Source organism: Carettochelys insculpta, chromosome 1 (assembly GCF_033958435.1).
Source record: "Carettochelys insculpta isolate YL-2023 chromosome 1, ASM3395843v1, whole genome shotgun sequence".
Classification (NCBI taxonomy): domain Eukaryota; kingdom Metazoa; phylum Chordata; order Testudines; family Carettochelyidae; genus Carettochelys; species Carettochelys insculpta.
Window position 1 is genome coordinate 239,433,979 of NC_134137.1, and position 457,145 is coordinate 239,891,123.

Consider the following 457,145-nt stretch of genomic DNA (forward strand, 5'->3'; position numbering starts at 1 on the left):
GTTCAGTTTTTACTAGCTTGGGGCCTGATCCTGTATGGTGCTAAGCCCTTCCAACAGAGTTAAGTGTTTGATTGTGATCTCACTAACACAGCTCTTTCATCAGTACAAATTCCTAGACTACAATGGAGTTACTACATATTTACAACAGTCTCAGGCCAGAAAATGAGCTAAAGATGCTATCAGCTCAGAGGGTTCGACCATGGTTTGTTTAAGATTAACTGATAGGGGGCTGAAAAGTTTGAGTACGTTTACATAAGCCAGTGATCTGCTCCAATTTTCATCTCACATGCCAACAACAACAGGGTAATTTGCTTTCGGAATTAAACCTGTAAATGAAAGCAGTAAATGAATTCAAGCAGCAGTCAATGAACAGGACGCCTGCCAGATTCAAGGCAGTACATGCATTCACTCATTGTCATTTGCACAGCAGCCAAATTAAATCTGTCTCTATTATTTAGTGAAATTTTGACATGCTACACAGAGATGATGAGAAAGTTTTCAAAGTTTGGTGTGGGTTTTGACAACAGCGGAAACTATTATATCACCATCCACTCTCTATTATCTTTCTCCTCTCCCACCTTTTCCTGTCTTTCAACAACTCCTCCCATCTCCTTACTCAGTTGAAGTCTACCAGTTTAAAAGCCAATAGCTAGCCACGCTTGGAGCACATTAACAGAGGCAGGAAGCTTGCACTACAACTGCCAAGACTCTGGGTTCTGGGGCTCAAAAAAGGAAAAAAGTACTTAATTTTCCATAGGATGGAAGGATGATCCGCTGGTTCAAATGCTAGACTGGGATTTTGGGTACCTACATTTAATTCCTTGCTCTACCCCAGCCTTCTTGTAGGACTTGGGAAAGAGATTTAGGCACTTAAAGACACAGATAGGCACCTAGTGGGATTCTGAAAGTGCCTAATTTTTGTAAATGGAAGAGCTGAAGTGTAGTAAAAATGTATAGGTAGATTGGGTTAAGAAGTACAAATCTTAAATACCTTACGAGTACAATACAAACTAAATTAAAAAAGTGATGATAATGAACAAATGTATCAGAAATTGGTTCAATACCTTATTTTAACAATGTATACTCTCTTCAAAAATGTCCATAATTTTATTTCCTTTATCAGATATTTGTAGCTTTTGCCAGATGCTTGTACATGTGGTCATGCATATATTGAGAAACAAGGAGTTAAGAAAAGAATATTTTCAGTGTTCTATAGACCTTGTGGAAGAACTGCTCTGAAAAAAAGGCAATTTCTGTCCCACCAGAAATTCCAATAATTTGAAATGTGAACCAGGAAAAAAAGTCAATATCAAAGTTTTTCATGAATGGAACACTGAGTAGAGTTGGAAATGTCATTTGACATTTTCCATAATAACAAAATGCTCTGATTCCTCACTCTGAATATTTAGTTTCAGTTTGTTGAGCCAAATGAAAATACTTCACTTCAATTTAGTACAACATTAATCTGTACCCATCTGAGCTTTTTACTGTGCTTCACCGAAGTTGTAGTTCAGGTTCCCCATGCTCCCGATCACCTCTCTGAGTTGGGATCCCCATTTAGACTACATCTCCAAAGCTGCATTTTGATGCCAGTGTATCCTGGGAGAGGTACTCCTTGACAGAAGAGTGGTGGCCTGAGGCATTTGAATCACAACTTTCTTGAGACAATGCTGCAGCTCAGACAGACAGATTAATACAAAAGTGACCCGTTGGACACTGAGCTAAATAGGAGGATCGGAAAAGCGGCCACAAGTCTGTCCAGACTCAGCAAGAGAGTGTGGAATATCAACAAGCTGTACACTCACACCAAAATGCAAGTCTACAGAGCCTGCATCCTCAGCACCCTCCTTTATGGCCGCGAGACTTGGACCCTGTATGCCCGCCACGAAAAGAGGCTGAATGTCTTCCATTTGCGCTGCCTCAGGCACATCCTTGGAATATCATGGAAGGACAGAGTGACCAACACCGCCGTCCTCGAGCAAGCTGGAATCCCAACCATGCACACCCTCCTCAGGCAGCGTCGTTTCCGCTGGCTTGGCCATGTCCACAGGATGAACGATGGAAGGATTCCAAAAGACATCCTGTATGGTGAGCTAGCCTCTGGCAAAAGACCTCCCGGACGCCCCCAGTTGCGCTACAAAGATGTCTGCAAGAGAGACCTCAGAGAGGTAGACATCAAGCTGGACAACTGGGAAGAACTAGCAGACGACCGCAGCAGATGGAGGCAGGGGTTACACAAGGGCCTTCAGAAGGGCGAGATGAGGATCAGACAGCTAGCAGAGGAGAAGCGAGCGCACAGAAAGCACACTAAGGACTTGCCAGACACCCACCACATCTGCAAGAGATGCAGCAAGGAGTGTCACTCTCGTGTGGGTCTTCATAGTCACAGTAGACGCTGTAAATGAAGTCCTCAATTGAAACTATACAGGGCGCGATCCATAGTCTATGCAGACTGAAGGATGCCTACTACTACTAGACTCTCAGCCCCTCCCCACCTCACCTGACCCCACCCCTGTCTTGTAATTCATGTTGGCAAACCAGAATTTTTCAGTTCAAGTCAATCAAACCCAGACCAACATGCAGTAAAAGCTGCATTATGGGATCACCAGCACACTCTGTTAACCGGCACTCCGGACCTGAGCCCACTCCAGACCTGAGCCCACTGAATCCTGCTGTGGCAGGGTTCCCAGCCGTATCTGGCAGCAATGGGGCCAGCCCCCAGGGCTGAGGACGGTGGAGTGGGGCCAGCAGCCCTGCTCATCTACCCAGGAAATTTGATTACCCAGAAACCTCTGTTCCTTCAGGACGCCAGATAATCCAGCTTCTATTGTATTGCATTTTGATTTTCCCAATGGAAGCCTGATTTCTTTTCAGCAGAATCTTCAAGCAGAAACCCCAACCACCGACATCTCAGTGGAAGATTCTCAAACATCTCCACTTTCAGCCTTATTTTTATTTATTCTAAAGAAGTGCTTCTCAAACTTATTTGTGTCCCCTTTCATTGCGTCTATGGTAGTTTACCTCCCTCCCTCCCACCACACAATTACATACACCAATAATTTAAAGAGAAAAATTAGTGTGCAACTCATTAGGCATTGTTAGGCACTGATTCCAGCAGAGCCATTTCAGTATACAGCACACAGATCTCCATGCAGCCAGCTTTAAAGGCAGTACCAATGTCAGCAGCAGTGCAGAAGTGAGGGCGGCAACGCCCTACCATGCCATTTTTGCTTCTGCACTGTGCCTCGCAGCGGTGCTGCCTTCAGAGCTGGGGGCTTGTCTCACAGCTGTTGCTCTCCTTCTCATGCCTCTCTCCAGTTTGAAAACCTTGGCCCTAAAGCCATTTACACCATTCTGCTAGTGAAGACGAGCTTTGGAGTGCGTACAAATAATATCTGTATTCATATTAAAGGCTCTGTACACTGGAAGAGTAGTGTAAAGTGGCTTTACTGTAAGTAAGAATTGGGCACTTAGAGGCCAGTCTTGGACAGCAGAGTAAGTTTCTGAACTGCCAGATAATCTGGTGAAGAGAATATATTGCTGACCTTCAAAGGAACAAAATGCAGCTAAAGCTTCAATTGCCACACACAATAGACACACTCTTCAGGGGTTTTCACAACTTATGCTAATGGAAAGGAAAGGCTTATCTACTTTGTGAATCTTTTCTCTGACAACCCAAACTAAGAGCTGTAGCATTTCTCAGCAGAACTACCGCCCTCTCCAGTGTGGGATTACAATGTTTATCTCCCCAGGGACTGAAGTGAAGCCCTCGCATTGCTACTGTTATGCTGGCCCCTAATACTGAATGTTAGTCTTGCCTGCCTGGCGTATGACATCAGCAGACACAAGGGAGCTGCGGAAAAATCATCAGTTGGGCTATTTGCATCAGGAAAACAAAGCTGGAACATTTTGTTCATACTTTCAAATGAGAAATAGTAACAGAGAGGTAGCCGTGTTAGTCTGCATCTTAGCAAAATGAAAAAGCAGCCATGTAGCTATACCAGTGCTACATAAATGTTTTATTGTTTTTGTTTGCTTGTTTGTTTTCAAATGAGAGAAGGTGATTCCTGGATCTCCTCTGTTAGAGCTGCCATTGACTGCTGCAATTCAGAGATTCCAAGGCAGAAAGGAACTATGTTGCAGGGTTGCCAGTCCTCCAGAATTGTCCTGGAGTCTCTAGGAATTAAATATTAAACTTTAATTAACGATTATGTCTTGTGATGAAATCTCTAGGAATACAGCTAAGTGACATAGGCAAGCCTATGTTGTGATCATCAACATCCACTCCCAGTGTCTCACATCCACTCTAACCCAGGCATCAGAACTTCCCCAACACAATTCCTAGACCATGTCCATTAGAAAAAACACACAGGTTTGAATTAAAGATTCAAGGGAAGGCCCATCCTTGCAATGATCTATAGCGTAAGAGCCCTGGACTTTATGATTAGATCTTCTGTAGGCAGTCATCAAGAGAAGTGCCAGTACTACACTCTGCTCTCATTAGCGTAAATCACAAGAAACCATACAGAGTCAAAAGCTAAATACCCAACCAGGTCTATGCACCATTTGCTGCTCCACATTTAGTCATTTTCACCAGTGCAAAGTGGATGTACATTACTCCAGTGCCAATGTGGCGATGTTTTGCAGCCTCTGTGCACTAGCAAGAATGAATACACGTGGTACAAAGCAGTGGAGAATCAGACCCTCCCCTCAGTGATTTCAGTAGAAGTATCATAAGTCTAGATTGACCAAGAGCAAAATGCATCTTATATTCATCACAATTCACTTGCTGTCATCACCAAGGACAAAGAAACCCTATGAAAGATACATGGACTATATATCAAGATGTGAAATTTTATCAAAGCACTTATGAAATAAATAGCTTTTTCATGGGGGCAGAAGGGGAAGAGGGCAAATAGACACTGAACATTTTTACCAGAATCTGAACAATTTTGTTTAGTTTTGTAACCAAAAGTGTTTTCTTTTCTTTTTTAAACATACATTTTTAAATCAAAATGAAAAAAGTTTGAAAAAAATAACATTTTTCAATTTTCTGTCGCAAGCAAAAATAAGTCCCTTTTTTCACTGGAAATTTTAATGAAAATGGGAAAGAGGATTTTTTTCTAAGTTTTCCACAGGAAAAAGTAAGATTTTTTTTTCAAATCAACTCTACAATCATCATCACCAGTCCCTTGGCTGAGGTTGTTGGGGCGCCTTCATGACAACGTTCCTTTTATACTGTCTCTCCATCTTTGGCGGTCATGTGCCAATTCTTGAGTTGCAGCAAAGCTCATCTTTGTCCATTCTTTAATGTTGTCTATCCAGAGCTTTTTGTGTCTGCCACATCTGCTTTTGCCATTGACTGTGCCTTGCAGTATGGTCTTGGACAGGCCTGATGATCTCGTTGCGTGTCCATACCATCTTAATTTGCTCTTTTTCACTCTGGATAGTAGGTCATGATGAGGTCCTCTTGCTGAGTTGATGATGTTTCTGACCTCTTCATTACTAATATGGGCCATGGATGAGGCAAATAAAAACCACGTACTGAAATCCTGAAGTTGTAAACAGACGCTTGACACTATCTTGATAATATAGTTGCACGCTGGCATGCTTTCATATCACCTCTGCATTCTGGACACACATTTCTGGCCCCAACAGATGGTCATTTAAAGCCCAATTGTGACTTTTTAGTCACAAGCTTAAGTAAGAACTGGCATGGAGCTGCACCACACTGAAGCAACCCCAGAAGGAAGTGGACACCTGTCCAGAAGGGGTGAAAAAATAGGGTCACACCCCCACCTACTTCCTCTTCCTTTAGGATGATTTGCAATGCTAAATTGTGCAGGAGCAACTGGTGTTTCTCTGAATATAGGGACTTATCTTGGTCCCTGAAAGTTTCAGCAGCGCCCCCCCCCCCCCCCGAAAGTACCCTGTTCTGCCACCAAAGAACGAAGGACAATCTGACCCTTATGAGGATGCCTGGCTTGTTACGGTCTTGATTCTGACCACTACTGTGTGTAATTGGCACATATGACCCCATATGCATAGCACCAAAGGTGAAATGCTCCTGGAATCTGAGACATTAACCTCAGCCAGTGCACAAAAGGCAGCTGGCATGAGACACTGTAACCTTTTAGGAATGAGTTACTGTATGTCATGCAAGCTTATCCACTTAATAGGTTTAGGATGACAAAAGTGAGCCATAAACACTGTAACATATGGGCAATTGCAGCTACAGGCACCAATTTTGTCTGTACGTGAAACAGTCAGACTCAGAGCACAGTATCTTTCATATTCAGAAATAAACAACCCTTCTCAGCTGCCAGTGCAGTTGTGCTGCTGTAATACTCAGTGACAACACTACCTAAGCCAGTGGGAGACCTTTACCCATTGGCAGAGCTAATCCACTTCTCTGGAAGGCAGTAGCCATATCGATGAGAGAAGCCATCCCACCAACATAGCATAGGTATAATAGTGTCACCCAGGGGTGTGGAAAATCTTCACCCATGAGCTATGTTATGGTGACATAAATCTGTAACATAACCACAGCTTCCATACAAAACTAGTATTTACATGGATTTGTACCTACCCTTCTTGGAATTTGTGCCACCTTCCCTTCTATTCCCCTCGCCTCTCTGTCCCCTCAAATGTATCACATACAGCCACATTTTTCATCTCCAGCAATGAGACTCACACCTTTCTCATTTACACTGTTGTAAAGTGAGGCTAACCCCACAGAAGTTAATGGAGTCACTCTTACATAAAAGCTGGTGTGAGTAGGAGGAGGGGCAAAGTCACTATATTTGAGAAAAAGAGTCCAAGAATAATTCAATAACAATTCTTTTGATGTAATTTGGCTGAGTAAGAACATCATCCGTATGAAGACACATGGGAAGAAGTATGAAAGTTGTCCTAAAAACTTGAGAAGGGATTGTAGAAGCATGACATGTGGCATTTCTTCTCCGCACAAAGGAAGACATGTTGCATGTTCTCCCCCTCTCCCCCCGCAGAAGAACCTACATTGGATAGCATAAATGTCAGAACATGGGTGAGCACTGAGGAGAAGAATATATGCTACGAGATCTGTCAATTCTAACTGAAAAATCTGGTAGGGCACTCCTGCTAGCAAGTCCTCAAAAAAGGTATGTCTATTACACAAGTGTTGTCAGATAAACCACCTTTAATCTCTGTGTTTCACACCATTATATAAACTAAAGATGCACACCTTTGGCTCATGCTCATGTGACCATTCCCACTGTGGTCAATGGGAAGTCACATGAGTAAGGGCTGCAGGACTGAATCCTGCCTTTATAATACAAATCTAGACTTCCAAACAATGTTCTACTTGACAAGGGGGTGGAGGGGGAGGAGTAGGGGAACGCCAAGATGGATAAATGTCAGACAAAGCTTGACATGCGCATGAGAACCCTACAGCATGACAATGTGAGGGGTCCCATTAAATTTTCAATCGCTATGTGTTTGGGAAAAGTTAATCTTGTATGACTCATGCATTAGGCTTTGCCACTTGTGAGCAACATATGACCACCCCGTCTTGTAATAAACACTTTAACACTCCACACATCACATAGTTGCTCTCTCTCCTTCCTCACAGATACTAACCTCATTTACTATTCTGGTCCTTTATACGCTTGACAAAGAAATAGCTAGACTGCATGACTGGAATGAGGCACATGACAGACAACAAAACAAGTGAGTAGAACCCTTCCTGTGGTCACAAGTGTGGGTGAAACCATGACCATATTTAGCAGATATCTGCCACAGCCAACTGACAGAGCAGTAATCAGCATGAGCAAAGAGACACATTGTCTAGGGTTATAATTAAAATATAAGCATCAAGTGGGCAGGAACTATATCTTGTACAGCACCAAGCACAGTCAATATTCAAAAATAATAAGTAATAAGAATATACTGGCATTTTCCATTAATTCTTCTGTTTCATATAAAAATCAGAATCAAGCCATAAAACTTTCTAATTTCAATCACGATCTAGCAACCATGGTAGAAAATATTATTGTTCAGATTGAAAAGCATACTGCCATTCTAAATTCCTCTTTGCTGTTGCTTCTAATTAATTTGGCAAGTTTACCTTTGATAAGATTTTTTTTTAGGCTTTGAGGCTTGGTCTACATCCAAATAAATTTGGGGGGATGGTTGGAGATGGATTTTTAGGAAAAACTGTTTCAGCTGGGTTTTAGTGAAGTGGGGGAATACAAAAAACCTTGCCGATGTAAGTGTTTCTGGGTGTTTTGTTTGTTTGTTTTGGGGTTTTTTGTTTGTTTGTTTTTATCCCAGTTATGCAAAGTACTCAGGTGCATACTTAACTTCTAGGCACACACTTTAAGCATTTGATCAACCCCATTGACTTAATGTGTTAAAACTGGGCACATGCTCAGTTCCTGCTGAATCAGGGCCTTTGTTAGACTATCTTGAAAAAGAATGAATGCTAAATCCTCACATCTGGGCAGTGTTCCTGCAAGCCCTCTGTCCACTTAATCCTATTGGCATCAGTACATTTTGCAGGTTGGGGGGCTGTAGAATCAGTACATATGACTAGGTCTAGTACACTGCCTAACTTTTAAATTTTTAAAATTGTAGGGAAAGACCAGAAGACCACTATTTAACAAGTGGAATTTGGCCCATAATTGTTTAAAATGGTAAGTTTGTGAATATACAGTTGTTGCAGGAGGTCTTTCAGTTCTAAAATTCAGTCTGCACTGTTCAATTTCACATGAAAGCAGATGCAATTTCACATAAACCTTTTGCAAAATTCAAAAAGGAAAGCAAGTAATCTGCCAGCAGGATCAATCAAGTAAAATGTGTAAATAAACCTTTAAATTACAGGACTGGATCCCAAAATGTTTACTACAAGGTGCATCATTCGATACCTGGAGTTGTCCCATTGACTTCAAATGATTGGCTCCTTGTATTAAACAGCTGGCAATGACTGTTTTCAGGATCAAGATTGGGTGTGCTCTAACATACATAATTTAATACGTAATTTAATGCACAAGTGAATGGATTATGAAAAATTCCATTTCCTTGGTACACTTCCACTCTTACCTCTACTCACCTGCTGCTTGCAAAGACTATTGAAATGCCACAGGTGTGGGTGATACTCCTTTACTTCATATTTTTATTCTCTCTCTCTTTTTTAAGGACACCACAACCCAACCACCACATTAATTCAACATTAAACTCTGAACATGTTAACAGACTTCCCTGAATGTGTAGCACATTACATTTCTCACACTACACAACTGCATGAATCAGGTTGATGATGGGTTATATCTTTAAAACCAACATGTATTGTTCATGAAATATAAACAAGTTTAGTAACGCTTTGGCAGTCTTAGCTCTGGAATTGCCTGATTTCTTGTGTTTAGGTTCTTTAAACTTAAAATTGCATGGTTTGTAATTCACTCTCTTCCAACTGTTCCTGTCAAAAATACTGGGATCCCATTAGATTTCACAATATAAATAGGATTAGGCCTGGTCAGCCATAGTCCATAAAACCACCAAGGACCAACAACTTGTTGGAGGAAGTGATGTTAGTGTTTCAGTAGCCAGAAACACCATAGGTAGCGGGTACCCAGTGCTGATCCAGTCCCGAACCATGGTAGCACAAATTAAACCATATATGTTTTAGCAATATTTTCGGTTGGATTTCACTGAGGTACTCTGCGTTAAGGCCAGAGCCTCAATGCTAAGGGATCTTGTGCTAGTGGAAGTACCATCTTTCTGACAAGATGTATAGAATATCTGACTCAGTGTTCTGAACTACCTTGGATCATTAAAAATGTACGAATTCCAATTTATGTAGGTACTTCTGCCAGCCTAAATTCTTCCTGCTATTTTAATTAAACAGGTTTCTTCCAATAATTTTACAATGGAAAGTAAAGAAGTCTACAGGTATCATTTTTGCAGATAATCTTCCAAGCTCTGTTTAACTGAATAAAGCCAAGAAGTGGGCAGATACACACTTCACTATCTGCTATTTGTGGGATAATTATTTTTGGAAACTGCCCATAACAGCAGTAAGCAATGGGGTTCTGCCATTGCCTTTCTCTGACTGAGCTGCGTCTTAGCTTCAGATGTGCTAGTTGAAGAGCATGCCTACGCAGACAAAAATATTACATGATCACAAAGCATTACATTATTTTAGACCGATATGTAATATTGCTCAATCCTGCAAAGATCTGCTCCTTCTCACTTGTCTGATGGCTCCATTTTACCGGAGTGAACAAATCCCCATGTTTTTAAATATGGGTGTGAAGCTTGATTCAGTTTGTGAAACTCTTCAGATCTTTGAATAAAAACTGCTGTGTGTGTAATTGTAAAGCATGACACTATACTTCTTAAATTTTTGTTACAAACCAGAACTCCTCTCTGAGCTGAAGGGGAGTTTGAGCTGGAGAGCCGTAGCACAGTATGACCTATTATTTCTACTATTAAAATTAATGGTGAATTTAGAACTTGACCTTGGAAATCCTCACTCCTATAGGTAGTTCTGTTAAGCTCAAGGGTAAGAGTGTGCATCCTTACTTTTGTGAAATGCAGGTGCTTGATAAGAGCTGACTCCACAAAACCAGCTACGCACTGATTTAAGTGGTTATTTTGAGAAAGAAGGTCTTGGACTATGTGGTCAAAATATACTATCAAAGTAGCTCTGGGCACAGGTGTTTTTAGCACTGTGTCAGCTAGCCCTACTCCGATGGTCATTATGAAGTGAGGACTTAAGCCCTTTCCAGATTTTTTTTTAAACAAAAGCCAGTTATTTAAACTGGTGCTGAATTTGACTTATGGTGTGCATCTTCAGCGAGGTTTTTGAGCACCTATCGGCTACGTCTACATGTGTCCCAAACTTCGAAATGGCCACGCAAATGGCCATTTCGAAGTTTACTAATGAAGTGCTGAAATGCATATTCAGTGCTTCATTAGCATGCGGGCGGCCGCAGCACTTCGAAATTGACGCACCTCGCCGCCGCGCATCTCATCCCGATGGGGCTCCTTTTCGAAAGGACGCTGCCTACTTCGAAGTCCCCTTATTCCCATCAGCTCATGGGAATAAGGGGACTTCGAAGTAGGCGGCGTCTTTGGCTACGTCTACACGTGAAGCCTACATCGAAGTAGCCTATTTTGATGTGGCGACATCAAAATAGGCTATTTCGATGAATAACGTCTACACATCCTCCAGGGCTGGCAACGTCGATGTTCAACATCGACGTTGCGCAGCACCACATCGAAATAGGCGCTGCGAGGGAACGTCTACACGCCAAAGTAGCACACATCAAAATAAGGGTGCCAGGCACAGCTGCAGACAGGGTCACAGGGAGGACTCAACAGCAAGCCGCTCCCTTAAAGGGCCCCTCCCAGACACAGTTGCACTAAAAAACACAAGATCCACAGGGCCGACAACTGGTTGCAGACCCTGTGCATGCAGCATGGATCCCCAGCTGCAGCAGCAGCAGCCAGAAGCCCTGGGCTAAGGGCTGCTGCCCACGGTGACCATAGAGCCCCGCAGGGGCTGGACAGAGAGCGTCTCTCAACCCCTCAGCTGATGGCCGCCATGGCGGACCCCGCTATTTCGAAGTTGTGGCACGCGCAACGACTACACGGTCCCTACTTCGACATTGAATGTCGAAGTAGGGCGCTATTCCCATCCCCTCATGGGGTTAGTGGCTTCGACGTCTCACCGCCTAACGTCGATGTTAACATCGAAATAGCGCCCAACACGTGTAGCCGTGACGGGCGCTATTTCGAAGTTAGTGCCGCTACTTCGAAGTAGCGTGCACATGTAGACACGGCTTTTGTGAAAAGGAGCCCCGTCTGGACAAGACGCGCGGCAGCGAGGCACGTCAATTTCGAAGTGCCGCGGCCGCCTGCATGCTAATGAAGCGCTGGATATGCATTTCAGCGCTTCATTAGTAAACTTCGAAATGGCCATTTGCGTGGCTATTTCGAAGTTTGGGACATGTGTAGACACGGCCATCTGGATACTGCAAAAGCAGTGTGTCTAGGGGGTGAGGAATGCTGAAAATTCAGTGTAGACGCATTCCTGGGCTATGTCTACACTAGAAGCATCTTGTCTACAGAAGTTACTGTTGGAAGTGATGTTCCAACAAAACTTCTGTCAACAGATCACATATACACATAAAACTGTATCGAACTTTTGATCCACTCTGTCGACAAAAGGGCCCCTGGAGAGTCTACACAGCTTTTGTGCTGACAGTTTCTGTTAACAAAATTTATTTTGTGTGTAAATGTTCCATGAATTTTGTTGACAAAACCCCAGTTGCATACATAGACAGATCTTTCCACACCTTTTAATTTCCGTTCAGTATTTGAACCACAAAGTGGCGCTATTGCAAAAGCTAACAGTGGACAAACCCTAATTCCCTTCTCTTATCACTCAAGATGTAAGTAAACCCAATGAAAGATTGACTTTAGCTACCCTTTTATTCACTAAAGTGTATCTCATATGTACATGAATGTCATAACATGTAAGCTGGTTTTACTGTGTAAGACTAATTAAATAGATAGAGACACAAACTTTTTAAAAGTGTCTGTACAAGTGTTCAAAGGCTCACTAAGGCCAAAAATGATCAAATCAATGCTTTAGCGATAGCACAATTTTAAACCACAAAATAAATATCACAACTACTTTCCATGGCATGTTCAGAAGTAATATTTGTAAGTCTTCAAAGTAACCTCACTTATAATGTAAGGACTGTACTGAGCACCTAATAAAATATTAACATGTCTTTACTTCTGACACGATGGGTGCCTTTAAAACCAATTATTTTCACTGTCTCTGTTAGCAACCATTTTATATATGAGCTGTAGAAGAGCCACTTCTCCTAAATATTATACTGAAAATGTAGAATAAATAAAGATAACTAAGTGTAAAAAATGGCTAGCAACATGATTCTGGAGACGTTTTTGAATCCTTAAAGGAAAAGTTAGGGAAACTGAAAGTAAAGAACACATCTTCGCTTTCTCTAGCAGTGAAAATAAATAGCCTGTCTACAATGCTTTTTACAGAACACACATATTTGGCACGATTAAGGTGTCACATCTCAAATTACAAGGCGTGTTGATGGCACGCAGACACAAGTACTGAACAAAACCCCTCAAGTTGTGCACAATGCACGGTTCTGGTTGGTTTACCTCTCATCAGAGGTAGCCAGCCTCTGCCTCTCCGTGAAGGATCATTTATTTGTCCCCTTCCTTTTTTGCTGGACTGGCTGGAATAGCGAAGTTCCCGGCTCTGGGCTGGCTTCCGAAGCTTAACCCTTTGACTGCTGCGGCCTGCCCCAGGAAGGATAAGATTTCTATTGCGGGCTCGTCGGGAGATTAAAAAGGCACCCAGGTCTGCTTGCCCGCTGCGTGCGAGGGAGAAGAGAATTTACAGCTGCCTCCCCTCTCTGTTCCAAAGTTTCCCCAAACAAAAGCCTTGCTGGAAACGCTGCAGCCAGTCCAAGCGCGAAGGAGAAAAGGCTCGAGAGTTGATCAGCTTTTAAGCGACCTGTGGATTGTCGGAGCAGCCAAGGGTTAGAAGAGGATCTCAGGAGGTGTCGGTGGGAGCTTACACTTTTTCTGCCGGGCCCGGGCATTCAGATGTGACAACCTACTCGGGCAGGGAGGATGATAAGGCAGGTACAACGTGTGTCCCCCTTGGTGTTACGTTACCGGGGAGGCTAGTCGCACTCCTCCCAACCTTTTCCAGGCACGTGGCAAACCTCCAGCGGGATTTGGCCGTTCAGAGGGGGCTGGAAGGAGGCGCGGGGGGGGGCAGGAGAGGTGAAGTCACCCAACACAAGACAGGAGAGAGTAGAAAATACTCCCCCAGCTCTCCCGCCCCCGCAGAGAGGGGCGTGCGCCGCGCAAGCGGCTCCCGGTGCCCCCTGTCTTTGCAGATGACTTGCTCCGTTACCCTGGAATCAGACGGGAAAAGAGCGAGGAGCTACACGTGTAAATGTGGGGAGCAGCTCCGAGCGGCGCGCGGCTACAACCCCCAGCGCTGCCTGGGCGCGCTCCCTCGAAACACGCTCCCTGCGGGAAGCGCCGCGGCCGCCGGCTGCTGAACCCGCCGCGGTTTGGGGCACCCCCAGCCTTTCCCTAAGGGACTCGGCCGGAGATCGCAGCGTGCGGGGGAGCTGCCCAAGCGGCCGCCCCGCTTCCAGCTCCTTAGGGATGAGGAGGGGGGGCTCGGCTGGCCGAACTGCTCCCCCAGCAATCCCCCACCCCAGCCGGTTGAGGAGTCGGGGTGAAATATAAAAGTGGGGGAGGGAGACGGGCTGGTGGGCAAGTCCTTCCTGCGGCGTTGCTGTGTCACCTGTTCCCTGTGCCGCTTCATGTCCCCGGCGCGTGGGTAAGAATAGCAACACGTGGAGACAGTGTGGCCGCCTGGCGGGCGGGGGGTGCTCGCCGGTCGAGAGGGTGGCCCCTGACATGGCTACCGCCCGGCCACTAGAGCTCTCAGCCACGCTCAACTCTTGTTTGGGATTTAACAAAGGAACTGCGTGAAAAGGTCCCCGGTGCTGACACGGGTTTCCCGCATGGGAGGCGATCCTGGCAAGAGGGGGAGACAATGATCAAGGGATCTTTTTAAGGGTGTTTCTTTAAAACACACCGGGGGGAATGGCTTTGGGGGGCTGGTTCCTTGGGGGGCTGGGGGGGAGGCTTCGTTCGTTCTCTCTCCCTCTCCCAGCCAGGCACGGAAAGGGTAGGGTAGGGAAAGGGTAGGTAGGGAAGGCAGCGTGTGGCGATAAAGGGGTTAATCTGCAGAGCACACAGCCATCTGGCTGGGCTGGTTTGTTATAATCGAGCATATTATGTTCACGGGACTCAGAGTTTAAGGCTCCTCTCCCCTAGAGCAACTCTGCACAGCCCCGGCAAAGCGATTCCGGGACTTTGAATGAACACATTTACACCCACCTCTCTCTTCATGTCGACTTTTCTGGAAACATTCACACGGATGCCATGGTTACTCCTACCACGGTAAGGGAACTGGGACCTTTCCTAGGGGGTGTTAGGTTAAGGAGGAGGGGGTCCCGTGGAAAGCAGATCCGTCCCTGGCTCAGTGTGTTCGCCCCCAGCGCTGGCTTTCGCCTGGAGGCTCCCCTCCCGTTGTTGTGTAGTGCAGGTCCCCAGCAGGGCGACAGCCGGGGGAAATACGAGGTGCTAAAGGACTCCGATTCGAGGGGCGTAAGCCGAGCAGACTCGGGGCTTTATTTTAAGAGGGCAACCAGTCCCTTCGGTCAGCGGGACCCGAAGGGTTGCAAGCCCTGAGCAGGGACTGCAAGGATCGGCCTGAGCCCGGGGGGAAAGTTAGAGCCCATGACAGGCAGAGTTAGATCTGTTAGTTTCTAGAGCTCACCTAAGGGAACGCGCTTCACGGGCGCTTTTGCTGGTGCCGGACCCTGCAGCTCTATGGATGACTTGTCAACAACCCCCTCCTCCCCATTCCCTTCAAACTCAGCCCGGGGTAGGAGGGCTCTGGAAGGGACTGGAGAACACAGGGGTAGAGGCACCTCTGTGCCTAGGTGAACGTGTCCCGCCACTTGGCCGTGGGAAGGCGGGGAGCCTAGGCTTTGAAAAGAGCCTTCTAGGAACGGAGCACGCGAACTCACGGGGAGGCGAATGGAAAGTGACTCGAAGCCGAGCAAGGCAGTCACCGGCCAAGATCGCTTTGATTATCATTTTGGGGAAGCACCCAACTGCTCTCAGCCGGTGGGGGGGGGGGTCCTTGAATGGTTTTTCCCAGGCAAGTGAGCCCGATCTTAATTGAGTTCTTAACACGCATTGGCCTTGCCCCTTGCTCCCTCTACACGGTACAGAGAGACCTGAATCGCCCCTGAAGCGCTTGGACGCGCGGGCGGGCGGCGGGGGGGGGGGCATTCTCCGGCTCCTGTCTGCAAGGCTCAAAGAGAACAGGGCTTCCTCCTCCCCAGGCGGGGATGTGCCAGATCTGGTCCGCTCCGCTCGGGCGGGCTACGGGTTTTCCGGGGCGCCTGAGGGAAGTCCTCTTCGCTGTTCGGCGGGTGTGAAGCCGCCCTGGCGGGTGGAGGCCGCCCTGGCGCTGTGCCTGCAGAACAATGCCCTGACACAAGGCAGCCCCTGCTGCGTCTGGGAGGAAGCTAGGGGAGGGTGACAGGCTGGCAAAGGGGGTCGGCCGCGCCTAGTTCCCCGATGGACTAAAGGAGGCGAGCGAGTGGGGAGCCATTGCAGCCGGACGCAGGACGCGGGTCGCTCCGGGCTACCCACGTGTCAGGAGCAGAGGCGCCGGGTGCGGGAGGAGGAGGGGAACGGGGCTGGGGAAGGGGTGCGCGGCTCAGCAGGCTGCTGAAGTGGAGGTTAGGTAGGGAGGAGCTGCTGGGGGAGGGGAGGGGTGTGCTTGGGGCAGATGACAGGGGAAGGGTCCAAGAGGGAAGGCAGCTGGGCCAGTCTGGCTGTGAGCATGGGTGGATGTGTAACCCACCCACCTATGTGTGGGTCACTGTCCCATGTCGTGGTACCGAGGCCACTTCACAAAGAGGGAATGAGTGTCCTCTACAGCCTAAGCTGAGCGCCAGCTGGCCTTTAGCTCCAGTTCTAGAGGTACCTGCACTAACCTCCAGAGGTCCCAGGTTAGAGCCTGCCTGAGGGCAGTTACAGATGCAGTCAGGGACATGTGGGGAGAATAAACATGGGTGGGAGAAGAGAAAGGTGGTTAGGATCTGTAAAGGTGACATGGGGAGATGGGAAGTCTTATGCTTGTGGATGGAGGGGCAGATGGGCACAGGTGTGTAGGGAGGATAAGCAGCTAAGCATACTTGTGTGGGGTCAGTGAGGCCTGTGGGAGGAGCACACAGCTATGGGGAAGAGCTGTGTGTGGAAAGTAGAGGCCCTATGGCAGTGGAGACACCCTCAGGGCATGTAGGGTGGAGCAGGACTGGTGAATGAGTCCAGGGGAAAAGTGGGAATTGCAGAGGTGTATAGAGAGGGAAGAGACCGGAGTCTGCATTGCAGGTGGCCAGTGGTTGTGGGTGAGGGAGTCCAGGAGGCTGGTGGCACCAGAGGTTGTCATGTGTGGTTGTGGGGGAGGGGCAGGGTAAAAACTGCGAGTAGGGACAGGAGGCGGGTGTGAGCTAATGGGAATTATGGGGGTGAGATGAAGAACTCAGGGTGGGTAAGGGTGAGGTGTGGTTTGGGGCATGTGTATGTAGGCAATAGGCTGGGGGATGTAAAGCGGATGTAGATATGTGTGTGGGGTTCATGGGAAGGGCATGTGAGGTGCACAAAGGCAGGGCATAGCTTGTAAAGAGAGCTGGGGTGTGGGAAGTAAAAAACACAATAGATGGAGGAAGAGTGTAAGAGCAGGAGTACAAAGTCCTGGGGGTGTAAGAAATGAGATAATGGGTAAAGGACGCACAAGAGCTTTGGGCACAAGAAAATTATGCTTTTTTTGTGGAGAGATAGGAAATGTGGTAAGGAGGGATTAAAGGCACATGGGGATGTATTATGCTCAAAAGGGTGGCTAAAGAGATGGGGGAGGCCAGGATGAACTCCAGGATGGGTAAGAGGAGTGTGTTTGTATGAAGGTGGATTGAGGTATCAACTGTGGCTGTGGTGGGAGAAGGGGGTGGGTGAGGGAAAGGGAAGGGTACATTAGTAGAGAAGGGAGCTATAATTATGCATTGGAACTATGGAGGTGGGCTGCTGCCAGGTGTGGAGAGCAGAGGAAGTGGGAGGTTTGGTGATGTGGAGGAGCAGTGAAGATTGTTTAAATCTGAGGGGAGTCAGGAGTGGAATGTGTGGTATTATGGGAAGGCAGCGGGTGTTGGTAGGGACATAGATTACATGCCAGTGAAGAGGAAAGGGGGATGTTGGAAATAGTTAAGGAGTGAGTGATGCGGCCAGTGTATTTGCGTGATGGGTTCAGAAATAGGGTTGTGTCTTTTGGGAAGCATAGAGGAATAGTGACCGGTTATGGCATGAGAATGTGGGAGGGGCTTTATGAGTGTTTATGAGGGAAGGAGACGGCTGCTCAGGGAAGGATAAGTAAATAAAAGCTGCCAGGTCAGGCTGTGTCAGAATGTCTGGGTAGTGGGGTGAGGGCTATGAAAGTTGTGTAGGGAGAAAGAAGGAAGAGCTTTGGGATTGATGAGTGTTGAGGGACAGTGAGGGAGTGCAGGTCGGGCCCAACATGGGACAGTGGCTGTATGTGTAGATGATGATGTGTAAAGATGTGGGAGCTTACAGATACATGCAAGGAAGTCAGAGTATTTCTGGGTGTGTTTGGTATAGGGGGAAGGTATGTGAAAGGTAGATGAATTCTTTTGGCACAGGTGATGGTGCATTGGTAGATGTGGATACTTTGTGGGGTGGGGTGGATGGGCACCTGGGGATTGTGTGGGAGGGAGCATTTAGGTTACTGACAGGGAAGGTTTTAGAGGGAAGTATCTGCTGGGGCAGGGAGTTTGGGGACAGGTAGGAGTAGATGAGCCAGGTGCAGGAGTGTGTGATTACTGAAGGGCTTGTGGTTGGGCAAGAGTTATAAGGATGTGTGCACAATGCTGATGCGTGTTGGCTATTGTGGGGCGCTATTGGGAGTGTGGGAAGGTTGAAACGAGTCTCAATGTGGGATAGGTTGTATTGGAATAAGGGTGTGTGAAGAGCAGTATATGTATTTGTGTAGAAGTTGTTGTTTTGTGAAAAGAACAGAGAAATGGCTACACTGAAATCTGAGCTGTCATGCAAGGGGAGAGATGATGGAATGTATGAGCTTCCAGGTGTACTATGAGCATAAAAGACTGTATGCAGAGCAGAGACATGGGGGAAGATAAAAGAGGTGAATTACAATGGTGAAGAGCACCATCTCAGTGTATCTGAATAAAGAGCGTTTGGCTGAAGTTGAAGGCTGAAGCAATGCTAAAGAAAAGAAGGAAGTACAGAAGGCGGCTTTCCACCCCTCCATAACAGTCCTATCCATTGGTGGCACGTGTTCTCAGACTGTTAGATTGGTCTGCAGCTTTGGAGTCCTCTTATGTACTGCACTACAGAATACACAGAAAACCACAGTGAAAAATGCTGCTCACTTCCATCTGCAACTGATCAGAAAATTGTGTCTGATATGATATTGGACAAAGACAGGCTTCTGTGATCTGCTTAAACATAACACTGTAGATTGAATATTGGAGTTCTGTGGGCCAGGACATCAGCTAGCACTGCATTCAATGTAATTTTACTGACTTAGAACAATTGAGGATTTGGCCTTCTATAACTAGGAATCCCCAGGCCCTGCAAAATAAGGGCCCCACAAAAGCCCTAGTAACTTCTGGATCAGTCCCACTTGGGCAGGAGCAAAGCAATTCAGAGAAAAAAAAAAACATCCTGATCCAGCACTGTCAACACTGATTCTCCATTGAACAAAGAGTCCAGATCAGGATCTTTTCCCTAACTTTTCAAATCCATGCGTGGATCTGGTCCTCACTGCTTGACAAGCCATCTCCTTCTTTGTGTGATCGAGCGCTCCCGTGCCTATTGCATCCCATTGGAACAATGAAGCACTTGACCAACAGAGGGAGACTCTTGACCACAGGAGAGACACTTAGCAGGAACTGTGCCAAGATACGGAACTCATTGCCAGATGAAATAAGACTGACTACAAGCACACTGGGCCCACAACTTAGTCCAAACAATCCCACAAGAATACCCTTACTTTTACCAAAGCTCCTACTCTGTAGTCCGTAACTTAAGAAACAAATGTCAGCAAACACATCCATAAGCCTTCCATAAACGGGGTGACCATCCGTCCAGAATTTGGCGGGACAGTCCCATATTTGGGAGGCCAAAAAGGCATCCCTACCTATTTTTTAAAAGGGCCTAATTGTCCAGTATTTGGGCTCTCCCCTACCCCCCCACTGACCTTTTCCACCAGCAGCTGCTGGCCGGAGAGCACTCAGCTGCCGCGTCCGTGCCGCTTCCCCGGTGCTGTGTGGGGGAGGAGTGCTGGCAGCTGCCACTTCCCCAGAACTCCAGGGGGGAGGGCCAGTGGCTGCCGTTTCCCTGGGGCTGTGCGGGAGGGAGCACCAGTGGCTGCCAGTTCTCCTGAGCTCAGTGTTTGGGTTTTGGGGATTGTGCTGGCGCCTTCCACCTCCTTCCTGGCTCCCGGGGGCTTATAGAGCCAGGAGGAGTCACCCCTGTCGCCCATATATCCCTGTCCCGAATTTGAGACAGGGAGATATGGTCACCTTAGCCATAAGGAAAGGAAAACAGGTTGGTTCCAGGAGTGCAATTGCTGCTCAGTTTTTCAGGGGGCATACAGGAAGGTGTGGAATTTTAAGGGCAAGAATATGGGGATAAGTATAAATTCTGGCAAACTTCATATAGCATCATGACATAACAGAGGTGGGAGTGATATCTCAGTGGTTTGCGCATTGGCCGTATAAACCCAGGGTTATGAGTTCAACCTTTGAGGGGGCCATTTACGGATCTGGGACAAAGAGATTTTAAAAAAAGCCTGTCAGGGATGGTGATAGGCCTTGCTGTGAGGGCAGGGGACTGGACTCGATGACTGCTGAAGGTCTCTTCCAGTGCTATGAAATAGGTATTACACAGCTATTGAAATCTGTATGTGAAAAAGGTGGAGGAAGTCCTGTCCATGAATAGGAAATGTGTGCTTTACCTTCCTGTGAAGAGGAGAGGCAAGGGAAGTAATGGTGGCAATAGGTGTGTGCGGATTACAAGGACTTTGCTGTGTGGCAGTGTAGGATTTGGGATTAGGTCGGGATGTGTGTCAGGGGAGGGTGAGTACTGGAACTATGTGAAGTGATAAGTAGTATGCTGTGGTGTTGAGAATTAGCTACATGTTGTAAAGAATGTGTAAAGCTCAATTGCATGATATAAGGTCTTGTATATACTGCCTCTCGCAGGGAGCTGTAGTCCTAATGAGAAGTTCTAAGGAAAGATTGTGCCTGGGGGAAAACTATAAAAGTGACACCGTACAGTTAAATAACACGGCCTACTTCCACTGATGCAGCTAACCTTCTGTGTGGCCACTGCAGTACAGGATGGCGCCAAGATTCTGTTTCCCCTGCTATCCCTTTGCATTGTTTTGGAGCACATGATGCCCCAAAGGGAGGGGTTCTTGAATTCCTCCCCCACACTCCAAACATACACATTAAATTCTTCAACCACACTCACGTGTTTCCCAGTCTGTTCCATAGCACAGGACAGGGAGTTACGTATGGTAAAGACACATCTAAATGGTTGATATATATGGGTGGATGTATCTAGGGTTCATAAGGTGATGTCAAGTGAGGCTCAAATACAACCAGTCAATTTCATCTCAGAGGCATGGAAAGAGACAGCAGTTCTTACCATGTATTTCCAGACCAGACCACTCTTCAAAGCACTGTAAACAATTTCTGTGCTGTAGCTAAGTGCTTTGGTGTAATTACCACCTGAAGCAAGAGAGAAATATTATACCAGCCTTCACTTGGTCATCCACATCCTTTGAACAACAAGTTCCTCTACTGTGGGTTGGTCCCCAATAGAGATTTTTGTACTTGTAATTCTCGTTAACGGAGTTAATAAATTTGAACAATCCACAAATATTTGTTCCAAGGCAGAGACCTAGGGTGAACCACACATGCTTGTAGAATGTCTAGATTAGCATGTTGAAAGCTGATATTTAACTCAAGATAACTGGTAATCAGTTAACTCAAATGAGAACAGAAAAACAAACCAAAACAACAGCAAAAACCCTTGCATAGACATACCCTGAAGTGTTTGTCTAAACTTTAAGTGATTTTGAATTAATGTAGGGCATGCATTTAAACAATAACTATTCTGGAATAACTTCATGTATAGATAAACCCAAAAACAGAGCCTTCTCCAACACACTGACTATCACCCATGAGGTGAATGACCACATTCACAAGACTAGAAGGTCCTTAGATCTGTTGAGAGGCAGGGATAGGAATTCCTGAGGAATCAGCTTCAAACCAAGAGCAGATTTTGTCCTCCTGCTTTTGCAGCTATGAAATATAGACCTCATAATAATGGCTCATAAATCTATTCACAACATTAAATCAATACTTCTAAAGTGCTGTCTTTAGGATAAAGGTGCAGGACCACCAAGCACAGAGATATTTGATAACCTTGGCAAAGGTAAAAATGAGAGACACAGACCATGTCACCAACAGGCCAACTGTGTGTGTGTGTCAGGGGGGTGGTGGGAATTAAATCGTATTATGTAGTCAGTGGCAAAGGAGAAATGCAGAAGAAATGCTTTAGACACATTTTGGAAAAATCTAAGTGCATGCCAGATTGTTTTGTTTTACCCTGTGGAATACACTCCATGCAAGTAATTTAAATGGAGGATATTTGGAGCACCAAGAAGCAGGCAACACTGACCAGTGACACCTCCAGAACCAATGTAAATCTCACCCTATGTGGCACCAAATCTACAGTGTGTGACTATGAAGGGGTGGATGTGTTCATGCAGAGAAGCACATATTATCTCATTATATATAGGTTGTCTTCCATATGCTCTTGCAGGTTACATTTATCAGGAGATTGTACCTGTGATTTATAGATGAGATCTATTAAGTTTATTTTCTGAGTCTGTTGTTGACAATGGAGCACTGTATTCTCAAATATTCCTATGCTGTCGTGTTTTAAGTGACTGCTTCCATCACTGCCATTTGGAGTCAATTTCACAACTTAAATCTCAATTTCCTGATTCCGCTTGCATTTGTTTGTCTTCCACTTAAACCTAAACTCCTCCTGCCCCTCAGGTGATGTTTGCAATTTTCATATACTGGTGTCCATTTACCTTCCTTAGCTGTCCCCCACTTAGAATTTGGCTGTTATATAGTACATACTTAATTTTTCTTTGCAAGGCATTTCTTCCAACTTTTAATCATTCATATTACTCTTTTGTGAAGTCCCTCCAGTTTATTCCCATCTGGCACCAAGGTAGTATTCCAGGTGTGCCAGAGATGATGGACTTTACAACTCTTTGTTCCATGATATGTTACTTGTGTGTGTGCCTGTTCATCATATTTGACTTTTTTTTTAATACTCCCACATTACAATGGAAATTCATATCTAATTTACTGTTGTATGTCATTCCTAGGTCTCTTGCAGCATTACTGCTTTCTAGCTTGCTCCCTCACATTTAATCTTTGTGCTTCACATTAACTTCCCCCAGGTGTACAAACTTAGATATTTCAGCGCAATCTTATATTTTCTGCCCATTTTTCTAATTTATTCTTGTATTAGTTCCCTGTCTCTCTCTTGGTGTTTGCAACACATCTCTAGTATGATCTGTAAAGTGAACTATGTGCTGTTTGTGACACTTCTTCCAGATCATTTAAAAAAAAAAACAGGTCTAATCTTGATCCATGTGGTAGCTCACCTGACACCTTTCACATCTTCATAATAAGGGTTTATCATTGCTCTTGGTTTACTACCTTTCATCCAGTTTTCAATCCATGTATGCTTTGGAAACTGTATGAAAAGTAAGTGTTGGAGACAGGTGCCTGTGTGTGATTGGGAAAGCTCTATATTGTTTTACTTTCACATCTCCTCTGGGATTCCTGATGCTCTTCTTGCCTCTCTAGTTCACATGAGCCCATCAAGGTCAAGATTCTTATTTAAAAAGCTCTGAATAATTTGCCAATTGTGCAAGCCTCATCTTGCCATTTGTCATTTTTTCTCATAAGTTTTTTCTGTGCATTTGCATGCCATCACTTATGCATAGCATTCCCTTCCTGAGCACATTTAAGAAATCCCTGCATTACGCATTCAGATCTCTCCTGAACAACCATGTCTGCTGACACACTTCTGGGGAAACTACCTAGCTTATACAGAAAAGTATAAGGAGTAAATAAGAATAATTTTTATATTCTATTTCAAAAGTTTACACAGGATATTCTTCCTTATCAAGATGCTGGGAAGCAACACTTCAACCACTCAAATAGAGATTGGATAAGAGAACAACCACTGTTAAAGGGACTAGCTGAAAGAGGAGAAGTAAAAGATAGTCCTGGGGAAATTAACATTTTTCATCTCCGGGCTCAAGAAGACTGAAATGTAATAATATTGCACAAAAATTGTTAATGAATTGCAAGGTCTGGATTTAAGGAAATTCAAAAATAGACTTGTTACTCAGGATTCTCTTTTGATCAACCATAGTTATTGGCCATGCTTAAACTTCTCCCATTGGTATGGGAAAGAAAAGCCATTTTCAAGGAATTGAGAAGAGATACGTTTGATTTGAGTATAAGCAAAGTGAAACTCCTTAGCATGGCTACGCATGTGAAGGTTTCAAATCTGTTAGGATTTGTGATGTCCATAGAGATCCTCCAGTGACTTCATCAAATAAAAGAGCAGTGTTATGTGAAAGGAGGATTCTACCAAATTTGGGAACCCGACGTTCTTAGATTCCAGCAAATATGGGATAGGAGTTTCAAAAGCCATCGGCATTGGCCTAACTCTTCTTTTCCCACTGAAGTCAGTGGAGGTTTTACTATTGTCATCAGGAGGAGGAGTTAGGCTAATGCTGAGTTGTTTTGAAAATCCCATGCATGAAGCTGTTATATCTGTTCATAGTTCTACCAATGAATGGACTGTTTTATAAATCCATTTATAAAAAGTACAGTTCCTGCTTCTGTTTAGTCATGCCAGGTGGGTGCTTTTACCTCCTGAACATATCCCAGAATTCTTTGAGCCATCTGCAAAAGCATTTCAAAGAAGTCCTGCCTTTGCGTGATCAACGGACTGTGAGCTGTTGTGTTGGGAAGAGGAAAGAGAAGTATGGACTGTATGGTGTGTGTATTGTGCCTTTGCGAAATGGGTTCTGCCTGTTTCTGTTAATGTAGGGTGCGATGTGTAGGGTAGCCAGGTATCCAGTTTTCAACCTGAAAGCCTGATCCAACAGGGATGTACAGTGTCTAGCCAGATGTGCTAGACAGACACCGAAAGTCCAGTTATCACAGGTGTGTGTGTGGAGAAGGTCTTCTACCCATGCCACCCTCTGCTTAGTTGAGGCTGCCTTCAACTTTCATCTTATGATCAGGCAGGTTCCACATCAGGGGCTGCATTTCCCAGCCCAGGAGCAGGAGCCCAGCTGTGGGAGTGGGCAAGTAGAGAGGATCAAGTAACAAGGAAGGGGAAATTGGAGATCCACCAGTCCACTGAAACTATTTCAGTCTCTTATCTACTTAACTATCTCCAGATGTTAGATGGCTACTTATTTTTAAGGTGCCTTTGTACCTTCCTTGTAAAATCAGTAAAAATAGAAGGGTCCTTAACAGACTTAATGAAGACTCCACACATCTCTCTTTTGGAGCAAAACCTCTGCTTGGGTATGGTCTTGAGGACTGGCTGAATTGTTGGGATAGAAAGGTGTGTCTATATTGAGATATCTCTACCACAGAAAAGTCTTTTTTGAGAGGAAGGCTTTGCTGTATCTCCTAAAATGAAGACTCTGGATGTGCACAATATCCTTTTGGAATATATTCCATAGTCCTAGTAGATCTTGCCAAGGGTATAGCTATAGTTTTTAATCAGTTTAGTTAACTCTACACTGACATGGTAACAAAGTCAGCAGAATTATTTCATTTATCTGTGTCTACATCAAGGGTTAGGGTGAGTTAACTATATTGCATAGGGCATGAATTCACTTTACCACCACGCAACCCTGGGCAACATAGCTAGGTCAAGCTAATTTTCAGAACAGCGCCCAAGACTAGACTAGGTCAGATTGGGCTTTAAAGGCATCCACTTGAGTAGAAGGCTATGTGAAACTGAGCAGCTTAATATGGAGCTCACTGCTCTCCCCTGTGTTTACAAACAGTGCATACGCTGCACTTCATTTAGGGTCAACAGCCTGCTCCCTTCCTCTTCCCACTGAGGCAGGAGGTCCCTGTGTTTCTCAAAACATACTTGGTCCTTCGGCAGGGTGCATAAGGGGAGTTCATACACTCTTTCCACATCAAGCAAGGGCATTCTTATATTTGTATAAGCCCTCTGTGTAGATGTAGTCATTTTTATCTCTATCTATTGCTCTTTGCATTCTGATCAGATTAGCTAATTTTTTTGGTAATTCAAGTAGGCTTCTAGAATTGGAAAGCAGCATTTTAAGAGTAGAAATCACCAAGGACTAAAGGGTACAAGTTCCTTTCCCAAGCCCGTTATCTTTTTTCATCAGAATATATTGTAGCCAAATTAGGTGATAACTAACTTCAGTGGGCTTGATTCTGACCTCACTTAGACTGGTGTAACCCTGCTGAAATCAATGAAGTTATTGCTCAGTCATATTAGGGTGAGTTAGACTCAAGCCCCCTCTCTTTAAATCATGGACTTAACAAAAACCATGCAATTAGTTGTATAATTTCCATGCATGCATTTACCTCTGAAATCATGAATGTTATCCAAATATGAAATAGCAGGATTTTATTGGAATATTCTACTAAGACCTATGTATAATTATATACTACCATACTATACATTCCTATCTAATTTACTCAGTGATAGCAGGCTGTTTTTATTTAATCATTTGCTGCTTTTGCGAGTGTGTCCATCTGTATGATGGACTGTTACTTTTATCCAGTGGGTCACCATCTGGTTTTTCTTTGTAAATCCTAGAATATGAAACCAGCCATTTTACCTCCTGAATTAAGACCAATAACTATGGATACTATCATATTTCATTTTAGTCTTCCACAGGAATGAGTCTGGAGAAAAATCCCTTCAAAGCTCAAAGAGGTTTTCAAAATTAAATGCCTTAGATATTTTTAATGTATTATTTAAAAAAAAGATTATAAAACAAGGCGATTCTGTAATGTAGAAATGCTGTGCTAAGCATGGACTTGTCAAATGTGTTGTGCATTGTCTTAACTCTGCTCTCACTGAAGTCAGTGGTAAAATTATCTTGGATTTAAAGTGGAGCAGAGTTACGGTAATGAAAAAATTGAAAAAATCCACTCTTAAATATTCAGTTGCACTACAGGCTCTGAAATTATATATTACATAACATAATAACTTTCTTAGGTTACATAGAGAAAGTAAACACAAATCATTCAGACTTTACAATTTCCATTACAAGAAGGTTTTTTTTGTACTTTTTATACAACATTTGTGACTGTTATGCATCCCAGTTACAACACCGTTCCTGCGTCCCAGGTTTCTAAAACATTAAAAAAAGAGAGAAAAGAATGTGACCATAACTTCGGCTTGATGCTTGGGGGCAAAGACGACACTGAAAACACTGCTTTAGCCTAGTGCAGCTCCACAGGTGCTAGTGGCAGTGGGAACTTGAGTATCAATCATGCAGGACCATATTTTATCGTATGTGTTCCTACTATAGTATTGTCATCTGTAATACAGCAGCTGCTACCTGAGCAGCCTCTGTGTGCAAAGGTCACTCTCTGGCACTCTTCATCCCTTTTTCCCTCTTCACTGGTACCACAGATCCATCTCATTCTCCCTTGGTAACAGGGGCTAATCCAAATGCTGGTATTTTCCTCAGTTTAGCAAGCACTGCCAAGATCAATTTCTTTTAAATAGCATCAGAGAGGTAGCTGAGTTATTCTGTATCTTCCAAAGCAACAAGAAGTCCTGTGGCACCTTATAGACTAACAGATATTTTGGAGCATAAGCTTTCGTGGGCAAAGACCCACTTGATGAAATCCCACAAAATCTTATGCTCCAAAATATCTGTTAGTCTGTAGGGTGCCACAGGACTTCTTGTTCTCTTCTAAATAGTGTTATTTACATAAATATATGTCAGAGCTCACCCTTAGTCACCTCACAGTCTTCCCCCTAAGTGGGCCTCTGTAATCCTGCTTCTTACAGCTTCCAAGTTTCAGTCCACTCCCTTCTTGCAGCCAGTTTTCAGTCAGAACAGTTCCATTCCCTTTCTAAAATGGAGGCCCCAGGGTTATCTCCTTTTTGTTCCAGGGAGCGATCAGCAGAGTTAGCCCAACTCCTCTGTGGTGTCTGTCCACAAGCACAGGCTGCTCCAGTTACTTCTCTTCTACCTGCCCCCCTGAAAGGCCTTCATACCTCCCACATGCTGTCCTGACCTCTTGGCTAAGTTGGGCCCACCTGCTCTGAAACAGGGTATGAGTTTGGTCTATTCACTGGGACCAGCTACCATATGCCTCCATCCAACAATGGGAAGGAAGAAAAGATGCTGAAGCAAACAGCATGTCCTAGGATGGATATGAGAGAGCATGCCATGCCCTAATGTCTCACCCTCATTAAATATTTAACTGTTAATCAAAATGGAATTTCCTAAAGTTGAAAAAAGCACATTTAAAAATTAGATTACAGCCCAACTCCTAAACATAAAACATCTGTCAGAAGTCCATTCTGGCAGCAAAATCACCCACTTTATTTTAAATATAGGACCTCAGTATTTTTCAGTAGTACTCAGCACGCAGGGCAAGCAGAATTGTAAAGCTCATGACGTAAGCCGGTGCCTGATTTCAAAGGCAGGAACATGCATTACCTACCCTACAGCTAGAATGGGAACATCTGCATTTACAGGTTGACCCTCTCTAGTCCAGCACTCTCAGGACCTGAGTGGTGCTGTACAAGAGAATTTGCTGAACTATGGCAGGTCAGTATTGTCTGGCAGCATTACCAACACTTGTGCTGCTTACTGACTATTAGAACACAGTTAGGGATAAATTACAGATAAATAACAGCACAGAACACTGAGAGCCAAGACTGGTGGCTGTAAACAAAATTTGTTAGGAACCCAGGAAACTTGGCCACATCCATGATAAGTGGTCATCTGGCTAACTAACATCATGCCACATTACGGATGTTGCTGGATGAGAAAGTGCCAGACTAAAGAGATTCAACCTGTAGTTCCAGTTTGTGAATTGAATTAAATGCTTTCTGTTCCAGATAATTAATCAAGTTTTATACATCACTGATCCTGCCAACCTTTCCTTCCAAACAAATCCATCCACATCATAAAGTTGTTCAGTTTAGATGTTACAAAATCAGAAAGTGAATCCACAGTTAAGATTGTGAGTTATTTTAAGCCCTATTTAACATCTCCCCACCAACCCATACACAAAGGCACTGTCCAGATGCAAATGCATTTTTTTTTTAAATCTAACTATGTCTGAATTTAAATCAGTATAGTTATAACCGTATAATCCTCAGGCAGATACTCCTAAACTGATGTAAATGCCTTTTTCTGTTAAGCTTTTATAATTTCAGCAGTGGTATGAGCTGTATTTGCAAGTGAAAAAGTATTAGAATAAGAAGGGGGCAGGGAATATAGTAGTACAACTCAATATAGACAAGGCCACAAATTCTCAGGAAAAGGCGCTTTTCCACATGAAATGTCTCTTGTGTTGTCCATGTTTATGGGGAATTTTTTATTGTACTTTTATTTGTTTGGAGCAGTTGGAGGCCAATCAGACAGAAGTGGTATTGATGATGGTCGGGATTTGAGGGAGTTCAGAAGTTCTGATAAAGTAATGGGTTTTCACTCTTTTCAAACACTGGTTGTGGGTTGGTTTGTCTTTAATATTTCTGTTATATACATGTGACTGATTTGGTGTTCAGTTCCACTTCTCACTATAGCTGTGTCTACACAGCTCTCTAAACTCAAAAAAACAGATATGCAATTTGTCTAAACAGAGCCAAATGTCAAAATAATGCACAATTTTTAAGTGTCCCTTACTCCTCCTGCAACAAGGAGTACAAGGATGTGAAACAGAACACCCATTATATTTTGAAATACAGTAAACTCTTTCATGTCTGGCATTCTATCATCTGGAATTCTCAAATAAGCAGCATTTTAACCATAAGTAAATTTTAGTTATGTTTTCTATAAATACAGTATAGTGAAAGTAAATACAAATAAATACAATATAAGTTTACAGGGTACATTACAACTGTTGTTGGTAAATAAATTACTCTGCATACAGTTTTGTTTGTTTCTTAGTATCTAGTCTTGTTTTTCTTTAGCATTATGTAACGGATGCATTTCAAATACACACAGTAGTTATTTTGGAATACCGAGGTATCCCAAAATAGCTCTTCCATATAGACGTAGCTAGATTGTTACAGTTTCTGATATAAAATGAGACACTTCGCTGTGGCATAGACCAAGAATGTAAATGTTGGGGACCATGCATCAAAGGTTTCTTATTTAATACCTGTACAAGCTCATTGATCTGAACAGTGCGTATTGATGAATCTGCACTCCCTCTGGGTCTTGCTGCTAAAAGGCGGAGAGCCATGCATACTAAAACGGCTGACTTCCTTGTCTCAGTAGCCAAGAAAACACCAATCCCTAAGTGGCTCTGAGTCTGCTAGAGGAAAATGGGAACAGGTGGTTCTACCTTCCCTCTCCCAGTGCCAATTTGACAGCTCACAGTAGGGATTGAATCAAGGTCTTTTAAAGCTAGCAGCATGAGATGATGCTACAGCATTAACTAAAGATTAGGTGGGTGGGGCTGTAACAACTCATAAGGTTTGTGGAGCAGCAGAGTATGGCAACCTACAGACATACAGAAATGGGTTACACTAGCTTCCTGGGGCAGCAAGGGGCACAACACTTATGCAGTTAGAAAGGTAGAGGCTTTGAGATTCCTATCCACTCAGGAATGAAAACATCTGTCACATGAACCTTAGAAGTGACACAGATAGCAAATTGATATAGTTTTGTGGTCAGATGTGGGCACACTTTAGTTCAGATTTTATGTGCCCAAAAGGAGGTAGGCAATTAGCTAAAAGAGTAGGTGGGTATGTTATAGCATCAGTTGCCAAAAGGCCATGTGGTATGATTCTATTTACCTAATGGGAAAGATTTAAGAAATCATATAAAAATGGCTTGAGGGTCTCCAACAGGAGATAATTTATCTTCTTAGACTGATTTAACAAGAAGGGTCAAGCTGACATGGCAGAATATGTATTTCCTCATTAGAGCTGAACAACTACTGCATACAGTTTTCCAAGAAAATTGCTTTGTTGTATTAAATGTCCAATTATGGCTCCTTTCCAACAATATTCTTGCAAGCACATCTATTGCCAGGCCTGTGTGCAGCCTAGTTAATTTCAGAGGAGTTTTGGAGTATACACACTGAAAACTAATTTTGAATTTGTGAAAGTGAGTATTTGAAGTGGAAACTTGTAGTTTGTCTTGCTCAAGTTAGGGGACAAACACGTGGCGCATGACCTGTGTACTCAATTAAAATTGGTCGATACAGCTCAAAATCTGAAAACAATGAAGCATCCAGCAATGAGCTCTACCCCAAAGTTTTATTTTCAGAGGCTTCTTGGAGAGAGCCATGCAGGACACATATGCTAAAGATTCATGAGTGTCTTTACTCACCTAAGCCATGCCTTGCCATCTACACTGCTCCTTTTACTCATGCCAGGTGGCCATTCAGTGTATGTGTGCCACAGGGCTCCATAAGGAATGTGCAGTGTGGCAGTGCTTTTGGAAAACAAATACATTTCAAAAAAATCCAACTGCTCATGGACAATTTAGAAATGATGAAATTAAGCCACGTGCAAAGGACCAGCTCTAGGCCCACATATCATTTAAGTCCACCTTAACCACCCAAAACAGAGATTAAGTGGAACAAAATCCTTTTGTTCCCCCTACTCAGCTCTTTTCATCCTCAAGATGCTCTGTGGTGATTCCCTAATGCCATTAAATCAGTGCTGTGCAGAACACCAGCACTATTTAAATAACACAAGCACCCATGAAAAGTAGCTTGTTTTCCAGCAGCTTTGATGTAGGTGGTCTACTAAAAGGAGAGAGGATCCTTATCAGTGGGAAACAGGAAATCCTCAAACAAATCTGAAGTTGCCTCCTGAATTAGGAGTGTTGACAGGCACAGATCTCTCTGTCTGGATTTTAAAACAAGACTGAATACAGGAGCCTCAAGAGGCCAATTCTAACCCAAAGAGTTTGGTTCTGGCTCCGATACAAAAGTGGGAGGGCTGAAATCTCACAACAGCAGGCTACTGCTCATGAGAAATTTCAACCTAGGGTGGTAAACCTGATAGAGAAGAGTTGTAGCACTCTCAAATCCAAATATAAATCTGAACTTAATCTAAATGTAAACAACATCCAAACACGCCATTGCTAGGAAGTACACAAAGCATTTACCGGCACTGTTGAAGTTTACCAGTCTGTCTTCTCCCTCAATAAGTTGTGATCCTGCCTGTCTGTGGAATACACATATAAAGTACATTCAGCTGTTTGCATTCAGTAGTAGTCACATTTTTTTCTGAACTGTTTGAGCTAAGCTCTTGTATTTTTCTCTTCAGTGTATCATTTGACTCTGCTAAATTAGTAGTCTAGTACTGTAGCCATGAAGATTTTTGGTATGATCCTGCTTGATAGTCCATTGGTGTACAACAAATTCAGACATATTTTCGGAATATAATCAGACATTACAAGGTATCTAGCTGCCCTTTATTTTACAGTGATGAAGATCTTTCATTTGCCTTTAAATTATTGTGTCCCTAATGGCAATCGGTTTAGTTTGAATTGTTTACATAGGCTTGGCTCATAAATATTGGATGCTTGCCTAGCTGGGAAATTACATTTCCATTTCCAACACCTGCTATGTGCTAGACTTTTAGACGATATATAGTTCTGTGTAATGATGAAATGCTTTAGCATTAAAGTTGCTACCTGAGACATAATTGTTTTAAATTTGGTATACACGCGTAAATTTTGCCCTTTCTGCAAAGCTATTTTCATTTTGTATTGTTCCTGAATGGCCTCTGCTTCTTATAGCTACAGTGCAGTTGAGTTTCTGTCTACTCTGCGTGAACTTTAAAGATTGTATAGTGATTTTAATAAGGTTGGGTGAGCGTTTTTTGGCCAGTATTCCCCTCCCCTGACCCTCATCTTTCCAAGCATTTTACATGTTGGTTGGCATTTTTCATTGCAGAGATAGATGCTTTTACATATTGCTTTTTGTATACTTGATGCAAAGTACTTTAGGATCCCAATATATAAAGGTCCTAAACAAATAGAATACATTATTTGAATAATAATCAAGTGATAGCACATGCAATTTTTATGGAGACTTTGAAGACTGTTATTAGCTCTTTTCAAAATTTAAGACAGATACACATATTTAGCGCTGTCTAAGTTTATTTAGTCCTTGAATGACAAACCTGGAAATTTGTTTATGCCCAGCCTGGGAACAGCAAGTTCAGGTTCTGTGTATCATGTTTCCCCCATCAATATGCATCAAGTTCTGAATAGGAAAAATAACTTCTAGGTGTTAAAAGAGCAAAATTCAGCGTCTACTGCTTCTCCCAAGCTTCTCTATGATCCTTTTTTAACCCTGCAGATTGCCTATGAGGGACACAATTAGTACAGGTCTGGATATCATGTTTGTATCTTTTCCTCTAGGAAATGCAGTCAGATACCAACTCACCAAACAGTACTGAATTTTAATTCATAAGCTGTAGGTGAAAGTCTATAGGGCAGATTCTCCAGGAAGCACAGTGCAGAGTTGGGGCAGGGGTGGTTTTAAAACACTTCTGAGCCATCTGGATTCAAGCCTGTTTTGGGGTAAAAAATGACCTGAGCTGTAGCTGCAGCTCCAACTTGACAGCTTCTCCCAGCTACCTAAATACTGCACTGGAACCCAGAGTCACTTTGTCATTATGTACTCTGGGCACACGCCGTCCAAGCTATTCCAGCCCTGTCCACGACATGGAATCTGCAAGGAAGCCACATGTAGACATTGGTATTGGCCCCATGCTGCTCTTGCACTGAGGAGAATTCTCCTGTGCACTATTATTGCTCCTTTATGGTCCATATGTGATACTGAAATTTCACATGAGACAGGATGAGAAGCAGCCCCTATTTGTCATTTTTATTTCCAGTAGCCCAAGTCCTTCAGTCACCTAACCCTGTTGAAGTTTATTTTAGGATTATTACTCTTTTATTTCTGTATTTATTTCACAGCCTCCTTAAATTCATTACTCTGAGAGAATTACAGCCCATCACTGCAACAGCAGGCTTTATTTACTATATTTTCCCTTAATAAGCTACAGAGCATTTACAACTATTCAATTTTCTATCCTAAAGGTGTTGGGTTGTTTGCACAGCCATTGAATTTAGACATAGATAATTGAACGTAACTTGGAGCTGAATTTTCTGAAACATTATTTCAGGTTGTGTTATCTATGGGTCTGAGCCTACAAACTCGTGGTCACATATGTAATCCCAATTTGACAAAGGTGAGTAAGGAAAGGATTTCTTATGTGAGTGAGCCACTCACCAACTTGTTCTAATGGTTTTACATTAAGAGTACCCTTATTTACATAAAGATGGTAAAATCCACATAGTTGGGACTGTCTTCACCAATATAAAGTGCTCTGCTTACCTGTGGCTACACTAATGCCAAATCATTATAAAGGTGGTATAATCAATTACAGAGGGTGCATCTACATGAGCCAGCTACTTTGAAGTAGCTGGTGCAATGTCGAAATAGCACGTCACGTCTACAGGCGCTGTGCGCTATTTTGACGTTGAAATTGACGTTAGGGGGCGACACGTGAAAATCGCTATTCCTATCCGAAGATGGGAATAGCGCCCTACTTCAATGTTCACCGTCGAAGTAGGGCATGTGTAGATGATCCACGTCCCGCTACATCGAAATAGTGGGGTCCTCCATGGCGGCCATCAGCTGAGGAGTTGAGAGATGCTCTGTCCAGCCCCTGCAGGGCTCTGTGGTTGCCGTGTGCAGCAGCCCTCAGCCCAGGGCTTTTGGCTGCTGCTGCTGCTGCTGCAGCTGGGGGTCCATGCTGTGTGCATGGGGTCTGCAACCAGTTGTTGGTTCTGTGGACCTCATGCTGTGTAGGCTGAGTGTGTCTGGGAGGGGCCCTTTAAGGGAGCGGCTTGCTCTTGCCCCAGAAGGGCTAGTCCAGCCTGTGACCCCGTCCACAGGCTTTGCTGGCCCCTTATTTCAACAGGCAGAGCTTGTGTATGTGAACGCTCCACATTTCGTTCCAGGGCAGCTCCTTTTAACATTCCCTGTCGCTACTTTGACGTCGAACATCGACAGCATCAGCCCTGGAGGATGTGTAGATAATACGCTTCTAAGTAGCCTATTTCGATGTTCTTACTTCGAAATAGGCTACTTCGACGTAGTGTGCTAGTGTAGACGTAGCCAGATAGTTTTGATGTAGCTTCCTTGTTGCAGCTGGTCTGAGCTTCCCTCATTACACTGTCAAGAATCAGTGAAGTCTGTCATCTTTCCTATTCTGTCTCTTGTATTGACCTGGATAACCTTGAAGCCGGCCATCAAGTTCTCTTAGCCCACTTTGATTGCTGTTTTGATAGGAGACTGTTTAAAAACAGAAGGATAAAACCAGATACACTCTGGGCAGAATTTGATTCAAGTCTGTTGAGAGCTGGTTGGGCTGGTTTTTAAAATTTCTTCAGAAAGTAGAAACTATGTTTGAGGCACTATTGAGACTAAAGATGACGTCAATGTCCTTTAGGTATTGGCTGAGACATGTCATTCAGGTTGTTCTCTGCTATGCAAATCAATAATGACACTTAGCTCTTATATGGCATTTTCCTTGTCCCAGTCACTGAACAAAGATGCACTGAAAGGCAGGGAAGTATCCGTATGCACATTTGAGAGGCAAGGACAAGTGAGGCACAAAGTTAAAAGTGAATTGCCCAAAAGGCACACAGCAAGGAATTGATCCAGCTGAAGTCAATGGAATTGTTGCCATTGATTTCAGAAGGGACGGGACCAGTCAGTGCTGCTGACTGGTCAGTAGTGGAATTATGATTAGAGCTCAGCTTTCCAGCTGCCAAACCTTGGCAAAAAAAATGTACATAGAGAACCAGGTGGAAGAACTCAGGTACCCAGTAGCTCAGACAGCTGACATGAGGTCTGGGGCAAGATGGAGGAGGGCCGTTCCATGTGCCTGGAAGGGGCAGAGCCAAGGGCAGTCAGTACTCAGCACTGCCCAGGCCATTGTGCCAGCCCCTGACTCCCTGTCCCTTACAGCTATGGGCAGCTGGAGCAGTGCTGCTGTGGTGTTTGAAAGGGGCCCAGAGCTCCAGCTGCCAAAGAAGCAGCAGCAGAAAGTGCTTCAGGCCTCTTTGAAAGGCTGGGTCTGGGGGCAATGGCCCCCCATTGTCAGCGGGCTTGCAGGGACCTTTGAAGCCTCCTAACAGCATTTCAGAAGCCTTCTTCTGGGGTAAAATGTATCCACTGTGCTTACTTCTCCAGGACGTGTTAACAATTATTACTGTTACGGAGTTTGTACCATTTTTTCACATATGTATTCATCAGTAACCAAAGATGCACACTGATCGCTTCTTGGGGTCTTGCCTAATTCTATGCTCATGTCCAAAGTCAGTGAAACAAAGTATTACTTGAATGATGCAAAATAGACATGCTGGATGTTGACAGGAACAAACAAGAAGGGAACAGTGAACATACCAAAACACACTGTGCTTAGAGCTGAATTTATTATTTTAAAACAGAATCCAAAGGCTAGCAGGGGGAGTCTTGAAAGTTGGATGTACCACAGTGTGGGCTGCATCACTACTAAAAAGATGAAACATTAAACATTTGCTCCCAGGAAGTTAAGCTAACCCAATCTCATAAGAGGATTGTGAATTACTGAGACACGCTCTTATTCCAACAAAAAGTCAAATGAAAAAATCAAGTCACTGCAGCCTGCAAGACACTCCTTTGAAGTCAGGAATTGAGGAGAGCAACACATGCATTTATCATCACAACAATGGCTTAGATAGAAGAAAATAAATTTCAGTATATTAAAATATAAATGACTTCCCTTGAGCATCGGATTACAAAGGTCCCACAGTCCTGTGAGCTGCCTCAGCTCCCAAGGGAAGTCAGCAGATGTTTAGCATATTCAGCCTTTTGCAGCATTGGGCCCATTGATTTCAATTACAGGTGAGGCTGCTCAGCACCCAGCAGGACTGGGCTTTATCTGGCGAAGCAAATACTAACTCAGGCTTTAGTATTCGTTTTCTTTCATGGAAGCAAATCACAGAGATGGCTCTAAAACAATAATAAAATGTTGTTCAAGTTTCCAATTTAAATGATGAAAACTTGTTTCAAACTCCACTGAAGTCAGTGGAAAAACTTGCATTGACCTCAGCTCAAAGGGCCTGGTCCAAACCCCACAATCTGCAACTAGTGGAGAGAGGTTTCTTGGGCGGATCTCTGGGTCTTTGGACATGAGCCCTGGTCACTTTGCTCATGTGAATAGCACTGGTGAGCAGCAGTTGAACCCTGGGAGTCATTCCTTGCCTGCTACATCGATCAGACTGGGCAGCCTTGCCTGTTTGGAGGAATTTCCAGATGCTCACTCTTCTTCATAATGCTCCGTGTTCAACCAGTAGCCCCATGTCTTGAACTATATTACACAGTCTGTTCTAGCTAGTCTGTGTTGGCTTAGCTGTCCTGTCTCCAGGAGCACAGCCAGAGAGACCACTTTCCCCTAATCTCTTTTGGGGGGCGTTCAGTATATAAATCCACCTGCCAAATTTTTGTTCCAGTGCAGCAGGCGCTGGAAACTCAGCTAGATGTCCAACTCATCTGGACCTTTCAGGTTTTAAAGGTTTCTGGACTTTCCATACCAGAGGAGAAGAGACGACTGAATTCCAGTACTAAAGCAAAACTGAGGATTTTATACTTAGGCACACTGTTGAGTGTAAAGCCCCACAATGGTTTTAACAGCTAAAGTGTTAGGCTAAGGTAACTTAGTCAGGTAAAGCCTTGACACAGACTTGATTGCTTCTGTTCTCATGAACTTTTCTGAGAAGCTGAGTTCTTATAGCTTTTTTCATACCTATTTGTATCAGCCTGAACTTTGCTGTGGATATTCCAGGTCACTGACTTCTTATGGTCCCCATGGAAGGAATTTGGAATTGGTATGGGAGAGTGGGGGGCAGTGTTATCAGGCCTTTGGCCAATGCTGAACTATTGCTAGAAACCTCAGGTAAAATACCCTTAAAAGTTCTGGCCACTATTATTTCCCGTCCCTACTGTAGATTTCCTACTAGACCACTGATGATTCTAGGGAAGGGACAGTGTGCTACTGCTCTGTTTCTCTTCACTTGAACTGGATAATTAGAGAAATTAAGGAAGGCACTACAGTGGAGGTGAGGTTGAAGGAAGTTATGAGGCGGTATGTACTGTACTTGCTGATGTAGTTAAGGCTCTTGGTGAGATATGAGGCATTGTTGGGACAGAGTGTTTATAGGAAAAATTCTGCAGTGCAAATCTGTACTGGAACTTAATTTTACAGGGGAATTGATTAATGACTATGTTGCATTTCAGCTCAGAGCCTATTGAACTTACTCTACTGGAACTGAGCAAGACATAAACTGGCCAAATACAAGTTCTGCTTCTGGACTGTGATTTAAAGAAGGCTTTTTGCATAAATACATTTGTTTGGGGGCTCTGCTTATTGTCAGTGCATAATAGACAATGCAGCTGTAAAAGGGGACCTCCCAGGAGACTCTTAAAAAGATAAGTCAGAAGCATTTTTTGCCTCAGATTCTTATATGATAAATAAGCTAAAGGGCACCTGAAAATACTACCTTTCCCCTTCATCTTTAAGAACCCATATGAGTGTTACTTAAATATCAGCCTATGGTTTCTCCTGATTATGCTTTGTGTATTTATGATGAAACAGTCACTGTACATTCCAGGATATAGTTGAATGCTGCTTCCCCCTTTAAAAAAATGATGGTGGCATTTGCCAAGTATAACCACAATAGTTAAATTAGCACTGTTTCTCCTGGGTTTTGAGGGAGAGACATCTATGGTTATGGTTTTCAAGTTCTGACTTTTTAACTGCTTCTACTGTTTCACCATCAACAATTTGATGCAGTTAAAGCTGGAGTTGTTTCATTACATAAAAATTCTTACTGCAATTAAGACTCATGAGAAGAAACGTCACGTCCACAATAGCTGGGTTTGTGACATTAAAGAAAACAGGACTCAACTGAAGTCAATACACCACAAAAATGACAATATTGATGGATTTTATACTCTGCTGGTAGATTATTGATAGTACATTTTCTCATCATTCTGGGTCTGAAGGTTTCTCAGCATACTGAGGAGTTATGAGGTTCTTAAGGTTATAATATTCATGGACTATGCCTGGCTGTGCTTTAAATTGGAGGCAGTGGAAAATCATTTTTAAAAGGTACAACCTGTGATAGAGCCAAGATATGACATGCAAGGGGATGAGCGCTGTAACATTTTGTCTAAATTGCTACAATCCACTTTTCAGAACAAAAATGTATTTATCACTGAAGATCATAAAAAGCTTCAGAAAATAGCACTTACATCCTTTCTAAATCTCTGAACGATCAAGTAGCCAAATACATTCCATCTCATGCTATTAACTTTTATATTGGCATGATACAAAGACCAAGTGATGTGTTAAATTTGGAAACATTATGGTACTGTGTCTTCAAAGGGAATGGAAAAAATGGTATTCCAGAGAGAGCAAGAGCAGTATAGGAAGAAAATATATTGTTGTGAAAAACTGAAATTTGCTGCTAGAAATTGATACCCCTTTGTTATTTCTGGCCAAGCTCTTCTTAGTAGTTTTCAGAAGCATTGCAATGCTGCTAAACCACTTTACTGTGCTAGCCCAAGAAAACTGAAAAGTTGGAGAATTGTTGCAGTTCAGATGACTGTTGTTGAAATATATTGTTCTTCTCAAGAAAATTATCTTTAGTTTGTTTATAATGAAAACGTTACTGATCTGTCTTCATGCATTTGGTTTAAATGCCCTTTATTGTTCAAATCTAAATTTGATGTAGGTGTGACTAGCAGGATGCAGTTATGGAAGGTTGTTTCCTGTTCCCGTTTACAGGATGGCCGTGTGGTCAGATTACTTTCTCCAAACAACAATTCAAGATCTGATCCCCACTCTGACCGATGTGTGTGGTCATTGTGGGTGTTGTGTGACTGACACATCATGGGAGGTGTAGGGAAGGAAATGCAATTTAATGTACGTCTGCTTCAAAATGAGGCATTTCAGTTTGGTTCAACAAAAGGAAATGAAGCATTTTGGGGTTTCCTATCCACATTAATTCAGAATTTTGTGTTCTATGAAAAAAATTAATATTTCAACTTTTAAAAATGCAGAAATTCCTATTATCACCCCCCACCAAAAAAACAACAAAACCAGAAAACCAGAAAACAAATTAAAAAAAACACACACAACCCTCTTTCAGCTTATTGAGAGGAAATTGCGCTTGCCTGCACTTCCTGAAAATGGTCCTACAGGGAAGACAGGACATGCTTCACTGAGAGCTTGGTATTTGGCTGGGCAAGAGAGGCCAGATTTGAAAAAGGGGCCTCCATCACAGAGCCCCAAGATAACACCCAGTGAAGCTGCCACTGAAGGATGTAGCTGGTGCACAGGAGAGGCTGCCTTGACAGACTTAGAATACTCAGGGATGGTTTATCTGAAGAGTTGTCTGAAGAGTTATGACCAATCATGTTTATTTTTGTAATGAAACCATTGCTGTCATATGCATAGGTCCTGGGGAGTTGCAAGTCAGTCACTCTTGCTCACCTCACCTCTCCTCTTCAAGCTGCCAGTGAGAATGCTCACATTGGCAGAGGCAGCTGCTCCTCTTCTCATTTTTCAGGCAACTGACTTTCCTTGGACGACCAAAGACAGCCTCTCAGGGCTCCCTGGCATGCATTAGGCAATTGTTAAACCCTTCTATGTTTCCCAGCCAGCTGTACTAGCTAGAGCAGTAGGATAGGAGACCAGGATTCATCCTCCTCCTCTCCTTTTTTTGAGGAGGGCGGAAATGCCAACAGCATTCTAGGCAGTGAAATAACTGAGACTGACCCTTTCAGGGTGAATCTAAGAAAAGGCAGGTGAAGCCTTGTGTATCACCCCCAAATGTGCACACTTACACAGCACCAATCCAAACCTGTCCATCCATGTGAAATAAGGAGTAGTTCCCAGTTTCAATTCTGGAATAGAAAGTGAATAAGGGAGATGTCAGGCCACCCACTGCAGTTGGCAGAGCAGCTTGACATTTTGATGTAACATTTGTTTTTATGTGGGAAGGGCATCTTAAAACCCACCGCTCTCTCTTCCAATGCCTCCCTTGCCCTTCCCCGCCTACCTCTCACTCCTTGGGTCTTCTACAATCATTGTCACTTAATAATAGGTTTGGTCGAAATAGTTTGTTCAAAACATGGTTTGATGAAAAATAGCCTGTTTTTGGAAAATTTGTTTCCTATTGATTTTTTTTTCTTTTTGAAGAAGAAGAACTGGTAAACGAAAATTGGTTTTCCTTTACCTTTCCAATTAGTTCCATTTTTATTTTTTCCCAAATTCAAAGGGAAAAAAGAAGAGGGAAGGAGGCAAAGGGGAGAAAAATAAAGGAAATCTTTGGATCATTTTTCAGCAAAAATTTAAATTTTTGGAAGAATGTCAAGAATTTTTTTAAAAAATTCCACCAAAAATCTTACTATTTCTCAATTCTTTCTACTTATCACTTCTTCCACTTCATATGACATAATAGATATTGGGACTTTGGTTTTCTGAGGTCCTAACTATGTAGAGCTGGGAATGGATGCAAAATTCTGATATCAGCAAACAATGTCCCCAGTCAATCTCCAGTGGCGATATTATGTGCTTGCGGAGTCAGAATGGCTAAGCACCCGATGTTTGAATTAGCATGTGCTGAAAAAAAAAGTGTTAATCTTGAAGCTCAGGGGAAAAAAGGAGGGAAGGCACAAATGGGATGAAAGGGAAGGGAAAAATAGTAATTCAAATACCTAACAGTTTACTTAAATATTCCGTTTGATAGGGGAAACTTTCAAAGTAGCATTGAGGTAGCAACTGCATTTTTGGAAGAAACAGCAACCAAGAGTTGTGCCTCAAGGGTTGTGTGAAAGTTGTTGCATGCATAAGTGTGCATACAGACCTTCATGCTTGATATTTCACTTATCTGTGAACCGCTGGTCCTCTCCATCTTGAATACTGTCATTTTTGGAAGCATTATGCCGCAGAAGGGGGGGCAGCAGTGAATGACTTCACCATTAAACATTTCCTAATTCCCAAAACAAACATCTCCCGGACGCAATGCTTAACAGAAATGATGTTAAGAGATGATGGTCCCCAGCATTTGGCATAGCTGTGGGTATGGAATTTAGGGGATAACAGACTCTAGTGTCCAATATCTGACATACAATATCTCTGAGCACATGGAGGATTATGGAATACCAGAGATTATATGTGTTTTCGTCTTGACCCATCATGTTACTTATTCTTTAAGGTTCCCAGAGGTGTTTCTCACTGCTCCAGGGACCTGATATAGCTGCTGATTTACCAAAGCTGACAGAAACTTCATCAGTACCTTAGGTGTTTGATCAGTCCTTAAATAATTAAGAGTGACTTAATAGAGTCAGTTTTTCAGACAAGCATGCATGAAGAATTATTTGGGATTAAGGACATATTTCAATTTAGCTTAAGTTGATTCCTTACTGATTTGAAGTAAATGCAGAAATAAATATGTCTAAACAAGGAATTTGTCCAATTAGCTAAATCTGTTTCTAAACTGATTTAGTTAAATCAGTGCCACTTGCATGTGAAGACAGGCCATTATGTGTTCCAAGATATTTTAAATGCCACCATAACACCTCTCAGGGTAATTGTTCTATGCTGTCTGTAAGATAAGGGCTTATCCATACTGGGATTTTAGCTCCTGTAGCTATACCAATATAATTGCATCAGTGCAACCTCCTTACCATACATAGGCTGCACCAATGAAAGTGGCTTACCTTTGTTTGAAATGAGCTGCACAAGTAGCAGTCGTTTTTCCCACTGGTTCAGCATGTCTAAGGACAATGTTTTTCACTACTGCATCTCAGACTGCCATTAAAGTATTGACTCACATATGAATCAAAAGGTGAAGGTTTTTTTCATAGCCATAAGGGCTTATGTTCTAGAACACAAAATGGATTGGCCACCACTATGAACTGGGTCTTCAAGTTGACTTGTTCATATCACCAAATACAAAATAAATAGTCTGTATGTGCAAAGGCAAGTATAATACTTAAGGTTTTGGAGCTGCTTCTCTCTGTGTTAGCTGCTTGTGTGGCATGTGTTACTATAATTTCTGAGTACCTCACTATCTTTGATGTATTTATCCTCACAACACCCCTCTGACATAGCAAAGTGCTGTAATTCCCATTGCATAGACAAACTAAATGATTTGCTCAAGGTCATAGAGGAAGTTGGTATTGAGCAGAGAACTGAACATAAGTTTCTTAGATCTCAAGTTAGCAGCCTAACCACTGGACCATCCTTTCTTTCTGCTAGAATACCATGAGTAAATCCCATGAGTTATTTTGTGATCAGTCAGGTGTCAGCTCCAAACACATTTTGAGGTGCTTAATGTTCCAGAGCTTTGAAAGTGAGTTCAGGTTGAACCTCTGAAATCTGAGACTCTCTGGTCTAGTAACATCCCCAGTCCAGGTAGGACCAAGGATGTTGTGGGACCAGAGAACTCCAGTTGGCTGGGAGACAGGCAACCAGGAGTCTTGGTTAGCACTGCCAGAGCTGGGCGAGCAGCATGTGGGCTGGCAGTGATCGGGGAGCTGTGATGCAGGAGGAGTGAAGAAGCTGGGAAGCCAGCAGCTGTAAAGCTGGCAGCCAGGTCCAGCAAACTGTCCAGGGAGCCATTGCCATGGAGTGGGCAGCCAGGGCCAGGAAGCTGGGGCTGGGAACAGGAGGGCTAGAGGATGGGACCAAGAAGCTGCGGGGGGCAGGAAGCCATGGGGAGCAGTAAGGAGGATAGCCTGGGAGTAGGGGTGGGAAACCAGCAGGGGAGCATTGATCTCCCCTGATCCAGTACCACGCAGGTCCTGAAAGTGCCAGACCAGGATGGTGAAACCTGTCCATGTATTCAATCAAAGTTGTGTGCGTTCCACATAGAATGAAAATTTTTGATTCATTGTTCACCTGTCTGCCCAATTCCGAACCTCGAAGTCTGAAGTTTAAATTATAATAGAAGATGTTTCCCACTTTATCCATTTGTGAAATTGATCAAATATTTTCAAATACCAAATAAGCTTGCAAATAATAGTGGTTCACAAATGCTTTGTAAAGCCACTTTTTTCTGCCTTGGGGAAGGAGCTGGACTAATAACCTCCTGAGGTCTCTTTCAGCTCTGAGATTCTGTTCTATGATTATGCGTGCATGCAGTCAGCGTTATTCGGTATACAGGTATGATGATTTGTGCCACATTAGCATGTAGTGGTCTCAATCAGGATCACTGCCCTATTTTGCTAGAACACCATACAGAGGACAAGACTTAACACATCATTGAAGAACACAACCCAGCATGTGGGAAGATGTCTGTAGTACATGGATGTTTTGGTAGAGCCTAAATAAGTAATAAGCCATTCAGTATGAGTAAAAATCATAAAGAGCTGTGCACACAACAGTGTCCACTTGCCTTCTGCTTTATATATAGAGCCAAATAAACGCTGTCAACATCCTACAGCCATAACAAGAATTCAGAGAGGGGAAGTCTTCAGAGATCCAGACATTCCAAGGCCAGAAGTGGCCATTGTGGTCATCTGGCCTGACCTCCTGTGTAACACAAGCCATGAAACTTCCTCAAAATTATTCCTACAGCAGGTCTTCTAGCAAAATACCCCATCTTGATTTAGCAATTACCAGGGATGAAGAATCAGTCCATCATGAGCCTTGTTGAATTGTCTCGATTTAAAAAAAGCTCTCATAAGAAAATGAAGATGCAAGTCTGTGATCTGTCAAACACTGGTTAAAATCAAGAGCAACTGGCAAAAAGTTATAAAATAGTTTGTTTCATACATGCTAATACACAGTGCTTAGTATAGTATATTAGTATATTCAACTTATAGTGCACTGGAGCGTTTTTAAAAAAAATAAAAGTAGACATTTCACAGATGCTGGATATATATCTAAGGCTCTGCCTACACAGAGGTTTTTCTACGGAGGTTTTCTCTATGGAGGTTATGTCGACAAAACTCGTGAAGCATCTACACACACAAAGCATTTTGTCAACAGAACCTGTTGATAAAAAAGCCATGTAAATGCTCCAGGGGCCCTTTTGTCAACAGAGCAGATCAGAAGATCGATCTGCTTTTATGTGTAGATGCGATCAGTAGACAGAAGCTTTGTCAGGACATCTCTTCTGACAGCAACTTCTGCAGACAGATGCTTCTATAGTAGATTTAGCCTAAAAGTGTAAGTATAATGGGCCAGATTCTTAGGAGGCATAAAGTGGCATAGCATCACTGAAGTAGATGGAAATATACTGATTTACACCAGCTGAGTGCCTGATCCTTTTTATACCTTGCTGTCCTATTCAGATGTAGAACTTGGGTCAGGGAGTTATTTTGTGAGTTTTCCTATACATTAAAGGTCAGGTCCTGAGATATAAACCAGAATAATTCCATTGCAGTCAATAAAGCTATACAAATTTACCAGCAGCTAAGGCTCTGGTTCTGAAACTGAAGCCCTAGACTCACTGAAATTATGGCAAATCCCTCCCTCTTATATTTCAGACTCCAACCAAAACTGGGTGAGACTTCCTTCTTCTTGTAATATTCTCCAACTTGCAGTTTTCTCCATTTCTTAGTCTTCTAACCATGATTCATTGTACTGTTTCAGTCTTCAAAAATTGGACACTTCTTTTTTGCATTTCCCTCTCTCTGTTTTTTTTTTTTTGTGTATCAGTATTTGATGATTTTCTTAAGATCTCAGCTGCTGAAGCCTTGTGACTACTCAGCTACCAAATTTTACTGAGGTTTTTTTTTCTTTTAAGATGTTTATAGGTGGCATGGCTGCAAAGAAAACTCCATGTCACATCTTTAGTCAAGGGCAGCGAAAGACTCAAACCAGAAACTATATTTAAAAAAAAAATCCAAACTTTGTTTCAGTCTCACAATTTTGGGGGGCCTGACTGAAGGGTCTTGAGCTCTTGCAGTTGATAATGTCTCAAGTCTTTGAGACTCTCTCCTACTTCTACATTGTCATTTAAAATTTCACAACTCCTCTTCATAACACCACATGTCCAATGATTTTTGAAGTTTAGGGTTCCTGGACATCTAGTTTTCACACGGAACACCTGATCAAAAAGCACAGTAGGGCTAAAGCAGGCTTCCTGTCTGTTGGCTCCTAGCTCCTAGAAGCAGCCAGCATGAATGGCTTCTTTATGAACATGGGCAGCCAGCAGGCTGTATGCACTCCCTTCTCCAAGCACTGGTTCTGCAGCTCCCATTGGCCAGGAACGGTGGGGTGACAACTGAAGGCACAGGCAGAGCATAGAACCCCCTGGCCTCACCACCTATGTGCCAGACATGCCGGCTACTTCTACGGGCCATCTGAAGTAAGTTCTACCTGGCCAGATCTTGACTCCAAACATCTCCCATACCAATTCCCTGCCCCAGGACTGAGCTCCCTGCCACACTCTAACCCCCTGTCTCAAGTCAAAACTTCCCCTTAAAGCCTCACCACTCCTGTGCCCCAACACTCTGCCTCAGCCCTGAGCCCCTTCCTGTACCCAAACTCCCTTCCAGAGCCTGCACCCTAATCTGCTGCCCCAGCCCCGAGTCCCTTCCTGCACCCAAACCTTTCATCCCTGGCCCTACACCAGATGTTGCACCCCCTGCTGGAGCCTCTACTTGCTTTTGCTCCCAAGCCCTCTCCCACACTCTGACCCTGTTGGCCTGGAGTTCCCATCTTAGTGCATGCAACCCCTGCTAGAGCACTCAGCTCCTATGTCCCAACCCTCTACCCCAGCCCAGATCTCCTTCCTCAAGCCTTAATCCCTAATTTGTGGTCCCAATCAGAAGCTTCCTCCCTTAGCCCATGGCCACTGCTTCCCCGGGGTTGGGGGATTGGGGAGTGCTGGCTCCCCAGGGCTTGGTGCAGCCGGGAAGAGCCACACCTCCCCCCGCATATCTATCTGTCCCGTATTTGGGACAGGGAGATATGGTTGCCCTAGTTGTTAAAGTGCTACAGGACTGCTGGTTTGTTTTGTGAAGATACAGATGAACACAGCTACCTATCATTGACATTGCTAAGTGCTTAAAAACATAAGAACATAAGAATGGCCATACTGGGTCAGACCAAAGGTCCATCCAGCCCAGTATCCTGTCTGCCGACTGTGGCCAATTCCAGGTGCCCCAGAGAAGGAGAACAGAAGACAATGATCAAGGGATTTATCTCCTGCCATCCATCTCCTGCCCTTGTACTGAAGGCTAGGGCACCATACTTTACCCCTGGCTAATAGCCATTTATGGACCTAACCTGCAAATATTTATCGAGCTCTTTTTTAAACCCTAATAGAGTCCTGGCCTTCACAGCCTCCTCCGGCAAGGAGTTCCACAAGTTGACTGTGCGCTGTGTGAAGAAAAATTTCCTTTTATTAGTTTTGAACCTACTACCCATCAATTTCATTTGGTGTCCCCTAGTTCTTGTATTATGGGAAAAGGTAAATAATTTTTCTATGTTCACTTTCTCCACACCATTCATGATTTTATATACCTCTATCATATCACCCCTCAATCGCCTCTTTTCCAGACTGAAAAGTCCCAGTCTCTCTAGCCTCTCCCCATATGGGACCCCTTCCAAACCCCTAATCATCTTAGTCGCCCTTTTCTGTGCCTTTTCTAATGCCAATATATCTTTTTTGAGGTGAGGAGACCATATCTGCACACAGTACTCAAGATGTGGGCGTACCATAGTTTTATATAGAGGAAGTATGATATCTTTTGTCTTATTATCTATCCCTTTTTTAATAATTCCTAACATCCTATTTGCTTTACTAACTGCCACTGCACACTGCGTGGATGTCTTCAGAGAACTATCCACAATAACTCCAAAATCCCTTTCCTGATCTGTCATAGCTAAATTTGACCCCATCATGTTGTACATGTAATTTGGGTTATTTTTTCCAATGTGCATTACCTAACACTAACCCACATTAAATTTCATTTGCCATTTTGCTGCCCAATCAATTTGCTGCTTATATTAAAGATGGCTAGACAAACAAATGTGCTTTTCATTTGTGCTTTGCACCAGCCCCTGAAGTTTCTCTTTCAGGGTGATGAGCAGCAAAGTTGCTCCCCTCAAACCCAAGCCATTGAATTGGAAGCACTGTATAGATAAACTGTACTTAATTGGAGGAAGGCGGAGGCAGAACCCACTTTTGCAAGACTCATTATATGCTACAACACTAGTTATTACATAATTTGAACTGGAGAGAAATGGCTTAACCCAAACCCTGACTCCCAAATGATTTGACTTTAGAGTGTAAACTCTCTGATTTTGCTGCTTGAACCCTTCTCTGCATTTCTCTCCCTCATCCATGTAGTGAGATTATTCCATGGCTGCAATACCAAGCTTTCCCTGCTGGGCAAATAAGAGCTTCTTCCACAGCAGTGGATGGAATGGTAGGTGGGACACACGAAGGCTAGCTTGAGGTCTGCAAATAGTGCTTATCTGTGTTTAAATCCTCCTATGGGGAATACTACCTCCATGAGGCTACAGTAGATGCAATGAAGCATATGAGAGAAGGATCCTACCCCATCTCTGGTCCTTAAATACGTTGTCTGTGTAACCACTTATGGATGGATTCAAACCTGGGACCTCTGGGGCTTAGTGCTGGAACCTCTACTATTTCAGCTAAAAGCAAGCTGGATCGTGGCTCAGATTGTTGAAGAGAGACTCATTCTTTCTCTGTGAAAGTGGTCTCAATGCCACAATATGAGACACTGAACCACAGTTCTAGGTTTGTGGGTTACACCTGCACGTAGACACATAGAATCCTAAGGCTGGCTGGGAACTTAGGAAGTCATCTAGTCTAACCCCCTGCCTAAAGCAGGATCGACCCTAACTAAATCATCCCAGCCAGGACTTTGTCAAGCCGTGACTTAAAAACCTGCAGGGATGGAGATTCCACCACCTCTCAAGGCAACGCATTCCAGTGCTTCACCACCCACCTGGTGAAGTAGGTTTTCCTAAGATCCAGCCTACACGTCTCCCTCTGTAACTTCAGACCATTGTTCTTTGTTCTGCCATCCATCACTGACAACTGCCTCTCACCATCCTCTTTAGAGCCCCCCTTCAGGAAGTTGAAGGCTTCTGTACAGTCACCCTTCACTCTTCTCTTCTGCAAACTAAATAACCCCAAATCCCTCAGCCTCTCCTCACAGGTCATGTGCTCCAGCCCTGTAATCATTTTTCTTGCCCTCCACTGAACCTTCTCCAATGCATTCACATCCTTTCTATACTGGGGTGCTCAGAACTGGACACAATACTCCAGATGAGGCCTCACCAGTGCCCAATAGAGGAGAATACTAGCTTCTCTAGATCTGCTGGAAATGTTTCTCCCAATGCACCCAATATGCTGTTAGCTTTCTTGGCTATCCACATCCAGCCTCTCATCCACTGTAATACCCAGGTCCTTTTCTGCTGTACTGCTACTTAGCCAGTTGGTCCCCAGCCTGTAACAATGTGTGGGATTCTTCTGTGCCAAGTGCAGGACTCTGCACTTCTTCTTCGAGTGGTCCCCGTGGGTGCCCCACAACAGGTGTCGGGCTCGCCCGGCACCGCAGATCGGAAATCTTCCAGCAGCTTCTCCTGGATCGCGCATGCACCGGCGTGCGCTTCTCCCCTGCGCGCCCCCAGCCACGTGCGCGATCCGGTCCCCACCAGTTCCTTCTCAACCGCCATCGGCTGCAGACGGAATCTGCTCAGGCTAAGGCCAGAGTCAGATTAGATAGTGTTTTCTACATGTAATTTGTTGGTTTTTTTGGTTACCAAAAAAAAAAAAAGAGAGAGAAAGCAAAGACAAAGAGAATATCAGCAAAAAAAAAAAAAAAAAAAAGAGAGGAGCGGGGAAGAGAAGAGCGGACGTGAAGGCCAGTTAGGCCGCCCGCTGCCCCGCAGGCCGGTGATCGCGATTTGGGTAAAAAGGCACGGATTAAGTGCTAAGTACCCTATTAACAGCAAAGGACTCACCGGGATGGCCTCTTCAGGTTTTAAAAAGTGTGAGTCATGCCGTGAAGCTATGCCAGCCTCTGATGGGCATAGCAAATGCATCCGCTGCCTGGGGGAATCACACGTTACCCAGAAGTGTTCTCACTGTGCTAAGCTCACAGCCAGGGCCAGGAAAGACAGAGAGATGAGGCTTAAAATGCTCTGGTTTGACAAGGCTCTCCGGCTGGACTTGCCGGAGAAGCCTCACCCAGAAGGGCCCTCTGGGTTGCATAAGAGGAAGGCAGCTTCTCTGACCCCCTCAGTGCAGAAACGGAGGAAACTCTCCCCAGCTCAATCCTTGCCGGCGGTTTCAGCGAGCAGGACGAGCGGAGCTCACAGCCCCCAGCCGCATACTCAGGCAAGCGGCAGCACGGCAGCGCACGTGGCAGAGGCTGAGCCTCCGATTACACAACAGCAGGCACGCGCGGCACCTAAAGCATCAACGAGGCAAGTGCCGGACCCGGCGGCACCAACGGTGCAGGGGCACCAGGCACAGAGCCTGCAGGCACCGCAGGAAGTTACCCGCGCACCGCAGGAAGTTACCCGCGCGACATCGCAGCTGATTGTGCCAAGCGCGGCACCGACAGCAGGGCCGAGATCCCCGGCACAGGAGGGGGTGGTGCCAGCCCCGCAGGAGAGGGGCAAGGCAAAATCAAAAACCCGGCACCGCAGCCCATCTCCGGACAGGGCTGCGCTGCTGTTAGCACCAAGCCCTCCCCCTGTGATACACATGTCGCACCGAAGGCCTGTGTCCCCACCGGCTGACCCAGAACCTCCTTCTCCGTTCCTCCAACCAATGTCACCATGGCTTGGGCCACCTTCACCATTTCTGGGATTGGATCCCCTGGAGTACTATCACAAGCCAGTTTCACCTCTATCTGTGTCGTCGTGGAGGTCTCGCTCTTCCAGACATCGGGGGTACACACCCCGTGAGTGGTCGAGGTCTCCATCCCCGGACCCTTGCCCATGCTACCATAGTTGTCCTTATCATGCTGGACACAGACACTGCAGACCTACACCTAGGGGCAGGTCCCCCCCCCAGCCGCTCAGTACCCCAGTGGACACTCCCGATCGGGGACGGAAACACAGTTGTCTCAAGGGGAGTTAATTTTAGAACCCCGAGACTTTCCTTCACAATCATCCAGGGAGCAAGTGTATCATCGACCGCAGGAGCCCGAAGGTTCAAGGGAGGTTTACCCCAGTGGTTCCTTCTCATCCTCCCCAGATGAGCCCATGGCCCCCGGGGATGTCTCCCCCCGGATGACCTTAAACAATTTCAGGAGCTATTTAAAAGGGTGGCTTTCACACAAGACATTCAAACGGCAGAGGTGCAGGAGAAACATCACAAAGTCCTGAAAAATTTGAGACCCCCGGCTTCATCCAAAATTGTTATTCCGCTGGACGAAGCCATTATGGAGTCAGCTACTACTATATGGCAGACTCCAGCCTCTGTTCCGCCTACGAACAAGAGAGCAGATAAGAAGTACTTCATCCCAGCAAAGGGCATGGAGTTCCTCTTCAGTCACCCGCAACCAAATTCTTTGGTGGTCGAATCGTCCCAGCAGAGGTCAAAGGCTTCTCAGTACAAATCGGGGGGATCGGACAAAGATGCCAAGAAGCTAGAGCTGTTTGGCAGGAAGGTATAGTCCCCTTCTACCCTGCTATTGAGAATGGTAAATTATGCGGCACACCTAGCAAACCATAATTTTGATAATTACTCCAGGCTTACTCCCCTCATGGATTCACTCCCGGACGATAAAAAGGTGGTGTTAAAGGCGATTGTGCAAGAGGGCTACGCAGCATCGCGGACAGGAGTCCAGATTGCCCTGGACGTGGCGGATACGGCAGCACGTTCAATGGCTACAGCAGTGGTCATGCGTAGAGAATCCTGGCTCCAGACATCTGGTATCCCGAGGGACCTACAGGTGAAGATCGTGGACCTTCCCTTTGATACACAAAAGCTGTTTGCAGACTCAACCGACTCGGTCCTCCACTCCAGCAAGGACTTGAGAGCTACACTTAGAACCGTGGGCATTTATACTCCTCCATACAGAAAGAAAAAAATTTATCCTCAGCAAAGACGCTACGCTTACCAACCACAGCATGCTCAATATCAACGGGGCTACGACCAAGGGCACCATCAACAGCAGCAACAGTACAGAACTCCCAGGCGACGTTCTCAACAAAGCTGTACGCCCTCGGGACAGGCCCAAAGGCAACAAGTTTGACAGGTATGTCGGGGGCTGCACTATCAATACCATCGCTCAATGCCACTCTCATCTCATGTTCCATCATCGCCTCAGACCGTTCCACTCCCAATGGCAAAAGATCACCACAGACAAATGGGTGCTGGAGATCATAGCCACGGGTTATGCGATCCCCTTCCAGTCGCTCCCACCGATGAAGCCTCTCTCCAGGCCTCACCTCCAGGACGCTGCCCACGAGGCAAGGCTCAAGCAGGAGGTGGATCACCTTATGTTCATAGGAGTGGTGGAAAGAGTGCCGGAAAAATTCCAGGGGAAAGGCTTTTTATTCACTCTACTTCCTAACAGAGAAGAAAACAGGAGGCTGGAGGCCCATCTTAGATCTTCGGGGCCTCAACCATTACTTGCGCAAGCAACGTTTTCGGATGATCACAGTTGCCTCCATACTCACGGCACTGGACGATGGAGACTGGTTTGCAGCCCTCAACTTACAAGATGCTTAATTTCATATAACAATCCACCCGGCACACAGACGCTTTCTCTGCTTCATGGTCGTCAAGGAGCACTTCCAGTACAGGGTTCTTCCGTTCGGCCTCTCCTCGGCCCCCAGAGTCTACCAAAACCCTGGCAGTGGTGTCAGCCTACCTGCACAGACAGGGGGTGTTTATTTTCCCATATCTGGATGACTGCCTGCTGAAAGGGGCCTCGAAGGCAGAGGTCTCAAGCATGATACGCGTCACAGCAGACATGTTTTTTTCGCTGGGCTTAGTCATCAACCTCGCAAAGTCAAAGACCGAACCCACACAACATATAGAGTTCATAGGGGCACGCATAAACTCTATCACAGCAAGGCTGTAACTACCCGACGCCCGCTTCTGCGCCCTCAGTTCGCTGGTGCAAGTCATCACATACAGCCCCACGGTGCCGGTGTTAACGTGCTTACAGCTGCTGGGCCACATGGCGGCAGCGACGTTTGTGGTACAGAATGCCAGGTTACACATGCGAAGCCTGCAGCATTGGCTGGCGAGCGTTTACAAACCAGCATCCCACACCGTCCACAGGGTGGTGTCACCCACAACAGAGGTGCACAGATCCCTGGCGTGGTGGGAAAACCTCAAGAATCTGCTAGTGGGGGTGCCCTTTCACCAACCACAAATTTCTATTTTTCTTACTACTGACGCCTCCCACATAGGATGGGGAGCGCACATCAGCGACAAGGTGACGCAAGGGCTATGGTCCCCTGTGGAACAGACATTGCACATAAACATACTGGAGCTCAGAGCAGTGTTCAACGCCTGCAAACATTTTCGAGATTACCTACATGGCAAAGTAGTCGGGATCAATACCGACAATACCTCCACTATGTTTTACATCAATCGACAAGGAGGAGCACGATCCCGTGCCCTATGTGAGGAAGCAGTCCGATTGTGGAACTGGTGCATCGCCAACAACATAACGTTGAAAGCCTCGTACTTGCTGGGTGCTCACAATGTGAAAGCAGATCAGCTGAGCAGGCGCTTTGCACTCACGCACGAATGGCAGATCTGCTCCGATCTGCTACGGCGCATTTTTCGTACACGGGGGTTTCCCCAGATCGATCTGTTTGCCACCCAGTACAACAAGAAGTGTCCCCAGTACTGCTCCAGGGCAGGAGTGGGGCGGGGGTCCCTGGGGGACGCATTCATGATTTCATGGAGGGGCTCCCTACTTTACGCGTTCCCCCCCCCACAGCGCTTATCCACAAGGCCTTGCAGAAAACCAGAATGGAGAGAGCTCGCATGATACTCATAGTCCCAACTTGGGATCGGCAGCAATGGTTTCCCTTGCTTCTGCGCATGTCGGACCGCCCACCGCTTCCTCTACCGGTGGTGCCAGACTTCCTCACGCAGGCTTAGGGGTCCATAGTGCACCCGCACCCTCAGGGTCTGCGTCTACAAGCATGGCTAATCCATGGCTCAGCTCCTTAGAGAGCACGTGTACGGAGGGAGTACAACAAGTCCTGGAATGTAGCTGAAGGACCTCCACAAGGAGGACTTACAAGCAGAAATGGACTCGATTCACAGCCTGCTGTTCCTCCAAGCAGTTAGCTCCCCTTGACGTTCCTATACCTGTAATACTAGAATACTTATTGGACCGCAAGAGAGGCGGGCTTTCTCTATCCTCGTTAAAGGTCCACCTCGCCACTATCTCAGCCTTTCGGCATACAGAGGAAGGGCCCACGGTATTCGCCCATCCTATCGTTACCAGGTTCTTGAAGGGGCTGGTAAACCTGTACCCGCCTCGGAAACCGCTTCCACCATCGTGGCATTTGGACTTGGTGCTCAGCACGCTATCGGGTCCACCCTTTGAACCATTAGCCACAGTTCCCCTACGTCTCCTTACGATAAAAACAACCTTCCTCCTTGCAATTACGTCAGCCCGCAGGGTGAGTGAGCTCGCAGCAATGATGGCAACGCCGCCCTGTACAGTATTCTCAAAGGAGGCGGTAACCTTAAGGCTGCACCCAGCCTTTGTTCCAAAAGTTTCTTCGGAGTTCCATCTTAACGAACCAATAGTTTTACCCTTGTTTTACCCGAAGCCTCACAGCTCCGGCAAGGAGGCACGCCTGCATCTCCTGGATGTGAAGAGGGCATTGGCCTTTTACATAGACTGCACTAAGTCCTTCCAGAAAACGGACAGGCTTCTAGTCTCTCTCGCTCCCAGGTCAAAAGGAGAAGGTCTCTCTTCACAGAGAATCTCAAAACACATTGTGTCCTGTATAAAAATGTGCTACAAGCCTCGAAAGACTCCTTTGCTGGCCCCGCCCAGGGCTCACTCCACCAGGGCGGTGGCGGCATCAATAGTCTTCTTCAAGGGCGTCGCGTTAAAAGACATCTGTAGAGCAGCGACCTGGTCATCCTACAACACCTTCGCCAAGCATTATGCCCTACATCGGGTATTCGAAGAGGATACCCATCTGTCGACAGCAGTCCTCTCGGGGGCAAGCTGCACATAAACCGATTACCCACCTCCTTACTTGGGTTACTGCTGGGTAGTCACCTATTGTGGAGCACCTACGGGGACCACTCGAAGAAGAAAGGGAAGTTACTCACCTGTAGTAACGATGGTTCTTCGAGGTGTGTCCCCGTGGGTGCTCCACCACCCGCCCATCCTCCCCGCTTCGGATCTCTGTCTAGTGTTTTTCAGGAGCATTTGAGGCGGTTGGTCAAGGAACTGGCAGGGACCAGATTGCGCATGTGTCCGGGGGTGTGCAGGGGAGTGGCGCGCGCCAGCGCGTGCGCGATCCAGGAGAAACTGCTGGAAGATTTCCAATCTGTGGCGCCGGGCGAGCCCGACACCTATTGTGAAGCCCCCACGGGGACACATCTCGAAGAACCATCTTTACTACAGGTGAGTAACTTCTCTTTGTCCTTGTTGAACCTCCTCATATTTCTTTTTGCCCAATCCTTAAATTTATCTCGGTCACCCTGAACCTTAGCCTCACCCTCCAATGTATCTACCTCTCCCCGAGTTTAGTGCCATCCACAGATTTGCTGAAGGTGCAATCCGTCCCCTCATCCAGGTCATTAATAAAGATGTTGAACAATACTGGCCATAGCAGTCCTGTAGCACTTTAACAACTAGGGCAACCATATCTCCCTGTCCCAAATACGGGACAGATAGATATGCGGGGGGAGGTATGGCTCTTCCCGGCTGCACCAAGCCCTGGGGAGCCAGCACTCCCCACTCCCCCAACCCCGGGGAAGCAGTGGCCATGGGCTAAGGGAGGAAGCTTCTGATTGGGACCACAAATTAGGGATTAAGGCTTGAGGAAGGAGATCTGGCCTGGAGTAGAGGGTTGGGACATAGGGGATGAGTGCTCTAGCAGGGGTTGCATGCACTAAGATGGGAACTCCAGGCCAATGGGGTCAGAGTGTGGGAGAGGGCTTGGGAGCAAAAGCAAGTAGAGGCTCCAGCAGGGGGTGCAACACATCCTTTTCGAGTTTAAGCTCACCAAGGATTTCTCTGGTAATCCAACTTGATTGCCTTCCATATTTTCTTTTTTTTAACTGCGCATCGGGACGGTTTGTTCCTGAGCCTTCAATAAGACTTATTAAAAATACTGCCAGTTCTCCTGAACTCCTTACCCCTTCATATTAGTTTCCCAGGGATCCTGCCCATCAGTTCTCCCAGGGAGTTGAAGTCTGATCTTCTGAAATCAAGGGTTTGTATTTTACTGCTCACTTAACTTCCTTTTGTCAGAATCCTGAAATCTACCACTTCATGATCACTGCAGCACACAACCCATCTTTTATTATTCTTTTTTTTTTTTTACTCTACAGACTCAAGAGAGATATTCTGCACTTTAGTCATGATACTTGTGGCTTATCTACACTTAGAAATTCCACCAATTTAACTTAAATCGTCATGTGTACAACAGGTATAATGGCAGTGCCCTGCCTCACAGAGGTGTTGCAAGGACACATATGTTAGATTGTAAGGCTTTCAGGTACTACAGTGATGGGGACCAAGTATATACCTTAGATCAGGGGTTAGCAAACTTTTTACTTTGGGCCCCACTTTTTGTTTCTGCAATTAGCAGCCACCCAACTGCCCCACCTGTCCAATTTAATTAAAGCTGACAGAAATATTGGTTATGTTCATATTAAAAAAAAAAAACCCTTTTAGCACGTGTAAGAAAATAAGTCTGTGGAATGTAAAACTTTTATCAATCGGTATATAAATGTGAATACACAGACATAAAACAGTAACCTATTTCAACATTTAAACGAGATGGATGAGACTGAAACCCAGCAGCTGATTGTGCTGCGCGTCCCCCCTCCTCAGGAAATTTCATGCCCTCCCCCAAGGGGCATAACCTCCCCACACTTTGTTCACCCTTGCTCTAAGTGCTAAACCAGTGCAACTTTTGTATGAGGATTTATATATCAGTTTAAGAATTATTGTAATGGTTTATCTTTCATCTGTAGCTTTACTAGTGCAAACTAGACATTGGTAAAATTAAGCCACAAGTAAACCAGCTCTAGAAAAATTTCTGGCTGTAAATACTGCATTGGTAGTTTGGCACTTAACAGTACATGCACACACCAAAGAATTAATGTTTCTCTCACTCACACTGGACTTATGCCAGTTTAATTCCATTGATCTCACTGGAGTTTCCTCACTGTTTGCACTAATATGACTGAGAGAAGCATGAAGCTCAGAGAACAGCAGAGATCCATGCTGAGAATAAAACATTAGACAGTTTCAGAGAGGTAGCTGTGTTTGTCTGTTTCAGCAAAAACAAAGAGGAGTCCTGTGGCACCGTGAAGACTCAGGCTACAGTTACACGAGTGAGTTTTGCTGACAAAACCCCAGTTTTGTCACGAAAACTGGTGGAACATCCACACACAAAATGCATTTTGTCAACAAAACTCAGCACTTTCACCAGCAGCATTCTGTGTCTCAGCCATGAGGCATAATGCTGCTGTCGACAGAGTCTCTGAACAAAAAAGCTGTGTGGATGCGTTGGGGGGGGGCTTGTCTCAACAGACAGGGCATCCACAACAATGAGCAGCCCCGTCTGCTGTGCTTTCAGGTGCCTATTTTGTCAAGAGAGCAGCTGGGCAGTCCAGCTGCTCTGTGAACAGTGTGGAGTGCTCTTCCGATTGGCTTTTGTGAGTGGCCGCATTCTGTTGAGAGAAATTTTGTCTGGAAGTCTTTTCCGACAGTGATATTTGTTGACTGATCGCTGTAGCGTAAATGTAGCCTAACAGATCTAAAGCTTATGCCTAAATAAATTTATTAGTCTTCCAGGTGCCACAGGATTCCTCATTGGTTTTGCATTAGACATTGGTATTTCTGTTAAAAGCTGTGCGTGTTTATAGTGAACAACTTATACTTCACATGTGAGCACAAGGAGCAGTAACAATTGTGTTGATTTACAGATGCTCAATGCAATTTACTCCAATGTAGTTTACCAGAAGGAATAACTTCCCCCTGGGAAAAAGTCATGCTATATATGAAGGAGAAAAAAAATGCTTTGGAAGCCATTGTGAAGTGACTCTCTTCCCCCCACCCTGCCCACCCTCCCCTTTGGCATTTACCCTAAAGTGAAGCAGTTGAGGGGGGATAAACCAACAACAACAACAACAATAGGCTTCTGTGTTGCATTACTCTAAAAATGCACTTAAATGAAAGCAAATAGTATCATAATGAGCTAAGTCAGAGAGCACGGTTCAATTAGCTATAGAACTCAAAGGAGTCTATAATAGCAGCTCTTACAAAGAAAGATTCGGTTGGGTTTTTGCTATGGAAAAGAAGAGAATTTGTGGTAAGTTAAATGCCATTTCAAAAATGGGATAGTCTGATCAAACTGATCCAGATTAGTCCTTCACATTGGTGAGACCTTAAAATTAGGACATGGGCATTTAAAAAAGAATAAATAAATAAAGAGAGAGAAAGGAAAAACAAGGGTTTAGTCTAAACTATTTCATGCAAAGTTTCAACATATGGAATATGTTACCCAGAAGAGTAAGTGAAGCAAGGAGGACTAATGTTTTCAAGGGAGAAAAAGACAAGGAACTACATATGATAATTTCAAGCTTCAAAGGGGTATTAGTTAGTTTTCTGCTAGGAGAATTACCAACTCCTTTCTTAGTGGTGTGTGGGAAGGCGAGCAGAAGGCAATTATGTGTTGATCGTGTTTTTTTTGGTCCCATCCTAGACTAGCAATGGGGGTTCAGTTCTTTGTTTTGTTTATTGCATTTTATCTTTTTTATTGTTTACATGACACTATTTTATTCCTTCTGTGGTACAATGAAAAGCTAATTTTGAATGTTATTTTTAAAACAAATTCTAACATACAGAGCCAAATTTATGGGTTCTTTGCCATTTCATTCTTCCTCTTGATTGTACTGGAAGTTTTATGAGAGAAAATATTTTCAGTAAGAGGTGGGGGCCTAGATCACTTCCACGTTTGTGAAAACATCGCCCTAGATAAAAAACCCTCAGGGCTTTGTCCGTGCACTGTAGGATAATGGGAAATGTACACATCATGGGACAATTTATAATAATGCTGCTGATTCTGTCCCACTATATATGAGTCTATTACTCAAGTAACTCTCCCATTGACATCAGTGGGAGCTGGTTTGCATAAGAGCCACAGGACTAAAAGCATGGTGTATGTAAAACAAATCGGCTAACACCTCGTTTCAAATGAAAAATGCAAGTTTGTATCAAATTCACGGAACTGTTTTCTGATTTATTGACTGAAAAAAATTTCAAATATTTCCTTATAATATTTTCTAAAGGACACATTTGAATTCAAAACAACTTATTTTTAACTTTACAATTTATATCAATTTCATAAAACATGATAAAAATATAACAAAGATTAACAAACCTAAAAGTTTTATTTCAGGTTAAATGAAACTTTGTTCAACTCAAAATGGCCTTTTTTCAACTTTCTGGTTATCTATAATATTTGTAAAACTTATTTTGTATTGACCACAACTTTTTCTCGCCCAATTTTTTGGAAGAGTCAACAAATCCAAACATCAGCTATTTGCATAGGTTGACTTAGGATCAGGCTTGTGCAATACTGAAGGGAGTAGGTGACTGTGTTATTGTTAATCACTGGCCAATGATACACTTCTAAGTGAATAAGCAGAGAGACTAATAAAGCAAAAGTAAAGTGTAAAATCAGAAAACCAAAAATGGCCCCAAACCACAAATTTTAATGCAACTCCCTTCTAACTCCAGGACTGTGCAGACTCCAACCCCAGGATCCTAAACTACTCCTACCATTTTGCTCCGATGTCACATTCAAAATGGGAAAGGGCCTAACTTTCACATTCACCTTTTTTTGCAATTGTTTCTATATAGGGACGAGCATGCAGTAATGCATCAAGATAAGCAATTTGTTTTGAAGATGAAATTTCATCAGAGTAGTTTGAGAGATTTGATGCATCGAATACAAACCTTAATCTATTCTCTAGCTCAATGGCTCTCAACCTTATCAGACTGCTATACCCCTTTCAAAAGCCTGATTTGTCTTGTATATTCCCAACTGATTGTCTGTATGAAATTTTAGTTTGTACTGACTTGGCTAGAGCTCATCATGTAGCCTATTGTAAAACTATTGGCAACTATTTAGATGAGTTGATTGTTCACTTCAGAAGACCTCTGCGTTTGCCCACTTGCATGCATAACCCTAGTTGAGATCAATGCTCTAGCCCAAACCTTGCACCCCATTCTAAAATTGAATCTCAATCAGAAGACCTCTTTGTGGGTTAATTACACAAAATCATGGGGGGGAAAAAATCAAACAAAAACCATGAGCTTGAGGTTCTCTTCTCTTTGCAAGACTTCTCATGCAATATACTTATTGTTTTTCTTTTTAAACAGATGAGGAATTGATTTTGAAAATCAAGTACAGATGTTTCAGTCATGGAGCTCTCATTTCATAGTCAACTGTCAATCTGCTGGATCAAGGGGTGGAATAAGAGGTCTAATCAGGTGCCTGATTAGTCTGCTTATGGCTGACAAGCTAAATTTAAGAGCAATACAGCTTGTTAACAAATTACATAGACCCGTGTGTTGTCTGAATTGGAATCCAAGATTACAGAACTTTGCTTTCTTCTTCTATGAGAGGGTATTCATGAGAGGGTATTCATAAATATAACAGGAATGGTTGATTTTTCTCATCAATTCTTTCCTTCTACAGTGTAACTGAAAACCGTTTGGTTTAATGCTAGTGGTGGCTCCAAGGTTCAGATACAAACTGTCAACGTTTGAAGCAAGAGGGAAGAAGCAGGGGGATCAGTGGTCTTAGTTCAGGTCCATGTGCAGAACACATCAGATCAGACCACATTACCCAGTTTTCCTACATTTCCCTCATTCCTCCCTCTGAGAGCCAAGATGCTGGTTATGTCCTATATTCAGACACATTTTATTCCCAGTTACACCAGGGTAAATCAGGAATAACACTACTGAAGTCATTAGAATTTATTCTAAGTCCACACCAATGTACCTGAGTGTAGAATACACCGAATTGTGTTCTTTTAAAGGTCTGTTAAGTTATTTTCAGCCACAGTGATCTTAATAAGTATTAAGACCAGACCCATTCCCTTTTCAGCTCCCTCAGAACATGTTAGACTGTTGTTAGTGTTTGGTGAGATCTAACCAGCTCAGACAATAGGCCACCTTATAATTTCAATTATAAGCCAGTAAATGTAAAGTCATTTGATTTGTATGTGATTGAAAGAAGAATTTGGCCCAAGATCTTTGATTTCAAGATATATGTAACCCGTGCCAACTTGGCATGCCTCAGGGCTACCTTTGCTTGTGGCTTGGCCACCTAGAGGTTGACGCACCTACTACAACAGCTAAGTGATTTGGATCAGGCAGCAGGTACACTTGCATTAATGTCCAAAAGTCACAGATTCAATCCCTGCTACCAGTGAATCATTCTGTGGTGTTGGTGCCCAATGTAAATGGAAGTAAAGGCACTGTCCTATTTTCTACCTCTTTTTTCAGTAGTCCCAATATGTGCCTCTAAAATTCCTTGTCTGTGTACATCCAGGACAAATATGTTCCATGTAAACCAAACCTCTGTCTATGCGTTGCAGTCTGGCAGAGTATGAAGAACATTTTTAACTTTATCAGTTTTGGGTTATCATGTTCTTCTCTTCATTTGCCTAGCCTTGGTACAATCTGTATTCAAGCCACAACCCTGGCCCTGATATGTACAGTAACTATGTAGGGAAGTGGGACAGAATTAGTCATGTAGTAAGAGGATTCATTATATTCTTGAGGTGTGATGTGCTTTTGAAACTTAGTTTTGTAATAGTTTTCCAAGAGGGTATTGTGAGCTCTATTCCAAATGTATATGTTCTTCCCTTTGTCTTCCCCTCAACGGAAGCCCTTCATTCTTGCTTGTAGCTCAGTAAACCACTTAAGCTGCCCATTGTGAAATAAGTCTGAAAACTTATTATCCCCTGTGCATCCAATTATTTCAGGATGTGAAATGACCTCTCACCTTCACTGAAGAGTTTCCCCATCTGTATGCCTCCCAGAAGTTCCTAAGGATATGATTGCTTTGCTCTGTTTTTTACACTGGGCTCCCTTCCATATTTTTAGGAATGAATTACACTCAGGTTAGGAAGATGCTTGTCACTCAGAAGTTTCAGTGAATACAGCCCCAGGTTCTAGCACAGGTGGTGGTGTGCTATTTTAACATGACCATTTATTCTCTAGCTACATGGGTAGTTGCTGGTTCAACATGGCCATTTATTCTCCAGCTATGTGGGTAGTTGGTGAGTTAAACACCACCATCTACATCTTCAGAGAGAGAGAGACTGTCACTGTTATTTAGTGTATGAAGGGAGAGAATATATCTCTTTGTACCATCCTATTACTCCCTCACTTAGCCTGCATGCACCCTGCTTTTGGCTGTAATGGGGAGACTGGGGCAGCTCACCCAATATCCTCACTAAGAATATGGGTCCACTGCAGGCAGGAAGTGAGACTGCAAAACACATAGACATATGCAAGATAGCTCAGATAACAATAGCAGTAAAGTTGCAGGAGCATAGGCAACTACATAGTCTAGCTGGGGTGACCAGACATCGTCATTTTATAGAGACAGTCCGAATATATGGAACTTTGTTTGATGAAGACACCTCTGATTATCTTCCTATCCTTGATCCAAGTTTTCACAGATGCCATGTGGTCACTCTAGGTCAAAGTGTGCCTGTTCAGGACACTCAGGCAGACACGGTCCAGGCTGCTGTAGTTGCCTAGCTATTGAACTAACTGCACACTAACTAAATGTAAAGTTGCTCGGATATATCTACATGCTCCAGGAGCAAGTGAGTTGGGAAGGATGGTAAAGAGACGGGGACTGAGAGGAGCCCTAAAGTCATCCCTTTTCCCTTACTCCCTGGCAGGAGCAGCTGGCTGGGAGCAGTGAAAAGTAAGCTGGTTCCTGAAAAGAGATGAAGTAACTTACTCTTTCACCAGGGCAGAAGTGGAGCAGGGGAGGAACTGTGAATTTGAAACACATTTCATTCTTTGGGCTTCTCCTGGGCTCACTCCCATTTCCTGCAAGACCATAGCACTTTGATCCTTTTAATCAGGGACTTCTCCTCAGCATGTGAAAGTCTATGATTTGGCTCACCCTGCCTGAAAAATTAATAAAACATCTCCTGAATTGTGACTGCTAATGCCTGGAGGACACAAATGAAGTACATTACACCTGAATTACATTCATCTTCTAACATTATAGGCTGTTGCCAAATTGCTCTCAGTTTCAGAAGACATGTGAGATTATCAAACATGATTTACTCCATAAATGCTTTGTGATGTACTTTTAGATCCTTTTTCATGTCTTTCTCCCCACAACACCTCATCTTTCAGGGACGCAGATAAATACGGAAGAAAGGAGAAGTAATGAGTTAGAGGTAGAAGCATTTCCATTTTGGCCTGTTACCTTTATGGAGTTTGCGGAGTACAGCATGGAATTGGAGGGGGCAGGCAATAGCTGGAAGCCAAGGAAAAGGAAGTATGGTTCAGTGGTTAGGGCCATCCTCCAGAACTTGTGACAGCTGAGTTCCAGCCCATACTCTGCCATAGATTTCAAGTGTGACTTTGGGTAAGTGTCTCTCTGTGCCTCAATTCTCTACGAGTAAAACTGGAATATTAACATTTGCTTCCCTCATAAGGGGTTTGTGAGCAGTACTACATTGGAGGTGCTCAAAGTCTGGTGATGGGGGTGGGGCCAGTGGCACCAACAGCTGCTGTGGGCATGGAGGCAAAGCAGGAGGGGGCAAGGGCTCTCCATCCCCTAGAAGGGATGGGGCTGGCACAGTAAGCCATCAGCGCTACCAAGTGTGCTCTATATAGCACTTAAGCAACAATTTAGAGTGTCTGGAGCTCTGGCCACTGCTGCAGTAGTGGTATTGGCACTACACTGTAGTGGTATTGGCAGCTCTGGGTCCTTTTGTATCACAAGGCCCTGTGGAAACTATCTTCTTTGCCCTCCATCAGAGGGCCTCTGTACACAAAGAGGGCTGAACAATGAGCTACTCTGAAATCCTGTCTCGAGTTCCAGTTCTCTGCATCCTCCTCCACATACTTACCAGGTATAATTACAGTGAGCTACAGAAGTAGCATTTCTTTGTTACACAGTAGCTGAAAAGGGGTTGCTAGTTACCTGATTGCAGAAGGGGAGGTAAGTTCCTAGTTTAACCGAGCTGCAATGCATCTGATCTGGCTGCCACGCAGACCCACTGCCAGCAGTGTTCAACACCTACCATTTTCTTCTTATGTCTGGCTATCATGTCTGGCATATACTAAGATATCCCACATTCTGAACTTACTACTAAAAGTCTTTGAAGGTGTAAGGAAGAAGGAAATGTGAATTGGCATCAAGACAGCATCTGCATTAAGATATAGTAAAACTATGTTGATATTAATGTGTGAGATTTGCAAAAGCAAGATGGTTTTTCGTAACGGTTTTGGTTTCATGCTATACCTGGCAAGGCTGCAGCAACTGCATTTGTAAAATGAGGAGGCAAAGATCATACTTTGAGCTGTTCCACACAGGTGTATTTCTGCATGACGTTCACCCCGTGGACCCAATCCAGCAAAGCACTTTCGCATATGCTTAACTGAAAGCACAAGAGTAGTCCCTTTGAACTTGACAGAACACCTAACATAATTTTATACTGGAAATTTTATGCAAAAGTACATATATGGCTTTGGGAATTCAAAAATAAAAGTTCCACCTTAAAACCACGAACAAAAATTGAGCGTAGTCAAAACAATCTAAATTGCATTAACCCTCACGGCCACACTAACAAACTGGGAGTTATGCTTTTGCTGGTAATGTTGGCTAAGGGTGTGATTTTTAATGACATTTCGGTAGCAGCAAAAGACACATGCTGGCTGCGAACATTCTTTTCAGAGGGCTCGGAAAACTAGATAAATTCATGGCAGTTAAGCCCGTCCGTGGCTATTAGCCATGATGAGTGAGAATGGTGTCGCTAGCCTCTGTTTGTCAGACTGGAAGTGAATGACAGGAGAGGGATCACTCCGTGATTACTTGTTCTGTTAAGTCCTGGGGATTCTGGCGTTGGCAACTGTTGGCAGACAGGACACAGGGCTAGATGCACTGTTGATCTGACCCAGTATGGTCATTCTTAGGTTCTTGGGCTGGTATGACTATGCCATTAGTCTAATTGTGTCTCCACTACAGCTTTTGCTGGCATAAGCCATCTCCTCAGGAACATTTGCTAGTGCAGCTATGTCAGTAAAACTTACCTAGAGAGGACTAGGCTTTTCTGTTATTGGAAGAAATGGGCAATCTCCAGTCTTCCAACTATAAAATCACTTATACCTACTGTATCACATGGCCATACATTAGTGTGTTTACAAAGCTGTGGTTTATTTTTTAATAAATGCTGTAGAAGTTATTTGAGCCTGGTAAGATTCCTCGATTTCATTGAAGCTACTACATTTGTGCTCTTTTTTATTTCCAGAAGAGATGAATTATTTATTGCAGTAGATTGGCTGGCTTTATGATGTTTCACTTTATGGCTCTGTTTCAACACTATTCATTTGCTTGAGTGCTGAGCAGTGTTAACATTTAACGATGATTCTTTGTAATCAGTTGCCTTTGTCCTTTCTTTAACAGCCTTTTCCCAATCTCACTGTGTCTCACCAGTGGACTTTTATGGTGTTTGGATCAGGCCCTCAGTCCTGTAGTAAGAGCTCTGGCCTAAGTAGATTTTGTGTCTGTATTTATATGCCAAACAAGAGTTTTCTGTTTGGAAGCATGTGCGCCTTTAGGGAACAAAGAGATGGGAGTTCGCTCTTTTTGATTCACAAAGTAGCCCCATGCACATTTCTGAGAGCTGCATGGCTCTAAAGAAGCCAGGAGCTGTGGGACCTCGCAACGCAAACACAGGTGCACTTTTGATTTAAATTAAATGTAGCTCCCCCACCCTGTACTTTGTGCCATGACCCATTACGGTTGCAATCCCAGTGCTCAGTGAGGCACAAAGACAGCTGCCTTAGTGCTCCCCCATAGGTGAATATCACCCAGATGGATGAAGGAGAGAGAGGACAATGGCTTTGCCCTTCCCTGTGCAGTCACTGGAGCAGTTCTGGTGCAATACAGGGGAGGTATCAGTATATTGCCTAAATCCAATGGTTTCCAAACTTTTCAGGGTCCTATCCTGCCCTCTCCATGTTCTGCCCTGAGAATGGCTCCCCCGGGGTGGGATGGGGTGGGTGGGGAGTAGTGTTTAGATGGGTGTAAAGGGGTTGAGGCTTGGGCAACAGCTGGGGGCATCTGTCGTCAGGGTTGGGAACCGAGCTGCCTCTGGGAGCTAAGGCTGGGACTGAGGCGGGGAACATAAGCTGCAGCCAGGTCTCAGTCTGGGGCTGGAAGCAGACACACAGCTGGGAGCTATGGTAATGTTGGAGTTGTGGGCAGCGCAGGAGTGGGTGGCACTCCCTCCTCGTCCTCCATGGGGACAGTCCCCGCTCCTACCTTACCACTCCAAACACTCTTCCATGTCTCCCTAGGGTGACATGCCTCACAGATAACTAACCCAAGAGGAGATAGAGAAGAAACAGGCTCTATGAGCAAGAAGAAATTAAGTGACATTGCAGCTCCCTGCCAATAGGTGGGCTCCAAAAGACATGACTGAACCCAATAAGACAAAGAGTAAAGCAGTCTAATAAGAGCGACCTCTGATTTTGAGGGTCAGTCACTGGTAAAATAAGCCAGTATGTTCTTTAAAAAAAAATCATACTAGAACTGCCTTTTTTGTCAGCAGAAAATTTTGTGGGCAAAATCTCCTTTCAAACTTTGAGAAAAACACTCAGGGTTTTCTGCAGGATTTTTTGTTTCATTTCAATTCTAAACATTTGTTGTTGTTTCATTGTGTTCTAGCCAAATATTCTATCTGTACAGCACCTAGTACAATGTGGTTGTGGTCCATGACTGGGACTACTTGGCACTATGACAATACAAATAAATATTAATAAAATAACATTGCAATGAAATGAAATTATACCAATTGCAAAACAAAGTGTGAAAATTGTCTTTCTCTCTTTCTGTTTCACATACCTACTATTTATTTTTATTGTCCTCTGCACCTTTCTGGTTCCCGTTTGTGAGGTGGGGGAAGAGGGGGAAAAAAAAGCTCAAAATGGAGGGGGAATACCCCAAAACCATAGATTTAAAAAAAAAAAAATACTTTTCCATTTCCCAAAAACAAACAAAAAAATTTAAACAATAAATGCCATTACATTCTGAAATGCCCATTTGAAACAAATATTTATATTTTGAATTCTCTAACTGGTAAATCTAAAATCACGACTAAAAAAAAAATCTATCCACGTCTTCCAACAGAAAGTTTCAGGGTTGAGGAAGCCACATTTTTCAATGGAAGTGTTTTTGTGCATAAACTTTCTATCAGGTTTAAGACTCTGGTTATCATCATGCTAGTAGAAGGACTGGACCATGATTGTTCATGTACCCTCAGTTGCATTTCACTGTCACTTTCCCCTTCTCCCACTGTCCTAAGAACTAGTCACATCCATCAGTAAGTGATGGAACAATAAATGTAGTCTTTAACTAATGCCATTTCCCATTTGGCAAATCAAAAATAATTAGGAAAAGCATGAGGAAAATTGTCAAAGGGAGAACAGCATTTGAAATCAAATAAAACCAACTATTTCACTCAAATTCCTTGAGCTTTGGGCATTGAATTTTCTTGAAGAGTTGTACTCTGAAACAGAAATACATCTGTGAAATGTTTAGAGAATTGGTTTGTATTCAGCAAAATAATGGGGTATAGGCAGAAGTAAACTTCAGATGGACGACTCGTCTCAGCCTCAATTATGGAGAGATTAATTCTTCAAAGCAATCTCAGTGGAAACCAAGAGGAACTGTGACTATTGCCTCATTTTGATGCAAAATCAGTAGTTGAGCAGACCGTGTCCAGGTTTACTTGAAAAGTTCATGAATCTTGACAAACCTGTTCAACCTACTAAGATGGCGTTTCCAGGCCGTTCTTTCCTCCGTCAGTGCCTCAAGCCTTAATTTTTTTTGTTGTTGGTCTTCCCTCATCCTCCACTGGGGGTCCACAGACTACATCTAAAATTTCCAAAGGGTTAGGCATCTCCATATGAAAATTGTGGTGTCCACAAATGAAAAAAAGTTTGAAAACCAGTGCTATATACTGTCCCCCTCTGCTCTGTCATAGGATGCTGCTGCATAAACAGCTCAAACAAACGTTAGATTTCTTTGCCATTATCTCCCATTTTAAAGCTCACATCTATGATTTTGTTTTATATTTATTTAGATTTATTAAATAAATGTGTCTTGCCAATGCTTTACAGCACTTTTAGGGCTGGTTGTTTTGTAAATGTCTCTCTTCCAATGAACATCTTTGTTTAGGATTATTTTTCCCCTGGTGCACTAGCTTGCTATTTCTTGTTTGACTCTCATTTTGTTATTTTCTGCCAAATTTTCTAACCTCCTCTGGTCCCCAGCAGAGATTGTATTACTTTCTGCTCACTGGTGTTTGCATCCCCGCCCAATTCAGCTGCAAATGTAATTAATTTTCTCTTTGGCCCTTCTGCCATTAAAAAACATTAATGAAAAGATTACATCAAACCCAGCCTGGATTAGCTAGCTGCAGTTGAGCTTTTTGAACATTTTTCCATTTGAAAATGACATCAGTGCTAGGTGGGGGAGGGGAATCTACATTCACAGAGAGCCTAGCTTGCAAAGTCAGCATAAGTCCCATGCAAGCAATAGAGATATTATTATTTACACCGCCTGGAGACCTGGAGAGCTGGCTGTCGAGGAGAGCTGACTGTATTTTAGAGAAGGCTTACTGAGGGTGCAGGCATATATCATGCCAATGGTTAGAAGGAAGAGCAAATATGGCAGACAACCAGCTTGGCTTAAGCAGAAATCTTTGGTGAGCTTAAATGTAGAAGGATAGCTTACAATATGTGAAGGCATGGACAGATGACTAGGGAGGATTATAAAAACATTGCTCAAGCATGCAGGAGTGTAATCAGGAAATCTTAAGCACAGTTGAAGTTACAACTAGCCAGGGGTATGAAGGGTAACATGAAGTGTTTCTGCAGGTATGTTAGCAACAAGATGACGATCAGGGAAATGGTGAGACCCTTGAATAATGCGGGAGGCAACCTGGTGACAGGTTATGTGGAAAAATGGGAATACTCAATGCTTTTTTTGCCTCATTCTTCACAGACAGGGTTAACTCCCAGACTGCTGCACTGGGAAGCACAATATGGGAAGGAGGGAAGCAGCCTTCAATCGTGAAAGAACAGGTTAAGGTCTATTTAGAAAAGCTCGACACACACAAGTCCATGGGGCCGGATGCAATGAGTCTGAGGGTGCTCAGGTAGTTGGCTGATGTGATTGCAGAGCCAATCATCATTGCTTGGAAAACTCATGGCAATTGGGGGCAGGTTTCTCTCAAAAATTTTCGATGCCTGAGGTGAAACTGACTTTGTGGTTCCCCCCCGCGCCCCCCCCCCCCGGTGCCACTTCATTATAGAGAAAAATGAGAAATCTAGAAATAAATTCTACCTTTATTTACTTGGCATTTAAAATGAAAAAAAAATTAAAATATTTTTTCACTTATCCTAAGACAGTTATACTGTATAGGGTGAACCACCCAGTAGCTGACCCTCTAAAGTTTTACCATTTTGACTTGTACACAGTATTTCTGGCAGGATTTTAAACTGTTGCGTGTCAAATTGCAGCTGTCTTCCTACCAACGAAACTGATTTTTGGGAAGCTGTGAAAGTCTTTATCGTTTCCGAGTTCCAGACAGCTTCTTTTTATCTGCCACGGTGTTAATTTTCTAAAAAAAAATTAAGCAACTGTTTCAACAAAATTGTCAAAATAGAGAACAATAATAGTAAAGTTGAATATTGGTTACATTAAAAATAAAAGAAAAATGAACCAAATTGATTAGTAGGAATGATTAAACGTGGAGTCAATAACACATGGAAAGAGAACAATTCTGAATTTGCAATGTCCTGAGACAATAGAGCATGTAGCTCTCTACCCATTGAAGCATTTCTTGATATGTTACTGTGCGTGTGATGACATCACAGTAACATAAATCTGGTAAATTTTAACTTATTTTATCATTTTAATGTTCACTTAAAACTATTTTAAAAAAGAAACAGAAGGCCAGAATGTGTACTGCAGGATGGACATCCCTTGTGCAGCACACTTGGGACCGGACTACTTCTGAACAAGGGAATTTACTGGACAAGGGGAGGTCCCCTATCACTGCCCCCTCAGCTAGCCCTCAGCCAGACTAGTTCTGAACAAGGGAATTTACTGGACAAGGGGAGGTCCCCTATCACTGCCCCCTCAGCTAGCCCTCAGCCAGACTAGTTCTGAACAAGGGAATTTACTGGACAAGGGGAGGTCCCCTATCACTGCCCCCTCAGCCTGCTGCTGGCTCACTTCCCACCACAGCTGCCACACGCCTCAGCTGAGCCAGGGTAGGGACAGGCAACTCAGCTGGCTGCCAGGACACTACAGCCCTGCACCCTCTGCTGGGCTGCCTCAGCCCCACCTGAGGCCTTTCTGCTGGGTGGCCTCAGCTCCCAATTCTTCTGGGCTGCCACAGTGGCTACAGCCCAGGATCCCAGTTTTGCTTGACTGCCACAGCCTAGCTCCTAGCCCAGCAGGACTCTCAACTGCTAGCCCTCTTGTTGCCCAACTCCCAACTACCAGGGCTCTTTGGCCCAGGAACATCTATAATCCACCGGACCACAGAGTCTCACTTTAGGGAGATGCAGTCTGTATTACTGACCATTGTTGCACTTAACAGAAAACACTTAGAATGGAAAGAAATGTATACGTTAACATTAAGCAGTCAGGTTTTCAAAAATCAGGGCTTTTCTATTACTTTAACAGTCTACAACAAGCAGACAATCTTAAACTTACAAGAACTTGTGTTTCTCCTTTTACAATCTTGTTGAAATCTTTTACCACATTTTTCAAATCCAACACAGTTAAAATAGTTCATGGGCACAGCATCTTTGGGGTCACACCTTGTAACGTGACAGAACATCTATTGCGAATCCCTGACTGGCCTTAAGTAAGCAGCAAACAACACTGACTCAACAGCGTGACTAACCAACACTGGGCTATTGAGACTGACTGAACTGCCAGACCCTGCCCCCAGGCAGCAAACCGAGGTGGCACTCTTTGGAAGCTATGCCGTGACACATTTTAACTATTTATTTACACAACCATCCTCCACAATGTGAAATAAATAATACTGCAACCTTTGACATGGCAATGATACACTGCTTTATACGAACAATATTTGATACCTTCATTTGTAAGAGAGAACATATTAATCTATCTTTTAAAACAGAGAACAAAAAATCACTTCCACCTTACCTGGCACATGTTAAACTCTGGAGTCTAGTGACCGCCTAGTTCAGTTAAATGGTATGCCAGTCCTGATGGAGGGTGGTACCAGACGACTATCTCCCACAGTATTCTTGCCAGCAAATTACAGACATATGGCTTGTAGAAATGGGCTTGCAGATGGATACAAAGCTGGTAAGATCATAGAGCTCAACAGGTAGTGGTCAATTGTTCGATGTTTAGTTGGCAGCCAGGAACAAGGTGAGAGCCCCATGGTTGGTCCTTGGATCTGTTTTCTTCAACATCTTCATTAGTGAGCAGGATGAGGGGATGCATTATAACCTCAGCAAGTTCACAGATAATAATAAAAAAATGTATACATGGAGATATACATCTCATAGAACTGGAAGAGACCTGAGGAGGTCATTGAGTCCAGTCCCCTAACCTTGTGGCAGGACCAAGCACCATGCTTAGAAGATTTTTTTTTAAATCTATTTACCCCAGACCCCTAGATAGCCTCCTGAAGGAGTGAACTCACACCTTTGGGAATGAGTAGGCCAAGGCTCAAACCACTGAGCTATCCCCCTCCTTAACGCTAAGCTGGCATGGAGGTAGATACACTGGACAGTAGGGATAGGGTCTAGAGCGACCTGGACAAATTGGAGAAGTGGACCAAAAGAAATCTGAGGTTCAACAAGGACAAGTGCAAAAGTCCTGTACTTATGATGGAAGAATCCCATGCACTGCTACAGGCTGGGGACCGACTGGCTAAGCAATAGTTCTGCAGAAAAGAACCTGGGGATTACAGTGAGGGGCAGCTGAATACGAGTCAACAGTGAGCCCTTCTTGCCAAGAAGGCTAACGACATATTGAGCTGCATTAGAAGGAGCATTGCCAGCAGATTGAGAGAAATGACTGTTCTTTTCTATGCTGCACCAGCGAGGCCACATCTGGAGTACTGAATCCAGGTTGGAGGCCCCACTACAGAAAGGATGTGGACAAATTGGAGAGAATCCAGCAGAGAGAAATGAAAATGATTAGGGAGGTTGGTACATGACTTACAATGACAGACTGAGTGATTTGGGGTTATTTAGTTTGCAGAAGAGAAGAAAGAGAGGGGATTTGATAGCAGCCTTCAGCTACCTGAAGAAGGTTTCAAAGAGGATGGAGAGAGGCTTTTCTCAGTGGTGGCAGATGACAGAACAAGAAGCAGTGGTTTCAAGTTGTAGTGAGGCAGGTCTAGGTTGGATATTCAGGAATAACTGTTTCACTAGGAGGTTAGTGAATCACTGGAACAGTTTACCTGGTGCGGGTTTTAAAGCCCAGCTTCAAAAAACCATGGTTAGTTTGATTTAGTTGCAGGAGGCTAGCACCTTATTTTGCCTCTTCTGCCCACAGAGGGATTAGGAGGGATGCAATGAGTGGCAGCTGGGGGTAGTCTCATGAGGATGGAGTGAAAGAGGAGGGAAGCAGCAAGCAGTGGTGTAAGGGGGAGTGGCATGCTTGAGGAGAGACTCACCTGGCAGTGGTGAGGGCTTTGAGACAGAGCACAAGTCAGGCTACCATGGGGCAGGTGTGTGGTGGCAGCTGCCTGGACTATTGTACCCAACCCCCGAGTGCCACCAATAGCTGCCATGGACCCTGAGGCAAGGTGGGAGGGGAGCTTAGCTATAAGGGTTCAGCACCCTGGGAACCAACTCCCAAAAGGGACCAAAATCCCAGATAAATCTATCTTACTCTTACGCTTAAATATTTTACACAGGGAAAGCTCAAAGTCTCCCCCGCATACTTTATCAATGAAAGGGAGCTATGCACAGTGGTCATTCCCCCTCCCCCGCACATAACAGTTATTTACATTGGGCTTGATAATAAACAAAAGTGGTTTTATTAAGAATAAAAGGTAGGACTGTAAGTGGCTGTAACTGAAAAACAGTCAGATCAAAGTCAATTACTGAATTAAAATAAACCAAAAATGTCACTTATTCGTAACCCACTAAGAGGCTTGTTGCATGCAAATTGTTACCCTTAACAGTTCTAAATATCTCTTTCACAAGCTAAGCATCCTCCTAGTTTGGACCCCTGTTCAGTGTTAGATGTTTTCAGCAGTCATCTTCGGTGGTAAGGGGACAGACAGGCCTCCAGGCATCTGACAACTGCCCTTATTTTTGGGGTTCCCCGTTGTATTCCTTTTGCCCAAGAAGTGAAATTTAGTGCTCAGTACCAACTTTTCACACTTTAAGTGGAAAGTACCAGATCCAGAATGGGTTTCAGAATCAGATGGCCTGATCTCATGTCTTTCTAGGATCAACCACAGTTTGGGTTTGCAGAACAAACAAGGCTATTCACAGCTTATTTACTGAGACTTTACGTTTCAGAGGCATGAGTAATGACCCTAATTAGCACATTTAGAATTATAAACAGATCCAGACTTCATATTTCTAAACTTCATGTACAAGAATGATATACTACTACAATTAAACGCTTGTACTCTGAGTGGGGCATAGGTCATCTACATGTCTCCTCTGCTTCACTCTGTCTTCACCCTGCATTCAAGACTCTCCATCCCATATGGAGTTCACAAATAATATCTGTGAAGATGAAACTGAGGATCTTTGACACAAATATGAAGTGTGCTCTCGTATGGATACAAGACCTGTTGTATAAGAATGATACATGACCCAAAATAGGATGTACATATTCAGCCAATTCTAATGTTAAAATTGATGTGGTATATGACACATTTTGCTTAAAGCATTTTCAAGTGATGCATGCTCATATTAATAAGCCTGGGCGTGATGGGGGTTGCTGTGACAAAAGTAACTTGTATTAGGAAAGTAACATGTCACAACTCACATGGAAGCTCACAGAAAAACTGGTCTTTTGTAGTCCTGGTCCAAACCATTTAGGGCTTTGTACTTGCAAGTAAACAAATCTTGAGTTGCACATTGAAGCAAATATGAAAACAATGCCACCGTCACGGAAAACGTTTAACATACGGTATAGGGCTGATCTCATGAGGAGGTTAGCAGACATCATTAACCAGCCAAACCTCCTGAAAGCAGGTCTGCTCTATGGGGTTAAGTGGACCTAAGTTATGCAATTCCAGCTACATGGATAACCAGAGTTGATGGGAGAGCAATCAGTGGTTGCTTTAGCAGGCCTTCACTAGACCCACTGAATCGACCCTTCAGTGGATCAGTTGGTTTAGCGTTGATCTCTGAGACAAGCCCTGAGAGATCTAAGGGTATGTCTGCATTGCAGTGTATAGCATACAGGCACTATGCATGCAGCTGGATTGAAAAGCAACCTGTGACCTGTGTCTACAATTGTCACTTCAGAATAGCTACATGCAGCAGTGAAAAGCTCTAACCATGTGGAAAGGATCTGTCAGTGAGGAAATTACATTAAAAATAGCAGAGGAGTTGTGGGAGACTTTGCTTGGGTGTGTAAAAAGTATATATCCTGGTGGTTCAGGCATTTGGGAAACTCTAACCTACTTGCCTAATCTACGCTTCACTGTCTACACAGCCAGCTACTCCCATATTACCTGGGCATGCGGCAGCTGCATGCTACACAATGCTGCGAGCACGGATGTCCCCACAAGTATCCTGTCTGTGACACTGCCTCAAGTATGGATCTGATGTCTAGCCTTAGAGTCACAACTAGCATTTTCTGTCAGAGCCACTCATAAGGTCCTCCTCTTCTACTTTCCACATGATGGAAGTCTTTGGATGGCTTATGGAGAGTATCCTCCTTTCCCCTTCCTACGTTATCAGCTCCTTCCAAGATACATGTTTGGTTAGCAACCACTTTGCTGTTGAAACCCAACAGCCAAATTATAACATGCAACTATATATTGGCACAGGTCTTATTTGGAGCATCTTAACTGAGCATAGCATTAGCTTTAGTGACCATTAGGCTGACTTTTCTGCTAGTGGCACAGTGATAGCCCCTGTGAATGCAGTGTTAAACCTGCTGAGCAACATGTAATGAAATGTTGGCTGTTCAAAGGATTTACTCAGCGAGAGCATGAGCTACGTGCACTGGTCTTTTATACTGTATATTATTTGTACTCTGAGTTCCATCTACATTGAAAGTTATTTTTATTTGAAGAGCAATAAGAATTCTGTGACAATGATTTTTATTACACACACACATTGCATAACTTTGCTGTAAGCCACACAAAGTCTAGCTTTAGGTGAGCTCATACCGTAACAAACATAAGAATGGAGAAAACACATTTCTTGTCCATAAAAGGACTGATCACACATTGACAGAGGGCAACTCTGATTTTGCTGCAATTCCACAGTACAAAGTAAGAAAATGGTTATTGCTAAATGAGTTTTATACAAGTTTCATTATAACGGTTCTGAGACTGCTGTGAGCAGTCCTCACTGTGTGTTTTCCCAGTTTAACTCTGTTTCAGAATTGACTAGTGACCCTTATTTGTACAGCAGTAAGCATAATTCTCTTATAGCTCAGCTCAGGCAATGTGACACTGACACTGCATAACTTGTATTTACTTTAGACTCTGCTTACATTCTCCAGACCCAAGGAACAGCTCTGTGAAGCTGGAAAGTTTGTCCCTTCCACAAGCGCAAGTTGGCCCAACACAATGTAGGGCCTCGCATATCTTGCCACAAGCAATATGTGGCATTAGGAGGTGCATGCATGATACTTGAAGACACTGTTCGGTCATTTAACTGTAATTTTGATCACAGGCACTGCAATGTTATGCATAATTAGTAGAAAATATTGTCATTCTGATTGTATGCTTTGAATTGTTTTAGAAGCATTGACTTATAATTTTTTTCAGTACAATTGGGGTTGCAGTTATCCAAGGCTAGAATTTCGCAAGCTGGATACCTTCACTTACACACTTAGACCAAGATTTAAAAGAATGGGAACGTAGTATTTGTGACAGCTTTAGAGTGCTGAGCACTTTTTAAATTATAAACCCAGACCAGTATGTTCAGTTAAACACACACACAATCAGCCAAGAACAACTCCCTAACAAAACAAAGCACAACACTCCATGCACATCTAGAGGACATTTAGGTCAGGTCTACACTACTACAACTTCAGTTACATGAATAGCATAGCTGAAGTTAACATGCTTAACTCTACTTACTGTATTGTCTTCACTGAGATTCATCAATAGGAGATTCTCTCCCATTGACTCCCCTTGCACTCCTTGTTGAAGTGAATTACTGGAGTTGATGCTGAGTGCAACCGGTGATCAATTGCCGTGTCTATACTATACTCGATAAATTGACCGCCACTGGACTAGGGTGACTACGTTGCCCTATGGCAAATACAGGGCACTGGCCTTTGGAGATGGGGGACTGCTGTCCCATGTCAGGGCTCCTCAGTGATGGGGGCAGCTGCCTCACAGTGAGGCACCAGGGATGGGGGATTTGCAGCCTCCTGATGAAGGGTAGTGGAGGATGGGGGCTCCACAAACTCACAAGGAGGGTGGGGCACCAGGGAATAAATCAGCTGCCCCCTGGCAGAGCTCGTGGCAGTGGGAGCTGCCTCCACGGGGTTCTGGGGAATGCGCAGCTCCCAGTGGAGGAGCTCCCTGGCAGAGGGAACTGCTGCCTCAAGATACTGGGTGCCAAGGAACAGGAGCTCATCAAAATATGGGACAATTTGCCCATTTTCTTAAAACAGTTGTGACGCCTGTGAGACAGCTTAAATAAAGAACTGTCCCAGGAAAACCAGGAGAGATGGCCGCCCTACACCAGATGTATCACTGCCCTGTCATCTGGCTGGTAGTGAAGACAGGTCCTCAGTACGCTGGGGATAAGGGATGGCATAAGAACCCCACAGAATCAGGCAGCTGCTGAAATGCGAGTGGAGCAGGCAAACTTTAGCCCCCTAGTTTTTAAAACCTTGGTCCTTATTCTATCTGTAAGCCTCCTAACACACATCATAATTTTTAGAGAGGGTGAGATTCTCACTACTCCAGCCAAAATCAGTTTTTACCCACTTCATGCGGAGCATAAAACAAACTGCAACCAGCATATATTTCAAATGCTCCGTGAATCCCGTCTGTGTTTCATAACTAGCATGTTATGGACAAACAGATGTTTTCCAAAGATAAAAAACAAGAAACCTCTCACACCTGACTGGTTCTCTTTCTCTGGACTACGTAGCCCCATAGGAAGAGTCATCTGTACGCAGAGAGGAAGAATACTGCAGACTCAGCCATCACTATTTTTTCCAGTATACTGCGGTCTAGTGGATAAAACACTTCTGAAGACTCAGGAAATGTGGGTTCTGTTTCCAGCTCTGCCACTAACCTGCTGGTGACAAAGCGGAGGTGCCTTGCTGTGCCTCAGCTTTCCCATCTGTAAAATGGGGATAAAGGCAAAGACCTTTTCAAAGCATTTTCAGACCTATTGCTAAATAGTGCTATGTAACAGCTAGGTATTGGTTTCAGATTGCTCCAAAGTAAAACTTGATCTCCCCTAGTCCCTGTACAACCAATTTCCAGGCCAATCCTTAAGAAAACAGAATATGCTGTGGCTTATTCAAATGGAGTCTTAATATTAATTCTTTTTCAACCAACTTGTTAAAATCATTCTTCATTTATAGAGTTGACATGTTAAATAATGACTTACATGCTCAGTTCATGAATCTTGGACTGACAGAGCCAATTATGTTAATGGGACTTGCTAGTTCCCTCTGTTTATGTCACCAGTCAATTTAACCCAATACCCCTTCCCCCACACATTGCTAGCCTGCAAATCTCTGGTTTTAGTACTAGGCAACTTTACTAAAAGGGTTGTGGAAAGATAAACTAGCCTACAATTTATGCCATGTTTTCCAGGTGGAAGTGACATGTCTTTGTAGAGAAATTAATTTAAGACTTGTCTGCAGCAGTGGTTCTCAGCCTGTGGACTGCAGACTATATCTCAGGGGTGTGCAAAAGATGTAGACTGCAAACTGAATGGAACTCAGTTATATACAGAAAGAGTAGCTTTCCTAAGGGGTCCACATCTCCGTTCAAAATTTCTAAAGGGATCCACACCTATATTTGAAATTTTTAGGGGTCTCCAAATGAAAAAGATTGAGAATCACTTGCCTATACTTCCCAATGGTTCAAACATAGTAGTGTATGTCAGTGTTGCACTGTAACTCCCCTGTTTGAAAGCAGCGGGCATGAACTAAAAGGGTTCCTACTTCATATTAATGGGTTCTTGTTTGAAGAAGACTGCATTAGTGTAAATGATGGACCTTTTTGCTCACACCTGCCGTGTCCATGCAGGAGAGTTAGCATAGCACTTTGGCACATGATGCCCTCGCAGTCCTGACTGAGGGGGCAGTGTAGACCTGCCTTAGGTTAGATCTGCACTAGCCCTTAAAGTTGATCCTAGAGACGCAATTCCAGCTACAGCAATAGCTGGAATCAGTGTATCTACAATTCACTTATCTGGCCATCCTCACTGAGGGAGGTCCACAAAAGAAACTCTCCTCTCTGACCTTCGTTATTCCTTGCAAGAAAAAGGAGTACAGGGGTCAACTGTCAACCCCTGATAGGTTGATTTCGCGTGTCCCCAGATCAAAACCTGGAAGATCAACCAAGACCGGGTCAATCTCCCACTAAGTGTTGATGTACCCTTATTGCTGTACTAACCTCAGTCTCCCTATTAAAAAACAAACAAACAAACATCCTGTCTGAAGACTGAATAAAATGGAGATGGAACTAACAATGAAGGGTCACCCATATTATTTCATGAGCAGGAAGTAAATGTTACAAGGCTTTCCAAACAAGCACATTGTCTATCCTGATCTACAAAGTCTTAGGACTACCATACTGCATCCAGTATTGCTTATATCACTAGCTCTGTGTTAACACTGTGTTTCTTTTCAGATCTTACAGGTGAACAAGGTGATGTCCATCTTGTTTTATGTGATATTTCTTGCATATCTTCGTGGCATCCAATCTACCAACATGGATCAAAGGAGTTTGCCAGAAGATTCAATAAATTCTCTTATTATTAAACTCATTCAGGCGGACATTTTGAAAAATAAGCTCTCCAAGCAGATGGTAGATATTAAGGAAAACTATCAAAACACAATGCAGAAAGCAGAGGCTCAGCAGGACATAGAAAATGTGAAATCAGACTTCCAGCCAGTTATCTCAATGGATACAGAACTATTAAGGCAACAGAAACGCTACAATTCTCCCCGGGTCCTCTTGAGTGACAACACCCCATTGGAACCTCCACCTTTGTATCTTATGGAAGATTATATTGGAAATTCTGTAGTGGTGAACAGAACCTCGCGGAGGAAAAGGTATGCAGAACATAAAAGCCACCGAGGGGAATATTCTGTATGTGACAGTGAAAGCCTATGGGTCACGGACAAATCTTCTGCTATTGACATTAGAGGACACCAGGTAACTGTACTAGGAGAAATTAAAACAGGCAACTCTCCTGTCAAACAATATTTTTACGAAACGAGGTGTAAAGAAGCCAAACCAGTAAAAAATGGCTGCCGTGGCATCGATGATAAACACTGGAACTCCCAGTGCAAAACATCCCAAACTTATGTAAGAGCACTGACTTCGGAAAACAATAAACTTGTAGGCTGGAGGTGGATCAGAATAGACACATCTTGTGTGTGCGCGTTGTCAAGAAAAATAGGAAGAACATAAGTCTGCATTTCTGTGCTATATAAATTATTACTTTAAATTATATGATATGCATGTCGCATATAAATGTTTATATGGTTTTATATATTATAAGTTGACCTTATTTATTAAACTTCAGCAAACCTACAGTATATAAGCTTTCTCTCTCAATGAATATGAGTAAAAAGGCATGTGCCTCAGCTGTGGGCAGCTGCAGTTTTATTAGTCGATGTTTGTGACTCTGCTTATCAGCAGCATACCGTAATCTTACTGTAAAATCTGTGTAACATCAGTATTTTTCATTCAGTATTGTCAAGCCAGTGACTGTCATTTAGTAAACTTGTTAAAAATCAGATAAATGTCAAGAGTTGTGTACCCATTTCTGTCCCCCTGCTACATATTTTCATGAGACAAGGTGGGTGAGGTAATATCTTTTATGGGAGCAACTTCTGCTGCTGGAAAAAAAAGACAAGGTTTTGAGCTACATCAAACTCTTCTTCAGGCCCAGACACGAAGAAGAGCTCTGTGTACGTCAAAGGCTTCTCCCTTTCACCAGCAGAATTTGCTCCGATAAAAGATATTACCTCAGTCATCTTGCCTCTCTAATATTCTGGGACCAACGTAGTTACAACACTGCAAGCCACATATATTTCATGTTTAATTAAGAGTGTTAATTCCTCACCCCGAAAGAAAAAACAACATGGCCTACAGCTACCCTTAACATTCCAGCCATTGGCTAGCTGCAAAATACATTTTCTGTATGTCATGCCAGTTTTGCCACTAGAATTACTGTTGCTTTTCCTCTGTTAGTGTTCCAGAACTGCTGCTAATAACCCAGCAATTTTACTTTAGTTTCTTGAAGCACATTTGTTCTGTAACTGGTTTTTAATGCTGCCAATTCCTTTTAGAAGTAATAGGAAAAAATCTAAAATATTTGTAACAGAGCCTTACCAATGCCAAGAAGCAAACTATGTGGATCATTAATATAATATAAAAAAGATGATTTCTTTAGCGTATACTATTTATTGTGATCAGTTTCCTCCTTTTCATTAATCTGTTAACTCTGCTTCAACATTACATTTTGCTTTCTGCATGGGATTTGTAAATTAGAAACAAAACCACTGGTGTTGTAACATTACAAGAAGCCTGAGCTTAGAGTTCTAGCAAAGAAGAATACTGTCTTGGAGGAGGTGTCAAAGCTGCCCTTTCATTCTCATTCAAAACTTGAATTCTGGTCAGCCCCAATTGTTGATTTTCCATGGAGAAAGACATCTGTAGAAATGCTCAACAATTCTGGTATTTTATGAAGGATCATTGAAGAATTACTGTTTTCTGGGTGGCATGTGATTAAACATGAGGTCCTCAAGTCAACACTTACAAATGAAACCGCAGTGTTATATAGACAAGTTAACACAAAAACACCCCAAACATCCTGCCTGCTATATACCTCGCATAGACATCTCTAAATTCTGTGCACAAAAATATGTTTTAGCCTTTGCATTATTATGTACACGTGACATCTACATGTAACTGAGCAAGAACTTCAGCCCATGTAAAATGGAAAAGTTTCATGGAAGACAGCCTAAATAAGCTACATTATACCATGGACCACACCTTCCTTCCAATAGATCATACGCAAGTTTAGCCACTGACATCAATGAGAGCCAGACTAAGATCTGTATGTTAGCTATATCTAAGAATGATACAACCAGGGAGTCAAAAACTGTCATCAATTTGATAGTCATCGCAGTTGCAACAGCCCACTTTCACATTGCTAAATGATTGTTTTCCTCTTGTATTCCACATTCATAAATTAGAAAAAAGAGCCACAGCACTAAAACAGTAGGTGACCTGATGGCTTTGTACCTATATCTTTTTACCACTGAAGAACCAGGCTTAAACCCTCAATAAGTCACAAGAGGAAATGAGATGGGTGGTCTCCCTCATCCCCTGTGTAGAGGGGTACACTTTATTAAAAACATTGTGGAACTGGGCAAGATTGCTCATGAGGCCAAGGACTGGGACAGCTGCAAGCCTGCATTGGAACACATAGGCAGGACTATGTGAGGATGTTTGTACACAGCCTGACAGCATTAGGTGTAGCTCCCACTAGATTTCTCATCTTATTAGGTGCAAAAACTTTCAGGTCCCCAGTCAGGTTGCCTAGTACCTCAACAGGAGCCATCCAGCCCTTTGCAGGATTAAACCCTAGTTTCATCTTCCCTCCTCAAGAAATAATAATTCCAGAGGTTCTGTACTATGATGATCCGTTAACGCAGGATATGGTTTATATGGTGACAAAGTCATTGCTGTTTATATGAACAGTCAACATGAAGCAAGCTGGGGGTAAAACAATCTACAGAGCACTAACCCGCAAGCATTAAGCATCTGTGTAGGCCCTGTTGCCTGCAAATTAAAAGTTTCCCTGCACACTTTAATCTACTCCTATTTCAAAGTAAGGGCAATCAAAGCGTGCTATAGAACTTTTAGTGCACAGTAGCAGGGTTCATATCAAAGGTTAGCATGCAGCAGCTAGATTACATGCCAGGCTTACTTGGTACTAACTGTTTATAGAGAAGCCCTCCATGTCTGTTAGAAGGGATTGCAATTTGTCCCTCTAGACTTTGAGCACCTCAATAAAAACAATTTTAAAATATATATTTTTCTTGCAATTTTCAGGTCAAAATTTTGACTTTTCACTGGAAAAAATCCAAAATAAATTGTTTTCAGTTTTCTGCTAAAAAAGAATTCTGTTTTGCATTGAAAAAGAGCGTGTCTGTGTGTGTGGAGTTAGGGGGTGAGTTTTTGAAGAAAGCGGATGCTCTCAGTAAAATATGTCATTTACTCAAATCCCCAATTTTCCATTTAATAAAAAGAACATTTTGATGGAAAATTTTCAACCAGTACCTATGATATTTAGAGACAAGCAGGTGGCAGTACATGCAGCAGTCTTGGTACTTCATTGTCAATTGTATGTTTACATCTAAGCTCTAAATGAAGTAATGAAACTGCCTGGAGTTGGCAGACACCGCTACTTCCTTGATTTCCATTTATTTTAGTGGATCCGTTGTCATTAAAGGGATAGATTCTGCTCTCCATTTATACAGGTGTAAGGCCATTGTAATTTCACTGAACTCAGTGAAGGTGTCTTCAGTAGTTCTACTGAAATCAGATTTACACCTGTGTAATTAAGATCAGAATCTTGCCCAAACACTTGACTTCAGCTCTTTGGAAATCAGGAGGCTTAACCTTGAAGAAAATATTCTACTCTTTTCTAATGTAAAACATATAATAAGAACAGTGGCACCTTGTAGACTACCAGATATATTGTAGCATAAGCTTTCGTGGGCAAAGACCCACTCCATCAGATGCATGAATGGCGGGGGGGGTTCCAGAGGAGGATTTAAAGACATTTAAAGATTTAAATCCTTCTCTGAAACCACCCCCCCCCCCAACTCATGCATCTGATGAAGTGGGTCTTTCCCCATGAAAGTTTATGCTCCAAAATATCTGTTAGTCTATAAGCTACCACAGGACTTCCTGTTGCTTTTGAAGATACAGCCTAACTTGGCTACCTCTCTAATAATATGAACTGGTACCTGGACTTTCACTTTATCAATATATGGAGGGTTTTGCAAGTGGAAGAAGGAAAGTACAGAGAAAATGTAGTATAGTGCTGATGATCAGTAAGGTATTACATGACAAAGAAACATGGTGCATAATGTTATTAGATCAACTGTGTCATTCCCACCTTAGTGTAACAATGAAAAGTAGTATTACCCTTAGCTCTAATGCAACACCCACTAAAGTTGATGGAAGAATTGATTTCAAAGGGAACTGAATCCAGCCCTGAATGAGGAAAAGCTACACACCTCTACCGTGCTGCAGTGTAATTGTATGTGTCAGTTACATGCTTTTGTAAACCTTCTCTGTAAGATTTCCTGTGTATATTTCACAACATGTAAGCGTAGAAAGCCTGTGCTAAATGTGTTGGGTCTGTAGTCAGGGAGGGTTTAGTTTACTATTGACTTCAGTGGTGGCTCACAGAGGTCCAAGTTCTCTCCAGCCAACTTCTTTGTTATCAATTGTTAAAATGATATAAGGAGCCCAACAGTAGGTGGTAAATTTGAGTCTTTTTAAACTCACTCCCATTAAACAGCTGAAGTAACTGTCAATATTGTTTCCCCCATATTTTACATGATAAATACATGATTTTTTTTGCAAAAATGATTGGTCAATACTCTCCATTTGCCTATCCATCTATGTCCAACTGTGTTTTCTCCCATTTTCTCTTCTTTTTTTACAGTCCATTTGGAAATTGTAAAAAATGCTCCACTGAGGTTTTGGGAAACCATCTGCATTTATTTTATCACCTTTGAACATGTGTTCAGGAATGAAGTCTGTGTAGCCAGTTTACTGCTACCTAGAGATTTGTGCTGCTGCACCAGGAAGAAACATCGACTGGGCTGTATTGCTTGTGCTCTCTCAAAACCACTCTCTTAATATTCTGTTATTTCAATGCTTTAGCAATCTGAGTTTCTCACATAAATACATGATGTGTATCTGCAGACAACACATAACAGGAAATAAGTTTGATTTGGAATTCCAAAATTAAGTAGTTAATGATAATGACCTTGCTTTTTTGACCTTTCAGCAAATGCATTTTTACAGCAAACTGAAATGTACAACCATCCATTTCATTTAATAGAAACATTGTGGCAAAAATCAATGGGATTCTGTGTTCCCCACACGCAGGATGCGTATGTAATTCATCATGCATGCGGCGGGGGTGGGGGAGAACAGGCCCTGCAGCTTGTGAGAAGTGAAGAGAAGTGTGCTGGGTCAGAGCCGGTTTTTAAGTACGGAGGACTTGTTTTCTGAAATGCTTTGCCTGTATTTTGTTACAGCAGATGGCAGAATGATGAAGCAAGCACAGATGTGATGCAAAAAAAAAAAAAAAAAGTCAATCAGCACCACAGCTAACAAAACCTTTCTGAGCAGAGTCTGCAATACACTACTGCTGTAGGCATGAGAAGTTGTTTTAACCAGGTTACCTAGCTCTGCAATGACATTCCTTGTTAAATTATTTATATAAATTTCCAATTTTGCCACAGAGGTTCTTTAGAGATTGTCAAATTACCAACTGAAAAATATTTTTTGTAATCTTTAGTTGCTTTGGTATCACTGATAAACTGCATGGTTAGAAAGGTAACACTTTGCGTGATAGTTCCCAAATTACCATGAGGACCAGACCCTTCAATAGGCACTGCAGTTTTGACCCACATCATTGCCTGACTCTGGCCACCATGAGAGCATCACCCTGGTGCAAAGAGACTTTCAGTAGCATCAAGCTAGCATACAAGCTCCCACACTCCCAACCTTCCTGCTGCTGTCAGTACAGAGCACATGGCTGGAAGAACAGCTCAGAATGGGGCACCCCATGCTGAACAGAATGCTGGCTGCCATTTTGCCCCTTTGAATAAGTCAGAGCATACTCAGACTGTTCTAACTTACATCAAGGACTTGGCGGTGTGCGCAGTGGCCCCAGAATAAACGAAAGGCAAAAAGTGAGCCCTAGATCACCATTACTTACATCCAAACCAGACACCTTGCCTTGTACTTTGTCTACTTAGTTGTAGACAAAGCTCTTTCCCTGAGTACTCTGCCCAAAATCTGAGAAGCAGAGTCAGGCGGGCTTTCAGCTGAAGGTGGGCTAGTCCTAGGAACTAAGCCGATAGCCAGTCCTGTTGCTCTTGTCAGAATAAAGGTACCAGAGGCTGAGGCAGGTCAGGAAATTTAAATCAGAGGAAAGATGATCTTAAAAAGAAGGCACAGAAGTGGAGCTAGGAGTGAAGACTTAGTAGCTGAGGAGTCACTGTGGCACCCTGGTCAAGTCATTTCACTCATTATTTTTAAAACCGCCCTCCAGTTGTGGATGTTACAGCAGGGCACTGAATTTTCCCTCTCCACATGAAAGTGAAAAGAGAGAAGGCACATGAGAATGTCGATGTGAATGTCTCAGAATATGTAGTGCAACCTCAGTGCCTCTGTTCCCCAATCTGTAAAGTAGGAAATTATCATAATGATACTTATTTCCATCATCTGGGGAGCTCTGAGTTTTTCTCCACCATTCACAAACTGCATTAAGCTCTTCTGATTGAAAACATTGGCATTGTCTTTCTTAAGCCTGGAGGTGAGAAGGGTAGTGAGAGACATCATTCAGAAAATACGTGTTCATTACCTCAGTGTCATGTGCTCATATCCCGAATTTGAAGGTTTCAGTAAATGTTATTTGAATTTTTTGGATTATTTGAAACTCAGAAGAATTCAAAATGAAAAATAACTGCTACAATGTGAGTATTAATTTGAACAATCAGAATAGGCCAATTAGCAATTAATAATCATTTCCTGAACATATGTTCCCTTGGCTACAAATTTCATGCATCCCAATTGTCAGCACTGGGCTTGAAAAGAGGTGAGGGCAGAATCTGGCCCATAATTTAGGAAACCTAAATTGAATGCGTACTGGTGAGCCTCAGTTGAAAGCATTTAGCCATCTCCTGAAACAAACCAAGGTTTTGACATCAGTACTATCCAGCATGCCCATTATGCTATCCAATTAAAGGGACTGATGAAAATATTTAAATATATTTTGAATTGATCAGTACACATATCTAGTAGAAATTCAAAAAGGAAGAAAACTGTAAATAGAAATATGCAGTAAAGTACTGTGTCTATCAGTGAAAATAACTTCTATTGATTCCTATTTATCTTCTCAGCATCTGAGAAATGTCTAAAATCTCTATTTTAATACAAATTGGGGTTTTGGTTTTACACATGATATTTTATATAGTAAACACATTAATTTACTGCTGGTAGATGTTTGCAGTGTGTTATCTCTATGAAGAATGTAGCAATATGGTTCTAAACTAGTGTGGAGAGGTAAAAGTTACACAGTCGCACCTGAGTATAGTAGCCAAACCCAGATGTGTCAAAAGTGACAAATCCTGCTTCCTAGGCTCAGAGATTAAATAAACTTTAAAATATTGAGTGACAGCTTTTGTCAAATTATCACCAAATGTCTTAATTCTGATTCACGTGAGAAACAGCCCCGTACTTGGGCGACTCATGCCTTTGTATCTTTGTATAGCTCATATCTACAAAATACAAGCCCTGTTACACTGAAAAGATGAAACCTTGATCTAGTCTATACTGTACTTGGTGCACATACATAACTGGTGCATAGGATGCACATTGAGCCCCTACATGCTTGTCATTGGTGCGCTGAAGGAAACTTTCATGGGAGATTTTCTCCTCTCTCTGTGAAAGGGCAGCCAGGCACCTCCATTGCATTGTCCATCCTAGAACACTGCAGACATATCTCTATGGAATCCAGAGTCCGTCCCCAGAGAGGAGGTGGTAGTTAAGTATCTGGAAGGAGGAATAGGCAATGAAGGCAGGGGAGGTGTATGTCACACTTCTAGCCCCTAGGAAATTATACCAAAAAAGCACAGACTGGCATGGCAATATCTTTCTGCATAATCCATTGTGGGGGGATATCCCTCCCAGCACCTGACTCAGAGGCACAAAGCTTATATGCCTATTGTCTTTGGCCTCCCATGGATTTCTGGAGATCCAGTAAGTCGGGGGTCAACCACTGGGGGTTTCTTCATATAGGGGTCGGGTGGGAAATCTTAATGCTATGGCTACGCAACAGAGATATTTTAAAATAAAATATTTCAAAACATTTCGAAATAACACAACTACATAAAAAATGCATTTTGAAACAGCACCCTGCTATTTTGAAATAGCATTTCTAGACACATAACGCTATTTTGAAATGGTGCCATTGTGCACCATTATGGCTTATTTTGAAATAGCACTATTCTGTGTCTTAATATTTCAAAATAGGCATTATTCCTCCTGCAATGACAGTTACAGATTTTGAAATAATGCATCCGCTATTTTGAATGTATTTTGAACTAGCGTGTGCACAGTGTAGATGTTAGCGAAGTTATTTCGAAATAACAGTTCTTACCTCCAAATAACCCTGTAGTGTAGACATAGCCTAAGAGGGAGTCTTTGTGGAAATATTGTACTGCAGACCTCCCTCTAATGAGTTTTTCTGCAGGAGGGGATGACCGGAACCCCTGAGAGATCCTGAGCACTTGTACTTCCTATTGAAATCAAAGGGAAATATGGGTGCTTTCACATTATCTGTTCAGAGCTCTTAAGGGAGATATTAGGGCACTGCAGAACATCAGTGAGGTAGAAAATAACGTTTTCTTTCATTGGGTTTATTCATTGATCCATTTTCCCTTCACGTTTCTTCTTAGAACAGCTGAAACATATTTGCAGAGAGGTAGCCATGTTAGTCTGTAGCATCACAAAAAACAAGCAGTCCTGCAGCACCTTAAAGGCTAACAAATTCATTTACTAGTTAATGAGCTTTCATGGGTAAGGCCAATGCTTTCTTTGTGTCAGTACTTGTCATTACTGAGTACCAGGACCTCTGCAGTCCCAGGGGCAGGATTGGCTTGGTGTGGGTGGGGACAGGGAGCCAGTTGAGTATGGGCTCTTTTTCTCTTTTTTTTTTTCTCCAAAACACACACACACACACACACACACACACACACAAAACCAACTGGGTAAGACCAAGACTGCTTGTTTTTTGTGAAATATATTCTGTTGCTTTAGGCAGAAAGATGCATTGAGTTTCTATGCTTTATAGGGGATCCCCTGGAGTTGGGGGTGGGGAGGGGGGGAGAGACTTGCCTCATGAATATCCCCTTGCACTTGTGGAATGATCCCCTCCCTCAAGATGCTCTGGAAGCTCTCTGTGAAGACTTGAGTCACCCAGTGGTGAAAGTTTGAGCCAACATGGGACAGTTGCACAGCATGTATCTTCCTCCCTGCAACCAAGCAGGGATAGGCTGGGAAGCTAATATTGTATCAGACAACTTTCTCAGAGACTAAGTGAAAAAGTTCAACAAGGGAAAATCTCACAGGATTTTCCTGCCCCCTGGCCTTCACCCATGGATTCTGTTAGGAAAAGGGTCCACATGACCAATTACACAGCCACCCCTTATTTTGCAAATGGAGTTAAGTGCTTATGAAGTCCATATTGTAACAATTTGAGTTGTGTTACAGGAAACTAAGGTGTGAATCAGAAGGAGGCAGTTAAAGAAAACTGATGGAAAGAGCAGATGTTGTTCAAACCTTCTCATGTTAACACTTCAGTTGTACCTGTTGTATGTCTAGAACCTAGAGAGTGAGCTGATTTGAGCCACAGACACATGGGAAATGTTTAAATCACCAGTATTGTATTCAAAAACAATAAGACAAAAATAAGAAATATGTAGCTTTATTCTGATCTCTTGGAGGCTTCACAATTCAATGGAGTTACTTTTAAATTTACACAGGTGTAAGAAAGCCAAATTATGCCCCCAAGAGTGAAAAGCTACTGGCTAAAACTGTTTGATCATGCTCATATGTTTTGTGAGCAAGACTCTTTTGTTCCAAATCATTTGCTGCCTGTATAGTTATATGACAAATATGGCCTTCTTATATAATAGTTTGACATAGATTAGAGGGCATTTATAGTCCTGCACTGCATCAGTCTTTAATTCCATCCCTCCTGCAGCAAGGGAATGGCAGTCTTAGAGGTACTCAGTGGAAATCAGGAGGAAGGTAAGCAGCATTTTAAAGCAGCAGGATTGCACACCTTGGTAGCTGTGTATTTTAAAATGATGTCACCTTATATGGTAATAAAAGGCTCAGTATCTGGCTCGATCAAAACTCCCATGGACTTAGAATTAACTACACTGAGACTAGTTTTGCCTGAGTAAGGACTAAAAATTTTGGGCAAGGTTTCCAAAAGAGCTCTGCTTCTAGTAGTTCCCGTAACAGGGGCTACTCAGCACTGAGCACTGTTCCCTGGAAACTGGGCCCTAAGATATGTAGCAAAAGCCTGGTCTAGATGGGAACACTCAGAAAAGTTAAGAGGTATTAAACTAAAGCTGTGAAAAGTTTCAGAGGGGTAGCCATGTTAGTCTGCACCTGTGAAAATGAAGAGAAGTCCAGTAGTTTATCCACAAAAGCTTTTGCCCTAATAAGTCTGTTAGGCTATGTCTGGATTACTGGGATCTATCAGCAGAAGTTTGTGTCAGAAGATACCTTCTGACAAAATTTCTGTCGACAGATTGTGGCCAGACCACCAAACAGATTGAAAGAGCAATCCGCTCTGTCAACAGAGAGCAGCCAGAGTGCCTGGCCACTCTATCAGCAAAATGGCCAACTGGAAGCATGGCAGACAGGGTGTCCCCGAAGCCCTTTCTGTCGACAGAAGGCCCCCAGGAATGTTCAGAACAAGGTATGCTTCCTCGTGGGAAGCGGGATACAGCTGTTGACAAAAGTGCTATGTTCTGTCAACCTACTGTTGACAGAACGCCGTTGGGAATGTGGACACTGTAGGTTTTGTTGACAAAATGGCCGTTTTGCCAACCAAACCCTCTAGTCTAGACATAGTGTCAGTCCCTAAGGTGCCAGAGGACACCTTGTTGCTAAAGCTATGAAACTAAAGCACAATAGACTGCATGGATGTTCTCATTCACAAGTGACCTTAGTTCCCTATAGCATAATCCTCAGCAAACTATGGCCCATTGATTTCTCAATGAGAGCCTTCACTCAGGGATTGATAGGTCTTCTGCTTCATACCTTCCGCCAATTAATCTTAAATTCCCTGTGCAGACAAATCCTTAATGTAATTAGCATCATAACTGTAGTATTTAAGACTATATTGGAACTGGAACTGAGAGGCAAGTTGGGAAGGGTAATATCTTTTACTAAACCATCTTCTCTTTGGATAAAGACAAGCTTCTGAGTTATGCAAAGCTCTTCTTCAGACTTGTCACACTCATCAGCAGAAGCTGGTGCAATAAAAGATATTATCTTACCCACCTTGCCTCTTTCATATCCAGGGACTAACATGGCTACAACACTGAAATGCTATGTTTTTCCCATCATGAAAAAGCTACAGTTCAAAAATTATTTTTGAGCAAGTTTCTTGTCCCAAAATAAAGGGTCTAAATCTACTCTGAGTTGCCCCTCTTGAGGTGGATGGATTTGCAAGTCTAGGCACAATTCTGTCTTTAGATGCTTACCAAAACCTTCCAGGGCCTCTTTCTTCCCCCCTCCTCTCCTTCCTCCCTCACTTCAATATAAATTGCTCACACGCTCCGAAGTATTTGTTGTCCCTGGGCAAATTAGAAAGTACTTGCCTTCTCCAGTGCATTAAACATTCACTAAACATTTTAATATCTCCAGGCAACTGTCTGATCTGTAGGGGTAGTGGAGCAGGCTCTGCTAGGGAAGAAGGAGAGCTCAACAATGAATACAACAGCCAGCCCAGGCAGATGCCTCAAAAATGGAATTCAGAAAAGGTAAGCATGCAGGGACTGAGGTAGACTTACTCGACCAGTTTAAGCTTACGGAAGTGCAACGTGGCTTTGATGTTTGCACTGGTTCTTATTTTTACGCTCAGGGGTTTGCCCCTCCCTGCTTATTACCTCGTAAAACCAGTTCTCTTGCTATTAAAGTAAAGAATAATTGAGTTAGTTGACGTTCTCCTGTCACAGGAGAGTCTCATGCATAAGACGTTCAATGGATCTCTGCATGTGATCGGGGCAAACACCACTCCTAACAAATTCCTCACAGTAAACCTGTATTCCAACTCTGTACATCTGGCTGTGGGAGTGGTTTACAGATCTCTTCTTCAGAAATGTACAATCAGGGCTTAGCTGAGAGCTAGTCCCAAGGTACAGGTTACATTTAAGTGAATTTAACTCATTCAAACGCCTTTCCTTCCTTGATGACAAGTATAGGCCCTGATCCAGCAAAACACTTGAGCATATGTTCAACCTTAGGTATGTGAATACGTCTACTGAATTTGGTAAGAGGGTTATGTGTGTGTTTAAAGTTAAACACATGCATAAGTGCTTTGGTAGATCAGGACCACAGAGCTGGATTCCTTATTGTGATTTTGTTACTGGAAAAAATAATGATTCAGTTAAAACATGAAGGCGTGGAGAAAACAATTCTTGTAGCTGCCATCCAGTAAATCTAATTTTGGTTTCTACAGAAAATAATGGAACAAATAATCTGTAAACTATTAAGAGCTGCTCCAAAACCCATGGAAGTCAACGAAAGAGCTTCATTAAATTCTTAATGGGCCCTGGACTATGCACGTAGATGATAACTGAATTATGGTCAATAAACATCCCGCGTTTGTAGCATAAAGAAAAGAATAAATGAGGTTAAATCAATCTTTTATTTTTCAAATCAAAGTGCAAAATTAGTAGAGGAAGTCACATCTGGATTGCAATCAGCATTCAACAACGCTTCACACAAGCTTACTTAGAAAAGTCATTCAAGTAGACTCAGTTATGAACACAGGCAGTTAGACCGGTAAATGGAGGAAGACATAAGAGTAAGAGGTACTGGTAACTGGAAATGTGTTGAAACACAAGGGCAGGAAGGTGCTCAGTGGGTACTAAAGAGAATAGCATTAGTCATGGGGTAAAATTTTTGAAAGTGCTAAGAGTGAGGGGCCTGAGACCAGGGCTGCATTACTACAGCTTTGCTGGTGTACTGTAGTACTATATGATATCAGTAAAGCATTCCCGATGTGGGTGCAGCTTACATCAACAAAACCACATTGTGGTGAGTAGAGATCGTTCTAGCCTCACACAAGCAAAACGAGGTTATGTTTACATTCAGAACACTTCAGCAGCATAGAGTAACTGGTGCACTAGAATGTCAAAGTGGACTCCAGGCAAAGCTGTATTTTTTTTTCCCATCAGTACAGCATAATCACCGCTCATGAGTGAAACGAGCTATGCTGGTAGCAGCACAAGTGAGATTTGTCAGTATGTCCAGAGCTGTCCCATCTATGGGACAAACAGGCACGGCCACACCAGGCTCCACACTACTGGGGAGCCACAGAGCAGCTGCCCCATGCATCCTATGGACAGGAGGATTATCTGGACCAGAGCTGGGGTTGCACACAGGGGTGGCTGCAGCAGCACCAGGGCATTCATGGTGCTCCAGATTCAATGTAAGCAGCTACAGCCAGCAGCTTAGTACTCCTAAATTTCCTTTAAGTTCCTCCAGTGATTTAAAGTGGACCTAAATAGAAAGCTGACAATTCCCCACATGAGGCATCCTTGGCTAGCATTTGAACTACATCCTCCCCTCCAGTCTCCAAAAGAGAGTACTAAATAAAAGCAGCCTCCTCTCTGTTTTTTTGCCCATGCAGTGAGGCGGCATGGGAAACTTCTGGCACACTGGCTGTGTACAGTTCATCAGGGTTAGCCACAGGCAAAATACCAGACAGTTTGTTTACTTGAGTATCTGCGAGCACAGACCCCCACAGCTCCCATTGGATGGGAACAGTGACCCACCACCACTGGGTGCTGCACAGCTCCATGTCCACAGATGCTCAGGTAAACAAACCAACTGGTGGCCCACCACTGGCTAAATTGATAAAGCACATGCAGTGCTGTGGACCAGAGGTTCTCCACCCCTGAAGGGATGCACTCAGGCCAAAACTGAATGGGAAAGGGAGAAGGCTGAAGAGCATGGGGCTCTGTCTCTCCAGCATTGACTCTATGGGGCCTTTTGCATGAGAGAGGCCCAAAGAAGCAGCGATCTCAAGCAATCTCAGGCTTTCTTAAGTCTGCTTCAACAGTAATGGCAAACAGTCACTATACAGGATGCCTCAGTGACACTCTGTGGTGCGCTGCTGTCTATATTAAATGTAATCTGTGCTTGTCTCATTTTTGCTTGTGTCAGCCCAATGCACATGGGCTATACTGTACAGAGGTGGTTTTTTTTTTAATTTTTGGACTAGGAGTGACTTATATCCACAATACGTGGCTCTTGATCAGCTAGAGACATGGTGGTTTTTGCTTCCGCCTTTGGAGCTGCTATTGATTCCTAAAACCAGTGAAACGAGATTTTGCCTCTTATTCATATGGTTTTTGGAGTCACTCCCTGATACAGCAAATGAGTTCTTTTTCGTACAGCATATAGACTTCACAATAAAACCTTGGTACACTGCCACTGGAGGAATGGTCTACTACTTCTGTCCCACCTCTAAATTCCACATTTGCTCATGAGATGTTACAAAAAGACTCACAAGAATTCCAAGAACCTTCCAAATCTCATAAGCAAGACACTGGGGACAAGCACTGTCCTGCCTCTCATGGCCAGTGTGCCAAATTTTAATGGATTTGCACTTGTGATAGTAAAAACATAAAATGGGCTATTTCCTCTTCTCATCCTCTTGTTTTGTTTGTGCCTGCATTTTTTATTTTAAATGCTACATGATGTCATCTTACCTGCCAGGATGGATGAATTGGCTTTTTATAGTAGAGCCTAATCACTGTTAGAAGAAAAGGCCTAACAGTTATAAACTGCCATTACACCCACATGTTGATATACTACAGTGTGATTATACCATTTTTATAACATTTGCCCCACCTCACCCCCTTATTTATTTGTGTCCTCCTTACACCCATCCACCCATATCATGTTGAGGTGCAAGGTGGGAGACAGGACATGGTGAGGTAAATGTGATTAAAACACTAAAACAGACATAAGGGCTTTACTAGTGCTAACCAGGCACAGAAAGATTGTCACTCATACCTTATAATTTAAGTGCCTCCTAGCAGAGTAGCAAGCTACCTCTGAAGCTACCAGAAGCTGCCTACTTCCCATAAGAAAGCAACTTACTCTTAAATAGGAGTTGTGCTCTTAGAAACCTGGCCAGAGATCACTACCATTACATGAAAATGTGCGGGGAGTGGGGGAAGAGAGCCAATGTAAATGGAAGAATTGTTACTTTTATGGTGCTGATTGACAAGCATTGTTAAGAAAAAGAAAAGAAAATGACAGAGAGATAAACAATATTCCAAGTTCCCACTGAAGATATCTCTTTCAATTGCACTGGATTCTCAACATCTAGCTACAATTCCACCACTGGAATGAAACCGGAACCTCCTGGAAGGAGAAGGGGTTCATTATACCATTTCCCGGCTATTCTATCAAATGACAATTTCTTTATCTTTTTCATCTTTTCACTTTACATGACAACAGAGTCCCATTTATTGAGGAGGTCGAAGGAAAGACAAAACTGCAATATATCCTATCTCGTCTAGCAATGCCACTTACAACTTTGTCAGGACCATGACCTGGGTCAAGCATCATTCTGTTCACTTCACGGTCCTTTATATAACTATGGCCACATAAAACAATCTACAGGAATGGGGCAGTTTTTCATTAAAACTCTTTTTTCCATTGATGAACACAGATTTGGGTTAACAGAAATAATTCATTAATTCAAGTCAATTTCATGAAATTTATTTCATTGGGGAGAAAAATCAGAAATGTTAAAACAGCGTTTCAGCATTTCTAGACTCTTTTGACGTTTTGGTTTGGATAAACACTTCATTTTGGAATTTCTCTCAGTTTTGTTTGAGGAAAATCAAAATATTTTTAAAAGCTCAAAATCTAAATCGTATGTTGCATATGGTAACGACCAAGATGTTCTGGGAAATGCAAAATGAATTTTTTTTGGATATTTAAGTTCAGAGCTAATTTCAAAGTATTTTATGGTGGGTGGATCCAAATCTAATCAACCCCTCCCCAATTTTTCAGACATGCACCCAAACTGAATATTCCTTTGTCTGCATAATCCTAATAACAAGCTCAGCAGACGAAGGAGGCTGTATTTATTACAATAGATTTGCAGTATTGCCAATGTTGTGCATTCAAAAATCATGAGTCAGACCACAAAAACCACAAGCTTACAAGAAAATAATAAATGTGGAGTTCTTTTTTATTTCCCATCATATTTTCAAGGATTCCTCTGCACCAATAAGGGCTAGAAATTTTCTTTAAAAAGATTGCGATTCTCATGCAATAAGATTTCAACATCCAGAAGAATTAAGAAAATCTCCCAAATTGCAAGACATGATAAAATCAAACGAGTTATCAACAATAGGTTAGTTTTGCTGCAATGAGACCCAGTGAGTACAAAACTGGACCGAAGCCCAAGAGACTTTGATTCTCTTCTCTGCCCTTCCGCTACTCTGCCTGGCAAGTCATTTTACCACTCTGTGTCTCACTGTCCCCATCTGTAAAATGGGGAAAATGGCACTAACCACCTTCGTAAAGTGCTTTGAGAGAGAAAAAGCTACATAAGAACTAGGCAATGGTATATCCACAATAAAGCCAAGAAAGGTGAATGAAATTCTATGAACAGAACAGAGGCAGATGATTCCCAATAGTTTGTCCTTTTTAATTCAAGATAAAAGGGTCTAAACCTTCCCCAGGCTCATTGACTGGGGTAGGCCGATTCAATCCTCCAGGACAGCTGGTAGAAAGACCCCTTTTACCTTGCTGGACCACAAGAAATCATTGACATTGGACAATGGCCTTAGCAATCAGTCTATGACCAAAGCTTCATATTCTTATGTACTGGTAAATGGAGCTCCCTGTAACAGCTCTCTCCCTCTCTCTTTCGCATTGAATACCCACATCCATGCCTAGGCCTCAGAGACTCTCCACAGCCAGCAGTGCCAACAGCTGCCCCGGACCCTGGGGCAAGATGGGAGAGGGACTCAGATCTGTGCTGTGGAAGGGGCGGGACCAAGGGCAGCTAGCCTGAAGTGCTGCCTGGACCATGGTGGTGTGCCCCCACCACACTCCCTTATAGCTGCCAGCATTTCAAAAGGGCCCAGGGGTTCATCAACTGCCACTGCCAATGTAGTGGGGGCTGGAACTCCAGGCCTGTGTGAAAGGCTGGGCCCGAGGCAATCTCTGCAGCCGTGGAGCCCAACTTACCTAGGACTCTACTTTCACCCATACTCTCTAGGGTATAGGGAAATATAATGCCAGAGTGACAAGGGATTTCAAGCTGTGTTTGGGAGTTCCCCACAACACCCAGTTTAGCAGAATCTCACCAATTCTGCTGTACTCATGGCCTTCCATGATCCTTGTACATGCTGGAGAATTTGGGCCTATTATATTATAGCTAAAAATTCCAGTTAGGTAAAAGAAAATTAGTGAGGCACGGGCAGGACAGAACTCACACTCAGGATGGACAGTCTCAGTGAGGAAGGGCTCCTACTCATTTTTAGCTAAGACATATACAGTGAAAACCAAGTGAAAGATGTTATTATGGTCCACAAAAAGAGAGAGAAAACACGGTAGGCAGTCAGACAGCATATAAGGAAATGGCAATTGTGAGGAAAGGAGTAAAATAAAGGGACCAGAGTCTGATTAATTCAGACTTTGGACAAGAGGTCATGAAGGCTGCTTCACCTTTCTCTCTCCCTTGACAGAATCACACGTGCTTTGGAGTACACTCAGGCACTTTAAAAGAAAGATGATAAGCCAGACATGACACAGTCAACCATTTCTTGGCTGAGCAGCAAGCTGGATAAGCTAGCAAGCAGATGGACCAACTTGAGGAATAGTTGAGACCAGCAAGCCAAGGGCCACACATGTAGATCAAATGGGAAAACTTTAATGGAAAAGACATTTTGCAGGTTGAAAAAATATAACCATGCATTAACCCGTACACCATAAACTAACAGCTGGGGGATGGAGGAGGGCTTAGCCTTCCTCAGCTGCCAGTGAAAGGTGGCTGAATGGAAAGATACCGTCTGCTTTATCGAAAATTGGCTCCCACAGGCCATAATCCAGGACGCTTGTGAGGTCCCACTTTAACCATATTCTTCTGAGATGGCAAAACAATTCAACTCCCCATATAAGCGCAACAGTCTTCAAAGTAAAGCTGAAATATGGCACACATGTCAAAAGGATCTCCCAGTATATTGATGTTGCTCCCATAACTTAGGGCAAACAGTAGCAACACAGCACATGGAAACACGTTTTGCTGGAATTGGAAGCAAAGACATCTTTTCTGCAGAAGGCGAAGCTTTTTAGTTCCCCTAAAGGCAAACTATAAGACTGTGAGCTCATGAAAAAGCTCCCCACATCATTGACGGAGAAGGGCACCATAGCCAAAGAAGCTATGGGAAAGGAAGAAAGAAGCCCCAGTAACCAAGATGAATTGACATAAAAACAACAGACATCCTTACCTTCAAATTTCGCACCCATAGGCAACACGCAACCCACCTACTTCCAAGTTCTACCCTAAATTACATCTATACAACACCAGTCACTTGCCCTGATGGAAGTGAAAGCAGAAGCTGGCCCTGCAACTCATGTTGCTTGTGAACGTAACAATGTTCACAATGCAGAACCTGAGCAACATGCTGTGAGTCACATAGACTATACATACCATAATTGTTTGGCTGTTCTTGGTTTCAAAGCACTATTGAGGCACTAGGGGAAATTACTGTCACTGTACAGATTGACTTCCTTCCTATGGTTATGGATAAAGGGGCTTATTCAATTGTACATTTGCCTGAGACAGAAGTTGGGCACTGCCCTGAAAAAAAAATGCAGTAAGACAGAGCGTGGGCATATGCATATTGTCAGTGGGCCGCCACAGGAGCTGTTAACAGTTTCTGCTCTCTTGCACTCTTCTATGCACCACATTCTCTACCAACTCAGGAGAGAAGCCACCAATATCACCTGCCTCTCTGCAAGCTTCCTTCTGCCAGCCCAACGCTGCCACTACCACCGCCACTGAAGCAACAGCCATGGAAAATAAAATGCTGGTATGTGGCAGGTGGGGAGAGAAAAAAGGAAGATACCCACAGCTGTTCAGTCTACAAACTCATCAGCTCCTGCAGCTTCACCAGCAAAGCCTGGAAGAGGCATGAAGCACAGTGGGACTAGGGAGATCAGATGTTGCGGCATGAGGGGCTGGTGTCTTATATACAGGAGAAAAAGCATCCCAGTTTTTCATACTTGCTATGTGGTATGCCTTAAGTGAGTGAGACAGCTATCTTGTAGCTTAGAAGATACCACAGTCTCTTTATAATAGATCTGAATTCAATGTATAGACTTTTGAATTTGTGGGATGGAAATTAAGCTTTCTGTTTCAGTGTTCTCTGCCCTCCCCCCCTTTTTTTTTGTTTACTTAATTTTTACTTCAACTGACAATGATCTGTTTTCTAGCGTAATGCTTTATTTAGGAAACCCACTCGATATACACATCCTGTTCTCCCCCACCTAGTCTATCCTCATGCGTAATATAGCCCATCAACCCTCACCCAGCAGCTTCTGCATCAAGCCCATAACTTCTGTTTGAGCTGTAACACATCTTTTAGAAAGACATCCCAATCTTTGATCACCTTCAGCTGTTACCGCTGCTTTATTTAATCCTGGAATAATTTGAAACAGTCAGAAAGAGATTCAGTTTACTTATGCAGGGGCTTGTCTTGCACCTGTTGTAAGTTCATATCAGTGACAGAAATAAAGCAAGGGGCTGTCTTCAGAAAGAGAAAATAAATATATTACAAGTGATTGCAGGAGATGGAGGCCAAGGAAGATTTTTTTAAGCAATATGATTTGGCAACGTGTTACAGACTGGAACAGACTCCACTTTTCATTACTGGCTAAAGAAGAGAGACAATTTTGCAAGGCTATGGACATATTTTAATTCTAGGAAATGATGTATGACATTTTTACTCTGATCAGACACAAAAGAAAAGTCCGACTCTACTGTTGGATGAACTTTCCTGAGTCCCATGTGTGAGAATCAGTAACAAGAAAGGGAAGGCTGGGAAAAACTGTAACAGGTACTTACCAGCTGGAAAACAGGAAATACAACAAGCATCCACCAGTTGCAAAATGGCCTCTGTGGGGCTGGGGCTGTTTGGCTCTGTCAAATTTAAAGGGCCAGCCTTACAAAGACACACTGGGGAAAATAGTATATATAAGAGGGTAAATCACAAGGGATATTCTGATCTTGATGCTGCAAACATTAGTGCTTAACTTTAAGCATATGACTGGTCCCAGCTATTCATGTGCATTAAATTGAGCACAAACATAAGTGTCTGCAGGACTGGGGTCTTTTGAAGTGACCAAGGAAGATGGTACTCTGGCACCATGCTTAATACTGGAATATATAATTGAATCTGCAATGATAATGGTAACATTTCTTTATGCCAAGACACTGAGGTCACCATGAACTACAACTACAATACAGATATTTAAAAACACAAGGAAAAAAACTCATAATTAAAAGAGCCCACTTAAAATCTCAAAGAGCTGTTATAGTAATTTCCTGTGTGTTAATATGTTTGTAAATATTTAAAACTTCATTCTAATTTTCCATTTCTCTAACAGTGGGTGTTTCTTTGTGACTTGTGACTATTACCTGCAGAGAACACGCAGTACAATCAAAGGAGCACAGGACTGATCAAAGTAAACCCACTGCAATTGCTGTGTTACATCTAGCAGCTGTTTTTCCACATACATTGGTCATAGAAACACAGCTTATTTCCATGGTGCACAATCTGAATGTAACAGTGGATAGGGCACAGGAATCAGAATACTGAGGCTTTCTTCCTAACCCTGCCATTCTCTTGCTCTGGCTATGTCTAGATTACAGTGATTTGTTGACAGAAGATTTGTTGGACAATATCTTCCGACAAAACTTCCGTCAACAGATCGCAGCCAACTTACCAAGTGGATTGCAAAAGCAATCTGCTCTGTCAACAGAGAGCAGCTGGACAGCTCAACTGCTCTCTCGATAAAATGGCCAGCCGGAAGCACAGCAGACAGAGCTGCCCAGCGTCTAGGAATCCCTGTCTGTTGAGAGAGGGCCCCCTGGAATGTCCAGACTGGCTTTCCATTGACAGATCTCTGTTGAGGAAGGAGTTCTGCCTCATGGTGGTGTGGCAGAATGCTGTCAACAGAAGTGCCACTTTCTGTCAATTTACTGTCAACATAATGCTTTGAGAATCTGGATGTTCCCACGGGTTTGTCAATAAAATGCCAGTTTTGTAGCTAAAACCCTCTAGTGTAGCCATATCCTATGTGACCTTGCGAAAGCGAGGGACATTTTGTGCCTTAGTTTCCCCATTTCTGTAAATAGGCCACTGATGCATACATATTTCTAAAGGATGTTGAGTTCTGTGGATGAAAAGCAAGAGCAATGTTAAATATTATTGGGGTGGGGAACGATTTCTAAAGCATAAGTGGTAGTGAGATGCTGAAGAGTTTGGCACCTCACTGCCATTAGTCTTTTGAAAATACCCAACTAGATTCTGCTGTTCAAGTGGCACTGCTGCAGAAAGCCACATAGACAATAGTCCCCAATCCTGCCAACACACACACAAGACAAAGGTGTTGATGAGATCTTGGTTCCTTCCTTATTACTGCTGTTTTCTCTCTACCCATTCAATTTATTCTGTATTCTTAGCTTTCCCTTAGCTTGCTAGGAACATTCCTTTTCTTCTTCAAGCCAGCAAAGTTGAGCATTATGGAAGCATGTTGTCTGCTGAAGATAAAATCTTCCCCCAAAATAAAACACTATACAGTGAATAACCTGTGATGGCAGAAAATATATAGACCTCTGATTGCATACAGGCATAAGAGCCTCTGTCTTTTTTTTTTTTTTTTTTTTGGATTCTTGGTACCCAAGGGATTGCTCTGGATGGTCCATTTGTTACAATATCTTTCAGGCAACAAGGCGATCTTTCGCAACTATTTGACATGTCCAAAGGTAATAAGGGACCAATTCTAATCCCAGTTACACCAGTATGAATCCAGCATAACAACACTGACTTCAATGGAATACCTTCATACTTATGGCAGTGGAGGTGAGCTCCGACCAGTACTCTGTATGCTCAGCCTTTAACAATTCCCAGGCTTTTCCACTTTGCTTTTTGTGCCACAGTGTGTGTCCTTGCATTTTGACAGTGTCATTAGTATGAGTGATGACATGTTATTAAGAGGGCATGAAACGTTGCATGGTGTAACCTAAAATTGGAATTTGTGATCACTATTGTGGGCCTGATTCTTCTCTCACTTGCACCAGTGTCAATCATGAGTGGCAGTTGTGCGGTCTGAGAAATCACACTGATTCAAAATCAGAATGGATCAAGGGGGCTAAATTCTGTTCTTCAGTTCCAATCACAAACCACTATCCATTTCAGTGTTTTGTGTTTTTGGTATTTCCAGGGGGTTGAGCATACAGTAATAGAGTGCTGAATTTTTCCTGTGACTTTCTCTTAAACAATGTATCATACAAATAATACTTACATGGTAAGATTTTGAATATTCTGGATTCAATTAATAACTCCACCATAAAGCCTCTATGAGCTCCATGCCAGTCCCAAGCCTGGATGAAGGAGGATGGTTGGTCAGGTGTGTGTCGATGCACTAACTCTCAAACAACAATACAAATGAAATCTGATGCCAGTACAACTAAATGATAAAAGATGCCAGCTCGGACATCACCTGGATAAACGAGGTCCGCAATACCAATTGAGCAATCGGGGTTGGGTTGATAAGTTGGATGCCGAAAGAAAATTACAACTAACACATATGCTATCCATTGGAACATGGACTGTCTGAACGCTGTGGACAACTGGAAAATTAGAGCTGCTTTGGAAGGGGTTGGAGAGATATCAATACGATATACTTGGACAGGTAGAGATGCATCGGACGGCATCAAGAGAGATATGTGGTTGTGAAGTCATTTGGTCAGGAAATGAAATGACACACGCAGCAGGAGTTGGATTCCATCTTAGCTAGAAGAGCATTATTAGAAACAAACCAGTGAGTACAAGAATGATGGTAGTGAGATTTGAAGCAAAACCGTTCAACATCTCAGTCATTCAGGTGCATGCACCCACATCAGACAGCACAGAGGAAGAGATTGGGCTGTTCTATAAAGACTTGACAAAGATGGTGGAGGAGATACTGAAGAAAGATGTGTTGATCGTCGCAGGAGATTGGAATGCAAAGGTTGGAACAGGCAATGAAGGTTGGGAGAGAGTCATGGGCTACGTCTACACGTCTAGCCTACATCGAAGTAGCCTATTTCGATGTGGCGACATCAAAATAGGCTATTTCGATGAATAACGTCTACACATCCTCCAGGGCTGGCAACGTCGATGTTCAACATCGACGTTGCGCAGCACCACATCGAAATAGGCGCAGCGAGGGAACGTCTACAAGCCACAGTAGCACACATCGAAATAAGGGTGCCAGGCACAGCTGCAGACAGGGTCACAGGGCGGACTCAACAGCCAGCCGCTCCCTTAAAGGGCCCCTCCCAGACACACTTGCACTAAACAGCACAAGATACACAGAGCCGACAACGAGTTGCAGACCCTGTGCATGCAGCATGAATCCCCCGCTACAGCAGCAGCAGCCAGAAGCCCTGGGCTAAGGGCTGCTGCACACGGTGACCATAGAGCCCCACACGGGCTGGAGAGACAGCGTCTCTCAACCCCCCAGCTGATGGCTGCCATGGAGGACCCCACAATTTCGAAGTTGCGGGACGCGGATCGTCTACACAGTCCCTACTTCGATGTTGAACGTTGAAGTAGGGCGCTATTCCGATCCCCTCATGAGGTTAGCGACTTCGACGTCTCGCCGCCTAACGTCAAAGTTAACTTCGAAATAGCGCCCGTCGCGGCTACACGCTACTTCGAAGTAGCGTGCACGTGTAGACACAGCTATGGGAAGGTTTGGATATGGAGAAAGAAATGAACGAGGTGAGAAACTACTAGAATTTGCTACACAGCATGAGATGGTAATCTGCAACACGAGATTACAACAAAAGGACTGTAGGAAATGGATGTGGCAATCAAATGATGGGAAGTCCAAGAACATGATAGATATGATTTTGATAAGAAGAAGATGGATAGCATCAGTACAGCAGTGTCGAACTTTCCAAGGTGTGGATATAGACTCAGGCCACAGTCTAGTGATCACGGACATCAAGATAAAACTCAAAAGAAAATGTAAGACACAGTTTAAGAAAAGAAGAGATGTGGCAAGGCTATATGAGGAAGAAACAGGGAATGCATACAGAGCAGTGCTTGAAGAGAAGATTAAGAATATCGCCTCAGAGAAAGACCTAGATAAGAGAGTTGCAAGGACAGTCATCACTATAGGCAATTAAGGCAATTGAGCAGACTGTTCCAGAAGAAGAAAAGATCAATAAGAAGCGGATTACCCAGGAGACACTAAAGTTGGTTCAAGAGAAGAGAGCATCGAAGGTCAGAAGAGATGTTTCTGAGATGGCAGAACATCAATATAGGGTGAAATGCAATGAGTTAAGGAAAGCAGCCAGAAAGGATAAGGAGAAATAGTTAGAGGAGCAATGTGAAGATATAGAGCGGTATTACGGTGAATGTAAAGCCAGGGAGGTGTATAAAACAATTAGGAATATTAACAGGAAATGGCAACCAAAGCAGATGGTGATCAAAGATGAGAATGAAGCAGTGCTCATGAACAGGGAGAAGATTGTGCAGCGATGGACGAGATATTGCACTGATCTATACAAAGCACAGTTGGACCTGACTGAAGAACTGAAAGAGATATCCCCACCAAGCATCCAGAGCGAGACCGATATTTTGAAGTAGGAAGTAGAAAAAGCAGTGAAACGACTAAAGAACAACAAGAACCCTGGAAATGATAAGATCACGGAAGAGATGATCAAATATGGTGGAGAAAGCATGATTCAGGAAATACACCAACGATATAATGTAGCATGGAAAGACGGGAAGGTGCCTAAGGAATGGACAAGATCTGTGCTAGTGACAATACCCAAGAAAAGAAGTACATTGGCATGCAAGAACTACAGAACGATTGCTCTAATGAGTCATGTAGGCAAGGTGCTGATGATGATACTGACTGAGAGACAAAGATCGCAGATAGAAGAACATATAGCAGATGATCAAGCAGGGTTCAGAAAAGATAGAAGTACCATACAGCAGATACTGGCACTGAGACTGCTAGCGGAAAAAGCTCGACAAAAGAACAAGAACGTATACACTTGCTTCATCGATTTTCAAAAGGCATTTGACAGTATAGATCAGAAAGTGATGGGTGGTGTTGGAGTCATATGGAGTGGATAGCAGATTGATACAGTTGTTGAAGGATATCAACGACAATGCAGAGGCAGCAGTGAGAACATGTGGGGAGTTAGGAAGTTGGTTTAAAACAAGTAGAGGTATGAGACAAGGAGATCCAATATTGCCAAGTATCTTCATTCTACATCTGGAGAGGGAGATGGACAAGATCAAGGAAGAGGTAGAAGGGATATCTCTGCATGGGAAAAGAATTAACAACTTGAGGTTTGCGGATGATATAGTTATTATTGAGGAAAATGAGGAGAAGCTAGCGAAAATGGAGCAGGTGTTAATCAAAGAAGGGAAGTTATACAGACTGGTTATGAACATTGATAAAACAAAAACAATGGTATTTGCAGATAAGGAAATAGGAAGGAAGAGCAGTGTTGGTGGTATTGAACTAGAAAATGTAGAGAAGTTCGCATATCTGAGGAGCAACATAATGTATGATCTAGACTGTAAGAAGGAAATAGCAACTGGAATAGTGAAAGCAAGAGTGAGTTTGAAGGTGATGGGTAAGATCTGGAAAAGCAAAGCAATTAGCTTAAGAACAAAGCTGAGCATCTTGAAAATGTGTGTATTCAGCAGCATGTTGTACGTATGTGAGACATGGGTGATAATGAAAGATTTGAAAAGAAGAATATTGGCGTTTGAAAGGAGTTGTTATAGAAAGATTCTGAGAATAGGATGGATGCAGAAGGTCACCAATGAGGAATTATATAGAAAGATACAGCCAAAAGAGAACCTGCTGCAGAAGGTGAAAAAACTGAAGCTACAACTATCTGGGCATATTAGAAGAATGAATGAGGAACGAAAAATCAAGACCCTGGTATTTGGCATAATGAACGGTTCGAACAGGAGAGGCAGACCCCGCAGAGAATGGATAGATGATAAAGTGGATTGGTGTGGAGCTAGTCTACAGAAACTAAGCCACTCCATACTGGACAGGGAAAGATGGAAGGAAATAGTGAGAAAGGCATCAGACACCAATGGGCGCTGAGCCCACGGTTACTGATGATGATGATGATGATGATGATGATGATGATGAGGATGAGGATGAGGATGAGGATGGATTCAATTAATGGGGTGAGGTTTATCATCCCAGGACTTAATAATAGGGATTTCTGGGACATTGGTATGAGGGACTTACTTGTTATGCTCTGATGTAGCACTAACCAATTCTTCAGAGGCATTAATTTAGGGTAGGAAACTTCACCACCCAGAAATAGAAATTCACGAAGGAAGCATTTCTGTACTTGTGTCTGTGAGTGAGGCAGTAGATAAATAGGGCTGAGGAACATTGGATAATGTTATCAAGACATCAGTCTTGAAAAAATTGGGCCACCAAAGGTTTATTAGCTGGCAGAAGCTTTAGCACGTTTGTTTTCAACACCTTCACATACACACACACACACACACAAAAGTAACTTGTGAGAGTCAAATCCTGATTGTGGAGATAGAATAAGACCCTTTCAGGTCTCAAAACACTTTACGCCATACTTCACTGTGAAAGGATGGCTTTAACTGCTTAAAAGCTGAACACAGGTGGACTAAGGAATGTGGCGAAAGTTAAGAATGTGTTTAAATAGTTTGCCAAACCAGTTCCTTAACAACCTATGTGAAAGAGTTTTGGTGAACGGTTTGAGGAGCTCTAGTACCCTGATGCATCAAACACTCTCAAAAGCTAGCTAACATATGCCATAAGCATATACCAGTCCTTGGGATGGAATTTTCCGTCATTTCCATGTGTAATGACAAGCCAAGCAGTGTTCCATGATCATCTAATTTTTTAAAATTATTATTGTTATTATTATGACTTTGTTTCCATGGGTAAATGTGATAACACAAAGACCTAATGGTCAAAAGGTAACAAAAAGTGTGGTGCCAACAGCAAGCTGCTGCATTTGCAATACAAGTAAAAAGTGACAGGAGCTAGAGGGAATCACAAAATGATTTCTTATCTAGCAAAAAACAACAGGTACTTGCTCCCAAGGGTAGAGCAGCAGGAGGAGAAATGTTGCCAGTGCTTCTCACAGAACTGGAACACATAGTTATCTTTGGCAAATAAATGAGCTGCAAGAGCCAAATGTCTTCGGAAACAGCTTATCCTCTGGTAGCTGTCTTTGCTTAAACTCTCTAAAAAGCATCTGTAAATCTCTGTGAAGCATGAAGCCATTCTCAGAGCAATCCGTTAGATAAGAATGTCTACTCTGACTCAGACACTTGTTCTAACAAACTTAATAACAGAAAGCTCTGTGGAAAAGAAACTGCAGGCTGCCTGCTGCATGGCAGAAGGTCATGGATTAAGTTCCCACAGTGGCCAAGGCATTTGTATGGCAGACCTCAAATCCCCACATTCATGGACTCTGAGTCCAAGTCCATCCTACAGAATTTTTCCTCTGTCTGCATCTCAGGGACAGTTTCTTGGGAGAAGGGTTGAAAATTTCTTCAAAGGGTATTGTCCCAACTTCCTCCTATATCCTATATCTGACAGGAGGAAGGACGTAAAGGGGCAAGAAAAAGCCTCCTCCTACATTCCAAAGAAAATAACCACTCCTTAAGGGCAAAAGTTACAGTTCCCAGATATTTATATTTTTAAATCTATTCCTTACAGGGCAATGGCAGAGCAGAAAATATAAGTCCCAAGGGAAGTGCTGGCTCATGAGAGCATATAAAGACTGGCATCCACTTTGCTGTTTCATTCCAGATTGGCCAAGTAGCAGTGACAGGAATAATTATGTCAAATGCAAATCCAGTTTGTGCCTGGATTTCCCTTGGCAGGTCAGTGCTAAGAGCTTTTAGAGACTGGGATTTTTTCCTTGCAAAATGCTGATTCGTTAAAATCAGGGAAATATTTTCGTTGCCGCAAAACTTTTCTCAGGAAGGTTTCTCACATCATGCCTGGAGTCCATGACAAGAGAGAGAAAAAGTGATACCTCACACTTATGAGTTGGTTAGGGTGTTTAGCTGGCATGAGGAGAAGCCTGGTTTCAAGCCTTATTTGAAACAGAAACTAGATTCTGGGTGTCCTATATCCCAGGCAAGTGTGCTAACTAGCAGTCTCTAGCTTGCTTTGTATAAATAGTTTATTTGTCCACAGAGAGACTGACTGTACTTCTAAGTAGGGCCCTCAACCTGAACCTCCTGCTTCTCACTGCTTCACCAACACCATGGATCTCACTCATAATTCTCTTTCTTTTCTTTTTTTTTGCGGGGGGGCGTGGGGGTAAGTCCTTATTCTTGTTCTGAAGTGGAACAGCAATGTTTTTCTGAACCTCATTTTTTCCCCTTATGGAATACTTATTTTCCAACCAGCCCTACTCACCTCTCTGTTGCCAGCTTCAGCACCTTTATCCGTCTGCCAAAAAGTCCTGATTTCATCTTCCTTAACATTGCAATAAGTGTTAGAAAGAACTAAGGGCATGAGCAAAAAAAAGCCTGTTGAAGACTCCTGCAGCCCCAACCTAGCCACATAGATAAGCATGTGCTTAATTTTGCTCATATAAAAAAATAAATAAAAAGGGAATAATAGATCTGTCTCAACAAAAGATCCAGATCCTGCAAAAACTTATGAATGTACTTAACATTGCACAGGGCAAGGAAGTCAATGGATCTATTCACTGTGTTAAAAGCTAATCATATGCAAATGTCTTTGCAGGATCAAGAGATTTCATTGAGGTGGGTCTATTCCATTTTTTTTAGAAAAGAAGTTTTGTACATCTCAGTAGAGACAACTGTGCTCAGTGCATTGAAAAGAAAAAATATGTGTGTTTCAAAAAGTAGTTGGCATCCTTTAGTTACATAAGCCGTGTCTACACGTGCACGCTACTTCGAAGTAGCGGCACTAACTTCGAAATAGCGCCCATCACGGCTACACGTGTTGGGCGCTATTTCAATGTTAACATCAACGTTAGGCCGTGAGACGTCGAAGCCGGTAACCCCATGAGGGGATGGGAATAGCGCCCTACTTCGAAGTTGAACGTCGAAGTAGGTCACGTGTAGCCGATCCACGTCCCGCAACATCGAAATAGCGGGGTCCGCCATGGTGGCCATCAGCTGAGGGGTTGAGAGACGCTCTCTCTCCAGCCCCTGCGGGGCTCTATGATCACCGTGTGCAGCAGCCCTTAGCCCAGGGCTTCTGGCTGCTGCTGCTGCAGCTGGGGATCCATGCTGCATGCACAGGGTCTGCAACCAGTTGTCGGCTCTGTGGATCTTGTGTTGTTTAGTGCAACTGTGTCTGGGAGGGGCCCTTTAAGGGAGCGGCTTGCTGTTGAGTCCACCCTGTGACCCTGTCTGCAGCTGTGCCTGGCATCCTTATTTCAATGTGTGCTACTTTGGCGTGTAGACGTTCCCTCACAGCGCCTATTTCGATGTGGTGCTGCACAACGTCGATGTTGAATGTCGACGTTGCCAGCCCTGGAGGACGTGTAGACGTTATTCATCGAAATAGCCTATTTCGATGTCGCTACATCGAAATAAGCTACTTTGATGTAGGCTTCACGTGTAGACGTAGCCATAAAGAACAGAACATGTGACTTCACACCAGACAACAAATATAATTGTCCCTTTTGTCAGGTATATTGCAGCCTTTTTGAACAGGTTCAAACAAGCAGAAGATACAGCATTCATTTTCAAGTGTTATGCCAATTTTTATTAATTATTATTATTATGTCCAATTTATAAACATTAATTGTGAAAACAATCTTTTGCAAGAAAATCCTATTTTTGATCTGCATAGGGGTGAAAACCTGACCTCACTTAAATCAATAGGGTTTTTTAAGTTATTTTATCAATAAGTGCATTGACTTCACTGGAGCCTGGATTTGAATCTAGGATTTTTTTGTTTTCAACCTGCTGAAACCAGAGGTTGGTGGTCAGTATTTTTGCAGCATATAATCTCAAATACAAGATTGCACAATGGCACAAACACTAAGGATGCATTCCTCCCCAGTCCCCCAAGGAAGCCACACATTTGTGGACTTCTCTTTGTACATACATGCTTATCAGAATAGCAGATTTCTTCTCAATTTGCATGTCCCTAATACCACCACTTTGGAGTTCCCTTTTACCTACTGGGGCTTGGTAGGGCCATCAGGATGTAAATAATGTGTAAGTATTGTTTTTTGGATGTCTTCATTTCTAAACCATAATATTGCTTTGCATATTTTATAGTTCAATGGAAATGACTCCCCTGTAACATCATTGTGGTCAGATTCATTTATTCAGCATGAAGAAGCAGTTTTCAGCTATTTCTTGGCGTGCACCATACTGACAAGTCATTCCAAAAAATAACAGAGACCATAACTATGTCTATATGCTGTACTTTCAAGGAGAAAGCGTTCGGTCAAACTTTCTTCGGCCATCTACTTATCTTCCTGTACACCGGCTGTTAGAGATCATTACAGGGACCTACAGCAAGTGACAGGGTAGACGCATCTTGGGGCTTTGGGCCTGAACCAAAGCCAGTTGAAACCAATGTAAAGACTTCAGTTGATTTCAGCAGGATTTGGATCTATCTTCAAGAAAAGAAAGCAGAAATTAATCCAATAAGACTGCATTTCTTCTAAATGCTGAAGTTCAGATGTGATAAGGGAATCTTTTCAGGGCTTTTGGTTTTCATTCTTTCTTAAACACTCCTTATTTGGAAATGGAGAATAGCCCTATTTAGTAAGCAGCATTAGTTACAGATTATTTTTTTCCCACTGCCTACAAAAACATACTGGAAATATTGTAGTGTTTTGCTTGACAGGCAAGAAATTATTTAATCTCCTTAAAAGGTTTGGGGCCAGATTCGTCCACCCTTGCTCAGTGAATAGACTTACTGTACTCAGTAATACCATTTGCAAGGCAAGGTTCATCTTCATGTGAGTAAGGGCAGCAGAATTTGAGTTGTAATGTCAAATACAAATAAGCTTCTGACCCAGAGCTCCCACCTGAGCCCACAAATTCAAGGTGGTGTCCACACAGCTATTTTTAGAGCACTAGTGTGAAACTCACTAGCTCTGGTCTGTGTGTGTGGACATACTGTTTCAAGTTAACAAAGCATTTGCTAATCCTTCCTGATTTTCTTTTAACACATTCCTTATATGCAACTATTTAGGGAATTTGGATTAATAATTCTTACCCTGTTTTTCCTGAACTGCTCCTTTTCCTGTTTACCGTGGTGTGTGATTGATCAACAAAGTTGTGCTGTGACTGGATAAGCTGGAAACCCAGAGTGACAAACAGCAAATGAATAATACACTCTATACAAATTCTCAGAATCATTTGAGCTAAAATTAATTAAATGTCCTTAATTCGCTAACATTTTCAAGAGTATCTGGAAGTTGTCCAAGATACTGAATACTATAACTCCACAAATCATAGTAAGCCAGACTTGGCACTGTTATTGGCTAAAACATTAATCAATGTTTATTTTTATTTTTAGTACAATAAAATCTGGACACCCCAACTAAGATATAGGTCAAACTGCAGTACGTGCTGCACAACTATGTAGTTAGAGTCGTAACCTCTACAGCCAAGAAAAGCTAAGCTGGAGGGAATTAAAAAGTCACAGAAAAGTGAAGTGACTTATCCAAGAATATATAGTAGGTCACAGACAGAAACAGTGACCAAGTTTCTTGGCTTCTAATCTAACTGGCTGGCCTCATCATGTTTTTAATAAGTTGAGGTGATACCTTATTATAATAAAAACAAATGGTTTGGCCGGGGGGGGGAGGGGTTACCTCTCACCCAGCTCCCAAAAGCTTGCATGTGAAATATTAGCTCCATCTCTGAAGGCCTACAACTCTCAGATTCTACTCTCTTGGAGAGATGCCAGAATCCAGACTGTGGTACCCCCTTAAGGACAAAGCGTAACATGCTTTTTGTTTCTTTTATGATTTGTGTGTGTGTGTGTGTGTGAGATGTTCACTGTGTGAGGTGAAGAGCTGTTGCGATTTGCTGATTTCCTCTTTTACTCAGCTCTGTGATGGCTTCAGGGTTTATTTGAGGACATGCTGCCCAGTCTCAAAAGAGTGTTCAAGTTATTTTTTGTCAAGGTGCCCAATGCCATTAGGAGGACCGGGTGCCAGAAAAAAAAAAAAGACAAGTTTGCTGTTATTTACATTTACTGTCTCTCTTCAGTTCACTGTTGTGTGATAGACTGTGTCCCTCCTCAGTAAGAGGAAAAGGTCACTGTTTTATTCCCCATGGGACTGTCAATAAACTATCTTCCCTCTCTGTGGGAGCAATGGTCCCACCCCCTTGCTTCTCTGCAAATAGTTAAACTCTCTAGGCACTAGGACTAATTCTATGTGTTGTTTTTGTTTTGGGAACATTGCTGTTTACCTCCAGCTTTCAACTGTGTTGCAAAATTGAATAGTCACGAGCAAATTTATCTTACAAATCCCATATTAGGGCCACAAATCAGAAAAGCAGTGCAGCACATGTTTGATCCCATCAGTAGCCACAAATGCTCTTAAAGCAGTTGCTTCAATGGCACACAAGCATGGGCTTAACTTTCTGCATGTTCTAACGTGTTTTCCTGAACAGGGATGCTTTCTGGCGTTAAAGCTTAGGGTAGTTTTTGTTGTTGTTTCAATTCTTGCTTAAAAGAATTCAATGACTTGGGAAAACTAGAGACATGTCAAATGGTGCAAACTGGGGAACAATCTGCTTTAAGGCCAGATCCTGTTTGTTCACATGAGTATCTACACTTCTCAAAGTTTTTAAGTCCCAGATTGACAAAGCCCGGGCTGGGATGATTTAATTGGGATTGCTCCCGCTTTTAGCAGGGGGCTGGACTTGATGACCTCCTGAGGTCCCTTCGTATCCTATGATTCTAAATTAGTGGGGTTTGTAGTACTCATTCAGCATGAGGGTGGCAGAATTCAGCTCAAAGGGATTATTCCCTCAAGGATTACTAATGGACCTGATTCCACTACGATGCTGTGGAGATCCAGCTATTGTGCCCCCAAGCAAGTAAGGGTTTACCAGGTAAGACCTTTCAACCAATGTCATAATCTATTTAAAACCCAACTGTCGTGCCCTCTCTCAAATGGAAAAGTACAAAAGTGCCAAAAGTAGTCCTACTGAAGTAATTAAGATTACTTGTGCGGTAAGGGGCTCTGCTCCACGCGAGAAAGAACATATCACAAAGTTGCCCTAAGTTTGTTATCAACAGGCCACATTCTGCCATCTTTATTCCAAGGCTATGTCTATAGTACAGGGTTTTGTCAACAAAATGGCTGTTTTGTCTACAAAACCTGGGGCGTGTCCAGATTCTCAAGTGCTTTCTATTGACAGTAAGTCGACAGAATGCTGCACTTCTGTTGACAGTTGTACCCAGCCTCGCTCCATGAGGAAGAATGCCTCTGTTGAAAGATCTCTGTAGACAAAACACGGGTGTGGACATTCTGGAGGGCCTTCCGTTGACGGAAAAGACCTCCAGAGCACCATGCAGGTGCCCAGGGGAACATCCTGTCCCCAGCGATCAGTGCTCTATGGTTCCTGCCTCTGGCCCTTCTTAAAACTGCAGGGAGCTCAGGAAACCCCATGGCAGGAACCCGAGTGTTGGAACAACAGTGTGGCACACAGCTCCCTGCAACATGCCCACAGCCACACCAGGCATCATCATGGCAGATGCACAGACACCAGCAGATCTCCCTGGGGCCTTGAGAGACGAGTCTGAGGGGTCCCAGGAGCCACCCTCGGACTTGAGGATGTGGGCCCTCTCCTGGACCATGGCCAAGGTTCAGGCTCTCTTGGACCTGTGTGGGGAGGAGATACTCCAAGGCTCCAAAGCAAAGTGTGGCAACATCCCCATCTACATGCAGCTGCCCCCCACACCCAGGCAGAATGGGGCCACCTCCTTCCCTCTCCCCACTCCCGATCCATGGAGCAGGTCCAGGCAAAGGTGAAGGAACTCAGGCAGAACTACGTCCGGGCCCAGGATGCTTCCTGATGCTCTGGGGCAGGACCCACCACTTGCCCCTGTTACACGGAGCTTCACTCCATCCTGGCTGAGGGGACACATCACCCTCAACCCACAACATGAACACAGCACTGGAGGCGGCCCACTGCAGCCAGAGCACCACTGTCAGGAGGAGGAGGAGGAGGCCTCCAAGCCCCAGTCCCTGCCAGGGTCCTTTTGGTTAATATCCTACACGTCATACACCCCAGGTGCTGGGGGGTAGGTGCAGATGGAGTGTGTTGCAAGCATCACCTTGGCAGCTGGGATGGGACCTTGCAATGGGATCCTGGCACGTGGAACAATATGCAAGGTAGTGTGTACCACCGGGACCAAGAAGATAGCCCTGGGCATGGGTGCCAGCCTTCTGCCAGCCTCACGGGAGACCAGACGAACCCCAGGCCCTGAGGGAAGGCACTGACAACACCTGCCATGGCTGGAAGCAGGCTGGCCACAAGGGTGCTGGCCTGACCCCCAACACACTGAGAAGAGTGGCACCCAGCACAGGGGCATGCCCACAGGTATGAGGCAGCACCCACTCCCACAGGCAGTGCTGCAGGACACACAGGTGTGGGAGGGCCCTGGGGAAGGCCGGGATGCTCCTGGCTCACCCACCACCCATGAGGGGACCCTTCTGTGACCAAACATTCCCCGCCCCCGACACTCCTTGGCTGATAAACCCATTGAGTGGCAGGGTGGGGGTGTGCTGTGGTCAGCCCAGTCCTGGAGGCACTGCAGAGCCCCCGTGCTGGAGGGCCTGTTGTGCAGGCCACACCTAACATTGCTTCCAGGACATTTCCATCGCCTGGCCTGGAAGCTTGTTGGTCACTGCTCACAGTGGAGGGGGGCATGGCCCTAGGAGCAGAGTTGGGTGAATTACTCACTATCTCCTCTTCTTGTCTTCCTTACAGTTGGACCTACACCCTCTGAAGGCCAGGACAGCTCCACCCCAGAACCAGGGTGAGTCCACCGCCAGAAGGGCCATTGCCGCGTCCAGGAGGACTCCAGAGGGATCAGAGTGCTGCACTCTGGAGGATAACTGAGAGCATTGAAGGATGACAGGAAGCAGCAGTCATGGGCCTGGAACCAACTCAAGTTCCATTTTGATGCTACCACCAGAGTCTGGTGGGTCATGATGGCCCAGTCACCCGTGGTTGTCCCCTCCGGCCCCCTCGCACCTCCTGTGCCTCTGCCTCCCTGCCCCCACCAGCCCATAGGGTGTCCTGGACCTCCTGCATTGGCTAAGGGCCATGCCCACCCACCCCGACTCCTTAGGCTCCCCCTGCTCCACCTGCCCACCCAGACCCCACTGCAGCCCCACCCCCTTCATGCCTCCCCCTTGGTCCCAGCCTGATCCCTGAATACATGGCAGGAGTGAACTCCAAGGCCAATGCCACACAAGGTCATGCACCCCCTTGGGTTTGTGACCCCCACCCCTTAATGGTTTGAGTCCTCCTGACCCCTGTCCCAAGACCCTCCTTCACTGTAAATAGTTCACTACATTATTTGTAATTTTTTTCAATTACACCGTTTCTTTCGCTCTGATTTTTCTTTGGTTCAGTAAAATAATTATTTAAACACTATATCCGCATTCCCCTTCATTATGCAAAGGTCAGGGAGGGGTGAGGGGGTGATGGGATGGATCATGGACAGGGTAGGGCTGTGTGTCTGAGGCTTCTGTGTGGGTGCCCTTGGATGGGTTACTGAGGGGCCGTGAGAGAAGCTCTCCCTCAGGGCCTCCCAGATACACAGCCTGTCCTGATGGGTCTGGCAGATTGGAGCTCTGCCCGACTGTTCATACTCATGGCTGGTGTCCATCCCCCCAACATGAGATGAAGGCCTTCCCGCTGCCCCTCCACTATGTTGTACTAGGCACAATAGGCTGCCAGAACTTGGGGGGCATTGTGATCCCCCACGTTCAGGTGGTTGAGCAGGCACCAAAAGCATGCCTTAAGGTGGCCAAAGGTGCACTCGGCCTGCATCCTGGCCCAGTTGACGCAGGCTTTGAACAGTTCCCAGCTTGGGTCCAGCTGGCTACTGTAAGGCTTCATGAGCCAGGCTATGAGGGTGTAGGGCACATCCCCCCGGATGCAGAGTGGCATCTGCATGTCCCTCACTACCAGCTCATTGCAGGGAACAAATGTGCTTAGCTCCATCCTCCGGCATAGCTCCAGAGTTGCAGACACGTGGGTCATGTGCCCAGCCTGACCACCTGATGTTAATATCAGTGAACTGGCCACAGTTGTTGACCAGGGCCTGCAGCACCATCAAGAAGCAGCCCTTGAGGTTTGTGTATTTGGCTGCACTATCCTTCATGGTACAGCTCAGGATGAGAGTCCCATGGATAGCCCCAGTTCAGGTCAGGAACCCCAGGGTGGTGAGTCCAGCCATGACAGGGTCCATGTCTCCCATGCTGATGACCCTCCACAGTAGGACAGTGTTGATGGCCTTCATTACCTGCAGAGGGAGGGGACCAAACATACACATCAGGAACTGAGGGAGGGAGTCCCTGGGCCCTGGGGGTAGTCCCTGGCCCCTTTCCATTCCTCTTCAAGCTTGCTGGGAGCACCCCTGTGAGCTCCACCCCCCACCCGGAAGCAGGATTGTGTGGGGGTTGCGCAGCATGGTCCTCCCGGGGACAGGGCTTCCTCTCCACCCAACCCCACCCTTCACACACCTCTCCTCACTTCCTGAGGGTCCCCCTTTGGTTGGATACAAACCCCACCAGTGCAGGGACTGCAGCCCAAAAGTTCCTTACCTCCATGAGGTGGTGCGCAAGGGTAGACTTCCATACGCCAAGTGGTTTCCTACTGGGCAGTAGCTGTTGAGGGTGGTGAACTTCCACAGGGCAACTGTGACCTGCTTCTCCACAGGGATGACAGTCCACAGGTAGGTGTCCTGTGTCCAGAGGGAGGGGGCAAGTTAGTCTGAGAGCTCCAAGAATGCGGCCTTCTGCATTCGGAAGTCCTGAAGCCACTGCTGGTTGTCCCACTGCCCCATGACCAGCCAGTCCCACCAGTTGGAAGTCGTGCAGTGCCTCCAGAGCTGCCTGTACACCCGTGGGGTGGGGCAGAGGAGGGGTGTAGGTGCAACTGTCCAGCAGCGATGGCAAACTCCTCAAATGTGGTGTAATGTTTGCCCTCTGTGAGGAAGAGGAGGATAGCCATCATGGGCCGTGTCTACACGTGCCCCAAACTTCGAAATGGCCATGCAAATGGCCATTTCGAAGTTTACTAATGAAGTGCTGAAATGCATATTCAGCGCTTCATTAGCATGCGGGCGGCAGCCGCGCTTCGAAATTGACGCTCCTTGCCGCCGCGCGGTGCGTCCAGACGGGGCTCCTTTTCGAAAGGACGGCGCCTACTTCGAAGTCCCCTTATTCCCATGAGCTCATGGGAATAAGGGGACTTCGAAGTAGGCAGCATCCTTTCGAAAAGGAGCCCCGTCTGGACGCGCCGCACGGCGGCAAGGAGCGTCAATTTCGAAGCGCGGCTGCCGCCCGCATGCTAATGAAGCGCTGAATATGCATTTCAGCACTTCATTAGTAAACTTCGAAATGGCCATTTGCATGGCCATTTCGAAGTTTGGGGCACGTGTAGACGTAGCCATGAAGAGCAGAAGTTGCTGAAGCACCTCTCTGTGTGGGGCCAGTTTAAGCCCGTGGGGCGGGGGGGAGCTGCTGTGTCGCCATGGCTCACTGGAAAGAGCTGTCTCCCAGGAAGAGTTGAAGCTGTGCTCTTGCAGCTGTGTTGTCCCTAGTGGTCACGTCTCAGCATGGTCAGGGACTGGGGGTTGGGGGGAAGGAGGGACGGGCTTTTACTGAGCATCTCACCAGGGCTCCTGGAACGACCTGCGACCCTGTCTGCTGTGGTTCTGGGTGGCTGTTTTGTCAAGAAAGAGGCCAGGCAGTCGACAGAGCAGATTGAAAGATTGATCCACTTTGCAGTTGGGCCATGATCTGTCAACAGAGGTTTTTGTCAGATGATGTCTTCCGACAAAAACTTCTGTCGACAGATTGCTCTGATCTAGACATAGCCCAAGTGAGCAACACCTTACCACACAGGAAGCCCCACAGAAGTAAAGGGGGGGCCATTTGACAAGTAATTTACTACTCACAGGGAATAAAGGGGACAGAATTACACCCTCAGGGCATGTCTAAACTGCAGTTAAAGAAAAGCCACAGTAGCTAGTATTGAAGCCCAGTTCAAATGCCTCAGCCTTGCTCTGTGAAGTTAAAAATAGTGGTATTGACATTCAGACTCAAAATGGAGTCCAGAGTCTAAGATTCTTCCTCCTCACCAGGTGTCAGTGGGTAGGCTTTAGCCTGAGCCCAAATGTCTACACTGCTATTTTTAGACCCCTAGCACTAGCAGAACTCAGCTAACAGGAGCTGTGAGAATCACTATTGTGGGGCTTTTACTGCAGTAGAAACACATCCTAAAAGTGGTCTATATAGTGTCTCCACTCAGAACCGCATAGTAGGTGTCAGAGTCAGCAGTTTTCTCTTATGCAGCTGCAGCGGGACCATTCGAGGTGAAGCATTGGCACTTCTGTTACCTATGCTCTGGCTAGAGCTGTTTCCATCCACCTCAGTTTCCAGTAAAAAAGTAGTTGAAGATGCTGAATGACTGCACAGCAGATGTTAATATTAGCTACCCAAATAGCAACCTGAGCATTATTCTCAACCGGCTGTAGCTGCGACAGAGGAAGCAACCCAAAACAACCAATTCGCAGACATTATCAGTTTCATGATATCATGGTGGGATTTTATTGGTTTCTCACTCACCAATATGAAAGGCAACAATATATTGCTCCTCTGTCTGGTCGAAAGACAGCCCTGGTATAAACAGGCATAAGTCAAGTCAATGAGGTTTCATCCAGGTCTGAGTGTGATTTGTTATCATTTATTTCCCTTTAAGAAATTCTGGTTAATCGTCTTAAAATAATTAATCGAATTCCAACCAAATTTTTGTAAGGGCTACATGGAGCCATTAGGTGCAGCTATAGGTGTGGGGCTCAGTAGAACTGGGAAGGAGTTGTGCCTTGGAGATGCTGCTTCATGGCAGAATTCCTCCTCAGATCTCTCTCTTTCTCATGCAGAAGGAATGAAGGAGTGCACTGTATCAACCTTTTTACAAATGTAATGTACACACCCCCTTTGCAGCTAGGAGGGCCTCCCTGCCTCTTACAAGAAGGTGGATTATTAGGTACACAGCAGCTGCTTTTGCATTTGGGCCAAGATCAGTTTAGGTTCTCTGCAGCCACACAATAGATCTTGTACCAATACTCCTCTAGCCAGACACAAAGGATCAGGTCACAAGCTAGCCTTTAATAATCACTGGGAAACCAACACAGCTACAGGGCATGCTCCTGCTCCCATTAAAGTTAGAAACAAACATATTATCCTGATTTCAATGGCAGCAAGATTAATAAATAAAGGTTGAAAACTTTCCAGCTCACCATTTGAATGGTCTTTTTTACACCTTAAAAAAGGCTATGTAACCTAGCACTGAAATAAGCATCAGGAGACTTGGGTGCTGGTCTTGGTTCTGCTAGAAGCCTGTTGGGTAATCCTGAGCAGGTCCTTAGCCACTTTATGCCTCAGTTTCTCCATCTGTAAAATGGGGATAAATGATGCTAACCTCCTCTGTAAAGTACTTTGAGATTCCCTGTTGCTTTGATGACCAACATGCTAGCCACATGTGGCTATTTGGCCCACTGAGAATAGCTAGTTCGCTTGAACAATAAATATATTTTTCAGAATAATGTGGCTAGTTTGCTATGGTGGCTACTGCTTCAGAACAGGTGTTTTCATTATGCAGCTCTTGAGAATGTGGGGTGAAATCAACCAATTCCCTTCCCATTTGTTTCCGTCTTTTATAGTGAAGACACTTCAAAAAACTGTATGATCCTGCTTGTTTTCAGGTGCTTTCTGTGAAGGTAAGAAACCCCCATTCACTAAAAGAGTCAGCAAGGCAAGAAAGGTTTTAGAAGGATAAAATCACAAACAGGTCCACAGACACACAAATGACATCCGTTCAGAATTAACTCTGCCACTTTCATCCCAGAAGTGAAGTCGAGCTCCAACCTTTCTATTCCCATGAGGTGTTAGCTTTTCTTCATGAATGAATGGCTGATCACATTATGACAGATGAATGATCATCAGCGGGGGAGCTGACCAACATACCATGCCCTCTCACAGTCATTGCGGGGGAAGCCTAATGAGCAAATAACCTGCTGCAGCTTTCAACATATTTCCTGTAATTGAGAACTCATCAGTATTTTGTCTGGAATGCAGATGCCTGTCAGTCATGGGGTCAATGGAATTAGGGGCCATGTCAGGAGAGAGAGGCAACTAGTCGTAGATGACTCTTCTAAAAAATTACAGATGTTTTCTGGCTGCTTTGAAATTACTCAATGTTACCTCCAAATCACTTAACCTCCTAACCCCACCCCAGATCCTCAAAGATATTTAAATTCCTAACTTCCATCAATCTGGGTAGGTTCTAAAGTGCCCAAATGCATTTGGTGGGAATTTCGTTCAGGCTACTAGTGCCTCTCCCAGGGATCTCGTCTTGCAAATGAGTACTTGCAGGTGACCCCATGCACAGCCTCATTAATTTCACCAACGGATGGTCAATAGGAGGATCAGCCCTTAGAACCTCTATTTTGACATAAATGTCACCCTACAGACCTCCCAGTGACAATGCTGTTATGGAAATGTCCTACAACAAGTTATAGAAATCTAGGCTTTAACAGATTTTTCAGGTCACCCTATACAAGAAAAAGCAATAATAATACTCCAGAGTCAGACCTCTCTTGGATGATTTTTAAAAAGCTACTTAAATAAACTCCTTCTAGTAGTCATTCGAACTCAGGGACCCATCCATGCAACAAACCTCGTTGCCAGCTCTGCCCACATATCTAGACCAGCAACACCATTACAGGACCTAACCAGATCAGTCACACCATCGGGGGTTCATTCAGCTGCACATCTACCAATATAATTTATGCCGTCATGTGCCAGCAATGCCCCTCTGCTATATACATCAGACAAACTGGACAGTCTCTACGTAAAAGAATAAACGCACACAAATCAGATATTAGAAATGGCAATATACAAAAACCCGTAGGAGAGCACTTCAATCTCCCAGGCCACACAGTAGCAGACGTAAAAGTAGCTATCCTACAGCAAAAAAATTTCAGGACCAGACTCCAAAGAGAAATTTCTGAGCTACAATTCATCTGCAAATTAGACGCCCTCAGCTCAGGCTTAAACAAAGACAGTGAATGGCTGGCTAAATACAAAAGCAGCTTCTCCTCCCTTGGTGTTCGCACCACCAGATCAACTGCTGGTAGTAGGCCTCACCCTTGCTGACTGAGCTTTTGTGGGGCAGACCCACTTCTTCAGACCATAGCCATACCAGAACAGACTCAATATTTAAGGCACAGAGAACCAAAAAATATTCATCAAGGTAGACAAATCAGAAAAATTGTAATCAACATGGGCACATCACAAAAGAAGAGGGGCGGTAGGAGTGGGAAAAGTCAACCTTGATGACTGTTTTTGGTTCTCTGTGCCTTAACTATTGAGTCTGTTCTGGTATGGCTATGGTCTGAAGAAGTGGGCCTGTCCCATGAAAGCTCATCACCTAATAAATTATTTTGCTAGTCTTTAAAGTGCTACTGGACTGCTTTTTTGTTTTGATAGAATACAGACTAACATGGCTATCTCTCTGTTACTATGTTTAGGACAGACAGACTGGGAGAGGAAAAAAGGCATAGAGAGGAGAAGTGAACTGTAAAAGGTTAGGCTTCAATAGCTCTGGCTGGCCAACAAAAATTCCAAAAATGAGGAATCCTTTTTTCTTTTGTTCTACATCAGAAATGAAAAGGGAACGTTAGTCCAGGGCTTGCAGCACTGATCTGGGAAAGCTTGAAACATTCCCCTTCTCCAAAAGCAGTGACTGACCCAGAACGTCTTACAACCATTGAGTTATAGGGGAGTGCAAGTAGGTGTCTCTCTCACACTGTCTCTCATTTTAACTAAAAATTGCATCCTGGATTGGAGAACCCCTCCCAACAACATTTTTACCAAAGGTGATATATTCCTGCATAAACATTTTGCTGGTACAAATCAGCATTTTCCAATTTATAAAATTTCATCTAAAAATTCCCAGCCAGCTAGCTGTCTCAGGTCAATGACCAAGCTCAGACTCACGCTCAGGTCTCCCCACTTATTCACCAAGCCACATTGCTTCTCTGCCCTATTCTGTTTTCTCTTTAATAAAAAACTTAGAAATGTGGTTACTAAGGAACCATTGTGGCTTTGTCCCAGTCAAATTCCATATGATTTCTCCACAATGGAATCAAGGGAGGGAAGGAGGTTTGCACTCACTTCAATCACTCTGCAAAAGATGGCAAGATCCCTGCCTGGAATGCAGTTGAGTATAAAAAACTTCCACTCCAGCTCATTCAGGATATACAAACCAGATGGCATTCTATCTATGACATGATTAAATGTACTCCAGCTCAGAAAGTAGCAATCACAGACATCATCAAGAGCAATGACATGAGGGAGGGCATTGTCCTTAATCTGACTGTTATTACCCTAACAGCAGCCAGTAGCGTGCTAGGTGCCATGCAGCACAGAGTAGATGACATGGTCCTGGTCCTGTAAGGCTTATAGACTAATTCCAAACAGAACGAAATGAGGTGGGAGTGGCAGGGCAATATGATGGGAAAAAGAATGATGGGGTAACAGTAGTAATACCACAGGGTTATTCCATAAAGGCACACATGCTGTGTGGTTGAGCAAGGTTTGTCTGTGGATAGATCAGCTGATCTGGGGACTGATCCAAAGCCTGTTGAAATCAGTGGGACTCTTGGCTCCTTGTAGATGGCCTCATAAGCTACGTCTACACGTGAAGCCTACATCAAAGTAGCTTATTTCGATGTAGCGACATCGAAATAGGCTATTTCGATGAATAACGTCTACACGTCCTCCAGGGCTGGCAACGTCGACGTTCAACATCGACGTTGCGCAGCACCACATCGAAATAGGCGCTGCGAGGGAACATCTACATGCCAAAGTAGCACACATCGAAATAAGGGTGCCAGGAACAGCTGCAGACAGGGTCACAGGGCGGACTCAACAGCAAGCCGCTCCCTTAAAGGGCCCCTCCCAGACACAGTTGCACTAAACAACACAAGATCCACAGAGCCGACAACTGGTTGCAGACCCTGTGCATGCAGCATGGATCCCCAGCTGCAGCAGCAGCAGCCAGAAGCCCTGGGCTAAGGGCTGCTGCACACGGTGACCATAGAGCCCTGCAGGGGCTGGAGAGAGCACGTCTCTCAACCCCTCAGCTGATGGCCACCATGGTGGACCCCGCTATTTCGATGTTGTGGGACGCGGATCGTCTACACGTGCCCTACTTCAACGTTCAACTTCGAAGTAGGGCGCTATTCCCATCCCCTCATGGGGTTAGCGGCTTCGACGTCTCGCCGCCTAACGTCGATGTTAACATCGAAATAACGCCCAACACGTGTAGCCGTGATGGGCGCTATTTCGAAGTTAGTGCCGCTACTTCGAAGTAGCGTGCACGTGTAGACAAGGCTATAGAAGCAGACCCCTGTTGAAATGTCCCAGTCCTGAATATTTTATCATTGTGACTTGATACACCAGTGGAGAAAGGTCTGTAAAATGCAATTGTCACCTCTGGAACATGTCTGTGACAATAACATAAAGAGATTCCATATTTTTTGGCCTGTCACTACTCTCTAGATCACATGGACACAGCTTACACTAGAGAGATGCTCACCCTGACCACCAGCCCTGGGAACTGAAAATGAATCTGCTTCCTTTCTCGTTCATCTCTCACTATCAGTAGTAATGGCTATTTCATAGTCAAACACAGTTAACACAATAGTAGGATGAAAAGCAAAGGAACAAAAGGTGAATTAACTATGTGAAAAAATCTCTAGTTTTACTCTACACCCTAAATTTTGAAATGTGTAATTATTGCCATTTTAGAAATGGACATGTTTTGGTAAGCTCACTTTGATCAAAAATAGAGACTCAGGTAGCTAAACTTCCTCCCCCATACTCAGTTTTCAAATATTGACATTTCAAACATCAGAGTAAGAAATATTTTCACCAGCTCTAATTAAAACAGTATTAAAGATGCAAATACAAGAACCAGTTGGGAACAGTCTATCATAGCACTTCTATGACATCCTTCAGCATGTCATCTGTAAGCTCTTTCGAATGAACTTATTTTAAACTTGGTGCCATTCAAATGGCACTGAAGCTCAAAATAAGTGTCTATTTCAAAGTTCCCACTACCCCTCTCACAACGAGGAGTAGTGGAAATGGAATACCATGCTCAAAATAGTGCTGCTAGTTCAAATGAGGTGTTTATCCACAGGGTTGCCGTTTTGAGATACATTTGCATCCCGAAATGGCAACCACAGTGTAGCCATAGCCTGGGATGTAGGCATTTAGGCACTTCTGGAAATCACTGCAGGTCTCCTATTTGCAACTTTGAGTGTCTAAATACCTTGGAAAATCTGGGCCTAAGTGATCGTCACACTCACTTAGATGCTAAGAGAGGAAAAAATATTGGAAAAAATGTAGGTAAATGCAGATCTCAACCCAGGCTCTGTCAATCTCTTTCAACAGATTAATGTACATTTCCCTTGTTGCTTCTTATGTTGGGTTGGGGAGCTTCTTCTGAGCAAAATTCACACTTAAAATCTTTATCTTGACATTTTTTCCTGAACGTGCTCTATTTGCTGAGCATGGCTTTTATTCCCACCCCTTATATATTCATGCCATTAGCTACATGAGAGTGCCTGTTGCTACACATTGACGTTAAATTAGGGGTAACTTTCCAAGTCAGTTCAGTGGGCCAATAACTGGTGTATTGAGTTCAACCAATGGTAAAAGGAACATGGATATTGTTAGGCCTATATTAGGCTATGTCTTCACTACCTGTAAGAGAGACTTGGGGTTTGATTTTGCATGCTTAATGAGGATGCACAAAATTGAACTATCAGGAGTTGACAGTCAACCCCTGCACTCCTCATTTTTGCAGGCTTAAGAGAGGCTGCTGGGAGATTTTTCTCCAGTCGACCTCCCTCTGTGAGGTTGACCAGGTAAGTTGATGGTAGATAAGTTGATTCCAGTTATGCAGCTGCCATAACTGGAATTGTGCAGCTATGATCAACTTTAAGGTCTAGTCTAGATCTGGCCTGAGATATATTTTTAGTCTTTCCAGGACACGGATGTCCTCTTCATCTGTATTTGTGCTGGACCCAGTCCTGAGGAGCCCTGTTACTGATTGTTAAGATACTACTGAAACTTCAAGTGCAGACAGACTTCAAGAATGCTCAACATAACTTCTTGGAGCTACAGTTTCTATCTCAGATGCAATGCACACCCATGGATATTTCACTCCGGGTGCAGTCGCAAATACCGAGGAGCAACTCATTTAAACAACCTTACTATTACTTTCCACTTAATCTGTTATCCAACATTAAAAAAGCATTGTATAAATATTATTGCCATATTTTGACCTATATAGCTAGGGAAGCTTTGGGACCCTTGCAAGTTTCCAGTAAGAAGTAGAAACTGATAGAATCTGAAGTGTTTTTTGAGGCAAAGTTGTTCATTTATAAGGAAGGTACAAAGTTTGTTTGGGTTTTTTTTCCCTGTCTGAATGCAGGATGGACCATGACCAAAAGGAGATGTTTTCTACAGCCTCAAGTTTCTTTAGTCAACACACCTAAAAATTCTCTGTCTGGCTTTTTCCAGGATCACACTGTGTCACAGGACACTGCTTGGTTTTCTTGTTTTTCCACAGCTGCCTTCACTGTTCCTGTCTTTAAGTCTTTGATCTCATCTTCCTTACACCACAATAGTCAGCCAAAAGCACCTGGGTGGGTTAACACGTTCCTTTTGTCTTATGTGGGGGATTTCACAGTTGTGTTAATTAAAGGATGAATTTGTACCTATCAGCCTCAAAGGAGTTTTAGCAATTGATAGAGGTCTGCCAACAGGGGACAGGTTGGGGGCAAATGGGGCAAGTGCTTTGGAGAGAGGCCATTCAAAAGAACCTGGGGCTCCAGATTGCTATTTCTACTGTAGTAGTGGCAGCAGCCAGAGCCCCTGGCCCTCTGAATTCCTGATGTAGTTCCACTTCACATGCTCCAGGTGGCTCTCTTGGCTGCCTGGGCAGGGGCAGGGGCAGGGATGTGATGCAGCACATTCCAGGCAGCACTGCAGGCTGGCTGCCATCAAGCCTGCGTCCCTTCTAGTTGAGGCCCTGTCCCTTCCAGGAGCACAGATCCCACCCTCGTCCCACACCTTGCCCAAAGGCTCAGCAAATCTTAACCTCTTCTGAGCTGACAATACTGTGTGAGCTGGGTGAACTCTTGTTAACAGTTTTGGTTTTCTTTTCACACTTGTGAGGTAGGGAAGTATTATTCATCTCATGTTAAAGGTGGGGAAGCTGAGGCATGGAGGTGACTTGAATGGGCCTAAGTCACCAGCTAGGTCCATGGACAAAATCAGGCACAGAACCTGGAAAAACTTCTATGCTAGTGCCTTGCCCACAAGCCCTTCCTTCCTCCCAACTATTCAAGAGCACCAAAGAAAGCGGTCCTTGAGGGGTTTTTTTTTTGTTTTTTATTTTTGGTGATGCTGAGTGTACCAATGGAATACAACCAACACAGCCATCTCAAGGGAGGGGGTCAGCGTGTACCATGCTCATGACAACGGTCAGATGAAGTCACTGTGGAAGGGCATAATGATAACAAAGAGATGAGAAGTGAGAAACAAAAAGAAAATACATAATTCATGTGTGTGATGGGGACAACACCAGGGGCAACACAGCTTTTCTTAGCAGCCATGTGTGAGAACAATGAATGGAAGGCAAGTAGTAAACAAGCTAAGCCCCTAAAGAACTGAAGATGTCCTAGAGTTTGCTATGTTTCCTGTCCTCCAGGCATGCTCAGCTAGCTGAAGACTACACTTGCCTAATTAAAAGCGCCACCTGATGCCAGAACTCCCACCTTGTGGGGCTGGGCCAATTGAAAGACCTTTGAATCCCTATAATTGACCTTACTGAGAATTAAAGCTTGTCTCTTGCTTGGACCGGACCAAGAGGTGTACACAGCGCTCCCCTGCCTGTGAACACCAATCACCTCCTAGTGCTTTGGAAGAGATTGGAAGATAAAACTAGACCACTAGGGCGCTCTTGAGGTCAAAAGAGCTTTTGAGATAGAACATCTCAAATTATTTCATCTGGTACCTCATGCCAAAGGACTGAACGTCAATGAAATCTCTCCAGCTTGGAAGAATAATCAGTCTGGGGGTTATACAAATAGCCTAGAGTGACATAGGGCAATTGTAGAAGTTCAGGGGCTGATTTTTGTCCTCCGATGCAGATGCATGTGAGGATAGTATAATATCCACCAGAGACCAGGGAAGAATTCTCATAGGTCAGGAGACAGAGGGCTGACAAAAGTGCTCCTATACTACCCCCAACCCACCCCTCTCGTGACCACATTACACCACAGTGTAAAGCTCTCCGTGTTTACAAGAAAGATGTCAGATATGATTATAACCAACTACGTTATGTCACAATTTCTTTTTCATCTCTGTGGGTAGGGAACACATGTACTTACCTTAATAAGGAACCACATAGTTCACTTTGGTAGGCAGCTACACTAAAATATGGTTACTACTGGAGCTTATAGATTGGCTATAACTAGAGTGGGGCATACACCTCAAACAAAGTTTAGCAAATACTCTTTTCTTTGGCTGCTTGTGTGTCCCTTTTAAGTTCGCCTTCTAAAAACATTTGTTCAGTTGAGTTCTACATCTATAAATGATAGCAGAAATTAAATCAAATTCAACGCTCAACATTTACACTGTCTGGTCCTACAACCAAATCAACAGTTTTTCCTCTGACAATGTTGAGTGTGTGTGATCCTCTTCTAATGACCCATCTGATAGTTGGGAAAAATTGGACATAGCAGAAGAAGAGCAATATCAGTTGTTACCCTTGATTTACTTTGACTTCTTTTCACCCCATTTCTACTTATTATAAAAGTGTTTATGCCCTAGAGATCCAGTTGTGCTATTTTCTCTCTCACTCACACCCACTGTAAGACAGTCGCTGCCTCAAAGCGTTTACAGTCTAAATAGATACAGATGGAAGGGAAACAAAGGTACAGCAATGTCAGGTGACTTGCCTAAGTCACCCAATGGCAAAGCATGCAAGACAGACCTAGAACCCACATCACCTGATTAGTAGCATCATAGTCTCCACACCAGGACAATTCCAGCTCTCTAGTGTAATGCTGCTATGACTGTGGGTGTATAAAAAGCAAATCATGTCAGCAGTCATGAGTTAATATAGGATTCTTGGAGCAACAGCATCTAAGTCCTGAATTTGAAAAGAGAGCCCAGGCATGAGCTGGAACTCTGCTTGCATGGGAGATGGTAGAAAGCCTTCAGACAGGTGGGAGTGCCTCTTGTTTGTTGTCAAAGGTTTGGTAGGTAGCTTCCTATTCCTCTGCCTCATCGTAAATCAGGCGAAGGGCAGCTGGAATAGTTTTGTGACAACTAGACACATGGTTTTCCTGGCTTCTTGCTTTGATTTGATTCAATTCCCACCACTGTCCTACTCCTTTCTCTACTGCATCAACTACAAACTCTGATTTTAAAGCCCTTTAAATTATAGCTACACACAGCAGCATTATTCCTGATAAAAACTATTCCGGAAGAGGTATTCTGGAATGGCTTATGCCAAAATTGCACAGCTACACACAAAATACATTTCAAAACAGCACTCAGTTATTTCAAAATACAGCATCTACACACAATACAGCCTATTTTGAAATACAGCCACTGGACACACTGGCAGTGTCTACACGTGCCCCAAACTTCAAAATGGCCACGCAAATGGCCATTTCGAAGTTTACTAATGAAGTGCTGAAATGCATATTCAGCGCTTCATTAGCATGCGGGCGGCTGCGGCGCTTCGAAATTGACGCGGCTTGCCACCGCATGTCTCGTCCAGACGGGGCTCCTTTTCGAAAGGACCCCGCCTACTTCAAAGTCCCCTTATTCAGCTCATGGGAATAAGGGGACTTTGAAGTAGGAGGGGTCCTTTTGAAAAGGAGCCCCATCTGGACGAGACGCGCGGTGGCAAGCCGCGTCAATTTCGAAGCGCCGCAGCCGCCCGCATGCTAATGAAGTGCTGAATATGCATTTCAGCGCTTCATTAGTAAACTTCGAAATGGCCATTTGCGTGGCCATTTTGAAGTTTGGGGCACGTGTAGACGTAGCCACTATGGCTTATTCCAAATAGGCTCTATTCCCTGCCTATTCAGCCCCTCTTTTGCACTAGCTACTTCAAAATAGGTGCTATGCCTTGTGTAGTGAGATTTACCAATTTCAAAATGAGGCACCTGCTATTTCAAACTTATTTCAAAATAGTGGTTGTGTTGGGTAGATGCTTGCATAGTCATTTCAACATAACTTTGCTTGGTAGACATACCCTATTCCCTACCCTGCTTACCAGCGTGCCTACCTCAGGGGGTCCTACTCTACCACTAGGGCTACCATGACAGAAATAATAATGAAAACAAGAACAACATTGCCTTACAGGGGGCAGCTCCCAAGTCGAACCACTAAAGATATTTCTCTGCAGCATCTATAAGATGTGGTTGAAGTTTGTGCAAGCCACCCAGCAATTGCTATTCCCCCTTCGAGATAGCAAGACACAAGCTGTGATGCTGCAGCAGAATGGGGGATGGTAGGGACTAGCAGACCAAATGTGTACCCACCTGGCTGATGCCTCCTTCTGGACACTGTGGGAATGAGCACCACAAGGTCAATACCCCGTCACACAGTTGCACTCTGTCTCCTTTTCTGGTCTGCAGCGCCTTTCACTCGAGGAACCACAACATCTTCCTCATAACTCAGCCAGGTCATACAGTGTTCCCCTGCCTTCCAGGGTATACGCCTTCAAATGCACACTTGCTGAGACCCAGTCAATCTCCGAGGTCACTGTCTCACCAGTGGCAGCTCTTCAATAGCAGATAAAGGAACCCAGAACTTCCCTCTACCTCAGGTTCCAGTCCCAGAACCCTCCAACACACAGCCACTGTCTGCTCAGTCCCCACTTTTCCACCTTACTGTTATCGCAGAATTCCTCTACTCTCTGGCCTTTGCCAGCGTTTCTACCACATAGCAACCGTAAGCTACTTCTTTCTGTAGTCCCCCAAACATAGCTCTCTTCTCCTAAGGAGTGGCTGCAAACTATGCCCTACAGCCCCTTACCCCCAGTCAGTTCCCTGGTGTTACAGGAACCCCACCTGTAAGACTTCTTTCTCAGGCTTAATTCCTGATAGATAAATTATCCAAGCTGGCCTCCATTAACCCTTTTAGTGTGCGTGTGGGGTGGGCACCATCTCCCAAAGCAGCCCTCATCAAATTTTATTTATCCAATTGATTCAAAGTTGGATATGCGGTAAGCACTGTCATGTGGATGAAATCTGGATGAAGTACCGCAAATGATGGGCTCGGAATGTAATCAGCAATGAATCAAGCTGAGAATAGGTGTCTATGGAGAAAGGGATCAGTGCTAGAGATGGTCATGTTATCATCTTCATTCATGAAAAAACACACACACTAGTTTCAGCAAATGTAATTAATAGCTGTGTTCTAATCCCAGAGATGCTTGTCTGAGTCTGGAGCAGCACCAGCGACTTTAGTGGAACTATTCAGGATTTACCTTACTGAATGAGATCAAAATCTAGCTGTAAACTTGCAAAATAGACACTGATTTTTCAGAAGTTATTTATGTTAAAGAAGAATCTAGAGTTCCCATTGTGATACATGGTTATTCTTACAGTGAAAACCTTACAGCGAAAACACATTAAAATCAGCAGAAGCCCCTATACAAGAGTGTCTACATTAGGAACTAACTTTGAAGTTAACTTCAAAGTTAGGTACTACTTCAAAGTAGCCAGCAGAGAGTCTACACACATTTACCCTAACTTCAAGTTAACTTTGAAGTAGGGAGCCCAACTCTGAAGTCTTTACTCCATTCCTGGGAACGGAGTAGAGCCCTACTTCGAAGTTTAACTTCAAAGTAGGGTCAAAACAAAAAGCAGTCAAGTAGCACTTTAAAGACTAGCAAAATAGTTTATTAGGTGAGCTTTCGTGGGACAGACCCACTGGTCTGTCCCACGAAAGCTCACCTAATAAACTATTTTGCTAGTCTTTAAAGTGCTACTTGACTGCTTTTTGTTTTGATAGTGTATAGACTAGCACGGCTCCCTCTCTGTTACCATTCAAAGTAGGGTGTGTGTAGACTCTCAACTTTGAAGTTTCTTACTCTGAAGTTGTGCTTCAAAGTAATCAACTTTGAAGTTATTTTTGTAGTGTAGACACAGCCTACATGTGATGAAAGAGGCCACCAATCAGTTTTATGGACTGTAGGCCAATGTCCTTCCAAACCTTCCCAAGAAGGATCAGAAACCTCTGCTGATCCTGTCCCTTTGCTGGAGCAGACAGATTGTCCCAAGTCAGTCTAACCTGAGTTGGTTTAGCCAGACATCTTTTTCTTCTTCGTTTGAGTTCAGTTTGAACTAAGCTATTCAGCCTTTCCACATGCTGCTACCCCTCTGGGTGTGCGACCAGCTGAGCGAATTTGCCTAATTACACCCCACTGTTCTTACCTTCTGGAGAAGCTGTGATCACTTACCACGTGGAATTATACACTATCCCTCACCAACGATACATGAACCTAATGCCATCAGAGCTCCCAAAGATATTGCAGCAAATTGCAATGAGTGTCACAGTGTTTGTTACAGTTATAGGTGCGCACTTCAGTAAACTCTTATATCTGGCATCCCCAGGACCAGGATGCTGCTGGATATTCAAATATTCTGGATAATAGAGAGTTGGCTGGGCATGGGCAATGGCTGGGTCTGGATGCAGAGAGCATGCTGTGCGTGACTCTGGGGGTGTCTTAGAAACAGTCAGGCAGGCAGGCAGGCAGGCAGGCAGGAGATTATCAGGGAACGGATGCAGAGAGCACTGTGCCACCTGGCTCTGAGGCTGCCTTAGCAGAAGGCAGGCAGGCAAGAGAGAAACTGGGAATGTGCACGGGGGCATCACCAGCCAGGAACTGTTGCAGCAGGTACTGCATGCTCATTTTCCTCTGTGTGCTGCAGCTGGTGAGTGGCTGACCCAGGCTGGAACATGAAGGGAGCCTGCCCAGTCGCTGGGGGAAAGGTGAGCCACGACTGTCACATGCAAAAACCAAACCACCAGGTTTCATGATTCAGTCCAGCACTGGGGAGGAGGCATTTGTAGCAAGCAGTTTGACGCTAGTTCCCACAGTTTTCACCACAGTGCTGAACGCAGGCACACAGGAGACACCTCTTTGAGTTATGTCTTTTGACTTCAGTGTCTAAATGTTAAAATACCAGTTATTGAGAACTCTGGATGATTGAATGCCAGTCAAAACAGAGTTTACCGTACCCCTGACAATACAGGCCATGCTGTGTTGCTCACTGTGGAGCCTTGATAATATTTTCCCCTTAATCATCTACATGGGTGCCTGATTCTGGGAGATTCAGAGGCCAGAAGGGACAAGTATGATCAAGCAACCTCCATTCCCACTTGCATGAAGCTTTGTTCAGCTCTTTTGTCTTGTATGGGTCCCAGCTATAGTCTTCCTGCATTGTTTCTCCATTTTTCTATTCATTTCTTTACAACTGAATGTCAATGATGAGCAATCAATCCACCTTACATCTGTTTTTTATCCTTGCTTCTGTCTTGATTCACTGTCCACAGCCCATAAACTAGGTTTACTCAGGAGGGATTGGGAAGATAGTGCGAGATTATAAACAGGGTAGAGAAAAATCCAGGTGGGATTGAGCAGTAGTTTGAAGGGTGACTGCTCACAGATGCATGCTTCTCTAAAGAAGACAGCATCATAGAAAAAGTTCTACAACTGAGGGACAACACACATCACTCATTTTGGGGGATATTAGTGAAAGGTACTTCATTCCACACAAGTTTGGTGTCCCAGGACATGTAAGATTAAAATTATTTGCATCGGAAATAATAATTAAGGAAACAAAGTCAGTTACATTAAAAGAATCAACCCCACTATGTTTAATATTTCTATATAAGTAATGTTTCTCTCTCTTATTTTGGATCTGTATTTTACATTGTGTTCCTCATTTAGGCCTTTTTAGGTAGTGAGAGATGAAAACACAGCCAAATTAATGGGAAGATCACATTCTTCCTTGAAGACTTTGCTCATGCCAAATGGGGACATCTAAAACTGAGTGTTTGAGGTTATGCAAGCACAGAGAGGAAACTGAAAAACAGACAACATGTGGTTTGTTTCATATTCTCACAACTCAAAAACAGCAGATTGAATTTTCTACAAATTTTCCCCAAAACGTGACTTTGGGTTTGAGACCAGGCCGGAGAAATTTCATCCTCAAATGCACAATTTTGAGAAATGGTTTGGCAAGAGGAGTTTCCAATGGAATGACTGTATCAATATTACCTACAGCACTGCTGGTACCAATGAAATCTATATATCAATAGCTGTATTTGAATGTTAAAACATATTTACATTACTGCACGTTTGGCCAACATTTGTGATATCTGAGACCTATGGTATGACAGCATGGTCAAAACCTTGACAGTCTACTTCATGATAAATTATCATCCTCATCACAAACATTTAGAAGTAAGCGATACCTATTTTTCCTCTTCACTGGAGTGTATTTTGAGAAAATATGATAATTGAAACTAGCTATTTTTTCCATATGGTCTGGAACAAAATTTTGCACAAATAGAAGCCTAAACTGTCTAGAGACAACAGATGGCAGTATTTTAAAGATGACGAGATGAAAGTTAGGATAGCCAATGCTAAATGTCAGTAGTAACACACGATGGAGCTGGTTCTATTCACATCTAGGGATTTAGCTTTCTCAGAATAGGAAACATGGCCAAAATAAAGAACTCTTAAAGAGCAGAGCTGGACATTACAAAACAAAATACCCAGAGTTTTCTATGAGCAAAATTTAAATCTTCTTCGGGGGCTTCAGGTTCAATAGCTTAACATGCTATGTAAATAATGCTTCCAAAACATTTTGTAGGCACAGAAAAACAACTTGATAGTAAGAGTACAAGAACTTGAACAATTAGAGCAGGGGTGTGAAATAATGAACTATAGGAGAATAATGTAGAATAATGTTGATTTACATCAGGCTACAGACCAGGTTTATATGGTGCAGTTAAAAACCTATTCACCACATTAGCAAAGGCGTTTCATCATAGCAGATGCAATTCATATGCATATGCTTGAGAGAGTAGAGGGGAACTGCATCACATAAAACTCCAAATGGTTTCTACCTGTTGAGGCGTAAGGCTGGCACACAGGTTCCAAGACTACTGGGCAAAGCTGACTGAAGAGCACCTCCTTTATAGGTACACATAGAACCAGTTGGAGGCTCTTGGAGATGCTGTCCTGATTGAGCTGCCTACATTATTTCTGTTTTCTGATTTGAGGACTTTGTCTTAAGTAATTCACCAGCACAATGCAAACTATTATTTTTGTAGCTGAAACATACACTTTAAAATTCTCCTCTGAATATTCCTAGAAATGTAGAAATATTTACCACTGACAGACATGTCCCCTACTGTCAAACAAGTCTAATGGTCTTTGCTTGCAAGGCACTGAGGTAGGCCATCTTCCTACTCTTCTAATCCCATATGCACCAGGCACCCAAATGGCCCCGGCATAACTTAGAGTAGGTTCAGGGCTCCTTTCTGTCACTCTGCGTACAGCCAGAAACTGTGCCAGCAGACAATTGTTCCCTGGCGTGTCCCCTCTACTGTGGCAAGACAGTGTATCGCTGACTTGCGTTACTCGGTTTTTCCCGTGTATTAGGGGGACTCCATGACTGCCTCTTTTTGACAGTTTTTCTTCCCAACTGCTTTGCACTGCCTCATTCCAATGAGTGTGCGTGTGAGTGTGTGTGCCTATACACATACATACAAAGTGTGCTGTAAGTATGGGAACATCCAATGAACTCATATCATTGAACTCATATAACTGAAATGATATTGGATTAAAATAACAGGGACCACCTTTTCCAGCTGGGAAAGTGAAAAAGAGATGGGAGGGGAAGAAGGGGAGGAGAACAAGGACAGGCTGACTGGAAAAGACAATCATAGCAAAACAAAAAGTGAATTGAAACAAACATTTGTGTTTTGTAGCTTTGTTAAACATCAAAATGATCATGGGTTTTTTTAAACAATTTTGGACCCAGTTCTATCAATGAGTCCTTACTGGGGGAGATAATGAAGAGCCAGGAGGAGGGAAAATTGAAATCCTCCAAGGCAGGAGACGAAGAGGAAGAGAAACACCATCTACAGAGGAGGCAAGCTGTGCAGTCATATGGTCCCTCTTAATTTAATCTGAGCTCAGCATCACTAGCTTCCTGGGCAGATGACAAGATACAGGACTCAGTGAAATTACTGTACCCGAGCACTTTGCTAATTAGGGCTGCTTAACAAACAAACAAACAAACAAGCGGTCCTGTAGCACCTTGAAGACTAACACATTTATTTATTAGGTAATGAGCTTTTGTGGGTAAGACCCACTTCTTCAGGGTTTTTGTTTGTTTTGTTTTTGATGACCAATAGGATCCCCCTCATTTTAATTATATTGAAATTTTAATGCTTCGTAAGAAGAAAACTGAAAACCAAAATATTTCTGTTGAACATGGTGCTGCTCAGGGGAGTTTTAGTTCAGTTGCCTTATACTACCATTCTCCTCTATGGACCATGCCCTCAGGTTGGACTCCATGTACCATGATGCACCTCTCCCCTCTCCTAGAAGTATTGAGAGGATTGTGCTGGATATTGTGTGTGTCTTGTCTTGTCCTGAGAGAATTCTGTACCAAAAAATTAAAAATTCTGTGTTAAAAACAAAATCCTTTGCATAATACTTTAAAAGTCTGCAAAATTCTACACATTTTATTTGTCAAAATAACACAACATAATCATACCAGTTTCAGTTATGTTGGTAATTTATCTATAGAATATCAGCGTTTATGTAGCAGTACATTCTAAGGCAGTGTCTGCGCTAAAAGGGGGCATGGGAATCAGCCCGAGCAGGGAATAATAACGAGATGCTGCAATGAATATGCAGCACCTCATTAAGCTAATTCTCCTTTGGCAACTTAGAAGTTGCAAACTTTGAAGCGCCGGCATGCTGTGTAGCCGTAGACACTTTGAAGTACCCATGCAATTTTGAAGTGCCCTTACTCCCAAACATAGTTGCCATGGCAAAAATTTGCTTGTCTTTTCCTGATATATAGGACGAGCTACCAGGAGAGCACTCTGGGAAAGGCTGTTATAGGCAGCACCACCCATGCTGAGGAATTAGATCATCATAGAGAACATAACTTTCAGGATAGAGTGGCTAGCTCTCTTGGTGCTGAGGGCCTAGGTGGAAACTATTTGGAGGTTTTTTACAGGTTGAGACTGAAGCATTTGCAGTCATCATGCTGGTTAGTTTTACTTTAATATTATGTTTGTACAGTAGGTATCTGGATGCTTTTGGGCCATCAGCTGCATTCTATCCTTTAAGCTTGTTAGTACTGTATTGCGTTACTCAATATTTCCTGGAGGACTCAGCCTTGCTGTGTGTATCAGATCCATGTTTGTGACTTTTTCCTGTGGTTCCTCTTGGAGATAAAGTAAATCATTAGCGTTACTATATTTGGGCCGTGTCTACACTTGACCAAAATTTCGACAGGGCCATGCTAATACCTAAATTGGAGAATACTAATGAAGCACTGAAATTAATATTCAGTGCCTCATTAGCATGCTGCTGGCCATGGCACTTGGAAAATGCCACGTTGCAATCGTGCGCAGCTCATTTACACGGGGCCCTTTTTGAAAGGACCCCACCAACATCGAAATCCCCTTATGTCTATCAGCACCTCATTAGTATTCTCCAATTTGGCCATTAGAATGGCCCTTTTGAAATTTTGGCCAAGTGTAGACATGGCCTTGATGTCACAAAGCAACAGCTACCATGTCCTAGACGTAGCCAGTGGTGACTGCTGGGCAGAGACACAAGGGAGGCATCAGACATATGACACCCCCCCATATGACTCCTCCTTGTGCCACCCCAAGCCCAGGGAGGGCCCCATCTCTTCTTGCCTCCACCTTGCCCCCACTCTGCCCCAGGCCTCACATCTTCCTGACCCGTCCCACCGTCTCTCCCATTCCCACTCTATGTCTTCCCCTAAGTCCCTGTCCCTGCTCTGCCCCTCCTTGCTCCCACTCTACCTCAAGCCTCTGCCTCCTCCATGTCCCTGCTCCACTCCTTGCCTCCACACCACCCCCCAACTATTCCACCCCTTCCTCCAAGCCCCCTCCCCTGAGCAACTAGGTCTGGGGAACTAGTGAGTGGCCTGGTGCTAGCATCAGCTGCCAGCAGATTCCTCCCCTCCCTACCTGAACTCTCTGGTGGTGGTAGGAAATAGAGTGACCCAGACCCAGCCTGCTCTGCTCCCCAGGCTGCCAGCTGAATGCCACTGGTGAGTGCAGAAGGTGGTTCCTCCAGTCCTCCCTCTTCCAAACAATGTGGCTGTGAGATGGGGAACTGGAGTGGGCTGAGGTCGGGCCACTCTGTTACCCACTACCATTGGTGGAGCAGGCGGAGCACGATCCTGCTGCCTTTGTGAGGCCCACAACTAGTCCCCTGGGCCGTAATGCGCCCTGCCGGGCCCCAGAAAGAGTGGGGCCTAATGTGGTTGGATGAACCATTCCCCACTATTTGCCCCTTCCCTCCTCCCCCGACCCCAGTATTTAAGGGGGTTATGAATTGTCTCAAGCCAAGTAACTGAAAATCTACATTGTCAATATCATTCATCACTTTTGAAAGTCTTGTCAAATCTGAACACACAGAGGCACAGACCAGGTCAGATCCCATCAGGATCAGCAATAGAGTTGAATAGAGAGCATGGTTATAGATGGCTGTGTTTCAACTGGACTTTTAAACTGTCAATCACATTTCTTTGGGGAGCTTTCTTGTGTTTGGTCCCTTTGTTTTCCTTATTTATCAGTTATGCTGTGATCTGTGAAATAACCCCTCAGCACAAGCAAGACAACTAAATTGATAATCAACCTGCTTAAATTTGCTTGACACACCAAAATAAACACGTTTTTTTCAGGATTTGTACTTATAGACGTACAGCAGGCTTTTTTCATCCTCATTGTTTAATTGAATGTTTATTCAGTATTGCTACATTGGACTCATAGTTTAGTTTGTCTCTCTGGGGTGATGATGTTTGTCTGCCTATAATACTTTGTTGCTGGAGGTTACTTTAAAGAAATCAGGAAGCAAAAGTGTAAAAAATGCAATAAATTTTCAAAGGAAAGAATCCTGGACAAGATTTCTTTAATCCACTCACCACCTGAACTTGAACCCTATTTATGCCAACATTTTGCAATTTCTTTTGTGACACAAATATCTGTGGTCACCACAATTTAATAGGCTACCACCTGGCAAATGATAGAATACAAGGAGTCATACCTATAGATTGTGAAAACATTAATAATCAGGAAGTATGAAACACCATATACACTGTAATGAACTGATTGGAACGCGAAACATGGGACACAGGTTGCAAGAGGGAAGAGTCTAGAGGAAGTACCAAAAATACATCTGTGCACATATAGTTTGGATGATGGATGCAGTTGCAGCTTCTCCATAAATAATTATTGGAATAACGAGCCAGTTTAGTTTCAAAGAACCATAGAGGTAGAAAAGACCTCAAGATGTCATCAAGTCCACCCCCATGCTCAAAGCATGACCAATCCCAACCAAATCATCCCAGTGAGGGCTTTGTCAAGCTGGGACTTAAAAGCCTCTAGGGATGGAGATTCCACCACCTCTCTAGGTAACACATTTCAGTGCTTCATCATCCTCATAGTGAAATAGCTTTTCCTAATATCCAAGCTAGAGCTCTCCCACTGCAACTTGAGCCTATGGCACCTCATTCTGTCATCTGTCACCACTGAAAACAGCCTCTCTCACCATTTTGTTTGTAATCCCCTCAAGTAGTTGAAGACTGCTGTCAAATCCTCCCTCACTCTTCTGTATACTAAATAAGCCTAAATTCCTCAGCCTCTCTTAATAAGTCATGTGCTCCAGCCCCCTAATTATTTTTGTTGCCTTCCGCTGGATTTTCTCCAATGTGCCCACACCCTTATTGTAATGGGGGACCCCAAATTGAACACAATATTCAAAATGCGACCTCAACAGTGTTGAATAAAGAGGAATAATGACTTCCCTACAGCTGCTGGCATGTTTCCTACTAATGCGATCCAATATACCATTAGACTTCTTGACTACAAGGGCACACTTTTGACTCATGTCCAGCTTCCCATCCACTGTAATGCCCAATTTTTTTTCTGCAGAACAGCTGCTTACTCAGTGGTTCCCCAGCCTGTAGCAGGGTTTGGAATTCTTATGTCCTAAGTGCAGGACTCTGTACTTGTGCTTGTTAAACCTCATCAGATTTCCCTTAAGCCAATCTTTCTATTTGTTTAGGTCACTCTGGCCCTTATCCCACCCTGCAACATATATATATATATATATATATATATATCTCCTCTCACCCTAGCTTAGTGTCATCTGTGCTGATGGTGTAATTCATCCCCTTATCAGCTCATTAATGAAGATGTTGAACAAAACTGGCTCCAGGACTGACCCTTGGGGGATGCCACTTGGTACCGATCACCAACCAATTTTACAAGCCTGGTTCTTATTACCTAGTGTGCACTACAGGAAACAGATGCTGCTGGAATCTGTACTCAAGCTATCTTGGAGGTAGTGTTGAGGATTTTGAACTGTGTGGGTGTAATCCAGAACCCATTGAAATCAATGGAAAAACTTCAATGGGCTTTGAAACAGACTTTTAATGGGTTGGCAGTGTGAGTCTTATTCCATATGGTTATATTGTGATTAAAACTAATGCGGGCCCATGGTAGTAAGCACTATGCTCATTAAGACAGCATTTGTAGGACTGAGCCTGCAATGGCTGAAGATAATGCAGCAGATGAAATATATCTTGAAAAAGTGAGTTTGGATAGCAGCACTGCCATATTGACTGAAAATAATCAAAGGATCATAAGTAAGATAATTATGAATAGAGTAATAGAACCATCACTCTGGAAGGGATTTTGAGAGGTCACCTAGTCCAGTCCCCTGTACTCAGGGAGGGACTAAGTATTATCTAGATCATGGGTCAGCGACCTTTCCAAGGTGGAGTGCCAAAAATGAACCTTTTGACCTTTATGTTTGATCCAAGTACCAGTGGTACTTTTTTAAAGTCACTAATAGTCCTACTTGCAACAGCTTCATTAATAAATAAATTAAGATGCAGAGCTTTACCGTTTAGGTGGAGGTAGGTAGCATTAGCTGGTCTCTTGTTAAGCCATAGGCTGCATGGCTTTGAGCAAGGTCCCAGCTGCATTGGGGAGAGGAAAACCAGCTCATGTGCCACTCTTGGCACCCATGATGGGGGTTGCTGACCCCGATCTAGATCAGCCCTGATAGGTATTTTTCTCCTCTTCTTCCAAAGGCTTGTTAGCCTGCGTAAGAAAGCTATTAGGTTGGTTTGATACAATTTGTTCTCGACAAATTACATGCTCACTGTTACTTATCAGGGTATACCTGTTTGTTGTGTGCTGTGCAGTTGTCAGTCAATCAGTTTTAGGACATTAGAAACACAAGGTTGTGCGGGGTGGGGGGGACGGTGGTGAGGTAATATCTTTTATTGGACCAACTTCTGTTGTTGAAAGACAAACCCTTTCAAGCTGTACAGAACTCTTCTGATCTGTGAAAGGCAGTCCCAGCAAAATGCAAGGTGGGACAGATATTTTATCGTAAGTAGTTAGCACATAGCATTCAGGGTAGAGTACATGTTGTTACCTCTGCAGTCAACGGACACTGGAACCCATATATGGTATAATCAAATAACTACAACTCATAGTGGACGGGGACCCCATCCAGAAATTCTTCATGAATTCCCACTTCTGGCCTTGTAAAAAAAAAAAAAAAACAACCTCTCTCCAAGCATCATCATCATCACAAGCTCTCCACAGGACACACCAACTCAGAGAGGCACCAGACTCTGCCAGAACAACAGATGCCAAACCTGCAGACTTATGTCCACTGTGACAGTAATTACTCCACCACATGCCTTTCAAGATCCATGGGCTCTCCCCCTGCCTATCACAACATGTGGTGTGCCTAATTCTGTGCCCTAAATACCCTAATAGCAATGATGTTGCTGAAAACAACCACCATGCTGTGAAATGAATGCAGACAGGAAAACAGATAAAAGACAATAACCCTCTATCACTGTGGGTAAACACTTTTCACAGCGTGATCACTCTGTTTTACATCAGTCTTCATCCTCAAAGAAAATCTGCACAACACTTTTGAAAGCTGACGCTGAGCATTTAAATTCACTTCTCTGCTAGACTAACTTACAGATTTATGGTTTGTGTCAGCAATCAGTCACCCACTAACTTCTGGTTTTTGTCCTATACTTGCAGCGCGGTACTAACAGGCCAGTCGACCTTGAACGATCCCTTAGAATGTATGCAAATTACTTATGCTGAGCAAGCTGCCCCACCTTGTATTTTACTGTGACGCTGTGTGTTCCTGTCCCGCACCTGAAAAAGAGCTGTGTGTGATGTGAAAGCCTCTCTCTTACTAAACAGAAGTAGGTCCAATAAATGCTATTACCTTATCTGCCTTGCCTCTTTCAATGTACTGAATGGCACTGTTTAATGGGCCTGCCACTGGAACCAGTACCGGCACTGGCACTGGCACGGTGTCTGGTTGTATTTAACATCTCCACTGAAACAAACCAGCAGTCCTGTAGCACTTTAAAGACTAACAAAATGATTTATTAGGTGATGAGCTTTTGTGTGACAGACCCACTTCTTCAGATCTATATCTGATATAGATGTTTATGTCTGATATAGATCTAAAGAAGTGGGTCTGTCCCACGAAAGCTCATCACCTAATAAATCATTTTGTTAAAGTACTACATGTCTGCTGGTTTTATTTTGTTAGAATATGGACTAACACGGCTCCGTCTCTGCTACTATCTACACTGAAGACAAGGAAGAGGTGTAAACCAGCCTGTTATTAAATATGCACATGATTGCTACATCAGGAGGTGCTGCACACACTAAATAAGACAGAGAAACATGGTAATGCAGAAGGTTATGGATAGCTTAGAAATATGATGGGCAGACCACCAAAGGAAGGTATCCAAAAAAACTAGCTACCACACAGTGGAGAAAAAGAATCTAAAGCACAAACATGGAGTTGTGAGCTGATAATTTTTGAGCAAGCCTGAAGGGTAAGCCAATGTTAGATAGTTTAATTGAACCACCTACCAAGGTCCTTTGCAAAGCAAGAATTGCAGAGATACATGCCCCCACAATGCATCTGATTGAACTTCATGCTAGAGAGGTGGCAATTGCACCAGTTTTCCCATTCTCACCTGCCTTGGTACCTATATCCTTTGTAGGCATCCCACAACGTTGAGACAATAGATAGATGGAAAATGTTAAGCACTGTCTCACTTAGTAATATCTTCCTATAAAGACAGATCGCAAACAAAACTGGTTTGTGTTTTGCACACAAAAGAAAAAAGGGGAGGACTGGTCTGGGAATCCAGAGACCATCTGTGCCTAATGAAAGGGTGAGACTACATAGCAGGGACAGATGTTACATTATTGCACTCAGAAGAGTTTATTGCTAACAGTGGGTAAATATTATACATGTTGAGTTGGACCTTTCCAAGCAATAATTTAACAAACATGATGCCACATGGTTCTCTTTATATTTCACTGACTTTAGATGTCACGCAAGGTCAAAGTGCAAAGGATCTATCTAGATAGTAACTTTTGCCACATCCTGGGAATTCTGGAAGGTCTAATGATACCACCTCAAATTGCCATCTTCTTCTCTGCTGCCAAAGAGGCCGAAAAGCTGGTGGATCTTCACCCAGGAGGTTTGGCACCATATCCCTCTTGATAGTCCTTATGCAGGTCGGGGACAAGCATGGCGGGCTGGAGAAGGGAGCATCTACCCACTCAGATCATGAGAATTCTGCAACTAACTTGCTGGGGAGTTCACAGAATAACTCAGTAATAGGGGTGAAAAGATAGAGACAGCTTCTTCTCCAGTTGTGGACTGATTTAGTTTCCTGGTTAATTCCTTGTGGCTGCTCTAAATTACACTGCTGTAAATGGTCCCAAAGAGAAATCATATGAACTAGTGACTATCAGAGAGGAGGGAAGCCCTAGATATGTCCCCTTCTACAAAGCTATATAGTTTCATGAGCCACAGAGAGAATTACTGGCAAGGGAACTCTAATACTACCCAAGGATTCTGTTATGGCAGAAGTAGCATCTTGATAAACTATGCCAAACAGTGCACAGCACTCCCCTCTAAGGGTATTTATATGCAGCAAGGTTTTTTTCAAAATAACAGCTGTTATTTTGAAATAACTTTGCTAGCATCTACACAACTGCTGTTTTGAAATAATTTTGGAATAGCAGTTGGCTTATTTTGAAATAGGTAAACCTCATGATACTAGGAATAGCACCTGTTTTGAAACGGGCTGTGTAGATAGGGAATAGAGCCTATTTTGAAATAAGCCATAGTGCAGCCAATGGCTTTATTTTAAAATAGGCTCTATTGTGTGTAGATGCTGTATTTCAAAATAGGTGAGGGCTACTTTGAAATGCATTTTGTGTGTAGCAGCATTATTTTCCAATAAAATATTCTGGGATATCTCTTCTGGAACAGCCTATTTGAAATAATGCTGCTGTGTAGACCTAGCCTTTATGTCCTACTTCTTGTTCTTGCTTTTTGGTTAAATGTGTCATTTCCCACATTACTATAACAACATCAAAATGTAAAGCATATAATTACAGTCTATAAAACACAACCAAGGTATTGCTGCTGGTGGAAAGTTTACTTCTGCAAGGATTATTTATGGTTTGCTTTTTGTGGTCCTCAACTGTATGATATTAACAGTGTGTTAACAAAGGACTCATCACATTTAATGTAGATTTGGATCAACCAGCTGGATCACCACATTGTGAAATGAATATTCAATCATACTATGCAGAGTCCTATGAACCTCATCCTGCACAAACACTTAACAATTTGTTCTCATTGTTTGTAAGTTTTTTTTTAATGAGGCTTTCTTCAGAAGTCTCTGCTTGATTTTTTTTCTTTTTGCATAGAGATTTGGATCATTTTCATTGCAAGAGAAGGGAGTGACAATAGTATGCAGCTTTTATTACCTATTTCTCGTTCTACTCACATTCCTGTCTTTTCTCTTCCAGCGGTACCTTGCCATGTGCACTTCTTGAAACAGAGTTATTCTGTACTTCAGAGACATGAGTTGTGGTAAGGAAGCACTTTAAGGGTAGGCTTACAAGTATCATGCTGATAAAAAGGAGTTAGATAAAGTCTTGCTTTGTGAGAAAGAGATAAGCTAGAAACTGGGAATAAATACCAAACAAACCAGTGATCTACAATTACAGGAGGGGATGGGAAAACTTCCTAGGTAGTCTCAGGAAAAACCAGAGGTTACCATGGAAATGCAATCATGTGTCTAATCCTTAGGGACTGTACCGAAGTTTTTAAGTACCAAACCTGAAGGATACCTGATGAATGAAACTTTCAGGTTCAAGATAAAAATACAAACTATATAACAGAGAAAGACAGATGATGTGGCAGCCTTGATAGATATCATGAGAGTTCCTATCAGAATGGCTGCCTTATAGTTGTAATTGTCACTCTGATTCTTTCCCAGTCTTGTCTGAGTGAGGAATGTGAGCCTCAGGAGGACTTTAAGAAAGTAAATGTAGCTCTGTGCGCATTATTGCTCCCTTTAAAGGACAGGCTGAAATGCAGTATCTCTTTTACCCCAGACCACCTGTTTTAGTTACTTAAGACTGTTTCAAATTATATATAACATCCATGGCGTTATGTATGGTGGTGCTAAGTAGTGGCATGAAGGAATGGTTTCACCAATCTTTGAGTGAGCCAAAAAGGTCATGCCCTAGCCATCACTTTGAAAAGAGACTAGTAACTTCAGCAAGCATGCCTTGGCTATGAAAACTAGACCTGGATAGTGTTAATTGGCTGGGGCACCTAAAAATGGAGGCATTCAAATTCACTAGTCACATATTAGAAAATCTTGGCCTGTGTCCTCACACTTCAGTAGCTCAGGAACAGATGATGAGATTTTTGCACAAATGTTTAAAAGGATTCCTTCTGGACTGAGCACAAGCCTGGGACATTTCAGCCCTCAAAGATTTCCCCCCCATAAATTATAAGCGTTTGAAAAGAGGGCTTGTGCCTTAATCATTATCTGACTTTAACTATTAACTTTAATTATTGCAAAACTGCAACAAATTGTCCTTGCAAGGGGAGAATTTGAATTTATAGTATATTGTGCAGAGTAGATTTATTGACTATACAATAAATTGACTTTACAATTTCTTCAGGCAGCATGGAGCATAGTCTAGCAACTCAAGCCTCTGATGAACATTTTTAAAATAACAGCGGTATTGATCAGATGAATTGGTTTAATCCAGCTATTATTCAGAAGAACTGGTGTCACCTGACCTACAAATCACTTTCTGAATCAAGTTCTGCATAAACACTACTAAACAGCCAGGGCTAAAGCTCTTCTACAAAGTTATTTCAAGAGTGATTTCAAAACAGGTATTTTGTTTCAGGAAGAAGCAGTTGATTTTGAAGGAACCCTGTCTACACGACTGTTTTTGCTTCTGGAAAAGCTTGTTCTGGAAGCGCAGTCGCATGAGACTATGAAATTGAGGTGCAAGATATGTAAATCCACACTTCATTTGCACTTTTGATCTCACTCATTTGCATTCCACTTCTGAAAGCAGAATGCAGTGTAGTTGCAGCCATTGGCTGCGTCTACACGTGCACGCTACTTCGAAGTAGCGGCAGTAACTTCGAAATAGCGCCCGTCACGTCTACACGTGTTGGGCGCTATTTCGAAGTTGAAATCGACGTTAGGCGGCGAGACGTCGAAGTCGCTAACCCCATGAGCGGATGGGAATAGCGCCCTACTTCGACGTTCAACATCGAAGTAGGGACGTGTAGACAATCCGCGTCCCGCAACATCGAAATAGCGGGGTCCTCCATGGCGGCCATCAGCTGGGGGGTTGAGAGATACTCTCTCTCCAGCCCTTGCGGGGCTCTGTGGTCACCGTGGGCAGCAGCCCTTAGCCCAGGGCTTCTGGCTGCTGCTGCTGCAGCTGGGGGTCCGTGCTGCATATACAGGGTCTGCAACTAGTTGTTGGCTCTGTGGATCTTGCACTGTTTAATGAAAGTGTGTCTGGGAGGGGCCCTTTAAGGGAGCGACTTGCTGTTGAGTCCGCCCCGTGACCCTGTCTGCAGCTGTGCCTGGCTCCCTTATTTCGATGTGTGCTACTTTGGCGTGTAGACGTTCCCTCGCTGTGCCTATTTCGATGTTGGGCTGAGCAACGTCGAAGTTGAACATCGACGTTGCCAGCCCTGGAGGACGTGTAGACGTTATTCATCGAAATAGTCTATTTCGATGTCGCAACATCGAAATAAGCTATTTCGAAGTTGGGTGCACGTGTAGACGTAGCCATTGAGGGTTACCAATTGTGAAATAATGCCCCCGCTATTTCCAATTTATTTTGAAATAGCACATCTATAGTGTAGATGCTCACATAGTAATTTCAAAATAATGGCTGTTATTTTGAGATAACTGTGTACTGCAGATGTAGCTCAAGTGAGCAACCCTCCATATATTCAGCTGGTCTATGTTTATACTGTCTGGCAAATACAGTTTCTTCCTGATGTAGACCTAAAAATGGGATAAAGATTAAATGCATTTCAATCAGCCTCAGGTTTAAACTACTCCAAAGCTGCAAAGCAGTTCTCAGAATACCACATAGTATAAATACAGTAAACAGTGAATATTTATATTGTTGTCAAATGCAAACCCTTCGTAGGCCTTTTGGAATCCTATCTCTTGGAAAGTGAAATAACTCCATATTAATTGGTGAAATCCAGCAATTATGCTGACAGCTGAAGAGTGAGGGGCCCCAGCTTTAAGTTTACTCTGTTATACGTTTCTTTTGTGACACTGTGAAAGTTTCTTTGAGTACCAGTTCCCACCTAGAAAATCAGGTTGTTCAGGTACTGTTTTGATGGGGATAGATTACTTTAAATCGAAATGACCTTTTGCTATCGGTTGCCTAATTATCTCAGTAAACTGGAAAAAACCAGATAGACAGTGCCAGTAATTTATATTCATAACATCTCATGAAGAGATTTGCAAGTATCATATTTTAGTTATTTCAGGGTGGAGGTCAGATGCTATAATACTGCACTTTCCCGCAACCTTAAATCACATACCTGTGGGGCTGAGTGACCGTTGTGTTACAATGGGTCATTATTTAAAGCAATTTTTCCTTCTGATGGACAGGTGAGATTCAAAGGCTCTAAGACTATACTTGAAATCACCTTGGCGATTAAAATAAAAAATCCCATGAAATCACAGACATTTCTAAATTGTCCCAGCTGAAAGAGCATCATCTTTCTTTGTTGCCAAAGCATTCTGTGTAGCAATACATGCTGGAAGCGCTTGCACTACATGTGCCTTGAGTTGAGATGAATTCAGAAGGGCTATTAAAATACATATTTTTAAGAAAGTTTTATTTTTAATCCATAGCAGAATAAAATTATTCATTAGGTGCATTTAGGTAAAAACCTAATTAGTAAACCTGTCTTTCCTCTCAGTAGAATTCAGTAATGAACAGCAACATTCTGATTTATAATAAGTGCACAGCAGCAATTTTTTTGTTATTGCCAGAGCAATGTACATGAAGACATCATCACATGATTTTCAAGGCTTAACTCTACTTTCACTTACTAACCAGCATTTCACTAGCCATGGCGAACCATATTCCTTTAACCGGGTTACTTCTGATCGACATCAGTTTGCGTGGAAGTCCCAGTGGAAGTACTGGTTCAAGTGAGAGGAGAACCAGGCCCAGACTGTTATGCTCAGAATAACAGTGATGGTGCTTCGCTAGTTCTATCATCTTTAATTCTTTCAGATGCTTGAGTTGCGATCTGTCTCTGCTCGATATTCAGGCTCCTGCTAAGCGAACAACTGTAGGCCAAAGTGCTCAGTCATCTGACTTTTCTTCTCTTCCTGCTACTTTGTACTTGTAACCAAGCCTTGCACTGGGGTGTTCTGTGAAGAGTCCCACTGAAGTTAGTGCACCAAGAGGCATTTGTGCATCCAGAGGGGGCAACGATTCCTAAAGCCTCTGGGTATGCAGAGGCTATATGCTTATAGCCTCAAAGAGGATCCAGTGTTCAGCCCCGTTGGTGGCTGGCCAGCTCTGCTGAAACAAGTGTGGTAGAGTCTACTGCCCGCCTTCATTTGGAGGACATGCTGCTCTAGGAGCATGCTAGCAAGCAGTGTTCTTACACTCAGGAGAATGCAGGATTGGGGGGTGTGGCTGGTCTTGCCACTTAGAATGCAAGAGGTGAGAGGGCTCCTTATTATTGTATTAGTGCTGCACCTCGGAGATCCTGTCCTGGACCAGAACCCCATTGTGCTAAGTGCTTTACTTTGCCCTCCCCATCTCTCATGGCTCTGTGCAAGAGCCAGCAACAGCCATAGTCTGGCTCTTTAATTTGCATTGAACAATGCTGAAGGTGCTGCAGTCTGGATAGCGTATAACATGTTAATGGAGAAACTTACACCTGAAGTTTCTTGTGAAGTGACAAAGTCCCTCCTTTGCTCTCCCTGCCTATCAGTCTCTCCCACCCTCACTCCAGTTTCAGGATCACATCACACAGCGAGTATACAGGTAGCACACGTATCCCATGGTACATTTCCTCCCCCTAAGGAGTCATACTTCCGTGTGCTGTGAGCTAGAGGATGTAAAGCTGCCTCGCTCACTGTGGCTAAACTGGCAGAAGCTTGCCGCTCGATTCATTCGGCCCTTGGTCTCCATTTTGCTTCTGTCCCTGTCTCGCAGGAGATAGCTTTCGATCAGTTTCAGTTTCTCATGCTCTTCCTTCAGGAAGAAATCGACAAGTACACTCTTCTCCTTTTTGATTTGTTCACTGATGTCCTTGGGAATGTCAGGGATCAACCAGTCAACCAGCGCGCTGAGGAACATGACCAGGTTCTGCCAAATAAAGAATGAAAGAGAAAAACATTGTTTGCTAGGCTGGAATTGTCTGTAATACTCAGCTACAGAATAGTGAGAAATGGCCTGTCAACCCAGTGGCATGTTGCCATTCAAACATGTCAGGTTTAAGGCCTTGCTGACATTTTCAAATGGCTAGAGTTAGGCACCTAGATAAAGCTACAATTGAGACAGTGTCCCAATACAAGAAATCAAAAGCACCTGCTTAAGTATTTTGCTGAATAAGGGCCTAAGTAGCCCTACGGGCTCAATCTACACACATGTTCAAAGTGCTGAGCATTCCACACCTTAGCTGGTAGAAACCAAAGCTGCTACCCCAACAGCAAGTACCGCATGGGTACTAGCAGCACAAGTGTCCTCTAGGCATTGTCCTTCCACCATGCTTCGTTCATGGGATGAAAATACCACTTCTGAGTCTGTGCTCATTTCCTCCTCAACTTCAATGACAACAAGGAGGTTTTTGTGAGGTGGACTTTAGTGCTGCGCACAGACCAGAATCCTGCATTGCTCAGACTATGGATGCGCATGTGTACAGGTGCTGGGGGTGACAGGGCGTGGAGTGTACAGGCAAGATGAACTACATGCAGCGTACACATATATTGGCTTGTCACAGATGCTTCTGTGATCAAAATTGTAACATGATAAAACTCAACAGACTTACCTGAAAAATAATAACAAAAGCTAAGCGAGCAGACAAGACCGACCAGTACACCTTAGAAAAGTCATACTGATTTGGGGACCAGGGCGGTTCTCTGTAATCCTTGAACCTGTCAATGATGTTAACTCAGTTAGTGCACACTTTCCAGCAATTGATAACCCAGCTTCCAAGCAGCAAAAGAACAAGAATTGAATCCCTTCAGCATTAGGTACTTCATTCCACAATATCAGTTACAACCCCGGCATCTGATCTCAGTTGCCATTGGATCTGGAATACTTCTATCAAATCCAGCAGGGTTATTCTGCTTTTACACAGATGTACACAAGATTGGGATGTGTCCCTAATGATGAAAATCTTTTGGTATGGCTGGATCTCCTTTTGAAAAATAAAACATAGAACTATTCTAGTGTTAAACTCACCTCAGTACAGAGGACCTGGCATGCTGCAGATAAACAATGAATAAAAGATACACAGCATGTCCTGAGATCAAAGAAGGCAATTAGCATGCTTGTGCAAAGATCGTTGTTCAAACGTGTTTTATGTATGACTACCCTTAATGTTTTGGAAATGGAAGTCAACAAGATGTTAATTAAACTTGCAGCTGCTACTAAACTGGAATTTTTTGTGAACATATAAAAAAGACAGATAGCATGGAGTGGTAAGACATTAAGGCAGGCAAGGCGAATCATTTTAGAAAAATGCAAAACAGTATAAATAACACCAATGATACGGATCTTGGAGGGATTCCGTCGGAAGCAGATACAGCGGGAAGAGCCCAGGGCTACTGGAAAGCAGCAAGTTAGTACACACGGGGTACGTGACATGGAAGCAGAAAAGGACAGTGTGATTTGCAGCTGCATAAGCAAAGACATGACAAAGCTGGGAGGTAATAGTTCACTTGTAAACAGCTCAGCTAAAAGCACACCTGGAATACTGCACTCAGTTGTGGGTACTCCAGGATGGGGAAAAAAAAAAAAAAGTGTTGACAAATGGGACGCGATTCAGAGAAAAGCAAAAATGAGCAAGGGGTGGCAGAGACTGACTCAGCAGGAAATATAAAGCACTGAATATGAATTGCTCAGTGAGGGCATGTAATCACAAAGACTGGACTTTCTAACCATCCACAAACTGCTGAAGGATATAAACACTCCCAAACTGAAAGAGATTATTAATGAGATGCACAGTGCAGTACTAAGGAACATGAGATGCAAGTCAGAAAGCGAAAAACTGATTTGAATACCAGAAAACACTTCCTGAGAGTAAAATTCATTGTACTGTGAAAAAGCCTCAATTAGGGAATAATGAAAGATCTTTGTATACAAAACTAGGCACCAAAAAACACTAACATGGCATAGTCCCATAACCTTGTGAATGTTGCATGGTTTCAAGTGCTGAGGAGATTTTGCACAACTTCACTGGGAACCTTGTTGTTTAAGACATTTGACACTAGACTGAACTCATGTCTAGAGAGAAGAGGCTCACAAACTGGTAGGTGAGCTATTTATTCTGACGAAGCATGAGAAACGTTAGGGGGAAAAAAACAAACTTAGTGCACGCATTCAGAGCTGAGCAGCCAAAAAGAGCAGCTGCTGGCTGGGTGCCCAGTTTGAAAGGCAATGCTGACTCTAGCAGCAGCACAGAAGTAAAGGTGGTATTGGTCTGACAAACCCAATATTTTCTGTCTTTCCCTCTAGATCATGTTTTCTAGTTCTTTCATTAGTTTTGTTGCTCTTCTCAGGACTTTCTCCAATTTGTCCACATCTTTCCTGAAATATGGCATCCAGAACTGGACACAGTACTCAGCTGAAACCTACTCAGTGTGGAGTCGGGTGGAAAATTATTTCTTCTGTTTTGCTGATAATACATCTCAGGATGATGTTTCCTTCCCCTCCCATACTCCCAGTAGTGTTGACTCATAGTTAACTAGTGATGTGCTATGACCCCAGATTCCTTTCCACAATACTCCTGCCTAGGCCATCACTTTTAAATGGGTTATGCTATTTTTTATTTTAAATTGGTCTTTGAAAAGAAAAAAATTAGGAAGTAACGAGTGAAAATTTGTGCTAGTGATTGTCTTTGTCAGTGTCCTGAAGCTATGGTTCATGAAGCTGTAAATATGAGTATAATTGGAAAAAAAGAAATTAAAGAGATCTGTGAGTCCAGATGATACGGATCCCAGGTCACTAGGGAAATAGCTCATTTAAAAAAATGCTTCACAGGTCCAGTGCAAAAGGAAGCAGGTTTATGCTACAGTAACCTCCCTTTAACGATTTGTATCAACCTTCTTTCTTTTCTCAGTGTGCCCATGTGACCAGCATGCTTTCAGGTACTCCATTGCCACGTAAGATTAAAGGAGTAGGCCAATAAAAACATCATATAATGTAACATTGTTTGCTTTAATTTGCATTTAGCTACACAAATGTCCTTTTGCTCTGAAAAACCATTACACCTAATGATATACAACAGATTAGCGTTAGAGCAATGTTTATTTGGAAGTCGTGCCAAAGAGTTCACGGCATTGCATAAAATGCTGCTCAAAATATTCAGAGAATGTTTTCTGGATGTTCAGTATTAGAATTTTCTAACTCATTATGGTTATTTTAAAGATACCTTAACCTCTGGTGATGCCCGTAAGGAGCAAAATTTAATCTTTTTGTAACCACATTTATCTCCAGAGGTCACAGAAATCTAAGAATAAGAGAGGTCAGCTTGTTCCCAACATATTTGCCAGAAAAAGAAGAACAGATTTTTTTTCTAGTAAAAGGGACAGTATTTGCGGCATGTCTCCTGGGTTTGCTGTTAGATATCCTATGTTTTATCACAGTTAGGCCGTGCCTACATTTACAAAAAACTTTGCAATGGCCATGCTAATGGCCAAATCGAAGAATACTAATGAGGCACTGAAATGAATATTCAGCACCTCATTAGCATGCCACTGGCCATGGCACTTTAAAAGTGCCACGGTTCGCTCGCCCGCGGCTCATCTACATGGGGCTCCTTTTTGAAAGGACCCTGCTAACATCGAAATCCCCTTATTCCTATCAGCTGATAAGAATAAGGGGATTTCTACGTGTGTGAGATCCTTTCGAAAAGGACCCCCATGCAGATGAGCTGCGGGCGAGTGAACTGTGGCATTTTCAAAGTGCCAAGGCTGGCAGCATGCTAATGAGGAGCTGAATATTCATTTCAGCACCTCATTAGTATTCTTCGATTTGGCCATTAGCATGGCCGTTGCAAAGTGTTTTGTAAGTGCAGACATGGCCTTAGTGGTCTAGACAAAGTTGTGACTTGGACAGGGTTTCACAAAGATGGGTGATACTCAGAAATGGCCAGCAAATTTGCTATTGTTCCAAAGTATTTTCCTGATAATTAAAGGACTCTTTTGTTTTTCATTGAACCAATATCAGATTAGTCTGGTGTAGAGTCAGACTTTTAACTCATGTTTCTTACTCTCAAGACTGATTCTGCTCCCAGGAAAGAACTGAAATGCACCTGACACACAGAGCTAGACAATGAACCAGATTTACATCTGCCATGATTTTGTTCTCCTCCGTGTTTTCCAGCCATGTAAACCTAAGCAGTGCAGTTCGTCATTGCCACCAGCGCACGCTGTTCAAGGTAAAGTGACAGTCATACACCAGACAGCGAAGCCTGTGGCAGGTGCAAATAGCTGGAATCAAAACTAGGACAACAGGGGCACCACTGAGGTGGGATGGCCATGTCACAAGGATGAATACCTCAAATAGTAAAGTATAGCCCCCAAGGAAAATTGGGGGAGGGGAGACAGACAGACACTTGGGAGGACGATCTAAAAGCATGCCATAGCTCTGCTTTGTACTAGAGAGCAATTGTTAGCAAGCCAGTGAAATGGAGAGGAGCAGGACGCAAGAAGGACAGCAACTTGGCAAAAGAATGCTCCCAGCACAGCTCTAAGAAAATTATATCTCACCCACCATGCGAATATGTGACTAGAAGAGAACATGAGTAGAAGATAACACTGAGCAGAGTCCTCATTAACAGACTTGCTGATTGGACTTGCCTCCCACAACATCCTTATTAGCAACCTGAGGGTATTTGCATTTTTTATGTCTCACAGACATTAAGGTCAGAAGGAACCCTTATGATCATCTAGTCTGACCTTCACACTACAGGCCACAGACCCTCACCCGCTCCTGTAATCGACTGTTGCCCTCTGACTGAGTTACTGGAGACATCAAATCCTGGTTTAAACACTTCAAGTTACAGAGAATTGACCATTTACTTTGTTTTAAAACTACAAGTGGCCTGTGCCCCATATCTTTTCTCTGGGATTCAATGACCAGCAATTTGCAAGTGCTCTCCTTTCTCTCAATGACTAAATACTCCCTCTTGATCTGCTAGACAAGTGTCGCAGCCCTCATTGCAGGACAGTTGCTCTGTTCTGGCTTACCTGCACATGCTACCTAACTCATATCTTGGAACCTGACCATGCAGATTTTACTCACTTGAGCAATTTTTACTCTGTAAAATCAATGGGATTACTTGCATGCATAAAGATTATTCACATAGGACAGGTGGCAACATTGGGACATAAACGCACATAGTCCCCACTAAACAATGATAACTTGGATTTCTCTCCTTGAAAACAACTGCTTTAGAAATGTGGGACATTCTTCTTGACTCTACAGATGGCTAGTTATTAGTCTTTTTTGTCTGTTCAACAAAAGCCATTTTTATAGTTTGTATAGAAGATAGGAATGTCCTCACTACAATATGTCCATTTGCTTTGAATAACTGTAATAGATGTATTTACAACACTGTCTGGAAACTGCCTATAGTAAGCAAAGGGAAATATAGGGATCACTGTAGCTAATAATGAAGTATTTAAGACAAAATTAGATAACCAGTGTCAGGGATGGCAGGTAACCAGGGAAAAATAGCAGTATTACATGCCAGCATCTCAGTATTCAAGGTAATCCAGGGATGCATGGATGTAAAATGATTAAAATATAATTCTGGTAATGTTCACTGAATGTTCACTGAATACAGAATCAGTCAGCATTCGTACTTTAAATATTAGAGTTACTTGTTCAAAATAGCCAGTATAGTGCCCTTCCCACAAGCTTTGGCTGCACCACAAGGGAGACCTAGGGCCTGTCTCAGATCTCTTTTAATGACAATGTACATCGGATGTAACTTCACTGAAATTTGTGGAGATACTCTGCTATAAAACTGGTGCAAAGGAGAAAATAACGAGCCCTCGCAATCTGATGTCCAGTTTTGGTGTGTTGGTTCATTTCAGATACTGTTGGAAATAATAAACAGGCAATCTCTTCAGCTGCGGTGACTAACGCCGAAAGAGGAAGTGGTAACTGTGGAGGGCCCTGTATTGCAGACTAGTATGATTACTGGACAGCTGTTTTCAATGGGCTAAGTTTGCTGTGCGTGCTTCTCACTAGGGGCTTGTCTGGGATGAGTCAGGCAGAGGGAGGAGCTGGCTCAAGATAGCACCTTATCTGCTTCCATTAAAGGGAATGCTAAAGGACATTGCCAGAACAACTAACTCTGCTGACTCTGGCTCGCTCCCCCTCTGAGCCTATGGACCTGGTTTGACCAGGAGGGGACAAAGCTCACTAGCTGTGAAGAAGTCTGGAGTGTGAGGAGGAACAAAGAACTCTTGTGGGCTACAAAAGGACATTATCTTAGGGATGCCAGGGGGAACCAAACAGAACAGACACTCAAGAAGGAACCAGTGGGTGTGCCTGGAGAAACTAGGCCTGCCTAATTCACACTAAGATGGTGGGACTTGAGGTATAGACATGAGCATAGGCTGTTAGTGGTTGTAAATCCTTTTTCTTGTAAAACTTTGTTCCAGCTGCCAAATAAAAGTACTTTGGTCTAACAAAGTCTAACAGGAAGGTCCCCATCGCCAGTCACAGGCTCCTCAAGGGAGGAAACAGGATTCCCTAAATCCTGTCAGATTTGCAGGGTGATACCAACTGATACTGAAGCCAGATCCTGATTTGGGAGTGGAAGGACAGAGTGATTCCCTTTGATACAGGTAAGGGCAAGAAGCCCTGGGCCTAAATTGAGTGTGCTCAGAGACCCCAGAAAGGGGACGGAAGAGGTGCAGCTAGACCAGTAACTGGTGCTAATATTAGCAGCCACCAAGGGTATTATTCCAGAAACAATGACATACGTCATTAAAGCCAATAGGAGTGGTAAAGCATTCTGTGTGTTCAACAGGACCAATTAAGCACCTGCGTATAGTAAGAACAACTGTGGACAACAGGTGGGACCAACACCCTGAAAAGGCTGGCCTGAAAAGGCCACATGGTAGGCTAAGGTGTTTCCTAAGAGACTCCACATGCAAATGGTAGGTACTGGTTCTGGCTGTGTGAGCTGGTGTGAGTGAGTCAGGACAAATGGTTGTGTGTGTCTCCAGAGTGGAAACGCCGTGGCAGCCTCCCCTCAGGCAGTGTTGGCTAGACAGGGTCACTTGGGAATTTAGGAGCAAGACAACTACCTGTGGGTGCCTGGTCCTTCTGCAATTCAGGGAAACAGAACTTTACACACATATTTGTGACTAAAAAAAATATCAAGATTATATCCCTGTCTGCCTGTCACTTATTTCTCCTCCAAATGGGAACCACTCCATAGGCCCCCAAACTTTGGTTTAAGTGGCAACAGACTAAACACTGTTAGGTTCTGAAGGGAATTCCATCTCGTGTTCTTTGTCAGAAAACAAGGTACTGAAGTGTGGGATCATCGGGAAGGAGTAAAGTGTGGGGTTTCAAGCAGGGGAAACTCGGGGGGGGAGGGAAAACAGGACCTTGTAAGGGAAGAAATGTTTAATTAGACGGAGCATATATGAAGGTGTGATCCTGCTTTCATTGTTGTCCTTGAGAGTTATGTCCTTGATGTCAGTAGGAAGAGAAGTGAGCTCCAGGTTTTTGGATTCAGCAAAAGTCTTGGACGAAGCTGATCATTCTGTGCATGGAGGCAGCCTTGAATTTTGCACCTACGTAATCTAACAAACATATCTGAATTGACTAAGACGACAACAGTTAAAAAAAAATCAGAAAAGAGGCACACGTCTATTTCAGAAAGCAGCCACTTTTATCTAATATGTGACTGAAATGATTTACTTTACCTATACAAAGTGCTGTTAGAGTTACTTTACCTGCAGAATATAACTTCCTGTTCAAACTGTGAGTTTTCTGGCTGTGTTCCAGCCTTGAGATGACTAATATTGAAGTATGAAAGAGTGTGATTGATGAAGCCATGCATGGTTCCATTTTGACTATATGCATACTGATACACAAGGCGTGGAATGAAATCAGATGTGACAGCAATTACAAAAGCCTGGGAGACAAAAATAAACCCAGTAAATCTACACATGATTTGCTCTGGAGTAATTTAGTTCAGGTTACAATTTGCATGTTCAACTATATAGAGAAGATCAACCTGGCAGCCTCAAAAGTGATAGTGCACTAGCCAGACAGAGCAAAGAACAAGCTCTAGCTGCCTCACGGCAGCACTCAGAACATGCACTGCCCCTGTGTGCTTCCACCAAAACACGAACTGCTAATTTGGGTTGCTCCCTCGTGCCCTCACTCTGCCGCCTTGGTGCCCCTCTCTGTGCCCATTTCCTCCACCAGTACAAGTCACCCTCCCTTTTGTCTCTCTCTCCTGGCAGAGGCAACTCATGCGGCTGGGGGAAGGGATGGGGTAGTGGCACTGACAGCTCCTGTGGGCCCCAAGGCAAGGCGTGGGGGGTGTGGCTTTGTACCCTGGAAAGGGTGGGTCCAAGGCAGAAGTGGTGGGGCCTAGGGCATTTGGCCCTCAGTGCCGCCCACAGCATGGCTCTGGCCCCCGTTCTTCCCTCCCGCCTGGCACAGCCACACGCAGCAGCACTGCTGTAGGAATACAAAGGGCCTGGGAGATACAGCTACCGCTGCTGCCAGAGTGGCCAGACCTCTAGGCCCCTTTGAAATGCCAGACCCAGGGGCAATTGTCCTCTTTGCTCCCCTCCCACCCCACCTCCGATGCCCCCATGAAAAGGCCTGGACATGGGGTCATGTGCCCCAGGAGATTTCTCCCAAGGTGCTCACCTCCCTCTCTCTTTATCTCTTTTTGCAGGAAGTGAGTATACCCTCCCCCCTCCACTATGAATAGCTGTGTGTTGCCTCTGTCTCCATAGAAAGTACAATAATCCCTTGTTAAGTCAAATTTTATGTTAATTGCAGGGGTTTGGAAAGTGGGCAGCTGGGGATAGTGGGGGGCAGCCGTGCAGCCCCCGGCTTCTCCAAGATGGGGGGCACACAGCTGCTTGTGGTGCAGTTTCTGAGAAACCATACCACAGGCAGCGGTGTGCCCGCTGGGCTCCCCAGCTGGGGAGCCTGGCGCACAGACAGCTGCTTGTGGCATCGGTTCTCCCAGGTGAGGAGGCCGGTGCGCAGGCAGAGGCTTGAGGCATGACAGCAAGCAGCTGTCTGTCACGGACGGCAGTCTGGATCATGGCTGCCGCCCCTGACAGGAAACCACCCCTGTCGAGGCAGCAGCTGCAAGTCAGGCTGCTGTCCCTGACAGGAGCAGTTTTTCCCCATTCCTGTGAGGGATGATGATAGCTGGATTTGTTGTTGCTACCCTTGACAGTAGTGGCTGCCACCCCTGACGGGAGCAGGAAACCATTCCTGTCAGGGGCGGTAAGAGTCAGGCCGCTGCCCCGACATGAGCTGCTTCCCTGCTCCTGTCAGGGGCAACAGTCACATTAACCAAGACACACACAACTCAGTTATGTCTATCTCGAGGGTTGACTGTATATAGCTAGTCAGGTGAGCCATTTTTAAGAGAAAAGAGTAATTATAACGATTGCCACAAACACTGGTCTTTGTCCTGTTCCCATAGGTATGAATGGGAGTTTTACCACTGACTACAAAGAGTGCAGGAGCAGGACCACAGCATAAATAAGAACCAAATCTCCATCTAGTGTAAAGTGGTGTAGCTCTATTGATTTCACAGGTGCTATGCCAATTGGTTCCAGCAACGGGGTGACCCATAAAGGACTAATTCTCTGTTCCATTGCTCGATCTGGAGTTGCTACAAGAGCTGTGTTTTAATGAACAGACCTGGAGAACACAAACAACTAGAGTGTTTCTGGAAATGATCCTGCAAAGTGCACTCAGGTGAAATGGAGAGAGGCAGCCAGGTGCTGCTGCTATCACACAGCACTGGGCGCGGGAGACCTTCATTCTACCCCTGGCTCTGCTGCTAGGATACTGTGATGTTGGGCAAATCATGTAATTTCTTTGCTCATCAGTCTCCTCATCTGTGATAATCCTCCTCTTCCTTTCTAGTGTGCTTTGGGATCCATGGGGAAAAAGTACTCTTTATTTATTATAATGATGATTAAATCCTATGGGCCCAATTCTCATTTACACTAAGGTACACTAAAGCCTTTGGTACATGGGAAAGGTATAAAGCATAACTTAAGGTGTGAATTTAAAACAATATAGTTATAATCAACATTATACTTCTCCTGTCATGTGGACACTTTTATGCCAATATAGGTGACCTTTATCAGTCTAATTTAGGTTGCTAGGGAAGCGGTTTAAAGTAAATCAAAAATGCCGCTCTTATACTGGAAATCAGACTGACTACACAAAAGGTCATACTAATATACCTGTACAACTATAGCTGTATAACTGATAAAATATTTTCACAGAGCTAAGACCCTAGGCTCCTTTATGCTGCTCAGGTAAATTATATTCACATCAGCTCAATCCATAGCTATATGCACATTGCCAGACAATGATGTAAATGTGCCTAAGAATTTGTGCAGAAAATGTGCAGCATTTTTCACCCTAAACGATAAATGAGAATTAGTCCTCTGTTGGTGTGGTTAGACTGTTGGCCTAATAATAGCAGGATCCGGCCCATTAAGAGATGATTTCTGAATAAACTAATTGTCATGTGCCACATAACAGAATGATTCAGAAACTAAGAAGAATAAACGTACATCTCATGAAATTCTGACTCTATGTTACATTACGTGAAATTTTAAAGCCAAAGAACAGGAAATTGAGTAAGTTGATTTTTCATTGTATTTTATGTCAATTTAAGAAAGTAGGCATTGCTCAAAGCTTTAATTTGGACCTACCGGACAAAATAAGCTCATGAAGTCATAATCAAATACTTACATTAATGATAACTGAAAACTTTCCAATACCACTCAGAATGTCATACCAAATTCCTGTAAGAAAGTTAACAACAAAACTTTGTTATAGAATTAATCTCGATTTCTTCTTTGGAAGTGAATTCCAGTTGTTATAATTCATCACGTACCAATATCTTTTTCTCTCACTGTGTCTGGCCTCCTTAGCTCAGTAACAAACTTTTTTGCATCCAGACGAACTTCTATGATGTTGTTGAGAAGGGCAAACAATGGAGCCAGAGGGAAAGAGGCAACAAAGAGTGTGACAAACCCAAACTGGATAACTAGAAGAGAGAGATGTATTGTTTTTAGAGAAGCTCTGTGCTGGCTTATTTCAATATACGTTTGCAGGAAATAAGCCATTGAGGTTGGTGTGTTACAGGAAATATAAAACTCCATCTCAAACATTTCTGTCCTGCTGTTAAACAGTACAACAAACAAGGTGAGGCTATGAAAGAAAGAAGGGTTTGTCACTGTGTCTTTATAAAGGTTCTAATATTGCACCTGGTCTCTAATGTGCATTCGTGGGCCAGAATAAATATTAGTTTAATCAAGAAAAAGCTGCATGCAGGCTATTTTCCTTTTAAATACAAATAAACTTGAATGAGGCCATGTTATCCCTCCCACTGGTTGTTTATAGAGAAACAGCAATGCATATAAGGAGGGAAGGGAAATCCACAAGGCAACATCCCCTCTTCCCAAAACCATTGGGGACACTGTCTTAGCAAATTTCCTGCTGCATGTGTTTGGGCTCGGTGTGAAACTATGGTTCAGCCGCTCTTTTCATTCTCCAACTCCATACCCAGGGGAATTCTGGTACAATTCCTAGTGGAAGCCAATGCTGTCCATTGCATCATAAAACCTTGTCTTCCCCTTTCAGTACCTTCCTAGGGAGAGAGAAGCAGATGTGGAGGGAGAGAGACACTTGAGCATTTAAGGAACCAATGGCACAACTTTTGAAGGATCATAACATGGAGGGTCTGACCCTGCCCTAAGCATAGAAGTCCTCAGATATCTACGGATCCAAAAACATCTATGCCACCGAGAGCCAAAATCCTGATTTCTTCTGCAGGTAGGAATACTCTTTTCCTGGGATGAGATTTGCCACCTGTACAGCTCCTGGTGTAGTAGGAGCCTAGTCTATGATTGGAGCCATAGGCACTATTACAATACAAGTAAACGATAATTCAAGAGTTTAAACTCAACGTTTCCCGATTCCTGCCTTTCCCGGGAGACAGGGCTGACCTGGACCTTACCATTACCTGCCACTACCTTGAAAAGCAGTTGCGGACAGTCAGCATGCTGCATCAGGCTCATTTTGGGACCATCCTGAGCCAGCACTTGATGGCTACGTCTACACGTGAAGCCTACATCGAAGTAGCCTATTTCGATGTGGCGACATCGAAATAGGCTATTTTCATGAATAACGTCTACACGTCCTCCAGGGCTGGCAACGTTGATGTTCCACATCGACGTTGCGCAGCACCACATCGAAATAGGCGCAGCGAGGAAACGTCTACACGCCACAGTAGCACACATCGAAATAAGGGTGCCAGGCACAGCTGCAGACAGGGTCACAGGGCGGACTCAACAGCCAGCCGCTCCCTTAAAGGGCCCCTCCCAGACACACTTGCACTAAACAGCACAAGATACACAGAGCTGACAACGAGTTGCAGACCCTGTGCATGCAGCATGAATCCCCCGCTGCAGCAGCAGCAGCCAGAAGCCCTGGGCTAAGGGCTGCTGCACACGGTGACCATAGAGCCCCGCGCGGGCTGGAGAGACAGTGTCTCTCAACCCCCCAGCTGATGGCTGCCATGGAGGACCCCACAATTTGGACGTTGCGGGACGCGGATCGTCTACACGGTCCCTACTTCGACGTTGAACGTCGAAGTAGGGCGCTATTCCGATCCCCTCATGAGGTTAGCGACTTCGACGTCTCACCGCCTAACGTCGAAGTTAACTTCGAAATAGCGCCCGACGCATGTAGCCGCGACGGGCGCTATTTCGAAGTTAGTGCCGCTACTTCGAAGTAGCGTGCACATGTAGACACAGCTGATGAGTGTTAACTTCCTTATGCCGTAGGTACTGTCCAGTTGCCAAGAAGCCTTAAAAGCACCTTTGTCTCCCAGTGAAGACATCAGGACTTGACAGTACTGTCAGCATGCAAGACTGGCCTTCTCTTTGTAAAATGTAATAGGAAAAATTATTTTACTATAATGATGAGATGCTATTTTCCAAGGAAAGTAGGCCAGGACGGCATAAGGAGAGACTGACTGAAAGGCATATTGCACAGCTGTAAAGGAGATAGCCACAACAAAATTAAACTAATGGATGTGTACTCTCACCTTATATAAATATTGCTACCGACAGCATTTGAGTGCACTACAGTAATATAAATTTTGTCTTCTTTGTAAGTCAAATATAAGACCCCTGTACAAATGTGCTCTCCATTACAGCAGATGTCCTTTGCATATTTGGAGGGGAAAGAAAAAGAAAAAGAAAACAAAAAACAAAAACTAATCCAAACACAGAAGACTGCTTATCCTGAGAATAATTTCCTTAGACACTGTTGTCACAGCTCATAGCCAATTGACAAAATAGCTTTCCCCGGATCTACTTTTTTTAATGCATGGGCTTTTTTGTTATTTTTTTGTTTTGCACATATTTGGAGGACTGGTTACTGTCCCCCTATCTCCTCTCCCAGTGACAATACATTTGCACTGCAAAGCATTACCCCTCTGACAATTGTGGCCTTATTTGCCATTTTCAATGGTAGGCTCTGGGGATAAAGGTTATATCATCCTAACACAACATGATGGGAGCTGTTTCAACATACAAAAATATCTTACTCTTTAAGTTATAGTTTCCTGAATATTTTATGTTCAAATCAGGAAAACGAAGTAAGGAAATAAAAACAGATGTTAAAGAAGTATCTCAAAAACCCTTTGAAATGCTTAGAAAAATATACAGCATCAAAATGTGCCTTATTTGGGCTGAAGTGAGGTTTATGGGGTCAGCGCTGGGCAGAAACAGTAAAAAAGTATTTGCAGTGATTTGTGGGAGTATAAACCACAAACATTTGCTGTGATATTATTTGCAACCATTTTTATTGATTTCCTGGGGACAGCTTTATGAATGATTTCTTAGATCACAAAACAACATTCAAAGTACACAAACATCTTCTGCAAAACAAGAGGAACGCTGTGGCTCCTGAAGGACTATTTGGGCATATGCTTTTGTGGGCAAATGCATCCGATGAAGCGGGAGTTTGTCCACGAAAGCCTATGCCCAAGTAACTGTTAGTTTTTCAGGTGCCACAGCACTCCTTCCTGATTGTTTTTGTGGATACAGACTAAAACAGGCATCTCTCTGATACTCACCAAACATCTTCTGGATGGCTTCTTACAAAGATCCACACCAGAAATGTTAAAATCTGTTTGTGTTCTTCCCTCTTTTAAAAATAAAAGTTTCAGCAGCAAAGTCTCTGCCACAGGACTTAAGGTTTGCCTGCTGTGCCCCAGAGAACCAACTATGGGGTTGCGAATAGCAGTGCTCAGCAAAGTGCTGTGCTGTAACTCCCCCCTGTGGGCACTGGAGGAGCAAACGTAAAGGTTCCTAGATTGCATTCATGTAGGCCTGTTAGAGGGCAGTTAACACACAAAACTTTGCTGTGCTCTGTTATAGTGACCCCTTGTAGTCTGAACTGTAGCGTGATGTAGACATGGCCTTACACGATCGGTCACAAGTCACGAAAAGCCAAGCATTCCATGATACAAGTCAAAACAAATAGTTTGTGAATGATTCAGGCACTGAAATGTGTTTGCTTAAACTATCTGGGGAATCAAATAACAAGTCGATTGCTAAAGCTTAAAGTGATGCACACTTATTTGAGAATGTAAAAAGAGGCTAAATGCACTGAGAGTTCAGTTCTGCTTCCTTAGCCACATTTATTAGCACTAGCACCCCTAGTCCCTCCAATTCAATGTATGTGCATGAGTACTAGCTACTCCACCTAAGCAAACGTGAGGTCAGTGTTCACGATCCTGCCACCCTTATTCACAACACTCAAGTAGGACTCTTGATTTTGGAGGCATTTGTCATGAAGTGTTACTAAAAGTGAGCAAGGATGGCAGACAAAATCCCATTCAGAGTGAAATTCCATGTACTCCAGAGAAAGGGAAGCCTTGCAATATATAACCACAAGCTTGGCAGGGAAATCAAAGGGGAAAGTACAGTTCACTTCTCTGGGGTAATAATGGATACAACATGCCTACACATAGCAGGCAGAGATGACACTTTAAAATCCAACCTCAATATAGAGATTATAGAAAAATGTGGGGCTCTCTTTAGTGATGTGTCTTTTGTTGGTGACGCTGACATATTCTTTTTGATGGATTTTCCTGCTTCAGGGGAAATTCTTCCAACCCTCCAGAATGCATGGCCCTGCCCATTCCACACCCTCCCCTGCTCACAGATCCCAGGATGTGTGTACAGCCGTCTGCAAAATTAGCAAGAACAGAGCTACCTCTGCCTCTCTCTATGGGTGGGGATTGATTCATGCTCTGAGGAGGCCCTGCACACACACATCCTTAGGACATTCTCTGGCCCTGAGTAAAGACCTGAGGATTAGCACTAAATGGAATTTCAAATGTAGGTGGCAGTGAAATAGGCAACTGGGGTGGAGGTGGGAAATCTGAGATAATGCCACCACTGATTTTCATCTGCGCAATCTTTCGTCATGGTTTATGAGCAGATGTTTTACTGAGAAATAATCTGGTGATAGCGCTGCATTGGACTGATTGAGGGTCAACACTTGCAATATAGGATGATGATGTTGAGTTAAATTTACGGCCAGCTGGGAGCAGGAATGCTGATCTCCATGAGTCGCTCACCTGCTAAAGTTAGGGTGTGTCACAGTGGGACTACAACTTGGATAGATAAACTTGAGCTGACTTTCATTTAGCTAGCACAGATCTGGGTAGCCGTGAAACTGTGACAGCATGGGCTTTAGCATAGGTGGTACAAGTCTATCCAGAAGCTGGGTAATTACAGTCCTTGTGGGGCTAGCTTAGCCCATGATGAAGCGTGTGCTGTCTTGGCTTCACTGCATCCAATAGTTGAGCTAGCTAGACTAAAGAGGACTCAATCAAAGCTAGCTTGAGTAACAACAACAATGAAGCTGGGCCAGCCCAGGCTTTATTGTGCATATATCTACATATTCTGCAACCAAATGTCCCAACTGCAGGGCAGGCATACTCTTAGAGTTAATGGTTTATGTAGCAGTTACTGGAAAGCTTTTCTGAAGTCTAGATGAAAGGTTCACTCTTCCTTCTCTTAAAATCAATGGCAAGGCTTTGATTTCTACCCATCCCACACAGCATGAGGAAGGTGCCGACTGTCAAATGCTGTGTTAGCGCTGGAAAAACCCCTCACAAGTGTATCAGGTCAGAAGTAGGTACTGACTGGGGAATCCAAGGAAACAGGACCCCGGGGAACCATGTTGTCGAGGTGCACTTGAAAGTTACTAAATAATATTGTAGCTCAGCTGTGCGGCTCTTTAGTATGTGACTAGCCCCACTGATTTCAGTGGCACTAGTCACAAACACAGGCCCACTGACAGGGGGCAGGCAAGGGGGGCAACTGCCCCTAGGCTGGGCCTTTCAAAGGGGCCCAGACGTCCAGGAGCCACAGCAGTAGCTCTGGCAGCAGCTGGCACTCAGGTCCCCTTTTACTTGCCACACAGTCCACTGTGCCATACTGCCCTAAGCCCAGCCCATTTCACCCTTGGCTCCATCCCTTCCAACTTCATCCCGGGGCCTGCAATGTCTGTTGGCACCACAGCACGGACACCAGAGCTTGCTGCATTAGACCAGAATGCCCAAAACAGAGCCTAAGGAGTGAGGACCAAGCTGCAGGGGACCTAGACGTAATGCAGCTTCACGTGCCTCCATACTTTATTTATCAGTTTACTTAGGATAAATAACAGAGACAATGAATAGCCAAGGCTCTAGGCATCCTAACACATAATTAATACTATAATATCCCTGCAGCATTGAAAATACTCACTTTAAACAGGAACTCAGTCAGCCATGTGAAACAAGCCAAACCAAAACCAAACCTCACAGGCTTCTGCCCACCCCTGCATCATTCTGTACAGCTCACCGTCAGTCTTGTCCAAATCCCATCAGACGCTTCCTGACAGGGATTGCTCTGGGTCCACAGGACAAGTACAGCATCTATTGTGGGGGTAGCAGGTAGGCATATGCCCCAGCTCCTTCACTTCCCGTCAGTGGAAGCCTAGAGAGGAAATGCTCAAAGGCCCTGGGAGGGCAGGAGGGTGTAGTGGCTAAGGTGCTCATCTAGATTTTAGGAGACCTGCATTCAAATCTCTGCTTTCTCCCAGACTTCCCGTGTGACTTGGTAAGTCCATGGTTTTTCTTCCCCCCTGTACCTCTGCTCCCCACCAGTAAAATGTGGATAAACACTTCCTTACCTCACAGTGGTAGACACTCAGATAAAAGGGACATAAACACCTAAGATATTTCCACACATCTGTCCCTCAGTACTTTCTGGAGACTGTCCTCCAACATCTAGATGGGTTTTGAGTACCCACCATACCCACAGAACCAAAACCAGAGGGCCTTACTCAGCTTTCACTCACCCTTGTTCAAGCAAACACCAATTGACCGCAGCAGTACTTTGAGTAAGGACAGAATGAAAACTGGGTACGGACTTCAGGGCCTGGCTTTGCAACAACAAGCAGGACTCCCCATCCTTTTCTCAGAAACCCTATCGCATTTAATAGCCCAGCTGCAATCTCATTTTTAAAAAGTAAAGAAGATAAAACTCTCTCCTTCCTTGGGATTTCCACACCCTCTCCTTCCCCACACCATGCTTTCAAGTCCAAGTTAGGGGGTGGGGTGGGGGGAAAATGTAAATACTCTACTTATTTGCTCCCGGCCTCTGCATTGCTGCTTGATGCCCTTCAGAACAATCTCAACTGACAGCTTCAGTGCTGAGCGGCTCAAAGTGCTTCCTGTCCATGTGGGTGGTCTGAGTCACTCAGCAGTGAATCTGACAGCTGAATTTAGTGATATGGACTCAGAGCAACAGGCAGGCCAGGGGAGGAGCAGCTTACGTTTCATTTGTTTCACATTTGTCTTGAATCCCACAGACAGGGCAGTTTGCTGGGAAACTGGTATAATAATAGAGACAATGAGCCATTCTCCTTACCACATAGTTCAATTCTCTTGCTGGAAGCAAATATTTGGAATAGTACTTCATCCACCTGGGACGCAGATTATTGTCTCTTGAAACATGGTATCCATCCAATTATCCATGAGCGATTGCACAATGAGGTACTCTACATTATTACTTCAACAGAGGACACGTAGGAAGAGCATGTTGTAAGTCTTATGATGACTCTGTTTATGAACTGGTAACTTAGGTCGGGAGCCTGCAAGTTTTGCCACGCAGGCAGGCATGTCCACACGGAATTCCGGCGAAGGAAGTGACACTTCAGCCGTCCCTCCCCACATGGAGCATGTGTGACCAGGGCAAAAGAGCTTATGTGAATGTGCAGTAGGGAGCAGAGGGTGAAATGACCCTTCTTCACCACTGCACAACTCTGTTCTAAAGCCAGCCAAACGGGGGTGGGGAACACAGTCACTGCACTAGCACACGGATGGGGAGAGGCCCCATTCAATGGCCCCGTTCCAGCTCTATTCCAGCTGGCATTACCTGAATGATATGACAGAACGTGTGCTGTACCCTGCAGACCAGCGGTGGAGCTCCCATGTCAGGATACACTCCTAGCATATCCTGACAGGAATTCTAGGTTCTCCTCAGTGGCTTAAAGCTGAAACTTGGCCTTTAAGTGCTGGCATTGGTCGTGTAACTCTCAGCTACATTACAGCTCCCCACAAGAGATACATCCCCTACCACAGATGTGCAAGACGGAGTATTTAAACAGTTATTTTGCATTCTAATGTTGATGATGAATAAAAACAAAGGGTCTGGGAGAGAAACAGGTAAACATCCAAAATGTCGTGGTTGGTAGCAGACATCTTTGAGTTATGCCTGAGAATAAAAGCATCTGAAAATATTTACAAAGGGGAAAAATGCATAGTTTTCATCCTTATATAAGTTAAATATTGTGGACAGGAGTTTGCTCAAACTTTCGAAACAAATCTCAGGGGGTAACTATGTTAGTCTGTATCCACAAAAACAACAAGGAATCCCATGGCACCTTAAAAACTAACAACTTTACTTGGGCATAAGCTTTCGTGGGTAAAATTACTTCATCAGATGCAACATCTGATAGTGTTGCATCTGATGCAGTGATTTGAAATCCAGATCTGGTGTAGTCATCACTGACAAAGCCAAACAGATGGAGCGCTGGGTCAAGTACTACTCCGAGCTGTACTCACGCGAGAACATTGTGGTCGACTCAGCCCTCGATGCTGTCGAACTCCTACCAGTAATGGACGAACTGGACCAGGAACCAACTGTGGATGAACTGAAGAAAGCCATCGACAACATTGCAGTAGGAAAGGCCTCGGGCCAGGATGGTATATCACCAGAGGTAATCAAGTGTGGCACAGACACTCTCCTGGAACCCCTACATGAGCTACTGTGCCTGTGCTGGAAAGAGGGAGAGGTTCCACAGGATATGCACAACGCTAACATCATAACCTTGTATAAGAACAAAGGAGACAGAAGCGACTGCAACAATTACCGTGGAATCTCCCTCCTAAGCATCACTGGTAAACTGTTCACTCGCGTCATCCTCGGCAGACTCCAGAAGATTGCTGAGAGGGTGTATCCTGAATCACAGTGCGGATTCCGTGCAGAGAGATCTACCGTTGACATGGTCTTCTCTCTGAGGCAGCTGCAGGAGAAATGCAGGGAGCAAAGAAGCCACTCTATATTGCCTTCATCGACCTAACCAAGGCCTTCGACTTGGTCAGCAGGGATGGACCGTCCAAACTGCTCCACAAGATAGGACGTCCGCCACGGTTACTCAAGATGATCCAGTCTTTCCACGAAGATGTGAGAGGAACCGTCCAATACGATGGCACATTATCAGATGCTTTCAGCATCAGGAGCAGCGTCAAACAAGGATGCGTCCTTGCTCCGACATTGTTCGGGATCTTCTTCACACTCCTCTTTAAACACGCCTTTGGATCTTCAACAGAGGGCATCTTTCTGCACACGAGATCTGATGGGAAACTGTTTAATCTTGCAAGGCTGAAAGCTAAATCTAAGGTGCGGGAAGTCCTCATCAGAGACATGCTGTTCGCAGATGACGCTGCTGTCATGTCACACACAGAAGACCAGCTTCAGAAGCTGCTGGATCGGTTCTCCAAAGCATGCAAGGACTCTGGGCTCTCCATCAGCCTAAAGAAGACAAATGTATTTGCTCAGGACATTGCTGTTACTCCATCAATCAGCATTGACAACTATACGTTGGAGGTCGTCCACGAGTTCGTTTACCTTGGGTCCACCATCACTGACACCCTGTCCTTGGAGACTGAGCTAAATAGGAGGATCGGTAAAGCAGCCACAACTCTGTCCAGACTCAGCAAGAGAGTGTGAAATAACAACCACCTGTACACTCACGCCAAAATGCAAGTCTACAGAGCCTGCATCCTCAGCACCCTCCTTTACGGCAGCGAGACTCGGACCCTGTACACCCGCCAGGAAAACAGGCTGAGCGTCTTCCACTTGCGCTGCCTCAGGCGCATCCTTGGAATACCGTGGAAGGACAGAGTATCCAACACTACTGTCCATGAGCAAGCTGGAATCCCAACTGTGCACACCCTCCTCAGGCAGCGGCGGCTCTGCTGGGTTGGCCATGTCCACAGGATGAATGATGGAGGGATCCCAAAAGACATCCTGTATGGCGAGCTAGCCTCTGGCAAAAGACCTCCCGGACGCCCCCAGCTGCGATACAAAGATGTTTGCAAGAGAGACCTCAGGGAAGTAGACATTAAGCCAGACAGCTGGGAGGAGCTGGCAGATGATTGCAGCAAATGTAGGCAGGAACTATACAAAGGCCTTCAGAAGGGTGAGTTGAGGATTAGACAGCTAGCAAAGGAGAAGCGAGCCCACAGAAAGCACAGCAAGGACCTGCCAGACACCCATTACATATGCAACAGATGCAGCAAGGACTGTCACTCTCGTGTGGGTCTTCACAGTCACAGCTGACGCTGCAAATGAGGATGCCAAACGGAACTACGAAGGGCACAATCCATAGTCTATGTAGACTGGAGGATGCTACTACTACTACTGATGCAGTGGTTTACACACACAAAAAACTTTAAATAAATCTGTTATTTTTTAAGGTGCCACAGGACTCCTCATATTTTTCACAACAAAGGTCACCTCTGAGCTGAAGGAAAGCCTGCAACATTTCAGCCCCACAGGAAATTTTTTTCAATAAATTATGAGCCTATGAAAATAAAAGGTGGGAATTAAAATAATGACTATTACAACCTACAGCCTGATTCCCAGGTGAGTGAGAGTTGGTTTTGAAACAGCTGGAAAACACATCTTTAAGTCTCTTTGGCATCACTGCAGGGTCAAAAGATCTGGCAACAAGTTAAGCTAGAAAGAATGTTACAATGCACCTGCCATTAGACAAATTAAAATATTTACATAAAGTATGCCTATCTTGTCTGACACATTTCATCAGAAAATGCATGTATTCAGGTGCTTTTGTTGGAGTAAATTCTCTGTAATTTAAAAAGGGGATGTCACATGCAATATTTAACAGCTGTCTGATTTCAGATAAGTTGCTGTTTGTGTGACAAGCTTTGGTTCCTTTCTGCATGGTTTTCTGCCCTGAAGCTTGTGTTGTGCTTGGTCCCTCTGGGATCCTCTTTTGACATGGCAATACTGCTTCGGAGTAGGCAGCAATTTTGTTTTGTGTCTGTGCCTTATATCTTACTCCCTGGAATCTCTTCATATTGCGTCTTTGTAGTCTCATGTCCCTGTGGATGTACGTCATTGGACCATATCCCAGGATTGCGTCATTGAATCATTTGGTGATTATTTGCACCTCTGTCCTCTTTGGTTTTGCTGAGTTAGAGATGCTCCTCGGAGCTTATGCTACATGTGTGTTTAGAGTGGGAAAGGAGGCCTTTGTAAGCTTTGCTTTGGAATTCTGTATCAGATGCTGCTGTACCTCCTAAATCAAATTCATCCCTATTGTCACTGCCCTCTCTTGGTAGTACAGTAAACTCTGTCTTAACTGGACTTCTATCATCCAGAACTCTCAAATAACTGGCATTTTAACCATAAGTAAATTTTAGTTATGTTTTCCATAATATAGTGAAAGTAAATAGACATAAATACAGCAAACACAGTAGAAGTTTACAGTGTAAAATAAAAAGTCTTGTGGCACCTTATAGACTAAGAGATATTTTGGAGCATAAGCTTTCATGGGCAAAGACGAAGTGGGTCTTTGCCCACGAAAGCTTATGCTTCAAAATATCTCTTAGTCTATAAGGTGCCACAAGACTTTTTGTTGTTTTTGAAGCTCAGACTAACATGGCTACCTCTCTGATACAGTGTAAAATGTTACTGCTGTTGGTAAATAAATTACTCTGCATACATTTTTATTTGTTTCTCACTATCTAATCCTGTTTTTCTTTAGTGTTATGCATTGTTAAGTATACCTCTCTATTTGAATATCTGGCAACCTCCTGGTCCCGGGGTTGCAGGATAGAAAAGAGTTTTCTGGAGAATAGAGGTTACTCATTGTGCTGATGGGAAAGGGAGGTGAAAAGGGTCCAGGAAGAAGAACTAAAGCTAGGGAAGTTCAGGAAATAAACTTCCTGTGGATGGAGCATTCTCTGTAAAACTCTGGCAGATAGAAAACTATTGGCTCTGATGTGAAAACTTCACTGTCCAACTGCCACATGGGCCAGATTCTGATCTCTATTGCAGCTGTGTAACTCAGTTGAAAAAACAGCATAAAGCATAGTTTAAAAACCTTAAACCAAGCCATGAATACTATTTCCATAGAAGATACCCAATACTTATAAGTGCAGGTTGAACCTCTCCAGTCTGGCACCCTCAGGACCTGATCTGTGCTAAACAAGAGAATTTGGCAGACCATGGGAGATCAATATTGTCAGGCACATTACCAACTCTTCCACTGCTTACTGGGCTGTCAGAAGACAGCTAAGGGTAAATTACAGCTGAATAACAGCACAGAACACTGAGAGCCAGGACTGGTGGCTATAAACAAACTTCATGGGACCATGGGAAATTTGATCACACACATGATAAGTGGTCGTCTGGCTAACTAAAACCATGCTGGATCACATATGTTCCCAAATGAGAGAGTGCCGGACTAGAGAAGTTCAACCCATACTGATTAGTTACACACTTCTTTTCTGTTCACAGGAGGAGGCTACTGTGGGCTTGGTTCTTAAACTCCAAATGCATGAAGACCAGTCGTATTGGTGTAATAAGTGCAGCTCAAGTCACAGCAGCAGTACTGTCCTGACTGAAAAACTCTGGATCACAGAGTTGCTTAGCCACATAGGCTGCGTCTACACGTGCACGCTACTTCGAAGTAGCGGCAGTAACTTCGAAATAGCGCCCGTCACGTCTACACGTGTTGGGCGCTATTTCGAAGTTGAAATCGACGTTAGGCGGCGAGACGTCGAAGTCGCTAACCCCATGAGGGGATGGGAATAGCGCCCTACTTCGACGTTCAACATCGAAGTAGGGACGTGTAGACGATCCGCGTCCCGCAACATCGAAATAGCGGGGTCCTCCATGGGGGCCATCAGCTGGGGGGTTGAGAGATACTCTCTCTCCAGCCCTTGCGGGGCTCTGTGGTCACCGTGGGCAGCAGCCCTTAGCCCAGGGCTTCTGGCTGCTTCTGCTGCAGCTGGGGGTCCGTGCTGCATATACAGGGTCTGCAACTAGTTGTTGGCTCTGTGTATCTTGCACTGTTTAATGAAAGCGTGTCTGGGAGGGGCCCTTTAAGGGAGCGACTTGCTGTTGAGTCCGCCCTGTGACCCTGTCTGCAGCTGTGCCTGGCTCCCTTATTTCGATGTGTGCTACTTTGCCGTGGAGACGTTCCCTCGCTGTGCCTATTTCGATGTTGGGCTGAGCAACGTCGAAGTTGAACATCGACGTTGCCAGCCCTGGAGGACGTGTAGACGTTATTCGTCGAAATAGCCTATTTCGATGTCGCAACATCGAAATAAGCTATTTCGAAGTTGGGTGCACGTGTAGATGTAGCCATAGAGACATTAACTCATCAGTCAATGGAAATTAAAATGGGCCACAGTTCTGGATTGCATAAAAATGTTAGGAATATAGGGCCTTATTCTCCTCTCATGGCAGTGGAGCTCCACTGATTCCAGTGGTCTGACTCCTGTTTTACACTGGTATGAGAGAAGAATCATACCCAAGATCTCTATGTCTGAGTGCAATTAGCTTAGGAACATATGCATGAGCAACGGCACCTGAATCTCCAAAGTATTTGGGCGGGGGGCCTATATGACTGCCCCCCTCTCTACTTCACTGTGGATGGTAGAGAAGAAAGAGTGTACACACTGCTCCACAGGTAGGATTATTTTATTTAAAGCACTAGCCTGGAACACAGGCAACCTGGCATCAGTTCCTGGTTCTGCTGCAGATGTTCTACATAGCTGTGGATAAGTCACTGAATCAGTATGTGCCTCAGTTCCTCCTCTGTAAAATGGGGATAATAATCCTTCCTGCCTCCCACCTTTTGTCTGTCTTGTTTACGTACAGGATAAGTTCTTTGTAACATGGGTTCTTTTTTTTCCATGTGTCCTATGCCATGTACAGTGGTGCTTGGATCTCAGCTGGGGTCCCCAGGAATGATTGTAACACAAATAATCATATTTTGGAGACCTTACAATTATTAACAGTGCGCCTCCCCAGTGGTATGCTGCTGGTGGTATAGTGCATCTCTGAACCCACTTAATCTGCAAATAACTTTGATGAAACCAGGCAGTACAGGCTGCACCTCTCATATCTGGGACTCTCTGGTCTAGCAACATCCTTGGTATGGCAGGATCACGGATAGTCCAGAACCAAAGACCTGGAGCTGGGAGGTCTCTCGTCTGGGAGCCTGGTGACAAGGGGACTGTGGCCCTGCCAAGCGGGGAGCTCAGTGGGGCCAGCGTGAGAGACACCATCCAGCAGCCTGGGTGGAGCTGGAGCTGGCGTCCATGGGACCAGGGCTGGTGTCTGGCAGCCCAGCTGGAGCAGGCATTCATGGGGCTCAGGGTGGGGCTACAGCTGGCATCCACAAGGCTGGTCCTGGCATCAGGCAGGCCAGCTCAGGCCAGAACTGGAGCTGATAGCTGTGGGGCTGGGACCAGGGCCAGGGCCAGGGCCAGTAGCCCAGGGTGGGGTCTGGCCAGTGATGGGGAGGTACATCACTTAAGCACAAGCTGGGCGGGGGCCAGAGTCAGGGGACCTCCCCGGGACTGACAAATTCCCTTGTTCGTGACCAGTTAGGTCCCAAGGGTGCTGAAGCAGGGAGGTACAACCTGTACTTAAAACTTGTATGTTTTCTCAGGCTAACACATGGTAACTGTATTACTCTGATGCTGTGGAAAATTATGGTTGCTGTTAAAATCCACTGAAAACAGACGGGGGGAAAAAGAGAAGATTTTAAGATAAAAGACTCTCATGAACTCAGAAATCTTACTCATTTCCATGTACTCTGGAGTCAGTCCAGTGAAGGGTTCCAAATTGTAGTCAAGATCCCACTGCTGAGGGAGCTTTGAGTGGCTGGAGTCGCTTTCCTTTTTCTCAATCCCTTCATCCTTCAGCTTCCTCAAAAGCTTTTTCAGCTTCCTGAGAAACGAAAGGTCTAATTAAATCAACTCTTCCTCTTTTACAGGAATTCAGCCAGACTCTGCTGTGTTACCCCAAAGTCATGACAGTCCATCCCATGTTCACCTATGGCAGAGTTTCTTGCATCTCCCCTGCTGCAGCATCTGTCATTGGCCAGTGAGAGACAGGACACAGAACTTGATCCAATGTGGCAATGCCTGTGCTTCTGTTTAACATCACTGCCACTAGCCTAAGACTGACTGAACAGAGCAGAGTCAGGCCCATTATTCTCTAATATTTATTCAGATGCAGGCAGAGGATAAGGCATCTATCCAAGGCTCCAGGCACATTTGCCAAACATTAAAAATGCACAAGTAAACATAGATCTACTCTCTCGTCATCTGTTTAAAAAAAGGGGGCAAAAAGAATTAAAAAAACCAACAACAACAAAAAAGAAAGCCCTCCATAACGCTCCAGCCACAAACCTTTATCCTCATGCTACCCGGTCCGGCATCGGCTCTTCCCCACAAGCTAGGGAACAGAGCTGGACCTTGTGACACATGCTGAAGGTCAAAAGATTGGGGCTATTTTTAAGCAAACAGGGGGCAGGAGTGAAGTGAAATCCTAAGACTACAGTCCCCCTGTGCAAGACATTGCCTCTCTTTGAAACCCAAAGGAACTCCAATGAAAGCACTCCTGCTTGGTGAGAGTGCTGTCTGGGGAGGGAGATGGCATCTCCAGCTGGTAGGCCCCAAGCCATGTGAGCTACCAAAAGTCAATACTAGCACCTTAAAATCAGATTGGTAACCAGCAGCTGGGCAGTGAAGATCCCAGAGCAATGGTTTCGTGCGCCCACAGAGAGATACTCCCCATAACACATAAGCCCACTCAAACATCAAATGACTTGAACGTTGCAAGCAGAAACTCCATGCACTACCTCTCTGAGACAGCCAAGAAAAGTACTGTAAATAATCAAAACAATTAGAAACACACCAATTAAAATGTTTGGGAATATAAATAAGTAATAAACTTAATAATTTTAATTTTTTTTAAATTATTTCAATTGGGAAGATTCTGGATGGCTTTGCTTCTCCACTATATCTGTGCTGTGCTCAGAGGTCATGGAGAGAAGCAGCTGAAGGGAGCCACTTGCAGCACAGAGTATGACTAAGGCAAACAGAATTTGGCCCTTGGCAGGATATTATCCCCTTGATGCACACACAAATCCCTTTTAGTCAGGTGTACAATGAAAGGGAAAATGCCACGCAATAAAAAGCAATAGGCAAAAAAAGTGTAAGTGCTGTTAAAAGTGGTAACAAGTATTTTGAATTAGGCATGTTAAAATGGTTAACCTTTTTTATCTAGGGCCTGCTGCCCTGCCCTGCCACAGCCCTGGAGTCCTGCAATGGCCATGAGCTCTTGCTGCAGCCATAGGTACCTGTTACCCTTTCTCTGGCTCTTTCATAGGTGGTACTGCTCTAGCCTGGTGCAGCCGGCTGCCAACAGAGTTCACCAGCAAAAGCCAGTTATGGTATGCTTACTGGCTAAGCTCATAACATCCCTGTTTTAAACACAAGTGAATGGATGAGAAGAGTGAAAGTTATATCCTGAAACTGGGCATAAAGCTATTGTTTACTTTTAAATTTCTAGACCCTGTGGAATTATACAGGTGTTAATATCAGTCCAAGAAAGGCTTATCATATATTTACAACGAATGGATTTTTTTTTCAAGTTACCTTTTTCTAGAGAGTTTCCTGAAACACACATGAGGCAATTAGATGGCCAAACGGTATTATAAAGCCTGGAAGAAGTATGTTAAAGGGAAATGTGTGCATATGTGTGTTTGTGTGTGTGTGTGAAAGAGAGAGTGAAAGTGAGTGAATGTGCACGCCTGTGCACAATGGGCACGCCTGTGCACACCTGCAATTTAGAACATCCTCATAACAAATTGGACTTTGCATGCAGAAATGAAAAAAAAAAGCACTGCTTGTGTGAGATTTCAGCCTCCTAAAGCAGAATAACTGAACTTAAAAGATCTTTGCTGTCTCAAGTTTTACTATTCTTGTGAGATTCTTACTACTTTTTAATTAGAAATGGAAAATAAACATTTTGAATTCTTGATTAGTCACAGAACTTTCCGATTCCTTGTGACAGAATATTGGGAATCAACAGTTGAACCTAGCACTTTGGTCACTTAAACGCCAAGTAATTCCTGCAGGGTGGACCTAACAGAGGCCTGATAAAGGGAATAGAATGGGCTCAGGAAGGACTAACAAACAAAGACAAGAAGGAGAGGGAAGGGATAGACAGGCAGGAGGAATATAGGAGGGAAGACAGGCAGGCTAGCAGAACCAGGGCCAAGAAGGATCTCTGGGTAGATGAATCTTTTCCCTTTTCTCTCCTCAGAACAGAACTGAGGAAAAACTAAAACTGTACATGACATGGTAAATGGATCAATAGCTTTGTGGGAATAGTAAGTGTGAATAAACTGCAGTGGGGTTCTTAACAGTTAAAGACACATCAGAAGACTGCTTCTGCCACATTCCCTCAGACTCCATATTTAAGAGGAGCTTGAATCCAAGGTTCAGATTTTGACCCCTCTCTAATTATAACTACAGAATGAACCTCTCTCGTCTGTCCGGCATGCTCAGGACCTGACCAGTGCTCAACTGGAGGAGGTCAATATTGCCTAGCACATTACCAATACTTCCACTGTTTACTGGGCTCTTAGAAGACACTTAGGGGTGAATTACAGCTAAAGAACAGCACCAAACACTGACAGCCAGGACTGGTGGCTGTAAATAAGCTTAATGGGACCCTGGGAAACTTGGCCACACCCATGACAAGTCTTCAGGCTAATTAAAATAATGCTGGATTATGGTGTTTGCTGGATGAGAGTGTGCCGGATTAGAGAGGTTCAACCTGTATTACCATAGGCATGTCTGTTAAGAAATACATTAAGGAAAATGAAAGGGCATACCATCTCCCATGAGAAAACTTAGAAGTATTAAACTTGACACTTAATAATACTTTTCATAACACACTATACATGGGTTTCTCTTTCAACAGAGTGTTACTACCTTTTGGCCAGATTATGAATCCCTTAATCCCTCTGATGAGCAGTTCATATGCATAGGTTGCGTTATACAGTTTAGTTACCTATATAAGCAATTGCTCATGAATGGCAATCAGAGAATCAGAGTCTGGTCCTATCTGTGCAAAGTACGTGCTTATTATCTCAATGCACACTGAATCTCCATCTGACAGATGAGTGAACATTTTATGTTTCAGCAGGTAGCATTTCAATGTCATTGATCACTTCATATTGTTTTACATACTGAAAAAAACACAGGAAGAGTAAAAGAAACACACATTTCCCCATATTATTACACTAGGGCTAGCATCAAATGTAAAGGTTTCTCACATTTTCTGTTTGTCTTTCACAAAGGGTGTAATTTATTTTATAGCAGTTTACATATGAAAAGCATGACTAAAAATATGGATTTACTTCAAAGGAGTGTTGTCCGTGGCATACCTGGGGTCCTCACTATTTCCCCCCAGATTGTGATAAAGCCTTTGAGCCAGATGTGGGTGTTGCAGACAGAATTTTGTGACGGAGTGGTAGATCTATTTATTTATTTTCCTGATACAGCAAATTCTGCTGTCTCTCGGACCCCTTTCCAAAGGAAGGGCAATGCTACTTGGCTATCCAACCTATATTAAGAAACTTTACTGACAAAGGTCTGTTGTTTGTTTCTCAAAAATAGATTGGGTCAGGTTCTTGGCCCATATTCCGGCTTCTCTGTGCCATCATAGTGACAAGCAATGTGGAGATTACCCAAACGTAAGGGGAATTCCTGTGTGGTGTCGCATCATCATAGCCAGTTCTACAGTAGCACAGTGCAGGGCTATGTTGGGGATGTGGCTGGAGTCCTAAGGCTGCTCTACATTGTGCTGGAGACTGAACCAGACCTTGCTACCCCTAGGATCTGAGACCTGTAAATATCTTGTAAAAGCTGCCCTATGCCAGATGCAGCTGAGGTTATGGCCTACTGGGTGTAAAGACAATTAAAAAGCAGGACATTCAGTTCATGCAGTTGAATGGGGATGGATTTGTAAGACCTTGTAAGAAAGAATCAGAGCATCCTGCCAAGGAACAGTGCTTTCCATTCGGTGTGAACAGGTTTATTCTAAAGCTACTCCATGTACTCTTCAGAAGCATTTTTATGGCATGCGAGGGATATCATCTGCGGCAAGTGTGATTCAGCAATATGCATAGGCGGGGAAGGCGGAGCAGCAGAATCATCTGAACCTTCAAGTCAATGGAGAAATTTAAACAAAGAACTCCCATAAGACCCTCCCAGCACATCACTGAGGCATTTCCTGATGTTATACAAGTTCTTACCTGGCGATGAATAATTAATACTACTGTTCCAAAACTACATTTGCTACAGTAAACCACATGGACTTTTAAAACTTCCCCCTCATTTCTGTATGCAGGTAAGTTTAAAGAGCACTTCATTCATGTGTATGATGGTACTGCTAGGTAAGGAAGTGGTGGGCCAGTTCTGATCTCACACCTGTGGGCTACCATCCACTTGAATGGAGATATTCCAGACTTACACAAGTGTGAGACCAGGATCAAGCTCATTGTATATACTGGGGCAGAGTGTCTGTCTATGCAAAATAAGGAAGGGAAGGGAGTAACTAGGTTCCATGAATGTTATGTATGGAGAACATACAGTAGATTAGGATGATGGCGTAGGTGTGCTCCTGTAAGAGGGATGTATGGAGTCTGTATGCTGATTACTGAGTTGTGTAGCCCATGTAAGATTCAACTTATGATTGACATAAACTGCGCTCAATGATGCTGACCTCCTTTGTAAAATGTTAGATATTTGCAGACAAGAAGTGTTATACAAGTGGTTGCACTCCCATTGTTCTTTTAACTGTGGTGTGAGGATGTTGAGATTAAATTTGGGTGTGTTTACATGTGGCTTTCATATATGTGTGATCTAATCCTCTAGCAGCAGCACTAATGAATTGTGCCACGGTGTTTAATGGATTTCTGCAGCTCCACTGGGAACTCTATAAATAAAATGATAGTTGTTTTATTGTTTACTGTGAATGCACTAAATGCAGCAGTCAGTCACTTACAATTATTTTTAATTGTTTTTCTTTTTTTTTTAAAGTTTCTGTTGTGCCTAGTCCTCATTATGAATTGTCCTTATGCCAAGCATGAAGGCTGAAGGCATAAGCAATTTTTAACTTAAGCCCTAAAGATTGTTTTTATTTGCAATTTATTTTGAAACGATCAACTAACTGAAAAAAAAAGCCAAATGGATTCTAGTGAAGCTTTTCACAAAAACGCATATTTGTGCTGTACCCAAGCATGTGAAACTTCAAATCAACCGGAAATGTGCCAGGAAATTAAAGGAACAGAAGACAGGGCTTGTCACTGACTAGACATTGCTAGGGCTATTCTCCAGCTGTATTACAGCAGAGAAATAAAAATGAATTTTGCAGAACTCCATAGCTGCCCTGATGATTAGCCCTTGTGGTTTGCTTATGTGAAACATTTTTTTTATTATCCAAAAAGAACAATATTTTAAAATCAAGCTGAAAGCAATATAGAAGCAGGGAAAATTCATCTGATCTAGTATACCTTATGTGTACAGTGCACCTGATTACTGACTGGCTAGGATGACTCGAGGATGTTTTATGTCTGAGAGGCACAATCAGGGAAGCTCCAGGCTCCCATAAAAGGAGAAGAGCAGGTGATCAGGGTCAGGCATGGTTTGGGAGGAAGACCAGATAGCCATAGTGTTGCAGTCATCCAGTGCTGATCTGGATTGAACTGCTGTGACAGAAGAGATCAGGGGAGAATGCACAGATCCTTTCCCACTAGGTTTGGTTCTAGCCAGTATTCTCTTTCCTACTATCAGAAGTAAGAACACAGTGATTCAAGGAGATGAGCACTCTAAATGGAAGGTGAGGACCCTCAGTGCTGCATCCAAGGAACACACAAGCTATGGAGTTAAAAGATTGGGGTAAGCAATAAAGGCACACAGTAAAGCAATGAGGGTGGAAGCAGGAAACAGCATATTTGTAGCAAGTCTGTTTTTATATATAAGCAATTGTACAGTTGTTTTATATAGATAACAGAATCGCTTTGGAGCTTTGGGAGTTAGTATTTGGAGTTGAGGTTGGTCCTGCTTCAAACATTGGGTTGGACTAGATGATCTCCTGAAATCTCTTCCTACCCTAATCTTCTATGACTCTATTTTTAGGGAGAGGATGCTCAGTGACAGTTAGAGTGGGGAAGACAAAAGGATTTTTGGATTAAGACAGGAAATGAGTAAAGGGAGAGGGAGGTAGAAAGGGCAAGGGAGAGAACCACAATGGACAGCTGAAAGGATAGAGAGGTAGGAGAGGGGCAGGATAAAGGTCTTGCATTCACTGGTCTTCCTTTTCAGTTGCACAACCACCAGTACAGCTCCATCCATCAGAGAGCTACTGCAGACCAGCTGCCAACGTTTTCACTGCTGTGCCAATTTAGACATGCTCTCAGCAACATTAAGGTGCCATCAATGGAGCGAACAAGGAAACTGATGGAGAAACACAGAGAAAGGCAAGTGAAGACAGACAAGCTGGAGACCAAATATAACTGCAGCACAGGAAAGAAGAGGGGGAAATCCAGAGTCCAAGTTTCAGAGGTGAGGGATTATTGCCATCAGGAGGCTGTGACGGCTCCTCCCAATGACTATCTACAGTGATGGACAGAGGAGAGGCTGCTGGGTCAGGTATTCTGAGCACTTTGTGTCTAGTGGGAGAGTGTGGGGACTAAATTTTTCTGTACCCTTGTGTGTAACTGTGTTTGCTACTTTGGGGAAGGAAGCCTGAGGGCCCTGCAGTTTCCACAGACAACTTCCGGTGGTCTATTCCCTCCTTCATATGAAGAGAATTGAAGGAGGGGCAGGAAGGAAAGTCTTGCAAATGCTGAGACTGTGTCACACATTTAGGCTATGGTCTACATGAAGGCATCCCAAAATAGCAATGCCATGGCTTTTCACAGTGCCTGCAACAGCACGGCACTTCAGGTGAAGTATTCCAGGTCCAGTACCCCTCATCGTATGACGAGTAACAGAGCACTCAGAATGGTCCCTTATTCCAAAATTTGGAATAACGTATGTGATAGTACTAATTGCATGAATTATTTAGAAAAAAAATCACTGTGTAGACGTAGCCTCTCAATCCTATCCAGCTTCCCTTGTGCACTCAGAACTCCCACTGAAGTCAAAAGGAGTTTTGGTTGCGTTTGTTATTTCTTGACATTTCATCCCACTAGAAACAGCAATTGAATTTCTGCATAAAGAATTCTTTATTAGCAACCAGAAAGTACCACAAAGGATAGCAGCCATGAAAGGCTGTCTTAAAATACATTGTATTGCCCCTGGTTTCTTCATCCAGCATATTTAAGAGCATTTTGAAAGAACTGATAGATATTGATATCAGATGTAAAGGAAAATATCCTTGCCCTTGCTGAGGTCCACAGGAGCTTTGCTACTGACTTCAGTAAGACCAAGATTTCACCTTAAGTATTCATCAAAAGGTCAGGGATAGAGTGCAATACAATAACCACGTGAAATGTTGCAGTGACAGTGGAGAATACAAAACCGGTGAAAAAGAAGCTTTAAAAGAACTCAGGATTCTCAAATCCTTCAGCATTTTAAGGCCAATTTCTGTGGCAAGAGAAGAGAATTATGGGATGTGACACATCTGAGTGAATTGTGGCATAAGTGCATCTGTTAAATTTGTAAATTCCAACCACTCAAAGCAATTTGCTGCAATTCCAGAAAGCCAAGCATCTCATAGTTCCAATGCCATGACACTGATCTAGGCATTTTGATATTCTTGGATGCAGAAATGGAAAAACAAATCATGGGAAGGTATGGAATACCAGAAAGTCACATCTATCACAGCCAACCAGCAGTGTCTCCAGAAAAGTGTTAGGAAACAGTTAGAATTTGTCCTAATGACTCTCTACAAAACAGACAGGGCACATGAACCGTAACTTCTGAATTCTCCAACTGGCACTGATTGCAGATAAGAGGTCAACCAGGCAATTCTGACCATGGCAATATCTAGGTTAAAGGAGACAGCACTGAATGGGTGTCACGTGTATTCTATGCTGCTCTTTAGGGGAAAAAAAACCCTAGGGGCTTTAATAGTAATGAAACCAATAGAGTTATAAGAAATAAATCCACAAACCTACAGAATGCAATAAGAAATTAAACCCTTTCTATGGGTATTACAAATCATTTTGCAGAACTGAGAGAATTTTGTTCCCATTACAGAAGCCCAGAGACTGGTTCATAAGACCTGCAGAAAACTTACTTGTGTTATATTTAATACCAGGGGGATCTCAATGGCAGTACATCCATTGTCCCTGTGAAGTGCTCAGAGCCTGTGAGAGGATTAGTACTGGTTTCCTGGGATCTCAGTCCTCAAGACAGGCACAGACCAGGGGACAGGAGTCAGTGGAGTGAGAGAGGGAAAGACCTATTAGTCCACTTACTCCAACTTCCCAGCCTCTCTAGCTTTTTCCTACAGAACAATTCTAATGAAGGAGGAGGAGGGAAATGAGGGCAATTGCTCGTGTGATGGGAAGAGAGCGTTAGAGGCAACAGAAACCTTGTGGTGGTGAAGAAATGAGCTAGCCAGGAATATGGGTACGAGGGAAGAGTGCACCCATGAAGAGTGGAACTAATCCAAAAACATTTATTTCAACAGTGCTTGGTTGGAAAAGGCTCTTTCAACAAAGCCAATTTTTTCACACAATTGAATTGAGGAATTAAAATAAAAGCTTTAAACACTTTAGTCCCAATTTTTGTAGGACAGAAAATATGTTTTCTGGCCAGTTCTAATGAAAAAATCTATGAGGGGAGGCATCAGAGCAGAGGTAATAGGGCAGGAGAGGCCAGCCAGTCAGAGACTAAGAACCAAAATATCTGTGGATAGAGTGCAAAGAGACATCTATCTACCTACCTATCTATCTACCTATCTATCCATCAAGAGAGGCGGATTCTCCATCCCTAGCAGTTTTTAAGTCCTGGCTTGACAAGGTCCTGGATGGGATAACTTAGTTGGGGTTGATCCTGCTTGAAACAAGGGGCTGGACTAGACCTCCTGGGGTCCCTTCCAGCCCAATCATCCGATCTATCTATCTATCGGTTACAGCAAGGGTCCGGGAGTGCCTGGCTCTGGGGGAGGGCACTCAGCCATGTACTTATATATTTATTTGTATCTATCTATCTATAGATGGATAGATAGATAATATATGGCTCAATGTCCTCCCACAAAGCCAGGTACTCCCAGACCCCTGCTGTAACCCAATCTCGCTCCTTTCCTACAGACCTAGCCACTCCCAGGCTTCTGCTCTCACCAAATGCACTCACCCCTCCTTCAGAGTCAGGCACCCGAGCCTCCCTGCTGTAATCCAGTGCCTTCTCCCTCCCTCCAGAGCCAGGCACCCTCAGCCCCCACTCAAACCCAATCCCCTTCCCTACTCCAGAGCCAGGCACCCCCTGCTTCTCCCTGCACTAACCCAATGCCCATTATGCCTCATACTCACCAGAGCCATCGTCGTTGCTGCTACCATACACCTCTCCCTGAAGGCACTAGGGTATGTGCACAGAGCAGTGGTGAGCAGTCTGGGTGTGTGGCTCCAAGCAGGAGCCACATTTCATGGATCAAAGAGCCACATGTGGCTCAGAGCCACAGGGTGGCCACCCCTGTAACAGGGTATGGAAGAGAGCCAGGTGAGTTGAGCTGGAGGGGAGCTCAACTTAATTGGGAGGAGAATGGGACAGGGTGCAACTTCATACACTTATGAACAGATACAGGCAAAGCTAGTCAGCCCTGATATAACAAGATGGCAGTGGTATTCCTCCGGGAAGAGGAGAAGTAAAACAAGCTCCTTACTTAATGTATATTTCAGTTTTAAACTGAGGTCAGTGCACACTGTTGGCAATGGAGAAGAAACAAGTGGAATGAGGCTGGCACATTCTTGCACTTAGCACTGCATTCAGCAGTTTGAGAAATTTTCTGAGAGTAGCTCTGTATTTTGACTGGATCAGTCTGCACTACCATGAATCAAAGATAATAAACGTAGTACTTATAACCTCATAACCACCCCAACCCCTTAAACAAACCCAGAAGCAGTAAGGTTTTGGAAGAGTGAAATAAAAACATCACATCAGGTTAACAAAGAGAAAGCTTTAAGCCTCCAACATGTGAAAGTCTTCTGGAGCAGCTTACCACCTTTTCCCTCAAGATACGCTATAAACTCCATGAGACTTAGGTAGAAAACAGGACACTCCACCAAACCTTAACTTCTGAAGGATAAAGACATGAATCATCCATGTCCCTATTTTTTTTTTCACTTCTGCATCAACTGTCAAAACTTCTTTCCAGGGCAAAGGAGAAAAAGGGCCCAATTTTTAAATGGATTTCAGCAATGCCTTATTGTGCATCCTACATAGAGATTTTAGTCTTCTTCTTCAGAAGCCTCAGAAAGAATCTTATATCAATGAAAAAACCAAACCAACCAATCTTCCACTGAGTTCAGCAGAACAGGATCAGACACGCTGGCAGGTCCTACTGTACCTACACATCCAAGACAACCAGTGTCTCCACACACCTCAGACAACGCTGTCACCAGCAGAGATGATGAATTTGACAGAAGCAAGTGGTATAACTCACGGGAGTCTTTTGGCTGGTGGAGATTTAGTAAAGAGAAGTTACTCACCTGTAGTAACAATGGTTCTTCGAGATGTGTCCCCGTGGGTGCTCCACAATAGGTGTCGGGCTCGCCCGGCGCCGCAGATCAGAAATCTTCTAGCAGTTTCTCCTGTATCGCGCATGCGCCGGCGCGCGCCACCCCCCTGCGCGCCTCCAGCCACATGCACGATCCGGTCCCTGCCAGTTCCTTGACCAACCGCCTCGGATGCTCCTGAAAAACACTAGACAGAGATCCGAAGCGGGGAGGATGGGCGGGTGGTGGAGCACCCACGGGGACACATCTCGAAGAACCATCGTTACTATAGGTGAGTAACTTCTCTTTCTTCTCCGAGTGGTCCCCGTGGGTGCTCCACAATAGGTGACTACCCAGCAGTAACCCAAGTAAGGAGGTGGGTAATCAATTTATGTGCAGCTTGCCCCCGAGAGGACTGCTGTCGACAGACAGGTATCCTCTTGGAATACCCGAGGCAAGGCATAATGCTTGGCGAAGGTGTCATAGGATGACCAGGTCGCCGCTCTACAGATGTCTGTTAACGCGATGCCCTTGAAGAAGGCTGTTGACGCCACCACCACCCTGGTGGAGTGAGCCCTGGGCGGGGCCGCAAAGGAGTCTTTCGAAGTTCGAAGTACATTTTTGTACAGGACACAATGTGCTTTGAGATTCTCCGTGAAGAGAAACCTTCTCCCTTTGACCGAGGAGCGAGAGAGACTAGAAGCCTGTCCGTTTTCCAGAAGGACTTAGTTCTGTCTGTGTAGAAGGCCAACGCCCTCCTCATATCTAGGAGATGCAGGCGTGCCTCCATGCCGGAGCTGTGAGGCTTCAGGTAAAACGAGGGTAAAACTATTGGCTCGTTAAGATTGGACTCCGAAGAGACTTTTGGAACAAAGGCTGGGTGCAGCCTTAAGGTTACCGCCTCCTTTGAGAATACTGTGCAGTGCAGCGTTGCCATCACTGCCGCGAGCTCACTCACCTTGCGGGCTGACGTAGTTGCAAGGAGGAAGGTTGTTTTTATCGTAAGGAGACGTAGGGGAACTATGGCTAATGGTGCAAAAGGTGGACCCGATAGCGTGCTGAGCACCAAGTCCAAATTCCACGATGCTGGAAGCGGTTTCCGAGGGGGGGTGCAGGTTTACCAGCCCCTTCAAGGACCTGGTAACGATAGGATGGGCAAATACCGTGGGCCCTCCCTCTGTATACCGAAAGGTTGATATAGCGGCGAGGTGGACCTTTAGTGAGGATAGAGAAAAAACCCGCCTCTCTTGAGGTCCAATAAGTATTCTAGTATTACAGGTATAGGGACGTCAAGGGGAGCTAACTGCTTGGCGGAACACCAGGCTGTGAATCGAGTCCATTTCTGCTTGCAAGTCCTCCTGGTGGAGGTCCTTCGGCTACATTCCAGGACTTGTTGTGCTCCCTCTGTACATGTGCTCTTTAAGGAGCTGAGCCATGGAGTAGCCATGCTTGTAGGTGCAGACCCTGAGGGTGCGGGTGCACTACGGACCCTTGAGCCCGCGTGAGTAAGCCCGGCGCCACCAGTAGAGGGAGCGGTAGGCGGTCCGACATGCGCAGAAGCAAGGGAAAACATTGCTGCCTATCCCAAGCGGGACTATGAGTATCATGCGAGCTCTCTCCCTTCTGGCTACGTGCAAGACCTTGCAGATAAGCGCTGTGGGGGAAACGCGTAAAGTAGGGAGCCCTTCCATGAAAACATGAATGCGCCCCCAGGGACCCCCGCCCCACCCCTGGCCTGGAGAAGTACTGAGGGCACTTTTTTTTTTTTTTTTGTACTGGGTGGCAAACAAATCGATCTGGGGAAAACCCCCATGTACGAAAATGTGCTGTAGCAGATCGGAGCGGATCTGCCATTCGTGCGTGATTGCGCAGCGCCTGCTCGGCTGATCTGCATTCACGTTGTGAGCGCCCGGCAAGTGCGAGGCTTTCAACGTTACGTTGTTGGCGATGCACCGATTCCACGACCGGAGTGCTTCCGCACATAGGGCACGGGATCGTGCTCCTCCTTGTCGATTGATGTAGAACAAAATGGAGGTATTGTTGGTATTGAATCCCAACTACTTTGCCAGGTAGGTAATCTTGAAAATGTTTGCAGGCTTTGAACACTGCTCTGAGCTCCAGTATGGATATGTGCAGTGCCTGTTCCGCAGGGGACCATAGCCCTTGCGTTACCTTGTCGCCGATGTGCACTCCCCAGCCCATGTGGGAGGCGTCGGTGGTAAGAAAGATAGAAATTTGTGGTTGGTGAAAAGGCACTCCCACTAGCAGATTCTCGGGGTTTTCCCACCACGCCAGGGATCTGCGCACCCCTGTTGTGGGCGACACCACCCTGTGGACAGTGTGGGATGCCGGTTTGTAAACGCTCACCAGCCAATGCTACAGGCTTGACATGTGCAACCTGGCATTCTGTACCGCAAACATCGCTGCCACCATATGGCCCAGCAGCTGTAGGCACGTTAAGGCTGGCACCGTGGGGCTGTATGTAATGACTTTCACCAGCGAACTGATTGCGCGGAAGCGAGCGTCGGGTAGGTACACCCTTGCTGTGATAGAGTTTATGCGTGCCCCTATAAACTCTATATGTTGTGTGGGTTTGGACTTTGACTTTGCGAGGTTGATGACTAGACCCAGAGAAGAAACGTGTCCGCTGTGATGCGTATCATGCGTGAGACCTCTGCCTTTGAGGTCCCCTTTCAGCAGGCAGTCGCCCAGATCTGGGAAAAATAAACACCCTCTGTCTGTGCAGGTAGGCTAACACCACTGCCAGGGTTTTGGTAAGACTCTGGGGGCCGAGGAGAGGCCAAATGGAAGAATCCTGTGCTGGAAGTGCTCCTGGCCGACCGTGAAGCGGAGGAAGTGTCTGTGTGCCGGGTGGATTGTTATATGAAATTAAGCATCTTGTAAGTCGAGTGCTGCAACCCAGTCTCCATCGTCCAGTGCCGTGAGTATCAAAGCAACTGTGATCGTCCGAAACCGTTGCTTGCGCAAGTAACGGTTGAGGCCCCGAAGATCTAAGATGGGCCTCCAGTGTCCTGTTTTCTTCTCTGGTAGGAAGTAGCATGAATAAAAACCTTCCCCTGGAATTATTCCGGCACTCTTTCCACCACTCTTATGAACAGAAGGTGAGTCACCTTCTGCTTGAGCCTCGCCTCGTGGCAGCGTCCCTGAGGTGAGGCCTGGTGGGAGGCTTCGTCGGTGGAAGCGACTGGGAGGGGATCGCGTAACCTGTGGCTATGATCTCCAGCACCCATATGTCTGTGGTGATCTTTTGCAATTGGGAGTGGAACGGTCTGAGGCGATGATGGAACATGAGATGAGAGTGGCATTGAGTGATGGTATTGATAGTGCAGCCCTCGACATACCCGTCAAACTTGTTGCCTTTGGGCCTGTCCCGAGGGTGTACGGCTTTGTTGAGAACGTCGCCTGGGAGTTCTGTACTGTTGCTGCTGTTGATGGCGCCCTTGGTCGTAGCCCCGTTGATATTGAGCACGCTGTGGTTGGTAAGCGTAGCGTCTTTGCTGAGGATAAAATTTTTTCTTTCTGTATGGAGGAGTATAAATGCCCACGGTTCTAAGTGTAGCTCTCAAATCCTTGCTGGAGTGGAGGACCGAGTCAGTTGAGTCTGCAAACAGCTTTTGTGTATCAAAGGGAAGGTCCACGATCTTCGCCTGTAGGTCCCTCGGGATACCAGATGTCTGGAGCCAGGATTCTCTACGCATGACCACTGCTGTAGCCGTTGAACGTGCCGCCGTATCCGCCACGTCCAGGGCAATCTGGACTCCCGTCCGCGATGCTGCGTAGCCCTCTTGCACAATTGCCTTTAACACCGCCTTTTTGTCTTCCGGGAGTGAATCCATGAGGGGAGTAAGCCTGGAGTAATTATCAAAATTATGGTTTGCTAGGTGTGCCGCATAATTTGCCATTCTCAATAGCAGGGTAGAAGAGGAATACACCTTCCTGCCAAACAGCTCTAGCTTCTTAGCATCCTTGTCCGATCCCCCGACTTGCACTGAGAAGCCTTTGACCTCTGCTGGGACGACCCGACCACCAAAGAATTTGGTTGTGGGTGACTGAAGAGGAACTCCATGCCCTTTGCCGGGACGAAGTATTTCTTATCCGCTCTCTCATTTGTAGGCGGAACAGAGGCCGGAGTCTGCCATATAGTAATGGCTGACTCCAGAATGGCTTCGTCCAGCGGAATAGCAATTTTGGATGAAGCCGGGGGTCTCAAATTTTTCAGGAGTTTTTGATGTTTCTCCTGCACCTCTGCCGTTTGAATGTCATGCGTGAAAGCCACCCTTTTAAATAGCTCCTGAAATTGTTTAAGGTCATCCGGGGGAGAGACATCCCCGGGGTCCATGGCCACGTCTGGGGAAGATGAGGAGGAACCCCTAAGGTAAACCTCCCTCGAACCCCTGGGTTCCCGCGGGCGATGACACACTTGCTCGCTGGAGGATTGTGAAGGAAAGTCTTGGGGTTCTAAAATTAACTCTCCTTGAGACAACTGTGTTTCCGTCCCCGATCGGGAGTGCCCATGGGGGTATTGAGCGGCCGGGGGGGGACCTGCCCCTGGGTGCAGGCCTGTGGTTTGTCTGTGTCCAGCATGATAGGATGACCATGGTAGCATGGGCAAGGGTCCGGGGATGGAGACCTGGACCACTCACGGGGTGTGTACCCCCAATGTCTGGGAGAGCGAGACCTCCGCGACGACACCGATAGAGGTGAAACTCGCTTGTGATAGTACTCCAGGGGACCCAATCCCAGAAATGGTGAAGGTGGCCCAAGCCATGGTGACATTGGTTGGAGGAACGGAGAAGGAGGTTGTTTGTTTTTTTTTTTTGTTTCTTTTTCCCCTGATGGGCCGGTGGAGACACAGGCCTTCGGTGCGGCGTGTGTATCACAGGGGGAGGGCTTGGTGCTAACAGCAGCGCAGCCCTGTCCAGAGATGGACTGCGGTGCCGGGTTTTTGATGTTGCCTTGCCCCTCTGCTGCGGGGCTGGCACCGCCCCGTCCCCTGCCAGGAATCTCGGCCCCACTGTAAGCACCGTGCTCGGCACCATCAGCTGCAGTGCTGCGCGGGTATCCCCCTCCGGTGCCTGCAGGCTCCGTGCCTGGCACCCCTGTACCGCTGGCGCTGTGGGGGTCTGTGCTGCCTGTGATGGTGCCGCCGCCTGAGTATGTGGTCGGTAGCTGTGTGCTCCGCTCATCCTGCTTGCTGCAGATGCACGGCAAGGATCGAGCCAGGGAGAGTTCCCTCTGTCTCTGCACTGAGCCGGGGGGCGGGTCAGAGCACAGTGAGAACGCGGACAGGTAGCCTGTAATTCCCCCAGGTGTCGGATGCCTTCGCTATACCCCACGGAGGCCAGCATAGCTTCACGGCATGACTCACGCTGTGTAAAACCTGAAGAGGCCATTGTGGTGAGTCCTTTATTGTTAAGAGGGTACTTAGCACTTAATCCGTGCCTTTCCACCCCAAAGAGTAATCACCGGCCTGCAGCAGTGGGCGGCCTAATGGCCTTCATGTATGCTCTTTTCTTCTCCGCTCCTCTCTGTTTCCTTTTTTTTTTTTTTTTTTTTTTGCTGGTATTCTCTTTGTCTTTGCTTTCTCTCTTTTTTTTTTATAACCGAAAAACAACAAATCACACGTGGAAAAAAAAACACTAAGTAATCTGACTCTGGCCTTAGCCTGAGTGGATTCCGTCTGCAGCCGATGGCGGTTGAGAAGGAACTGGCGGGAACCGGATCGTGCACGCGGCTGGAGGCGCGCAGGGGGGCGGCACACGCCGGCGCATGCGCGATCCAGGAGAAACTGCTAGAAGATTTCCGATCTGCGGCGCTGGGCGAGCCCGACACGTATTGTGGAGCACCCACGGGGACCACTCGAAGAAGAACCTAGAGTTCTTGCCACATTCAAAAATGATGCAAAACTCACTGCTGTGTAAAAGCTCACTATAATAAAGCAGCTGCTAAAGAGCATCGCAATATCTATCAACCCCATTTTATAACCATTGGTATTCAATATGGCTACTCTGAAAGCATCTCTGAAACTTCCCAAGAGACCTATCATACCTTTCCCACTTTCCCTGGCTATCTAAAGTTAATTTATATCAATTCTTCAATATATTCAGACATTTTCTTTAATCCATTTACTGCCAATATAGCAGATTATTTAAGGTAAAATACAGCCAGATCATTTTACCGCAACCAGAAGCGTGATTTATCATCATCCTAAGTATATTTAATTAGGGCTCATTAAAGTCAATAGCCAAACTCACAATCAATGGAAGAAGGATCAAGCCTTTAATTTACAATCTTGTAGGGAAAAAGTTCATGGTAACAGAAAGGCTTGAAATACATACGGGATTCCAATTTCAAACAGATTATTCTGAATAAGTTGCTTTCCAAGCATAATGATGCTCAACTGAATACAAAGTTCCATCAAACAGCCTCCAGGCGCACACTGTAATAGAAAGAGAAGCACAAGTAGTTAGTGAATTAGGACAAATTAGGACAAAGCATGACTGCTCCTTTACAACTAATCTTGAAATTAACTTTACGTAATGAGACCGATTTTGAATTCCTCCATCTAACTTTGCCACTTCCAAGGAAAGCAAACCCTCTTAAACTACACACGTTAGGTCTCAGTCCAGAGTAGAATTTTACAAGGCATTTTTTGTGGGCTGTATGGCAGGAAACTAGACAAGGAGCTTTAAAGTTATGAGCCAAAATTTTCAAAATGTCTTTCAGTGAAGTCTAATTAGAATCAAAATGATATCAGTAAGCAATAAATTATATACATTTTAAAAATCACAAATGTTATAAATCCTGTAAAGGAACAGTTAAAGGATGTAGATAGCTTCTCCTCCTCCATATAATCTTTCATATTTACCTATTTGCAATAACAATCCAAATTTATCTTTGCCCCCTAAAACTTTCACAAATAAATGGAAAGCTCAAAACATTGGATGTATTAAGACATCATAAAATGTCATTTTCTATTTGAAGGATCCATTTCTAACATATAGCTTCACAACATATGTTGTCATGGTCCGACTATAAAAACACACCAGCTTTAGTTTAGGGGTGGGGAACCTCCTGTTCCTGCTTAATTTGGTCTGGCCCAATGGCAAGTCTCCATGTCACGAAATGGAAACCCTGAGCCTTGCTGCCCCTGAGCAGGACTGAAGCTGGGGTACTGATACCCCAAGCCCATTCCCACTACAAGCAGGGGTGAATTAATGCAGGGTCTCTAAGGGCTTCAGTGCAGGGCCCTGGAACAAGTGGGGGCCACTAAAAGATCTTCAGGCTGCCAAAAGTCCAGATCTCTTTGTGAAGCCTGCCTTGCCTGCGGGCTTGGCCTACAAACACTAATGCCCCTGCACATTATTTGGCAGTGGGTTGGGGGAAGCAGCTGTATGTGCTGCCATTCCCCTCGATGGGCTGAAGCTGCATAACTCAGAACACTTGGGGAAACTGAATTCCCATGTTGCCCTTGCCTACAAGGCTCTGCCTCCACAGCTCTCATTGGCCAGGGCTTCCATCCAGTAGAAGCTGCAGAGGGGTGGTGCCTACAGGCAAGAGCAGGGCAGTGCAGCCTACACTGAGCTACCCGCTTCCCACAACCACCAAAGGTCAATGGCCCCTGAGAGAAAAATGGCACCCACCCATTTTTTTAGTTGCTATACAATATTTATTATTCTTATTTATTTGTATTATGGTGCATCTAGGAGCCCCAGTCAGGAAACAGAACCACCCTGTGGTAGGGTCTTTATAACCACAGGGGGACAACAAGAAAAAGACTGCCAAAGAGTTTAATCATACTTTAAAAGTACAAAGACCACAAGTGTTTATATGAACCCACACAACAGTATAATGAAGACTTTTCAGAACACCAAATCTATCCATCATTCCAATTCTGCTCATAAACATATATTTGTGCTTCACCAATAAAAATCATTTGAAAACATGCATTGAACTCTGAAAAACTTTATTGTACTCTAGAATCTGGAGTGCTAGAGTCCTTCAAAATATTTACTATGCATTTAATTATCAACAAAATTCATTTAATTGTTTTTCCCTCAGATTAGAAAGATACTAACATATATTCCAATGTTGTAAACCTGTATGTGTGCTTTACTTTAAGCACGTGATTAATCTGACTGACTTTAAGGAGCTATCAACATCCACTGAAAATGAAGCATAAAGTGTTTATAGGACTGGCCAGGTTTTTTGAAGTGAACGAGAGTCTATTCATTTGCGCGCAAACCCAGCCCTTGGGTTCAAGCTCCTTCTCTGCCACATACTTCGTGTGTGACCATGGGCAAGTCCCTTTACCCCTGGTGCCTAAACCTTCGGTACTCTGGGGCTCAAGCACCAATGGAAAAAATATTGTGATTGCTCAGCACCCACCAAGCACAGCTGTTCAGTGGCACTATGATCAGATAAGCAGCTGGAGGAGAAGTGCTTGGAAGAGGGTGGAAAGCAGCCTGGGGGTTAGGCCTCAAAGAGGGCTTGGAGAAGAGGCTGGATGAGGTGGAGTGAGGGCGTGGCCTTGTGTGGGGGGGAGGGGGTAGTGGGATGCAGTGGGGGAAGAGCAATGATGGGGACCGCAGGAAAGAAGTGGAGGTGCAGCACCCCGCTAAAAGTTGGTTTCTGTATCTTCATCTCTCTATGTCTCAATTCTTCATATGTAAAAATGGAGATAATAGCATCATAGAGATGTTATTGTAAGGCACTATGATGATGGAGTATTTGAAACAAAGTATTAGAAATGAGGTTTGTTTTGAGTTTTTCTCTTTTCTTGTTGGGAGGCATAAGATTTCAGTAAAGTAAATGAGATAGGGTTATCATTTTTCTTTTTTTGCAGATGTCAGCTGGGCTCCTTACAAGGTCACTGTCATCCATATCTCTTTTTAAATTATGTTTTATGTTTGAATTCCATCTGTACTTGCCTCTTCCATTCGGTAACCATCAAACACGTATACATAACTACCAGGTCGGCCAACAAACCTGGAAGTAATAAAAATATGTGAAAGGATGAAAAATGCATTAAAATTATTCTCAACAAAATTACTGCTTATACACAGCAGCCAATTTTAAAATACATTTTAAACTGGCGGTTTTAAAACGACTTTTTTAAAAAGCATTCTCAACTTCTGATAAATTATTTAAACCACATTTCACATATTGTGCCACTCCCTGACTCTGCATGTCAGTTTTTGCAGATTTAAAATCACCTTTCTGTATTTATATTTTTTTCTCACCTGGTTAAAGCCCACCCAAACAAATGGGAAGATTGACTGAGGCTCTGATTCTGTAAGCTGTTACACACGAATAACTAATGAGTAGACTTACTCGTATGTAACAGGTTTCTGGATTTGGGTTATTCCAATTATACACATTGAAAGTAATCTGTCATATAAAATGTTTTAAAAAGACTAGAAAATATTTTTCTTCCATGTCTTTTAGAACTGCCATTACAGAATATTTTTACTAATCGCAAGAAGAATTGTTTCAGACAAAAATATGATTTTCTTAATTGGTGTCATCCACAGGTGTTCATTCAGAATATATTATTTTATTATGTGTATTACCAAAATGTCTAGAAGCCCTAGTTGTAGACCAGGGCTCCTTTCTGCTAGTCAAAGTACAAAACACAGAACAAAAAGATGGTCTCTGCCCCGAAGAGTTTAATGTATAAGAACATAAGAATGGCCATACTGGGTCAGAACAAAGGTCCATCCAGCCCAGTATCCCGTCTGCCGACAGTGGCCAATGCCAGGTGCCCCAGAGAAGGAGAACAGAAGACAATGATCAAGTGATTTATCTCCTGCCATCCATCTCCTGCCCTTGTACTGAAGGCTAGGGCACCATACTTTACCCCTGGCTAATAGCCATTTATGGACCTAACCTGCAAATATTTATCAAGCTCTTTTTTAAACCCTAATAGAGTCCTGGCCTTCACAGCCTCCTCCGGCAAGGAGTTCCACAGGTTGACTGTGCGCTGTGTGAAGAAAAATTTCCTTTTATTAGTTTTGAACCCACTACCCATCAATTTCATTTGGTGTCCCCTAGTTCTTGTATTATGGGAAAAGGTAAATAATTTTTCTATATTCACTTTCTCCACACCATTCATGATTTTATATACCTCTATCATATCGCCCCTCAGTCGCCTCTTTTCCAGACTGAAAAGTTCCAGTCTCTCTAGCCTCTCCCCATATGGGACCCGTTCCAAACCCCTAATCATCTTAGTCGCCCTTTTCTGAACCTTTTCTAATGCCAATATATCTTTTTTGAGGTGAGGAGACCACATCTGCACACAGTACTCAAGATGTGGGCGTACCATAGTTTTATATAGGGGAAGTATGATATCTTTTGTCTTATTATCTATCCCTTTTTTAATAATTCCTAACATCCTATTTGCTTTACTAACTGCCGCTGCACACTGCGTGGATGTCTTCAGAGAACTATCCACTATAACTCCAAGATCCCTTTCCTGATCTGTCGTAGCTAAATTTGACCCCATCATGTTGTACGTGTAATTTGGATTATTTTTTCCAATGTGCATTACCTTACACTTACCCTCATTAAATTTCATTTGCCATTTTGCTGCCCAATCACTCGGTTTGCTGAGATCTTTTTGTAGTTCTTCACAATCCCTTTTGGTTTTGACTGTCCTGAACAACTTGGTGTCATCTGCAAACTTTGCCACCTCACTGCTTACCTCATTTTCTAGATCATTGATGAACAAGTTGAACAGGATCGGTCCCAGGACTGACCCCTGGGGAACACCACTAGTTACCCCCCTCCATTGTGAAAATTTACCATTTATTCCAACCCTTTGTTTTCTGTCTTTTAACCAATTCCCGATCCATGAAAGGATCTTTCCTCTTAACCCATAACTGCCTAATTTACATAATAGCCTTTGGTGTGGGACCGTGTCAAAGGCTTTCTGGAAATCTAGGTATATTATGTCCACTGGGTGCCCCTTGTCCGCATGTTTATTAACCCCTTCAAAGAATTCTAATAGATTAGTTAGACACGACTTCCCTCTGCAGAAACCATGCTGACTTTGTATAGATGAACAGCTTGTAAAACATAAAAGGAGCACAAAAATGATATGACCCTGACTAGAATACAGAAACACATACATATGTAAAGGATTTTTGTTTCCAAACAATCACCCTAAGATCTCCATATGCTACTTTATGGGCCATCAGGTTCTGGTAGGCAGTGGATTCTGGAGGTATAGAAAACCACAACTATTTAGGAGCAAAGCTGATCAGGAGTAATTTCTCCAGGTAAACCTGACCCACTCCCTTTTGGGCTAGTTGCCATTTTGGTTACTAATATGGACATCTGAGACCCTTCAGTGGCCTTACTACCATCAGTAGCCTGTGACACAGGGCAACATGTGGCCATTAATAATAAATCAACAATATAAACTCATCCTACCTTCCTTTAAAAAAGGCAACATAAAAAATTGGTGCGTAAGAGTTCACAAACTTCAGTAAGAAAGCCTTCATAATTAACCTCTCTTCAAAGGTCTTCTCTGTTTTTGGTACCTCTGCAAAATAAATAAATAAATGCAATAGAACAAAAACGTCCACAAAAGGAATCGATAAATATGTAGTCATCTTTTGATAGATTCAAGCAAAAGCAAAGACCACATTATTAATGTTAATATGTTTTTATCATTTTTTTATTCTGCACTGAGTGATACTAGGAAAATATACAACATCCTTTTTCCATCCTTTCCTGCAAATTTTTAGATATTTTTTTATTTAAAGTGTACCCAGCAGTGACACATGGAGAAGCACCTTCTGGCACTATAAAATGACCTACATGCTGGTTTATATAGTTGAGCATCTGCCTTAATATCTCTCTACTCCTATGACCCTCATAACTATAACATGAGACTACCTAGTTAATATTAATGGTGTTGGAAGGCTAAATCAGTTAGGGCTTGATTCTCATTTCCAGTGAATTCCATTTTACAGCTCCTGAGCATTGTGTAAATGTGACGCAGGTCTTAATGAATTTATTCTCACAACACCCTCTGACATAGAAAAGAACAGCTATTCCCATTTTATAGATGGAGAAACTGAGGCACAAACACTTAAGGCCCTCATTCAGGAAAGTATTGACACACCTTTTTAACTTTAAGTATGTGTGTCGTTCCATTGACTTCAATAAGACTTCTTAAGTGTTTAAAGCATATGCAGAAATAATTTCCTGAAATCAGGATCTGGATGGCTTTCCCCACTGAAAGCTTTAACTACAAGCCCATCCTTTCCATGAGCTTGTTCCCCTTTCTGTAGACCCTCCACCCTTCTAAATACTTCTTCTATAGCACTTCTGAAAATACGTCACACAATTGTTTATACATTTATGTGAAGTATATTGACCAGGCTTGATCCTATAAGACACTGAGCCCTCAACTCCCACTGACTTAAGTAACTTGCAGAATAAAGCACTGAAAGTGTAAATGGCAGAGTATTAAAATTAATTTAGTTTGTACAGAAAGATTTAGAAAAAAAAAGATTATCTCTGGGTTCTTTAATTGCCATGCACAGGGCTTTTAAAGGTAGCCACCATGCATGTTTGAGAACAGATTGTTACTATTATTTCATGGTGATTGTTCCTGTGGTTGATTCAAAATGTGAAATAAGAAGGGTAACTTAGTGCACCAGTTTCAAGAAGCCTCTGAAAGCACTGCTGAAATTATTCAGCCTGCTGACAGGGGACATTTTTAACATTTTAGGTCCTATTAAAATACCTGAATGAGAATGGGATTATTACAAACATCCAGCATTCTGATGCTTGTGGCCAGATTTTTGCAAGATTTTAGCACCAACAAACTGAGTTCTTTAAGTGCTCACCCTCAGATGATTCATTCACTCAAACCAGCTGACTTTATGGAAATACTTCATGAAAATTTGTTTAGGGCCAATTCTCCTTGTATTGAACAGCTCAGCTTGGATATGAGACTATGTGCACAGCAGCTTTGCATGGGGACCAGGGCAGGGTAACCAGACATCCTGTTTTTCAAGTGACAGCACTGTACTTAAGCCCTCTTGCAGATGCCCTGACTTTTTCTTAAAAACAGGCAAGTTGTCCCACATTTCCTGTCTACTCCCCATCACTAATGGTGGGTGGGTCCTGCTGCTACTTGCCACCCACCCAGCCACCCACCCAGGATGAGTTGGGGGGTGCAATGACCGACAATGGCAGTGGTGTGCAAAGCTGGTGGCTCGGCTGCTGGCTGCTGTCTCTGCTGGTCCATTAGTCCAGACCCTGCTACGTGTCAGCGCTCAGCCAGTGGGGCCCCACGCCTCATCCCATTTCTGGTTTGCATTCCACATAGAAAACAGCAGCAGCTGGTGAGTGTGAGCAGTGCCACATGGCAGCCAGTTACTTGTTGCCTCTCCTGCCCCACCTATCAGCCCTTGACATACTCCAGCTCTTGGTGTTCTCTCCCTGCTATGCCCCTGCATGCGCCTCAGGCCCTCTGCTCCTCCACATCCCCCCTGTGGAGTGCATTCCTTCCCACTGGCCCTGAGCGGCCCCCTTGTGCTGCCTTGGGAAGACGTGGCTCCAGGTACCAGGACAGATGAGTCTGTCCTGGAGGCCCAGTTAGACAAGGTGGGTGGAGTACCTGAGGTGGATTGGTCACCCCCACCATGTCAAAGAGGCGTAAGGAAGTATTTGTGTGTCCCTCTCCGCAAGTCAGTCCGAAAGCATTAAAGATAAGAAGATAAATAGAAAGAATCCAGCTCTGCAATACGTATGCTTAACAGAGGCTCAGTCAACTGTGTTACTCTGAACATTTGTCTGCACAGTTCTGAGTGCGGTTGAGCTCACCAGAATATGAGTAATTTTTCCAGGTTTCGTATTCATCATGGGGAACTGTGTAGAATCCTGCAAATCCACAGATACTGCTTTATATGCACGGGTATCCACATGCGCAGATGTCAATGCGGATATCCACAGCACATTTTTGCTCAAACTTTGAATGAGCAGAGGACTTTAGAAATATGGTCACCCCAACCAGTGGTATGGTCAATTGGTGCGGAGCTCGTCTACAGAAACTAAGACATTGTGCACTGGGCAGGGAAGGATGGAAGGAAATAGTGAGAGCGGCATCGAACACTAACAGGCGCTGAGCTCATGGTTGTTGATGATGATCATCATAACTAGTGCCAGGAATAACCCCCGGCTCCTTGGAGGGGATGGGCAACGAAATGGAGGAGTAAAACCCCTGTCTTACAAAGAGGAGTTCTGTCCCAGGGGCCGTGTCAACACTAGCCCCAAACTTCGAAATGGCCATTCAAATGGTCATTTCGAAGTTTACTAATGAAACGCTGAAATGCATACTCAGCGCTTCATTAGCATGCGGGCGGCCGCGGTGCTTCGAAATTGACGCGGCTCGCCGCCACGCGGCTCATCCCAACTGGGCTCCTTTTCGAAAGGACCCCGCCTACTTCGAAGTCTCCTTATTCCCATCAGCAGATGGGAATAAGGAGACTTCGAAGTAGTCGAGGTGCTTTCGAAAAGGAGCCCCGTCGGGACGAGCCGCACGGAGGCGAGCCGCATCAATTTCGAAGTGCCGCAGCCTCCCGCATGCTAATGAAGCGCTGAGTATGCATTTCAGCGCTTCATTAGTAAACTTCGAAATGGCCATTTGAATGGCCATTTTGAAGTTTGGGGCTAGTGTAGACACGGCCAGGAAGGCATTGTGCACCTCCCCACTACCCCCACCCTCCAAGCTTGTTATCTAGGGAGGACAGACTTCCTCTGGAAGTTAGTGAAGTCTTCTGGGCAAGAATACATACAGCCACGAAAGGAATAGAATCAATGAGCAAGTAAAAGAAAGGAGGATGGTTTAAAACATGCTTTATACAACTTAAAATAGGCAACTGTGTCCTCAGTACACACCACCAAACCCCCAGAGCTGAATTATGCTCTGTGTAGGAAGTCGCTACATAGAGGATGAGCTGAGAAAGTGCACTGAGGGAAGAAATACACTCCTGTAATTCATGAACAAGGGTGATTCTGCTCTCTCTTTAGCATTGTTTTACACTTTTGCTGTCCCATGACTTGTGAGGAGTTATTCCAGTTTACACCAACACACAGGAGATCTGAATCAGTCCCAATGCCACCTGAGTCTTGACGACATGATGATTTGCTCAGCATCAGGAAACAGGACTGTTTGAAAGAGGTGTAATCTGCACTCCTCAGCGTAGGGTGGGAAAGTCCATGTCCTTCCTTTGCACTGCAGAGATAGTCCCCTGCTGAGGTCACAAACACTACAAGTAGACCTAGTGATTCACCTTCTAGCCCTCCATGGTACCTGTGGACTATGTTACAGCTGCCTCCTGCCCTAAGTACTCATTCAAGCTCGATATTTTAACCGTATGAATAACTAAGCATAAGACTGAGCTCACTGATTTCCATGGAACTACTCATTTGCTCAAAGTTACTTGTGCCCTCATGTCACTTGCTAAACTACAGCCCAAATGAGATTAGCAATGGAAAGGGTGTCCATGCACCCTCCACTGCTCTGACACCAGGGCAGGTAAATTTGCCCCCTCATGTGGAAAAATGCAGTGTGATGCCAGGCACGTCTGTGAACTGCAGTGTGAAAAGAAAATTGCACCCTTTTTGCTCAGCTCAGCAATATGAAAGTTCACAAGGTAAGAAGCATTTATCAGCATGAATGAACTGCAATTTTTTAAATGATTTTAATTACAGCTGGCACCTGAGCTTACTAGCAGAGGCAGCCATCTGATGTGAACAATGATGTAATTTCTGGCATTAGAAAATTATTCAAATAGGGCCATAGTAGGTCTTTGCTCAGGTACAACAGCCAGTTATTTCACCAGGAGTATTTTCTGAGTAACGGCAGCAGCGCTAGGTCTGAAGATGACTTAAGATCAAGGAGGAATAGCAGAGGGATATCAGACGTGAAAGCTAAAAAACTAACCCTATTTTCCATATTTGTTTCCTGTATCGCTCTGAAAAACAAATGCACAACTGATGTAAGTGGTGTACATCTCCACCCAGCTCAAAGGAATTGTGTCCACTTGCACTACAGCTACATTTTGCCAAGGGACTATCGGCAGAAAGGGGAAGAAAATGTAACAGGGTAGCATTATGTTAAATAATATAATATAGCTGGTCTCTTTTTATTGTAAATATTCATTGGAGTCAAACTGAAAGAATTGGGCTATCCATAACTGTAAAAATCATTCAGACATTTATAACGGGATCTCGGTTATGCTGGTATGCTGTCAGAATTGAAAATAGTGATGTTATTTTAATAGTACAGTACTCCCTGTCTATAATGAACCTCTGGGCGCCCACACTCTTTACTCTGTATAGCCAGGGGTTCATTATGGGGGAAAGAACCCTGCCACCCTGGGTGGAGATGACACCTCAAGTCCTGAGGCAGTGGCAGCAGGACCAGCTTCTCTGGTCTGAGGGCCATGGGAAGGGCAGAGAGTTTCTCCAGAGAACCTTGAATTTAAATGAGCTAACATTAACTTCTTAAGGACTTGATATATTATTCAAATTGTATAAGTGAGAGAACTGAGGCATTGTGACCATTTGCCTGTAAGATTGATTTTGTTTGTGGAGCTACTATACATTCTACAGCTATGGTTACAGTACAGTAATCTGTTGACAAAAGTTACTGTTAGAAGAGATTTCCCAACAAACTGCTGTCAACAGGGTGCAACCACACACAAAAGCCAATGGCTATGTTTACACTAGAAGCATCTGTCGACAAAAGTTACTCAACAGAAATCTGTCAAAAGATTGCATCTACACACAACTAGCTCTGTGGACAGAGAACTGCCAGACTGCACTGCCCTCTGGTACCAGAAAGTGGAATGGCAGCTCTGCAAAGAAGGCTTCCAGGCAACTGGAAGCCCTCTCTGTCAACAGAAGTTTCTACACTGCACTCTGTTAACAGCACTCTGCCGACAGATTGCTATGCCTCGAATTTTCAATTTTTGAGGGATAATATCGTTGAGGCAAATGCAGAGTTCTGTCAAGAATCTGTCGACAAAATGCTTTAAGTGTGTAGACGCTACCTGAATTATGCTGACAGAAGGTCCCTTCTGTTGACAAAACTCTCTAGTGAAGACCCAGCCAATCAGAAGAGCACTCGACTCTGCTGACAGAGCAGCCTGATGGCCTGGCTGCTCTCTTGACAAAACAGGCACCCTGAAGCATAGCAGACAGGGTTGCCCATTGTTCTGGATGCCCGGTCTGCCAAGAGAAGTCCCTCCAGAGCATCCACACAGCTCTTTTGTTGACAAAATCTGTTGTCAGCAGCATTATATGCCTCATGGTTGAGAGGCAGAACGCTGCCAGCCAAAGTGATCTTTTTGTGTGTGCATTTTGTGTGTGGACATTCCACCAGTTTTGTCAACAAAACCAGGGTTTTGTCGGCAAAACTCGCTAGTGTAACTGTAGCCTAGCAGTAAAGGAGCTCTCTCCATTAAGAGGGTTTGCCACTAGAGCTCTATTGTTATAGCTCTACAGGTGTGCCCTCTGGGGCAGACAAGGCCCAAATCCAGCTGATTTTCAATTAGACTTAGGCGCCTCAATGTCTAAGGGCAGATTCTGAAAAGGATATAGACACCTAAATATACTGAAAAGTCTGGCCTGAAGTAATTTTTGAAAATTGGAGTTAGGGTCCTAAATCGCTTGGGTACGTTTTTACCTTCTGAGCCTGAATGTTTTCTCTTTTACAGAACTCCTTTATGAGAAATTCTCCTTGGAGAACTTTCCTACCAACTCGATTAGAAATACATACAAAGTTGTAAGGAAGGCTAGGATAACTTTACCCATGTCTGTCAGCCATTTGGCAACAATGCCATAAATCTCATCTAATATGAGGATCACAATCAGGTTAATGATGACAGCGGTTGCAGTCACAGTCACACGAGCATTTGACCTGGTTGACTCATTACTGCTGATGGACAAGGCTGCTGCGGTAGTAATTCGGTATACAATCACTCCAAAAACTGCTGAAAACGTTAGTGTGATCTGCAAAGAAATGTACAGAGATATCAGTGCATAGAGCCAAAAGAGGTGAAAAAGGAATGTTTAATTTTACCCCAGAATTGTGCCCAAATTGGTGCTGAGTGACTAGAAACTAGAGCCACACAAGAATGAGAGGATGTACAATGAAACTAAGTGGTGGGAAATTCAACTCCTATGAAAGGAAATACTTTTTCACATATATTAAACACTGGAACCCACTGCTGCAGGGAATACGCACTGGAGATCAGGGACAGCGTTGTTACCTGTCACAGTGGCACAGCACTGGTGCTGGGTATTGTGGCCTCCCTGTGGCCCTCTCCTTCACCCAAGGGTTAGGCAGGGACACCATTGGGGGGCAACTTTAACAGAGATTCCTGGAACTACTAAGCACCTGAAACTCTAGGGATTTTTGCACTGTATCTAACTCCTACATAAAGAAAGATATACACAGACTGAATTGCAGCCATATTTTAAGTTCATATGTAAATTTAGATCAGGAGACAACATTGCAAAATATTCCCAATCCCAAACTTTAAGGTGGAGCCAGAATTGTTCATCTACGTCCGGCCTTCAAATCAACAACACCCTCTTTGAACTCTGTGGTGTGACGAGCCTGTACTTTGGGAAAAAGGGGGCTCCTTTTCAATCCCATTGGCCAGGATAAAGTCCCCTATGAGGAATCTCCCTATTCCCACAGTTCAGGCTCCTCACCACCACCAACTGAGCTGAAAAAAGGTTTGGTTGGGGAATTGAGGGGGTTGCTGCTCTCAGGGGAGAATTCTGTATTTGGGAATGACAGATCCTAAGATCCATCTCAGACAAGCCTGCGGAAGCACTTGGTGCACAAAGATTTCTTACCCTGATGGCAAAAGGAAGATCTGAAAGTCTGGTTCTGAGGCAAGCTTTATCTGCGTCAGTGTGTTATGAACAGGTTGGTATGCATGAGTACCACATACTGCATCTGGTTCCCCTGGTTCTCATGAGCCCTATATGGCTAATAAGTAGCAGAGATTCTCTGTTAGCTTAGGTGTCAGGACCCTGTGCTTTGGTGCAGGTGACTGGCTCTTGCCCCAGGCAGAGCCGTGAAGCTTTCCAAGGCTGTTGTGTGCCACACAGTGGCATGTGGTGGTTCCAACAGGCCATGAGCTGTCACAACATAGAAGTACCTCCCTGAGTTACTCCTTCACCATTCCAGTGAGCTGTTCTATTCAGTGAAAATAAAGGGTCAAATAAAAGCTGGTCACTGAAATTTGAAATCTGTGGATGAGTGATAGGAGCCATCATAGCAGCAGCAGCTGTGACAAAATTTTCTCTGCAGACCCATCAGCTGGAATTCCAGCCTGGAACTCCCCAATTCTAAGGACCTGGTGAGCACACGATGAGTTCCAAGAGGTGGTCACTGCCATGAGGGCTGTAGATGGACTTTCTTCCAGGCACCAACTTGGGGTTGCACCAGGGTCAAAGGTTTGTCATAGTCAAAGGTCAGCAGTCAGTACAGTGTGCACCAAGGGACTCAGGGTAGCACAGGCCCCACGAGTGGCTTGAACAATGCTCCATGAGTGTATGACACTGTGATGTTTAGCCAGCCCCTGCAAGAACCACAGCTGTGTTCATGCTGCCTCATGCAAAGACAAGCCCGGGCCCGGGAAGAATCTGGTTTAACTTCAAACACCCTATTGTGGGTACAGCTGCTGATTAGCAACTTCAGTGACAGCCTTAACCCCAGGCCCCCTCTGTCTCCCAGCACTGGGAAGGTCCAGGACCCAGGCTTGTGATACAGCTGCCAGGACTCAGCCCATATATGGCTTTGGGAGCATGAGCAGAGCCAGTGGCACCTGGCCAGGCAGCAGATCTGGGGAAGGCAGAAGCTCCATCCTGAGCTAATGGCTCACACAGTCCCTCATGGTACAGATCCATAGAGCACCTGCCCCATTCCATGTATGCTCCATCACATGCCCCCACCTGTGCACCACTTATCCTCTTAGTGCCTGTGCTGAAACTCATATAATCCCTTCCACACTAACCCTGCACACACACCCTGAGCCTACTTCTCACTTAACCCTATAATCCCCCTCTGGACCCCACCTTCGGCCCTGCCCTCTGCACTCCCTCATGGCTCTAGACCCCTGCACCTCCTCCTCATGCAGCACCCACCCCCAGGCACTCGGTGCAGCCAGTCTCCTACATCCAGCAGATGGATAGAGCTCCCCCAGAACCAGCCATGCAACACATCCTCCCAGCCAGCACTTGGATCCCTGCCCACCTGTTGCTGTGGTCCTAATGCTGAGGGAAGTCTGCTCTGGCGGGGTTGCTGGATCCACAACCTTGTGGGTAGGAGGATGCAGAGCAACCTGAGCTCTGGCCAACTTTGCAGGCCCCAATCCTGTGTGATGGCAGGGCACTGACATTGCTGGGCCGAATCCTGTGCCATCCCACTTCTGTGCCCCCTGGCTCTATGCTCTGTGCCTTGGGCAGCTGCCCCTCTGTCCCCCACACCGACCCAGTTACAGCCCGGACTTAGGGCAAGAACTGCACAAGACTGAAACTGGGTTTGGACATTTATATGGATATGAAGAAATCCCAGATTTATAATTAATGACAAGAAAAATTGGGAAGGGGTATTAATCCTTGTACTTCAGGACATAAGCCACTCTCTAACAAACAGAGAAAAGGATGACACCCTCGGGCAGATTTTGCCACGTCTGCTCACTGCAGGGTTTGTAAACATTCCTCTGAACCATCTGCTGCTGGCTCTGGTCAGAGACAGGAAAACTGGGCAGTGATCATGCAGTGTGTAGTGTACGTTGGATTTCTGTGCCTACATGGAGCTGTGTCAGTGTTAACAGAGCTGCGCTCACTACACCAACCCACCCATGAACTACCCAGAGGAAGACGGGAACCTAATGGTGTTAAACCCTTTGTGTTCTACAAACTTCAGCCACAGATGGAAACAAAACATACCACTGTATCTAATTATGCACAAATCTTTTTACACTGACTAATGCAGAGTCGTTTGGGGCTCATTATAAAAAGTTTTATCTCAGAAGTCAAAGGACTTTCTGTTGTCTCCAAGCTGTTGACCTTTGCCCACGCGATCAGACAAATTACCCATGCCCCTTAAGGTCAACTTCCCAACAGAAGAATTTGTATTTCACATGGCTGTGTTATTCCAGTTTCAAAAATCAAAATGACATATGTTTAAGGATAAAATTTCACACAGAAACACAATCTTTGGCTAAGCAGAGAATTGGAATCACAGCAGAAAATGGAGAGAGGGTGCATGTTGCTGTTTTGGTTTTGTGTTTTGCAAAAATTTTAAATTTAATTTTCAGTGGTAAGGCATCTCGAGAGCTTCTGATGAAAAAGATTACATGAGTGTAAAGGATTAGATTATTGTTGTTATTATTTGGCTGGCCTGGGATGTAGGTTCACAGTATAGGCCTAATGAAGTTTAGCATTTCAGTTTGCTGACTATTTTTAATCTAATCTTTTCATAATGAATAAAGGACAAAATCATTTTAAAAAAAAAAGGGGTCAGGATCAGCATCAGCAGAATGAATCCCACCTATCCCCACTCCTTTCCCCACTCATAATTTGTGGATGGGTGGTGCTGGGGAATGAACAGCAGAGCTTCCACCTAGCCTATCTAAGCCCAATGTGATTCTAATCACCACAAAGATGCAAGCACCTCTCAAGTAATAAGAGCCAAAAAATCAAAATCACAGTTGACCAGTGGTTTCACTTTCCTGTTGACTTTCTAGAGGCATTTGGGGATTTTCTGTTTGTACATTTACCATATTATTTCCTTCTTCAATGCCTCTTCTACTACTTTTTCTTTACTCTTCCATTTTTCTTCCCTCTTTTTCTTAGTTATTTTTAGTGTATTGGCAGGGGCGGTGAAAGCTAAGCCAACAGAGGCTGTGTCTACACTACATGCAAATTCCGAAAGCCTGAATATTTAAAATGGGAATCGAAAGCAGGGATATTGAAAGGACTCGGCCACACACACAAAGTGGATTGTAATACCAATCTGCTCTTTTGAAAGAGGTTCCCATTCTTTTCAAAGTGAGCGTCCAACACAGCAATGAGAGCCCTTTTGAAAGAACAAGCCAGGGAAAGCCACGCACGGGGTCACATGGCTGACAAGCCCTTACGGGGCTTGCAGTCAGCTGACTCCTTAAAGGGTCCCTCCCAAACACACCCACCCCGCACAGCAGAGGGCTGCTGAGCTACGGACTGCATTGCAGACAATGTGCTCAGAGCAAAGGCTGGATCACACGAAGCACCTGCAGCTGCCCGAGGGTGACGTCTTCCCCCAACCTCAGGGCCCAGATGGCCATGGTCATCCTGGCCTTCCTGGAAGCCCTGCAGTCCATGACTCCCCTCCACTGGGGTCCTGCAGGCCATGCCACAGGGCACTCACTGTGTCCTTTTCCCCATCCCCTCCAGTGCCTCTGGAGGTACCCAGCAGCGGAGACTGGTGGGAGAGGCTGGTGATGGGCCAGTGGGATGACAAAGGGTGGCGCCAGAGCTTTAGGATGTCAAGGCAATCATTCAAGGAGCTGTGCCATTGGCTCACATCCACCCTGCAGCATGAGGACACCCGCATGGGCCCGCATTCCCACATGAGAAAAGAGTGGGGATCGTGGAAGTTGGCCACCCCGGATAGCCACCGTTCAGTTGGATACCAATTTGGGGTGGGCAAGGCCACTGTCGGGGCTGTCCTCCTGGAGGTAAGTCAGGCTGGGGTCCTGCACCCACTATGGGAAGAGAGGAATGGGCTCCTGGGCTGAGGGCCCCCACAGGGGAAGGGGGCGGGGGGCACTCTGCAGGGGACCAGGAAGGGGCACGGAGGGCCATGGGGTACCCCACCGTGCAGGCTCAATTGTCAATGCCCTCCCTCACACAGGTGGTCCAGGTGATCAACCGCGTTGTCCTGCAGAGGGCTGTCCAGGTCGGGGATCTTGACAATGCCATGGCCGGATTTGCTGCCGCTGGGTTCCCCAAAAATTCCATATTGTGATCCGCACCTCACACCACAGTGCGGGCTGCTATGTAAACCACAAGGATACCGCTCAGTGGTGCTGCAGGCCCTTGTGGACACCAAGAGGTGCTTCACTGGCAACTGTGTGGGCTGGTCTGGGTGAGCCCACAACGCCCGGGTATTCCGGCACTCCTGTCTGGGGTGCCAAATGGAGGAGGGCAAGTACGTCCCTGCCGAGGAGCTCCCCATGGGGGACACCACAATGCCCCCCTGCATAGTGGCTGATGGGGCATACCCCTTGCAGTCATGGCAGATGCACCCCAGCACAAGGCACACCACCCCCAGCCAGGATGCTTTTAACCAGCACCCAAGCCACGCCCACAATACTGCAGAGCACGTTTTCAGGTGCCTAAAGGGGCGCTTTCGCTGTTTGAACGCACGCCTGGATGTCATTCTCCCCAACGTCCCAGTGGTGGTCACGGCCTGTTGTTCTCTGCACAATGTCATCGAGAGCAAGCACAAGTGGTTCGTGCAGGGGTGGGCTGCAGATGGCAGTGCTGGTATGAGCAGCTGGCTGTGGCCGTGTGCCACCAGGCACATAGGGATGGGGTTAGGATCCTGGAGATCCTCCAGGAGGCTGTTGAACAGGAGCCTCACTGACACTCTCCCAGGCACCCTCCAGCCCACACCCACCCTGCACCACTGCCCCCCACACACCCACACCACACCACTGCCCCCAAGAGCACAGGGGACACCAGGATGCACAAAAAACATGACTTTTCTTACAGTTAATGGAACACAAAGCAGCATGTAAATAAAAAGCACTTAACAGTAACCAGGAGTCTGGTCGTTCTAACTGGGGGCTATGTACAGGGGTGAATGTGGGAGAACCATACACAATAGGGTGGGGGTCAGGCACCTCAGAGCGGGGGCCATGGGCAAGGGAGGGCCTATTTTTCCATGGGAATGGAAGGCTGGGACCCTCGATGGGTGTGGAGGCCCTGCCACCTCAGGTCTGGGGGCCCCATCGGGGCTGGGATGGGACAGGGAATACAGGGAGGTAGGGCCAAGCAGAGGGTGCTGGCAATGCCTCAGTGGGGGGACCAGGGGGCTCAGGAGGGTGGTAGGAGTTGGGGGCTGGGGGGACGGGCTTGCCCTGGCCCACACTGGTGATGAGCCACCGGACCAGTGTGAGCCAGGTGGCCAGGGAGAGATTGGCCAGGGTAAGGGCAGTCAGTTCAGGGGCAGGAGGGGCAAGGGTGCGGGGGGGAGGGGAGCAGCAGAGGTAAGGTCACAAGGGTGGCAGAGGGGAGGGGCAGGGTGCTCTGTCTCTGGGTGGTCAAGGTGCTGGAGCGCCACAGCCGCCTCGCTCCAGACCTTCTGCCGCCAGGCCCTGTCCTCCTGCTCCATCTGGAGCCACTGCCGGAGGACGGCTGTTTGCTCTCGGATGGCAGCAGTGCGGGTGTCTGCGGCCTCGGCCTCGTCGTGGTGTCTGCAAGTCTTCTAGGGCTGGGCGAGGACTGGTCTGGGCAGTGGGGATGGGGGTTCCCCGGCTCCCTCGGAGGGCAGAGTGGGACTGCCAGCTCCTGGGATGGGACTGCCTCAGCCCTTGGACGACAAAGCTGAGGAGACACAAGGGGAGAGAGAGGCAACCTGTCAGTGCTGTCACCCTGGCCCAGGGACCCTACCTCAGCCTCCCAAAAACCATCCCCCGACACACCATCCATTCACCTGACCCCCCACAGGTTCCCATTTGGCCAGGGGGTTCCCTCTCGGGGGCACCCTCTGGATGCGGTCCATGCCCCACCTCCCTTCCCAGTCGGGAGGCTGTGGTGCTGTCCACGGGCACGGGTGCTGGTGCTGCCACACCTGGGCCTGCGACATGGCTGAGAGATGCAGAGAAGGGTGGCCACCCCCTAGCCCGGGGTTTACGAATCACCAGTTACCTACTGGGGCTCTGGATCCAGGGAGACTTGGCTTGAGGGAGCCTGGCTGGAGAAGCTGGAGATGATGGCGATGACCGGGGGCCCTCCTCCTCCAAGGCCTGCTCTGGCTCCTCTGCCCTGGTCTGGCTTGATGGTCCCGACTCGTCCTGCATCTGTGGCTTGGGGTCCAGTCTCAGGGGCGGTGGTTTTGATGATGGCCACCAGTTTGGGAGTGGCCTTTGGGACCAGGAATTGGTGTAGCTCCCTGTAGTATGGGCACCTCGGAGCGGCCCCTGCCCCCAATCACATGGCCGAATCCCTGGCCCAACTGTAGGCCTGCCTCATTTCCTTTACCTTTCAATGCACTTGCTTGGCTGTGTGGAGAGGGTGGCCACATTTCTGGAGCCCTGGCACAGGTGATCAGAGGCTGTGGCGTTCCTGGGCTGGCCAGTACTGTGCTGCAACATACCCTTATCCCCCCAGAGGCTGAGGAGGTCTTTAATCTTGGCCTCTGCCTATGAGGGTCCCCTCCTTTTCTGGCCCTGAATGGCCTCCGGCGACCCCTCTGGCTGGGAAGAGGAGGGCTCACCATCTGGCCGGTGGGCTGTGTGGCTGGAGTGTGGGAGCAGCTGCAGGGTGTGCTCCTGATGCTGCCAATACACTCTCAGGCTACGTCTACACGTGCAGCCAACATCGAAATAGCTTATTTCGATGTTGCGACATCGAAATAGGCTATTTCGATGAATAACGTCTACACGTCCTCCAGGGCTGGCAACGTCGATGTTCAACTTCGACGTTGCTCAGCCCAACAACGAAATAGGCGCAGCGAGGGAACGTCTACACGTCAAAGTAGCACACATCGAAATAGGGATGCCAGGCACAGCTGCAGACAGGGTCACAGGGCGGACTCAACAGCCAGCCGCTCCCTTAAAGGGCCCCTCCCAGACACAGTTGCACTAAACAACACAAGATACACAGAGCTGACAACTGGTTGCAGACCCTGTGCCTGCAGCATAGATCCCCAGCTGCCGCAGCAGCAGCCAGAAGCCCTGGGCTAAGGGCTGCTGCCCACGGTGACCATAGAGCCCCGCAGGGGCTGGAGAGAGAGCATCTCTCAACCCCACAGCTGATGGCCGCCATGGAGGACCCAGCAATTTCGACGTTGCGGGACGCGGATCGTCTACACGGTCCCTACTTCGACGTTGAACGTCGAAGTAGGGCGCTATTCCTATCTCCTCATGAGGTTAGCGACTTCGACGTCTCGCCGCCTAACGTCGAAGTTAACTTCGAAATAGCGCCCAACGCGTGTAGACGCGACGGGCGCTATTTCGAAGTTGGTGCCGCTACTTCGAAGTAGCGTGCATGTGTAGACGCAGCTTCAGCTTCCTGCACAGGGTTTCTGGGTCCTTGCAGTTTTAAGAGCAGCTGGACCCATACACCATAAAGCCGCACTGGTGCTGGCAAGAGTGTCTTCATGCTCCCTGTGGTCGCCACCATGGTAGACCCACTCTTTTGAAAGAGTGAGCCGGGAGCATGTACACATGCCCTCTTTCAAAATCCAATTTAGAAAGGAGCAACTCTTCCTGAAATCCGACGGGAAATAATTTAGAAAGGGGCAGTTATGCGTGTAGACTTTCCATGGCCTCTTTCAAAATTGGGCCCCCCTTTGAAATAGATTTTGAAATAGAAGGCTAGTGTAGACACACCCAGAGTAAGCTTTTGTGCTTCATTCTGGAGGTGGTCAGGTCTCAGGGTATCAGGATTCCATCTGGCAATGGGTTTTTTAGGTGCAGAGACAGCCCTGCCTCCTCCTGTCACAAGCGTCACCCTTAAAGATGGCATAGATTCATAGCAGCTAAGAAACACAGTTGACAAAGAAGGTCTTAAATACAGAATGAGAGGAGCTCTCTAGTATTTCGTAAACTATGTTCCTTAAACAACTCGCAGGTATGCTGTGAGCCTCTAACACTTTTCTGATATCATAGGCTGGTGGTATAAATTTTCTGTTTTTAAAACCAGATGCAATGTTACTTCTTCACTGCTATGATACCGGATTAAATTACTTCATTTTTGATTTTGCTGTATACGTTGTTGTTTGTTGAGGTGTTTTGTTTGTTTGTTTTTGGTGTGACAACAATTTTTGAAGAAAATTTTCATAATAAAATTTGCTCCATAAAAAATATTATCGTTTGGTATTCTGTGGTCTCAAAACGTTTAAGAATCACTGCTCTAAAGTATCTACAGCCAGTACCATGGAAAGCCTTGAAGATTAATCCAGAGATCTTGAATTTGACCCTGTGCTTTCTGAGTACCCTGAGTAAAATACAGTGTGTGCTGGAGGTGAGATACCCCAGCAATTTGGTGGGTTTTTTTTTACCCATTGCATGGAAATGATGGGAAGGCCTCATGAAGTTTCTCCTGTTTAAAATGGCAACTATCTCCCATTACTCTCAGGGGTGCTGAAGCCAGCAAGTTGACACCTTTCTTTTCCTCCATGTGGAAATGAGGTTAACATAAGAACAGACACACTGAGTCTGACCAAAGGTCAATCTAACCCAGTATCCTGTCTTCCAAGAGAGGCCCAGAGAGAGTGTACAGAATAGGTAATCACAAAAGCAATCCTTCTCCTAACATCCATTTGCAACCACTGACAAACAGAGGCGAGAGACACCACTCATACCCATCCTGGCTAATAGCCGTTTATTGACCTCACCTCCAGGAATTTACTTAGTTCTTTTTTGAACCTGGTTAAAGTCTTGGTCTTCACAACCTCCCTTGGCAGAGCCTTACTATGCGCTCTGTGAAGAAAAACTTCCTTTTGTTGGTTTTAAACCTGCTACCCATTAATTTCTTTTGGTGACCCCCAGGTTTTTTGTTACGGGAACAAGTAAATAACTTTCCTTATTCAATTTTTCCACACCAGTCACCATTTTATAGACCTCTATCATACCCCGCTTTAGTCTCCTTTTTTCTAAGATGAAAATTCCCAGTCTTTGCAATCTTTCGTCATATGGGACCTGTTCCTAATGCCCAATTATTTGTGTTTCTCTTTTCCGAACCTTTTCTAATGCCTCTTGCCTTGGAAAAAGTAGGCTGCCATGTCTTTCTATAACACTGAAGCCCTGTGCACCAGCAACCTAGCTTCCATTTTATGGTTCAAGACACTTGACAGGGCACAGAAACTGTGGAAAGCAGTAGAGACGCTGTGCAAGGAGGATGGAAAGAAAGAGGGAAGCATGTGGCAGATTTAGGGTGAATTAGGGAGATGTGGGATTGGGCTGGAGGCTGATACGGGGGCAGATCAGAGGGAAGCTGAAGGAGACAAAGGTCATAAGAACAGCCACACAGGGTCAAACCAAAGGTTGATCTAGCCCAGTATACTGTCTTCCAACAGCGGCCAATGCCAGGTGCCATGGAGGGACTGACCAGAGGAGGTAACCATCAAGTGATCCATCACCTATCACTCATTCCAAGCATCTGGCAAACCCAGGCTAGGGAGACCATCCCTGCCCATCCTGGCTATTAGCCACTGATGGACTGATCCTCCATGAATTTATTTAGTGCTTTTTTGAAACCTGATATAGTCTCGACCTTTACAACATCCTCTGGAAAAAAGTTCCACAGGTTGACTGTGCATTGTATGAAGGAATACTTCCTTTTGTTTGATTTAAACCTGCTACCTATTCATTCCACTTGGTGAAACCCTAGTTCTTGTGTTATGAGAAGGCACTATTAATATTTCCTCATTTACCTTCTCCACACCAGTTATGATATTATAGAGCTCTGTCATTCCCTCCCTCGGTCATCCCTTTTCAAAGTTGAAAATGCCCAATATTATTAATTTTTCCTCACATGGAAGCTGTTCCAAACCCCTTATCATTTGTGTTGCCCTTTTCTGATGGGTGGGAGATGGAGGGGCTTAGGTGGCAATTAACGGCCAGATTCTGACACCTTTTCTCAAGCTGAGTAACACTTTCCTCCACATATAGCTCCCTAGACTTCATGGGACAATCACTGGAGTACAGGATTATTCAGTATGAAAAGGGTTTGAGAATCTGACCCTAAAGGAAGAACAAGCTGAACTCCAGAGTTGTGACACCCATTGATGTTCTTCACCTCACGGTGTCAAACCCACTGTAGGAAAAGTGGACAAGTTTTCTGAAGGGAAGAGCTGCAGGAGGGATGAATCAGGAACCATGAGGAGAGATGTAGTGATGTTAACATCCAAACCCACCCTGGTATGTTGAGGAAAGTGCAAAGATTTTCTTGGTTAATGCGCAGGTCTTCTCTTTGATGTGCACTTCGGGAAAATTGCACTTCTAGCCTGTTCCTGATTAGCATATCCACTGGCCTTTGACCACACAGCAAGAGGTCAGCATGGAAAATGGCAATTGTACATACAGACTCTAAAGCACCTGGAAATGTTTCCCATAATGATCATATTTATGACTGATGTAAAATAAGATCGATGCAGAGTCTAACTGGACACACAAATAAAAAAAATGATTTCGTAAATATCTACCTAAAACTCCCCCTCAGCTTTGGTACGATTTTTACGATACCATGTTGCAAAGTAAAGAAAGACATAGAACAGGGGCTGGATGGGGGAAAATGGGGTAGAATGGCTCCATTTGAAAGAGCTTCACATTTCAGAAGCACACAGAATATAAAGCAAAGAACAAGGCCCTATCCAGAGGAGACTGTTAGCAGTCTTCAGAAACATCAGGGAAATATGCAAGGTAAGGATAGGTGCAGGGAGGTCAGAAAAAGCATCTGACATCATCATTCTACAACAATATGGTCATTTTAAAGAAAAAATCCTATGGGTTTGTGCTGGCCAGACAGTGTAGGCCTACAAATGGTGGTAGTAGAAATTCACAGTCACTTCTGCAGCCCTGGAAAATGCAGCTTGTGTGTGTGTGTGTACTTGCATGCCTGAGACTCTAGCCCACTGTATCTAAATAGTGATGATATTTCATACAGCATTGTAACACAGGGCTAAAATTAAATGCATGCTTAAGCTCCCACCTTAAAGAGGATGCTCTACTTAGCAAGGGCCTTTCTCTGTAGCTACACTGAGAAAAATTAAAACATTGCTAGTAGTAATTCTGTAGTTAACTTTGAGAAAATCAATCACTTCTAATTTTTTGTTTTCACTTTTCCACTCATTTTTCCCTTTCTTTGAGCTTAAATGGATCTTGTTGGGTTGGTTAATTCCTGAATAGCATATGTTGACATTTATATGATCCCAACCTGGACGCAAGTCAAGAGCCTGAAAAGTTAAAACACTTTCTAAAACAATGAGAAGTCCTGTGGCACTGTATAGACTTGTCATGCATCTGATGAAGTGGGTCTTTGCCTATGAAAGCTTATGCTCCGGTAAATCTGTTAGTCTATAAGGTACCACAGGACTTCTTGTTCTTGTGGATACAGACTAAACACAGCTGCCTCCTGATACTTTTTAGTTATTTGCACAAAATTGCCTCATCATGTTTTAAGAAGTCTCCACTGATATCAGTTCTGTTGACAAAAAATGATAGCCAGCTGTAACCTAGGATGCTCTTAGCCATTTAAAATTATGAATGATATATACATCCCCACAATGATATATACATCCCCACAAAATTGCTGTGAATGTTACAGAAGCATACCCAATTAAAATTCTGAATGAATAATGCTGCAGAAGTTTTCATAGTATTTCCACCATTCAAGTTAATTAAAACATTACAGCCAAAATTAATTTAAAATTTAGAATTAATTTCTTGAGAAAAATCCTGTGCGTCAGATGCACAGCTGATGTAAACTGGCATATTTCCATTGCAGATTTACACCAGCGAGAATCAGGCTATGTGATTTCATTGTTTACATGTAGCCAGAGAGACCATCCTTCATTTTCAGCCTATGGTGTCATTGACAAAGTATTGGCAGAGTTATTGGCCAGACATTCCTAATACATTTTTATCAAGCCTCTCAGCTCAACACTGATTAATGCATTTTGTTGTCTTTGGGAAAGTTCCCAAGGTAAAAATTAGGAAAGGTCTTTTCCTTCTTTGAGAGCATTAATTTATCTTTAGGGAGGATGTTTTTCATATCTCTTTACAGTCCAGAGGAATATGAAAGAAAATACATATAAAATTACCATAAATAAAATGGATGCAATGTTCACTAAATAGCCAGGCATACGGTCTCTCCATGTTAACTTCTCCTTTTCATCCTGTTACAAAACACAAAAGTCAAGACAAGCATTAGAGAATTTATAAAGAAGAATTTTTGAACTGGGAATAGAACAAAAAGCTTACAGATATTACTGATTTCCACCCCTCCCACACACACATTTATATTTTTGAATTTGAAAATTTCAACATAATTTTGAAAACCAAAGTTTTTCAACCATCTCGAAGATAATTAGAAAAATGGAGGAGGAGGACGAGAGACACTGTCTAAAATATTGTTAGAAACTGTGCTTGAATTTCAATATTTGAAATTTCATTGAAGATTTAAATAAAATATCAAATCAGCTTTCACTGAATTTTGAAGTATTAATAGAAAAAATTAACATTAACCCTAAACTATTTATAGTCAGAGGTAAGTACTTTCATTTAACCCTCTATCCCGCTCCCAAAAAACCCAACCTCTCCCAGACTCACTTATTGTAAGTGCACAGCTAAGTGATGTTTTAGGTAAGAAACCATAAGAAGGTAGAAGTGTTTGTTACTAGCTACTTCACATGTCTCCAGTGAGGTATCCTTCAACCAATGTGCCTGTTATAAAACTGAGCCCTCTCAGCATTAAAATAACCATCTGACTATTCAAGATCACACTGTAAAGTATTCAGAAGCATCTTCTACTTTCTATTTATGACACATTTGTTTACATCCTGTGTTGCTATACTCTTTTAATATTGCTCCAGAATCTCATATGGAGTAAATCTCTTTGCTCTATTGACTTCAGCTGAGCTTCACTGATTTATACCAGATGAGGATCTGGCCCATTATTCTCAACTGGAACATTAAACACTTTAGGTAAAATTCAGTCTCCCTTGAAGTCAATGGGAATTTTGCCACTGGAGTCAGAACTTCACCCCTTGCTGTATTCTAGGCATCCCACACTCTCTCTCATGGCATCTGGTTCAAACATCAGAGAAATAATGAAGGCAAGCCCTATTTATAGAGGGCTCATATGACTTTTCGACTGGGTGCAAAAGGTAACTCCATCCACCTGATACCTATCAGTGAAAAATAATGGAGCATTATTGCCCTCAAATAAACCCAATTGCCTGCTCTTAAAATGAAAAGTAAAATGTTTTCATATGAAAAGAATTTTTAAAATAGATTTACATATAATTTCCAGCTCCCAAAAATGGTTATTAAAAATAAGATCACAGTGGTTAAGTTCAAGCAAAAATATGCAATTGAATTAACTGTGAATCCAAATCAGCTGCTGTTCTCATTAGTCTTAACATATGTGCTACACATAAGGGCCAGATTCTGGCCTTTTTTATTCTGGTGTCAATTTAGAGTAACTGTCAAAGGCAACAGCTTATATGGAGATTTACATGGAGGTAAATGAGATCACCATCTAACTCAAAAAGAAGTCTTTTTTTTTTTTCATAAAGGCACTGCTACCTCGAAAGGAATGCTGTCAAGCCATTACTTGGAAGCAGTATGATCTTTTAAGGCAAAAGTGCTTCCTGAGATTGTAAGGAAAAGTGTGGAATTTGCTCTCCTTATTCAATAGGTTTAAGCATCACTTTTCTGGAGTTGCCTGCTTGGGTGCAGGAATGTGAAGAGACATCATCCTGTCCTCTCCCTGGTTAGATATGTCCCATCAGTGCTTCTAACATGGCAGTAGGAATGTACACACACATATACACCACTTCAGTTGTGAAGAACTCAAAATGAGTGAGCTGAAAGGGCAAGAGCATAACAAACCCAAGGAGAAGCAGGCCCACAGTATGGAGAACATAAATTTCTGAATCCACCTTTTGGCCAGAAGGCAATTTTTAAAAGGGTTTTTGGGAAAGCACAGATGCATCTCATTTTGTTTTGGCATTTACCACACAGCAGTTATACAGGATATAAAAAGCTACTATACTTTGAAAAGGCATGAAGGACATCACGTCAAAGTATTTCACTTGGGGAAAAGTACTAAGGAAGCAAAACAGAAGAATGAGTTAATGCTAGCCAAACCAGTTAAGAGGAATAAAGAAAACTTTTATAACTAAACAGGGAAATGGGGAAATTGACTCACTTTGGAGGCAATGAATGAAAATTTACAAATGTCTGAGACACCACCTCTTTTTTAAAGCTGTCAAACAACATAATTTTGCATAATTAAAAAGCAGAATAAACAATCCCAAATATGAAAAAAAAAATCAGGAATGCTTCCCCACACCCAAACATCATAAAATTGGCTTCAAATTGGCTGTGTCTACACTAGCCCCAAACTTCGAAATGGCCATGCAAATGGCCATTTCGAAGTTTACTAATGAAGCGCTGAAATACATATTCAGCGCCTCATTAGCATGCGGGCGGCCGCAGCCCTTCGAAATTGACGCAGCTTGCCACCGTGTGGCTCATCCAGAGGGGGCTCCCTTTCGAAAGGACCTCGCTTACTTCGAAGTCCCCTTATTCCTTTGAGCAGATGGGAATAAGGGGACTTCAAAGTAGGCGGGGTCCTTTCGAAAGGGAGCCCCATCTGGACGAGCCGCGCGGTGGCAAGCCGCGTCAATTTCGAAGTGCCGCGGCCGCCCGCATGCTAATGAGGCGCTGAATATGTATTTCAGCGCTTCATTAGTAAACTTCAAAATGGCCATTTACATGGCCATTTCGAAGTTTGGGGCTAGTGTAGACACGGCCATTGTGAGATTTAAAAAACAGAATAGCATTGGGGTTCTTTTTATTTGCCTTCTGGTTCATGCTTTCAAGCTGTTTTTACACAGCCAGGAGGAAAAGACATATGATTTTATATTAAAATGAAAGCTAAGATTCTTACATAAATCACCTGAGCTCAGGAATCAAGAAAAACAAAACAATATAATCCCAAGATCTGGTAGCACTGAGAAAATGAGGAAGACCTTTTAAAACAGCTTTTGACAAACAGCAGGAGGGGGAATACACAGGAAAATTAATACATGCAAAATATCTGTTTTTCAAAAATGGCTAGTAATTTTGAGTGAGACAGTTTTTTTGTTTCCTAACCTGACAGCCTTTAAAGAATCCTAATAATCAGAACATGCTAAACATCTCAAAAATCAAGTGTCTCAAGGTGGGTACCTAAAATGTGGAAGCAATCAAAGTCAATACAATAACCCCTCAAAATGTGCAATTTTGAGCTGTGCTTAACTCGCATTAGCACAGGTTAAGTGCAGCTCAAAATCCTGCTCCCCGTGGGCCTGGCTCAACCCCCCGACCCCTCACGGCCAAGGATCAACACTCCCTGCCCAGTTCAAACCCACCCCCTGCATGGCCTCGGTTCAAACCCCCTGAAGCTCTGGCTCATTCCCCCATGCCACACAGCTTCAGCTCATCCTACCACTGCACCGGGCTCCAGCTCACACCCCCACCCTGAGCCCAGCTCCAGCTCACCCCCCACACAAGGCTTTGGCTCTACCCCCTGCAGGGCGATGTGGCCCTGGCTCAACTTCACCTCTGTGCCCCCTGCTGCCCCAACCTACCACCTGGCTTAACCCTCCCCAACTGCCCTGCCCAACCTCAGGATTTACCTTTCCAAAGGAGGTCCAGGGGCTCCTTATGCTTCCCTGGCTGCAGAATACGAGTTCTGCCAGGGAAACAGCCAGCTTATGTGAAATTCGAACTTATGTGAAATTTGAATTATGCTAGGGTGTGTGGGAACACAAACCTTGCATAACTCAAGGGACTACTATATTCACATCTGAAATTTTGGATTTGTAAGTCGTTGTTTTGGCATTTTTATAAATGACCTCTTTTACTGAAGCAATACATCTCAGCAGCTCACATTGATCTCAGTAAGAATTGCTGACTGCTCAGGATGTTTCAAAATCCAAGTCACTGATTTAGGAGACAAAATATCAATTTAGTGGCACAACCGATTCTGAAACCTTGGCTATTGTGGCTGGAGGAATCAAAATGTTATCTAGGCTGCACCCCAAAGATATCACCTCTCTGAACAGGGAGTAATTGTTCATGTCTGTACATCCCTCATCTGACTTCACCTGGAACATTTTGGTCAGTTCTGCACACCATTCTAGCAATAAGATATTGCCACACTGGAAGGAGTTCAGAGAAATAAAACATATATGATTAGGTAGTGGAAGGAACTGATGTATGAGGAAAGTCTAAAATAGTCAGATATGGCTGTCTTGTCTAAGTGATGTTTAAAGGAGGAGGATATGATAAGCCTTACAAACATCTGAAGGGTGCAAACACAAATAAAAGAGAGAATCTATTTTAGATAGTATGAGGGGATAGGATTAAAGAGATGACATTTAAAAAGGGACAGCTTTCTGCTGAAGAATCAAGAAAAATGTCTTGGCAGTGAGATCTTTTAGGCCAGGAAAAATACGTTAAAAGAAATTAGTGGAAGCTCCATTGCTTAAAGGATTTATGTCTGGATCTGGGCGAGTTAAGGATTTATAGTTAACTTTGATACCAATCTTCTTCCTCTCTACTTTCTCATACTCTGGGATATCGTCCTCATCTTATAGCAAAAGTAGCAGAAAGGCCTACCAAAATTACAAAAAAAAGTATTGTCTTTTACTATTAAAATCTACCTAATAGTCCTCCCTGTGAATCAGGGCTCCTAATTGCTAATCAGGAAGCTTGTAGAATGCAGAAAGGTCAAGGATCTGCAAGATTACCTGTTAATACCCAGAAATTTTGGCCATCTCAGTAATGACACAGACTCTGCTTCTCACAGCCCTCCTGATCAACTCCATGACGTGCATAATTGCCATTTTTTGCCAATGGATGTCTCTCCATCTGACCCCTGACAAGAGGGATTCAATCAGCACCTGGGGAAGTTACTGCTTTTCTGAGCAACAGTGAAGCCATAGCAACCAGCATAACTGCTGTCATATGCTCCTCAGCACTTCACAATCTTCTCTACATTGCCCCAGTTCCTCATCTACAGTGCACTCTGGGGGCCAGGATACCATCTAGTCATTCTTCTCCTGTCAAAACAAAAAAGCAGTCAAGTAGCACTTTAACAACATAATTTATGAGGTGATGAGCTTTTGTGGTACAGACCCACTTCTTCAGACCACAGCCATACCAGAACAGACTCAATATTTAAGGCACAGAGAACCAAAAACAGTAATCAAGGTGAGCAAATCACACAGTAGAGGGGCGGGGGGCAGAGTCAAGAATTAGATTAAGCCAAGTATGCAAAAGAGCCCCTATAATGTCCCAGAAAATTCACATCCCGGTTCAAACCACATGTTAATGTGTCGAATATGATTAGAAAAGAGAGTTCAGCAGCCTCCTTCCAAAGAAGTATGAAAATTCCTCTTCGGTAAGACGCAAACTCTTAAGTCATTAACAGAATGGCCCACTCCATTAAAATGTCAGCTGACCGGTTTGTGGATCAGGAGTGTTTTTATTTTAGTGTTTTAGTGTTTCACACTACTTTGGAAAGAGAGGCTGCTGAATTCTCTTTTATATTCAAATTCGACACATTAACACGTGGTTTGAACCAGGATGCGAATTTTCTGAGTCATTATGGGGGCTCTTTTGCATACTTGGCTTAATCTAATTCTTGACTACTCCCCCTTCACTCCCCACCCCTCTACTCTCTGATTTGCTCACCTTGAGCATTTTTTTTCTGATTTGCCAACCTTGATTACGATCTTTGGTTTTCTATGCCTTAAATATAGAGTCTCTTCTGGTATGGCTATGGTCTGAAGAAATGGGTCTGTCCCACGAAAGCTCACTTAATAAATTATTTTGTTAGTCTTTAAAGTGCTACTTGACTGCTTTTTCATTTTGGTAGTATATAAACTAGCACGGCTTTCTCTCTGTTACTGTTTCTCCTGTGTGTGCCTCCTCCCTTCTACTTTGCATGGATTGCTCCTCTCTACAGCATGTGATGAAGGGGAGCTTTGGGCTCACATTTGCACCCATGAGAAGCAAGAATGTATATTCTAAAGATACTATTGAATTACTATACAAAGGAGTCAGCTTATGAGATACATTTGATTAAAGAAAACTGGTACTACAAATTTAATTAATAAATTATGCAAGACAGTAGAATACTTGTGTCAGCACTTGCAAATCATTAATGACTTCTTTGAGCAAAATCTGCGAATTCAGTTTCTATTTTATAACACATCAGATTTTATTCTCTGGCAATAGTGCCACCTAGCCACTAAAAGACTGTATTGTAAAGTACAATGTGACAGATGTGGCAACTTCCTGAAATATTTTTGGGAGTTTTCACTGTACTAAATGGGTGTATCATTGTGTGTAATGCCATGGGGAAGAGTCCGTAGCCCTCCAGAAACTAAGAAAAGCGTGGGAGAGGGGAATGATTAGGCAAATTCACTCAGCTTTGAACCCAAGAGGGACCTGCAAAGGGTGTGTGTGTGGGTGGGTGGGAGGGTGTGTGGGTGTGTGTGGGTGGGCTTAAACAGGATTCTCCAGAGACTAAAAGACATAGCATGTCGGCTAAATGGCCTGAGGTAAAATTGACTTGGGGCCTTCTTTCTGATCTAGCAAATGGTAAGGGTGAGATGGACTGAAACTGACCAGAGCCCCAGAAATGGAGTTTTTCCCTCAGAACTATTTCACTTACACTGAAATTTTGAAATGGTCTAAGCTGGAACTAACCCAGCTGTCCCATACTCAAACTTCAATTTTATTCCATCACTCACATTAGTTAACTTCTCCATTGCCTATGAATAAGTCTATCTAATGCACCAAATATGTGGGTCTGTTGTCCAGTGTTGGAGTATGTCTTCAGTAGGGGTAAAGAAATTCTTGCTAAAAGCAGTTCTAAGATGCTATTAGATTTGACACCTTACATATTCTATCCAATGGTAACAAAAATAAACTATGACAAATGAATACACACTTGGAACTCCTGTGATACAGCCCTCAAACACTAATATTACAGCAGATTTTTAAGACCATATCATCATCTACTCTGATCCTTGGCACCATGCATATCATAGGACTTCCCTGAATTAATTCCAGCTTCAAGTACAATAGTTCTGGTTGCTAGAAAACAGCATTTAGAAAAAGACCAAATCTTGATTTTAAAATCTTCACTATGGGGAATCCAGCACTGCCTTTGATAAGCTAATGGTAAACTACCAAACAGTTAGTATGTTGCTAGATTGAAGAGCCCTGTCACCAATTTGCTGTTTCCTAGTGAATTACTTATAGATTAATCAAATCACCTCCTAACCTTCTCTTTGATAAGCAAAATGGATTGAGCTGTTTGAGTCTCTCAATAGGAAGCATTTCCACCACTTTAACTATACTAATGACTGTTTTAAACCTCTTCAAATTGCTTAGGTGGAGGATGCATACCACACGCATGCCGTGTAGGCACCCCTTGATAAATGCCAATGCCAATGATGACTGCCCATATTGCAACAAGAGAAGAGAAGCCTAGAACCCCTATGTAGAGCAAACTTGCATATGTCTTCATTGCAAGAAAACCCCCCAGGCACTCAGTCTTGGAGCTCCGGTCAACTGACGTGGCTGAAGACACAAGCAGTGGTTCTAAAAATAACAGCTTAGACAGCTAAGCTTAGGCTAGTGCCTGGTCTCTGAGTCTCCATTCCTTCACCCAAGCTCCAGCCCAACCCTGAATCTCTAACCTGCAATGCTTAGCCCTGCATCCCTGTGAGTCCAAGTGAGCTGATTAGGCCAGCCATGGTGATGCCATGTCTGTTATAGACAGGGCCTTTTTTTTTCTAGAAAAATAGGTGCCGGAGCTCAGCCCCAAACTGCCCCTCCCAAACCCAAGGTTTACCACCTCTCAGCCCCACACCAGCCCCTCACCCCCAGGCTTAACCCTTCTCAGCCCCAAACCACCCCCCAGGATTTACCTGCCTCAGGTGACAGCTCTGCACACAGCTCACCTCCCCTGGCTGCTGAGGTATGAGGAGGTGGCCCAGAGCCAGGGCCCACCCCACCCCCCTCGCAGCACAGGCAAATGGGACAGTCTGGGCAACAGCAGCACTAGCGCTGGGTGCTGTGGGTGGGCACTTCCAAGATGGTGGCAGCAGGGGAGGGGGAAGTAAGCAGCTGGCAGAAGAGATACCTGCTGAGGCTGGGAGTGGAGCTATGTGCTCTCTCCCTGGCTGCCACCACTGAGCACAATGCCTGGAGAGGGCTGCAGGAGCCAGGCAGTCCCAGCCAGGTGGGCAGGAGCAGGGTGACAGCCACAGGAGGGCAGGGCCTCCCGGTCAGGGAGCGGAGGAAGTGGCACTGGTCATGGGGGTGAGCCAACTGCTTTCTTTCCCCAGCTCTGTGACATGGTCGGGGTGCCTGCCCCTGGCTACTGGCAGTGGCTGGAGGGCAAGCTGGGTTCCTGCTCTGCTCCTCCACGGCCGCTGCCTCCCCACACCCCCACTGCTCCTCCCTGCTTCCTCCTTCTCAGCATGACTCTGGCAGGGGCAGGCTCAGCCACCCCTCACTCCAGCTCCCCTGCAGGCTTAGACTTTCCCCCATGTGGAGCTCATTCCCGGCTTCCTCTTCCGGGGCTCCCTGCTGCAGCTGACTGCTCAGTGGCTCTGGAGGCTGCCACCACTTGAAGAAAAAAAACCTAAATTCAGTTTTAACGCCCGGCATTGTTTAAATGGCGGCAGCGTCCAGAGTCACAAGTGGAGTCAGCAGCATCAGCGCTAGGAGCCACAAGTGGCTCCTTGAACAGCTGCTTGTGGATCTGAAGCCACAGGCTACCAACCTCTGCACATGCATCTCGGAGCTTCCAAAAAAGGTGGATCCAGAGCACACTTCATAGATTTGTTCCTCGCTGCCCAACATAGCCACACCCACCCCATGTTAGTAAGGTGTTGAGCAGTGCTACTTTCCACAGTTGTTTGAAACTGGAGCAGCTGCATCATGGAAAACTGAGGCTATTATTTGTTTTGCCTGTCTTCTTGGGCGGGGGTTACCAGAGCAGTTATACTGGTGACTAGCCACCAATGATAAAGATACCCAGGTTGCACAAGTCTCAGAATCAGATATCCTCTGTTTTAAGTAGTTTTAGGCAATTATTGCTACAACTCTGCTCTTGGTTATTAGTGTCAAAAGGTTTTACCAATGCTACTCCTGTACTTCATTTTTAAAGATAAAATCAGTTGATCCAACTTGATTTAATTTTTCTGGAAATGACAAAGTTTCTTACTTCTGTCATATTTAATTTTTGCTTTGGCTTTGACTTATGTATGCATTTTTACCACCACGTGTCTGGGGAACTAAGCAAAGATTACTGCATAAACAGCATAACAGTAAAGAGTTTCGTCTTCACAATACTACATGAAATTAGTTTCTTGATAGTTGCATAGGGATTGGGTACAAATTTGCAGCTTTGTTTTCATTCTGATAATAGTTGCATGTATGGCTTGTATGAATTATTTATATAGATCAGAAGCTGTTCAGAATATTACCAGAAACCCACTAGTTAAGGAAACAATAGGGTTACAGCTGCAGTCATAAATATGCATTAGGTTTATTAATGTTCTCAGAAGGTGATTAATAAATCATGAAGAGCCTGTCCTGAGATGGGCTAAAGGCCAGGTTTACAAAGGGTTAGTTACTTAGTGGGATTTTCCAGCACACCTGAACAGAATAGGGGCCTGATGCTCATGGCCATTGTGTTAAACCCACTAGACACCTATCTGAATCTTTAGGTGCCTGAACACATTTGTTAATTCTGAGAACCTTTAGCTCCTATCTAAGTCAATGTAAATCAAGGCCGCTCTGTCCCTATCAACATCAGACCCTGTAGGACTTAACTGAATATATATTAAAAGCTTTCATTTGCATTTGTGGACACCACAGAAACAATTTATGCTGAACATATTACATAGTATAAAAACAATCTATTCAAGAACAGGAACAAACCTCACACCTAAATGATCTCTCTTCCTTGTAAAATGCTTTGAGATTAAAAGTTCTGCTGTATAAGAGCTGCACATTGTTATCACTACTACTCTTCCTCTAATATCTCTGAAACTAGGTCAAAATCTCCTACACTAGACTATACTAAAGGAACTTTAACATAGCATAAAGAAATAAGTTTAAATTTGCTCTCTTTGTGTCCAGGTTATACCAAGGCCCCTTTCTACTGCTCTGCCTTCGTGAGGGTGATACAAAGCACAAATTACGTTCACAATTGCTTTTCCAAAAATGTTGCACTGCCTGAATGATGTAAAAGAAGGAGATGAGGCACTGCCATTGAGCTCACCCCTCTGTGGCCCTGCTGGTGCACTGCTCTCAGCACCCATTCAGGTTCAGTACCAAAGCCACATTACTTCTGACAAATGCCCCTTCATGAGATCTAGTTTATGAATTCTTTCACAGAGTGCAAACCAGTTCTTTAGCCCCTAGATTTCAGGCATACTTTGGGGCCATGTGACACTGTGGACATTTCCTTTTACCACATTCATGGGGCCCTAGCCCTCCCCTTAGAGCTGGACTGTACTTCTGACAGTTACTTCCTTTCCACTTCAGTCACCTCCCACCTCCCACCCCTCGCCACTCCTCCTGGAGTTGAGTAATACAGTCCATTATTAACTTTCTACTTAAATCAAAAGTTCACAGCTCTACTTCTGTAAACTGGACTGTAATTTAGTATAGCTGTAGGACCTCAGCCAGCTTCTCCTCCAACTGCCCCTTCACGCCACTTAGATACTTCGCTGCCAGGTTAACTGGGGTTAGCAGGCAGGTCTCCTCCAGGTGATACCTCTCATGCTTGAGGAAGAAGGCAGAATATATACTCATCTCCTTCCCTGAGACTATCCCAGTTGGCTGGGAAAGAGGGCAGTCTTGTCCCACCTATTCTTCCAGGCTTCTAGCCCCAAGCCCTGGAAGAATCAAAGGCACATCTCCCCTTAAACACTAATTACTGGGACCAATTCCTCTCTACCAAGCTCTCTTATTTCCTATGTCCTTGCATTCCTGTGAGCTCTCAAAATCTTAATGGACCACACTCCATGATGGGGCAAGCTAATATATAAGCCCTACAACTCTTAAGGAAACAGACAACTCCACCACAATGATGTTAATGTAACGCAGAAACAGATCCTTAATATTTTATGTATGGTCAATTCTCTTCCATTTGAGACCATTATTCTTAAATAATATAATGAAGTATCACATAGATTCAGAAAACTAAAACTGGAAGGGACATTAAGAGGTCATCAAGTCCAGTCCCCAGAACTCATGGCAGGATCAAGCACCCTCTAGACCACCCCTGACAGTTGGTGGTTAAACTCAAAGTTGGAGATTCCACAACCTCCCTAGGCAATTTATTCCAGTGCTTAGACACCCTAAAAGTTAGGAAGTTTTGTTTGGTTTTGTTTTTTAACATCCAATCTAAAGCTCCCATAATGCAATTTAAACCCAGAGCTTCTTGTCCTGTCATCAGAGGCTAAGGAGAAAAATTTTTCTCACTCCTCCTTGTAACAACCTTTGAGCTACTTGAAAGCTCTTATCACCATAAAAGTTCTTTAATCCACCTTACACAAACATTTGCAGCATCTAGTAGTAATGGATAGTACCATGCACATGGGAAGCACAGTCCCTTTTATGATACATTTACATTAATAGGATTACTCATGTACTTAAAATTAAGCATATGCTTATGTACTTGCTCAATCATGCCTTATATACATGCACAGAACAGATGGATTTTCAGATTCCAGCTTGAGTTTGTAAGGATTGGTATTGGCAGTTAGGAAAAACATGTACCAGAAATGCTTTCCCTGTTTTGCACTCTTCTGGCAACGCAAAGCATCCATAAACTTGGCTAAACTGGGGTGGCAACTGCCTTTGCATCCCAGGTTCAGCATAAAGCAACTGGGATATACTAGTGAATTTGGTCCCATACTGTCACTCATAAATATCTGATAGGAAAATTATTGAGTCAATAAATCCAAAGACATTTTTAGAGTAACTTTTCAGCACAAAACTGGGCTTTAATTAACAAGAACTATTACCACGAGCCTAACACTCACAAACAGTTTTAAATAGATTTTCTCTGACATTATTTTAAGTGTATGGTTATTTTCCCTCTCATAGAATCATAGGGATGGAAGGGACCTCAGAAGGTCATCTAGTCCAGCCCCCTGCTTCAAGCAGGATCAACCCCTACTAAGTCATTCCACCCAGAACCTTGTCCAGCCAGGACTTAAAAACCTCAAGGGATGGAGAATCCACCAGCTCTCTAGGCAACGCATTCCAATGCTTCACCACCCGCCTGGTGAAGAAGTTTTTCCTGATATCTAACCTACACCTTTCCCTCTTCAACATCTGACCATTACTCCTTGTTCTGCCATCTGACACCACTGAGAACAATTTCTCACCCTCCTCTTTAGAGCTCCCCTTCAGGAAGTTGAAGGCTGCTATTAAATCACCTCTAAGTCTTCTCTTCTGAAAACTAAAAAAGCCCAAATCCCTCAGCCTATCCTCATAGGTCTTGTGCTCCAGACTCTTAATCATTTTTGTTGCCCTTCGCTGAACCTGCTCCAGCAAATCCACATCCTTCTTACACTGGAGGGCCCAAAACTGGACACAGTATTCCAGATGTGGCCTCACCAGTGCCGAATAAAGAGGAATAACTACTTTCCTAGATCTGCTCGAAATGCTCCTCCTAATGCACCCCAGTATGCCGTTAGCTTTCTTGGCTACAAGGGCGCACTGTTTACTCATATCCACCCTTTCATCCACCATAACCCCTAGGTCCCTTTCCATCGTACTGCTGCTGAGCCAGTCGGTCCCCAGCCTGTAACAATGTCTGGGATTCTTCCACCCCAGGTGCAGGACTCTACACTGCTCCTTATTGAACCACATCAGATTTCTTTTGGCCCAGTCCTCCAATTTATCCAGGTCCCTCTGGATTCTCTCTCTACCCTCCAACGTATCTACCTCTCCCCCTAGTTTTGTGTCATCCGCTAACTTGCTGAGGGTGCAACCCAGTCCCTCATCCAGGTCACTAATAATGATGTTGAATAACACCGGCCCCAGAACCGAGCCTTGCGGCACTCCGCTTGAAACAGACTGCCATCCAGATATTAAGCCATTGACCACTACCCATTGGGCCCGACCATCAAGCCAGCTTTCTACTCATCTTATAGTCCAAGGATCGAATCCATATTTCCTTAACTTATGGACAAGAATGTTGTGGGAGACCGTATCAAAAGCCTTGCTGAAGTCAAAATATATCACATCCACTGACTTCCTCATGTCTACAGAGCTTGTTACGTCGTCATAGAAGCTGATCAGATTGGTGAGGTAGGACTTGCCCCTGGTGAATCCATGTTGGCTACTTTTGATCACTTGCCCCTCTTCCAAGTGCTTCAAAATGGATTCCTTGAGGATTCCCTCCATTATTTTCCCAGGGATTGAGGTAAGGCTGACTGGTCTACAGTTCCCTGGATTGTCCTTCTTTCCTTTTTTGAAGATGGGCACTACGTTTGCCTTCTTCCAGTCATCCGGTATCGCCCCCGATTTCCAAGAGTCTTCAAGGATAATGGCCAAAGGCTCAACAATGACCTCTGCCAATTCCCTCAGTACCCTGGGGTGCATTAAATCCAGACCCATGGACTTGTGCACATCTAGTTTTTCTAGATAGCTCAGAACTTGTTCCTTCCCCACAGATGGCTGCCCTCCACCTTCCCGTACTGCATCATCTAGGACCATCATTGGGAAGTTGACTTTGTCTGTGAAGACTGAGGCAAAAAAAGCAGAGTACTTCAGCTTTTCCTGCATCATCTGTCACTAGGTCACCTCCCTCATCCAGTAATGGCCCCACACCTTCTCTGATAACCCGTTTATGCCCTTCAGATTTGCAACTATCAGTAGAACCTCTGTCAAGGACTTCAGCCCAAGCTTCTTTACTTTAATTGGCAAATCCTTTAATTGTCTTCCTCCCAGACAGATAATAGTTTAGCCAAAATTTATCTGTAAAATCACCCATTCAGCTACTCTTACACACTTTAATAAAAGCAACTTTGGCCCAATGGAATTAAGCCAGTTGGCAAATATACATTGCAATTTGTAATCCTCAAATTACAGTTCTTATGCTGAAGTCTCTTAGTAACATTTAATTGTCTGTTACCTGCCTAAATTACATATATTATTCTCCAATAGGGCCTTAATATGGCATGAATACAAAATGAAAGATTGTTTTAGCATTCAAAGCAGCTTTGTGCTACCCTTTCCACATATGGCTATCTTCTCCCCAGGACCTTTTGAGTAGTTTATCCAGGGCACTGTGTTCAAAGAGTACCTTTCAGCAGTGCTAACTACGGGTATGTTAATATATATATATAGCATGAAAGAAAGAGCCTGAGTGAAAATCAACCAAACAATCCATCAGCCTTTTGACATTTTTTTCATTTTATATATGGCTAGAAAGTCTATTGACATGTATGCATGATCATTTCAACATCAACTATCCTCCTGCACATAGAAAACATGCTTTCTGACTAACTACATTCTAATGACAGCCTGACTGCTGCACTACAAACGCTTTATTGAAATTAAAGACCTGTCAACAATTATTTCTGCAACGCAAAAAAATGCATGAAAAAAATGTCAGAAGGCCGACGGATTGTTAGGTTGATTTTCACTCAGGCTCTTTCTTTCATGCTTGTTAGCATTTGAAGTGTGTTCAATAATAATTAGAACAAAGCAGGGCTTTCCTAATGTGTTTTCTACAATGACTTACTTGTAACAAAACTTTACCCAAAGATAACCTGCCTTTCTTATACCCCATTTAAACCCACACAAATTTGATATGAAACAATGTGTCTTTTGTATCCCCTTCCACTACATTATTGTTGCATATAGGACCCCTAGTGAATAAACTTATCTTTTCTCGCGGATGCCAACACTTTTTACTACTAACAAGCAGTAGTTGTTTAACCCACCAGCTGTGAGGCTAAATCTGTTTTACTGAGTTCTATATAGAAACATTACACTGGGCTGTAATGTCTAGCCTTTCCAAACAGCCAGAAAATATATCCTGTGGATAGTAAGATAGCCGTGGAGCACTCAAATAGAATGGAAAGCAAGTGGGGAGCTCAGGTGTGGATTTTTTAAAAATTTATTTTAAGGGTATACTTTAGCTGAGTGTACCGATTTCAACTGCTGGGTTATTGTTCTCTAATGCCTATCCCTTTCACAGCTCATTGAAGCTTGGATAGTCTAGATTTTCTTCTGTGCAAGCCATACCTCTTGTATTTCCAAAAACAAGTGAGATTTACAAGATAAAAAAAAATGATGGTTTTTAGCAGTTAAAGCTGTGTAGACGTAGAGCTGGTCATGAAAATGGGATATATTTTCTGTGAACATTTTTGAAATAAATGAATTCTTAACATTTTTCAGGGAAGAATTATGTTTTATTGAAATGCAAGATAAATTTGGGAGTTTTAAAAAAATGTGTGGTTTTTCTCTTTTTTTGTTTCTTTTCCTCTTTTTTCAACAAACATTTTGCAGAAAAAATCTTTTTGAAAAAAAAAAAAGAATTCTGACCAGCTCTTCATGTCAGATCATTCTAGCAACTCAAGTGATGACATATAGCTCACAAGTAGAAAGCTGGTAAGCATTAAGACTTGTTACTTTATTCTCCTCCAGAATACCCAAAGCTGCCTCACAGCATCAGTTAATACTGGTCCCCTCTCAACCTGGGTACAATGCAATTCATCATTTGTAAAATGAAAAGTACCTTAACTATGCTCTTGAACCAAGCTAAAATCTAGGACAATGCAATATTTCTGCACTGTTTGGGCATATGGCTCAGGTCTTATCTACAGTACAGAGCAGACTTTTGCCACAGGTTGTAAACTATAAACTAGAACCATATTTCAAAGGCTTTCCTGTAACTGTAGTGTAGACGTGGCCTCAGAGTACAGTCATTCCACTTCAAATCTCTATATTATACTATTTTGGAATCTTCTTCATGTCATACACTTGATCAAAGTCAGAGGTTTTCAGTCTGGGGGACATGTCCCCTTACAGATGTAGGGAGGTCACTACCACTAGTCCCTTCCCGTATGCTAAACTGGCAGGGAAGGCATCTTAGCTAGAACGAATGGGGATCCCAGGTGGAAGAAGGTGACACCCAATGATTAATGCAAAACTGGGATATTTAGGACCATGTTTGTCTGCTGATGTAAGTGAGCTTCGCTTTACTTTAAATTAAAACTGTATTATAACCATATTTAAAGATAACCATGTTATAACAAAATCCCCTAACATGGTTGATTTGCAGTACGGACAGGACCTAAAAGGGCATGAAAAGTAATCTAAATTCCTGATCTAAATGATGTCAAAATTGCACCCACTCACACCAGCAGTTAATATAGTTGTTAGAGTTCAACACCGCCCTCATTTACATTCAGGCGACCCGACTAAAAATGGTGTAACTGAGCACAAAATTTGATCTGCAGTTTTTTGTTAATGACATTAAGATTCTGAATTGTAATATACAGGTTGCACCTCCCTTGTCTGGCATGGTTGAGACCTGACTGATCCTGAAAGAGAGAATTTGCTGGATCGGGGAGGTCCTCTGCCAGGGGTCTCCCCTCTCACCTCTTTGGCCATCTGCTGTGTCCTGGGTGGCCAAAGCCTACTGTGAGGTTCCCCTGCTGTCCTGACCCATATTGCCAGAGGACTGCCATGGGGCTCTGGCCACATGCTGCCACAGGGCTCCAGCCCTGGCCCCATACTCCTCATGGCTGCAGTGAGGTTCTGGTCCACCTCGTGCATGAAGCTCCAGCCTCCACCTGGGGCTGAAATGGGGCTCCAGTCCCAGCCTCTTGTGGCTGAAGAAGGGCTCTGGTTTGCCCCATGCAGGGCTCCTGTCTTGTCCTCGACTTCCCTGGGCTGAAACAGCACTCTAGAACCGTGTCCCCATAGGGCTCCAAATCTGCCCTGCCTCCCAGTGCTCTGGCTCCAGACCCCTCTGGGGATCGACTTCAGCCTCCAGCAGGCGCCAGCTTTCTCTGCGACTCCGATGGGTCTCCAGCCCCATGCTGCCACCTTCAGGGCTCTGGCCCCTTGCTGGTATGGTTGCCACAGGGATCTGGCTCCAGGCTGCCCACCTCCTTGCAACTAGCAGCCTTCCCTTCCAATCCCAGGCTCTCTGATCCAGGCACTTCCATGGTCCTGCTGGACCACACATGTTGTTTGACCAGAAAGTGATGGTTTTCAGAGGTGCAACCTATAGTGAATTGTTTTGCCCATGAGAAAAGAACATTTTGTTTTGAAATGAAAACTCGTCATGCAGACACTCAAAATGATACCGCTTCTAGAAACCTTACACTGTAAACTTCTATTCCACTAATGTAGCCCTTTGCTGGTTGGCTAATGGTCCATTTTCTTTTTGTCCTTAGCAAAGTTTACAGCTCTTATTGGTACAGCTGAATAGATTAGTGAAGGAGGAGGGAAAAGAAGAAAAGTTGGCTGACCATTAGAACAACTTACCTTGAAATATGGGGGATTCTCCACTGCCTGCAGTCTTTAAATCAAGACTGAAATATGGAGGATTCTTCCCTGCCTGCAGTCTTTCAATCAAGACTGGATGTCTTTCTAAAAGATATGCTTTAGCTCAGTTAGATATTATGGGCTTGTGGCAGAAATCACGTGGTGAAACTCTATGGACTGTGTAACACAGATGGTCAGACTACATCGTTAAGTGTCCATTCTGGCTTTAAAAATGTATGCATCTACCTAGGTCTTTTTCTAATTTAAATTAATATTTGAAATATTTCTTTTTGGTGGGGTTGGGAGGGTTGTTGTTAAATCCCACACTATTACATTCTGGTAAATTTCCTTCAGTCCCTTAAAATAAGAAAAACTGTCATAGGTTCAAAAGTTTAATGAGTTGTCATACTTCCTAAGCAGTGGCATTCATTTTCAGGATCTTGTCTAGCCAAATCATACATAGGAGGCACAGCTCAAATTACAACCTATACCCAGCGTCCCCAGTGCCAGTTCAAAGGAACACTGGTGAAAGCAGACCTACTATTTGCAGCATAAAAGAGAACGAGAACAGCTGACTCAGCTTCGATATCAATACAACATTTGTGTGGGGCCAAACATTTTTTCTTGCTGTCTCCCTGGCCTGGAAATTTTGAAATGATGGGAAGACTACAGAAGGCAAGCACACTGTGCTGAGAAATACTGAGCAACACCCATCAGGAGAAGAAGAGAAGGAACCAGTTCCAGGATTAAAACGTATACTGTATTGGCCCCTTCTGTGCCCAGTGTGCAGCCACCAAAAATCCTTTTCCATATGGGAATCTGACAGTAGGAAATAATAATTCTAGTCTATTTTATAGGCTACGGCTACATCTACACGTGAAGCCTACATCGAAGTAGCCTATTTCGATGAGGCAACATCGAAATAGGCTATTTCGATGAATAACGTCTACACGTCCTCCAGGGCTGGCAACGTCGATGTTCAACATCGACGTTGCGCAGCACCACATCGAAATAGGCGCAGCGAGGGAACGTCTACATGCCACAGTAGCACACATCGAAATAAGGGTGCCAGGCACAGCTGCAGACAGGGTCACAGGGCGGACTCAACAGCCAGCTGCTCCCTTAAAGGGCCCCTCCCAGACACACTTGCACTAAACAGCACAAGATACACAGAGCCGACAACTAGTTGCAGACCCTGTGCATGCAGCATGAATCCCCCGTTGCAGCAGCAGCAGCCAGAAGCCCTGGGCTAAGGGCTGCTGCACACGGTGACCATAGAGCCCCGCACGGGCTGGAGAGACAGCGTCTCTCAACCCCCCAGCTGATGGCCGCCATGGAGGACCCGGCAATTTCGACGTTGCGGGACGCGGATCGTCTACACTGTCCCTACTTCGACGTTGAACGTCGAAGTAGGGCGCTATTCCTATCTCCTCATGAGGTTAGCGGCTTCGACGTCTCGCCGCCTAACGTCGAAGTTGGTGCCGCTACTTCGAAGTAGCGTGCACGTGTAGACGCAGCTTCCATGTACCAGTGAATTAGAGGCTTAAGAAGCATGAAATTCAATTCAACTAGTTACATAAAAAAGATTTTTCCCCTGATAATTGATTATTTCTCTCTATTTGACCAAGATTCAGGGAAATACAAAAAGAAAAAGTCAAAGGTCCAACAACTTCATAAAGACCTGTATGTTGGCATCAGACCCTAAGCTAGAAGCATAGATCCAGTGAATTCAGGCTAGTGTTGCCTTCAAAAAAAGCCCAGCAAACTAGAGATACTAGTCCAGTAACCTTTCAAAGAAAGTGTTTTCACATCACCCCAGTTTGTAAAATTGCTGATGTTATCCAAACCACCTCAGTGTGGCAATCTGTGCCCTCTCATAGTGGCTGTGCCACACAGAGAAGTTTGATAAGTCTGTTACAGATTCAGCTAGCTGGAAACTTAAGTTCAGGCAACAGAGGCTCTTGTGCTCAGATCCAGGGGTCTCAGGATCAGTCCCCACCACCCATGGCCCACTTTGGGGCATGATATTATGTGTTTCTGTGTGGCAACCCAGACTGACTAGCATCAGCACTAACTAGTCTGTTTGATGTCCCATCAAGGGACATCAGCTGTACAATAAGCCCATTGAAGGGGACAGGGACGACACCTTATGACTCAATAAAGCACGCATGGGCATGCCTATGGAGAGAACTCTAAGGCCTTTCAATGTCACGTGCTTTGTGTTTGAAACAAAGGAATTGCAAGCCACGTAGCAAAATGAGCATAAAGGGCAGCAGCAGCTTCTTCAATGTGGCTTCTTTTCATTCTTGCGTCTTACCTCTGGAACAGGGCTTTTTTGCTGGTGGAATGTGGTAGAACAGTGTTCCATTACCATTTTTCCCTGTCGCTGACATTTTGAAAGCTGGCCTGGCAGGGCAGCTACAAGTTGCAAGTGGCTCATTAAGACTAATATTCAAATGTAATTTGTTTAACAGCCAGCAGGAGGCTGTGAAACCAATTAAATTGAGGCTTATTGTTCCAGTGGAGCAGGGTGCTGGGAGCAGCCTCTGCCGTGCTATAGCTGGTGGGCGAGCCCTGCAGAAGAGAAGACGGCTGCCTGCAGAGTTCCTAAGCAAGGAAGTCGGGTTGGGCTCCCACTCCAACTACTAGGCGAGACTGCTTATGTCCCAGTCATTGACCTTAAGTGTAGATACAGATCAAAACAGGTATGACAGACCTCAGTGATCAATGAAAGGACACTGAGACCTGAAGATATCAAATCCCAATGACCAAATCTGTAACAAAAGTAGGCACATGGCAGTACTTTGCATTGTATGGGATTTCTAACACAGGTTACAGGAGAAAAGAAAGAAAGTGTCATCTGAACAGTCTTCTTGTCTATGACATATCTGTCCCTGAACTACTAGAGGAAGCATTTCTCCACTCCTGTTGCTCTTGTTGGAGGGGGGGAGATGTGGCAGGCACAATCTCAGACCTGCTTCTAACTGAAGACTTTTGTGAATTGTGGGCAGTCATCCCCACAGAGAAGACTTCTAAGACAGCCAAACAGGTGGTCTGACCACCTCACTCTTTTCCTGGTATCTCTCCCCAGCTCCGCCTTCTCCATTATGTCAGGTACAAGATTCTTGCCCTCTGTTGTATAATACCTCCCTCCTGGTCAAATTTAACTTCTCATTTGGACATCAACCTCTGCTCTACCCTTTTGCCTACAACAGTGACCTTGATTGTCTGCTTGCCTACTTTTCCTATAAACACTCATACTTTCTCTTATCCTGCTTCATTATATACAGGAACAAGTCCCCATCAAACTTGCAATCCTTCAGGCATTCCCCCACAGAGAAGGCTTGTTAAACAGTCAGCTGGTGGACCTACAATCTCATTCTTTTCTTGGTATCGCTCCACCACTGCAGCCGATTATATCAAATACAAGCTTCCTGCCCCCTGTTGTATAATGCCTCCCTCCTGGCCAAATCCAACTTCTCATTGTGACATCAGATGGACTGGGTATGGCAAGATTGCATCTGATAGTGCTACAATACAAGCATATATTCAGGATATGGTATATACTCAGGAGTAGGAATGCACAAAAGAGCTATAGGAATTATGGCATACAACATCAATGCAAAGACCTTGCTATCTTGGAAGCCAGTGCCCAACTGAATAACAACAGCCAGACTGCAAACAAGACCTGTCGTATGTGTAATAATCCACGTACGTGCCCCAACAAAAGCAGCAGTAAGACTTAACCTACCTAAACTTTCAATTATGTTATTATTGGATCTATCACATTCAAAAATAATGGTTTGCAAACCTTTAATAGCTGTTTTCTGAAACCATCCTACATTTTCTTAAAACAAAGCTCAATAAAGGAGTATTTATGTGAGCACAGACATGGAGTCATTCCTTTAGCCCTAATAAAATTTCATTTGCATCCAACTAAGGATGAACAAATTAGCAACAGATTAGGCATCTGGCATCTTTTAAGTAATTTAACTAAATGTGCAGTCCAATTAGGAAAAGATGCTTTTCTGCTGTTGGGATTTATATTTCTAATATTTCATTAGCCCTGCAGATGATCTTCATCAAACAGTGTGAGAAACAACCAAAGAGAAAACAGTTTGTTTGTTCAAGAAAGTGAACTGTTTGTTCTGTATTTTAAAGAAGGTGAAAACCAGAATTGTGCTAACTCTGCCCCGGCATGGCTTACATGTGGCTGGCCATGTAACCCCTGCAATCTGGCTTTGGAAGGGCTGGAAGAGATCCAACTCCTGCAGGTTCACATGAAGTATAGCATTTTTCTGTCCTCCATAGACCTTCCCACTAAAATAGTTTAGGTTGCATCTTCTCACAACCCCTTCTAAACATGGGACTTGAAATACTTAACACAGATACTCTGTGGAGAAATTAGATGACTATTCCCCACCTCTGTGTTTTTCTCTTTTGATAAATCCCCCTATCCTCGGAGATACCACCTGGAGGCTCTTGACTCCAAACCAGCTATTCAGAGTCACTGCCCCTGAATCTATGATTACCACTGGGGGCTGTGTGGATAGAATGTTTCCTAGGAACTACAGAAGGAAACCGCAATAACCCTGAACTCCATAGTCTCTGGCTATAGTTACACCAGCCAGTTTTGCCAGCAAAATACCGGTTTTGGCAAAACAAAAAAAAAACACTTGTGGAGCGTGCACATACAAAATGGGATTTGTTGACAGTATCTGGACAAAACACAGCACTTTTGCTGGCAGCATTCTGCTTCAAAACTTTGAGGCAGAATGCTGCTGTCGACATAAACAACTGTGTAAGTGCCCCCCGGGGGCATCTCTCGACAGACAGGGCATCCGCAACAATGGGCAACCCTGTCTGCTGTGCCTCTGGGTGACTGTTTTGTCGAGAGAGCATGCAGGCAGTCTGGCTGCTCTGTTGACGGGGCAGAGTGCTCTCCCGATCGGCTTTTGTGTGTGGCCACGCTCTGTCAGCAGAAGTTTTGTCAGAAAATCGCTTCTGACAGTGACTTCTGTTGACAGAACACTGTAGTGTAACCGTAGCCTCTGTTACTGCAGGGACTCTGAGATATCAGTCTGTGAACCGCCAGAGGTAGCATTTCTCCACTCCTGTTGCTCTTGTTGGAGGGGGAGTAGAAGTGGCAGGCATATCCTCAAAACTGCTTCTAACTGAAGACTTCTGTGAATTGTGGGCAATCATCCCATAGAGAAGATCTCTAAGACAGCCAACAGCTGGGCTGACCATCTCACTCTTTTCCTGGTATCTCTCCCCAGCTCCACCTTCTCCTTTATGTCAGGTACAAGATTCTTGCCCTCTGTTGTATAATGCCTCCCTCCTGGTCAAATTTAACTTCTCATTTTGACATCAACCTCTGCTCTTCCCTTTTGCCTGCAACATTGAACTTGATTGTCTGCTTGCCTACCTTTCCTACAAACACTCATTTTTCTCTTATGCTACTTCTTTATGTATGGGAACAAGTCTCCATCAAAACTTGCAATCCCTCCTTAAAACTACCTTTGTCATCATGGTGGCAGATCTCTGGCATCAGTTGGGGTGATGACCACTGGAGACCACGGAGACCACTTTAACCACTGTTTAGGCAAACACTTGTCTTTACTCTCAGCTTGTTCTCACCCCTTCTCTGCATCCATCTGCCTTTATTAACTTGTCGTGTTTTGTTTCAGTCTCAGATTGTAATCTCTCTGGAACAAGGATTGTATTTGTATTATTTGTTTGTGCTGTGCCTAGAATAATGCCACGATTCCTTATTGGGAACTTTTCACACTCTTACCACAGGCATAATACTACTTAATAATAATAATGGTGGTTGGGAAAAAAAAAAAAACACCTCTTCTCCCCTGGAAAGTGGGATGGGAACACCAGGAGAAGAATAAGAATGGGCCACTGAAGCTCCCTTGGCTGTATCCACAATTAAATAAGTGAATCAAAAGTGTGCTGTGAGGTGGTACTAATGGAAAAGGAGATATAACGTGCACTTCTCGGCTACATCTACACTAGCCCCAAACTTCGAAATGGCCACGCAAATGGCCATTTCGAAGTTTACTAATGAAGCGCTGAAATGCATATTCAGCGCTTCATTAGCATGAGGGCGGCCGCGGCACTTCGAAATTGACGCGGCTCGCTGCCACGTGGCTCGTCCTGATGGGGCTCCTTTTCGAAAGGACCCCGCCTACTTCGAAGTCCCCTTATTCCCATCAGCTCATGGGAATAAGGGGACTTCGAAGTAGGCGGGGTCCTTTCGAAAAGGAGCCCCGTCAGGACGAGCCACGTGGCAGCGAGCCGCGTCAATTTCGAAGTGCCGCGGCCGCCCGCATGCTAATGAAGCGCTGAATATGCATTTCAGCGCTTCATTAGTAAACTTCGAAATGGCCATTTGCGTGGCCATTTCGAAGTTTGGGGCTAGTGTAGACACGGCCCTCGTGTGCTTTCACCAGATAGGAGGAAGGGGCTTTCGAAAACTGGGGGATCCTTTCGGAAGGTCCCTGTCTGCACAGGCAGTGTCTGAATTGAAAGCTGCACTTTTGAATTGCTGCGGCTGCCATTATGCTAATGAGGCACTGTATATTCATGGAAGTGCCTCATTAGCATCTTTTGAACTCACTCATTAACATGCCCCTTCCAAATGGAAGGGGCTCATGTAGACACAGGGTATGACTCTAGTATCCAGCTGGATTTCTGGGCAGAAATGTGAAAGGAGAATAGAGGTCAGTGACAGAAAGTGTGGCTGATTCCTGGCTTCTCCCTGCTCTGCATATAAACTAAACAGACAGGACAAAAGGCATGAGGAAGAAAGGATTAGAGCTAGTTAAAAACTTGCCAACAAAATGGCAGGAGTGTTTGATAATAAATGCAACGTTCTCAAAAATCAAAATGTTCAGCAGGCAAGAAAGCAAGGACCAGTTCAACTCCATACATTATAAAGGGAGGAGCAATATAGAAAAAAGTTCTGTTTCTATTGTATTAAATTATCCTAAAACTTGTTTTACAAAGGTATGTAAGTGCAGAGTAAAAGAGTGTATCAAAAATCTAGTAATACTTATCTCTGAGTTATGATTTTGGGCAGTTAAAATTCCACGCCCCATTAAAGAATTCATTAGCACTGCATTTCTTCCTTTTGCTCAGGAATACAGAATCAAATAATTGATATAACTGTGTGCTGAGTCATAACATAGTTTTGAAAAAACTGGGGAATCTGTGGCTTCAACTATTTAAAGAGAATGCTTGGTTTTTGTACCACGTTATTTAAAAATTCAACTCTTTTGTAAGTTTTAATTTGACCCAGATCAACACGAACATTCAGTAGCTGGCTTGTATATTGTTAGATACCATGATAATGAGCAGTCCTCAGATACCTGAGAGCTGCATTGTGAAATATCGGTACAGCCCAATAGGAGAGCTGGGCAGCGGGCAGGAAAAAACCTCACTTCACACCCTGTTACTTCATGATACTCTGCTCCAGTTCCATGGGCTGATGCAGAAAGAGATGGGGTCATGATGCTGGAGTGGCTGATGTGGGACACGATTAATAAAGAATTAAAAGAGGGTCATGCAATTAATGCCAATCAACATGGGTTTATGGAAACTAGATCCTGTCAAGCTAACTTAAGATCTTTTTTTGATGAGATTACAAATTTGATTGATAAAGGTAATAGCATTGATGTAATTAAATTTCTGTAAGGCTGCATGTGGTAACACATGCAATTTTGATTAAAAAACTAAAAAGATGTAAAATTAACATGCACACACTAAAGGGATTAATGTATAAAAGTGTAAAAATGTAACTGTACACAGGGAATCATCAGCCAACAGATGTGTTTCTAGTGGGATCCAACAGTTCTTGACCCTGATTTCACAGAGGACACACAAAAACTGAAGGACTAGTAAGTAATGAAGACAGGTTACCAATTTAGAGCAAAAGCAGATGCCTTGGTAAACTGATACAAACAAACAACATGTCTTTGTAACCTGGCTAAATGTAATATGTACATCTAAGGACAAGGAGTGCAGGCTATACTTACCCAATGAGGGACTCTATCCTGGGAAGCAGTGACTCTGAAAAAGATTTGGAGGTCATAGTGGAGAACCCCGTCAATATGAGATCCCAGTGATATACTATGGCCCAAAAGGCTAATGCAATCCTTGCCTGAATAAACAGGGGAAGATTAATCAGGAGCAAAGAAGTTATTTTGCTTCTGTATATTGTATTGGTGCAAGGGCTGGTGCAATAATATGTCCAGATTTTGTGTCTACAGTTCAAGAAAGACATTTAATTGAAGAGGGTTCAGAGAAGAGCAAAGAAAAAGACTGAAGAATTTGAAAATATGTTTTCTACTGATTGAGCTCTATTTATTTAGTGTAACAAGAGAAGGTAAGGTGAGTTGCTTAGAGTCTTCAAATACCTACACTGGAAACAAAATTTAATAATGACTCTATGATCTAGCGGAGAATGGTATGAAAACAATGGCTTGAAGATAAAGCTAGATAAATTCAGACTAAGATTCAAATTTTTAACAGTGGCAGTATTAGCCATTGAACAACTTCTGTAGGGTCATGGTGGATTTTCATCACTGACATTTTTTAAAACAAGATTAGATACATCTATAGAATATTTGCTCTAGGAATTATTTTGAGGGAGTTCTATGGTTATACTAGATGATCACAGGTGTGCCTTCTGTTCCTGGAATCTATGAATCTGCTTAAGTCCTTCCCTTCCTCTTTTGGAATGTCTTTGTGGTCCAAGAGGCCCAGTCACTCTAATCCAAGGGCAGCAATTTTCTCAGTTACTATTTTCACCTTCTTCCACACTTTGTGTCTCATCCAGAACTATTAATGTTAATGGTAGTTTTCAATCACATCAAAGGGTGCTATGGCATTCAACCGTTACAGAGCAACTATGCACAATCTGGCATTTATATAGATTGCCATAGTCTAAAACTTCATTGATAGCTTCTATTTAATTTTTGTGCAATTTCATAGTTACCAAAATAAGTAGCCTAAAGTAATAATTAACCCACCAAAGAACTTAGTTGAAGATCTCATGCACCTTACTCTAATTTATACATTTTGGCCTTATGGAAGGAGCACTGTGAACTCTGATATCATACCCTGTTGGGGGCAAAATTTGTAACCTAAGCTTTAGAGTTTGATAACTCTTGCATTAATAAGGAAATGTACCTGCTAGTTCATGCTTGACACAGGAAAAGATATGAAGTCAGCAAAATGCAGCTGCTGAATGCTTTGTCTCAGCAGTTAGGCAGGGAGCGATCTGCAACAGGCAAAGATGTGGAAGGAGCTCAGCAACATGAGCAGAGGGCATGATGGGTAAAAGATAGGCCTTCCATGAAGTGGGCCTAGCAAAATGCAAGTAATGTGAGAGGTGGCCACAGTCTGGAGTTCCAGTTACTCCACTACCAGTTGGCACTTAAGCTACTCTAGTGGGCTTAAGGCTGGATTTAGAAGATAGAAGCTACGTCTACACGTGAAGCTTACATTGAAATAGGCTATTTCGATGAATAACATCTACACGTCCTCCAGGGCTGGCAACGTCGACGTTCAACATCGACATTGCGCAGCACCACATTGAAATAGGTGCTGCGAGGGAACATCTACACGCCAAAGTAGCACACATCGAAATAAGGGTGCCAGGCACAGCTGCAGCCAGGGTCACAGGGTGGACTCAACAGCAAGCCACTCCCTTAAAGGGCCCCTCCCAGACACAGTTGCACTAAACAACACAAGATCCACAGAGCCGACAACTGGTTGCAGACCCTGTGCATGCAGCATGGATCCCCAGCTGCAGCAGCAGCAGCCAGAAGCCCTGGGCTAAGGGCTGCTGCACACGGTGACCATAGAGCCCCGCAGGGGCTGGAGAGAGCGTCTCTCAACCCCTCAGCTGATGGCCACCATGGCGGACCCCGCTATTTCGATGTTGCGGGACGCGGATCAGCTACACGTGCCCTACTTCGATGTTCAACTTCGAAGTAGGGCACTATTCCCATCCCCTCATGGGGTTAGCGGCTTCGACGTCTCGCCGCCTAATGGCGATGTTAACATCAAAATAGCGCCCAACAAGTGTAGCCGTGACGGGCGCTATTTCGAAGTTAGTGCCGCTACTTTGAAGTAGCGTGCACGTGTAGACACGGCTAGAGTGAGCAAGGGCAACTAGAAGGACCAGCAATTGACAGAGAAGTGAAATACTGCCAACCTCAGATATTCAAAGTCATAAGCCAAGTCCTCAAAATATCATGAGATTGACACACAAATCACGATTTATACACTGGGATATTTTTATTTGCCTCCTGTTTCTTGAGCCCATAAGGGGTCATATTTTCCAACTATTTTTGGTAAACATAAGGTCTAGAAACTTACTTTAAAAAACAAGTAAAAGAAAGTTGAAATTCTCCCCTAATTATATGACTCAAGAAGCTGGAGCTTTTATAAAAATGCCAATTATCATGAGATTTTACATTAAACCAAAGTTGACAATGCTGGAGACATAGCTCAGCATTGATGGAACATCTCTCACAGATATCAGCTGTTTCAGGACATGTATTCAGCACAGCATTATTGCTGGTTCATTAGCAATGACATCGTCACCCTCAGCTGAGTTCACATTAGGGCTTTTAAAAATGAACCATCTGTATTGGAGTTCATGGTGACTTCGTACTGGGATGTCTCACAACCTTGCTCTGCAGGTTCAAAATCCTACCACAAGCCATACAGTGTAGACACACACTCTGAACTCAATATTAAAGTCATGGGAACAGAGTGGATATCTTTGTGCATTACCAGAGCAACTCCTTTTTGTGTTTCAGGTGCACCTTTCTCTATTTTTTTGAGCCTGGTATTTTCAGTCATTGGCGATAAGCCTAAACTGAAGACGTGGATCAACCTCACACTTTGAGGAAGTTCAGACCAAGATCCTATGTATTCCAGGAGTCCGGACAACAATATCATGGCTGCCTTATGCACCAGAGCCTTGGGAGCTAGAGAAGACTCTCCCGCAATTTTGTTTTCCCTAGCCAGGGTACTCACACAAGAGCAGCAGAAGTTAGCCAAAGGTTTTAAAATCCCAGATTCTGTTAATCTTCAATCCAGTGAGTACACAGACCAATACGGGCCTCTCATTGGTCACGAATGATGAGGAAAAGGATTAAGCCACTTTTCAATGGACTTGAGGGCAACACTGTGCCCCTCAAAACCAAACAAATTGTTCTGAGTATTTTCACTCTGGCTATTTTGATCATTGCCAAAAGCACGCCAGAAACTCACATTTTCCTTTGAAGTTCTTTTCCTGAAGGAAAATATCTAGTCCATGTACTGTTTTACCATCTTTGTATCCACTCCATTTTGCCGTAGGGTGCTGTCTCAACTTCATCCCATTGTTACGGGAAGTGCCTATTATTTTGAGTATAACTTTTCTCTTGTTTTTATTTTAACATTTTAAAAAAAAAATGTAAAACCATTTTCAAAGAAAGTCTTTGGGCATTTTGTGATATATTTGCATGCCAAAGTGGACAGTTTAATAACATTCATTTCATTTGTATAAGTATCCAAGCTTGAAGCAGATTGCCGTTATTTAAAGTTATCATAAACAGTAACTTGCTTCAGCTAATTGCTTTCACTGGCAGTGACCTATAAGCAATCATATGAGCTGTATCTTCACATGCATGAAACTTTGAAATATGTGGCCCTCTTTTGAAAGAATGGGAGGCGCGTACAAATGTGAAATAAGTTCTTTCGGAAGAAAGTCGAAGGAACTGGGCACAGACATCAAAATTCGAACCTTCATCCCACCACAGGAAAAACATCCCCTTTCAAAAACCTATTTCAAAAGACTACACATGTAGACGCTTCCACTCTTTTGAAAGAGGGGTCTGCCATGGTGCTGGCCAGTTGAAGCGCAAGGCTGCTCCAGCCTGAAGCAGCAAGGCTCAATGATCCCCACACTGGCCATCCTTAAAGCAGCATGGACACAGAAACCCCATGGCAGCAAGGTGAGAGCATGTTAAGGGCAGTCCCAGCACATGTTCCCACAGCACGCTCTCAGAACACCCCAGAGCATGACAGGCAAGCCATGGCTAGCAGCGAGCCACCACAGGAGCCCCAGGGTCCCCCTTCTGAGACCTCACAGGGCTCCCAGGGTCCTGGGGATGAGGGGAAAAAAACGGGCTCCCTCCTGGACAGAATGGGAGCTAAGGGACCTCCTCAGGTTGTGGAAGGAGTGGGAGGTCCGCCATGAAATGGGGGTAAAACAGTGAAATGCCACTGCATTTGTCCGCCTGGCCCAGGGACTCCTGAGGAGGGGCCAACGGGAGTGCACTGCTGACCAGGTACACAGCAAAACAAAAGAACTGCGGCAGGGCTAGGACCAGGCCTGGGACCAGGTCGGCTGCTCTGGCGCAGCTCCAGCCATGCGCCCCTATTACAGGGAGCTATGGAGCATCCTGGGGCCCTAGGACAGCTTCCCACTCCCGGCGGTCTTAGACATGTCAGTGGATGAGCTGCAGCCAGAGGCAGAACCCAGACCAGGGACCCAGGAGGGCAAGGGCACCATGGAGTGGTCCAGCAAGGAGGGGGACCTGACAATCTGCATCCCTTCCCACTTGTCCAGCCAGGCACCCAGGAGCCGGGCATATCCGGATATTGCTCAAGGACCCTTGGGTATGTGCATGGCGGGGCACACACTCCAATCTGTGGGGTGGGGGCAACGCATCAGCCAGCTGGCCACGCACAGGACCACTGGTCCCAGGCCACACACCTCCTGTCCTGGCATGCTATATGGCACCGCATGATGGCCAGCACCCATACCCAGTGGACAGTGCTGCAAGCTGTACACAGGGCGGCAGGAAGTCAGGACTCAACAGCACCCAGAGACCGCTCAACTTGGGCCAGGAACCCCCACCCAGCCAGGATGTCCCCACCCCGGCTGTCATGCCATCAGAGGGGATGCCAGCCCCAGGAGGGGGATGCCACCCCAAGTTCAGGCCCCCTGGGACATAATATGGTACCAACATGCTGTCCCTTTCTGCATATAGCTGCATCATCTGAGGGCTGGGAGAGCATCGCACCATGCCTGGTCCTGGAGAGCTCTCCCCAGATGGATGTTGAGGGCTCCCAGGCCCCACCACATGTGGTGTGCTGTTGGAGCCACAACTGGAGTGTCCCTCATCAGAGAAGGACCCGGTCAGCTACCCTCAGGCAGAGGTGGCCGAGTGGCACCTCTGGCTCACTGAGGCCAAGCTGGAGTGGTGGAGAGTAGCATGGGACAAGCTGCTGACCACCCTGGAGGGCAACAGTACCATGCTCCAAGAATACATGGCCAATGTGGCCCACCTCCTGGTACCCCCTGCTGCCCTCTGCCAAGCCTGTTTCTGCACCCCTGCTGAGCCAACTGCTGCCCCTTGCCGAGCCCCTCCATGGCCTTATCTGCTGGTGCTCCCTGTGCCCTCCTTAGACTGCCCAGGACCCCCAGACCTGGCGGGGAGGGGTTCCCCAGGCCACCAGGGCTTGCAGCCTACCACCCTGGCCCTGGACTGAGCCCCTCCAACCCCACTGCAGGTTAGAAGCCCTCCCACTCCTCCCAGTACATCATCCCACCCCCACTCCCCTGTGCATAGTTTCACATTACTTTATATTGTGTTCATAAATGTTTAATTGCCATACACCCCCATGTGGTGTGCTCTTCCGGGAGGGATGTTGAGGGGCAGACACGTGGGTGAGGTGCTATTGAGGGTGGTGGTGATAGTGGCAGGAATTGCTGAGGGGGCGGATGTCCATGGGGCATGAGTGTGGGTCACAGGCGAAGGCCTTCCTGAGGTCCTTCTTAATCCAAAGGCCATCCTGGTGGGCCTGGCAGATTGCTCATAGCCGTTGCTGGCCACAAGCATCCCCTTTGCTCTACACAATGTTGTGAAGGACACAACAGGTGCCCACCACCTCGGGCACATTTAGGACCCCGACCTCCAACCTCAGGTACAGGGAACTCCACTGCCTCTTAAGGTACCTGAAGGCCTGCTCCATGATATTCTGGGCATGACTGAGGCACAGGTTGAATGCTTCCTAGGTGGGGTCTAGGTGGCCTGTGTACAGCTGCATTAGCCATAGCTGTAAGGGGCAGGCTATGTCTGCCACCGTGCAAAGTGGCACGGTGACAGCCCCTGCCACTGGGATCTCCTGCTGGGGGACAAATATGCCAGCTTCCATGCACCGGCAGAACATGAATGTCCAGAAAATGCAGGCGTTCTGGGTGCGGCCAGCCCACCCCCTGTACATGTCCGCGAACTGGCCCCTTGCATCCACCAGGGCCTGGAGGACCACCGAATGGCAGCCCTTCCTATCAATTTACCGGCTGGTGCTGTGTGCTGGGGCACGGATGGGGATGTGCACGATATTCCATGCACTGAAGCAGCTCAGGAGTCCTAGTTCTGTGACGTGTACGACAGCGGCATCCAGATCCCCTAGGTGGACCACCCTGTGCAGCAGCATTGCATTGATGGCTTGGATGATCTAAGTTGTGGGGGGAGGGAGACATGTGCTCCCATGAGGACGTGACAGGCCATCCCCGCTTCCCCCTGCCTTCCCCCAGCCTCCCTATGGCCTGCCCCCTCCAGCTGAGAGTCCCCCTTGCTCTGGCCCCCCGCATCCCACTGTGGGGGGCTTGTGACACAGGCCTGGCTTACCTCCATGAGTACTGCTCTGACAGTGGCATTGTCCACCCCGAACTGTTTTCCTATGGAGCGACAGGAGTCTGGGGTGGTCAGTTTCCAGATGGCGATTGTGACCCGCTTGTCCAGGGTGAGAGCAGGACACATGCAGGTGTCCTGGTGCCAGAGCGTGGAGGTGAGCCAGTGGCAGATCTCGTTGAAGGTCTGCCTTGATGTGCGGAAGTCCTGCAGCCACCTTTCATCATCCCATTCCCCCAAGCACCAGGCAGTGCTGCTGGAGTGGGTCCAGAGGCACTGGGGCACCTGGGATAGGGAGCCCATTGGTGTCCTGGGCAGGGGGGGCTGCTCAGCCACCCAAGTGGCTTGGGGCAGGCTGCGTTGACAGTGCAGAGCACTTCCAAGAGGGTCTCCAGGATGAGGGTGTCCTCATGCAGGAGCTGCTGCTGGGACTTCATCCTGGAGCACGAGTGGGCTCTGCTGGGCCGAGGACAGCTGGGCAGCACTCAGATCATGCAGGGTGGGGGGTGGAAGGAGGTGGCCTTTAAGGGAGTGGCTGGCTGTGGCCCCAAAAGGGCTTGTCAGCCATGGGACCCTGTCCATGGCATTTCCTGTCCCCTTCTTTCAAAAAAGTACCTGAAGCCATTTGGACGCTCCCTTTCAAAAGAATGCAGCAGCCCATCAAAAGGGTGGATCCACCCATCAATCTGCTTTTAACATGCAGTCACTCCCTTTCAAAAGCCACACTTTCAACCTCCCTCTTTTGATTTTTGCCCTTTCAAAGGGGTGCTTATGTGTAGACTCAGCTATGATGGTAAAGTTCATCTGACTGCTTAAATATTTGAAAACAACACTGACATTTAAAATATTAAGCCTAAACAACATAATTTACCATTCTTAGTCCTCAAAAGCCACCTTATTCTGTGTGTGGAGGGGGGGAAACAGATTCTTTTGCTCTTTTTGATGTATGTGTATATATTTTCACGTTGCATTTGATAGAGGCAAAACCTGTTCCGTTGGTTGAACATGAAAAGAAGAACATTCGATCCCACCTTCAAAACAAAAAAATGTTGATCCCACCTTCAAAACAGTTTTGATCCCACCCACAAAATGTGTTCTTTCAAAATTAATCAGAAGAATGCAAAACTTTTTTCAGTGACTCTCTTCCTCCCCCAGATGAGGAAGAGTGCCTTTTTCGAAAAGATTCTTTTGGAAAAACATGCGTGTAGACACCCCGGGGACCCTTTTCTCGAAAGAGCAGTCCTCATGGCGCTGGCTTTTTCTATCCCTGACCTGTTCTTTTATAAGAGTGGGGGCTGTGTGGACACACTATCAAAAGAGCAGATCAATTTTCTGATCCACTTCTTTGTGTGTGGACATGCACTTTTGAAAGGTTTTTTTGGGAAAAGATCTTCCGAAAGAACTTCTTTTGAAGGATCACCGTGGTGTACACGTAGCCTATATGTATGATTAACTATGCTTAAACCCATCACTGTGGCATGTGTAAGCTGGGAGGACAGCTATTTAACACATCCAAGTGCTTTGCTGTCATGGGCATTGGACTCAGGCATCATTAGACAGGATAGACAGATAACTACTATCCAATGGCTAAGAGCGTACAAATGCTCAGATAGATTTACATATTGCACCATAACACCAGAACAAAGCACTTACAATACACATAATTAAACACTGTATGCAACTGGAAAACATACTTTAAAAACAAACAGAAGTTTACATGCAATCATATACCCTTAGAATTGTACAATATATCCAAAACAGATGGACTAATCTATGCACTTCAGGGATGAGCAAAGTCTCTTACAAGAGATACTCCACTGGGATCCTGCCATCCTCAGAAAGCGGTTTTAAGGCCAACACAACTATTTGGCACATCTGTTCCTTAAAGAATACCAAATGGGGCACAATCTGAAAGAGAAAGGCTTCAGCCTTGCACATCTATCCTTTATATACTCTTGTCTACATCTAGTAGATTAGGAACACATTTCTGGAGCTGAACTGATTTCTTACCCTTCCAGGAGTAAATAATGGACACAAGCTGCTGAGAATAATTTACAAGGGAGCTCTCAGCTGCCACGTGACCACATGTCCCAGTTTTATAGGGACAGTCCCAATTTTTGGAGAATTTTCTTATAGAGATGCCTATTACCTCTTCACGCCATCTTGATTTTTCACACTTGCTATCTGATTATCCTATTTGGCCCCTATGCAATTTTGCACATTTGTCAGGTAGCAGGTTCCAGTCACAAAACCAACAATTGAGAGATACCATCTGGATTTCTGGACCTCCTTGCAGATCTCTGGACCCATAAATTATTAATAGATTATATTCCTCTACCAATCCCATTTTGATCAATGGAAGATCTAAAATGGGTAGTCTTTGTGTGTGAGAGAAATCAAAGCATAATCCAGTACAAATTAAAATATTCCTTCTAGCAAGGCTCAGACTAACACCCTGGATCTCAAACCCCCTAAACTCTGGAAGTTCAGAATGCAGAGTTTTTCAATATACCTCCTATGTTTGTAACAGCCCTGCCACACATTTTGAACAGCCTGAAAATCAATGCATCGAGTGTTCTTCAAAGAATGAGAGATATAAAATCATATTTTACTACTTGTTGACTAAAAATACCTATTGCAATGTATATAGTGGGCCAGAGTCCACTCCCAGTTATGCTGACATAAATTCCTTCAATAAAATCAGTTAAATTATAATAGATTTATACCAGTACACCTGGAATGAGTATCACTCAGAAACTTGTTTGCGGTCAATCAAAAACAGGATACAATAAATGAGATAGATGGCTTCTGCTCATTCATATACCGTCTAAATTGCTTGAAACCTGAAGTTTCAGACTAAAACAATTTATTCCCCATATAAAGTATATGATATGTCCAGTAAGGAAATAGCAAGTAAATTGGTCCTGGATTGAACATACAGAAGGAGGCAACAGCTATGTAACAAAATGCTTAAATAGAAGCATATCTATGGAGCTAAATATGCTTAAAATACTGATCCTATTTCCCTAAAGCATAGATCTGGAAACACTATGTCCCTAAATCTTAAAATGGAAGGAATTGCCTTAAATTCTAACAAAGCAAATGGTGACTTGGCACCCTATCATGCCTACTCAGCAGTTCGTGAACTACTATATCTCCTTCTCCAGCAAAAACACCAGAAAGGAAAGCTACTCCTGGCCTGATCTGACTTTGAGCTTTGTAATTCCTAAGACAGCTGTCTTCTTAAGAAGAATGGTATTTCATGTAAGTTTTTATGGTGATCATTCTTATCAGGAGTGTTTGAAAAAAAAAAAAAAGAGCCTGCACTCAACCGGCTCTCCGCCCCTTACCACAAGCCAATCCCATGGCTGCGGTTGCTGAATGCTCAGTACAGGCACAAAAAAAAAAGCACTGAAGATCAGCTCTTCTCCCTTCTCAAACACAGGACGTAGTCAAGTTCCAAATCTGTCCCATTTCCCTATGGAAACGGAGTGATGTTCACGGTAGTGAGTTAAAAGGACAGCATCAGCCACAACTTTGAATTTCGCCTTTTATCATTACTTCAGCCTCCTGGCAGTGGGAAGGCCCAGGGTAAATCAGTTCCACTCATGGCAATCTTCCCCCTCTGTTTTACTTGTCAGCATTTTGAAGGTAGGCATTGGGGCAGACCTAAGGAGTGCTCTTCCACCAAACAAAAGGAAATTTACAAACACTAAGACAATTATCATCATCAACAACCACTCAGGGGTCAGTGCCCATCGGTGTCCAATGTCTCCCTCACTTTTTCCTTCCTTCTTTCCCTGTCCAGTGAGGAGTGGCTTAGTTTCTGTAGACTAGCTCCACACCAATCTACTATATCATCTATCCATTCTGTGTGGAGTCTGCCTCTCCTATTCAACCCATACATTATGCCGAATACCAGGGTCTTGAATTTTCGTTCATTGTTCATTCTGTAGATCTGCCCGAATATCTGTAACTTCCATTGTATAACCTGCTGTAGATATAGCTCCCTGCTCCTCTCTGGGGGACAATGTGCAGCTGCTGGTCCTGAGGTGTCAGCCCTTCCCTTAAACAGGCATCCAGTTTTGGGGCTTTTTCTGGAGAGAAGAGCAACCGCACACACTGGAGTCACTTGTCTTGCAGCAGCTTGTCTCAAACTTTCATCTCACCCCTCCTCTCTCAGGCAGGTCATGAACTGGACTCAAGTGTCCCTATCTCAGAGTTTCGCATGTTCTTCCACCATGGCTGCAGGCAACCATGACAGCCTCTTGGGCTGTGATGAGCAGGGCCATCCTTTGGATTTATGGGGCTCTACACAGTACAAGTAAATCAATGTCCCTATGCCTGACAGTAGCCTAGGAGTCAGGGGTGATGATATTTTAACCTTCAGCAACACATGAATTAATTTTTTAAAGAAAATTTTGAACTAAGACCCTGTGGACAAACCCAGCACATTCAGAAACTGAGGCTACGTCTACACTGCAGGTTTCTCCAACATTATTTTTTTTGACGTTCCATTGTCTAAATTAGTAAAGTTGGAAAATTGCAATCACACAGCCACAGCACTGTGAAATGGGGCATCCTCATACACAGCCACAGCTGACAGCCACAGCACTGCAAAAGTAGCCTTTACATGAGCTGATAATAATAGCTATTCTTTGTTCACACGCTACTTTTCACCATGCCTGTTAAATGTCTTCATTACCACTTGACTGGCTCTTTCAGGGGCTCAATATTCTGCTACTAGGTCCGACAGGCTTTTTCACTTTGAAGTTAACTAGCTCCTCTCTGGAGGAAGCACAGCTGCAGAATAAGGAAAGGAAGGGGAGGGTGGGTGGTCATTAAGACCTAGTGGAGCCCCATATTTTTAGCTGCCCTACAAAGCTGCATATTCTGCATATAAGTAAGGACACCCCTGGTGATAGGTGGTCCCTTCTGCATTGTTCCTGGATGAGTCACCTTGTGCCATCTCTGGAAACAGGTGGTGCACACCACTGGAGAAGTGAAACGTGTTCTTGGTCCATGGGGTGGGGAGCCCTCCAGGCTTCAGTTTTGGGGCAGTGGACTCCAACAACAAGATTTTGGCTGCCTGGCTGCACAGCTTCTCGGCTCTCACCATACAACTCCGGCCTTCAGTCACAGGGCATCAGGCTCCGGTCCCTGGCTGAGTGGCGGCAGGCTCTAGTCCCAGGCTGTAGCAACTCGACAGTGGATGGTGGTCCAGGGCTGACTCGCAGCTCCAGCTATATGGCTGCAGGCTCCAACTATGCAGCCTTAGGTGTTTCAGCCATAGCGCAGAGGGCACTGAGCCCCATCCTCCAACCATGGGGCTTTAGCTCCAACCCCCAACTTTGGCCGCATGACCCTGGCCCCCAGCCATACGGCAGTGGTGCCAACCCCCAGCTCTGGTCCTCAGCTCCAGTCCTGCTGCATTTCCCACAGACTCCCCTGATCCCACATCCCGCCATCAACTCTGGACCCCACTGCCTGTTCCTCAGACCAACCCCTCCAGGGCTTAATGTGTCCCAGGGTTAGTTAGCGATATTAACAAACATGAAAGTATCTCTTTTTCCAGCAAACTTATTATCTACTGGGAGGCTGTGAAAAGTGATACTTGTATGTTAGTTATTACCAAAGCTACCAAGTGTCCTGTAAAATGAGATTAGCATACATAGAAATATGACTTATCACAGCATTGTGTTTATTACTGAGTCTGCAAAAATAAACCCCATATAAATTACAACCATTTGGCAGTGTACATGTGCTTATTTGTTTTGTTTTTCCTAAAGCTACTTACATATTTTGGGAAGAAGTGTCAGGGAGACCACCAAATTCAGCATGCGCGAGGGTTCTCAACATTGAACCCTCGTGATTGCTGCAACCCTACTGTGTGCATGTATGTATACATATGTGTGTGCGTCTGTGTGTATACACACACACACACACACACACATTCACACACACACACACACACCCATATATGGGGCTCTACACAGTACTAGTAAATTGATGTCCCTATGCCTGACAGCAGACTAGGAGTCAGGGGTAATGACTTTTTAACCTTCAGCAACACATTGGTGAAATTTTAAGGCAATTTTTAAACTAAGACCTGTGAACAACCCAGTAAATTCAGAAAACTGAGTCCACATCTCAGTTTATATATATGAGTAAGCAGCCCATAGGCATGAAAAAATATATTAAAAGAAGAAATAATTAACAAGGAGCAATGCGAATTAACAAGGAGCAGTACAAATAATATTTATTTAATATGAAATCAAATAAAAAGAGAATGAACTCTGCTCTTGGACTGCCTGTATTATCATCCTTTCCAGCAACTCAAGCTAGTGAACATACCAAAATGCATATTATTACACGTAGCTCAGTTATAAGATGGTAAAGAAATCTATGAGTCCATTAGAAATACTCCAAAAATGATGGGATGGAGTGTGGGAGGCTCAGGCCAGTGGGGTGTGGTTGTGGGGGTGCAGGAGTCAGATTTGGGGTATATGAGGTGCTCAGGGTATGGAATTGGAGTGTGTAGGGGGTGCAGAAGTTAGGGAAGGGTGCTGGGGATGTGGATGTGTGGGAATCAGGGTTGATGTGCAGGAGGGGCTCAGGGCAGGGTGATGGGGCTGTCAGGGTTAAAAAAGGAAAGAAGAACAATCCAGGGAACTATAGACTGGTCAGCTTTACCTCAATTTCTGGAAAAATAATGGAGGGGATCCTCAAGGAATCCATTTTGGGGCACTTGGAAGAGGGGAAAGTGATCAAAAGTAGCCAACAGGGATTCACCAGGGGCAAGTCCTTCCTGACCAATCTGATTAGCGTCTATGACGAGGTAACAGGCTCTGTGGATATGAGGAAGTCAGTGGATGTGATATACCTTGACGTCAGCGAAGCTTTTGATATGGTCTCCCACAACATTCTTGCCCATAAGTTAAGGAAATATGGATTGGATTCTTGGACTATAAGATGGACAGAAAGCTGGCTTGATGGTCAGGCCCAACGGGCAGTGGTCAATCACTCAATAACTTTATGGTAGTCGGTTTCAAGCAGAGTGCCTCAAGGCTCGGTTATGGGGCTGGTGTTGTTCAACATCTTTATTAATGACCTGGATGAGGGACTGGCTTGCACCCTCAGCAAGTTTGCGGATGACACAAAACTAGGGGGATAGGCAGATATGTTGGAGGGTAGAGAGAGAATCCAGAGTGACCTGGATAAATTGGAGGACTGGGTCAAAAGAAATCTGATGTGGTTCAACAAGGAGAAGTGTAGAGTTTTGCACCTGGGGTGGAAGAATCCCAAGCATTGTTATAAGCTGGGGACCGACTGGCTCAGAGCAGTATGACAGAAAGGGGCCTAGGGTTATGATGGATGAAAGGCTGGATATGAGTAAACAGTGTGCCCTTGTAGCCAAGAAGGATAAGAGCATACTAGGGTGCATTAGGAGGCGCATTTTGAGTAGATCTAGAGAAGTACTTGTTCCTCTCTATTCGGCATTGGTGAGGCCACATCTGGAATATTGCATCCAGTTTTGGTCCCCCCAGTATAAAAAGGATGTGGATTTGCTGGAGCAGGTTCAGCAGAGGGCAACAACAATGATTAAGGATCTGGAGCACAAGACCTATGAGGATAGGCTGAAGAATTTGGGCTTGTCTAGTTTACAGAAGAGAAAACTTAGGGGTGATTTAATAGCAGCCTTCAACTTCCTGAAGGGGAGCTCTAAAGAGGAGGGTGAGACATTGTTCTCAGTGGTGACAAATGGCAGAACAAGGAGTAATGGTCTCAAGTTGAAGAGGGAGAGGTGTAGTTTAGATATTAGGAAAAACTACTTCACCAGGAAGGTGGTGAAGCATTGGAATGCGTTGCCTAGAAAGGTGGTGGATTCTCCATCCCTCAAGGTATTTAAGTCCCAGCTTGACAAGGTCCTGGCTGGGATGACTTAGTGGGGGTTGAACCTGCTTGAAGCAGGGGGCTGGACTAGATGACCTCCTGAGGTCCCTGCCAGCCCTATGATTCTATGGTTCAGGAGTAAGGCATGTGAGGGACCCAGAGCGAGCCATCAGAGTTCAGGAGGGGCTCAGGGCAAGGCATTGTGGGAGGGTACAGGAGGCAGGACAGCGTGTTGAGAGCCAGGGTCAGGGTACAATGTATATGGGGAGGGGAGCCAACCCTGGGTCCCCTGATTTTAGATCAGGGTGGTCTTTTGAAGAAATGATTTTAAAATACTGTCTGAATATCATGGCATTTAAGGCTAATGAAAGGATTTTTAGAGATGGGATTTTAAAAGTGTCAGACACAAACTAATGAAATATTTAAAGCAAAATTGAAACTAAAGTCCTGTAGACATAATAATGCACAACTGTGTTTGTCAGTAAATTCGCAGTTGGCACATGCCTGGTAAATGCTTTAATTACCACTTATTGTCTCCTTCACAGGTTCTATGTTATGCTAATAGGTCTGACAAGTTGGAAATGTTTTCACTTTTAAAACAAAAAAGCAGTCAAGTAGCACTTTAAAGACTAACAAAATAATTTATTAGGTGAGCTTTCAGGGGACAGACCCACTTCTTCAGAAGTGAACCCTCAGGAACAGTCAGAATATGGGCAAGTAGACAGAGATGTTGAGCATTAATACTCAGGGGAGGCATTGCCTCCCATTACCTCTGATACAATGTCTGCTGCCTGTGCCTGTGGGGCGATGCACTTTTATGCTTAACCCTTTTCACACCAACCGCCCTGCCCACAGCATGTACAGGCCTGTTATAACAGGCTAGCAGACCAACAGGAGCACTACAGAAACAGGAATGTGTTGCTGTATTTGCAGAAGATACTGCAAAGAAGCAAAGAGGGCCCATCCCACAAACCTTAAGTAAGGAGGTTGTACAACTTACCAACCTTTCCATCTTTTTCAATTATCCGTGAAATTAATACGTCTGCTTTGATTAATGGCAGACATGTCTCTGGTAAAAGACATATTGTGCATGAGGAAGCCTCATGTTACGATGTGACCTGATACAGAGTTAGTATCTGGCACAAGGAATTTTTAATTCCATGTGTCTCTTTATGATGGATAGATTTTGCTTTCTTAGATCCAAGTTCTGCCAACCTTTTTTATGATGAACGATACCTTAATCTGCAAGTGTTTCCACTGAATTCAACAGGATTATTTATAATGTAAGGGATGACCCAATGCAAGATGGCAGAACTGGAGCCTTTGTTTCCATTTCAGTGTTCACACTGAAGCCAACAGCAAAACATGCAGGGATTTCAGCCTTTCAGTTTATCACTCAGGCACAACTTCACTTCAGGATACAAAGCAACTGGAAAATTAGCCCCAACATAAAATTATTCCTATTTTGTTTTTTATTTCTCAGGCTACTGAATCACTGATACTCACAGGCTACAGTTACACTGACCAGAACTGTCAGGAGAAGTATGCAAATAGGCAGTCTCAAAAATGCAAATATATGCTTATCTGCATATTCCCTCACCAGCAGAGGCTGCCGTCGGCAGAAGAAAAATTGGGTAAATATGGTTCTGCTGGCAACGTTCCCCATTTTGTTGGCAGCCCCTTATGCCCGGAAAAAAATCAGGCATAAAAGGCTGCCAACAAATGTGTGTATGGGGAGTGGGGGGAATTTACTGGCAGAACCACGTTTACATTGTTTTTTTTCTGCCGGCAGCAGTGTCTACCGGCACGCAAATATGCAAATGAGTGTCCATTTGTATTTTTGAGCTTGCCTATTTGCATACTGCTCCTGGAAGCTCAGGTCAGTGTAACCATAGCCACAGTAATGTACTGATAGTATTGCATGACAGAAACACAGGTTCCTTGTAAGGATGGAAATCTCAAAATCACATGGGACCTCAGGCTTATTTTCATGTCCTACCACTTCCTTGTTTGTTGGAATAATGTTGCCGCTTGCCATAATCCAGCCTTACCGTGTTCTGGCTTCTGCTGAAGTCTTTATTTGTGCCCTCCTCACTTATCATTGTAAGCTTTGCAATTCCCAGCTGTGTAGCCTTCCTATATCCCTAAACTCTCAACAACAGGGGACCTAGGGCACTGCATCCAGACTGCTTTTATGGTCAAAATCAGAAACTCCAGCACTTTCATTAGCCTCCTATCCAGTTGAGAATCCAGTTCCTGGTATTGAGAACCTTCACAGGACTTTCTTCACCACACAATCACCACCACTAACCAATCATAGCCACATATTAACACAGAGGTGGGTTTAAAAGTCTTGCTTTGTAAGTCCAGAGGCACCACTTACTGTCACTATCTGCCAGGTTCCCTTGCCCCCACCTGACACATCCATAAGGGGAGCAAAGGGACACATTTCTTTTCCCTGCTCAGTACTGGTTGCTCGGCAAAACAGCACTAACAATTCTGCATGTTGGTTTATCTGCTTGACAATGTGGGGTGCAGTAACAAGCAACAGCACCCTTGGAAGCACCACAGAAGGAGCAGTCAGTGACTCAGCATCCCACCAGAAACCATGCACCCCAAGAGTGAGCCAACCCTAACACAGCCCAGGGTAAGCAAGTCCTTGTGAGAGTGAGCTTGGCTCAGTGGAGTATGCGGGAAGATGTTGTCCCTCTCCTTTTGCGTTCTGCACTAAAAGCGTGGTGCTTGGAAGAACACTACTGCTTCCTCTCCCACCCCATAAAGGGAACTTTAATAGTATCTTAAACAAACTGAAAACCAGAGCTGCCCATGAAGAAGAAAATAGACACCTTTCCAGGGGCATAGTCCCTTCTGAACCCTCCTTGGGCACTGCAGATTCACAGCTGTCTCCATGCTATCAGGTTCTCATTACACTTTCTGCAGGACTTGGTAAAATGTAGATGTTCTCACAGTCAGGACCCTCCCAAATTTCTCAGCCATGCAACATGCATCATGGACTGTGACATCTGACCTTTTGTGTGCCTTTACCTTATACTATACTGATTTCATGGGAGGGACCAGTTTCTCAAATCGGGGTCCTGACCCAAAAAGAAGCCGCTGGAGAGGCTCACAAGGTTATTTTAGGAGCTTCAAAGTGTTGCCACCTTTATTTCTGTGCTGCCTTCAGAGCTGGGCAATGGGAGAACAGTGGTTGTGATGTTGGCAGGTGCCCAGCTCTGAAGGCAGCATCCTGTGAGCAGCAGTGCAGAAATAAGGGTGGTAATAGCATACCCATGTAGCTCTTACGTATGGACTGCTGCTGTCAGAGCTAGGTGGCCTGAGAATGGTGACCGCTGACCAAAGGCCCAGCTCTGCAGGCAACAGTGCAGAATTAAGCATGGCAACACTATACCATGCCATCCTTACTTCTATACTGCTGCTGGAGGTACCTCTGGTTTCAGAGCTGGATTCCCAGCCAGCAGGCACCACTTTCCAGCTTCCCAGCTCTGAAGGGAGTGCCACCACCAACAGCAGCGCAGATGAGTCGCAGTGCCACAACCCCCACCCGCTCACACAAGTCCTTTCTGGGTCAGGACCCCTACAATTACACCATCATGAAATTTCTGATGTAATTATCTGAATTCATGACATTTGCCATTTTTGAAATCCTACGACTGTGAACTCAACCATAATGGACTGTGAATTTGGTAGGGCCCTACTCAGTGACACCATGGAATGGTGTAAATGAAGTGCCACTCTCCTTCCATCTGACTGAGTAGGGAGGGAAAGGTAGTTTGCATAAGGCTCAATCAAATATCCCCCCTTCCCAGGCTGAAGTTGTTAGGTAAACTTTTAAATGGAAAAAAATATATACTAATTGCTATATGAAACATATTCCCATAACATAAAGCGGTCTTAACTGAACTATTGCACCTATGGTCCAAGTTTCTGATGAATAAAAATATGCTGAACTCTCCTTTCTTTCCAGAAACACTAGAAAAGCAGCTAGACTTTTTCACAATGAAGGATTGCTTATAAAAATATAATTAGGAGCAAATATAGCCTCTATTCCTGCAAACAAACACAAGTTTAACTTTATTCTCATTACCTCAATGAGAGTCCTCTCACGGATAGAGCTGGGCATGTGTTTGCCAGAGTGAGGCTTTAAAATCTAATTTTTCAGGTAATGGAAAAAATTTGAAGAGTGAAGAGAGAAGGTATAGAACAAAGGGAGAAGTGATGGAGGAAGCAGCATAGGAGGCGATAAAGGGTGAAAGAGAGTTACAGAGGAAAGAGGTCAAAAGAGCCAACTCACATATCTTACCCACTGCATGACACAGATCACAGCCCTATGGGGGTTCTTGAACTGCAGTGTGGAAAGCGGGCCTGGGAGGTGAGGCTGGCCCACTAAGTACAGGAGCGTGGCTGGTGAACAAACTTTTTACCCCATTCTTTGAACAGGAAACAAATGCAGCATCTCAGATTGCACCACATGGTAAATATGAGCAAGTGGTGTCTTTTTAACAACAGCCACATTATGTGGCCTAAGTATTGTCAACAGTTTTACAGCCATTTATGTTTGCCTAGGAAGTTCCAAACCACAGAAAAAAATACCATGTCCATATAAGCCATTCTGGTCTACAAGCCATCTAGCTTAAAGGCATATTCTGTGAGCCACCCACAAAACAACGTTCGCACCAACCCAGCAGTTGCAGCCAGATAGGCCGCCCTTGATTTCAAAGAAGCTCTGTGAGTGTGCAAGGAGCTGCACGTGTGGAACTATTTATTTCTTTATGTGGTTATATTTATTAGATGGCAGGTAAAATCCTGTAACCCTGACCTAGCCTCACTAGTCTGTATTCTTGTAGATTTCAGTGCGAGTTTTGTCTGACTAATGACCAAAGTATTTAGCCCAATATTTGCAAATAATGGTCTGCTAAGTTGAGACATGCTATCAACACTTGCAGACAACAAACTGGTTGCTGCAGAATAAAAATATACAGAGCTAATCTACTGGCAGATCATTGAGAAATGGCTTTTTTTATAGTCACATCAAAAGGAAAATACATTAGGCAATTGTCCAAGATCTCAAAATCCACAAAAGAGCACACGTGCATTAATAAGAATTCCAAACATTCCCAGGGCTTAATCCTGTAAATATTTACACGCATAAGTAGCTCTACTCATGTGTGCAGGCCCACTGATTTCTATGGGACAACTTTATTTGTGTATTTGCAAGCCTTGGTCCATTGTTTACTTTCTCATTGCTCATTGTTGGCACTTTGATTTTATTGCTCTTTTAATACCTACTGTTGGTGAAAGTATTAAAATTAATGTTTATTATTCAACTTGAGAATACAGTGAAAACTTACACTGTTTTAAAGTTCTGGCTCCTCACTGAATTTGCACGTGAATTAAGTTGCCATTTAATCAACACTACACACTCTGATACCAACTAGCCCTTCTAGTTTTGGAGCCATCCAAAGGAACTTTCAACATACATAGGGCAAAAAAAAAGCCACACTGACATTAACTATTACCTGGCTTTTTCTATCAGAGATCACACATTTTGTTTACACTGAACATAGCACTGTGCAGAGCTGTTTAGTAGACTGCCATTCCTGAGATAAAAAGTAAGTAATATGAAGTGGGTCTTTGCCCACAAAATCTTATGCTCCAAAATGTCTGCTAGTCTGTAAGGTGCCACAGGACTTCTTGTTGTTAATAATGAGCTACTTACTGGGTGGCACTTTTCTTCCACAGATCCCAGAGTGTTTTCCCCATTTTACAGTTGGGAAAAATGAGGTGCAAAGCAGTGAATGACTTGAGCAAGGTCGCACATCAGGTTCAGGAACAGCAACAGCCTCTCCTGAGTACTAGTTCACAGATTTATCACCCTCTCCCCATAATAAAGTAATAATTATCTCCAATTCCAGTGAACTTCATTACCAATTCCCTTTTAAGTCGGAGATACAATGTACTTGTCAGATGTGCTATTCCTTTCCCTGCTACAAAGACACCCCTACAACACAAAAATCCGTATCTTCAAGAATAGCACTACATAGAAAGGGTATTGTGAACAAATGTTAATTCAGTTTTAAAAGGAAATCTGAAATCAAGGTACTTAAAATGATATGATTATTGATTTTTGTTGTTTTCCTCTTTAAAACTAAATTGGCTCCATCAGGTAGGTTCTCGCATTTCTTGATCTAGTTGATAACAAGCTTGTATCCTGATCCTGAAAAAGCTTACATGCATGAACCTTACTTTTATGAGTAGTCCCATGGTAATCCCATTGGGTATACTCATGATAGGAAATATTAAGCAAGTCCATAGCAATTTTCAAAATCAGGACCTAACTGTGCAACTGTTTATTAGAGATATTCCTTTATAAGTTCTGTTTAGTGCAGGGTGAAATTCAGGAAATCCATCAGCTTTACAATCAGCATCACAACTCAGAGTAAGGATCCAATCCTAATCCCACTGGAGTATATCAAAACCCTCTGACTTCACCGGGCTTAGGCTCAGGCCCTAGATGCACAAGTGAGGCCTACCGAATGAGCAGCACACTAAAGCAGTGCTGTTGGTAGTTTCCAGGTATGTATTAATATATGTTAGGAGTAATGCCACATGAATGCTGTATAAACATTGCATGCTAATAATCTGATAATACATAACAACAGAAGCAGCTTTTGTGTCCATTTTCTAAGATAATATTTAACTGTGGGAATTCATAAAGCTGGCAATTTTTTAAAATATGTGATTACATCACTCAAAGAAATTCACTTCCAGTGAGGTTTTTCTGTGTAAGAATAATAGGTCCCCTTTATGTTTCTGTACGTATTCAGAATGTTTACACCCACTTACCTATGATTCCCATTGGAAAATAAATGTCATCTACTTCTGTTTTCTAGTTAGGAACTTTACAAGGCCTCTACAACTCATGCAGCTAATAGCTAACTCTGAAAAGGCCCTCAGTTGGAGAATTCTTGTTCTATTTGTGGAGCTCTCATTGATTTCAGTGGGAGTTCTGAATACAGAAGGATGGCAGAATCAGGCTCTTAATCTAATTTAATTAAATCTTGATGACACACAACCCGTTAAAGAGATATCTCTCTGTTCCATAAGAGCTTTTTATTTTTACTATAAAACATTTGCTTTAACACCCCATAAAACTTACTGGATCTTTCACAGTTTGTCAGTATGAGGTTGTAACATAAAAAATGAAAATGGTGCAATTAAATTAAATCTAGGAGTATTGCTGTTTAAATAATGAAAAGATAATTTTTTTTTTCCTTTTTCACTAAAGCTTTTCATGGGTCTCATTAGCCTCTCCTTGGTCATTCACTAAAAAGCCAAAATGTTTGTACCATCAGGAAACCTCTGCAAAAGGCCAGAGCATCCCACTTCAGCATGGAACTCCTTAGTCACTCAGCCATCCAGAGACAGGGCTAGCTAGATTCCCTCTACCCAATACTTCAGTACTTTTCTCTTTCTTGGTGGTCACTTGGCAATGGGTAGGATGTGTTCATGTCACCCTCCTATTTGTGAGTCCATTGATGTCTGATAAGCCCAGTTCTGGAGCCACAAATCTTATTACAGAAGGGGCAGGTGTTGGTAGCTGTTGGAAGTCAGGGGGAAGTTTTTGACGCTCTTTCTTCTTCTCTGCCTCTCCTCATCAGCACTGCAGCAGGATCTCTCAAACCCCTCATGGATTACCCTTCTCCACTGTGGACAGTCTTGGGAAAGGTTCTCCCAAATGTCGACACCGATGTTGCACTTCAGCATGTCCTTATATCACTTCTGCTGGCCCCCAACACTCCTCTGTCCTTCCTCCAACTCAGAGAACAGAAAGAGAAGTTACTCACCGTAGTAACGGTGGTTCTTCAAGATGTGTCCCCGTGGGTGCTCCACAATAGGTGTCGGGCTTGCCCGGTGCCGCAGATCGGATCTTCCAAGCAGTTTCTGCCGGACCGCGCATGCGCCGGCGCGCGCCGCTCCCTTGCGCGCTCCTGGCCATGTGCGCGATCCGGTCCCCGCCAGTTCCTCGACCAACCACCTCGGGTGCCCCTGTAAAACACTAACAGAGATCCGAAGCGGGGAGGATGGGCGGGTAGTGGAGCATCCATGGGGACACATCTCGAAGAACCACCGTTACTACGGTGAGTAACTTCTCTTTCTTCTTCGAGTGTCCCCGTGGGTGCTCCACAATAGGTGACTACCCAGCAGTAACCCAAGATAGGAGGTGGGTAATCGGATTATGTGCAGCTTGTCCCCGAGAGGACCGCTGCAGAGAGACGGGTATCCTCTTGGAATACCCTGTGAAGGGCGTAATGTTTGGCGAAGGTGTCGTAGGATGACCAGGTCGCCGCTCTGCAAATGTCTTTTAACGCAACGCCCTTGAAAAAGGCTGTTGATGTCGCCACCGCCCTGGTGGAATGAGCCCTGGGAGTGGCCGATAAAGGAGTCTTTTTGAGCTCGTAGCACATTTTTATGCAGGATACAATGTGCTTTGAGATTCTCTGCGAGGAGAGACCCTCTCCTTTCGATTTGGGAGTGAGGGAGACTAGGAGTCTATCCGTTTTCCGGAAGGACTTGGTCCTGTCTACGTAGAAGGCTAGCGCCCTCCTCACGTCCAGGAGGTGTAGGCGCGCCTCTTCGTTAGAATTATGAGGCTTTGGATAAAACGAGGGTAGAACAATAGGTTCGTTGATGTGAAACTCGGAAGAAACTTTGGGAACAAAGGCCGGATGCAGCCGTATGGTTACCGCCTCCTTGGAAAAAACAGTGCAGGGTGGCGTTGCCATGACTGACGTAATTGCAAGAAGGAAGGTCGTCTTTATTGTAAGGAGGCGGAGGGGAACCGTGGCCAAGGGCTCGAACGGTGGTCCCATTAGCGTGGTAAGCACCAGGTCCAAGTTCCACAAAGGTGGAATCGGTTTCCGAGGGGGGTATAGGTTTACCAACCCTTTGAGGAACCTGGTAACCATAGGGTGGGTGAACACCGTGTGCCCGTCCTCCTCATGTCTGAATGCCGAGATGGCGGCAAGGTGGACCTTTAACGAGGATAGCGAGAGTCCTCCTCTCTTGAGGTCCAGTAAATACTCTAGTATTGTAGGTATAGGCACCAAAAGGGGGGCCAGCTGTTTGGTAGAACACCAAGCCGTGAAGCGAGTGCACTTTTGTTTGTAGGTCTTCCTGGTGGAAGTCCTCCTGCTACTTTCTAGGACTTGCTGTACTTCCACTGTGCATGTGCTCTCTATGGAGCTGAGCCATGGATTAACCACGCTTGCAGTCGCAGGCTTTGGGGGTGTGGATGCACTATGGACCCCTAGGCTTGCGTGAGCAGATCCGGCGCCACCGGAAGAGGCATCGGTGGACGGTCCGACATGCGCAGGAGTAGGGGGAACCATTGTTGTCGATCCCACGTTGGGACTATCAGGGTCATCCGGGCCCTTTCCCTCCTGGCTTTTTGCAAAACTTTGTGGATCAGCACTGTGGGAGGAAACGCATAAAGCAGGGGGCCCCTCCACGGGATCGCGAACGCGTCCCCCAGGGACCCCCATCCCAGTCCTGCCCTGGAGCAGAACCGTGGGCACTTCTTGTTGTGCTGAGTGGCAAACAGGTCTATCTGGGGAAAACCCCATGCGTGGAAAATCGGCCGTAGCAGATCGGGACGGATCTGCCACTCGTGCGTGAGTGCAAAACGCCTGCTCAGCTGGTCTGCCTTCACGTTGTGCACACCCGGCAAGTATGAGGCTTTCAAGATTATATTGTTGGCGATGCACCAGTTCCATAAGCGGATTGCTTCCGCGCACAGGGCACGGGATCGAGCTCCTCCTTGCCTGTTTATATAAAACATGGTGGAGGTATTGTCTGTACTGATCCCGACGACTTTGCCTTGTATGTGGTCTCGAAAGTGTCTGCAGGCGTTGAACGCTGCTCTGAGCTCCAGTACATTGATGTGTAGTGACTGTTCCGTGGGTGACCACAGTCCTTGAGTCACCTTTTCGCCCATGTGCGCTCCCCACCCTATGAGGGAGGCATCTGTAGTGAGAAAAACCGATATTTGCGGCTAGTGGAAGGGTACCCCTGTTAGCAAGTTCCTGGGGTTTACCCACCATTGTAGGGATTTGCGCACCCCGGCTGTGGGCGACACCACCCTGTGAACGGTGTGTATTGCCGGTTTGTATACGCTTGCCAGCCAGTGCTGCATGCTGCGCATGTGTAACCTGGCGTTCTGTACTACGAACGTTGCCGCTGCCATGTGGCCCAGCAGCTGCAAGCACGTCAAGACCAGCACCGTAGGGCTGAAGGTGATGACTTGCACGAGGAAACCGATGGCCCGAAAGCGAGCCTCTGGTAGATATATTCTCGCTGTAACCGAGTTTATGCGAGCCCCTATGAACTCTATGTCCTGTGTGGGGTCTATTTTTGATTTTGCCAGATTGATAACCAGGCCGAGTGAAGAGAACGTGTTTGCTGTGACGCGTATCATGCGCAGAACCTCCCCTCTCGAGGCCCCTTTGAGCAGGCAGTCGTCCAGATACGGGAAAAGAAATACCCCCTGTCTGTGCAGGTAGGCTGACACCACTGCCAAGGTCTTGGTGAAGACTCTGGGGGCCGAGGAGAGGCCAAACGGTAGGACCCTGTATTGGAAGTGTTCGTTGCCTACCATGAACCGGAGGAATCGCCGATGAGCCGGATGGATAGTTATGTGGAAGTACGCGTCTTGTAAATCGAGGGCTGCGAACCAGTCTCCATCGTCCAGTGCTGTAAGGATGGAGGCGATTGTGGTCATCCGAAAACGATGCTTGCGCAGGTACCTGTTGAGGCCGCGAAGGTCTAAGATGGGCCTCCAGCCTCCTGTCGTTTTCTCCGTGAGGAAGTACCGGGAGTAGAACCCTTTCCCTTGCAGTTGCTCCGGCACCCTTTCCACTGCCCCTATGAGCATGAGATGGGCCACCTCCTGCCTGAGCCTCGCTACATGGGAGGGCTCCTGGAGGTGGGGCTTGGGTGGAGGTCGCGGCGGTGGGAGCGACTGGAAGGGGATGGCGTACCCCGTGGCTATGATCTCCAGCACCCATTTGTCTGTGGTGATCCTTTGCCACTGGTCGTAGAATGGTCGGAGGCGATGGTGGAATAACCGCTTCGGATGACCTTGTGCGATGGTAGCGATGGCGCAGCCCTGGATCTGTATGTCAAACTTGTGGCCTTTAGCCCCGCCCCGAGGACGCACGGCTCTGTTGTGAGCGTCGCCTGGGAGTTCTGTACTGCTGGTGCTGTTGATGTCGCCCTTGCTCGTAACCCCTGTGATACTGGGGGCGCTGTTGCTGGTACTGGTACCGCCTTTGTTGAGGGTAGTACCTTTTCTTTGTGTATGGAGGGGTGTAAATCCCCAGGGTCCTGAGTGTGGCTCTTGAATCTTTACTGGAATGAAGGACCGAGTCAGTTGATTCAGCAAACAGCTTCTGCGAATCGAAGGGAAGGTCAACTATCTTCGCCTGCAGATCCCTCGGTATACCCGAAGTTTGGAGCCAGGACTCCCTTCGCATCACCACTGCCATTGCTGTGGAACGTGCTGCTGTGTCCGCAACGTCCAGAGCAATCTGAACTCCCGTCCTCGCGGCCGCATAGCCTTCTTGCACTATGGCCTTGAGCACCGGCTTTTTGTCCTCTGGAAGCGAGTCCATGAGGGAGGTTAACCTGGAATAGTTGTCAAAATTATGGTTCGCTAAGTGCGCTGCATAATTTGCCATTTGCAGCGTTAAAGTGGAGGAGGAGTAGACCTTTCTGCCGAACAGCTCTAGCTTCTTGGCATCTTTGTCTGTTCCCCCTGTCTTGAATTGAGATGTCTTTGATCTTTGTTGCGAGGACTCCACCACCAAGGAATTTGGCTGTGGGTGGCTAAACAGGAACTCCATGCCCTTCGCCGGCACGAAGTATTTCTTATCCGCTCTCTTTTGGACGGGCGGAATAGTCGCAGGGGTCTGCCATATCGTAGTGGCGGACTCTAAGATCGCTTCATCAAGCGGTATTGCTACTCTGGAGGAGGCCGGAGGTCTCAAATTTTTGAGGAGCTTATGGTGTTTCTCTTGCACCTCTGCTGTCTGGATGCCTTGCGTGAAGGCCACCCTCTTAAACAGTTCCTGAAACTGTTTGAGATCGTCCGTAGGATGGACGTCCCCCGGGGCCGTAGCCTCGTCCGGGGAGGAGAGCGAGGAACCGCTGGGGTACGTCTCTCTGGACCCTTCCGGTTCCTGCTGGTGATGGTACACCCTCTCACTAGAGGTTTGCGAGGGAAGATCTCGGGGTTCCATGACCAGTCCCCCCTGAGATGCTTGAGTATCTGTCCCCGGTCGCAATTGCCCTTGGGGGTACGAGATAGTGTGCGGGGATCTTTCCCTAGTAGATTGCCGATGGTGTCTATGCCCCGTGTGGTAGGGGCGACCATGGCAGTATAGGCACTGTTCTTGGGAAGGTGACCTAGACCACTCCCTTGGTGCGTACCCTCTGCGTCTGGGGGAGGGAGATCGTCGAGACACTGGAGAGAGCGATTGTGCATAATAGTCCAGCGGTTCAAACCCCAGGAAGGGTGAAGGTGGTGCCATCCAGGGTGAGGCTGGTTGTAAAAATGGAGAAGGGGGCTCTGGGTAGGCTAGGGGGGACCCCTGCCTTCTGGTTGGAGTCTGCAACATGAGCGGAGGGCTGTGAGAAAGCAGCTCCACAGCCCTGTCCGGAGAGGGGCTGCAATGCCTCCTCTTGTGTGCAGCCTTCCCCCTCCCTGGAGGAGGTAACTCCGCCCCCTGACGCGCAGGGGATCCCGGCCCCGTCGGCACCGTGCTAGGCACGCTCGAAGGCGGTGCCGCACGTGCAGTGTCCTTCTGCGCCTGCAGGCTACGTGCCTGCGCGCTGTGCACCGCCGGTTCCCCGGGGGTCGGTGCCGCTGCCTGTGGTGCCGCCGGTACCGGCGCTTGTTTAGCCGCCGCTCTGCCTGCGGTGCAGGGCGGCTGGCTGATTATCGGAGGCTGAGCCGCTTCCACGTGGCTCTCCATGCCGCCGCCGATCAGCTGTTGCTGCGGCTGGGGGCTGCTCGCTCCTCCCGTCCCGCTCGCTGTTGCTGCCGGCAGGGATCAGGCTGGACAGGCTTTCCTCCGTTTTTGCGCTGATGGGGTGAGGGAGGCAGCTTTCCTTTTATGGGCCCCGGAGGATCCCTCCTGCTGCGGCCGCTCCGGCACGTCTGGCTGGAGGGCCTTATCAAAAAGCAGCATTTTAAGCCGCATCTCCCTGTCTCTCCGTGCTCTGGTTTTTAATTTAGCACAGAAGGAGCATTTCTGTGCCACATGGGACTCCCCCAGGCACCTTATGCATAGACTGTGCCCATCGGACGCTGGCATCGCCTCTCGGCAGGACTCACATTTTTTAAATCCTGAAGAGGACATTGTTGGTGAGTCTTTCAATTGTTAAGCGGGTACTTAGCACCTTCTCTGTGCTGTTTTCCCCGTCCGATGGCCTGCCTCAGCAGGAGGGCTGATGGCCCTATGCTCCTGGCCTCCGGCGCTTGTTACTGGGACTGGATTGAAGCTGTCCCGCTTGTAGTTTGTTTGTTTGTTTTTTTTTTTCAAAAATAACAACCGGCTAACTTGCAGACGCCTAAGTACTTGAAAAACTTAAGAGAAAAAACAGTTAAAGTCATTGAATACGCTACTTAGCCTTAGCCTAGTCGGATTCCGTCTGCAGCCGACGGCGGTTAAGAGGAACTGGCGGGGACCGGATCGCGCACATGGCCAGGAGCGTGCAAGGGAGCGGCGCGCGCCGGCGCATGCGCGGTCCGGCAGAAACTGCTTGGAAGATCCGATCTGTGGCGCCGGGCAAGCCCGACACCTATTGTGGAGCACCCACGGGGACACTCGAAGAAGAACCTGTTTTGAGAGGTGCTACTCAGACTTCTGAACCACGTGGCCAGTCCAACAAAGTTGTTGATGAATGATAAGGGCTTCAGTGCTCATCAAGTTTGCTTCTTCGAGCATGTTTGTGTCTGTGCTCCTATCCTCCCAAGAAATATTTAGGATTCTCCCAAGGCAGCATTGATGATATTGTTCAAGTGCCTTCAAATGATGCTTGTATGTTGTCCAGGTTTCACATGCGTACAGCAGCATTGGAACAACCACTGCACAGTATACAAGCAGCTTTGCCTTGGGATAGATGTCCCAGTTCTCAATAACCCTTTGTCTTGGAGAGTGAATGCAGAGCTCGCACAGCTCAGATGATGCTGGATTTCCACATCAATGCTGACTTTAGCAGAGAGATGACTTCCAAGGTATGGGAAGCCCTTCACATTTTCCAGCAGTACTCCATTCACTGCAATAAAAGGTACATAAGATTGTCCCTTTGGCGAGGGTTGGTGGAGCACCTTGTTCTTTTTGATGTTCAGTGTGAGGCCAAGACTCAGGTATGCTTCAGCAAAGGTACCTAAGATGACCTGAAGGGCTGCGGGAGAAAGAACAGCAACCTTGCTGTCATCCGCATAGTGGAGTTCCCTGATTGATGTCATGGAGACCTTGCTTTTAGCCTTCAGTCTCCTGACACTGAAAAGCTTCCCGTTCATTCTATAGACAATCTTCACGCCATCTGGAAGCTTTCCATCAATTAGGTGAAGGCTCATGGCAATGAAGGTGCAGAACAGTGATGCAGAAATTACACACCTTGTTTGACTCCCATTTTTACCTCAAAGATGTTGCTTTGGAATCCATTGTTGCTCAGTACTGTGGCAGTCATGTTGTCAAGAAGCAGCCTCAAGATGCTAATTAATTTTGGGGGCAGCCAATCTTTGAGAGGATGGTCCACAAGGTGCTACGATTGACTGAGTTGAATGCTTTGGTCAGGTCAATGAAACTCACGTATACAGCTTGGTTTTGTTCACAGCATTTTTCTTGTAGTTGCCGGGCAGGGAAGATCATATGTATGGTTCCTTGGAATGGTTGGAAGCCACACTGGGATTCTGGGCGAATTTCTTCTGAGGGTGGCAGGAGTCGGTTTGCAAGGATTCAGGCTAAGATTTTCCCTCCGTTGCCAGGAGGAAGATGCCATGATAGTTTCCAGTCTGACTTGTTACCCTTCCTTAAGAGACTGTTGATCAGTGTGTCTCTGAAATCTCACAGCATCTGCTCCCTATCTCAGATCTTGAGATTCAGGAGGTGGAGTTGTTTGTGGAGCTCTGGCCCACCTTCTTTGAAGACTTAGGTGGGAATTCCATCTAGTGTGGTTGCCTTGTTGCTTTTTATTGCTTTGATGGCAGCTTGGACCTCATTCAGGGTAGGAAGTGTTGCAAGATTGTCTCTAGCCAGTTGCTGAGGGATTTGTTCAAGGGATTTTAGAACCACAGTGAAGAGGCAGTTCAAAGGCTCTTTGTAGTGCTCCCTCCAGCAAGAAGCTGTGGTTTCATTGTCTTTCAAGGGTTGGGTACCATTCTTGGATCTCAAGGGATTGATTCTGTAGTTTCTTGGTCCATAAACAGCTTCGGTAGCACTGAAGAAATCTCTTGTATCATTGATGTCTATAACGTGCTGGAGTTCTCGCGCCTTCTCAATCCACCACTGGTTTTTCAGAATCCTTGTTTTATGTTGGACTTCTGCCTTGGCCTTGGCATGTGCTTCTCTTTTTGTTGAGCAGTTCATGTCACTTTGCCAGGCCCTAAAGGCTTTCCTTTTTGCCTCAATCAAGGGTTCAATTTCCACATTGTTCTCATCAAACCAGTTCTGATGCTTCCTGGACTGGTAGCCAATGGTTTCCCCACAAGATCAGAGGCAAACAAATTGTAAACTGTAAAACTTTCCTGGCTTTGCTTTCCTCAAGGCACTTTCTCTTTGTAGTTATAGTGAGGATGCATAACTTCAAATGACTTCTTAAGACACTAGTCATTAATAGTGATTCATTAGAAGGCATTTTAGTGCTTGTCTCTGAGCATAAACAGAGCAAAGGCTACATTAAGTACTATCGCCGGAAGGGATGATTAAGACACCTAGAGATAGTTTAAGTTACCCACTTAAAAAGAAACACTGGAACAAAAACAATATAAATTTTGTTTTAGAACAGACAAACAAGCACAAATAACTGTGTTTTAAATATAATTATGCCAAAGGAGCCCTTATCTGAAATCGGCTCAGCAGAGTTACACAGTCTCACAGGAGACACTCTGTTGTGACTTTTAAACTGAGGGGCACTGCCCACACAGTAATACAGGGCAAAGGCAGCTCTAAGCCCACCTTTCCCACAGCCAAGCGATCCAGAAAGGTTCCAGCAGTGACTGTTCTAATTTACTGCCATATTCCTGGGGAATATCATCCCCAAATTCTCCAAATTCTCCTCCCTGTTCAGGGAAAGACTGGCTGATTCCCATATATCCCATTGAACTACTTCAGAGAAGCAGCTGGCTATGTTTCTTGTGTAGAAATAACTTGGCCTACAAACATACCTTCTTTCTGAGCTCAACAGTAAAAAGTGCATGAAAGTTCATAAAATGTCACAACAGCCACTAACAACAAACATTGATAGATACAGTATGAAGGTGAGAAAAAGACTGAATTAGTCCAAACAAAACCCCTTCTCATATAACTCAAGAACTGTGTTAAAATCATGTCTGGCAAACAAGAAGAGTATGGAACCAGAGACCAATGCACTAACTTTGGTGTCTTGGAAAGTAGGCCTGAGGGGATAGGCTCTTCTGTCTACAGTCCCTTCCTGGGTCCTCAAAGAAAGAGATTTTGGGAAAAAAATTAACTACTGGAGCTAATTTCACTATCATGGCTGCCACCTCACCATCTCCTGGAACCCCAGGCTTTCATCCTCTAGATTCTGACCAGCCTAGGCCAGAGAGAGGGTGCAGATGATATAGCCACCTCTACTAGTTCTAGCTGAATCCCAAACACCACTTGAGATGAAACATACTCTGGTGTTAGCAACAACAGCTCCAATCCATCTGAACTAACATTTCTTGTCCCAAAGAGAATAGAATTCCCAACTTTGATACCATGTATGAGACTCTCAAACAAGAAGCCTTTTCCTTCTAAAACTACTCCCCAACTAACAGGAAAGAGGAAAAGACATGCTGTTAAAATGAAATCCTTACTGAAAACCCTGCATTTTAAATGCTTTAATTGTGTTTCCTTCCTCTCTGCATCTTTAGTAAAACATTAAAATGATTTGTAATGGGTGTTTACCATGGTACAAAGCAGGCTGAGGTCCCTGTATGCCAAACCTTGTTCAATACTATTTAACGTTGGACAGTGACTGACTTTTGTTAAGACCTTGAGTCCATACATCCCATCTAAACTAATGCAAAATCTTCCCAAATCCTCTTGTCGAGAGGTGTCTTCTGGGCAATAGTGGCTTGTCTTTCCAGTATTCAGCAGTTGACAGGTGCTTAAAATTGTACATGGCTGCTCACAGCCTCAAGGGCCAAGCCAACAGCTAGAAATAGTCAAGGTATTGACATACGGCAGCCATGCCCCTTCTTCTTAGGACCCACCCTACCCTGGGTAGCAAGACACAACACCTTTGAGCCACCCGGAGCTGTACTAATCTGAGGCATTATTCCATTCCAGTTCATCCAGGATGGCACGACTGTGCCTCGCTCCTAACACAAAACAGACTAATTACACAGTTTATCCCTAAATTAATAGAAAGCTCCACCATTCTGGACAGTTATTACACTGCAATTGTTACTTCAAATTTCTAGTGATAAGCACACGTTTGTAAACATAAGGCAATATTGCTCTGACTATTTCATCTTATCAGTGCATTGCAGCCTATCAGAGAGAGATGGAGATCAGTGCTAAATGTTTGCTCTGTGAGAAACAAAGGTTCAAATGCAGAAGATTACATTAAGCCATGCTAGAGTGAGTCTAAAATGTAGCTCTCACCATTTAAAATCAAATAAAGAAGTTTTCGCTCTCCTGAACACTTGCATTCAAGTGTGGCTTAGTGGACACTAAATTGTCCTAGCAGCCTGGGAGTCACAGAGGTAGTTTGCCCCCTACTATTAGACAATATTACTATGAGAATATTTTGGTCAAACACGAACATTGTTAAGGAAACACTTTGGCTGCTATTTTGGAGATGTATCCACTGCTTTATTTTTTGTTACTACATGAGACCAGATTGCATTTTAAAACAGATTGCTTTTGCTGTTTGCTAGGTGAAAGGCGAAAAAGCTACATTACGTGCTGTGTAAATTCAGACACTGCACAGAATGTACAGCCCAGGAAGAGGTGAGTCCAACAGCCACCACCATATTGTAGAGCCATCCAAGCAGCCTACACACAGCTGCCATAACAATGCACACCACAAGGACATCCTCACCCAGTCTTACTCCCAGCACATCCCCACCATCAGGGACATAAGCACAGGAAGTGCAGGGCTGCTTGCATTCACACAGTGCTGTTACTACCGTAGACAAATTCTCTGTTGGTCTGCTGCAGCTCCTTTCTGCAGCTCAACTGGTATATAAGCATTGTGGCAAGAACTAGAACGTGGGCTTGGGTGTTACCATTGTAAATATTGCTTCATATGAGCATCATACTTAGAAGATAAGATCCAGAAAACACTAAGAGGCGTCAAAGTTAAAACCTAAAATGTTTAGAAATGCCAGAATAAAGGCAGATACCCAGCATGTAAAATTTCAGTTCTAACTGTTAAAGTCTGGAAGTTATAAGCAATTGGAAACAGGATCTTATATTAGAAAGAATTGGGTAACCTGAACTATAGCCAGCAGTACCAGCTCTCCTTATAATCAGAGAAGCCAACAGCCCACCCAGAAGATTAGGGGTATAGGGGCTGACTCCATGCTCCTGAAAGGAGCTGGGCTCAAGCCACAAGGAGCAGAGACTAGGGCAGCAGATCCCCATTGCTGCCCAGAGCATAGCATGCTACCATCCCAGCATTTAGCACTGTTGGAACTCGTGGTGTGATGTTCCAGCGGCAATTTAAGGGGCACCAGGCCCCGGCAGCCACCACTGCTGCCTCCCTCTGCCCCTGGGTGGCAGGCGTGCCTATAATTGTTACAAAATCTGGAATTTCATGTCACATGAGAAGAATTGATTTTTTTTAATCTGAAGGAAATGATAAATGTGTAAATGGGAGGTACATGAGTTTGCTAGTGAGAAGCTGTGGAGTGGAGATGCAGGACCCACTGTTTTTGTGTACTTGCTGTTCGTTTATAATTTGTTTTATTCTTATGTATAATTTTGTACCCTTTCTTTAAAATCAGAACAGTTGCTTAATTAAAAAAATAAAAGGAAAGATACAAACAGACATCATAATTGCTGCAGGAGTTCCTTTGATGGAGTTTAAGAAAATGCTACACTAACTCCTGAGGAGTTTATAAGACGCATGATAGTCACAGATCAAATAGCTACATAATGGAAGTGCAAAAAGACATGTGCAGGCATATATACAAGTATGTGCATAAAAAAGATGCTCAAACAGCTCACACAAACACGATTTATTTCTTGTCCAGTGAATACACAAAAGGTTCTACAAATGTGTACCCTTTAAAATATTAAAGGTACGGAACATAAAACAATTCTTGAAGTAGGCTGGACCTGGGATAATAAATAGCTCGTTCTGCTGCTGTAATCAAATTTAACTACATTGTAGAAAACCTGTCAGTGATACATTATACCTGGTGTAAAAATCAGACTTGCCAATATTTTGCTGTTCTTCCCTGTGAGAAGCTGGCTGATGACTGGAGATGGGGTGGGGGAATGCAACACTGCTCTCTAGAGGCACAAAAGTATGTACAGTTTACAGCTGTTTTATTCATTCTTAATACTGTTTATACAACTGTGACTTTTCACAATTCCAGCTACATTGTTGCCGGCCTTCTGTTGGCTTCCTAAATTGATACTAATGGAATTCTTTAAACTTTCTGTAACTAGCAGTTTTTCACCCCAAGGATATGATTATTATAATTCTCCCCTCAAACCCATTACTTTTCTACCTTTAATTGCTTCAGTTCAGTACCTTAATTGCCCAGTTAGGTAACATTCCATCTCCATGCTTTAAGCCCACTTGGAGTATTCAGACTCACTTACTGTTATTTAAAAAAAAAAATCCAAATGTATTTTTAAGTGCAACTCTCATGTCCATGAGATCAACGTTTCAATCCTAGCCATGCTGGAGTCCAGCCAAAAATAGCTATTAGTTTGCATTCTTTCTCTTGCCACCTGTTTGCAAAAAGCCATCCAATTTCACACCTGGGACAGTTTTGCTAACTTCAGGTTCTCCCTCTGAATTTCTTCCGGATTTTTCTATTTGCTACAGAAAAATGGCATTGCTGTGGTGGCCACGCTGACAACTTATAGTAAATTCCCATGGATGGAACCATAACACTCTTTGAAAAAAAAAGTTTTATTTTAATTAACAGGAAACCCACCAGCTAATTACTGTTACAAAAACTGCAAAGAAATTGTACCCTGAACAAAACAACATATGTCAGAAATTAAAGGATCCAGATCACTGGCCCCCTTACATGCCCCTTGTAAAAATCCATGAGTTAACCATAACTAAGTGTAAAACTCTCAAGCTGTTACATAGCAGGATTCTTGCTACCTCATTTCCATGGGCAAGAATGGTTTGGCAGTCAAGGGACAGTGCATGGATGTGTATCTCCAATCTTGCAGACATTTCAGCATCCTTAGGCTGCAAAGCATTTGTACAGATACTGAGGCCTTAAATGAGATTTCCTGTGTCTCTCTGTTTCCCATGTCCTCATATCATCTTTAACAGGCAAACTCCCAATCCCCTCTTACTTACAATGGTACTGTATTTTAAGGTTCTAAGGAAAGGGATACCTCCAGGAATTAATGCTGATGAGGGACACGTCACATTTTCCACCTGTACAGATGTGCACTATTTAAATTTGAGAGATTAATAAAGTAAATAGGTTTTATGAGACAATAAGTGATTCTCTATTGGCGTACAAATGGAGGAGCAAGACATGTACATGAAGCAGACATAGCTGAACTTTTATTCAGCAAAAGTTTCTGGGAAAACGGTCCATATTGAAAATATGGAATATTAATACTTAGCCACCTCATAATAGTTGGGTGGGGGACAGCAGAAAGGATGAATTACTGTGAGGAAATAGGGAGAGTACACAGCTCCTCCTCCCTTTAAAAGCAGATGTCAGCTCTTCCACTTCCCTGGTTTGAGGAAACAGCTGTCTACCCACAGCTACTCAATAGCCAACTGGAATATATTTCCCTTGATTCACTATGGTACTGCAGCAAAATGGTGGAGCAGGCTGTGGTGCATTGTGGAAGATGAGGGAGAATAGGAGCATGAATCATCTGAACTGCAGCTCACAAGGGTACAATGTGATTATTCCAAATCAACGTATGTAATTTTGAGGCCAAAAATGTTCCCTTTTTTCCCCCGAAAAACCTATAAAAATAAACCGTTTTCAAGCAGTTCTAGTGATAAGTGTAAACACAGTTAGATAGTCTGACATGCTGTACTTTTATGAGCTCCCTCCACCTTTGGAATGAAGGCAGGACTGGTGATTTTAGTGGGCAGGAGGTCGTCAAATGTAGTTCATGTTACTGGCTGTTAGGATATCCTAACTTCATCTTTTCAAACTATTCTCTGCTACCATGAGGACTATTCTTAGCCAAAAGACTAAGAAGCAATGAGGGCTAAAACTGTACTATTTTTTAACCACTAGAAGAGTTTCTCACTTAATCATATCCCCAGGAACTGGGGCTTTCAGACGACCACAAAATATGAAGAGATTCACAATTAACTTGTGACCGTTCCAACACTGATATCTGTCAGGGTGACAAACTGAAACTGGATATGAAAGTCTCACCTCTAAAACTTAGAATCTCCTTGAGCGTATGCAACTGGAGTTTCGTCAACTTTGTCAACCTTGCGCAGACTGTGATAAAAGTGGCCAAGGCAGTATGTCTATTCTGCATCACCAATACCTTCAGAATAACAAACCATTTCAAATAGGGGTGTATCTGGAAGGTTTACACTGTCCTACAGTTTAACTGCCACATGCTTTGGCATATGATTTATCACCCTGTGGAGCACTTCTCATAGACACAACACAGTTTGCTTTGTACTTAGTTGTAAAATCACTATTTGATCCAGAAATGAATATTATTAATTTCTCTGCAGTCAAACATGTATACACTGGAGAAGGAGAATTTCTCTTCATATATCACAAGTACCCACAGTGAGTGAAAATTAGTATCTTTCCTTCCACATATCTTGCACTGACACCACTTGTCCTTTAAATATCTTTAAATAACAAAGAAAATCACATGAATTCTAACATTTTTTTTCTATTCAGTATCAATTCTGCAAGAAGAAAAAAGTCTCTGCGTGATACCAGAAGTGACAGCTAACAAACTTCATTCTATTGGCTTTTAGGATACCCTTCCATCATTGTTTAATATCACCATTGAGCATAGTTCCACGGTTCTTCTTCAGAAAAAGTACACCTATGCTCAATAGTTATTACGTAGAATAATTTATTGTATACAAATGTGCCTTTCTCCATATTAATAATTATGTGAGAAAATACACAGATTAACATGGTACGATGCAATACACCCATAATCCCCAAAGGCAAGTTTAATCTCCTTGATCAAGCAACTAAACATCAGACACATGAACCAAGATAACACATGACAAATTGTAATACAAAATAGCTTTGTACTGCAATAAGTTCATGTAGAAAAATTCTCTTCATCTATATGTGTGTTTAGAAATCATTCAAGCCTGACATTTATACAACATATCATACTGGAACTTAAAGAGAATAGACATTCAAGTAGTATAAGATCCTCGACTTCAGTGGAGTTATCCCATGTACGAATTTGGACCAATAACAAAATTTATTAATGAATACATATATAAGGAAGATTTTCAGCTGTTCTGGGCTCATAGTCAGCAAGAGCTGAAGGTGGAGTGACTCTATGCTATTTTTTCATCTTCCACTGTCCTGGGATTGATCAGGGATCAAACCATTTCTAAAATAAATTGGAAAAGCCATAGGTTTGCTCCAATATGCACCAGCTGCAGTGATCTCCTAGGAACTGTTCCCAGGATCAATCGAGAGCAGCATGCTCTGATTCCACTTTCTAAGTCACCTAACACATCTTCACCAGGAATAGCCACTCTACACAGGGTGAGCAGCAGGTTATATGAAAAACCAGTTATATGCCACTGCTGTCGGGGAACCCTCAGGCACATGCTTAAAGCAGCTTTAACCTTTGTTTGTGACTAACCAGGACTTCATCCACATATTTTAATTAGGAGACATATACACTTCCTGAAGCTGATGATACAGAGTTAGTGACTGTTGCACAGGCTCATAATCACCATTGCTGTGCAGAAGCTATGGGCCTCAGTCTAAGCCAACTTTTCACCATCCTGACCAGACCTCCAGAGTTGGGGCTTCAGGAAGGGCTTGAATGCTGAGAGATAGAGAACTTCTGGATGAGCACAGGAAAGGAGGAAGAACACATAATGACCTCTGTGTCAGAGTCAACTGCCATGTAAATTAAGCTATTCTCATTGGTGTAGAGTAATGAGCAGGCAGATGAAGGTGCAGGAATCAGGTGAAGCCAGATAAGTAAGATAAGGCAGAAATATTCAGGGATCTAAAGACAGAAATGTGAAATTTGTATGTAATGTGGTGCAAGAGGGGAGGCAGGTGTAATTACTGAAGTTCAAAATGACAGGCATGAAGATGATCTTGGTGGCAGCACTGTTTGATGACTGGAATGTGACACCAGATGGTAGAGAGACCAAATGTTTATAGCAATCAAGAAGGTAGAATTGCAACTACTCTTCCATTGACCTTCCTCAGTGAGAAGGCCAGGTAAGTCAATTTAGGATAAGTTGATTCTAGCTATGCAATTTTGATAACTAGAATTGCATATCTGAAATGGACTTAGCTTCCTAGTATTGACCTGGCCTAAGTGAAGGGTGCACAGGTCAGAAAAATTTGGCCTCAAGAGTGCTGAGTGGGATGGGATGCTTGCTGTATGCTATTGTATCCATTTTCCCTAATCTGATGAAAGACCCTGTGCAGACACAACATGACAATAAGGTTCTACAGTTTGGGGAAGAGAACGGCTACTGTTCATAGTATATCATCCTATTTTCAACCCAGTCAGACTTCACAATAAAATATCTCATACTGATACCCTTGCCAACAAGTAAAACCCCTTCTGGGTGGGCAGTTTAGACAGCAGCTATTCAGAATACATTCATTCCCTGAAAAGAGGAACATTTCTTTTTGTCTAATAGTCACAGAGAGGTAGCAGTGTTAGTCTGTATCTCCACAAAACAAAAAATCAGCCATGGGTACTTTAAAGATTAACAACATTTTTTATTAGGTGATGAGCTTTCATGCGGCAGACCCACTTCTTCTTTTTCCTTTTTGGCTAGTTTGTCTATAGGAGGGGCTCAGCTTGTAGATCTGTGTCCATGATAATAGATCTTATTTTCAATACAAACAAACCAAAAACATTTACCTCTAATATTAGGTAATTAGAATGTCTTCTCTTTTTATATACAAAGTATGGTCCTTGAAGTTTTGTGGCTGCTATTGGAATTGCAGATGAGAAATGGTGTTTGGTTAATCTTAGTGTTAGGCAGAAAGGATGGGAATAATCATTGGTTGACACAATCACTGGATCTAACCACATCAGTTACATGACCAGGGGCTCATATTCCTGCATTTCCACTCATGTGATATATGCCATCATGTGCCAGCAATGCCCCTCTGCCATGTATACTCAACAGACTGGACAATCACTTTGCCAAAGAATGAATGGACACAAATCAGGCATTAGGAACCTGAATACACATAACCCTGTAAGTAAGCATTTCAATTTAGCAGGACATTGTATTCAACACTTATTGTTGTGCATTTAAAAACAAAGTGATTTTAACACTACAAAGGAAGACCTCTGAATTGGAATTTATTTTTAAGTTTGACACCTATCACCTCAGACTCAACAAAGAGGTAAATTATCTTACTCGTTACAAGGACAATTTCCCCACCTTTGATATTCTCAGTGAGCACAGGCATCCCACTTAACTTAATATACACTTGTAGAGGCTTTTTTTCTGCTCCTTTCTCTCCCACCCCCGTCTTTCTGCCTTATCTAGCTGATTTGTCAGTTTTTTCTTTCATTTTCTCTTTTTTTCTTTTAAATTCTCTTCCTCTCAGTTATCAGTATTCTCCAGATCTGAAGACGTGGGTCTGTCCCATGAAAACTCATCACCTAATAAACAATGCTAGTCTTAAAGGTGCTAGAAGACTGCTTTTTTTGGTTTTATGAATTTCATGGGTTTTTAAACTATTATTTTATACCTATAACACTGTAATAACCTTCTATGAATTTGATTGATACCTAGATACATTTTTAATGGTATCTTGCAGCTTTCTGTTTGGGAATTTCCTTTGTTTTGAGTTGCAAGACCAGAGAAGGAAAAGGGACAAGCTGGCATTAAACATTAGGCTGCTCTCTCTCATCTTGGCTTCCTCGGGCACCTATGTGTTAAAGCAGCCAAGAATCAGGCGGACATGGCAGCTTCCTGGCCTTTTTTCTACAGCATTTGTGTCTATGCTCTCTGTGCAGCATTAATATGAGAAAACTACATGGACACTCTTGGTTTTCAAATAACCATGACTGTTCAATTACTACAAACATACATGGCCTAGATACAGATACCTCCTACTTTGTTAGGTTCTGGTGGCTGAAAGGGGATTATCACTTGCTGCACTAAATTGCATCCACTTTCCCTTACCTGCGGAAAAAAACAAACAAACAAACAAACAAACAAACAGGGAGGCCCACCAGACAACTCCCAAATTATTTAAAATGATACTGCTCAATTACTGTACAGGAAACCATTCATGCACCCTAAAGTGGGGCCCTGGAGGGGATCTGGCATAAACGCTTTTCAGACAGTCATGTGAAATCACGAATTACCCCAGCCAAGGAGAATCTCCATGCAGCCAGAAAAGCCAGCTTTAAGTTTCCACTCTTTTGACAGTACACATGAATGAAATAGTGAATCTGACCTTTCATGTTGATAACTAGTGGCCTGATTCTGTGCCTATTGAAGTCAATGGCAAAGTTCCCACTGACCTCAGCAATGCAGAATTGGGCCATTCTTGAATAAACAGTTGACAGACTAGGTTCCCTGATGTGTGATGTATCATGATAGCCTTGCAGTCAAGGAGGCATATTGTGCTAACTGGGCCAAAAAATTTACCCTAATTGTGTAGTCAGCAGTAAAAAGTGAGTGTAAATGCATTAGATGTCACAATAACCAATAACAACAAATGCTGATAAAAAAGGCACACAAGGACAAAGAAAACTGAATTAGTCCAAACAAAAAGGCCTACTTATAGAACTTAAGGATGGTGTTAAGACCATCCTTAGTAAACAAGAAAGGCATGGAACCAGAAACCAGTGAATCAAAATCGGTGTGTGGGAAAGTAGGCCTAATGGGTGGACAAAATAATGAGAGAATGGGCTATTCTGCCACCACACTCTTCTGGAGTCCTTAAAGAGAGAGAGAGACTAGGGAAAACAGTGGCTACTGGTGCAAACGTCAATAACATTGTTGCCACTTCCACTGACTCATAGGACCCCCAGGTCATCAGCCAGCTTATCTAGAGAGCTACCTTGACCAGATCAGGCCAGAGAAAGGTCCCAGATGACACTGATACCTCTACTGGCTTAGCTGAATCCCAAACACCAACTGCGAGAAAACATAATCAGACTTTAACACTAGCAACAACCACAGCTCCAGTCCATCTCAACTAACTCCTTTCTTTTCCCCAAAGAACACAGTTAAAACCATACTGAATGTCATTTAAAAGACTTTCAAACACAGGTTTTCCCCTGCTAATAATGCTAACTAAATGGAATGGGAACCAGGGATATTTTTAAAAGGAAAAAGTCTTGAATTTCAAATTCTATAACTGTTTTTCCTTCTTTTCTGGGTCTTTAATAGAAAGTTATAAGATGTTTGGTAGAGTGTTCCGCACAGTACCAGGCAGGCTGAGTTCTCTTACATCAGACTACAAACCTTGTTTAACACTCTAACTTTGGACAGTGACTCATTTATGTTAACACCTTTGGCTCATATTGGTCTGAATTAATACAACAGGTCTCAAATAGAATAATCTTCATCCGTCTCTGCAATAGGCTAGGAGTACCAGTGGACCAATGGTTAAGTTCATTCAATAGGTGTGCATGGTATTATGAAAACGGAGGAAGCCAAAATTACTTTTCTAGATCTTCAAGTCTAGTGTATATGCAATTTCAATCTGGGGGCATTAAATGCCCAGAGGATTTTAACACAAGTGCAGTTTATTTCTTTGAAAATGCAGACAGGATTGTAATATGGATCAAATTAAAAATTCTTGGCAAACAGTATAATTGAATGCAGTATCTAAAGCCAATTCAGGTCAACTTTATTCCAAATCTGAGCTTCTGTCTTCATTTTGGAGATTAATAGTATGAAATTTGCCTTATAAATACACTCAACAGAAGGTGGAATACACACTCTAAGAGGCAAGGATCTGCCACCAGGATACTGCAAAACAAAAATAATAGTTAGCTTGTCATATATTTAAGTATCTCTATAAAAGTGGAAGCTCCACAGACTTCTGGAGATTTACTTTCTAGCTTATGACTTCACTATAATTCTCTAAACTGTTATTATAGTCTCTGGCTTGTGTACAACCTAATAGTAGTTATCTGCATAAACTGCAGACATAGGCCTAACATTTTATTACTTACTGGCAAAACTTGCACTAACTTCCAAGAGTGAAGAATGAAGCCTGGAGGAGTGAGTCTCCAATCAGTTGAATACCAAAGATATAAGCACTTGTCTTCCTGCTGTCAGAAAGAGGCTTAGGCATTAGTTCAGGAAAATACTTAAGAAGCAAATACAAATATATTGGAAGCAAGAGAAAGAAAAGGACAGAGTAGGCCCATTACTCAAAGAGGGAAATAAATAAAATATGAAAATGGCAGAAGTGCTAAATGTCTTTTGTTTCAGTTTTCACTAAAAAGTTCAGTAGCAACTAGACATCTAACTTAATAAATGCCAGTGAAAATGAAGTAGGATCAGTGGCTTAAAACAGGGAAAGAACAGGTTAAGAATTACTTTGGCAAATTAGATGTCTTAAGTCACCAGGGCCTGATAAAATACATCCCAGAACATTCAAGGAGATCAGTGAGCCCACTAATGATAATCTTTGAAAAGTCATGGAAGATGGGAGACATTTGAGAGGATTAGAAAAAGACAAATACAGTACCATTCTGTAAAACGTGGACAAAGGAGAACCTTGTTAGCTTAACTTCAGTACCCGGAAATGAAGTGAGGCTTTTATAAGGCTTTTGATAGTGTCTTGCATGGCCTCTGGGAAAAGAAACCTAGATGGAGCTACTATAAGGTAGGCTCATAACCGGTTGGGAAACTGCTCCCATAAAGTAATCAGTGGTTCACAGTCAAGCTGGAATGGCATATCAATGGGGGTCCCTTAAAGATCCATTCTGGAACCATTTTTATTCACTATCTTCATCAATGATTAAGATAATGGTATAGGAAGTATACATAAATTGCAGACCAAGTTGGGAGGGGTTGCAAGTACTTTGTAGGACAAGATTAAAATTCAAAATGATCTGGACAAATGGCAGAAATGGTCTGAAGTAAACAAGATGGCTACGTCTATACACATAGCCTCTGTCAACAAAACTAGGCTTTTGTAAACAAAACTCATTGAACATCTACACAACTACAATGCTCTGTCGAGAGTCTGTCAATAAAACTCAACAGTTCAGTCAGAAATGATATACCTCTCCCTGATCAGTATTTTCTCAACAGAGTGCCTTCATAGACACTTCTGTTGACAGAGTGGGCCCCCAGTTCCCGGGCAGCACTGTTTGCAGAGTTTCCCATCAGCCATTCTGTTGAGAGAGGGCAGGGTAGTCTTGACAGAGTGGCTTGCTCTTTCGAGCCACTTTTATGTGTAGACGTGATCTGTCAACAGAGTTACTACTGAGGTTTCTCTGCCGACAGAGACTGTCGGTGCAGACACAGCCAATGAAATTAAAAAAGGACAAATGCAAAGTACCCCACATTGATAGAGCAATGAGTTGCACACATACAAAATGAGACAAGAATGCCTAGGAAAGAGTACTGTGGATAGGGATTTGAGGGTCATAATGGATCACAAGTTCACAAGTTAAATATAAGTCAACAGTGTTACACTGTTACAAAAAAAAATCCAACACAAATATTATTCTGGGCTGGATCAGCCAGAATGTGGTAAGCAAGACACAAAAAGTAGTTCTTTTACTCTACTCCTCACTGATTAGACCTCAGCCAGAGCATTGTGTCCAGTTATCTCAGGAAAGATATGGATGAATTGAAGTGTACAAAAAAGAGAAAAACAAAGATTAAAGTTCTAGAAAACATAACCTATGAGGGCAGGTTTAAAAAATGGGGTTGCTTAGTATGGGAAAGAGAAGACTTGAAGACAGCAAATAAAAGGTTGTAAAAAGAAGCTGAGAGAAAAGTATTCTCTTTAACCTCTAACTGTAGGCTGAGAAGCAATGATATTATTGCAGCAAGGGTGCTTTAAGTTGGATATTAGGAAAAAAGTCTGAATTGTCAGGATAGTTGAGAAGTGGGATAAATTGCCTAAGAAGATAGTGGAATCTCCATCATTGGAGATTATTAAGAGCAGGTTAGACAAACACCTGTTGGAGTGACCCAGTTAAAATGTATTCCTGTGTTGAGCAGAGTGGACTAGACTAGAAGCCTGCCAAGGTCACTTGCAATCCTACAAGTCTATGATTCTATATGCTTAATGTCCCTACCTATTCAGGACATCAAGTAAGCACATCTTAGATTTTAATCATGTGCCTAAATCTCAGTTATGTGATTACAGTTGAGCACCTGCTAAGTGCTATCAGGAAAAGGCATGCTTTCCTGAACTGATGACCTAATAACTAGCCCCAATAATAAGAACAATAAACAACAGTCCTGGCTATGCTCTCTTTTAATTTCAAAGCTACCTCTGACAGAAACAATAATGTTTATTATGGCAGACTAATGTTCATTAAGATGTGATACCTATGTCCTGAAACTTTGCTCAAATCAAGACTTCCTCATCTCCAAGGGTTGATTTAAGAGGCATCTGCTCAAACAAGTCAAATGCCTTTTTGATATCGGTGATATATTTTATTATACTGAGCTGACTTACAAGACTGTGACTGTGGTACAAACATTACTGAACCCCAACAGGTCATTTATCATCACAATACATATAATCCATTCTGCTTTCATTAGTAAAGAAAAACAGTATCTTCAACAGCGGAATACAAGAGTTCCAACAGAACCGAAGGAACAAGGAAGTTACTCTTAAATTAATGGACCTGAAGTTACATCTGCTTTGCAAAATAAAGCCAGATTTTTTAAAACTGACTTCTTACCACCGCATTTTATAAAGTTGAACTGAGTGTCCACAACTGCTCACAAAGTCAACTTGGTGTGTCCTCATCAAATTGCTCAAGTTCGACTGTTGCAGCAGTGTATTGTGGGCACCTGTCCCACAGTTCCTTCAGCCCCATTCCATTTTGGGTTTTTTGGCAGTGTGTAATTGGAAAAAGTTTCCTACAAGTGAGAGTACTCCTTATGTCCCCCAGGCACATTCTGCTGCTGTCCCAATAATTCCTGAGCCAGGCAGTATGACTGCCCAGTATGACTGCCTGTGGGGGGAAGGCAAGAAAGTTGACCTTAGCACCCCTTAAAATCAACCTAATGGTATTTGCCGTGAAGACAGTCACAATGTAAAATTGAGCTAAGTACCTTAAAATCCATCTTTTCCTCTAGTGCAGATGTAGCCTCAGAAAGGACAAACAGGCTCACTCCAATTCCTTTCAGTTTAGTGATGTTATATCAGCATAGGACTGGTGTAAAGTAGTGGTGAATCAGGTCAGCAAAACGTAAACTAGATTTATTTATTCAGTGAAAAATTGCTACTAAGATTTTTCAGAGACAGAGAGGCCAAAATGTATATGTTTTCATCTACACTGTCTTATGTTATGTATCAGAGAGGTAGCCGTTTTAGTTTGTATTTTCGAGAACAACAAGAAGTCCTGTGGCACCTTATAGACACAGATATTTTGAAGCATAAGCTTTTGTGGGAAAAGACCCACTTCTTCAGATGCACGAGTGGGGCACGGGCTCCAAGGGGTTATTTAAAGAGTGGGATCCCAGTAAAAGGGAGGGCCAGATCAGACAGGGGGATGTAGCCCATCGTCAGAGTCTAATGGGGAGATATTAACACTCAAGGCAGAGAAGCTGCTTTTGTAACGGGCCAGCCACTCCTAGTCTCCGTTTAATCCTTGATTGATGGAGTCAAATTTGCAAATAAATTGCAGCTCAGAGATTTCTCTCTCCATTTGATTTTCGAAATTTCTTTGTTTTAGGACTGCTACTTTTTACAGAGTCCAATGGGAATTGCAGCTAGTCCATCTGTGTGTTTACAGAACAGGGCCTAATTCTTTTATTGCTGACTTGCATACATTTAAATTCATAATCTTAGCATTGCATGAATACAGAAACAAGCTGATTGCTGATCCATGGGAAGCATGTTTCAACAATTTTTAATATTTCCCAGATATGATACTCTGAAAAATTTCTATTGCTTAAAAATTTCTAACCACACTACTTATATTAAAATTTTCTAAACAAGAACTTCAAAGGCACTAGATGAAGAACAGTAAAGAAATGATTAACTGCTTTGACATACCACTTACAACTCTTCTTCCCACATTACTATATCAGAAGAGATATGTGCAGGAATGCGCATACACACTTATATACGTCATCTATCCTCTCACCCTAACCAAAAGAAAATCTTTTAGTCACTTAACTTGGAACTACATCAAGATTGACACTGTGAACCTTTGCTTCCATAAGAAGTCCTTACTGGGACAAATATTTCCATTTACTACAATGGGACTGGTCACATAAGACTTTTCAAAATCAGTCCCTTAGAGCTTAACGTTATCTTTTTAAGTGCATGCAATTATTTGTAATGACTAACTGTTTGTTTGCTATTTAACCTGAGGCATTTAGTGCATACGTTTTAGCTTCTTTAACTTTAAATGAGTTTTCTTTGGAAACAAAAAGACCTTAGGGTATTTTTGTAATAGTAAATTTCACACCAATCTTTTGTAAAGGACTACCTACGCTCACAGTTTCTTCCCCAGTTTCAATACAGCCAATTAAATATTTATTAAGTATAATAAAGCATCCTGAATCATACAGTACATGGTAGACATACATCTCTTCTTTGTTCATCACAGAAGATTAAATACTATAACAAGTGTTTTTATGAATGGAATTTTCTATAACATAATCCCCATTGGGCAAGTAATACATTACCTCTGCAATACCTTAATTTACATCACTCACTTTAATAAGGCTGATTTAAAAGTTGGTGTTAGGGTATAGTGACTCACATGTTTACTAGTTAAAGGTCCGATCTTAATAGTTGTGAGTACCTCCAACTCCCATTAGGGTTAATGACTTCAACATCAGACTGCTGGAAGAAGTATATTGAACCCTGGTTTAAGCAGATGAGCTCCTGTTAGAATCAGTGAGGTCACTCCGGTATACTGAAGGACTGAATTTGGCCCAAAGGGTCTAATTTTAGTTTAGGATCCAACAACATCTGTCTACTCCTGTCCTCACCAAATTTACACTCATGAATTTATTTCTCTCCTTTCCAGCTAACGTATAAGAAAACCATAAAATGTACCTTTACTGACCTCTCAAAAAGCATTGGACTGACTCATGACTTGTGAGCTTCAGGGAAATAGCAGGCATGTATTTGCAAGCTAAGCTGCAAGAGGGTGGTAAGGTAACCTATATTGACTTTCTTCTGAAATATGATGCACTCGTGACTAAATCTTGCTCACGTTAGTCATAGAAGTTGCCCCAGAAATGTTGCTAGGCCTGCTTGTAGGAGTGAGGAAAGCAGGAACTGCATCACACATATAAACATTCATATAAACTTACAGTAAAAGCATCACCAGAACAAGAAATAGATCACTCCTTTTGGAGATCTATGCTTTTAAATAAGCTCTACCCCACCAGCTCACAGCTACTGACCCAAAGTCTCCAGAGATCCCAGTGGAGATGCTGAACACTCATGCTGGTGATATCACAGATGCATTTCTTGACATCAGACCCCTAATGACTTCACAGAGACTGGTTCTTTGACATCTGATTACCATTCTACATGTGCTGATACAGAGATCTCAGAGAATTCTAGGGTAGTCACATAAAACCTGGAAGCTACAGATGCTTTACAGAGGCCTCTACCTTGACACAAATCCAGGAAATCGAAAGGGCTACACTGTCAATTTGACAAGGCCCTGTGCCCTAGCTTCTGGGTCATCAGACTTGAAGTACTGAGCTAGAGACCACTCAGAAACCTGTACATTGACGTCATCCATCATGCTAAAGCTGCTCAGCTGGGCTATGTCTACATGGCCAAGTTATCTCGAAATAACAGCTGTTATTTTGAAATAACTTTGGCAGCATCTGAATGACACACATGCTACTTTGAAATAAATTCAAAATAGTAGGCACATTATTTCAATTCCAGTAAATGTCATTTCCTGAGGAATAACGCCTATTTTGAAATAGGCCATAATGGGCTCTAAAGGCACTATTTTGAAATACCGCTATGGACATAGCAATGCTATTTCAAAATAACTGGGTGCTATTTCAGGATACATTTTGTGTCAGGCTGTGTTATTTCAAAATGGCTATTTTGAAACAGGGCTGTCATATAGACGTAGCCCTAGTGACTTCACAGTGAGTACAATAGTACAGGCTCCTGAGGGAGAGAAAATGTGCATTTTTAAACATCAAAAATATGTAAAATAGCCATTCTGTATTTTTAAAAAATCATCATCATCATCATCGTCAATTTCTCAAGACTCTCCGAAGCTAAAAACCACATGGTGAATGGCCCATAAAAGAAGTGGAGATTTTACCTTTTTATTAGTCTATAGTGATATTTCCAATCCTAAAATGTGCAAACTGCAACTCAAACCATAGTAATCTGGTGTTTCTGAAGAAGAGACACGGGCGGCGAGGAGGATGGGGGGGAAAGCCATTTTTGAAGGAAAGAGGAAAAAATCATTCTGGTAAGGTAATTAAATAAACATTTTGCTGCCTGTAAACAGCTCAAAGCTTTGAAACTTTCTGAGTATTCTGAGGGGAGATGGATTTGCAGGTAGCGGTGAGGGATAGCTCAATGGTTTGAGCATTGGCCTGCCAAACCCAGGGTTGTGAGCTTACTGTTTGAGGGAGCCATCTAGGGCAAATAGGGAAAAAAAGTAGGATGGTGTGTGGTCCTGCCAAGAGGTCAGGAGACTAGATTCAATGATCCCCCAAGGTCTCTTCTAGTTCTACAAAGTGTGTGAGTGTATCTCTTCAACCCCCTTACCTGCTGTCCCCCTGCACATTTATTAAACAGCCCTGCAAACAAATACAAATGAAAAGCCTTGCCTTTTGAATAACTATACAGAAACCTCCATTCTACTCTCAATAGACACTCAGGTGCTTAGGAGCATAAGTCTTGATGAAAGACAATGTGGTTTAAACTCCTACTGGTTATACCACCCTGCAGGGAATTAAATTGTTTATTTTACTTGCTACATGGTAGACTAGGATCCCGTATTGGGATTCTATTGTAGTTCTATTGTAGTTTTCATTCATCTTGGATGCTGAAATTTGCGCAAGAGCAGAGGGGAAGTTCAGACAGAGCATGAAGAATTCTCACTTTTTGCAAAACCTATGCAAAGGTGAAGAGTGAGGTAATCCTGGTCTTCGGTTATCCCTGGCTTCCCCTACCAAAATGACTTCTAGAAAAAAAGTCTGAACTGGATGAGGGTAGGAACTGGGCCTAGGCTGGATGGATATTTAGTCTGTAAAGATTATAAGAACAACTTTTTAGGGTGAGATATTGCATGTAACTAGATTCTTTAGTGTATTAAGCTTAGCTTTATTTTGTTTCGTAACCTACTTTGTTCTGTGTGCTAACACGTATGACCACTTAAATCCTACTTATTATGCTTAATGAAATCACTTTTGTTTATTAATAAATCTAGGATGAAGAATTGTTACCGTGGGACAGGGACAAGGTGCCTGTCCCTCTGACTCTCTACATGTAGAAACATGAATTTTCATGAGCTTTATCCCATACGGAATTTTATACAATGTAAGATAGATTTAGCTAGGGTTCAGCTATCAGAAGTGCTGTGTAGTTGAGTGCTCGGAAAAGGTCTCATACTTCACAGCTGTCAAACTAAGTCTGCAGCCTGAGAGGTGTGGCCCTGTCCCTGTGTCTCATTTGAAGCAGGCTAAAGAGCTGGGCTCAACAAGACATAAGACAGGGTTGCAAGGTGACTGGGCAGTCAGGGAAAGCAGGCTCAGTGGGGCTATAATTTGAAAACTCATAATTTGCTGGTCTTTATTGTCCTGGTAGCATGTGGGTGGCAACTTTGTATACAAATTATAAGACACTGCTCTATGGTGCTAGTAACACATATTTCAAGTCCGGGGAGTGGCCATCTTAGATCCTCAGAGATAATCTGATACCTTAGCCAGATATAAACAAGGCCAATAAGCTATTACCAGCTAAATGAACATACCCGGGCAGGAATGGTAACATGAATAAAAATATACGTCAGCAAAAAGTAGCATGGAGTTCTTGTCTCTATAGTCTGCCTCTCACCATATTCCCACTTGCAAATGGAAGAGGAGATACCCCAAGAGCATCCATTGCCTAAAGGGCACACAATGCAGCATAGAACTAAGAGAGGGGTCCTCACCTAAGCGTTTGGCCAGGAGTCTGTTACGGCATGTAGTGAGAAAACCTTGCTTTGAATTTAACATAATTTGTTAAGATGGACACTATATGTGTATCTTTATTTTTATTTTTGACTGCATCCCTAACTCCCAGAAAGGGAGTCCTATGGATGAACTCATCAATTTTAATAGCTGGAATGAAGGGGGTTAAAATCCCTGACAAGGAGAAACTTAATCTCTTTTCTGATAACTGGACTCTGAAGGGCAAGGATTCCTAAACATAAGTAAAGAGATCCCCTTGCTGTCTGGCTGTTAGCTCCAAAAGATGCTTTGAACTGATGTATTACTACAACTCTGTCAACTTCTGAATCCTAGACAGAAGCTCATTTGTGTATGCATACCTGTTAATTTTAACCTATAAATAAACTCTCAATTCTCTTTCATTGTCAATAAATCTTTAGTTAATGTATTAGAGGATGAGCTAATAGCACTGTCTCTGGTGTGACATCTATGGTACAAATTGACCTGGGGTAAGAGACGGGACTCTTGCAACCAGAAGTAACCAGAATATGTTCTGATTTTTTGGTGAACGTGACCATTTATCACATAGCCCATTTTATCTGGGTGGCAAAAAAGATTGGTGCATCCAGGGGGGACTGTCTGTGACTTCATTTATAAGACTATATGAATATTTTGGGAGTTTACACTTTTTACTGCATTGGTGAAATCGAATTACAGTATATACGTAATTGATTCAGGAGGGGTTAATCCTGCTTTGAACAGGAGGTTGGACTGGATGACCCTCCTTAGAGCTCTGCCAGTCCTAATATACAACTCTACAACCAGTTTGGCATGTGTGACCTGGTTTCTGAGAGTTTGCCTCAAGCTGATACCCTCAGTCGTAATCCATTCCAGACAGTGTGACGGTGACACCAATGCTCTCACAATGCATGTGAGATCAAGGTTCTCAGCATCTCTCCAGAGACAATCAGCAACTTCCAAAGTTGAACCCGTACCAAATGGACAAAGCATGGAGCTAAGGAGATGCTGATCTTCCCTAAAGAGAAAGGCACACTTGGCTTTGTTTGTCCCAGTGAAACCATGGCCAAGCAACAAGTTGACTTGATTGGGCTCATAAAGAAAAGGCATCCAGCTGGATGATGCAAATTAATATCACCTTTCCTCTCTAGAAAGTGAGAGCAATTCTACAACTCACACTGGGAGAAAAAGTAACATAGCACTCTGTGTGTGTGTGTGTGTGTGTGTGTGTGTAACATAGCACTGTGTGTATGTGTGTAACATAGCACTTTGTGTGTGTGTTTGTGTAAAAACCCACATATTTTTAAAGGAAATTTCCAACGAATTCCTCCAATTTGTGTGCTTCCTTCTCTTTAAGTAGATTCTTAGATTCTGACCTATGGTCTGATTTTATTTTATTTTGTTTTATTTTACAATGACTTTATTTCTGAACGTTAATGCTCAGGCAGCTAGCCTCTCCCCATTTAAGCTGGCTAATTCCCTGGCTCATCCTGGCCACAACAAAAATGTAATTTGTACCCTATCGCTCCTTCCCTTATTTTCAAATTTTCACTTACTTTAAACAAGAGAGACACATGTCCGTTTCTTTATTTACCTATTATAGTGTCCAATCCCTCACCAAGGATGCTCAGAAAACTGCTCAGTGCCTCATGGAAAAGCTTCACATGCTCTGTGTCTGAGCTCCTGTCTGGCAACACTCCCTGTTCACACTGGGCCAGATCCAACATCCATTAAAGTCATTGGCAATCTTTCCATTGACTTCAATGGTCATTGGATCAGGCCCATTAGATGGCAGTTAATTTTATCTGGCTGGCTGACTCCTTAGTTACACGAAAAGAACTCAGCGATTATCTACAGGAAAAAGGGAGTAGTTAAGTTCCTTCATATGCTGCAACATCAAATTGATTTGGCCAGACCTGAATTCTGGAGTTATCTCCATGTCAGGCATTGTTTCTTTTCAGCATATAAGCAGGGTAGGAGGCTCCTTCAATCTCAAAATTGGACACATTTCCAATATAAGCTACATTTAGCCAAGACTAATTCAGGGAGTCTTCAGAGATTTATGAATGCCTGGGAAATAGACCTCAGTCAGGCTTTCACAAGAGGGGAATGAGAATGCATACTTGCTTTCAGGTCTGAAACAGCCAGAAAAGTTAAACACACCTCAGAATTGTGAAAGTTGTACATTGGAATGCATTTAAAGTGGGACCAGTGACCCAGATTGTTAGCCATCTGTGTTGGAGTTCATCTTCATCACCATCATCATCATCATCATCACCACCACCATTCATGGGCTCAGCGTCCATTGGCTTCTGATGCCTCCTTCACTATTTCCTTCCATCTTTACCTGCCCAGCGCGGAGTGGCGTAGTTTCTGCAGAGGAGCTCCACACCAATCCACAGCGTCATCTTCCCATTCTCTGTGGGGTCTGCCTCTCCTATTCGAACTGTCCATCATGCCTCAGCCAATGTTACCTAATGCAAAATAAATAGCTACCCGGGCAACCCAAATCCCCCAAACCACCCACTCACGAAAACAAAACCAAACGAAAACAAACAACCTGGGTATGCAGCTGTTTGATCATTTCTTGTAGGTTGAAAAATTCTGGCTGTATCAGATCAATGGGTTTGCAGATTCTGCAGTCAAAGCCACCCCCTGAGAATTCCTTATCCCCAGTCTCAGGCACATGAGAGAGACTTTTGTCAGTATGAGAGTCCAAAAGGATCTCAGTAGACCAGGCAACAGATGGAAAAAGAAGCAGTCTAACATTAGCTACCGTTGAGAGAATACTTCCCAGCACAGCTAGGCAGACTGGCGCCCACTCTGCTTGAGCGAGGACATTCAAAGTAGCAATGTAGCTGGGATAAGTGGCTCAGGCTGACTGTCCCGCTATATACCCAGGAAGTTTGGGAGGGTTTCTACTTGGGTGGCTAGCCCAAGCCACTGCCTATTCTTTGCCAGCTAGACTGCTACTTTTAGGATGTTAATGCAAGCACAGTTAATGTGTGTCTACCTACCTATGCTGAGAAAAACACTTCCTACTGCAGAGTAAATGTGTCTTAAAAGTCCAGTTAGCTCAAGTTGTAATTTAAATGTTACCCTTAGTCAGAATCCCATCCGTACACAAAAATTTCCAGCTCTAACTAGTACTTTAAGCTCAAGCTACCTTGAAGAGCATGGCATGAAGTGATTCTAAAGCTCCAGCTAGTCACGCAGTGGTAATGAAGCAACGGGAGTTACAACAGCTTCTTGGCAGCTAATCCATTCATTCTGTGCTGCTCTGCAAATCAAATCTGTGTTACTCAATGTTGTTTTTAAGTGTGGTTGCTCTCACTTAAGCTGGGCTAGCTGGAGTTCAGTAACTCAGGTGTACTAACTCCAGCTGTTGCAGTGAAAATGACACACAATGTAGACCATAGGCAATATCTTGGACTGTACTTGGAAACATGTAGGAACCAATCTGGGTTGTAACAGACTCCAAATCAGACTGCTAAGGAAATGGGCCTCTGCATATTGGCCTAGATGCCTTAACCAGTGGGGCTGACAGCCACCGTGTGCTCCAGGAGATGCGGGAGCAGCTCCATAACACAGAAGGGGAGGGTCTGAGGGTGGAAGGGAGGGGGCTGAGGGCTGTCAGCCCTTGGGGCTGCTGTGAGCACCCCTTCCCCTTCTGCAGCCCTCAGAGCCTTGTGGAGTAGCGCTCCAGTGGCTGTTCAAAGGGGCCCAGGCTGGCAGTAGTTAGGAGCTCTGGGCCCCTTTAAAATCTCCGGGACTCAGCACAATTCTCCCCTTTGCCCCTCTGCCCCCATTGGCGAGCCTGGCCTGAATCTGCACCACTGTAATTTAACGGGCATTTTTCTGAGTGGTATTCAAGTATCATCCAAAAAGAGTTCATCTCAATAATCCAGAACGGAATACACAGAACGTAGAACTGGTTGGCAGTTTTTTTCCCTTAAATTTCAATTTTTAAAAATAGGAAAAGCGCTGCTTTTTGGTGAAATTTTTCTGTTTTTCATTTTGAACTTCAAAAAGAAGAAAAAATAAAAACATTCCCCTCCTTTACTTCCCCCCGACACACACGCGCTTCTTTACACTGCCTATAATACAAAATGTCAACAAGAGCTTTCCCCCTGCATGACGAGGAGTGGGCTCAGCAGACAAACACTGAAAGGGAAGAGTGGTATGTTCCCACATATGCTGTGGGAATGCCCCACTGTAGGACACTTCACCTCCTGGAAGAGTTTCAAACACCAGATCATTGATTCCATCATTATTCCTGATCAATCACTACTTTCCTCTGTAGAACCCACACTACACACTCTCCGCCTTCTGAGACAGGATACCTCACACAGTGTAAGCACATGAGGGTCCTAAGAATGTTCACTAATGCAGCAGAGATGCACAGGACTAAGCCATCACAATGTACCATCAGAGACTGGAAAACAGGCAAACAGCATTGATGAGACCATTCTACAAACTGACCTCCTGAGCAAAACTGAGGCAGACACAGAAATGCCTACAAAATGTGAACGAATAGCAAATGAAAAGCAGAAATAAATCCATGTGTCTTACCTCATCTGTGTCATCCTTATCATTAGTTTCATTTCTGAGTTTCTTCTCTCGCACTTTGGTTTCATATTCTGGCCTGGGATGTTCCTGAAACAAGTCAAAATCAAATCACGCCTATGGCAAAAGGTTTTCAAAGCTGATTACTGGCACAATATGAAAACACCACAAATACATTGAGACATAGTTCCTCGGTTGTGAAATGATAAAACACGATGAGTACACAGCCACAAAGAACTGAGATCAAACACTCATGAGTTTATCTAAATGGAAAAGTTAGTCAAACCTTTACATGTTCCTTGGTGCATTTTTGATGGTGAAAAGGGAGAAAGAATATATTAAAAAATATTCTCCGTAAAGTTGGGTACTGTAAAAGAAGCAAAATTCTAAACATGTTGAGTTATTCACACTATAATATACATGCTATACAAAACTTAGATATAGCATAATTTAGGTGATACATAACATATCTGATACATAACATAGGTAGTTCTCAATTGTATTTGACTCCTGACCCACAAAATAGCCTCAAAATCATTCCAAAATCTTTTGTGGCTGGCAAGGGTTGTGGGATTTGATTCACTAGAAAATTTTTCAGCTATTTTGTGGGGTGCAGATCAAAGAAGTTGAGAATTGGATGGCCCTTTTAGACATCTTAAAATATGCTAGTTTATGCTTTAGAGGTAAGTACTGCCTTTTATTATCAGAACACACAGCAGTGGATGTGAAAGTGGAAGGTCTGAGTGGTGGGTGCCAGAGGCCTTCTTCCTGAATAGGGCAATATCAAGCCAACTGCCTTCCTTTAAGGGAAAGTAAACAGCCCTTAAAATACCGATATTTACTACTAAAAAGTATAGTGAGCATTCTCCACAACAGCATCCTCTCTGACAATTTACCAGTCCAATCCACTTATGCCCATTTTAGGGGGTACAGTGCTCCAGCAATGCCATTAAGCCTGGTAAAACTGTTACAAAAAGTTACCAGCCTGGTCACAAAATCTATTTGCTAATAAAAACAGTCAGGCACCTCAGAGAGAATAGGTTTTGAACTCCAAGGAACAAGTTGTATTAGCTGATTGTGTACTGTGTTATTGTGCTATAAAAACATGTCAAGTAAAGTCTTTTATGAAAATGTAATTTTCTTAACTTACTTAGCATGCATACCTCTCTCATAATGCTCTGAAGAATGTATGGTTTTGTGCATATAGAGTAATGTGCTCAAAAACTTCAGCTCTACCTCATGGCAGGATAGTGTGTGATCAGACAGGCAGAAGAGTCTCCCAGGCCAGGTGGTTACACAAAACTGGTAAATGTCCATAGCACCATTCAGGAAAAGTTAATGGAAATAGAGTGAGACAAAATAGCTCCACTCTGAATATCAATAGCAACTAAAGAGAAAAACTTGCAACCCTTTTGTAAATAGAAGGGGGTTGAATTGAAAGGCGTCCAGAAAATGAGGGAAAGTCTCTTGGCAATAAATTGTCCATGAAATGCTGGATCTCCCCGCCACCCCCACCACCATCAGAGTTAGGTTTATATTGGAAAACTGTTTAGAGGCAATAGGTAAGTTGTACTAGAAAAGTGAATGTATGTTCTATAGAACTGTAAAGCCTAAGGCAGTGGCAGGCAAGATACAGCCTGCCTAACACTTGAATCTTGCCTGCGGGCTGTTTCTGGCCCACATATGATTTATATCCTGCTGCCGGAGAAGCAGCGGTATCAGGAGATGCAGGTTTTTTAAATAGCCACAGGAACCCCAGGCAGCGGCCAGGCAGTGCCGTAGCAGCTGGGTCCGGGAGACACAATCTATTTCAATGCCATTTAAATGCTCCTGGCCCCTGGTGCTATTGTGCCACCTCAAGCTCCTGCAGCTGTTTAAAAAGCCTGCGGCTCCCAACCCTGCTGCTACCTCAGCAACATCAGGGTCAGGAGCCAAGAGCCCCTTAAATAGCAGCAACTAAAAGGGTTCTGGGCTAAGAATTCTACTGCTACTGCACTGCCTGGACCCTTCTCGTTGTCTCTGAGGTATTTAAGAAGCCTGTGGCTCTCGGGCCCAGCAACTACTCTGGCAGAGGGGTGTAAATAGTATGGGGCCAGACGCAGCCCATAGGCAGGATTTGGTCCTCAGGCCATATCTTGCCTACTCCTGCAACAGACAGAGAGGTAACTTCATTAATACGAAACGTGAAGCCACTGACAGCTTCCCAGAATTCATGGAGTGACCCCAGCAAAAACCATTGCCTTCCCTGTTCTAAGCTTATGTCCTTATGTTTATTTACTGTTTAGTTGTATATTTTTGCTCTCCCCTATATTCCATCTTTCAGTCTGGGGCTTTTCCATTAAAATAAATGGTTTCTCTCTTTTTACCCAAGCAGGTCTCTGTTGTGCAAACTGCGTGGAGTGTGCCTGCAAACATGAACTGGTATTTAGGGGGCTAATAAACCAGAAGAGAAAAGAGTGAGGATCCACTACTTAAGAAGTCTGGAAGGATGAATTTAGGGACACTCAGGCCTGGAGTTGGAGTCACCCTTCAAAAGGTGACAAGGCTGGTGGAAGCCAGGGTGAGACTTTGTGCTGATGGGCAGGCTATAGATGTCAGAAATCTGAGTCATACCAGCATAGCATTAAGGCACCCCAACAAGGCAAGCAATAAAAAGATCTCTGACTGGTCTGTGTGAGACCCAGAAAAACAAACAAACAAAAAAAACCTGAAGTTACGACTGAGTTCCAGAGGCTGTAGTTTTTGTTTTGTACATTAGTTTGTTAACAAATTTGCTATTTTTCTATTAAACTATGTGTTGTTCAAGACAAACCTTTCAGTGTGCCTCTATCTGCATTCCACACATCCACACCTGGATTAACAATCTAAAATATCTTCATGCAGTCTTTCAAAGCTGCCTTATCCCTGATAGAATGGACCTTAAGACCTTCTGGAACAAGAGTATGTGGGGTGTGTGTATGCTGTTTTTACAAGTACATTACACTAAACAATGCACACTATACATTTAGAGATTTGAGCCTGATTCTGATCACATTTGCACTGACATAAATCAGAAAAAACTCCACTGAAGTCAGCAAAGTTATACCATTGTACAACTAGCGTGGATTCAGAATCAAATTCTTTGTCTGAAAATGGGAAGTCCGTTAGAGGTAGGACAATAAGCTAGAAATAGTTCTGATGATTTGAGGAAGGCCAAATGTCCATGTAGGGATACACACGAATCCCAATACTGGAGGAGGGCCAATACAGCTGCCAAACACTTATTGAAAACCATGTGAGCCAACATACTCTGAGGCTAAATGAATACTCAGAGTGCAAAACGAGAATTCCCATCCTGAAAACAAAGAGCCAAATCCTGGAGTCCTTACTTGGGTGAAACTCTCATTGACGTCAGGGGGAGAACAATCAGAGAACAATCTCCAAGGTTTGTCCCAAACATACAATAAAGAGATATCCACTACATGTTCTAGATGAGAATACAAACCAAAGACACACAGATAATTGCACTATTATGGAGAAGGATCATAGAGGAAACAGAGCTTTCCTGAATTTCTCCTTGATTTGAGATGAGATTTATTAAAAAAATTGTACAAAGCACCCTTCATAAATACATTTGGCATACTGAACAGAAGTAAATAAATAAACACAGCTTCAGAAAAACAGACCAGAGAGACCATCTAGTAAAAATGGGAAAGACAAATATAAAACTCCATTAAAAGAGTTAATAAGGAGGTAGGGTTAAAATGGTCAAAGGAAATGCTGGTTTTGAATTGAAAGGCCTTACGCCAAAGCCTTAAATACAAGCAGACAAGGAGAGTGACAGACACCTGTAGGGAGGGAGTCTCACAAATGGGAACTCCAAAGACCAAGCTGCCACCCAAATGAAGATGGAAACTTGGAACAATGGGAAGAAAAGCCCAGCTGCTCTGCGCTTTGAGAAATTTCATTACTGAAAATAAAGGATGAGCTTCAAACACCTATATTTCTTGGAATGCTGATGTGGAAATAAAGTTTGGGGTAAGATTCTCATTTTTGCTGTGGTTTAGTTGTCAGTGGAATTTCAATACATTCTAAGGCCTTTTACAATTGCCAGAATGATATAAAGGGACCATGAAAATAGGGCCTATGGGCTTTCTAGTCCAGAGGTCTATTGACATTAAATTTGATTTGCAGAAGAAACCAAAAAAAAAAAAAAGTTGAATAACAACCTCATTTTAAAGAACGTTAACAGTATAAATGCAAGGCTAGAAAATAGAAGCCACTGTGGGAACAGGAAGGAATTACCCAAGCGAACTCACTCCAAAGCAAACACAAACAAAATAAATGGCTCATATACATATTATAAGACATTTTTAAAGGACTCTCAGCTGGGCATCCCATTTTATACCCATATGTATTTGCAGGATCAAACAATTACATTTTTACTTGTAGTTTACAATTCAAGTAATCAAATGACTAAATTCCACTAGGAATTATTTGAGCAATTCGTAACAGGCTAAAGAGCATTTTTCTTCTTGATCATTAGTCCAAGTCTAGCTCATGTTGATAGTCACAAGATAGTAGCTGGAATCTTATGTTTCAAAAAGAACCACCTTCAAGAGTCCTGAGAACTATGATATGGAATATTTTGTTTCAAATTATTTCTACTGGAATTAAAGTTGCCACTCCTGCAGACAGGCTAACGTGTTTAACAGCTGCTTTCCTACCCCGCCAGTAATGCCCCCTAATGAGTAGGGTAATCTTAGTGAATAATATATTAATAGTTTATCACAAATATTGCAGCACATCTCTTGCTAGCCATAAGTTCTGAAAAGCAGGCTTTGCACCTCTGGGGAGCTGGGAATCCCAGTTCTCATTGTGAGTCAACATTTGTTTCTAGACTTGGTAGTTCAGAAGACATTGGATTTTAAGTATGGGACATCACAAGGAGAAAGGTTAATTATGATATTTTTAGAAGTTTCTAATATTCATTACATTACATTTTTTCTATCCTTCCAAGGTCTGTGCAGTTGGAATGCATGATCATAAGGTACCCTGCCCTACCGGCTGAATGGATATTGAAAGCAGTAGTCCCAGCTGAAAGAGAGCATAGATAAGAAATAGCCAAGGCAGCAAACTTGAATCCTCTGCATGGTGGACTCAGTATTGGTTCCCACAGCCCAGTGGAGGGGGTGGGCCTCTCCATCTCTGCCCCCACACACATTTGAGAGGTAGGCCCCTGGCAGTCAGGAGCAGGGACAGAGATTTCTACATCTCCTTTTAGGGAAGGAGACTGGCAGCGTGGCCCTTTGAAAAGTAGGCTGCCCCCCAAGCCCTACAACCACATTCCTATTACAGTGGTCTATCAATGGACAACTCACAAAAAGCAAAAGTAGTGAAATTTGCCAAATGTATTGTTACAAATGATTCATCTAGTTTGAAGATGGATACATGCAGAATACACAGAGTCTCTCTCACACACAATTACCTGTGAATAAGGTGAGGTTACCACATCATCACATGGCACAGTGTGGAATCAAGTTGTTATTGGCATGAATTTATGGTGACCTTGCTTTACTCATGCAGTGCCAAGTGCATGGGAGAAAGTCATCTACAGATAATTGCTGTATGTCAAATAAGCTAAAATAAAACTTCATCAAACTTCATGAATAAAATGTTTTTCTTTCCTCCCAAAAAACAACCTTAAGAGTACATAAATGCCTGTTTAATTTTATAGGCAAACTAGTGCCATCAGTGTTGGCTGACATTGACTTAAATAATATCAGAAAGTATTAGGTGTAGAGCACCAGAATCCAGTACTCTTATTCTTGTTGAGAAATATGTTACTTTCTACAATATTCTTATAGGTCTTAATGTGAGAAACACTAGAGAAACAGACATCATTCTGGCAGTAAAAAGGGATCTGAAAGGGAGCATAAATGCAAAGCAGGCCACTTTTAAGACCCCCTTTTATCTGATTATATTAAGGAGAGTCGGGCCCACCAAGAGTAGAGGGAGAAGAATCTGGCCCATTAGGAAAAATCATTTCTAACCTGTATGCATCGGTCAGGTTCCATGTGGCTGATGTGGCTAACTGGATGTGGCTCACAGGGTGGCACTTCCTCTCACTTCACAGCTATTGCACTCCTATATTCATAGTCCACATTTTACATATAAAAAAGGATGTAGTCCTACAGTTGCAAGAAAACTTTCCAAACATGAACCATATGCACAGCAATACCATGTTGAATTTACCGCAGAGCCCAATACATTAATTCTGGAAGATGTGAACTCCACCCATGCACCTCAAGATAGCTTCTGCTATCAAAGTGTATTCATTTTACCAATGGGAGTGAGGGGACATGAGTCTTCCTCTCTTCAGACCCCAGGAGGCATACAAATAAAATGTCAGGGGGCTTTTGGTGAGGCAGAGATTATGTATGTGCTTTCAACACAAATGCAGGCTTGGAGCCCATTTGATCTCCACATACATTTAAACATTCATTTGGGGTAGCAGCAACTCAGAGAATCAAGAATAACCAAGGAGAATAAATTGATCTGAGGACTTAGGCAAGTCACCCATGAACAAGCCAAGAACCACCCCTGACGGAAAAGAAATAAATAAGCGGAAAAGGAAACAGATTAGATGGTCATTGAGGTGGCAAAAGCTAGTTTAGAATTAGGAATTACTGCTGCATCAGACACGGCTGCTAGAGCACTTTGCATAGTGGAGATGTTAAGAGCCACAGAACAAAGCTGTAGACCCTGACTATGATGTAAAGCACATCAAAGCAGGGGATGCAGCAGCTCCACAAGCACCCTTACTTCCAGCACGTAGGGATCCAACAGTTCCTGATGCTTCTGCAGGTCAGCAGCCCCAGAAACTAATTTAACGTGGAAAAATGTTCAACCGTAGATCTTTCCTGACTAATAAATGAGATAACACATTCCTTGATTTCTCTACTCTACCAGTGAAAAGGTGTTTAAAAGGTGCCTTTAAATTCAATTTATAAAAGAAGCAACAGTGAGAACAAAATAGTTTTGCCTAAGGCCTGAATGTTTTTCTGGTTTCCTTTCCCAGCTGCCCTAAAATAAAACCATGTCCTCCATAATTTAAACATAATGGCTTTGTCTACACTAGAGAGTTTTATAGACAAAGCTGGGGTTTTGTCAACAAAACTCGAGGTGTCTCTACACACAAAATGCATTTTGTCAACAGAAACTGTTGACAAAAAAGCTGCGTTGATGCTCTGGACTCAGTGGATCAAAAGATTAATCTGCTTTTATGTTTCCACATGATCTGTCAACAGAAGTTTTGTCCAAACATCTCTTCTGACAGTAACTTCTGTAGACAGATGCCTCTAGTGTAGACATAGCCAAAATGATTAAATGGAATGTTAAAGGACAAATATTCATTTGGAGTATCCTGTCAAGACGGGCTACAGCGTGAATCAAGGTTGGATTCAGATTCTTTAAAAAACTAATAATGGACTGCAAGAAAAGATTAATGGCAAGATAATTAAATATGCAGAGTTGTCGGGAGAGGGAAATTTTAGAAGCACTGATGCTGTAAGAGACAGATTGCAGCCAGTGTATGGCATTGTGTCTGCACATCTCTCCTTGACCACCAGTGGCCTCTGGTCACCAGTGAAGCTGAAGCAGAATGAGAGGCTGAGTTACTCTGGTGCTGCTTGGTCATCTTGTGTATGGTTTTATGCCAAAAGCAGATAAGTTTGCCCTATGCTTGCTTTTCTAGCAGCAAAGACTCTACACCTGACAAAACTGAATTCGGTTGGTTGCCGCATAGACCTTCCAGGGCATGTCTTCACTTGCCCCCAACTTCGAAGGGGGCACGCTAATCAGGGCCATGGGAGATTACTAATGAAGTGCTGCTGTGAATATGCAACACTTCATTAAGCTAATTCTCCCCATGGCAACTTAGACGCATCAAACTTTGAAGTACTGGAGTGCGTGTAGCTGGGCACACTTTGAAGTGCCCGCGCTACTTCAAAGTCCCTTTACACATGCTGGCACTTTGAAGTTTCGAAGTTGCCACGGGAGGGGGGTGAAATAATTACATCAGCACTTCATTAGTAATCTCCTGTGGCCCTGATTACCATGCCCCCTTCGAAGTTGGGGGCAAGTGTAGACCCAGCCCCAGAGTTCGATGTTACTTGAAAACTTAGTACACACTGAAGTGTAAAAACTAGGACAGAGAAGATTGAGTTAAGTTTCCATGCAAGAACAAAGAGAAAAAGGGGAAAAATCTGTGAGCAGATCACTTATTACCCAATCTTCAAGCACACAGTAACAAAGTTTTGCTCTTACCAAATAGATTCACTGCTATAAGGAATCAGCCTGAGTTACACAAGGCAAAGACACCATGCTTGAATTAAGACCAGGGCTCCGTGTTTTGGCCATTTAATGAGGAATTTTTGATGAATGTATCCAGTTCCACAAAATTCTGCCTCTTGCTTCTAAGTATCCATTTTGAAAAGGATATTCTCAGTTCCCATGTTGAAAATAACCTTAACTGACACTGTTTGCATATTAAGATCTTTCTCATCATCCCCAAAGCCACAAGAGGAAGCACATCCTGTTTCTTGGAAACTCATCGCTTTAGGTGAAAAGTTTCAAAGATTTTTGAAAGATTGTAACTTTAGTTCACAGAATCTTTAAATATAGGCATTCAGCTACTTCCCCACAAGTCACTTTGAAAATCCTGAAGCTCCTAAACAGCATAGATTTGTTTTACTTGTTCTCTTGAATGGCAGAATTCATCTTCATCTTGGAAACACAAATACATTAAAGACAGCCTCCATTAAATGCTGAAAGTATTTTGAAGATGAAAACATAACTCTTTGCTAGGCTAAAACATTCTTGTTGTTTTTATTTCCCATGTTAAGTGATTGTGGAGTTTAAGAAAAATGTTTCTCTAGCTCTAAGGAAAAATGTTTCCTACTCTAGCATAGTCCTCACACTTGCTTTATTGGTTATTACACAACATAGTTGAAAACAGGCCTGGTGAAAGTTGAATATTAAGGACAACTTTCAGAGGTACAAGAGAGTTTAGAGCCAGACTTTGAAAGGTACTTAAACACAGACTTCAGTGGGAACTTGATACCTAAATACCTTTGAAATGTAGATTTTACTGTATTTATTATTTTCAATATTTTTTGCTTACTTGTATAAGTTTATATTTTTTCAAGCCAATTATCAACCATTTTCAATCAGTGCCCAGTACTATCTATTATGTTTGTGGATTTTGGGTATACAAACAGTATTAATCTTCTATAAATTTGTACAGTGGCCAACTGCAGCTCAACATTCAGGCCTTGCTGAGATGTCTTTCTCAGACTTTTATTGCCAAGATACTTTAAAATAAATGATTACGTTTATCTCTGGTATAATTCTAATGAAGTCAGAGAGTGTGCACCACAGAGTAATCCAGCCCACAGTGTCTAAAGCAACATTATTTCACAGACCTAGGGAGGCAGAACAAAAACACACACTTCAGTGTAACCCTCATAATATAACTCTCAACTGTCAAAGTTTTTGTGGTTGTATTCCTGCCTGCCTCTAGATTCATAACACATATCCCAGATCCATTAGGACTCACTTGTTTAGACTTCTTTTCCATGTCTCCCTCTTAAAACATCATAATCCCCAACCTTTCCCTGTTCTCTTTTCATCTCCATTTCCTCTCTGATCCTGCATCCTCCTCTGCTGCTCTGTCAGCTTGGCCTGACCTAAGCCTTGGTTTTCCCTTCTTCCTGTCACCTCTAATTCTTTGAGAGCTTCCTCAGCAGAATTTAGGATAATGTGGCATCAAAGTCTGTTATAAGGGAGAGTAAACATGATACAAGCTCCTTTATAAAACTGATGTCTAAAGGCTCAATAGAAACTGTGCCATCTTCTGCCTGTTCCTGGAAAATGCCAAAAGCAGACGAGAGCAGTAGGGAAGATGCCTGTAATCTAGACTGAGACAGGTGTAGCATTTTGTGTGTGTGACAAGTGAAAGAATTTGTTACAGGACAGGCCACAAAAAACTTTTCTACTTGAAGTTTGACATAATTCCTTCCATTGAAAGACTTCACAGTGCTTTACAAGGAATTTGTGACGCATGTGAGGTCTATGTCACCACCGTTCTACAGCTGAAGAAACTGGGATTCAGGGAAGTTAGGCAGCTTGCTGAAGTCTGTCACGGACTGCCCATGGCATCCTGGCTCTCAGTCTTGTGCTCTAGCAAACAGAAAAAGCCTTGTGCTCTAGCAAGTAGAAAAAGTAATCCTTTCCCAGCTAAGTTGTACATGTGTCTGGCAAATATCAGATAAATTGCATAAGACAAGCATGAAAGAGTCTGTGGTTTGTGGTTGTATACCTGGCCCAATGGAAAACACTGTACTTTCTCCCTTTATCATATTGGCATGGCAACCTATAAAGCACCTAGAGTGTTCCAGAGAAAAATAATTCCTCCTAGACCACCTGAGAATCTAGCAGCAGACAAATTACTGCCTCCCATCCACCAGCATACAGTTCTTCGATGAGCTGACACAAAATATCCTCCTGTAATATAAAATGAGAGTAGTGGGCTATCCAATGTACATGGGCCACCTCCCCATGCTCTCTCTCTGCATCCACGTTGAAATGCTGGTATGGTTCAAAAGGCACACCCTGCAAATTCTAGGCACACAAACACAGTCAGCAAAACTACCCTGTCCCAGGAGGCAGTCTTTGTTACTACAATCTTGCAGGCATTAGCATGAAAGATGTCCACTCATATGGCCCACACACTAGCCTAAGATGCCCCTCAATGGTTTGATGAGCCATCAGAGGCAACTGTCTGCTGAACCTGGATTTGGACCCATGCCATTCAGTCAGTATGTAGCTTATTTACAGGGCAGAACCCATCCAGGAGACCCAGATGAGATACACAGACTGCCTTCCTTAGAAGCCTATCCCCTTTGTTCATCATCACTGCCTAGATGGGCAAATTCCCAACAGCCCGCCCTTATGCCTGCTTCTATTCCAGTTAGCCCTTGTTCCTACTCCAGCCAGGCCTGTTTCCTTTCTAGCCAGACCCTCCTCCAGCCTGCATCTGTTCTTGCCTCAGCTGGTGGCCCAGAGACTCTGACAAAGGGCAGCTTAAACAACTTATCAAAAGACATAAGCAAAGCTACCAGCGCTAGTTGGGTTTCTGTCGCTGATATCAGAGTGCATGCAGAAGAGGGACATGGGGATTTTGCTGACTGGGAGAAGGTTTGGACCAGAGCTGTTTACTCTTTCTGACTGTTTCATTACTTGCTGTATGAATTGCTGCAGAGTCCACAGTGATTGCTGTGTTAAGAACAATTTTGGCCACTTTTCCATTATCGTATTCTTTGTCTTTCATACTTCCAGATCCATCCAACAAGATTTGGTTTCCACAACATCAGGTATATTACGCGACAAGTCAAGGTGGCCGTGGCTTGGGATCAGCAGGAGGGGAAATACTAGCACATTTGGGGTAAAAAGGATCATGAAAATAGGGGCTTCTTCATGGCTCTTCTCGTCCACATTTTGAAGGAATGTTGCTCCCAGAACCATCAAAAATCAGAGAGTGAAAGAGCATAAACTTTAATAGCAGTCTTTCCATGGAAATGCCTTTAATGAAGCTACTTGTTTCCACTGAATCCAACCACAATCCACAACTCATGGCTTTGTTCACTTACCATCCCTGCAGTACACAACTACCTTTGAACATAAAGCAAAATACAGCTCCTATAACTGGATTTTAAAATCCTAAAACAAACAGCTCACATAGGCTGAACTTCAGCCTATGTCTTCCACTATGCTTTTATCCGCTAATACTTAAAACTTATACAACACCTTATAAGCACTTCATGCATATTAACTAATTAACACAAGCAGATAGAAGGCTGAACCACAAATGCCAGGGAACTACAACTGTCTTCTTATTCTGTAATCTTGCCCAACAATCTTGTAATCTTGTCTCCACTTGTCCCAGACTGGGTTACATCTTTCCTTCTGCCATTCAGCAAGTCCTTAAGCTTATGAAGCACCACATGCCCAAGTCGAGCAGCTGATAACTGCGTGCCTGTCAGTGCCTATCCACATAATAGTTGCTCTTATGGCTACATACTAGCACACTTTAATCTCCAAAATCCTAACAGAATTGAATAGATGAAGAATTTTGTGGATGAAGGAAAGAATCAGCTATCTTACAGTCATTATTCCTGTCCTTTCCTGTACAGTCATCATTCTATCCTGAGGAGAGAGCAAGAGGCAATGGGCTTAAACTGCAGCAGGGGAGGTTTGGGTTGGACATTAGGAAAAAGTTCCTAACTGTCAGGGTGGTCAAGTACTGGAATAAGTTGCCAAGGGAGGTTGTGGAATCTCCATCGCTGGAGATATTTAAGAACAGATTAGATAGATGTCTATCAGGGATGGTTTAGACAGTACTTGGTCCTGCCATTGGGGCAGGGGGCTGGACTCGATGGCCTCTCGAGGTCCCTTCCCGTCTTAGCATTCTATGATTCTATGACTCTTTGGAATGTGTAACTGATAGGACTTTCAGTTCTTTGTGTGGTTCACGAACACTAAAGACAGCTAAAATCTGCTTATCAGTTGGACCTCATGTTTTAGATCCACAGGTCTAAATTCACCTTAGGGTTAATTCCATTGAGGTCAGTGAAATCACAGAAGTGCTGATTTTGGTCCACAGTACTTGAACAATAAACTGTTTTTTAAAATTCTGGCATTACAAATGGCAAGCTCAGCCTCCCATCTAACAGGAGGATGAGAGAAAGCTTCAGTTATGTATTTTAATGTAAGATATTTGTGCTCTGCCCTATTTTATTCAGAATAGAACAAAGGTGTGACACACCCCTCACCACTCCAAGCTCCAGAATTAGGTGAGTGTGGTAGTGTTAGCAAATCAGTACGAGCAGCGGACGCAAGTCTGCCCTGACGTTCTTGGCATGGTGTCAAAGGGTGGTCTTAATATTCTTTTCACAAAGAAATGGAAAATGAGAACCTCTTGAGAAGAGTCAGTAGTTCTGTAATCCTTAGTCCTGGAAAGGTTCAGGAAACAGGCAAGAGATTATGATCTCTTCTTATTAGCATTGTCAAGTAAGTCTGCTGCTGGTTTTGTGTTCATTGTGGTTTGGGTTGTGAATCCATCCAGAGAAATAAAGGCCTAGAAGCCTATGGTTCCTGAAAAATTCATGTGGTGAAAAACATTCATTAGAGTCTTCTTTCTTGGTAGTCCATCGTGTCCACCAATAACGTCTTGAGCTTGCAGAGGCTCATCGCTGTGGACACCCATGTGGCTGAGGAGTCCAAGCCTTGAATGGCATGGGCGTTCACAGTAGGGGCAAAGTAATTGTCCTGGCTCTGTCAGAGTGGCTGCTGCTGTTGCTTTCCTCCTGTCACAAGCATCAATCAAACGTATGCATTGCTGCTCTTCGAAGTTGTCATATGTGTGTCGTACAAGACCACGCCAGCCTGTTCGGTCTTCTGCATGCTGCTCTAGGTGCTTTGGCTTTAATCCAGCGTGAGCAAAGTTGGCCTTCATGCAGTCTTTATATCTCTTGCGAGGCCTGCCTTGATTCCTTTTGCCTTGGGAGAGCTCACCAGAGCGATTCTTGACTCCTCCATTCCCTGTCCAGTGAAGCTAGGATTCCAGAATCATGGCTTCAGTGCTTGTGGTTCCTGCCCAGTCAAGAACTTCCAGGTTTGTGACTCTGTCCTGCCACCACATGTGCAGTATTGACCTCAGGCTGCCTGTGTGGAAGTGCTCCAGCAGTTTCACATGCTTTCTGTACAAGGTCCAGATTTCACATCCATACAGGAGACTGGTCAGGACTGCAGCCTGGTATACTTTCATTTTAGTGTAAGGTTGGCTATTGTGCTGATTCAACACTCATGCCCTCAGATGTCCTAGTGCCGGGTTGTCCTGGCAGATTCTGGCATTGATTTCTTTGTCGAGGGAGCCATCATTGGCTGTCATGCTGCCAAGGTACTTCAAACTCCTCTACTGTTTTTAACTCTGTTCCTTCAATAGAGATTGAAGCGGGGAGAGCAGCAGATCCTGGAGCAGAGTGAAAAAGTACCTTGGTCTTTCCTAGGCTGATGGTCAAACCAAAGAGGTGAGTGGCATCAGCAAACTTCATGATGATGAGCTGGAAACCAGACTCCTTGTGTGCCATAAATGCATAATCATCAGCAAAAAGGACTTCAAGGATGAGCCTCTCAAGTGTCTTGGTTTTATCCGTAGAGTAGACCACACAAACGATCAGGATGGGCTTCACTAGGCCCTCAGTAACAGGGTCTCAAGTGGATGGGATTGGTCTGGAGGCTAGCCTGCCTCAGCCAGCCCTTCAGTGCCATCCAGTGCTCTGGTGGCAATTTAGAAAGCCTGGGGCTTTGGCTGCTGCTGTAGCAGCAGCAGTGGCTGGGAGCCCCAGGCCTTTTTAAATCACCAGGACAGCTGCCTCCTTCCCACTTCCACTGCTATCGGCAGGCCTTCAGATGATCACACTGCACTCATGTCCTGGGCTTTGACACAGGCTTAATTTGTAATGAAAGATGTGCCAGAGTTGAAGCAATTCCATACAGGGTTTCAAGCATATTTTCACATTCATAACTGATGATGCAAGCCCAGATGTGCCAAGGCTGTGAACAACCCAAAGGCAGATGTGAAAGCCCTGGCACATACTAAGTGCTGCTTTAACCTAAGAAGAATGGGACAGGAGAACTGAGTGAATGAAAGCCTTAAGAATGTCCAGACAGTGCTGAGAGCATTTTGAGGTTTACACGGTCGTGAGATGGTCACACAGTGGTGAGTTGTGCTCCTGTCTGAGTTCAGGACTTCACCTGTGCTTGCAGGAAAGAGAGCTTCTTGACCATCACCCTGGAATCAAGAGCTGGAGGAAATTTACGCCAGGATTCAGAAGATGTTGAAACTTCAGGGTGGCCCTCACCCTGGTAGGTCCATGGGGTGAGGTTGGGAGGGGAGGTGCCTGGCAAATACATTTTGACTGTGTTGAAGCCCAGCCATGGGATTTATTCAGTAAGGCCAGTGCATAGTCACAACGAAAATTGTGAAAAATTTAACTCAGTGAAAAATGTATCATTGAAAAATTTAACTCATTTCCTCCACCTTTTGGGATTTCATCTTGAAAACCTATCAGGGTGAGACAATCCAGAATTATACAATGCATTTAGAGACTGTACATAAACCACGATGAGCTGTTCGTAAGCCATAATAACTTAAGGCAATATCTGCAAGCAAAATTTCCCTTCAGAAACACCATGGTTCATCACAAACAGTATTTCTGATCATCTTATGCAAAGGTCTACATAAGGCAGTATGGTCAATTTCAGACATACAATTCTAGCTATGGCAATTGCATAGTAAGAATTGAGGTATCTGAAATTGACTTACCTGTCTTCCCTGAGGGAGGCTGATGGGCACATTTCTCCCATCGATCTTCCTTACTCCTCAAGTGCCAACTCTAGACAGATTGATTTCATGCATCTCTACCAGATGTGTGAAATCAAAGTCTGAGTCAATCTTCCTGGAAATGTAGACATGCCCTTAGATTTTCCACTTTCCACTTTAAGGATGTGTAAAAGATCACATAATGGCTACCATATTTTCTTACATAGCCACTGCACTCCCAGCATCTAACTCATTGCTAGATTTTAACTGAGCACTTGTTTGGCATATCCCAGTGGTGTAAGACGTAGCTTATGGGAGGAAACTAACACATACACGTGTTTCAAACACAACTTTCACCCAGTCACCAAATTGTATGTATTTTCCAAAGGAAATACTATAAGAAGGATAAAATCAAATTTGACTTTTAAATAACTAACAGCTATTTTAACTGTATTTCAACAGCAATAAGTTATTCATAAGTCAAGTGGCTCATATGTGCTAGCACATGAATGACAAACACACAAAGCAGAACACATTCAAGGAAAAGGAGTTCCCTGAGCTTTCCAGTCAGCTCAGGGAACTCCTTAATGCCAGATGGGTTGAATGAGGCATTCTGAAAAAGGAATTCTCTCTCTCTCTCTCTCTCTCTCTCTCACACACACACACACAAATAAACTAAAACAATTTCAAGGGCAAAGACTGATGGTTCACTGAAGCCTCGACATACATTATTATGGATACTAAATATATGCTTAATACCAAAAGCAGACTCCACTGCCTTTTTCCACACTAGAGATATTACACTGCTGTAAGGGGCAATTTGTATTTCTGGGAAAAGAGCAGCATATTGACAGGAGTTGGAATAATTGAAAAGATTGTTCTGTAGCTCTTTTATTGTGGCTCTTGGTTTAGCTTTGGAATTCAATTAATTATTTAAAAAAACATTGTTTATCATACCTGTGATGGTGCTCATTGACCTCTCACTAAGACTAATGAAGTGATGGTGCAGTACTGGCCTACAAATGCCCTACCCCTCAGATCCTACCCCAAATGGAAAGCCTACTGAAAAGTTGACTCTGGAAATCAAGCAGGACAAGAATAAATAGGTTGTCTACAGGAAGGAAGCCACTTGGTAGCTCTGACCACTTTTTCTCTTTCCTTCTCCCTGTCTAGAGAGAATAAATGGACACAGAAAAAGAAGGTGGGAAGTCTCGGCTATGTCTACACTTACCGGGAATGTCAACAGCTGCTATGTAACTTTAGGTACACCAATGCATACCTAAAATCGATTTTCCAGCTATCAACATTGGTCCCTGTCTTCACTGCAGAATGTCGATGTGACCACTCCTCCTGCTGACATTCCTTAATCCTTGTGGCTTGCAAGGAATGCCAGGTTCAACCTTGATCCCGGAATGCACCATGCGTGAAACAGTGCCCCACAAGATTGAACCTAAGTGTTCAGTCCTCCGCAACTAGTGTAGACCTAGCACCAGTGATTCACATAATCTGAATAGCCCTCAACTGGGAGGGAAGTTGAGTGTTGTGACTATGCCCCAACCTGAGGAGAGGGTAGAAGAAGTAGAAAGTGGCCCATGGGAAGCTAGTGTAAGGTATCAGCTATACGCAACTGAAATGTTCCTCACTCCTTCCCCCTTGGGCCCTAGGCTGCCCCCCCCCCGCCCAAAGAGGGACAGCTTGAGTCCCCTTATCCTTCCCTGTGTCCTGTTTCTGACCAGGAGAACCCAGGATTGCTGAAGAATACAGAATATAACACAGCAGCCAGACCCTCAGATTTCCTGGCTAGACCATCCCAGGACTTTAGAAAGTGTTAAGCTGTAGTTGCCCACCAGCCCTGCTAGACCCTACATGAAGCCCACTTCTTACCCCAGCAAAAAGGAAATAGGGATTGACAAAAAGAGTCTCCAAACCAAGGAAATAATCAAAGAGCAAATTTCATCAAAAGGAGCACTGCAGCTGCATTAGACAATGCTCTATTTGAGGTGGTCAGAAAATAGGTTTTGTGACCAAACAAACATTTTTGTGGACAGCATCTATGGTCTCTGAACAATTTCAATTTTTCATTAAAAAAAAAAAAAAAAAATCTGAATATTTCTGTTCAACACTAATGTGTGTTCCCCATACCTGCATGAATACCTCATGGGAGTTGTAGTTTGGATGCCACCTGCCCTAATTTTCCTTTATGAAGTAGACTCTGCCATTGGACTACATCTCCTATGAGGTACCATTATCACATAATGCACAATGCTGGTTCAACAAGTGGAGAGACCGCAATGCATTATGGAAGATATAGTTCAGTCAGGTAGTTTGGGCAGGTTTGGGCTAAAAAAATTGTTTTCACCTGAAATGCAAGAAACAAAAAGTAAACATGGTCTATTGAAAATGGTCACAAGAATGATTTTTTTATTAGCATAAATATTCTTCACATACAGTTTTTGTAGTAGAAAAGAAAGCCAGGGCTGCAGTGGATACATGCTTTTCTTCCTCAGCAGCAAGTGTCAACCAGTCCAACCTCTCAGCACTCTCAGCTCAGGATTTTCCATCCCTGGTTTCAATCAGGCAGCCCAGACCAAGACGTGGAGATTAGGTATTATACTTCAATACTTTACAATCCTCTACACTCAGCATTTGTGTTATCCATTATAAACAGCAAATGAATGAAACATACTAAAAGGAGAGATCTGCCATCACTCCACTACTGAATCCCACATAAATGAATATGGAAATTTAAAATAAAGAATGAACCACTGTTAATCTTATGACATAATCTTCCATGTTAATTATGAAAAATGAACCTGAACAATGAGCACAGTAATGCATGTGCAATAATTTCTTTAAAGATATCTTGATACTCAAAATAATTTACTATCATTTTGAATAAAGATTACATGAATTGTGCTTCCGTGAGTTATGTGTATAATAAGGCACCACCTTTCACATTATTGCTATACACATTAAGATTTCTAATTGTAAATACCTAGAAAGAAAACTTACTTCTTCATCCTCCAAGCCCGTGAGATCCCAGAAGTAACTTAGTCTCATCTGCAAACGTTTCCAGTGTTCAAGGAACATTGTAGCTTAAGGGAACAAACACAAATCACAGTTAGATTTTGAAGGGACTCAATATATTATTAGCTATTAATATGTACTATTTCTATTCAGAATTACCTATAGGTGAAAGTTCTCTGAGGGTCCAGTTTGCTAGGTGCTGGACGAACACAGAGCAAGAAATAGTTCCTACCACAAGGAGCTTACAACATCATACAGTTTAAGGTGACAGAAGAACCCCTAGATCATTTAGTACAACCTCTGTATATCACAGGCTACCTATGGCACCCAGAACCTGCTATTATCCCCACTGAAACAGAAATAATCATTTACAGGTGTGGGTAAGAAAGTATCATTTTACAGCTAGAGAAGAGAGTCTGAAGGACTTGCACAAAGGCATTAAGGGATTCTATGTTGGAACCAGGAACTGAATCCAGATTTGTTTTTCCCATAAGATCTTCTCCCTCAATGTACCCTGTGCCTTTCTGTGGTTTATAAACTCAAAATATATTGCATTAAGAAGCCAAAATCCAAAACTGAATACTCTGCCACAGTTATACTCATGCTAGATAGAAGATGTATAACTATTTCCAAGCCCTCAAAAGTAGAAGAAAAAGGTAGACATAGGCTGTTAGTGAAAACCTACTGGGCACCAACACATAAACTGAAAATTCCAGCAACAGTCACGGGACAAACCATGATGATACTGATGATGCCTTTCATTCTGGCATGCTTAACAATGGTACAGTTGGGCATTGTTAATCCATGTAACCCAGCCAGGTGAGGTGTTAGATTCAGAGGATATGTCTACACTGCAATTTAACACTCCCTGCTGGCCCACGTCAGCAAACTTGAACTTATGGGGATTGCGCTGTGTGGCTGTTTAACTGCAGTGTAGTTGATCAGGCTTCTTCATGAGCTTCTAGCATTCCAGGCCCAGACCGAGCCCACCAGTTTTACAACTCCATAGCCTAAGCCCTTACTCAAAATGTGCTCTCTGGCATATCTTCTGAAATATGGGGAGGAAGGAAGAATTCTTTTCTTCACATCTGTTTTCCTTCACTGAAATCTACGGCTGAAGAGATAATTCAACCAGAGGCCAGAATAATTCAATCTATTAACAATTTCTGATATTGGGAGTTGCACTCTAAACAAACCAGTATAAAAATATAAAAAGTGCATGTCTAACAGATGAAATGATTATAAGACCAGAGTAAGTATCATGTTCTGGAGCCAGATTTTCAATAACTCAGAGCAAATTTTTCAAATAAAACTAGTGCCACAATTAAGGTGAAATTTTTTTCAAAATATGTCAGTTCCTATAGAGGTACCATAATAAGCAGACAAATTTTGAAGAGTCCAATACTCAATTTACAAAGGTGTTTGGAAAATCTGGTCCTGATTTTGGATGTTTTACTCTTCTGAAAAATCTGACCTGTAGGGGACAGTAGATATATTCTCTGCATACCTTTTCTCACATTACAGGAACCTATGAATCACTGCAGGGTGCTTTGGAAGAAGTGGCTGACAGTATATTTTAAACATATGATTGACTACACATTTCAGTTAAGCTCAGATATACAAATAGTCATTATTTTCACTCATCCCTTATGGAGAACTCAGTGCAAATAAAAAAACCCATGTTTAATATGTTCTGGTGATTTAAAAGACTTTCTGGAATAATTGTAAAAAAATATGATGATTTTGTAGGTGGATTTGTGCTTTCCTTCCCCATTTAGCTCAAGTGGATGAAAATTACCAATTTACTCAATCTTAATTGGTTGGGCTAGATATGCCAATGGTATAAATGTAAGTTGCTAAAGCTACACAGTTTTACACCAGTTGAAAACTTTCTCAGTTATGTTCAGCTTTCCTTCTTCCTCTGAAGTTTCTTCACTGTGAGTGGAAACTTGACATCTGAGAACATTAATGGCTATAAGCACAATTAGCCAGCCATGAGTCTCTCTTTTGTGTGTAAATTCTCAGTGGATACAGAACATTGGCAAATTGGGTTGTTGAGCTCCTGAGGATATTTTATGAGGTGTCCCATCAAGTAACAGGAGTGAACTTCATTTCCTGATATTAACAATAACAAATCTCTCCACCATTCCCAAGAAGAGAGAAGATAAAAGGATGAAAGGAGGATTCTTCTGCACAGCCCTTACCATGAAAGGAAGCCAGCTTGGCAGAACATAATTATCATATTGTTCCCTTTATAAAGCATATTAGTAGTGAGTAATAATGCATGGCAGTTTCCTCATCACTACATCTTACAAAACAGGATTCAAGCAATGTTAATGCAAGACACTGTAAGAGAAGCTGGATTCAGGTATGCAAAGAACAGAAGAGCTGTCAGTCAGGAAACTGAAAGAATGTGCCCCGCTACTGGCAGGGCAGCAATAACACAGTGTAATATAATTCTCAATATGCAAGCAGGGCAGGGTTAAAACAGGGTACTCGGTTTTGCTTTGCAGATGCTGATACATGATGGGAGTATTTTCTTGCATGGACAAGCTCAGTTATCATAGTCCCAGCACAAAGAATTTTCCAGTCTGTGGGAAACTTGTTTTTAACAACAGGATATGGCTCAGAAGAGATTTTATTATCCTTTAGTGTCTTTTTTAAACCATACATAAAGAACCGTTCTTTTCTATTTCACTACAAACTTCAGTAATTTCATCTCATTTCCAAAAATGCAGACACGGTATAGGTCAACAGTATACTTCACAAACCACATTGTTGATGCTGACAGGAAATTTCTGTGAATACAATTGCAATGGAAATGATCATTTGCATAGACGTAAGGATTTCCTTTTTTAAGCAAGATTCTCTTAGGAACACACTTGCATCTATCTGAGACAGTACGTCATTCATACTTTATGATAGCGCACAATCCCCAGAATTAAAAGCCAACCATTAGCACACCATGGAATTTTAATGATAAATTTGGAGAGTGTGATGGAATAGATGTCTGTATTCACACTCCACATACTACTATAATATGCTTTGTGTAAAGTATGCCTTATTAGGTATTATTTGGAAACATAATTTATTCCCCTGGTAACATGCATGTGAGGAAAACCAGCCCCCAGACTGAGTGCTCAGCTCATCAACAGCCTGGCTGGCACACTCCTTCCTTCTCCCACCATCTGTGACTGGGCTGGCACCCCAGGAAAGCACAAGATGCTCCCAGGCTTAGGCACCAGCACAGAGGAGCAGAGTTCTGCATGTGCCAAAGCCCCAGAAAACACTGGCACTGGGAAGCCTCTCCAACCCCCAGCTAAGCTCTAAAGTGGCAGAAAAGAAGAAATTTCTAGCCTGGTCACACCCTAATGTGCAGACTCTACAGCATACCCCAGGACAGGGACTTGGCACCCTCTTCAGCCTTGTTCTGCCCCGGGTCCCGCCTCCTGGGAGTGTAAAGCTGCTCCATTCCATAGACACTACTCTCCCATGCTGAGACACCTCTCTGGCCAGATTCGCTGAAGGTTCTGTAGGCTCTGGTGTACAACGTATCCTTAGCACTTAGCCTATTCCTGTCTGTACTGTAGCCAGGGGATAGGAAGTAGCTGGGTTGTGTTGGTGGCCAACAGCAGCCTGAAAGCTGCATGGATGAGAAGAGGGGCAAGCTGTTTCCAGACTCAGAGGACTTGGGTAGGGGGAAGAGAAGAGCTCTGCCAAGACATGGGCCATGTAGTCCTCTTCCCTACTCATATTCTCCTCTGTGGCTTAAAGCACCTCATGTCTCCTCTCCTGCACTGTGCCAAAAGGCTACTGCTGGCCACATTCTGCTGTGAACACTGCCAGAAATTGGGGGGTGGGGGAGCAGAATGTGACCCTATGGGAAGATCCAGTGACAGGTACCAGGAGAAGCAGGTCCATCCCAGTAATATGTCCAGGCACAGAGGGTAAAAAGCATGGGGTTGAGTCAGTCAGTCACTTCCCCATATGTGAGAGAATTATACAGGAGTACTTGTGTAGCCAGAGGACAGGAGGTGACTGGGTTATATAAGGGACCAGCAGCAGTCTGGAGGTGTTTGTGCCTTTGCAAACTGTAAGGGCAGAAAGGGCTGAGCTGCTTCCAGCCACAGATGAGAGGGGATGAAGGGAGAGAAGAGTCCATCCAATCCCCACAGAGGAAAGATATGAAGACAGAACAGACAGGGAACAGTATTAGGCAGCATGAGGCAGGCCCATCAGACAGCTATTCCAGGCCCCAGGGAAGAACAGTAAATGAGGGTTCTGTCTCTAACTCTTCTCAATTCTAGATGATTTTATGAAGCTGTATCATGCACACTGTGTCTTGGAAAGCCTGTGTAGCTGTGGATCTCACCTGAGCTATGTGGTGGGTTGTGTTATGTCTCCACTGTTAAAGAACAGCATTCACCAATCACTCATTTAAAGTAAAACAACTTGGGACAACAGGTTTGTTCTATATGGGAGAAGACACGTCCTCCCCATGTTTGAAGTAGGATGACCAACCTCCCATATTGGGTGGGACAGCCCCATATTTGGGGACTACTTATTTTTCAAAAGGGATGAACTGTCCCATATTTAGGCCCTTAGGGCCTGGCAGGTGGCCGGGAGCCCCTGTGGCTGCCGTGTGCCTGGAGATGGTGGGGGAGGAGCCAGCTCCCCAGGTCTTGGTGCAGCCAGGAGGAGCTGCCCCTCCCCACATATCTCCCTGTCCCCTATTTGGGTCAGGGACATATGGCCGCCCTAGTTTGAAGTGAAGAGGGGTTGGAAAAAATAGCAAAGTACCAAAAGGCAAAAGAAGCCGATAGCCCCAAAAGGCATCTATAAAGGGACTTATATAGGGGCAGGGGGGAATGGAAGGAGAGAGCCATTTTGTGCCAGATTAAGATGAGGGAGCCTGCTACAGGGGCAGGAAGGCAAGGGGAAATGGACCCTTGAGGGAGTTCAGCTGTGAACCAGAAGCTTCAAACTTTTGGGATGGAATTGTGTGAGTGGCATGTGATTGAATATTGCGGAGTTTGAAGGGTCAGCACTGTGTCCCACCCAGAGGGGCTAGGAGGCTGGAGAGCAAGTTCTCATATTCAAAAGGCATTGTGAGAAAGAGCTTCTGCACTCTGGCTATGTCTACATTTGCCCCCAACTTCAAAGGGGGCACGGTAATGAGGGCGACAGGAGATTACTAATAAAGTGATGTGATGAATATGCAGCACTTTATTAGGCAAATTCTGCCCCAAGGAACCTTTGACATTTCAAACTTCAAAGTGCTGGCATGCCGAAGGGCCCATGCTACTTCATAGTGCCTTTACACCTCAAAATTTTGGGGAGTAAAGGCACTTCAGAGTAGCGCAGGTGCTTTGAAGCGCCTGCAGCTACATGGCATGCCAGTACTTCGAAGATGCCGTGAGGGTGAATTTGCCTAATGAAGTGCTGCATATTCACGGCAGCACTTTTTTGGTAATCTCCCATCACCCTGACTACCATGCCCCCTTTGAAGAAGGGGGAAAGTACTGATGTAGCCTCTGAGGGTGTGCCTAGGCCCCCCCAAGATTGGGGCAATGACTAGACTCTGTTCAGGCTCCTAGAGCTTTAAACACCATTGGGAATTCAGAGCACAGACGCTTGCATTCCTCTCGCCACAACCCTAGTGGGTGGCCAGCAAGGGGAGGGAATTCTGGGTAACACATCTATCCCAGGCCTCAACATAAGCCAGCCTATATTAGTCTTTTTGGTCCCCTTAGCTCTATAAGGCATAAGCAGTACATTTAATCCCCAATGCACTAAGTGCAGTAACATGCTAGTGCTTAACTACCGTAGTATCACAGCTTTCGTTTATGTTATGAGTCCAAAGGTCTAGTAATACCGCTAATGTTCAAAACCATACTCACCCCAGAGCGCTATGAAAATGGAGAAGAAGACTGTTGCGGGGTTGTCAAATAAGTGGCTAGCGCGTGCTGTGTCACATGCAGTGCTGAGGTTCCAGTAGTCACAGGACTTATCACAAAGAGGGCACATGGTGAAGGCTGCTTGTTGGTCACACATCTCTTTACTATAAACAACAAATGCAAAGAGACCACAATGTATTTGCAAAGAAAAGAAGGTGTATTTGCACTTTGTATGGTAGGGAAAAGTGTGTCTTTCAGCCATTGACAATGACTGCATGCTGTTATATACAGCAGGTGCTAGGAGGCTTAAACACATTCAGGTACTGTGGTGAAGGAAAACCAGTGCAAAATAATAAACCAATCTGATTGCTAGATGTTATTGTAGAAGAATGACTCACTAAACACATGTATTAAATGTAATTAAATGAAATCAAAGGGATTGATGGCCTCCTGAGCCTCATGATCCTATCTGAGACATAGGAGATGCTAATCAATTTTTGAATGCATGAGAAAAGAGGATTAAAGTTGCCATAAGATAAATCCCAGGGGCCAAATTCTGGCTTCCCCTTAACCAAACACATGTCTGTAACATGGACTGACATCTCAAACAGGAACATGTGCTAAATGCCACGTTAATCTGTGCACGAATCTTGGCCACTATTGTGCGGACTATTTGGCCATGTGCAAATAAGAGGAAATATGGCTCCACAAATCAGCATAACACCCTATAAAGCTATTAAATGTACCCATGCATGTTACTTATTCCATCTCACAGATGGAACTGATCACTTGGCTGCTGTGTGCAAAACATTCTACAGAATGCATATTTACATCTGCTGATGTAAATTGGCATACCTCCACTGAAGTCAAAGGACTTATGCCAGCTGAGGATCTGGCCACTGAACAACAATCCAGTCTTTGTGCAAAACATGCTGCTTTCTCCTTTGCTGCACTTTCACTTGAGGAACACTTGGATAAGCAGCACTCGGTATTTTCCTAAGGTAAGTTTCTGGCACAATGCTTGTCTCTAGTATCATCTGCTACAAAAACATGGCCAGCTTTTCTGAAGTTATTTTGAGCATCTCCACTTTCCGATACCCAACCCAAGATAACTTAAAGGGAGTTGGTTTTCAAAAGATGGGTGCTCAGCACTTCAAAAAAAATCAGTGCTCCTTGGTAGTGTATCAAGTTGGATATCCAAAAATGACAGCACTCAAACACACTAGCCAGCTTGTTTTGAGAATGCTGACAAATTCATTTCATCTCACCAGATCCAAATGGGCATGTGATGCTCTTTCATCACAAATTGCCTCAGTTATTTATTTTTTCATGGGAAAGGCGGCTCATCAAAATTTCCAAAGTATTAAATATATATTAGAACAACAAATGTAAAGCTCTCCCTCCTGATTCTTGCATTCATATGCTAAACTGAATAACCTCTGCCTCAGATTACATTGTCTAATGGATAGTACAAGCAAATATCCTTTCTTACCAAGAGACACCAGAAACAGAATAACAAAAATACTGGAACACTGACTGCTATTTTTACAAAATAATGTAAACATTTTCAAAAAGTTCTATTTAATTTTATATGCTTCATTATATACAATGTGTTTCTTCAACTATCTACCCTCTAGTCTTTAACTAACCACCACTGTTTTCATTTAGGCTAGACAAAATCCACTGATGTTAATGTAAACTCCACCTGGCGTTAGAGCAGGCATATCTGTATGCAAGATCTTTGTGTTCAGGTGGATCCCTATTCCTGTGAGTGGTAACATCCTCAGGTGGCTTAAGCATAGATTAAATTGCAAGATCACAGCCTAACAGAAGAACTTACAAGACTGCTTCACGGATATTAGGTGCATGGTTAACTTTGTGCTGCTCTGGCTGGTGATTGGGTTCTTATTGACAAACATCTAGGGTGCTTTTCTATTACCACGGAAGTTAGTGAAGGCAAATGGTTTATTCCTTCAACAGTCAAAACCATCCCCCTGGAAGTTAATTCATTTTAATTACATGCTGCTATTTCCAGCTATGAGATAGTTAATACAACACCGTTTTTTTTTCCCTCCTTCTATTTGAAAAGGCAGCAGATGGTGGGGCAGACAGCTCTTTTCATGAGTCCCTCTGCAATTTTAGTGTTAGCATAAGGCTTGCTTGGGATCAGCATAAGTGACATAAATCAAAAGTTCATTCAAATCAGGTTAAACAAATCTAGATCACAAAGGTTATCTATCATCACTAACCAATTACTGATAACTCTCTTGATCTGTTTTTCTGCACTGAGATCATGTTATATAACTCTGCCAATTTACTTTAGACTAATATAGAAATTACCATATTGGACTGGACCCAACGTCCATCCAGTCCAGCACCCTAGCTATGTTAGTGGCCACTTAATGCTACAGAGGAAGCTCCAAGAATCCCTTATGGAACAACCTGCCCCTAGAGAAAGTTTCATCTGAACCCTCCTAATATTTAGAGGTTGTCTTAGTCCATGAAGCATGAAGAGTTTTTTTCTTCCAAAATTTTGGTTTTCATTTTATGTGTAGAAGCCAAGCATAAGATTAATTTATTATATTTAGGGAAGAGCTCAAGAATTCTGCAGACACAGGGGCAATATTAGAGTTCAGCATTATGACTTAAAATGGTCACACTTAAAACCTGTCAAATTCTTTGGCAAAGTATCTAACCATTTTAGGATGTCTTTATTAGCAACTGATGAACAACAAATTACCAAAAAAAAATCCTACTTTTAAATATTTTAAATTTAGAAGTAGGCCTTTAGATTAGTGTGGCAGATTAACTAAAATATTTCCTTATTTATCGTCACATCAAAATGAAAAATTCTTCCCAAAAGAGACTCTGGGTAATCAGAAATTAGGGAATACCGCAGACTCCAAAGGTAGAAAAGGCAATTCGCAAAATTTTTATCAACCTACCCCTTACAAATGATAAAGAAAGTGATATGAGGTGCTTCAAAGATAATGGAAATAGTTCCCTTCCATTCACTTCAGTGAGCTTTGCACCACAATCTAATATTGGAATGAGAGAAGTAGGATTTTGTGTGTATTTAAAAAACAGAATCTGATTGAACTGTCCTCACACTAATGTTTCTATTCACCAACTCTGCTACATGTTTAAATAGGGCTAACTGAAAACATGAAAAACTAGTTTTGCAAAATATTTTCTAATTAAGAATTTGGAAGGTTGAAATGAACCCATTTTCATTTATATGAAATTTCCTATTTTCCCCCTATTTTTATTGAAAATAACATTTTTCATTCACTGAAAACTTGCAGTGTATAAAAATGAGAGATAAAATGTTGAGAATGCTTTTTATTCGTCTAAATATCTGCAAGAAAACACATTTTTTAATGGAAAACAGAATTTGTTGACTTTGTCGAAATACCTTTACAATTTGCAGGTGGTGGGGTGGTAAGTACATTTTTAACAGAAAGCTTTTCACTTTTACCATTTGGACCAGCTCTAATTTTAAATTTTTAACCCATTTATGTAAACAGACTTTATATTGTATTTGAAAAGCATTACTTATTCCTAAGGCATCATTGTTTGCAAGATACCAAGTTGTGGTGCTCTAGAGATACATTTGTTATAACTGGAAATTCATACTGACACAGTTGCAGTTATTTCACTGCAATCCTACATATAAGTAAGAACACTGAAATAATTTTATTCAGACAAATATGTTTACTCACATATTTTAGAAGAATTAAATACATTTACTTGGTGTTGTTATTTCACTGACTGTACCATTGAAAAGCCAAATAAACATATTCTATTGCATTTCATTCAAATATCACACAATGCAAATGCACACATATTGCATAAGTGTGACATCACAATGAAGTACAGGGGAATATGGCCATAAGGTTTTTTTTTTTTTTGGCGGGGGTGGGGGGGTGCTTGGATCTTCAGTGGTGCATTTACTGAAAAAAGTATGATCAGTAAATTTATTGCATTCGTGTAAACACAGAAAGGAATTTATTTGGCCTGAATAAGATTATTCCATGTGTGTAAGAACCTAGTGAGATAAATACAGCTGTACTGTACAGATCTGTTTGTTAACACAACATGAAAGTATTTACTGAGGATTAAATTCAATAACAGAATGCTATAAATATTGAGTAACAAAACACCGTTCTTATGCAAACTTACCTAGGAATGTCACTTTCCATGGTTATACATCCATAAAGAAATACTATAATCCCAACTACAGAAGCTGGAATAAGGAATTCTGTATATAAACCCAACCACGCAAAATACAATCCTATTTTTTCTCCAAAATACTTTCTGTAAAAGAAAAGAAAGAAATACCTTTCAAGCATGTCATCTTCATTATCTTTTATGGCTGCATTTAAAAAATTCCTGCATTTGATACTCAGAAATTATAAGAGATGTGTGGTGAAATCCTGGTCCTATTTAAGTCAATGGGAGTTTTTCCATAGACCTCAATTTGGCCAGGATTTCATTCATGGTCTTAACATCAGGGCTGTGTCTACGCTGACAAAAAATTTCAAAATGGCCATGCAAATGGCCATTTCGAAGATTACTAATGAGGCACTAAAATGCATATTCAGCACCTCATTAGCATGCTGACAGCCTCAGCTCTTCAAAATTGCTGCATTTCACTCCCAGGTGGCTCGTCCAGAAGGACCCCGCCAACTTTGAAATCCCCTTATTCCTATGAGCCCCTTATTCCTATTTGCATGGCCATTTTGAAGTTTTGTGCCAGTGTAGATATAGCTCAGACGTCAATAAGTGACCACTTCTTCAATGCTTACCCACACTAATAACCCTTACGTACTTCAGCTGTCTTGTAGGAATAGTGGGCATAGGATTAGGCTCTGTATGAATAGGCTGATACATCAGACAGTGTACTTTCAAACTAAGGATATGTAGCATGAAAGCAGCACATTCAGGATTGCCTGTTCAGGAAGAAAATATGTCTCTGGCACACTAACCTGCCTTTATAGTAGCTATGCAAATGTATACTGTACGGGAGAGAACAGTTAATCACGGGTAATGACAAATACTTACCATTACTCAGCCCAATTTTCTCATGAATCACACACAGCAGTATGTAAACCCAACTCTGATGAAATGTAATGATCATTCCAAAGCACTCTTTGGAGTGACTGTAAATATAGTAGACTAGTAAGAGCTATAAGAACTCCAGAGAATGATGAGAAATTGGGAGAGGTGAAGGAGGAGGGACAACATGATGAGAATTAATTAAGTTAAAAAAATTATGCTGAGAAATATCTCACAAGCCAAAGAAAAGATAAGAGACTTAGACAGAAGAGCGTAGTACAAAAGAGGATTTTTGGAAAAATATGGCATAGTACATTAATTAAAAACAAGCTCTAATGGTGGTGAGACAAAAAAAGCAAATGCAACACTGAGGATATCACGACAGGCAGCAAATGTTCTCAGTAAAGCCTCCCAGGCATATTTTTGGCTTGATTCTTATCTGATCTACTCTAGATGTGTTCTACCCAGATGTAAGTCAACTGGCTTTATTCAAACGGTTCCTAAATTATACTTGTCAAAACAAGATGGCATGCAGGGGCTTGGACTTCTCAGAACACTGACAATTTAGCAGCTTATCCTGCTCCCCTTGATGTTAATGGCAAAACTCCACTTGAGATCAGTGACAGAGGGTCAAGCAGTGTGGATCCGATGTCCATATTTGGATTTAATATCTAAATATTAGGGGTAATTGCTAATAGACAGGAAAAGCATTTTGACTTTACTGATCCAAATAAAAAACTATGTGACTACAGTATTTGTTTTGATAGTATATAGACTAGCATGGCTATTTCTCTGTTACTACTCTGGCTTTCAGTCTTGGGAAATGCTATAACATGTGAGATCTCACAAAGCTGACATTTATTAAGGACAACTGTGGTGCATATGGTTTTAAAAATTGTGTTTGGGATTGTTTAGTTTAAAAACCCACATCTTTTCTGAATGCTTACAGATTCCAAGTATCTGCCTGCAATCCATCATTTGTGAGTGTCAAAATGATCCTGCTGCCATTTGTCAAGAACATGGAAGTTATCTGAGTTAGTTATGAATGTTATGCGTACTTCTGTGAGTTTGGTTGGCCATGGGTTCCTTCCTACAGGGAAACTAAGAGTTAGGCATATATACAGGCCAACCAAACTCAAAGAAGTACACATACATCATAACATCAAGGCTATCATTTGAACAATTTCACAGACTCATATCCTTAAAGGTATTTAAATATTTAATTCCCAGTGGGAATTGACACTTTTATTGTTATTCAATTATTGTCATTATTGCTGGGGTTGGTCCTGCTTAGATCAGATGTTGGAGCAGATGACCTCCTGAGGTCTCTTCTAAGTTGAATCTTCTATAATTCTATCAATGACTGGGGCCATCTACAGCCATTGACTTTGGTTCTTGAAATGGGGAATTGATTTTAAAGTGTCAATTCCCACTTGGAATTCCATACCTTTAAGGATCTGAGTCTGTCAAATCGTTCAAATGACAGTCCTGATGCACAGAGGGCGTTATGTTTTAGTCTGCCAGAGAAGCCTACAACCCCATCCCCAGGAGAGGGAGGTATCTAAGGTTACATCTACAGTAGAGACCTTACAGCAGAACAGCTCTACCGCCGTAGCTGTATCGCTGTAAATTCTCTGTGCAGTCACTCTATGCTAGTGATACCGGAACCATTTTTAAGGTAAGGGTGCTGAGCAGCACCTTCACACCTTACTCCTCCAGGCCCCTCTCTGCCTCAGGCTGGGGTCACAGCCGATGGGGAAAAGACTGCAGCACTCCAGGCACAGGGACAACTGTCGGGACACCATGATGTCCAGTGGAGCCGTCGTGTCTGGCAGCTGGGACCTTGGGGGTCAGTGGAGCCCCTGGCAGTCAATCCTATAGGAATAACAGTGGAGCCTGCGGGGATGGTGGGCAGCAACTCTGACATGCAGAGGGGATGGAGCTGGTGACCAAGATCCTGGGCAGCAGCTGAGATCCTGGTAAGAGGTGCAAAATCTGGGGGGTGCTACAGCATCTCTCCCCTTCCAACTTCCCAAGTGTATGTTCTATGCCAACAGGGGAAAGTTCTCTCTTTGGAATAATTAAACCATCCCCACTGAGCAATGGTAGCTATGTCAGAGACCCATGTACATTGGTGGGAGGTGTGTGGCTTTCTTCACATATCTGGCTAATAACAGTGCCAGTGTAGACAGAGCCCAAGCATGAAAAGAGACGCTAAGATTTAGCTAAGACAACTGTGCATGAAGAAATTCATTGTTTCAATCCCTTTCTCTCTGATCATCAAGTTCCTCTGAATGGCTACACAATAGTTTGTCTTGAAGTATTACAGTATTTTCAAACTGATCATGACTCCAGAAGGGAAGGTAATAGCAGGGGCCTGCTGAGGGAAGAAGATTGGTAAATAGGGATGAATTAACCTGAAGACCTAGTCTAAGAGTGGGGAGAATTGCAGGATTCTGCCCTGAGGGAAGACCAACAAAGGGCCAGTCATTTGAACAGGATCCTATGGGGAGACGGGGTCAAACCACAAAGAAACAATTCACCGTGAACACTTACAAACTTACTGAAATGAAAGAACGTAATTATTCAAGTAAGGTTAATCTCTTTCACCTCAGGAGGACAAGCTGACTAAATACGGATTACTTATATGTGGGATTATTTGTATAATACAGCCTAGTAACAGTTTATATGAGTTTGCTGCTTGGCACATAGTTCTCCCCCTACACAACCTACAAATATTCACACTGGAATTCAGATTCTAAGCTCTTTGGGTTCAGGGCCATCTTTGTGTTCTGTGTTTGTACAGCTCCTAGTACTACAGGATCACTGCAATACAAATAAATGTATATAAATAATACTCTGTAAGAGAGAAATATTACTGTAACTGATACGCTATTAATTTGCAGCAGATTTTACACATGAATGTTGCATTTGGTAGGGATTTTGTTTTGTAGTGTTTTAACCACATCTGCTGTTACTTGTGCATAGTTTTATTAAATTGTGACAACAAAAAGTGTTTTATAAAAGAAATAAATATGAAAAAATAATGGGTCCCATTGTGGCTTTGCCACAAGCCTCATTATATGGGTCAACATGTAGCTGCCCTGCCCCTGGAGCAGACCAGAAAGCAAGGAACCACTCTAAGGCTCCAAATTTCTCCATATTTGGGTATATACCTGGTGCGGTGTACTTCCTCCAAGGTTCCAACGCAGAATGGGTGGCAGATTCATACACTCCTTGCCCCTCCCTCCCATGCATGTGGGCAGCTGGCATATCATTGTAAGGGGGCACCTTCTGTCCCCAGTTTGCCCTGTGCAGACATTCAGGATGGACCAGAATCTGACCTTAAAAAAACAGAGCTGGCAGCCTTCTGTTCTATGTCTGTTGCCCTGAACATGGCGTGTATAGTGACAAAGAAGGTTTCTGAGCCTAGGCTGTTTCAGAGGAGAAATCATCTGACCAAATGCACCAAGCTCATCACAGACAAAATTGACGAAGTCAGTTGGCTCATGGCTTGTGAACCTTCCTTTCTATGGGGTTATTAAAACTTTCCAGTGATAAATGGAATCTGAAATTCATGAAGATAGGGGTTGCGACTCATGTCTGTGCCAAGAGACAGTGAAAAGTGTGCAACAATGTCCTGGCAGCTGCAGAGAAGACAGCTGCCAAGAAGGAGGGAGCTGCACATTGTTCTGTGACTGAAAGCGTTTTCAAAACGGAAAAAGAAAAAAGTAGACTGCTATGTCCTGTCTGAGTGTTTGTCCCTCAATTTGAGCTCAACAGAACAGAGGTTGAAAAGCCCAAAGTAAAGTGATGACTATATGATGACAGGCTGAAGGCTGTGATGACTTAGCCAACACAAGAAATGGTGGTGGTAACATGCCTTTTTCCTGCTATTATAGGTTGAGGGCCATGAACCCTCACTGAAAATAAAGAGACTTGTGGGGGCAAAATGTCTGGCAGGTGGCCTGATCCAAAACCCCATTGCTGTCAGATTGGATGCTACTTGCCTTCAGTGTTGGTTGGTAGATCAGACTCCAAGATCCTCACAGGACTGGACACTAACACATGACATAAGAGAGACACCTATGCCTCCCAGAGCTCACTGACTCACTCCATCAGTGTGTCCCCTACCCATGGCCCCTACCCAGGCCCACTGAAGTGGCTACTGGCACAAGCACCATGCAGTCCCTGGCCTCAGCTGAGCACAAGGGCTGCCACTGTAACCACCAGAGCAAGAGAGGCAGGTACAGATCGGGGAAGACAATTTTCTTTACCTCAGAATTCCCAGTCACAATCTTGATCTTAAGCACAATAGAGTCAAACTGAGGAACTCACATTTTCAGTGCGCCATCCAGTCAAGCAGTGTTGTCACACTGCATGGTTCAGGATATTTAAGAAGAAGAAGGCGGGAAGAAAAATAAAACTGTTGTCCCTAGCCTAAACCACTTAGGAGCAAGCCAGTCCTTGAGGAGAGATACTTAATTGGTTGGACCACTGGTCTAATCCCACCTCTGATCAGCCAACGACACCAGCCTTCACTATCCACTCCTTAAACTTTCAAACATGCACCTCTGTGGTTTCTCCCATGTTGCCCCTTACACCTGGGAGGATCTCTTCATAAACATACAGAGTTACCTCATTTTCCTTCTTCAAGCTCCTCCTTTATCATGATGCCTGTAAAAACCACAACAATATGTAGGCTGCTGCTATGCTGAGACCACTGCCTGTTGTGCCTGACCAATATTGTCTCATTGCTTCCTTGTGGTCCCACCTGTATCCACCTGTCGTCTCTGGTCTTATGCTCACATTGTGTGTTTTTTGGGGCAGTGGTTGGAGCAAGAGGAGAAACAGTCTGAATTTTGTTATGTAACATCTCCATCGTGACATAATTTACACCTGGTTCACATATAAACCAGAACCGTTTACACACATCCCATGTAAATGGGCATAGATTGGTTGGGGGTACAGGGTGAGAGTGAAAGCAGCTGATCATGATTCATGTGTACTATGTAAAAGGGTACTGAGTGGTAAGCCCATCTTGTGCAGTAAAGTGTGCTTTACACCTACCAAAGCTGTGGTCATTCGTAAAGGAAGTGTTTTGTTCATATACACACATATAGCTAGTACATCTACGCCCATTAGCCACCCACACTAGAACGCTTGACTGAGAAACTCACCCTGCTCTTGATGAAAGAAACAATTTGAAGAATTTCATGTACTGCATTGCACTGGCTTGAACTGAGACATTGTGCCTTGCACTTAGGAAGCAGTCTTAAAGGCTGGTTGAATGGCTGCTGACCAACTACTGACCTCCCATGCAAGAGTCAGAAAGCAGCATTATTGAAACTGATTTTATAACCTCCGAAACTATCCCACAATGCCCCTCAATGTGTCCTTTCTGCTCATCACTTCACCTCCACTGCTCTCCAGGGCTGCATCTACACTAGCAAGTTCTTTCAAAACATTTTATGAAAGAAGGGGGCTGTTTGGAAAGATCCCATGGAGCATCTATACACAAAAAAGTGTTCTTCCAAATGTAAATTGAACTAATATGCTGCTCCTTTCAAAATCATTCTTCCTTTCCTGTTTCAGGAAGAGCATCCCCTTTCAAAAGCTTTCTTCAAAAGAAAATGTGTGTAGATGCTCTGCAGGCCCTTTTTTCCAAAAGGGCAGTCCTCATGGGGCCTGTTTTTTCAATCCCTGGCCTGTTCTTTTGAAAGAGCAGGAGTTGTGTGGACACTCTCATCTGAAAGAGCAGATTGCTCTTTTGATCTGCTTTTTTGTGTGTGGATGCTCTCTTTCAAAAGAAGTTCTGTCAGAAGAGATGTTCCAGAAGATCTCTCTGTAGTGTAGACATAGCCCACATGAGCAAGTGAGTAGGTGACAGGAAGCAGTGGTCATTGGTGTGGGAATTTTGAATCCATTTTCTTTCCTTTCTGGCCAGCATGGTGAGCAGATGTCAGGTGCACAGCTCTACAGCATACCTAGCAGCCATGACTTCCCAAGCTTGCAAAAGAGCCCCAGCATGGCACCATCAGGTGATCCTGGACCTCACGCAGTGTCGGGGGAAGAAGCTATCTTCCTGCAGCTCAAAGCTAGCAAAAGAAATGCTGACATTTATGCAAAGATATCATAAGGCATGATTCATGAAGGGTACGCCCAGGATGTTCAGCAGTGCCTCATTAAAATCTAGTAGCTGAGGCAAAACTACCAAAAGTGTAAAGAATCTAATGGTCAGTCTGGGAAATTTATCTAGAAATTTTGCTATTATGATGGGGTTCGTGCTATTCAAATGACAGACAAAACCTCTTCCCTGGAAGACACCTGGATTCCTCAGCAAGTGTTTCTCGGTGGATGATGAAGCAGAGTCTGAGCTGTTGGATAAGGAAGAGCTGGATGACAGCTGGGTCCACTACAGTGCAGAAGCAGATCCTGCAAGCCAGGAGCTGTTTCTTTACTTGCAGCCCATCACCTTACTTTAGGAGGAGGCTTTGGGGCCAAATGGAGATGCTGGAGAGGGCACTTCTGGGGAGTATGCTTTTTTTCTATTGATAATAGTATGGTGCAATGATCGGGGGTGGTGTCAATATCTGTTTCCCTTAGAACAGCTTCTTAATATTTCTGGTGATGGGGCACTGACCCTGTTTGGACAGCTCACTGAAGTTCTTAGACAGGCACATTTGGATTCTCCTCATGAGATTTCTGGGGAGACCTAACTTGTTCTTGCTTCCACAGTAAGACACCTTACCACACCAAACCACCAGCAAGTAACCATGACCCCACAGAGCCCTCCAGCATTGTACCCGGACAGAATGAGCAATCTTTCTTTATCCCTTTTCCTTATTCTGAGGAGGCTGGTGTCTCCTTTGGCAAGCTAGAATGCATGGGAAGTTTCGTGAGTCACTAATGATTTTTTGCCTGGGACCCGCCCAGCACAAAGCAAAACTCATACAGCCTAATGTCTTTTAAATTGTGGCATGGAAAGCCCTCCCTCACCCCCACCTCCTCATGCGTCAGTGGGAGATCAATCCTGGCCCTGGTTCATGTGTACGCCTGCAGTGTTGTTTAATTATTTTTTTAACTCCTGGATCCTGCTTTTAAATTAAGGCACCGCTTTAAAAAGCCCACATGACAAGCCTCCCCTTCCCCCAGGAAAGACAGCCAGTTAGACACACAGAAGCCCCCTTCTCCTCTGTGGGCTGGCAGGTGATCAGACATGTGGCAGCCATTCCCTCCCCAACTTGGGCCAGCAGGCCAACTGGACCCTGCCCCATTTCACATGCCTGCCTATAGTGACTTTCAACGATTTTTTAAATCCTGGCACAGCCTGATTTAAAACCCCCACTGCTCAGTGGCATGCACCATCCAAATGGTGGAAGGGGCACATCTACATTATTTTCCCCATGAACCAAACAGAGCTTACCATTGTGTTCACGGTAAACATCAGCTGCAGGAGAGCTTAAACCATTCTGCTTGGAATCATGATTCTTCAGCCTCAAGAGTGCATAGAGTGACACTGCAATTGCAATATATTCTTCCATAGAGACAGATAGCCATTCATTCTGTCAGTATGCTCATTGTTCCAAGTAAAGATAAAAATGTTGCTATTGACAATGCCCTGTTGTCATGATCATGAGGGTTAGCCAGCAGCCTGGGAGTAAAAGGGTTAACCTCCTTAGCCAGGTGGGGTTGGCCTACAGGAATGTAAGTAAGAATTTCAAACTGGGACAAAGAAATTTTTCGGCTCCTCCCTTTTCTGTCCTCTGTTCTTTCTCCTTCTTTCCAGCCATGAGGGAGACAGACACAGAATATCTCCCTCCAAGAACAGGCCCTCCAATCTTCTTTAAGTAGGGTAAAGTTTAGATAAATCCATTAGGCGTTATTGTTTTATGGTTTGGGAAGTGGGATCTGATGTCTGTGCACTTTTTAGAAATGTTCTTTTACTCTCCTTGTAACTAAGTTCTAGGCCCATGGTGGAGACTCCCCATGTGCTTTACTTTGTGACTCTTCCATCTAGTCGTGAGGCTTGCAACACGAATATTGTTGTAATAATAAAAGTTCGCTCTTTTTCTTTTTATTAACCTGGTATTGGTTAATGTTTGTGTCCTGGTTTTTCACTTTTTGGGCTGAGATTTCCCAAGCAGTCTCTCCCCAGTTTCCTTATTATTACTTAGGCAGTGGCAGCAAATTTTATCCCCAAAATCTAAGGGTTTTTTAGGATTTTGGGCAGGAAGTTTATACCAAAACCTGGCCCCTACTTCTGCATTTGTCTTGCTGGAGTGGGGAAGGAGCCATGACACCTGTTTTTTGGGTATTTTCTTTTTTTTTGTTTTTTCAATGCAGGAAATGACCTTGCAAACAAGAGCCAGAGGAATAGAGGTCTCAGTCCCTTGAAATGAGCTTGCCACAAATGCAGAGGAGGAAGAAGTCATACCAAGAAATGATGGTGGATTATTTAGAAGTGGCAGGAAAGAAAAAAGAGGAGCTAAGAGTGGCGGAAAACCATGGTGGACAATCAAGCTAAAAGGCACGCTTCAGTTGATGAATAGGCAAATGGAGATCAGGGAAGCAATGCTTCAAAAATCTAACTCTACAAACTCTACACACCCTATCCAATACATGCCCCATTACATGCCACCCTATCCATATTCATGCCCCTCACCTGGGTGAGGCTCTATATCCCCCAGCCACTCCAAGCACCCCCATTATATGTCACCCTTTCCCCATTCATTCTCCTCCCATGGTCAGGGCTCTGTACCCTCTGTCCAATCTACGCCCCCCCCTTGCATACCTCCTCCCTCTACATATTTCACCCCCTCCTCTTCCTGGGGACCCAGAATGGGGGTGGTTGGTGGTGGAAAGTCATGGAGATCCTTGCTCTCTACCCACAGGGAATCACCCACAAGCAGAAGGCTAATATACAAATCATGAGTGTATTATCCTTTTGTTTTCCCTATACCCACTGTTCTGCCATTAGGGACCTCCTATATAAAAACATTGTAGGTTGGAAAAAGAAAGTTTTGTTTGGTAGCTAAAATGTTTTGGGGTCCATGCTTTGGAGTGGAGTGTGGTTGTTAGGGCTGTCGTGCAGTTGGAGGCAATTTCATAAATGGCAAGGAAACAGCATGGGTGTGTGTGTGGAGGGCGGAAATTCTAGTTAACACCCTTCATGCTCATTCATAAACTTGGTTTTCAAGGCATCCCTGATTTTTATTGCCTCTCTCTGTACTTTCCTGTTTTCCCTTGTGTTTGGTTGCTGAAATTTTCTGTCCAGGAGATCTGTCACTTTTCCCTATGCTGGCATGAAATTCTCCCCTCTTGCCTCACAAATATCATGAAGAATACAGCAGGCCCCAAGGACAAAGGTAATGTTTTCTTCACTGAGATCTAAGTGGGTCAGAAGGCACCTGAACCTGGCTTTCATACAGCCAAAGGCACATTCTACCACCATTCTGCACCCACACAGCTGTAGTTGAACAGCTCCTTACTGGAATCCAGACTGCCTGTGTACGGCTTCATGAGCTAAGGGAACAAAGGGCAAACAGGGTCACCAAGAATCACTCTGGGCATTTCCATGCACTCAATTTTGATTTTCTGGTCTGGGAAGAAAGTTCAATTCTGGAGCCTCCCAAACAGTCCAGAATTCTTAAAGATTCATACATCACGCACCCTTCCCAACCATTCCATGCTGATGTCAGTGAAACAACCTTTGTGATCCACCAACATCTGCAACACCACACTCTAAGGCCTGGTAGTCCAGTGCTAGGATGAGGATGTGCGTTCCATCTATGGCCCCACTTCAGTTAGGGAACCCCATGGAAGTAAATCCATACTCTATGTCCTGAACATTCCCCAGAGTCACTGTCTTTTGCAAGAGAAACTTAGTGATTGCCTTGGCTACCATGCTGAAAACAGCCCTCACTGTAGATTTGCCCACTCCAATATGATTTCCCACTGACCAATAGCTCTCTGGTATTGCAAACTTCCCCAGAGGAATTGCCACATGATGCTCAACTGTCAAAGGAAGTCTCATTCTGGTGTCTCTTCAGGGTGGGAGATAGCACTTCACAAAGTTCCATGAAAGTGGCCTTATGTATGCAGATGTTTTGCAGTCACTGCTGATTGTCCCATGACTGCAAAATGATGTGGGTCCACAACTCTGAGCTGGTTTTGCAGTTCCAGAACCTGCGCTCTATGCTGTGCAGTGACTCCAGTGCTGCTGACATCTTTGCGGTGCTATTCTCCACATCTTGATGTCGGTCAGTACCCCACATCAATCCACTGATACTCCATGCACATTACATTCAGAATATACTGCATCAGAGTGTGAGAAGTCATCACAAAGCACTGCACCAAATATTGGAGCATCTCTAGATCTATGTTATTCTTTGTAATGGTGGGTGGTAGTCAACGTAAAAGTGCTGTGAAGATTCCCTTGTCCATTTCTTTTCAGCAGGGAGTGAAAAGTGAGTGAAATGCATTCTGGGATGATGACATCAAAAACCCAGAAACATTTGTGGTGCTTTTCCTAAAAGACACTAGCACATAATCTCTAAATTCAATGGGCCTGCAGGAACTGTGGGATAGGCACCCACAATGCATTGCTGCCAAAGTTGAACTTGGGCAATCTCATTCAGAGACACTAAGGGCTTGTCTACACTACTACCGTCCTTCGAAGGAAGGATGGTAATTAGTGTGTTGGGAGTTTACTAATGAAGTGCTGTCATGCGTTAAGCAAATTGCCCCCCGCAACAACTTTGAAGTTTTAAACTTCAAAGTACCGGCATGCATAATTGCGGCTTACCTATGGATACTTAAAAGTGCCAGGGCAACTTCAAAGTCCCCTTACTCAAGGAGCTGATACAGGAGATATCTGAGCCTTTATCTATTATCTTTGGAAAATCACGGGAGACAGGAAAGATTCCAGAAGACTGGAAAAGGGCAAATATAGTGCCCATCTATAAAAAGGGGAATAAGAATAACCCAAGAAACTACAGCCCAGTCAGCTTAACTTCTGTGCCAGGAAAGATAATGGAACAGGTAATTAAAGAAATCATCTGCATGCACTTGGAAGGTAGAAAGGTGATAGGGAACAGCCAGCATGGATATGTAAAGAACAAATCATGTCAAACCAATCTGATAGCCTTCTTTGATAGGATAATGAGCCTTGTGAATAGGGGAGAAGTGGTAGATGCGGTATACCTCTACTTCAGTAAGGCATTTGATACAGTCTTGCATGACATTCTTATAAAAAAAAACTAGGCAAATACAACTTAGATGAGGATACTATAAGGTGGGTGCATAACTGGCTGGATAACCATTCTCAGAGAGTAGTTCTTAATGGTTCTCAATCCTGCAGGAAAAGTATAACAAGTGGGGTTCCGCGGGGGTCTGTTTTAGGACTGGTTCTGTTCAATATCTTCATCAACAATTTAGATATTGGCATAGAAAGTACGCTTTTTATGTTTGCAGATGATACCAAGCTGGGAGGCGTTGCAACTGCTCTAGAGGATAGGGTCATAATTCAAAATGATTTGGATAAATTGGAGAAATGGTCTGAGGTAAACAGGACAAAGTTGAATAAGGAAAAATGCAAAGTGCTCCACTTAGGAAGGAACAATCAGTTTCACACATACAGAATGGGGAGAGACTATCTAGGAATGACTACAGCAGAAAGGGATCTAGAGGTTATAGTGGACCACAAGCTAAATATGAGTCAACAGTGTGATGCTGTTGCAAAAAAAGCAAACAATTCTGGGATGCATTAACAGGTGTGTTGTGAACAAGACACAAAAAATCATTCATCCACTCTACTCTGCGTTGGTTAGGCCTCAGCTGGAGTATTATGTCTTGTTCTGGGCACCGCAGTCGAAGAAAGATGTGGAGAAATTAGAGAGGGTCCAGAAAAGAGTGACAAGAATGATTAAAGGGCTAGAGAATGTGACCTATGAAGAAAGGCTGAAAGAATTGAGCTTGTTTGGTATGGAAAAGAGAAGATTGAGGGGGAACAGGATAGCGGTTTTCAGGTATCTAAAAGGGTGTCATAAGGAGGAAGGAGAAAACTTGTTCTTTTTGGCCTCTGAGGATAGAACAAGAGGCAATGGACTTAAACTGCAGCAAGGGAGGTTTAGGTTGGACATTAGGAAAAAGTTCCTGTCAGGGTGGTCAAACAGTGGAATAAATTGCTGAGGGAGGTTGTGGAATCTCCATCGCTGGAGATATTTAAGAACAGGTTAGATAGATGTATATCAGGGATGATTTAGACAGTACTTGGTCCTGCCATTAGGGCAGGGGGCTGGATGGCCTCTCGAGGTCCCTTCCAGTCCTAATATTCTATGATTCTCTGATACTCCTCAACATTTAAAACTTCGAAGTTGCTGTGGGTGGGAATTTGCTTAATGAGGTGCTGCCTATGCATGGCAGCACTTCATTAGTAAACTCCCAACACCCTACTTACCATCCTTTCTTCAAAGGAAGGTGGTAGTGTAGACAAGCCCTAAGTCAACTTTGTGAGCAATTATGGACACTCAATTTCGACTTTATAAAATCTAGTGTTAAAAAGTCGACTTCAGTATATTTGACTTTATTCCCAAGTGTAGACATACCCTGAGAGGGGCAAAGTATCAACAGTCCCCACAGAAGCTGAATAGAAGATGCAGATTTTCAGCACTTCTCAAGATCAAGCCCTAAGTAAACAAAGCAAGAGAAGGAAGTGTGTACACGGTCACGGCAAATTTACTACCAAAAGTATTCTGAAAGCTGCATTCAAAATGTTTATTTGGTTCCCTCTGGATTGCCCATGTATTTGAACCAGACATCTGCGATGCAGGTCTAGTACGGATTTGGCAATAAGACAAAGAATAACGAGTCCCTGAATACCAAAGATGCATGTTGGTCACAAAGCTTTTTTTGCAAAGTTGTGCAACTTATAATGAAACCACATTTGATGAACAAGAGGGGAAAGAGGAAGACGAGGCTAATGTGGGCTACCTGGAATGTGAATAAACTATAGGGATGTGTGACATGTTCTGGAAAGAATTCTATAGCCTTTTAGGAGTAAAATTTAAAAGATGAAGAGATACTGTTTCTACTGAGTCACCTAACTGGGAAGACTATTCAGTATTTTTCATTCTCATGTCCCACTCCATTCCCTCCTCCCAGGCACACATGTACACACACACTCATGCTTGGAATGTTAGCCCTCCCAGTCATACAACTGCCTAATGAACGAAAATCACCCTCGCACAGATTGCTTAGTGCAGGCCCTATACACCACGTAAGGCCTCAAAAGGAGTCTATTCTTACTCAAAAGAAATTCTGCTTGTGGTTATACAAGAAGAAAACCTAAAGAAATGCATAGATTTCAAAGGAGTAATTTCAGATTTATAGCAGTAAATGTGAGCAGAATTTAGCACATTTTATATGGAAGTTACTCCTAGGCTGCGTCTACACGTGCACGCTACTTTGAAGTAGCGGCAGTAACTTCGAAATAGCGCCCGTCACGTCTACACGTGTTGGGCGCTATTTCGAAGTTGAAATCGACGTTAGGCGGCGAGACGTCGAAGTCGCTAACCCCATGAGCGGATGGGAATAGCGCCCTACTTCGACGTTCAACATCGAAGTAGGGACGTGTAGACGATCCGCGTCCCGCAACATCGAAATAGCGGGGTCCTCCATGGCGGCCATCAGCTGGGGGGTTGAGAGATACTCTCTCTCCAGCCCTTGCGGGGCTCTGTGGTCACCGTGGGCAGCAGCCCTTAGCCCAGGGCTTCTGGCTGCTGCTGCTGCAGCTGGGGGTCCGTGCTGCATATACAGGGTCTGCAACTAGTTGTTGGCTCTGTGGATCTTGCACTGTTTAATGAAAGTGTGTCTGGGAGGGGCCCTTTAAGGGAGCGACTTGCTGTTGAGTCCGCCCCGTGACCCTGTCTGCAGCTGTGCCTGGCTCCCTTATTTCGATGTGTGCTACTTTGGCGTGTAGACGTTCCCTCGCTGTGCCTATTTCGATGTTGGGCTGAGCAACGTCGAAGTTGAACATCGACATTGCCAGCCCTGGAGGACGTGTAGACGTTATTCATCGAAATAGCCTATTTCGAAGTTGGGTGCACGTGTAGACGTAGCCCTAGTGTTCTGCTGTTGCAATATAGATGTAAGGGTTTCCTTAAAGTATTGTTGAAATAACTATTTTATTTTCTCCTTTGAAAACATGTCAACTTCAACATGCCTGCCCAACATGGATGAACTATCCCTCACAACACTCCTATGTGATAGAAAAATGCATATTCCTATTTAACAAGCAGAGAAATGGAGGCACAAGGAAATGGAGGCACAAGGAAATGGTTTGCTGGAGAATGCTCAGTAAGTCAGCATGACAAAGTCAGAAACTTAACCCAGCTCTTTTTCCTCCAGGATGAACAATAACAATTCACTCTAGTCAACTCACCCATCTACCTGTAGGACCAAAACATCTCTCAGTCTACAAAGGCTCCTGGCTAAGAATAATTCCCTTCAGAACAATCATCCAAAGACTGGAAAGGACTTGTACTAAACTGAAAAGAGGAGGAAGAAAACATTGTGGAATCTCAAATGTGAGGTGGGAGAGGAGGAACATATTAGAAGGGCAAGGGCAAGCAGCCAATGAGTACAGTAAACAGACGGGACCCCATCCACAGTAAACATATAAAATGATTCCTGAGCAAATACACTCAGCTACTCAGTACACAGAAGGGATGGGGAGGATGTGCAAAGATTTCCTTTGTTAGTAGCTTGTTGTATCCCTGGATTCAAATACCATTGTAAATGAGGATGATTTCAATGTCGCATATAAACAAAAGTAGTTCGACTCTCTCAAAATTCAATGCAAGTTCACCAGCTTTCACATATCTTTCTATTAATCTGGTACTCCAGTGGGCTGGTAAGTACGTCCAGACCTTGAAGTCTGTCCTTAACTTGTATCTAGGTGCCCCCATGTCCAGAGGATGCCACTTGCCAACCCTGAAACACTGCAAGTGTGGTGAGTCTTTCAAAGAAGAGGATGCAGATCTGGCAGAGCCAGCTTTGTGCCTGATACAGGCCTCCTGGAACTGGTGCATTGCTGGGAGAGACTGTTCAGCTGTTTCTGAGCTGGAGAATTCACTACCTGCAGGACAACAATCAATCTAGCCTCTTTTGTTTATATGTAAAACTGGTCAAAACTTCCTTAGTTAAGGATTTGTTTGAAACCCATCATGCTTGCTGTTCCCTCCTTGTAAATTAGAACTCTGTAGTTCAACTGGAGACACTCGATAATAAGCCTAACCTGTGCTTAACGGCCATCAGCAGTGCAATAAACTTCCTCAGAAATGAGGAGGGGCTTAGGGATTTGGGCTTTATTTAGTTTGCAGAAGAGAAGAGTGAGAGGCGATTTGATAGCAGCCTTCAACTTCCTGAAGAGGGTTCTAAAGCAGATGGGGAGAAGCTATTCTTAGCAGTGATTGATGGCGGTACAAGGAGCAATGGTCTCGAGTTACAGTGGAAGAGGCCTAGGTTGGATATTTGGAGAAAACTATTTCAGCAGGAGGGTTGTGAAGCACTGGAATGAGTTACCTGGAGAGGTGGTGGAAACTCCAACCCTAGAGGTTTTTAAGTCCCAGCTTGAAGTCCTGGCTAGGATGATTTAGTTAGGGTTCATCCTGCTTCAGGCAGAAGGCTGGACTCAAAGACCTCCTGAGGTCTCTGCCAGCCCTAGGATTCTATGATTCTATAAATTAAGTCCTAAAATATAGTCATACTGCCTTATTTCCTCAGTCCCTTAATTGGGCTGCAAAAACAACTAATATTTAAAACTTGGTACAGTATTAGGTAAATAATGAAGGGGGAAAGTGTCCTGTTCACAGACCCTCCATGAAGTAATATACAGAACATGGACAAACCTTCAATAGAGCAGGAAATTACAGGGTTTCATTGTTACAAAGTAAATTAAGTATGAAATGATCCATCTATGGAAACTAAAGAAAAAGGCCGACAGTACAGCAACGTGAGCTTTACAGTTATGAGAATAATCCTTCCTTGCATCAAAAGGCATTGTGAAAAAAGTTAATTAATGTTTGTGAATTAAATTAGTTATAATGGTAAAAGATGGTCATACAACTAATAGGTGCAAAATGAACGTAGTAAACAGTGACATGGAGATGGCAAAGTGTCCACACAAAATGATAGTGACACTTTTACTTTGAGATTTTGAAAGGATTAAATCCGTGATCACATTAGATTATCATTTTGCAGAGTGGTCCATAAAACTATTGGTCCACAGAAGCTCTGTACACTTCTCAGGCTATGCAATCATGAAGGATCCATCCTTTATTTCTGTCAATATATTTTCCTAATAGCAGCAGCCATGCAATGTTTGCTCCCTCACTGTCTTCTGATGGCTGAATCATATGAGGTCACTCAGAGTGGCACCTGCACCATAACATCCAGAAATTTCCCCAGCTTTTCCTTCCTACTCTTCCTCATCTGGATGTCACAAAAGCCTCACCTCTAAATTGTTGTTGCAAACAAATCACAAACCAACATCCAGGCTGGAAGAAATGATTTCCCTGCTGAGCCCATGAAGGTTGTCTGGGGAGGGAGAAAGCGATTTAGCTGTTGGTTTCAGTAATTCTCTTTTCCCCAGAAAAGGAATCCTGATATAAGGAGTATAAGAAGTTAATTTAGATCATGGTGTGTTGCCTTCTCTTCCTACACTCAGCTGTACAATCTCCTATAATGGAGCCTTAATCTTCCTTCTTAGTATTTTACAGTGAATAAGCCTTTGCTCTGGACCGATGGACATGCCATCTAGTGCTCTTTTCTATCTACTTGCGCTCACATTTCCTGTTAGTCGCCTGTCCTAGCACACTGCCTCCTGCCTCACTGGTGTGGAACGTACCTGGGCTTTGCACACTCACTAAATGCCAGAACAGTGAAAGCTGTACTATTTAGCCTTGGATGCCTCTTTTCTGATCCCACTTGCACCCCGTCTTACACTATAAGTTACATCAGCTAGGTCCCCAGAGGCCCACATTAAACCCATGCACCGATTTCTCTCTTCATAACACTAAGAAAATCCTCACTGTGTCCTAAGTTTCATTAGTCATTTCACATTCAATCTTTGTCCTCTTCATATTGTGAATTTTGCTTCAAGTGCTAAGTTAGCTGGATGCATCACATTCTTTCATACGACATTGTAAGCAGCATTTGCTGTACTAGGCATTTATTGCCAAACAAGATACCATCTAGTGGCTAACATAAGGATTTGTAGCTCCCCAGAAGAAGCATACACAAAATTTATAAACAGGAAATATTGATGTCCAACATGATAGGGGTACTAAAAGCATTGTTGCCAAATGTTGTAATTTATCAAGTCTCATAATATATGGTATTTTTCTTAAAGTCCCAGCTCCTAGAGTCCTGTGAGAACATGAGGATACCACATTTAACTAAAATGAACAACGACGTAACTTTGTTGTTCTGGTGGTGTCAGAGAAAAGCTTAAAAAAAAAAACAACAGAAGACAAAGGAAGAGAACTTAAAGTTAGCAGACTTAATTGTTTGCTTTTTTCTTTTCTTTTCTTTTTTTTTCCCCCCAAGAAATCTAATGGGTTTTAAGCAAATCTCAAGACTTTTTAAAAAGCTGGCATTTGGTCATACTGTTTATCAGACCTGCCCAGTCCTAGCTGGTTCTTTAGATACCACAGTTCTGTGATGCAAGTAGCACATGACGACCAAATGGACTCATGCAGCAAAGCAATAACTGTTTCGTTTTAAAGATTTAAGGGCAATTTCTATGGGCCAAATGAAGACCCTCTCTTATGAAGGAGAGTGGGTTGTGGCATGTGGGAGTATAACGTTCATTAGCATCCTAGTTTATGTATGCGGACCACACACTGCACTATTCATATTCCAAAGGAGGGCAAGCCAGAGAGGAGGTCAATACAAGTAGGCAACAGCCCTGTAATTACAGTAACCTAAAATTGCTGTGGAGGGAGAAAGGGGAAGTGTTATGGTTCCATGAGGCTTACCATAGACAATAACTCTTTCAAATTTTCAGTTAGGAGTGCCCAAGGATTTTCAGGGAATTTGAAGGGTTCTTCCCATACTGCATCTCTCTCTCCAATTGGAGCAAAATTCCCCCTGACAGATCTGTTTTTCTGCAGGGTTGGCAGTGCCATGTTGGAATGTGCTGTAAGGGTAAAGTCCCTCCAGAGCTGCAAGGCATCTCACCCGTCTGACACCCCACTCCTTTGAGTTCTGGTGCCTCTTTAACATTACTCCCAAAGATTCCCAAGGGCATAAATTCATGGAGGTTAAGGATGGGAGTTTTAAAAATACAAGCCTCATTGACTTTCAAAGGACTTGAGATGCTAAGTCACTTAGAGCCGCAAAGGTATTTAGGTATTGAAATCAAAGGGAGTTCGGTACTTAAATCCTTCTGAGGGTCTGAGCTTGGTTACTTGTGAAAAATCACATCTAAGGAGTACAAACTGCTGATGGTACTGAGGGCATCTTCTGCAGAGGAAAAATGCCTGTCAGCAAGCAGAGATTTTTATCTCTCTCACCACTGAAAACAAAGGCCAATAGCTTTCAGATTCCATCTGGCCTGTAGGATGATCCCCCAAAAAATAATGCTGGGTTTCTGCAAAGAAAAATAACCACTTCTCAGAGAACAGGTAGAGAATATCAGGTCAGAAATAAACAACTGTACCTAAAAGTTTGCACTCTAGAGCCAAGAGCCTTTGTCCAAATGATACATGAAGTCAAATGCTGCATGTATTTATACACCATGTGCAAACCACTTTGAGTAATAGTAAAGCATTGCAAAATTTATCTCCATGGCTCTAGAGGGGAGAGCTCCGCCTTGGGAAAAAGATGGGAGAAGGGGAGAAAGAAGAGATTATTGATGATTAACCCCCATTGAGATTCTGCCCCCACACTGTTTTCATCACAGATATTACCTTATGAGGTCTATAGGCTGATACTTGTAAAACACTCCATATCTTGCCCATTCTCGATACAACAACTAAATGAAAAGAAACACAGAAAATTAACTTAAAACAACTGTTCACAATTGAGCTACAGCATTTTAAATGTGAGCTTTTGTACCTTCCAGATCAGTATTATGCTGCTACAGTTTGTATGCCATAACATTTTACATCAGGATCTCATTATCAATTAGTGTTTCTGGATTTCAGGCAACAGAAAAGCATCTCAAAGTGCTACACAATGGTTTTAATTCAGTGGTTCACAGGTTTGACCAAAATTCATATAAGTGATTAAAAACAGGAATAAAGAAAGAATCGGAAATTTAAAAATAGGGGATGGCTCTACCTCCCACTGAAGTCAAATAAATTGGATTGGGCCCTAATTTACTTATTGTTGTCAGTGGGATTTTTAAAAGCACTCAGCATATTCATCTTGGTCCCAGTAAAATAAATTACACTCCCTTGCCTCCCACACTTAACTTAAATATGAGTAGAGTTTAGCCCCACTTTGACTTCTTTCAAAAATGCCATATGACCTGTTTCTTGTGGAAAAAAAATGGAGAATGTTATTGTAATGCTCACACTATGGAATTTGATGGATTTTGAACTGAACTTTCTGCATGGCAGCCCCCTAGCGTGGATGCAGTACTAGGCTCAGAAGCTGTCTCTGAGGCTACACAGAAGGGCTACAGTTACACTACAGCACACTGTCAACAGAAGTCACTGTTGGGAGAGGTTTCCTGACAAAACTTCTGTTGACAGAGTGTAGCCACACACAAAAGCCAATCAGAATAGTTCTCAGCTATCTTGACAAAGCAGCTGGACTGCTTGGCTACTCTCTCAACAAAACAGGCACCCGGAAGCACAGCAGACAGGGCTGCCCATTGTTGTGGATGCCCTGTCTGTTGAGATAAGTTCCCCCCGAGCATCCACACAGCTTTTTTATCTACAGAATCTGTAAAGAGCAGCGTTATGCCTCAAAGCTTTGAGGAAAAACACTGCCAGCAAAAGTGCTGTGTTTTGTCCAGATACTTCTGACAAATCCCATTTTGTGTGTGGACGCTTCATGAGTTTTGTTGACAAAACTGGGGTTTTGCTGGCAAAACTCATTAGGGTGACCATAGCCAGGGTGTCCATTGAGGGTAAGCCATTTCACAGGTTCCAAATACTCACCATCTGAAAGCTGAAAGCAAATCAGAACTCCAAGATTAAAAAGCTATAAATAAGGTACAGGTTGAACCTCTCTAGTCTGGCACCCTCGTGACCTGATGGGTGCCAAATGATAGCATTTACTTGACCACAGGAAGTCAATATTGTCTAGCAGCATTACCGATACGTCCAGTGCTTACTGGGCTCTTAGAAGACATTTAGGGGTACATTACACCTAAATAAGAGCACAGAACACTGAGCTCCAGGACTTGTGGCTGGAAACAAACTTTATAGGACCATGGGAAACTTGGCCACATACATGATAAGTGATTATCCAGTTAACTAAAATCATGGTAGATTTCGGATGTTGCCAGACCAGAGTTTTCCAGACTAGAGACGCTCAACCTATAGGCCGTGTCTACACTAGCCCCAAACTTCAAAATGGCCATGCAAATGGCCATTTCGAAGTTTACTAATGAAGCGCTGAAATACATATTCAGCACCTCATTAGCATGCGGGCGGCCACGGCACTTCGAAATTGACGCGGCTCGCTGCCGCATGGCTCATCCAGACGGGGCTCCTTTTCGAAAGGACCCTGCCTACTTCGAAGTCCCCTTATTTTTATGAGCAGATGGGAATAAGGGGACTTCGAAGTACGTGGGGTCCTTTCGAAAAGGAGCCCCGTCTGAACAAGCTGCGCGGCGGCGAGCCGCATCAATTTCGAAGTGCCGCGGCCGCCCACATGCTAATGAGGCGCTGAATATGTATTTCAGTGCTTCATTAGTAAACTTCGAAATGGCCATGCTATTGGGGCTAGTGTAGACATAGCCATAGTGGGAGACGGCCCTCTGATCTATCAAATGATTAATGATGCACCAAGAGAGGTGGCTTAGAACCTGCACCAATTTGGATTTGGGGATGCAGATGTCTGCTTTTGCTTGAAACTGAGAAGAGAGTTGCCCATTGGCTTGGGCATTATAATTGCTGTTGTCTTGGAGGAACTTTCTAATTTTGCTGAGGAAAGTCTGAGAGTTGGATGGACATTCTCCTAAGCAACATTCTCCTCATGTCTGGAGAATCCAGGGGACATATACCTGCATTTGAGACCACACGCTAGAAACTGAGAAAATGTCTTCATAAAAAGCCCAGAGAAGAATGTATCTGTACACGTCTCATGGAAATATTTCAATGAAATGCATTTAAGCTTAACAGAATTGGTTTGAACTCTAATTTCTTTTAAATAATTTCAACAGATAATATCACCGTTTAATTTTAAGCACTTTTTATTTTTATCTATTTAAATTTTCACTGTTGGGTAAATAATGACATGTTAGGCTATAATAACAATAGACATTGAAATTCAAAAACCATTAAAACACACTGTCAATATCACGTTAAAATATCCAGAGTAAATATCCTTAAATCGAGAACTAGTAAGTTCTCAAGCATCATTTTGCTTAGTGTGCCTGTCAATTTCATTTATTATCAAAGGAAATATTTTCCATTGATTTACATATGTCTGGTGAAATTGACATTTAACAACATTCAGTTACAAAAAAAATCTTATAATTCCAAGACTAAACATATTAGGATATGGAGTATATGTAACAGCTGTAAAGTGTGGAAATCTGGATTAAAAACATCTACATACTTATTAGCTTTGGTTTAAAAGTTTTTTGGAAGCATTCCAAATATTTTCAATGTTTATGTGTATTAAATATCTGTTTTGTTTATTAAGCAATTGCTTCATATTTTGAAGCCGGCAACTGCTATTAACAGGTCATTCGGAGCATTTTTGTATATCATACCTCTGAGGTTTAACTATGCCTAACACCCTGCTGGCCTTCGCTTCAGCAGAGATTTAAGCTGAAGTGCAGGGAAGAGGGAGAGTAATAGTTATACATACTACTTCTCCCCACCCCACTCGTTGTCCATTATGTTATGTCATACTTTGTTTACTACTCCAGGGGTAGGCAAGAAGCATCCCATGGGCCAGATGCAAGTTGCCAGGGTTAGCCCCTGGCAGGCTGCTAGACGCTTTATTTACTTGCGCATCCACAGGTACAGCTGCTTGTGGGTAAATCCCCTGGCTTGAAGTGGTTTCCATCACACATGTGGTTTGCAGTTTGGTTGGATGGCTCCCAACACCCCCCACTATGCAAACGGTTCCAAGGACTCTGCTTAAAATGTCTCTCTTTGTAGCTAAATAAATGTATTATATTCTTTAAGCACAACTAATTCAGATTTGGGAGTTATTTGTATAAACTCCATTTAAGGTAGGAAGCTATTATGTCTCGATCTCCTTAGAAAAGCAACAGACCTAATATATTTGGACGGTCACAGAGATAGCTGGGCACTGTAGAACACACTTTTTTGAGAAAAATCCAGGACTTGTACATGTGTGGGGTCACCAAGACTGCATTGTTTTTATCCAATATATCATCCAAAAGACTGTGGTTAATTTAGGTAATTTTTTAATGGCAGAAATAAAAGGGGTCCAGGGGCAACACAGTTATACAAAATACTGTATTTTATGGAGAAGGTAAATCTTGTTTATCCTCTCTCATAACACAAACAAGAGGACAGTCCAGGAAGACTAAAAGCAACAATTTAACATCTAATAAAAATGATATTGTTACACACTGCAGAAAAAGTGAGAGTCATTGCACCAACCGATCATTGAGGTTCAAAATATATTAGGATTCACAAAAAAAGATCCAACAATTAGGAATAAAAGGAATATTCACAGTTACAATACATAGGACTCCTTCTTGGAAAAACTGAAGACACAAGCACAGGACAAACAGTATGTAATGCGAAGAAAATATTCCCCAACTGCATCTAAAGTATCTAGTCCTGGCCACTCTCAGGCTGTTTCTACACAAAATAAACAGCCCAAAATATGCTAATGAGGCATGGATGCAAATTCCCTGTGCCTCATTAGCATAAGGTCACATGATCTGGAGTCTGGAAGAGCGTCTTCCGGACGCCAAATCATGTGACCTTATGCTAATGAGGCATGGGGAATTTGCTTCCATGCGTCATTAGCATATTTCAGGCTGTTTATTAAGATGCACATGTAGAAGCAGCCTCAGAGTGCAGGATTCTGCACTAAGTAGGCCAATTGCATGGCAAATCCTATGTTTCCTTGAAATTAGGCTGTTCTCCATATGTGTGCATGACTCAGCTAGTCATGAAATGACAAATGTAGGCAGAGTTATACATGTAAGAATAAGCATAGCTCATAATGCAATATGGAGATATACCTATCTCATGGAACTGGATGGGACTTTGAAAGCTCATCAAGTCCAATCCTCTGGCCTCTTGGTAGAACCACACATGATCCCTGACTATTTTTTTTTTAATTTATTTGTCTCAGATCCCTAAATGGCCTCCTCAAGGATTGAATTCACAACCCTGAGTTTAGCAGGCTAATTCTGCTCTTATATCCCTTATTCTCCTAAACTCTGTAATTTAGAACCTCACCCTATACTTGCTTCCACTTAAGACTTGTTGAAATTTTTCCATCAGAAATGTTGGTTTCTTCACAGAGAATTAGATTTTCAAGTAAAAGAAATATTTTACAATATGTCTCCTTTCCATGGGGAAAAAATCATTTTTTTAAATTAGTTTTCAGCCAAAATCGGGAAAAAAACTGATTGCTCAGCACTGCCTTCTCAGCAGTGTAGTTCTGAAGCCTCACATTCTCTCTCTCTTTTATAGGCTGGACTATCCAACTGGATATTTCTCCTGATGCACAATGGCTATGGTGGTTCCATAATGCAGCAGAGCTGTTCAGGAAAAAAAGTAGAAACTGGTGCCACATCTATGAAGCGGTCCAACAGGAGGACCTGGCCCAGAGAAGAAAATGAAGATATGAGGCAACTGAACTAAAACTCCCACAAGGTACCATAGAGGTATTTCTACTTAATATTTGCTGGTTTTCCTTCTGAAAGTTTTGGAGTTTGATTTTTTTCCATCAAAAAGACAAAATTCCACATGGGGACAAAATTTCATGTTCTGACCAGTTCAGCTTCCACTAGCATGGAAGCTTGACCTTTGCAATGACTTTGTTGAGGCCTTCCGTAGTTACATGAATACACTTTTAAAGCTCTAAATTGCAGGATGAGATTGTTAACTCCTTTGCACTGAAAAATATCATGCCTTTCCGTAATGCAGCATGCACATCTAATGTAAATTTATTAATAATACATTTAATAATATAATGGTACATTTTATTGAACAGCAGAGCTATGTTAACATACAAGAATTTGAAATCTAGCCCAATAACTTTATATCTTTATAATGTCGTAATTACTTAGCAATGGTTGGGCCTGTTCCTTCCCTCATTTTGGGCAATTCTGAGCACAAAGCAAGTACATTGTTTATTAAATTGAAAGAATGCAAATTCTTTACATTTGCCAAATCAAAAGGGACAACATGAATTTGAAAGTTGACCAGTTTAAAGAAAGCAGTTAAAAGTGGTTTCAGATCCTTTAACTGCCAATCTGTTGATTTTTTTCCCCTGATAATATTTTCTAGCTACTTTATTAAAGACTTAAACAAATAATTGGGGAACTGTTTAACTTAGACCCAGATTTTGAAAATACTTTCACAAAAGAGAAGTCTGTCAGCAGTTGTAATGACATGCCACCCTTGAATTAAACAGAGTTACTCCATTGTACACCAGCTGAGGGACTGGCTAAATGTTTCATATTTGTAGGACTTTAGAAATGACTTTCAATGAGTGGAAGATGTGGCATAGGTGACTACTATTCTCATAGAGTACAATCCTGCAAACTGCCTAGCATTACCATAGGGTGAGAGATACTCAATGAGAGATGGGTGAAATTCTTCTACCAAAACTTTCTTTTTGAAAAATGCAACACCAAAATGTTTTGCTACTTTGTGCCAGTTTTGCCAAACTGTTCTTACAGAAAAAATAAAAAAATCCAAAAAAGTCAAAATGTTTTGTTTTGCCATTCCAGTGATATTTGGTTTTATATTTCTTTTATTTTTAAAGAATGAAAATATGTAAAAATGCTCAAACTAGGCCAAAATGTTATATGTAACACAAAATATTTTATATTTTTCAATTTTCCATATATTTCATAAAAATTCAATTTCTCCTCCAAAATGATTTTTCCCACTTTTCAAACTTTTCAAAAATTAGATAAAACAGTTATTTCCCCCATTCTGTCAACTCTATTTCCTTCAGTGCATACTCCAGGTCTTCAGTACCTTATAGTACTGATCCCATATTCATTTTTTAATTGGAAAACTCACATTGCCAATTTAAAATCCACTCCAGGTGAACATTCCACAACATTCATTTTTAAGTTCATGGATTTTGCAAGCTATCCAACCTATAAGTAAGTCCATTTAACTTGTCTGCGGAACACTAAATCAAACCCGAATGGTAATTAAACACTTCAACCAAGAACTAATTTCAAAATGTAAATAGATAATGGATGTCTTTCTTAAAATAAAAAAAGGAGAGAGCAAACAAAACAAATTGTGATCCAATTCAACCACAGTTATTTCAAGAACTCAGATTAGATTATCTTGAAGGTCTCAAAGGCTGTGAAATTGAAGGACTGGCCCTGTCAGTGCAAGAAAAATGGTTAAGAGTGAAATTTACAAAACGCGGTTTAATCTGAAATACTTCTGTGTGATTGTACAAAAATTATGTAAGTCTCAATAGAGCTTTCTAATCTCATGGTTTACCACCTGTATTTCTACAGCTTCAGTCAACTATCGTACTTTCCACAGGTAGATCACAATACCTTTCAATCATTTCTAATATTCTACGGATGTTATGTTGGATAAATGGGAGTTTATTTCCCACAAAGACTTTGCAGCTCCTTGTAAAAGGGATCTGTGACATTTTTCAGCATAAATGGTAGTAGTAGCAATGGAGATGCTAGTCATGATAATGGGTAGGAGCTTTAAAAGAGATCAGACCACTAATCCTTCTCCTTATGTAAGTGACTACGATGCTGCTGTGCAGTAGGTTCCTTACCCATAGCATTCCCTTTAGCAGACACCTCACTGGAACAGCAAAATTCCTTTGCTCTTCTGACTAGCCATAGGCAGAACGTGTGTTACACCAAATGTAGTTTTCTGATTCTCAACAACCAGTCACTAACGCATTGTTTCACGGGGCATTTTCCCCACAGAGACCCCAAGGAGGGTTAATTAGGATTAACTTTTTACTTTATGAGCTGCTACATAAATCTTAATTACTATGACTGCCTTATAAGGAAAAAATAACTCAGACAGGTTAAGTTCACCATTATTTGGGGTTATTCTACAGGCAATAAAATGGAAGAAGCATTAAAGGGGACAAAACAAAAAGGGGAAGAAAATAGCTCAGAAATGTCCCCCTTCCTTTAAATCTGATCAGTGTTTTTCAGGAAATTAAACACTGAGACTATTAGATTCAGATAGAAAACAGATGATGTTATACATAGAAATACTACAGCAGATTCTATGGCTACACAGCCGAGACATATGTGAATAATCAATGCAGTATTCTGGAAAGAACCTTTTATGTTTTTAATGCTTAACACTTCATAACAGGGCATAATAGGCAGGATAAAAAGAAAACAGCACAAAATGTACCTTAAAAGATGACTGTTTTTCCAGACCTTTATATTTTAGATCCTCTTTTCCCATTTGCCACATTATCCAATTTGTCCTTATTGCCTAACTGCTATTTTAGCATTCTTCTTATAGCTGGAAGATCTGTCTAGTATGGTCTGGCATAAACTCTGCAACTGCCCTTAGAGCTGATACCAATGATAATTCATTCATTTAGCTATGAGAGACTGTAATAAGTGACTGTAGACAATCTCCTGATATAGAGAATCACAGATCTTCAAGGAAATGACAAGTGGTTATAAAAGATAGCTGTGAATTATAGACAAACAAACAGGCTTCTACAACGTTTGACTCCCAACTTTGTCTCCCTTGTTTACCAAGGAAGGACCATAGCCTGAATGAAACTATATGAATTACAGAGACATCTAGTGGCTGACTACTATCATTACAAACAGCTTCCCAGGAAAATGAAGTTTTTCAACTCTTCAGTACCAAAGCTTTGAGAGCCCTGGAATAATAAACTGAAAAATTTTACTCAAGGTTAGTTTCAAATGCATTCATAATCACAAGAAGTGGATTACTTGGTTACTACACTTCTTAATCTCATGGGAATATTATTAAGGGAGTGGGGTGTTGGAAAATGAATAGTATTTATAATGCATCCTTCATGAAACAGAAGTCACACAAAGCATTATGAAAAACCACTAGCTGAAAAATATTTATGAAATTCTGTATTAGTAACCAAGAATATGTGTTCAGTGTATTAGGAATGAAGTCACATTTTAGGCTTTCTATTATTAAAGCTACCTTGTCTGTGTCTCTGTCCCTCTCCTTGTTTCCTATTAGCTCATTTCTAATAGCTAGTACTTATGTTTAAAACAATAATATGAGTAGGTTCAGTTTCTCATAGTTATCAATTTCTCATTCATAGAGGATAGATCTGTGTACCCTAATGGGAATAAATAATTTGACACAGCCTATCTTTTGTTCAAGTTATCTGCAAAACTATTTTATATTTTACAAATTTACTTGTTATTCTACATTGATATAAAAGTTAAGGGCTATCAGTTTGGTTATTCATCTATATAATCATTGCCTGTTTGTGCTGCATTGTTCATAATCTCTGTTACATGGCAATGTTTTTGCTTCCTGATTGGCTGATTAGAACTGTTTTAAACAGGAAGAGGAAAATTAAAGGAATTTTAAGGTGGCCACATGAATTTAGCTAAATTCATCCAAATCTTGCCAAAATTTGTGGCCATTCTTGCGAATAAACCATCAACCGTGTGAAAGAAAGTTCAAAGCAAATAAATCAGAAGGTTTGCAATGAAATTAATTTGAAAAAAAAATTCAAATGACTATTTGCAACTGCTTTCTTGGATTATTCATACAGCTGTAGTTCAGAGCATGCAAATCCAACACAAAAATGTATTTATGATGTAAAGTATTTTACCTTTCTTTCATTCATGTCATCATTTTGGCTTTCATATTCACCCTACAGAAACAAACCAATGGTAAGTGCTGAATAAACAGAAAAATGTAATAAAAGAAAGAATATTTTAGTGTAGTGTTTTTGCTCATCTGTTTTGCACTATCATTTTTTACTGTTCAGTTACAGCCAGAATATATTTCATTTAAGACTTTATAGTATTATGATATACAACACATATGTTGGTAGATATATTTTATTCACACAGACCTAATTACTAGTGGCTGTTCAGGAAGTCCCCGACTTACAAATGGGTTGCTTTCCAAAAGTTTGTTTGCAAGTCAGTTGTTAGGAACTTGGAATTCATTTTCCCATAGAAATAATGTTATAAATGGTAGTTGGGCTCCAAGGCTAGCCCACAAAAGCCCTATTTAATCCACAATGCAGCTAAAATACTGCATATTTACAATGAAAAATAGTAGAAATAGCTTTGTGTTTAACATGCAATTCTGGTGCTTCAGGACAGGCAGGTTTAACTAGGGGAGAATGCAGAGGTAGGTAGAGATTCCAAAGAGGCCTTCTGAGCATACCTCAGCTGCCCCCTCCCCCCACTTTCTTCTGCCCCTCACTCCCACCCTCAGCCACACCTCTGCAAGCTCAACACCATCTCAGGCAGCCTCCAGCCCCAGCTTCTGGCCGCCCTTCCCCCCACCCCCCACAAGCTGTACCCAGCCCCCACTCACCAGGAGGTGGTGAGTTGCACAAGCAGAGGCCAGAGGACTGTGGAAGAGCAGGAGGAAGCGGACAGCTGGAGAGGACCAGCAATTTCTTCTTCAAAGCTCTGTTTCTCTCCAGCCCCCCGGCTGTGTGACCACGCCCTGCTTCTCCCAAGTCCTCCAGCTAGCCCCTTGTGCCATTCACCACCAACTGTGCCTCTTGCTTGTCCCCCAGAGCTGCAGTTGTGCTTTTGTTTGTCTGTGTAGATGGATGTTTGCCACCCCTTGATTGTTGGTACAGCATTTACAGCTGATGTTACAGTGATTTATTTTACATTTTAAGTTGCGTATACGTACATCATGAAGAGGATATGCTGCATCATAGACGTTGTTTGCTATTAATGTAGTAATACCTAAAGAGAAATAAAACAAAAATTGTTAATATCTATTTATAATGAATGGGGATGGGAAGAGATTATTACGAAGTATTCACTTTAGTCAGCTGTGGCAGGGACTGAGATATATGACTGAAAATAATCTAATGAATAATCTAAAGCTGAATAAGAGCCCAGGTCAGAAATTAGATCAATGTCCTGGAAATTAATTTTAACTTAGCAGGGAAATCAGTATCTTTCTGCTCAGCTAGGAGTTACTTTTAAAATAGTCTGATCCCCATGCTGGTTTTTTTTCCCCTGTAAGATGGTTTGTTACTATGGCCAAGGAGAGCTTCCCTCCTCCTTGCCCCTTCCCCTGGTTTGCTTGCTTCCTTGCCAGTTACCTTTGTCTCTTTTAAAGTAAGAAAATAGAGGTTAATGGTGGATGTTAAACCAAACTGTAGCTGAATAAAGAATGGTGTCATTAAAGGAACAAAGAGTAAGCTCCACCCCAAACATCAGTTTGGAGTTGTCTTCCCCCAGCAATGCTCGGGGGAAATAGTTAGGTCTGTGTTCTCCAGACCCAGCTCTGTGCAAATTATTTACACCAGAAGAGAATCTGTTTACTCCCATTGAACACGCAGATGTCAGGTGGGAAGTTAGATGGGAAAAAGGGCAAGAAGCTCTATGAACACTATGCACAAGCTATTTCAAAATAAATTCAAAATAGCGGGTGAGTTAGTTGCAATTTCATTAACCTCCTTACAGAAGTAATAGCACCTATTTGAAAAGACCTATTTCAGAACAGATGCTGTTAAGACATGGGATAACACTTATTTTGAAATAAGTATATTCCCTGGCTACATCTACACTACAGTGATCTTTCAAAAGTAGTCCTTCTGGAAGATCTTTTCCAAAAGAACCTCTTTTGAAAGAGAGCATCCACACACAAAAAAGTGGATCAGAAGAGTGATCTGCTCTTTCAAAAGAAAATGTCCACACAGCCCCCTTTCTTTCAACAGAATGGGCCAGCAATCAAAGAATCAGGTGCGGTGAGGACTGCTGTTTCGAAAAAAAGGGCCTGTGGAGGATCTACATGTTTTCCTTAGAAAGAAGCTTTCGAAAGAAAAGAAGGGGCTCTTACTGAAATGCTAGTGAAGGAGCACTTTCAAAAGGAGCGCTGTGTTTTTTCAATTTAATATAGAAAGAATGCTATTTGTGCGTGGACACTCTGCTGGATATTTTTAAAGGGCCCTTAATATAGACATGGCCCCTGTCTTAACAGCATCTATTTCAATTGTTTTATTTTGAAATAAGATCTACATGTGTAGACCACGTATTTTGAAATATTTTACAAGTGCTATTTTTGTATGTAGCAGCCTGGTTTCAGAACAGCTATTTCAGAATAGCTATTCTGGAATAGCTTATTTCAAAATAGAGATAACGCAGAAGTTAACATGAAGACTGTCAGTCTATTTCAGAGCCTTATTTTTCTACTTCCACTGAAAAAAGTTACCTACAAAATTTAGTCTTTGGGCCTCTTAGATAGCCCATGGCCAAATGAGAATTATTCTGGAAAGTTTCAGCAAAGTTCTGCTATCCATTTTTGGAATTAATTGAGTATTACATTCCCTCCTCCCCTGTACAAAGAGAAAATCTGATTATTTTAATTGATGTCACTGGGAAATTGGATGATTTTTAAATCTTCAAACTTGATATATACCAAGTCCATTATAGGGAAGAGCTGGTGGTTTGCATGGCTTTTAACATATTTAAAATTAAAATTAGAAGAAAGCATTGTTTTTACTGAAAAACAGCAAGCACAGGCCTGGATAGCAGCAGCAAATTTTGTACACCTGTAAAACTGAATAGTTAAACTGGGTCACTTGTGAGTATTAAGTGACATCCAGCTGTATGTTTTCATCTCATTCAACCCAGCCAAAGTGGTCATTTCCCAAATGTTTGGTTGAGTTTGAGGGTTGTCTAGATAGGGCTCAGTCTGCATAAAACTTTGGTGGTGTTGGAGGGAAGGGAATAACCAGAATCTTCAATCCTAATAAGAGCTGCATGAACATTTTTAGAAACAATAGTTGATTAATTGAAAAAAATGCAGTTTGGGGTCAACCAAAGCTATTTGAAAAGTCAGGTCAAATTTGGTGACTGGTTTTAGCTAGAAAAAAATGGACTAATTTATAAAAGTCAAAACATTTCATTCTGCCATTTTCTAAGTGAAATATTTTGATTTTCATTTAAAATAGCATCATGTTTTGAAATATAGTTATTTTACCTTTTAAATATATAAAAACCCACACATGAACACAAAAAAAAACCCAGAAAAAATGCTTCTTATTGAGCATACTTGGTTGAACAAATTGTTCTATTTAACCAGAATGTTTGTAGGGGTGAGACAAAAAGAGGAGCTTTGTTTTGGCAAGGCCAATTGAAAAAAAAATCCATTTAGGGTCAAACCACACTTTTTGATTTGGTAACCAATCTAAAAAATTAATCCTTCCCTCAGCTGTAATCTTAACATGCATCGTTCCTGCCACTGTTGTTTGTGATCTCTCTTGAACAGAGACTCTGAATAGCGATGAATTATGAAGTGGGATGAGCAAGTCAGAATCATTACCACTTGTGACCAAAGGCAAAATTTGGACCTGGGACTCCAGAGATAAACATCACTTTTCTAACACAGTGTGCTATCCACCTCATAAAATACATACATCATGTTATGTCTAAGTTAGGGTGTGAATGTAAAGGACAATAACTACTCTATGATAACCACATCTGGATGCTCTTATTCTGCACCAGGTGCCTTTTAGTGGTCTAGATTAATCCACTTCCACAGAGGATTATATAAGGAGTAATGTCACTAAAGTCAGAATAGCCATTGAAGTAAATACAGTTCCTCTTCCTTTGATGTAAAACCAATATGAGAGGAAGGTCAGTCCCTATTATCTTTATTGTCTGAAATATTTCTTTTAAAATCTAACCTCAGTTTAAAGTATCACACTCCACAGACACAGCTGTGTGCTGTCCACGCATCATGTAACTCCACGCAGTTCAAAGAAGTTGCATGCGGAATAATTTGGTCACACTTATGAATGTGCTCCAGCCATTCTGCCTATGAAGACATGTGATAGGCCTTTGGTACCTAGGACTGAGAGTCACCTGATCATCCCAGCTCAAGCAAGAAGGAGCCTTGCAGGTACTTGACTGGATGTCAGCTCCCTGAACCCACCACCATGTAAGCCATGCAAGCAAACTCCTCTGGGCTATGCCAGCCCTTATTTTACCTTAAAGAGTAACAGTAAGTGCAACACTTTCCCCTCTGAAGTATTTCCTATAGTTCTAGACTCTTATTTACAACCCACTCACAGAAATACCAAAACTACAGTCTCCAAATGAAAAGTGTACACACTGTCCTGAATGATTCAGTTTAGCAGCTGCTCTTTGCACGATACCATAGCACTGTTATATTTATAGAAAAAATCAACTTCACTTTTCAAATTCAACGTGAAAGAGAAAGTGAAGATGATAAGGGAAATAAAGGGTTACATATAAAAGAAATGACTATAAAACAACAAGAGCCATGGAAATTACAGGAGAGATGATTAAATATGGCAGAGAAAGTATGATCCACCAACTATGTAATATAGCATGGAAAGAAGGGAAGGCGCCTAAGGAATGAACAACATCTGTACTAGTGACAATACGCAAAAAAGGAAGTGCATTGGATTGCCAGAACTACAGAATGATTGGCCTAACGAATCATCTAGGCAAGGTGCCAATGATGATACTGATGGAGAGACTAGATAGATCACAGATAGAAGAACATCTAGCGGATGAGCAAGCAGGGTTCAGGAGAGATAGAAGTACCATACAGCAGATATTGGCACTAAGATTGATAGTGGAGAAACCTCAAAGAAAGAACAAGAACATCTACACTTGCTTCAACAATTTTCAGAAGGCATTTGACAGTATAGATCAGAAAGTGATGGGGGTGGTGCTGGAGTAGTAGAGAGTGGATAATAGACTGATACAGTTGTTGAACTATATCAATGACAATGCGGAGGCAGTGGTGAGAACATGTGGAGAGTTGGGAATTTGGGTTAGAATGAGTAAAGGTACAAGACAATGAGATCCAATATCATTTAGTATCTTCATCATGCATCTAGAGAGCATGATGGACAAGATCAAGGGAGAGGTAGAAGGGATATCTGTGCACAGGAAAAGAATTAACAACTTGAGTTTCGCAAATGATATAGTTATTATTGAGGAGGATGAGCAGAAGCTGGCAAAAATGGTGCAGGTGCTAAACGAGGATGGGAAGCGCTATGGACTGATTATGAACATCAGTAAAACAAAAACAATGGTATTTGGAGATAAGGAAGTAGGAAGGAAGATCAGAGTACATGGGACTGAACTAGAGAATGTAGAGAAGCTCGTGTATCTGGGGAGCAACAGAATGTGTGATCTAGACTGTAAGAAGGAAATACCAACTAGAATAGAGAAAGCAAGAGCAAGTTTTAAAGCGATGGATAAGATCTGGAAAAGCAAAGCAATTAGCTTAGGAATGAAGCTAAAACCCCTGTGTGTATTCAGCAGCATGTTGCATGGATGTGAGACGTTGGTGACAACAAAAGATTCGAAGAGAAGAATATTAGCATTCAAGAGAAGTTATTATAGAAAGATTCTGAGACTAAGATGAATGCAGAAGGTCAGCAATGAAGAACTATATAGGAAGATACACCCGAAAGAGAACCTACTGCAGAAGGTTATACAATGGAAGTTACAGCTATTCGGGAATATTTGCAGAATGAACAATGAAAAAAAATTCAAGACCCTGGTATTCGGTATAATGGAGAGTTTGAATTGGAGAGGCAGACCCCACAGAGAATGGGTACATGATATAATAGATTGGTGTGGATCTAGTCTACAGAAAAGAAGCCACTCTGCAGTGGACGGGGAAAGATGGAAGGAAAAAGCATGAGAGGCATCAGACACCAAACGGGCGCTGAGCCCATGGTGGCTGCTGTTGTTGTTGATGATGATTAGAAAACCATAACATCATTTCTAGAGACTAAACTTAACAGACTAACCTTCTATCTAAACAAAAAGGATCTCACCCTAAATGTCCTTTGCAGCATTTCCACCAAGCCTGGCTGAGATCTTATTTTCATGAATGTAAATATGCTGGCCATTTACTTCCTAAGTGTGGGACAAAGGGGTATCACCTTGCCTTCCCTTTGCCTTCCGCTTGTAACCTTCAAGTTCATTATGTGTACTCAGGGATGGTAAAATTCAACTTCTCTCTCTCCACCCCAGTGCTTGTTTTTCCTAAATCCTTCTTCTTCCCTGTTATTTTTGCATCTCTTTTCACAACTTTATCCTTGAATAGGTTTCCATTGTTTTGGCTTACAATGCTTATTTTAGATGCAGTGGGTGAATATTCATCTTTCATCTGGTGGAAATCCTGTTTTTCAATTCTGTCTTCATATAAATACTAGGAACATATTTTTAGCACACCACCATCAGCCTTGCTTTCATTTAAGATCCTGCATGATATTCTTTGGTGAAAGAGAATGCAAATGCCAGGATCAGGATATTCCTGACAGGATAACAAGTCTTGTGGACATGGGAAAAGCAATGGATGTGGCATAGCTAGACTTTAGTAAGACATTTGATACAGTCTCAAATGATCTTCTTATCAATAAACTAGGCAAATACAAATTAGATGGGACTACTGTAAGGTGGGTGCAAAACTGGCTGGATAACCATTCTCGGAAAATAGTTATTAATGGTTCACTGTCACGCTGGAAGGGCATAAAAAGTGGGGTTCCACAGGGATCTGTTCTGGAACGGGTTCTATTCAATATCTTCATTGACGATTTAGATATTGGCAGAAAAAGTACGCTTATTAAGTTTGCAGATGATACCAAGCTGGGAGGGGTTTCAACTGCTTTGGAGGGTAGGGTCAGAATTCAAAATGATCTGGACAAACTGCAGAAATGGTCTGAGGTAACAGGATGAAGTTTAATAAGGACAAATGCAACATAGTCAACTTAGGAAGGAACAATCAGCTTCATAGATACAAAATGGGACATGACCATCTCGGAAGGAGTACTGCAGAAAGGAATCTAGGGGTCATACTGGACCACAAGCTAAATATAAGTCAACTGTGTGATGCTGTTGCAAAAAAAGCAAACCTGTTTCTGGGATGCACTAACAGGAATGTTGAGAGCATGACGTGGGAAGTCATTCATCCACTCTACTCAGTGGTCATTAGGCCTCAATTGGAGTTCTGTGTCCAGTTCTGGGCACCACATTTCAAGAAAGACGTGGAGAAATTGGAGAAGGTCCAGAGAAGATCAACAAAATGATTAAAGGTCAAGAGAACATGAGCTATGAGAGAAGACTTAAAGAACTGGGCTTATTTAGTTTAGAAAAAAGAAAACTTAGAGGGGACGTGACAGCGGTTTTCCAGTACCTAAAAGAGGGTTACCAGGAAAACGGAGAAAAATTGTTCTCCTTGGCCTCTGAGGATAAACTGCAGCAAGGGAGGTTTAGGGTGGACACTAGGAAAAATTTCGTAACTGTCAGCGTGGTTAAATACTGGAATAAATTTCCGAGGGAGGTTGTGGAACCTCCATCACTGAGATATTTAAGAGCAGGTTGGATAGACATCTGTCAAGGATGGTCTAGATAGTTCTTAGTCCTGCCATGAGGGCAGGGGACTGGACTCGATTACCTCATGATGTCCCTTCCAGTTCTAGTGTTCTCTGATTCTATGATTGTGTCTGCCTTCTCAGCGGATACTCCTGGAGTTTTGAGTTATTATACTTCCTAGAATAATGCAATGGGATTACCCACTGGCTGATCCATAGGGATCAAGTCATATCCTTTTCGTCTGGATATTATCTCTATCAACATTTTTCTCTTTTTCTATTACATACACTTTCCATGTCACATTCTTGAAGAGAATGCTCCATAGCTGCAATGTGGAGTTGATATATTTGATTTGATGTCGACATAACTGTCAGGCTCCTAAATTTTCTGTTAGAAACAGTAGGGCCTGAACTGTTTGATTGCCCATATATTATTACTATGTTCTTTTACTATGATAGAATAATTCCGTTCAGTGGGTGTTAGCTTTTTACTCTAAAAGCAATGGGAAGATTTCCATTACTGACTTTTTGTTTTCATCAGCACCACACTTAAACTTGTACCTGATACATCAGTACACAGGAAAAATATTTTGTCAAAGTCTAAACTGGCCACTGTGATATAACATTCCATATGCTTTATGAAAATATGCCTAGGATGTGAATATATCGAACTCAGATATGCTTGAGGAGAGAGATGGCTCATGTAACATCTCACAGGAAAGATAGTAATTCACTGAATATGATTATCCCATTTGTACGCATGTGTCTTTTGTTGTAGATTAAGTTAGGAACAGTGACTTGGATATCTGTAATTTCATATTTGCTGCTCTGAACTTCCATCACTGCTGACACTGCAGATATAACAATTAGTGAGGCCACATTGCTGATGGCACATCAGCAGGAGACAAGTATCAGAGGGGTAGCCGTGTTAGTCTGGATCTGTAGCAGCAACGAAGGGTCCTGTGGCACCTTATAGACTAACAGAAAAGTTTAGAGCATGAGCTTTCGTGAGTTAATTCACTTCTTCAGATGCTGGTCCTGGAAATCTGCCTATTTATACCTGGCCTTGCAGATTTCCAGGACCAGCATCTGAAGAAGTGAGTTAACTCACGAAAGCTCATGCTCTAAACTTTTCTGTTAGTCTATAAGGTGCCACAGGAACCTTCGTTGCTGCTACAGCAGGAGACAGTGAACTGTAAAAGAGCTCAGCCTTCCTGGGAATGTGTGGGTCTGTTAATGAAGAATGGCTACTGAGACATGTGACCATGTCACCTGATACTAGAACCCATTGTGAATTTTGTAATTTTTCCTGAGAAGCTGGAAGGGGCATCGAACTTGAAATGAAGGACTCCTGTCTAATGCAGCTCCGGTTTAAGGGTTGGACACAAGGTAATCCAGGTCATATGTTCTTCTGGGGTACCCCACCCATGATGACTGCTGGAAACAACTAAGACTGAAGTGGGGAAGGAAAAGGGCCCAAACTGGAAGAGTGCCTTGCTTGTAAAGTGTATTAGAACCACATTTTGGGTGAGCTCTTACATGTAATTAGTTTCCTTAATGTATTAAGCTTATCTTGCATGCTTGTTTGTTTTGTTCAGTTACTTATTTTCTTTTCTGTCTGCTACCTATTATGGCCACTTCAGTCCCATCTTTTTTATACTTGGTAAGATCACTTTTGTTTAGTAATCAACCCAGTGTAAGTAATTACTATCTGGGGAGTAAGGAACCTGAGAATCTCCCTTTACGTTGTGGCAGAGAGTGAATTTCATGAGCTTATATTGTACAGCTCTCTATACAAAATCTGCACCACACACTCTCTGAGAAACTGAGGAACCAGTTAATCAACTCTCTTTCTATTACAGATCTCTATACAGCATAAGATGGATTTATCTAAGGTTCAAGTCACAGAGGGGCTGCATATCTGAGTACTAAAAAAGGTCTCATGATGCATTGTTCTTAGTCTGTTTCTGCAGTTTTCTGTCCCTGTGTCTCAGTTGAAGCAGGCTGGAGAGCTAAGCTCAACAAGACAAGGTTATAGACAGGGGCCACAGACTTGTAGAAATGTTTGTGGTGCCCAGAACCCGCACCACTCTCCCACCCAGGCTCCCTCCCCTGGTACCTGCCTAAGGCTCGGGGAGAGAGTCTGGGTGCAGGAGGGGATCTGGAGTGCAGGATCTGGGATGATGATTGTGTGTTGGATGTAGGCTCTGGGCTGGGGCAGGGGACTGGGCTGCAGGATAGGGTGCAGGCTCTGGGAAGGAGTTTGGGTGCAGGAGAGGGTGAGGGATCAGGCTCTGAGAGGAAATGTGGCTGTGGGAGTGCTTCTGGGGTGCAGGCTCTGAGGTGGAATCTGGGTTTTGGTTGCTGGCTCTGGGATGGATTGTGGTGGAGGGAGGTGATGGAGGTATGACAGTTATCTGGGGCACCTGCCTGTGGTTCCTAGGCGGGGGTGGGGTCTAGAGATCTCTGTATGCTGCTGCCCACAGGCATTGCCCCCAGAGCTCCTATTGGCCACAGAGGCATTCGGGGCGGGAGTAGCTCACGGAGGCACAAACATACACCCTGCCCATGGGCCTGGCTGCTGTGTGGAAGAAGTCACTCTAGTCCCACTGTGCCAGTAGTGGTGGCAGGAGCCTTCAAGCCCTTTTAAATTGTCTGAGGCCAGCATGTGGGACTTGAGGAGAAATCTGGCCCCAACCTTTGCTGGAGAAGGGCCCCCTGGGGAAAAAAATATTCCTGGAGCTTGAGCACCATGGCCCACAGGAAACTCGGTGCCCCTGTTTACAGTGCTCACAAGCTGTCAGGGGAAGCAGGAGCAGTGGCGCCTCAGCACATCAGGTGGCAACCCCAAGGGGATCCCAGCCCATCACAGCCACAAGAGACTTTCCTGACAAGATGGTTTTGATGAGGCAAAGACACTTCTGACAAATTTTGTCCCCACTATTCCATATTGCTTTGTTTCCCTCCCCCAAGCTCCCTCCAAGAAAAAAGTAGCAGATACAATAGCATGTGCAAATTAGCAGTAACAGTCAACCAAACCTACGAAAGACTGGCCTTGGCTTTTAGTGGGGAGTATAAGCCAGTTAATAGTAACCCAAGGTACTGAGACCACTGACAAAGAAAAGTGATATCTACTCTGCTGCCTTAGCTGGGCTTGAGTTGGCTTTTAGCTCATGTGGTGAAGCTTGTGTTGAATAACCTCATACTGGGCTTCTGAACAGGCTCCAAAGGCATCAGGAGAAATTTAACTATCACTTACCCAGTGTCCTAAATATGGAATTCTGGCAGCTTCTATTTTATATTTTGACACTTGCACAGCAAAACCTGCATTTCTGATCTTTGTTAGCACAAATCCCAAGATCACATCAAGAACTGCTAAATGTTCTTGTAGAACTCTTACCAGTTGGCACTGAGGGCTGAATAGATTTCTGTTCACAACACAAGTGGGCATATCCAATTTAAAAGCTTGTCTCTTACTAATCAGCTTTAAAAGTAGTTGTTCAAAAGGTGAACAGTAACAGAGAGATAGCCATGTTAGTCTATATTCTATCAAAACAAAAAAGCAGTCCAGTAGCACTTTAAAAACCAACAAAATAATTTATTAGGTGATGAGCTTTTGTAGGACAGACCCACTGGTCTGAAGAAGTGGGTCTGTCCCACGAAAGCTCATAACCTAATAAATTGTTTTGTTAGTTTTTAAAGTGCTGCTGGACTGCTTTTTTGTTTTGTTCAAAAGACGATAGTTCCTTTCTAACTCTATGTGGGTCCTCAGAAAAAAGGTACAGTAATGTATCCCTGGGGCTGATTTTGTTAAGCAAATGTACTTTGTTTCACTCTCTAGTTCATATGAGAAAGCACTAGCACATTTTTATATGCTCTTAGACAAATCCATTCATTATTTTCAATAAAATGTTAAATTATTGAAAAGGGTCACCTTCAAAACAACACGCATAGAACACTGGTAAATCTCTCTTACCCATACTGTGTTTGGCCTTTGAACAAGATGTGCGCTTTAAAATTTCACGTACCTACAGAAAGAAAAAAACAGTGATGCAACAAATAATTTATCTCTTAGGATTATGTTAATTGCAGTGCCAGCACAAGCCACAGAACTACACATAAAAATAAGACACTCTTCTATAGTTCACCTGTAGCAATATGTAAAGCAATCCTGTGTCTGATTCATGTCTAAATATATATGGTTTGGGACCATTGCATTTAAATATTTAAATAAAATAAATTTACTAAAGTGCTATTTAGAAGCTAAGTAAGCTACATCTGTGAACAATACTTAAATCTAGAGTAGCTCCATTGATTTCAACAGACCCATAGTAATTTATATCCTTCATTGCATCTGTGCCATTTAACTCAGCTGAGAATCCAGCCTCTGATCTTTCCTTTTACATAGTGGCACAAGGGTTCCTGAAAAAAGAACTAATCTTTGGCTAACTACTACTTGCCTTTGCTCACAAAAGCAGCCATATTACTTTCAGCAGGACCACTCAAATAAACAATAATACCAAGCTCTCTGAGAGCTGCTAATGGAATGTACTGTTTAAGTGCTGTACAAAGGAGGTCATTATCATTATCCCCATTTTTACTGGCCATGAAATTGCATGACAAAGAAGGGAGGTGACTTGCCATAGGTCACCCAGCAGGGGAGAGGCAGAACAAGGAGCAGAAATAAGTTAAGCAGGAGTTGTATTTTATTTTTGTTCATTTTCCCATTACTTTTATCTTGGCATTGAATATGAACAATTGGGTATACATTATAACAATTTTGCTAACATTATGGACCTAGAGAGCCTCAAAATACTATAGGTCAGTCAGTCAGATCCTCAGTTACCATCAATCAGTGTAATACCATTTAAGTTAATGGATCTAAGGTGATATAAGCCTGTGTAGGCTCTGGCCCTAAAACTCACTGGCCTAATTCTACAAGGAATTAAGTGAAATTATTTCGGAGTTATACTCCTTTAAATGAGAGCTCTTCTTTTCAGTAGTTGACATATTTGCCACAATGTCAAATAAATACATTAGGAAGGAGGACACAATTAAAACATTATACATATGAAACCTGCACTCTTTTCCAAGCAATTATGAGACAGATGGTTTGTTTACCAACTGTCTGGATCTGTCGCACCTGATTGCACGTTTCAGTTGCTATGAAACAATAAGCAAATAGTGATGAAGTCAGCAAGGGGAGCCAAGTGCATTCTCTGTTGAAGCAGATACCATTAAGCATAGAAGATTGTATCAGGGCTGAGGCCACACATGGTTACTTACTATTCGACTGCGGGTACCATTGTCAAAAAATGTGTCTTTGTCTTTAATGTTGTACCTTAAAATGGTGAGAGACAAGATGAGTTAAGTTTACAAGAATGCTACTAATGAATAGGATTATACAGCAATTTGGTTAAGAATCCATCTGAAACCATTGCAACAAAAACTGTATTAAATGACCATTCAAGTAAAGGCTTGAGAAAAAACAGCTGCTTAAAGGAGAGGGAGGTGAAGCAGAACAGTATATATTTGTTGATACTCTAAGGTGGTCTCTGAAGACAGGAGGTTGCCTGAGCCTATTGAACTCTGCAAAGATTTCAGTATATTAAGAAGACTATGGATTACATAGGTTGAAAGCCATAATTGGACGAGTTAATACAGAAACACTATCCAAATGTAAAATAGCTAAAGGAACGCTTTTATTGTTTACATAGACTGACATTCACATTTTTCCTTATAAAATAGCCACAGTGTTCTAACATTCCCTTGCCTCAATTAATGCTATCAGATTTCAACTAGCCTTAATGCAGATGTTCATTACTCTTTTCAGGAGGACTAAGTCAGTACATTTGCTTTCATATAATCAATCCACAACAGGTATATAATTATTATTCTGTAAATAACTATTAATCAAACCCATGACTCCTCATCAGTGAAATTAACTTTGCCACTTTACTCTCTCTAGCTGACTTAGTATGTTTTCAGTACTAATGAAAAGGGCAACCAATGATGTTGTAGGTCACTATATTTATGTTCCTTTATTTGTCAACATAAATGCAGGGAACCAAGCATTAATGAGGCAGTAAGAACTGTTAAACATCATATTAGGCCCAAAAGTATTACTCTAGCTGGAAGGGCAGGCGGCAAAAATTCTTTATTTGCACAGTATTAATCAATTTTAATTACTTTCATAAATCTAATCCAACTAGAAAAATATTTCTTTATTTTATACCTTTTTCCGAGCTAGAAAACAATTTATTTGGCACTATGAATTCAAGTTAAAAACACACCTACTTCATTGAATATGATTCCTTCTGTTACCAATGCTCCCACAAGTGTCCTATCCAGTGGAAGCAGATATACCCAACGAGGTGAAATTTTGTATTGAGTTATACCCAGTGTAAACCAACTAAACCCAAGAAGCAGGGTAAGTTAGATTCACATTCACTCAGATCATATTAGACATGCATGCGTAAGGTCATCTTCATTAGTATAACCCACACACCAAGGAACTGAAAGGAAGTGACAGTTAGGCTATGTTTACATGGCACCCTCACCTCAAAATAAGCTACTACAATGAGGTATACAGGGATGCCAAAATAGCATGCCCATTATTTCAAAAACTGTTTCAAGACAACGGGTGCATTTCTTAGATGCAGGCAGCTATTCTGGGATACTGCCCCTATCCCAAGATAACACCCACCTTGTAGGCATAGCTTTAAGGAGGGAGTTTGCCTATCTTGCACTCTCATTGGTTGTTTTTCTTGCTACCCTGCTCTTCTGATCTCTTGCAATGCACATTGATTCACCCAACATTAAACTGAAACAGAAGGCCACATTCAGAAGTGACATGACAAGGGGGCTGAGTAAATTACACAAAGAGAAGTAAGGGTAAGTGAGAATCCCAGGGGCTCTGATTTTCCATTCACTTACACCACTGAAACTCCATTAACTTTACTAGACTTATTCCTGATTTGCACTAGTTTAAGAGGAAAACCAGGCTCTGTGTATGTCATTTGGAGGAAGTCAGTAGCGAGACTAAAGTTATTGTAAGATACATATGGTGAGGGGAGGCAGATGGAGTAGGTCACCAAATTTAGACTCCTACTAGACTTACTTGGACTCACCTTTCCATTTGACTGACAGGAATAAATTATGTTTAAAGGCAGTCAGCTTTCATTTACCTCACTAGCAGTCATACATGCATAGCTCAGGACAGAGGTCAGCCCAGATGTGGAGATGGGCTTAAGCCATAAAGCTCCTGTCAGGAACCAAAATGCCTGATGTGTTAAAAAAGTGGTTGGATTTTGATTCAGATAGTTACATATGGGCTGGGGTTCACAAGGGAAGAAGAACAGAAACACAAGTTCACAGTCTGCTTCAATGGCATGAGCATTTGAAAATACTCACAAATATATTTTCTCTCTGGAGAAGGGGTAAGACAAACTTTTCATCTTTGTGTTGTTTTGTTGCGGCACCCGGGGCTGGAGAGGCTCTGTAGCTTTGTTCCATATTTCAAATAGCTTCTTGAGAATTCCTCCTTCTTCTTTTATTTCATACATCTAAGGGAATAAAGCCACATACATTATCGAACGACTTATCAACTTGTGTTAAAGAACATGCAAGTGAGCTGGACTTCTGTTCCCATTTAGAATTGTTTAAAAATTGCATTAAAGTCAGTGGAGTCTGAAGAGATCCTCCAGTGTAAGAGAGATCAGAATCCTTGCCCTTGTCCTTAGGTAACATCAGTCATATTTTAGGTCCAGTTACTAAGCTTCAAATAATTTAGTCATGCAAAGCAGCTCTCAAGTACCTCAGGAGGTGATGCCATAACATACTATTCAGCCACGCGCTGAAAGAATAGCATTAACAAACAGGGCCAAATTCAGCTGTGACAATCTGTGGAATAAATCACACGTGAAGTGTAACCCGTGAGAAAATGGGGCTAAGTGAGTATAACTATAATAAAAACATGCAACTGCATCAATTTTGCATTAATGTATGTGCAAAATAAGCCCAAGTTATATGACTAGAGTAGATATAGGTGAAGGGGGTAGCAGGAAAAGCAACTAACAGGAGAACGTAAGGCCATGTTTGCAGTATAACATTAAGTTGACCAAATTTACGGAGGCATATAGCAGGCAGAGTAATTGCATTACTCGTGAAAAGGTACACTTTGCTATTTCTGCCAGTGGTGCACATCTTCACCAAGAGTGCTTATATCAATTGTTGCCAGTGTGGGGCATTGTAGGGTAGCTCCTGAAAACGACTAGAAGTCCATGTAAGAAACTCAACGTCTACAGTGACACTGCGTCAACCAAACTACATAATTTTGACTCTATAGCCATGTCTACACGTGCACGCTACTTCGAAGTAGCGGCACTAACTTCGAAATAGCGCCCGTCACGGCTACATGTGTTGGGCGCTATTTCGATGTTAACATCGATGTTAGGTGGCGAGACGTCGAAGCTGCTAACCCCATGAGGGGATGGGAATAGCGCCCTACTTCGAAGTTGAACGTCGAAGTAGGGCACGTGTAGACGATCCGCGTCCCGCAACATCGAAATAGCGGGGTCCGCCATGGTGGCCATCAGCTGAGGGGTTGAGAGACGCGCTCTCTCCAGCCCCTGCGGGGCTCTATGGTCACCGTGTGCAGCAGCCCTTAGCCCAGGGCTTCTGGCTGCTGCTGCGGCAGCTGGGGATCCATGCTGCATGCACAGGGTCTGCAACCAGTTGTCGGCTCTGTGGATCTTGTGTTGTTTAGTGCAACTGTGTCTGGGAGGGGCCCTTTAAGGGAGCGGCTTGCTGTTGAGTCCGCCCTGTGACCCTGGCTGCAGCTGTGCCTGGCACCCTTATTTCGATGTGTGCTACTTTGGCGTGTAGACGTTCCCTCGCAGCGCCTATTTCGATGTGGTGCTGCGCAACGTCGATGTTGAACGTCGACGTTGCCAGCCCTGGAGGACGTGTAGACGTTATTCATCGAAATAGCCTATTTCGATGTCGCTACATCGAAATAAGCTACTTTGATGTAGGCTTCACGTGTAGACGTAGCTTATGTTGCTACTGGACATGGAATTATTAAACTGGCGTCAGATTACACTACCGGGAGCAAAAGTTAAGTGTAGCCACTTCCACAGCTAGGACAATGTAAGTTGTGTTGCTTCAACCTAACTCTGTAGTGTAGATCAAATCTAACATAAAGGGGGCACCATAAGGAGTAGTACTTCACCATTTACACGTACATATATATCTTATCTGAGTAAGTGTATCCCATAACTTACATGGCTATCAGACATGTCCAAGACCCTTCCACTGCTGATACACCGTTTTACTCTGACCTGAACATGGGTCATTATATTGGTCTTAATTATTTCTATTTCATTCTTCTGGTGATTGTAATGGATTACATACCTGTATCCACTTCCTACACACCGCTGTAATAATCTGTGTACAAAATAATGCCATGTAAGGTGTCATTTGAAAACTAATAGCTTGCTGGTCAACAATGTCATCGTGAAATGTATGTAGCAACAGTATAAGCAAAAGTATGAACATAAACTGAAATAATAACTGATGTGCATTGACCAGTCAAGCTTAGGAACTGGGGACATGTGTTTCTTAAAGACAAAGGACAAGCTGATGTTTCTAGCCAGGCATCACCACAGTTGATGGGCAAGCATAAAGTGGCCATTCTTGGGCAAGGAAGAAGATCAGGAACAGATCGGGATCTTAGCAAATCACAGCATGGAACGTCTTTTACCAACACACTCCTTTTCTCCATCCACAGAGTGTGAATGAATTTTGTGTAGGGTAACCTTTGGGAAAATGCATTTTAAAAGGTCCTTGCATCCGTAGGTAACTCTCCATATCCATCTTTCCAACCCTTACTGCATTAGAGAGTTTACAATGGTGTATCTGCACTACTGCAGCTTTCTAATGTATCCACTCTAAGGCAATGAAAGAGAGCTCTCACCTCAGCTTAACTACTCAAGACCCCAGTAGCTATGTTGGTGAGAGACGCTCTCCTATCAGCATAGCCCTGTCCACACTGATGCTTATTTTGATGTAACTTATATTCTTCCTGGAGTGGTTACTCACACCCCTGAGTGACATAGATTGTCTTTCACTTAAGGAAACAAAAGAAAAAGCCCTTGGATTTTTGTAACAGGTTCTGGACTGGAAATTTGGTTTGGAATAATAATGGAAACATATGGTAAAAGATTTCAGCTTCAACCAAGTCTAGTTTGTTAAGTTCTAGTACTAAGAAGCCTTTTTTTCTGTATTTCTCTTATTACTATTTCTGGCTTCCATGCCTTGTACTTTTACTCAATTAAAATCTCTCTCTGTGTAAGTAAATTAACTTCTTTCGTTATCTTTTTAAAAGTCATTCAATATAAGGCTTGTCTACAATTGCCCCCAACTTTGAAGGAGGCATGTTAACCAGGGCAATGGGAGATTACTAATGAAGTGCTGTGGTGAATATGCAGCACTTCATTAGGCTAATTCTCCCCCACAGCAACTTTGAAGTGTCCAACTTCAAAGTGCTGGCATGCAAAGTGCCAGTGCTACTTCGAAATGCCTTTACTCCTCAAAACCTTGAGGAGTAAAGGCACTTTGAAGTAGCGCAGCCACTTCGAATTGCCCACAGCTGCACTCATGCTGGCACTTTGAAGTCTGACGCTTTGATGTTGCCTGGGGGTGCGTGAGAATTAGCCTAATGAAGTGCTGCATATTCACTGCAGCACTTCATTAGTAATCTTCCAACACCCTAATTAACATGCCCCCTTCAAAGTTGGGGCAATTGTAGACCCAGCCCTTGTGAATTGCTTGGGTGACTTCATTTAAAGTAGCAGCCTGTTGTATACTGCACTCCTCAGACAGGCAACAGTCCCAATATATCTGGACTGTGCAGGAGAGGGCTTGGGGGAAAATCTGGGGCCGGGAGTGTGCTGGGATAACCTTTCATGTGGTAACCAAGACTGGTAGAAACTAGAGTTTTCCTGAGGAGCCACTGGCAGTCTGCAGCTATACACAGACACTCAGGCTGTTACCTGCTTGCTGCTCACTGGGAGCTACAGCAGCAGAGCATTATGAGGTGCCCACTTCCCATCCTGAGCCATGCTGCAGCCGCTTAGCTCCCCACTCCCCACTGCCAGTCTGGCTGGTGTCTGGAGGATCCCAGCTCCCTTCAGAGACTGCCCAGAGGCTCCTGGCTCCCCACACACACCAGGACCCCCGATGCCTCCCACCTCCCAACTCTCTATTCCCCACTACAGCCAGGCTCTTGGGGGGGTGCTCCAGGCCCACAGTGTGGATGTCTCAGGGGCTCTAGAGGTAGGGCTGGGATCTTTGAGGCAGCAGCATGGCTTCCTGCAGACAGCAGAAAGGCTCAGGGCAGCCCACCTCACAGCAGGGAACTGTGTGGGTGCAGCCTTGCTCTGACTTGTGACCTGCTGCCCAAAGGCTCCGAACTCCCTAAAGGCTCCAGGTGTGAATCTCTGATTCCCCACTCATTGCCCCTCTTAAGTCAGTGGAAGTCAGTCCTGGTGAGGACACACACCACCAATGGAAGGAGTGTAGTGTGGACATGAACTGCTGTAATAATTACTATAGTCATTATAAGTTGACTTAACATAGGTCAACTTATGTATCTAGTTTAGATATGCTCCCAGTGGTTAAGACATTCACCTGGGATGTAGGATCCATAGGGTTCAATTCACCCCTCTGCCCAATGTGGAGAAGGCATTTGAATAGAAGTTTCACGCCAGCCCCAGTAGCATATGTTAATCACAGAGCTATGGGGTCTTCTGGGTTGAGTCTCCCTTAATCTCTCTAGTTGAAGTTCTTCCACTTGTTATAAATACATGAATAAGGATTGGGAGTTGGACCTGCCATGTCCTGCATGTGTGCCCTGATGACCAGGGCACAGAAACAGTCTCACACTCTTCCTCTCTGGCTCAATGCCTCTGAATAGTCATGTATAGAGGCACTTCACAGACACTCCTAAAGTTATAAGGAAGGCAGAAGTAAACAACAAACAACAACAACAACAAAACAGATAAACAGATCCAGACAAGTACCCAGAAGTTGCCTGCTTATGGAAAATAACAGAACACCACTTGTCAACATCTATAGCCACCAGCTTAAACTACTCCAGTACATCACTGGCAATCTACAATCTATATTGGAACATTTTTCCTCACTTTCACAGGCCCTTGGTGACAGGTCAGTCCTCTCCTACAATCTCAAGAAAATACTCACCAGAAGCCACACACCATACCACAGAAACATTAACCTAGGAACCCATCCCTCTAACAAACTCCATTGCCAACTCTGTCCACATACAAGCAACTCCAGCACAGGATCTGTCCACATCAATCACACTGTCAGGAGCTCATGTACCTGCACATCCACTTAAGTAATATATGTCATGTGCCAGAAATATGCCTCTGCCATGTACATTGGACAAACCAGACAGACAGACAGACAATCTCTTTGTCAAAGGATAAATGAATGTAAATCCAACATCAGGAACTGGAATACATATGAACCTACGGGAGAACATTTTAGCCTCCCTGGACGTTCAGTAATGGATTTCAAAGTAGCCATTTTCCTACAAAAGAACTTTACCACATTATTACAGAGGGAGATATCTGAATTGGAATTTGTAGACACTTTTACATTAGGCCTTAACAGAGATCTCAACTATCTTATGCATTACAAGAGCAATTTTTTCACCTTTGATGTTCTCAGAAATAGGATACTTCCTACTTAAATTATTTGCTTCACCTGCTGGTCATACTAGTGACAGGTAACACTCCCCTTTTCCCCTCCTTTCTTTGCCCCTTCTCCCTCCCTGCTATATAAACCCTGATTCCTAAATGCATACTCCAATCATCTGATGAAGTGAGTCTCACCCATGGAAGCTCATGACCTAATACTTGGTCTCCAGATCATCACCTTGTCATGGTGAGTGGGCTTTTCTGTTCCAATGAACCCGAGAGCAATGCCCTAGGCAGTCTCGTATTCCCAGCAGGGTCACTGATAGCAGCAAGATCAAGGGGGGAGGGAGGGTTCCAGCCAAAGAACGATCCTAAAAGTCCTCAATGGCAGAACAGGCGGAGGATAGCAAAGATAATGCCATAGTGACCGTGAAGGTGGAGGAAGGGTGCAACAGACAGGAGACTTCCAGTTGCCATGGATACCATGCCATTGGACTTGAGCCTTCTATCTGTCAAGAACTGTGTGGTGGCTGCAATGCTACAGTCCCCCCACATTACAAGAAGTTGCGCACAGGTATCTTCCTCTGCATACTACTCTCCAAACTTAAGCCCTACAGCAACTGTCAAATGGCAATGGGAGCAGGATTGTGAAATGTGGAAGCTTTTAGTCATGGACCAACACATAGTCGGTGGATGTATGTGTAGTATCCAGAGGTAGTGAGGCCTCATCTGGGCTGAGTGAAGTCCCTTCTCTACAGCCTTGACTGTGAGCCAGCTGGCTGTTCACTCATGTGTTGGAGTGCAGGGCTTTAGACCCTATGCTTGCAGGTTCCACACCTAGTGCTGGCAACTTGGGTCTGTTGGTGTTACATATGTATCAGTCCTCCCATTTTGAGGACTGAGGTGGAAGAACAGTCTGGCTGCTGCATCTGTGACTGAACAGCCCTATTTAGGATCCACTCTGCTCACTCCACATGTGTAGGAGACTAGAAAAGGTGCCCTAAACATAGTCCACCTCAATCTCCATGACTGGATAACCGCATCCAGTGGGTTCACCTCTGTGGAGTCAAACCAATACCTGCCCTTCTGTGATAAGATCTGCAGCTCCGGAATCATGCCAATCAGCCATCAATGGACTCACAAATAGTAGGGTGACATGAAGACATCCTACTAGTTATTAAGTGACCACCAAGACATGATCTAATAAATTTGTTAGGGATAGGCTAACCAGTGAATAAGAAACGCACTATCACAGAGAAATTTTGGGCAAGGTCTCTTCATTTAACATTGTTTGCCTTACTTACAGCTTGGTGTACTTTTACAAGCATGTGTACCTGCAACCCCATTTATTGGGCACCCAGATGAAAAGTAAGGTTCATAGCTGAGTTTTGCTGCTGCTGTCTTGTTTTGCTTGCGCTGACACAGCATGTTGTGAATGCTATGGAACCAGCTTCTGTCAACACTGGTTGCCAAGTAATGGTAGGTGGATCTGACACAGGTCACATTCATTTATCTGGGCCAGCAACAACAAGGTGAGGCATACAGTGGTAAATTTCCTGCTTTGACTTAAACACACCTCCTTCAGCTGAGACATAGACCACTGAGTATGATTCTTTTTACGTGCAATTTGGTTATTTATCAAATGCAAACCACTGAGCTGAAGACTCATCTATTAACCAAGTTGGCTGAGAATCCTGCTCCAGATTTTAAAAAATATCTAATGATTCTGAGAGTTAAACTTGAGACACCTTAACAGAGCTTGATTTATTTTAAAAGTGCTGATCATCTGCCTTCTGAAAATCAAACCCTTTTAAGATGTCAGGCACCTGAAAATTATAGTCACTCTTCTTTAAGCTGAAAAAGAGCTAATATATTAATATTACCGTAATATTTTACATTCTCTCCACCCTATTATAAAATAGTTATATGGTTTGCATCTATAAATGCTTTTCCGATCAACATCGTGGTCTATTCACATTCAGCAGTTTTTTCCATTAAAAACAAACGTTTTGTCAGTTGCAGAAGCATATATATAGTCAGACTAGCTTAAAGAGAAAGTTTTATGACATAAATGCATATGTTGGAAGATGTTTTAAGGATGAACATTCAAAAAGTTTTGTTGGAATGTTTGGTGGGTTGGTTTTCCTCCAGACCCAGGGCCTTACCTAGAAGTTTTTACATTCTATGCAACCTCCTGTGGGGTAGCCCCTCCATGGGGAGTCTGGTGGGGCAGGAGCTGTGGGGGGGGGCAGAGCAGGGCATGAGGGACACAGGGTCGGGCCCACCTCTGCTCTCATGTGCAGTAGTGCTCCCAGCGGTATTGCTCAGGGAGGCAAGGGGGAAGGGTTAGAACATTTCGTACCCTCACAGGTGGCAGGAACCTGGGAGCTGGGGAAGCAGAGTGGGCTGGAGCTGGGTCATTCTGTTTCCTCCTGCTGCTGGTGAGTGCAGGGACAGAATGACAACCTGCTGCCAGTGCCAGTTCCAGTGCCAGCCCCACCCCTGCCAACCCCCCAGGCTGCATCACTTTGGGGAAGGTGTTGCATGGGGGAGGGGGAGGGGCAGAAAGTGGCAGGGGGGTGGGGGAGTGGGTGCTTCTTGGGTCCCACCCCACAGCGTGCAGGTGCCTGGGGCACCATGGAATCTGGAACACTAGAGTGACACTATTTAAATGACCGGAGGATTACAAGTGCAGGGATTTCCTCTCCAAAGTGTACATCCTACAGATCAACGAATGAAAGTTCTGAATCTTCTCTGTAGATGCCACGCCAAAAAATGCCATTGTTTTTAGTATAGCAAGACAAATCTGGAGTTACTGAAGTCAGTGGTGTCAGCAACAGCACACCCACAGTCATCTTCTCCCTTAACACTGCCATACTTTCTACCACACTGGACCTTATGCGTGGGGAAAATTCCTGATAACATCCGAACAGCTACAACCTTGTCTTTCTTCAAAGCCCTCCTTAAAACTCATCTCTATCCCAATGCCTATGAAACCCAGCCTGCTAATTGTGGCTAGACGAGGGACAAGTTCCATGCCTTCTTTCCTTTTTTTCTACTCTCTACCTCTACCCCACTTTTAAAACATAAGCTGCAATACACGTAACTCTTAAAGCTTTGTCAGTGTTTCATCAGACTCATTTTTGCTTGCGTGCTAGTCCGTGTTAGTTGAGATACAGGCTTATTACCTTTTAAAGTCTGAAAGACCAAGTGGGTGAGGTAATATCTTTTATTGGATCAACTTTTGTTGATGAAAAAGCAAACAAATCCGTTCAACCTTGTATTTAGCTGTAACACTCTGATTACTTTTCGCAGAGCTGAAGAAGAGCTTGTGTAATCTTGAAAGCTTGTCTCTCTCAGCCAGGTCCAGGTTAATAAAGGTGCTTTAAGAGCTGCTGTCCAGGGCCCTTAGCTAAGGGAGGCAGTGCAAAAAGATCTCCAGGCTGCCAAAGGTCCAGATCTTTTTAAGAGTCCCTCTTAGCCTGGGGCTCTGAAAGGCAGGCACTAAAGCCCCCCATGTGTCATCTTGCCCTGCCTGGAGGGAGGAGGGAGCGGAAGCCATGTTGCCACCGGTGCTGGGAGAAGCTCCATGCCTACACTGCCCTCACCAATGGGAGCTGCAGGGATGGTGTCTTTGGGTGAGTGCAGGGCAGCACAGGTCATGCTGAGCCATCTGATTCCCCCTCCCCAAAGAGGAGCTGCTCCAGGTAAGTGCCTTGTGCTCCAAATCCCAACCTGATCCCTGAGCCTGCTTCCGCACAGTAACTCCCTGCCAGACACCACATCCTACTGCATCCCTGAGACCACTCAGCCATTCTAAGACACTAACTCCATGCTAGACCCCACACCCCAAACCTGAGCCTTAGCCCTAACCCTTCTCCAGCACCCTAACTCCCACCCAGACTCCACATCCACAGCCCAACCTTTTGTCCTGAGACCTCTCTCCCATACATCAAACCTCCTGGCCCCAGGATGGATCCTCCTTCTGCACTTCAAATGATAGATCCCCAGACCCACCCCAGAGCCAGCACCCCCAGCCAAAGTTCTCAGCTCGTTCTGCCCCCACCCCCTGTCTCAACCTGCAGGCCCATCCCACATTCAGAACACCTCATCTTGGCCACACTCCAGAGCCTAGCAGGCCCCACAAATCTAATAGCCCCATGCCCCAGAAAAGTTAATCCATCCCTGCTCTCAGCAACACAAGTTGGTCCAATACAAAACATTTCCTTATCCTTCTTTCTTGTAGCCTAAAACCAAAACAACTACAAAACCACTTCGAAAATTTGACTGTTTTGTCTTTGACTGTCTAACTTTCAGTGCAGAGATCTTCTCTTTTCTATATGTGCACAGGAACAAACACATTTAGGTGCTACTGAAGCCTTTTAGAATGGCCAAAATATAAATATTTCCTAGTAATAATTATAGGACTGAGTAACAAACAAGCTTTACAATGTTAGTTCTGGGAGCTGACAAAGCCTCTTAAAAACAGCTTGACCAGAGCTAAAAGCATTTACCACAAGTGAAAGAAGATTATTCCTTTAATACATATGGATGGGATTTTCAAAAGATCCTCAGGGCCAGGGAATTTGCTATCACAATTTCCATGAAAACTCAAGGAAAATCCCACAGTCAGTCCAACTGGGAAAATTCAATGGTACTAAAATAACTCATAGAATGAAGTAAAAATCCCGATCTGGTTTTACACGTTTATAACTCCACTGGTCTCATTGAAGTCATTCCCAACTTATGTTGGTGTGAGATGAGAATCAGGCTCATGATGTTTTTCTCTGCACAATACAGCTCAATACATCCAGTTCTTGTATGTAGGAGGTACTTACCTTTTTTGTGGGCATTTTTATTTTAAGAAATTCTGCTTCTCGACTAAGCACATTCCAAGGTGCGTGTATCCGCACAAAACTTAATCCATGACTTTTATTCTGAAACAGAAAAAAGTGAAAATTATATCTTTCCATAGGGGAAGTACAGCTGCAAGATTTCCAAGTGTTAAAAACCCCTCATACCTCTGACAAATCAGAAGCGGCTAATTATAATATAAAATTACCATTACTCTACAGCTGGTATTGCATTACTGTAGGGATGTAAATGCAGGCATGACACATAGTCATGCCTATTATTTTCTTAACACAACTGTGATGTCTCATGTCTTAACTTGTGCAATTGCTAATCATAAATGTGCTATATTTACAGAAAGTATTAAGTAACATTCATTACTGTATGATAGTGTTGTACTCATGAAGCTATAATGAAAATTAGGAAGAACTGGAGAAAGACTCATAAGTTTTCAAAATAGTCTAGAACAAAACTGTTGACTTAGCTCTTCTCCCACTGAAATCAATAATAAAACTCTCATCAACTCCAGTGGGAGCAGAGATCAGCCAATGGGGAGCTATTTTGAAAATCCTGCCCACGACATTAGATAAGCATTCAGGTGGCAGGTAGATGATTGCAACCTTCCCTCCATGTCATCTTCCTTCTGGCAGATGGTGTATCTGCAAGAGGAAAGCTTTGTTCCTTTAATGAATGTGTCAGCATTTACCCATTATTGGACAAATTGCAGCCCAAATCATTTTCACTTGTAAATACCACTTATAACAATGACAATTCAATGTAAATATGAGAGGTGGTCAGAAAATTAGGGGTTTTTTTGCCCCATGAGACAACATGGTTCCGGTAATATCTTTTATGGGACCAGACTCTGTTGATGAAAGAACCCAGCATTAGAGCCACAGAGAGTTTTTCTTTAGTTCTGGTAAAGATACTCAGAGGGTCACACTGAAATATAAGGTGAAACAGACTGTTTAGCATCAGTAGCTGACACATATTTTAAATGACCATTAATACCTCTGCAAGTAGGTAGGACAAAATGGGGGTGCAGGAGACATTAGAAGGTTCCAGATTGTTGTAATAAGCCATAACATCCAGCGTCCTTATTAAGACTATGATTGTCAGTGTCTGGCCAAGTCACCAATTTAAGCCCCCAGGTTTGTCTTTTGATGTTATTGTTCAGGTTTCATTCGAGGAGGAAGACTGAGAGGTCAGATATGGATTGACTAACTTATGAAAAGTTTTTATCCATAAGTGACGCAGTGTTCCTGCCTTTTGTCATTTTTCTTGGTGAATTCCTTTGAAAGCATAGTTACTGGTTATACCCACTTAATTGTTATTGGGGCGTTTAGTGCAATGGATGAGTTACGCCACAAATTGCGATAGACATGTGTGGGACTCCTTGGATCTTGAAAGTATGTGGTTGAAAGGTGATGCATGGAAATGTTGACATTTTGTTGAGAAACTAAAGGTTTGCATTCCACACCTCATTTTCAGTTAGGGGGAAGGGTGTGTTTCCAATGAAAATTCAACAATTTCTGTGAAAAGCAAAGAGATTTCAGAAAAAAGCTCACTTGGTCAAAAACTATATTTTCCCTTGAAAAAAAACAATTAAAAATTGGTCATATTTAGTAAATATTTCTGCTCAGTCTGAAAATCTTCTGGGCCATGTTTACACTTGCCTTTAATTCAAAATTATTCTCTCACTCTGGACAGGTTGTATTTTTTTATTTTAACTTGGTAACTATAGTGTTTAACGCTAAGTCATTTTAGGATACATTTCAGGAAAAATATAATATCTGTAATAAAGCTGAATTGTATTCTGTTGGGCTATGGCTACAATGTGGTTGCTATTTTGGGATATAAATGTATCCCAGAATAGCAACACTGAGGCTAAACACTGCACTCAAAATAGCAATGCTATATCGAGTGTGGTATTCCATTTCCGCTACGCCTCAGGATGAGAGGGGTAGCAGAAACTTCAAAATAGACACTTATTTCAAACTTCAATGCTCTTTGGACAGCAGCAAGTTTGACATAAGTTAACTAAAAATAAGTCACGTGATTTGTGTTGCACAAATTGTGTAACTTACTATGAGTTACAACTACAATGTAGCTGTAGCCTTGTTTTCAGAATTTCCCAGAACAACAGCATTCCCATCACTTATATAGGATACGAATGTTAAAGATCTCTTGTAGACCACAGCAAAATGTCTGTTGAACATTATACAAGATTTCCAAATAAACACAAAAGGATGCCCTGGAAGCTTTTCATTCTTTATGCCAACAATTTGCTGTAAAGGCCCTCAGCTGTGAGGCAAACCATGAAGATCCCAACATTGGATTCAGTTTGAATTTCTGCAATGCAACAACATTTCCAAAATAAAAAAGTTGTAGGATGCCTGATTTTAGCAACATTTCTCGCCAGTCCATGGGGAAGTCAGCTTTAAGAATAGGAAGTAAAATGTTGCTGGGCATGAGCAGATGTTCTGGATAATAATTTGTTGAAAAATTAACAACAGATGAGAGTTTAAATGTCAATCAGTAATGATCAGGAGGCTTTCTCTTAGTCTTTTGGCTAAAATAAAGCAAGGCATCAGTTTAATATCTCCTGTGTCCTCTATCTGGGGATTATATCCTGCATTGGCAAAAAGAAGAGCTGTGTGATCTAATAGGTCTTTTCCCACTCAGGCTTCTATGACCACATAGATTGGAAAGAAAATCAGTCACAGATAGACCAACAGGAAAGAGCAGATGAAGGATATGACCTTTTTGTATTAAAGCAGAAATATGTTGGAAAGTAGTACAATGCATGAAGTGATATCAGATGCTAAGGAATCATAGCTAACATGTAGAAAATGCCCCGCCACCGGAAACTGAGATCATTTTAATAAAGACTTAATACAAATTCAATAAAGAGGAGAAAACAGGAACAGGTGATGCTTGTTGAAGGGTAAACAAAAATGACAACATGAAAGACTGCTGCCCATTTGGTCTGGGATTACAAGAATTATATTTCCCACATCTTCCTACTTTTCCCAACCTAAGAGAAGGAATCCCAAAGAATGTACAATTAGTGCATTCTCACTGGTGTTCTTGCACAATAGGAATAAGGAAGTGTCAGACGATGAAATCAATCTCTCATGAGCACTCTCTCAGTGGACAAATCACCTACGCTTCCCATGAGCTGTTAAAATAAAATGTTATCCTAGCTAATCTTCTTCCAGTGCGGTTTACATCTGCACTGTTTTCCAAGCTTTTGCATTTAGTCATTCTTTCCTCCACCCTTTTGCAGCTATTATTTTTGAATCAGATACACAATGGTGAAGTTCCCTTTCACTGAATCAGTCCTGAGCAGGTTCTTCTGCTGCAGACATTACCACAAATTAAAGTGTGTTTCCTAATTTACAGTGTGAGTTTAGAATTTGCTAGCACAACTCTGTGCCCCACTGTACTGTGGAGTATGATGTGATTACTCTTCTGATATGTTCACAGTACCTGGAGTTTCTGAGTAGAAGTTTATATTTGCTTCTAGGAAGTACTCCGTTTTCTGCTTTTAATAGTCTTGCTTACCATTGTTTACTGAAAATACTTGACTCTCATCTGGACCTTACTATCTGTGCTCTATGCTGGCTAGAATTATTTTTGTTGGATAATTCATACAGTATTTAATAGAGAAGTTCTTATGCAAGTCCTATTCTTGGTTACAGCTGATGTCCCATGGGATTTTATTTCTTGGCACTGCATTGTCCTCTGTCTATATCCTTGCACTGTCTGATTTTATTACTCAAATGACTTTAAATATTGTAACGTAGATGACAAACAGATTTGTTGCTTTACTGATCTTTTGTGGTCAAATCCATATTCTATACCCCTAAATTCTTTGATTAGGTTTCAAAAGTGGAAGATTTTTAATAGATTAGTTCTGAATTATTCAAAAGTAATCTATTGGAATCTGCCATTCTTGAAACTCGTTCAAAGAATTTTGTGGTATGGAATATACATTTGACAAAACAACAATCAGAAAAGCAAAAAAAAACTGTTTTGATTGACTCAAATACTTTTTATTTACAACTACATTTCACTGAAAGTATCTGCTTCTCTTTGGGCTTGTCTACACTTGCCTCCAACTTCGAAGGGGGCATGTTAATCAGGGCAATGGGAGATTACTAATGAAGTGCTGCGGTGAATAAGCAGCACTTCATTAAGCAGCACTTGTCAAACTTCAAAGTGCTGGCATGCATGTAGTCGTGGGCACATTGAAGTGGCCGCACTACTTCGAAGCGCCTTTACTCCCCAAAATTTGACACTTCAAAGTTGCTGCAGGGGAGAATTTGCCTAATGAAGTGCTGTATATGCATCGTAGCACTTCACTAGTAATCTCCCATCACCCTGAGTACCATGCCCCCTTCGAAGGTGGGAGCAAGTGTACAGATAGCCTTAGTGAAATAGAAGTAGAAAGGCACAACACAGGTGCCAAAGTATTTTTGCAAATGTGCACTGTGCCTTCCCATTTCACTGAGAGAAGTCAGCATTAAAGTCAAGTGGTACAAAATCCAAGGCTCTGTTTTAGTTTTCAGTCAGCACATTAAGAAAAAAAAAACTTCTCAAATATTTCTGTCAGTCCATTAACTTTTCTTGATGACTTTAAAGAGGACTCTGCAGCCTCTTTGCAGGCTTACAGCGAATTCTGTCATTTTCTGTACTTCTAACTTATGCAATGACATTTCAGAAGTTTAATATACTTAAAATTTCTCCAAAGACTTGCCCCGTCTGTCACCTCTACATTGTCAAATAAAGTAAAGCTTAAAAAAAACCTTTCCAATACAAAGCCATTATTACCATTTGTTTTAAAAGTGACAAAGTTTTTTAATTTTCACTTGAACATGTCTGACTTTCTTGAAAATGTGTTCATTTAACTGAAATTTGAAAGATTTTTGTGTTTGGCATTTTTGTTTTTTGATAAAATGGTGACTTTTTCACTGAAATGTTTTTATTTTTCAGGAGTAGAAGGCGGAAACAATTTTCCAATCACCTTTATCTATTATGTTTGTCCAGCTGCAAACCAGCACATATTTTCAGTGCTTTTTTTTTGTGCTAGTACTTGCCAGTACTAAGTACTGGTACTTTGGCAGCCAGAGCCATAGGATTGGTTGGGAGTGGAGGGTAGGGAGCCATCTGAGTATCAGATCGTTTTTTTTTACAAAAAAGGCACTGCATATTTGTGAACTCACATCACACTATTGCACAAATATAGGACTTAATAATCATTTGTCTAGTTCACAAGTTTTCAGCTGTGACCCTCAGGGAGATGGCAAATGTGTCAAGGGGAAATTACAACCATGCTTTTTCTCTTAATCTCAGAATAGGAGGGGAATTCTGAAGCATTCCTAGTGCTATGCAGGGTCATGATATAGAAAGGGTTGAGAATCACTCGTCTAGCTCAGTGATTTGTCTGTTGTCCACCATTTTGTTAGGTCATTGTTGACTTTTCTGTTTTGCTTCACTATGCAAAACAAGTGCTTCACTTCTTTAGTTAGTATGAACTGTGCAGTATGCTTCTTTCTTAACCACTTATACTGCTCCCCTCTCAATTGCATTATTATGCTGTCCTATCCAACAGGGCTCCCTGTGAACTGGAATTCCTCTCTGTTGACAGAAGCATCTACACAGTGTGGTAGGGTGACACCAGGGGACGAAAGACAGAGCTAAAACAGGGCAGATTTGGAACTGACAATCAGAGTGGGAGAAGCTGAGGAGTAGGCTGTCCTGATCAGTTAGGGCCAGCTGATCTGACTCAGGGCTACTTTATAAATCCTTCCCCACATAGAGAAAGGCAGGAGTGTGAGAGGTGATTAGGGAGAATTTAGGTGGTGAGTGAGGAGAGGGAAGGAGACTCGAAGGAACACAGACCATAGAGGAGGAGGAGAAGAGCCTGAGTAACTCAGGGCTGGGCTGCCCCCAGTCCAGGGGACCCTGAGGCTCAACCAGAGACTGTGGAGAACTGGTCAGCCACTGGAGCCTATCAAGGAAGGGGACCTGCTGCCATGGCTGCTGAAGGAGGTACCAGCGGGGGATTGTCTGAGGAAGTGGCCCAGGAAGAAAAACTGCAGGGGCAAGGGCAAGGGGAGTCAGCCCTTGCCGGTAGCAGCCATCCAGGGTCCCTGGGCTGGAACCCAGAATGACTGGGTGGGAACCGGGTTCCCCCCAGACCATCCCTCTGCCCCAGCAAGAGTAATGGGGTTCCTATGGTGGAGACAGTGGACTGAACGGAGTGCCTGGGGCCCAGGAGCAAGACTGACCATGCCACGATGGTCATTCTGTCGATACAGCTCTGTCAACATGGCTACGTCTACACTAGCCCCAAACTTCGAAATGGCCACGCAAACGGCCATTTCGAAGTTCACTAATGAAGCGCTGAAATGCATACTCAGCTTTTCATTAGCATGCGGGCGGCCGCGGCACTTCGAAACTGACGCGACTCGCTGCCGCGCGGCTTGTCCTGAAGGGGCTCCTTTTCGAAAGGATCCCGCCTACTTCGAAGTCCCCTTATTCCTATGAGCTGATGGGAATAAGGGGACTTCGAAGTAGGCGGGGTCCTTTCAAAAAGGAGCCCCGTCTGGACGAGACGCATGGCGGCGACTTGCGTCAATTTTGAAGTGCCGTGGCCACCCGCATGCTAATGAAGCGCTGAATATGCATTTCAGCGCTTCATTAGTAAACTTCGAAATGGCCATTTGCGTGGACATTTCAAAGTTTGGGGCTAGTGTAGACACGGCCCATAAGTGTCATTCCTCAAATGGCCATCAAAGAATAATAATGAGGTGCTGAAATGAATATTCAGCACCTCATTAGCAACCATTCTCTTCTTGCCCAATAAGTTTCATAAAATCATTAAAATTATGGGGTTAGAAGGGACTTCAAGGATCATCTAGTCCAGTGTTTCTTAAGCTGTGTCCACAGAACTTTCTTGTTCTGTGAACAACTCACAGGTGTGCTCCAAGCATTTGGAAAAAATACACTGATGGTATATAGTTTGCATTATTAAAATCAGATACAATGTTACTTCTCTATTGCTATGATACCTGATTAAAGTCCTTCACTTTGGTTTTGCTGCATATGTTGCTGTTTGGTTTTTTTTTTTGTTTTGGTTTTGTTTTGTTTTTGATTTGACACTGTTTTTTGAAGAACATTTTCAGAGGTGTTCCACATAAAAGATATTGTTCAGTTTTCCATAGTCTCAAAAAGTTTAAGGAACACTGATCTAGTCTAATCCCCTGTCAAGATGTGGAAATTGTTTTATCTTCACCATCCAAGGGAAATTGCTTTCCAGCCCCTCCCCCAACCCACCGAAACCCTCTGGTGAAGGAGCTTCCACTTCTTGTCATTCCTTTTCACATCGTTACTGTAATATGTGGCTTCATATCCAAAATCCATAGGCTAGTCATATTATTTAGACCTTGTAAAATATCTTTCTTCTGTGTTTGCATGGTGCCTACCATAATGGCCCCAATATTAGCTGTTAGCATAATCTAAATAATACATTAATGCAATAAGAAGAAGCAGAAACAGAAGCAGAAGAATCCACTAACTCCTTAAAAATAGCCTCAGTCCTAGTCACTTACAATTAATCTTGTCATTCAGTAAGGTATCTTATCCAGTGCTAATATATAATTGCAGAATATAAATCCATTTAAGGAAGGTAGAGTTGGTATTCATTCATTTAAGATATAATTGCTTTGTTTTAAGTTCTCAATATTATGCCACAAAAGGCATGTGAGGTTTAAGCTCAGATCCTGACTTCAAGAGAGTGACGATTTATACAAGCTGATGATCTGCCCAGAGTGACAGTCTTGATGTATTGTTTATTTTATTTTCCCATTCCCATCTCTGAGCATCACCAATTTAAAAATGGTACATGTACACCGGGAACATATATAAGAAGGGAGCTCCCAGCAAACCAGGGGTGAGCAGCGAACAGGGGGCAGCAGCCAACAGGGAAGGGAGTTTGCCTCTGGGAGTTTGCCGGGGGAGGAGCCTCGGGTTTGTCCTTTTCAGGTATAGTGTTCCACCTGTGCCCTGCAAGGCAGCACTACCAGGAAAAGAGAGAAGAAGGAAGAAGAGAGAGGAGGAAGAGAGGGAAGAAGAAGGAAAAGAGAGGAAAAAAAAATTCTCTGAAGAGCGATAGGGGAAGGTGGACCTGGGGGCACTGAGAGCAGCTGGGGGGAGAGGGGCCAGTGCAGTGAGGAGGGTGGACATGGGAGCAGATGGGGGTAGTGGGTTGGGGAGGGTCCTATGGTGATGGTAGCTGGGGGGAGGGGCAAAAGGTAGGGAGAAGGGTCATGGCTCCACAGGGAGCTATGGTGACTCATGCCAACAGAGAGGTATGAAGTAGTATGATCCTTAACCACATTCTCCACAACTCCACACCCCACTGCCTTGTGGGTTATCCTGGGAAGGGGGAAGGCTAAGGGAGTAAACCCTGACAGAAAACCCGGAGTGGAGTCCGAAGGCGGTTCGGTGTCAACTTCTGACACTGTCCCGGCAACTCCTGCAGCTGAGCTGGTACCAGACGTGGAGGTTATCTTCTCCTTTGGACTATATCAGTAAAGCCGAGAGGGGGACACTGGTGTCTGGGCAGCCCAGAGTCTCCATAACAAATGCCCAGGCTCGCGCACGGAGAGGTACTCTGGCATCACTGAACAGCGTTGCATCAACACGGGAGGCAACAGTTACCGGTTATAAGCTCTTGCTCGACTGGCGTAGAGAACGAGCGCCAGGGGTTGCCTTCGATGGTGGGAGGGATCCTCGCATCTCACTGGACAGTCACCGCCCGCCTCAAGCTGGGCAGCCCCCAGCCAATAGGGTACTGTCCCGCCACAGTTCACCTGCCTCGCTGGGTGCGTGAGGCTTAAGGTTCCTGAACCTGACAAGTGACTGAAATTTGGGCATCAGGCAAACCAATAAGAAAATCAACAAGAAATGAGAAACATCAACAATTCAAGCTTGCTTGCTGGAATGTGCAGACCATGCTGACTGGCTTGACTGAAGATCTTCAGGACATCAGTGACACCCGCAAGACCCCTGTCATCAATGAGGAACTGAAAAGGCTCCGAGTTGATATCGCTGCACTGCAAGAGACGCGACTTGCAGATTCGGGATCTCTAAAGGAAAAGGACTACACCTTTTTCTGGCAGGGTAAAGCCCAAGATGAACCCAGAGAGCATGGTGTTGGCTTCGCTGTCAGAAACACCCTTCTACAAATGGTTGATTTAGTCATGGGCGGATCAGAAAGACTTCTTCAGATCACGCTTCAAACGTGCGCCGGTCCTGTCCACCTGATCAGCGCTTATGCCCCAACCCTGTACGCCACACCAGAAGTAAAAGACAAGTTCTATGACGTGCTTAGTGCTGCTGTAGCACAAATACCTGCTCGTGAACAACTGTACATCTTGGGTGACTTCAATGCAAGAGTCGGAGCTGATTGGGCCTCATGGCCTTCCTGCTTAGGACACTTCGGTGTGGGAAAAATGAATGACAATGGACAGCGTCTCCTTGAACTGTGCACGTACCACAATCTGTGCATCACAAACACATTCTTCTGAACGAAGCCACAGCACAGAGTGTCGTGGAGACACCCACGCTCGAAGCACTGGCATCAACTAGATGTGGTCATCACTAGGCGTAACAACCTCAAAAACGTCCTTCTGACACACAGCTATCATAGTGCTGACTGCGATACAGATCACTTGCTAGTTTGCTCCAAGCTCAAGCTGAGACCCAAGAAGCTGTACCGCTGTAAACCTGCTGGAAGGCCCCGCATTGATGCCAGAAAGACGGCAAACTCAGAGAAAGCTGAAAAGTTTAGAGAGACCCTCCAGGAAAATCTGCGCAGTGGCCATGGGGGCGTCGATGCGACATCCAAATGGCAACATCTGAGGGATACAGTTTACAACACGGCCTTGTCGGTGTTTGGAAGAAGAGCTAGAATCACGAACGACTGGTTAGAAGCTAACTCTGATGAGATGATTCCAGTCATTGAAAAGAAGCGTGCTGCACTCCTGGAGTACAAACGCTCACCGAGCCAGAGTACCTAGCAAGCGCTTAGAGAGGCCAGAAGAACAGTACAGCAGACAGCCAGGCGCTGTGCCAACAACCACTGGCTCCAGTTATGCAGCAGCATCCAGACCTGTGCCAACTTTGGTAATCTCAGAGGAATGTACGAGGGTATGAAGAAGGCATTAGGACCCACCCAGAACACGATGGCACCTCTGAAATCCAAATCTGGTGAAGTCATCGCTGACAAAGCCAAACAGATGGAGCGCTGGGTCGAGCACTACTCCGAGCTGTACTCACGCGAGAATGTTGTGGTTGACGCAGCCCTCGATGCCGTCGAGCTCCAACCAGTAATGGACGAACTGGATCAAGAACCGACTGTGGATGAACTGAAGGCAGCCATCGACAGCATTGCAGCAGGAAAGGCCCCTGGTCAAGATGGTATACCACCAGAGGTAATCAAATGTGCCGCGGGCACACTCCTGGAACCCCTGCATGAGCTGCTGTGCCTGTGCTGGAAAGAGGGTGAGGTTCCACAGGATATGCGTGACGCTAACATTGTAATGTTGTATAAGAACAAAGGAGACAGAAGCAACTGCAACAACTACCGTGGAATCTCCCTCCTAAGTGTCACTGGTAAACTGTTCGCTCGCGTCATCCTTGGCAGACTCCAGAAGATTGCTGAGAGGGTGTACCCTGAATCGCAGTGCGGATTCCGTGCAGAGAGGTCTACCGTTGACATGGTCTTCTCTCTAAGGCAGCTGCAGGAGAAGTGCAGGGAGCAGAGAAAGCCACTCTATATAGCCTTCATCGACTTGACCAAGGCTTTTGACTTGGTCAGCAGGGATGGTCTGTTCAAATTGCTCCACAAGATAGGCTGTCCTCCACGGTGACTCAAGATGATCCAGTCGTTCCACGAAAACATGAGAGGAACCATCCAATATGACGGCGCATTATCAGATGCTTTCAGAATGAGGAGCGGCGTCAAACAAGGATGCGTGTTTGCTCCGACATTGTTCGGGATCTTCTTCACACTCCTCCTGAAGCTTGCCTTTGGATCTCCAACAGAAGGCATCTTGCTGCACACAAGATCTGATGGGAAACTGTTTAACCTTGCAAGGCTGAGAGCTAAGACTAAGGTGCGAGAAGTCCTCATCAGAGACATGCTGTTCGCAGACGATGCTGCTGTAGTGTCTCACACAGAAGACCAGCTTCAAAAACTGCTGGATCGGTTCTCCAAAGCGTGCAAGGACTTTGGGCTTACCATCAGCCTAAAGAGGACAAATGTACTTGGTCAAGATGTTGCTGAATCCCCATCAATCAGTATTGACAACTATACGTTAGAGGTTATCCACGAGTACGTTTACCTCGGGTCCACCATCACTGACACCCTGTCGTTGGACACTGAGCTAAATAGGAGGATCGAAAGAGCGGCCACAACTCTGTCCAGACTCAGCAAGAGAGTGTGGAATAACAACAAGCTGTACACTCACACCAAAATGCAAGTCTACAGAGCCTGCGTCCTCAGCACCCTCCTTTATGGCAGCGAGACTTGGACCCTGTATGCCCACCAGGAAAAGATGCTGAACGTCTTCCACTTGCGCTGCCTCAGGCACATCCTTGGAATATCATGGAAGGACAGAGTGACCAACACAGCCGTCCTCGAGCAAGCTGGAATCCCAACCATGTACACCCTCCTCAGGCAGCGTCGACTCCGCTGGCTTGGCCACGTCCACAGGATGAATGATGGAAGGATTCCAAAAGACATCCTGTATGGTGAGCTAGCCTCTGGCAAAAGACCCCCCGGACGCCCCCAGTTGCGCTACAAAGATGTTTGCAAGAGAGACCTCAGAGAGGTAGACATCGATCTGGACAACTGGGAAGAACTAGCAGATGACCGCGGCAGATGGAGGCGGGGGTTACACAAGGGCCTTCAGAAGGGCGAGTTGAAGATCAGACAGCTAGCAGAGGAGAAGTGAGCGCACAGAAAGCACAATAAGGACTTGCCAGACACCCACTACATCTGCAAGAGATGCAGCAAGGACTGTCACTCTCATGTGGGTCTTTATAGTCACAATAGACGCTGTAAATGAAGTCTTAAATTGAAACTTTAAAGGGCGCGATCCATAGTCTGTGCAGACTGAAGGATGCCTACTACACCGGGAACAGAAAAACCTGGAATGAAAGCTTCAGCCAAGAATCCCAGAAGAATCCAAATCTGCAATTACAGATAACCATGGTTATAAAGTAACAGAGAGGAAGCTGTGCTAGTCTATACACTATCAAAACAAAAAGCAGTCAAGTAGCACTTTAAAGACTAGCAAAATAGTTTATTAGGTCTGTTCTGGTCTGGCTATGGTCTGAAGAAGTGGGTCTGTCCCATGAAAGCTCACCTAATAAACTATTTTGCTAGTCTTTAAAGTGCTACTTGACTGCTTTTTGTTTTCATGGTTATAAAGTGGATATCCCTGGATTTGCAGGGTTCTGCTCATACTACTAAGATACTAATGTGGCCTATTTAATTATTTCAGTTGAATCTCCCTTCCAACTTGCAGTCTACTATTTTTCAGAAATTACATACGGAGCCAAATTAATATTTTTCTTGCTTTTTTGTGGGTGCTTATCTATGGCTATTAATCACTGCAATTTCAAAAGGCAGATCATTTAATAAACCAGGGCCAAAAATTTCATAAATATGTGTGTAAATAGAGGCATGTAAATTCTCATTTAGAATAAATTAAGAAGTAAAATTTGCTGATGTCACACTAAGATCAAAATCTCTCACAACAAACACATGTTCAGAAACATATAGACGTTAAAAAAAAACGCTCAATAATAAAAAAGCATCATAAGAACCCAAAAGAAGGGAAAGCCCCACCCAGAACAGACTTAGGAGGAGTAAATATATCTACCCTGCCACCTCTTGTACTTTGGCAGTGTTCATGGAAAAACATAATCAGCTGGCCTGGCTCCACCTAGTGCCAAATTAGCTGGCAGTGCAAGCCAAGTTTCTCTAAAACACTTCATATCAAACTTGATGATCAATAATAAAATCAACAAAGTTCTTGGGTCCAAACAGTTGACATTAAAAAGGGCAAAATGTAAGTTCCCTTGAGAGAATGAGGCATACTCATTTTCAGAGAGATTTACTACACAAAATAATTTTCCAGATGAAGCAGCAATAGCATGGAAGTCAATCTTTAGACCAGATAAAAAGCATATTTCCAGGAGGTAGATTAATGAAATAATGACTGAACCAACATCTCAGTGGATTCACCATACAAGAGTGTCAGATGGAAAATAATGGGAAAAAAACAACAACCTGTAAAACTGTGTAATGGCCCCTTTAAAATCGTGTACTTTTACCATTCAAAAGTCAATGACTAGGCCTGAATACCCACAGCCTGGTTGGCTACAGCTTGCCCCTGGAGCACAGCAGGCTAGGCACCTGAGCTGAGGGATGGACCCAAGGAGCCACCTGTCTGTGTAGCCATTGCGAGCCTGCTCTACACATAAATGAGCCACAACTCACAGGAAAGGAGACCCCTGATTGGTCCCTGAGGGTCTAATGCTGCTGGGGCAGAGAAGCAGCATGCCTGAAATATTTATTTGTTGCTCAATAATAAAAGTGGCAGCTATCTGGCCCTTGGTGTTAATTGATTGAGGTTGCAGTGAACTCCTGTCTCCCCAAAGGCAGTCAGAAGGATCTCCAGACCAGGCAAGGGGTGGGAGCTAGGAACACCCTGGCATCACAGGAGTCCCCAACACACATTGACACAGTCATTTCATAGAACTGCACCCAAAGCAGTAAAGCTTACTGAGACCTAGGATCCCAAACTGGACATTAGTTGCAGTCTTACATGATGGCAGCTCAAATGGTCTGGGACCATCTTTTGAGGGACCAGTGAAATTAATGTCTCATGTACATGGTTCTGGAAAAACTATGGGCTAAAATCTCTGCTTCTGTAAATCAGTAAGGCTCCACTGGAGTGAATGAAGTTGTTTTGATTTATAACCGTTGATAAGTCCTGATACCTAGAACAATGATTTCAGTACTATGTATGATGAGCCCAGCAAAGGCTTTGGCAAGAGAAGGACAATAAAATTAACTAGAAGCCATAGGGAATTACTTACAAAAAAGACTGATTTAAGCTGGACATCAAAAGATTTCTATTTTTGAAGTTTAATAGCTGGTGAAGTAGTCTGGATTTGTCCAAACACTTAACAGCAGACTTGAATGTTCAACAAGTGCCTAAGTATTTTCCATCTCAGAGCCATGAGAAATCACTTCTCTCCTTGCATGGTACCATAAAAGTTCCTTTCTGCTGAACTGCTCTTCCTAACAGCTAAAGGGAATAGAGAAGATGGAGCTGGCAATAGAAACCTGGGATCAGAGGGGAGCTAATAAAGTTGAGAAGGATTTTTCCCATGAGTCAGACTGGCATGACCCTTGGGGTTTTCTGCTTTCCTCTGCAGCATGGGTCATGCGTCACTTGCAGATTTAAACTAAACTAATATAACTGACAGATTTTCTGTAACTTGAAGTTTTTAAGCCATGATTTGAAGCCTTCAGTAACTCAGGCAGAGGTTGGGGTCTGTTACAGGAGTGGCTGGTTGAGCTTCTGTGACCTGCAAAGTACAGGAAACCAGAAGAGATGTTCAAGAGAGTCCTTTCTGACTGTCAAGTCTATGAGCTGGATGGGAAACTGTTTTACCATCCTGCAAGTATTTTCAAGAGCTCCACCACATGTTCTTATATTGAGACAAAAAGCTGAAACCCCAAAAATATTCACAAACATGAAAAACTATATATTTTTTCTTTTTAAGTCACTTAAAACACTTACATTCAGTCATTTCAAAATGTTTCATGTTGATTGACCTTTTCCCCTTTAGTTAACTTTTATTTTCAGTCAGCACAGTTTTGAACCAGACAACCATACAGAGGAAAATGCATCTTTTTCCTATCCCGAATCATCTTATATGCACTTCTGCCTGAGAAACTAAATGCACAGGACCACAGTGAGCTACACCTGTAGTGCCATGAGTTGGGATGGAGAAGCAGAGCCACATTACCCTAGGGGCAGCTTGCGTCACAGTGTTTCCTAGAGCGCCATCCTGCACACAGGGAATGCACCTGATGCTTCATTTTTAAGTCCATGACAGTCTCTGTGTTCCTTTTGGTCCAGCTTGTTCCCCAGGAGGCACCTGTTGGAATCAATCCTTGCCCACAGGTGAGCATAAAGATTGCTGCTGCAGCCAGCCAGCAGCTGGGGAGAACACTCATTTTTCAACACCTCTCAGACTTCCAAACATGCTGACTCTCAGAGCTCTCAGCAGAAGCTGTTGGGATGTTAACACTTTTGAAACTCAGGCCACCGCTCTACTTCAATATATTCATTTGTCTACATTGCCTTGTCTTCTACACCAGTATTTCTTACACTTTTTCAGATCACAGAACACCAAAAAATATGTTATGTGGAACATCTATGGAAATTTCCTTCAAAACAAAACAACCAACCAAATAGCAACATATATAGCAAAACCACAATGAAGTAATTTAATCAGGTATCACAGCAATGAAGAAGTAACATTATATCTGGTTTTAATAACAGAAATATATACCATCAGGCTACATCTACACTTAGTAAAAACTTTGAAATGGCCATGCTAATTGCCAAAGTGAAGAATATTAATAAGGCACTGAAATGCATATTCAGTGCCTTATTAGAATACTGCCAGCTCATAGGAATAAGGGGATTTCGATGTTGGTGGGGTCCTTCCGAAAAGGACCCAGATGTAGATGAGTCGTGTGGGAGTGAACCGCAGCACTTTTGAAGTGCCGAGGTCGGCGGCATGCTAATGAGGCACTGAATATTTATTTCAGTGCCTCATTAGTATTCTTCAATTTGGCCATTAGCATGGCCATTTCGAAGTTTTTATTAAGTGTAGACACAGCCTCAGTGTATAATATCAAAAAAAGCACCAGACGATTGCGACACACCTGTGAATTGTTCACAGAACACCAGTGTTCCGCAGAACATAGTTTGAGAAACACTGTTCTGGACTGTAAAACTTAATGTCTGAGGATGTCATTTATTATATGTCTGTATAGCACTTAACACAATGTGCCACAACAGAATTGTTAAATAACTTTTACCAAGCTAGCAATGTTTATTTCAGACATTCTGCTACCACCATGGGCCAGATTGCTGCCATTCTGACTCTACAACAACCACTAATTTGCTCTATAACAATTACAGAAGCTTAGAGAAGATTATTGATCAGCATGCTTGTTGCTGATTTTGCCTCAAACTTAGCAGTCCATGAGATAAAAAAAAAATTAGATGCTACGCAATTGTAACTGAAATTATGTTATATAAGGAGTTTCAATTTCTATAACTGTGTTCTCAAAATAAATGTTATTACAAAAATAATGCAATGGTAGAGCTTGACACGTTGGAAAGTTTTAGATTTTCCAATAAAAGTATCACAACACCGTTCAATGAAATCAGATTTTAATAAAGTCTTTCCTTTGGGTTGCCTTTGAACCAGGAAGAGTTATATGAAAAATGAACACAGCACTTCCTTACAGACCATAATCAGGTGGACCAGTCATTGACCATCTTTCGATGGTACAAAAAGACATTTGGTGCTTACTATGTGGAATCTGAATAGTAATCTGATACAATGACACAATTTTCTGTGCCTTAAGGGAAATGAAACAGCAAAGCAAAAATGCAAGACTTTGCTTTCCAGCCCTGGTGTTATCCCACAATTTGAAAAGTACAGAAAATAAGAACCAGCTTTTACAATAACATTGATAGTACACAGTGTTTCTTCACATATTAAAATCCATTTAATACCCCATTAAAAGTACTAATTTTGCTATTTTCATAAAATCTTTTTGCTTGTTTTCAAGAAAAAAAACATGGTTTTGGTAAAAAAACCAAAAAAGCAGTCAAGTAGCACTTTAAAGACTAACAAAATAATTTATTAGGTGAACTTTCGTGGGACAGACCCACTTCTTCAGACCATAGCCATACCAGAACAGACTCAATATTACCCAGACGTTATAATCAAACCAGCTGACAAAGGGGGTGCTGTTGTCAACATGAATAAGTCAGACTATGAACAGGAGGCAGCCAGACAACTCTCCAACACCACATTTTACAGACCTCTCTCCACTGAGGCCACTCTGGAATTCCAAAGGAAATTACAACAATAACTTTAGGAACTCCCCACTGTTACTTGGGATGTCATTCACTCAGACACACCATCTGACCCCCAGCCTGGATTATTCTATTTACTTCCCAAAATCTACAAGCCTGGGAACCCTGGTTGCCCTATCATTTCGGGTATTGGCACACTTACCACCGGACTATCCAGTTACATGGACTCCCTCCTCAAACCCTATGCCACCACCACTCCCAGCTATCTCCGAGAAACCACTGATTTCCTGAGGAAATTACAAAACATTGGAAAAGCTCCTGACAATGCCATCCTTGCCACAATGGATGTAGAGGCTCTGTACACTAATGTACCACATGAAGATGGATTACAAGCTCTCAGGGAATACCATCCCTGACGTCATCACAGCCAATCTGGTGTCTGACCTCTGTAACTTTGTTCTCACCCACAATTATTTCTGATTTGGGGACAATTTATACCTCCAGATTTGGGGAACTGCTATGGGCACCCGCATGGCCCCACAATAGCTAATATATTTATGGCTGACCTGCAACAACAGTTCCTCAGCTCTTGTCCCCATTACCCCTCCTGTAATTAAGATACATTGATGACATCTTTATGATTTGGACCCATGGTATAGAGACTCCAGAAGAATTCCACAGAGACTTTAACAATCTGCACCCCACCGTCAACTTATGCCTCGATTACTCCACACGAGAGATACATTTCCTGGACACTAAAGTACAAATCAAGGATCAGCTGATCGGTACCACATTGTACCAGAAACCCACTGATCGCTATACTTACTTACACGCTTCTAGCCTCCATCCTGCACACACAAGTAGATCCATTGTTTACAGTCAAGCCCTTAGGTACAATCGCATTTGCTCTGATTTTACTGACAGAGACCAAAATCTACAAGATCTTTACCAAATATTCATAAACCTGAATTACCCACCAGGACAAATAAAAAAACAAATTGATAGGGCCAGGCGAATACCCAGAGACCAGCTACTCCAAGATAGGCCCAAAAAAGCCAAGAACAGAACGCCACTGGTTATCACCTACAGCCCCCAACTCAAACCACTGCAATGAATTATTAAAGACCTACAACCTACCCTTACTCAGGATGCCACACTCCAGAAGGCCTTAGGTGACAGGTCTGTTCTCTCCTACAGACAACCTGCCAACCTTATGAGGATTCTCACCAACAGCCACAGTCTATACTGCAGGAACACCAGTCCTGGGACTTTTCCTTGCAACAAAGCCCGCTGCCAGCTTTGTCCACATATCTTTTCTGGAGATACCATCACTGGAACTAACCAGGTTATTCACAGAATCATGGGCACATTCTCATGTTCCTCAACTAACATCATATATGCCATCATGTGCCAACAATGCCCAGATGCTTTGTATATTGGACAGACTTCAAACTCTCTTAGACAAAGAGTTAATAAGCACAAAACAGACATAAAAACACTCCTGATCCACAAACCTGTTAGCCGGCATTTTAATGGAGTGGGCCGTTCTGTTTATGACTTAAGAGTATGCATGTTACTGAAGAGGAATTTTCACAACGCTCTTGAAAGAGAGGCTGCTGAACTCTCTTTTATATTCAACTTTGACACATTAACACGTGGTTTGAGCCAAGACTGGAGTTTCCTGGGTCACCATAGGGGCTCGTTTGCATACTTGGCTTAATAATTCTTGACCCCCCCCGACCTTCTGCTCCTCTACTCTCTGATCTGTTCACCTTGATAATTTTTTTTCTGATTTGTCCACCTTGATTACTGTTTTTGGTTCTCTGTGCCTTTAACATTGAGTCTGTTCTGGCATGCCTATGGTCTGAAGAAGTGGGTCTGTCCCACGAAAGCTCATCACCTAATAAATTATTTATTTAGTCTTTAAAGTACTTGACTGCTTTTTTGTTTTGATAATATGACAACTAACACAGCTTTCTCTCTGTTACTATTCAATATGGTTTTGGTAACTGTTTTTAGATAGGCTTTGAGTATGTTAATATTTTGGATAATTACAAACATTCAATGTTCTTTTTTGTCTTCTTCCACCTGTATTTCTTTAACAAAAAAATGTGGGGCGGGAAAATACCGTGCATTATTTCCAAAATATCTCATTAAGGAATTCAGTTTTATTTTTGGTGCACTCTAAGGCTTTGTCTACACTAGCATTCCTCTTTCAAAAGAGGCATGCAAATAAGGGAAATTGAAAATTCAAATGAGGCACAGATTTACATATCTAGCACCTCATGTGCATATTCTTCTTTCGAAAGCAGAACAGTAGTTTAGATGCAGATCTTTCTAAAGTAATCCCCATCTTCAAAAGAGCCCTTCTTCCTAACAAAAAAATAGGAAGAAGTATTCTTTGTAAGATGGGGTTTACTTTCGAAAGAGCTACGACTACACTGCTTTTCTTCTTTCAAAACAAGAACATGCAAATGAGGTGCCATATATGTAAATCTGTGCCTTATTTGCATTTTCGATTTCCCTTATTTGAGATGCCTCTTTCAAAAGAGGAATGCTAGTGTAGACATATCTTAAAAGTTCAGAAAAGGAACTTTATTGCCCAGAAATATCTAACTTCAATAGCTGAGCAGACCTCTGTAGCAAAAAAATAATAGCAGAAGAAAAAATTGCTAAAACTGGCTCAGAACGGATGAACTGTTGATTCAAACCCTGAAGTCTCTCCTTGCTCAGGGTCAGATTCTGTAACCCTGAGTTAAGTTGTGTAGCACTCATCGATGTCTGTAAGTCCCTCGAAGCCAATGAGACTACTCATAAGGGCCTGATCCAAAGTTTATTAATGAAGCTTTACTAAATCCTTCTTCAGGCAAACTTTTCTTGTGCTGAAGCTTGAGTTCCATGTTCTGGCAGACTCTGACTGTAATAAGAATTTGCTTGAGAAATAACTGAATCACCTCTGGATTTGGTCTCCTAAGCAATGGGAAATTGTTGCCATCTCTCAGTTATCACTGTATGATAGGCGCGGACAAATGCTGACATTTTAATAGGGACCACCTTTGTAATAGAAGCTGCTACTAGGTGTACAAAAACCTCAGCTTATAAAACAATGTGACCCTCTTCTGAAAAAAATGTCTATATGAGTGTGGTTAATTCTTTTTATGACTTTTTATTCCTCACGTTACTGTACAGCTAATAAAAGTTTGGGTTAAAGAGCTGGATTCCATGCCAGCTCAGGCAGCATCCACAAGGTTGTTAATTAACTGCAGAAAGTAAGATTTTTGTTTTTGAGGCCTGAAATGGAAAAGAACCTACTTTGATTCTCAGATCTTAGGTCAATTTATACGTCAGTTTAAAATTATCATCTTTTCATTTCTCTGTTTAGCAGATTTGACAGGGAAGTCACTGGCAGATGATAAAACTGAATTTCCTAACACTGTTTTTACATAGTAACATTTCAGAGTAAAGCCAGATTTTAAACACAATGAATATAGGCCAAGGACAGCATACTTAGTTATACTAGAAAAACCATACAAAAATGTGTTTCCTTTACCTAATTATGAATAAATGGTCAATTGGTTTGTCATTTAACCTAGTTTATTATGATCGTATAATTATAACCAAATTTGTCACGCAAAGTTCAGGTAAACTTACCATCACCCCAACTTTAGCTATGCAATTCTTTGAACAGAGTATGAGCTCATTCACACCACTGTAAAATTACAGGATCTCCACTGATTTCAGTGGGATAACTCCAACTTTACATGTGTGTAATGGAGACCCAGATCTAGCCATGTAATTTCTGTGCATTTAAAATTTAAATAAACAAAAAGTTTTAAAGTTAAATATTACAAGTCATCATGTATGTATATTACATATACATACACATACGTTTTAATATTTAACTTTATATATTGCAATAGGAAAGTTTGCCAAAAATATTCACTTAAATCCTTAAATGCTTATAAAAGACTGAAGATCAAATACTCTTTAAACTTCCTTCAGCACGATAGTCTCAGAGATAAAACTCCTAAAACTGGTTAAAATATAGTGAAAGTGTATTTTAGAAAAAAAAATGTTGAATTTTAGCAAAAGCAATTTTTATTTCATTTTTATGAAATTTATTTTTGAACCAGCTACTGTACTAGGCATTGAAAAAATTCAACAAAAACATCACCAAAATGTTAATCTTTGATAAAAGAAAATACAGAAAAATGTTTGATAAATTCTTTCACATCTATCAACTGTGAAAATTAAACCTGAGAAGTTTCTACCTAATTAAACATTTCTAAGAACCCATACACAGATGTCAATAGCTGATTGTAATGGGATTATAGTATCATTACTAGCACAGACACTATTCCATGTATTGTGCAAAAGAGCAATTAGAGGAAAAAAAACTTTTGATTAGTAGTCCTTTAAGAAGAGGTAATCTTTCCCATTGTATTCAAATACACATGTACAAACATTGGACCAAAGGAGAACAAGTAACCATGAATACAGAACATTCTGTCAAGACATGAAAGGCAGAGGGAAAGGCAAGGTGCTTGCATGGAGACAAAAGCTAGAGCAGACCTACAACATGCTGCATCTACACTAGCAAGTTCTTTTGAAAGAGTTTTCAAAAGAAGGGACCTCTTTCGAACGATCCTACCGAGCATTTACACACAAAAGCATTCTTTTGAAAGTAAACTAAAAGAATGCAGTGCTCCTTTCTAAATCGCTGCTCCTTTCCCATGTCAGCAAGAAAGCCTTCATTCTAAAGCTTCTTTCAAAAGAAAACACGTGTAGATGCTCTTAAGGGCCTCTCTTTCGAAAGAGCAGTCCTCATGGCACCTGATTTTTCGATCCCTGGCCCATTCTTTCAAAAGAGTGGGGGCTGTGTGGATGATCTCTTTTGAAGGAGCAGATCACTCTTCTGATCCACTTTTTTGTGTGTGGATGCTCTCCTTTGAAAGAGGTTCTTCAGGAAGAGATCTTCCGGAATGGCTTCTTTCAAAAGATCTCTGTAGTGTAGACATAGCCATTATGTTTCCAGACAGACAGTGTTCCCTGTAAGCTGGGTGCTTGTGTGGCCACTCAGGAGAAGATTAAATGCCATCCAGCTGATTAGCAGAGCACCCACAAGTTGGTATTTGTTTCTACTGGTGGTGCACATTCACATATGCCGCAGGACACATACAAATTTATTTCACACATGGATGGAAAAAATCCACACACAGATGGACAAGATTAGAGGGAACATTGTCGATAGACCCATAAATAATTATCAGAGGATGAAGCAGTGACCTCACAGAGACGAATGTCACAAATAGCTCTACAGGATACGGAGGTGAGGTTGAAACAGTGATCTGACAGGGACCTCTGACACATCAAGAATCCAGGAAGACATAGGATGGAAGCATAGAGCTGGTCAGAAAATGATTTTCCTATCTCTAAAATATGTTCAAGAATTCGAAACCTTTTCTCATACCGAAGTGGGAAAAAACCTGAAATCTTATAAATTTTGACTTTTTTTAACCCTTTTCAGTCTAATTAGCTTAAATTTTTAAACAAAACTGTTTTAAATCAGAAAGTTATACCTTTTCACTTCAAAAGGTCAAAAATGATGGTTAACGAATTTCAGATGTTATTTCTCTGCATTTTTTCAGGTTGAGTGAGTCCATCAGGCTTGTACCCATTTCATAAACAGTTTCAGTTTTTGATTAATTGGCATTTCTCTAAGAAAAAAAAACATTGCCACAAAATTACCAAACAGTTCTTTGTGAGGATGAACAGGGACTTCAGCTGGACTCATGAAAGATGACCAGTAAGGACTTAGGGGGAGAGAATGACTCACACAGGCACGTGGCAGTTAAGTAGCCCTACAGGAGATGGGGTGAAGGTATAGTACTAACCTCTCCAGTGGCCCATAGCAAGGAACTAGTCATGCAGTACAGACATGGTGAAGAGCAAAGGTGGAAAAAGTATCCGAAAAGTTACTCGAGTAAAATTGCAGCTGTTTTTACTTCTGGATACCTGAGTACAATCTAGATGGTTGTGGCCACACTGAGCCAAAACGTCGAAATGGCTATGCAAATGACCATTTCGAAGATTACTAATGAGGTGCTGAACTGAATATTCAGCACCTCATTAGTAATCTTCAAAATGGCCATTTGCATAGCCATTTCGACGTTTTGGCCCAGTGTGGCCACAGCCGATGTGACGTGCGTGTGTTGGAAGATATCTTTCAACAAAACCGTCTGCTGACAAACCTCTGTAATCTAGACATAGCCCCGGCGTACAGAGCGCCTTTCAGGTGCTGTCCCTACTGCCTCTACTCCCCTATCACTCTAGTTTCAAAAATGAGATGATAACCCATCCTGCTTACTGGTCATGGTTCCTTATCCCCTGTTGCCAACAGTCAGGCTCTCTATCTGTATACATACAGACAGACACACACACTCACTCTTGTTCTATTTTTTAACAAGGCGTCCAGTAAATTTACAATTGCATACACAACTCAATTTCAGCTGATTCAAGAAAATTCTAAAGTAATTACAGGGGTTTAAGAACTAAGAAAGAAAGAAAGAAGCATAGCAATTATAAATGCTGGAACGACAGCTTGAGCACAAATAGAAAGTATTTAAAAATACCAAAAAGAAAAAAAAACAAAACCAAAACCAAAACCAAAAAAAATCACAACACCCTTCAAGCCAAGGAACTTTCTCAAAGTATTTGGATTCAGACTCAAATTTTAGTTACATCTCAAGTCTGGGGTAACTCTATTAGAGTCAGCAGAGTTGTTCCAGATAACTGAACTAAGAACGTAGCCTATATTCTGTTATATAAACTGCTTTATAGCCAGTCATTGTAAGCCTGCATTGGTGTACATGAGGGATCATTGTCAATGTGCAGGGAATTCTCAAGCATGTGTAATAAGATGAGAATTCTCCCCTTAAGGGCAAATTTTCCATGTTGTGCCTGGGGATTTAATCGTGCAACTCCCATTAACATTAATGTGAATTGTGCAGCCTGATTTGTGGCCACGACACTGAAAAATTTTATCCTAAGGTGCTCTATTCATGAAAAAATAATTGATTCTACTATCCAAGACTAGCAAACGCACAATATGTTTTTGTATGATCTATTCTTTCATGTGATTTAGCAAACTGTTTTCTTTGTAATGGATATAAGAGCAACTTTAGCTGAGAAAATGCTTATCACATCTATGCTTTGGCTCATCTAAAGCAGTTTCAGCTTTGGCTTGCAGCTGAAGTTGTGGGCACCATCTTCAAAGGTCCCAATTTCTGGAAGCTGAAATACTCATCATGCTGTATACTGTTTATGACACTCAGATTTTTTGTTAGAATGTTAGGTCCTGTCCACATCAGAGGGTTTTCATTTATGATGATCTTTACAGGACTATCCTAACCTTCACCCAGTTGTCCCACCTATCTCACCAGAAGCTTCCAATTTGTGGAGGCGGTGATGGGGAACATACAGATGATGCCTGAATTTCTTGATCCTAGCTGCTTGCAATCATCAAAACTTTCAATGACAATATGTCCATGAAACATGTCACAATTGTGGCTGCCTAACCTCACGTTTTTTGAAATCTTCATGCTGTTACTTGTTTCTTCTGCAAAAAGTCTTATATTGAAAACAATGTGAATGTGATACACAGCCATTTGAAAGTTAGACTCCTACATCTAGAGGCATCTGAATATATGCTCTGTTTTGTAAGTGCTAAGCCCCTACTAATCAAAATACGTGGGTATTATTTTTTTCAGAAATCAGATGGCATATTCAGGACTCTAAATATGGATTAAGGAAGCATAAGTTTAGACATCATTGTCTTCAAGTCCTGGTCTGCAGCACCACAGGTAGCTTGTATGAGGCCCTCAGAAATCTTTCTTGGTTTTTAATTTCCTCTTTTTCTCTGTAGCATAAAGATCCAGATCCTACAAACCCTCCTGCTGAAACTAGTGCTTGTAAGGGGCTTTCAGGACTGGACCCCGAGCCTCCATTGCTTTTCATCTAAAAACTTACGGACTGGTTTACCCTTGTCTCGTGGCTCCTTTATGCTGTCTCTGCTGGTAGAAAGAGGCTCAGAGGGCCAGCAGATCTGCCCATGAAGGAATTGTGCCAGACTGATGAGAACTCTAACTTAGCACTGTCTCTATACACCCTTCTATAGCCATTTTGCATGGATATTGTGTATTGGCTCTACACCACCTTCACAGCACCTGGAACAGGGATTATGGCTGGGAAAAAGCTATTCTCCAGTTATTCCTAACTTCTGGGAGAGAATGTTTGGAGCACAGGCAACTAAACCCAAATCAGAGCAACCTCAAGGCTGATATATCCCTGAACTCAAAACAGCCTCCAGCCAACTCCAGAATAAACTAGGAGCAAAGATGCCATAAAATCAACTTGATCTCCCTATTGGTTCCTGTGTAGGGAGGAGCTTGGGAGGCCCAGACCCTTGATTTATCTCATTCATATATTCCTCTAGATTTTCTGTCCAGTGTTAGAAACTGGGTGAGGGGGAAGTAAGGAGAGAGAATGTTTCCCAAAACACATACAGCAGTTGGTGCCCAGGTCTGACGCTGAATTTCTAAAATATCTTCCTCTCTCTCTAATTAACAATCTGTCAAAGTGCTGTACAATGTTAGCTCATATTAATGTCAGAGCAATCAGCATTAGGGCATTAAGAACAGCCCAAGACCAGAAGACAAGGGACACACAGATATCAGGCAATGAATTGCAGCTTGTTTAGTCCATTCAAATGTACCCCAGTTCTTTAGTGTTAGGAAATACATTTGAGAAGCAGTATGCAGGGTGCCAATGAAAAGCTCATGATTTGCTGGTTATTGATATCCTCTTGTAATTTTGGTGCAAGCAACTAATGCAAATTTATGGATTAATTCAAATTATAATTCTTAAAATGTGTTTGTCAGCAAAGCACAAAATACCTCACTCTAGAAAAGGAATTGGGTTTCACCCTGGGAATAACTTTCATAGCACTTTGAAAGACAATGAGCACGTATTTATACATCAAGTAAACAAACCCATTAAGCTAACAAGGAATGGAGGTCAATCTCAGGGCAGGGGAGGAGAAGATGATCCCACATCTAATGTTCATTCAGTTGCATAGAGGCATCAGGAACAAAAAAACATGTATTTCATTAGACAACTCTGGTAGGGGAAGAAGAAGCTGGAAACTTTCTTCTAGACAAACAATGTGTTATCTACCTAGTACTGGAAACAGACTTGTATCTGGTGGTATCCTTCACAAGAAGCAATCTCAGAAATTCAATGGACTATAAAAGAGAGGAGCCAAGAAACCCAAAGTTAACTGTCTTTCACAGGCTGTGTCTACACGTGCCCCAAACTTCGAAATGGCCACGCAAATGGCCATTTCGAAGTTTACTAATGAAGCGCTGAAATGCATATTCAGCGCTTCATTAGCATGCGGGCGGCAGCGGCGCTTCGAAATTGACGAGCCCTGCCACCGAGCTCATGGGAATAAGGGGACTTCGAAGTAGGCGGGGCCCTTTTGAAAAGGAGCCCCGTCTGGACGCGCCGCGCGGTGGCAAGGCTCGTCAATTTCGAAGCGCCGCTGCCGCCCGCATGCTAATGAAGCGCTGAATATGCATTTCAGCGCTTCATTAGTAAACTTCGAAATGGCCATTTGCATGGCCATTTCGAAGTTTGGGGCACGTGTAGACACAGCCACATAGTGTGACAAAATCACCAGTCTCAGAGGGGTAGTCATGTTAGTCTGTAACTTCACAAACAACATCTGCTTGTTATTTGAAAAGTACCAGCACTTTGACTCCAGGTATGGAACGTGACCTAAGAGTTTGGTCAGCCACCATAATGGCAAAACAGTGGTAAGGATTTTACCATGAGTTGAGTCTAGCTTGTTACGTTTTAGTCACTAGAGAACACTTTTTTCTTTGTTTTTGTGGTAACCCTTTCTGATTTCAATCCTTGTACTCGCTTTAAATTGCCATCTGCAATTGAATAAACTTGTTTTATTTTAGTCCAGCACAACCCAGTGCTGTGTTTAAACTGAGCTGTTTAGTAATTCTGTCTAAAGTAACAAACTGCTGCATTTTTAAAGGAGCAATAAACTTTTAACATTCCTGTGATTGATCCAGGACAGGGCTGATCATTTCAGAACACATGTTTTGGGGAAAAATCAGGGTGAAGGAGAGTATGGAGTAGCTGGCTAACCAGTGGAAGTCTGTGGCATTGCAGGCAGGCTCCATGATACAAAGCACTGTTGTAATGCTATGAAACACATAGGCTTGTGGCCACACTGGGCCAAAACTTCAAAATGGCCATGCAAATGGCCATTTCGAAGATTATTAATGAGGTGCTGAATTGAATATTCAGTGCCTTATTAGCATTAGGACGCTTTCGGCTGCAGCGCTTTGAAAGTGCCTCTTTCAAACTCTCGCAGCTCAGCACGGCTACACGGGGTCCTTTTCAAAAGGACCCCGCATATTTCAAAATCCCCTTATTCCTCTCAGTGGAGGGGAATAAGGGAATTTCAAAGTGTGTGGGGTCCTTTTGAAAAGGACTCCCGTGTAGCCATGCTGAGCCACGGGCATTCGAAAGCATCCTAATGGTAATGAGACGGTGAATATTCAGTTCAGCGCCTCATTAGTAATCTTCGAAATGGCCATTTGCATGGTCATTTTGAAGTTTTGGCCAAGTGCGGCCACAGCCATAGGGTGCATCTACACTTGCATTCCTCTTTCAAAAGAGGTATGCAAATAAGGTAAATCGAAAATGCAAATGATGTATAAATGTGCGTATTTGGCACCTCATTTGCATATTCTAATTTTGAAAGCATTTCTTTCGAAAGAAGAAAACCCATCTGGATGCTGCTTTTTCGAAAGTAAACCCCATCTTCAAAAGAATCCTTCTTCCCATTAAATAAAGGGAAGAAGGATTCTTTCGAAGATGGGTTTTCTTTCAAAAGAGCAGCATCTACACTGGCTTTCTTCTTTTGAAAGAAATGCTTTTGAAATTACAATATGCAAATGAGGTGCCAAATATGCAAAATTTATACCTCATTTGCATTTTCGATTTGCCTCATTTGTATAGCTCTTTTGAAAGTGGAAGTGTAGACGCACCCATAGATATGGAGTGCATGCTTGCAGCTAACTGGGCATCCCAGCTAGAGATACAGTACCAATGAACTGTGAGGCACACAGGATTAGAGGATAAGAGGTGACACAGTTCTTCACTGGTCTGGCTTGCACCCCAGAAACTAACAGACACCTTTCAGAATTCATACATTATAAGGCCAAGAGAAACCATTGTGATCACCTAGTCTGTCCTCCTGTACAGCACAGGCCATAGAACTGTCCCCAAATAATTCCTAGAGCTGGTCTCTCAGGAAAACATTCAAACTAGATTTAATAATTGTCAGTGATGGAGAATCCACCTTGTCTGTGGTGTACACCTTGTTTCCAGTCTGATATTTCTTAACTTCACCTTCCAGCCACTGGATTTTGTTATATCTCATTGGATCATGTGTACAGTCAACTATCAAGTATTCGTTCCCCATGTAGGTATTTGCAGGCTGTACCCAAGTCACCCCTTTTTAAGCTAAATAAAGCTCCTTAAATCTATATCTGTAAAGCACATTTTGTAGTTATTCAATTATTATTGTGGATCTTCTGAACCCTCTTCAGCTGATCAACATCCTTTCTGAACCACATCCTAGCTCTATGAAGTTTGTGTTGGTGTTGCATTTTCCATTTGGCAAACACATTTTTTCTCCTTCATTTTTCTCCCCCTCCATTTTTACAAGGCAATCATTTCAGTTTGCAAAGCACCTTGGCATGAATGTTGTTTGTGCAACTGCATCGTTAAATAATGTGAGCTCTCCTCTGAGAATAGTGTGTGTTTATTAACTGATGCAGAGCTTGTAGGGTGAACTCAGAAACACTTGTTCTTAGAAGATCCAAGGCAAAATCCCTTGCAATAAATGTTTTCCCTCTTTCTCATGCAGTATTGCATTTTGTTTTCTTTAAAAAAGAAAACACCGTTGCAATCAGTGCTTTACTGTTTTAACATGGGTAAGATTTGAACCCTTGGCCATATTTCATTGATATTATACTATGTAGCATTAAAACCAGAAAAGATGACTAAGAGCTCTAGTTTTACAGCTGACAGGGGAACATTTCTTCTGCATTGCAGTTACCCCTTCCATAAAAATTAAACTTGCTCTTCCACTCTGCAGAACTGACCCCACTTCCATTACAGTCAACATCAAAACTTTTAGTCTGTGTCTACACTTGCATTCCTCTTTCGAAAGAGGTATGCAAATGAGGTAAACAAAAATGAAAATGAGGTACAAATTTGCATACCTGGCACCTCATTTGCATATTCTTATTTCAAAATAGCTTCTTTCGAAAGAAAAAAACCAGTGTAGACACTGCTCTTTTGAAAGTAAACCCCATCTTCAAAAGAATCCTTTTTCCCTTTTTTTATGGGAAGAAGGATTCTTGTGAAGATGGGGTTTACTTTCAAAAGAGCAGTGTCTACCCTGGTCTTCTTGTTTCAAAAGAAACTCTTCTGAAATAAGAATATGCAAATGAGGTGTCAGTTATGCAAATTTGTACCTCATTTGCATTTTCTATTTACCTCATTTGCATACCTCTTTTGAAAGAGGAATGCAAGTGTAGACACAGCCTTATTGACTTTGATGGGAGAAGGATTGGGCCCCAGAATAAATTACCAATAAGGCAACAATATTCCAACTAGCATGGCTTACAGTCTTTTTGGCTATGTCTAAAACCACCCTCTTTCCTCTTCTCCAGTGGCTGCAAACAGTAACCTAATTTAGGTACTTAATATGAACCTTGCTTCAAGGCTTTCCTTCTGTTTTTCTTCACAAGGGATGACATTCCCTCCAGAGTCCATGGACACCATGTCTAGCTTGGCCAGAAGTCTTGCTACTACAGTGGTTCCCAATCTTTTGCTCTTTAATTGGAATTTCCTCCCTTTTCTTGAGGTCAATTAGCTGACAGATGTCCCCTCACTCCATTAAACTGGCACATTGTCAGGTTTTCTCTGTCCATTTTATCCCCGGGCTTCATCCTTTTCATCTTCCATTTTTTTTAATCAGGCTCTCTCCCAATCTAGCTATATTTTTAATTATGTTCTCACACACAACCATCCATTCATTCTTCTCTTCTGACAGAGGATATGCAGCTCGAGTCATCCACAGGTGCCACCATAAGGCTTAGCTGCCTTGTACTCTACTCCATGAGCCATATGTGACTGAGAAAAGAAACATGGGCTAATGCTTGCCACCTGATCTGATGTCCTGAACCTTTTGAGTGCTTTCCCTTTCCAGCTACATTAGCAACCAAAATATGACCAGGAAAGAAAGGCAAGTGTCTTTCCAAAACTGGCTGATGCTTTATTTTAAAGTGTACTTCCATGATGCAATAGATAGACTGGTCAGATCTGAACATTTATAATCAGCTTTGCTCCTCTGCTTGCCCGGTTTATCCCCTGACTTCTGCCACCAAAAGATCTGCCTACTCTTTCAGGTTAGGAAGTGATTTGATCATGGATTTTATTCCATACTCAGTCACCCAGTTGTTGTGTGAACTGGGACAAGTCACTTTACCTCTGTTTCTCCTACCACTGCATTGTCTTATCTACTTAGATTATAATGTTTTCAGGACAGAAACTGTCTTTTATGATGTGCTTGTGCAGTGCCTTGCACAATGAGGCATTGTTATTAGCTACACTATCATTTTAACTGAGGTAACTTACAATGCTTAGGGGTATGAAAAAGCCACCACTACTCAGTGACACAAGTTACATCGACCAAGGAGCTGTCCACTCCAATGCTAAATAAGCAGGACATATCCTCCTGCCAATATAACTGCCACTTCTTGTTGAAGTGAAATGATTATGCCAATGGGAGCATGCTCTCCCCTCAGCATAGTGAGTCTTCACCGGAACCACTGCATTGGTGAAGCTGTACAAATGCAGCATCGTAGAGAAGACCGGCTGTTCTCAACCAAAGAATGCAGAGGTCTTTCCGAGGGTTCATCAACTCATCTAGATACTTCCTTAGTTTTATAGCAGGCCATATGAAAAGCATTAGCAAAGTCAACATAAACTAAAATTGCATACAGATAAAGATGATTATATGGCTTTATATATTATACACTAAAAGGTAAATACAATATTTATACTCCAGTTGATTTATTCTATAATTATGTGGTAATAAGAAATAAGCAAATTTTCATGAACAGCTTGCTGTGACATATTTGGGGCTTCAGCCCAACCCCAGGGAACCTGAGCCCCACTGCCCTGGACTAAAACCCAAGGCTTTCAGCTTCACATACTATAACATTGTACATTAATGATGCTGACACAAGATACTACTGAAAACAGCATTGAAATCTCTCTTTTTCATAGTTTGATTCTTACCAGTTGCTTAATCACTACAGGGCAGAATTAAGGTTGTGTGGGTGCCTTCATTGTGTATTACCATACCTTACTGAGTTTGGATTATTTTGCCTTATTTTTGAGGTGTTTTGGGGATAATGACAATATGCTTGTAGCGCTATTTAGCTTTAAGCAACCAATATTTTTCCCTGCCACACAGAACCTTTGCAGAAGGACACAAGGCACGTGCAGTACTTCTTAGCAGAATTAATGCCTCTGGAAGTGCTTAACTTGCAGAATTCTGTAGCTCACTGACCACAGGTCCTTTGTGCTCAGTCCTGGTGTGGGTTCACAAAATGTGGAGGATGTGAAGGATCCTGGTACTACCTCACCTCCCTTGTGCACCAAAAGTGGGCTGGGGATCATTTAGCCCAGTTTCTCAACCAGTTTTTATAAAGTGCCCCTTTAAAAAAACACATAAGTACCTGCAGACTTCCCTTGTGTACCCCTAAGGGTACATGTACCACAGGTTGAGAAACATGGTTCTAATGTAATATGAGGTTTTGAAACGAGTGTCATTCAACTTTTCCAGATTACTTCACCCTTTTTGGGAATCAGAGTTGTTTTGCACACCACCAAGTTACACCTCACTTAAAATCTACTTACAAATCATGCACAAAAATATCACAGAAGACTACTACTGAAAACTTGCTGACTTTCTACCATCTTACAATCAAACAAATGAATAGGAACAGAAATATTGTACTTACCTTTCATCATAAGGTATATGAAGCAGTAGAAACAACTTTTACATTGTACTGACTTTAGTGTTTTTTATGTAGCCTGATGTAAAACTAGGCAAATATCTAGATGTGTTGATGGACCCCCTGGAAGACTTTGGTGTACTCCCAAGGGTACATGTACCACTGGTTGAGAAACACTGATATAGCCCAATGGGTCTCAGGTTATTTTTCATGCTATGACATTTTCCCATATCCTGGCTCCCTTTTACCTTTGCCAAACCCAAGGCTAATGACCATATACCAAGAACATGCCTGCCATTTAGTTATACAGGAATCTCAGCATCAACATGACCTGCCCCTCACAGCCTACCAGTGGCTGAAAACCACTGATCTAGCCCATTTTTTAAAGATATATCTTTGTAAAATCACACTGAATATCTGTATTGCACTGATCTAAACTTTCTGCTGGAACATTATGTTCTCTGTAGCCTTCTAGTCTTCTCTACAGGCTTTCTAGTTACTTCAGTGTCACCTGTGCAGTTGGCCATCCCGGAGGGGCTGTTAGTGCTGCTCTTCTCAATGTCCCCATGGATTTAATTTATATATTAATTTCTGCTGCAAACAAAACCACTGATAATTAAAAACTGTTTTCAGGGACTGATTTACGAACAATCGAAGCTGGTGTTTGTTATCCCGCCCCATGCCTTTCTATGAGTATGTGACAAACAAACCATAGAAAACTCTCTCTGCTAAACTCCATGGGTGGATGTTGTAGTTGGCGAATAGGTCATTTTGGGGCCTCTCTGCATTTTCTAAAAGTGGCTATGTGGGAATAGATTTATTTTTATCACTAACCTAGCCAAGCATATTGAGTTTGTATGTTCATACAAAGATGTTAGTGGAGGTGGTCAGTCGTGTTAGAAAATTGGGTTCCAGCCCCAAGTTAGCCAGAAAGAACCTTGCATTACTGCAGGTTTCTGAATTCTGAGTAGACTAGGTATTCTCTAATCCTCTCCCCACAAAAAGGTAGGTGTATGAAAGGATGGAACAAATTGAATAGAGATGGTCCACAGAAATTATTACATAGACCCGTTTCTAGATATAGCAATGACCATTCATTTTCAGGAATGGTGATTAGAAAATTAAATTCACATGCTATGTCTACACAACAGTTTTGTGGATGAAACCAGGATTTTGTCAACAAAATTCATGGTGTGTCTACACATAAAATGCATTTTGTCAACTGTCTCTCAACAAATCATGGCACTTCTGCTGACCGCATTCTGTCTCTTAGCAATGAGGAATAATGCCTTTGTTGATAGTTTCTGTTGACAAAAATGCCATGTAGATGTTCCAGGGAAACCTCTGTCAACAGACAGGGCTTCTGGTTTACCAGGCAGCCCTATTTGCTGAGCTTCTGGTTAGCCATTCTGTCGGGAGAGCAGCCAGGCAGTCTGGTCGCTAGCTGTTGATAGAGCAGATTGCTCTTCTGATTCACTTTTGTGTGTGGACATGATCTGTTGACAGATGTTTTGCCAGAAGATCTGTTCCAACAGTAACTTGTGTTGACACATCACTGTAATATAGACGTAGCCATACTATAAAATGCATGCATTTACTGCACTGATATGCATAACATATAATATTTAAAGGTTAATGGAACTGGGCGATATAGTTAGATTCTGGGTTTATTCATTTTTCTTGCTAGTATATGTAGTTTTATGATTTTTCTTCTAAATACCTGTCCTATTTTCTTCCTTGTAGGGGTCAGAGAGGACTACAGTCCTTGTAAGATAAGATGGGATATGAGTGATGAGCTTTAGTTTCTAATTAGTATTTAGATTATTGATGTAATACTTATTTACACACATCTATCACCATCAAGGTAATTTGTTATTTTCTTGAGTGCTTTGCTCCCAGTTTTCTAGGTGTGGAGTCAGAATCCTCAAAAGAAAGCCATATTAAACTCTTCCAGTCTGTGTTCTAATTATATATTCATGCACCTTTTAAAATAATTGCGGCCAGACATTGAGCTGATGGCATTTTGTTTCCATCCTCTTTCACTCCAGATCCTTTCCCTTATTGAGGCTTGTCAGAGATGTTGAGAGATGTTATCAATCCTTTGGCTGTTTTTTAACCCCACTTTTCTGAGTTCACCACATGCACATTTAAATGCAACATAAAGGATGATATAGTCAAGTCAACTAATGAAAGCCCAGAATGTTAATTTCTACTGACAGCTCTACTGATGAAGTTTTTGGTTTTTGGCTTTTTGTTTTCTTTTGGTGGGGGGGTTGGTTGTTTTTTGTTTGTTTATTTGGGTTTTTTTGGGATGGGGGGTAAGGATGTTAGGCACAAATGCATATGACAACTGACCAAACCTAGTGGATGCAGAAAGTGAAGGAGATAATTAGAGGCCTAATCAGGATGATCTTCTATTAACACACAGAATGAGAGTTAACAACACAGCATCTACATCCAGCTCCACTACAGACTTCCTATGTGACCTGCTTGGATGTATCATTTATGATCTGATTTTTAAGAGCTGTTGGATACTCACTCACTACTCCAGTTGCCTGAAATCAGGTCATTTACCCCAATCCCCTACTTCTCAGTTTCCCTTCTGTAAAATGAGAAAATATTTAGCACTTACTTCATAACACCTGTGTAAATGCTAATTATTTTTATTAATATTCACAAGCCAGTTTCTTAGTTCCTGCCTCAATTGTTTCCAAATCCTTTTGAAATAACTTTGATCCACATTTATAAAGGCTCTGCATAATGCTTATGTCAGAAGAAAATTTGCCCTGCTTTATTTAGCATGAGCGCACACACACACCATATTAGAGAGCAACCGGCCATATTTTAATTACTCTATAATTATAAGTGAGAATCAACAGGAATGAAAAGTTGAAATGTTCAACTCTGAAAACACAGGCACTTATCTTGGCTAATTTGTTGTTATTATTAATAGTCAAATTATTCATATTGACTAAGACGCTTGGTGGGTTCTCACTGTGTTCAGTGTTGTACAAAGACAAAACAAAGAGACACACACTGTCTCAAAGATGTTACAGGAGAATAAAAAAGACAAACAGATGAACACAGGATGATGAGAAACTACAAAGAAACAATGAGACAGTATTGGTCAGCATGACAGGCAGTGGCCTCAGCACACCATCAGCCTTATGGTTGTCAGGTTTTTAGTAGAACTTACCTCAAAGGACAGTTTTCTGGAGAGATTTGAAGAAGGATAATGAGCTGGCTTTGAAAATTGCTATGGGGAATACCACTCAAATGTGAGTGACAGCATAGGAAAAAGCAAGTTGTTCATTAAAAATCAGGTAGCGAAAACATTCATTTCACAAAAGCTAAACAGACAGCAGACTGCAACATCAGCTCATTGCTAATCTGGGCTATGTCAGAAGCGGTGACCTAGTTTTTAGGTGGAACTGAATATTTAGATTGTATCCTTTTTGGGGTAGAACCTTTATTTTATATTTGGACATCAATGTAATACAAATAATCTATAGTGAGGACTGACAGAAGTATATTTTTATTTTTAAATAATTTGGCAGATCAGATCAATTTTATTATTTTTTACAAGTCTCAAAATTATGGGAGAATCAGGCAATAATTATTTAAGGGCAGTAGGCACAAAGTCTACATCTACACTTACATTCCTCTTTTCAAATAGGAAGGCAAATGAGGGAAATTGAAAACGCAAATGAAGCACTGATTGACATATCTCACACTTCATTTGCATAATTTCTTTTCGAAAGAGATTCTTGCAAAAGAAAAAAAAGCCGTGTAGACATGACTCTCTAGAAAATAAACTCTTTCAAAAACAGGGTTTATTTTCAAAAGAGCTACATCTCAACTGCTTTTTTTCTTTTGAAAAAATCTCTTTCGAAAAGATATTACACAATTGAAGTGTGAGATATGTAAATCCACACCTCATATACATTTTTCAATTTCCTTCATTTGCATTCCTCTTTTGAAAGAGAAATGCAAGTGTAGACATAGCCAAAATGAACAGGTTGAATATTTAAAACTGGCAAAAAAGTTTGACCCATGAATCAAAATATTCACAGTACATATCTTTGCATGAAATTCTAACATGTTCTTGATACATTTTCCTTATTTTGCTTATTAAAAATGGAAATAGACTTACATTGGCTTTTGTGTGGTTAAACTTAAGTTTTAATAGTGCTTAACAATATTTACCAACAAAAATCTGTTCCTTTCAAGTCTGTCTATAGTATTGTATGCTTTTCATTATTTTACTATGCCTCTAACTTGTCCAGGCCAACCAGTGAGCTCAAGAGACCAAGGTTGAAAATTATTTTACTAGGGTGAAATCCTGACCCCATTGAACTCAATGGCAAAACTCCCACTGACTTCAGTAGGTCCAGGATTTCAACCTTGACGTGTGAATGGAGTTCAGATTAAATGACCTATCAGCTGTTGTTCCATCCCAAGTTCCATTGGAATAAGGCTGTGTATGAGTCATCTGAAAATCCTTCCTAAAACAGGATGGAATTTACCCTTAAGTAGCTTGTCATCCTGTTGCTATTTCCCCCATTGACTCCTATCCACTTGAGAAAGCCCTTCCCCATTTGTTCACATTTAGTTTTAATAGAGCCAGTTCCTATATTCAGTCCTACACAAGTGACATACAAAGGCAAAACATGTTTAGACAATGAATATTTCTGCAAGTAGACATGTTGGAAGGTAAGACTCAAATATTAATATTATGATAACAGCAAGAGGCCCCAACGGTACTATTGTCCATCACGCCATTCTGAGTGTTACACAAACAGAGACAGCTATAGTACCTGCCCCCCAAAACCCACAGAGGATCTAATATTTGACTCAATCGGAAGTACTTTACTCTGCAAATAGTTCAGTTGGTTTGGGTAGGGTATAGTATGGACATGAACAGCAAAGGTAATTGATTGGTCAAAGGTAAACAATCAATCAAGATCGACTATTGGTCATGTTCACTCAAAGAAGGACTATATGAAGGACTAGTTGGGGAGGACTTTATTGAATCAGATTGCGCACGGATGATGTTACCTCGAATAGTAACAAAATGTTTGCATTTTAATTGCCAAGCTCAGAAAACAGTCGCATATTAAAATGAACAGCAAAATCAGATCCAAAGTTAATTTCCTTACTGTCTGAGAAACACACTGAATCTGCCACTTTGTATGTTCCTGTACCTTAAATCAACATATATTTTACAGCAAATATAAGAGTAATAATGGGGTACCCGCTAAGGCTACGTCTACACGTGCAGCCAACATCGAAATAGTCTATTTCGATGAATAACGTCTACACGTCCTCCAGGGCCAGCAACGTCGATGTTCAACTTCAACGTTGCTCAGCCCAACATCGAAATAGGCGCAGAGAAGGAATGTCTACACGTCAAAGTAGCACACATCGAAATAGGGATGCCAGGCACAGCTGCAGACAGGGTCACAGGGCGGACTCAACAGCAAGCCGCTCTCTTAAAGGGCCCCTCCCAGACACAGTTGCACTAAACAACACAAGATACACAGAGCTGACAACTGGTTGCAGACCCTGTGCCTGCAGCATAGATCCCCAGCTGCCGCAGAAGCAGCCAGAAGCCCTGGGCTAAGGGCTGCTGCCCACGGTGACCATAGAGCCCCGCAGGGGCTGGAGAGAGAGCATCTCTCAACCCCCCAGCTGATGGCCGCCATGGAGGACCCAGCAATTTCGACGTTGCGGGACGCGGATCGTCTACACGGTCCCTACTTCGACGTTGAACGTCGAAGTAGGGCGCTATTCCTATCTCCTCATGAGGTTAGCGACTTCGACGTCTCACCGCCTAACGTCGAAGTTAACTTCGAAATAGCGCCTGACGCGTGTAGCCGCGACGGGCGCTATTTCGAAGTTGGTGCCGCTACTTCGAAGTAGCGTGCACGTGTAGACGCAGCTTAAGGGTTTTATATTTCAAAAGAGATTAAAGGGACTTTCTTGGCACCTTTTATAATCCATCTTCATAAATTAGAAGGAAAGAGAATTATTTTAACTCTTCCTTACTGAACGCTCATCTACATACCTTTATATAGAGTTGGTTTAAATTCTCATATTGCAATCTTTTTTTAAATATGAAAAATGGTTTTGGTTGAAAAGTGTTTTAGTTTTGAAATAAGAGATTTTTGTTGGGAATGGGCAATTCAGTTTATGAAAACTAACTCTATTTTTGAAAATAAAAACCATCTTCGAAAACTGAAAAAAACCCATATTTTAATCAAAACAAAAAAATCCCTAACAAAACATTTTCAAAACTTCAAATGAACATTTTAGAAAATTTCCTGTGAAAATGATTGGCATTTCCAATCAACGAAGGACTGGCATGTCCAGCAGCCTCTGAAGAGGTCCCATCACCACTACACAATGTGCAGCTATGGTGGAAGCAACAAATGACAGATTTGTCAACATCTTTGGGGTGTTGAGCAGATCTCAATAGAGACGTGAACCCACCTCCTTTCCCCCTGGCCATCACACAGTCCAGTGACAATGACAGTAAGCACTTTGAAGGGGAAGCAACACTAGGAAATTTATATATGGTGCTCTCAGAATAACTGGTCCACTAGACACTTCACAATCAACCCCTTTTCACTCTCATCCCATCTACCGCAGCAGATTCCTGCCCACTTTCCTGAAGCATACTCAACCTCTGATGCTTAAGTCCTTGGTCTAGATGCATCTGCCTGTCATTCACTACCTCACTGATTTCTGAGGGAGATACAGAAATAGGGGCCATGCGTGATTGCATCCCTTTCAGTATCACACAACGTGTGCTCAGTATTCATTAAGAAGGTGGGTGGCATACATGAGTCAACAGTAGTGAGAAGATCTCTGCATTAATAAGAGGAGAAGAGATACTGCAAAGCTGGAGTGGCAGGCAACAAGATGAACAGCCATGGATCACCGCAATCAAATGTCTCCTACTTCAAGCTTATAACAATCAAATGTGTCCTACTTCAAGCTTGCAAAGGATCCTCTTCTTCCTAAGCCATTCTCTCCTACTGCACACAGCAATGTCTTTCCATCAAATGAGTTCCTCCCACAGTGACTTGCTTCACCCATTCCATCCCTCCTTTAATACGTGTCCCTCTCCCCAACACCCCCCTCCAAAAAATGATGATTCTGTGCCTTTCCTCAAATTGGAGGCAATTAGCACTTGAAAGTTCCTAAAAGAGAATGAGGCTCTCTTGGTATGTCTGTTCTCTATGAGTGGAGCTGTTTATAAGTCTGGGTTCTTTATTATAAAAAAACAAAAAACAAAAAACAAACAAACAATTCCTCATTCAATTTCATGTCCCAAGGCTGGATCATTATTTGAACAGCCAGCTTATCAGATGCCTACTTTATCCAGTTATTTATCATTAGATACAAAGTAAATGTGAAAGCCATATTAAGATGCCAAGCTGAAACATTGGAAGAATGCATTTTTCCAGATGAAAGCATTTGTTTAAATAGAAAACATTTGATATTCCAATCTCTAGAAGAAGAAAATTGTGGAAAGAAAATAAAAAGGGAAACTAGATTTTAAAATTCACATTATATTCTTCCTTGGTCTAACAATTAAACTCCTGGCACTTAAAATCATTTAGCCCACAAGAAGCAATGTCTATGTGAACTCTAGTCAGCTGTGAGGTGAGTGGACCAACTAATTAAATGTTCAAGATACTGAGATAGGTTCATGTAGGTTAATGATGTGCAGAGTAATTACAAGGCAAGGTTAACAGAGATCATAGATTAAGCTACTTTTCAGGTCAAAGTGCATATTGTTTCCCATGTGCCGACAAGGTATCATTAAAAAACCATCAGGTGAACTAAAAGCTGTGAGCCTTAGCAGGTGTATCCTAAGTAAATGGGGTACTCAGAGGGCTTCCAAGGAATACATCCATTCATGTAGGTATTTGCCTAGTTTTACAACAGGATACTGAAAAAGCAGTATCTTCCAAATGATTTATTTTATAATGATATGATAAAAATCAGAAAGCCAGCAATTTCTTAGTGGGTGTGCTGTGATGCTTTTGTATTTCTATGTCTGATTTTGTAAGCAAGTACTTTGTAAGTGAAGTGAAACCTGGGTTTATGAAAGACAATTCAGACACCTTTCAGGAGTACTCTAGTCTGGAAATGCTGAGAGACAGTGCCCTAAAGCACGGATACGATGTTCTTTCTCTACAGACGATGGTTTAACTTCTTGGCTTCATCTACCCTGTGCCCGAAACTTGAAGTAAGATACACAGTTTGTGCTAATTGTGTATCTTATTTCGAAATAAGCATTTCAGCATGTGGCACTATCTATGCAGCACCAAATGTCAAAATACTGTGCTATTTCAAGGCATCCCTTCCTCCTTCTGCAATGAGTGTAGAGGGATGCTGAAATAGCACACCTGATATTTCAAAAAAATGTTTTGAAATAATGGGCCTAGTTCATAGATGCAGAGTAGCTATTTCAGGATCCCAAAGTATCCAAAAGTAGCTATGCAGTGTAGATGAAGCCCTTATGCAGGACGGTAGGAGTGAGGTGGCTGTAGGATGGCATACTCCTATGGAATCTGCCTCTAAACCCATTGTATCCAGCCTCAGGCAGGCATCCCCATTGAAAGGGATGTCCATCATTAGTATTCACCCAACATAGGGGTTCTTCTCCTATTTGCCTCCCCTACTGTTAATATATCAGAGAACAACTGATATTGCTGATAGGGAGTGTCCTCAGCCAGGATGCCACACAATGCAGGCCAATCTGTGACTGAGATTTTTCCACCTCGGCACCTCTTTCAGTCTACATATGTTAGAAGACCATGAGCACTTCTCTTACTCAAAGGTGGGAGCAGTCATGCACAGTAGCAGTAGTAAGGTTGAAAGGTATGGTTTAAGCCGTACGTACAGACAACACTCTGAGAGTTTTGGATTAGCCACATATTAGGACCTAGCCAAACACTCTAAAGAAGCAGGGAGGTTAGGAGAGTGAAACATAGATCCAGGAAGCCAAATATTCAAGAAAGTCTAACAATTAATAATGCCATAAGTAAAAGATCCCTTCACCCAGACAGAAGTGAGGAAAGGAGAAAAAAATAATCCCAACTACACACCACCTGAATCAGACCACATGACAAATTCCTGCATTAAAACCCAGCGCAAAGAGAGCATGTGGGATAGTAGATCTCTTCCATCTTAGATTTCTCCTGACTTTATGGCACTCACACATCATTGTACCTTATAGACTACCAGATTTATTTGGGCATACATTTTTGTGGGTAAAACACTCTTCATGCACCTGACAAGGTGATTTTTACCCATGAAAGCCTATGCCCAAATAAATCTGTTAGGCTGGGACTACACTGTAGCCCGAGCTTGAAATAAGATATGCAATTTGAGGAGCGCAAATTGTGTAACTTATTTTGAACTTCCTTATTTCAAACCTAGTGCAGGCTACACTGCACCAGGGTTTGAAATAAGTGGCTACTGTGAGCTTCCCAATAACTCAGCTATTTCAACCAGTGTTTGGCTGTGTAGTTTCTATTTCAGGATACAAAAATATCCCAAAATAAAAATGATGGTGTAGCCTTGGCCTTAGTCTTTAAGGTGTCACAAGACTCCTTGATATTTTTGAAGATGCAAACTAACATGGCTACCCCCCCCCCCCGCCCCCGTGAGACTTGCCTCTGAATTAAGTGAGAAATATTTTTGTAGCAACCTCCTTTCATATAACACAAATAAGGCTTATGGGCATTTTTCCACCATCAAAGTTTGGAAAGCTGTGTTGAACAGCTCTACCTAGCAGCAATTTGTTAATGTTTGTCTGTGCTTTGGTTTTCTCTTGTCTAAAATGGGGAGAATGATGTTGAATTTCCTTGTAAAAGAGTTTGCTTTGCTTTGAAATCTATGGCTACAAAGCACTCAGTATCATTACTGTTATTACTCAGTATATTGGTCAAAACTGTTCATTGAGTCCAGAACCCGAAGGTACCCTAGCAATAATCTAGTCTGACTGCCTGTACACCAGTGTCAGGGGCGGGTTTGTGGTACGAAGAGTGCTTTGTACTTAAAAAAAAAAATCTGCAGTCCACACTTACACAAAAGCACCCCACCCCCACAGAAATTCCTGTGTGCAGGCCAGACACAGGCCACAGAACTCCCCTAAATAATTCCTACTGAAGATCTTTCAGAAAAATACTCAGTCCTGACTCAAACATATTTGGTGAAAAAGTGGTTTGGTGCCACTTTGAGCTGGCATGTTGTGGTCTGTGGGAAACTTGTTTCTGATTCAGAGGGGTAGCCGTGTTAGTCTGGATCTGTAACAGCAACGAAGGGTCCTGTGGCACCTTACAGACTAACACAAAAGTTTTGAGCATGAGCTTTCGTGAGCACAGACTCACTTCATCAGATGCTGGTCTTGGAAATCTGCGGGGCCAGGTATAAATAAGCCAGAGCAAGGGTGGGGATAACAAGGTTAGCTCAGTCAGCAAGGGTGAGGCTTACTACCAGCAGTTGATCTAGAGGTGTGAATACCAAGGGAGGGGAAGCTGCTTCTGTATTTAGCCAGCCATTCGCAGTCTTTGTTTAAGCCAGAGCTCAACCTTTTCTGTTAGTCTATAGGGTGCCACAGGACTCTTCGTTGTTGTTTCTGATTATGAGGCTTGGAAAAGTCCCCCCAAATGCCCCCAAGAGAACCTGTTTCAATACAGAAATACTCCCTCCAACTGTACTCCCCTAATTGTTACTTATCAGCCCTCAAGGTGCCCCATATTAGATATCATCATACCACAATCCATATTCAATGTGGAAACTGTCCTGAAAAAAAACTATCCCTGAATACTGTCTTCTGGCCTTCAAATAATCCCAACCTCTCAAAGTTTACCAAAGACCCAAACACACAAACTCAAAGCAATACCCAGTTAGGACAAAAGATGCAAAACTGCAGACATATCTCTACTGTTACAATGATCAATGGCCCTCAGAACACCTTTCAAGATCCGTAGGTCCTACACATGCCTATCACAACATGCATAATACCCCATTCCATGCACTGAAAGTTCCAATACCAACCGTGAATGGTGGTGAAACCAATCACTAAATTCTCAGATGAATGGACATAGGAAAATGAGAAAAAACAAAAACATCATATCACCTGTGATCACTCTATATCTTCCCTACCAGTCCTCATCCTCAGAAGAAACCTGCACAATATTTTCAATGGAATAGTCTGAGAACTTAAAGTCACAGCTTTGCTAGATACTAACAACCATGGAGAAGGACAGTGGATTTATGGCTTACTGCAACAATCTGATACCTACCCTCCCCCAATAGCAACCTGCCTTTCTTCCCTATGAGTGGAAGGGTGTGAGCAGGCTACTTTACCTTGAATGATCCCGTGAAATACATTTTAACTACTTGAGTTAAAAATCAGTTGAAATCTTGAATTTAGCAGTGAGCTAGTTTCCCAGCCCTGAAGAAGAGCTCTGTGTGAGCTTGAAAGCCAGTCTATCTCATGAAAAGAAGTTGGCCTCATAGAAGATATTATCTCACCCAACTTCTCTTTCTATTATGAAAGTGCAGATAGCTATGAAAAATATATATATTCAAAAGAATCTCGCTGACCAAATATGAATAGACTCCAGACTCACAAATCCAGAAAAAGAAAAGGGAAAAAGCCACACAGCCCACAGGAGACATAATATACCTTGTAAGTTTGTATGTTTTTGTAATTACTTTAGAATATAATTAGATTTTAAAAGGAATATATTAAAATAAAGAAAAATGCAGATAACTAATAACAATGATGAATCAGTTTTAAGGAGAAAAAGGTACAATTAAATGTAGAAGTATTACAAGTAAATATTTTCACTACAAAAAGAAAACAAGGCTTAATTACCACAATTTGAGCCCCCCACCAATTTAATGTTAAAGTAGTTAGTAACATTTCTATACACATTTCTGGTCAATAACACTTGAAATATAATAAATCAAATAAACCAGCTCAAATCAACACAATTTTAGGAAAAGCATAACCAGTCCTTTTTCCCCATTTTCAGCATGTACATCTTCTGAAACATATTTAACAAACCTTTCCTTGGCTGGCCAGTGGAATTTGAAACAAGGATATTTAGTACCAAAGCACAGACCTAAAAAATTAGCTCTGTTAGCTTGCTCAGAAATAGTTTGTTACCTGGGTGTGGACTAGAGACCTGACACAAACACAATGCACACTTTAACCCTAGTGAATCTATGACAATTTTCTAACAATGAAAGAAAAGTGGTCACAGGGCAATTTTCATAACTTAATTAGAAGTCAAAGTGCAGTATACCAGGATAAGGGTACATCTACACAGAACTAGGTGATGAGAGTCCCAGCTCAGGTAGACAACTTGGAAGAACAGGCTGCACATCAGGCTTGCTGCCCTAACACCCACCTTGGGGAACAGGCAGGAATGCACTGCTGCCCACTGTGCCACGGCCATACTGGTACTTTTAACATGGCTGGGATTCACTCCTCTCAGCTCTTGGATAGACATACCCCTAGTCAGAAGCAACAGCAGTGGAGTCACACGGGTTCGGAATGAAAGATTGAACGCCCATGAACTTCATTGACCTTTGAATCTGGTTTTATAGGAGAAGACAAACTGGCATATAATCTGCATTTGAAGAGAGCCAGGAGGTAAAATTTGGCTATCCCTTATGGCCATCAGCAGGAAGTACAATGTTTCTATGGCACGCACAGTTATTTCATATTCCTACAGATTGAAACCTTTGCCTGCACTAAATCATAATGATTTGTATTGTACACTAATGGCATTTGGTGGGAAAACAAAACAACCGAATCCAAGCTGTTTAACCTGCCAGTGTCCTGAGTTACTAACCAGCATTTCTTTTCCCACATTCTCATTTTCAAAACTGAACCAAGACAGCTCTTTGCTGACGGGAGGCCCTGTGCCATGCAGAAGGAATGCCCCTTGTGTTCTTACCTCAACGTCTTTTTCGATCTCTAGTCCAGCTTCAACCAAGTTGTACTCATACTCCTCCCTCTGCTCTCGTTTCTCCTCCTCTAACAGGTCCAGTGGGCTCATCTCGATTAGCTGAGGCACTGGCTGCTCATGTTGCTGCGAACGTACATTCTGGCCCTTGTTTTGCCGCTGCTCAGAATGGCTTTTCCCCATTTCTCCATTAGAAACAATGGCCAAGGAGGAAGGTCTGTTCAAGGGACCTAGGGAGCCACCAACTCGGTGGTGCTGAGATGTGCGTTTTCGGTAGTGATAGGCTAAGACATAATCCACTTTCCTCTTGCTATCCCTAAAATGCATCCCACCTGGGGATGGCCCACCTCTGGACTCCATGCAGGTCCCATCCAGGTAATTGTTAATTATCTGAAAGAGAAATAGATGAGTCTCAGGGAGAGAAACCCAAATAAGGACCTGAGCACACGGCCTCACGCGGGTACAAGCGCATGAAAGCTTTGGCTGAGTAAATGATAGGGATTCACTGCAGACACAGGAAGGGAGCAATGTTGAAGAAAGAGAGCTCAGATTCAGTAATGTAAAGCATCCTCTCTGTCTGCAGCCAAGAATGGTGATGAAAACCAGCAATTTACAGCCTGATGTTCTTTCCAAAAGGCTACAGGAACTACAAACTTACCTCACTCTCACATACTGAGAAAACACATATACACTACACAGGCTTGGCAAGCACTTAGCTTAGGGTCTGTATACACACCTTACACTAATACATACCAGCGTTTGAGAGAGAGTGATACAGTAAGAAAATAGGGTCATAGGAAGGACTGGGGACATGTTCTGGAGCAAGGGTATGATCATGGGGAACTTGGGGCTGTTTGTACTAAGCACAGATGAAGGACAGGAATCAAAGGTATAAACTGGGGGACAGAGTTCAGCTCTTCAGGTGCCAGGAGTAGGCCAAGGGGATATGGGACAGAACAAGATTGTGGAGAGGAAGTTAGAGAGAATAATACCTTTTTCATGCATTGCTATCAGTCTGAATATCATCAGTATTGATATACCTTATAGTTAACTTTGCAATGAGATTTCTAGATTGCGTGACCCACCAACATACACCATAAAGCAAAGGAAAGGAAATACAAAGTTCAACCATTCAACATTCTCTCTACTACATCAGTTCCCCTTCTCCACCTCAGCTACCTTCTTTCCAAGAGCTCACACATCTCCATTCTTAACCACGTAGCTTTGGCTCTGACCGCAGCCATAGTATGTCAATGTGGATTCCAATTCTGTAATTCCTACATTAAAATCGAATCCCAAATTTAGAACAGTCACTCATAACACAGGTTACACATTTGCACACCTTTTCCTACGCTGTATAGAAAACCATGTCTCTCTGCCACCATTTGCAATCTAATTTCACAGCCAGCTTATACTCTGAGGCAGAACTAGGTACATTGCAGTGTAGTTTATGAAAACTATGCCAGCTCTAATGGAAACACAATCTTACAAGCAAATAATGTGACCAGAATAAGTATACATATTGGTTGTTTGGGTTTTGGCTCAAGATGTGGGTGTTGTGGAGCTGGGTATTTGAGAGTAGGAAGATGAACTGATGAGTGTACAGTATTTAAGGCACTGAATGGTTTTACTTTATATTTCCTTTCTTTTTATGATGTGTGTTGGTAGTTCACCCAATCTAGTAATATGTTCTCAAAGTTAGACAGTGTAAGCAGACTGCTGAATGAGTTAACTACCCTTTCCCTTTTTTATGATCTTAGTAGGCCCTGACATCCAGCAACATTAACTCAGTTAATATGTTTTTTTTTTTTTAATATGGGAACTTCCAAGATTTTTAATGTGCACACAAACACTGATAGTTATTCATATGGACAACAACTATGGATGTTGATGTGGATTATATCCTGACAGCTCCCACGTTCACTTCTCCCACAGCTAAACTTTGGCTCCTGGCTCCACACACAACTGCTATCAATCTCCCAGGTCCCCTTGCATACAGCCCTTCCATGCACAGATCAGACTGCCTCCATCCCTTTGCACACATCCGCAGTATGTGCATACCCTTGCCACCTAGAGTTACACACACAGATTAAAAATACTTTGGAAACAACATTTTATAAGTCCTTCCCATTCTATGGTCCGAGTCCTTTGCACACTTTACTCACGGGCAGTCCCTGCAGATTCTCTGGATCCGTCATCCCTGCCACAATGAAAACAGAAAATCTGATTCTCAGACTCCCTTCCAGAGAGCTTCATGCAATACACGCCACAGGTAATGATGTCACCAGTCCCTGGTTGTTGACACCAGTGGCAATCCAGGGAATTCCATTAGCTGGCTGTAGAGAAGATAATCTTCAAGTATTATAACCCTCTTCTTTACACGTAGGTGTGTGTGGAAATGAGAAAAGCACACAGAGGCCAGAAGGAAACAGAGTAAGGAAGGTTTTGGTAGAGGAGTTGCCGAGGGTGTTTTCCTGTTTATCATCTGTAGGTACCCAGGTGCCTCATCCCAGCAGCTGCCACCTGAGAGGTCACCATAGCAACACTGAAGGGATGCTTCTGCTGAACTTACATGGAGAGCTGGACTGCAGATCTCTTTCTGTCTCATATAACGCACATATATTTTGCTACTTCAGTGCTTTAGGACCGAGCCGTAAATTCAGTGGCAAAATTCCCATCAACTTCAATGAGAACAGGTTTAGGCCCTTAGTTTGCAATGTTTTCCTGACTGCGCAGGGGGCTTTGCAACTGAAGAATTTGTCAGTGGCTTATCAATTTTTTTTCATCTCTAAAACTGCTAGAAACAAAATTTAAATTTTCAGAATATAAACGATGCATAAACTTTACATGTTTGTAGGTTCTGCTAGCAGCCTCTCTCATTCTGCTCGTTCTTTCTTTCTCCCACTCTCATCGTGGAAATCAGTGTCTTGGAGGTGCAATATGCTGTTTTACTTACAAAGCTGACTAAAAATGCCATCTTGGGTTCTGCATTTCTGAATGATTTCAGAGCAAAGGCACACAGTGCATGGCATAAACAGAGCAGGAGAGAGGGTGGTTAGAGTTTCCAGCCCTCCTGGTTTCACAAGGTGCCTCCTGGAACTGGACTTAATCTCTAGGAAACTATGGAGAACATTTGGAAGAGTTTAGACTGCTAAAATCCCAGTGGTGAGGCTGGTCCAAGTCAGGCCCCCTGCCTGCCCTGGCTCTCTGCCACCCCCAGAAATGACTGGCACCTCCATGCAGCCCCTGGAGGAGGCAGGGGTCTCTGGGCTCTGCCCCAACGTCCAATACAGAGTCTGCAGCTCCCATTGGCTTGCAGCTGTGACCAATGGGAGCTCAGGGGCAGTTCCAGTGGGCAGTGGCAGCATGTGGAGTCTTTCTGTCCCCCTTCACACCGCCCGACGTCCACCAAGACATGCCAGCCACTTCCAAAAGTGGCGTAGGGAGCTGCTGGTGACAGGGAACCTCCCTTAGCCCTACTGTGCTGCCTTTTGGGAGCTGCCCAAAGTAAGTGCTCTTCCTGGATGCTGCAATTAGCTGTTCCATGGTGTTCAGGAACCCCTGGAAGGCAGGAGGGGGAGCAGGGATGGGGTGCAGCCAGAGGAGGTGGTGGGAAGAAGTAGGCTGGTACAGAGGAGAGGCAGGAAGAGGTGGGTTGGGTGGGGCCTTGGGGGAATGGGCCAAAGTGGAGGCATGGCTGGGAAAGAGCAGGAGTGGGGGCTTGGAGGAAGCGGGGAAGTGAAGGGTTGAACTGCATCCCCAGTAGAGGGGAAGTCAGTGCTTATGCTCAGTGACACCTGCGGCTGTGATCTTCCACAGGTTTGCACAGGTGTGACTGATCTGAAATCACTGAACTCTCTGGGTGGTGCAGAAGAGGGAACAGAATCCAGCTCCTACTCACTGAGCTGTGTTGGCTCTGCCAGGCAAAGAGGAGAAAAGGTGCAATACAGAGGCTCAAGTCAGCAGCTGTGACTCAGAACAGGCAGAGAGAGCAGATCTGTGCAGTAAGAGAGTGGCATTTTTTTCCTAGTTACTTTTCGCAACACAGCCACATTGTTTAAGTACCATATAGTAGGAATATTTGCCATTCCTTCTAACTCTCTCTCCTGCCATCAACCAACCCCCACCTTTATTAAGATCACTAAAGGAATAAGTCAAAGATTATAATAATCCTACTTACAGAATTGTTGCGAGCCTCCATGTAGCCAGATGGCTCAAAAGCCCCATTGATTCTGCCAAAGTGCAGGGAAGGCCGGGTCTGAGGAACTGTGAGGTATTTGTTGTTGTAAACTGAAGAACAGCTCCTGGAGGATCCTCTCCTTCGCTCTCCATTTTGGGTAGGGTGTGAAGGCGCTAAAGGAATACCTGAGAGTCAAAGACAAAAAGGTCAGAGGTCTGGATATCTTCTTTAAGTGCAGACATGTCTGTAAATAACTATGTCAGTAAGGATCACAGGAACATTCTGCCACCTTGCACAGAACTTGAATGGGTTGAGATGAGCATTAAAAAGCCCCAAAACACATATAGCCACAAAATGAAAAGCCAGATATGTGTGTGCAAACTTCTGAACAAACAAACATTTTGCAATTTGCATACCATGGCTGCACTGAAACCAAACATATTTGATAAAGGTATTTTTGTCATTGTTTCATTGTTCAGAAATATTTTAATCTACTAATTGAAACATGGGACTGGCAGTGAAAAACCTTATGCTCTGCTCCCAACTCTGCCACAGCTTTAACAAGAGACATGCAACGTGTTTGTGCCTCAGTTTTCCCCATCTGCAAAGTGGGGATGGTTATTAGTCCCAGAAGGTTCTTTAAATTTAATTAATTTATGTTAGTAAAATACTTTCACATCCACACATGAAAGGTAATTCAAAGTATTAAACTTAGGAAAATTAACACAATGTAATACAAAGGCTGCATACTCGAACACTTCAAAATCAAGAAATGTATAAGCCAAGGTTGAAAGTACACCATTTACATTGGCTTTCCCATGTATTCAACAGAGGGGATCCAAATCAGAAACCTCAAAACCTGCTTTTTGAACTTCAGGAGACTTGAGATTCTGATCATTGGAGCCTCCCGATTTGGTTCCAGCTTTTATACTGACCTGAAAGGGCTGACATTGCAAATCCAACTTGATGCAGCCAAGGTCTCGTGTAGATAAAGGCATCAGAAATCTAAGACTAACGGCTGATCTCACAGCAGTTCCATATTTTAGACTGGAACCTTTTAAGAGAGCCTGGTGTCATTAAATCCCAGATCTACATTGAATGGGCCTTCACACCAAACCATTAACTGTAGTCTAGACCCAACTGTCTGGGATTTGGACATCACAGCCATGGCTCATCTCTTGTATTTACATAGCTTCTTACTATATAAAGCAGACAAACAAACAAACAAACAGAGTTTCCCTCTGCATCCTTAGATAAATGGGTATAATTGTGGTAGGGCTATGCACAGCTGTGAGTGTACAGCACAAAGAGTGATTAGTTACAGATTGAAAAGGCACAAATTCAATAACACTCAAGGGCTAGTATACAGAAACAGTGTAATAGGGGTTCCAGACCATGTAACAAACACAGAGTGCTCTACACCCTCTAATGACGGCCACAGATAGAAGTCGATCCCTTGGTTGAACCACTGGGAGCAGCAGTTCAGCCTGGGATCTCTGGCTCTCAAAGCATGTCTCGACTGCCTGAAATAAGACCAGGATACATTAGGCAAGGCTGTAGCAGGGTCATCAGCCTATGTGGCTCACCACAAGAGGGTAACAGGGCATCTCATTGGGCATGAGCTACACCTCCATCTGTGGGACCAGTAAGAGGAGCTTCTGCCATCATGAAGGTACACGGGAGAAGCTAATGGGGAGCACCACCGAAAGCCTAGGGAGTCACTGCATCTACAGTACATTCTTGGGCCCTGACCTAGGCAGCACGGATGTGCGGCAGCACTCTTCCTTTGACAGAGGAAGAGAAAGTGACAGCTGCACTGGCAAGTCCAAGTTCAGGAGGGAATGCAATGGAATGGCTCTCGGGAGTGACTTTTTTCCACTTTAAAGCTCTGGGAGAGGAGAGGCCCATCTCTTCAGCAACTTTCCATACTTTCCTGAGAGGGAGTCCCATAATGGTTCACATCTGTCCCTGGTGGAAACTACTGATTGCAGGAGCAGCTCCCCCTTGCTTTGTATCTGTGTCCTAAAAGCAGCTCCTTCCACTCTCAGCAGGAACAAGATGGTGAGGGCCTCCATTATACCTGTTCTCTGCAAAGTGAGAGGGTCCCAGAGTTCTGGCTGCAGCCTGAGCCCAAACATGTACACTGGAATTAACATCACCCCAGCCTGAGCTCCGCAAACCCAGTTCAGCTGGCACAAGCAAACTGTGGGTATTTAATAGCAGTGTGGACGTCCCTGAGAAGCTACTACTCAACCCTTGCATAGGCAGCACCTGGAGCAACTCTATGTACACAGAAGTGGAAACAGAGTTTTTCAGTGCTGGTCTTGTATGACTTCTCCAAGGGTTGGCTTCACCCACCTGCAACTATCAGGTTAAAGGGCAATAAGTACAATGCCTCAAATGGAAAGGTTTAAAAAGAGAAGATCTTGGTTAAGCTAACCTTCCCTCTTTACAACAAGCATCTCATGGAAGTCAGAACAACTTAACTCTCGCCCTCCAGCTTTCCTGGGTACTCAAGGAGACTCAAATGTGATTTCCTTTAATGAAGCACCTAATAAAGCCATGAGGGAAATTCCAGGAATATAATTAATAAGTGGAAGTTTCAGTCCCTGAGGATGCCTAAGGTATCTCTCCAGTATTTTCACTGTAATCTTTGGACGTCTCATAAGGCCATGACATAGTCAATTATAAATTCTTGAGTATTCTATGTCTTTTAGCTGAGCCTAGGTCAAACACTGCAGAACATTTTCAGAAACTATAAATCAAGTTCACTTTCACAATGCTTGCTTTCTTTGTGAGCGGACAGTGAACACATTACTCATTATGATGAGTAGTAGAGGTCGTGTCAATTTTCAGTGACAATTTTTTAATTATAAATACAGTTACTTCAAAAATCAGTGATTTTCTGAGAGAAAATTTTGATTTTGACCAGAAAAAATGATGTTATATCAGGAAAATGTAAACAACATTTCTATTTTGGGGTTGGTTCATCTCAAAGCAAAACAACTAATGAATTCAACTGAACCAATAAAAGCTTTGATCTGAATCAATTTGAAGTTAAATTAGATCTGCCCATGGTTCTGAAATGCCTCTTGCCAGGTATAGTTCAGGTGCTTCTTGTCTCCATTCTGTCTATGGGTCTTCAGGCCATCGTGCCCTTAGCAGTCACATTCTGTAAACACTCTAGGAGGAAGAGTTTACTGTCAGGAATGATCACAGTAGAACTGCCTGTTTGTGGAGCAATGTCTGATAGTGAATCCTAAGTTCAAATTAGAAACAGGAGTCTGAGAGCATATCCAGGAGCAGAAACACAGCACATGGCCTATGTGTCCAAATAAACGAGATCAAATTTCAAATACTTGCGAAAGCTCCTGACAACCACACTAGAAATCAGGATTCATTGAGTGCATGCCTACACTGCCGAATAGATCATTAAAAACCTACTGTTGGCCTCCGCCAACTGATTTGGCCTCACAAAGCTCAGATTGTGGGTCTGTTTAACTGTGGTGTAGACTTACGGATTCAGGCTATAACCATAGAATCACAGAGCTTGAAGGGACCTCAAGAGGTCATTGAGTCCAGACCCTTGCCCCAAGCAGGATCAACCCCAACTAAGTCATCCCAGCCATGACTATGTCAAGCTGAGACTTAAAAACCTCTACAGATGGAGTTTCCACCACCTCCCTAAGCAACACATTCCAGTGCTTCACCACCCTCCTGATGAAGTAGTTTTTCCTAATATCCAACCTACTCCTGTCCTTCTGTAACTTCAGACCATTACCCCTTATTCTGCTGTTTGCCACCACTGAAAAGAGTTTCTCTCCATCCCTTTTAGAGCACCCTTTCAGGAAGTTGAAGGCTGCTAGTAAATCACCCATCAGTCTTCTCTTCTGTAAACTAAATAAGCCCAAGTCCCTCAGCCTCTCCTCATAGGTCATGTGCTCCAGCCCCGTAATCATTTTCGTTGCTCTCCTCTGAACCAGCTCCAGCACATCCACATTCATTGTATACCGGGGGGCCCAGAACTGGACATAATACTAAGGAGGGCTCGGTGAGCTCAGGGCATGGAGGGGAGACCAGAGCACTGGGTGTCTGTGCATTGCCCCAGCATGGACAGAACGAGTAGTAACGCGTACCTGCACCCAGTGCTTAGAGTTGTGCAGCTCATTCCCTTAGTCTGCGTGCACCAGCCTTCGGGGTGGTAATGAGCCAGTTGCAACCACGGGGTCGTGGGGTGGCGGGGGACTCAGGTTCCCCGCTAGCTCTGAGAGGGGGCAGGGCGGGGCTGGGAGACAGACCCTGCCACTTTTGTGCTGTTTTGGTCTCCCACAACATTCTTGTCCATAAGTTAAGGAAATATGGATTGAATCCTTGGACTATAAGATGGATAGAAAGCTGGCTTGATGGTCGGGCCAAACAGGTAGTGGTCAATGTCTCAATATCTGGATGGAGGTCGGTTTCAAGTGGAGTGCCACAAGTCTTGGTTCTGGGGCCGGTGTTATTCAACATCTTTATTAATGACCTGGATGAAAGACTGGATTGCACCCTCAGCAAGTTTGTGGATGACACAAAACTAGGGGGAGAGGTAGATACGTTGGAGGGTAGAGAGAAAATCCAGAGGGACCTGGATAAATTGGAGGACTGGGCCAAAAGAAATCTGATGCGGTTCAATAAGGAGAAGTGTAGAGTCCTGCAGCTGGGGCAGAAGAATCCCAAGCATTGTTACAGGCTGGGGACCGACTGGGTCTGCAGCAGTACGATGGAAAGGGACCTAGGGGTTATGGTGGATGAAAGGCTGGATATGAGTAAACAGTGCACCCTTGTAGCCAAGAAGGCTAAGGGCATACTAGGGTGCATTAGGAGGAGCATTTTGAGCAGATCTAGAGAAGCAGTTATTCCTCTTTAATTCGGCACTGGTGAGGCCACATCTGGAATATTGTGTCCAGTTTTGGGCCCCCAGTATAAAAAGGATGTGGCTTTGCTGGAGCAGGTTCAGCAAAGGGCAACAAAAATGATTAAGGTTCTGGAGCACAAGACCTATGAGGATAGGTTGGGGGATTTGGGCTTGTTTAGTTTACAGAACAGAAGACTTAGAGGTGATTTAATAGCAGCCTTCAACTTCCTGAAGGGGAGCTCTAGAAAGGAGGGTGAGAAACTGTTCTCAGTGGTGTCAGATAGTAGAACAAGGAGTAATGGTCAGAAGTTGAAGAGGGAAAGGTGTAGGTTAGATATTAGGAAAAACTACTTCACCAGGCAGGTGGTGAAGCATTGGAATGCGTTGCCTGGAGAGGTGGTGGATTCTCCATCCCTTGAGGTTTGTAAGTCCCATCTGGACAAGGTCCTGGCTGGGATGACTTAGTGGAGGCTGATCCTGCTTGAAGCAGGAGGTTGGACTAGATGACCTCCTGAGGTCCCTTCCAGCCCTGTGATTCTGTGATTCTGTGTGGCCTCGCCAGTGCCAAATAGAGGGGAGCAACAACCGCTCTAGAGCTGCTCAAAATGCTTCTCCTAATGCACCCCAATATGCCATTGGCCTTCTTGGCAACAAGGGCACACCTTGCATAGCCAGCACCCATAGTAGTTTTAATGGCACTCCATGGCCTCGGTGGGGATCACTCAACTCACCCACTTTGGAATTTCTCTGCCTAAAGCTCATTTATTTTGACATTGTATAGGGAAGATGTTTTGATGCCAAATGCATCATCGGTGTATGGGCTCAGGTGTGCAATGAATGTAGAAAACACTTGGCAGAAGCATAGTACGTGGAAAACATAACCTGAGATGGCCACATTGGTTAAAAATGAAGGACTGCATGCATGATGAACCATGCATGCAACATACAAGATTATCTTTTATCAGGCAATTTTTTTGCATTGTATCTTGAACAAGTGAGCCTTATATTAGCCACATGGGATCCTTGCAGTTTGCCTGACCGGCATAGAAACACTGATAAAGGGGTCAATAAACACCTTGTAACTTGTACCGTATTTAGCACACAGATGAATCAGCTTTTGTTTCCATTGATTTCTGTCTATTTCTCTTTTTTTCTAGCAACATTCAAAACAGTGGCCTAAATCTGCTGTAAGGCATCACCTCATAAAATGTAGCTGGTCATCCAAAATAGACAGCATGAGCTCATTAGAAGCATCTGCCATTCAGGCATGTTAGTTGGTAAACCTGTTATCCATTGCCTGTGCTCCAACTTGATAAGAGAATGACACAAGTTAGTTGGATTTACAGTCAAACTCACTTGTGTTACAGATATCAATGTTGCAACTATATGTAATGTCTGTGTGGTCTTTGACCTCAGTCCTGGTAAACAGTTACACAAGTGCTGATCTTTACATATGCAAGTAGGACCATTGATTTAAATGGGACTGCTCATACATATAAAGTTCAATACTTCCATAAGTACTCCATAAGTTTTTCTCATGGTGTCACCACACAATCATTAGGTTATTGTCAAAACACTATTATTTAACACTGTTGTAGAAAAACATCTCAGGTATGAGGGAATGTACGTCAGTGAAACAACAATTTGTTATATTCAGAAGTAGCAGGCCTCAAGGGGAAATGCTTCAGTTAAATTAAACAAAATAAAGCACTACCTTTTAAAAAATGATCTTCTAAAGTAACAGGTCCAGTGCGCTTCCTCCAAAGTAGTTAGATTAGATCGGTGTTTCAAATAATCCATATTGAGTAGAATTTGAGCATTAAAACTCATAAATCCCTTCTCTTTTTCCAAAAATATAATTACTAACTTTGGCATAAAATTATTCTCCCTGTAAATTATAGTTCTTGCATTATTTTTCCTTGAAGATTGTAATGCTAAACTGGACAAAAAACTAGAAAATATGAGATAGGGATTTGTCTTATATTTACTCCCTGGAGATGATATTGTGGGCCACTAGTTTCTTTGGTTCATAAAAGGTGCTGGTGGGAGTATATTAAGTACCAAATATGCTCTCCTGGAACTGTGGGGCACATTATGCATTTTTGTCTCCCACAATTATGATTATAACTTTTCAAGGTGGGGAGCTTAATAGGCAGATCAGCTACACAATGGGAACTAATTTGCTTATCTGTCTGTGCTCTCTTGTGTAAATACATTGAGCATTCCTTGAACATTCAGAAGTTTTTGGTGTAGGAGACCATAAAGATTTTCATAAATCCATGTTGGTCTAGAGAAGATATATGTCGGCCTGTGGCTCAGGATTTACAAGCAGCTCTTTTCTAGCAACATTGTAGTTGGCTCACTAAAAAAGGCAGACAAGTAGGAGCTTGGCTCTTCAGTGGCATAGTCTCGATTGGATGGACCAACCATCCCAGTTCTGGCTGAAGGCTATGGGGCTGTGGTTGTTCACCTTTTGATAGGCTGTCAGGCACAGATAATTCCCCTTCACTGAAAGCAATGAACACAACAAAAATGGCTATTACTGGGTAAAGATGCTCACCCATCTCTGGCAGACAACAGAGGTGCATGCAGGATGGGAAGGCTATTGAAGGACGAAGAACAAGGAAGCCTAGGAACATGCATGTCCAGAGAAAAGAAAAGTACAGATTTGGAAAAGCACTGTAGAGAAGAGAACATAGAGTATTTTCTCTATCAGGAAGATTGCTGTCCGGGAAGTTTGGGCCTTCGTATACATAGATGTACACCAGATGTACACCTATCTACCGCTATGGGCTGTATATGCAGCTGTCTCTGTTATGTGGCCCATATCCAGGCGGTCATGGCTCCACAGGGAGCTATGGTGACGTGGTGACAGGGAAGTATGAAGTAGTAGGATCCTTAACCACATTCTCCACACCCCACTGCCTTGTGGGTTATCCTGGGAAGGAGAGAGGCTAAGGGAGTAAACCCTGACAGAAAATCTGGAGTGGAGTCCGAAGGTGGTTCGGTGTCAACTTCTGGCACTGTCCCGGCAACTCCTGCAGCTGAGCTGGTACCAGACGTGGAGGTTATCCTCTCCTTTGGACTATATCAGTAAAGCCGAGAGGGGGACACTGGTGTCTGGGCAGCCCAGAGTCTCCATAACAAATGCCCAGGCTCGCGCACGGAGAGGTACTCCGGCATTGCTGAACAGCATTGCATCAACACGGGAGGCAACAGTTACCGGTTATAAGCTCTTGCTCGACTGGCGTAGAGAACGAGCACCAGGGATTGCCTTCGACGGTGGGAGGGATCCTCGCATCTCACTGGACAGTCACCGCCCGCCTCAAGCTGGGCAGCCCCCAGCCAATAGGGTACTGTCCTGCCACAGTTCACCTGCCTCGCTGGGTGCGTGAGGCTTAAGGTTCCTGAACCTGACAAGTGACTGAAATTTGGGCATCAGGCAAAACAATAAGAAAATCAACAAGAAATGAGAAACATCAAAAATTCAAGCTTGCTTGCTGGAATGTGCAGACCATGCTGACCAGCTTGACTGAAGATCTTCAGGCCATCAGTGACACCCGAAAGACCCCTGTCATCAACGAGGAACTGAAGAGGCTCAGAGTTGATATCGCTGCACTGCAAGAGACGCAACTCGCAGATTCGGGATCTCTAAAGGAAAAGGACTACACCTTTTTCTGGCACAGTAAAGCCCAAGAAGAACCCAGAGAGCATGGTGTTGGCTTTGCTGTCAGAAACACCCTTCTACAAATGGTGGATTTAGTGATGGGAGGATCAGAAAGACTTCTTCGGATCACGCTTCAAACTTGCGCTGGTCCTGTCCACCTGATTAGCGCTTATGCCCCAACCCTGTATGCCACACCAGAAGTAAAAGACAAGTTCTACGATGTGCTTAGTGCTGCTGTAGCGCAAATACCTGCTCATGAACAACTATACATCTTGGGTGACTTCAATGCAAGAGTTGGAGCTGATTGGGCCTCATGGCCTTCCTGCTTAGGACACTTCGGTGTGGGAAAAATGAATGACAATGGACAGCGTCTCCTTGAACTGTGCACGTACCACAATCTGTGCATCACAAACACATTCTTCCAAACAAAGCCACAGCACAGAGTGTCATGGAGACACCCACGCTCGAAGCACTGGCATCAACTAGATGTGGTCATCACTAGGCGTAATAACCTCAAAAACGTCCTTCTGACATGCAGCTATCATAGTGCTGACTGTGATACAGATCACTCGCTAGTTTGCTCCAAGCTCAAGCTGAGACCCAAGAAGCTGTACCACTCTAAACCTGCTGGAAGGCCCCACATTGACACCAGAAAGACTGCAAACTCAGAGAAAGCTGAAAAGTTCAGAGAGACCCTCCAGGAAAATCTGCGCAGCGGCCCTGGGGGCATCGATGCGACATCCAAATGGCAACATCTGAGGGATACAGTTTACAACACGGCCTTGTCGGTGTTTGGAAGAAGAGCTAGAAACACAAGCAACTGGTTCAAAGCTAACTGTGATGAGATGATTCCAGTCATTGAAAAGAAGTGCGCTGCACTCCTGGAGTACAAACGCTCACTGAGCCAGAGTACCCAGCAAGCACTTAGAAAGGCCAGAAGAACAGTACAGCAGACAAACAGGCGCTGTGCCAACAACCACTGGCTCCAGCTATGCAGCAGCATTCAGACCTGTGCCGACTTTGGTAATCTCAGAGGAATGTACGAGGGTATGAAGAAGGTATTAGGACCCACCCAGAACAAGATGGCACCTCTGAAATCCAAATCTGGTGAGGTCATCGCTGACAAAGCCAAACAGATGGAGCGCTGGGTTGAGCACTGCTCTGAGCTGTACTCATGCGAGAATGTTGTGGTTGACACAGCCCTCGATGCCGTCGAGCTCCTACCATTAATGGACGAACTGGACCAAGAGCCGACTGTGGATGAACTGAAGACAGCCATCGACAGTATTGCAGCTGGAAAGGCCCCTGGTCAGGATGGTATACCACCAGAGGTAATCAAATGTGCTGCGGACACACTCCTGGAACCCCTGCATGAGTTACTGTGCCTGTGCTGGAAAGAGGGTGAGGTTCCACAGAATATGCGTGATGCTAACATTGTAATGTTGTATAAGAACAAAGGAGATAGAAGCGACTGCAACAACTACCGTGGAATCTCCCTCCTAAGTGTCACTGGTTAACTGTTCACTCGTGTCATCCTTGGCAGACTCCAGAAGATTGCTGAGAGGGTATACCCCGAATCACAGTGCGGATTCCGCGTAGAGAGGTCTACCGTTGATATGGTCTTCTCTCTAAGGCAGCTGCAGGAGAAGTGCAGGGAGCAGAGAAAGCCACTCTACATAGCCTTCATCGACTTGACCAAGGCTTTTGACTTGGTCAGCAGGGATGGTCTGTTCAAACTGCTCCACAAGATAGGCTGTCCTCCACGGTTACTGAAGATGATCCAGTCGTTCCACGAAAACATGAGAGGAACCATCCAATACGATGGCACATTATCAGATGCTTTCAGAATCAGGAGTGGCGTCAAACAAGGATGCGTGCTTGCTCCGACATCGTTCGGGATCTTCTTCGCACTCCTCCGGAAGCATGCCTTTGGATCTTCAACAGAGAGCATCTTGCTGCACACAAGATCTGATGGGAAACTGTTTAACCTTGCAAGGCTGAAAGCTAAGTCTAAGGTGCGAGAAGTCCTCATCAGAGACATGCTGTTCGCAGACGATGCTGCTGTAGTGTCTCACACAGAAGACCAGCTTCAAAAACTGCTGGATCGGTTCTCCAAAGCTTGCAAGGACTTTGGGCTTACCATCAGCCTAAAGAAGACGAACGTACTCGGTCAGGATGTTGGTGAATCCCCATCAATCAGCATTGACAACTATACGTTAGAGGTTGTCCACGAGTTCATTTACCTAGGGTCCACAATCACTGACACCCTGTCGTTGGACACTGAGCTAAATAGGAGGATCGGAAAAGCGGCCACAACTCTGTCCAGACTCAGCAAGAGAGTGTGGAATAACAACAAGCTGTACACTCACACCAAAATGCAAGTCTACAGAGCCTGCATCCTCAGCACCCTCCTTTATGGCAGCGAGACTTGGACCCTGTATGCCCGCCAGGAAAAGAGGCTAAACGTCTTCCACTTGTGCTGCCTCAGGCGCATCCTTGGAATATCATGGAAGGACAGAGTGACCAACACTGCCGTCCTCGAGCAAGCTGGAATCCCAACCATGCACACCATCCTCAGGCAGCGTCGGCTCCGCTGGCTTGGCCACGTCCACAAGATGAGCGATGGAAGGATTCCAAAAGACATCCTGTATGGTGAGCTAGCCTCTGGCAAAAGACCTCCCAGACCCTCCCAGTTGCGTTACAAAGATGTCTGCAAGAGAGACCTCAGAGAGGTAGACATCGATCTGGACAACTGGGAAGATCTAGCAGACGACCGCAGCAGATGGAGGCAGGGGTTACACAAGGGCCTCCAGAAGGGCAAGTTGAAGATCAGACAGCTAGCAGAGGAGAAGCGAGCGCACAGAAAGCACAATAAGGACTTGCCAGACACCCACTACATCTGCAAGAGATGCAGCAAGGACTGTCACTCTCGTGTGGGTCTTTATAGTCACAATAGACGCTGTAAATGAAGTCTTCAATTGAAACTTTAAAGGGCGCGATCCATAGTCTATGCAGACTGAAGGATGCCTACTACTACTATCCAGGCACTATAAGTATTGTATGACCATGAAGGTATCATATGGGCTGCTGTTATGTGCTTATTGGGCTAAAACCAGCCCACTGGCCACAGGCTGAGAAACCTGGAATAACTGATAGGTTGACAACAATGCAACTTCAGTTTTATAAAGTTTTTTACAGTGTTCCTGTTGACTTTTGCTGGTGTTTGGAATAGGACTGGTGTGTGCCTTGTGAGAAATACCAGAGTTCATTTTCTAGTTGTGGGGCAGTATCTGTCACAGGGCATGCTTGCTTCTGGCAGGTTCTGTTGGCCTAGGCAGGCTGCAAGTTCCCCATGTGCTTGAGTACTGTTACATTAAAATCTCTTTGAAGTTAACATTTAGACAGCTGCAGTGAATAGTCGAGTATTTCCAGGGAGGACACACCCCTTCTCCACTCTTTCATCTTTATATTTTTCTATATCAGCCAAACTTGTCCAGTCCACTTTAAATGTTTGCCATCTGGCATGCCAGACACATGAACAGGGTGTATGCATGGGGGTGTGTCAATTTGTTCAAGAGAATGATATGTCTTGTGTATCAGACTTAATCCACTTCAGTAGGTTTCCAACAGGGCTTAAATGTAGCCAGAGCTGTCCCAAGAGGTGCTCCAGTAAATATTTTCAACCCTCCTGGAGTGTTTATAGCATGTTGCGGGGAAGAAGTTCAGGGACTCTGGGAAATACTCCAAAACCTTCCTCCATACATTCTATAAAAACTTGAAGTGGCTGAAAATATTTACTGGCGCTCCGTTCAGGACAGCTCTGGTTATGAACGTCTCCTGCATTTACATAGAATCTAGTTTTAAAAAGTAAGAACCCCGAGCTAAGTCAAATTCTAGTTTCAGCTTTCCACTGTGCACCATGCATCACTGTGTCTGCTGATATCAGAAACTGACCATCCTTGTACAGACATGACTATTCTAGACACATCAGATCATTGATCTGAAGACCTTTAAAAGGAAGTGAGCCAAGCCTTCCACAAAGGTATGCTCTCCCTCTCTCTCTCTCTCTGTTTTATATTTTTTAGATTGACCTCTGTCAATTCCAGCCCCCACAGAACAACCTAAAAGGTCTGATTTTCATATATCCTGATGTAAAAGGGGAATATGTTTTGACTGAAAACAGTAGGAGTAACGATGGTATAAAACATCAAGAAGTCCTGAGGCACCTTATAGACTAACGGACATTTTGGAGCATAAGTTTTTGTGGGCAAAGACCTGCTTCATCAGATATAAAAAACATGTTATCAAGACCACAGTCCAGCCCAGAATCTTAAGGACTACTTCATGATATAGACTGCAACATCAAGCATGCTGCAATATTAGTAATGTTGGGCTAGTCCGGGTGGCATAATGCCTCTCTCTCGTATGCCATGCTGAGTCTTAAAGTTTAGAGGAAAGATACAAACCCCTGAAATCAATGGGCTATACTGGAAACAACTATTTGTGGAATTTGTAACTACAGCAACAAAGGTAAGAGCAAATAGTGCAGCAATATTACACTAAGCATGAACCAAAACTCATACACGTGGGATTCAAACGTCACATATTTTCTAGTTGACTGGACTTTTGTATCCATGGGAATTATGATACATCTCAAGGCTCCTCTGAAAAAGTTAGTGTTCTCCCTCTTAATTATGTCTGTGGTAAGGAAAACACAGCAGAAGAGCAAAAATCCAACACAAAGTACAGCTCACTGTCTATGACTTCCTTTCTCAGGCAGGTCATACACACCACCCGTTGACTTATTTCTGAGACTGCCGTTAGAAACCAAACCCTGCTTAAACATCCATGAAGACTTTTTTTGTTGGCCACATTTATTAACTCATGAAAAATAAAATGCACTAAAGGAAAACAGATGGAGTCCGATCAAAATATTCCCTGCCCTCCTCCCCCTTAATTACTTAGTTTCATGGACAATTAACAAAGAAGCGGAGGATAAACTTACCATGCGCTTGTACTTCCATATTGCAGTAAGGGCTTTGACTGGAAATTGCAACGGTTCTAAGAGGACGTGGCTGTGGCTATGTTGACAGTGTCTATAATCTGCTCCTGGTACTGGTTTAACTTGTGAACAGCGCTAGCAGCTATTTCTATCCCAGCTTGAGCCAGCTTTAAGCAAACTACACGCTGCAGCCAATTAGCCAGCCCTTCTGTTTCAGTAATCACCACCTCAACTACCCACAACCTGAGAGGCCAGGGCACTTTTTTTGCTGGAATTCCAGCATCTTTTGCTCCAGTTTCATAAAGGATCGACAACAGGCATAGACACTCATAACCACTCACTGGAAGGCAAGACGGGGGAGGGGAATAAACACAAAGGCAGAGCTTCAGATCAGATTCAGCTCTGTCTCAAAGGACTTTGTCGCAAGGATTAGACGTTCCTGGCTTCTTTCTCCTGCAAACAGTTCAGCAAGACTCTGCTATGGTACCTGGTGGAAGGTAAGTGGGGAAAATTGTTTTATAAAGCTGCAACTCAGCTGCTCATGTTACTCCACTGCCCGGACGCTGCACACTCATTCCTGCATGAAATATTCAAGGGATTATCTTGTAATCAACTGTATGATCAGACCAGGCAATGGGTGCATCTTAGCCTTCAATCCTGCGGCTGCAGCAATGTTTCCGGGAGACGAGTCATTCTTGCCTTACGTTATCCTTGAGAGAGGAATTTTATTTCAGCATGAAAAGCCAGGGGAAAAACACCGTTCCCACTGAAGTCCCCTGTCTTCCTCTGCCTGCAGCTTAAAATCTCTTGCTGACCCTTCTTCCCCCTCAAGAGCAATGGGAAGAGGAGCAGAAAGTTTCTACATCATGAGTTAAATAACCCACTAATCTGGCACTGCTTGCAATGACATATTAGAAATTTGCTTCTCTGATAGATTTAGGGCTGGGGATAGAACAGTAGACAATCTGCCCACTGAGTACTAGCATCACAGAAATTCCCAGTCATGGGCATTTAAAGTGGGTGGGTTGATCGGTTTTAGCAGAATATCAGTCCGTGCTTCATGAGGCTCACCTCAGTTTGATCTCTGACCAGTTTTGAGTATGACAGATGCCATACTGGACTAGGGCAGCAAACACTTTCTGAATGGGGAAATAGCAGGATACGTTTCAGCTGGACTGAAGAAAATGAGACTAAAAGCTGCATAAGGAACTTTCCCAAGATTTGTTCATCTTGGCTAATGTACAGACAAGGTTAGAACCAGGGGCTGACACTGCTCTCTCTTACGCTGGGGTAGCTCTCAATTTTCGAGAAAAACGCATGATTTACCGGGGGGTGAGTGAAAGCACAGTGCAGCTTGTCATCTAATAACTAGAGCAAATGACTGGAAGTCAGGCCTCCTGGATTTCTTGCCTAGGTGTGTTTTATAGTAAACCCTTGATTTTAACAGACTAATGGGGGGAAGGGGTGTCCGTTAATGCAGAAACGCCATTAAACCTAAATCTGCAGGACTGGAGGCACCTTGTAGGGCACACTAAGGAGTGGATGCTGCCTGTCTGTATATGCTGCCTGCCCACACACACGCCCCACCTCTGATTGGGGGAGTGGGTGGCAGCTCCAGCAGCGGCGGCTCCTTTGTCGCCGGCAGCCCCAGACACTGTGGTGGCCATGGCCCCAGCCACTGCAGCAGGCCCAACGGCTCCTCTGGCCCCAGTGACCCCAGGCCTGGTAACTCCAGTGGGTCTGGTGAGTCGCTGGTGGACAGCATCCATTATTTCTAAAGTCCGTTAAATTGGGGTCCATTAAATCAAGGGTTTACTGTAGATTATTTCATGGCTTTGGGCAAGTCATTTAACTTCTCTGCACTTCAGCTGACCCATCTGTCAACGGAGGATAGTAAAACCTAGTGGTTCCTCATGTGTGTGTTGTGATGCTGAATCCATTAACATTTGCAAAATGCCTTCTGATTCCTGGTTGAGAAGTGCAAAGCAATCCCACTCCGTACGGAGCCAGTGGGGGAAAAAGAAAGATAAATACTTTCACCTTTTTGTCAACAAATTTCACAATTCAAACAATTTTTGACCAGCTCTATTTAATCTCTCATTTCTAATGCAAGGGTTGAGAACTTCCCTGTTGCCTTGCCAGTAAGAATGAGCACAGGCAGCAGACCACCACGTAAATGTTTGTGGCGGCTGCAAAATAGATTCAGATAAGCTGTACAAAACTGAACATCTTTCTTTCAGCTAAGTCCTGGGGGCAGAAATCAGCTTTGCTGTGTGTCTGGTTTTCAACTGGACTGGTTCGTTCAAAAAGGGTTTTGGCAAATTCTAGTCAGGATGGCTTTCTGGGCCATTGAAAGTCCAGTTGGCGGGGCTGGCACTGGCAGATTCCCTGTTCGGCTCCACATAATTCCCAGCAGCAGCAACATGTCCCCCGGCTGCTAGGCAGAGGGACAATGCAGAGGCTCAGTGCATTGCCCCTTTGCCTTGTGCCTGCTCTGCCATTGGCTGGGAAATGTAGACAATGGGCATTCCAGGGGTGGTGTCTGTGGGCAGAAAAAGTGTGCAGAGCCACCTGGTCACATATTTGCCTGGGAAATAAGAAGCATATTGCCACTTCTGGGGTGCCTCCCCAAAGTAAACATCATACAAATCCTGCACCATCCCACACCTCACCTTCTTGCCCCATCTTGGACCCCTCTCCTGCAACTCAAACATGCTCCTCCCTGAGCCTACCCTCCACCTAACCGTGCAACCGAACCCTCTGGGGAAACAAAGAGCTCCTTACACACACTGAACCCCTCATTTCTGGGCTTACCTTGGAATCAGATCAGCTCCCATTCTCCTGCCACACTCCAATCCACTGCCTCAGTCCAGAGCCTCTTCCCATACCACAAAACCCTTGGCTCCACTCCTCAGCTCAGAGCTCTCTCCAGCACCGCAAACACCTTGTTCCTGGACCCATCCCACAGCTTGCACCCCAAGACCCTGCCCCAGCTAAGAACCTCCTCCCGTACCCTGAACCCCCTCATTTCTGGCTCCACTCCAGAACCCTCATCCCCAGTGGGAGCCCTGAAGCCCTCCTGTACCCCAGCCTCCTGCCCCAGCCCAGTTAAAATGAGTGTGTGAGGGTGAGGGAGAGGGAGCAACAAAAGAATAAGGGGATGGAGTGAATGGGGAACAAGGCCTCAGAAAAAGGTTGGCACAGCCTCACAGAAGGGGCAGCAGAGTGGGGAGGTATTTGGTGCTGTGTGATTAGAAGTTTGGCAACTCTGTCAGGAACGTTAAGGAAATAAAGGGCTTAACTTTCAGGTTATAGCAAAGGCAAGAAGGATTGGAACCAAGGAACAGATGAAAAATGCTTCAGATTGCTTTGTTGACCCTTTGGAGGCAAAGGCCATCTTTTTTTTTTCCTGTATTGTCCAGCATTCAGCCAATAGGATTCTGGTCCATGACTGGCCCTCTTAGGTGCACAAGTAATATTACTACAACTAATTATACACAATGCAATTAAATTACATGAAAATCCTTTTAAACATTGCAACTACGCCAGTATAATTATTGTCTGCTAAGCCTAATCCTACAAATTCAGCCATGCAAAGTGCCTGAATCCTAGTTGCGCTTTGTGATGTGTAGCCATTTCTAACTGTACAAGGAGAAGGTAAAATGTTACCACCTCAGAAAGATTTTACAGCACCACGTAGGCCAGGTATGAACAGCTGTACAAGGTGCCGGGTACTGGAGAGTTGAGGTTATAAAGTTCAGTAGTCCAGGGAGACCAGGAGCACACCACGCAAAGCAGGATCTTGAACCTCTGCTTTCTCTGGATCCACCTTTTTAAATCCACCTCATCTCTGATGAACCTGCTAGAATGAGTGCCTTGCACTTGAATATTGTATTAGGTTGGCATTTATAGTGTGCTTCTTTGTACTATTGTTTATTATCAGTATTGCATTTTATGTTAATTAGACATTAAGCCAAACAAAGAAAAGATTTGATGTTCAAATGTTCTCTGAGCTTGGAAATTTGATTGCAAATGTTTCATTAGCTATTGAGGTAACATCGTCAGTGTGCAATAGGTTTTTAGTAGAAGTCCCCCCAGACTGGTCTTTATGTAGTCTTTTTGCGTGACCTTAACCAATAGTTGATTTTAATTGGTTGTTTGTGGCTGACCAATCACCTTTTCTATTATCCCTTAGCCTCATAGGTTCAAACACTGGGTCTAAATCAACATGCCGATTAATTGAATCATTTCCAGAGAACCACACCTCTAGAACATCAAATTGAATCTCCCAAGCTACCAATTTTCTCTGTTTTAAAGAAAAGATTTGCCCATGGATCGAGGCACATGTGGTAACCTACGGTCAGATACAACTATGGATCTGTGTCTGCACAGGAGTCTGCCAGCGTACTTTCAAATTAATGACTCCAAGATGCTATAGGGACGGAACTGTTGCAAATAAACTAGAATAGGCAGGATAATCAATAGATAAGTAAAGTTCTTATATGTTTACTATTGGCAAAATGATCATTAAAGATAGCTGAGTCAGATGGAGAAATAAAATCTTTTTATAGATTAAATCACCTTATTAAAAAAAACAACAACACCTTATCTGAGTGTCCTTGTCTTTGCCTCGGTACCTCGATATGGTGTTAGCTGATAATGCAGAGCAGGGACAAATAATGCCATTAGACCAGATTGTGTTTCACCTGCTGGAGAGGAAGGGTGCTTAGAAGTCTGTAAAAGTTGACTGAGAGATTAGATGCTTTTAATTATTAAGGAGCTATATAAAACTCCTCCCCAAAACTATTGAATGCACCTGTAATCTATCTTCTCAAGTGTGGCAAGTTCACCAGTCCGCCTCTGGTCTGTGCTGAAGTTGCAAGCTAAGTTCTAAGTAGGCGACTGACAGGGACATTAAAATGTTGCTTAAAATAAACAAAAGCCTTGAAAATAATGTGCAAAATATAAAACGCTACACTTTCCCTAAAGTCTAAAATCTCTTCTCATTAATATTGATGCTAGAGAGTCAATGTTCTAGAGCCTAGAATCTAGGCAGTTCAACTAAGCAATTAAATCAATAAAGTATCTCGACTGATGCCACTCTGTTGATGTTTGTGTTTGCATAACTGTTAAGCAGAAACTTGACCGGGGCCTGACCCTACTCTGACTTGTGGGCTAAGGAAATCGGTGGAGTTTCACAGATGTAACAATGCAGTAAATCAGAGGAAAATTGGACACATAACAGTTTCAGATACATGACAGAGGTATTTGAAAATAAGATATTTCGAAATATCTTATTTTGAAATAACACAGCTACGCACAACATGCATTTCCAAATGAAACCCGGCTGTTTTGAAATAGCATTTCCAGACACATGGCCCTATTTTTGAAGTAGTGCCATTGGTGCCATTATGGTTTATTTCAAAATACAGTAATCCCTTGAAATGCACGATTTCGAGTTGTGCTTACCTCACATTAGCGCGAGTTAAGCTAAATTCATTACCTGCTCCCGCCAGCGCTGACTCAAACCCTCCCCCACCCTGTGTGGCCCCAGTTCACCCCCTGCCCTGGTTGAACTCCCACCCCATGCAGCCCCAATTCTCAGCCCCCCATCACAATTCAGCCCTCCGCACAGCTCTGGCTCAACCCCCCCCGAGCACAGCTCTGGCTCTGCCTCAACCTCCCGCAGGCCCACACAGCCCCAGCTCAACTCCACCCCCTGCCCTCTGTGCAGCCCTAATCCACTCCAGACTTAACCCTCCTGTCCTCACAACCATGACTCCAACCCACCATCAAGCTTAACCCTTCCCTCCTGCTGCTTCCCTGGCTGGAGAACATGCATGCCACTGGGGAAAAAAGCCACCTCCAACTTACACAAAATTTGAGTTCTGAGGGTGTGTGGGAATGGAACCCTTGCATACCTTGAGGGACTACTGCAGCATTATTCAATGTCTTAATAGCACCTATTTCAAAATAGGCATTATTCCTCCTGCAATGAGAGTTACCGATTTCAAAATAATGCACCCGCTATTTTGATTTTATTTTGAAATAGCAAATGCGTAGTGTAGACCCTAGCAAAGTTATTTCAAAAGAACAACTCTTATCTCAAAATAACTCTAATGTAGATGTAGCCATAAAGAAGAAGGTTGGTCGGCACTCAGGAGACATACACTGACTGACATTTCACAACTCACTTAGAAATGGGATAGTCTAGTGTGTAACTCCCAGCTGAGACCTATGGACAGATTTCCTAAAGGTGCTTAGGACATAATATAAAATATATATGGGAGCTGAGCTTTTTGAAAATCTGGGTTTTAATCTCTGTGCCTCAATTCCCCAGCTGTAAAATGGGATTAGCCTTTTTCCCTATCCATTGTCTGGTTTCTTTAGCTAAATTACTACCGCTTTGAGGTACAGACTGACTGTCACTATACGAATGCACGGCACCTAGTACAACAGAGTCTTGAACCTGCCTGAAGCATCTGGAGGCTAATTTATGATGAAGTGTTAACAACAAAGGAAAAAATTACGTAGGTGTTGGAAACTATCAAAGATATGCTGGTAAATCAACAAGGAAGAGAGCAAGTACTCAACAGTCTTACTATATGATTCTCCACTTTTGTTCAAGCTACAATTAAGTCCAAAATGCAACAGCAAAAGTGTTTAAGGAAAGTCACATAATATGGGCCAGATTCCCAGAAAATGTAAATCACCATAGATCTACTGAATTCAATAGAGTTATGCTAATCTCCACCTGTTGCAACTTTACCTTTACTTACATACTAGCAAGTAATATTCCAACGAGTAACCTCTAATTCTTTTGGAAAATCTTTGTTCTAGTCTGTAGTACAACTTTTTATAGCTCAGCATACTCTTTTGAAAGGATCTAATTCTTGTGGGATAAGCAGATTGACCAGCCGACTCATGGTAATTGAGACAGAAATGATGAATGATGAAAAGAATGGAGCTCAGCTATGCATATACTAGACTTATATTGAGTTCTTTATTTAACCAAACATATTCCACCTTGCCCTGGAAATTCCCACCTGTAAAACTCTACTTCATAAGTTCCAGAAAAGTGACCCAGCCCCCTCTGCTTCTTTGCCTTGTAGATGTCCCTGCATAGTGTTCCCATTCCATTTAAGCCACTGTCTGATTCATTCAATTATCCGATTAGAAGGCTTGTCTGTAGCCATACAACCTCATGCTGCAATCCTGTTGGATTGCACAAACTAAGAAGGATCAGGCTAGAGGAGAACTTTGATGACCCAAGCAGACACAGGCTAGTCGCACTGAGGGATGGAGTGTCAATCAGGGGCTCTGGCTACTGTCCCAGCAGTCACCTGCCGTCAATTCTTCTGCTCTGACAGAGGAGCCGATGATCCTGGTGACCCACACTGACTACCACAGGTAGCCAATATTGCTAGGGAGAGAGGCAACATGGAGTATGCAGGGGCTGGGGAGAGGTAAGTGGGCAGAAAGAAATTATTACCGAATCGAAGGCCTGGTGCAGTAGGGCATGCTGACACTAATTCCAAACTGATTCCCCTCTCTGAAAGGACTCTCATGATGATACTGTCTACAAAACCTTCAGACCACTGCCTCAGAAGTAATGGACATGGGCGAGAGAGTTTTCTAGCATTCCTTCGACCACCCAGCAAACTTAGGGTAGGAAGAACAATGTCTCCTCCTCATGCCTCAGCCAGTGACAAGAAGCTATGGGAGATGCTATTCACCATCAAGCGAAGGTGAGCCCAAGAGAGGGGGGAAAGAGTCTGGCCCCTCACCAGAGCTGTAAGGGGAATGCAGTCCCTCTGCTGAAAGGCACATCCCTTCTTGGTTTGGTTAACAACATTGCCTTAGATACCTGGCTCTCAACTAGTTTACCATTTTGAGCTGCATATTCAGCCCTCTAAGTGTTATGTGGACAACCTCCACACAGTATATATTCTATCTGTATAACCACAGGAATCACACAGGGGAGCAGCTGTGTGCTGATCGGGCCATGGATTCAAGAGCCTCCTCCCTCCCAAAAGGCAGTGAGCCGAATGCTCCTTCTTCTGTTTCAGTTTGGTTAAACCCAGTGTCACCCTCTCATTTGTACAGAGGGTTAAGCATTATGTGATACCACCAAAGCAGAGGGTTGGGATGTCATGTCTCCTACCCATTCTCTGTCTCCAAAATATCTCCCACTTCTAAGGATGAGGCTCTGCAAGAAGAACAATCTGGAATATTTTCTTGTCCCTCCGTGCAGCCTGACTATGACTGCTAACTCTCTTTCCCCTTCTCCACCAGCCCCCATCACACGTGGGGCTGCTGGCAACAGCATGTTTAAATAATCTGTTTAAAGAGCATGCCCACCTTCTCCAGCCTCGCCAGCTGTCTCTTTAAACAAGCCAGTCCCTGCTGCTTAATGAGATGGCTCTTTAATATTCAGGTCCCTGCTTTGCAACATACGGGACAATTAGCCTGTTTTTTAAAATAAAGTTGTGATGCTCTCAAGGGAGCTAAAATATGGAACAGTCCTGTTAAAAACAGAATGGATAGGTACCTCTCCAGCAGCTTTCTGTGGAATATGAATCCGTAGCCAGACACACACAAATACCCAACCTTTGCTAATTTTCAGGCATCTTTTAGGATCTTTGATGGCCCTGGGAACGGCCACTAGAGTGGGTCATAACTCAATTTCCTGTCTCAGAAAATTCCAAGATTTTGAAATCTGGGCTCATCCATAATCAGGATGTGACGGTGAAAGCTCTGAATTTTTCATAATATGAAATATTCTGTTTCAGTCTTATAAAAATGTATATTATCTACACCAAAGGAGTAACAAAACTGAAATGTTTTGACTTGATTGAAACATCTTGATGATTTCTCACAAACTTTTGGACAATTTCACACAATCCTGAAAAACATTTAGATTTTGTTAAATCAGCATTTTCTGACTGAAAACTGTTGTTGATCATCTTTACTGGCATCATTTCCTCACAATGCGAACCCTTCACTCCAATCTGAGCATGCAACCTTCCTTTTCCCACTCACCCTCCTGCCCCACAATAGTCTTAGGCAGTAGATTTGGTCTGGTCACCTGAGCCTACAAATTTACCAAAATTGTAAATTCAGCTGATGAGAAGTAGGTAAAAGCTATGAAAGTCTGTGATGAACTAAAGTTCCTGTGAGCTTTTACTACCTTTGGGTGTTGAAAATGTCTCATGAATACACAAATGATTCCAAAACAACACCTTGTTTTTGCTTTATAAAAGGAAGCAACATGTTTGCTTAAAATTATATCAGACCTAATGGCTTTTTTGACTCCAGGTAAGAAAATTTAACCACTAACGCAAACAGTTTTCATGGTTTGTGTAATTATACAGATTTAAATGTGTAAGTAGCAAAAGAAAGGTGGGGGGAAGATTTTTCTTTACCTATTTTGGATGTATAGCCAAAGAAGTGCTAAGAGCTCTTTTGTTTTTAAAAGGTTTTACAAGCATAGAGCAGTGGCAGTTTAGAGTTTTGCTCTGAGCTGCGAATGAAGAGAATTGTAAGTTCTTAGTTTTAACAGCCAAAAAGTTTAACTGTAGTTTTTGCGTGGTTGAATCAAAATTTGTAATTATTAAGGGAGACCAAAACACCTAACAGTCCAAACAACAAGCCAACTTCTACAACAAGCCAACTAGGACAGTTAAAATCATGCCTGATAGACTAGAATATGGATATTGGATTGGAGAATTGGATATGGAGCCTAGTTGGTGGACAAAACAAGGGAATGGGATATTCTTCCCATCACTGTCTTTTTGAGTCCTTAAAAGGGAGACTTGGGTAGAAAAACTGGCTATTGTCACAAGTATCACCATCAGAGCCAATGCCTGCAGTTTCTCCTGGGATCCTCAGTCTTTTTCAGCCCACGCCTAAATGACATCTTGCCAAGTCCAAGCTAGAAAGAGGGAGCCAGATGACATTGCTATCTCCACCTGCTCCCCCTGAATCCCAAGCAGTGCCTGGATTCACAATAGAGGGGCAGGTGGGCCAACTGTAAGCCAGTTGCATTGTAACACAGAGAGCAGGGGCACAGTGCTACTCAGATTTGGCCTGGCCATGCCTTCAGCATGACAGAGGGGTAGTGGCTCAGAACCTGCTGACCTAGGCAGCTGCCTGCCTAGAGCAGCCTATGTATAAGTCCCATCAACAACAACAAAATGAAACTTCAGTGGCTAATGCAACAGGGAGACAATTTTTTGGCACTTGATCAAGATGCAGCTAAGGATCTTTCCCACTAGAGACTCAAGTGCCTTCAAAACAAACAGCTTTGTGCATTATCAAGCTACAATCACGTGCTCAGTGAAGCCAGGTTGCAAGTGGCACGTGCCCTGTAACAGACAGTTGGACTCCTCTCCTAAACTAGTTCCCAGGTCTATTGGGAGAAACAGCAGCTCCCCACTGGAAGGGCTGTGGATTACTGAGATGACCAAAGCAACATTTGCCAGAGTGTTTAGTGTGGCTGAAGACACACCACTGCACCAGGCAAACGCTGACCCAGACCTTCTACCTGTGATGTATTTCATACCTCATTGAGGGTGGCAATGAGTTGTGGGGACACTATGGGCATGTCTACGCTCCAACAGAAAACACACAGCACTGAGAGCCCAGTTCAGCTGATTTAAGCTTGTAGACACTCAGGCTCAGGCTGGAGACAGAGCCCTGAGCCACCTCTCATTTTCAGGGCTTCACAGCCCAAATTCAAACATCTACATTGCAATTTTAAAGCCCCACGGGCCAAGCCCTGAGAACCCAAGTCAGCTGAGCTGAGACAACTGTTGCCAGGTTGAAGGGTGTTTTATTGCAGTGTAGACATTCCTTGTGCTCTAAAACGTAGAGTAGTTTCTGAGCAGTGCCTCTTCACTCCCCACTTGAACATAAAGGTGCAAGAAAGATATGAAGTTGCTGGGTTATTTCCCCATGACTCTACAGTGGTAGAACCTGTCACCAGGAACTCTGTCCAACAACATGGAAGGGAGTAGTGAGGAAAGGATCACTGAGACACTGCTTTTCTGAGGCTGGGAAGAAGACACCACTAAGACATTCTCCCCAACTGCATCTTGTGTGGCACAACGACATGGCTAGCCCATGTCTAACTTGGATACTCTACTAGATACCATAGTCCAAATGTGACCTCTGTAGAGAACATGGTGGCTGGCTGTCAGGTTGCATTTGGGCCAACTTCTCAGCACCCCTGAAAATTTCATTTTTTGCCTTTGTTTTTCCATTTTTTTTAAGAGGTGGGAAGTTTTGACTCTGAAAGCTATTTACTAGCTAGGACTATGCCAGTGATTTTTAGGGTGAGGTTTTGGTGCATTATCATCCTAGGTTAATGGGAGTGTAGTATTTTCTCATGATCTTTTAAAATGTAATTGTTTGCTGCAAGCAGTGTGTGGATGGTTATGATACCACAATTTGACAACTAAGCCAGAGGAATGGGCTGAGGGGCTTGACTAGAAAGATTACTGAAATGGGTAGCTTCCATCAATCGGTGCTGCATGGTATCTGCACAAAGGTGGATACTGATGTAAATTCTCAGTCATGCAGATTCCTGGCCTCCTGGTGTTCTATCTGATGTTTGCTCTTCTTCCATTCCACTCCCTGGAAAATCCAGAGTCATGCATTTCGTTCTGCCTGGGGGAAGACTTGAATTAATCCTGGTCTCTGGCAGATGCGCATTCCAGAGCTTTTGGCCCTCAGCCAAACAGGCTACTCAGTTAGGCCCTGTGCTCTGCCAGTCTTGCATTGTTCAGTCACAGTTCCTGACCATAATATGGTTCCTAAAGTATGTAAGATGGGCTCATGTACCTTCAAATGGACTGCTTGATGAATGGGAAGCCAGTGCAGACTGTAGAATGCAGTTGTTAACTGTGATCTTTGGTCTGTTCCACTAAGGAGATGTGCTGCTATGTATTGGGCAAGTTATAGCTTCTCCATAGCCCTTTGTCTTCACTTCCAGGTGGTGATTTGCAGTAAAACCAGCTTGGAAGTACTGAATGTATGGCTCACTGGGGTATAGTCTTCCTCTGGGAGGAAAGGACAATGTCTTACTTGCTAGTCAAGATGGAAGGTGATTTGCTACTTGGGTATCCAAGAGTGACAACGAGTCTAGCAGGACCCAGGGGCTGTACTCTGTTATAACCATGTGCCTGAGATTGAAGATGAGTGTATTTCCCATGATTTCTTGAGAAACATCAGTACACACATTGAAATCCCTAGTGAGGATGAATCAAACAGAGAGAGCATTATCCAGGAGACAAGGTCAAAAACTTGACACAGTAAAATGCAGGGAGAATGTGGTGATAGGCTGCAGCATGATATGGCAGAGAGAGAGGAAGCAGAAGGCGAAATGTCCAAAGAAGTGGGGAAAAACTTCGATTCATTGGAGCACGACTTCCTGCTTCTCAGAGATGTGCCTGTCTAAGCATGGAGACATCCTGGAGCAGTCACTTATGCAAAATGAAAGAGATCCATGGTCAAGTGAAGAAAAAGGCACTGTCATTGTTGATGTATTGTATAATGCTAGAGCACACATCAGTTCAATATGAAATATATTTAAGAGACTGAATAACCAATTTCAGTTTTATATATGGCAGAGACAAAAGACTTCATGTTACTAGTCACCTCTGAGTAGTCCTGTGCAATGATGTTTCATTTACCTTCCACAGAAGGTGTACTCCCTAATTTACGTTAGCTTGTATTATTTACCTAGTTTTTACAAGTTACATCTCTCCCATTAGTTTGCCACACTTCCCTAAATTGTAGCTTTGTTTCTTCCATATCTTTGTTTCAGATACTAACATTCCAAGTACATTGATCTGGGAAAGTACTTCGCTACCTTGTACTAAGACTTGGAATGAATATATCTTTTTCGACACATTTCCTGTCCACTTAAGCCAAATGCTTACTTCAAGTATGCAAGTGTACCTCAGCATAAGTGAACA

General features: G+C 43.4%; 2 protein-coding genes across 3 annotated transcripts; one reads left to right on the forward strand and one right to left on the reverse strand.

The window, feature by feature from the left end:
- Positions 1 to 13,280: 13,280 nt before the first annotated feature.
- On the forward strand, positions 13,281 to 81,646 carry NTF3 (neurotrophin 3). Of its 2 annotated transcripts, none has more exons than XM_074983664.1 (2): positions 13,281 to 13,673; positions 79,628 to 81,646. In XM_074983664.1, the coding sequence occupies exon 2, from the start codon at positions 79,649 to 79,651 to the stop codon at positions 80,411 to 80,413; it is 765 nt and encodes a 254-aa protein (XP_074839765.1). In that variant the 5' UTR covers positions 13,281 to 13,673; positions 79,628 to 79,648; the 3' UTR covers positions 80,414 to 81,646. The 2 variants fall into 2 exon arrangements, with proteins under 2 accessions (XP_074839765.1, XP_074839764.1); XM_074983663.1 differs by lacking the exon at positions 13,281 to 13,673 and adding an exon at positions 14,904 to 15,021.
- A 67,830-nt stretch (positions 81,647 to 149,476) lies between these two features.
- On the reverse strand, positions 149,477 to 430,720 carry ANO2 (anoctamin 2). Its single transcript, XM_074983665.1, has 24 exons — positions 430,603 to 430,720; positions 426,414 to 426,812; positions 381,008 to 381,106; positions 370,858 to 371,009; positions 368,731 to 368,785; positions 367,421 to 367,472; positions 356,760 to 356,815; positions 355,711 to 355,752; positions 346,479 to 346,543; positions 326,629 to 326,763; positions 322,450 to 322,610; positions 316,535 to 316,617; positions 298,105 to 298,188; positions 217,441 to 217,515; positions 204,194 to 204,395; positions 197,793 to 197,904; positions 195,290 to 195,347; positions 192,698 to 192,798; positions 175,395 to 175,543; positions 160,813 to 160,965; positions 160,668 to 160,720; positions 157,649 to 157,830; positions 150,490 to 150,595; positions 149,477 to 149,807 (listed from the first exon to the last, which is right to left on the reverse strand). The coding sequence occupies exons 1-24, from the start codon at positions 430,621 to 430,623 to the stop codon at positions 149,526 to 149,528; spliced, it is 2,877 nt and encodes a 958-aa protein (XP_074839766.1). The 5' UTR covers positions 430,624 to 430,720; the 3' UTR covers positions 149,477 to 149,525.
- Positions 430,721 to 457,145: the final 26,425 nt, after the last annotated feature.

Coding starts and splice junctions, on each gene's coding strand:
- ANO2 (XM_074983665.1), bottom strand. CDS start 430,623: ATGGAGGCTCGCAACAATTCT. Junction 355,753..356,759: donor CAGCATATCCTCTTCATGAT/GTACGTATACGC, acceptor TTGTTTCTGTAG/GGTGAATATGAAAGCCAAAA. Junction 160,966..175,394: donor TCCAGAGTACATGGAAATGA/GTAAGATTTCTG, acceptor TCTCTCTTCTAG/TTATCCAGTTTGGGTTTGTC.